Raw genomic sequence first — 576,716 nt, 5'->3', positions numbered from 1 at the left:
TAGTTTCCCTCTCATAAGAAGACGAAAGTAGGTAAACTTAGACCTATTTAGCAATTAATGTTCCAGTATTTTATCTTATTTGAAATGACCTAGTCAATTAGTTCATTTAACTTAATTTAGTTTCAAGCTACCAAAATCTGGAAAGAGTATTTTTAAAGTAGAAATTCATAAAACATAACTGTTCCTAACAAGCTCACCTTAAAACAAAACAAAACAAAACTCTTATCTCACATCTAATTTACTTAAAAGTTTCATTGTATAAGGTTATTTTCCTTGCTGACAAATTTGCAACAGGTATAATACAATCTTACTTGACTTCTAGAAAACCTAGGTACAATAAAAGTATTATACTTAATGTTGATGACTCTAAAGACATGTCTATATTAATTAAACCAACAAGTTTAAGCTAGCCTCAAAACCAGATATCAGTTTAATATTAAATATTTTCCAGATCACATGAACCCAGAATTCATTCTAGTCAGTTTCTTTTTATGTTTCTGAGAATTTATATAAGCACTTAATTTGCTTTAGGACAACTAAATAGAGCTCATTCACAAATTAATTTTGGGGCTTCTCTGGTGGTCTAGTGGTTAAGACTCCATGCTTCCACTGCAGGGGGCACAGGTTTGATCCCTAGTAGGGGAACTAGGATCCCACATGCCGTGCGGTGAGGCCAAAAAATAAAAAACAAAAAAAACAAATTAATTTTGATAATACCATCCAGAGGTAAAGACATTTCATATCTGTAATGAACAAAGACATACTTACATCCACACAGACACAGAGATCTCATAGTTTTCCTGCTTGAGTTTAAAAAGTCCTCTTTTTTTTTTTTTCTTCTTCTTTCAGTCTCAGGAATTAAGAATGGTCTAGATAAAAGTTCCTGAGAGTCTGGGTAGAACATGTACATCTCAAAGGCACAGGGAAAGAAATGCAGGTTACTTTTAGAAAGCCAGTTGTTATTAACTGCATAGCAAAACCAGTTTTAGAATGTCAGAGGAGCCCCATCTTGGCCATTTCCAGGGTGAAATTTCCTAGTATCTTTCTTTCCTGACGCCCCTTTGATGATGTATTCCCTCTTGGAGAGGGGAACACCTTCGGGTTGTCAACACCGAAAGTGTGGCTCTGGTATAGAACAAAAATTCAATTGGTTCTTCCCTTACTTCTAAGGTAATCCAGGGCTCCTCAGGGGAGATTGGGATGGTGTTTTGAAGATCCAGTTGGGGAGCCCCCAGGCCCCATCAGTCCTTTTCTTTGGCTACTGGGAGCTGAAAGGAAGGGTGGTGAGCTCAGGCCTTCCCTCTCTGGGGAGAGTCAGAGCATTCCCTCCTCCAATGTCCCCTTTCTTGCAGTAAGTGCATTGACTAGGTCCCAGTTTTGCTGGAGGCCTGCATGTCTCACGTTGGGGGCAGGGGCCATTCATCCATACTGGGGTGGTTCACTTTTTGTCTTCATTTTCTTCTTTCACCATGTTCCAGTTACTGAAAACTCTAAAGGCCACTTCAACTAGTTGGGAGGTGGGGGTGTTAGGTCCCACTGCAATATTTTGAACTTTGCAGCAAATATCTGGAACACTCTAAGATATGAACTAGGTGTTTATTACTACTGCACTTCTTGGATCCTCAGAGTCCAGGGTGGGGTGTTGCCTAAGTCATTCTCTAATCTTCTCCAAAAAGGTGGAGGGGTTTTTATCCTTTCCTTTTATAAAACAGTTCAAGTTGAAAGATGGTGTTATAATTTAATGAGCCATTCTCTGGCCATTTCTCCTAGTTGCCTAGTTGGTATTGTGGCCAGACAGTATTACAAAAGAAAATAAGTTGTTTTTTGTCATTGGGGTATAGCTACAGAGTTTCTGATGACTCAGAATGCACACTAATTGGCTGTCTGAGGGAACAAATATCTGTTTCCCCATATCCTCAGATCTTGGTTGAGGATTTGTCTTCAACTACCAAGAGGTCTATAATAAGGGCTGATGGAGACACAGATTCAGCCACCCTTAGCCCACTGAAAATTTTCTTCTCTATAGAGTTAGTAATAATTTCTTCTAATCAATAGTTTAAAAGTATATATGCAGGTTGTTCAGGTATACCAAACTGGCACCCCTCTAGAAATAATTCAAGTTACCAGGACCCCCTAGCAAGGGCCAGTACCAAGAGAGACACAGATTGTCTCACTGAAGGCTTTCACAATCAGGCGTCCTTCTCCCCCCTTGAGATGGGGACAGAGCCCTGAAGCCAATTTGTGGGATAAATGTCACTCACCTCTCCCCAAGGGACTCCTTAAATCAAGATGTCCAGAGTGGCCATTGAGCCTGTTCAGTGAGTTGAGGTGCAGAGACTTGACAAGTCAGGCGCCAAGAGGGATTCTCCTATGCTCTTCCCCACAGGTCCTCCAGCAACATAGATAAATTCACCTGGGTGAGCTGCCACAGCCCACTGCATAGCCTATTGGGAGCTGGAGGAATCCAAGGGGGTTAGGCGAGATATCCCATCTGGGCCAAAATTTGTTACTGGAAAACTGGGTTCACCTCTTGGTTGGTGTCAAGCCAAAAGACACAACCAAGCCAAAGAGCAGGAGAAGGAAGGATTTATTACTTGCAGCAAGTAAGGAAAACACCAGGGATCTCTCCCAAAGGAATGTCTCCCCAAACAGCAAAACTGGGGAAGTTTTAAGCTAAGGGTACATGCATATACATTCATATTCATGGCTTAAGCAGAGGGGAATTCAGAATAGAATTGGAGCTTAAGTCAACAGAGTCCAAGCTTTAGTTAATTGAAGGCACAAGGGTCAAAAAAGGTCAATATGCCCCAGATTATGGAATGTTTTTCTCTCACTCATCTTCATCATGTAAACCAAAACAGCCTATCTGCCAAGGCCTCTTTTTCTCTCTGGATCTCTCTTCCCATTGGTTTCTCCAATTGTTTTCATCATGAAAGTCTAGGAACTGGGCATGAAAGAGACAGGTACTCCTCGAAGGTCAGGTGTCTTAGTCTACTTGAGCCACTATTGAAAAACAAAACAAAAAAAGGCTGGGTGGCTTATCAACCACAGAAATTTATTTTTCACAGTTCTGGAGGCTGTAAGTCCAAGTTCAGAGTGCCAGCATGATCAGGTTCTGATGAAGGCCCTCTTCTGGGTTGCAGACTGACTTCTTGTGTCCTCACATGGTGAAAGAGGCCAGCGAGCTCTCTCATGCCTCTTTTATGAGGGCATTAAACTCATTCATGAGGGTGGTGGTTGACCTAATCACCTCTCAGCATCCCCCCCCCCAATACCGTCACATTGAGCATTAGTATTTCAACATATGCATTTTGGGATGAGGGCATAGACAATTAGGGAATGTGGGCAAAACACTAAGGACTAAGACTAAGATAGCATTCCTCTTTTCAGGAAAGGGGAAAGGATGGGAGCATTTACATTTTAATAATTGCTTTACTTTGTCATATTCGTAAAGAGACATATTGAAAGCCTGTCACAGAACAAGACTTGCAATCAGAGGTTCAGGCAACCTTCCTGGGCATCTGGAGTCACAGTCTGGAGCAGAGCTGCTACTTTCTGATTGGATGATGGCAGCCGAAGGACTAGGTTCCAGGTGCTTCCTAGTATGGTCAGCATCCAGTCCAGGAACTCTGTGTCCCTCAACAAGCAGGGCAGGTGTTCTCCCAAGAGATTCCTCTGCAGCTGGCATCTGCTCCTTCACAAATCCTTTCTTCTAGGCAGAGGCTATGCAAATAATTTTCTGCAGTTCTGCAGAAAGAAGAACTCGTATATTTTTGAGCTAAACAAAAATGTCACATCCTACTAATGTGAAAAACTTTCCATTTTCTTCCACTCCAAAACGCTAATCTCTAAGTCGATTCTAGTACCTTTTTTCTGCAAACATACTCAGGACTTCTCCTCAGAAAGATTCAAATGGACACCTCACCAAAAAAAAAAAAGAAAAAAATGTAGCAGTGTTTATGTAAATAATCTTAAGCTGTTTCATGGTTTTTATTTTTATCTTTTGAGAATTGCTTTCACTTCTGGGGGAGAGTCACCAACAATGAGGTTGATTTAAATTTGTGATCATATTGTTTAAACAAGCCACTTTCAGTTAATACTCCTGCATAATATATTCCTTCAATATTTCTATGGAAGACACCACTGTAGGTCAAGGTATTTTATTCTGATTTGATCTAATTTTTATCTCACTCATTTTTTTTCCCCTTGGGTAAATGCCATTCACACTGATGTTTCTAAACCTAGGTGGCCATTCACAAATTTTCCCCATACTGACCACATCCCCTCTTTGACCAAGCTGTTGTACTGTATGAAAGGCTGTGTGTCGTCATGCCCATCATCTCTTTCAAAATCCATCCCCAGACTTCCTTCTCTCCTGCATCCCATTACCTAATTAGCCTCACCACAATTTGCTAGCTCCTTACTGTCTTCTGCATGTTCCTAAGTCATTGCTAGGATGTGACCTGACATCTGCTGGTTCATTGTTTTCTTAATCCTTCCTATGTTATTTCATATCATTATGTTTTACCTATTTTTATTAGTTATTTCCTTTGTGACCTTTCCCTCTCCCACCAATTCACTGAGCCCAGGGGCTGGACAGAGCAGTTCAGTAAACCTTCAATCCATGTTCATTTTTCTGACTTTTAGAAAAAAAATTTAAAGAAATATACTACTTTGAAACTTAGGGAGAGGCAGTCTGGTACACTGAAGGGATCTGAGTCTTTAATGTTAGACAAAGCTAGGTACAAATCCTAGTTTTGCTTTTGGCAAGTTTCTAAACCTCTTAGCCTCCTTATCTGTGAAATGAGTAAGATAATGTTTATCTCCTGGAGTTCTTGGGGAAATTAACGAAATAACCATGGAAAGCACCCTTCTAGAGCTCACCAACTTGGCAGGTGTTAAAGGAAAGGAAACTAGAATTATGGGTGAAAGAATTCCCCGCTTTCCAAAGCTCTCACTGCATGCAAAGTAAACACTCCTAACAGGCTGGCTTAATGTCCCCTTGAGAGTCTGAAGTTTAGGGTGTGTGGGACGGTGTGGATAGGCTACCTGGAGGGGGCCACATCTACATTCCAGGGGTCATAAGGGAAAGGATCAAGAAATCAGCCATAGGGCTTCCTTGGTGGCACAGTGGTTAAGAATCTACCTGCCAATGCAAGGGACACGGGTTGGAGCCCTGGCCCAGGAAGATCCCACATGCCGCGGACCAACTAAGCCCGCGCACCACAACTACTAAGCCTGAGCTCTAGAGCCCACAAGCCACAACTAATGAGCCCACGTGCCACAACTACTGAAGCCTGCACGCCTAGAGCCCACGCTCTGCAATGAGAAGCCACGACAATGAGAAGCCCATGCACCACAACAAATAGCAGCCCCCGCTCACCGCAACTAGAGAAAGCCCACGCACAGCAACGAAGACCCAACAGAGCAAAAAATTAATTAATTAATTAATTAATTAATTAATTATTTAAAGAAAGAAATCAGCCATTTGGGACTTCCCTGGCCATCTAGTGGTTAGGACTCTGTGCTTCCACTGCAGGGGGCACAGGTTTGATCCCTGGTCGGGGAACTAGGATCCCGCATGCCACGTGACGTGACACTGCCAACAAAAATTAAAATTAAAAAAACAAAACTAAAAACTAAAAACAAACATTATCATTTACGACTTTGAAGATGATTAAAAGTTGTACATAGCTTAGTTCATCCCAAGAACCCTACCCCTCCCCCCCCCAAAAAAATCAGCGATTCATTCACTATCCTTTGGACCTCTTATACAGCAAGCCCTCTGAGTTTAGGTTTTTCCCACAGGACCCTGATTCAAATCTACTTTTTGGTTTATTTGGAAGCTGCTTGGATTAAATAAATAAATAAAAGGATAACACAAGCATCCCTGAGGAGAACTTCCTCCTTTGAGTTTCTCATAGAATCTGAGTTAGACAGTGCTTGTCATATGACAGACAAGGAAAGGTTTTTTTAAAATCTACCCCAGAACCTCGCACAACAGCCTAGGTGTAGCTGACCTTGAAAATGACGAAGGAATAAATGAACGGAGGGATGGAGAAATGATGAGGAAGGAATAAATGACACAGAGCCAGGACTAGAACGCAGACAGAGGTCCTTGTTTGCTGCTATTTTCATTACAATTTCTTTCAAGTTTCGTGTCTCACCTCCTTCTTTACAATTTTTCTTCCTCTGTCCTCCGGCTCTTCTATTTTCTCGCTCCAACTCCACCCCTTCTACAAGTGAGCCGCCCTTCTAGCTCTCCGCCCCTCCCCGTGCTCCGCTCCTCTGCCACGAGGCCCCTCCCCTCCGCCCCGGCGCTGCGGAATGAATGGCAGAGTTACCGCTGCTCCACTCTGGGCGCTGATTGGCCGCCCGGCGCGGTGGCGCGCCGACGGCCGCGGGATCACGCAGACGGGCGGGGCGGACGGGGGCGGAGCCGGGCTCCGCGCCGGGGCGGGGCGCGGGCGACCGTGGGTGGAGGAGCCGGGAGGCTGGAGGCGGGAGGCGCTGGGGCCGTTTAAGCGGCTTCCCTCCCGCCCCCAGCCGCCTGGTCTGGCTCCGGCCCTGTCCCGACCCTCGGCCTGGCCCACTCCGACCCTGCCTGGCTGAGTGGTCCGCCGGGCACGCGGCGGCCTCCGGAGCAGCCCAAGCCCATGCGGGCCGCGCGCCCGGCCGCCGGCGCTGACGAGACCGAGCTCCTGGCCCACGAGGAGGAGCAGAGGATCAATGCGGTTCCAGAATCGATTCCAGCGGTGAGAGGGATGGCGCCCCCGCCCCACCGCCCGTGCCGAGACCGGGTCCCGGATCCCGTCTCTTCCCGCGTGGGTCCCGGCTCCTCACCTGGGTCCATCCCCTGTGGATCCCGCGCCTCGGCCGGGGACCGGCTCCCGGGGAATTCGCCTCCCTACTATCCCTGGGTGATCCCCTTCCTCCAAAGACCAGGATCTCGTGCCTGACCCGGGTCCCCCCTCGCGATCTGCGGACGTCGGATTCCCAGACCTCGGACCACGAGCCTGCCCTCCTCCCGTGGTATCCCATTGCTCACCCGGCTTCACCCCATCCAGGCGGGGCTCTTGCTTGCTCTGAGGACCCGAACCCCAGCCGCAGGCGCCGCCCCCGATTCTTCCGACCCCGGCTTTGCCCTCCATCCCTTACCGGGAGCTTGGAGGGCTCCCGGTGCGCGCGGAACCGGGGCCCATTCTTTGCTGCGCCCTGCAGCGAGAGTTGTGGTAAAGCGGGGGTGCTGGCTGTTTTAGGTGCTTTGTCTTTGAACGGCCGTAGCAACGGGGGAACTGAGGCAGGCTCTGCTGGTTTAGTCTTGCGTGGCCAGGTCCGGGCCCTGAGGGTACTCAGGCTTAGAGTCCCAGGGCGTGCTATTTGGGGCGCCGCGAAGGGGCAAGTTAAAGTCCGGGTGGTGAGACCTGCTGTTGAGGCGCCGGTGTTAGGAAACGAGGAGGAGGAACCGAGGAGGCACCACCGGAAGGCTGGCCGGCTGCCCTTTCGCTGGAGAGCCGATGGTAACGCCAGCCTGGGAAGGTACCGTGGCCTTAATCCCGACCCCGGGTCTCTGCCATTTAGCAATGGATGGAGGCTGGCCATAGTTCCGAGAGGAAGCTCTGGGCTTTTTTTTCTAATCTCCTTCGTTTAAGTGGGTGAAAGTTCACCTCTCCTGTGTTGTGGTAACTCTCCATCCCTTTGTCTGAATCAGGCAGCCATCCCCATTCCCAGACCCTCACCCTGAGCAGGCTAGCTTAGTGTGCAGTGACAGGGGGAATTTGAAAAAAGACAAAGAATGCATGAAGTCTTCCAAGGAGGTTATTGTTGAGTTTTTAGGCACTGCTTTTTATTTCAAGATTTTAAAGTGCACTTTTTTTTTTTCTTTCCAACTTCCTAATCCCTTGACGCCCCCTCTTCCATTCTGATCTTTTTCCTCCTCCAGCCCCACAGGGTAAGGAGGGAAATGTGCAGAGAGAGTTGTGGAGGATTGTGCCATCAGAAGGGTGATCAGCTTGAAGACTTGGATTAACTTCCGAATATTGCTCATCACTCAGGGTGTTGAATGCCTGGCAGTATTCCCCTCGTGGGATATCATATCAGTACTGCCAAAGGCAAAAAGAAACCATGATGTTCTGGCTTGAGAACATGAAGTCAGCCGCGAGGACTGGAGGGGCTTTAAGGGAGGATGTAACACAGGTTCAGTAATGGTTGGCAAAGCCCTGTGCATGTGGTTTGTTTGATTTGGTTTTACTTCTCTGCACATCTCTGCTCTTCCTGTTTTCAGAGAACAGTGGCAATATTCTGTGAAATTACTGGCTTTTGTTAGATTAAGAGTTGTATTTCTTTTCTATCCTTTCAGTTCTTCTCTAGAAAGAAGAAAAAGAAAAGGAACCTGTTTTATTGTTTGTCGCACAAACATTAAAAGTGTTAAGAGAAATGAAAAACAAACCTTATTTAGGACCCTACCGTAATCTCAGCAGGTGGAACTTTTTTTTTTTTAAATAAATTTATTTATTTATTTATTTTTGGCTGCGTAGGGTCTTCGTTGATGCGCACGGGCTTTCTCTAGTTGCAGCGAGCGGGGGCTACTCTTCATTGTGGTACACGGGCTTCTCGTTGTGGTGGCTTCTCTTGTTGCGGAGCATGGGCTCTAGGCACGCGGGCTTCAGTAGTTGTGGCACGTGGGCTCAGTAGTTGTGGCTCACGGGCTCTAGAGCACAGGCTCAGTAGTTGTGGCACATGGGCTTTGTTCCTCTGTGGCATGTGGGATCTTCCTGGACCAGGGCTAGAACCCATGTCCCCTGCATTGGCAAGTGGATTCTTAACCACTGTGCCACCAGGGAAGCCCTGAACTCTTCTTTTTGCTCGACACTAATCTATCCAGTCCTTATTATCACAGTTGTAAGGTGATATTGCGTTCTACTTCATTGATTTAAAAATGAAAAAATACAGGCGTTTTCTTTTAGTGCAGCATAGACATTGTAATTTTCTCAGCGGCTGCACAATATCAATGGATATTTAACAGTTATTTTCTTGATGACATCTAGACCTACCCCAATTTTCTTTGAACAGTGAATGATCCCATAATTTCTTGTTTTTCTGTATTATAGGCTAGAGTGGAAAGATATTTCTAAGAGTCAATTTGAACTTAGAAATAAAGCCTGTAAATAAAAAGTAATATAACAAAAAAAAATCATGGTTTTTGTGGTCCATACATTAACATGTTGAGAGTACTGTTATATGTCTCTTAAAAGCTGTGTTTATTATACATCTTTTGAGCATTCAGGAGCCATACAAGTAGGTAAATGACAGAGGAACTAGAAAGAGGAACACACCATCTTTGAACCCATGTGTTCCTTCTGATAGATTTACCAGGACTCCATTGAAGAGCATTTGACTGCAGTAAAAACATTTCATTAGGCCATAGTTTGTGGCTATGTCTAAATTATAAGAAAACCTGAACACCTTGCTGGTTTGTTCATAATGGAAACTTGGTGGTCACTGTGGCTTTGGATCAACTTCCAGAGTTCTGACATATCTGTGGAGGAGGGCTGTAAGGATGCCTAGCCCAGTGTAATAAGTGGAGGGCTTTATGCAGGCATGGCTTCTCAAAAAGCTTAGGATGTGAAAAATCCCAGTGGGACATCTTTTATCTTTTGTGCTTTATCCCTTCCACACTTGATTCCACCCCCCCCCACCCACCCAACCCCCCTCCACACAGAGTCATTCTCTCCCTTTCACAGCATCTCTGACTGATTAGAATACCTGCTAACATTTATTAAGTGCTTACTGGTGCTCATCGTCAACTGTAACCCTAGAAGGCAAATTTTATACCCATTTAATAGAAGAACAAATAGGGTTAGAGAATAAAAGGGAGCTTGCCATCATCACACAGCAAGGAAGGGGCACACTGAAGGGTTCAATTTCATGTCCCTCTCTACCACCCATGCAACCATTCACCTCTGTTTCCCCGCCCACATCACAACATCTGTATGACAGCGCAGAGGCCTAGGACCCAGAGCTTCTAATGTATCTTATTGGTATCTTATTGGTGCATGCTCGTTTCTCCAGTCTGGCAACCAAAAATCCAAGGAAAAGGATGCTCCTTTCCTTAGCCCCAGCCTCATGACCACTGGTTAGCTTCAAATTGAATATGTGGCAAAGCATATAATTCTAAAGCATTAGAAGTCTTCCAGGACTGCCTATTGCCTTTTTTTTTTTTTCAATTTTTTTTAACATCTTTATTGGAGTATAATTGCTTTACAATGGTGTGTTAGTTTCTGCTTTATAACAAAGTGAATCAGTTATACATATACATATGTTCCCATATCTCTTCCCTCTTGCATCTCCCTCCCTCCCACCCTCCCTATCCCACCCCTCTAGGTGCTCACAAAGCACAGAGCTGATCTCCCTGTGCTATGCGGTTGCTTCCCACTAGCTATCTATTTTACGTTTGGTAGTGTATATATGTCCATGCCACTCTCTCACTTTGTCACAGCTTACTCTTCCCCCTCCCCATATCCTCAAGTCCATTCTCTAGTAGGTCTGTGTCTTTATTCCCATCTTGCCACTAGGTTCTTCATGACTTTTTTTTTTTTCCCTTAGATTCCATATATATGTGTTAGCATACTGTATTTGTTTTTCTCTTTCTGACTTACTTCACTCTGTATGACAGACTCTAACTCCATCCACCTCACTACAAATACCTCCATTTCATTTCTTTTTATGGCTGAGTAATATTCCATTGTATATATGTGCCACATCTTCTTTATCCATTCATCTGTTGATGGACACTTAGGTTGCTTCCATGTCCTGGCTATTGTAAATAGTGCTGCAATGAACATTGTGGTACATGACGCTTTTTGAATTATGGTTTTCTCAGGGTATATGCCCAGTAGTGGGATTGCTGGGTCGTATGGTAGTTCTATTTTTAGTTTTTTAAGGAACCTCCATACTGTTCTCCATAGTGGCTGTATCAATTTACATTCCCACCAACAGTGCAAGAGTGTTCCCTTTTCTCCACACCCTCTCCAGCATTTATTGTTTCTAGATTTTTTGATGATGGCCATTCTGACCCGTGTGAGATGATATCTCATTGTAGTTTTGATTTGCATTTCTCTAATGATTAATGATGTTGAGCATTCTTTCATGTGTTTGTTGGCAATCTGTATATCTTCTTTGGAGAAATATCTATTTAGGTCTTCTGCCCATTTTTGGATTGGGTTGTTTGTTTTTTTGTTATTGAGCTGCATGAGCTGCTTGTAAATTTTGGAGATTAATCCTTTGTCAGTTGCTTCATTTGCAAATATTTTCTCCCATTCTGAGGGTTGTCTTTTCATCTTGTTTATGGTTTCCTTTGCTGTGCAAAAGCTTTTAAGTTTCATTAGGTCCCATTTGTTTATTTTTGTTTTTATTTCCATTTCTCTAGGAGCTGGGCCTTTTTTTGTTTGTTTGTTTTTTGGCGTGTTCTCAGAGCACTGAATCATAGGCATGGGGTAGTTTCCTTATGTATGCCATTTCCCTTATTTAAGTTAAATGTATCCCACCACTATCACTACCTCTGGCAGCAGACACTTTTCCTAAACATCATGCTTATTCATATAAGGAAGCTAATTAGTAAGGTTGTGCACAGGGTCAGCTTATGTTGCCCCATCAAGTGATGTTGAAGGAGCCCTTAGAATGTCCATGGTATTGGTCTTTGAGAATTTTATTTTCATGAGATTGAGGATTCTCTTTGCTCTAAGACTGCCTGTTTTTCTTTGTTGCATACAGAATCCCCAGTGAAACTAATTGACGAGTGGATCTTTCTCGGGTAGGATAAAATACTTCAGCAGCAGGCAGAATGTCTGTCTTTCTATTCATTCATACAGCACTTATTTATTAAACTCCAGCAATAAGCTGGGCCTTGTGTTTGGAACTGGAAATGAAATGGTGGACAAGATGGCCTTCATGGAATTCACATTACAGTGGGAGAAGATGAAATAAAAAATAAACAAGTTCAAAAAGTCCAATTCTTACTAATTGTGTTAAGGGCTCTGGTGGAGTGAGGAGGGCTGAAGTGATACTTTAGGTAGGATGGTCAGGGAAACCTCTCCAAGGAGGTTACATTTGAGCTGAGCTTGACCGGTGAGAGGAGAGCTGGGCATTCTGGAGAAGAATGTTCTAGTTAGAAGTAAACAGCAAACACAGACACCCTGAGGCAGATAAGACCTGGGTGGTTTGAGGAGCAGAAAGGATGCAGTTGGTTGGAGGCGGAGAGTGAGAGGAAGGTAGCACCAGGCTGGAGAAGTGGTGAGGGCTTGTGGCCTGCGGAGGATGCAGTGTTATCCCAAGCACTTTGGGAAGCCAGACAGATTTTAAGCTGTGGTTAGTGTTTGATGTGATCTGGTGCTGATAGACTTGTGGCTGCTGAGTAAAGAAGAGAGTCCATGTGTGGGCAGGCAGGGAGACCAGAGACTTTGTATGTTTACAGACCAGAGGTGTTGATGTCTTGATTTAAGGTAGGATCTTTGGAACTGTAGAGAGGGGAACTGATTTGGAATATATTTTGAAGGTAGCATTGATGGCGCTTGCATGTGGAATATGGGGAACACAGAGGAATCAAGGACAACTTCTGAGATTTGATCTTAGGCCTCTGAGATCTGCTGGTGGGTTGCAGATTTACCTTCGGAAGGCCACTGCTTTGAGCTAAATTTAAAGTGTGCTAAGGAGTGTCCCCAGGTCCCTCTCTTCATAGTTTTGAAATTCTATCATGGGGAGAGCATGAGGACACTGGGCCAGGGGAAGCGGAGAGAGTGTTGAAAGAGAAAGTGAGGGGATGAATGAACAAACCCTCGTCAACTAAAAACTTTAATCACCTTCCCTCAAACCCTCTGCAGCTGGCTGGATGCTCTCTTCTAGCACTGGATAACCATTAGGGTGGCTTTGCTTTAAGTAGAGGTGTCTTCCATAAGTGGGTGCTATTTCCCATAACTCTTGATAACCTTCCTCATTCTTTTTGGGGGGAAGAGAATAGGCTCATTGTGTGGGAGTTTAGTGTGTGGGAGTTTATTTGCATTTTACATCTGCTTTTCCATTTAGGTCTTGGGCGACTAATTTCTTCATAGTGATTTCTGCAGGAGACCTTGTTGGAGGCTTGATTGTACCCTGGCAGATCAGAGAGAAATGGAAAAATGCATTGTAAATTTCCCGACAGAACCATGTGCTGTCCCATGGGGCCCCAGACAGTGATCTGTGCCTGGAATACTTGCTCTTCCCTTTCCGTATTGCCGGAATCTTGGCCCTGCCCTTAAGGAGAAACTACCTTAAGTCACATGGGTGGGATATTTTTCTCTGCAACTTCTGAGTTTATTTTTAACCTGAGTGATTCCAGGTGGGCAGGGACTAAGTTGTCACAAACGTGGCCACTGAGCTTCTCTGCTTTTAGGAGAAAATTTGAAAGTCTATCCCTGTCACTGTGTAATAGCCTGACTATTTTTAGATTGGGCTGCCAGAGATATAAATTGCTATTTTAGTCTGCAGCCTGGTGGTGGGTAGTCAGACCCTACTTACTGTGCCCTGCACAGAGTGCTCGCAGTTTAATCTACCTTCAACCATCCCGGAGCCTTGCTCTTTACCCTTTGCAATTCCTAATAGGATATGCTACTTACAGCCCTGTCGTTATGTCTCAGGCTAATGACTTGGTAGATCCTTGAATGCTAGGGACACTTTTAAAGCATCCTTCCCAAGAGTGTAATTATTTTCCTTTTTACTAATAACTGCCATATAGCAACACTCTCGTTCCTTAGGAAATTTAGTAAAATTATTTAAAGGATTGTCAGGGGAGAAAAGATTTATTTATCTATGTGTGAGAATAGCTTGGAATAATTCTGAAGCTGTTAACTGCACATTTCTCTTAAACAGTTTCCAAGCCATCTGGTGAATTCCATTCCATATGTGTATATTTTGCACGCTAGTTAGATAGCTACCCATTGGTGGTCCAAGTAAGGTATCTTCAAGGTCCCAAATCCATTTCCTAGTGTATCTGCCACTTGAACTCTCTATGTTGGGTTAGCAGGGACTGCCACTTTATATATTTGCTCTAGGGATAACAGGCCCTTCTTAATTCAGGGAGAAAGTATTGGCTAGTCTTTTGTTCTTAAAATGGGCACTGTTTGGAATCGCTTGACCATGTGTTTTAGTCAGTTTTTGGCAACCTGGCTGTGCCGTTTGGTTTAGCCTGGTACCATTTTTTCATCATGTTAATTAATAAGGTGTGACTAGTGACAAATAGCAAAATCTCCTCCCCCTACCCCCTTAAACTAGCTCAAGCAAAAAGCTACTTTATTGTGCAAAGGCTGTTGACATCTTGCATGCCCCAAGCACAGGAATGCTGAGACCTGAATGCCATCATGGCTCTCTTACCTCCGTTATTTCTCTGCATCTGCTTCTTTCAGGCAGCTGCCTTTTTATCTTCCTGAGTTTACATCTCCCTCCTTCTAAAGAACACACAGACTAAACCAGAATCCCTCATGAAACATGGCATGGGTATGAATTGGGGCTGGGGGGATCCTCACCCACACACTGAAATAAAAGAAGGCTGTTTATCTCTTCATGTCTGATGGTATTTGTGCTTTTCACTGCTTTGCCGGTTGCCACAAAATTAGCCCAAAGGGGATATGGAATATGGGCATATGTCTATATGTGTAACAGATTTTGATATTTAGATACATACACATGTGTGTATGTATGAATTTTATAGACAGTGTATCAGGTGCTAATCACATATTTAGATTTTGAAGGAAACTCTTTTAATTCAGGAAGAATGCAGGTGAAAACGTACCTCTTGTTTCCTGGTGCCAGGAGGCAGCCAGGTATCATTTATTTAAGCTGTCTGGTGCCAGAACAAGTAATGCAATATAGGGAAACTAGTTCAACAGGCCTGCTAATCATGGGATGGAGGCTTTAAAGATCTACATGTATAAGCTTTATACATTTTGAGAGAAAAAATAGAAACCTTTCAAATACACTGAATTTGCATTAAATGGTGGTTTCTGGTATTTGTTAAGTTTAGAAAAATGACCTTGATTTTTTTTTTTTCTGTTAAGATATAAGATTTGGTTGTACCATTTTTTTATTTTTAATTTTTTTACTGTGGGGATACCAGTTGAAGGGGGTGGATATGGTTTTTGTTTGTTTTTGGTTGGTAGAAAGTTTTTCTTTTAAATGAACTGAAAGAATACTTAATCCAATAAACTAGGGCATTCGCTTTAGGATTATGGCTGTTGGCTCAGTTTACAACTGTTTAGTGGCTTTGGTTTTGTTCCCGTAACTAGGTATTTCCAGCAGTCACCTCTTCAGTTAGAATAGACTAGACAACCACTGACAAGCTTCACCATTGTTCTGTACACGCTCTGAGCTTTTCTCACGTGATGTCTTTGTCTCTACAGGTTCATGAACCACCGGGCCCCAGCCAATGGCCGCTACAAACCAACTTGTTATGAACATGCTGCTAACTGTTACACACATGCAGTGAGTATGAGTTTTCTGCCTTTTCCATCCTTCCCAAAGGGCTTTGGTGGGAGGAAGGGGCAATCATCTCTGTTAACCTCAGCCCCGTTAGTCGGGTTTACCCATCTCTGTGACCTTACCTTCCAAAGTGTCAGTGCTAGGTCATGTCACCAGAAACTGTGAGCATGTCAGACACTTTGAGTGCTCTGACTACAGTCAGCTCTGTCTATCCTGGACTTGCTTTCTCAGACAAGATCGTCTTTGAAAGAATAATAATAGTAAGTACCTTAGTTATAAAAAAAAGCCAAAGAAAACTATGAAGACTGTCACCCCTGGAATGAAATGAATCACCTTTTCAAGACAGTCAGCTGTGTTTATTGGCAAGAAGAATTCACCATTTGTTGAAAAAGGTGGGTTTTTTTCCCTGAGTGATCCCCTAAAACAGGTAGCCACAACCTCTCCATCACCACTGTGGTCATTGCTTCTCAGAGCAGATGTTAGTCCATATTGTAGAAGAAAAGTTTGATTTAATCCCTAAATTCTTAATTTTTTTGATAGTAGAAGAAAAGGCTGATTTAATCCCTAAATTCCTAATTTTTTTCTTCCTTATAAAAACAAAACATATTCATTATAAGAAACAGAAAATACTGAAGAATATATGAGAAAAACAGAACTACCTAGAAATAAATTGTTAACACTTGGGTGCATTTCTTCTTTTTGTCTGTGGTGTTTGTAAATATGTGTGTATTTTCATAGTTTTCCTATTAATTTCATTTTATTCGCATTTTCTTGTGTCATTATAAATTTCCTTTTATCTATGATTTCATTATTCCCTTTGAAAGCTGTATTTAGTGAGACTTTTGAGGGAAAAGTGGTGGCTGGTGTATAGTCTGAAGACAAGAACTAGAGAAGGAGGCCAATTTATTCCTTTAGTGAAGTGTTAGAACAGGCTAATTTACTTATTTTAGACAGTGTTAGTACAATGTGTAGGTTATATACATATGTTATTAGAATAAAACTTGCTTGAATTCAAGTTGTGCCTTTTCATTTCTTGAACCCTTCTTCAAAGAATAGTCAGTATTTCTATAAAGGAGTTATGATGCCAAATAAACCTGAAATAAGCTAGTTTTTGGTGGATTTCTTTGTAATCTAATAGAACAATGCTGTTTAGTCATTACTTAGCAGAAATCAAACTTTATACAGTATCAGTTTTATGTATTGTAATAGTGGAATTCAAATATTACTTGGTAATATTGAAACGTTATTCTCATCACTGTCCTTTTTCTTTAGATGCTCAAAAGATTTTTATTTAAATAATTAATATGCTGAAATCTTACTAAATTTTTTTTCTTTAGAAAAAAGTTTGTACCTGACATGCCTGCCCTGGATTCCATAAAAGTGCTTCAATAATGAAATTTGGAGTAACCTCACTAGTGGACAGTCTCCCTGGACCCATGGTTTGGACCCTCGGGGCAGGAAGGATTTAGTGGAATTCTCTAGACTTGAGCTGACCCCTGTCTTTGCATTAGTGAATGCTTTGTGAAGTGAGCTTCACAACACCAGAGGGTCAAAATGTTTAGAGTCCAAACTTGGTTTTAAAGAATGCACAGCCTAATTTGATTGTCAGCTATACCTGCCTGAATATCCATCTTTTATTCTTTTTTTTTTAATTGAAGTATAAATATAATATTTACAATATTACGTCAGTTTCAGGTGTACAGCAAAGTGATTCAGTTATATATATATATACACACACACACACACACACACACACATTTTTCAAATTGTTTTCCATTATAGGTTATTACAAGATATTGAATATAGTTCCCTGTGCTATACAGTAGTCCTTGCTGCTTATCTATTTTATATATAGTAGTGTGTATTTGTTAATCCCATACTGCTAATTTATCCCCCACTCCCTTTCCCCTTTGGGAACCTTAAGTTTCTATATCTGTGTCTGTTTCTGTTTTGTATATAGATTCATTTATATTATTTTTTAAATTTCACGTAGAAGTGATACCATATATTTGTCTTTCTCTGACTTACTTCACTTAGTATGATAATCTCTAGGTCTATCCACGTTGCTGCAAATTGTCAATATTTCATGCTTTTTTAGGCTGAGTAATAGTCCAGTGTGTGTGTGTGTGTGTGTGTGTGTGTGTGTGTGTAATATATATATCCATTCATCTGTTGATGGGCATTTGGTTTCTTTCCATCTTTTATTCTTAACTAAATGTCTGATGAATTTAACAGAGACTAAAGCTACTTCTGAAGTTAATTTTCCACAGGCCCCTAAGAAAATGTAGGGGTGTGTGTATTTAAATCTAGGTCAGCATTAGGATATAAAGAATATAGAAGTTTGAATAACAGTTTATATGGCCTGTTCCTTCACTTATTGTTCCAATGTACATCCACCATTTTATGGATATGCCTTTACCAACTGCAAAACACTGATAAAAGTTACAAAAATAGTGCTCTGATAGTTTTCATAATACTGACCAATAAAAGCAACCAATGAGGGACTTCCCTGGTGGTCCAGTGGTTAAGACTCCACACTTCCAACGCAGGGGACCCAGGTTCAATCCCTGGTCGGGGAACTAAGATCCCATATACCACAACTAAAGCCTTCACGCTGCAGTGAAGACCCAGCGCAGCCAAAATAAATAAATAAATAATAAATTTTTTTAAAAAAAACAACCAATGAAATGCTTATTACTTAGCATAATGTTGAGCATTTAAATATAATGGTTTGGCTGTTGAGATGCACAGCTCACCTTTACGAATAATATTTGCTTGAGATAGACCTGAATAATCCCTTAGTTTATCTCTTCTGGATTGTCACAAGGAACACTTGTAGAAACCAAAGTTAAGGAAAAACTGACAAAACATCCACATTAATTTTTTAGAACAGAAAATGTCATCTTATTAAACTTACTAAACTGTATCCCTGATTTTTGGATTTCAGAGAGCAGTAAAATTTCTAAAACTGACAAAACAAGAAACTTCCATCTAATGTCATCATTTCATTAAAGAGAAGATACTTTAACATGAAAAAAGTAGAAAGGACATAATCTCAAAATTAATTAAATTGTTTTTTGAAGATCTTTGTTGTCCTTAATTTTCTCTTTGTTCTGGGCCATTGAATACTTCAGCATTTGAAATTCAGTGCTGATCTCATCTGGGGGATTTAATATTCTGTTTCAAGAGGGAAATAGAAGGTGTTGGAGACAAAAAAGATAAGATTGCTAAAGTTTTCATTCTTTGCCAGGTATGTTTATTCCGCTATCTAATAAAGTAGTTTATTTCTTCTGATGATTTCTGTTATTATAAAATGTTTACTAGTCACACTGATATGACTAGACATTGAAATTTGTGTCCATATGTAGTGTAAAATGTGGTGCAGAAAGCAAAGTTCTCTCTAAGATTCTAGTCTCTTAAAATTATTTGAATAAGTAGGAGTTGATTACTCTTGCCTACATGAAAGGTGCTATTAAAAATGAAATAACCCTTTCACTCTGCAGTAGCTCGCAAATTGGTGGAATGTAGATATCCAAACTAGAAATCAGGACATATGATTTGAACAAATGATTTATTTGAGTGTGGTATGTACAAAATAGTTACTGACTTGATTCATTTAGTTACCCTTTGCTGGAATATTGGGATTTCAGTAGCACATGGGGGAAACAGGAAAGAATATTTAAAGATCAAGACCTCCCTGGGAAATCTGGGTACATGCTTGCCATTTGAATATTTTAAGTGCCTACCCTAAATCACATTAGAGAATACGATGAAATGTGTTCTTAATTAACGAAATTAGGATAGAGGACATTTGTTTTGCAACAATTGAGTAATGTTTCATTCTTACTGCTTGACTGTGTACCCATTGGTGGACACAGGTCCTGGGCCCCAAACAGCAGTACTTGTTTTCAGTGCCGTAAATGGACAACTTCATCTGGCTCTCGTTATGATTATCCAGGAAAGGCAAATGTTTGTTTTAAAATGATCTTCCTAAAATTGCCCCTGGTAAACCTATGTATTTTTAATAAAGTTCTCAATTCAGTGTTTTGCTGAATATTTACTTTTCTTTCCCTTTCTCTCAGTTCCTCATTGTTCCAGCCATTGTGGGCAGTGCCCTCCTCCACCGGCTGTCTGATGACTGCTGGGAAAAGATAACAGCATGGATTTATGGAATGGGCCTCTGTGCCCTCTTCATTGTTTCCACAGTATTTCACATCGTATCATGGAAAAAGAGCCACTTAAGGTACAGTGGATGGTACACTGTTTCAACAGGTCACTCACAATAGTTGGCTCGGGTTAGCCTCTCACGCTGGCATGCTTTGGTCAGGTGAGGCAAAGAGTGGACATTTTCCTGCCTGGTAGAGTCTAATGCTGTCCCGACACTCAGGAAATTTCCTATGGATTGGACAGAATTTGAGCACCCCTATCTGTGTCTTAAGAAAGCAGGTCTTTGCTCGGAAACCGAACAAAACCACATTGCTTCCTCAGGACTTACAATGTAAAATCCTGACACCTGTTTTCCAGTGTGTCAGCACACTAAGGAAGAGCATGGCAGCTGCAGGGTGATGACCAGTGCTCTGGACTTGCAATCACCAGATGGGCTTTGAGTCCAAGCCCTGCCACTTAGCCTTGTGTAGCCTCAGTTTCTTCATCACTAAAATGAGAATGGTAATGCCCGACTGGCGGGCTGTTGTGATAGGTGAATGAGATGATGCATGTGAGAATGATTTGAAAATTACAAATCACTACAGCTGTACTACAGGTATATTACAGCTAGGGTTTACTGTTTTGCAAAGTTCAGCTTTCAGAATTAGGTCCCGTGCATCTACTCAAACAAAATTCACATATGTTGCTACAGTTAGCTGTCAAGCACTTTCCAAACAATATTGTGATCCTTAGCCTCCCAATGAGAAGGACATAAAAGCATTCATCCTTTGAATGAAGGGTTAATTTGGGCGATACAAAGGTAGCAGCACACCATCTAGTTGCTTATGTAATGGATTCTGCACAACCCAAAAGGGCAAAGTTTCTTTTCAAAAAGGACGACTCAGAACAGACTTAGAGTGATTTAATGTAATATTAGAAGATAACTTTTGGGGGCTTCCCTAGTGGCACAGTGGTTAAGAATCCTGCCTGCCAATGCAGGGGACACAGGTTCGAGCCCTGGTCCGGGAAGATCCCACATGTCGCAGAGCAACTAAGCCCGTGCACCACAACAACTGAGCCTGCGCTCTAGAGCCCGCGAGCCACAACTGTTGAGTCCGCATGCCACAACTACTGAAGCCTGCGTGCCTAGAGCCCGTGCTTCACAACAAGAGAAGCCACCTCAATGAGAAGCCTGCGCACCACAACGAAGAGTAGCCCCCGCTCGCCGCAACTAGAGAAAAGCCTGCGTGCAGCAACGAAGACCCAACACAGTCAAAAAATAAATAAATAAAATTAAAAACAAGGTAACTTTTGGTTTTATAGATAGAATGTTCAAAAAAATCTCGTTATTCAAACAATCTAATATTAAAAAGATATGCTTTATTTAAGAGCAGGATTTGGGATTCATATGATGATTCCTAGTTTCCTCACATGTAAAATCAGACTTTTAGAGCTGGAAGGATCCTTAGGGAACATCTGATCCAAACCCCATAATTTTCTCCTGGGGAAACTGAGACTCAGTGATTCCAGCAGAATCTGATCATCCCAGGATCTCTGACTCCCAGTCCTGAGGTTTATTTCCACTGCACCCTTTACAATGTTGCTTATAGTTTGCAGTCTGCTACCTTTGCCTGTAAGCTGACAGTTCCCAGGGCTTAACATAAAACTACAGCATTGAATCACGAGGGAGCTCTGGTACACACTCAAAAGCAAGCCTCAAAAGTACTTGTCCTGGCTCTTCAGGATGCACTGTTGCAGAGCCCAGAGGCAGGAGCACTTCATTATCTTCTTGGCCCGATCCAGTGCTTGTGGTTGCCTTTGCTGACTTGGCTTTGCTGTCTAGATATCTGAATCAAAGAGTTGTAGGTGCCTGCTTCGTTATTCAGGGCCTCCCTGCCAGGGCCTGAGAAGAAAGTGTAATAGAGACTAGTCTCTCTTGAACCTTGAAATAGCACTGCTAGAATCATAAGCCACATGTGGATTTTTGCTCTGCATTAATTCTGTAAAATATCCCAAGTATAGCCTTAATTTAAGTAAAAGAGGGAAGGGAACAAGCATTTATTGAGTACCTACTACGTGCTAGGTGCTGTGCTAAATGCATGGCTACATCGTCTCATTTAATGTTCACACGCACTCTGTGATAGAGATGATATTACTTCTGCTTCACCCTTGAGGAGAGTGAGGGTCAGAGATGGGTGGTGGGTCTTGAATAAAACTGCACTTTTGACTATACCTGCTGCAACAGTGCATAACAGCCTAGAAAGCAGAATTAGAAAGACCCCAGACCTGGCTTGGAATCACAGTCATCCAAGGAGTTATTCTCTTCCCTGCATCTTCTACCTCATCTTCTAGCCCTTTTAAATCAGGATCTTCTGGACTGGAGTTTGTGACTGTATTTTATAAGCTCCCCAGGCGATTCTGAAAGGCAGTTAAGTTTGAGAAACATTAATCTAGTGTTTGCTTTTTTAGATCTAAATTATTTTCACTTCTTCACTAACAGGTGACTAAAACATCCTCAGCCTGCTTTGGTCGACACAGAGTGTGTGATGAGGCAAAATCTAGTACTTGTGCACCACCAAACCACAGCTAACTACCCCTTGGACTGGAAATGGATTCAAGACAATGCAATGCATTTGTACTTTTAAATTACCTCAGGAACTTCCCTAGCAGTCCAGTGGTTAACACTCTGCGCTTCCGCTGCAGGAAGTGCAGGTTTGATCCCTGGTCAAGGAGCTAAGATCCCGCGCACTGTACGGTGTGGCCAAAAATTTATAAATAAATAAATAACCTCAGTAAAGGGCGGATTCTGTCTAATCCGTTTTGTGAATAGACCTCAGTGAGCCAAATCTTTGTACACTTCCTGACTCTTCAGTTTTAGAAGGAAAAACTTGCTTAGAAGCCCAGATCACGGGGCTTCCCTGGTGGCACAGTGGTTAAGAATCCGCCTGCCAATGCAGGGGGACATGGGTTTGAGCCCCGGTCCGGGAAGATCCCACATGCCACGGAGCAACTGAGCCCATGCGCCACAACTACTGAGCCTGGGCTCTAGAGCCCGTGAGCCACAACTACTAAGGCCTGTGCGCCTAGAGCCCGTGCTCCTCAATGAGAAGCCACTGCAGTGAAAAGCCTGTGCACCGCAACGAAGAGTAGCCCCCGCTCGCTGCAGCTAGAGAAAGTCCACACGCAGCAACAAAGACCCAATGCAGCCAAAAATAAATAAAATAAATAAGTTTGTTAAAACAAAAAAAGAAGCAGCAGCCCAGGTGGCTACCCTCTTGACAGCAAATGCGCCTTTTTTTTTTTTTTCTGGTTTGTGTTATTGCCGTTCCTAAATTAGTTTCTAAATTTGCTTTATTGCAGCTTACTGTCTACACTAAGATTTGGAGTAAAAGCTGCTTCTAAGACATTCTAAAAAGAATGTGGCTTTGGGGACTATTTACTGAGCCTTCATGATTTTGTGCCCTGCACTATGATAGGGGTTGAGAGGTGGTCTGCCCTCAAGGAATTTCATTTTCCTATTAGATAGGATCTAAAAAAAATGGAAAATATCAGAAAAGACAGATTTTGAATTCCTGATTATTGTGGGGTTCTTACATGGAGAGGATCTATGGTATATGCAATCTTAAAAATAATATAAAGCTTTTACTTGTGGCTCCATATTATTAAAAATAGCTGTGCGACTTTGAAGGCCAAGTTATAAATGCCATGAGAACCAAGAACAAGAGTGGCAGTTGTGACATAGTGGAGTGATAACCCCTACTTCCAGTCGTAAAATTTTCTGAAAACTCTAACTTGTTCCCCCCCCCCCACAGGACAGTGGAGCATTGCTTTCACATGTGTGATAGAATGGTTATCTATTTCTTCATTGCTGCATCTTACGCCCCATGGTAAGATACAGTCTTTATATTTTTGAAGATAGTGTTTTTATGAGAGAATTCTCGGTCCTTCTTCCCTCCCTTCTTCCTATCCCTGCTCCCCGGTTCCCCTACCCCAACACACGTACATGCTTTTTTTTTCTTTCCCATTTTGATTTACTTGGGTCAGATTGCAGATTTTAAGGGGAGAATGTTAACTGCCATTCAGAATACATATCTGGCACTGGATTGTTTGAGAGAAGTGCTACTAAGTTGTGTGTAGGCAGCACGCTGACTTTTGAAATGTTACCTTTGCCTTCCATATTCTTTGTATATGCTTCTGCTGCTGCTCAGAAAACCTGGACACCTAATTGTTTAAGTGGAAATACTGTAAATACGTACAAAGAAAACAAGCTCACTTTTGAAATTTATACTGTTGGTCTTCACAGCACAGTAGCTACTATGTATGGAGTGCATTTCTCATTTCTTTAGCTATATGAATAAGAGAACTAGCCTAATTAGTTAGCTATTTAAAATACCTAGTATTCAGTTCAATGTCCTTGTTCTTCCTGCCTCTTTGGTATAGATCAGATAGAGTCTTTCGCTGCTCTGAAGCCCATAATTAAAGAAACACTGATTTTCTTCTGTCAAGATATGGTCCAGTTTTAACCACTCAGAAATTCATATTATGCCATCAACTATATATCATTAGAAACAGCAGGCCTCTAGATTCTGACTAATGCAGCATCCATCATTCAAAAGAAACCTAATTATCTGTTGGAGTAAAGAGTAAGTGCTGTCTCTCCCCAGTAACTGTTACTAAATTATAGGTCTGAATCATATTGGAGCGAGAATACTTAAAGGCTTTTGTGAAGTATACCTCAATTTAAAATAAGTAAATAAAAATTTTAAATGTAGACTGAGGAATCAAATATTACAGTAGGCAGTTTGTTCGCATGTACTCTTCGATATGCAGGTGGTACCTTTTCCATTTGGAAATATTAATTTTGTAGTAATAGCCATTCAGAACATTTTATTTTCTTATCTATTCTTAATCTGAATTTAGTACAGGTGAATTTGCAGCATTTTAAGTTCAGGCCTCACAAGAGTCCATGGTTAAATTCTAACCTACAAAGTATCTTCCATAACATGTATTGGGCTAGATCTTCTCATGTTCTCTCTTGGTGGAGAAATTGATAATGGAGACATTTGGTCTGTGTATTAGGTATCCACTGTGTGTATGTGATCTGGTTCAGGGTTTTGTTGCATTCTCAGTAAGCTTTGTAAACAATCTGCTCCCAAATACATAGTCAGGAACAACAAGGCAAGTAGCCTTTACAGCAGTCTGCCTAATAAGGAAAGTCAGGCATCACAGATGTGCTGGGACTTACTTCTACAAGTCTCCTTTTAGCTGGTTCTATTTTTAAACCACATTGGAACTAATTCTAAGTCTTAAAGCTTGAACGACAATTTTATCCTTGAGTTATTAATTTTATCCCAATTGCCCAAATACTTCCAACCACATGTTGACTGCTTTTTCTTTCTGGTCTTGTCCTGGTACCTTCTCTCCCAGTTTTCAAGACTAGAGGAAAACACAGGTTGTATGAATTCCCTTCATTTATCACTTCTGTTCTTTGTTGTCATGTTTACATTTTTAGGTTAAATCTCCGTGAACTTGGACCCCTGGCATCTCATATGCGTTGGTTTATCTGGCTCATGGCAGCTGGAGGAACCATTTATGTATTTCTCTACCATGAAAAGTAAGAGAAAATAATTTATATTTGATAGCTTTAAAATTAACTTCCTAAATTTTATCTACATTACAGTACAATTTACTTTATATTTGCAGTTCAAAATAGTAGAAATACATAAATAGAATATATATTGTTTTAACAAATCTTTAGAACCTTTTGATATTCATCATTGGTCTACAGACTGCTGCAGACAGAAATGAATGGTGCCTGTGTGATATATGATATAGTTGAAGGACAGGGTGCACTTGTCCCTCATCTAAAACGACAGTTTTGGAGTCAGTCAGACCTCATTTCGCATCCTCAGCCAGGTTAGTCTTATCAGCAAACTAGCCTTATCCTCTGTGACTTAAGTTACCACATGAGAAAAATAACTGCTTTTCTAAGTTTCTTTGAAGTTTGAAGATAATAGCTATTAAGCCCCCACAGAACACCTAGATAGGAACCCAGAGGATGTTCCAACCTAGGACTCCCTGAGAAAGGGTACATTTGGAAGGGCATCTAAACCCTTAGTATCCTCACCATGGGACACACCTTTTTTAACCCGTTATTCATATCTCCTAGTCTTAAGTGTGAAGCAATATAAAAAGAAAACTTACTGAAATTTAGCAGCTTAGTTCTAGAGGAGACCTTCAAGGTCATCTATTTGTGCTACATGTTTAAAAAATGAGAACATTTAGTACATGCATCAAATTAGTGACTCATCTGGAATTAGGACCCATGTGTCCTAGTTCCTATTCCATGGCTCTTTTCATTATTTCACATGCCTGAACTTGAGAAACTCACAACTGTGAAATAATTGTCATTGGATACAGTTTATTAAATTCTTTATCTATTGTTTTTGGCAGAATGGCCCTCAGAATTAAACATAACTTGTGTTTGTCACAAAGTAATAAATTGTTTTCTCTTTTCAGAAGAAAGTGGTAGTTTTAGCTAACTTCTCTCTAACTTTGAAATTCACTTAAATGCATTTTTGACCATAATTAGCAATTCTGAGTGGTATTATGCGTTATATATATATCCAAGGGAACAGTTTGCTTCTCAGGCTCAAACCCCTAATTTATATCCTTGGATAAATTAGGAAGTAAAGTAAGACAACTCTCTTTTCTCCTATTCCAGGCCTTCTAATATAAACCAAACCCACATTCTTCCCCAGTTCCCTGATATGATTACTTCATGGTGGACTTTGAGTATAAAACACTAAGAATGAGATGCGAGTCACCCTTGGCCATTGGGTTTGGCAGGTATTACAGAGAACCTAAATGGTGCCACGTACTGTTCTAGGCCCTGCAGACCCAAACATAGACAGAACTTGGTCCCTGCCTTCGAGGAACTTAGAGTCTAGTTTGATTAGGCATAAATATAAGTTGAATTTCAGTACAGTGTGTTTTTTAGCATTTTCAGACTTCTGCACCTAAGGTGATGAGCCTTACAAACTGGAGTTTGTACAGATACAAAATTAAGAGACAATCAAAAACACATGCCCTCAAAAAATAAAAAAATTTTTTTAAAAAGTAAAAAAAAAAAACCAATAACAACAAAAAACACATGCCCTTAGTTCCTTAGGGCTCCCATCCCTTTGCCACTGATAAACTGCTCCAAGCTATTCCCTGTGCAGCTTCATAATTTCAGTGTCTCATAACGATGGATTGGAATGGCGATGAAGGCAAACACTCTGGGATTAGAAACGGAAAATGCATGGTGAACTGGATTCAATGATAGCTTTTGGCAGAGAACGTTTTGCATGTAGTATGTGGAATTTGATGCCTTATCCATCTTGAAAGAAATGCTAGTTCATTGTTACTCAACTACAGTATTTCAGTTAGAGCCCTAATGGTCTCCTACAGGGAAAATACATTTCATTTGAATAGTCAAGAGTTTACATTTGTTTTTCAGAAGAAAAAGGGAAAAACTGGTAAAGAAATAGTCTGAGTGTTGTAGGAATAGATATATTAAATTAATTTAAATTAAATTAACACATTTCTGTTCTGCAGGTATAAGGTGGTTGAGCTCTTTTTCTATCTCACAATGGGGTTTTCTCCAGCCTTGGTGGTGACATCAATGGTAAGAAGTTGCTTTATAATTTAAGTTATTTCACCTTATTTTCTTTTAAATCGCTGTGACTCTTAATATGTCTATAGATACGATCCGAAGCTTTTCTTTCTGAAGTTATGACATGTCCAATAACTAGAGATTCAAAAGAAAAAATATATAAATTACAAAGTGCCACAACTTGTACTACCTACTGTCTGTAGTTTGGAAAAGCTATACATCTAAGTGTGACTCCTTCCATATGGTAATCTGCTGCATTTTTTCTTTGGGATAACCCTTCTGTTCACCCCACCTCCACTCCCACCCTTTTCCCAAAGAGCTGTGAGATTATGTGAAGGTGGGAATTTCTACTTGGGTTACTTAGTGTCTTAACCCTAAATCCATGGCGAGGGTAAATTTGGAGGTTTCTTACAATGAAGAAAATATAAATTAGTGACTTCTTTTTTTTTAGAGCAGAAATTTTTTTTCTTAATTAATTTATTTATTTCTGGCTGCGTTGGGTCTTTGTTGCTGCGAGCGGGAGCTACTCTTCATTGCAGTGTGCAGGCTTCTCATTGTGGTGGCTTCTCTTGTTGCAGAGCACCGGCTCTAGGCGCACGGGCTTCAGTAGTTGTGGCACGCAGGCTCAGTAGTTGTGGCGCACGGGCTTAGTTGCTCCGCAGCATGTGGGATCTTCCCAGACCAGGGCTCGAACCCGTGTCCCCTGCATTGGCAGGCGTACTCTTAACCACTGTGCCATCAGGGAAGTCCCGTGACTTCTTAGAAATTAAGAATTGGAAGGACCTCAAAAGGTCATTTGGCTCAACATTTTATTGGATATTTCTCAAATCCCTTCACTCTTACTTTTCCTTTCACTTGCTTTTAAGTCATCTTATTTCTCTTTCTCAGGAAAGTGCTTTTTTTTTTAACTTTGCTTGAAATTTTCTTTTGGGGACTTTGATGGGTGAAAGTGTGGCATTCATTACCTTTAGTAGGCATTTGCACATATGTGTTTTGTACTCCCATTCAGACTGATTACTGTTGAGAAATCAATGTTTATCTCTCAATTTAAAACAATAACATAACAACCTCACGATCCCATCTACTGGTCACTTGTGCCTTTAGCTTATGTTTTCCCAGTCCTACACTCTGCATTTTGGGGCACCAGCCAGTGTGTGTTTAGTTTGAACTCTCTTCTCAGCCTACAAGGGTCAGAATTGTACCTATAATTTCCTCCTGAGCTCATAGGCAAGTTATAAGAATGTAATTTTGCTGTGCATAGTTCTTGCCCTGGTCACAAAAACACCTGTAAAAGGTTTAGGATTTATAGGTTTGCTTATGATTTTTCAGAGGGTATGTCATATGAGAATGTATCAAGATATGTTCTTTGAGATATGAGATTTATAATGGCTTTAATAATTACCTCGTAGCAAAAATACATACAGTTTAGCTGGTAAAAGCAACAGGGAATAGTGAGGAGAGGGAGGTGAAAGTCAGAAATGAGAAGATCTGCCTTGAAGGCCATATAGATAGAGGGCGATTGAAGACACCCAGAGCAAGGTCTGTGTTGATGGGTCACTAATCATTAGAGTGGAACTTCAAGTAAATTCCCTCTGGGTATCATAAGAACAAGTTTATCCAGTATTTTTACTAGCTTAAATCTTTCATTGACATTTTCAAGTAGTACAATAGCAGGTGACTAATGTTTATGTTAATCAAACAGGAAAATCCCCACACTTGCCCAGATAGAACTTAGAATCAAGCAGAAAAATACAATTCATATAAAATAAGAAATTACCATAAAGTTTTACAATGTCTTTGATTGGGGAAAGTACAGCCTACTATGGGAGCACGTGATAGATGTACCAGAGGAAATGCTATTTAAGCTGATTCAGAAAGACAAATAGGAGCCAAGAGATGGAAGGAGTGATGCAGGTGGTACAGGAAAAGGATACAGCATGAAGGAAGCCCCAGAGATGCGGAGAGCACAAGCATCTGAATATGCATATATGCATGAGGGGGTGTAATTATGCAGGTAGCACAAGTCTCGTGATAAAACTCGTGAGCTAGACAGAGACCAGATCAGAAAGAACCACACAGGCCATCTGAAGGAACAAAGAAACAGTACAAGTGATGAAGACTCAAACCTTTGGTGTTCTGGTCAGAATAATGGGTATCGGAATTACCCTTCTACCATAAAGAACTTATAAAAGTAGGAAAAGTATGTGAAACAACTATTTTTTGGCATTGGACACAGACATATAGGACTATGATGCTTGCGGGGAGAGAAACCAAAAGATGAGCTTCACACGCACTGCAGTTTTCTCCCCAGAATGCTTTCCAAACTGCGAAAGAAAATGGAGTCCAAGAGCAGCAGTCTGGGTGGAGGAAACAAATCAGCATTTCAGCTCCCGAGCCAGCTGCAGTTTTGGGGCAGGGTACTGGAGAGGAGGGAACTTCACAGAGAGTCTCCAGAAATCTACAAGGGGTTTCCTTGAGTCCTTGCCCGAATACTAAGCTGCATTTGTGCAGGGCAACACTCTGCGTGCACTGGCTGAGGATAGCTATTGGAAGGCTGTGAGATAAATGGAGATTCCAGAAGGAGCCTAGTACTGGGAGATACCAGAGTTCCAGCCAGCCAGAGCAGGAGACCATGCTGAACAACTTAGGTATTCCATTGACCCTAGCAAGACCACACCTTAGGATAAGAGCTACTCTGGCCCTAGAGTGAGAGCGGCTCTGGCACTGCCATAACAAAGCCCAGAAACCTCGAAAGGATAAAATTGATCCTTCGGTAAATAAACTGCCTACTGGAACAAACTCAACATTCCTTCGAGGAAGACAACAAAATCCATACTCTAACAACTCGGCATCCATTATCCAAACAAATACTACTAGACAAGCAAGAAGGGCCAAATGGAAATTCTAGATCTGAAAACTATATGTTAAGAAAAAAATTTATTTGGAGGGGTTTAACAACAGATGGGATACGGCAGAAGAAAAGATCAGTGAACTTGAAAATGAATAGTCAGGCCTCAGACTGGGAGAAAATATTTGCTTTCTCTATATGTATCTGACAAAGGATGTGTATCAAATATTGTAGCACTCTAAGTCAATAATAAAAAGCCAATCCTATAAAAATGGGTAAAACACTTGAACAGACACTTTATAAAGAGAAAGAGATACAAGTATCCAGTAAGCCCTTGAAAAACTGCTCAATGTAACTAATCATCAGAGAAATCAGGGAAATGAAAATTAAAACCTCAACATGCCACCACTACACACCCTATAGAATAGTTAAAATTAAATTAAAAAGACTGATGCCACCAAAACCCAGCAAGGACGTGAAATAACTAGAACCCTAATTCATTGTTGGGGAGAGTATAAAATGGTATAACCACTTTGGAAATTTGTTTAGCAGTTTATTATAAAATTAAGCATAAATTTATGACAACAAAAATGAAAACATATATCTACAAAAGGACTTGTAAAACAATATAAATGTTAATTTTATTCATGATAGCCCCAAAATGGAAAGGATAAACAAATTATGTTAAATAAATCAGTGGAATGCTAAGTAATAGAAAGGAATGAATAACTGATATACAGTTGCACATGCATGAATCTCAAAAACATTATTTTGAGCAAAAAGGAAGCCAGACACAAAAATGTACATACAGTATAATTCCATTTATGTGAGGTTCTAGAACAGAGAGGCTTAGTCTGTGGTAATTGCAATAAGAACAGTAGTTGCCTTAGTGGAAGGGCAAACCTTACTGTTCACTTAATATCTATGCATTACACTATGTAAATTAATCATCAATTTTTAAAACACCCCCTCCTCCCAAAAAAGGAATATAAGTTCAGGAAATAAAACACTTTAGTTCTTGGTTCAAATCCTGATTCTGACACTTAAAAGTTACATGACCTTGGTAGATTATTTAACCTTTATGTATTCTAGTTTTCTCGTCTGTAAAGTTTGGATAAATTAGTACCTAAGTTAGGGTTGTGAAGATTAAATGAGTGCTTCAAACAAGTCCTGGTACATAGAAACATAGTAATGACATTGATAATGAAGAAAACATACCTGGTTTTGTTTGTTTTAGGATTAACTATGTCTGGTTCTTTGAAAGTTGATAAGCAGATGTGGTATCTTGAGGAACTACCTATTAACAGAATGTATGTCAAAACCAAACTGTGTGCTTGGTTTGGTCTCTTGTTTATTCTTTTAGTGGAAGAAGAAGGAGTGGTGTCTTTCAGGGCAGCAACCAGCTGTGTGACTTTGTTCAGGCTACTTATTTCTCTGGCCTTAGCCTCTTCATCTCTAAATTAAGGAGGTTGTGTTGGATGAGTGAGTCTTCACTGGGGAGTCAGATGCCCCTGTGAGAATCCCATGAAAACCTCAATCCTCTCTAGGAAAATGCTTCTAATAACACATACACAGAGAATTTTGTATAATTAATGGATACTAATTGTTTTATAACCTCTAGGAACTAATAAATGTAGCTGGTGTTTTGTTTTGCTATGTTTTACTTTTTAAATAAAATGAAATCTGACTGATGTGCCATCTTACCAAGGTTAAGGAGAAGTCCAGTATCAGTCAGTTTGGATTGGCTCCTTCCTCATCTTTTGATCTTACGAAAACCGTGGTGCTTATGTGAACTTTGAAAATAGGGCTAATCCTCACCCCTGGCCCTGGATCCTCACGCTTGGTTCTTAGCTCGTGTCTGTGGCAGCCATTGCTCTGGCCGAGGCCCATGGGGCCATTCAAGTAGGTGGCTGCACTGGAGCTTCCCCATGTTCCTTGTTGGACTTGGCCACCAGGACCTGCCCCAAGGCTAACAGCGTTACAGCCATCAGTGCCCAGGCCTCTGGGACACCCACACACCTGTCCCCTTCCAAGGCCTTGCCACGATTTGGCTTAGGTTTCCACTCACCCTGCAGAACCTGAGACCTTTCTATTCCTGGTCCCCAGAAATCCTGACTTGTTTCTCTGTCAACTTCTTAAGCCCTGCCTCTGTTCTCTTCCCCTCTCATTCATACAGCCCAGTCTAATCTTGTAGATGGGTCGAGGTCTTTGAAAACCAAGAGTAGCCTATAAATATTCCTTTTTGTGCTAAAGCACACCTGACTGTTAATTTCCTCCTAAGCTAAGAAACTCCCAGGCACAAAGACAAAAAGGCCTGGCAACATCTAGAAGGTTAGGAAATATATTGTGCTACATGGTCTCAGATCTCAGAGGTCACTCCTAGCTATGATTTTCCTGTGTCAGCCATAAAGAAGCCATAAGCTCACAGAAGCAAGTGAAGAGTCTGGGAAAAGCGATTAGTGTAGAACAGTGTTTGAGGAGGACAAAGGGAGTGAAAACCAGGCTGAGATGTGGATTATAAATGGAGTGGCATGGGTGTAGGGAAGAAAGCTCCTAAGGAGGAAGATGAAAGCCAAGGACTGTACTTTATTAAAATGAACTGTTGTTCCTTGTAGATGCGATTGCAGTCTGCTTAAACATGGTATAAATGAGCAGAAGGTGCTTCTTTTTCCCACGGGACCTGTAACCTGACTGCTTGGCCGATTCAGAGGGTAACCCAGGTCCACTTAAGTGTAATTCATGTTTACAGATGAGGATTCTATCTGTTCAGAGCTACTTCATTGTCTAGAAAATCAGGAGACTTAGGGGAAATTGCAGTGATCTCTTTAGCTTGTCATATCAGAATAACATCAAAACCTTTTAAATTTTTTCCTCTGTTGACAGAGTAACACCGATGGACTTCAGGAACTTGCCTATGGGGGCTTAATTTATTGCCTGGGCGTTGTGTTCTTCAAGAGCGATGGCATCATTCCATTTGCCCATGCCATCTGGCACCTGTTCGTGGCCACGGCAGCTGCAGTGCATTACTATGCCATTTGGAAATATCTTTACCGAAGTCCTACAGACTTTATGCGACATTTATGACCAATCTTTACTAGGTCTCCAAACCAGTATTATTTCAATTATGGCACTTAGGAGCGGGGTAAGAGCTGAAAACTGCACAGAGGGAAAAAAAAAAGAAGACAGCTGTACTGACTTTATATCTTTTGAATATAATTACTGTGAAAGTATAATAGCTGTGTTCTGGAATTTTCCCCCTCACAGCAGATAAATAAGGTAGTGAATTAATTATTCATTCCATTCCACTATCTGAAGTACTCTGGATAGACTTGGCCAACTGATGTTTACAAACCAGAATTTTGTATTTTAATTTTACAGATTTTACTACATAATTTTTCTAAATTACTAGGTCAGGCTGTAAAAGTCAGTGCAATAACAAAACTTCCTTTTTAAGAGAAAATGGTTTCTATCACTTTCCCATTAGCTGTGTGAAGAATCATGGACAGAATTTACACTACTTTTTACCATGTTTCATCTTGGCATAACATGGTTATTTTTTAAATAGAAACTTCAGTTTTTTGTAAATTTTTAAAAAATACTTCATTGAAACGCATTTCTGCAGTTCCTCATTCATGTGAATTTTTGCAGCAAGCTGTCAACATTCCACAAATGAACAAACATTATACCTCTTCTGATAGTTTTATTAAGCATGGAGAAATTGCCAATTTTTAAAAACTACAAGTTTTCCAAAACTCTTCTGCCAGCCTCTGACTCTGAATTCCATGTTGCTTTGGGCTGTATACTTGACCTAGTTTGGTTTCCCAGCGATGGAAAAGTATTTTGATATCATTAAATTTTTCAAAAGATTCAACTTTTTCTCTATGCCTTTGCCATGTCTTCTTCAGGGTCCTTTTCAACAGCGGATGAGTATCTAGTCTGTACTAAGAGAATATTGTTGGGTTGGCCATCCACTGAAAACTCCTGAAGAGTGTTATGGATTACAGCGAATAGTGGTCATGCCTGTTTGGTGCCCAATGGTTGTCATTGTCACTTAGCTTTATATTATCAGTTTGATAGTCATTTTAAATTATGGAACTAGATGCATAAATTCACATTTCTACCTTTCCTTTGCATCTTCTGATACACTTTCCTCTTTTTCATGGAAAAGTATTTAAAACACTGTTTGACAGATAAACTCATGTGTCTGTCGTCCATGGGTTATATCCTGGCTCAGTGGAGTGGTATTTAATATATTGTTTTTGGTTTTCCTTCAGTGTCTTATATTAAGATTAACATATTAGTTGCTTTGTTGGTTAATCTCCTGTTGGTGTTTTAATAAATGAGACAACCTTGCCTTTAGATCAGGTGCTGATATTGCCTGTTTTCTAGTGATGGGTTTGATCATTGGAATTGTTGGTTTGTCAATACATTGAAGTCAATTCATTGAAATTTTGTACTGATGTAGCTTTAAATGAGGGTTTATTTTGTGTGTGTATGTTTAGAACTCTCCGACTTTGGTAAATTATGTGGGAATGAAGAACAGAAGAATGGCCTCTTGCTGGTGAATTCTTAAATAGGCAAGGTATCCAGTGATAGCACCAGCCAGACCACCCCTTCTGCATGATTCTGAACATCTGGATGCCCCTTGTTTTATTGTGTATATTTTATTTTAAATGTATTAACTTTTGTGGATTCATTTAAAGTCTGCTCAAAAGTACCACTGTCAAAACCACTAAAATGTATGTAAAAAATAGTGCTGTAGACTAAAATAAAATTGTTACTTGGATTTGTTCCACTGTCTCTAAATTAGATGACTGTGAAAATGATAATGCATTTTTGAAAGCCTGAGCTCATCTAGCATATGTAATTCGTATAGTAGCCTTTTTTTTTTTTTCTGAAAAGCCAGGATGGGAAGAAAAACAAATGTACCCTGACATCTAGAATTTTCTAGTCCACTTTTTAATAATTGAATTGCCAGAAACAGTGCAAACATTAAAATCAAACCACGTTTTCAGTTTAAAATATACTAGTCTGGGCCTAAAGATTATAAATTTTATAGATGATGTATCTTCATCCCAGAGAAGACCTTTGGTTTAGTTTATATAATATACCGTAGGACTGAGGTTACACGTTTTTTTGTTGCCAAGCAGACACACATATTGCAAATGTAAGAACTCTGTGAGTGTTTGTTAGATTTCATTCTCCCTCTTCTACAGTGTGGGAAACAGAGTCAGAGCTGCTCTGACTGCTTCATGCTTAGGGAACTGAGACAGGAACCCAGGTCTCTCCAGCTCTGAAGCCTCCTATTCACTTTACACCACAGCAAAAACAAGTGAATCGAAAAAATTGAACTGAAAATTCGTCAGAGTCAGCAAAAACAAATGAATCCAAAAAATTGAACTGAAAATTCATCAGGCATGCACATGGAAAAGAAAACAAATAGTCACGCAGTTTAGAGCCTAAAAAAACCCTCGGGGAAACCTCCATCGAGTCTAATTTTGAAGATTGAGTGTCTTGAAGCGTTATTCTTCCCAAGAATTCTGTCGTCTAGTCCAGCAGGGTAACCTCATCTCTCTCTAGAGCAGCATCTGCCCCCACTTCTGTGCTATCATCTTCCTTATCAGCATCTCCAGCCTAAAACTTTTCTGAAGGCCAGACCTCTCTAATCAACTGCCCAGATGCCCCCCTTCCCCACCTCCGGAACATTTTACTCACCCTGTCCCAAACTGAGTGCATTATCTTTCTTTATTCCCCCACCAAACCCATTTATCTGAAGCGTCCTATCCTGGTTAATGGCATGGCCATAGCCATCTACATCCTTGATTTCTCTCACGCCCCAGATCCAACCAGTCAGCCAGAACTGTCACCTCCCCTTTAGGCCCAACTCCCTGATCTGGTTTCTCACCCCCTTCCCACTGCAGGGCCCTAAGAAGCCCTAGTTCGCTGTCCTCAGACTATTGCAGCCACCTCCTCATTGTACCCCTGCCCTGGTCACACCCATCAGGCTCATCCTCCACACTTACCAGCGTTATCTTCCTGAAAGAATCTGAGCATGTCTCTCCCCTGCTTCAAAACTGCCGTTGACTATGAGTCTGTATGACTCAAGCCAATCTCTTTCTCGTGGCCTCGTCACATGCTAACTCGTCCTGATCCTCTCCCCTGCTGAACCCCACAGACCAGTCCCACGACAACACCTTGCCCTCATGGTGCTTTTGTAACTCTGCTTTTGTACCTGCTGTTCCTCAGCCTGGAATGCCTTTACCCCAGCCCTTTCCCTGCCCTGAAACATTTGCTGGGTCCAAACCTCCACCAATGCCAGCCAGGCCCAGGCCTCTTTGACGCTGCAGCACTGACGCTCCTTCGTGGCCCCTGTCATGTTGCACTGGGATGCATTTGCTTATCTGCTCCCTCTGTGGCTGGGGATTGCCCTCTCTCATGGCAGGAGCTGAGTCTCGACAACCTCTGTCCCCAGCACAGCTCTGGGCTCACAGTAGGAGTGGAAATAGGGCTTGGGAATGAAAGAAGAGGTGGGTTGGAGGATGGCGTCACGGAAGAGAGAGACTGAAAATAAAGTATTTTTAGGGTGGACTTGATTTTCACCCTGTTGATCTGGTCCATGAAAGTCAAGGTGGCTCTCACTGACTGGCTGAAGCCTGACTTTCAGTTCCTTGGCCTCACTGGCTTCCCTGACCAAGGGCCAGCTAGAACATTTGTAGCAACCACAGCAGAGTTGATGAAAAATTGGCGTGGAAACATTAGACAGTGTGTCCTAAATAAGGAAAAATCCAAGCTTGTTTACTGAAGGGTCCAGAGGACCAACTATCCATCATTTAAAAGTCTGAAAAACGATTTTGCCTACCCTGCATCCCTCTGGTCCTCTTCTCTGAACATAATAATAAACTGAAATAGCACTCAGTTCTGCAACCCTTGAACCTCGGTGCAGACTGCACTCAGAAAGCAACAACTTTAACATAATTCTACATATTATTTTGTATATTTTTACTCTCAGAAAACTAAAAATTACATAGAGTTCACTCCTCCTAATGCATGTTCATGTATTTCCTGCCATTCTTCTTGCCCCTCTATTTATGGGATTTGGTTTTTGTTTTATACATTTGTAAGTATGCCGCATTTGCAATTATTACACTGCGTTTTCCCACTTACTACATTATAAACACTTTAAAAAATTATTATATAGTTTTAAAATTTTTTTAATTTTTGGCTGCATTGGGTCTTCGTTGCTACACACAGGCTTTCTCTAGTTGCAGCGAGCGGGGGCTACTCTTCGTTGCGGTGTGCAGGCTTCTCATTGTGGTAGCTTCTCTTGTTGCGGAGCACAGGCTCTAGGCTCATGGGCTTCAGTAGTTGTGGCATGCAGGCTCAGCGTTGTGGCACACGGGCTTAGTTGCTCCACAGCCTGTGGGATCTTCCTGGATCAGGGATCAAACCCGTGTCCCTGCATTGGCAGGTGGATTCTTAACCACTGCACCACCAGGGAAGTCCCTATTATATAGTTTTCATAGCCAGAATTTTTAATGGCTCCATCATCTTTCCGGACCAGACATGCAGCCAGTTTTGCTTAGTCATTCACCTAATTTGGGGTTTTTAGATTCAGATTTTTCATTATTGTAAACAATGCTGCATGAACAACTTTGCATAAAGCTTTGTCCATGTTTGTGACTGGGTCTTTAAGGTAATAATAAGAAACAAGTTTTAAGTTAATAATAAGAAACAACTGAGTGCTTCCTATGTTTGGAGGACTGGTCCTGTGCTAGTTACATGGATTATCTCACTCTTTACAGAAAACCTCAAGGGTAGATAATTTTATTATCTCCATTTTACAGATTAGGAGACAAGCACAGATGAATGAATTTCCTTGTCCAAGGTAAGTGTTAGTGCCTGACTAAACCCAGGAAGCCTGGAGTCTTAGTGTTTTCATTCTCAGGAGTGTAATCCCTGGGTCAAAGTTTTATTAATGGGTTTACCCAAAGGAAGACCTTTTAAAAATAAAACTCATTCCAAACCTCCAGATTTTTACTTGGCATCTTCAGGTTATGTCTGCTCTTCTCATGTGCCAATTAAATGGAGAGTGGAAGAAGAAAATCTCCAAATGAAACTGACCTCGAGGAAGCAGATTCACCTCCCTCCTTGGGAAGCAAAATAAAGTGTCCCAAGAGGACACAAGGAATGTCTTTAGTCTAACAAGGTTAGAATTACTGCATTCATGTCTTTCTGCTGCTTTTGCTGGTTGGAACAGACAGTGCCAACCTGTTCTTACATTCTGTGCATCTTCCTACATCCCAGTGATGGGTGATTTTTCCAAGAAACAGTGCCACTGTGCAGTGTAGCCATTTGCAAAGGGAGTTTATTCCCTTCAGGGGCCTGTTCAACACAGCAGCACATTCTCATTCTCCTACACAGTTCACTGTCCCTCAGACTAAGTCAAAACATTGGCTAGGCTTCAGGGGGACTTGGGAAACATGCTTTCAGCCTTACCTTATCTCCTGGGAGAGGTCACAGGTCCCCTTGCTGTTCTGTGCCAGGCCAAACTTAGTACACCCAAACAAATGTGGCAGCCACTGAAAGGATCAGGAAAATTTATCCATCAAAAAGATTTGGTTCTCTTAAAATCATGAGTGTTTTCTGATCTCATCTGCGAGCTGTGTGTTGAGTCAGTGTGGAATCAGCCAGCCTGAGACAGATTGGCCGGTGAACTTAGGCAAGTCCCTCGTGACCTTGGAGCCTCCGTTCCTACATGCAGAAGGGGTCCAGCACGTCCCTCGTGGTGCAGCCCTAGGATGAAATGATACCCCCAAAGTGTCTAGTTCATGCATTCTGGCATGTGACTGGCACTAGACAAATGTTAGCTTCCTTCCCATATGGCTGAGCTTTTAAAATGATTGTAGCCCACCTGCAGAGATTTACATGCAGAAACAACCTGAAGGAACAGTTAGTAGCACTCTTAAAAAGTCTTATGCAGTTTTTAGCTCTTAAAAATGTACGGAAGTGTGGCCAAAGCTACACGGAGGCATGTGGTCACCCCTGGCTTTCTAATGATTTTGTGCCCTCTGTAACAAATGTTCTTTCAATATTCAATATTTCTTGAAACAGACGCTGAACACTATGTGGACAAAGGGTGGACAAGGAAGGCTGGGCAGTTCTACTTCTGTGCACAGAGAGGATGCTTCCTCCACTTAGTCAACCCAAAGGCCCCTAGTTAACTGGGCCCACACTCTTGGACAGCAATGTGGTCACTGTCTGTTGTTACCTGAGCGTGCCACTTGGGAGGCTCACCTACCAGGTGCACCTTCGTTGGCTTGTTAAAGAATTACTTCTAACTACAGTGATACAATGTCTCCTCCATCTTGTTTCTTTCCCAGTGAAGTTGCACATTCATTCGTCAAATATTTAATGGGTGTCAAGTCTGTGCTAGGGACTGATCCACCACTGGGGATGCTATAAAAAGACAAAACCCCTGCCTGTCACTCAGGCCAGATGATCCCCTGGCTCCACTCCCTTATCTGGTTCTGAGGCCTTGGTGGGGTTTTGCTGACCTGTTTTTGGCACTTTCCAGATGAATGTAGCCAGTGAACACGACAGTGTGAACAGGCAAGTAGAAAGTGATGCTGGTTTAACTAGCTTTTCAACAGGGGTGCCTTGCTTGGTTCAATAGGTTTGCATCTGCTGGGCCGGGTTCGAATTCCCTGTCTGAAAATCAGTTCTTGCTTTGGAAGAGCACTGAAAGCAGCTTATGCTTTAGAGGAACCCTGTGTGAACTCTACCCTCAGATGTGTGACCCCTGAGAGGGAGCGAGCCACCTTGCACCCCAGAAGCTCATAAGTTCAAGTGTGTCAGGGTGCCTTTGAAGCAGGCTTTCCCCAGCCTCCCAGGCAAAGGGTGAGGAGTGAGAAACACCTGACCAGCGAGATGTTTCTCTGGGTGTTGACAGTGCCTGGGCTGCCTGTAGCCCCCCATTGTTCACCCCAGTCCTGGGGTGTATCAGACATGTGTCAGTGGCTGGGGAGACAGTACCAAATAAGGTAAGTCTGTGCCCTCCAGGCTCCCACATTCTCCTAGGGAGGTCAAGGGAACAAACTAGCAATTATAATGCAACCTAATCAGTGTTTATATTGGCTGCTATTACTGGAGGAGTGATTAACTCTACCCAGGGGAGCCCAAAGTCCTCCCTGTAGAGGCAATTTCAGCTGAGACTTGAAGGGTGTGTGAAGAATTACTAGGGAGACGAGAAGTGAAGGGGCAGTGGGTAGAGACAGGGTGGGGGAAGACAACATTCCAAGCATAGGAACAGCAAGTGCAGGGGCGCCTGGCAGCTGAAAGCAGGGCAAGTTTCAGGAACAGCATGGGGTACACTTGGGAAACGGCCGCATAGGGTGTCTGGAGGGAAGACGATGATAACATAGTAGTAACAGCTTATATGGATTGAGTGCCAACTAAGGGCCTGTTATACATGATCTCTCTGGAGAGGGTAGAGAGAGAGAGAGAGAGAGGGAGACTGACTCATCTGTTCTTTTGGAGAGCGAGGAAGATGATCCCATACTCACATGGATTTTTCTGCCACAAACTCTGAATCCTAGACGGGTTTCTTTTTTCCAGTATTTCTGGGCTTCCTTTTCCTTTTTTTAACCTCTCCTAAGCACATAACACCATAGAATTCTTATGGGAGGCAAATATTCCACGGTTCATCTGAGCTAACTCCTGGGTTACTGTATAAAATTTGAAATAACGCATGGTAAAATACATTATGAGTTGGTTGGATGGGTCTTCCAACACTGGGGACTGTTATCCTTTGCTGTTGACATCGATAATCAAGATTTGAGGCTATTATGGAGACCATCATCCAGGCATCCAATTCATTCAACAAAGAATGAGCCCCTCCTACGTGCCAGATGCTGTTCCAGGTGCTGGGGATACAACAGTGAACAAAACAGACACAAATTCCTGCCTCATGGGACTGACATTCTCCTGGGGGGGAAACAGACTATAAATAAAATGTATAAGTAAAACACTCAGCGTGTTAGATGGTGATAAGTGCTATGGAGCAAAATCAATAGGAAAGAGGCAGGGGGAGTGCGAGGGCAGGGGTGGACTTACGCTCACAGACGGGCCCGGGAAGGCTTCTCTGAGAAGGGGAGATTGAGTAAAGACCTTCGGGGGCCATGATTCCTGCTGGGAAAGGCATTCCTGGGAAGGCCTGAGGGTGGAGTGTGCCAGGCACAGAAGGAGGCCTGTAAGGAGCATTTTGAGCAAGGGAAGAGCAGTTCTGGAGATGAGGTCAGAGAAGCTGATAAAAACTATCATCTCCTTTGACCAAACTTGTCAGCCTCCTGAGTCCTCTTTCTGAATAGTCCCTGACCTTGGGCTCTGTCCTTGGCTCATTTAGTCCAGTTTTAGCAAGAATCCTGCTGGGTCAGTTCAGTAGAAAATCTCCCACCCTTGATAGCTAATGAAATTCCTCATCCCCCAACCATTGATATCTTAGTAATTTTCCATCCTCTGACCACCCCCCCTCCCCAACCCCCCCCTGGTCTTTGGGCTATAACTCCTCACTTGTCGTATTGAGTTGAGTCTCCTTACTCCAAAACCCCACTGCAGTAGCCCCTGAATGAAGTCTGACTTCCCATCTTTAACAAGTGTCATGGATAATTTTTTCTTTAATAGGGGAACGGAATGACGGATACATAAGGCCTTGGAAGCCACTGTAAGGTCCCCGGGTGCATGTGAGGGGTTGTTATTAGTGATGGAATTCCTCGTGGGATCATCCACACCTCAGGGTTAGAGAGATCCCAAAGCTGGGTTCTGCATAATGAATTGAGTTCTGGCTCCTACATAGCAGAAAGGACATGGGCAAATCCCTGAGTTTTGGTTTGTTTATCTTTAAAATGCAGATTTTAGTAATAAGACCAACCTCAGAGGATAGTGAAACACGGTAAAAGTATTCATTTAAAAACAAGCACCAATCTTAGAGATAAAAAGTGGTCCTGTGTATTTCCTCCCAAGCAGCCTTGAACTGTCTAATTGTTTAGGAGGGAGATTTGCAGCTAAGTCATGGAGGGAGCTGAACTTCCTCCCCTACAAGTACCCCCACCTCCACCCCTCCCAGGCTTATCTTTGCTCCTGAAAAAGAAAGCTGCTTTGTGCAGGGTCTCCACCTCTCTTCTGCCCATTGATTTAACTTGTCCATGTGGAGGCCTCAGTGGTGGAAATCTACTCTGTATCTGGCCCAAGCCTATCTTTATTCTTTATCAGCTTTAGGAACTTGAGCCAGTGAGAGATGAAAGGCTGGCTCTTCAGAGATCTGTTTTGGGGGCTGTGACCTGGCCAGTGGAGAGGAAAGATGAATAAGTGACTTGACTCAGCCTTGATGTCCTCAGTTTGAAAGGGAAGATTTTGCTGTCACTTCACCGGGCTATGGTGAGATTATTTGCATGAAATGTCCAACACAGGACCTGACAATCACTAGGTGCCGAATTCCATTTCCAACTGCTCTTCCTCATCAGAGGTGCTCTGGAGAATGTGAAATAGCTCTTGGCTAGGATCTTGTCTAGGAACTAGGGTAAGGCAGATGGCTCTCCTCCCCAGCTCCTCTCATCCCACGTTAGTGAAGGGTGGCCCTCCTCCTAGCTAAGGCTCTTCCTCAAGCCCATCAGCTATGGGGCCCATGCTCTACCAACCACGCCCCTCATTTTTCGCCTTCATCAGAATTGCCCTCCCTAGGAACCTGACAGCACTGTCCACTCTCCCTTCTGAAATCTGCCCTGTCCTCCCTGGCATGCTGTCTCGTGGTTCCCCCCTGCATTTTTGGACTCTCTTTCTCAATCTTCTTTCCTGGATCGTCCTGCTCTATTTGACCTAAAATGTTGGTTTCCTGGGGTCCTCTTCAGCCCTCCTGCTTCCTCTCTTCCCTTACTCAGCCTCAGTGATCTCACTGACGCCCATGGTGAGGGTCTCTAGTCTCAAACACTCTTGTCTTCCAAATCCTCAAACCTATTTGCATACTGGCTATTTCCACATAGATGTCCCATACTCACCTCAATCTTTTCAAAGCTAAATAAATCATCTTTCTCCCAAACCTGATTCTCCTCCTGTGTGTCCTGTGTGCCAGCAGTCTGATCATCTACAGTCACCTAAGCCAGGGACGCTGAAAGATCAGCTTCTCTGTACACCAGTGCTGAATCAAATCTCGGAGACAGAGTTGTGGGTGAAGTAGAAAAGGATAGCTTTATTACTTCGCCAGGCAAAGGGGGACACAGCAGGCTCCTGCCTCAAAAAACTATGTATCCCAACTTGGAGAGGATAGTGAGAAGTTTTAAAGTAATGGTTCAAAGAGGGTGCTATCAGCTCGTGGACATTCTTCTGATGGGCTGGTGGTGAGGTAAGTAGCAGTCAGCATCATCAACCTTCAGGTTCCAGCTGGCCTGGGGTCTACATGTTTGTCGGCAGCATACCATCGTTAATCGTTAACTTCTCCCACCTGTAAAGGCTTTCAGTATCTGCAAAATAGCTCAAAGATATTGTTGTGTGTATCTGTTGATGGGGAACCAGTACCTTGCCCCAAGGCTGCACTATTTTTTCTCTTGACTGTTTGTTTCTCCCTGGTCTCACATCCCATCCCTTCCCTAATGAACAACTGCTTGAATCTGCGCATTGGAACACAGGGAAGGTCATGGAGGCTGAATGAAGGTAATCAAAGAAATGGGGACACAGGAAGGCTTTGTGCCCAGGAGCCCCACAGGGCCCTGCTCGGTGTCACCAGGAATCTGGGAGCCACTCTAGACTTTCCCTCCCTCACATCTGTCCCCCACATTCCATCAGTTCCCGAGTCTCATACCCTCCGCTCAGATCTCTCTCTCCAACCCTCCCCTCCTCCACCAGCACTAGCTGAGTGGAGGCCCTTATCCATTCTCAGCTGGTTCATGGTGAAAGCTCCCAACAGGTCTCTCTGCCACCCACCCCACTCCTTCAATCTCACACGTCTCTATTCTAATCTCCACATTTCTGCCAGAGCATTCTTTCTAAAATGAGAATCTGACTCAATTCCCCAAAGTAGTTCCCCATGTCCTTCAGGATAAGCCTAGTGCTGGATCTGGCACCTACTTACCTACTTACTCATCTCTCCTGCCACTCCACAGGTACCCTCCAGCCACTCAGAATGCTTGCTGTTCCTCAACTATGCCACTGCTATATCATGCCTTCATGGCTTTGCACATGCTGTGCCCTCTTCTTAGAATGCCCTCCCTCCCTGCACCTTCACCTTCATCCATCCACATGATAAATTCCTACTTAGGCTTCAAGTCCAAGTGTTACCTCCTCCTGAAAGTCTTTTCTGACTCCACTGGGCTTAGAAAGTGCTCCTCCTTCACAGTCACCAGAGGCATTCCCCTATGATAGTTATTAATCACACCATATGGTTCTCATCTGTTTCCCACAACAGACCTCAAGGTAAAGGAAGGTTTCTAATCTTGGTACACCTGATCCTTAAGAAGTTCTCAACACATAGGAGCTACTTGGAACATACATTGAATAAGCAAATGAATGAACGATTAAATGAAGACTTGATGGTCAGTGGCACTGAAGGGAACATTTATTGAAAGAACATCAGTAACACTGAGAAGACAAGAAGCTGGGAGACCAGGCTGTCAGATGAGCCATCAGCACGTGTACTGAAGTCTTTGAAAGTGAAAGCAAAGAGAGACAAGTCTTGAGCCACGCTTAATCCCAGATGACCTTCCTCCCCCCACTCAGTATCTATCTGGGCCACATCTCTCTTCTGTTTTGCAAAGCTAAGCCTGAGCAAACAAATTTAAGGAGGTAAAAAAAAAATAGTAGTATTGCAATGTTGAATTAAAATGATCCCATTCCTCGAGAAGATCTGCCCTTTGAGACTATGATCTGCACTTTGAGATTTTGATCTGCCCCTTAGCATGGATAATCAAGGACAGACCACATCTCTTTCTCAGGACACTCTGCTTCCTGAAGCATCAGCGCAAATTCATAACACCTTATGGGGTGAAAGCTGTGTCCAACCAACCAAATCAACCAGGAGGCATCCAGCTTCCAAAGCTCTGAGGTCCCATTCCAGACAGGTCAATCAATAAGGTCCTTTCAGATTTAATTCCAGGGCAGCAGAGGCTACCAGAGCCCTGGACTCTAGTAACCCACAAACCCAGGTGAGTTCAAGGAATGCTCTAATAATAATGTCTCCCAGCTTAAGACATTCTACTTTGGAAATTTTCCAAGAGCCTTCATGGCTATCACCCCGCTTTCTTTTTCAGTTTTCTTGGGAGGCCATTTGGTGGCAAATAACATAATTCCTATGCTACAGTTGAAGAAAGTGAACCTCTTAGGAGGGAAATAATAACCCAAGATCACACAGTGAAACGGACATCAAACCAGGACCTGCACCTGGGCAGAAATACCTTCTGAAAGTCTGCTTCACCAAGTCTTCTATGAAGCATCAGCTGCTCTTTATTTAAGTCTGGGGGAAAATTAAATTTGGGAATAGAAGCATAATTAAAGGATCTGGCAAGGGAATATAAAACCCGGAGGGAACAACTCATTCCTCTGTGCCTTTTTTTTAGCTGCTTGAGCACACGTATGATTTTTTCTTATTTCTTATTCCCAAATGTTCTTTTTTTTTTTTTTTTTAAATAAGTGAAATCTTAAATCACTGAAGCCCAAACCCTTCAGCACCTGACTTTCTTGGGGCCTGACCTTCCCTTGATTCTCTCTGCTGAGGGCTGTCCAAGCCACTCAGCCCTATCCTTTCAATTTTTAAAATTTTTCATTATGGAAAATTACATATGTATACAAAAGTACACAGCAACTCAACTCTAAACAGAAAGACAAATAGTGCAAAATAAAAAACCTAGGCCTAAGTGTGTATTTTCATCTCAGGAAATCATTAGCCCATTTTTCTTCAACTACACTGAGGCAGCATGAACTCAAGATTTGAAGGGAAATGTCTGCACCCAGCTTTTCCTCTTCTGAACTGCATGGCTTTTGGAAAGTCGCTCTGAGGCTTTGTTTCTTCACTTGCAAAATAGGAGTAATCAAGCCAACCCCACAGAATGGCTATGACAATGAAATGAGATAATGTCTGGGAATATGTTTGGTAAGTTACGAAATGCTCTTAAACTGCGAAGAGCTATTATTAATCTTTTACAGGGCCCTTGGAGCATCGCCAAGGTGTATGCAAAAGTGTAGTTAATGTGCTCAGGAACGTAGACAGAGGTTTGTGGGACAGCAGCTCTGTCTGCCATGCCCCCCTCTGTTTGGACTTGGTCCTGAACCGGTCATCTCATGCCATTTTGCTTTTCACCCATTTGACTACCAACCTTGCTGCCCACTACTTCTTTTCCTTCTCACTTCAAGGATAATTTGTCCATCAGTCTTGTCTTCCCAACTTTACCTAGGTTTCTCTTGTCCGCAGTTCTGTTTTTCCACCCAGACTAGACCAACTCAGATTGCCTTTGTTTAGAAAGACCTCTTCTGGGACTTCCCTGGTGGTCCAGTAGTTAAGACTCCGTGCTGCCACTACAGGGGGCATGGGTTTGATCCCTGGTCAGGGAACTAAGATCCCACATGCTGCGCAGCATGGCCAAAAAAAAAAAAAAAAGTTAGAAAGATCTCTTCCAAGTGGCACCTGTGATCCTCATATTCCAGTGATATTCTGATTGGCAGTACCTCCCCCCAGTCAGTAGTCATGACCCAGGCAGCAAGCATCGTGAGCTTAGAAAGGATGGCAGGGAAGGAAAACCCCTTTTGCACACTCAGCCTCTCTCCTGTGTGTTGAGGAGGGACCCCAATCTGCTTAGAAGGTGGTTTAGGGACCAGTGGTGAACAAGATGAAATCTATGACCTCATGAAGCTTATATTCCAGAAAGGGAGCTGACTATAAATGAGTAAACATACAAATAAATAATAAGCAAAATGAAAAATAAATAATAGTTCAAATTGTGAAAGAGATAATGCAGAGAGACTGGAGCAAGAGACTGGAGGTAGGGGCGGCTAATTAATATAGGATGGCCAAGGTCATGAGTTGTGGCTTTAGTTTTGTAAGTGCCCTCCCCACCCTGCCTCATCATGAACAAGGAAGCTAAGAGCTCCACTAGCTGCTGGCAGCCATCCCCTACCCTAAAAGGAGCTAGTTATAGGATAACGCCAACACTATAGATAACAGAAAAAGGAAAAATTGTATCCTTGGTGCTGTGGTTAAGCCACTGCATCATTGAACCCTGAAACCCACCTAACTCTGGACATCCTAGTTAGGTGAGCCAACAGCTTGTCCAGGACATTTTGATTTGGGTTTTCAATGCCCAACAACCAAAGTCATCATGACTAATGAATGCCTCTTGTGTGTTATAATCCCCATACAAGCAGCTTATCCATCCAGCCATGTGCAGCTCTTCAAAGCCATGAAGATTCTGACAAACCTGAGTTTCTCCACTTCTTACTTTTCCAGGGCTGCCATTACCCAGGTAAGGCACTTCTTCACATGCCTGATATATTAATGATACTTGACAAATGTCTGTGGGGATGAATTGAGTGAATAAGCCAGAGCACTGCTTAAAAAAGGATGAGACACAGGAAGCCCTAGTCTCCCAAAACCAAAGACGTTCCAAAATAAAACGTCACAGCCCTTTCTAGGTCACAGAAAGCTTTCACATACCTTCTACCATTTAACCTTGTACTACCCCTGGGGCCATCATTATCGTCAGTTTATGGATAAAGAAGTAAGGAATGAGAAAGGTCAAGTCAAGGAGCATGGCGATCAGGTGATACTCAAAGGTACTCTGACTCCCAGTCTCCCACTCTTTTCTGGATTCTGAAAATAAGCTGGTTCATGAAGTATATATTCAGGCTCCAGGAACAACCAAAGAGATGTTCATAGCCTTATTGACCTCGGAGAGCAAAGATTCTGGAGATGATGGTGTGGAAAATGTGTTTATCCAGAATCAGCCAGGCACGGAGGGACCACATGCTTGTGACAGGAACACAAGAGCTCTTTTCTGTGTTACTTCAACCAAAGCTGACTGAATCCCTCTTGACTCATGGGAAAGTAGGATAAAGGTTTATACAGCAGCTGCCTCCCACCCCCACCCTAATGATGCCAGCAATAAGTTTACAACAGTTTTTTTCATTGTGCAATTCATCTTTTATTTTTTGGCTGTACCGTACAACATGTGGATCGAACCCATGCCCCCTGCAGTGGAAGCACGGGGTCTTAACCACTGGACTGCCAGAGAAGTCCCAATTAATCTTTTTAAAAAATTCATTTCTACAAATGACCCAATTTCGTTCCTTTTTTTTTTTTTTTTCTGTAGAGACGTGGATGGAGCTAGAGACTGTCATACAGAGTGAAGTAAGTCAGAAAGAGAAAAACAAATATCGTATATTAACACATATAGGTGGAACCTAGAAAATGGTACAGATGAACTGGTTTGCAGGGCAGAAATAGAGACACAGATGTAGAGAACAAACGTATGGACACCAAGGGGGGAAAGTGGCGGGGGTGGTGTTGGTGCGATGAATTGGGAGATTGGGATTAATGTCATTTATTTTTAACAACAAAAAAAAATTCATTTCCCATAAGCTTTTAATTTTAGAATCATTTGAGATTTACAGAAAAGTTGCGACAATAGTATCGAGTTCCCTTGTACCTCCACACCCAGTTTCTCCTATTATTAACATCTTACACTAAGATGGTATATTAGTCACAATTAATGAATCAAAATTGATAAATTATTATGAACTAAAGTCTATACTTATTCAGATTTCCCCAGTTTTTATCTAATGCCCTTTATCTGCTCCAGGATCCCATCCAAGATACATTTAGTCATCATGTCTCTTCAGGCTCCTCTTGGCTGTGACAGTTTCTCAGACTTCCCTTGTTTGTCATGACCTTGAGAGTTCCGAGGAGGACTAGTCAGGTATCTGTAGAATGTTCCTCACCTGGGATTTGTCTCATGTCTCTCTCATGATTAGACAGGGTTATGGGTTTTGAGAGGGAGATCAACGGAGGTGAAGTGCCGTTCTCATCACGTCATACCAGGGGTGCCTACTATCCACATGACCTACCACTGCTGACGCTGGCCTGGGTCACCTGGCTGAGACAGTGCCTGTCGGCTTTCTCCACTGTCAAGTTACCCTTTTTCCTCTCTTTCCACACTGTGCTCTTAGGAAGGAAGTCACCATGCACAGCCACACTAAGGAGCGGGGAGTTTGCTCCCCGTCCTTGAGGACAGAATATCTACATCAATTATCTGGAATTCTTCTGCAGGGAAAGTTAGCTATTCTCTCCCATTTACTTATTCAATCCTTTGTTTCTATCACTATAGACTCATGGATATAATCCAATACTACTTTATTTTAATTGCTCAGATTGTTCGGGTTTTGGCCATTTGGAACTCTTTCCATTGGCTGAATATACATTCTGGTGTCTTTTTACCTAAGAGCAATGAAGCAAAGAACCAGAAGAACAGAGGTCCCCCCCCCCCACCCCCCCCACCCCCCACTCCACCTCTACCACAGGTTTCTGTGTTGTTTTGGTCAAATCTCAACATGTCTCTCTTTTTTCTTCACCTGTACAGTGAAGTTAACACAATCCTCTCCCCTTTACCTCTACTATGGCTGTGAAGCAAAAGTGAGACAGTAGGTAGGAAAGGACTCTAGAAAATTAAAAACAAACCATGCAAATACATTTTAAATCTCCTTTCCCCTCCTAACTCACTCTGTAAAGCTTCACAATTTAAGCACTCGATAAATATTTTCTGAGTGAATGAATGAGTGAGCAAATGAAAGAATGCACACACACTTCCTGAGCTGTGACAGTAGGTGAGCAAATGGAAAAGACACGACACAGCCCAGGTGTGCCAGGCAAACATACCTCCACCTCATCTCATTTCAGAGCAAACTTCTCAGTTGGACCTCTGATGTGCAGACCCTGGGCTTGGGGAGAGCAGGGGTGCACGAGACACAAAACATGCCATGAAGGAGTTTACAATCTAGCAGGGATCCAGGCACACAAACAACTGTCCACAGAGGATGTGATATATCTCATGGATGCCAGAAACACATCTCTACTTTGCTATCTTCTGTAACTTGACTTCATCTCTATAAAAGTCTCCATCCCCCGCCTCACCCACTTCTGACTGAATTCTTAGTCAAGCCAACTCCAGGCTGTCCCAGTCAATCCCGTGTTTTCTACTTTTCCTTCCTAGCACTTCCTAGGACTGCGTCTGAGTTCTAAGCATCATATGCTGAGTGGGCATTAGAGGTTGGGTAGGCATCAGATGCCTGGGTGGCACCTGTCACTATTGTGCTGGCCTCCACCTGATCCTCAGGTGTGGTTTCCTGACCATCTGCTTCATTGTGACGCAGACACCATCAGGGTCTACCAGGTGGCTGTCTCTCATAATCCTTCTTGGACACACAAGGAAATTTAGAATTCTCCCACGCTCCTGTGGAGCCTAGGAAACTATGAGTGGCTGCTTTGGACTCTCTCTACTCTCAGCCTCTGGCATAATAATCTCTACCTACTGGTCTCAGGCCACAGAGGTGTAAGGAACACCTGCACGCTGGGTCCCAGGCCCAGGGCAGGGCTCCCCTACTCCTGGATATTCACACTCACCTGGGGACATTCATCTCACCCCCCTTGAAGCTGACTCTGGGGAGGGGGGGTGGTGGTCCCTTCTCGGGTACACTCACCATCTGCTTTCTTGTTTTCCTTCCAACCCTCTAACGTTCTTCCCCTTGGAAGATGGAGATGGGCAGAGGGAACCCAGCTCAGCAAGTATCCTGAGCTAAATCACTACAGCTTACACCTGGATTATGATGGTGATCTTAACACCCAGTAATTTGACAATGTTGTTCTTGCTTTTTAGTCCCACCTTGAACTCCAGAGACCTTTTATGTAGCGGCCTGTGTACAGAAAGATCTCAAGACGGTAAAAGAAGGTTTGGAGGGGGAAAAGCCAGACGTAGTAGTTGGGTAACACCCAACACCAATGAGAGTGCAAAGTGGCATCTTCTCCCTCTAGGAACATAATGTGATGAAGAAACAGGACGAGGCAGCCCATGTCTTCATCCACACTTCATACACACACTTCACTCCTCACCTGCTTCCCCAGGCTGTGTAGACTCCTGCATAAAGGAGGTGTTTCCTCTCTTCTCGTCTGTGTTGGTGACCTTCTGAGGTTAAATGATAATAGAACCTTAGGTGTGCTTTACTCAGCGTAGTCTACCAAGCATTTTACATCCTTTAGTGCATTAGGTTATCACATCCCCATTTTACAGAAAAGGACACCAAGGTTCAGAGAGGTTAAGGGATTTGGTCTGGGCAAACCAGAGAAAGATAACAATCATCAGAGCTTACAGTCTTCTGTTTCTAAATCCTTTGTGAAGGGTACACTCAAAGGTGTGCCTCATCACCTTGGAGTAAGAACAAATGGCAAAGTGAAAAGCCCAGTGCTTGCTTTGGCAGCACATATGCTAAAATTGGAACAATACAGAGAAGATTAGCATGGCTCCTGTGCAAGGATGACACGCAAATTCGTGAAGCGTTCCATACTTTTAAGACCTAAATGTAAGGCCAGACACTATAAAACTCTTAGAGGAAAACATAGGCAGAACACTCTATGACATAAATCACAGCAAGATCCTTTTTGACCCACCTCCTAGAGAAATGGAAATAAAAACAAAAATAAACAAATGGGACCTAATGAAACTTAAAAGCTTTTGCACAGCAAAGGAAACCATAAACAAGACAAAAAGACAACCCTCAGAATGGGAGAAAATATTTGCAAATGAGGAAACTGACAAAGGATTAATCTCCAAAATATACAAGCAGCTCATGCAGCTCAATATCAAAAAACAAACAACCCAAATCAAAAATGTGCAGAAGACCTAAATAGACATTTCTCCAAAGAAGATATACAGATTGCCAACAAACACATGAAAGGCTGCTCAACCTCACTAATCATTAGAGAAATGCAAATCAAAACTACAATGAGGTATCACCTCACACTGGTCAGAATGGCCATCATCAAAAAATCTAGAAACAATAAATGCTGGAGAGGGTGTGGAGAAAAGGGAACACTCTTGCACTGTTGGTGGGAATGTAAATTGATACAGCCACTATGGAGAACAGTATTGGAGGTTCCTTAAAAAATTAAAAATAGAACTACCATACGACCCAGCAATCCCACTACTGGGCATATACCCTGAGAAAACCATAATTCAAAAAGAGTCATGTACCACAATGTTTATTGCAGCTCTATTCACAATAGCCAGGACATGGAAGCAACCTAGATGTCCATCGACAGATGAATGGATAAAGAAGATGTGGCACATATGTACAATGGAATATTACTCAGCCATAAAAAGAAACGAAATTGAGTTATTTGTAGTGAGGTGGATGGACCTAGAGTCTGTCACACGGAGTGAAGTAAGTCAGAAAGAGAAAAACAAATACCGTATGCTAACACATATATATGGAATCTAAAAAAAAGGTTCTGTAGAACCTAGGGGTGGGACAGGATAAGGGCCAGGTGTAGAGAATGGACTTGAGGACACGGGCTGGGGGAAGGGTAAACTGGGACGAAGTGAGAGAGTGGCATTGACATATATACACTAACAAATGTAAAATAGACAGCTAGTGGGAAGCAGCTGTATAGAACAGGGGGATCAGCTCGGTGCTTTGTGTCCACCTAGAGGGGTGGGATAGGGAGAGTGAGAGGGAGGGAGATGCAAGCGGGAAGAGCTATGGGGATATATGTATATGTATAGCTGATCCACTTTGTTATACAGCAGAAACTAACACAACATTGTAAAGCAATTATACTCCAGTAAAGATGTTAAAAAAAAAAAAAAAAAAGGGAAAAGCCTATCTCTTTCCTTCAGCTTTGGGGAAATTGCCATGATGTGACAATTACAAGATCACTACTTCTTCAGTGACAGTGAACTGCTGCCCTTCAGGTCCATGGAGGGGAGTATGTGATAACAAAAGGGCGCAAATTTGGGTTTTAATCGTGTTCATTCAACAACATTTATTAATGTCTATTAGTGATGGTGTTCTAGGTGCTAGGGATAAAAAAGATGAATAACAAGATTTTAGGAGTTCACTCCCTAGTAACAAGGGACACATACACATGTATATATATAACTGAATCACTTTGCTGTGCACCTGAAACTAACACAACATTGTTACTCTACTCCAATATAAAATAAAAAATTTTTTTAAATCTTAAAAAAAAAGAGACACGTGAACAAATAAATAAAATACAATCTTCATGTGAGTCTTAGAGGTTGATATACAGTTCAGGTCAGCTCAGAGAAGGATTGGTCAATCCTGGGGAGGAGAGGTGGGAGGCTTAATAGAGGAGGTGCCTCTTGGGCTGACTCTAAAACATGAGTGGGTTTGGCCATGTGAAGAAGGAGATGAGGGACAGGACAGTGGAGGGAGAGGAGGTTTCATGGGGGAAGGTCCTGAGGCAGGAAATGACATGAAATATCTCAGGAAATGTGCTTCCCTGTAATGAATCACTCTGTGCAGCAGGGATGCGACAGGGATGAGACTGGAGACCGGGGGAAGAAGCCAGGTCCTGGAGGGAGGGCTGAGGGTTAGGATTTTGTCCTTTAAGCCATGCTGACCGACACGGTAGCACAACCACACGTGACTATAGAGCGTTTGAAATGTGGTAGCGTGACTGAGAAGTTAATTTTTAATTTTAATTCATTTAAATTTTAAAGGTGTTAATTCAATTGTTGAAAAACGCTTAAGTATGTTTGGAGCAACTTGGATAAGTACAACTACTCTTTCAACTCACTTGTAAATTTTATGAAATCTAAATATAAATTGAGTATTTTCAATGAAAATTTAACATCTGAATTGAGATACACCTGTAAGTGTAAAAATATATACCAGATTTCAATGATTTGGCGTGAAAAAAAGGATGTAAGATATCTCATTAATGACTCTCATATTGTTTAGATGTTGAAATAATATTTTTGATATATTTGATTTAATAATATATTATTTAAATTAATTTCTTTTGGAGACTTCCCTGGCGGTCCAGTGCAGTGGTTAAGACTCCCTGCTTCCACTGCAGGGAACACGGGTTCGATTCCTTATCGGGGAACTAAGATCCCTCATGCCGCATGGCCAAAAAAATAAAAGAAAAAAGGAAAAAAATTAATTTCTTTTTTTTTTAATTAAAAATTTTTCTAGTAGCCACATAAAACGATTACATATGAGCCTGCATTATATTTCCTTGGGGACGGTGCCACTTAGGCACTGGGGGAACACTGAAGAATTTTATGTAGGGTAGAGACATGATCAGATTTGCATTTGGAGGGAACATTCTGGCAGGAAAGGAGAGGAAGCGTGGAGGGATCTAAGGCTGGAGAAAGGTACACGGTTAGGAAATGATTGCAATAGTTCAGCTGTGAGAAGAGGAGGGCCTGACTTAGGAGCTTTAGGAATGGAGAAATTAGAGAGATAATAAGGAAGGTCAATTTAGAGCGTCATCAGAATCACCTGGAGGGCTGGTTACACCACAGATTGCTGGGTCCCAGCCCCAAAGATGCTGGTTCTGAATGAGGATGGAGTCCAAGCATCTTTATTTCTAACTAGTTTCCAGATGCTCTTGCTGCTGGTGATCTGGAGACCTTACTCCGAGAATCGACCCTCTACAGGACTTGGCCACCAATAGGATAACAGGAAGAGAGAGAGAGGGAGTGCGAGAATTCTGTGAACTGCAGGTTTCTGCCACAGCTGTCTGGGTACATGGAAACTAGAAGAGGTGATGCTTGTTTGGGACAAAATGGTATGGGTTCAGTTTGGGCTCTATTAAGTTTGAGGTCCCTTAGGGACACCCAGGAGGAGACACCTCATGAGTAACTGGATATAAGTGGGCTGGAACTCAGGAAAGAGACTGAACTGTAATTAAAGATTTAGAAGTCCTCAGAATAGAGTTGGCAGTTAAAGCCCTAAGCATGAGTGAGGTTGCACAGAGAGACAGTGGCAAAGGAGAAGGGAAAACCCAAGGGCAGATTCCCGTAGTTGGAGCTATGTTTTGATCAAAGTCAGCAGTGTTCAAGAAAGATAAGATAGGTATGAATTTCCACTTGCCACTTTCAACTGTGTGCCTCTTGTGTTTGATCATAGTGACCCAAGCTTAGGAAATAGTTTCAAAGAACTTTAAAATTCTTCAGAAGATTCTAATCAAAGGTTAGTTATGCTTCACCAATGACATGACAGGCATCAAATAAAACCTTTTATTTATGAATTTCATCATTAATAAAATAGTCTTGGCCAAGACTCTCCTAAGCTTCAGTTTCTTCATCCATTAAGCTGGGCTGCTGATTACCTTTCTCACAGAGTTTCTGGAAAAATGGGCATAATGTATGTCAAGCACAGCACCTAACTGACACGCAGGAGCATCTCACTACGGGTGGTAATTACCATTATTTCTGCAAGAACACCTTCTAGACCAGGCTGCATCACTAAGCCTATTTGGTAGGGGCCAAGGAAAGACTCACTTCAAATGGAATTCCAGCCAATGCCAAGAGAGTGATTTAGGATCAACAATAGCAATAATAGTTTCAGTATTACAATTATTGCAATTTTAGAATTCAGAGGGAAAAACAATTCTTTAGAGCAATGTGTGTTCTCCATTGTTTCACTGTGTTTTTATAACAATTGAAGTGGAAGGAAAGTAGCCTTCCTATGTGCTAGGCAAGCTGGATATATTATTCCATTTAATTTATCAATGTAATATCTTTAAATAAGGCCCCAGTGAACGGCTCTAAGTGTTTCTTAGCAAGAGGAAGAGGAACTGGGTCTCTGTGGTCCCAACAAATGCCATTGCTGATCAACAGCTGGGCCATTGAAGAGGGCTTGTTGTCCTGTATTCAGAGCAGCGGATGGCTGGACATAGTTCTGACTCGGCTGTTGGGCAGACCAGACCTGTGTAGACAAGCATTGCCTTTCTCTGGGGCATTTAGTTCAGATGGGTGGTCTGTCTCCACGTCTTCTCTTCCCATTCAGACTCCCCTTCACTGTTGTGCCCATTCTGGTCTGCTTTCTCCCCTCACCACTCCAGAATGGCTCCTCTCTGAGTCCACAGTGATTCCTCTGTCCTCATCCTACTCTGGCTGCTCCCGAGGGGGCAGCATGACCCCCAGAGTTGGCTGTGATCAACGGGGAGTTCTTCTGTGTTTCTCTTTCCCTGGTTTTCTCTATTAGGCTTCTGGCTGCTCTACCACTTTGCTTGTATCATGCAGATATCAGCCTCCTTCACTGCTCTCCACAAAGATCAAGGGTATTTTCAACAACACTCTTAGGCATGGAGTTCTCCACTCTTTATTCCAAATAAACTCAGAGCTGTGGAAGTTTTCCTCCTTATGGCCTGCCTTTCCCACTAGGCAGCACCCCTCTACCACTGCACTGGAGCTGGGCCAGAGACCCTTTTCCCAGAGTGATGTCCTTGCTTTACAAGTGGGTTCTGGGGGAGGGGGATGTGGAAACCGCTTGTCATCTCAGCACAGAATCTCTGCCCTGCAAGTGATCTGGGGTGTGGGCAACCAGGGCCCTAGTACCCTGACTTGCCAAGCCTGGAGCAGAGCTTCCACCCCACAAGTGGGGGGCCAGATGAAAAGAGGGAGGCCTGGTCCTCTTGGAGTGCCTATCTGCAATACGACTTATGCAAAATGGGGCTGGGGGCCAAGAAGCACCAGCATCCTGCCTCTTCTAGGGTCAAACGACAACCCCAGACTGGGATCTCAGGAGAGATGGAGGCCTTGGCTGTACCTGCCCTGGGCAGAACTTCCATAACACGGAGCTAGTGGGGAGGGCAATGGAGCAGAGTGGGGCTCAAACACCACAGACTTTCACGGTTTTTATTGAGATATTATAGATTTTCTTGAACGAATGTTTCTCTTTTGCTGTATGCCCTTAGGACACTTTCCAGAGACTTTCAATGATGACTATTTTAAATAATATTCTCAGTTCGATTGTTATTTTGCTGGGGATAAGGTCTGCCAAGCTTTCTACTCCTTTATTCCAGAAATGCTGCCTCTTAATTCATCTTTATATGCCCACCAAAATGTCTCTTGGCATGTTAGCACAGCCATCAGCAGCACAAGCCCCAGTCTAACCAGCTTGGGTTCAAGTTTTTATTCTGCTGCTTGTTAGCTATGTTGCTAAGAACGAGTTATTAAACCAAGGGCAGCTACCTCAGAGGAGTGTGGTGAGGATGAATGAGCTAAGCCTAGTGTGATATTCGGCTCAGAGTTCGCCACCCACTAAAGGATGGCTGTCACCCTCTCTTGAACTCTGCATGGTGGCAGATTGCCACAAGGGGGCACCAAGAGCCAGGTTAATGATGAACCACCCCAGGGATTCAGTTAGGTCATCCCAATAGTTCCATCTGTAAGCCAACCAGAAGTAGGTATTTTTCCAGACAACAGAAGATGGAAGTGGAAGGCACTTTCTAAACATCACCACACCATTTTCCACAGAAAATAGAAATTCGGGACCTTCCTAAACATCACCAGGTCGCTTCCCCATGGAAATTGAGCTGTGTACAAGGAATTATGCTGTGAAGAGGAAGGTCCTGCATGCAAGGTCGTGTTCTAGGAGTTGGGAGGATGGAAAACTTCCCTTAAAGAACAAATATAATAAGTTAGTATTTACTTATTGAGTGCCTGTCATGCACTAAGTGTTCTAAACAGTGTCAGGCATCACCCCATTCCTTTCATTCTTTTTTTTTTAATTAATTAATTTGTTTGTTTGTTTATTTTTGGCTGTGTTGGGTCTTCACTGCTGCACGCGGGCTTTCTCTAGTTGGGGCGACCGGGGGATACTCTTCGTTGCAGTGCGAGGGCTTCTCATTACAGTGGTTTCTCTTGTTGTGGAGCACGGGCTTCAGTAGTTGTGGCACGGGGGCTTAGTAGTTGTGGCGCACAGACTTAGTTGCTCTGCGGCATGTGGGATCTTCCTGGACCAGGGACTGGACCCGTGTCCCCTGCATTGGCAGGAGGATTCTAATCCACTGTGCCACCAGGGAAGCCCCCATTCCTTTCATTCCGATTGAAGAGGGCCCAGGGGCTCAGCTGGGGATTTGATTTGTTCAGAGGATGATAAAAAGTCAACAAATATTCTGGATCGGGGGGAGGTACCTTAATGAAGAAGCACTTAGAATGATTTATTTAGAGTGGGTGCAGGAAAAAAAAGTGGCAAAATCAGGGATGCCCTGGCAATGTTGCAGTAGACCAATGTGATGCCAAACATTGTTACAGCAAAAACTCTTAATAAAGCTGAATTTTAAGAGAAACCCCAGTAGTTAAGAGAAATAAAAATGAAGCTGTTGTTCTGACTGAAACAGGAGTATGGAACCTGGGTCTTCACCTGCTAGGCCTCTTTCTTAGCTTCTTACAGCTCGCAAATGGTGAATTGGCTATAGTTTGTTTTTTTTTTTTTAAAGGAATTCCTTTATTTTTATTTATTTACTTATTAATTTATTTTTGGCTGTGTTGGGTCTTTGTTTCTGTGCGAGGGCTTTCTCTAGTTGCAGGGAGCAGGGGCCACTCTTCATCGCGGTGCGCAGGCCTCTCACTGTCGCGGCCTCTCTCGTTGCGGAGCACAGGCTCCAGACGCGCAGGTTCAGTAGCCGTGGCTCACGGGCCTAGTTGCTCCACGGCATGTGGGATCTTCCCAGACCAGGGCTCGAACCCCTGTCCCCTGCATTGGCAGGCAGATTCTCAACCACTGCGCCACCAGGGAAGCCCTTGGCTATAGTTTTTAAAAATCAAATCAAAGGTTGGGAGAACCTTGGGTGCACCTCTAGGTAGCACAATTTGAAAACACCTGCAATTGTCCAAAGAGTACAGTGAGTGGATGGAGACACAGGATAAAGGATGCCTATGAGGATGAAGAGGATGGAGCGGAAAGGTGAGCAGCACTTATAGCTGCTGCCGGCAGCCTTGCTCGGGCCACGCTGCAGCCTGTGCACATCACTCCCTGCCTCCTTGCCCCACTTCTCCGGCTCCCCTGTATTCTGCCCATTGTCTTACACCAGCACAGGCTCAGGGTCTGAGCCCCCGTTGGCATTAATCTTGGTCTGATCCTTGGTTATAATTCACATTTGCCTCCCCTCCCCAGAGGCAACCCGGCCTGCCCCAGCCCTATAACATTAGAGCCCTAGCATGCACCTAGGAGACCACTACTTTTGCCAGGATTTTCTAGCTCCGGTGAAAATTAGGAAAGAAAAATGAAGGAGACCTAGCAAGTGATCATATATGGAGGCAGAACTACTATATACTGTGTAGGTACTATGTGTATACATATATACTGTGTATAATACTATATACGATGTATATGCATCTACATATATATGCATCTACATATATGTAGATGCATCTGCATATATGTTTATGCATTTGGAGGCAGAACTACTACAGGAAGGGAAAAAAGAAATGTTACTGATAAGCTAATATTTATTAAGTGGTGGTTATGTACCAGGTACATTGCTAAGTTCATATATGTATTTATATATATATATATATTTATATTTATATAAATATAAGGGAGGCAGATAGGAATAGGACAAGTTTACATGCACAAAGGACACTGTTTTTGATGAGATTCAGGCATGTTTTCGTAATAAATACTCCTCAGATTGTTGCAAGACTTTGGTTAATTTCCAGAGTTCTGAAAATGCTGATTCCGACCATTTTGACCAAATGGTCAGTGTTCTCATTGCTTTGTGGAAGAGCAGAGTTTCAAAGTCTCTATGCTGCCGCTGTGCAGACTGGAAGCCTGGTTGCAGGACTTTCTAAGCAGCAGCATCACATTCTCACTCATACTTGGCTTGTATCATCAAAAGCTGCAGTCTTTTGTCAGGAGCTGCTGGCTGCTCCTTCCTGTATTTGTTTTTAAGGAGGCTTAAGACTTTTCATCTTCACTAATTAAATTTCGTTTTTCTTTATTGTTGTTTTTCCAAGATGTCAAATAATTGTGAATCCTGCATCAGTCAGTGTGCTGTTTAGTTTCATTTAAGTCACGGACAACATCCCTGGCTGAGTCAGAGCACAGACCAGTGTTCTGGTGCTTCACCAGGTACCCCTCCAGGGGGACTTTTAATCCACTAAAATCTTTTGGAATCCTTACCTGTTTCCAAACTGTGCCTCTAGCATTCCAAAATCTACTAGTAAGACAACGTTTTCTCAAAAGGAAAGTTGGTTAATTTTACATGATTTATTCATAGCAAAATTTTCTAACTCTCATGTTTCACTGTTTCTTTACTGTTCACACATCATTTCTTTCTGAAGAACGTTATACTTAGTGAAATATCAAGGAGCCATCACTGTCCCTTTCTGAAAGTTGAGGCAACGTTGGTCTGCCCTCAAGTTCCTAGCCCCTTTTTCATCTCTTCACATATTTCCCAAAGGACAGTAGCAACTGGGTGAGAATTCATCTGCATCCTCAGCAGTCTTATTCCTGACGAAGAGAGGGCCGGGAGGAGCATGGTCGGGGAAAAGCTGGCTTAGCCACAGAGGCTGGTTCCAGTGTAGGCAGCCTGGGCAGCTAATCCACAGTTCCAGGTGTGGTGTCCCCGGAAGTCAACAAGATCAGAGTTCCAAACTGCACTCAGAGAGCTGTGGTGGGGCTCAGAGCTGGCTTTTTTTTTTTTTTTTTTTTTCTTTCTGTAATCATGAGAGCACCTAGTCAATGATTAGTGGACAGAGGGAGGAGAATCCTGCATTCCCCACTCCCTACGAGGGGGGCTGCTGAGAGTAGCATGGCATAATAAGGCCCAGCTAAGCTGACTGCAGTTTGGGGTGGAGCTTCTGACGTAGCCCGCAGGGCAGGAGTCCTGTGCTATGAGTCGGGCAACTGTGGGCACAGCCCTATTGATCCCACTGCTGACGTGGCTCCTGCTCGTCCCACGAATGGCTCAAGGTGGAGGGCGGAGCACCTGTGATTCCAGCTGAGCGGGACTGGAGAAGGCAGGGGCCCCTAAGGAGCACTGCTGTTGAGAGTTTACCTGGTCCAGTGGGAATGGAGGTTGAGAGAGGCTACTCACACTATGGTCAAATATCTTGGCAAGTTACTGAATATCTTTGAGTTTTAAATTTCTCATTTGTAAAATAAAAATAATCATCTCTCCCTTGCAGGAATGGTATGAAAGAAAAATACGTGCATTAAGCACTCAGAACACAAGGGGCCCAATAAGTTGTACTTTGGGGAATTCCATTTTGTATGGGGGTTTCTTTCTGGGAGCAATTTCCCTCCTCTACTGCAAGATGGCGCCTGTGAGCAGCGCTGCCCTTTCCAAAGGCTTTCATTTCCACCCCTTGGGTGCGAGGTAGTTGTCTTCCTCTGTCAGTGCTCAGGCTGGTATTTAAAATCCAGCATTGCACACAGACTTTGTGTTTTTGATCCATCTGCTCTATGAAGAACTGTGAAACTCAGAAATACCTACTTCCAGCCAGACACCCATTTCTCCACTAGGATTTGTCAGTTGTTAAGCCTTTGTGATATAACCAGGCAGTTGGGCATTCCAAAGAAGTCAAACACTTAATTAGGACTCTGGCTTTTTATATGTTTACCTCTGTTATAAGTTAAAGAACCTGGAAAGAGTGCAGAGTTTCAAAGTTCAGGCATGTGGATTTGAATCTGAGTGCTGAGCAACCTCAGACAAACATTTGATCTCTCTGAGCCTCAATTTCTTCATCTCAAAGATGTTTGTAATCATTGTGGCTATTTCATAGGATTGTTGTAAGGATAAATGAGATAATATACTTAGGATAATAAGCATAAAACCTGGTACATAGTAAGCACGCCTGTGAGTATAAGCAATTATGACTGTCAAGGGCTTGAGCTTTGAAGTCTGTCAGATGTCGATTTGATGCCTTGCTCTTTGACTTAAGATCTTACATGATCTTGAATAAGTTATGTAAACTCTCTGAGCTCTACTTGCCTTGTAAGTCGAAAGATTGTCATGAAAATTACAGAAATGTGTATACAGTACCTTTCACTTTTTATTTGTATCATGAACCATTTTAGATAGGATTTGAATTTACCCACTCAAAAACAGAAATTAGCCCAATGACCTTTTTTTAGAATAGGTCTTAAAATCAAGGATAGAAAAAACAAGAGACAAGGTTAGGATCTTAGCTCCCATCGTAAGCGTCTGTGTAATTGCTAGTGACGGGGCACAAATTTGGCTTTGAGCTTCTTAGCACCCAAGGCAGTAAGAAAGGAAATATGGTTAGTTATGATTCAGAGTGCTGAGATAAATGCAGAGGAGTTCTGAAGAAGCCCAGCTATTCCTAGATCTGAGACTTAGGAGACTGTATGTAGCACATGGTGGATACACAATAGACACATAAATGTTAGCCGTCCTCATCTTCAGCACAGAGGGAAGAGTGGGTCTAAGAATAAAAGCAACATGGAAGGGATAACATTTGAGCTGAACAAGACTGAACAGAATTTGCCAGAGGCCTGGACGGCCGGAGAAGGGAGGGAGCCTGCCCACAGGCGGAGAGAACAACCACCTTGGGATCATCCCCACCCATCAGGGGCAGGGGCCGGGGATGCAACTGCCATCAGGCTGAAAGGCACAGGGACTTGTAGTCTGAAGAGGCTGGAAGCAGCCTTGTCCACACAGCTGCTTTGGTTTAGAGTCTCCCTCCTGGACATCTGGTGTTTAATGACAATCCTCAGAGGGAAGCTGATTGTCTTTTTTTGAGTGTTTTGTTTTGTTCTGTTTTCCTGAGAACCCAGCCTTATGGCTCTTGAAGGAAGAAAATGGTCAGGATGGTTACAGAGAATGTTCTCTTTTTTTCTCCAGGTCTTCTCAGCCATTACAACCAGTGCTGGGGGATTCTGTGACGTAACATTGAGAAGGCGTTTTTAGGCTGTGAAGACCCAGAGAACTGTTAGGGAATCGTATACTAATTCCTCCTCTTCTTTCATTTCTTCCAACACATTCCCTCTCTCTCTCTCTCTCTCTCTCTCTCTCTACGTGGGAGGGGGTGAGATAAACCTGCTTCAGCCACAAAGACAGGACAGGCCCAGGTCCCTGCATTGCCCTGCGACTTTGTCCTAAATAAATCTCTATGTAAAGATGGAGCTTTGCTGCTTCGAGGTGTTTGTGCCAGGAGGTTGAAAATGAGCTCATTAGTGGTTACAATTAGGTTTGGATTCCTGAACACACACTTGGTATTGTTGCCTCACTCTCAGAGACAATTGAGTAGTCATTCATTTTCAGGACTTGAATAACCTATGGGCTCTTCCCAGCCTGCCCAGGATAGGCGTAGGTGATCATGCAGCCCCAGGCAGTAGCTTACTATCTCTGCAATCAGCTGTGTTCTAAGAACTCTCCCGGGGGGGCCAGTTCTTGGAATGGTTCTGATTGTTATCTTTGTACCCTCCAGAAGAGGGGAGATGTGGAAGAGTCCACATGCTCTGTCCAGGCACAGGAGGGGAGAGTCAAGACATCTGGACTTCCGGGTATGACTGTCATAGACAAGTTTGGTGGCTTTGGATAAGACACTTCTGTTTTCTGCTCCTCCATTTTTCCCATCTGTTAAAAAAATTGCATATTAGAAGAATTTTTATATGTGGAATTTTGAGGAAAGTGTCCATGGATATCATCGTTTTCTCAAAAGGATCTGTGACCAACAATGGCTTAGAATCCCAGGACTTATTGATTTACAAATTCTTATCATCCAACTTGGAGCAATTCTTTGGCTCTGTGCTTTTAGGAATGTCATACATCTAACTGTTCAGCAGTCTTTGCTAACTGCCTACCAATTCCTTTGATATGGTCCAAGGATGCAAAAGTCAATAAGACACTTTCAGAGAGACTACTCTCCCATGGAGGAGATGGACTCACGAACAAAGAGGCCATGGGCTCCCACTGACCGTCCCCCCAGCACCCTCCACACGGGTCTCTCTCCTTGTGCTGCCAGCAGGCTTGCTGCTCTTACGTGGGAATGGGCTGTAACCCCTACTGTGTATTCCTCAGATCTGCACCTTCTGGATGAGAAACCCCATACTTTGCAGGAGCCCTGGGATCCCACCAGCCCCTCTTTTCCTGCCCTTCCTGGGGCCTCCTGGACCCTTTCAGGCCCAGCACTGCGGGGGAGTGAACTGTGGAGACACTGATGAATGCGTATCACACCAGCACGCTAATTTTGCTCAGGTGTGGACCTTAGCAGTCCCCAGGGACCTCCTGGCTCTGCAAGAAACACTGTTAAATGGGAAATCTACTTAAAAGAAAAGAAAAGCAGGAATATTTCTCTCCACACACCGTGGGCCGGAAGGGCAGGTGCTGCAGCAGGCCAGGCTCTGTTCCCAGTTCCCTTACTGCCTGGACCCAAGCTTTTCCTTTGAGTCGCTGTCCCATAGTCCTGCTACCATCACCTCTGCCCTCAACTATTCTACTTAACTTCCACATACGTCTCATTATAATTCATCCTCCATATGGCAGCCAGAGGGATCTTTTAAAAATGTAAATCAGAACACGCTACTCCCCTACTAGAACTTTCCAAATATTTTCACTGCACTTAGAATAAAATGCAAACTCCTCACCAAGTCCTGTAACACCTCCCATGATCTGGCATCTGCCTACCTGTTTAGCTCTATCCTGGACCCCCTCCTCCTCACTCTCCAAGCTCACTGACCTTCTGTTTCCACATTGCGGTAATGTCCTTTCTGCCTCAGGGCCTCTGCACTTGCTGTTTTTGTTGACTGAACTGCTCTTCACCAGTTGCATGGCTTCTCCCTCTTATGATTCAGATCCCAGCTTAACAGGTACTTTTTTGTTAGAGTTCTTCCTTGAGGATCTCGTATAAATTTCCCCACCCTACTCCATCACAGCCTTTTCACTCTGCTTTCTTTTACTCTCATATTTGTTGTAATCTGGAATTATCTACTTTATTTGTTTATTGTCTGCCTCCCCTGACCCGCTAATGAGCCTGGTCTGTCCCTTTCACTGTCGTATCCCCAGCATCTAGAATAGGGTATGGACCATAATAGATAATCAAATATTTGTTGAATGATTGAATGAGTAATGATGGGAAAGGCATTTAATATATTGGAGCCCCCATTCCTTAGCTACATATCTGATCTTTTATTATCCTCAGAAAACTCCCTGAGGTGGATATTACCATCATAGCCACTTTACAGTTGAGGAAATGGAAAATCAGATGAGTTTAACAACTTGCCTAAAATCATAATTGTGGCCTGGAAGTTTATCCCCTTTGAGATACCAATAGACCTTTTGGGGAGAGAAATTCTCTCTATTCTTCCAAATTTTAAATCCCACCATCACGTTATCCATCCATTGGAGAATGGAATAATGCATTGCCTGTCTGGTCTACTCAAAAGCAAGGTCTGTGACCAGGACTCAGCCCCAAGGAGTGATGGACTCTATTCCCACACACACTTCTTCTGCATCTGATTCATTCTGAGCACATCTACTACATTCAATCATTTATTGATTGATACATCGATTCATCACATATGTACTCTTAGCAGGTACTATGATAGGCACCTGGCAGCTCCAGGGAGGAAAGGAACCCTTGATTCATACTAAGGGTTTGTCCCTGGTCTCCCCTAGAAATGGATGGTCCCTAATAGGTTGTGTTGGTCAAATTCTAATTCTTTTGACTAAATAAGACAATGCATATAAAATGCTTATTAGCTGGGATTCTGGCATGGAGTAGGCACTCAAGGAATATCGATGATGATGATGATGATGATGATGATGATGATGATATTAGAACCTGGACTTCTTTTCTCAGACAGGATGATTACAAGGGGAGAAAAGATTAAAAATGCCCTTGGCATTTTTTCCCTTCCAGAGGCATCCCATTAAAAACTCCAGCTCACATGACTTCCATTGCCTTTTCCTAAACCCACAGCAAGCAACTGCAAGTAATAAGCATAATTTAAATGCTGTGTCTTTCCTAATTAAGATCCATCCAGAAGGGGGATGCCAGAGTTATTTTAGTCCATAAGGCAGAGGAAGTTCCATTATATTAATCCAGGCTTTTCAACAGAGCCGAAGGGGAGATGTGTTCGGGTGTGTGTGTGTGTGTGTGTGTGTGTGCACGCGCACTCATAGTGTGAGTTTGGAGTGCTATCAAGAATGCATAGTTGGCCCTGAACAGGTTGTAGGATATGAATTTTCAAAGGGAGCTGTTGATGGAGCCACTGGGGATTGTTTCCTGAGCGCCTCAGGCTGGTGAGTAACTCTGGGGGCTGCCTTGGCCCTTTTAGGTGGCTCTGAAGGAACCCACTGGAATGGCTTTTCCATGAGGAGATGCTGTCCCAGCTCCCTCCGCGGAGGCTCCAAATGCTTGGCGGCTCTCCTTGGAAACGACGGTTGCCAGAGCAGCTGTGTCAGCCCAGCTTCCCCAGAAAAGAAGGGAAAGCAAGCAGAGCCCCCTCTGCTAACCCAGGGGGCTCTTTCCAGGGGACAACTCCCAAGAGCAGACCATACAGGAAACCAAATCCAGATAGAGAGGAGATGACAATGGAAAAACAAGGAGGAAAAGAAAAGAAAGGAAAACTCAGAAGGGCAAGGAGGTCTAAAAGGTTTAAGAGACATTCTCTCTGATGATGGGTTTTGCTTTGCAAGGGCAGGAGTTGGTCTCTGTGTAGAACAGTAAGCTGAAGGGTGAAGACAGTTTGGGGCATGCTTTTCATGTTCAGAGAGTTCTTCTTTCCCACCACTGGGCCCTGAGCCCTCACTGTAATATTTTTGAAATACATCTAAATGTATTTTCTCTTATTGACAAATCCGTTTCTTTCCCAGGATCCCTTCAGCCATATGGCCACTGGGAGGGAGAGGAAAGCTATGGAGTAGCAAAGAAGGAAGACAGGATATTAAGGGAATTCCACACCCAGCAGTAAAGGGGAGGAAATGCATTTGCAGGTCTGAGAAGGGAGCTTAGAAGAGAGAGAAGTCAGGGCAAGAAGTATGAGGCGTGGGTGTTTCTGCTCCTCCACTCCAGGTCAAACTCAGGTTGTTGGGGGTAGGAGGGGAGGAAAGATATTTATCAGGGGTTAGAAACACCCAGATAGGGAAATAGGATGACTTACCCACCCCCGACGCCAGGAAATGCAAATGTCTTAGCCCAGGGCAGCAGGCACCAGGGCTGAGGAAGGTTTCCAGGAGATCCAACTTGCAGAGACTTGCAGACTCCAGCTTGGTGCGGGGTACACATCTGAGAGTTCCTGAACCCACAGGGGGATGCAGAGGCTGAAATAAATGAAGCACCAGAATAGATCTGGGTGGTAGATAAGATGGCTGCAGGGAGTGGCAACTCATCTCTGGAGGCCAAGTCGGGGACCCCACACAAAGCTCCGAAGGACCAGGCAGGATCTCTTTCCCAGGTATATACCCAGGAACCAGACCAGAATGGCCCACGGGTCAGCACATACCCAATAGCAGCACATGGAACTGTGATTACCCCCTGCTACTGTAGGACTTTTAAGTTCCATCTCCACCCAGACACCTCCACCTCCACCCTGGAGAAAGAGAGGAAGGTGGAGAGATATCTTGAGAGAAACTGCCCTGGACATTTGTACTTTGAATTGATTGAATTCTTAACCCAAAGAATTCAAGTTGAATGAAAGAGTCTGTTTTAAATTGGAAAAGAGGAAATTACTTTTAATTGGCCAATTAAATTTTCTGGGGACTCAAATAAATTGATGAAATCAATTATAGATACTTTTTAGAGCTACAAGTTTCTTTTTTTTTGCACAACTGAATTGCAGTGTAAAAATTTTTACCTCTCTATAATGATGTGCTTACACATTCACAAACAGATTTAGAGCCTATGAATCATCTTCACATACATTATTATCATTTTTGAACTTGACATCAAATCAAAGTAGATGTTTTATTCCAACTTTATAGATGCAGAAAACAGAGGCTCAGTGATGGTCAGAGCCTTGTTCAAGTTCAACAATCTAGGAGAGGGCCTCTTCCATGTCCATTTCAATACCAACTGCTGAATCTCCGCCTAATGTAGTGGTTCTCGACTGGGGCCGTTTCTGGAGACAATTTTGGTTGTCACACTGAGGGGAGGGATGCTATTGGCACCCAATGGGTAGTGGCCGGGGATGCTGGTGAACAACCTGTGGTGCAAAGAACAGCCCCAGCAAAGAATGATCTGGCCCCAAATGTCTAGTGCCAAGGTGAAGAAACCCTCTGATACATACATTATAGGGGATTGATTCCAAGGGGGAAATTGTCTCTCTCCTTTCACACTTGTGAAAATGAGCTAGGACCCAGAGCCAAGGTGATTACTATTTAATAAGGAAGACACAACTGATAAAACTTACCTTACCAGAGACATAGCCTCATTGGAGCTTCGTTTCTGAAATGCTGTGGGGGATGGATAAGTCAAAGGCTTTATTGGATCAGGGGGAAATTTTCTGTGTCCTTTCACACTTGTGAAAATGAGCTAGGACCCAGAGCCAAGGTGATTACTATTTAATAAGGAAGACACAACTGATAAAACTTAACTTACCAGAGACATAGCCTCATTGGAGCTTCATTTCTGAAATGCTGTGGGGGATGGATAAGTCAAAGGCTTTATTGGATCAAGAGGAAATTGTGTGCACCCTGGGCAAGCTGGCACCCAGGGTGTATTTGGAACAGATCATTTTTAACTTCCTTTCCTCTGTACAACACGATTATATTCAGTAACAATCAAATTAAAACAAATAATAACAGCCAGAAGACAATTTTTTTAATTGAACATCATATACATAATTGTCAGTAATAAAAAGATAAATATAGTAAAAAAGGAAAAGAGTACTATATTAATATTTTTAAATTATATGAATGTATTTTATTTTATTTTTTTATAAATTTATTTATTTATTTATTTATTTTTAGCTGCTTTGAGTCTTCGTTGCTGCACACGGGCTTTCTCTAGTTGCAGCGAGCGGGGTTACTCTTTGTTGCTGTGCATGGGCTTCTCATTGTGGTGGCTTCTCTTGTTGTGGAGCATGGGCTCTAGGAGCGTGAGCTTCAGTAGTTGTGGCATGTGGACTCAGTAGTTGTGGCGCACGGGCTTAGTGGCTTCGCAGCATGTGGGATCTTCCTGGACCAGGGCTCGAACCCGTGTCCCCTGCATTGGCAGGCGGATTCTTAACCACTGCACCAACAGGGAAGCCCTGAATGTATTTTCTTTCAAAGGAAAAAAAGTATACCTATATATTGGTCTTCTGCAATAATGAATAATATTATAGCTTCTATGTTCATGCCTTGACTTCTATAAATTTGTCAATGATTTCATTAAAATTAGTCTTCTCTGTCAAAATTAGCCTTCTTTGCATATTCATGTTCAGTAGACAATGCAGCCAGCTTTGTCAAGCTATCTTCACTCATTGTAGATCAACGAATTTTTTTATTAGTCAGTCTTAATTTTGAAATTTTCTTTCACACAAAGCAACAGTTTTACAAATAAGAATTTTAATACCTACCTAAGGGTGAGTTTGGCTGAGATATATAAAATATCCCATTTCTCAATAAATTCCAGAAATTGCAATACTCCTCGTGTCTTTGTTTCTCTTCAGGATGTATTCTAGCAGCTTTCCAAAGTCTCCACAGTTGAGAATTTCTACTAAAATACCTTCCACAGAAAATCCATCTAATTTCATTGCATTTGATAAAAACTTTGAAAAATTTTTCTTCTGCAGAAACAGAAAATGACTGAATAACAGAGAACATTGACATTATCATTAAAAAAAATCACGTCAAACAATGAACCCTTTACTGCCTACACCCAGGGCTGACCTATCCTACCCCCCAGCCCGCCCAGCCCTCGGTAGACACTTCCTGGAGGAAGTAAGTTCCATTTTTACTTTGTTAGGGGAGGATCTGTGTGGTCAGGCAGCCTTCATGGAACCAGTGTTCCACCATGAGGTCCTTCTTTTTTCACTTTGTTTTCACTCTTGGCATACAAGATATGCAAATACAGAAACACATTAAAGAATAAAAAGGAAACATTGTGTTAGTTAGGGTTATGTTCGGTTTTCCATTCATAATATACAATCTCTGCCCACAAAGATGTTGATGTCTTTGTGGAGGGGCTACTTTATAGACAAATGTGTCATTGTAGGATGTTAGCCGTCACAAGAGAGGGACAGGTGGAGAGCTTGGGTTGGAAATGGGGTGAGGTTCAGAGGAGGGAGTAACTGCATCCAACCAGGAGACTAGAGGAGATTTCACAGGAAAAGTGACATTTCAGTTTATCCTGAAGAATGAGTAGGATTTGGATACTTAAAGACTATGCTAAGGCCTAGAAGCCAGGGCCTCTATTTCTCCATCATCTCTGCCCCTTGGGTCTACATGGAGAATAACACAAGAGGAGACAGGTGCTCTATTGAACAGAGCCCGGCCTGGGAGGTAGGGGATCACTGTCATTGCACTTAGCTGTGTGTGATACTCAGCAAGTCATTTTCCTTCTCTAGGCTACAAAACGATAGGGTTTACCCACTGAAATATCTCAAAGGCATCCTCTGACTCAAACATTATTGCATGATCCTAAATGGGCCTTGGGGTGGATTTCTGAGAATGGGCACTGGGCTTCCTGTTCACATAGTCACTTTAGCGAATGGGTATTGCTTCAGGGAGTCAGCTGTGGTGTTTACAAGGTCATAGAGAGGGGGCCAGGAAGTCTGGGCTTTTCCTATTCCATCCACCTGCCCAGGGGCCTTGAATCTCTGTCCCCACTTCCCTGTAGTCATCCCCACCTCTCATTCACATCCACCCACTCACATCTCCCCTCCACCTCCACATAAAGGGAGGGAAGTAAGAGGGGAGAGAGAGAGGGAGTGGGGGAAGGGAGAGAAGGAATGAGGGAGGGGGAGGGGAGAGACTGCAGGAGACAGAGGGAGGGGAGAATAACCATCTCAGTGCACAAATAGCTCAAATCCAAGCTTCCCACCGAGAACTGTGAGACCAAGGGAAGTCTCATCTCCTTTCCGCTCACCCACCTCCGTCTCCTTTTTAAATTTTTTCCTCTACTTTTGAGATTCATCTTCATTCAAAAGAAAGAAAGGCCCTTTGGTCTTTTAAGGGTACCTTTTCACGAGGCTTTTGTGGGTGTCCACATCCCTCTGTAGTTCTGGGGAGGCAGCAGAGGGAGGGGGCACCTGAAAGAAGGGGTTCTGCAAGATTCCAGGGCAGGAGGGGGATCCCTGGGCTGTCACAGAAGCCTTGTCAAAGGGCTCATGTTCTGGCCTTCAAAGCTATGCACAAAAAAGTTAGGAAGAGGAGAATAAGGGTATAGGTGGGGAAGATTCATTTTTAGGAAAGGCAGTCCTATCGCAGATGAAATCACCCGAGCCCCGGCTTCTCGCTCTCAAAGCCTAATCTGATCTCAGAGGTTGTGGGTGACGAAGCACCAGGTGCAAGCTGGGGAGCCAGCACCCTGTCAGAGGCATTTATTTTTTTTAATATATTCAAAATTCATTAATTATAGCTGAGGAAGTCGGGGTATGTTTTCAGATTATTGAGGAGGCATATGATGGGCTGGGGTCAGTACAGTCCCTTAGGAAATGTAGGGATGTCAAAGCCACTCTGCAGCTCAGGTTGCCCCCTCCTCTTTGAACTTGGGCCAGCCCTCAGTTTCCTTGTTTATTCTACCTGGAGCACCTCACAGGGTTGCTGAAAGGGCCCGAATGAGAAACAGATGAGGGACCATTCTGAGGTGCAATGGTGTTCAGGCATGTCGGGAGCCTCGGCACAGGGAAGAGAATCATTTCCTTCTCTGAGTGAGTCTTCCTCATGTGAGAGCTTCAGGAAGAGACCTGCCCTTCTCTCTCCTTCCTTTCAGCCCCTTCTCAAGTCACAGGAGGCTGCCAGGGGAAAGGACAGAATTGGAGAAGAAACCTGGCTTGTAACTGGACCTTGTGTCATGCTGGAAGCCACCTACTCCCCAGGAAAATTGCACAATTTTCCTGTGGGTCCACACTGAAGGGCATACATCTCTGAATCTTTACATCCTGGGACTCATTTTCAAGGGTGGCTTCAGAATTTCTAGGTAGAAGTGGCTTAGGGGCTGCAATCTGTTTGAGGAGTGGGGTGCAGCCATGTTAGTAAAGCAAGCATTATGGTTTTACATGCTAATTTGGGGAAGATTTCAGAAATTAGTGCTGATCATGGGGTAGAATATTCCATGACGCTCTGCTACCAGTTTATCTTGGAGTGAAAAATTAAAGATGTGATGATGGTTCTGATGCCGAAAACTTGGCCTCTGTGCACGGGAGCTGAATGGGATCTCTGAGACAGAGGTTTAGGTGAAGTAGAAAAGAATACCTTTATTGCTTTGCCAGGCAAAGGGGGACACAGCAGACATGTGCACCTCAAAAACTGTGTATCGAAACCCGGCGGGATTTGGTGAGGAGTTTTATAGCAGTGGTTCAAGGGCAGGGTTGCTGATAAGGATTAGGGTGTGTGCAGGGCCTGCACTCCTTTAATCTGGTCTCAGGTGGTCTCTTAATCTTGATGAGTTTCTCTGGTTCCTTTAATTTGGAATGAAGAATGATAACATCTTCTATTTGTTGGGGGTTTTAGTTCTGTAAAGAGCTCAAAGATATTGTTATGTGTATGCCTTGAGGCAGAACCAGGACCCTACCCCCAAGCCCCACTATTGTTTCTTGACTGCTCCCTCCCTTTCCTGATTAGCAACTGCTGGAATCTGCCCTTTGGAACTCAGGGAAGGTCTTGGAGGCTGGAGTCTCCTTATTTGTAAAGGGTGTCTTTACAAATAAGAAATGGGGGACATAGAAAGACTTCCATGGCCAGGAGCCCCACAGGGTCCTTCTTGGTTTCATTTCTTAGGAGGCAAGGTTGATATTTCAGCATGAGCATTAGACCAGGAGTTTGCAAACCTATGATGGAATCCAGTCTCCACTAGTAAATGTTTGATTTCTAATCTTAAAATAAGGGTAGTAGATGAGAGATTCTCCAAGACTCCTTTTTTAATCCATTCACTCTCCTATAATATGTTAGAATAGGAATCTTACAAGTAAATCTAGCCTAAGGGACAAAAGTGCTAAAAGGTCTCATTGTGTTTTGTCAGGTCCTGTGTTACTCATTTGAATTTCAAAGGCCAGAATGAGGACTCCAACTCTGGGCCCCTCCTACCTGGAGCTTCTTATTTACTTCCTGCAAGGTCAAGGAGAGGAGAAGTTGGGTAGTGTGAGAGAAGGAACTAATACTTGTTGAATGTCTAATATTTCAAGTTGCCAGGTGCTTTATATATGTTGCTTAATGCAAACAATATTAAGATGGCATTAAATGACTCTGAGACTCAGAAAAATTAAGTACAGTGTTACTAGCTAAAAAGAGCTTCTCCATAGTGAATGCTCAATGAATATTTGTTTATTAAATAAATGGATGTCAGAAGCAGGGTTTAAACCCAAGTGTAAACTCCAAAGCATTAGAGTATTAATTCACAAGCTGCAATTGGAATCACCTGGGGAATTTTTTAAACTACTGATGCCTGGGTTCCACCTACCCCAGCAGATTCTGATAACAACCAGTTTGAATGTGACCTGGGAATCAGGATATTTTTTAAAGTTCCCCAAGTGATTCAAATGAGGAGCAAGGTTTAAGAGCCACTGTCTTAGATCAAACTCTCAGCTGATTAGAGGGAGTGGCTTCTCTGGAGTTAGGTGTCCCTCCTAGTTCAGGCAGCCATGGATGGAGCTGGGGCTCACAAGGTATAAACACACCAGCCCCACTTGGGACCGTATAGGGCAGGTGGGCAAGGATAAGCACATCTGGAGCAGTAGAGGGCTTGGGAGTCCAAAAAGCTTGGTGCAAATCCTGGCATTACTTTTCCTATTTGTAAGCTCTGCTCCAGAAATTCTGATTTCAGAACTCTTTGAGCCTTGGTTTCTTTAAGTCAAAGGTGAAGGGTCTCAAATTAGGATGTTTGATTTGCCACCAAATGAATACACATTCACAGAGATAGAATGGAAACTTTTTTGGTAACTTTCTTTGGACACTTCTTCATCTTTTGAAATATACCTTAACATCCATAAAATAGAAATAACCTCAAGCCTCCCTTACTTTCTGAGGCTTGCCAGAGAAAAGTTGCCAATCTTGGATCCATATCCCTCTCAGGGTGTTTTGAGAGTCAGTGCAGTGCTCTTCAGCCAAGGGTGTACAAGGGAGACTCAACTAGGAGAGTTTTCTAGGGAAAACAGGCTGGTCTTCCACACCAGAGGCTGCGTGTCTCAGGGTGGTGCAGGCAAGGGTGTCTTTACAAGCTCCCCAGATGATCCTTCTGTGCATCCCTGACTGTGATCCATTGATCAACTGAGGTCATGTAAATGAAACCTTAGAGCTATCCTTGACTCTTCTACCAAATCCTGTGGACTCAACCTCCCAATCTATCCATCCATCTCATCCCTAGAGCCTTATTCAGAGACTAATGTAAGATCCTCCCTCACCCTCCAACTCTTCCTAATTCCCTGCAATCCATCTTCCACATAGCTGCCAGTATAATCTTTCTAATAAGGAATCTGCTAATGTCATTCCCCTGATCAGGATAAATTCCAAAGGCCTTGGAATGATGTGCAAGGACATTCATGGTCTGGTAACACCTCGTTTTCCACCATGCTGCCCCTAAGACCCTATGATCCAACAATGCTGTCAGCCCAGTGAGGGTTCTGGTTTCTCTCACCTCTGTGCTGCTACCTGGAATATCCCTGCCCATCTTTTCCTCACAAACTCTTGCTTTTCCTCACTCAGCTCAACCATCACCCTCCCTTGTAGAGCCCTCCAAGACCCATCCTGCTCCCCATCAGAGAGTGAGGGAGGCTTGGGGCCACTCCTATTTTATGGCTTTTAAGGTATATTCCAAAAGATGAAGAAGTGCCCAGAGAAAGTTACAAAAAAAATTGCCATTCTATCTCTGTGAATGTATATTCATTTGATGACAACTCAAACATCCTAATTAAACATCCTAAACCCTTCAAAAATGTAAGACTTGGCCAAATGACCTCCCTGCTCCCTACCCCCCCATCCATCCCACTCCAACACACTGCTTTGATCTAGCACAATCTTCAAATTGGAGGAGCCATGCAAGTAGTGGGATATGTGTGCATAGGCGAATTTTAAGGGAATTTCTAGATCCTCAACTTCTATATGTACTTTTTCTTAAACTGATCTGCCCAAGAAAGTGCTGTTGATGAGGCCTCATGCTGCTTCTCCTTTCCTTTCCTCCCCTTTCAAAATCATACTCCTCTCTATCTACCAAAAATAAGTATGCTTCCTGCCCAGTCTATGTCTTACTTGGGGGGCTCTGGTTCCAGGTGTAAAAATGCCTGGGGCACCAAGGGATGAAGAGGAAGTTGGCTGTCTTCAAAGTCTTTTGTTGTCAAGGCACCACAATCACCCACATCCATCTTCCCAAGATTTGCAATTCCACTGAAGTTTTGCTTTTTAAGGTCAGTAGTAAATTTATCAAAAAATTTAACATATGTATGGATGGATCTAGAGATTATCATACTAAGTGAAGTAAGTCAGAAAGAGAAAGACAAATACCATATGATATCACTTATATGTGGAATCTAAAATATGACACAAATGAATTTATAAGACTCACAGACATAGAGAACAGACTTGTGGTTGCCACGGGGGAGAGGGGTGGGGGAGGGATGGATTGGTAATTTGGGATTAGCAGATGCAAGCTATTATATATAGAATGGATAACCAACTAGGTCCTACTATATAACACAGGAAACTATATTCAATATCCTATGATAAACCATAGTGAAAAAGAATATGAAAAAGAATGTATATATATGTATAACTGAATCACTTTGCTGTACAGCAGAAATTAACACATTGTAAATCAAGTATACTTCAAAAAATAAATTAAAAAAAATTTAACATATATATGTGGTTTTGATCAATTGCATAGTAGTAGTCAAGGTAACTAAATCACACCTAAAGAAACATTTTTAAAACTTTTTGAGCCTTATGTTCAGAGAGAATAAAAATAATAATCTCAGTCTATAGATATGGTTTCACGGCTGAGAAATATGGAGGGTCAATACAAGACTTTTAAGCCCCAAAATATATTACATTAGAAACAAATTCAATGAGGGACAATACCATGAAAATAACGATTTTGAGGGAAAAAGAAGTGATGTACAAATTCCAACTGCATTTCTTTTTTACTCTTTTTTTAAAAATTTTTTAATTTAATTTTATTTTTGGCTGCATTGGGTCTTTGCTGCTGTGAGTGGGTTTTCTATAGTTGCAGCGAGCAGGGGCTACTCTTCGTTGTAGTGCGCGGGTCTCTCATTGCGGTGGCTTCTCTTGTTGCAGGGCAGGGGCTCTAGGCGCACAGGCTTCAGTAGTTGTGGCTCGCGGACTCAATAGTTGTGGCTCGTGGGCTCTAGAGTGCAGGCTCAGTAGTTGTGGCACACGGGCTTAGTTGCTCACGGCATGTGGGATCTTCTGTGACCAGGGCTTGAACCCATGTCCCCTGCATTGGCAGGCAGATTCTTAACCACTGTGCCACCAGGGAAGCCCTGCATTTTTCAAATGGATGTTGGCAGGTATCCGATCACTTGGGGTTTTTTACCTCACTGGCTACATTAAGAAGAGCAATGTCGTGCTTTATTAAAATGCTGATATTTAGAGCAGCTATTGCTCTGTTTGTACCTATTTATACTTGTGGTGAAAATTTTTAGATGTTAGCTTTATAATGTGCAATGTGGGTTCATGGTTAGCAAAGAATTTTAGGGAGTTATGTGAGTTAAAATATGGGAAGAAGCCACCGCAATGAGAAGCCCGCTCACCACAACTAGAGAAAGCCCGCGCACAGCAACGAAGATCCAACGCAGCCAAAAATAAATAAATAAAATTTATTTTTTTAAAAATGGGAAAATCAGTGCTCTAAGAAACATTAGGCCTCATTTCTAGGTAAGTATCTGAATATCTGGGGTGAGGGATGGAGGAGGGACCAAGTGGCCAGGGAGAGAGTCTAGGCTAGGGGAGGGATGGATGTAGAGGCTGGTCCCCTGAGGACATCTGGACAGCTCTGGACGCTGTTCAAATGCAGGAAAAACTGAGGCAAGAGGCAGACAGTGATATTCTGAAGGTCCAGCCCAACAGGCTGGGCCAAACCAGGGTGGGAGGTCTGTCCTGGAGGTAGGTAAACCACAAAGTCCTGTATGTGAGAGGTGACGAGTCTGGGTTTTAACCAGGAAACATCCTCCACTCCCCAGCCTGGGGAGGAGGCTGGCAAAGATGTGAGGACTTCAAATAAGGACACTGGACTGCAGAAGAAGGTTCTCAAATCAGGGTAGGCTGACCACTGCAACAGTCAACCTCAGGATCTCAAAGGCTAAGTACAGGAAGGTTTTTTTCTCCCTCATGTAACAGTTCAGTGACTCAAGAGGCCTCGGTCCCTTCCTCCTTAAGTCTCCTTCTTCTCAGGGCATCTGCTGGAGCCAGAAGAAGGAGAAGAGGAAGAAGGGTAGATGGAGATGTTTGTGGGCGAGTCATGAAGTGACACCCAGGATCACTCCTGCTCATGTTCCATTGGCCAGAATTCAGTTGTCTGGCCACACGAAATGCAAGGAAGGCTGGAAAATGTGGTCTAGGTGAATGTCTAGAAGGGAAAGCAATGGGTTTAGTAAGCTGCTGACATAGTTCTCAGCCTTGTCATAGACCACGGGGGTCTGGGCCTGGCTCTACATGTGATTAGCAGGAGCTAAAAAAAGATGACAGATGATAGAGAGATAGATGATAGATGATAGATAAATAGATAGATAGATAGATAGATAGATAGATAGATGATAGATAGATGATAGATACATAGATAGATGATAGATAGATAGAGGTATAGATAAAGGCAGAAGCTAACAAAAGACCCTTGGGAACCACCCACGACTTCTCATCTCTGTGTGAGCAGGAGCCTTCCGTCACACTGCAAGGGTCAGACTTTCAGTACCATTCAGTACATTCGTTAAAGTAAAGGTCTCCAAGATCCCAACAATATCAGAGGCAACAGAGTTGGCTTAAAATTGGTGATGCTTCATGAATTTTATGTTTATAAAATCAATCTCAGAAACACAACTTCGCTCATAAATTGACCACACTCTCTCTGCTGTTTACTCATCCGTAAAACAGGGATGTCACCAAAACGTAGAAGAGGCTCTTGAATCTAGTATTTGCAGAATAAAAATGCACCCCCTAAAATACACAATATATAGTCTGACTCTATTGTAACACATCACCAGTGAAATCAAATCAAGCTACATTTATTAATAATTACTATTATTATTATTACAAAAAGCAAATATTTGTTGAATTCCTGTTATACTCTGCACATTGATCCAAGTGTTTTAAATGCATGTTCTCACTTAATCCTAGTAACAACCCTATAAGGAGGGTTGTAGTTTGTCCATTTTGCAGGTAAAACTCAGGGCAATTTGGTGAATTTTCTATGGTCACACAGTAAATAATAGAGATGGGATTTAAGTCCAGGTTTGCCTGCTCCGGGCTCACCCTCCTAATTACAGTGATTGCCTTTTGCCTTTGCTGAGCCCGTAGTTTAAGCCATGGAGTACAGTAGCATAGAACACAAACTCTGGAATCAGGCTTCCTGCCTGGGCTTAAATTCTGCTTACTTCATTTCTATGAGCCTGTTTCTTTATCTGTAAAACAGGAAAAATATTAGTAGCAATTTCATAGCATGAGAATGAAGTGAGATGTGGCAGGTACAGGGTTTAGGACTTGGTAACTGTCAGCTTTTCCTATCGTGCCAGGCTTTGCAGGATGAAGAGAAGTCAGAGAGGGGCCTTTGGACGCAAGTCTTCACTGACTCAAAACCCAGAGAGGCAGAGGACACTCACCACCTTCTTTACTTGGGCCTTTCTCCTCCAATAGGGTCCCTTACATTTGTTACCAAGAAGCCATCTCCCGACCACAAAGGCAAGACTTCCACAATTCCCACCCAGATCCTCGCTAAAGATGCCCAAGGAGACTTCTAAGCCAGTGATTTTCAAAGAGGGAATGGAATTCCTGTGCTTTGAAGAGAAGGGCTTGGCAGTTGAAGGTTTGTTATGTTTAAATGGGAATGGAAAAGCCATCCCAAGGGCAGCATGTGACGGGCCCTGGGGACTGAGGGCTTGTGAGTGACTGGGCATCTACACAGCTGGCCTTCACACCAGTTCCTGCCATCCTAAAGTCAAAAGTCTCTCCAGGCGTGGAGAAGCAGTCACTTCCTCTAAGGGATTTGAAGACGCAAAAATAAAAAATCAGTTACTCAAAGAGAATCTTGCTAAGGTCATTGTACCTATTCCTCTGAGAAAGCAGAAAGTTGTTTAATGGTGAAATAGAGCTGACCCCTGACTTGTAGCTGCTTAAATTGGAAGGTGCCACCTGGATGGACGTCCCCCAACCTGTGGTCAAAGCTCTGATCTACTAGGGATGTCAGAGTATGAACCACACCCATGCTGGGGCCTCACCCGTTCCCTCGCCACCAGCCACCTACCCCTTCTTCTGCACAGAATTGTCTTCTGACTTCTTTGGAGGAACAAATGGTCTGAAATATTGAACTGGAAAAAGTGCAACAGGCACACATTCTACTCCCCAGGCCCCTGTGGCAGTTATTTATTGAGGGCCGATGATGTACCAGAGACTATGCATTTATGTCATTAGTTCTCCCCACAACCCTCAGGGGTGGGGAGCCGACCTTCTCACAGATGGGAGATTTAGGTTTAAAAGTGCTTAGTAGCAGTTCAAGGTCACACACTCGTTAAGTGACAGATTTGAACCACTGAGCTCCTCACCAGAGCTCCCTTCTCTCCTGCCACAGATGCTGAGCTCCTTGGCCTGGACCGTGGAACATGAGCGCCAGTGTTTTGAGCTCCCCAGGTGATTCTAATGGGCTGCCTGGGCTGGGAACCACCACTCTACATCAGCCTTCCTGTTAATCAGGGGTTTTTATTCCATCTTGCATCACAGATTCCTTTGGGGGGTAGGGAAGCTATGGATCTCCTCTACAGAAAAATAAATGCTTATACACAAAAAGTTGCATACAGTTTCAGGTAATTATGGAAGTTCTGAAGCTTCTACATGGATCCTCCAAGGTCATGAACTCAAATTAAGGTCAAGTCTGTAAATCCTTGGCTCCAATTACTTGGCTACACATTGGAGTTAGCTGTGAGCCTTTAAGAAATTCAGATTTCCAGGCCCCATCCCAGATGTACTGATTCAGAATCACTGGATCTGCAGTCTTGTAATATGGTCCCAGGTGATTCTTATACATCCAACCAGAAAACAGTCTTTGAACTGGTTTTTGGGAACCACCACTCTAAATGATGCCCATTTGATGGATCAGAACACTTTTCTGTCACTCCTACCAGCTACTTAAGCTCCCGAACCTTCTCTGTTTCTTCTGTAAATGGAGATAACAATTGTCCCTACCTCATAGGGTTGACATGGGATTAAATAAAATATTCCATGCAAGTGTTTAGCACAGTGTCTGGCATGTAAGCACTCAATAAATGTTGATTTTTCACTAATTATATAGTATTATTACTTTATCATCTATGTAATTAATCTGTCAATGGCTTCTTGATGATAGAATTGGGAACAGAATCTAATTTCCAGCAGACTGTCAACAAAAATAAAGGAAAGACAGGAAACAATCCAAAGTTTATTAAACATTAAGAATAACAAGACAGATAAAGGTTTGGACTTAACAGGAATAAACACCACCAATACCATGGTGTACAATTACACTGACCTCAAGTGAACTTGTACCTGTTTAACAGATGCAATCTTTGTGGTGTTGCCAAAAGGATAACGGTGATTATTGTTATGTTCGGTAAGGTGCTCCAAAATGAAAGATTTTATGCCTTAACTATTCGCACACACACACACACACACACACACACACACACACACACACAGATTCCTCTACATACACTTGGCCCTCTGCAAAATGTACTGACTTTAGTTGCCAAATCCAATGCATCAAAATTGAAGACATGGCTTTGCTCATTTAAAAATGACATTGTTAATTGTAGAGAAAGCCTAGAGGAGATCTTGGCCTTCCCAGTGGGGTCCTAGAAGCCCTCAGCAGGAAGCTGGCAGACTGAGAGCAGGTGTCTACCACCTTCTGGGATTGGTCTGATTAACGCTGATAAAGTTTGAGTTTTCCTAAAAGGAACATTAGGGGAAAAGTAGATAAACTCCTTGCGTTTTACAGAATGACCTTTGTTTTACTTTGGGGTGGGGGTGGGAGGTGGGAAGGCCTCTACTTAAAATTCTTCTTGACTCTTCTGAAAACAGACTCAAGACCTTTCAAGTGTACATTTAGAATTATTGTGAGTTCCCTCACAAAACTGGTGAGTTGGAAGGAACCTCCGGGCTTTCTCATACAGCTTCCTCCCCACCCAATGCCAGAATTCCGTCTGCAGGCTCCTCAAACAAATGGTCCTTCTGCTTCAAAGGATGGTTTCACAGCGGTCTGTTGTATTTGAAGATGAAAGGCCTGTCACTATCCTGCTCGCTGTGGGTTTTGAATGGTCAAAAGTGGCCACTTTCTCAAGGGGAGGAAGTGATCACTTACCTCCCTCCCACTCCCTACCTATGTTCTCAAGGTGGCACAAGCAGAAGGATAGGCTGACCAATTTTTGCCTTTCTTTGCAAGTCTAGTCAAAAGAAATGATGATGTGACCTTGTCAGGAAGTCCTAGGCCGCTCATTCCAAATCATGTCTAAATGATGTTGGCATAATATGATTTGGATTCATTTTTAATGGCCAAGTAATTAATCTCTGAAAGATGCTTATGATGAAAAGGTGAAAAATGACAACAGGACTCTTTTAATAGCTTCAGTCTGCAGAACTCATTTGACCCTGGATGATTCAAGTCATTCCAAATTGGGCCGGGCTTCCCATACCATTTAGCAGAACTGCTTTATTTACTAGTTGACTGCCCTGGACAGAACGCAGTGAGTCCAGGGGTTGAGTGCTCATGTGTGTGGTGACAATGACCTACATATAAGGCACCTGTACAGACTCCAAAGCTTTTAAATTTTTAAGACGAGGTAGGTTTCTGAAACCTCCCCTGGCACGCCAAAGAATGTTTTATTATGATCTTCTTATTTCTTCTGCAGAAAACATTTATGATGCTCATTTGATACAAACAACCTAATTTCAGAAAGACCAGTACTCAAATACAGTTTTTTCAGCTACCATTTTAAACGTCAATGAATTTAGATGGTCTTCAGTACAATCCTTCAACACTTCTCCACTTAAAGATGTCATTTGTTTCTGTTTTAGTGACGATTTAACAATTCTGCTGCAATTAGTCTCTTTACCTATAAAAAGGCCAACTCCATGTCCACTTGTTTCTCTGAATAACACTTATTCAGTTCTGCTTAAGTTTGCCAAAGGTCTCGTTTATTTTATTGGTTATTTACCTGAACAATGTATTTCAATTCCAATACTCTCCCATCTCCCACCATAATCTGTAGCTTGGGACAAAATGGATACCTAGCAGGAATATTTTACTATTCAGATTTCCCAAGACTATGACACTATGAGAGAAGCATTGCTGATGGATTGACAAGGAGACCACCAGGTCACTAAAGAATTACATACTCTGGACACAGGAAACTAGAAAATCCCACTGATGAAAGGGTATTTTAATCTTGCGGAAATTTTTTTTTGCAACAACACCAGAATCTCTTGACACAAGTTAGTGAAACAAAAGAACAATCGTCTTTAAAGTCAAAACATCTATCAAATTATAAACCATACACATAGCACCAATATTAACCTTATACTGCATAAGATGCACGTGCCCACAGAGGAGAACAGAATTGTTTGGGATGCTTGCAGTGATGTTCCATTCCAGGAACTCATAATTTTGAAGTGAACATTTTTGTGGCAGATGCTTTTCCTAAAAAACACTGTATCATCCAATAAATATTTGACTAACATCCATTTTGTGCTTTTGGGTGATGTTAACTGACTTCTTTCTGAGACCTAATAGGAAATAAGAAAGCTCCTTAGATGTTTTAGAGCAGAATTTGTCACAGCAAGCTTCGATACTGTTGTAAAATTTTAATTTAAAGCAGAAAACATGCTGATGTGTCAGTGATAGGCTTAAAATATTAAAGACTTCAGGAACACCCAAGCACTTCTTCTCTGTACAACATTGATGAATATATATCTTTGCTATATAATTTTAAAACATGGAATAGTTTTCCTTTTCTCTTTGCTATATATAATATATGTCTTCCAAAATACATCATCAGTATTTATATCTGAAAAATACTGTACAAAAAGAACTTCCTATAATTACTCTGTATAAACATTAAACAATTTAATAATCTCTCCTTTTGGTCTACAGTAAACATTTAAATTGATTGGATTAACCACAGTTTGTGACAACACCATCCCCTTCTGAGATACACCAGTGTCTTTTACATTCATTTTTCAGAAGTCCACTTTATAAGAGCACATACGTTCAAAAGCAAACAGAGAATAAGAAACATAAGCTCCAAAATCATTAATTTATGAAGCATTCAAAAATGACACCACTAGGAAAAAGGGTTTTACAAAACATCAACTTATTAACTTAACTGACTGATTTTTAAAAACGACAAGGTATAATTCACAAAAACATATATATTACAAAAAATGGGGAAAACTGAATCTTAATTGAATTGTATTGAATATCAAGAGGGATGTGGAAAAAGTTAACTAGAAAATTGGGGGCTAAGGGTATGGGAAAGGGGAGAAAACAAAAGCAAACACATCAATGTCAAAAACTGTTCCAAGATGCATTTTTTGGCTGTATACTGATAAGTTAACCCCTCGTTCTTAGACCTGGCATTTCCCTCTGCTTCTCTGTCCTGGGGATGTTCTGGGCATGCTCAAATGCATTACTGTAATTTTTGTTTTTTAAAAGACAGTGAAATTCTTAGGTAGGGAAAATATCCTACGTCCACTAGTAATACTCAGGCAGCATGCTCTAGCGTACAATAGGATTATTGCTTTAGGTACAGACAGTGCAAAAACACACTCTGTGTTCTATGATAGTACTCTTACTTGCCGGGGTTGGTAGAGTTAAAAGGAAACTTAGTAGACAGCAGTAAGTAAATATGGGATCTAATAAATCTAAACAGCACTTTAAATTTGAAGACGATTATCACCAAAACTGAAGATAGGAGGGAAGCAACCTGTAACTGAATGGAGCTGCAGTGTAGTGCTAAATTATTCTGTGCACCTTATTAGCATGGTAACTTACAGATTAAACAGAAACAAGAGTCTGTGGTCTCGAAAACCGAGATCTACTATTTCACCAGGGCCCTTCTTAGTGAACCCAACCAGAGGGTCCTGGAAGAGTAGGTAAGTGCCAACATGAAGCCACGTGGAAAGGGCAGGAGTGGAGAAGGAAGGGGGTCAGGAAACCCACGAGAGGTCTCCGCAGTCCAGTAAAAACATGGCACCTTTCATTTTGGAACTAAAAGACGATGGAGGGCTACCAAAATGGCAAGTGCAAAGGGACGCGCGCGCGCACACACACACACACACACACACACACACCTGCTGACCACACATGAGCACAAGCACATACACACACCCACGCCAAAATGTGAGTCCGTCCTGTTGATGCATCTGGTAAAGTGCTGATGTCGGAAAGGTCGGTAGGTGCGGTGCGATCAACCAGGAGACCCCTGTCCGGGGCCTGAGGCCGCCCGCGGACGCCGGCCTACAGGGGCCCATGCCGGGCCTCGTACTTGGCCAGGATGTTCTTGCACTTGCCCAGCTCCTTGCGCAGGTCGGCCACCTCCTGGCGCAGCGCCGAGTTCTCCTTCTCCAGGAAGGACGCGCGGATGGCGATCTGGTTCTCCTTGAGGCGCCGCGCATCACGCGAGCGCTTGGCCGCCATGTTGTTCTTCCGGCGCCGCGCCCAGTACTTGTCGTCCTGCTCGGGGCGGGGGAAACACACACCGACGCGGTTAGACCTCGGCCCGCGTCCCGCATCCCCACCGGGCTTCCCGCCTCCGGCTCCGGCTCCGGCTCTGCGAGCCGAGGGCACCCGCCCTTCGCCGGGCCGCCTCTCCCGCCCAGCAGAGCGCACGTCCCCAAGCAAAGCCGGGCCTCCTGCACTCCCTGAAGGACAAGCCTAACTCCTTCCCTCTCTTTGCTGGAAATGTTAAACCCTTTTCTTCCCTGGGAGCGTGCTTTCCTGAATAAATTGATACAGTATTGTTGGAAGGCGACCTGGCAGTATCTGCACCGTGCCTCTGGGCTCGCACCCTAGCGCAGTCCTCACGCACGTGCGCACACACGGGCACAAAATTTTTACTGCAGCATTGTTTGTAATAGAAAAAAATGGGCAAAACCCCCTAATTATCAGGAGCTTTAATAACTACATCATGATAGATTCACACAACTGTTAAAAATAAAGATCCAGCTGAACCAGAAAGATGCTAGCGACATATCACTATGTGGGTAGAAACAGTGGCAATTTGCAGGTCAATAGGTTCCTCATCCCACTTTGGTTAAAAAATTATAATAGTATATATTCATAGAAAGAGGCCCAGAAGATTTATACACAGCTATTCAAAGTGGTGGCTTTGGAAGGGGGATTGAAGGAGGGAGCCAAGGAGAGAGGTAGGATCTTTCACCTTTTATTTTATATCCTTCTGAACTACTAGAATATTCTATAATGGGCATGTATACTTTGGCAATTAAAAACAAATAAAAAAATAAAGTTCCACCTGCCACTGTTCAATATACTCATATTGGTGGCTAACATTTAAATAATTTACTCTAATTTCCTGTTTAACTGTTTTCTAGGCTGTCTTAGCCTGAGTGATGTTTAACTGTGGGCAACATGAAAGCAATCCCTCCTTCCCCCCCACCCCCATCACTGCTCCCTCTGCCAAAAAAGGGAAAACCTTCCTAGGAGGACTAAGAAATGTAAGTCTTCTTCCACTTATGGTGCCACCTGGTGGGTTTTGCAACCCCCTTTTTTCAACAACTTGCAACAGTAACTTCCTCAATCCTAGCAAAGCTAATACCTGCAGTTATGTGCCACCCAGAATAAGTGAGTGAGCCAGTTCTTCCCGTCCCCCAGGATTCCAAGAGGCATTTGGCACTGGAGGTCACATGGTTTGAGGCCAAGGCTGCGAGCAAAGTCCAAGGTCAGTGGTCTGTGCCATCCCTGCCATTTACCCTGAGCCAACACTTGCCCAGCACAAAGACAGGAAGTGTGAGACAGAAAGCATGTGCAGACACCTTCTATCTGCCCTTCACAAGCTAGTACTGTTCTCTTATTTATAAACCGCTCCCAGCTTGCTACACATTTCATAATAATGTGTAACAAAGTGAAAAAGGTGATCTTCATAATAGCTAGTACCAGAATTCTTCTTAGAAAGGAGGTTGTCCTTTGGAAAATACCTGGATAATTAAGCTTGGGGCAGGATTTGTTGCTTTCCTTCAGAAAGGGTGCAGAGGAGCTGGAGGAAGGGGAGAGAGACTAGGGCACTGGCCCAGAGAAGCTGGGAGGAGCTAAGAGAGCACAAGACTCCACAGGGGTGAGAGAGCCTAAGGCACATTAACACCAGTGAAACCTCCAGCTCTGATGGAAGTTGTCTGCGTTACATTGTAAGTCCCAATTCCACCCCCTTGGTCAATCAGTGAATCTACCATACTCATCAGTGTTCCCAGGAGTGTAGTTTCCAAGATGATTGGAAAGAGGGGCTGGCTTAGGATGTATCAGAACCTGCACACAGGGGCCGGGGAGTGAAGGGGTACATGAGAACAAGGAGAAGCTGTGTGCGGCGGGCAGAAGGATGGGGAAGAGGTACCACCATAGGCCATGGACTTGGTGGTTTGTGACCAGGTCTTAAGGACCAGGGGAGTCACCAGCTGACCTCAGGGCAACCAATTTCTGAGCTCTTCTCACTTCTAAGGTGCTTTCATTTCCCAGCCTCACCTGTCCACATGTGCAGATGAGCCAGGAAAGGTGTGGAATGGGGACCATCTCAGGTGGGAGGGGAGCTGGGAATAGGAGTGGGGCAGAGGCTGCAGAAGGCAGGCATGATAGGAGGACCGTCCCAGACAAGGAAAACCAGCTTTCCCACCTTTGTCAGCACAGAAATGGGGGGCGGGGAGAGCAGGATATTGAGTGGGGCTGATACATCGCCTGTACCCTTTCCCTCTATCTCCCAGGGGCAGATGCCATCTGGCTATGGAGGTACCTCTACCTGGCAAAGAACTCCTCAGTCCAGTCCCATCTTCTTGAGGGTCTGGTGTTTGATGCCACCTCTGCCCAGCAGGCGCCCCCTGACATGTCAACACTCCCTTTTTCTCACTTGGGGGCAGGAACAATGTCAGTAGCGGCTCACCTTGGAATCCCCAGGCCCTGACATAGGCCTTGGCAGACACTAGCATTTGAAAAATATTTGTCAAGTGAATGAATGGATGTGTGAAAGACACCAAGGCGATTAAAGTGATTCTCAGCTAGGAATCAGTATGCCACCCCTTCATCCTCCTGGGGCTGCCCGCTAACCCAAATGAATGGCTCCAGAGAGAGAGTGCAGGCAGCGGCAGGGAGGGCCGCCTCACTCACTCGGTCTGCTCATCCAGGGCTGGAGGTCACTTGCCCCAGCTCAGTCCTCCTGCCACACGAGAAACATCCTACAGCTCTGCTTCTTGCTTCACCAGTGCTCATGCTCTGTGGCCTGAGACTTTACTCACAACTGAAGGAATCCAGGGACACCTGGCAGGACAGTGTTCCTGCCTGCTCCCGTCACTGGCACGTGAGAAGGCCAGGCCCAGCCATGGTGGCAGTGACATGCATAATTCCAGCACAGACGTTTTTCATGTGGCCTCTTTGTTGCTGAGGTTACCAGGGTAATTAAGTAAGCTTGCTCTTTGCTTTAAATTTGTAAATTTGGAGACCATGTGCAGGTCTGGCTGGAAGTTGTATCTACTACTCAGCAACATCCCTTCAAACTTGCCTCCATTCAAGAGGAAATCCCTACTGAATGGGCTCCCCGGTTTAGTTTAAGAGGCAAGTTCCAAAATGCACACAGAATTGTATGGCTAAGAACACAAGATGAGGAAAAGCATGAGCTGAAAGAAGATGCCTAATCGCCCAGGACCTAATCCCACGGGGCCCCTTTCTTACCCCATCTTAGTCTAACCATCGATTCCCTGACTAGCTTCAATTTTCTGGCGTGTTTACTGTGCACTTTCCTCTTTTGATTCTCAGGGTGACAGCTATTGGTTTGTCACCCAAAGGCTCCCGATGTAGCTCCTGTCAGGGCCAACGTGCTTCAGTGACCTTTCTGGAAGCTAGCCGACTTGGGGACGAGGCTGGGCCTTACACTAACTAGCAGTGTTCACCTCTACCTTTCTGTGTCTCCATTTCCTCAGTGGTAAAATGATCACTTTGGTCTAATGAATCTCTGAGGTCCCTTTTAAAACCCGACATTTTATTTTGTAATAGATTTATTTATTTATTTATTTTTGGCTACATTGTGTCTTTGTTGCTGTGCACCGGCTTTCTCTAGTTGCAGCGAGCGGGGGCTACTACTGTTCGTTGTGGTGAGATGGCTTCTCCTTGCGGTTGCTTCTCTTGTTGTGGAGCATGGGCTCTAGACATGTGGGCTTCAGTAGCTGTGGCACACAGGCTCAGTAGTTGTGGCTCGCGCGCTCCAGAGTGCAGGCTCAGTAGTTGTGGTGCATAGGCATAGCTGCTCCGCGGCATGTAGGATCTTCCCGGACCAGGGCTCGAACCCGTGTCCTCTGCATTGGCTGGTGGATTCTTAACCACTGCGCCACCAGGGAAGTCCCAAAACCCGGACATTTTATGATTCTGCATCACTGAAGGTAATCTGAGGTATTGGATGACAGCAGTGACTTAAATCTGCCGGGTACTTTTTCCTCCAGTGCTCTTTGTATATATGAAAAGCAGAAGTAAATGGTCTAAATCAGTTCCAGGACAATGTCCCAAACTCCCATTTTCCCAACAGGAGTGTCTCTTCGTGTGAACCATATTTAGGTTTCAGAAATGGTGGTCAGCAGTTAGAAAATTATGTCTGCTTCCAATGCCTTGAATGTATACAATCATATTTCTATTGTCCATATGATTGGAAAGTAGCATAAACACAAAAAATTCTAAGCAATGGGTAATCAAAAATGGTTCTATTTTGGTATTAGTAGGCATGGCATAAGTTTAGAAAGAATTCTCTTCCTAAGGTATCATTAAATGTGTCAGATTAATTTTAAGTTGTATCTGATTTCCTAAGGTAAGGCTATTTTCCTTTATAAATAATGTGTGCCTTCAACACAGTAGAGAAAAACCAACCCCAAATTAACCTTTTGTTGAGATACTCAAGTGATCTTTACTTGAGACACAGAGTGAATATTACTTATAAATAGTGTCAGGAAACCCACCAGCTTCCTTAAAAGTCCCACCCTAGCATCCAAGGCTGGCAATGTGGAGAGAGGTCCTGTCTCTGGCTGTTACTCCCTGAGGCCTACAGAGAAATGGCAGCAGTTAATTAGTGTTAAATTCCCAAAGGGAAGGTAACCCTTGGAGACTATGAGGTCCAGATGCCCTTCCCAAATAATTTTTTTTCTCTTTTCAACCTTGAAAGATCCTGGTTTGATTTTATTAGGCTTTCATAGGTTTCCTTGCAGATAGTAATGGGTTTGCTTCCTTCATGGGCTGCAAAGCACTCCATTTTATTGCTTTTGCTTATATCTATGCATTATCAAGATATGAAAGGCGTAGTTCAGAAGACACCCAGAGAGGAAGCAACTTGCCTCGTCACATGCCAAGAAATGGGATCAGAAATCACAAGTCTTTGTTCACTAGCTTGTGTGATTTTCCTGGGGTCACCCTTTTAATCTGCCTCTTGATCCCACTCTCCACTTGCCCACAGCCTAATTACCAGTTCCAATTTACCTTCAGATCATCTGGGATGAAGACTTTGCGAGCTTTCTTAATCATGGGCTGTGGCTTCAGTTCTTCCTCAGAGAACTTGCGTTTGCGAGGGTCAAACATTTCCTGCCCGGGGATGCTGGAGAGGGCAAGGTCGGCCGGGTCTGGCTCATAGCCCACCGGGACCTGGATGGTGTCAGGGTCAATGGGGCTCGGAGTATTGCGGTTGGCTGGCAACAGCTGGCCTGGAACAACACAGGAGTTTTAATTCATGCACGCTCTATGGAGGCCCAGGAGACAGCTACTTGATGATGCTCAGGACGAGGGCAAGAGTCTTAAACTTACTTAAATGTGACTCTAACATCGTTCCTGAGGCACAGCGGGCTGCATGGCTTTACTCATGTCAGATCAGCGAGAACAAGGACCCACATACACATATTCACAAACTAAATTTAAAAATACATGCATTCATTCCGTCCTACAACATATTCATGAAGCGCCAACTATGTGTCAGGTACTCTTTTTTTTACCTTTAAGGTGTTTTCCAGGTGAGTCAGGGAATCAGACCAAAACTAGCCAGTGAGATATAGTGAAGGGATGAAAGGAAACCACACGTGCTTCCAGAGTGTGGGGGGAAAGGATGTAACCCGAAGCAGGTTAGGGAACACTCCGAGAGAAGATGCTTGGTATAGCAGCATCTTGAGACACACAGTAATTAGCAAAAAAGGTAATCCAGGGACAAATACAAGACAGAGGGTTGCATTTTTGAGGAACCACAAGTAGTCTTGGGTAGCTGTATCAGAACACAAGATGGAAAGGAGAGAGGCATAAATGCAAGAGATGTGGTCAAGGAAGGTGGGCAGTAGGGATGTTATAAAAGGCCTTGAATGTCACTGAGGGGTTCTGAGCACTGAAGTGATAAGCAGAGCTGAAGTGTGGAAAGAAGTGTGAGGAGTGAACCGAAGGGGGCAGGACTGGAGACAGGAGATGAGCTACCAGGCTGTGGTGCTAACCATGTGTGCATTCAAGGAATATTGAGCAAAATGGAAAAGACGCAATGGAGATGATCTAACTTCCACTTGACAGTTCTGCAAACCAAACCACTGAAACGCACAAAGGTCCTCGAAAAAGGGTTGACTGCATTTCGGAATAACAGACTGCAGCATTTATGTGGGGAGCTCTGAACCTCAACTTCTAGTTTCATTTGAATTTTACAATCACCCCTTTCACGCCCAGAGAATAAATGAGAGGATACAGCTCAGCTCGGTTTAGCCCATGTCCTCTTCTCCCTCACTGCTGAAGGCTGGACGCCATGTGGAGTATCCTGTAGGTGCCATTAGACACTACCCCGGGTTGAAGGGCAAAGCCATCGACTTGCTTTCTGGCTAACCTGTGAAACCAGGCTTGTCTGTTTTCCGGAAAGGCCTGGTGGGGAGCTTGCAGAATGAACGTTCTGGGGACCTTTTGGTCCCCACTCTGCTTTGAGCTCTCTTTGTATTCTGCTTGCCAAAGAGGAAGAGATGGGTCCCAAGGCATTGGCAGAGGATGGAGATTTCTCATTAGCCACGCTCAGTTCAGCTCCAGCTTCTAGAGGCTGCTGAGCTCTGCACTGGATGGTGTCAAGCTAGATTTGATCTTGTGCCTCTCGACATTGCCTCAGAAAATGGACCATATCTGAGTCAAACGGGTATTTTACTTTCCCTTTAGAAACTCTCTTTGAACTTAATAATAAAACTACCCAATGCCCTCTCAGTTCAACCACCACGCCCCATGCGTCACCCCCGCATCACATACACAGACCCACAGGTAGATACACCCTCTGCTCCCCTCTGGAAGCATCTCTTAATTAATATTTCCCAAATCTAATTGCTCAAAGTTACTTCAAGTTCTTCCCTAGTACTTCAGTATCCTGTTAATTATGTTGTATTTAAATCCCCTTTATTGATTTATACATGTTAAGGTTTACACACACACCCCACCTCCTCTACCAGACCACATGGTCTTTCATGTTTTCTCTATTTTATCCCCACCCCACTCCTCACGGTGGTGCCTACTTCAGAGTTCTGCTTCTACAAAGAATACTCCTCATTTAATGGGGGCCCTCTGAGATGCTGGGCGCTGACATTCATTCATGAACATTCTAACAATAACACTCCACATTTAGGCAGAAGCTTTATCTGCATTCTTTCTCTCGAGCCCTTTCTTCCAATGGAAGTAGGTCAGCCCTACCTGCAGCACAGAGAAAACCTAACTGGACCACAGATGAGTCAATTGCTTTCAATAGCTTCCCCAGCATCACAGAGCAACCAGCAAAGGACATGAGAAACACAGCTGGGTCTCTTTTCTCCCAAGATATCCTTGCATCATCTTGTTTGTCTATATTTTCTACTGTATTAACTCTGCTGGACTCATTTTTCCCCCTTTATTCCTAAATGTCCACAGTATCACTGAGTAACAGGGAGGAGGATCTTTATTATTTTGTCCTACCTTTTGTGGATTTGCAAATTTTTAATATAAGAATTTTCAAGTTAAGAATGCATCATTACATTAATTTTTTAAACTACCAAAGATGTTCATTGCAAAATCTCAACAAATGCAGAAATGTGTCTCCCTTGCCCCCAATCTACCTTGCTGCTCTTCCCAGAGGAGACCACCCTTAACTGCTTGGTGTGAACCTCTCAATCCTTGGTTTTTACATATAAATGGTTTAACCCAAATAGGATTATACTACCCACAGATATTAAATTACTTTTTCAATATACCAGTATACCATATGCAATTTCCCATGTTAGTACAAACAGAACTACGCTGTTCTTTTTAAAGGGTGAGTAGTATTCCGTAGCTTGGATATGTAACAATTTACTTAATCATTCCCCAACGGAAGGATTTTTAGGTATGTGAGTATTTTTATAGAAGGGATGTCTAGAAGTGAGACTGCTCATGCAAAAGACATGTATATTTTATATTTCTAAAAGCATTGCTAAATCTTATCTATTTATAGTTGCACCAACATTCCTAAGAGTGCATTTTTGTACAATTAAATATTAATTTTTAAAATGTTGCCAATCTGATATATACAAATATCACTATTGTTGAATTTACATTTCCTTGTTACTAGTGAGACTGAGCATCTCACATATCTATTGGATCTGTTTCTTCTCCTGTATACCACCCTCTTCATATCTTTTGCTTCTTTTTAAAGGATTTTGTTGCTTATTCATTTGTAAGAATTCTTTATAGAAAGAACTCTTTATAGATGATGGATATAATCCTTTCATCTGTTTTATTTGTAGAAAATATTTTCTCCCAGACTGTTTGTTTTCTAACTTTGCTTATAGAGTTTTGCACTATTGATGAGATCTTACACTGTAATATGGTAATAATGTCTTAAAATTTTTTCCTTTATGGCTTCTAATTTCATACCTTCTCTATCCCCAAATTACATTATATGCATGCACGTATACAAGTATGTATGTATACATATACACGTGTGTACATACATGTGTGTACATATATTACTCTATACTTTTCTCTAATACAACTATAATTAACTTATATTTTTAGGATTTTGAATCACCTAAGATTTATTTTTGTATAAAGTACATGCAAGGGGCTTTACACAGTATTCTCCAAGTGTCTTAATATAATGGTAAGTAAGGTTTGATATTTGATAGGGTAAGTTCTTCCCTCTTTATTGTTCTTTTTGTAAAATTTTATTCAGTATTCTTACACTCTTCTCTATGAATTTCAGGATATATTAAGTTATATTTAAAATTATTAATGGAATTTTTGAATGAAGATTGCATGAAAGCCATAGGTTAATTTAGGGACAACTGATACCTTTTAAATATTCAATATAACCTTAGTATACGCTCCAGTTTTATTTTTTGTTCTTTTTCTTACATCTTTAAGTTTCACAGTTTTCTCCACTTTAAACTTTCACATTTTTTGCTAAGTTTATCCCTTCAATGTTTTCTCATAGTTGTTGCTAGTGTAAATTTCCCTTGTTAGACTTACTAATTGGTTACTGCTGACATATAAGAAGCTGCTGGTTTTAAAATGCTGGGTTTATATCCAGCCACTTTACTCCCTTATCAGTTCTAATAGTTCTAACTTCTCTGAGTTTTCTAGGTAAATAATCTTTTCTGCCTCTAGAGACAGTTGTTGCCTCAGTGTTTATAATTCCTACCTAAAAAAACACCTCACTGCGCTGGCTGGGATCTGCAAGGCAATAGGTAAAAGGGATGAGACTGGAGGTCCCCTCTTGTCCCAGACTTTAATGAAAAAACTTTTAATGCTTCATATGCTTAAGGTCTATTATAGAATCCTAGCAGATAACATTTTGACAAGCTAAGGCATTTCCAGCCCTTCCAGCCCTACTGCACTGAGAGTTGTTTTTTTTAAATCAGAAATCACATATTAAATTTCCTCAAATGACTTTTTTAGTATCTGTTGAGATGATCATGTGGTTTTTTCCTGTATTTGTTAAGTCTAAGCTTGGTATTTCTCCAAGGCTTTCTTTGAAATATCAGGGGTGGACAGGATCAACCCCATGGTGTAGACTCTGCAGTTTGCTGGAACACTGTTTTCTTCTTTTTAAAAGCATCTTAATGAAAGTCACTTCCAGGAGAGCCAAGGAGGATTTCTGGTGGAAAGGGTGGAACAAAGGGCTTAAATCTAGAAGATTAGAAGTTACCTTCAAACCCAAAATTGGCCTCCACTTTTGTCACAGAGTAGGCATGTCTAAACCTCCAAATAGCATAACTGAAGATAGGCTGTTTCTTATTCTTACATACTTAAAAAGAATTTAGCATCTCACGTTCAGTTAGCTGATAAGCTAGAAGTCATCAATGAATGGGTACAGCCACAATCTGTGTTCCGTGTCCCAATCTCAAGTTGATGGTTTATATCTTTAGTTTATGGCTGCATCAAAGTAATAAACTGTAGCTACATTTACGACTTAACCCTCAAGACTAATTACAGCATCTCCAACCTTTCTGACGTGCTCCCCATTCAGGAAGTTAAACACAGCCGTACTGTCAGGACAGACACCATATCCTAGTGTTACCACTGACGAGCATCAGCCAGCTGATGAACATTATTCTCTATAAAGAATGCTGAGAAGAGAGAAAATGATTTGGTTTTGGCCAATGGTTTCTCTATTAGAACTGATGGGTGAAATTCCTTGTGATTCAGTTTGGTTCATGATCTTCCTCTCCTTCCCATAACCAGTCTGTGGTCTGTTTGCTTCTCACGACCTCTTTGACCCTAGAGAGTCATAATTTGAGTTTGAAATAGCACTTCTGACCCTCTTTGTACCAACTGCTTTCAGAAGAAAACCATCATCAGGGCTCCCTTCACAGCAGAACACCCTGCTTCCGAGAATCCTTACGTTACAGGGTGCCAATTAACTTAGAAGACTGCAGTAACACTTGAGGGTATGTAAAGAGTTACCATACTAGGTACAGAGATTAAATAAAGGCCTCAAAAGTACACCCTAAGGATGCAGGCTTTCTGAACTCTGAGGCTGATTTAGCTAGTCTCTATTCCGATGGCAGGAACCTGGTAACTTGTCCAACAAGCACTCTGCAAAGGCAACAGTGTCCTAATAGCCAGAGGTCTCATCCCTCCCTCTACCCGTGTCCTGTTCCACGTGACTTTGCAGTTCCAGGCTGAGTCTATTTCCCCACCCCTTGAATCTGGGCTGGCCTTGTGACATGCATTGGCTGACAGAATGTGGCAGAAGTGACAGAGTGTCAGTTCTGAGGCTGGGCCTAAAGAGTTTTTGCATGTCCTGCTGCTTCTCTGCAGCACTTTCGTCACCACCACATACATGCTTGGTCTAGCCTCCTGGGGGCGGCGGTGAAGGGCACGTGGGGCAGGCCAGTCTAGGTCAGCCCAGTTCACTTGTTCCTGAGATGTGCGAGTCCAGCCAAGATCAGCAGAGCTACCTGACCAACCCACAGCAATTTCAGACGAGTGAACAATAAACCCTCATTTGTGTATGCTACCAAGTATTTGTGAGTGTTTGGTAAACACTGTCATGGCAAGAGAGGACTGATCTACAAGCTGAGCTAGTATATTTGGGGACATGCTTATACAATAACATTAATATCACAGTAAGGTTTTAAAATGTACCGGGTAGTGGTTAAGCTGTGAAGTGAGTCAGACTTAGGTTTGATTTCTCATTCCGCCACCTATACGGTATAAACTTGGGTGTTTGTGAATAAAGGACCAGAAAGAAATATTCCGCATTTCCTAGTAAGGTCTGTTGTGAGGACAGGAACTACTGGTGAATTTTTTTCCTTTGTTTAAACCTACCTCTTGGGCTTCCCTGGCGGCGCAGTGGTTGAGGATCTACCTGCCAATGCAGGGGACACGGGTTCGAGCCCTGGTCTGGGAAGATCCCACATGCCGCAGAGCAACTGGGCCCGTGAGCCACAACTACTGAGCCTGCGGGTCTGGAGCCTGTGCTCCGCAACAAGAGAGGCCGGGATAGTGAGAGGGCCGCGCACCGCGATGAAGAGTGTCCCCTGCTTGCCGCAATTAGAGAAAGCCCTCGCACAGAGGCGAAGACCCAACACAACCAAAAAATAAATAAATAAATAAAAATTAAAAAAAATAAATAAACAAAACAAAACACCAATTAAAAAACTAGAATTTAAAAAAAAAAACCTACCTCTCTTAGTTCCAGTTTTTTCATCTGCAAATGGAGATTACAATGCCTGCCTCATAGGGCTGTGTGAGAAATGAATGAGACAAGATATATATAGAGTGCTTAACATAATGCACAGTGCCTGGAAAGCAATCAGTAGTCTCCATATAAACACAAATATAAAGTATAGATACTGTGGGGAATTCCCTGGTGGTCCAGTGGTTAGGACTCAGCGCTTTCACTGACATGGCCCGGGTTCGATCCCTGGTTGGGGAACTAAGATTCTGCAAGCCGCAAGCCAAAATATATATAGAGATAGACAGATACTATGATCCCAGATACTTTTAAAAATATCAAGTAAAAAGAGTGCCTCCTCATCCAAGCCGGCACGGTCTCTCCCTTGAGTATCTCTTCACATCCTCCTAACTGCTCCCCCTTCTTCCACTGGAGTCCCCACAATGCACTCTCCACACAGCCACCGGGAAACATTCTAAAAACAGAAACCTATGCAGGTCACCCCCTACCTCAAACCCTCCAAAGGCTTTGCACTGCCACACACAATAACACTCAAGGCTCCTCCTTACCCCACATGCCCAGCCATGCCAGCCTTCCTTCTGCTCCTCACCTGCCCTAAGCAGGGACCCCCCTCCCCCAAGGCCTGTGTCCTTAGTATTCCCTCCACCTAAACACTTTCCCCGTGCTCTCTGCCTGCCTGGTCCTTCTGCATGCTTTAGACACCAGTTCAAATGCCACATCTTCAAACCCTCTGACTTTCCTCTGCCCCAACTCACCACCTATCAAACCACCCTGTTTCATTTCCTTTGCAAAATTTATCTCCCCCCCAAATTATCTTTTGTATTTGTTTGACCTTTGTCAGTGACCTCCTTCCATTCGCATGTAAGCTCCAGGGAACGGGGACCTTGTCTTCTTTGCTGCTGCATCCCTGGCTTCTAGAAGGAGTCTGCATGGAGAACATGCTTAGTACTAACTACTGAGTAACTGGAGATAAACACCCCCGGTTCCTAACAAGGACTGTTGTGGGGAACAGGGACTATTTTTTCTTTTTATTTGTTGTATTTTTCAAATTGTCTATAATGAGCAACGTTTACTTTCAAAGACAGAAATAAAAATTATCCTCTAAAAATGGACTTTGCTTCACTTTGCACATATATAACCTTCAAGAGGCTGTGTTAAATACTGTCAAGAAAAGACCATTCAAACCCCCAGAAAGGAAGAAGAGGAGGAGAAAGAAAAGGCTTAACCAAAGATTATATTAGAAAGTGTCCTTCTCAACTCCAGCGACTGGGAATCTGTCATAACCCTGAGACTTTTCAAGTGTCCTGAGCCTTACTCAGCTGATACACTGACTTCAAGGCAAAAACAAATCCCCCCCCCACCGCCTCTCTCTCTCTCTCTCCCTCCCTCTCTCTCTCTTTCTCCTCTCCTCTTCTCTCTCTCTCTCTCTCTCACACACACACACACACACACACACACACACACACACACACACACACTTCATTTGTGCCATATCCAGACAAGGTGCCCAGTAAGTGCCGTCTGTGATTGTGGAACAAATACACTGAAAGGTCCTCTGTAAAGATTGCTTTGATCAAAGCAGCTCTTTTCCAACAACTCTCTCCACACAGTAACAGGCTGTCAACAGAAATATGGGTAAAGCACAGCACTGAGGAGCCAGCCCAATCCATTACGTGTGAACATTAGGAAGGGTCTGTCTGTTACCATTTACTGAGAGGGCGAATGAAGTGCAGCCCCGTGGGCTGGCAGACAAGCCTCCCCTGCCCGCTGAGTAACCACTGTTAGTCACAGTGACGAGTGGCCGGGAGGAGCACCCCCTCGCCAAGGCCCTGCCAGTGTATCACCTCACTTAATCCTCAAGATAGCTGTGTGAAGGTGGAATCATTAGTAACCCCATTTTCCAGACAGTTTAAGACATGCTCAGAAAGCTAAATGATTTGCCCAAGGTTGCCCAACTAGTAGATGAAACAGAATCTCACCTCCTGACTCTTCTGATTCTAAAGCCCAAGTTCTTAATCATGTAAATGCTTCAAAGGAAAGCAAGGGACTGTGTGCTTCTCAACTGAGAGTTCTGCATCAGGACCTGGGTCTCCTGGCCTCAAGTACAACGTTCCACTGACCCATCAGCCCGCCCCACATTTTATGGATGAGGAAGTGGAGGGTCAGAGGTGAAATCTGCCCCCGACACCCATACACAAAGTCATGCAGCCAGAAAGCTGGCGGGAGGTTGGTGGAGTTCAGTCTCCCATGGCCCACCGGGTTCCTGGGCAGCAGATGGTCCCCCAAGGAGGCAGGAATGCCTCCGGCTATGGACAAGAGCCCCAGGAACTTACGGGCAGCCAGCCACCCCATTTCCTTTCCGTCCCTTCCCTCCTCCACTACCTCCGTCCTCCTGAATGGCGAGCTCCTGCCAAGGGCACTCCTTCAATGACAAAACAACTAATGACCCTCAGGGCTAGGGCTCCTGTCAACACTACATCTCACTCAGGCATCTTTAAAGAGCTTCTGGATAGCCAGAGACCACGCCTCATTTATTCTGTTATGGGCTATGGCTGCAGAGGCCACGTCATGGGGGAGGCATGTTTCACGTCTATACCCTTGAATTATCAGTATGCCAATTAATACTGGGTCTGGGTTTGGGCAGAGACAGCTGGAACACTGTTCCAGGCTCCTGCTCCGGCCTTCGTCCCTCACTTTGACCCGTCCTGGGAGATGGCCCGGTTCATCAGAAAGCACAGACAGACTTGGACTCACGGTGCCTTTGCCCCCAAACAGCTCTGTGGCCTGGGGCCAGCCACTCCACCATGCAGAGCCCTGCTCCCTCCTCTGTCCGCTGGGGCTGGCTGGGATGGGCAGGATGTGGGGAGGCCACTCGGGGGCGGGGGTGTGGAGTCCGCACGTCCCTCCCTGAGCCCCCCAGCACACACCTCTCTCCAGCTGCAGCCCAAGAAAAGCCTGCTGGACGTCACCAAGTGTGACCCATGTCCAGGACCAGCACGCTGCTCTGGGATCGTGCACCAGTACCCAAAATGGCCCTGACTTGACTTGGCAGAGGCTGCCTGATCTGGCAGAGGCTGGGACTGGATTAGCAAGGCCTCTCATTCCAAGGGTGTGGATCGGCGCGTGTCTTGCCAGTGGAGTCAGCAAGAAACCTGCCTCCTTGAGGTGAACTTGAGAGGCGAGAGCAGAGCGGCTCAGAGCCACGCCCGCTGGCAGTCAGGGACATGGGGCAGATCAGTTCCATCCAGGGGTCAGGGCACTGTGGGCCCCCTGGCCACCACGCCACTGTCCCCAAGACAGAGCAGCAGAGTCCCCTCCACCTGCTCTCCCAGGGACTGAGAGCCTCTCCCCACTGCTGTCACAGCACCTCCGTGTGCAGACAAGTAATAGGGTGGCCAGAAATGTACTCACAGTGCCAGAGACCAAAGCCTGCGTGAACTGGATTTCAGATCTTGCGACACTGACCCCCACCCCTGCCTCGCCACAGGTGCGTAGGGAGTGTCATAAACTGGAAACAAGGTGCACTGTCCCTCCCCCACACACACTCATGTCCCTGCGCCACTCCACCCCAAGTCATGGAACATGCATGGCTGGAGAAAAGCAGGCCTCCTGGTTTCCTCTGCACTTGTAGGAAACGCAGGTGGGTGAAGACCTGGGAAACGCAAGGTTGAGTCCCACCAACTGCCTGCTTGCCAGTCTTCAAATGCTCTGTGCAGCAGCCATCCCTTCTTTTTTATTTTATTTTTATTTATTTATTTATTTTTGGCTGTGTTGGGTCTTTGTTGCTATGTACAGGCTTCGTCTAGTTGTGGCGAGCGGGGGCTACTCTTCGTTGCGGTGCGTGGGCTTCTCATTGCGGTGGCTTCTCTTGTTGCGGAGCACGGACTCTAGGTGCGTGGGCTTCAGTAGTTGTGGCATATGGGCTCAGTAGTTGTGGCTCACAGGCTCTAGAGCTTAGACTCAGTAGTTGTGGTGCACGGGCTTAGTTGCTCCACGGCATGTGGGATCTTCCCGGACCAGGGCTCGAACCCGTGTCCCCTGCATTGGCAGGAGGATTCTTAACCACTGAGCCACCAGGGAAGTCCCCGCAGCCGTCTCTTCTGAGAGAGCAGAGGCCCAATCCTCCCAAGGCTGTAACAGTGACAGTGGCTATAATCCAGAATGGCCACTTCAAGCCCTTCTGCAACTCCACATGCTAGAGGATAAGGAACAAGAGACATCTGGAGAGGATAAAGTGGGGACTAGAGTCCTAACCTCAGGCCCTCCTCAGAGCCCCCATGTGTGCACGGTGGTGATGTCAGCTTTCCAGGCAGGAGCAGAGGAGAAGCTCCTGCCTGCATTTACATGCTGCATCTGGACTTGGTTCAAGTGCACGCTGAGTATCTACAGCCTCATCCCACCCTCCCGACAACCCTGCGAAGCACGTAGGGCCCATGGGCACATTTTACCAACGGAGAAATTGAGCCACTAAGCAATTTACTGAGGTCCCCCTAGGCTGGGGCTACCTTCTTATCAAGCAGAGAAACAAGCTCTCCATACCTGGAGGCTCTTTCCATATTTAATGACAACATGCGCCGCTGGAATCAGCACCACCTAGGTCCCTGGAGTCTCTTTAATTGTCTGAGTTGGTGAAAATGTGCAGGCCTAGTCATTTGAAACCCGCAGTTTTCAAAGTGCTGTCATGGTGAGTTATTAAACTGACTATTCTCCTTTGGGCCATGTGAGTTTTTTGTTTGGATTTAGAGGAGTGAAGCAGAGCATGAGGTAAGTGCAGGGCTTGCTGACGTCCACTGTGAACCCAGGAACTGACTGCAAACAAGTGGCCCACACTCTCCTGAGCAACACCCTTCCTCCTCTCTCAACCCCCCAGCCAGTCCAAACAAACATAGGAAGAAAAACAGAATTGTTTTAAAGCCTGAGTTTCCGGATGAACATGAATAGGATTCAGGTGTGTCTGTGGTTCTGCGGCTGCTCAAGGAGATCCACAAAAATTCCTTCCTGTGCGAGTCTCCAAGTTGAGTACCCAAAAGTAAACAAGCTTTTCTAAAGCCTCCTGCCTTGGCGCCTGGCCAGTGCTCTCTGAAATTCTCTCACCCCAAAGTTCACAGAGAATCCTGCACTAGTCTGGGCGCTGCTGGTCATGGCCTCCTGCTCAGTGTCGTCCCAAAGCCAAACTCATCCTCCAAGCTCCCAGGGACCATCAGCCTGAGAACTGTCGTCTCCTTTCCGTCAGGCTCTGAACTTTAACCACACCCCTCTCATGCAGAAGGATCGGAATCCAGAGACCATGCCAGTTACGGGAACTGTGGGGGAGACTCCCTGGGCTTCGGTTTGACCACCCGTTATATAATGGGACAAGAGTTTGGGATGACAGCAAAGGCTCATTCTAGCTCTTGCAATAAATTATCCTTAAGTTCAGTGAAGGTTTTCTGCTGTAGTTCAGATCCCTGTCACAGGCCAGGGCAGGCCATTCCTCTGAGGACCTGGACAAATTCAGTGCCTTCCTCACTGGCCTCTATGCCACCTGCAATCCTGTCCTGCACCACGACCACCAGGTTCCTCTTCCTGGAACATCTCTACCATGATCAAAGGCAGCAGTGGCCTCCCACTGCCTCCCAGTCCAAGCTCTCCATCTGGAGGTCAAGGACGTCCTCACTCCCACCTCTGTTCTCTGCTCCAGGCACACTGGTCAGCCTTGTGTCCTGGACATTCTCGCTTCTCATCCTCTCCGCCTCTACCTGTCGCACCATCCCTCAAGGCCTAAGTCAAGTCCTCCTCCCGCTGACTGTCCCAGTGTTGGTGACAACTTCCAACTTCCCTCACATTTAATATCTATATCCTCTTGCACTTAAGCATATGCTGGCCTGGAAGTTTTATCAGGTTAAGTGACTCTACAGCTTTTAAGCAATTATCTATTCTCAAACTAGACTGGAAATCTTTTCAGGCAAAGCCCTTGCCAATGCCTCACATAGAAGATGATTAACAAAGGCTTGTTGATTAAAACACTGATTTGTTTAACAAACATATATTGAGACATACTATGGACTAAGCTCTGGAAATATATAAATAAAACCCACGCCTGGGAGCACACAGTCTGGAAGTGGAAATAGGTAAGCTAACAGGTGTTCATAGTACAGGTGCTAAGTGCTATGGGAGGGCTTTGCCCAGGGAACCAAAGGGTGGAGTCCAAAGGTGCATCACTAATCCAGATCCTTGGAGGCAGTGCAGGGGCATCAGGAAATGCTTCTCAGAGGGAGTTGGCATCTTGGTGGATTCTTGAAATTGGCCAGGAAGTAAAGAGATAAGGGGTAATCAAGGCAGAGGAACAGAATCTGTGAAGGCATGAAGATGTGACAGAACTCATGGGCCAGGCAGGGAACTGAAAGCAGTTGGTAGTTGGAGCTCAGAGGGCAAGGAGAGGGGTAGGAAGAGTTGAGACCAGACAGAGAGGGGCCCTTGATGGTCAGATCTTATCCTCAAGGGAATGGTGAGCAATCGAGGAAATAACGCTGTGGCAACCAAGAGGAGAAGGCATCAGAGGGGAGACAGGAAATGGTGAGAGGTTCGCCCACATCAATGGCAGAGGACCAGGTAGATTTAAGGGTTATTAATGAGGTGGGATCAATATACGTCTCAGTCAAGTCCATATAGGGGAGAGAGAAGGAGAGAGCAAGATTCACTTTCAGGTTTCTAGCTTGGACAGCCAGAAAGGAGGTGGTAAAATTCACTGAGATACGGAATACAGTGTCCTGAGCACATTCAGAGGAAAAGGCAGCATCTGATTGTGGATCCATCAAGTCCAAGGCACCTCTGGGCTACAGATATAAAGATGCTAAAGGACGTGGATCTCAGCTTTAAACATGAGTCCAGGCTGCAGGAGAGCAATCCTAACTAGAGATACAGATTTCATAGCCTTGAGATTCCCCCAGGAGAGAATACATGTAGAGCAAGAAGAAAACCAAAGACAAGGCCTTGGGGGACCCGGGACATCTTAGAGACGGGTAGATGAAGAGGACTCCGTGGACAGCACTTTAGAGGAGCCAGAAAGGCAGGAGGTAAACTAATCCTTGGATAGGCTGGTGCAGTGGGACTGACCGAGGAAGGGTTCTCCTAGCTATGTTATCAACCCCTCACAGGCAGTCCCTGCGCCGCCAAACCAGGGAGCTGTATCAACTCCACTGAACAGAGGAGAAGCAATCAACCAGCTTGGGTAACTTGCCCAAGGTCAAACAGCTAGTGAGTTGGAAGAGCCTACGTTCAAACCAGGGCCAGCTCCAAAGCCCTAACCATCCTTTCTACACTTCCACTGCCACCCGCACGTGCCCACCCACAAAAGTAATGCCACAGGCTGGTAGCCAACAATTCCCTTCAAGCAGCCCACACCTAGACCCCACCTGTGGCAGGAATCCTGGGGCTCTGACATGGTCCTCAGGACGTTCCTGTCTGCTCTGCCTTCTCTGGGGGAGATCTCTGTGAGGGGTGTTGAGCGACCCAGCCTATTATGTTGTTGGCCTGTGACATCTTTTTCTACTCTTGGTCTAGAGAGTGTATGTTGTGGGGTGGAGGGCAGGGGCTATGGAGAGAGAGGGAGGGTGATAGATTAAAATGCCTGTAGACACCCCCTCCAGCCTACAACAGAGAGGTCTGTAACGCAGGCTGTGTATATAACACGGAATAGGGATGTTCTCTTCCTCTTCCTTTATTAGTTAACGATAATTCTGAAAGGTTACTAAATAACTATTGCTAGGCAACAGAAGCTGCGGTGGGGGTGAGGGGTGGCGTTACGCTAAGTCAGGGATCTGGATTCTTGGGGGGAAAATCAACTTAATTCCACAGAGTCAGCTGGTAACTAAACACAGTGGATTCTGTGCCCCCCAGTGTCTCATCCGGGGTGAGGTGAGCACTGCCAGCCTCTGCAGCAGCTGCCAGGCACTCTGCTTCCTGTAGGTACTCATCGGTCTTGTTATCGCCTGACCGGCATATACATTTGTGATGAGGTATCACGGGAGGAATTCTATTTTAAAGAAGTGACAGCTCGGTCTCAGTCATCTGGGCAGAGGAAAAGGGAAGACTAAAGAGCAACATATACAGTTTCCAGTGATCTATAATCTGAATCAACATTCAACGAGCATGCGTCATGCGTCTGATTTTACATCCAGATGCAAGCCAAGACTTGGGAAAAGGCGTACACGCAGGTTTTCTCAAATAACTTCAAGTCCCACACAAGGGGAAAATGGCCCAACAGCCACTGATTTTGACAAGGAATATAAATGGAGGGGCTTACTGAGTGCAGTTCTTACGACCACCATGTTGGTGCGGGATAAAGGGAGCCGCAGGTAAATTTTCATACATATTTATAAGCCCACAGTAAGTCAGCCCATAGTCATGCGGTTCCCTTACATATGCTAGAATAATATTCTAAACCAGACAATTTCTTAGAAATGTGTTGTTTTGGAAAAATTGGAATTTTCCAGCTTGTACTAAGATTAGCCAAGCTAAACCCATCTGGCTCCTGCCTCATGTAGAGAAATCTGTATGGGGCAGAAATCTGCCTTTCTATTCCACAGGCACAGGTGAGGTCTGTGTGCCTCTTAGGTAAATAGAAACGAGACACTAAGTCATTATCAAACACTTGTGCGGGTTCCTTAGTGTTGCGGCACACCTTCTTCTTTAGCTTCAGGCCGGGGCCCGTCAGGACCATGCATGATACATGAGACGGGAAGGCCCAGCATAGCCTGCAAGCTTTCTGTGGATCCAGAGTGTCCCAGCACCTCTAAGATCCTTTGTCATTCCAGTGCGCACCAGCCCCCTGTCCCCTTCCTCCCCCTTCCCACCCCACCCCCCCCCATCCCAATCGGCTCAGATTTCCTAATACAAATTTAACGGAAGGCAGTTCTTACCTAAACATGGAAGTGAGATAAAGAGACCAACTGAAAAGAAATGTGGGCAAACGACAAACGGGAAGGCGCAGGGGTGTTTCCTCAAAACGGCAAAGACAGACTTGCTGTTAGATTGAAGGCAATGGTCTTCGGGTTGGTGGGAGGAGTGAAGGCGTGACACGGCTTCCTAATGCCACAGAGCAAGGGACACGGTCCTTGGTAGCAGCTCAGTGGACAGAGACACAGAAGAGGATGGCAAGGCACGGCCTCAAGGGGAGGAATGAAACAGGCTGTGAAGGAGGAATCATTCCCCAAGATGGAGAATGCTTACAACAGGTTCTCTGGAAAAGAGATGTCATTTTTCTCTCTCTCCAGCTACTGAGGCTAACTAAGCAAGAGAAAGGAGACGCTGTTACTTCCCAAAGCTGGCCAGCTGCGTACCAGCCCAGGGGCTCTTCACACTGAAATCAGAGAACAAGGTACTGACTTTAATATCCACAAACTCTACCTCTTCTAACAGCATCTGAAGCCACACGGAAAGGAATTAAACTATTATTTCTTAAAAGTCTTTAAAGGAGAAATGACTTATGAACAAATAATTACAGAATAGTGAGAAAAGTATCAAACTGTACCTAGGTGTTACTTCTCTGGCTCTTGTAGCTTTAATCCTACTCTTATAAATAACAGATTCATTTAATTTTATGTCTGTCTAAATAAAGATCTCTAGTTTAACAAGAACTTCAGAGGAAATGGGTAGCTCTATTCCCCAGCTGGCCACAGTAAGGGAAATCTTGCTGTTTGGGTCTGAAAGGGCATAACCAAGGCATCATCATTTAGGAGAACGGCTCCTAACTTTACCCCCTCTATCTAAGGCCATAGCTCCCAACCCTGGTTATGGACCAGATTCACCTGTGGATCTAAAAAAATAAAGATGCTCAGCACCCCTCCCACCTCAATCAGAAGCTCTGAAAATGGGGCCTGGGGCTCTGTATTTTTGTTTTGTTTTACTTATTTATATTTTTAATGAAAGGAGAAATAGCCTTCTCACACACTTTTGGTGGGAGTATGAACTAGTACAATCCTTTTAGAGCCTACATACTTTGATCCAACAGTTCCACATCTAGGGATTTAAACTTTAGATATGCTGAATGTACGGAGAATGGCAACCAAGGATGAAAACAAGCTAAAGGTACTTGTTAAATAAATTATGGCATATCCAGGCAATGGGATTCCATGCAGCTGATAGATCTATATGTACTAGTATGAAAAGATATCCAAAAGATATTAAGTAAAAAAGGCAAGTTGCACATTATGTATAGTATATATGCACTATGTATAGTATATAGTCTATGTATAGTGTGTGCATATACATATATTTCCATACTTCTGTGCACACACAATCAATCTCTATATAAATATATGTACAAATATATTTATACACACACTCACATATGCTTATATACACAAAGGAAACGTCTGGATGAGTATCCAAGGAACTGTGGACTGTTAAATCTAGGAATGGGATATAGGAACTCAAGCTGTACACCTGCACAGTTCTGACTTTATTTTACAACGGTCATATATTACTTTGTAATTAAATATTTTTAAATAACTTTTTCCAAAATCTCCACTGGTGATTCTCGAGTGAGGCCAAGGTTGAGAACCAATGGTCTGGAGGAAATAGCCCCTGTGGAGGTAAGTAGCTGGTACACTGAAGCTTGTAAAACCCACCACCTATACAGTCCGAGGATTCACACCATGTCATATCTCTGATTTGCCAGAAGGTGGTGCCACAGAGGCAATCACCCAGCTCTTCAGCCAAAACTTCAAAACCAATTTTTCATTAACTCAAGTCCTTTTGCTACTCTAGGGACGCTTTTACTTATGCCTACAGCATTCGTTGCTGCTGCTGCTTCCATAAAGGGAGATTTATACACATTTATGCCATATGCATTTTTTCATAGAAATCCATGGGTCATTCAATATATTCAAATACAATGCTTGGGAGGTATTTTCCTGAAAGGAGTTGGCACTGCTTGCTCAGAACTCCCCCTCCTCCTCCACACTGTTCCCCTGTTGTCTTTGTTCTGGTTTACTCATCTCCTATCTTATTCCAGAGTCAATTCCACAAAGGCAGGTGGCAGTCAGCCATGTGGGGCATTTGTCCTTCTCAATCTGTCCACACCTTTGGCCCAGAACAGGCAGTGTGGGGCATAGGGCAGCCCAGGGCAAGTACCATGAGTTCTCCTGCCCTCCCACTAACTGATTTTCTGGAAGTGGGTGTGTTGCCACAGCAACTGTCAAATCACATCTGTTATGCCGCCTATAACCTCCCAACTTCTTTAAACTTGCCATGTTTGAGACACGTGGCTCGGCTGCCCTGGCAGTGCAGAGCCCGGGTCCCTCACCATGCAGCAAGGTTTCCCTTCTCTGGGTAGGAGGGAGTTAGCCCCTCTGTGGGTTAACCACCCTATACATTCTTTTTATTCTCCTTTTTCCCCCTCATTTTTTTTTATTCCAGTCCCATGTCCCTTAACACTATGATCTGAATTAATTCTTGAGCATATTTAAGGGAAATTAACTTAATATCAGACAAGAAAAATTCAATGAGTCACTTAAATGTATCCTTCTTATTGAACAATTTGTGCTTATTCTTCAATACACAATTCAAAGATCATCTCTGATCTTCCCCCTGCACCCCATTCACAGCTGACCTCTCTTGCCTTCACCTTGTACATACCCTTAACACTTTATTCGCAATTATTTATCTATCTCTTTGCAATTCATAAACTGCTCAAGTTCAAGGGACGGACTCTTCCTTATCTCTGAATTCCCAACACCTAGTTCAGTGCCTGGTAAATAGCTGGCCCTCAGTAAATGTCAGGTAAGGAAAAGGATAAACGCACTCAAAACAAATGTCCATTTGCTGTGGTTCAACATTAATTTTTATCATGTTATTAAATAACAGGGATAATGATGTGATGAACAGGTTATCAGACTTGAAAGTAAGATCCAAATAACACGCAAATCCTTTTTAAGAAGGAGAATACAGAAAGATCATTCCTGAGACTTTTATACCATCCTCTTTTTCATTCTTGTTTTTCAGATGCAAGAAGTGCATGGAGAGGGAGGCCTCTCCATAGAGTGAAGAAGCAACGAAGCCCCTAAGAAGGAAGCTGCCACGTTCCTGGAGTCTTCACCAGGCAGCCTGACATCTGGTCCACACTCAAGGAAAAGAGGCCACGTCCTCACATGGAGATCTATTTCTGCATCCGAACTGCTGATGCTTCACTTGTACAACTTGCCTTACACACAGGAAGGGGAAGGGAACTAATATTTACCAAGTGCCGGCTGCATGCTCTGTGCTGCTTCACATACACAGCTCTCAGGAGCACACGTCCCCCATGTTTTGAATCTGCAAGGAGCTCTCAGCAAGCACATCTCTGAGAAGCACGTGAAGGCGAACACTCCTTCCATCCAGCTGACGGCAAAGTGCAGAGCTGCCGCCCAGCACATCCACACAGCCATGCATGCTTCTGTATGTGGGCTTCTCAGGGCGGCTGAAGGGGGGGATCTCTGCGTGGAAGACTGAGATTCTCCGGACTGATGGGTCTCACTATTGTACCAGGGCAGATCCGCAAAGGATGGGCACCACGAGGATGATTCCTGCTCTCTGCCTTACATGGACTGTGCCGTGGGCTTGGCACCAAGGCATGACATGTTCCCAATACCCCTCTAGACTGTCCCTGACTCTTTCTGGATGGCTGTGTTTGTCATTTCACAGAGTTTCACTTTTAAGAAATTGGAAGGCACTGTGGATTTGAGAGTCACACCAAAGCACAGAATCCATTTTTAAATTAAACCCTTCATGATTTAAAAGTAAAGCCTGTGCTCTGAAAGCTGGCCTCTCCAGGCCCTGGCTGCGGAGACCTCAGGGCCGCCACAGACAATGCATTTGACTGGCCTGGTTTTGTTGCTTCTTTCGTCTGCATCCCCTCCACACCCAGGTTCCCAGTACACCTAAGACACTGTGTTGTGCCATCCACACGGGGGTTCTGAGGTCCCAGGAGTTCTCCACCTTCCATGGAGCAAAGTGCCTCCTACGGAGAAGCAGGAGAGGTAGAGGCTCAGCACATGGATGCTAGTGCCAGACCGTGGGGCTGCATGTACCAGCCCTGCTGTCTACTAACTGGGCTCCCGTCAGCATTTACTCGGTTCTCTGGGTCTTGGTTTTCTCATCTGTGAAAGGACCATAATAATAGTACCTACCTAGTACTAAAAATAGCAGTGCCCAGGGTTTGTTTTGAGATTTAATGATATAATACATGTACTTAGCCTAGTGCCCAGACTACAGTAAACACTAGAGAAGGGTTAGCTATTATCACGCTGTTTCTTTTCACCCATCTGTTTGATGGAAGCTCTGTGTTCAGAGAAAAACTAGTGCACACTGTAGATTGCCTGATTCGCAGGATTTCACCAACCAGGAGAGAAGGCACAATGGTGACCACTCCGGCTGCCACCCGTAACGGGCATCCCTTTGACACCGCAGTCCTTGGAGTGAGCCAGTGTCACAGCTCACTACCTGTCTTCAGGCTGCACCATGCCCTTCTTTGAATGTTGGTTGTGTGGATTTGTCTGTTTTTCTTCAGCACAGAGGGAAGAAGATGGCTCTGGTGCGGTCTCTCCTGGGGTTAAGGGATACTCCTTTTATATTCCAAAGGGAAACACCCAGAAACTCTGTGCCAAAGAGGCGCCTGCCTATCCTCTGACAAAGTCTAACCAAAAGGAATGCAGCATTCTGATGCACCAGCCTGGCCTTCTTTTCTAACTAGACTAAAACCAGGCTTATTTATTAATACAACAGACCCAAAGAGCCAGGAGGGATTCACATCTGAGAAAGCAGATTTGGAGTTATTTCTGTTCTGCCTTATGAGTTCACACATAGCTTTTTTTAAAAAGTTCCCCGAGACCCCAACTTGATCTATAATGTTTAAATTCATAGATGACTATATAAATTTATATATGAACATATATGGTAGATATGCCAAGTTGTTAATTCTGGATAATGGAGGAAGGGTGCTTGCTATGTATTTTTTAAAATATTTTAAATCTTTCTCAAAATAATTTTTCAAATGCCTCAGTTATTTGAATAATTTTCTGCACTGTTCCTTCCAGAGACCTTTGCAACCTCACCCTGGTAGGAGGGAGGTTATTTTCCCCAACGTTCTACTAAATTGAGACACAGCAAACTGAACATGCACACGTGGGAAGGGTCGAGCATCTCCAGGTGTTGCTAGAAGCTTCACACTGTATTCCCTGGTGTGGGCACAGAGCATGTTGGGGGCTTAGAATGAATTCTGCTCAGGGACTGCTGAGGCCGTCACAAGTCCAGCCATCCACCTATTCTAACTCTTGACCTGCTGCTGTGGGGGCAGTGAGCCAGAAGGGCAGCCTCCTGCCACCCCTCAGTGGGGGTCTGCAGCTGCTCCTGGTGTGGACCTCGGAAGCCCCTCTCCTCTCCAGCAGGGCTGTGTCTGTTTTAGTGACCCCAACCACTGGCAGGTAAGGGCAGAAGCACCACTCCATAAACCAGTCAAATCCTATGCTCAAGGAAGTTACATCCTCACACGCCACCCAGAGAGGCCTCCTCCGCATCTATTAACCAAAGAAATATAAGTTGGTGTTTTTTAAAAAAAAGTGACATCCCTCTCCACTCCTCCCTTCCCCCAGCCCAACATGGGACTTCTTATTTGCTCAGTTAAAATTCCAATTAAGAGGGGACTTCCCGGGGGCTTCCCTGGTGGCGCAGTGGTTGAGAATCTGCCTGCCAATGCAGGGGACACGGGTTCGAGCCCTGGTCTGGGAGGATCCCACATGCCACGGAGCAACTGGGCCCGTGAGCCACAATTACTGAGCCTGCGCGTCTGGAGCCTGTGCTCCGCAACAAGAGAGGCCGCGATGGTGAGAGGCCCGCGCACCGCGATGAGGAGTGGTCCCCACTTGCCACAGCTAGAGAAAGCCCTCGCAGAGAAATGAGGACCCAACACAGTCATAAATAAATAAATAAATAAATAAATAAATAAATAAATAAATAAATAAATTTAAAAAAAAAAAAAAAGAGGGGACTTCCCTGGCACTCCAGTGGTTAAGACTCCACACTTACACTTCCACTGCAGGGGGTCTGGGTTCGATCCGTGGTCGGGGAACTAAGATCCCGCATGCCACGTGGAGTGGCCAAAAAATAATAATAAAATAAAATATTATGAATTCCATGTTTAAAAAAATTCCAATTAAGAACCTGTTAGATGGGCTTCCCTGGTGGCGCAGTGGTTAAGAATCCGCCTGCCAATGTAGGGGACACGGGTTTGAGCCCTGGTCCGGGAAGATCCCACATGCCGCGGAGCAACTAAGCCCGTGAGCCACAACTACTGAGCCCGTGTGCCACAACTACTGAAGCCTGTGCACCTAGAGCCCATGCTCTGCAACAAGAGAAGCCACCACGATGAGAAGCCCGTGCACCACAACCAAGAGCAGCCCCCGTTCTCCGCAACTAGAGAAAGCCCGCATGCAGCAACGAAGACCCAATGAAGCCAAAAATAAATAAATAAAATAAATAAATTTACAAAAAGAAAAAACTGTTCGATGAGTTTCAAGAACTCTTACAGGTGATCTGGGAATACTGTAGAGTCTGGAGCTGCTGACTTCCAGTTGTGTCTGTCATTGAAGATGGAAAGTCAGGGGTGAGTATCCACCTTTATTTGTGATCTCTCAACTGAAAACACTTCATCCTTGGCTATTTAACAACCAATCAGAAAGTAGCAAAATGTTCACATGGAAGAGCAGCTCACCAAAGCCTTGTGGTGAGCCCTGGCCGTGTCACTGCCCACAGGGTTCTGTCTGCATGTCCCTTCCTCCAAGACCACCCTGACTCAGTTCTGCCCCAAAGGAGCTCATCACACTCTCGTGACCTTTTGCAAAGACTCGCCATGTTGAACTGAATTCTGCCAGCATCACTGAAGATATTAAAGTGAGCACAAGTGCTCTTGTAAAACCATTTATAATGAAAGTAATGTCTTTGTTATTTCAATCATTGAACAAATGTTTACTGAGTAAACACTTACACCAACTACAGTGTAAAGCATGGGCTTAGGTGCCCGAGAGAAAACCCTTTCCTGTGCCTCTGAGACACTCGCAAGCCGAGTGCAGAGTCCACAGAAGTGCTTTGGGAAAAAACTGGGTTCAACACACCTCTACCCATTTTATGCAAAACTCTCACAGGATTCAAGTACCCACACTGGCACGAGAATAGGCCAAACTCAGGCCCAACCACTTAACCTACTGATTGTCAAAGCAGTCCCGATACAGTCAATTCTGAGTGATAAGTGTCCTGCCATTATAACACACTAAGAAAAGCACTGCACATTGCTTCAGTTAATTATGACATGAAATTACATTCCCTGAACACCTCCCCAAGCGAGGGCAGAGGGTTAAAGCCTCGAGGTGCTATCCTGCTGGGTGGCAGATGGCAACTAGCCAGAGCTTACACATTCACCACGGCCCATGCAGAAAGCAGATGACCCACGCAACAGACCTGCCGCTGACTGCAGATCAGACCATCCCAGTCATCCGCCAGGTCTTCTGTCCATCAGAAAGGAAAATGTGACTAAAAAATACCTGTCTCTCTTATAAGGGGAAGGGAAACAAAGCTTCAAATAAACTTCTGAACTTCAACCATTTCTCGATGCTTTCAGGAGAACTCTTTGAAACTGCAGGGTGACTTTCATCTCTCCAATAAACCTTATCTGACCTCTCCTGAAATGACTAATGTGATTGCAACGGTTTTACTCTGTGAAGTAGCACTCTTTCCACCCTGCACTGAGCTGAGGCATCTACCCACCATATGAGAACTTGGCATTATTTTTAAAGCTAATTACTTGCAGGTGGAATGTGTTTCTGCCCCCCTCCCTTCTGCAGAGTAAGCAAAAGCTTCACCAGGTGACTGGCAGGAGACTGCATCCTGGTCCCCAAGGTTCTGGGCACCCTTCTCAGTGAGAGGGGGCTTCCCACGGGTGGCCTGTCCTATGAAGCAGCAGGTGGCATATGCATCTTGTGGGAAAAAGTTTCTTTAAATCTTGATTAGCTGTTGCTTGCCTGGATGGGACCGACGGCAAAAGCAACATCCCAAAGTGGTCAACACCAGAATCAGAATAAGCTTTGGCACTTGGGAAATCCCCATGGAATTTATGGGTTGGCGTGATGGGGAAGGAAGAGTTTATTTTCAACTTTTTTGTTGCAGGAGGGATCTATTTCATTGAGAAAAGTCAGTATTATTCCAGTAAATCTTTGTTTTCTAACCATTCCAATCTTTCCTAAAAAGGGTTTAAAATTCCAGGACCAAATTTCTTTTCAAACCCAAGTCAGGCTTCAGGCATCCACGTGTAAGAACTGAGTATGAGGGGACACCAAAAGAAGTGAATTATACCACCTCTTTCCCCCAACTCCTCTTTTTTTTTTTTTTTTTTTTAAAACAACTACCAGGGTACCATTGGGCATCTTTATTTTTTTAAAAATTTTATTTATTTATTTATTTATTCATTTATGGCTGTGTTGGGTCTTCGTTTCTGTGCAAGGGCTTTCTCTAGTTGCAGCGAGCAAGGGACACTCTTCATCGCGGTGCGCGGGCCTCTCACTATCGTGGCCTCTCTTGTTGCGGAGCACAGGCTCCAGACGCGCAGGCTCAGTAATTGTGGCTCACGGGCCCAGCCGCTCCGCGGCATGTGGGATCCTCCCAGACCAGGGCTCGAACCTGCGTCCACTGCGTTGGCAGGCAGATTCTCAACCACTGCGCCACCAGGGAAGCCCCCCAACTCCTCTTTTTGAAATTAGATATTTGTGCTACTGAAGGCAAAATGATCAGCTTGCTCCCTGAGAAAAGTGAGATAGAGATGGGAGTAGAAGTGAAGAAGGGAGAGTATTACAAAATGTTAAGTACCGGGGTTGGGGGGTGGTGGTAAAATAAGAAATAAAAATAGGCCAGTAAGGGAAAACTGAATGGAAGAGGTTCATTTGTTTACTTTAACAGTGTTTTCCATTCCAGGAGGCTTGCTGAAGTTCTTTCTTTCAATGGTTGGCCTTGGACCAGCATTTGAAAAGTCTTAGATCTTTGGAAAGGAAGATTTGGACAACAAAGTTGTTTTATCTGGGAGGGTAACTAGTTTACTCAAGAGTTCCAGGACTTTGGTTTTGATGTTATTACCTTGGCCTGAGTTTCTCTGTCCCAGGCAGTCCTGGCTATGTTTACTGATTTAGGAAACAGGGGAACCTGGGAGGGAGGGGGCTTCTCTCACGCGCTGCTGCCACACTTCGCTGGATCACCTAACTACCTGGGCACCTTGAAGACAACAAGGATGGGGAAAAGTCAAACATTTTTTAAAGGTCCTTCTCTCGACACGCAGAAGAGGGAAATAACACTTCTCTGACTTACCCCCCAAATAGACACCGCCGTGGATGTCCTGCCAACGAGTGATGTGAAAGTGTGTTCCAAAGTGAAATGTAAGCTTGGCCCGGTGCCCAGCTCTCGGCTGTATTCTGCACAGAGAGCGGAGGGCTGGCGAAGCGAAGGAGCACATTTCTCTCCATGTGACTGTGAGAGCCAGGCAGCCCAAGCAGATTTCTTTGTGTTAATAAAATGTGATCTCTAGACTGTACACACAAGCAGCCCTGGGAAAACATGAGCCAAAGAGAAGGACCCAAGGAAACCCACGGCCCAGGCTGAGAAGGGAACGCAGCTGTTGGCAAACTGGGTTGTACTGAGGCACGGCATCCAGGCCTGGCAGGTGCAGGATGATCACGGAGTCAGAGGTGAAAGGACATGCCAGGTGCTCGGGTGAACACTGCTTAAGACATAAAGATAATCCACAGAAGCCCACCAAACACCATCCTGTGCAAAGGCTTGTTCTTCCTTGACAGGCCATAGACCAAAGTCCTTCATGGACACTTTCTCAAGATTTGGAGTTTACCTGGGATTCAAGGTTCCTCCCCACAAAACTGAGATCACTCCAAGTACGGCAGGAGTTTGTCTCCTGGGTTAAACTGTGTATACTCTGGGCTGGTGTAAGGTGTGGCAAACACCTTGCTTTTGTGGGCAACTCTCACCTCGTTGCCACTGTGGCCTTGGCCTCCTATGACCACAGGAGGGATCCACTGCTCAGGGTCTCAAGCCTGTCAACTACATCTTTGGGGTGGCGATGGAGGGGTGGTTCACGGGCTGAGGAAGAAAAGGGGGATGAGTGCCCCTGCTCACTGCGCCCCTTTCAACATATTAGATCACTTCATCTCTGGGAATTTCAAATGCACTGTGCCCTCCAGTCAACTTGATCTTCCCAACTTGGAAGGTACCGGGGACAGGGGCAGAGCACCAGGACCCCCAGGAGCCTCTGAACCTCCCAGGGACTGTACTAGAGACTGCAGGATTTTATGAGCCAGTGGTCTCCTCTGGTTGAAGGGAGTGGAAGGTCCTAGAAGACACTGTTCCTCGTCTCCCCTCCCCTGCAGCAGCCCAGCCCTCAGGCTCCTGGACCACGGGGTATGCAATCAGCCATAACCAGCTAATTATGGAGCAGTTGAGATGATGAGCACCTCCCAGGCCCAGGTGAGCCTTCACCTTGGTTAATCTGCAAACCGGTTAATCGGCTCAGGATAATTGAAAGTTAATCATATGCAGAGCTCAAGTGCAGTCACTGGAAACAGCAGGAAACCGAAGTAGCAGAGGAAGTCAGGTCCACTCTCAGTGAACTCTTTTGTAGCTTCTCCATAGACAATGTTTAAACTTGAGCCCACTTCACCCCACTGCCCCATACACTCCTGCACCAATCCCTTGTCACACAGTGACCCTGGTGCCTGGAAGCACATACTAAGTGCTCAATAAATCGCAACTATTATTAATCCACTAGTGTAGTTGATGGATTTAAAGTTAGGAGATTAGGGGGTCTCCAAGACATTTGGCTGGCTAGGGGAAGCACACTGGGGGAGCTGTGAAGAGTACTACATTCCCCCAAAGCATGCTTTACTAAAAGAAAAATCTGAAGTGTTCAAACATCCCTAGGAAAGCAGATCAACAGCACAAAAACATAAAGCACATTCCAAAGCTGAAGAGAAAAAAAAACTTCAGAATTACTAACATGGATAACTGAAGGTCATCTCCAATCCTAAGTAGACTGGTAAATTCTCCAATGCTTTTTAAGGAAGGTAACAGTACTTCTGTATTCGATGTCAAGAATCACAGTGTGTGGAGTCCCGAGGGCCCAGCCTGCTGGTCCTTCCAAGGGCCAGGTTTCCAGGGACTCTGCGGCCGTGACCGCTGGCCACAGCCTGCCAGGCTCTGTGGTTTGCGGCTGCCTCTGCCGAGCAGTAAGCACCCCAGTCTGTGCTCCGCTGGAGTATCCACGGGCATCTGACGGGGACTGTTGGAATTATAGCTTCCTTCCACCTGGCCACTCCTGTCCTGTGACCATGGTACAGAATCAACAGACTTCCCTTCTTCCATTCAGTGAAGCTAACCAGAGTTAAGACTTCCGCTGACAGAAAACAATACTTGCCAGGGTCTTGGATAAACACTTTTCCAGGACACCGGAAACAGCACTGGCCCGAGTCCTTGATCTTCTGCCCACTGGAGGGATAAGTACTAAAGGATCTTCCCAACCTGCTCTGTCAGGAGAGCAAATACCTGGCACAAATATGGTCCTACCTAAGCCCAGGGCAGACATCCCTAATCAATCACAGAACTCTTTCCATTGAGCCCAGACCAAGTTTCAGTCTTTTGAGATGACATTCCAGGTACCTACTAATCCATCCAAACCGGCTGAGGTGAAACCTGCTGCATGGGAAGCTCCTTCAAACCGGAATCCCGCCACCCAGAGGAGCAGGCCAAAGTGCAGCTGGCAACTGCCCTTCTAGAAAAGTTGCCATCAAAGCTAGCTGTGGGTCTTGGGGTTTTCCTTTTTTAAAAATTATTTTCTCTGGCTAATAAAACCCTGCTTAAAAAAATCTAACCCTTGGAGCAATGACTCTAGCCAGATAACTTGCTTTCACGCTTCCTCTGGAATGCTGAACACCAGAGAGAAGCCAGTGGTTCCCATTCAGAATGAAGACCATTTTTTAGGACATAACGAGCTTCAATGCCGTTGCTTTTTTTCCCCAAAGGTGTCAAATGCCTTTTGCTTTTCAGTTTTAGTTTTTGAACTCTGTCATCCTTTATGAGTGGCAGAACGTCAGACTCTTAATCCATCGACCAGCTTGGGAGCAGCACCATCACCCCAAGAAGCTTTACATTTTTTGCACCAAAATTTGAATATTTGTCTTCCACTTCATAGTAGTCTTAGAATACAGGGTCACAGAGATAAAAATAGCACCCGCGTTTGATAGATAAGAAAACTGAGGCCTTGAGAGATTCAGTGCCCTGTCCAGAGACACACCACCAATCCTTGCAAACCAGGTCCGGAACCTAGATTGGCTGATTCCAAATTCTGTGTTCTTTGTAAATGGTCTACTTTGAAATTATTGCTATGTGTTTTCCCCTCTTACCACTTAAAACCCAAAGTAAATAAAAACACTAACATGATTTATACTTTGATTTGAATTTAGATTGGTCAATTTTCTAATTGACTATCTTATTTTATATTTATTTGTAAGTTAGAAAAACATAGATTATTCCCATCTTACAAATGAAGAAGTGAAGCCCAGAGAGGTTGACAACTTGCTTAAGGTAATTAACAGCATAGCTGAGACAATAAATTAGATCTGTTAGTGTACCTAAAGGAGCATCATGGGGCTTGAAAAGACTCAGCCCAGCAACTCGGAAATCTAGAAGTGAGACTCCAAAGATATGAACTACAAGTACATTCTTGTAGAAAGTGATGTTTAAATACCAGATTATCACTCTGAGTTAAAACTTACTGAGTGAAAACTCTCCCAGGTCTGCTCACTGATTAGCCCATTTAATGGCATTTAACCCTCACGGCATTCCTACAAAATAGGCCGCTATGATCCAGACGAGGAAACAGGGCTCAGAATTTAAGTGACTTGCCCAGGGTATCATGGCTTCTCAGGCGACCTCTGACTCCAAATCTGATTTATAATAGTTTAGTGTCTAAAGGCTCCAACAAGAGTGTGCTGACACTATTAAGACTGTGTTTCTCTGAATGTCTTTATCAAAGTTTGTTATTTCTGCCTTAAAATGATTTCATCCTGATCACCATGGTTTTTGGCCCCTGAGATGGGCCCACATTTATTTTTAAGCAGCTTGTAATCAGGATGGAAGGGCTGACGAAGAAAAGAGAAAACATGCTTTGGCAGTGGATCCTAAACAGCCAATCCTCTAGCAAGCAGACAAATTCCAGGAACCAATTTCATTTCTTTTTTAAAAAAATAATTAATTAATTAATTAATTTTGGCTGTGTTGGGTCTTCGTTGCTGCATGTGGGCTTTCTCTTGTTGCAGCGAGCGGGGGCTACTCTTCGTTGCTGTGTGTGGGCCTCTCACTGCGGTGGCTTCTCTAGTTGTGGAGCATGGGTTCTAGGTGCACAGGCTTCAATAGTTGTGGCGTGAGGGCTCAGTAGTTGTGGCTCACGGGCTCTAGATCGCAGGCTTAGCATTTGTGGTGCATGCGCTTAGTTGCTCCATGGCATGTGGGATCTTCCCGGACCAGGGCTCGAACCCATGTCCCCTGCAGTGGCAGGCGGGTTCTTAACTGTTGTGCCACCAGGGAAGTCCCCCAATTTCATTTCTAATATGATTGACTTGATTTCCTACAACCTCTTACACTGAGTGCTTAGCAGCGTCCCAGCTTTAACACACAATGGGTATGGCTATGATTTCATATGCACTTAGCTCATTTAAACTTAGGAGCATTGTGCCTACTCTTTTATAAAAGCTCAGAGATATGTGATTGGATGTAAAAATATGCTGAGGGAGCTTTAGCTGAACTCAAACGCCCCTCACAAGAGGGAACGGTCTTGACTAGTTTGATGCTGATGTACTTTGTTATCCTTAAGGCAGGACTGTTGTACCTTTAAAAGGTTTATCCTGCCACACCCATATGTACACACTGTACTATATTAAGACCTGTGCCAAGAACTCCACATCTCTGATCTGGTTGCAAAGCCAAGTTATATCAGGTTAATCCCAATTCTTAAATTAACTGACTTCTAGCTTTCCCTTTTGTGTAAAAAACTATTTTCACACTTTTCTTCCGAATAATTTACTTCTGTTTTCTCAGTTTCCTCATGTTTCCATTGTACCTTGACAGAAGGGTCTATTTTTCCTCTCTGGAGACACCCCCTGCCAGGTTTTCGTCTTGTAGGGAGGGTTAAGAAAATGTTTGAGAGATTTGCACCAGGGGGAGCAGAAGGCTAGGGGGTCCGTTTCCGTGGAAACCCACGGTCCCGCCTCCCCCACTCAGCAGCCCATCACCCACAGCTAGGGGCATTGCCAGTCCTCCACTCCACCACCCAAAGGTGTCACCAAAAAAGGAAAAAGAAGAAACCCCAGTCACAAATCCTATAGCACGCTGGAAAAGCTTGAGAGCACTAACAGAAACGAATTAAGTCCCATTTCCCCCTTCACCCCCTTAAGGTCTTCCAGGAACAGAGTCAGAGGACGGTAAGGGGTGTGAAGATGAAAGACACAGCCCTTGCCCACGGAGCTATTCAAGGAAGCAGGCACTTACACTGTTACGGGATCACAAACGGGTTTTTTTTGGGGGGTGGGGTATATCTTCTCACAGATGTCAGTACCTAGAATGCTCCAGCTCTGCCTCTCCATCACCCTTTCTTCCCTACAATGACTCAAGGGGCAGAGAGCATTGCTACAGCAATCATCGCTGGCCATCACTACTACAGCACAAGATTCGTTCCCACTTAAGTGTCCATAAGATGACGATGGAGGTAGGAAAAGAGAAAAATAGTAATCGTAGAATAAAAATGGGGCTTCCCTGGTGCGCAGTGGTTAAGAATCCGCCTGCCCATGCAGGGGACACGGCTTCGAGCCCTGGTCCAGGAAGATCCCACATGCCGCAGAGCAACTAAGCCCATGCGCCACAACTACTGAGCCCACGCTCTAGAGCCCGCGAGCCACAACTACTGAGCCCACGTGCCACAACTGCTGAGGCCTGTGCACCTAGAGCCCATGCTCCACAACAGGAGAAGCCACCGCAATAGGAAGCCCATGCACCGCAAGGAAGAGTAGCCCCTGCTCGCCACAACTAGAGAAAGCCCGTGGGCAGCAACGAGGACCCAACGCAGACAAAGATAAATAAATAAATAAATGGAGAAATATTTAAAAAAAAAAAAAAAAGAATACAAATGAAAGTGGTGAAAGCTTTCATTCAGATCGGCCGCTGTTCTAAGTGCTTCCCATAGAGCATCTCGTTTACTTGTCCAGGAATCAGCTGGAGCAGATACTGCCACCTCCACTTACAGAGGAGAAAACAAAGGCAGAAGAGTTAGAGGGCGGGTCAGTCTGGCTCTGAGAGCCAAGATCTAAGCCAAGGCTGGAATTTTAGCCACATTATGCTGCCCGTCGGTGAGGGGAAGGGAAGAATGAGAGGAGGCTGCCCTAGGAGATGATTATTTCATTAGTTAAATTCGAGAGAAAACCACCATCCTTGCGGATTGGTCTATGACATCCCCTCTGACAGTACATAAATGAACAAAAACGCTCTTTCGTTTCCATATATTTCCTTATATGAAAATCTAAGTTTAAAAATATGAAAATTTAGTGGGTGGAGACAAGTGGGGGAGAAGGGCAGACAGAGAAAAACCACAACAATTTGGTGGGAACACTAATCCGAATTACTGAAACATCTAACTGACAGAAATTCTTTTGCTCCTCGCTAATATACGCTGTGATTAAGAACATCAATGTATATACATGCAGCTAATGTCTTTAAAGCCTACTTTGTACTCAAATAAGTGCCTCCTAAAATTATATTTGCATAATTAATGTGTTTGGCAATATCTCTATAAAGAAGACAAAGATACCAATTTCAGTTTAATCAGTGTAAGACCAAATGATCACAAAATATGAGTCAATGCAATGTTATTGCCAGGTAAGCTTGAGGGTAAAAAGAGAAATAAGTAGGCTATAAGTAAACTCAAATTGCTTCTTTATACCTAATTTTTGTAATACTGAGACTTCCTGTCTTTTGCCTTTAAACATCTAAGGAATCCAATAACTAAATATCACTCAATGCCCTGTTATATTTGGGGCAATTTCATTTACAATGCTAAAAAATATTTTTGACATGAATGAATATAAATATTATTTTAAAAATCATCCATGTGTTACTGGCCATTTGAAATAAACATACTTTAGATTCTATGAGAAAAAAAGGCATCCAACTCCCCTGGGAAAGTGTATTAATAAAAGGAAATCAACTGTAATGAAATGAATTCTGTGAAATTCCTATTGTCAGTTCTACAAATTTTCCTTTTCTAGCCTCAGAAACTCCATCAAGGCTTTATTTCTACCTTTACATTTTATATTATTTACTCTTTCCTCTATAAATCTTTCAGTGGCATTTGGTCTCTAAAAGCAGTATTATTCCAACTGGATATGACATCTCTATCCTATTTTTAAAGTTTTCTCTAGTAAAAGCCTCCATAATCTCCTTCAGTGATACTAAGCCCACAACACAATGAATCCATTCTAAGGTGAACTAAGTCTTCTGATCAATCCTTTGGGCAGATGGAGTTTGACTCTTTGCCACTCTCCCTAGAAGAACTCTTCCTACCTTGGGGTACTGAGATCTCTATTGTGGGCAATCTGATTACTGCCTATCTAGATGATCTTGTTCATCTGGTTTACAGCCTTGATTCCCATTGGTCAGGGCCTGGTGGCATCCTTCCCCAAACAAACCTTCATTTTACCCATTCAATTCAATTCAAGAGGCATTTATTGTGCATGAATGGACAGCCTCACTTAACTCTTTCCATTAAGTGCAAAAACACTTACAGAGCAGCAGTGAGGCTTTCCTTCTCTGCTCCACTATCCATGCTTGGGTCCCACAGCAAGGACATCAAAGCAGACTGTTACCCAGAGCTAATTACAAAAGAAAGCACTGCTCTTTCCCACTCAAGGAGTTTCTGCCAAAGCACTTGCTTCTGCTGAACCATTTATGCAATCTCACTTTCTAAGAGAACATTTTGTCACAGATGATTTAATGTTGTAGCTCCCTGGAGCACCCTTCTGCAGCATGCACTCACTGTTTTTAGGAATCTAGGGTCTCCCAGGCAAGATTTGAGAGGGAAAGGGGTTTAATTAGCCACAAGCCATCTCTCGTTACAAGACCCTAAATTCCAAAGCATTCTTCCAAAAATCATTCATGAAAAAAAAAAAATCCTAGATTAAACTTCTAAAAACAAAACTTTTAGGAGATCTGTGTGACAGTGGAACTGTATAATTTTTCAGGACAGAAAATGAGACTGGATTCCCATTATGAGCTGGATGGTTAGGGACTTGAGACAGTAACAATACTTGCTAAAGTCAGAAAAGAAGGAAAACAAACATTTTAGGAATTTTCACATTAAGTCACGGAGTGTATATCCACCAGAAGCCAATTTGACAGAAACGAGTACTGAATAGGTTTTCCCCAACAGATGCCTGATTTTGCCAACACTCCTGTAATTGTCTATTGTACATAGCTGGAGGTGCAATTGCACACATTGACTGTTTTGTTTTTTTTTTCTTTTACTTAAGGGAACTGGTTTGGGTTAGGGCAACTCCTCCTTATTTCTGTCATGTTGGCTTGATCTCAGAGAACACTTCAGGGGTACCTGAGTGAGTTACTTCGTGCAGGTGCCATTCAGCAGCTCCCATCGCTCCCCCAGAGCCTGTCTGCTTCCACAAAGTCTCTTTCCTCCAGCAGCACCCCCGAATCCCAGCCACCAGATCTCTGCATGATGTGCAGCTAATTCCGGCTTCAGGGAAGAAGAGAGCCACAAATACAAGGTCAGGACTCAAAAATACAAAACTGTAATAAGGACTCCTTTGTCTCTCAGGAGTAAAATTACTAAGCTGGCCAAACACTTGCCTAAGTGTTTTCAGCCTGATATTACCGCTGCAGGTAATCCTTATAATCAAGTACTATTTGTATCACCGAAGCCTTCCTTCTTTCTCTCTCTCACATACACGTATACACACACGCAAAGAAAAACAAAAACCTACACTCATAGAAATAGGTTTAACATACTTGTTTGCAAACCCAGTAAGCTTTATAACAGAGGCATTGTAAAGTCATGAATATTAATGGATTGGGCTTATTAAAATCTATTTTTCTACTCCTATGAGATCAGGCCTGCTTTTGGACTTTTAAATTCTGAATCATTCAAATCCCTCAAACTATTTTCTTGCCAAAGAGTGTTTCCCCCAATTGCCAAAATTATGGGCTTCATAAGTGAAACTTAAACCCTGTGTTTTTGAATCACTTTCTCTAGATCATTAGAACATTGTGTTTTGAAAAGCTGTTTTATGTTCAAGGGAGAGTACTTATTTTCAAAATAACAAAAATAAGGAAGTCCCGGTTTGCCAGAGGAAACTATTGTGAAGTATCTAAAAATGTTTCAAATCCAACCTTGAACCCAAGAGGAAATGTCCACATGCCACTTCCTTGCTCAAAAACCTTCAATGGCTCCCCACTGCCTCCTGGATCAAGTTCAAGCTCAGTAGCCTGGCACGCATGAAGCTGCCATCCTGGCTGGCACCTGCCTCTCCAGACTCACACTCCTGCCTCCTTCATATGAATTTTCTGCACCAGCCAAACTGGATCCACAGCTTGTTCCCTAAACACCCGTGGGCATCCCTGCCTCCACGTTCTGCCACTCACCATCCTGGCTCCTCCACCACTCACTCGGAGGCCCAACACAAGGTCCAACTCCTGCAAGAAGCTTCGCCCCAGGCCCTCTTGCCCCAGGCACTGACTGCTTCCTGTGAAGCCTGGCAGCCCTCACCGTCTGCACTGCTCCCTTATTAATTTTCAAATGTTTTACTCACTTTCTTGCTTACTCTTTCACCCTCCTCTTTTCAATAGATATTGGAGGCTTCTATGTACACATCACTTGGCACTGAGAACATGCAAGCTTGTCCTGTCACTCATCTTTTTACCTACAAGTTCTATCTTCCCTACTAAACTGCCATCTCCTTGAGACCAGCAGCCAAGTCACACCCTTGTCTGTCTTCCCCAGGGGGCAGCACAAAGCCAAAGCTGATGCTATTGCTGGGGACCGTCTTCATGGCTCCCCACCCCGCCAGCTTCCTCTGCAGCTTTCTCATCTTCATACCACTGACTGCAGGAAAGTAACAGTATGGATCTGGGGTAAGGGTTGGCCAACTAGGGGAGGTACCGTGCTGGCCCTTCATGCACATGAGAAAGCTCACATCAACCCAACCAAGATGCTACTTTGAAGATGAGAAAATAAATGTGTGGAAAGAGAAAGATTTATCCATTAAAGGACCATTGGGGGGAAGGAGGAATTATTATTCTGGAATGCTAATGTAAAGTCTTACTTGTAAGCAGGAGGATGAACTAGACTCCTCTCCTCTCCCAGCACCCTAACACGCCTTTATGGTTCCTTTACCCCTGAGGTCACTGTATTTCCTTCAAGCATAATTACTGCCTACTAGTAAAAATTCACAATAGTAACAACAATTGATTGACTGATTTACTAGCCATATATGTCATGGAGAAATCCTCTACTCAAGAACTTCTTTGAACTGCATTGTGCTTGTTTGATTTTTTTAAATCTCATGAACAAGGAGGACTGAATAAAGGTTACAGTTAGCTACTCAAGGCTACTTAAAACTCAGAGGCGAAGAGAGGGGAGAGCAAGACTCGGCAGAGAAGCAGAGGAGGAATTCCAACTCCAGAGGTCTTAACTGGCTAGGAAGGGAAAAGTATGGAGACTGCCTAGGAGACCAGTGTGAGGTCCTCCTATGAGAAATGAGATCAGATGGGAATGAGAAAGCCACTCGGAGCAGCTGTTATTGGGCGTTGCTGTGTGCCCGTTACTGTGCCAAGTATTCTCCATATGAACTTCAACAATCCTAGGAGGCAGGTCCAGGGATTACTCCGAAGTTCCAGGTGGGAAATCTGAAGCTCAGATCATTTGAAGGACCTGCCTGAGATCGTGAGCAGGCATGGCAGGGATGGGATTTACACAAGGTGTGTTTGTTTATCGGATCGTATGCCCTAAAACACTGCTATACTGCCTGGATGGATCTGTGTCTTTTCAAACACAGGTCATTCTGATGGACATTTGAATGGTGAGCCAGCAGGCATCTAGGTCTGCAGCACATTTCAGTTTATTCCAAAACAATGGTTTAGTGGTTTCAGGTTAAGACATTTGCTGCAGGGACACCAAATATTATAATAAAGGAAGACATTAGATGGGACCAATACTCTCAATCATTCCCTTACAGAATCAAATACAGGCCCTGTACCTCCCCGTCCCTCTCTCATATATTCTTTTCCAATGTTTTTTTCAATCTCATTACTTCCCCTACTACCTTCCCTCTTTCCTCCATTTCCACTGCTGAGACATAAAAAATGATTCCTGGGTAAAAGTGATTAGTGCCGGTTGGAAAGGAGGTTTCTGAGAAACCTAATAAGTCACCGCTGTCTCTCACCCTCTGGCTCTCTACACCAGGAAGTTATCACAGCTCCTTTCTTCGCACCCACACCCCAACCCCCTTCCTTCTCCTCTATCGAGCTCTGTCTCGATGTTGCTATTTTTCTAGTCTGGTAGACACAGCGCTGAACTGCAAAGACTCTGGCAAGCCCCCTGGCAGGCGCTGGCCTGCAGGAATCCCGCCTCCTGTAGCAGCGCAGAGAACACAGCGCCTCTGGGCAGACAGGCAGGAGAGAGGGCCGCATTTGGGGTCTGGCTAGAATGTGGGGCAGAGCAGGTTTCCCTGGCATGGGAACGGCCCTCCAGAGCTCAGCCCTCTCATGCCAGGGTCAGCATTACAATTCCTCGCTGGCACTCGCTGTAGTTCGCCTGGGAAGGGAAGCGAGAGTGGGGGCGGGAGGGTGGCAGGCAGCCAGCGTGCCACCCGGAGCTGGGTGAGCTCCACAGGGCACAGCCACGTGCCTGGAGCACACGGTCATGCAGGCAGGCAGCCAGGGTGCCCGGGGCTCGCACGAGACCTGGGGGCTGGGCACCCAGTGAGCGGCTGCTTCCACACTGGAGGAACAGGAGTTGCTAACCCAGAAGCGCAGCTGCCGGGGTAACATCAGGGAAGTGGCTCGTCCAACCCAGAACAAAGCAGAAAAGTCAGGCAGGCTATATGGAATAGGGCCTGGGCATGCTGGGGGAAAAAAAAAAAAAACAACACATGTCCTATTTTTGCAGAGGGAAGGGCACTGGATGAAACAAATCCCTAAATGGAGAACGGGTTTGGGAATAAGCCATTCCTTTCCCTGCTTGCAAGCCACGACATCATTCTAGCTCCAGGCTCTGAGTACGCATGTGCCACACACCCTGCTAAAACCCCACAAAAGGGGGACTATTTACAGTGTCCATTCTACTGATGAGAAAACCAAGGCTTAAAGAGGTCAAGGAATCGACCTCTGGTTACAAATCCAGGATGTGAACCCAAGTCCCTGGGCCCAGAGCTGATACTCTTAAGCACCCAGTCACCCTTGCTGTCCATACCTGTCTGGGAATACCTTTTGCCAGAAGGCTAGGATCCACTGTCCTGGGAATGTTTCACACGACAAAGCCAAGAGAACACAGCAGGCCTGTCCTCTATAAGGTGTGGTGGAGAAGACAAACCCTTACAAGAAACAGAAAAAAGTCTGCCTGCTTCCAGAACAAAACTGTATCTCTCCCCTCGTGATCTCCTTGATCCTGATGAATGAAAAGCACTTCCAAGATATACTTGGGGCGCAGTGCACCTCAACTCAATCAGGGCGCTCCCAATCTGCAGATTTATCAACATGCTGGAAGGGACAATATATGAACTGCATGCCCTGAAGGGGAGGGAGAAACTGAAGCTTCATCTCATGATGCTGGAAAAACCAAAAGAAGCCTGTTGCCTAAGCAGGACTCTCATAATCCCAGAACCACCAGCACAGAACTCCCCTCCATCATTGTTCAGATCCCAGAACCAGCATCTTCCTTCCATGTGAAAAGCTCATTACAAGGCAAGGTCAGCAATTCCAGGACACGGATTCCATCCTGCAAAGGTACCATGGGGTCTCCCCTACCTCCTCACTCTCCTTGGGCCACCCATTCATGCCCTCCTCTTCCCACTCACCACCACATGTAAGGGTTTTCACTTCACTCCATAACCAGCCTTCATCACAACCTAGGCTCTGTGCTCAGAACTGGAAAGAGAGGCTTCGTAATTCTCAGCTGAATATGGGTCTAAAGTGGTAGGACACCCCCAAGCTATTCAAAGAAAAACCACCAGAGGAAACAATTTCAAATCTGGCTTTACAAGCATGTGATTTAAAAATAACTCTGCCTTTGTCTGCTATAGATGACTTCCCTAAAGGGACTGCTGTCCTTAAAGCAATCGCGCAATTCTCAGGGCAAACTGATTCTTATTTTTCCAGTATGTAGCACATAGCTCCAGGAAAGCACTCCCGGGTACCACCTCTGATAGCATCTGACATGCAAACATCAAAGTGGTCAGGATGATTTCCTGCCATCTCTGCTGGCCTGGGAAAGTCCAGGAAGCTGCATCTCAGGTGACTGAGAAGCCCGTGCAGGTGGCTATAGCATCCAGGAACCACCACTCTTCCTTCATTAAGATGTCACCCCAGAAAGCTTAGCAATAACCCCATAGCCACAGGAGGTTTCAATGGATCCCTGGGTCATTTCTTCAAGGAAAATTGTATTCAGATATTTAATTCATTCTTTGATCAGATAGCTAGACAGAGGAATAAGGATGAGTACATAAAACAGGAAAGGGGTTGGAGGGCAGTCAGGGTAAACAGTAAGAGAATTCACAAGAACGCTCACCTTGTCATTCCAAGACACGCTTGGGGTAAACCTAGAAATGCATAATTTGTCACCTCACGGCTTCATTTCCTTTCAACCACACAGGCAGCACTAATGGCACAATGTTACTGAGTGTAACTCAAAAGATGCATGCTGAGCAGAGAGCAGAAAACAAATGTTTAATAAAATTGCTTTGCAATTATCTCCTGATTAGTCTGATGTCTCAGTTTTACCAACTAAAAGTGTATAAGTATACTCTTATTAACATTATATTTCTTCTTGGCAACTTAAGGTCTCCTGACCTTCTCAAAAGTTTTGCCATAAAGCATTACAGGAGGTAAAAAGCATCCATGTGTGTGACAGGACCCCGAATTAAGCCCAGATTTTGTCATTCAAATCGAAAGTCAAGATCAGTAGTTCTCAACGGGGGTGATTTTGCCCTCAGGGGACATTTGGCAGTAACTGGAGACATTTTTACTTGTCACAGGTTGTGGGAGGGGGTGGTTTTACTGCCTTCTGGAGGATAGAGGCCAGGGATGCCCTTAAACATCCTACAATGCACAGAACAGTCCTAACAACAGAGACTTACCTGAAACGTCAACAGTGCCAAAGCGGAGAAATCTTGCTCTAGACTGAAATTCTACAGTTCCCAGAATGTTCACAGCTACATCTGTGCTCTTCCCTTCTGAGGACTTATTTTCCTCAAGATTAACTTGGTATTTCTATTCTGGTCACCACTGTGATTACAGAGAATAATCAATAACTTCCTCCTTTTTTCAGGTTTGCTTGTGATATACCACCCAACAATTCCACATTCCCTGGAATTTTACTTTGCATTATCACCTTTATAATGATCACCACTGTAAGAAAAGCAGTGTTATTTTACCTGCATTTGGTATTTTAAGAAGAGCTCTAACATCTTTTCCTTTTTTGTCAGGACTATCACTGAGTTTAAATGAATTCAAGAGTATTATTTTGAAGTGTGTTTCCATTATGAAAAAAGACGTTTAAATGAAGAGCTTATATCTAGATGCCAGTGCCCCCTTGGATCCTAGTGCCTTTTAATTCCATAACCTAACAAAATGATAGCCACTGAAACTCAGCAGTCCTTTGTTATGGATTGAAAACCTGATTCGGGCATCAGAAGTTTCTGAAAGTCATTAATTAATACTGACTCTGTGAGCCCTGACAAATGACTTTTAAGGAAGCTTCAAACTCCAAAACCCCAATTCTTGATTTTTCAGTAGAAACCTAAGGGTGGGGTCCCAATATCTGCATTTCTCTTGGGAAAAAATACAGAGTTTCTAACATGGCACATATCCTGTACGTGACAGAAAACTGAGAAATACTTGTCAACTGATTATAAGTGTTAGGCTTAGAATACCCCAAGCCAAAAACTACTGCTCAAAATCTCCTGACATTTCTCTCCAGAATAAAGGGTTATATACTGTACCTAATTACTTTATGAAGGTATTTCAGAAGACAGAAATTGGAATAAATGATGAAAGTTGACACAGAATAATGATCGTAACTGCTCTCATTAAAAAATAACTAGTGCTAGTCATTTGACCCTTTATACATACTGTCTCTAATTTTCACAATAGTCCAATCAAATAGAAATTATACCCTCCTACACAAAGGGAAACTGAGGCCCAGAAAGACTGCATCACTTTGTAAGGTCACACGGCTACGAAGTGGTCAGTCTCATTCTGCAGAGAAGATGACTGAGGCATAACTGCGCCTTCTCACTGGGGCTCTGTCCCCTTCCTCCTGGTTGTTTTCTCACTCTGAATGGTTATTTATTTTGTTGTCTGTTCCTGGGAAAACAGCCTATATGTCCTAAGTAACAGGGGCTCAGGGTCACATAAAGGAGTGTTTCCCTAAGCTCCTGTGGCCTTCTGAGGTGGTCAGAGGCTAAGACTTAAAGCCATTCCAGCCAGTAGCCTTGAAGTTATAATTCAAAGTGGGTTTTGGAGAAGGGGCAGCACAGAGAGATTTGATGGGAGAGCTTCAACTCCAACACTAACATTTCAAGGCAGGGGCGTTCTCTTCCTCCTCCACACCGTTTCCTTTCATTTTAATCTCGCTCTGTGTGTCACAGAAATTCTACACGAGTTGAGGACATAGACTTCAGGAATGATCTCTAGCACAAGTCTCCCATTGTCCTGCTTTCTGTCCTCCCCGCAGCTAAGGCCCTCGGCTCAGCGACCTTCCTGACAATTTATCTGGCTGCATCTTTGTTCCTGGTTACCTGCGCTCGTGAAATGGCCTTTCTTCCTGTTCATTTTGTACGACAGGGTGCTAAAGGCACGAAGACAGAGCTTCCTCAACTTGTGTTTATATCTGAGCATTTGGCGGTGGGTTTTGAAGTACTGGTCATTTCAGGTAACGTTTTTGTGTAATATTTCAACACCATTTAAAGCCAGCCTTGTGGCCTTGTGGGTTTTGATAAAAGTGGATTACGTGTGGTGAACAGATGAAAATGAAAAAAAAAAATAAGAACAATTTGGTTTATAGGAATAGGGAAAAGAGAGAGACGGGATCTGATGCTGAAGAAGGCTAAGCCACGCTTAATATGAGAGCTGCTTTTAGATTTAGTTTCTCAATCGACGACAACACAAGATGAAATGGATGGAAAAGCTATCTGTCCCCCACCCCTGACTCACATTTTTTTCCTTTGGGCCAGAGAACAATGCATATAGGTAAACCACAGCCTTATAGACAGTCTACCCAAATCATTCAGCAAGGTCCTATTTTCTGTGTATTTGGGGAATGAGGAAAAGAGACAGAAGATGAGATGGATGCCTAAATTATCCAAATCATTAACTGTAGGTTGATATTTCTTAAACTGCAGTCTTTGGATCAGCTGCATTAGAATCCCCCAGGGAGCCGGTTAAAAATGCATATTCCTGGGCCTCATCCAGACCTGAAAAATCAGAATTTCTGGGGGTAGGTTCCATAGAATCTGCCTTCAGCTGACTCTCCAGATGATATGCTCATTGAAGTGGGACAACCACTACAATGAAATACAAGACTCCACTTTTCAAGTGTGCTAAAGCACCCCTGATCATGAAGACGTTTATATCACCCCCACCCTCTCCCTCCTTCCCCCTCCTCCCCACCTGAAGGGAGAACCTTCTGAGAGTTTACCTGGTCTGATGGGGCTCTGCATACAGTTTGGGGATGGGATGCCAGGGTGAATGGGTGCAGAGGTCCGACTGCTGAGGTCCATGACGGAGGGGGCAGCTGAGGAAGCCGGCTGCAGCCCGGGAGGGTGAGGGCTGTGGTCATGCTGAGATGGGCTGGGGGGAATGCCATTTTCCGACAAAAACTCCTCCAGGTCCATGTATTCCAACTGGAAAGTATCTCCGTCATAGGGAAGGGTTTTGTCCCATAAGGTGGGTCCCAAGAATGCTGACTGGGGGACCGTCGGGCTATTACTCTCATCATCCAGCTTCTTTTCCTTGTCTTTATCTTTACTAAATGCTGCAAAAAGGGGGGGGAGGAAATTGGAGTTTAAAAAAGAAACTGAATAAGTCTTGCTTTTTTAATCACTCCTCCTGGCTTCTGCTACAAAACTACTTCCCACAAATGCCGGGGTTCTCCTCTAGCTGCTGGTTCTTGTGGATCTAGAGTTAAAAGTTCAGGCAGGACATGGATCTCTGCCTGTTTTTCAACATCTTCCTATTTACTTTGGAGAGAAAGCACTAGTCCTCGGGACAGGGCTAGAGACTGATCTGGGATATAAACAAGACAGCACAGGATTCAGTGCATTATTTGAGGAGACAATAATTTAAATCTACAGTGGTAAAATAACACCTGCAATTACATACAACTGCTGTGATTTTTAAGAAAACAGCCAATAACCAGGCATGATTTATCCTCCAGAAAATTCATTACAGTAACAATATGAGGTCATTCAGATTTAGAAAGCCAGTGCATTCATAATTCTAATTTTGGTAAAGCAGGGACTCTCCACCCTTCTTTGATACCATGTACTGAGCACCTACTAACATCCCTGGTTCTTTCCATATATTTTTCCCCCAAAAAATCTCATAATAAACTTGCAAGTAGCGACGATCCCCATTCACAGTGAAGTAATGGAGGCTCTGAGACTTAACAGGAGCTTGACCAATGCCTCACATTGCAGAGAGGAAAGCTGAGAACTGCCTAGCCCACATGTGTTTGCTTCTAAAGCCACTGAGGTACGTTGTATTTTACAAAAGGAGTTTTTTGTTTTGGTTTGGTTTTAAATACAAAGTGTTTTCTTCCTCCTCTTCCCCAAACACTGAAGTATGATCCAACTCAAAACTTATACACGTATGCAACCTGTCAAAAGCACAAATATCAGAAAAGGTGGTTCCCCTGTATACCTGTGATGGAGGTGTGCAGCTGCTTTCTACCTGGAAGTATCACTCACCCCATTAGGTCTTTAACCAGCGCTCTGGATTTGGACAAGTCTAGTGCAGGTGGCATCTGGGACAAGTCCCAGGTGCAGGTGGCATCTGGGATTAAGCAATTTGGCTTCTGAGCTTCTTCCTCACAGAAACACAGTCTCCACCGCCATTCATTCTAATCCTCTATGGTCTCATCTCCCAAGAATCTGACTTTAAAACACCCACAGATGCAAAAGGCTGCAGGCAGCACCTTCCTCCCAAGTGCTCCTCCTTAAAGGGGAGTTAAGAGGGAAGCTATGTTCTGCAGACGGTGAACCAAACCCCTCAACTCTTGTAATGCAACAGGTTGCCCTAGGAAAGAAGATGCGAGTAATCCCGGGCTACTTGTAGCCAAATGATCTTTCAAGACTTTACACTCTGAGCCGCACGGTTCACCGCACGGTTCATATCTGCTACTGTGATATCGAAGGCATGAAACCCAAACGACAAATCCCTGGCGGCACCAGCTGGATTCGGCGCCTCCTCGCACGACCCCTCCTGGCCCGCTCCAACCAAGGTTGCCTGGGGAAGGTTTGGGACTTACCAAGAAAAGGCTCAAGCCAGAGAAGGCTCCTGCGCGGTTACACGTGAGCCTGCTCCGCTCTCCCCTCCCACCAGGAAAAGTGCACTCGGAAGGTGGCAGCGCTGGGGGCGTGCGCGGCATCCCGCCCAGAGACCACTCCCCTAGCCAACCCCAGCACCCCCCCACCCCCCTTTCTGAAGCACCCAGCCCGGGAGAACAGGCGCCTCCGCTCTCACCTCGGGAGTTCCAAACACTGAACAACTAACAGCAGCGATAAGCAGGATCCCAATACACAGGCTCCGCAGTGGGACCCCCGACTCGAGCCCCCACCCGCGTGGAAGCCGGCCCTGTGGTTTCTCTCCCCAGCCCGCGCTGCTCTGCCTGCCTGCAGGCGGTTTCACTCTGTGTGCGGGTGAACCTCAATCTAGGGAACACTGACCTGTCAAGTTCTATCTCCCACCTGCGCCGCCCGAGCGGGACCCGGGAAGGCCCGGCCGGGTCCCCAACGCTATTTTAAACGTTGCTCAGCGAGGGGGTCCCCTCTCCTTTTTGAGGAGGAGGGGTGGGGCGATAGGTGAGCTCCTCGATTTCATCAAAGCAAGGCTGGGGTACCGGGGGCAGGGATGGAGGGGTATGGATGCTCCAGCGGGGGTGCCCGGCCCAGGAGGGGGCCCCGGAAGCGTTGTTCCTTCCCGCTACGGCAGCGCTCACCGTCTTCGTGATGAAGGGGGAGCTTCAGCGGGTTCTCCAGCAAGGACCTGAGCACGCCGTAGGGAGGCGGGATAAAGGTGGGATTCAGTGGGAGCGGTCGGGACATTTTCTCCATCGCGATGCACTCAAATTTTTTTTTTCTTAAAAAAACAAAAACAACCCCAACCTCCTCCCAAAATGTTGCTGAGCTTTTTCCTCCGTCCTTTGCCAAAAGTTCTCGCTTTCAAGGCGGTGGAGACAGGGAAGAAAAAAAAATTACTTAAGTCTTTATAAATACATCTGCGTAAAAATATAAAAACAAAAAACTTTCGGGTTCCCAGTGCAGTCCCCAGAGAGTGCGCCAAGTGCCCACGGGCTCCTCCACGACGTGCAGGATGCTCTCACTTGCCTCGAACCCCTCGTCTTGTTAAATGTTCAAAATTGCGAAAAAGAAAGAAAAAATATGCAGACGGCTGCAGAGGGCGGAAGGCACCGCACCGCCCGGCCGCGTCGCGCGAGCTCAGAGGCCGCGGGCCGTCCGACCCCACCCCCCTCCCCGAGCCGGCGGCCGCTGCTCCCCCGCGCTCCGCTGCCCCGCAGCGCCGGGCTCAGCGCATCCGGCCGCCCATGTGCCGCGGCCTGACAAGAGTGACGTCAGGGCCCGCACCGCGCGCCGATAGGCGTGCGGGGGCGGGGCCCCACGCGGGCCCGCCCGCCCGCCGTTGCGTGTTTAGCGTCGTCGCGCGCGCCAATTTTCTGGGACCGTGCGGCTCTGGCGGGCTGCAAAGAGACAGGCGTTAGGGCGTCAGGTCCCCTGGGCCACCGACCCGGGCTGATAATCTAACTTTTTCAGAGTAAGAAGAGGAATGAGAAATTTATCTCAGTAGTTTTCAACCTGGGAATAATCTAGGGAGTTAAAAAAAAAAAAAAAAATTCAGATGCCCAGGCCGCATCCTAGATCAATTAAATCAGACCTCTGGGCTGACATCCAGGCAACATTAGTTTTTAAAACTCCCGGAGTGGTTTTAAGGATCAGCCAAGTTCGACAATGATTGGTTTAGATCGACTTGAAAATACCCTTCTAAATATTTCTCCCGGCGCCAGCCAAGCTTAGCACCCTCTCTTGCCCCGCACTTGCTAGAAGTTCTAATGAGTTACAAAAAACAGAGAGGGGGACGACAGAGACTCTTTGTGAACTGTTTCCCACGCTTTGAAGGGTGTATTCATAGGGATAAACTTTGGCCTGAAGTTGAGTGAGGACAGGAGAGAGACACAGGGAATGGTATTTCAGGAGTATTTGCTCTAGGAGAGAACATATGACTGTGCCTGGGTTACGAGATCTGCACGGTAATTAAAATAATTTTGTAAAGTTTCCCTTAAAGTGGTATAGGCGTTCAGGACCATCGCAGCGGCTGCAGCTTTGCCAGTTTGTTCGCAGGGCGCTGGTGGTCGCTGAGCACTGCGTGCAACCGGGTGTAGGTTGGGTGGGAGCGCTGGCATCCAGGCTTGGAGAGCTCGCAGCAGGCATCGGGGTCTTCCACCCCGCCTACGTCTCCTCGCTAAGATTAGGGTACCATCATCTGGGGAAGGGACCGAAAGAAGGAATGGGCACAAATTAAAGAAAATATTCTTTCAATGAGGCAGAAAGGCCTCTGTAAAGATTGCCTCTGAGGTGGGATACGCTGGAGTCTCATTGGCTCTTCCCTGGAGCCCCCGATGGCATCTGGAAGCCAGGAGACCAGGTGCAGGGTGCCCCTGGCAGGGTGACTTCTGGCAAGTGCCTTTCCCTCTTTGAGCTGCAGTTTCCTCGTAAAAGGCATATGATCAAGTGACCTCTACATTTCTCCTCACTAGAAAATTATGACGAAAGATAAGGTACCGTTCTAAGTGAGACGGTGCTGTAATATTTCAGATTTCAACCAAATTCCAAAAACATCAGACTTTTAGCTAATGCCACATACATTTATTGAGCACCAACTGTATGCCAGGGACTATGCTGGAACTGGGGAGAAAAAGATGAATAAGACATATCTAACCCTCAAGGAAGTTTAGTTTCGGGCCTGGCATATATGCGCCTTATAAGATTGTCTTAAATGAGCAAAAATGGATAGATGGAAGTGACATCTCCAAACAAATCACTCAAAAACCTACTGGCTTAAAAGAACAACCATTTTATTTTCTCTCATCATCTTGCAATCTGGCCTAGGCTCAGCTGGGACTCTGAGATGGCCAGCCTTCTCTTCCTGTCCATGGAGTGTCAAGGTTTCTCTACTTTCATGTGGCCTCCTTACATGGTCTCTTTGTGCGGTCTCTCCAGCAGTGTAGTCTGACATCTTACGTGGCAGCTCAGGGCTGCCAAGAGCCAGCCATCTAAGATAAGCCCCAATGTGCAGAGCTCATCAGGACTTTTCTTGCTAATGTTCTATTGGTCAAAGCAAGACACGTGGCCAAGCCTTGAGTTAGTGTGTGAAGGGACTATACAAGGGCATGGAAGTTGGGTGGCATACTTCATTGGGAGGCCCCCAAAGTAAGAGTCTACCACAGTCATTGAGTTATTTTATCTTAAATAAAGGCAAATAAGATCAGAGTATTTATCCAACATCATTGGACAGAGCCAGCATTTGGACCAAGATCTTTTGACCGTAAGTCCAGCGTGTCATTGGATGAATATGTGTCCACTCAGTCATTCATTCGGTACTAGTTCAAAACAACTTGTGTAAAGCTCTGAGTGCTGTGCAAAGATAAATCAGACCAGAGGGATCAGGTCGGATAGGAGCTTAGAGGCTGGCTGGTGATATGCCATATGTAACCAATGTGAAAAGTGATGTTCTATGAGAAACACAGGAAGAGTACAGGAGAAGTCTGGAGGATAAAGAGAAGGGAAGGGAACCAGCAAGCTTCCTCAAAACAGGACATTAAGACTGCATAGTATTTGTACATGCAGAAATCAGGGATGGGATAGGAAAAAGGGAATTCCAGAAGGGAATGACATGGGTAAAGATATGGAGAAAGGAAATTGACAGTTTGTGAATGTGTTTTCATTTCTCTTGGATAAACAAATAGGAGTGGAATTGGTTTCATTGGGTAGATACATGTTTTACTTTCTGAGAAACTGCCAAACACCTTCCTGAAGTAGGTGACTTATTCTACATTTCCAGCAGCAGTTGAGAATTCTTGTTGCTCTGGATTCTCACCAACATTTGGTGGTGTCAGTTTTAAAGTATTTTAGCCATTGAAGTGTGTGGATGTCTCATTGTGCTTTTAATTTGAATTTTCATGATGACAAGTGATGTTAAGCACTTTTTCATGTGCTTATTAGTCATTTGTACATCTTTCTGTGCAAAGTGTCTGTTCAAGTTCCTTGCCCATTTTAAAATCGGTTTGTTTGTCTTTTTTATTATTGAATTTTAGGAGTTCTTTATATACTTTGGGTGCAGGTCCTTTGACAAATATATGTGTTGTGTTTCCTTCCAATCTGTTGTTTGCCTATTAATTTTCTTAACATTGCCTTTCCATGAGCAAAAACTCATGTACTCATGGAACTTTAATTTGATGAAATGTATTAAAATTTTTTCATGGTTATTACTTTCTGTGAACTAAGAATCCTGAGTTTTGGAGATATTTTCCTCTAAAGCTTTTACAGTTTAAGCTTTTCCTTTTAGGTCAATGACCCACCTCAAATTAATTTTTGTGGATAGCACTGAGGTAGGGGTTGAGGTTCTATTTTTTTCTTATGGGAATATCTGATTGTTCTAGCAGCAACTGTTGGAAAGACTTTTATTTCCCCCTTGAATGGCTTTGGTGCATTTATTGAAAATTATTTGACTGTGTATTTGTGGGTGACCAAAACCTTTGACCCCAAGGGAAACTGGGTGCTTTATTTCCAAGGACAGAATAACGCTATTTCTAAGTTTCCTGGGCTCTGATTCATATCAAGCAACAGAACAAAGTTCATCCAAGTTCATAGCTAAAATGAATGGCTCACTTTCGATGGCTCGTTTGGTTTGTTACAAGACCTTCTACAAAGTTGTCCACATTAAGGTAAATAAGAGCCTAGAGGCAGAGGCAATGGCCAATTTGCTTTTTATGTATATGTGCAAATAATCAAGTCTATTGAATGCTTTTGGTTACAACTATGAATATTTTTAGCACTCCTGTCCTAACCTGCATGTGCTGGGGGGGGGGGGGGAGTCAAAACTAAACCTCTGTTGCATAAATCCAAACAAATAAATACTATAAGGAGAACATTTGACAAGTCAGTGGAAAACTCTTCAGTTGCCTCTTCAAGGAAGGAAGGATAACAGAGGCTCCCGGGGTATGGAACTGTCCTAAAAATAGAAATGACCATAGAAGAAAGGTTTCTCAGAATCCACTTCTTAAAAGATGCCAGCACAGCCCGAAGCTCTGGAAATCAGCCTTCTGCCCAACCAATGGTTTCTACCTGTCTTATTTCAGGAGTTTGAATAGTGAGGTTGGGTAAGGATGTCTTTCTCGCAGCCCAGTGGGGGCAGATGTGAGGCAACCACCTTGGCATTGGCCCTGCAGGTCTGCAGAAATGTCTTTGCAGGGTAAATAGTGTCTGTGTTTCAGATTCCCAATGGGTGTGAAACCTTGTTGAGCACACAATGCCTGCCACTGTACCCTACCAGGGGCTGGGAGCCTGGGGTGGAGAGAGATAAGCACTGGGGTTATAAAAGTCTTTATATGCCAGGGAGCCAAACTTCTAGATGAAGATGTTCATCTTGTTGCCAGAAAGGGCACTTTATCCAGGAAATTAAATCAGAAGTAAAAGGCAGCACATGGGAGTTGAGCTGGATACACCTAACCCAGCTTTCTCTCTCTCCTTCCTGAAACCTCTATCCCAGCTAAAACACCAAAAATGGAAAATTATATTGAATTAGCTTAACTACTGGAGACCCTCAAATCCGTTTTCTTGGTGCAGGAACATGCAAACCAAAAACAATCAAACATGTGTTTGGAAGGCTAAGCTCTCCTCCAAAGGATGACTCGTGCAAAGGACCATGGCTGGGCTTCCTATCCCAGCTCTGGGTCCTGGGGTGCTTAGTAAATGCGAGTGAGAAAGACTGGGACAAACAGATAGGTAGTAAGCCAAGTATGTGTGTGTTTATTGAAAGCCAGAGGCTTTATGGATGTGTGATAGGAAGGAAGGTGAAGAAAAACTGTGTTGAAGAGAAGGAAAGAAAAAGATATATGTGAAAAAGGGAGAGAAAAAAAATCAATGCAGTGTGTTACAGTAGAATAAACACAGAGTTTGGGGCGAGACATACTTCGGTATCTACTACTGCTCCTACTAAAATAATAATTACAACAACATGAAGGTGGAAAAGGCACATTTACTGTGTGCTTAACTGTGTTCTAGCGCAGCATTAAACACTTTCAATACACTATCTCATTTTTTACTTTCAACAACAGCATAGGGTATGGAGCATTGTTATCCCTATTTTACAGCTGAGGACAGTGAGACTCAGAGAAGTCAGTGACTTGCCATGGTCCTATGGCTAGCTGACACATGGAGAAGCTGTAGTTGAAAACGGTTCTGCTTGACTGCAAATCTTGCGCTCTTAACCTCCATACAGTAAATGAATGGTAATCATCCATCCAATAAACTTGCTGGGCTTCCAACTGGTTCAAATTCTATCTCTGTCGTGTGACCTTGAAAAACCTCTCAGATCTCCACTTTCTTTGTGTAAAATATAAACTAAAGCTCACAGAGACGCTTGGAGGACTAAATGAGATAGTGCACATGGAGGTGCTTGGTAAATTGTGAAGGACTAAACAAATGTGAGAACTTGTTTAGTGGGGCATTTTTGCATTTTCTGTTTTTCTGCTTCTTTGCAGGGGCGCTCCCACTTGTGCGTTTGCATTTCTGTTTATTTGGTCCATGATATTAGATGCTCCTTTTCATCCAAACACACATGTCCTTTTCTCTTCTCACCCTTTTCTCCCTTTCCCCAGGGCAGCCACCTTCTATTGCTCCCAGACTCCAAAAGACATGAGTTTGAAGTTCAATGAAAGAATTAAGTAAAGCAGATTCCAAATAGCTCTTTAGCCAGAGTAGAGGAGGGATGCCCATTTCCTGTGTCTTACTAAAAGCTGAGGAATAGAAATTTGTGGCTTCATTACCACGTGACAATATTTCAACTCTAGTAAATATAACTGAAGTTAGAGACAGCTGAGCTACAGAGGCAAGGACTTGCCATGACCTAGAATCTAGTCTTCAGTTTTCTCAGGATCCAGGGTCAATCAGGCTCAGCAAAATCGATTAGCGTTAGTCACTCTCTAAAATATAATTTCCAAGCTGCGCATTAGGCTCTTTTAGGTGCATGGAAAATGTAAGGCCAGATGCCCTGAGGTGATGAGAATTTAATGTTAGGCTAAACATGCAGAGAGGAAGACCACAAAATTGTGCTAAGGACACATGCTGTCATGGATCAAGTACTTCCCTGACCACCGCATCCTGCAGACCTGGAGAGAACAGGAACAGTTTGCTCTCCGCATGCAGGGATGCAGGACAAACTTCCCTCTGTTCATTGTGTCTTCACGCCAAGACAAAGGTTGATCCGTAGGCATCGTCACCATTCTATATCGAGTTTTTGCACTGGGCGGAGTTTCAAGTGAGCCATCTCATAAGTGATTGGCCAACCTGATGCCTATAAGTGGGTGTCTTTGTTGGGACATTGGTAATCGATTCAATTACTAGAGGCCAAGGCAGCTGGTTTAAGTCAAACACGTGGCACAAACCATGTGCCACCATATTAACTTGGCACAGCTTTCCTTTGGAAAGGAGCTCTGGGCATGCCAGGTATGTTGAACTTCAAGCAACACTTAAAAATTCGTGTCAGCTGGACAGTGTGTTCCCTGCCCCATATGGACACTCTCCCTGGGAGCATCCTTGCTGGGCATGGAGTCAGAGTGAGGCAAGTGAGTTGCATGGCCTTAATGCCACCAGGCAGTGCCAGCCGGGTGCACACAGTCTTGCTGGGACTTCTCTCCCATTGAGTAACGGTGAGGATGTGGACATTTACATCACAGAGGCTGAGAGCCAGAGTGGGAGAAGCAGGAGAAAGGGCCTTTCTTGGCTAGAGGTGGTGCTAGGTCTTCTCACACACTGACAGACATGTTCTAAGCTCACCGTTCCTACTGGTCATATCTCGCAGGCTTCACATCTACTACCGGTCTTTGCACAGAGCTGGAAGCAGGCTTCCTGGCTCTTTGGGCGCCACTTTTACTAGACTCCAAGCACATGATTCCCCATCTGTTAGTGCTTTTCTTTTTTTAATGTCAGGCAGGGAACATGAAGATTGAGGAGCTTTCAGCGGGCCTGTCTTCCTGACTCTGCAGGTCCTCTTCTCCTCAATGTACAAAACACTGATGGAGGACCCTTTGGGGCCAAGTGCCATGCTGGATGCTGAGGATTAAAGCAAAGAAGAGAAGTATGGGGTTCCCTGCAGTCAGGTGGGGAGACAGCCAGTTAACTAGATACCTACGTCAGTATGATCTGAACAGTTGAGAGAGAAAAAGGGACTGTGAAGAGGGAAGTGACTGACTCTGTCTGAATGGCTTAGGAAGTCTTCAGAGAGGGGCCTCGGGAAGGTTTTGTAGATAGCATAGCAGTAGATTAGGAAGGTGGGGAACAGGAGAGGTATGCCCGGTACAAGGTACACAGGTGTGGAATAGCACAGTTGGAACTACGGGCTGTTCAGTTTCTGGAATGCCAAGTTCACAAGAATAAGAATGATACTGATGATCTTAACCATGACAATGACTATTTGCAGAACACAGACCAGGGCAGGCTCTGTACTAAATACTTTGTATCATCACAGACCATCTTCAAGACAACCTTATGAGACGGGCACTAATATTTTTTTATTGATGAAAATTCTTGGGGTGTCATAAGCGAAAGTCACACTGGCTGAGGAAAGTGTGGGGAGCTTGGGAAGGCTCCTCTTTGCCTTCTCATTGTCTCTTGCTTCTCTCTTTCTGCAAACTGGCCTCTTCTGTGCACTACGTGACTTCCAGTTGTTTAGGAGTTTCATTAAACTCTTTGGCTTTCTTCCACCAGAGAGGGACTAACTCTCTTGGTTTTTTATTTTTATTTTTATTTGTTTTATTTAACATCTTTATTGGAGTATAATTGCTTTACAATGTTGTGTTAGTTTCTGCTGTATAATAAAGTGAATCAGCTATATGTATACATATATCCCCATATACCCTCCGTCTTGCATCTCCCTCCCAGCCTCCCTATCCCACCCCTCTAGGTAGTCACAAAGCACCGAGCTGATCTTCCTGTGCTATGCAGCTGCTTCCCACTAGCTAGCTATTTTACATTTGGTAGTGTATATATGTCAATGCCACTCTCTCACTTCGTCCCAGCTTACCCTTCCCCCTCCCCGTGTCCTCAAGTCCATTCTCCATGTCTGTGTCTTTATTCCTGTCCTGTCCATATTAACAAATTGAAAGATAAAAACCATATGATAATCTCAATAGATGCAGAAAAAGCTTTCAACAATATTCAACACCCACTTATGATAAAAACTCTCCAGAAAGTAGGCATAGAGGGAACTTACCGCAACATAATGAAGGCCATGTATCACCAACCCACGGCCACCATCATTCATTCTCATAGGTGAAAAACTGAAACCATTTCCTCTGAAATCAGGAACAAGACAAGGTTGCCCACTCTGACCACTATTATTCAACATAGTTTTGGAAGTTTTAGCCACAGCAATCAGGGAAGAAAAAGAAATAAAAGGAATCCAAATTGGAAAAGAAGTAAAACTGTCACTGTCTGCAGATGACATGATACTATACATAGAGAATCCTAAAGATGCCACCAGAAAACTACTAGAGCTAATCAATGAATTTGGTAAAGTAGCAGGATACAAAATTAATGCACAGAAATCTCTTGCATTCCTATACACTAATGATGAAAAATCTGAAAGAGAAGTTAAGGAAACACTCCCATTTACTATTGCAACAAAAAGAATAAAATACCTAGGAATAAACCTACCTAAGGAGACAAAAGACCTGTATGCAAAAAACTACAAGACACTGGTGAAAGAAATTAAAGATGATACAAACAGATGGAGAAATATACCATGTTCTTGGATTGGAAGAAGCAATGTTGAGAAAATGACTATACTACCCAAAGCTATCTACAGATTCAATGCAATCCCTATCAAACTACCAATGGCATTTTTCACAGAACTAGAACAAAAACTTTCACAATTTGTATGGAAACACAAAAGACCCTGAATGGCCAAAGCAATCTGGAGAAAGAAAAAAAAACAGAGCTGGAGGAATCAGGCTCCCTGACTTCAGATCTTTCTTGGTTTTAGTAAAAAAAAAAAAAAAAAAAAAAAAAATCCCAGAGAAGGGCTCAGATGGGCCCAGCTTAAGTTGGCTGCCCATTCTGGGATTAATCAGCAATGGCTGTAGATGGTAAGAATGTGATCACCCCAACTGGGACGAAATGGTAGGAGTGGAAGGAAGACCAGTTAGAGGAGAGGGTCCTTGGCAGACAAAATCACTTATGCCCCTTGCGTTCTTTATTTTAGGAATGAGGATATTGAAGCTGGAGAGGCTGACTAGCATGTTGAAGTCACACAGCTAATAAGTAGCAGAAAGTGGAATCCAATCTAAGTCTCTCTCTGTGGTTCTCAAAGGGGGAGGATTTTGTGCCCTCCCCTTGGCACAGCTGGCAACATCTGGAGATATCTCTGCTCCTCACAACTCTGGTTTGGGGGTGGGGCTGCTTCTGGCATCTAGAGGGTAGAGACCAGGGATGCTACTAAAATTGTTCACTGCACAGGACAGCCCCACAGGGAACGATCTGGCTCAAGAATGACAGTAGTGCTAAGGCTGAGAAGCCCTGGTCTATCTGAGTACTGATTACCACTCCCCTACACGGCCCCACACTCTCGAAGGGCCTTGCTTGGCCTTTGGTGGCTCCCAGGTCTCCTCCCCATTCATTCACAGACAATATGTTGGGTTATCTCAACCTCCTTTTTTTCGGTTTTGAGTCTTACCAGTTTCCCTGTCAGAGAGTTGCCTCCTTCTTTTCAAGTGCTGGGTTCAACTCGTGCACATAAATGCTAACTAGATGCCAAATAATGGACAAAATTAAACTCAAACCCTTTGGAGCTAAATTATTTTATCAAAATTAAAGTTGATAGTCTAAAAAAATGCTTTCAATATATGAGGATTACATACTATCTCTGCCTAGAACTGTTTTTCCATGAGGAGAGATGGATTTGCAATGAGGTAACTATATTCTTCTATCTATCCCCTCGAGGATAATAGCGCAGTCTGTGGCATCAGAGTTGGTGAATTTGCCTGTTTTTTATTCTTTCAGGTGATGATCAGTCAGGTGCAGCCACAAGAGGAGACAAGGAAAGGCTCAGGAAAACAAGTTTATTATACCCACAGGTCCTAGAAATGGGAGGCACGGCACCCCGTGCGGGGCCACATGGGAAAACACCAGTGCTGGTCAAGAGGCAGAAGGGGCAGGAGTGAGGGGAGAACCTGGGCCACAGCCTTTACTGGAGTTTCTGTGGGAAAGACAAGGCAGGGAAGGGTACACAGTCTACAGTTGGCTAGTTTAATAATTTCAGCGGGCTCCAGGCTATAGAGGTGGTCCTTAGCTGCCTAGCACCCAGCCCTGGGATAATTAAGGCAAAGGAATTTTGTCCTCAGGGGTGTGCAGGCCAGTTAGAGGAGGTATGGCTCTGGGTTGGTTGGTTTGTAAATCAAAGGCATGCTCCCAGCTGAGTCCTCTGCTATCTCTAACAATTGTCTAGCACCAAGAGGGGCAGTCTCCCCCCAGCCAGAAAGGTTTTTAAGATGTCAAACCATCATAATATGAAGAAAATAGAAAATGGAAACAACACGGCCTGGCTAGCACAATTTTCTAATTCAACCAAGTAAGCTTAGCTGAGAATCTAATGCTCTTTGCAATATAACTCTAAATTATACTCCACTTTCCTCCTGCTCTCAAATAAACTAACTCCTCCCCTTTTTGTATTTCCTTCCCCCACCCCCCGCGCCACTGGCACCAATTTACCAAGTCACCAAGTTAGAACCTACAGAACTGACCCTTCTTTCTTCCTCATCCCCCCTAATTTGACTTTTTGAGAACTAAATGCAATATTTAAAATCAAAGGCAGATTCTATCTGTTTCTCAGAAATACCCCCTCCCCTCTGTCCTCAGTGCTGTTGGCTTGGTTAAGACTTGCTTCAGCTCTCCTTAGAGGGACACCTCCTTACCTACTGCCGTCCCTGTACTTTCTCTCTTCACTCCCACCCCAAAATAGTCTTCCACCAAAGTTATCTTCCAAAAGCCTGATTGGGTTTTATTTTGTTTTATTTTACTTACGAGCCTTCAGTGTCTCCACACTACCTGCAGAGTGAAACCCAGCCTTCTTACCATGCAGCAGACACCCTGTCCCAGTTGAGCACCAGCCTCCAGATTCCTTCTAGCTCCTGCCCTGTCTGCTGTTCTCCACCTGTACTCCAGTCCCACCAGCAGGGGGCAGCATGGAGTGTTTAGGTGGAAGCCTCTGGAACAAAACCTTAGGGCTCAAATCCTGGCTCCACCATCTGTCAGTTGGATGATTTGGGGCAAGTCACTTAGCTTCTTGGTGCTTCAGTTTCCCCAGTCATAGGATGAGAATAGCACTTGTACCAACCTCACAGGCGAGGATTACATGCATTAATACAGGTAAGAACTTAGACTAGAGCCTGGCCCAAAGTATGAGCTCAATAAATATGAGCAGTCATGCTCTCACAGCTCATGCTCCCTTCCTTTCCCCATTTGATGAATGCCTGTCTTGACCTTCGGGCTCAGCTCAGCTGCCACTCCTTGCTGAAGCCTTCCTGGCACCCTGAGAAACACTTCCTCCTCCTTTGTACTCCTGAAACTCCTTCTTACATGTCCATCTTTCCCACATCTCCTCGAGGGTGTGGTTCTTTCCTCTTGGTATTCATCACCATACCTAACTCTGTACCACCACATAGAAGACAATACCTGTTTGAAGGCATAAATATATAGATAGCATGGGGGCAACACCAAAATTTAGAGTCATTTGCCCGGGTCATCCAAAGGTACTGATCAGTTTACCTAACCATTGTTTTCTCTAACGCTCACATTTCAGCTGTTCCTACTTGCCTACGTTCAAAGGCGTGGAAAATATCGTTTACAGAGTTCAGTAGCTTGGTCCTTCCGCCTTCACCTGTCAGCTTTTATCCACATCAAGTGTTAGTCGTGTTCGTTATCAGTGCTTCCCAGATTCTCCATTACCTCTCCAGCTTGGTTTCTGTTTACCTGCCAGTACCCACCCATGACCGTTCAGCTCACCTCCCTCATTAGTTTCTGCACACACAATTGAGAGGTTTCCCACAATCAGACCGACCACCAGGTCTCCAGGCTTGTGGCTCCAGTTGCTGCACAGTCAGGGCTTAAGTAATTATGTCTCCAATAACTAGTAATCTGGGTATCTCATACTTCTGCCTAATAATTTTAGGTTCTGTGCTAAGAAAATGGCAGGCAGCCTATGGGATTTCCTTTTTCATTAAAAGAAAAAAACTTGAAATATTGGGCCACTTCAGTCCTGAAAGACAGAAGCCACACTCCATTGTTCTTTATCAGCAGCCATCAAGCTTTATATACCAACTTTTAGAAGGGTTCGTAAGAATGCAGATTCCTGGGCCTGCTGCTAATGGTTCTCGTTCAGTAGTCTGGGGTAGGGTCTAAGTATTTGCCTTTTCATCAAGGCGTATAGTTTCCTAGGGCTGCCCTAACAAATTACCAAAAACTTGGTGTCTGAAAACAAAAGGAATTTTTCTCTCACAGTTCTGGAGGCCAAAACTGAAGGTGTCAGTAGATGAGGGTTCCCTCAAAGGCACATAAGGAAGAATCCTTCCTTGCCTCTTCCAGCTTCTGTGGGCTCCAGGCATTCCTTGGCTTGTGGCTGCATCACTTCAGTCTCTGCCTTCACCTTCACATGGCCTTTGCCTCTGAGGTGTGTCTCAAATATCCCTCTTCCTTCTCTTATACGGATACCAGTAATTGGATTTAGAACTCGTCCTAAATATAGGAGGCTTTCATCTGGAGATCCTTAATTTAATTTCATCTGCTAAGATGCTATTTCCAAATAAGATCACATTCACTGATACTGGGGGTTAGGACTTGGACATATCTTCTTGATGGGACTAAGTTCGACCCACTACAGAAAGTTATTCTGATTTATGGAGTTCTGGGATTATACTGTAAAAATGCTGCCCTAGGTCCTGGATCAGTTTTAGAGCTTATCTTTGTACTAGTTTATATGATATATAGACAGTTCTACACTAGAATACTAGTAAGTTGAAAAAAATAAGAAATAAAAGAGAATGCTCTCCCCCTGGGCAGAGCACATCTTCCTTCCCACGTTGCTATTGTGGAAGAGAGGGAGGGGAGGAAGTGCAGAAGGGCTGGCTTCCTTCCTCTGCTCCATACTTCTCGCTCCCCTCCCCTCCCCTCCTTTTCCCTCTTCTCTCCTCTTCTCCCTCTCTCTCCCCTCTCGAATTCCTGGTCTTTTCCTTCCCAGCCAATATAAGACTTTGGCTCTAAAAGCAAAATTTGAGGCTCAGATGCTGCCTCCTCACCAAATGCATAGAGCCTACTGCTGGAAACATAGATATTAAATGCATGAATGAATGAACAAACACACAAAAGAATGGAAGTATTTCCTCTTCTTTCAACTCATGCAGGGCTTTGTATATTGAACCTTGAAAAATAATCAGCCCTTCCTCCCTGTAATCCTTATCCTGGTTTTCTCTTCCCTATGTCTTATCAGTATGGTTTTACCGTTGAGATAAGATTCCTCCTTTTTCTCTTTTTGTGTGTTAGTCACCTTCCCCATCCTGTTTCAAACTAAAGAAGTCTTTGAAACCAAGAATTCACAATAATACCTGCTTTTTCAGCAAAAGTATGGGCGTCTTAATTTCATGGCTGCAAACTGCCTTGCCTACAAGAGCCCCATCTCTTTTACCATATGTTTATTTCCTGTACACCTAGTCCTCCAACTATAGGTTACAAATCCTATAGCTGCCCCTTCTTTAAACAAGACATATTTTACCTTTCATACAGTCCTCAATCCCTTCTCTTCCCCAAAAACTCCAGGTCTTAGAATGTTTCCAGAAGCTGTGACCCTCCTTGACATTGGGATCAGGGCCAACAACCACACTGTGTTCCATCGCAAAGCTCTGCCTCACCTTTCTAACTCCCTTCTCAGATATTATCCTGAAAGCAAAATCTGGCCAAAAGTACCTCTTTACTGGTGTCCACCTCTCCCATCCTTGTACCCCTGCTATTCATTCTCCCCTCAGTGAATCCACTCCACCTAACAACATGGATGAGTCTCACAAATACAGTATGGATGGAGCCAAAGAGATAAAGGTTCAAAAGAGTATGCACCATGTATAAAGTTTCTATGGGTCTAGAAGCCAGTATAGTTGCCATTACTCTTGGAGGGATGGGTGGGGGACAGATGAATGTTTAACAGTTGGCTCTCAGAAAAAGAAAGCCAAGATTTCTAGTATTGGCTGTTTTCCTTGTGTAAATACTCCTATCTCGGCCAATTTCAAGCTACTAATGCAATGTCATTTAATGCAGAGTTAGTTAGGAAAAGCTATATTGTAGCACAGCATTATGTGTAATTTCCACTGGACAGATGTAAATAACCTCAAGAGCATAAATACTAATAAAATGTATTAGAATGATTAGGAAGTGGAGGATTTTGAATATTTATTACCTTTTTCTGGGTACTAAATGATCTGTGCAGCACCTCACTCACATGCAAATTTGAAAGCCCCAGCAGCTAATGTCTTGTAAGACATAGGACTGAAATGCTGTCAAATGTCCAAATACCCTCTTGATTTCCACCATTCTTTTTTTTTCTTTATATAGATTTATTTATTTTATTTATTTACTTTTGGCTGTGTTGGGTCTTCGTTGCTGCATGCCGTCTTTCCCTAGTTGTGGCGAGTGGGGGCTACTCTTCGTTGCGGTGCGCGGGCTTCTCATTGCAGTGGCTTCTCTTGTTGCGGATCCCAGGCTCTAGGCGTGCAGGCTTCGGTAGTTGCGGCACGTGGGCTCAGTAGTTGTGGCTCGCGGGCTCTAGAGTGCAGGCTCAGTAGCTATGGCACACGGGCTTAGTTGCTCCGTGGCATGTCGGATCTTCACGGGCCAAGGCTCGAACCCATGTCCCCTGCATTGGCAGGCGGATTCTTAACCACTGCGCCACCAGGGAAGCCCGATTTCTACCATTCTTGAACCCTCCTAGTCTATCTATATTTATTCAGCTTATGAACAAATATTTAGCAAGCTATGTTCCAATCAGTTTTTCTTTTTGACAGTTCTGTTGAAGTATAATTGACATAAGTAAACTACACATGATTAAGTATACAATCTAAGTTTTGATATCTGTATATACACCCACAAAACCGTCACCACAATCAAGATAATGAACATATCCACCAACTCCAAAATTTCCTGATGCCCCTGTGCGACCCCTTCCTCCTTCCCTCCCTGCCCTCCCCCGTCTCCAGGATACACTGATCTGCTTTCTGTCACTATACATCAATTTGCATTTCCTAGAATTTCTTACCTTTCCTTTTAATATAATTTATTTAATTAGAAGTTTATATAAATTTTTTTGATAGTTGCTGTGTTTAACAACCAGTTCATAAATTCCTGAAAATTTAATCCTCACCACTCACAAGCCACTAGGAGCCAGCTTCAGCATGAGACGGGGGTGGATAAGTGAATGGAATGGGACGTGAGGGGAGATTCTGGGCTTCGGGTGATGTTCTGTTTCTTGATCTGGGTGCTGCTTAGAGATCTTCACATTGTTAAAATTTATTGAGCCGAACACTTACAATAAGTGGACTTTACTGAACTTATGAACTTCAATAAATTTACCCCCTGAAAAGCATGAGGATTAAAAAAGACGGAGGCGTTGGATCACTTTTCTTCCCTGTTTAAAATCTTTCTCTGGCTTTCTCCTGCATTTCAGCTTAAATCTAAGCTCCTTACTACAGCTCTCAAGCCCTGCCTTGCAGATTCTGGCCCCTGATTCTATTTCTAGCTTTACTTCTTCAAGCCTCCAGTCCTCAAACCTGGTATGTTCTTTCCAGCCTTTGGGCCTTTACACACGCTGTTCCCTCTGCCTGGAGCTCTTCCTGCCACTTTCTCTAGAACTCTGAGTCTTTCCAGCCTGGATTGGTCAGTCAAAACCTAACCTTCCCAGGTTTACCCCCCGCCCCCCCAGCTGCTGCCCCCACCCCCCAGCTGCTGTCTCTAAAGTCGAGTTACTCTTTTTCTCTTTTTTTCAAAGTCTTATTTTTTTCTTTCTAAATACTTTTAAAACTGGGTAATTGTTTGTTTCTGGCTTGTTCCCCCTACTAAAGTATAAGCTTTATGTAGCCAGGAATCATGCATGTCTTCTTGATCAGTGTGACCAGGGCACAAGGTCAGGCTCCTAGAAGGTGCTCAATACATATTTTGTGAATGAAGCCCTTGATCCTTGGCTGTCTCGGGGCCTGTGAGGAAGCTCTGGCCCAGGGCGTGTGTGTGGCTGCAAGGAAGAGAGCAGAGACACTGGCCCAATGTGCGGATTGGGAAGCACTTTGTGTCATTCCTAACCAGCTGCAGGTTCCACAGCCTTCTTCCTACAAGAGCCTGAGATAGTCTAGCTCAACCCCAGCGCCCACGGTCTTCAGATGAGGACACTGATCCCTGAGTGCCCGGTCCTGAGAACCCCTTTTCCTGGCCCCACCCAGAACTCACATCCCTTCATCACATTGTCAGAAGCCTGTGAGTGGGGGCAGGGTGGGCAGATAGAAGGAGCATGAGTTTTTAAAAAACACAAGAAAATATGACTTCAAAATTTCCTTGTTCAGCATTTGTGGACAAATAGCCAAGTCTCCTAAGCCTCAGTTTTCTCATCCATAAAACGGAGATCGTAATGACAATTTTATCCGGCTCTTGTGAGTAATGAAGGAAACAATGTGTGTAAAGCACCTGTCTCATTCTTGGTATTTAGTAGAAACCCTGTTGGCTGCCTTTTCCTCTCTGTAGTGGCAGCAGCTGGTGGAGGCCGAGCAAGATGAGGTCTCTCTTCACTATTCCACGGATTTTCTAGTCAGGGCTCTCATTGTTGCCCAATTTAATTAATGCCCTGGCAGTGGGCTGACATTCACAGGCCTCAACAGTGTAAGAAAAGAGCTGGTACCATCACACGGGGCTAACACATCAAGCTTCTGCCACTGAATGTCTAATGAATTCATTCCTGCAGGCGTTCTGAGAAGTGTGAGAAAACTAAGGCTTAGATTGGATGAAGAGCTATCTATGACAGTTATAAGGCATGAAATCAACAATGCCTCACTTTCCCAAAGAATTGGAAACTTTTTAATGTCAAAAATATAGCAAGACATCTCCTGGCAAACATACGTAGTGATGCTATACTCTTAAGAACAACCTTTTGTTATTATCGGTATTTAGTTTCCCATTAAAACATAGTCACATTGACCTTGGGGTTTCCAGGCATTAAAATGACGTGCTGAGTGAAGTGGGGGGAGGGGCAGGGCACTCATATTTTTAGTACATACTTTGTTCCAAACGCTGTGCTAGGTGTTGACCTCCCTATGCATACTGGTCTTCTCATTAAGGACTTCAGATTTAAGTGTGAAAGGAAATATATCAGTTAGGTAGGATCTAAGATGATGTAACAAAGAGACCCCAACAGTATAGAGGTTCCAACAGGTTAGAAGTTGATTTCTCTCTCACATAACTGTCCATAAGTAGGAAGCCTAGGATCAGGAGGTGGCCAGGCAATCCTTAAGACAATGCTTCTACTTCTGAACCCAAGATGGCTGCTCCCTCTGCTGTTGTTGCATTTGCATCCCAGACAGCAAAGTCAGGGAAAGGCAAGGTGATCTTTTCTTTTAAGGGCATGATCCAGAAGTACCACACATCATTTCTGCTCACAGCCTTAAATAGCAATGATTTAAGCAACACAGAAGTTTATTTCTCTCTTTGAAGGTAAGAGAAGGTATCAGTCTGAAGGTAAGCAGTCCAAGGACCTCCATGGTGTCAAGAACCACCTTTCTTCTTGTTATTCTATTCATCCCCCATAATTTGCCATCTTCTACATGGTAGAAGGTAGCTCACCACCATATGTTCCCCATGGGGACCGGAGGAAAGGAGAAGGAAAGGACAACTCTTTTCATTTTAAGGGCACAATCTAGAAATTGTTCGCATCGATTCTGTTCGCATCCTATTGGCCAGAATTTGGTCACATAACCAAAACTGGCTGCAAGGGAAGTTGGGAAATGTGCCTAGCTAAAATTAGGTAATTCTATTAGCAGAGGAAAAAAACATAAATGCTTTCTGGTTGAAAATAACCCTCTCAGGCTTCCCTGGTGGCGCAGTGGTTAAGAATCCACCTGCCAATGCAGGGGACACAGGTTTGAGCCCTGGTCTGGGAAGATCCCACATGCCACGGAGCACCTAAGCCGGTGCACCACAACTACTGAGCCTGTGCTCTGAAGCCTGTGAGCCACAACTACTGAAGCCCGTGCACCACAACTACTGAAGCCTGAGTGCCTAGAGCCTGTGCTCTTCAACAAGAGAAGCCACCACAAAGAGACGCCTGTGCACCGCAACGAAGAGTAGCCCCCGCTCGCCACAACTAGAGAAAGCCCTAGTGCAGCAATGAAGACCCAACACAGCCATAAAATTAATTAATTTTTAAAAAAAGAAAGAAAATAACCCTTTCTGTCATAGAAAGTCATTGTAGGGATTTGTGCAAGGCAGTGACACAGTGTGACTGATTCTTCAGAAGTTGTTATGGATGCTAGAGGAAAGTAGATTCAGGAGGGAAGAGTGAAAACAGAGAGACCAGTGGAGAAATATAGATAGCTTGGTCTAGGGTAGTAGCAGCTGAGGTGGTGAGAAGTGACCTGATTTGAGATATATTTTGAAATCTACTTTCAAAAACCCTCAGCTGGGCTTTCTGAAGGGCTGGATGTGAAGTGAGAAAGAGGAATTGAGGGTCTTTGGATGAATGGCTTCTTCAGGTCATTCAGGGTTCAGCTCAAACACTGAAGTTATCCTTGATCCACTGCTTCCTGGCAGTCACACTGTTAACATCATCCTGGTTTTTATTCCTAAAACATATCTCCATCTGAAAGGATCTTGTTTAGTTTTCTGTTTAATTATTTACTACCTCCTCCCAATAAAAGGTATGTTCCATGGGGTGGAAACTTGGTCCATCCCATTCATTCCTCTACTGTTGTCATCTAGAACAATGCCTGGCACATAGAAATACTGAGTGGTAACCAACATTTAATATTTGTTGAATGGATGAATGAGTTAAGACAGATAGTTGGTATATCTGAAGATAACAGAATAAAAAGAAAAGTTAAACAATATAACAAGAAAATGGAATGATGAAAGCCAATGAGCTACACAATGAAGGGTCTATGGTGTTTTTTAAAATGATTAAATATTGACCAATGCTATCACATAATCTTTGTGAAGTTGTTATTCTAAAGTTTACAATCCATAAGTGCCCCAGCAGAAGTCAGGTTACTCTAAAAGAAGAAATAATCAGGCTGATCTTAAACCTCCCTTCAGCCCAATAGACAAATAACAGATAAAAAATAACAAATAAAAAAAAAGCAATCCCCAGAGACCTAAGCGGGAAAGGGAGTGACTCAAGAATTCTAAAACAATCAAATTGTCATTCTCCACCCAAAAACTGTTAGAACTAATAAATGAATTCAGCAAGGTTACAGGATACAAGGTTAATATACGGAAATCTGTTGCATTTTTCTACCCACTAATAATGAAATATCAGAAAAAGAAAGTAAAAAAACCAATCCCGTTTAAAATTGCATCAAAAAAATTTTAAATACCTAGGAACAAATTTAACCAAGGAGACCTATATGCTGAGAACTTCAGAACATTGATGAAGGAAATTAAAGGTGATTCAAAGAAATGGAAAGATATCCCCGGTTCTTGGATTGGAATAATCAAAATTATTAAAATGGCTATACTATCCAAAGCAATCTACAGATTTAATGCAATTCCTATCAAAATGCCCAGGACATTTTTCACAGAACTAGAACAAATAATCCTAAAATTTATATGGAACCACAAAAGACCCAGAATTGCCAAAGCAATCCTGAGAAAAAAGAACAAAGCTGGAGGTATAACCCTCCCAGAATTCAGACTGTACCACAAAGCTACAGTAATCAAAACAGTGTTGTACTGGTACAAAACAGACACAAAGATCAATGGAACAGAATAGAGAGCCTAGAAATAAACCCACCCACCAATGGTCAATCAATCTACAATGAAGGAGGCAAAAATATACAATACAAAAAAACAGTCTCTTCAACAAGTGGTGCTTGGAAAGCTAGACAGCCACATGTAAAAGCATGAAATTAGAACATTCCCTCACACCATATACAAAAATAAACTCAAAATGGCTTAAAGACTTAAATGTAAAACATGAAACCATAAAACTCCTGGAAGAGAACATAGGTGAAACAATTTTGGACATAAATCATGGCAATATTTTCTTGGATCGGTCTCCCAAGGCAAAGGAAACAAAAACAAAACAAATGGGACTTACTTAAACTTAAAAGCTTTTGCACAGCAAAGGAAACCATCAACAAAACAGAAAGACAACCTGCAGAATGGGAGAAAATATTTGGAAATGATGACAAGGGGTTAATTTCCAAAATATACAAATAGCTCACACAACTCAATAGCAAAAAAACAAACAATCCAATCAAAAAATAAGCAGAAGACTTGAACGGATATTTGCCCAAAGAAGACATGCAGATGGCTAACAGGAACATAAAAATGTGCTCAACATCACTAATTATAAGAGAAATGCAAATCAAAACTACAAAGAGGTATCACCTCACCAGTCAGAATGGCCATCATCAAAAAGTCTACAAATAATATGTTGGAGAGGATATGGAGTAAAGGGAACCCTCGTACACTCCTGGTGGGAATGTAAATTGGTGCAACCACTATGGAAAACAGTATGGAGGCTAAAACACTAAAGATAGAACTACCATATGAACCAGCAATTCCACTCCTGGGTATATACCCGAAAAAAACAAAAACACTAATTCAAAAAGATACAGGCACCCCAGTGTTCACAGCAGCACTATTTACAATAGCCAAGACATGGAAGAAACCCATGCCCATCAACAAACAATTGGATTAAGAAGATGTGGAATGTGTATTTATATATATGAATATTACTCAGCCATAAAGGAGAATGAAATACTGCCATTTGCAGCAACATGGATGGACCTAGAGAATATTATGCTTAGCAAAATAAGTCAGACAGAGAAAGACAAATACTATATGATATCACTTATCATGGAATCTAAAAAATAAAACGAATGTACATAAACAGACTCATAGACATAGAATACAATCTTGTGATTACTAAAGGAGAAAGGGAATGGGGAGGGATAAATTAGGAGCCTGGGATTAACAAACACAAACTACTATACATAAAATAGATGAGCAACAAGGATTTACTGCATAGCACAGGGAACTATACCCATTATCTTGTAATAACCTATAATGGAGTATAATCTGCAAAAATACTGAACTGTACACTGTGCTGTACACCTGAAACTAATACAATATTGTAAATCAACTATATTTCAATTTTTAATAATTGTCATTCAAATATGAAGAACTCTGGGAATATATCACTCATATATCCCTTTTGGAATGAATGGAATGAAAAGATACCACCAGGGCCACTGGGCATGATTAAGGATAAGGTATTTATGAAAGGGGTGATGTTGAGACACATAAGGATTATTGGTGAACAGTGAAATATACTAAGCATAAAGTGAATTTTTAAAATATTTATTTATTTATTTATTTTGGCTGCACAGGGTCTTAGTTGTGGCATGCAGGATCTTTTTAGCTGCAGCAGGTGGAATGTTTAGTTGCGGCATGCGAACTCTTAGTTGTGGTATGCATGTGGGAATCTAGTTCCCTGACCAGGGATGGAACCTGGGCCCCCTGCATTGGGAGCACAGAGTCTTAGCCACTGGACCACCAGGGAAGTCACTAAGGTGAATTTTTAAATAAATATGGTTATAAAACATATTGTAAAAGTTACAATTCTCAAAAGAAAAGCTACACAATATGAGATAATAACAGAATATTGATTTAACAGATACCAACTTAATAGTGGTTTAAATAATATAGAAGTTTATTTCTCCCTCTTACAGAAGTCTGAGTGTAAACAGTCCAAGGCTGATCTAGGGCTCCATGGCATTAGGAACCCAGGTTTTCTCTCTCTTGTTGCTCCTTATTCTCTACAGGGGGGCCCTCTTTGGCCTGGTTGAATACAGCTTCCCACCATGTCCACTGGTCCGTATTCTAGCAGCAGGAAAGGTTAAAAGAGGGAGGAGGGGCAGAGGATGCACTGACATCTTCTACTCACATCCAATTAGTTGGCTACCTACCGGCAAGGGGCAAGGGAGGCTGGGAAATCTTGTCTCTAGCTGTGTGGCGCATGTCTACCTAAAACTTCTATTACTATGGAAGAAGTAGAGAAAAGATATGTATGGGAAAGGGAGATGCCATCAATCTTCGCCATACTACTTCAGGGGTTCTTGTGAGGATGAAATGAAATGTCAGGACACATGCTTAATACCTATATCAACACAGTAAGTATCCAGAAATTATTTGGTATTATTTTTAAATGAAAATAATCTTACTTTTTCTTATAAAAATGTTGGTTATAAAGTATTCGAACAATACGAAAGAACACAGAAAAAGTAAACGTCACTCCTTCTCCACCTTTAGAGTTAACCACTGCTAATACTATGTCCATATCTGATAATTTGTCAAGTGTTTGAGCCCAGTATGTATTTTTATAAATGTTTCAACACTTAAAAAAAAAAGAATATGTATAGGGAGGGTGGGAGGGAGACGCAAGAGGGAGGAGATATGGGGATATATGTATATGTATAGCTGATTCACTTTGTTATAAAGCAGAAACTAACACACCATAGTAAAGCAATTATACTCCAATAAAGATGTTAAAAAAAAAGATAAACACAACAACAACAAAAGAATATGTATTCTCTATTTACAGGGTAAATCATTGATGTTTGTCTATGTTATTTCAACCATATTAGTTATGTTTTACATTCTTGTGTTATGTTATTTGGTGCAAAAAGATTTATAATAGTTATACTTTGGGGTAGTTATACTTCCCCTTGGTTTTGAATGTCTGATGTTAACATCACAACCCTTCCTTATTTTCTACTTCCACTTCCCTGGACACTCAGGTTGATATAAGAATTTGACCCAAGCAAATTCAGAACTTTAACAGGTTAATTTTTTAAAAGGGCTCAATTTTCTTCTTCCCTTTCCTCTTAACAACTAAGGTACAGTTTACAGCCACCTGCTTTGTACTTAGTAATCTTGGGTTCTATAAGAATCTGAGATCATGTAAATACTACATATCCTATTTGAATCCACTTCCCCCATATTGAAAAAGATTGTGCCTAAACTCCAGGGAGTTTGAGTTTTCATTAGATTTCAAGTGGAGCTATCAATTCACAGCTAATGTGCAGTGCAAAGGAAGTTTAAGGGCTTCTTTTCACTCCCTTGAGAATGTCACATATACCTTAGTATTTGTACACATTTTGTGCTTCATCTATAGAGAAGCAGCCACTTCAGAGTTGGCATCCCTGGTTACCAAGAGGCAAGTCAGGGCTTTCCAAATTTATTCTCATTCCTTTTGAATTCCTCTCATTAAGGGGGAACTATGAAGAAAAAGTAAATCCTTGCTTATTTGCACCTATTTTTTTCTTTCTAAGAAAATAATAATGATGATGCCAGGAACCAGTTGAGGGTACCTATTATGTTCCAAGCACTTTACATACATCATCTTTACTCTGATGCTCACAGCCACCCTGCCACATGAGTGTGATCTGCCCTTGTGCAGATTCAAGAGCACTGAAGCTCAGAAGGTGAAGAAACAAATAGTTACACATGTAAACTAGTTGTAGCAAGAAGGAGCTCGAGTTGGAACCAGCTTTGTTTGACTCCAAAATGTCTGCTTATTCCACTGCTCCAAGAGCTGGACTTCTGGGGGAAGCAGAAAATTCTTTGTTTTTCAATATGTTGAGTAATGTTTCCTCTTTTTCTCTACTTGGATGGTCTTTACTGGAGTCCAATGAGAGCAAATTCCATATGCAGCCACAGAGATATAAGTCTGAAGGAGTGGAAAGCTAGAACCTGTTTAATTTACAGTTCAGCAAGCAAATATAATTTCCTTACATAAACCCTCCAGGAGAGTTGACGGGATCAAGCCTCTTGTTATTTTAGTGCTGTAATTCCAGAATGTACCTCAGTGATTTAACAAAAACATTGATACCAAATATTGCTCTGCAATTATTGCAAATGCCATTCAAAGTTTTGTTGTTGTTTAGAGTACATCAGCTCTGTAACAAAACATTATTCCTAGTTTCAGAAATGCTAACTGCATTTACAATGGCACAATAGGTAGAATTTTATGAGTTACTTAGATTTTTTTTCTCACAACCAACTAAAATTCCTAATATGTAACTTTGGGAAAAAAGAATTGTCCCTCTTGATTGCAGATATATTTTCATTAACATGAGCTGTACTTGTAATACAAGGTGTTTTAGCATCATTGGCCAAAAGGAACTGGGAATGGTTTATGGAAAGAAGGAAAGGGTTTAGATCAAACCCGCAGTTCAGAACTGGTTATGTGTGGCATTATACCTGTAGATCTTTCCACAAATTCAGGCCCTTCTCCAGAATCACTGATTCAAAATATTGAGAAATGGAGTCACAGGCATGTGTACTGAAAAACTGTCACAGGTGATTGTGATGTTCATCCCTGGTTAAGAATCTCTGGGCTGGAGCATGCCTTTCCTGGGATGGTACACTGAGAAGCAATTAACAAAATATTTTCCTTAGAATGCTGGCTTCCACTATGAACAATTCTTCTTCCCTCCCCTTTCCTCACTCTAGGAAAAAAAAGTTAAAGAATTGTACAATGAGATAAACATGGGCAGATGTTCAAAGATGGGACATCTGGATCATCTCATTCTTAAGAAATGTGCCTTCGTTATCTGTTGTGAGTACCTGATGCAGATGGTGTCAATAGCCACTTGCTGGACTTCCCCAGTGGCGCAGTGGATGAGACTCCGTGCCCCCATTGCAGGGGACCTGGGTTCAATCCCTGATCAGGGAACTAGATCCCACATGCATGCCGCAGCTAAGAGTTCACATGCTGCAACTAAGGAGCCTGCCTGCCGCAACTAAGACCAAGTGCAACCAACAGATATTTTTTAAAAATAGCCACTTGAATGCTGGGAAAGAGTTTTTGAGAACACTAAGTGCAGTTTTTACTAATAAAGCCCAACAAAGAAACCAAAATACATTCTTTTCATCCAATCCTGTGATAAATAGACAGAAACAACAACGGCAATCGTGGAGTCCAACTGCTTCACTTACATTCAGAGAAACTGAGCCCAAAGGTGGGGAAGTGACTTCTATGTCCCACAGCTTTTCCCTATAGTACAAAGTATGCAATTCAATGACCACCCTAGGAATACAAACTGAGCTCTCCATTCTTGTTTGGAACGTTGCCTTACTGAAATTAGAACACAGAAACAGCTTTTCAAGCAGGTCCAGAAATGAGATTCTACTCTTCAATAAAGCACCGGCAGTTTAGCCAAGAAGTGTTAAGGGAGGAAAAAAAAAAATCTGCCTGAAGCATATTCTTTAGCAAAGTTGCCCATCTTCACAAAGAATAAAACAATCAAAGCTTCCTTTACATTTGCTTTCCTGTCCTCAATGTGAATTGTTCTTTGAGGACAGACATTTAAGAGTAGATTTAGCCTGAGCTTCATTGCATGCAGTTTTTCTGGATCTATACCCTCAGGCATGCTCTTCCAACATCAGTCTCTCTCCCTTCCTGAGCCCCTACACACACACACACACACACACACACACACACACACACAAGCAGTCCTGAACAAAAGCCTTGGAGAAGAGAACTAGAATAAGAACTAAGATCTGATATTAAATAACCCATATTATATCATTAATGTCTTGTTGGATGTTATGAGCTGAATTGTGCCCCTCACCACTAAATTCATAAATACTAAGTCCTAGTCCCCAGTATCTCAGAATGTGTCTGTATTTGGAAATAGGATCTTTAAAGAGGTAATTTAGTTAAAACAGAGTCATTAGGGTGGGTCCTAATCCAATATGAATGGTATCCTTATAAGAAGAAGAAATTGGGAGACCGACACACACTAAGGGAAGAACATACGAAAACACAGAGAGGGGATGGTCATCTACAAGCCAAGGTGAGAGATCTCAGAAGAAGTCAACCCTGCCAACACCTTGATCTCAGACTCCTAACCTCCAGAACTGTGAGAAAACAAATTTCTGTTGTTTAAGCCACAAGTCTTACCATCCAGTGGTATTTTGTTATGGCAGCCCTAGAAAATGAATACTTTGGGTCATTGTGTTCATCTGCCATGGAGGTAAGATTTAATCCCATTCTTTAACAAGTTCATGCTCAGAATGGAATGCCAGTGTCATCATTTTAACCCTTTAGTTAAAATAAGGACCTACGTATGGTTTCAGATAAGATGCTTCTGCTGGCAAATAACAGATAACCCAACTCCAGTGACTGAAGTAACAAATGGGATGTGTTTGGCTCATACAACTGAACTGTCAAGAGATGGTTGGTGCAGGCTACAACTGAAGTTTGATCAGGGTGTCGCCTCCTCTGCCCCCCTGGTTTATCAGGTGTGTGGTTGGGTTGGCTCCCCTCAAGGTGGACGGATGGCATCAGGGGTTACACATGCTTCTTTCTCCCCATCCTAGAAGAAAGAATGTCATCATGTAACCACTGAAACAAGTTCAGGCTTTCTCTAATTGAATAGTCATTGTTACACTAATAATAACAACAGTATTAACAACAAATGTTCATTGTGCACTTAACATGTGGCAGTCACCATTCTAAGTGCTTTTGCTGAATTAACTCTTCTAATACTCATAAAAAGAGCAATGGGACTACACTGATTTGTTAATTCAATCAAGGCCAGCCCCTGAAGCTGAGGGGAGGTAAGCCCTGCCCCCCAAAGTATAAGGTCATTACGCAATGTGCAGAATGGATATTAGGGAAACAACCACAGTATGAACTACAGTCATGTCTCTGCAAAATCATAACTGCACCATACTTCTGTTTTCCTTAACCATCTAGCTTAATACAGGCAAAAAGTAAGAAATGTTCTGCTTTCATAGTCCGTATTACCTAAATTACTTTTCTCCTAAATGTCCTTTTGAGTGTCCCAGTATTGTTTTCTCCTTGCAGGTGCAGATGCCAACAGAGACCAAGTGGAAGCATGTTGGTTTCTGGAACTTCGTTCCCAAACACATGACCAGCCTTCCTCCTTTAAGTTATAGTGGCCTTTTGGGTCAAACTCAGGGCCTCTCTGATTCTGCTGCTGTTCTGACACTTGCAGAGAGGCGTGGAAACATCTTGTCTTGTTCTGGCTTGTGTGGAGCTACTTGCTCTTCCTCTTGATTCACAGCAAGAAAGGAGTAATCAGAGTAATCAGGTATTTGTGCTGCTTTAGTTACTATCACTCCTATCCTCCCCTCCTCTCCCCCTCATACATGCTACCTGGTTTTCTGTAAGGATGAAATGCATTGATCTGATATTTTCCATTTTTCAAACTTGAACGCATTCAGAATTTTATCACGAAAACTAGAAATGCATGTATTATGATTTATGGCATTCTAGTAAATCAAGTGTTAATCTCATCAGGCTACGTTGACTTGAAATAATTAACAGGCAACTTATTGCCTGAATGCTAAATACTTACATGCCACCTTGGTACAAATTTACTACAACTTTTTTGGAAAATAATTTGACAATGCTTTACAAAAGATACAAAATATTTGTGTCTTCTATGCAGCCATCCTGTTCCTGGGGTTTAGCTAAAAGTGGAGGGGGGAAAGTATCGTGCATAATGATGTTCATTAAAGACTGGTTTAGAATAACATAAATGGAAACTATATACGTTCCAACTACATGCATGGCTAAAACAATTATAGTAAAGAACTCCGTGAGGGAAACATTATGTAACTATTAGTAGCTCCCTTTGTTTGGAACACTTTCCCACCCCCTCTGCCTTACTTTTCTGCCAGCTAACTCCCACTTAGCCTTCAAGGCTCAGGGTACCCACCCCTGCGCTCGGGTGCCCCTCCTCCTCTGGGCTTATGTAACACCTGGGCACACCTCTATCGAAGGATTTACAGCCCACCGCGGTGTAGACCATTGACTTTGTCGTCTCTTCCACTGGATTGCAACCCACTTGGGCAGAGCCTGTCCTTTGTGCAACAAGTTTAAAATCAGAAAGGATGCAGGCACGAAATAAAATGATTCCTAATACATAAAATTCAGGCTTCAGTTGATTCAGGGCTGCCTTCACACACACCCAGCCCCATCGGCACCACCATCACCTCTGAAGTCTCTTGCAGAAGGTGAGAAATGTGCCTAAAATCCTTGTAGGGGGGTATATTTGGGGGGCGGTGGGCAGAAGATTAGAAATGGGGCCTGTACAACACTCCTGCAAACGTTCAGGAACCATTCACATTCTTTTCTATTTCCTTTGACAAAGTTTGTTTCCTTTAATGTCTGAGTCCCCTTATAACATGGGGACCGCAAAGGATCGGTAGGATTCGTTTGACACCGAAACGCGACGCGCCTCCCTTCCTTCCAGGCTGCAATGCTTCAAAAAGCCGCGTGCGCGTGTCAGGGACGCGAGGCCTCTTTCCTTTGCCGTGTGTTTCCACCCCGTTCTGGGAGGCTCAGTGCGGCGCTCCACTTGCCCGCCCGACTTCGGAGCGGAGAGCCCCGGAGGGAGGAGAACCGGCGAATCCTCGCGGGCGCCGGGCGCTCGCGGACCCCGCCCGCCCCGCCGCGCCGCGCCCGGCCGTCACGTTGGGTGCGGAGCGCCTGCCGGCTGTACCCGGGCGGGAGGCGCCGGGGTAGCTGAGGAGAGCGAGTCACGTGACAGGAGGAGTCTGACCTACTTTTCCTGCGGCCGGCGCAGGCGCACTCCTTCTCTGCGTGCCGCTAGGAGCCTCACGTGGAATCGCACGTGCCGCTCCTCCGCCGGGGGCTGCGGGCAGGTCGCGTGCGGGGTGGGGCGGCGGGCGAGTGGGCCGGGCGGGGCGTGGCTCCGCCCTGCGCGGCCGGAGCCAGAGCTCGCTCTGCGGGTCTCGTAGTCCTCACCCCAATATCTAACCGGTAGCTTTAGAGAACTGCTCAGGCGCCCCACGGGGCTGCCCGCGAATTCATCGAATTTAACATTCATGAATTCAAAAATGAAAAAGTTACTGTACATAAGCCCTTTGAATCAGCAATTCCACGATTCGGAATTTATCCTACAGATGGGTTCCCACTTCTGTGAAATGTCTCCCTAGAAGGATAATCATGACATCACTGTTTTACATCCCATTATCGTTTCCGCAAACGATGGGAAACGCTCTAAATGTCCAACGGTAAACATGGTCAAATTCATGGAAGGAGAAATTACGTTTGGGCTATGTTTGGAATTCTCTTAAAAAGAAATGGACAGCCCTACAGACACTGATATGGAGAGGCCTCCAAAATACATTATGTGATCTAAAAAAAATAAAATGGAGCACAGCAGTGTATATGGGATGCCACTGGTGCGTACAGAATAGCTCTAGAAATATGCACAAGAAATGCAAAGGAAGGTTTATTGGCTGCTGAGGGACTAGGGGAAGAGAGAGACTAACTACACTGAAACACTCCGGTAACTTCATGTACCCTGTATGATTAGTTTATCTTTAAAAATACAAATAAAATTTTAAAACAAAGAGTTATTTAGCACTTTGTGCTGGGCACCAGGTTTTATGTAAATCATTTCCTTCTAGAAATTTCGTCATGTGCAGTACTTTTTATTCTGTTCAGCTTGTATTTTAATGTTTCAAGCTTTCTGATAAATTCTGTTGAGAAAAAATTTTAACTCCCAAGATAGCCACCCAACAAGACTTCTACATCTTTAAGATCCTCTCCATGTTCTATCTCCTAAGGGAAGACATCTTAACAGAGGGACCCTCAGCAACAAACATTTGCATGATAAAGCCTACACAGCAGTTTTGCATTAACTTTTACTCTCCCGACTACTCTGTGAGTTTGTAATGCAGCTATTATTGTCGTTATATGTATACCAGTTATAATATATTTGGTTGCAAGGAGCAGAAAATCCAACTCTAAGTGGATTGAGTTGACGAACAGGTACCTCATTTAACTGAAGTCCAGGATAGGATGGACTTCAGGGATAGTCTGATTCAGCAGCCAAACAATGTCACCAGGAGCTGGTTTCTTTCCGTCTGCCATGCCTTCTATGATGTCAGCTTCCTCTAAAGGTTTGGGAAGGTCTTACTTAATGAAAATTCTTCTCTTCCAGAGTCAGCGAGCAAATGTCTTCCCCATACTCTTTGGCCTGAGTTGGGGAAAGTACCCACAACTGAATCAACAATGGTAGCAGGAGATCGGATTATTGTCATTCATTTGGGTTAATCCATTATCCCACTTGCTTTGAGGGGAGCTACAGAGAACAAGCAAACGTACTGGATGTAGATCTTGAGGAGGCAAACACAGTGCCCCTCACATCACTTTTATTACTACTATTGCTATTATTGTCCCCTTTTCCAGGTGTGGATTGGGTGACAGATCTTGGTTTGCCCCAAATTATGCAGCCAGTGTATTTGCAGTTTTTCCTGCAATGTACATCTTCCCAGTGAGGGTGTGAGTAAGAACGTCAGTACATCAGGGAAAATCTGTCTCCACTACTACAAAAACAAGTTACGGTGAGAGATTAAGTGGTGTCATTTTGGCAGAATCATATAAAGGAAGTGTACAAACACCACATTTATGTGCTATTTCTTCATCCACACATCAAATAGGTAATAGACTCCTACTATATGTGGAAGCACAAGGGCTCTTGGAGAAAAATGGAAGACTTTTATGACCCCTAAGCTCAAAGGAAATATAGTCAACTTAGGCAAACAAGATAGACACTTGGAAAACTTTAAAATAATGATATGAGACAGCATGCAATTAAGTGCCTAAGTGGACGATAATGCAGTGTGGCAGGTATTCACAGCAGAGAGAGACCACATAGGTAGATATTAGTTTAAAGAGATAACAAATAGAAGAAGGCCTTGAAGGATGGCTCAGATGGGGTCAGATAAACAGGGGAGAAAGGAATGGCTATATAGATGGTTGTACACCATATGAGCAAAGGAGTGGAGGTACAAATGAATCTAGTATTCTCAAGATTAGTGACCAGACTTATTGGCATGGGGAAGGGTTGTGTTGGAGAGGAGTGAGAGATGACGGAGTGTAAGAAACCAGGTTCCCCAGGTTTACATCCCTTGCGGATAAAGATGCACAGTAATTATTTAAATTGCACTGGTTCCTGCTCCTACCTGCTCATCCTTTCCAAATCTCATCCAGTTATATCAGAGAGTACTCAAGGGTCTTTCACATGTGCTCAGAGGTCAGTCAGCCAATTATAGTCACCCCACAGCAACTGCCATGCACTTCCTGTCCTGCTCTGTTCCCCTTCAAATCATCCTTTCCTAGGAAGCAGGATGAAAGATGTCTCACCACCACTTGACTGTGTATATGGGAAGGAGAGGAAGGAGTCAGGAATGATTCCAAATGTATCCACTGTGTTTGTGGCATGCTATGTCGTCACATAGAGAACATTACATTACACGGAGAACATGCCCATAATTGGCATGTTCACGCCATAAGGGGAAGCTTCTCCTCCAGCCAACCGAATGTTCAAATATTCAACAACTATCAATTCAAGATCAAGGCACACTCTCAAGGGCAGGGCCAGGACTAAACTGAGGCAAATGAAGCTGCTAGGGAGGACCTCACTTGGGATCTTGCAACTTTACGGGAATGGTGTGCCCCTGTCTTTGTCTTGTAATCGGGACAGGCCCAAACTAGAAACCTCAAAGTGTCCATCTGAGACTTTAAGACTCACAGCATATCAAGGGAGTCAATAATTGGCTGTGGTAGATGTTGATTTTGACTCACATCCATGTATTTATTTGTCTGTTTTTTTCCTCTTTCTATTTCTTTCTTTTGAAAATCTTTCTCACCCATCCTTTTTTCCTACAGCCCAAATCATACGCTACACTTTGGATTATTAACTTGGTGTGTGAATTTATGTGGATATATAAGCTGTCTGTCCACCTGATAATTAAACATACATGCATTAATGGTCTGCAAGGGTAGACCAGGGATGCATTAGTTGTTAGGACTATGATGAAAATAAACAAAAATCAATGAAATGCTTGCTTTCTAGGAAATCCCATCTTATAAGGAGGGGACAAGTGTGTAAACAAATAAGGGCAATAAGCAAGTGTAAAATTTTGCCAGGGTCATAGGGATACAAGAGAATGAACAGCTCCCTCTACCACAGTTGGCAGTGGGTGGGAGGTAGAGGAGGTCAAGAAGGGCTTTCCATAGGCTGTGACACCTGAGCTGTGTCTTCTCTGAAGACACCACCCCCAACCCCCGCATAAGCCAGGCATTGCATTAAGCAATTTGGGTAGGGGAAGGAAGTGTATTTAAATCTCAGCTATTGAAAGCCTCACAGTCATCTTGGGGACAGACCTGAAAACAGAAAATTGCAGAGGTCCTGAGAAGTGGTCAACAGAGGTTTCTGCCCAGTGCTATGAAGAGCCAGGAGAAAGAACCAGATGCCTGATATGTGGGAACTGGGAGACACATTTGGTGTGTGACAAAGCTACCCATTCTCCCAGTATAGAGAACTAAAAGATTACCCGACAGGGTTGAGCATATTTGCATAAGGAGCCAAGTATTGAAAGGGCTGGAAACTCCCTTTTACTTTCCCTTTTGGTGTTCAACACTGTTTGAAAAATTCTGATGATGTAGATGGTACTGACTGAAGCCAGAGTAGAAAAGGGTACCAAAATGTCATGGTGATGGAGGGGTGACTTGGTTGGAGACAGGGCATTTGTCAAACAAAGGATGAAGCATGTGTTCGAGGCTGGGCCAAAGTATCACCAAGTGAATGTTAGCAAGGAATGACCATAACATTGGGAGCTGATAGTTGAGCAAAATACTGGAAGGGGGAGCCTTATTTTCCCTTCCCCCATATTTTCCCAGAAACCACCCTGCACCCCCCACCCCAGGGAAATGCTGTGGCAGAAACAGCCACTGGTAAAGAACTTTTTTGAATTATCGATAAGCCATGGCCCCCTTCTCTGCTGATATACTTGCAATGCAATAACTTCTGTTGGGATAATCGAGTTACTGGTGTGTCAGTCAGGATAGGCTAGGGTGGTCACAGTAACAAGCAAACCCAAATCCCAGTGGCTAAAAGAGTGAAGAATTATTTCTCGCTCATACTGTACATCCATTGCAGGCTGGCAGGAATTCTGCTCCATCTCGTCATTGTTCTCAGCTGAGGACACAGATAGACGGAGCAGCCCTCCTCTGAAACGTTGCTGGTCTTCTGGCAGGTTCTGCATCAGCAATTAAAAGCTCCAGCCCAGAGGTGACATGCGTTGCTTCCACTCACAACCAGCGGCCAGAACTAGTCATGTGACCCCCCACCCAACCACAAGCCATTGAGTGAGTCCAGTTCAACCTGGTGCCAGGAAGACCAGGGAGCTGGAATAGTTAGGAGCAGTTTCAACAACCACTGTGCCCGTGACATCCTTTTCCTCTAGCTGGCTCACCAAATTCAGACTCCGATGGGCAGACTGAAATACTGGGAATGTTACTGATGGTGGGAATAATAACAAAGAATATTTATTGAGTGCTTGCTATTCTATTAGAATTGAGCTGGACACTAATGTAAACACTTTCCCTATAATAACTTATTTAATTCTCCCAACAACCTGGAATCACAGAAAAAGTAATCATAGGGTAGGAAGGAATAGTCTCTCAGCAGCAAGTGTAACCTTAGAGTCATATAGATTTTATTATTAACAGAAAAATGAACTTATTGTATAAACCCGGTTTATGAAGTGGGATGTATAGATTTCACATGTATATCCATTTTTGCTTTGTAAAAGATCGATTCAGTGTGTAACAGAACAAGGGAAGTATACACTCAAAGCCCTGAATAAATCGTTTCTTGTACTCCGTTGTCCGCAGTAATACTAGTTACTTTATCAATTCATGCACAACATTTTATTACAGGCTTTCCTCATCCCAAGGAACCACAGGCTTCTCAAGGGAAACAGCGATGAGAATGTCTTCCTCCACATTGGCTCAGGAATCATCCCTGGAGGGGCAGAGCCAAGAGTGCTTGCTATGACATATTGTTTGCAGAATTCTATCCAAGGGACACCTGGAAAAGGGGAGTGTGTGTGTGTGAGAGAGAGAGACAGAGACAGAGACAGAGACAGAGAATCAGGCATGCCTGTGTATCCCTGGGTGTGTTTTTCTTTTTATGTCTGCACACCTTCCCTGCTACAGTCTGAATGTTTGTTTCCCTCCAAAATTCATATGTTGAAATTCTATCCCCAAAGATGATTGTATTAGGAGGTGGGCCTTTGGGAGGTGCATAGGTTATGAGGGTGGAGCTCTCATGAATGGGATTAGCTGTCCATAAGAGAGCCTCCAGAGAGCACCCTAGCCCCAGCCATCGTGTGAGGACACAGCAAGCAGGCATGGGCTATGAACAGGAAGGGGACTCTCAGCAAAGGCAACCATGCTGTCACCTTGATCTTGGACTTCCAGCCTCCAGAACTCTCGAACTGACTAAGACCCTGCCCAACTATTTATAAGTAGTTTATTGAGAGTCTTTCCTTCATAGCTATTTTCAGAGCCCCCAAAGGGCACTAGCTATCAAATATTTCTGAGAAATTGCTGCTCATTTGGGAACATGTTTTATGAATTGCACACAAAAATAATGACGTAATGGCTAACACTTGAGAGCTTATTATGTGCCCAGCACCGTGCTGACTACTCTACATGCATTACGTTGTTCATCCTCAAAAGAACCCTAGGAGGTGAGTAATATTATCCACTCAAGTTGGCAAAGGATGAGTTGAGGCACAGAGAAGTTACACTGCTGGCCACTAGAACTCCAGGGCCCACACTTAGGACCTCAGCACACTTAGGACCTCAGCACTATTCTGCCCTTGGGAGCCTTCCTTTTGCCCACCTGAGGTTTGGCACTGTGTTCTAAACCTGACCCACAGTTGAAACTGATCATCCTCTACCCACTTAAACTTCCTGCTGCTGGCTCTTTGGCTGCTTTCTGAACACCTCCAGGTTGATTCACCTGACTTTTCACCCTTGGCTCATTCTGTCTTCTGTGCCTGGTTGGGGTGCAGAGGTGAATAGCGTACTGTCCATGCCCTCTAGTATCGTACAGCATAGTGACAAGACTGATGCATGACCGACTAGCTTAGATGCAAAGCAGGGTAGAATCTAATGCTTTGCCAGAGGAGGTGTGGAAAGCAACTCATATTTATTGAGTCCTTGAATGTGATAGAGAAGTGGCAGCTTTGATCCAGCCACATGCTAAGTGGTGAGAATGCAGAGGTTGATAAAATACAGCCACACACCCTGCGAGGCCTGGGACATTGGTACGTGGCCCGTGTGCACACAGTGACCACTTTCCTGGGTAGATCTCAGTAACGAGCTTTGCTCCCCTCAGCTCCCCTCCGTGTCAGGCTGTTGCTGCTGTCCACTCTATGAACCAGAAACGCAGATTAAGAGGGGTCTTCAGTGACCATTTATGCAATGGATTCAGACTGTCCTATGGGGCCATCAGAGGTTCCCAGGGACTCTCGCAGGGGCAGCTGGAGGTGAGGAAACCGGGGAAAGAGAAATCAAGCAAAAGAGATTAAACCACATCCCTTTCTATTTCAATCAGGACAGTTCTGTCTTTACTGCAGGTCAAGGTGGCATTAGGTGAGTGTGTGGAAAGTGGGCGTGTGCTGGGAAAGAACCCAGAGGTCTCTCCCTGATTCTGAGAAAGAGAACTCAGTTGGGGGTTCCTGGGAGCCAGACAGTTGGAAGGTGGCAGTGTGTTTGGAAACAGGCATCGTTTACAATGTGTCCCAGAAGAAACAGAAGTAAGCAACTTTACCCAGGGCACCAGGAACTCAGGCAGCTTTTAGGATAATGACCCATTCTTCATTGATTTGCTGAGTGTATATGGGGGAAATAAAGGTGAATCAGTCATTTTCTGTGCCATACAGAAGCCTACAGTCCAGTGGGGGAGTCAAGGTATCTACAATGATAAGTATAACACGAGGGTGAAAGAGAGAGGGCCACGCGCGCTAAGGCAATGTGTGCCAAGAGAACTAGACACTGGTGAAGGGGACATGGTTGATGCTTCTTGGGGCAGGGTTGCTTTGAGCTGGCACTTGAAGCAAGGTAAGCCCTCGGGAGCTGGGAAGGGGGCTCCATCCAGAGGCCACAGCGGGAGGCCTGCACCGAGGCAGTCCTCACTGGCTCTGAATGGGGAGTGGGAGTGCTTTAGTCTTGGGGGCACACTCTGGAAGGTTGTTTTCTTCCCAGAACCTGAGGGGGTGCCTCAGGGGGCCCTGTGCCTGGGAAGACTAAGTGGGCCACGGCCGACACGGGTAGCTTTGGGGGACTTGGTTTTGCTCCTCATGAGAGGAAGCTGGGATCAGATAGAAACAGTAGAAGTGTCCCAAGTGACATCCCCGCTCACTATTCTTTGCCTCCTTCCTGGAGGGAGAAGCGGAGATGATCTGCAGGGCCCAACAGTGAGTCTGGAAGGGCGGTGTGTGGATGGCATTCACTAAGAACTCTGTCCTCCCTCCTACTTCAGCAAACAGCTTGGAAACCAGCCTGAAATCACCAGGAATTACCAGCTCCTGAGCCAGTTTGAAAACAACGTTTATTATTCTTTGGCAGCTCCCCAAGCGAGCCACCTGACATAACTTGCAGAGGAGAGAGGGAAGGGAGGGCACCTTCCTCTCCCCTGGAGAGAAGGTGGAAAAGGGCCAAAAATGGGGGCGGGGAGACATTAGATCAGCCCTTGAATCCAGCAGCCGTGGCTGGATTCTGATGTATTTCATTTCTTAGAAAATTAAGTCATTATCAAAGAAAACTTGGAGAAAATGAAATGCCTTCCAAGATATCTGGTTGCCCTTGACAAAGCATACAAACAAAATAATTGCATGTCCCACTATGGATGTGTGACCAGGTGGACAAGGGTCACCATTCAGAGAGCCTCAAGCTAGAGACCCAGCTAAGTGGACATCCTTTTGAAGCAATTTTGATCATTTATGTTTTCCTTCAAAAAAATCATTGAAATTAGCATGGAATGATGTGTGATATTTTTTTAAAGTTTAGAAATAAAAAACCCCTCTCTATACTTTTTAAAAAGTTCTAATATGCATTCTTCAATGAACCTGCCATAGAAAAATATTTATTTTCATGGTCAAAACATCTTAATATATTATAAAGTACAAAAAGGTAGCAATAAAGTATGGATGAATTTTTTTTTTGGATGAATTTTTATAAACATATACATGTATAGAATGAAAGAAAAAATGAAGATATATATACGTATCTATATGTATATATACGTATCTATCTATCTATCTATCCATCTATCTATCTATCTATCTACTTTTGTGCTTATCTGTCTTTTCCACAGGTATGTGTCTTCATGGGTGCCAAGACTGGTCAATGCTTGGAATGTTCTGTCCTTAAGCTATCTATTCTCAGAGAAGGTGCTGGTGTGGGTCCCAGAGACCAGACTCAAAGGGGCTGGAGAGGTCAAAGCAGGGGAAATGGGATCATAGCAGCAGAGGGGAGCCTATGGTCAGAGCCAAAGGGCAAGTGTTCAGCCAGAGCCAGGGAATGGAGTAAGAGGTCAGGAGCTGAGGTAACAGACTGGGTCAAGAAATGAATTATCTGTGACCTTGGGCAATAGGGCTCTAGACTTGGGCTCTGTAAGGTGTCAGGGACTGAGTTTTCCAGGATATTGGCTGTGCAGCTTGGGAGTGGCTTGGATGATTTAAAAGAACTCAGCTGGGTCAGATGTGTGATTGATTTGTTGAACCCAAGTGCATGACTTGATCTTTATCTCTGTTAAATTCAGTCTTGCTATATTACATTCATTGTTACAGCTCAATAAGAGATTTATGGGACCTGATTCTGTCACCTGTGTGTTAGTTCTTATTCCTAGGTATGTCTGTGATCCACAGATTTGATCAGAATGCATTCCAGGTACTTGTACAAAATCCAATAAAATCCATCACCAAAGACCCCCTCCTGCATCCTTCAGGGATGGTCATTCAACATTCAACCATACGCCAATTCACCTGTCTTTTCCCTTCTTGTCTGTGAGAATAACCTGAGAGATCCCACAAAATCCTTTATTGTAGAACATTCCCCCAGATCCATCAGCTTAATGACCCTCACCAAAAAAGACATGAGATGAATTTGACAAGACTTATTTTAGTGAGCAGATTGTATCTCATCTCAGCATTTTCTCTTCTAGGCTAAGTAATCCCAAGGGCTCTAATCTTTTCCTGACACCAGAACAGGGAATAATGAATTGTAATATAATTGAGTGACAATAAGCTAGATTCACCTCCCCAGAAGTAATGTACAAATTTCCATTCCCAAATGTTTTGTGGTTGTGTAGAGTCACTTTACTTAAAGATCCCAGCTGTCTGGATACCCAAACAAGTATCCACAAAGTAACCTGATCTTGGTACCAGATCTTGTCAAGGCCCCAGTAATTAGCTTTTCTGGTCTAGAAACTCATCAGTTCCCCATAAATGAAGAGATTCAGGGAAACCAACCTATGACAAACATCCATTCGTTCAACAAATTCATTTATTTATTTGAAAAAAAATGTGCTTCTTTGTATCTACTTTGTGAGTGGCGCTGTTCTGAGTGGTGGGATATAGCAGCAACAGGATAGTCTCCATCCTCATAAGCTTACATCAGGGGGAAGAGGCAGATAATAAATAAGTAAGCAAATAAATAAAAGATGAAATTTCAGATAGCTGTAAATGCCATGAGAAAATAATGCAGGATGGAGGATACAGAGTGACTGGAGTAGGACTGGTAGATAATTGATTTATATATGCATTGGTAATATGGATTTCCTTTTCTGTGGTCAATGCTTGTGTCCTCATTCCCGGGCTTTAGTTTTCAGTTATAGAGGGCAGGAAAGCTAATCGGAATACATGTTAGTTTGGAAATCAAGGAATTTGTACAAAGGAAGAAGGATGGTAGGATGCGGTAGGTTATAGCCTGTTATGTTGCACTGATACCTCTAGTAGACCCAGTGGAGCAATAAGAAATGAAATATGGAAGTAAGAATATTATATAACTGTGGTTCAGCAAAAATATAAACCTAAACTCAAATGACATCTTAGAGAAATGATCTGAGACCCCCTCTCTCCTCTTCACCTACTAACCCAAGCTAAAGTGTATGAAGGCTATTAGTCTACAGTTCTGGGCTCTTCTGACTTGACAACCCCCTTGATCTGTGTGGGTTGTTGAGCCCACCCCATCTATCACTTGGAAAGCAAGGGAGGTATTGGAGACCTGCTCAGTCATGCTGGCATATATTCATCATCTCATTTATACCTTGTGTAGTGCTTTTTGGCTACTACGGCAAAGAAAAAACGAAGAAACTTCAGCTGATTCTGACATCAACTTTGTCATCTTCAAACTTGCACCAGCCTCAGAGGCGTCTGGTTTAGCTCAGAATAAAAATAATAGCTATACATTTTAAGCACTTTCTATATACCAGGTACCATCCTACAGGTTTTACATGGACTCATCTTTTTTTATGCAACAAAACAATTAGTAGTATATTAGTTAAGATGGCTAACTGCTGTAGCAAATAAGTCCCCAAAGGAATAATAGTTTACCCCATAGAATTTAATTTTTTCTCCTACAAATAGTCTAACGTGGTTCCAGATTGGTAAAGGGGCTCTGCTCCACACAGTCATTCAGGTCCCCAAAGTGTTGGAGGCTCTGCCACATCCAGCCAGTGGGAAAGTAAAGAGGATAGAAGATTGAATATAGGAAGTTTTTAATGGGTTGGGCCTGGAGGAGTTGCATGCCACTTTGGCTCCTATTCCACTGGGTAGAAATCGGTCACATGACCACTCCTAAAACTTCAGGAGAGATTGGGAAATGTAGTCTCACTGTGTGCCCAGGAAGAAGGGGCAACAAGGAACTGTTAATATTATCTTGGTTTTACATATGAAGAAACCAAGGCTCAAAGAACTTAAGTATCTTGTTCAAGACAGCAATTAAGTAAGTAAGTAAGTAAGTAAGTAAGCTATGGTCCTAGTGTTTGAATGAGGTTAGTCTGACTCCAGAGACATCCTAAACCATGCACTCTGTGGCCTCTTGAAATATATGCAGGTTGTGGCAAATCTTCCAGACTTACCATCTCTCTCCCCTGGGTACTGTGCACAGAAGGCCGAATTTTGCCTCTCTGACCCCCATTTTTCTACGCTTTTCTGGCTAACCAACTCTCTCCTCTTGCCATAGTCTTCCTTTAGACAGGTTAATATCAATTAGGCTGGGATCAACTTGCCTTTTCCCTTTGTCCAGGAAAATTGTCCATATCAAATTTCTGCATTGATTTTGTTGACAAAATGTCAGAATTCTCAGGTGCATTTCATTGTTTCTTCTACTTAGATGATTCTGCCTTTAGTCAATAGTCACTGTAGAGAATCAGGATACTTTCTAGGCATCTAGGTGTAACCTGTGCATTCAAGGCTGTCAAGCCGGCTCTCTCTGCTGTGGTCATTGCCAGGATGTCTTATTTGCAGCTGTTACTCCTCTGAGATCCCTGGAAAGCATGGTTCTGTCTGTCTATCTTCAGTCAATTTTACTGACCTCATGAGCACACTCTCAGCGTGGGAGAAAGCAAGTGAATGACAGCTCAGAGGATAACACTTTCACAAAGGTTTATAGTTGTTCACACCCTGCCCTGTCCACATTGCAATATCTTTCTCAGTTCCTTCCCAGTTCTTCACACATGCTCCGCCAACCATAAAACCTACAGCCCATAATACGAAAAAGGACTATTTTCAAGATAAAGAGGAGGAATGAGCCTGACTTTTGACCCCAGTTCAGAGGTGTTTGTCATCAGGTCCTCAACTGGTGGCAGGGTGGTCTGTGATATGGACTGGTTGACCATTGACTGAAAACCAGCTCCTTCCTCAACTTCCTCCCCTTCTGACCTCCTTGAGACCAAACATTTCAGCCTCTGCATCCCAGAGAATGATGCTCAGAACCACAGATGTCTTTTCCAGCATGAATAGAGTCTGCAACTATGGACAAAGTAAAATTATAGCTCTGACTATAGAACTATTTTTTGACCAGAAAACCCTTTAAGAAGAAAGGGAATGCTGGTTGTCCCTGAAATGCAGGATTTTAGGGAAGGATAAAAACACAACCCTGAAGAGAAAAAGGTAAAGAAATTAATTGGATATCTTTTCTCTTTAAGCTGGAGAGTCACTATAGTTCATCCCAATTCCATCTAAATATTCTCACTTTCAAAGCTCCCTAGATAGTAAATAAATTGTATACGATGGGAAGTACAAACCTAATCTTGTTACTCTTTTCTAAAATTGTTAATGGGTTCCTTACCATTCAGTTATGAGGAAAAATGTGCAAAGTATAAAAAATGCATCCTCTATTTATTATTTCAACCAAGAACTTCACCTGTCCATTGCCTATAAAGTTTTTTATAATATGAATATTCAACTCTTAAGGTTGGATACTCCTTCATATCTTCTCACATGTAATCAATATAGCTCTGGCCCACTAGGGCTGAAGAAATTCCACTTTCATGATGGTCCTCTACACCTGTTGGGAAAAATGGCAAGAAATGGATGGGAGAGTTGGTTTCTGTGACATGGTGATTAAAATATTTGAGAAAGGGACTTCCCTGGTGGTCCAGTGGTTAAGACTTTGAGCTCCCATTGCAGGGGACCTGGGTTTGATCCCTGGTCAGGGAACTAGATCCCACATGCATGCCGCAACTGAAGGATCCCACATGCGTCAATGAAGATCCTGCATGCCGCAACTAAGACCCAGTGCAGCCAAATAAATAAAATTTTTTTTTAACTTTTGAGAAAGGTAAGTAGAAAAAGGCATTTGGGAGAAGTACCTGCGTGAGCAGAAAGTTTGTTCCAATGTGGAGAAGTGAGAAGGTTCTGAGATGCTGGGCAACCAATGCTTTTTTTTTTTTAATTTTTAAATTTTTGGCTGCGTTGGGTCTTCGTTGCGGTGCACGGGCTTCTCATTGCGGTGGCTTCTCTTGTTGTGGAGCACGGGCTCTAGGCACGTGGGCTTCAGTAGTTGCAGCACGTGGGCTCAGTAGTTGTGGCTCACGGGCTCTAGAACGCAGGCTCAGTAGTTGTGGCTCACAGGCTTAGTTGCTCTGTGGCATGTGGGATCTTCCTGGACCAGGGCTTGAACCCATGTCCCCTGCATTGGCAGGCGGATTCTTAACCACTGCACCACCAGAGAAGTCCTGGAACAAATGCTTTTGAATGCCAGCCTGAAAAGTGCCACCCAGATGTTCCTTGGCACTTGAGGAGGTTTTCTGAAGTTTACTAGAAAAGGAAGAAAAGTGCAATGTTAGATTCTGTGCTCCACAAAGTGAGTGACCATCATTGTCTTGTTCTTCACTGTGCCGCCAGTCCCAACCCCAGTGCCTGGCATGTGGCAGCTGCTGATTAAATATTTGTTGAATACATGTTGAATGAATAAATGAAAATAGTGAGAGCCAAGCCACCCTTTGGGGTTGCTTGTAAAAAAGTTACGTTATTGCTGAAGAGAGAACCTTCTCCCATTTCACTGGCAGTGGGAAGGTCAAGCTAGGCAGTGATAGCCCAATGTTAAAAATGCAGCAGAGGTGTCAAAGAAGAAGATCTGATGGTCAAGGCCACTACAGGGGATATTGAGCTCACCTGACAACACGACAGAATGGCAAGCTAACAGCAAGAAGCAAATGAATGAATCCTTCCTCTCCCAGCACCTGCCATGGGAAAGCAGGAGACCAGAGAATTCAAGGGCCCATGATTTTACTGGAAATGTGATTTCAAGCCACTGTGGATTATTGCTTGTACCCTTAGCAGTGACTCAGCCTCTTTCCTCTTATCTTCTCCTCGGTTTCCACTCCACTCCCTCCACACTAGCATGACTTGGGAGAAATGAGGGTAAGTTTATATTTTAAAGTCTTCCTCCTTGAAACTGAAGTATAATTCTGCCTTGTGGACCAAGAACCCCAAATAAATCTAATTTTTTTCCCACCTGTTAGCCCTTCTAACAGAGAATATGTGATAGGAAAGAATTCCATTTTCCTTGTATCTTGGAAAGATCCAGAGATTATTTCTCCCTACTTATATTGTGGTTGTTGGAGAATTTGGTTCAAGTTATACCTTCCAGTCTCACCATACCTTCTCGAGGCTCAGAAGAGAATTTAATTAAGACATTGCAAATTGATTACTAAATAGAGGTGAGACGTCACACTCCCCAGTTCACTTTTCTGACAGTTCCAAAGTCATTTCAGGTTGGAGGCATATTAATCTGGTTTTGTTTGTTACAAAGTTAAAATGTGTTCACTGTCCAATGTATAGGACCTAGGTGGATAGACTTTCTTTGTCATTCATTTCGCGTTGTCAAGTTCATAAAATTAAAACTGCAAGTAAACAAATAATTTTCTGAATGCTTAAAGCTGATCCTGATCTCAATAATAATCCCCTCTGGGTATGATTGCCTTTATTTCTATCCTTTGTTTCCAGGGATACTTCTGATGTAGGAGAGCACAGGTCTGCTAGAACCTCTCCCGGCTGACCTCCATAGATTCAGCTTGCTTTTTTTTTTTTTTTTTTTAATTTTATTTATTTATGGCTGTGTTGGGTCTTCGTTTCTGTGCGAGGGCTTTCTCTAGTTGCAGCAAGCGGGGGCCACTCTTCATCGCGGTGCGCGGGCCTCTCACTATCGCGGCCCCTCCCGTTGTGGAGCACAGGTTCCAGACACGCAGGCTCAGTAGTTGTGGCTCATGGGCCTAGTTGCTCCACGGCATGTGGGATCTTCCCAGACCAGGGCTCGAACCCGTGTCCCCTGCATTGGCAGGCAGATTCTCAACCACTGTGCCACCAGGGAAGCCCTCAGCTTGCTTTGAAGTGCACTTTTTGGTAATTAATGGGCATGTATATGCCTGCTGCCGAGTTTCTTTCCCCACCCTTAGGACCAGGAAACTGTAGAACTATATGTTTCCTCCTTGTTGGCTAGGGGCAGAGAAGAAGTGGGTGTATGTGTGGTGACTTTTGTTAGATAACTGGAGATTTGAAACACATGTATTACAGATTAAAATGTAGAAATGTTAAGTAACGTTTGGCTCCTTCCTTCACACCATGACCCTCTCTCCGTTGACTTAGCGGCATTAACTGCTCAGAGAGCACTCACTGAAAGGGGCCACAAAGAACTTAGAATAGGGGCAAATTCTTTCTTTCCTTCCTTTTTAAAATTCCAAACAGATTCTTGAAACTCAGAGCAGAGGCATTAGTCTTGAAATCTAAGGCCTTTTATTTTTGAGGCAAGAGATGAGGTTGTTGGTGGGTTTTTTGTCTGTTTTTTTGTTTCTAGGCTGAAACGCTGAAGGAAGGCAGGTATAGAGTTAATTCCTTCTATAGCTTTCTATAGAAAAAGGTGACAGCCTGGGTGAGGAGGAGTTTCTGAGAAGGATGAGGAAGCTTAGCTGCCAGTCAGTACCCGAGATGAGCCTGGCCCTTTATCCCTGCCCTGAATAAGCCTGGAAAAGCTGGATGACAGCAGGATGCAGCCCAGAGAGGGGGGGCAATATCCAAAGTCGAGAAGATCTGTATCCTGCTTCCCAGATAAGTGTGAGGGGGTGACAGTGCTTTAGCGAAGTCTTTTACATCTGCTTTTGAAAGTGGCTGTACCACGTAAATGGGGATAGGGAAGGTCTAGGCAAAGAGAGCTTGAGATAGCACCACCCCCCAACTCAGTGGCTCTTATGACACTGGAGAAGCATGAAATAATGGCCAAAAGTTCCACGTGCACCTTAGAGCTACACAGAGTGGCTGACAGAGGATGGCTCACCCAGAGGACCCTGGTCATCAGAATGAGGAGAATGATCTCTGTGACCCTGTCAGCTGGAGGCAAGTCAGGATGGAGCATATGCTGGAAGACACAGAAGGGACCCAAGTAATGACAGAGTTTACACAGGGTGCTTTGTATCCCAGCAAACTCTACCAGATACAGGAGGAAATCTGCAGAGCAGACACCCATTCCACTGAAGCTCCTCTCAAATTTCGATGCTACTTTAGATTCTACTTTAGTAGAGTTAAGTCTTAGCTTAAGGTGCCTGGAGAAAATCACTTAATTAATTGACAGTTTATCTGGATTGAATAGATTATGTTTTTTACATCAGATAGAATGAAGGCCCTCGATGAGTTATATTGGATGAGTTAGAGAAAAATTTTACAAAATTATGTTCTTTGTGTCCATGAGTTTGATGGCCTGAAAATTAATATCCACTATTTACATTAGGGCTTTTGGTGGCAAAGGGCCTGCTCAGAAACTGTTTGATTTTATTTAATTAAATCTCCCTTACAAGTTTCTTAAATAGAGGGAATTTGCATATGACACAGATGGTTTAGTTGTCCTTGGTCTGTAGACAGAGCAATGGACTAGACTGCCCGGACTGTTCGTCCCTAGGGTTTACTGGTTTGATCTTTGAGCACTTAAAAACATATCTGCTGCTATATAAACTCCCTAAGATAAATAACTGAATGTCACTTTCCTAATTTGCTTGACACTCTTCATTATTTTTTATGCTTATTATTAAAATAATATTAAAATTTGAACAAATGTAACTGTCATGTTGAACATCAGAATTTGAAGGATACAACAGAAAATGACTTGCTTCTGTTCTTACCACTGCTCCAGCATACTGATTTTGGAGGGCTAATTCTTTCCTAATCTCTTGGATAAAATCCAGGGCAGAAACAGTGATGTTCTGGCCTCTCTGAGATAATTAATAAGGCTTCGGTCACTATAATCCTTAAAACATTCTCATTCCAATTCAAAGTCCAAACTCCCATTGAAGTTAAAGCTTTTCCCATTTCCCAGCTCTGGGTGTGTGTTTCCGTTCCTCCACCACTCTACTTGCTGATACCAGTTCTCACCCTTCTAAAGTCAAAATGGGTGGGGGGCAGGGGTGGGAAAAAAGGAGGAGAGGAAAAAGGGCAGAAAATGTCTTACTTGGTTCATATTGTGCATTGTCACTCTCTGGGCTCAGATACTTCAAGGGGACTTTCTTTGGAGCACTTTGTGGCTTCTTTGGAAAGCCCCTACCTCTGAGGATCTCATGTCTACTAACATGTCCTGACATGGAGGATGTGCACTCACACAGTCATCCCAACTCTTCCCTTGGCTGCCCACTTCCAGCATCTTGCTGATCAAGTCTTCTTTTCTTTTTTTAAAACATCGACACCATGATTCTTTTTTTTTTTAAATTTATTTATTTTTGGCTGCGTTGGGTCTTCATTGCTGCACGCAGGCTTTCTCTAGTTGGGGTGAGCAGGGGCTACTCTTCGTTGCAGTGTGCAGGCCTTGCATTGTGGTGGCTTCTCTTTTTGCGGAGCATGGGCTTTAGGCGCGTGGGCTTCAGTAGTTGCAGCACGTGGGCTCAGTAGTTGTGGCTTGCAGTCTCTAAAGCTCAGGCTCAGTAGTTGTGGCACATGGGCTTAGTTGCTCTGCGGCATGTGGGATCTTCCCAGATCAGGGATCAAACCCGTGTCCCCTGCATTGGCAGGCGGATTCTTAACCACTGCGCCACCATGGAAGTCCCTGATCAAGTCTTCTTGTGCCACCAGATAGCTCCACTGATTCTATCTGGGCTCCAGGAGAAACAGGTTTCTTAGATCTGCTGTTGGTGGATGCAGTTTTATTCTACCATAGCTCTCTACTTTCTGCCTGAAGCTGCTTCAGACTCTCATCCTTTAGATTCCTCAGGCCTGACTCGGACGCCACACCATCATGCCGCCAGCTCCAGGGCACTCTCGACCAGTTCTCTAAGTGGTCCCAATGCATCCACTTTCACTTGACTTGTATAGAGACGAAAGCATCCTACACCTTTTACCCATGGGAGCATGTGTGTTGTGCGTAAGAGGGAGGGGAGTGGAATGGGATGCATCTTTCAGACTATTCTCTCCTTAAAAGTCTCCATTTCCAAACTCTCCTCACCTCTCCAATTTAACCCTTGTGATGTTTGAGAGGGTAAAAAGACAAGGACCGTAAAACCGATTTTCATTGTCTCCTCTGCTAGTCCTTGAAGGTGAAGGTGATCTCACTTTGGAATACAGATGCAGTTGGCACCTATCGTTTTGAGGTTTCAGCCATTTTAACAAATAACAATTAAAAGCTGTAGTGAAAATGTCTTTTTTCTTTTTTTAACAGTACACCAAATACCTAGGGATAAGCATAAGTAAAAATGTATGGTATCAATCTTAAAAATTTACTGAGAAATACAAAAAGTATTTGAACAAGAAACACTCCAAATTCCTAGATAAAGGACTAAAGATCATAAATATAATATGACAATAATAACCAAGTATTGAACATAGAGTGTGTATCAGCCACTATGCTAGGAACTTTAAAATTTGCTATTCTGGGTCTTCGTTGCTGCGCACGGGCTTTTCTCTAGTTGCGGTGAGCAGGGGCTTCTCTTGTTGCGGAGCACGAGCTCTAGGCGCGTGGCTTCAGTAGTTGTGACACGCGGGCTTAGTTGCTCCGCAGCATGTGGGATCTTCCCGGACCAGGGATGTGTCCCCTTCATTGACAGGTGGATTCTTAACCACTGCGTCACCAGGAAAGTCCCTGGATTATATTTAAATATAATATAATATAAATATTATATTATTTTTAAAATTTAAAAACAAGAAGAAATTATTGGCAGGTATAAACTAATTAGGGATAGATGAGGACTTACAAGCATAAAAGCAACAGGAGAGATCTTTTAAAAAAGATGGTTATATCTGGCTACCTAAAAATGTAAGTAGTTTGTCACCAGCACAAAAAACAAAATTAAAAGGTAAATGACAAATTGGAAAATCCATTTGCAAACAAACAAAAAGAAGGGTTAATAGCCTTAAATTAAAAATTTTAAAAATTTGAATTATACAAACACTAACACTGGTATAAAAATGTGCAAAGTGGGCTTCCCTGGTGGCACAGTGGTTGAGAATCTGCCTGTCAATGCAGGGGACACGGGTTCGAGCCCTGGTCTGGGAGGATCCCGCATGCCGCGGAGCAGCTAGGCCCGTGAGCCACAACTACTGAGCCTGTGCGTCTGGAGCCTGTGCTCTGCAACAAGAGAGGCCGCGATAGTGAGAGGCCTGCGCACCGCGATGAAGAGTGGCCCCCGCTTGCCACAACTGGAGAAAGCCCACGCACAGAAACGAAGACCCAACACGGTCAAAAATAAATAAATAAATAAATAAAAAGTAAAAAAATTTAAAAAAATTGTGCAGAGTACAGACACGAATTGGCATAACTGGATGATGCTCAAGGCTGGTGAGGGTCAGGGGGAGTGCTTGGCCCGTATCCCCTCTCATGGCAGTCACACAGTAACAAATTTCATGGGGAGACATTTTGTAAGAAATATTCCAAAAGCTTTAAAATGAGCACTTCCTTGAATATAAAAATTCCATTTCTAAGAATCTAAAGCAATATCAGATTCCAAATTTATATTTAAACATGGTTACTTCTCATACATTACTGACAATGATGATCAACTGGAAATGGTCCCTACAGACAATGACAGAGGCCTCTTCAATTAATAATAATTTATGCCTTATCTACAGTTAAAAATTATTTTCAAATAACATTCAGTCAGAAGTAATGATAATAATATAGGATTAAGTGGAAAAGAGCAGGGTACAATTTATGTATGATGTGTGATATCAATTTTACCACATACATGAATGTCCATGGATTTGCATGTGTGTCTCTTCATAGAAAAATGCTAGAAGAAAACACACATAATGCACACAAGGTCTATGTATATTTTAACTGGGGAAAAAACCACCTATCAAGAATTAATCTTTTTCTTCTTTATCTTTCTAATTTTGTGATTTTGTAGTCTGATGAAAACATTATAAATTGGCACATCAAGCAAAACCATAATATTAGTTTTGGCATTTGTTATTTCTCCTTTGAACCCTATCAAAGGAAGTAATACAGGCCTTTCAGATGGCAACTTGCCAACATCACAGATCAGGATTTTAATGAATTCCCTCCTTCTGAGGTCTAATTTAAGCCCAATTTAAAGAAAAAAACCCAAACATATTACTCCACAAAGGGGAGTGAGTGCTTCTTTGTTGTGTAGGCTTTGAGTTTGAATCTCTTTATAAAATGAAAAATAGACCAAAAAATGAGCTTAATAAGCTAGACTTCTCCCCTACTCAGTCTTTTCTCATTAAGTTTTAATAATGTAAAATGCCATTAGAAAATTTAGATTTACATAAGATGTCAGTGATTCAGCTTTCTTCTCCCTGATGTTTAGAACAAGTGGATATTCTAGATGCAGGGGTTCAGGATGTTTGGGATGTGTGGTTCATCAGTGACCTCAATCCTTTTCATCTCACTTTTTTCTTCTCACTAAACACACATGCACACACAGTTAAACATGTCTGCATGCACACACATACACACACACACACAAACACACATGCTTACCCTGACTTGTTTTGTGGACCTACCCACCACCAGGGGTGTTAGACCTTATATAGTCAGCCTGCCTCTTGAGAAAGCGCTGAATCCCACAGAATGAAAATTCAATGACCCTACTGACCCTACGATGGGCATCCTCTCAGAAAATGGGCATAAATTGTGTGATGGAGAACCATATTCTCAGCAAGCTGAAGCTGTCATTTCAGTGCATGACATGTCCTACAAGACAACACTAATGTGATGCGCTTTGTCTGTCTTAGTCCATTTGGGCTGCTATAACAAAAATACCATAAACTAGGTGGCTTAAAAACAACAGACATTTATTTCTCACAGTTCTGGAGACTGGGAAGTCCAAGATCATGGCAAGGGCAGATTCAGTGTCTGGTGGGGACCTGCTTCCTCATAGACAGATGGCTGTCTTTTCGCCATTACCTCACATGGTCAAAGGGGCAAGAGAGATCTGTGGAGCCTCTACTATAAGGGCACAATCCCATTCATGAGGGCTCTACCTTTATGATGACCTAGTCACTTCCCAAAGACCCCACCTCCTAATACCATCACATTGGGGGTTAGTACTTCAGCATATGAATTTGGGGTTGGGGACACAAATATTCAGTCTATAACATTGTTCAAAGCATCAGCAGCAGATGTGAGAGAGCACAGAGTAGTGGGACACAGGTCCCAGACTTCTCACTCTTTATAAGAACAAATGTTTTCATCAAAACAATTGACCCTGGTAAGGAAGATGCACAGCTGCCATAATTGTTTCTTTGAATTTTCACCTCACACTGTGAGATGTTTTATCCCAAGTGAGCAGATGAGGAAAGTGAGGCTCAGGGAAGCTTAAACCAACCCAAGTATTGGGCTGGCCAAAAATTTTGTTCGGGTCTTTCCGTAACATCTTATGGAAAAACCCGAACGAACTTTTTGGCCAATACAATAGTTTGTTCATGTCTTTTATTCCCCAGCTCGAGTACTTCCTCCTCTGAGCTGAGCAGTCAGGACTGGATGAGCCTCAGCTGGGTCTGGACATGAAATGGCGTCTCTGTCACCTCCCAGCAGCTTCCAGCTCAACACTTGACCCAAACCTCTACAGCTCTCTTCTTTACTCAAACTGTTGGAAAGAACTTCATTTCCAGGGCATTTGTTCTTTGATGTATCGTTGTGTCTGTCAAGAGATGAAAATAAACAGAATTATTTTCCTTCAAAAATTTCAGCTTTCTCTTCCTTCCTGATAGCTCTCCATCATTCCCCTTTTATGACTTGAAATCACTAATTATAATAACTAAAACTCCTTTATACAGATATACTACTTCTCCGAGGTCTATTTTATTTTCAAGCTTCATGTCATTAATTGTGAAAAAGCTTTATGCACTCTACAAAAATTTGCAGGACAATAAAATACCATGGATACATTTCCTCCCTTCTCTCCTATTCCCTCCCTGCCCTCCTTTTCCTCCCCCCTTCCCTCTTTCCTTCCTTCCTTCTACCAACAGGGTGACTATACAGCCTTGTTTTCCCGGAACGGTCCTGATTTTCATGTGCTGCACCTGTGTAGCTGTGAGTAGCATTCATTTTCACTATCAGAAGTGTCCTGGTTTGGATGATAAATTATGCGACCTCTCAATCCATTCAGCTAGCATTTACTGAGCACCTAATATACATCTATTACAGCTAGGACACTGTGCTGGGTGCTACAGATGAAAAGAGGCAGTTCACGGCCTGCAGTCAATCAACCACTACTGAGTGGCCTACTGCCTGTCACCCTGCTAAGTGCTAGATTAGAATATACCAGGAGAACTGTTGAGGATTTCTGGAGGTAGACTACATTGGTTTCTAAGCCCAGCAAAACTTAAGAGGTTGGCCAAGTTGGCCTCAAAGAATCTTCATCTATCAAAAAGCCATAATCATTGTGCTGTGAAGAGGATTAAAACAGATAATGTTAACAAAGCATCTAGCACTGAGCCTGGTACTTTGAGACTTAAAAATGATAGCTATTATCAATATTTTATTATTATTACTATCATTACTATTTTATTGTTTTCTTAATTACAAAGGAATTGCATGCTTATTGTAAGCAAATTCAACGATTGAGAAATATAGAGTGAAAAACGAAAGTCACCACTCTCACTGCCCCCCATTCCACTGCAGAGGCCACCAATGTTCACAGTTTGTGGGTATCCTACTTCTTGATCTCCATTAACAAAGCAGATATATGTATATCTGTGTGCATGAGATTTTGTGTGTGGGGGGGTATAAATGTGACAGGGTGCTAAATGGGGTATTTCCTATTGTTTTGGATTTGCAGCTAATGCACCAAAGCTGAAGACAATACGTGATAAGTGACCCATATTCTAAAGAGAGGCATGATAGACACTTACACAGGATTTACTAAAACAAAGCAAAATAAGACTAGTGACATCATCACTAACAGCCTATGTAAAGGCACCTAGAAATTAATTTGGAATACAATTATTTGAAAGGAATTTGTAGGTCTTTGGCTCTTCTCCTCTATCGCAGACCCAGTAAGGGAGTTCCCTATGTAAATGGCTCATGCCCATGAGAAAGGAAACAGAGGTCCTATTCGCTGGTTGAAGGCTTACCAAGCTGCACACTTGGTAAGGGCAGTGACGTGGAGTGAGGCTGGCTATGTATCCCTCCAGGAGAGAGCTAGACTGTATGCCTGCCAGGGCAGAGGTCACTGACAGGACACAAGGATTATCACAGCAGTGGTCAAGTAAGACATCTGGTTCTTTTCATTTAAAACCTCCTTTTCCATCACTTGACCCTGTTGAAACCATCAGCAAGGGTGGGAGGAAAGGAAGAAAGAGTAAGAGGAGAGACATTCCCCCCCCCCCCCATCTCTCTGCTGGTCTCCAAACTACAGTTAAGCCTTTGCTAGAAAGAGGGAGAGGTTTTAAAGTGGATACAAAATTGACGTTTTGGGCTTCCCTGGTGGCGCAGTGGTTGAGAATCTGCCTGCTAATGCAGGGGACACGGGTTCGAGCCCTGGTCTGGGAAGATCCCACATGCCACGGAGCAACTGGGCCCGTGAGCCACAATTACTGAGCCTGCGCGTCTGGAGCCTGTGTCTCGCAACAAGAGAGGCCGCGATAGTGAGAGGCCCGCGCACCGCGATGAAGAGTGGCCCCCACTTGCCGCAACTAGAGAAAGCCCTTGCACAGAAACGGAGACCAAACACAGCCATAAATAAATAAATAAGACTTTCTCTCTATTTAAAAAAAAAAAAAAAAAATTGACGTTTTGATTTAGACTGGCTATATTTTTTAGTACCTTCAAGTGATCAGAAAAGAGGCTATGGGGGTCTGCCTGTTACAGTATCATACAAACTGGCATACATGAAAACAAATGCACGGCCATTTTCTGTTGATTACTGAATTCAACTCATTTAGTAAGCTACGTACACACACACACACAGATACACATAAAATATATATAATATTCACAGAAGTAGAATTTTTAAAACAAATCATACTAAAAAATTTTTATAACTTGCTTTTCTCACTAGCCAATATATAGTATGATAGTAAGTATAGAACAACTTGTACTTTTAAAAAAATTTTTATTATTATTATTTTTTTGGCTGCATTTGGTCTTCTTTGCTGTGCACTGGCTTTTCTCTGGTTGCTGCGAGTTGGGGTTACTCTTCATTGTGGTGAGCGGGCTCCTCATTGTGGTGGCTTCTTTTGTTGTGGAGCATGGGCTCTAGGTGCGTGGGCTTCAGTAGTTGTGGCATGTGGGCTCAGTAGTTGTGGCTTGCGGGCTCTAGAGCACAGGTTCAGTAGTTGTGGCACACGGGCTTAGTTGTTCTGCGGCATGTGGGATCTTCCTGGACCAGGGATTGAACCCGTGTTCCCTGCATTGGCAGGCAGATTCTTTTTTTTTTTTTTTTTTTTAATTTATTTATTTATTTATTTATGGCTGTGTTGGGTCTTTGTTTCTGTGCAAGGGCTTTCTCTAGTTGTGGCAAGCGGGGGCCACTCTTCATTGTGGTGCGCGGGCCTCTCACTGTCACAGCCTCTCTTGTTGCAGAGCACAGGCTCAGTAGTTGTGGCTCACGGGCCTAGTTGCTCCGTGGCCTGTGGGATCTTCCCAGACCAAGGCTCGAACTCGTGTCCCCTGCATTGGCAGGCAGATTCTCAACCACTGCGCCACCAGGGAAGCCCAGCAGGCAGATTCTTAACCACCGTGCCACCAGGGAAGTCCAACAGCTTGTAGTTTTTAATAGATTTATAGTATGCTATTTAACAGATGCACAAAATTTAATTAACCATTCCTTTACGTAGTGGACATTTAGATGGTTTCTAATTTTACACTGTTAGAAATGGTGCTTCAGTATATTTCCTTTTACCCAAGTGCCAATATTTCTGTAGGAGAGAGCCCTAGAAGTGAAATGATTAGCATATTTTAAAGTTTGATAAATATTGCCATTGTCCTCCATAAAAATTGCATCAATTTATCTTCCCACCAAAAGTATATATGAGCTCCTATCTCCTCACACCCTTGCCAAGAATGTATATAAATATTTGTTCATTTGAAAGCTAAAAAAGACTTTATCTTGTTATTTTGTTTTTCATAATTTTTTTTTTTTAGTGTGGTGAAGCTGGGCATCTTCAAATAGGTTTTTGAAAAAATTTGTAATGTAGATTGTCTCTTCACCTTGCACACTTTTGTATTGAATTGTTTTAATCTTTTTATTGATTTGTGTTAGAACTGTTTCTCTGTCTCCCTCTCTCTGTTTCTGTCTATCTCTCTCTATGTCTCTATCTATAAATATCTGCCATTTATACCTTTCCCAGCTTGTTGCTTCCCTGTTTATTGTTACCTGTTTAATTTTAATAGTATTTATGATATCTTTTGTTTAAATTTTATTTAATGTAGGCAATCTGTTATTTGTTTTTTACTTTGTGTGTTAAACTAGGAAGGATTTCTCTACTTCAGTTTTATGATTGTTTGAAACTTAGATCTTTAATTCATCTGGCATTGATTTTCTGTGAGGTAAAATTCCTCCTTTATATGTAATATATAATATATATATATAGTATAACCAACATTTCTAGATAGTTTTCTGTTATTTGGATCTGTTACTATTCTTCTCTCATCATCATACAGTTTTATTACTAAAACTTTATAGTATAAAGACTAATTCCCCTTAATTCAGAAAAATTTCCATGGCTATTCTCTTGCATTTACTCTTCCAGATAAAGTTTAAGGTTTATCCAGTCAAACTTTAACCTCACATAAAATCCTATAGTAGGATTTTGATTCTGGCAGTGGTAGATAACAAGTCCTCCTGTTAAGAACTACTAGAAAGGCTGGACAATGTGTGTGTGTGTATAGATATATATAGATACATAGATTTTTTTTTTTTTTTTCCTGGCTGCACTACACGGCATGTGGGATCTCAGTTCCCCGACTAGGGATCGAACCTGAGACCCCTGCACTAGAAGCATGGAGTCTTAAACACTGGACCACCAGGGAAGTCCCAGGACAATGTATATTTTTTAAAAAACATTTGAAAGTATTGGGAAAATTATCAAGATGACAAGAAATATAAACATAGATGTAGAAGTAGATATAAAAACTTTGGAAGGTTTTATGTATATAAGTATGTGTGCATGTGTATAATCTTTTAGAAGGTATTGGAGAGCTACCAAAGCAGCAAGTGCTGGAGGGAGCAGGAACTCAGAGAAGATGAAGTCCATAGAATTGAGCCCAGTTGGTGTCCATTGGTGGCTGAGAGACTGAGAAGCTATGAGAATTTTCTTTTGATTCATATGAAGGGGGCAATGCCAAAAATTGAGTACAGAGTCCACCAAGGAGGACAGAACTTGGTAAACAAATATCCAAGACTTCCAGCTGGAATCCTTGAAGGGCTATACTTTGGGATTAGATGAAGCCAGAAATAGACTAACCCTAGCTCTCACAAAGACTGTAGCTCAGCTATAAGAGATTAAGGTGATTAAAGTGATCTACTTCTATTATAACAGTTGTCACAAGCAAATCAAACCTTTTCTGAGGAAGATAGCATCTGTTATGGTCTTGAATTATCTCTGTAATTTTTCACACACAATATTTAGAATTTGACAAAAAATAACCAGCAGAGAAAGAGGTAAGAATTAACAAAAATTTAGGTTAAAAAAAAAAACCCAGAAAGTAGAAATAAATCCACAGATGATCTAGATGCTGGAGTTATCAAGTGTGGACTGACTTTAAGTATGATTAACATGTTCAAGAAAATGGGTAACAAAATGGAGAATTTCAGCAGAGGTCAAGAGACTATGAAAAAGAATATAAAAACTGTGGAAATGAAAAATACAGTTACTGAAATTAAGAACTAAATGGTTTAACATCACATTAGCCACATCTAAAGAGAGAATTAGTGAACTGGAATATAGGTCAGAAGAGAATATCTGGAATAATACAAGGAAAGAATAGCATTAAAAAGAGGAGGATAGAGAGACATGGTGAAAAGGTCTATCATACGCATATATAGCTGTAACCCTAGAAATAAAGGAAAGAGAAAATGGGTCAGAAGCATATTTGAAGAGATATTTACTGAGATTTTCCAAAAATGACCAAAAAATAAATTACATTTTCAAGAAGTGCTATAAACTCCAATCATAATAAGTAACAAGTAAAACTACAATATGCAGAACATAGTAAAACTGATAAAAACCATAGACATACAGAAAATATTAAAACCATGTGTTTGATAAAAAACTCTTTTCTTATATTGTGGTAAAATATATCTGTCTATAATTTTCACTGGTTCTAGTTTTACCCATGAGAATTTAAGAAAATTTGGAATTTCTGAAATTTAAAATTTCCCTTTATTTCCTTGTGGAGGATAATTCTCAACAGCTTTTACAGTTTGGGAAACAGTTTTCAAGCTCACCTAATATCCACTACCATCCATACTTTTTGCAAACACTGAGCATCTATTATTACCTGTTACTTTCCCAAATGATGTGAATGCAATGATAACCATGACATGCTCACTCTGTATGACAATCTCATCATGTAGAGAATGGGAAAGACAGTAGATAGTAATTGCAATGCTGTGTGATAATTTCAATTATAGGTGTAAGTACAAGATGCTTAGAGAGTATAGAGCAGGGGCATCTAACTCAACATGGGGAAGGAGGACAGAACTCCTGAAGGAACTGATACCTAAAATGAGATAGGAGTTAGCTATATTTTTTCTTTTTGAATGGAAAAGCAAAAGAGGTGTTCTAGATGTAGAGAATCATACATGCAAATGCATAGAGAAGGGAAAGAGCATGCCATCTGTTCTTTCTGACTTATTCTCAACTACAACAGAGGAGCTCCTTCCTGTAGCTAGAAAATATAAGTTCCAGCAGCTCCAGAACTGCATTGTTCCAGCTTAGCAAACTCATTGGAAAGAAGCTTTTACCTATAGTCCATTTATCATTTTCCAGAAATGGAAGTTAAGTGACCTTGCTTGGCTCTTGTGTCCACTCCCTGAACCATTTGGTTTAATAGAGGAGTGTAGTACCAGGATTGGACAGTCTTGAAGCATGTACCCAGCCTTTGGAAGATAAGAGGGTAAGATTAGAGAAGGATCAATAATTTCCATCTCCAATGGAATCACATGGAGGAAGAGAGGTTAGAATCCCAAGGCATAAGATGTTGGTCAGAAATAAGCAATGGCTATTACACTTTCTCAGCCTAAACAGCAAGGGCTATCTGCAATCCCATTCTTGAGAGTTCTTCTGTGTTGCCATGGAAAGAGCATTAAATGTGGAGTCTGAACTCCTGGACTGTTTCATCACTTACTACCTTTGTCACCCTGAACATGTTTTTCTTTAAACTTCAACTTCTGTGTTTATAAAAATATGTGCAATATCAAACTGGCTAAACTCTTGAAAAATTCATATCAGATCATGCATATATAAGCACCTGACACAAGTTCTGATACTCAGAACCTACTTAGATTTCCTTTGTTTTTCCCTTGGACTCTCAGGCATCTAAGAGATCAGGCCTGGAGGTGAGAATTGTATATATACAGATCAGGTATTCCCAAGATTGAAGGACGTCAAAAACAGACTGTGGAAAGGGCTGAGTTGGTGGGAGAGGACCAGAGAGTTGAGTCATGGTGAAGAGGATTTGGGTCTGAAGCATCGGGTGTCTTAACTTATGAGTAAACTCTGTCACCATTTGTGTGTGTGTGTGTGTGTGCGTGTCTGTGTGTGTATGTGTGTGTCTATATCTATGTGTCTTGATTACATTGATCAAGTCAAATGTAAATTATTGATATAAATACAAATGATGCTGAAGAATAAAGAACAAGAGAAAAAAAGAAACATCTTGATTTAACAATGTAAATGTAATTCCACCCTTCATGTGAATTGTTTACCATTTATGCTAACTACTCTGTAGCATAATAACTCTGAACAGTATGAAATATGCTTCAGATTAAATTCGTTGCAAGTTGCATTTGGTGACAACAGTCAACAGTGTTTATGCATGCTCAGCCTTGCAGCTGGCTCTCTGCTCAAAATTTTGAAAGAGAAAGAAAACTGCTGAGGAAGCAAATACAGATAGAGCAGATATCCTAGTGCTACTTATCTTGGTCTTCCCTGTCTTTGCTGTGAACACTTCCTTCACTATGACCTTAGCAGTTGCATCTTGATTAGACTCTTTCTTCCCCAGAATATGTTTAGATTTCCTAGGCATGCTGAGAAGGGAATTGGAAGTTGATGGCAATGAGAAATGCTATAATTACAAAGCATCTTAATATTGAAAAAGAAATTGGATCTTTAAATTTATTTTCATTAATAGCACAAGACACTGGCATTCTGGAACATAGCCCCCTCCCCTCTCCTCTCCTACCCCCTCCTATCCTCTCATTTTCCCCTTTCCCCTTCCCTCCCCTTCCCTCTTTTACCTTCCTTACTCTTTCTTAATTTTGATCTTTATTGTTTGAAAAAGACATAATAATAATAAAAATAATTTCTAGATGAACATTTATTATTTAAATAAAAACAGTACAATCATTATGTGAAAAAAAATAAAGCTTAGCTGACTTTTAAAACTGCTCTTGTAATTACTGCTTTAAACGTCAGTGTGACCGTGGAGGGGAAGCTTATTTCTGCAGTCACAGCTTACACGCTGCCATGGAAGCATCTGGGTTAACAGTGAAGCTTGTCATAAAAATCAACTTTGGTGTGGGTAAATAATAATGAATGGAACAATTTTGACTATGGGGGTACTTTACTTAAACAAAGCATGTGTACAACTGTCTCCAGAGAAAAAATATGGATGAGTCTTCTCCTGCGACTATCCTTAATATGGATAGCAGTGGATTCCCCACTGGGTTAGAGAGAGAGTGTGGCCTCTGTTTACTTGGTCTCTTCCACTGTCCATTTTTTATGGTTTGGTTTTGTTTTTAACATATGCACTGTGTTTGTTAATTGTTTAAAATGTATGCTGAAACTGCTTCTAGGAAATGAATTTTCTCCAGCAACTTAATTTAGCTGTACATTCAATTAGATTTGAAATCAAACTGTATTTCTCCTTCAGGGTAGATTCTTCCGAAAGTCATCTCCAGACTTTGGCAGGAGTAACTTGACTGCAAGACAGAGAGACTAATGAGGCAGGGAAGAAAGACCAGTAAATTAAGTACCTACTGACCTGGGTTTGAGTCCTACTTCTGTCTTTTATTAATTTGTAATCCTGGGCAACTAAGGAGGTACAGAAACTCTGTACTTAGTGTTTCATTTTTTTCTATAACGTAGGGAAGATAATGGCAAAAATACAAGGAAGCTTTGTGAGTTATAAACTGCTCTACAAATGGCAGTTATTATTATGGGTTTTAAGTTGCTTTGAAAATTTTCACTTCCTTGTTACAGAGAAAGATCCTTATTTAGGAAGACCTTCTTAGTTTCATTAGCTGTGACAGAGAAAAGAAAGATATCTGTTCCATTGTAAAACATGGTTTGATCACATTGTTAATTAAAATGTTAACATTCATGTATTCATGCATTCATTCATTTCTTATAATAGATATCCGAAATTTTTTGAGATGCTAGTAAGTAAAAGCACTGTGCTAGGCAGTGGACATACTATTATATGATGAACAAGAATAACTTAAGCTCTGTCTTTCTAGAGATTTCCTTCCACTAAGAGACAAAGGCCAAAGAAAAGTACACACAAAAAATGAATTACAAACTGTGATGAGTGGTACAAGAAACAGAAAAGGAAATTAGAAGGGCTTTACAACAAGAGGAAGGTGGAGCCAGATAGATATGATCAAGAAGGACTATCAGAGGAAGTAAAGCTCTAAAAGACAGAGAGGTAGGAAAAGTATTCATGAGAAGCAGCATGTGCAAAGACCCTTGGGTAGAGAAGATGATGGCTTAATAGGAGACAGAACTGAAATTAGGCCAGTGTGTCTGGGGCATATGGGCCAAGGGGAGAGAGGCACAGTTTGAGAGTGGAGACACAGCTAAAGGCTAAATCATGCTGGGCCTTGGTAATTTTATTCTATGTGAAGTGGAAAACCATTGAAAATGCTTTAAGCAGTGGAGGAACACAAATAGCTTCTTGGGCTATTCTACTGTTGAGCCTTTTTGAGTTAGAATTCTAGATATTTTGCTGAGTACCTTGGCATACTTGAACATATAAGTATAAAGTGAATTCTGGTTACCACCATTAAGGGAAATCTGAAAATTAGGTTGAGTTCATTTTCCTGTCACCTTAGAAGTTTAAACTGAAAACAAGAGATGGTTTTATTAGTGGAACCATCTTCCATTTGTAGTGGACGGCAAACTTAGGATGTTGATGGTCTTTTGGAACTGAGGAACGGGAAAGAACAGAACGAGGCTTTTCATCAGGAAGACATGCATATAATGAACTAAAATTCTTTGAACTTAACTGTTTTCAGGGAAGAAACATTGTTAGAAAACTTTGTTAGCTTCCTATAGGTTTTTGTTTTGTTTTGTTTTTTCCCTAAGAAGACATTCAAGAATTCACAGAGTACTGTTTTCAGCAAGAATACCAATCAAACTTTCTGTTCTATTGTGCTTTCTGTTTTAAAATTTTTGTTCTGGGCAGAATCCTGTCACTAAGCAAGAAATGCTAATTGGACATTTGATTCATCTGGACAGCTGTGAATGGAATTTTTGCTAACCAGCAGCAGATGTAGACCTGAAACAGCATGGCAAAAGGCCATTGGTATAGACGTGATGTTAGCTGCATGTGTCCGTGCTCCAATCCACAAGTATCTCAAAGTCCTTTTTTTCCTTGAAAGATTTTTATTACATATTTCTATAAACGAATCTTCGTAATTCTAAGAGGCCAACCCAGTTCATTGGCATGGAAAGAGAGAATCTGTCATAGCATGTATAGTACTCCAAAGAGTGAATCAGCAGAGTTAGATGGGAAATACTTGCTTTCCAGTTGAAAATGCAGAACAGATGCTGACATTATTAACAGAACATTGCCTACTTGCAGTTCATGTCCTGGATGGAGTTGTATGCCACTTGGTTTCCAAGTAATGCTCTTTATTTTATTTAGAAATAAATATGCCTTTGGAAAAAGCAGGAATTCAGTACATTCAGAAGATGATATTGATCTTCCTTTTTGCTTTTCAGTTTGATGCGCTGGTGAATTGATTTTATGCCAGATGCTGTTTCATTTAAAGTGCTTATATTTAACCAGGAGGGAACCTTGGAAATCACCCATGGAACTGACAATAAACAAATGAAAAAAAAAGATGGATTCTAACTCCAGAGATTTTTATTTCAAAATTCTTCTTTGATGATTCTGATGTACACCCCTAGCTGAGAATCTCTCATCAAAATAGAACTTGAAAACTAGTTTCAAGAGCTTAGTCATTAGCTCAGTGCAGTGTCCATGATCAATCACACCACACACACGTGGTATAGTTCCCATACTGAAGAAAGAGGTGGGAGGAAATCAAAGTGTTTGGGAAAGCTTATCACAGAAGAATGCCTGATCAATTCTCTAAGGTAAATAAGGGAATACAATCATCCCTTCTTATTGGCGAGTTCCCCATCTGAGGATTCAATCAACAGCAGATACAAATTTAAAACACATACACAAATTTGCAGAAGCCCGACTATGGGACTTGAACATCCTCAGATCTTGGTATTCGTGGAGGGTCCTGGAACCAATCCCCTGCAGATACCGAGGGACAACTATATATTTATGCAGGAAAAAAATCCATGTATAAGTGAACCTGTGCAGTTCAAACCCCTGTCCTTCAAGGGTCAACCATACATAAAAGTAAAATAGGACAACTTGAACCAGGTGAATGGAAGCTCAAGAAGTTGCTATGGTATAGGGTTGTACAGAAAATTTAGGCAAAGGGAAGACATTTTGCAAAGCCATGAAAATTCTAAATAGCAGTGTATGTATGTGAGCTGAATATAATTTAATGGAGCTGGCTGGAGTATGAGGTATGTGGTAGGGAATGGTACATGGTAGGCAGGGATTGATCATGGAGGGCCTTGTCTGCCATCCTTAGGAGTATGCATTTTAATCTATAGGCAATGGAGCACCATTGAAGAGAAGAAAAAAGCAGACAAGTCATGTACTATCTTACAAAATGCAAGTCACTATGACTGACCATTCATCCAAAAACAACCAATTAAATTATCCATGAGCCAACCCTTACTGAGGGGCTTCAAGCAAGAGATGAGCTACTTAAAAAATACAAACCATTCATTCATCCATTTATCCACTGAACAAATATTTATTGAACACCTACTATCTGCCAAGCACTAGGGATACAGCAAGATTTCTCAACCTTGGCACTGTTGACATTTTGGCCCTACAGGACATTTGTGTGTGTATGTTGGGGGTGGTGGTGGCTGTCCTGTGCACTGTAGGATGTTTAACAGCATCTTTGGCCTCTGCTAGGTGCCTATAGCACCCCCCCCCCAACTTGTGACAATCAAAAACTGCCACTGGTTGAGAATCATTGGGATACAGGGATGAATAAGGCATCCAATCCAGCAAAAAAGAGATGTGCATTTAAAAAGCGTAGTTCAGGGTAAAAGTATAAAGGAGATACAAACTGTTATGAGGGCTTATATAGAAGGGAAACAATTTAGAGTAAGCAGGGAAGTCTTCGTAGGGGTGAAGAGGCTTTTGTACTGGGCCTTGTAGAGGTTCTGGATGCATGAACTGTAAAGACATGTTCAGAATACCCCTCAGCTCCACCGTCCCATCTAAGGTGCTCCTTCTGTGTAGGTTGCCATGTGAGTACTGGCCAATTTGGACTTTGCTTATTGGATCAGGGGTGAGCACCCAATCGCCACTGTACAGACTGACTGTTGACCCAGAAGGTGGTCTGACAAAAATGCTCTTCTCTTGTGCTTTCCACTAGATTTTAACTTTTCTCACCCATTTTCCCCTCCTGGTTGGTTTAAAGGTATGACTACTTAATGTCCAGGTCCCATTTTGATTGGTTGATACTTGAGTTGTCCAAGTCATTACATATTGCAGATATACCCCTGACCCTTCCACCCAAGGACATCTCTCAAGTGCCCCTAGAATTGTGCAGCTCACTCTGCTTCTACCCGCCTCTACCAGCTATGTGTAAGGTGGAGTAGAAGAGGGAAAGCCTGACATTTCTCCACTGGACAGGTTTCATGAACAGCTAAACCTCTTGTCTCTGGTTCTCTTGACCTTTGACCCATCTGAACCTATGATGGGTGATTGTACCTTCTGTCTGTATCTGCATCAGTAGACTGATTTAGTTCAAAGAGGAAGCTGGAAGACTCCACAGCTTTTTCCAATGTAGCCATTAGCAGAGGCCCATCAATAAAGCTGTTATTTCAATCTGTGCTTTTCCTTGTGTACATTCTTAGAAGAGCAGGAGGGGCAAGTAATGAGCTGCTTTGCACTGCAATTGTGTTCTGATTGGGTTTCCACGGACAACCCAATGTCCATGAAAACAGTGGGGGACAAGAGACAGGCTCCAGATTCCTCACTCTCACTGTGTTCCTTCGACCTGGAATAGTTCATCTCTTTTCCTTCTATTATCTATCTATCTATCTATCTATCTATCTATCTATCTATCTATCTATCTATCTATCTATCTATCTATCATCTATCTATATCTATCTATCTATCTATCTATCTATCTATCTATCTATCTATCTATCTATCTATCATCTATCTGTCCATCTCCTGGGTAAGATTTAACTAGGAATAAAAAAATAAGAATTTCTACTATTTTAAAAAAGTTTTAGAAGTGCTGATATAATGGTTTGTTCATATTGCCCCAACTTCTCATTTTGTCACTGGGACTAATCCTCTAAGAGCCACCTTGCTGGTTGAGATCCAGCAAGGCCACTTCTTGATGCTGTGACTTGGGGCAAGTGGTGTAACCTCTCTATGCTTCACTCCTCATCTCTAGAATGAGGATTATAGTGTCCGCTTTGCAGGGTTGTTGTTAGGGTTGAATGAGGGCATGTATGTCAGTGTTCAGAAGGTTGCCTGGAGTGCCAGGAGTGCCATACAGAAGGAAGCCCCAACATGGCACCAGTTCCCAAGTGCAGAGGGTCCTCCTTTCCCCTCAAATTCCTCCTCTGTTGGCTGCTTCTGCCTGGATTTCTCTAATTGGAATAATTAAAAAATACTTCCTTTCAAATGTCAATGTTTTTTCTTTTTTTCCCTGAGAGTACTGATGCCTTAATCCTTGCCTGTCATACATACCTCAGTGGGGGATTAATGAGGCCCTTTCCTGAGATCAGGTCTTGGTTAAGGTGATGACCGTGGGCCAGGAACAAAAGACACTGGGTTCCAAAGCCAAATTTTTATTTCTCCAATTTCTCCAAATGAAATTTTCAAGTCTCTTAGTTTAGAAACAGGTATTAATTTTAACTTTTTTTCCTCCTCTTCCTCCCTAAGTCATTCCTATCACCAAATTGCAGATGGCTCTCAGAGTCACCACTTCTTTCCAGTTGTGTTTTATTACCTTGTTCAGGCCCTCATCACCTTCCTTTTGTTTGTTTTGTTTTGTTTTTATCTTTTGGCTGCCCAGCATATGGGATCTTAGTTCCCTGACCAGGGATGGAACCCACGTCCCCTGCAGTGTAAGCGTGGAGTCTTAACCACTGGACCGCCAGGGAAGTCCCATCACTTTCCTTTTGGATTGAGGTCTCCACCCAGTTCTCAGTAGGTTTCTTAAATTCTGTCTCATCCTTCTCCATGATGAGAATCACTGACAGGTTCTGTGGCAGGCTGTACTCTCAAACTGTGCTCAAGAATCTTACAATCCAAACTTTTTTGCCTGGTTTAAAATCCTGTAACTGGGATTTCATCTATTTCACCTACTCAGCTTTGGTTCTGATCCCCCCACATGTGGTCCTTTCATCTAATCATTGCTCCCTCCTCTACTCACCCCACCTCCTAGGTCTCTGTGTCTTCATCTTCCTCATGGACTCAATGTTTTATAAGCTCACTTCTAGCCAACAATCTAGGATTCGTTCTCGTCTCTTGGATTGAAATGACTTCCTCAAAATATATCCCACCTACCTTTAAATATCCAGCTCCTAACACCAGCCCTCCATGTAACTTTCGTGAGTGCTCCAGGCTAAATTCATGTTTCTCTTTTGTGAGTGCCTCTGGTACTCAAACTTTTCTGAAATATTTTCTGTATTTGTGTAGTGGTTAAGTACATGGTGTTTGCAGTCAGATAGATCTGAGTGCAGGTTTGAAACCTGGCTCTACCAATTATTATATCACTGAGTTAACTTCTCTTGGTGTCAGTTTCCTCATTGGAGAGGCTCTTCAGGGACAGTGACATAAGACACAAAATCAAGGGTCACACTGTTCGGGTTTGAATCCTGGCTTTACCACACACTAGCTGAGTCTCCTGGAAAGTTTGTTAACAGTCTCTAAGCCTGAGTATCTTCATCTGTAAAATGGGCATGCTATTAGTAGATACTTCAGAGAGTGATTGTGAGGATGAAATGAGGTAATCCATATGCAGTGTTTAGCAGATTCCTGGAAAAATAGGTAGGATTGTTAAAATGTGAGCTAATCACTCTTGGGAAGAGTGATTCTTCCCATCTCCAGATATTTCCTTCTATGCAGAAGGAGCTTAATTGGTGTAAGAGCCCTAGTGTCTTTCCTCCTCTTTACTTATTGCAACTTAAAGGGGGTGAGTAGAGTGGGGTGACTGACTTGATTGGTAAATTCAGGAAGAACAAATGGATCAGGCTTGGCTCAGTTCCTCCCTTTCTTCCTCTTGAGAGTGAGTTGCCCACATGAAGAATGTTTACTTCTCTGTTGCTTCATGCCATACATTTTATAGAAGATTGCCTCTCCATTAGGAGGTCTGTTCTGATGCAGGATACCTGTGCAAGTTTATTTACTTCTAGGATACAGTATTGGGAAATCCATTCATCTGAAAATATATACTCTATCAGTAATAAAGATGATATGTTTGAGATCTTTGTCTTTTTCTTCAATTCATTCAGAACTCAGAGAGCAAGAATATTCCTTATTGGACTCAACAGCACCTATGTCTTTTGGTTTTGATTTAATTAAACGTGCATTAAAGTACATAGCATAGAACCTAGCCAAATACAGGTGTTTATGAATTAGAATTCTTTGATTTAAACAACACTCTGGCCAACTTACATAGAATAGGAATCTATTGGAAGGCTGTAGGATTGCTCATGTAATAAAAGGAAAAGCTGAAGAATGAGACTCAGAGAGGACAGGAGACAAAGTGGCTGTGGCAAGAACTGATGGAGAATTCTTGGGGCACTGCCATCCAGGGTGTCAGCTCCGGCTACTTTCAGTCTTCTTGTCACTCTGCTCAAAATTCAAATTCTAAGGAGAGAGCCTTTGATTCACTTGGCTTAGGTCACATGGTCACCCCTTACCAGGTGAAGCCAGCTTATCCTTACTGGGAGCCCATCATACAGTGACCAAGGAGGGAAATGTGGCTCCTATCCACTTCGTCACAAAATGCTGGATCACAAAACAGGACAAGTATACTAATAACTAACCTCTGCCATCAATAAAAATGAGCATAATTGTTCTCATCATCAATTCCCCAACTATATTTAAAGCATCCTAGGGGGAAATAACTATGTCTTACACTTTTTTCCATACTTTACAGCATTGAACATATTTTCTTTCTATTCTTACTTCCAAGAACACACTTTAACTTATTCTGAACATCCCCTTATCTTATTCCTGATGCTATGTTTTTTTTGTCTGTTTTGGGTTTTTTTTGGTCTTAAACCATCTTGTGTCTCGTTTCTAGGCAGGTCATCTTGAAGCAGAGTGCCTCCTGAGTACCTTGGAGCAGTCAGTGAGTAGGTATTGATTGATTAATTATGAAAATGAGTTGTCATTGCCTATTATATTGAAAGGCAGCATGGTGAGTTGGCCTTTGCTCAGCAGAAGGGACACAATGGAGATGTGAGCCATTACTTGTCACTGTAATTCAAGAACGTAGATTGATGGTCAAGCATCAGAGAAGGGGTAATATAGTCAGAGTCAGAGACTGAGATAGACCCAGCAAGAGACTAGAAGAGACCAAAACAAGGATGAGAAGTGAGATAAATGAACTATAACAGAAGTCTTCCATGACCCACAGACGTCAAAGGAGACTACTTATTGCTTAGGTAAAATTGTTGAGGGACTGCTACTTGGTATTTTGAAAAAATAAGAAGGATCATCCACTGTCATAACCATTTGAAATAATTTCTTCTGGGAAACACAATTATGATAATCTTTTCTTGTGAAGAGTGCCCTTTCTCCAGCAACATCAGCATCATGGAGCCAGCTGGAAATGCAGAATCTCAGGCATCACCCCACACTTATGACTCCAACTCTGCATTTTTGACTCCCAGGTGGCTCATGTGCACATTAGAGTTTGAGAACTGCCTGAGGGTATCCAAAAATCATTAGAGGGAAAGTCAGAAGACTTGGGCACTAATATTCCCTTCACCCCTCTCTAGCATGTGACTCTAGAAATGGCTTATTCCCTGAGTCTCAGCTTTCCCATCTGTATAGTGGGAATGACATATCCCCACTCCTTGTTTTCAGGACTTGTGGGGCAGAACCAATAAAATTTGAATGTAAAGGTATTTTGAAAACTGAAAAGTGCCCTGGAAATGGAAGCTCTTCAGTCACTTAGTACATGAGGCTGAGGAGGAAACACTGAGCTTTCCCCTGGCTATCACTTGTGGGTTGTACTTGACTGCTGTATTCTTTTCTTTCTAGCCCTGAGTAAACTTCACCCTGTGTGAAGGAGACGTGAACAAGTCAGCAGATGATGCATTTATTTTTGAACACATTAATTCCTTTATCAGCTCTATTTATTTTCTGAGGGCATCATTGTATTACATTAATGCCTCAAGTTGTTAACAGTACCAGCTGGCACTGCAGGCATCACTTATCCTCACTGTGTAAAAGCTCAGAGGATAGAACGGAAATTGCCATCCAAAGCCCAATGCTGGCTCTCCTGCTTGGTGTGCTTTTAATCTCCCCTTGGGAGCAGATCCACCATTCCCTCCTTTGTTTCCAAAGCCTTTTATTCGTGATATCATCTGGCATCTCTGCCATTTATTTTGTTTTTCTTTGATGGATTTTGAGGAGGGGAGCAGAGACTGTTCATAGTTTCTTTTTTATTTCTGTCTCCTCAGGGCTTAGCACATAGTAGGAATGCAAGAAATATCTGTGTAATTTGAGTGGTGGAGGAAAATACAAAATCTACCAATTTGTCCTATTCATCCTTTTTTTCTCAGCATAAATGGGACTTTCAGATAAACTACATTTAACAATTTAGACTAGACCCTGTGCTCCCATAGCACTGTTTCAAAACGCTCATCACACATGTACCTCTTGAATGAATGTCTTTCCTGATAGCTTGTGAGCTCTCTGACAGCAGGGATTGTCTGTCTTATTCTTGCCCATATTCTCAAGGCTCAGAATAATGTCTGTCACATAGTAGGTATTCAATAAATATCTGTAGAATTAAAGTGAGTGATTTGATATAGATTCCAATTTTTGAGGATTCCTATTTTTGCTGTTCCTTTCCACAACCAGTTTATTTCAACAGTAAGCGTTCCCCAGTTGGAAATCTGGGCAATTTCTTCCCAGTTTAGGAAGTTTCCCTCTCAGTTCTTTTTCCCTAGTGGCTGACTACCTGGAGAGAAGGAAAGTAACATTTACTGAATGCCCACTTTCAACAATATGTAGTAACAAGTGTTATTATCTCTACTTTTCTACTGACAAAAATGATGCTCAGGAGGCATGACCAAGGTCATAGAGTTACTAAGAGACAGGATTTCAACCCAGATCTTACTGAATTTACAGTCACTCTTTTGCTGAATCACACTTCTTGTGCAGAGTTGCTTCAAGGTAGCAACTTTGTCTGAATAGGGGCCACAGATCTGGTCAATGTTTGAGAACAGAGATATTCTGAATTTAATTCCTTGTATAGATTTATCTTCAACAAGAATCGCTTCATAACTCAACCTTCACTCTTCCACATTAAGTCGTCTCCTTCCAGCTGGCGCCTGAAACTTGACCGTGGCCTTGTTCCATCTTTCTCAGATCTAGGGCAGTGATGGTCAGCCTGTTTCTCATAGACGCTTGTTGGTGATTCTTTCATCCAGTGGTAGGAACTGGGTTAAGGTTCAAAGTAAGCTCTGATGCAAATGTATTTGGATTTTTAAGAAGTACATCTTCCTCTCTCCCAGATAAACGATCTGTCCTTGGTTTCTACTTACACAGGGCCTATTCAAGTCACATAGTTCATAAAGCCTAAAGAGCAAAAATGATCATCAGTATAATTACTGTTGGGCTGTAGACCCACTGATAAGCGTCATCATGTTCTTAACAATATTCATATCATATTCTCATATCACATATTCTTATAATTTATATTTTGTTTAATCTATTACTTAATGTTTTAATTGATTTTTTTGAAGCATCCTTTCAACATTCATTCACCAAATACAGTTGGCCCTTGAACAACATGGGTTTGAACTGCACAGGTCCATATATATGTGGATTTTTTTCAAGTAAATACTACAGTACTACATGCCCGCAGTTGGATGATTCCTTGGCTGTGCACCGGTAGATACAGAGAACTGATTATAAGTTATATGCAGATTTTTGACTGCATGGAGGGCTGGCATCCCAACCTCCCACATTGTTCAAGGGTCAACTGTACAGTAGTCCCTTGACATCAGCAAGGAATTGGTTCCAGGACACCCATGTGGGTACCTAAATCCACTCAAGTCCCTTATATAAAATGGCGTACTATTTGCATATAAACTACGCACATACTTCCGTATACCTTAAACCATCTTGAGATTACTTATAATACCTAATACAATGTAAATGCTATGTAAATAGTTGTAAATACAAGGTAAATGCTTTGTAAATAGTTACTGATGTGCAGCAAATTAAAGATTTGCTTTTTGGAACTTTCTAGAACTTTTCATTCCAAATATTTTTGATCAATGGTTAGTTGAATCATGGATGTGGACCCAGCAGATATGGAGGGAGGGCTGACTGCACCTACCTGACTGTGTGGATGCCTACCTTACATCAGGTGCTTTGCTAAGTGATAATGCCAACCGGAGACATCATGGGCCCTGGCCTCAAGTATAATTTATTCCTATGAAAAATGCCCATGTCTACCTGACAGACTCAAGAAAGGCTGTCTAGAGGAGGAGGCCTTGATGGAGACTGGATAGAGAAGAATGAACGTGTCTGGGAGCAGTCAAGTGGTAGCTTAGAAAAGGATGTGGTGTAGTAAGGTCAGGGTACATAAGGACAAACATAAAAACAACCCACTTTTTAGTCCAATAAGTTCTGTCCATGCAATATTGTTTAATGCCTTAAAGACAAAAAAAGAATTTTAAAGGAGAGAAAAGGAGCTGTTGAAAACATTCAAGATTATAGTTTTGCTCTGAGTACATTCTAAAAGGTTTTTCCTGCCCTTATGTTGTCGTTTTGGTGGAAAAGAACCCTGCATTTCAATTGCCAGAAAGAGCCATCCGGCTGAGCAAAGGGAGAAGCCCTTCATGGGGTCATTTAAAATCTTGACTGAGACAAATGGGACAATCTGGTCACTGAGAATGAAGTGGCAACTGTGATAAAGGGCCCTTTTGTTAATGGCAGTGTCCTCTCCAACCAAGCCACAGGGTGCTCTAGAAAGATGTGTGTTTTCCCAGCCTAGAAGCATTTTTTCTCTTGGAAAAGAGACACAATTTCACACAGCTGAAGGGACTTGGGTCAAAGTTACATTGAGAGCTCTGGTTTGGACTAGATGGATAGTTTTGTTCAAATGCTGGGCTCACCATATGACTCATTAATCATATCATATAACCCAGAGAGCATCTAGTCTAAACTTCTTTTTAGATGAGGAAAATGCAACTCAGAGAAGACAAGCAATTTCCACAAAGACACAAAGCTGATTAGTGCCAGGTCTGTATTAATCCAGTGCTGACCTTATAATAACATTTGTTATTTAGTTAATTAGTTATTTTATTAATAATTATTTACTGAGTACTTACGGTGTTACCGAACTCAGGTTCAGCTTGAAAGCAAATACTTGAGAGACGTTATGTTTGTTGGAAAAGAAAGTTTGCTTTTTTCAGCAGGCTGGCAACTTGGGGAGAAGATGGCCTCATGTCCAACAATCAACTCCAAAGATTCTACTCAACCACGAAAGTTTTTTAAGGGGGAATCATTTGGGAAGGGACACAGAGTGTTTGTTTTCTTCCACTGTGTGAAGACTTTCTTCTGATTGGTTGCTGGTGAGGTAACAGGGCGGAGTTCCTGGAATCTTGTGCTCAGCCTGAAGTTACCATCCTCCACCTGGGTGCCAGCCTTAGTTTTTGCAGAAGAACTCAAAGATATTGTCATGTATATTCCCTGAGGAGGAACCAGGACCTTGCCCCAAGGCTGCACTATTTTTCTTGACTGCTGCTCCTTTGCTTCTGCATTCCTTCCCTTCTCTGATTAGCAGCTGTTTGAATCTGCCTTTTGGAACTTAGGGAAGGTCAAGGAGGCTGAATGAAGCCCATTTCCTATAAATAAGAAATGGGGAACAGGGAAAGGATTTGTACCCAGGAGGGCCCCAGAGGGTCCTGCTCCATTTCAATGGTGTGATAAATGCTTTGTTAGGATTATTTTTGTCATGGATTATTTTCAGTGGAGAGGCAACATCCAGTTATGAGTTCAGTGCTCACTGCTGTTGGGTCTGGGGCTAGTTGCCCAGCCTCGCTAAGCCTCAGTTTTCTATCTATAAAATGGAGGAGGTAAGAGTCCCCGTTGCAAGCACATCATGAAGATTAAATGAGATAATGCACGTAGAGCTCAGAACAGCATCTGGCACACTTAATACCCAGCTTGCTAGGATTTAATCTTTCTGGGCTTTCTATCAGAGCACAACTCTTTACTCTGTAAGTCTTATGTCTGCCTGCCCTAAAGATGACTATGAAAGGTTTATTTCCTTTGAGTGCTTTCATTCTCTCTAGGTCCCTCTAAATCCCTGACTGACAAGTCTGCAGGGCTGGAGCTTGTCTCTCTCACAGTCATCCCCTCTCTCTAGATCCTCCTTCGCCTCCTCCAGGTTCTTGGCAGCTTCCCCTGGAGGGAATTCAGATGTGTTCCATTAGAGCCTCAACCTTGGGAGGGAGCTTCATCAGTGGTGTGCCTGCATCTCCTGATCCATTCAGAGAGGAACAGGGGCCAGCTCCTGGATGGCGTGTCATCCACCTCTGAGCCCAGCCAGGTTTAGGTTGGCTCACAAGATCTGGGACTTGTCATAATGTTTGGCATTCTAAGAATGGGTTCCATAGAGCCCTGGAGTTGAAACAAAGCAAAAACCCCCCAACATAATAAGCTGGACAGTACATCAGCCCTTTTGGCAAGGAGCAAGGGAGGAGCAGTTAAGCACATATTTGGCTATGTGTGTTCCTAACAACATAATAGAGTTTTCTTGGTTCCTTCTGAAGTTTGATCACTTCTAATGTAATAAGTCATCTTCTGGGCAAGGTTTTTGCAGATGCACGAACACCTTACTCCTCTGCTCTCCTTTTGCAAAGCATCCTCCCTATGAGTGAGTACGCAATCTACTTTTGTGCACAACTAGTTGGGAGGAAAGCTGGCCATTCAACATGCATTTATGAAGGCAAAACATTCTGGAGGGAGGCAGAAGCTTCAGGAGAGGTCTGGAAAAGATTTTTCAAATACTCTATTTGCATAAGACAGCTCTAGCCATCAGTGCATTCCTTAGACCCTCAGTCTCTGAGGCTCATTTGAATTGTAACCTTTTGTGGTTTCTTTGTTCCTTTTGATTTGAGGAATGAGCTCTTTTTATTTTGGATATCTTAAGGGAATTTTGGAGAATCTTGTCTTGTTTTTTTTTTTTTTGTCACCTGTGAAAATGAAGATGTAGCTTTGAAGTGGGGCAAGTGGAATGAATGGAGACTTTTTTATGGGGGGAGGACTTACATGACAGTACACCCATTTGTCATTTAACCTTCATGGCAACTGGTCCTCAGAGAGGTTAATTGATTGGCAGAAGATTACAAGGACCTTGTTTATTTCTCCCCAGGTTTGTCTGCCTCCAAAGACCATGCATACAACAGAGATAAAATGATTTTGTCATTTTACTACCTCTTCTCCAGTTCATTTTTTTTTTTTTATCCTGAAATTTGCCTCCTTCTTACACTTCTGTGTTTTTTTGATCTAAACCTCACGCATCCTTTAGGATCTGGGGCACTGCATGTTTTTCCCATTTGGATTCCAATACTTATTTCCTTACATACTTATTTTTTTACAACACTACATGCTTTGGTTTACTAAACAAAACCACCCAAGTTTCTTCTAATTTTATCATTGTTAGAAGTACTAATATGTAGCAGAGCTATTAATTCTTAAAACTTCTTTTCTTATTTATGTTAACAGCTAGAGCTTTTCTTTCCACATATCATTTTTAATCCTGAAAACTCCTATTCATGACATTCAGTGTTTCAAGGCATTTATTCCAAACTAACTGCTTAATTCATATTTTTGTTCATTGATTTTAGTGTTAGCAACAATTTGAGAGATACTTGTAGACAAGTAATTGTATAATGGAAGTAGGATCTCTGTTTAATAAGAAATGTGTGGAATGAGGTTGGCCTACATCATTTTGCAGTTTGGGAAGCTGCAAATGGTTGACCATGGCTGGGACCCAGGTTTCATGTGTGGAGCCAGCAGACCACAAAGCAGCCTGGACTTATCCTGAAGGTGATGGTGCATCATAGGATGTTTCACCCCTAAGTATGATTTTTGCTGTGATTTTTTTTTTATAGATACCCTTTATAATATCAAGAAGGTTCCTTTCTATTTTGAGATTGCTATTGATTTTGGGTCGCCTCGGTCTGCAGTGGCTTGAAGCAAGATTTTGGTTCCCAGCCAGAGACTGAGGTCAGGCTGAGGCAGGAGATAGATGAGCTCCAGATTAGGCATTTACAACTGGCCTCCTGTTTACAGTTCTTGGGGTGAGAAAAAGATGGGCTTTAGGCTGGGCACTTACAACTAGCCTCCTGTTTGCATTTCCTGAGACAGGAGATAGGTGGGCTCCAGGTTAGATATTTACAGTCAGCCTCCTGTTTGCACTTTGAAATAGAAATAACAACAGAAACAGGGTAAATAGCCAGGATTTGTCTCCTGTGGGTACCTTAAGATAACAGTCATGGCAGGAACAGAGAGAGGCTAAACGTTGTTTGAGTATAGGGTCAAGAGGTCACATATTTCCCATCCTTGGGGCAAGGGAGACATTGCACATGCGCAGAAAGGCTCCTTGGAGGCCAAAAAGAAGGGGGCACCACCCCACAATATGTGATGCCATAGGCCTCTGGGCTGGAATCCATCTTGGAAAAAAGTTGCGCACGCCTGTTGGGGAGGGTCCTAAGGCAGGTCAGGTGTGGAAAAAGAAACCAGATGATTGGCCAAAGCTAAACAAAGACCCAGAAGACCTGCCCTATATAAACGACCTAACCGCCTCTTTACTGCACTCCTCCTCATTAGGGAGGACGCCCACACCCTTTCTCTCCAGGTGTGTTTCTCTGCCTGCCTTGGTTCTGTCTTAACAAACTCTGTGTGCTCTCCCACTTGTTATACTGTGTCTCTCCCACTTATACTGTGTCTCTATAATAAACTTTGTACCTGTTTTTACAGTTTTTGCCTCCTTGAGAAATGCATTTTTCAATGGGGTCAAGAGCCCAAGGAACTCTGCTTCTAGCCTGTAGCCCCTGCTGGACTAGTGGCTAGGATTCCTGGTTTTCATCCAGGCTTCCCAGGTCCAATTCCTGGGCAGGGAACTAAGATCTAACTTCACGCCACCACTCACTGCTGCCTCTCAGAGATCAGGGCCATGGCAGTGAGAGTGTTAAATATTAGCCACTAGACCACCAGGGACCAGTGGCCAGTGACAAGGCCCTGGCTCATCAGCTGTATAGAAATGAATTTCCGGGGCTTCCCTGATGGCACAGTGGTTGAGAATCTGCCTACCAATGCAGGGGACATGGGTTCGAGCCCTGGTCTGGGAAGATCCCACATGCCACGGAGCAACTGGGCCCATGAGCCACAATTACTGAGCCTGCGCGTCTGGAGCCTGTGCTCCACAACAAGAGAGGCCGCGATAGTGAGAGGCCCGTGCACCTCGATGAAGAGTGGCCCCCGCTTGCCACAACTAGAGAAAGCCCTCGCACAGAAACGAAGACCCAACACAGCCATAAATAAAATAAATAAATAAAATTTAAAAAAAAAGAAAAAAGAAAATGCTCCTTATTAAAAAAAAAAAAAAAGAAATGAATTTCCACATAGAGACAGAAAGTAGTGAAGCAAGTAAAGTGTTTATTAGGAGGAAAAAGAGTACAATATGTGTGGATAGACACACGGGTGGGCTCAGAAAGAGAGTCGCACCCTTGTGGTAATTTGAATCACTTTTATGGGACATTTCTTCCAGGTTTCCTTCGACCAATCATCTTGCTTTGCCTGGTTCTGAGTCCGTATTTAGTATTTCTCAGGGTCCTCCCCTGTGTGCGTGCGCATCTCTTAGCCAAGACAGATTCCAACGAAGAGGCCTATGGGTGGTTGACATCACTTACTATGGGGTGGCGCCCCACCCTTTTGACCTCCAAGGAGCCTTTCTGCATATGTATAGTCGGGAAGTCTCCTTGACATCCAGAATGAGGAATATGTGGTCTTTTATCTCTTATCTGGGCAGGCCCCAGACATCCTCTCTTGATTGTCCTGCTATTGATATTTTAGAGTTTCTGTCCACAGGGAATGAATTCCAGCTGTTTACCCTGGGGGGGACACATCTGTCTCCTGCCTCACTATGAGATTCTTTTTTTTTTTTTAATGCTTTTTTTTTTTAAAAGCTTATTTATTTATTCATTGATTGATTGATTGATTGATTGCTGTGTTGGGTCTTCGTTTCTGTGCGAGGGCTCCCTCCAGCTGCGGCGAGCAGGGGCCACTCTTCATCGCGGTGCGTGGGCCTCTCACCATCGCGGCCTCTCTTGCTGCGGAGCACAGGCTCCAGACGCGCAGGCTCAGCAATTGTGGCTCACGGGCCTAGTTGCTCCACGACACGTGGGATCTTCCCAGACCAGGGCTCGAACCCACGTCCCTTGCATTGGCAGGCAGACCCTCAACCACTGTGCCACCAGGGAAGCCCTGAGATTCTTATATCATAAAATGGAGACGACTTCTGTTAAAAGCTTTTTCTGCACTGAGAAGGCAATATGATAATTAGCCTTTATTTTGTTAATGTGGTGAGTTAATTGTTCCATTTTTTTTGACAGTTAAACCAATCTTGCTTCCTTGGAATAAATGTTTCTCGGTCATAATGTATTAACCATTTTAAACATTGCTGGTTTTTGTTTGTTTATATTTTTTGCATCTTCATGACTGAAATCATCCTGTAATTTTCACTTCTTGTAATGTCCTTGTCAGATTTTGGCATAAAGATTTTGCTGGCCTCATAAGTAAGTTTTGAGAGTGTTCCATTTCATGCTGTTCTCTGAAATGGTTTGTGTATAAACGGCTATGCCTTCCTTAAATGTTTGGTAGAATACACTGGTGAAACTATTTGGTACTGGGTTTTCTTTTTTGAGAGTTTAAGATTATGGACTCAATTTCTTTGATGCTATAGGATGATTCAGATATTCGATTTTTTCTTGTGTCAGTTTTACAAATTGTATTTTTAATGTAAGTTTTTCTATTTTTATCAAACTTTAAACTTTAATGACCTAAAATTGTTTTATAGTATTCTCTTGTTATCTTTTTAATATCTATAAGATCTTTAATGTTTTTTCTTACCTAACATTGGTTATTTTTCTTTTTCTCTTTTTTCTTGATTAATCTTGCTAGATAGTTATTAATATTACTACTCTGTCCAAATAACCAACTTTGGTCTCTGTTGATTCCTCTCTATTGTAAATTTGTTCTCTCTTTCCTTAATTTCTGCTTCTACTATTTTTCTTCTTTATTCCATTTTTCTTTGGTTATAAATTGCTCTTCTATTGCTAGTTTCTTCAGATGATTACTTAGTTCATAACTTTTTAGTCTTTCTTCTTTTATAATGCATACATTTAAAGGTAGAAATGTTCTGTAAGATGCATCCTATAAGTGTTTTTATGAACTGTTTCCTTGATCTTTGAGATGTTTTATTTAAAATATTTTCTAATTTTTATTTTTTATTTCCTTTGAATAATGTGTTATTTAGAAGGATATTCTTTAGTTTTCAAACACATTGGAATTTATAGTTTTGGGGTCATTGATTCTTAGCTTAATTTCACTGTGTTTAAAAATATATTCTGTATGATTTTAGTCCTTTGACATTGGTTAAGATTTGTTTTATGATCAAGGATATTGTTAAGCTTTATAACTACTTCATGTATATTTGGAAAAAAATGTGTATGCTACAGTTATTGAGTAGAATATTCATATATGGTAATTAGGCTATATTTACCAATGTGTTGTTCAGATTATCTTTATCTTCATTAATTGTTTTGAATACATATATTATTACTGAAAGAAGTATAATAAAACGTCCACTAAGATATTAGATTTGTCTATTTCTCCTTTCAGTTCTATCAGTTTTTGTCTTGTATATTTCAGCCTATGTTATTTGGTGCATATAAATGTATAATTGCCATATCTACCTAGTAAATAAAATATTTTTAAATTATAAAGTTTATGTTTTATTCATTTGTAATACTTTGACCTTAAAGTACATTTTTCTGATATTAATTTAGCAACACTAGCTTTTTTTTTTCAGTTATTCTTTACATGGTATATCTTTTTCATTCTTTTACTTTTTATATACTTTTATAATAGCTCCATATTTTAGATTACTCTTGTGAATAGTTGATAGTTGAGCTTTTTTTTATTATAAAGCCTGGCATTCTCTGCCTTTAATTGGAAAATTTGGTCTATTTACATTTAATTTATTACTGATATATTTGGTTTGAATCTCTCATTTTACTGTTAGCTTTCTATTTATGCCAAACAACATATATTCCTGTACTTCTTGTTTCTTGTCAGAATACAAGAATATAAAAGAATTTAGATTGTTTGAATTTTTTCATTTTCCCTCTTTTGTTTGCTTAATACTTATATACTTTTACTGGAGTTTTGATGGTGTCTTACTCAGTTTGGGCTGTATAACAAAACTAGGTGGCTTATCAAAAACAGAAATTTATTTCTCACATTTCTGGAGGCTCTATGTCTGAGATCATTGTGCCAGCATAGTTGGGTTCTGATAAGAGCCCTCTTCTGAGTTGCAGATAGCAAATTTCTCCTTGTATACTTACATGGTGGAAAGAGAGAAAGGAAACAAGCTTTCTCATGACACTTAGAAAGGCACTAATCTCACTTATGATGGCTCCACCCTCATGACCTCATCAGATCCTAATTCCCTCCCAAAGGCCTAACTCCTGATATAATCACATTGAGGTGTAGAGTTTCAGCATATGAATTTTGGAGGGACACAATCATCCAGTCTACAAGTGCTTAGTCTAGAGATTACTACATGCATCCACAACCTATCAAAGGCTAGTGTTATTTGGTACTTTTTACCCTCTTTATATTCAGTACAAGGATCTTAGAATATTTGATCTCTATCTTTTAACTTATATACTATTGTTGCTGCATATAAATAAGTTTACAGATATTTAAAATCCTATCACAGATAATAATTATTGCTTTTCACAATCAATATTCACCGAGCATTAATCACAAATTTGCTCTTTTTGTTGATGTGTATTCCTTCCTTCATCTCTAAGCTTCCATTTGGGCTAATTCTTTTTTCCTAAAAAACTTCATTTATAATGGGTCTGCTGAATTCTATTTTTGTCTGAAAATATTTCATCTTTATTCTTGAAGGCTATTATTGCTGGATATAGAATTCTAAGTTGACAAGACATTTTTTCCCAAGATACTTTGTTGAAATAATTCTGTTGTCTTATTTCACTATTCCTGTTGAGATGGTAATGTGTCTTTTTCCTTTCTGTTTTTAGTGTTTTGTTTTTGTCTTTGGTTATCAGCAGTTTGACCATGATGTGTCTAGATGTGGATTTCTTTGTATTTATCTTGCTTGGGATTTGTAAGAATTCTTGAATTTATGACTTAAAACCTTTCATCAGTTTTGGAAAAAATTCAGCTAATTGTTTCAAATATTTCTTCTTCCCAATTCTTTCTGTATTTTCTCTCTGAGATTTATTATACATGTTAGGCTTTTTAGTGTATTTCATCTGCACTTAAGTCTCTGCTGTATTTTGTTCCCTCTTGCATAATTCTGGATATTTTCTTCTTTCTTCTTGTTTTAAGTTGTACCTAACTGCTGCTAAACACATCCATGGAGTTCTTACTTTTGCTTATTGTATTTTTTAGTTCTAATATTTCCATTTCATTATATTTTTGTAATTTCCAATTATCTGCCAAAATTCTGAATCTTGTCTTTTATCTCCTCAGAAGCATTATTATTCTAAAATCTATGACTAATAATTTTATTATCTAGAACTACTTGGATCTTTTTCTGTTTTCTTTGTTCTTGTGTATCTTGTCTTCTTTTTTTTTTTCACACACACACACTGTATTTTATTTTTACAAGAGAAAAATAGACTGACACCAAGCATTGTACATGGATGACCACAACAAAAGCAACAATGATTGCAATTACCAAACATGAAACACACTCATACTATGTCATAATATTGACATTCAGTCCAGTAATCCTCCACTGTAACAGCTCCCTTACTTTGCAGTGAAAATTGATTTGTATATTCTATGCCTCTGAGTCCTTGTGGGATTTTTTTTTTTTAATTCAGACAGAAAGTCACAAAAATTATACTCATCCTCATCAGTTCACTCAGTACCATGTAATTAATTTTTTTTATCTTGATCTTTTGTTAACACTTTTATGAGTTCATCAGTTTTTCATTAGAGTTCTGAAAATGCTTATTCATTCAGTTCAGCAGTACAGTCAGTTACCAGAAACCTGTACTTGTCAGAGTCTTTTCCATGAATTTCTTGAAGATGAAACCCTTTTACAGGAACATATTTGCAAAAGCATCAGAGTACACCCAGAACTGTCTGTAAATGACAAAAGACTTAAAATGACCACAGTTAAAGATTTGATGAAAGTTCATAATAATGCAGTTGACAAGAAAATTAGTTATTTCTGAGATATACATTTTAAAGTAATAACTAGGATTATTACTTATAACATTATACCAGAACATATAAGATTTTTAGAAATTTCATGTAATGTCTGAAACATTTATATTAACATATTTCCATACAAATAACCCAATGAAAGTTTAGTATTAGTTGTTTTGTTTGTTTGTTTTTTTATACTGCAGGTTCTTATTAGGCATCAATTTTATACACATCAGTGTATACATGTCAATCCCAAACGCCCAATTCAGCACACCACCATCCCCACCCCACTGCAGTTTTCCCCCCTTGGTGTCCATATGTCCGTTCTCTACATCTGTGTCTCAACTTCTGCCCTGCAAACCAGCTCATCTGTACCATTTTTCTAGGTTCCACATACATGCGTTAATATACGATATTTGTTTTTCTCTTGCTGACTTACTTCACTCTGTATGACAGTCTCTAGATCCATCCACGTCTCAACAAATGACTCAATTTCGTTCCTTTTTATGGCTGAGTAATATTCCATTGTATATATGTACCACAGCTTCTTTATCCATTCATCTGTTGATGGGCATGACCTGGCTATTGTAAATAGTGCTGCAATGAACATTCGGGTGCATGTGTCTTTTTGAATTACGGTTTTCTCTGGGTATATGCCCAGTAGTGGGATTGCTGGGTCATATGGTAATTCTATTTTTAGTTTTTTAAGGAACCTCCATATTGTTCTCCATAGTGGCTGTATCAATTTACATTCCCACCAACAGTGTAAGAGGGTTCCCTTTTCTCCACACCCTCTCCAACATTTGTTGTTTGTAGATTTTCTGATGATGCCCATTCTAACTGGTGTGAGGTGATACCTCATTGTAGTTTTGATTTGCATTTCTCTAATAATTAGTGATGTTGAGCATCTTTTCATGTGCTTTGTGGCCGTCTGTATGTCTTCTTTGGAGAAATGTCTATTTAGGTCTTCTGCCCATTTTTGGATTGGGGTGTTTGTTTCTTTAATATTGAGCTGAATGAGTTGTTTATATATTTTGGAGATTAATCCTTTGTCCGTTGATTCATTTGCAAATATTTTCTCCCATTCTGAGGGTTGTCTTTTCGTCTTGTTTATGGTTTCTTTTGCTGTGCAAAAGCTTTGAAGTTTCATTAGGTCCCATTTGTTTATTTTTGTTTTTATTTCCATTACTCTAGGAGGTGAGTCAAAAAAGATCTTGCTGTGATTTATGTCAAAGAGTGTTCTTCCTATGTTTTCCTCTAAGAGTTTTATAGTGTCCAGTCTTACATTTAGGTCTCTAATCCATTTTGAGTTTATTTTTGTGTATGGTGTTAGGGAGTATTCTAATTTAATTCTTTTACATGTAGCTGTCCAGTTTTCACAGCACCACTTATTGAAGAGACTGTCTTTTCTCCATTGTATATCTTTGCCTCCTTTGTCATAGATTAGTTGACCATAGGTGCATGGGTTTATCTCTGGGCTTTCTATCCTGTTCCAATGATCTATGTTTCTGTTTCTGTGCCAGTACCATATTGTCTTGATTACTGTGGCTTTATAGTATAGTCTGAAGTCAGGGAGTCTGATTCTGCAAGCTCCGTTTTTTTCCCTCAAGACTGCTTTGGCTATTCGGGGTCTTTTGTGTCTCCATACAAATTTTAAGATGATTTGTTCTAGCTCCGTAAAAAATGCCATTGGTAATTTGATAGGGATTGCATTGAATCTGTAGATTGCTTTGGGTAGTATAGTCATTTTCACAATGTTGATTCTTCTAATCCAAGAATATGGTATATCTCTCCATCTGTTGGTATCATCTTTAATTTCTTTCATCAGTGTCTTATAGTTTTCTGCATACAGGTCTTTTGTCTCCCTAGGTAGGTTTATTCCTAGTTATTTTATTCTTTTTGTTGCAATGGTAAATAGGAGTGTTTCCATAATTTCTCTTTCAGATTTTTCAAGATTGTTGTGCCTTGTTTCATTTGATTATGTGCTGGACATTGTTAGATAAAAATTAGAGGAAAAAAGCTTATCATGATGTTCTCTTTCTCCAAAAATGATTTATGTTTGCTTATGGAGGACAACTAGGTGCACTTGCAACCTAGGGTCATGTTAATCCAATTTCAGGGACTGAAATGGTTTGAATTTTGGCTTCAGTTTCTTTAAGGGTTATTCTTCTTCTATTTTACCCTTACTCATAGGATCTTGAGCCTGTAGAGTTCCACAAGTTTATCAGTGTCCCTTCAGTGACTCTGGACTCCAATTTCTCTCTAACTCCAACTAATCTGTTAAAATTTCTGTTCAGTAACTCTGACTCTCATTAACCTCTCCTGGAATCAGCATATACACTAAGGGTAAAGAGGTCCAGTTGTTGAACTTAACTCTGTTGGTTTCCATCTTCTTTCAGATCTCAGTCTTATGATTTCTCATTGCTTTTTAGCTCTCCATTGACTGCAGGCAGATTAAAATAAAATGTTGTCCAGATTGTTTAATTGTCCTCAGTGAGTGTGTTGGACAGACTACTTAGCTCACCATTTCAGAAGCTATTTAATTAGCTTAAAATGAAATTGCTCCCTCCCTGTGCTGCTTAAAGGAACCAAGGAGAGAAATTAGGTCCAAGCTTGTGCAGTGGGTTTTTAAGGTAAATGTAACATTTTCCAGGGTCTGGGCAAGATAGTGGCAAGAAGAATTATGAGAGCACTCCAGAGGGAAAGTGAAATTTACATAGGAAAAATTCAGGACCACTGCTGTAATTTCTCATTTTATCATAGATGCCTCTGTTTTTCCTATAATAGAATACAATTTAATTTCAGGTTTTGTTTAAGTTTTTTTCTGTCTAACCACACTTTATCTAAGAAATGTGGTTATTAATAGCAGGAAGACTTTTTCAAATTGTTAAATACTTTGATAGATTGGGATATTCAAGAGGGGAGAAAAACTGAATAACTACAAAATAGGATAAGAATTTGGAGTTTTATGTGGCAATCATAGATGGAGGAGGTGAGGGGAAACAAAGGGAAAGGTTGATAAAGATAGATGCCAGTGTGATAGAGGTTATGAGTGTAGTTGTATGACACCTGTACCTCTACTTCCCCTTCCACCTTCCCACCATCTTCAGTAAGATTGAATAAACTCAGCCTTTATAGTAGAAAGCAAAACATGGCTTATTTTGTGTCAATCGACATGGTATAGGATGATTCTTGGAATAGAAACCCAGAAGGGGGTTTGGACTTCCATAGGCATGTGAGGCAGCCTAGGTATCCATCATGACTTCTGGGCTACAAGCAAAACTGTCTCTCCTCCCTCTGGAGTCTCTTCATGGGACACTCCCCTCAATGTAAACCTTGACCAACCCTGTGTTTCCCTGTGATGATGGAGGATCTCTTTCCACACCACATTACCATTCCCACATCAGTCATAGTGAGATGCTATAGCTTAAAATGACAGCACAGTGACTTAGGAGTCCAAGAACCTGTGTTCTAATTCTGATTCTGTCTCAAATGGTTGTAGGGGTGGTTACCTTACCTTTGGAGTCTTTGTTTCCTCATCTCTAAAATGGATTTGCATTAGATCAGTGGTTTGCAATTATTCTCTGAGGAATCTTTTGTTAAAATGAAATCTTAAATGGAAGCAGGCATACACAAAACAAGTAAAATGAACTCTAGTTGAAGTGGAAGGTTGGGTAGGGTGGAAATCTTACCCAAATGTGCTCCCTTATCCCACAAGCCTTAAGAAGGCTCAGTAGAATATGGTTTGATAACCAGTGGAGTTGATGTTCTTTTCAGTTCCAGCTATCTCCTTATACAGAGAAGAATGAATGTCATCTTTCAGTCATCTAAAAACAACAGTAATTTAAGAAAAGTTTACTTTTTCCCTTATTGAGCTGGGAGATGGAGAGTGGAAAGGAAGCTCACATTTATGGAGTCCTTATTAAGCGCCAGACACAATAAGTACTTTCCTTAACCTTCCTAAGGGCTCTGTGGAGTTTATGCCCAATGGAGGGAGTCTCTGAAACTCAGAGATGAGTATTTGGCTCAAGGTAACATGGCTAGAATGTGGCAGGGCTGCATTTCAAGCTCAGCTCTTTCTAACTCCACCATCAGAAATGAAGGTGGTGGGACTTCCCTGGTGGCACAGTGGTTAAGAATTCGCCTGCCAGTGCAGGGGACATGGGTTCGAGCCCTGGTCCGGGAAGATCCCACATGCCGTGGAGCAACTAAGCCCGTGCACCACAGCTACTGAGGCATCACTCCAGAGCCCGCAAGCCACAACTACTGAGCCTGCATGCCACAACTACTGAAGCCCGCGCACCTAGAGCCCATGCTCTGCAACAAGAAGCCACCGCCATGAGAAGCCCACGCACCACAATGAAGAGCAACCCCCACTCCCCGCAACTAGAGAAAGCCTGCGCACAGCAACAAAGACCCAACACAGCCAAAAATAAATAAATAAATACATTTATTAAAAAAAAAAAAAAAATGAAGGTGGTGAGTAGAAAATGGGCACCTCAGCAAATGAAATATAGGTTTGGGTGCAGAAAAATGCCATGGGACACTTTGTGCAATGGGTATGTATATATACATATATATACATAATACATACATACACACATATATATGTCTTTTTGACTTCAGATTTAAACTAATTTTTTCCTTATTACCTAGGGTGATATGGGAGCATCTAATGAGATGCCTCAGCCCAAGGAAGTGCCTACTTTTAATTCATGGTCTAAGCTTTTCCTTGCTTGGTTATCTATACTCACAGCCCTAGCCTAGAGGGTTAGAAAGCTGTTACTTAGGCCTTTTTTTTTTCTTAGTGCTCTAGGGCTCAATATGTGGCATTCTCCTATTTCTAAATTACTAACATGCCTTCCCACCTTTTCCCGAGTTTTAGGGAAAACAGTCCCAGTGCTTGGAACCCTTGCCATGAATTAAATATGCAAGATGTTGAAAAATTCCCCAAGGGAAGAAAAATTTTATGTGGATTTTGATTTCATTATCATTATACTGGTGACTCTTTTTGGTTTTGAGGCAAAATGAAACAGTGGCTAGACAGACATAGAATGCCAAGCATACAAAGCACCATTTAGTAAGTGTGATGGTTAATTTTATGTGTCAACTTGACTGGACCACAGAGTAGTCAGATACTTGGTTAAACATTATTTCTGGGCAGGTCTGTGGTGATATTTCTGGATAAGATTAACATTTGAATTGGTAGACTGAGTAAAACAGATTGACCTTCACAATGTGGGTGGGCCTCATCCAATCCATTGAAGACCTGAATAGCATAAAAGGTTGAATAAGAAAGAATTCTCTCTCTTTACCTGCTTTCCTGGACCCTGGACGTTGGCTTTCTCTTGCACTCAGACTGGAACTTGGCTCTCCTGGTTCTCAGGTCTTTGGACTCAGACTGGATCAACACCTCTGGCTCTCCTGAATCTCTAGTTTGCAAATGGTGGAACTTCTCAGCCTACATAATTGCATGAGCCAGTTCCTTATAATAAATCATATTAGTCAGTAATCATTACTGACTAATGCACTAAGTGATTACTGTGTAGCAGGCCCTGCACTAAAGTGCTGCACATAACATCTCATTTAATATGATCTTCTACACTCTTATGAATTCAGTATCTTGTTATTTCCATTCTGCAGATGAGACTTAGAGCAGGTAAAAGTAACTCTGCCAAGGCCATAGAGCTTAAGTGGGGGGACATTCACACATCACACAAAAGTCATGTGGCTTTGAGTAGGTCAATGAGTTTGTCTGAATTTATGTGTTAAGTGGGGGTGATAATGCCTACCTTGAAGGACTGTCAGGGGCATTACCTGAGGTGATAGGTGTGAATTACTTGGATAGGGTAGAATGCATGGCAGGGACTCAGAAATAGTAGCTTTTGCTATTTTATTTCTTATTGTGTTACAAAATTCAGAGGATTTATAGCTTGTGGAATAGATGTAATTTCTCCAATGTAATATATCAGTAACATCTGAGTTTAATCTTTTGTTCATCTCCATTAAGCTCCGATGATATTTCATGTTATCCTGGGGAAAAAGGTGATCACTGTGACATTTAAAATTCTGCACAACCCAGGGAGAGGGAGGAGACACACTCCTGGAAACACGAGGAAATCCTGGTTAGACTGCCATGACACTCCAGGTTGCTGTGCTTTAGGAAGCTGAACAGCTGCAAAGGTCATCAGGAGGTGCTTGGTTTCCCAAAAGGTGTTTGGTATTTACTTTCACTCAAGCATGTTCCTTCTGCTCTGATAACCATTGTCATCTTCCATTACAGTAAAATATGTCAGAGGGATTTTTACAGTCATATGGCATTAATTTAGCTTTCCCTCTGTGGTCATAAGAGAGTTTGCAAAAATGAAAATAAAACAAAACAAAGCCTCACTCAGCCATTCATCGATTCATATTTATTGAACAGCGATCATGTGCCACACAACAGGGAGGACGGGATCTCCATCTCAAAATCCATGGCATGCACACACTCTTTTCAGTGTGCTGGCTCTGGGGCTGCTTCATTCTCAATTTCCTCTCTGGTCTTTGGGAAATGGATCAGAGGACCATGCAGATTTCCTTGGGAAATATAACAGTATCAGCCACATTTTCTTTTCATCACAACACTGGTGGGAATTCTGACTGCACTTTATAGTTGCCAGAGCCCGTTCATGTCCCTCTGATTCTTGCCCCAATCTAGTGAGGTCAGTTGGGCAAGGCTGATTATTTTTGTCATATGGGTGAGGGAACTGAAGCTCAGGGCTGTTGAGGCACTTGGCCAGGGTCTCAGCCAGAGAAGGGGCCAGGCTGTGAAAACCCCTTCCACACTTGTTCCTTGCCCATCTGTCCTTCACACCTTGGAGAGCCTTAAAAAACATCCGATTATGCCATTACCCTGCTTATAATCTTTCCATTCCTCACACTTATTCTTATTCTTGGTTATCTATACTCACAGCCCTAGCCTAGAGGGTTAGAAAGCTGTTACTTAGGCCTTTTTTTTTCTTAGTGCTCTAGGGCTCAACATGTGGCATTCTCCTATTTCTAAATTACTAACATGTCTTCCCACCTTTGATATTCTTATTCTAATAAGAATGATATTCTTATTCTTAGCATGTTCACAAGGTTTTTTTTGAGATCTGGCCCGTCTCACCTCTCTAGACTTCTTCCAGGCCATTCTCATTGCCCCCATCCCATTGTCCACTCCCAAAGCTATGCTCTGGCTATACTGAATCCCACTGTATCATCCTCGATCTCACCACCCGGCCATTACTCAGGAGGCCCTCTCTACTTACACATTATTTAAATCTCCCTTTAGGTATAACTTCCTCCAAGAACCTCTCTCTGATCTCTTATACCTGGGTTAGCTGGCTCTACTCTGTGCATCTGTCACACCCTCTGCTGGGTCTGTTTGACTGCCACTCCCACTGAGCTGTAAGCTTGGTGAGAGTGAGGACGGTGTGCATCTCATTGATGGGCAGCACCTATGCACCTAGAAGGGGGGCGGGAATTATCCATCAAGGAATGAATGGTTCATTTACTCATTCTGATGACATTTCTCAGATAGCAGATCCTCTGTTGCACACAGATCAGGAATCCCTGGATTACTCCTGAGGCTGATTATCTTCCATCTGCCTTCTCAGCCCCAGGAAGAAGAGGAGCCCTCAGCTCTCCTGCTGGTTGTTTTGGGCTGACTTCATTCCAGCAGCGAGAAGTACGCACAGGAGAAGGGAGGGTGGGAGGAGAGAAAGGTCAGGACAGATCCCCTCCCTTTCTGCCCCTTCTTGCTTTGACACCATGTTCTGAGAGTAGCTGCGTCCCTCCAGCAGGGAACCTTCTCCTCTACCGTCCGGTGCTCAGACTCGAGCAACATTATGTTTTCCTTTATCCCTCAGCCCTAAAAGTAGAAATAGCTTCTAACTCTTGTTAGTTTCTGTGTGCTTCACCATCACTTGCTTCTTCCTTGAACCCTCATCATATCTCCATAAGTAGCATCTGCATTTGGACCATCTGTGGTGACTTCTGTTTCCTGCCAGGTTTCTGACAAAGTATTCTATTTGGTACAGGTAAGATTAGGATTTTCAAATTCTCTGGGATGGTTTCTAGAAACTTTAGATTCTTGGAGGTAATTCTCAAGACAGCTCCAGGTTGCTCCCTTATTGTACAGATGTAGACAAGAATTTCCAGAAGGCTGGCAATATAAGTTTCTCCCTCTGCTTAATTTTCAGTGTTTCGTCTATGGGCATCACCAGGTATCCTTAGATCTGAGAAGTCATATTGTTCTAAGCAGATTTGGTGTCTATATATCTATTTAATTCACTGGTAAGGAAAATCTTTCCCCTCTGCTTAGGAATGGTTCTGCAAAGTTCAAAAAAAATTCCTTCCAGTTCACTTTGACTTCCTGTCATTTGACTCCCCTAATGGTTCTTTGTGAAGGCCACATCCACAGTCACACAACGTATGTTAGAAGGGACATTGGTGTGAAAGAAGTTGTAGATGCCATGAAGTTAGGCATCAGGGTTTTCCTTTAAGATCATGTAATCTTAATAACAATTTTTTTAATAGAGCAAAAATCGTATTCTCTTAATGGAATATAGGGATAGATTAATTGCCCTTATAAGTGTGGGCTCATTTCTGGGCTCTTGACTCTGTTCCATTGATCTATGTGTCTGTTTTTGTGCCAGTACCATACTCTTTTGATTACTGTAGCTTTGAAGGAGAGTTGGAAATCAGGGAGCATGATACCTCCAGCTTCATTCTCTTTTTCAAGATTGTTTTGGCTATTCTGGATCTTTTGTGTTTCCATATAAGTTTTAGAATTATTTGTTCTAGTTCTGCGAAAAATGCAATTGGCATTTTGATAGGGATTGCATTGAATCTGTGGATTGCCTTGGGTAGTATGGTCATTTTAACAATATTAATCCCTCCAATCCATGAACATAGTATATGTTTCCATCTCCTTGTGTCATTTTCAATTTCTTTCATCAGTGTTTTAATAGTTCTCTGAGTACAGGTCTTTGCCTCCTTAGTTAGATTTATTCCTAGGTAGTTTATTCTTTTTGATGCAATTGTAAATGGGATTGTTTCTGTAATTTCTCTTTCTGATATTTCATTGTTAGTGTATAGAGATGCAACATGTTTCTGTATATTAATTTTGCACCCTGAAACTTTTCCAAATTAATTGATGTGCTCTAGCAGTTTTTTGGTTGTGTTTTTAAGATTTTCTATGTATAGTATCTTGTCATCTGCAAACAGTGACAGTTTTACTTTCTCCTTTCCAACACGTATTCCTTTTATTTCTTTTTCTTATCTCATTGCTGTGGCTAGGACTTCCAATAATATGTTGAATAAAATTGGAGAGAATGGGCATCCTTGTCTTGTTTCTAATCATAGAGGAAATGGTTTCAGCTTTTCACCATTGAGTCTGATGTTACCTGTGGGCTTGTCATTATTATGTTGAGGTATGTTCTGTCTATATCCACTTTGTTGAGAATTCTTATCATAAATGGATGTTGAATTTTATTAAAAGGTTTTTCTGCATCTATTGAGATGATTGTGTGATTTTTTTAGGTTTAAAATTATCACATTATTTATTGATAGGAGAATGATTTATTTGATATTTATTTTAATTTTTATATTTAAAAATATTTTATTTTATATTTATTATTTTATTTTATATTTATTTTACATCATATTTTATATTATTTATTTTATAAATAAAAATATATTTTATATTTATTTATTATTTATTTTATAATATTTTATTTTATATTTATTTTATTTTATATTTATTTATTTTATATTATATTATATTTTTATTTTATATTTATTTATTTTATTTTATGTTTTATTTATTTTATAAATTTTATTGGATTATAGTTGATTTACAATGTTTTGTTAGTTTCAGGGGTACAGCAAAGTGATTCAGTTATACATACACATATATTCATTTTTTTCAGATTATTTTCTCATATAGGTTATCACAGAATACTGAGTAGAGTTCCCTGTGCTATACAGTAGGTCCATGTTGGTTATCTAGTTTATATATAGTAGTGTATGTATGTTAATCCCAAGCTCCTTATTTAACCTTCCCTTTCACATTTCCCCTTTGGTAACCATAAGTTTGTTTTCAATATCTGTAAGTCTGTTTTCGTTTTGTAAATAAGTTCATTGGTATCACTTTTAAAAAATTAGATTCCACATATGAGTGATATCATATGATATTTGTCTTTTTCTGACTTACTTTACTTAGTGTGATAATCTCTAGGTCCATCCATGTTGCTGCAAATGGCATTATTTCATTCTTTTTTATGGCTGAGTAATATTCCATTGTATATATGTACCACATCTTCTTTATCCATTCTTCTGCTGATGGACATTTAGGTTGCTTCCATGTCTTCTTTATTGTAAATAGTGCTGCAGTGAACATTGGGGTGCATGTATACTTTGGAACCATGGTTTTCTCTGGATATATGACCAGGGGTGGGATTGCTGGATCATATGGTAGCTCTATTTTTAGTATTTTAAAGAACCTCCATACTGTTCTTCATAGTGGTTGCACCAATTTACATTCCTACCAACAGCATAGAAGGGTTCCCTTTTCTGCACGCCCTCTCCAGCATGTATTGTTTGTAGACTTTTTGATGATATCCATTCTGACTGGTGTGAGGTGATACTTCATTGTAGTTTTGATTTGCGTTTCTCTGATAATTAGTGATTTGAGCACCTTTTCACCTGCTTTTGGCCATCTGTATGTCTTCTTTGGAGAAATGTCTATTTATATCTTCTGCCCATTTTTTGATTGGGTTGTTTGGTTTTGTTTTGTTTTGTTTTTGACATAGAGCTGTGTGAGCTGTTTGTATATTTTGGAGATTAATCCCTTGTTGGTCACTTCATTTGCAAATATTTTCTCCCATTCTGTGGGTTGTCTTTTGGTTTTATTTATGGTTTCCTTTGCTGTGCAAAAGCTTTTAAGTTTAATTAGGTCCCATTTGTTTATTTTTGTTTTTATTTTCATTACTCTAGGAGGTGGCTCACTCATATTGGGTTGGCCAAAAAGTTCATTCGGGTTTTTCTGTAAGACATTACAGAAAAACCTAAATGAAATTTTTGGCCAACCCAATACATAAATTGTTGCTTTTCTTCTGCTGTTTTTAATGTTCTCTTTACCTTTAATTTTTGCTATTTTAATTACAACATGTCTTGGTGTAGTCCTTATTTTATTTTATTTAATTTTTGGCTGCATTGGATCCTTGTTGCTGTGCATGGGCTTTCTCTAGTTGTGGCGAGCAGAGGCTACTCTTCATTGTGGTGTGTGGGCTTCTGATTGTGGTGGCTTCTCTTGTTGCAGAGCATGGGCTCTAGGCGCACAGGCTTCAGTAGTTGTGGCATGTGGGCTCAGTAGTTGTGGTTCACAGGCTCTAGAGCTCAGGCTCAGTAGTTGTGGCACATGGGCTTAGTTGCTCCGCGGCATGTGGGATCTTTCCAGACCAGGGCTTGAACCCGTGTCCCCTGCACTGGCAGGCAGATTCTTAACCACTGCACCACCAGGGAAGCCCTGGTGTGGTCCTTTTTGAATTGATCCTATTTGGAACTCTCTGTGCTTCTTGGACCTGGATGTGTGTTTCCGTTCCCAGGTAAGGGAAGCTTTCAGCTATTATGTCTTCAGATATATTCTCTGCTCCCTGTACTCTCTCTTTTCCTTCTGGGACCCCTATACTGTGACTGTTAGTATGTTTGATGTTGGTCTCTTAAACTGTCCTCATTTCTTTTTATTCTTTTTCTTTTTTTCTGTTCAGCTTCAGTGATTTCCAATCCTCTGTCTTCCAGCTCATTCATCTGTTCCTCTGTATCATCTAATCTACTGTTAATTGCTTTTAGTGTATTTTTCACTTTAATGATTATATTCCTTATCTCTGCTTGGTTCTTCTATATATTTTCTAATTCTTTGTTAAAAAATTCTAACTTCTCACTCTGTTCATCCAATCTTCTCTGGAGTTTCTTTGAACATGTTTATGATCATTACCTTGAATACTTTATCAGGTAGATTGCCTAATGCCATTTCACTTAGTTCTTGTTCTGGGGTTTTGATCTTGTTCCTTCATTTACATATTCCTCTGTTGCCTCTTTTTGCTTAATTTTCTGTTTTTATATATATGTATTCTGTAGGTTGGTTACACTTCCCAACTTTGGAGAAGTGGCCTTTTGTAGGAGACATCCTATGCAGTGCACTCCACTCTGATCACCAGAGATATATGCTTTAGGGGTGCCTTATTTTGGGGCTGTATGGGTCCTTCTGTTGTGGTAGGCTGTGGTCTAGTAGGTGTGGCTGGTCCCCAGTCTGGTTGCTTGCCAGGACCTGCCTTGTGGAAACTTCTGGCCACTGGTGGGTGGGACTGGGTCACAAGCTGCTGGCTGCAGGCCCCAGGGAGTCCTGGGGCTAGTGATGGACCTCTGGTGGACAGAGTCCTATTCTGAAGGGTGCAGTTGTGGGCTGGTGGTCCTGGATCTAGTGTTGGCCTGATGGTGAGTGGGTCCAGTTCCTGACATGGCTGGCTGTGGGGTCTGGCATGTCCTAAATCTAGTGTCCACTTGCTCGTAAGTGGGGCTGGATCCTGGGGTGGCTGACTGAGGATTCCAAGGTGTCTCAGATCTGATATCCACCCACTGGTGGGTGGGGGCCGGGGTCAAGGGGGTCCTGGGGCTGGTGCTGGCACGATGTTGGATGGGCTGGGTCCTGATACAGCAGGATGTGGGGATGTGGTGGCCCTGGGGCTGACGTCCACCCACTGGTGTGTGAGGCCAGATCCTGGGGCTAGTGCCTGCCCACTGGTTGATGGAACCAGGTCCTGGGGTCTCTGGCTGCAGGGCTCAGGGGGTCCCAGAACTGGTATTGACCCACTGATGGGCAGGGCCAAGTCCCAGAGGGTCCTGGGGCTAGTGCCAACTGACTGGTGGGCAGAGTCAGGTCCCAAAGTATCTGGCTACAGGGCCCTGGGGGTCCTGGGGTTGGTGTTTTCAGCCTGCTGGTGGGCAGGGCTGGGGCTCAGGGGGTCCGAGGGCTGATGCCTACACATTGGTGTGTGAGACTGGTCCCAGAGCTCTTGCCGGCTCACTGGTGGGTGGAGCCAGTCTCAGGGTCTCCTGCTGCAGGGGTCTTGGGGTTCAGGGCATAGTGCTGGTGCACTGGTGTGTGTGGCTAGGTCCTGGGCCCTGTGGTGGACAGGGCCAGGTCCGGGCAGCCGCGAGCTCAGGGAGTCTTAGGACTGCTGGTTGGTGGGCCAAGCTATTTGCTTGGCCTGAGGTGTCCCAGTATTGGTGCCAACAGTCTAGTGGGTGGGTCTGGGTCTCAGAGCTAATAAGCTAGAGGCAGGATTCCAAAATGGGGCTTGCCAGCACCAGTGTCCACATGGTAGGACAAGTTCCCCAAAATGACTGCCACCTGTGTCTATGTCCCAGGGTGAGCTTCAGTTGTTTCCTGCCTCTTGGGAGGCTCTCTAAAATCAGCAGGTGGGTCTGAACCAGGTTCCTTTCAAATTACTGCTTCTGCCCTGGGTCCTGGAGTGTGTGAGATTTTGTGTGGGCCCTTGAAGTGTAGATTCTCTAATTCTCATAGCCCTCTGGGTTGCCCACAGGCGTTCAAAGCTAAATGTTCTGGGGGCTCATCTTCTTAGTGCAAGACCCCTGGGCTGGGGAGCGCAATGTGGGACTTGGGCCACTTGCTCCTTAGGGACAACTTCTGCGATTATAATTATCCTCTCATTTGTGTGTCACCCAACAGGGGTATGGTCTTGACTATACCCCACCTCCACCCTTGCTACCCATCTTATTGTGTTTCCTTCTTTATATCTTTAGTTGTAGAAGATTCTTCCTGCTCGTCCTCTGGTTTTTCTCATCAATAGCTGCTATGTAAATAGTTGTAATTTTGGCGTGTCTCTGGGAGGAGGTGAGCTCAGGGTCTCCCTACTCTGCCATCTTGTCCATTCCCCAGGGTATGGACTTCGAAATGGTGACATTATCTTGGATTATCTGGGTGGGCCCAATCTAATCAAATCAACTGAGTCCTTAAAAGCAGAGACTCTTTCTTGTCTGGGTCAGAGAGAGATGTGATGTGAATGGCTTTGAAAGGGCAGCAAGGGAGCCATGAGCCAAGGAAGTAAATAGTGTTCTTAGTTCTACAACTGCAAGGAACTGAATTCTGCCAGTAACTGAATGAGCAAGAAAGTGAGTTCTTTCCTACAGCTTCCAGAAAGGAATGCAGCCCTACTAACAGCTTGGATTTAGCCCGCTAAGACCCATTTTAGGCTTCTGACTTATGGAACTGTGAGATAATAATAAATTTGTATTGCTTAATCTACTAAGTTTGTGATAATTTGTTATGGCAGCAATAAAAAGTGAACAGAACACATGCTCAAGCAATCTTGCCTCTGGATATTTCCCTTAGAGAAGTGAACTCTTATGTTTATATAAAAACCAGTACACAAATTTTATATTATGTGGGATTTTTTTTAACCACAATTGAAAAACAAACACCAAACATGAATGTTTATAACAGCTCTATTCATTATCAGCAAAACCTGGAAACAACCCAAATGTCTTTCAGTAGGTGAATGCATGAATAAACTGTGGTCCACCCATACAATGGAATACTACTCAGTAATGAAAATGAACAAACTTGATACATGCAATGACCTGGATGAATCTCAGAGGCATTATGCTGAGTAAAAGAAGCCAGTCTCAGGAGTTTACACACTCTATGATTATTTATATATTCTCAAAAAGACAAAAATTATGGAATTATTCTCCAAAAGTTATGGAGAATAGAGCAGTGATTGCCAGAATTTGGGGATGGGGCAAGTATGTCTACAAAAGGATGGAAGGAAGGAGCTTGTGGGTCAATAAAACTGTTCTATTTCTTCATTATGGTGGTGGTCAAATGTGTCTATACATGTTACATTAAAAAATTCATAGAATTGTTACACCCCCAAGAAAGTCATTTCTCTGTATGATTATTTAAAAAAATATTAAATAAACCAAAACTATAAGCCCAACAATAACAAAACAAAACAGAAGCAAACTTGACACAGCTTTCTGCTCTGTAGCCTGGGAATTTTGAATCCTAGGGAATGTACCATAAATATGGTTGGGGGAGGAGACCCCATCACTTTTCTTTCTTTGTGCCCTGGTAGCCCCTCTACAGCCATCTCAGAGTGGAAGGAGATCCAGCAGGGGCTCTGGAGACTCATACAAGTCTTTCCTTCTCCCTGCAAAAGGAGGGATTGGCTTACACATGCTCTACAGTCCTTCAGAGCAGGTAACTGGGACTCAGCCTCTTGCTGTAGGTGCAGGGTGACCAGCCACCCTGGTTTGCCAAAGACTGAGGGGCTCCCGCGATGTGGGGCCTCCAGTTTCTAAAACCAGGGAAGTCCCAGGGAAATTGGAACAAGTTGGTAACTGTAACATGGCTTGAGAAAGTCACATAACTTATCTGAGCCTCAGTTTTCTCATATGCAAAATAGAAAGAATGCTTACCCTGACTACTTCACCAGGTTATCGTGAGATGCAAACTTTAAATTGTAAATTCTCTATAAATGTGAGTTCGTGGCATTATTATGACATTTAAAAAATGGAATTTAGCGGCAGTTTTCAAATGTGCAAAGTGGGGAAGTTTTATCAGAGGAAATCATGCAATTGGAGGGTACGTGTGTGTATCTGATTGTAAGCATTGTTGAGATTGCACTTTCAATTTTGTGACTCTAAGAATATATGCACCAAGAATGTAACTTTCATTTTCGGCAGGCTGCTCCCTGGGAAGTTTCAGTTACCTGGATTCAAAGATAGTCTAGGGCAATGATTCTCAACCTTGGCTACACACTGTAATCCCTTGGGGATCTTCAAGACATAGGTGCCTGGGTCCTACTCCCAGGGATTCAGTTTAATGGATCTGGGGTCTGGCTAGGCTTTGTGATTTTTAAATTCTCTCCAGGTGATTCTAATGTGCAACCATGGGCCTCTTAAATATTGGCCTGAACATCACCCAAATGGGCCCCTTGGAGGTTTGTTCTTACTGTTACCCACAATGGATCAGATGGTGGTCTGTCTTGTGAGCTCACACAGCAAGGGAAGAGGCTGAGGTGTGCCTCCAGGAGAGCTGACTTTTGATCTCAGTAGGACAAGAATGCACCTCCACAAAGAATGACCAACAATGATATTAGTCACTCAGGTAGCTAATACTGTGATTATTACTGTTTTCCTAATTTAGAAGGGGCAGTTCTGGATTTGGAGGGTGTATTAGTTTGCTAGGACTGCTGGAACAAAGTACTACAAACTGAGTGACTTAAACAACAGAAATGCATTGTCTCACATTCTGGAGTCTGAAGCCAAGAGATGGAGGTGTTGGCAGGGCCATGCTCCTTCTGGAGGCTCTAGGGAAGGCTCTGCTCCAGGCCTCTCTCCTAGCTACGGGTAGTTCCTTGGCTTGTGGTAACATCAGTCAGTCTTCACACGGTGTTCTCCCTGTGTATGTCTGTATGTTTCAAATTTTCCCCTTTTTATAAGGACACTAGTGATATTGGTTAAGGCTCACCCTAATGACCTCATTTTAACTTCATTATCTTTGTAAAGAGCTTATCTCCAAATAAGGTCACACCCCAAGGTTGGTGGCATAGTGGTTAGCCTAGTTGCCTTCGGGAATTTGGGGAGGGGGTGTGATCCAACCCCTAACATGAGAGGAGTCACAGTTTCCGTGTAGATGGCGCCATGTATCTTATTCACATGTACTATAAACACCATGGTGGGATGGGGGTGAAAGGGACTGGCATCCAGCCTAGTCTCCGGTGGGGAGCCATCCCCACCAGCAAAGGAAATCCATGTGAGGAGGCTAAGTCACAGGTTAGTTCTTGTTGATGGATCAATGTCTTTGATGAATGTTATGAGATAACTTTTTAAAAAAATCATCTTTAGGGAAATAAGAATTTTTTTAAGGAGTTAGCAAGTTCCTCCTCAATAGGAGTATCCCAGCAACGCTCTGAATAGCTATCGGTCAGGAGTGCTTTAAAAGGCTCCTTTCATTTGAAAGATGGTTGGACAAGAGGGATTTACAAGTCCATATCGACTCTAAGATTTTGTGCTTCTTGCGAAGACATTATTCAGAGGCTCGGTTTTCAGGGCAGAGTCCTGTACCAGGCACTGTGTCCAAAGGCAGAATACTTCAGACCTGGCTCTAGGTGCAAATAATTAATCTGGAAAACCTAATGACACATCAACTCTGCTGGAATCCATTGCTGTTTTTACTGCATAAATATTTTCAGTGGAGAGAAATTAGGTCCAGGATCTTTGAAAATGGCAAGATACAGATGGCAAACTCGGGGTGTCCTGCAGGATGGTTACTCAATGCTACTGCTCAGGAATATTTTAATTGACATCCACAATAGCAGTGAAGGTCTCAGTCTTTATGCTACCATCAAACTTGGCCCACCCTAGAGAATGAAAAAGGAAGTATCACATCTGTGACAATCCTATTTCTCTAGCAAGAGAAAAATCCTGAATAAGCATTAAGGCAGTGAATCTGGCCACACAAGTGTTGTAGAGAGAAATTTTAAATGCAATTTTTTTTTTTGTTGCCACAATAATCAATTTAATTATTGAGGATACAGGTCAGGTCTCATTCATACCCACAGCCCAATCAGTCCTTTTTCCAGCCCTTATGTTATAGCATTAAAAACTTTTACCAGATTGTGTACAGAGTTCTAAAGCAAAACTCTCCTAGGAAATGAAGGGGAAATAAAAAATATCATCAGCTCACGTATAATTTTTTCCATACATACCTAAAATTACTAACATTTATTTTTTCTTATAAAATACTCACTGTAGAGAATTTTTAAAATATAGAAAAGTATAATGAATAAAATAAATATCACTAATAATGTCATCTAATATTTTCTTCAAGTTCTATGGTACTTATATATAAAATACTGTTGTATCATACTGTAAACAGACTTCTGTTTTCTTTTATTTCCACTTAATGTTATATTGTGACATTTTCCCTGGGTCATTAAATATTATTAAATATTTTCCATCATGTTAGATATATTTTACTTATCAATAGATATTCTCCTGGTTTGAGGTCTACAGGTACTTATTTCTACTTTAAATAGTGCTTCAGAAAACCTTTTCAATACAATTTTTTTCTGGTCTAAAATTGTGGTCATTTGTGAGGATAAATTCATAGTAGTAGAACTATAGGGTCAAAAAGTTTGAATATTTTTAAGGTTCTTGATAGGTATTCCAAGACTGATTTCCAGAAAGTTTATAGTGATTTATAAATGCCCTAAAAATACTTGAGAATATTGATGTCATGTACCCTCCCCAACATAGAGTATTACTGTGTTTTAAACATTTTTTTTATCATATCTTAGGTAATTAATCAATAATTCTAGGGAAGCCTCATATCACAGATGGGGGAGGTTTGTTTCTAATTTCTTTGAAATTGGCAGGAAAGACGGCACTGGTGTAGATTACTGAGGGAGTTTGAATAGACTTAAAGATTGACTTCACAGAGTAAATAATACAGTTTCTGTCCTGGATAGTTTAGACATCCAACTCCTGTCAATGTAGGGGTACAAATCACTTGATCTCTTTCAAGTATTTTCTGTTAGGATTTTTAGGAATAGCTTTTAAAGTAATTTTGATTGAATTAAATAATTTTTTAGAAAGGCCATTCTGTTTTCATTTGTTAAGACATTTCATCTTTAACTCAATTTTAAGGATGCTATGAGATGAGCCAGGACGAAGGAAATTTGATCCTTCGTACCACATTTCATCAGTTCTAAGACATATATTTTTCACATTTAAATGTCTTTGAAACTGGAATGTGTAACAGTCATGGTTAGTGCTCTCGGATCCCTCTACAACTTTCATGAACATTAGCTCTGTGTGATTTTACTCCCAAAATCCAGCACCTACATCTCTTTGTTGTAGGGCTGCATGAACCCACTTTGCCTACACAGAGCTAGAAGGACCTAGAAATTCATATCTCCCTCCTGGACCTCCCATGCTTAACCAATGACTGTTGGTGCAGTGGTATAAATACTCCAGCTCCCTGGCCTCTACTTGGACAACTGAAGGAGGACTTACACTGTCCCCAGAGCTCCCTTGTGGGACTGAGCTAAAGTGCCATCACCCCCTCCACACCTTCTGATAGATGGGCTTTGCTTGACATCACACTCTTGTGTGGGCTTTTCTCCCTTCCCTTTGTGTCAGTCCTATTTCTCTATTTTCCTACCATGTTTTTTTCTTTCCCCCCTAGTTCAAACAAATTCTCACCTCAGGGGAACCGAACATACGACAAGGTGTGTCTTACAACCCATGATGTCTTCCACTTCCTGTTGGCCAGGAAGGCAGTTAGGTTCACCCTTATACAACCAAAACTGCAAAAGGCAACCATAATGAAACCGTTGTCTTTGCCTGTGCATGCATGAACTTGGTTGTTTTTCTTGTGGTATGAATGGACTGTTACTTTACTTTTCAGTAAATAAAGCATTTAAGGACTATTTGAGGAAGGAATATGAATCCTGATTATTGTCTAAAAATCTTCTACTAAATCTTTTTGAAAAGATCAAAAAAAGTACCAGCATCAAAACTCAGAATAGATGTCAAGACTTGGGGAGAAATTCCTAGGGATAGTAGTGGAACAGTCCTTTAAGAAATGTTTCATTTTGATGGCAGAGAGGATGTTATCGTGAAAAATGTGGATGAAAACTCTGATTTAAAAGAGAGGTTCAGGGCTTCCCTGGTGGCGCAGTGGTTGCGAATCTGCCTGCCAATGCAAGGGACACGGGTTCGAGCCCTGGTCTGGGAGGATCCCACATGCCGCGGAGCAACTGGGTCCGTGAGCCACAATTACTGAGCCTGCGTGTCTGGAGCCTGTGCTCCGCAACAAGAGAGGCCGCGATAGTGAGAGGCCCGCGCACCGCGATGAAGAGTGGTCCCCGCTTGCCACAACTAGAGAAAGCCCTCGCACAGAAACGAAGACCCAACACAGCCATAAATAAATAAAAATAAATAAATTTAAAAGAGAGTTTCAGAAGAGTTCCACTCTGAATATACAGAAGTTTTAGGAATATCACAATTTATTTGTATTTCATTTTCCTTTACATATACACATGATAAAAACTATGTTCAATTAGCTCTTAAGTTTACTTAAAAAGACATAAGACAAAAATCCAAAGTACTATGTCATATTTTAGATGCTTTTTAAAAATTTTTGGTGATAGAAAAAATAATGGTAAGTCTTATAATTGACAGAGTCTTAAACTTGGTGAAATACTAATCAGGAATATGCTACTCAGAGACAGAAGGAATATAATCAATGAACAATCTTAGCAACAGTGGGAAAACTGAGATAACTTCATAGACTTTTCACCTTGTATGAGTCATAGTAGGGGCTACATTTGTGAGTGAGGGGCCACCGTTTCATCACATTCTTGAAATTCTGTAGACGTTAGTCTATTAAATATTTCTTATTCCTCTAAAGGGTGTATGTGTGTACATATACACATATAAATGTATGTGTTTGTGCACACACACATTACTCAGAGAAGTAATCCATGCATTTAATTTGGTGCCAGCTTTTTATTTTTTAGTGGTGATCACAGAACTATATATAACCCATGTGATCACTGCACAAAAATAAAAAGCTGGCATTAGATTAAATGCATGGATTACTTCCCTGAATGATAAAACTACTCAGCATATAGAAATAGGATCTCCCCACAAACATCTTTTCATATTCCATTTCAGAGAAATGCCTGACCTGAACTGTCTATATGCCAAGGTAACTTTATTATCCACCCAATTTCTTTTGTCTTCCTGTTTTCTCACCCCATATTTTGCTAATGAAAGATGTATTTCTCTATTGCGAAACAGCACACACAAGCAATTCCAATGGACTTATAGACGGGATAATTTCTGCACCTTCAGAGTACTGTGGCGATACATAACTGCCTTGTACCAAATCAACTCTTTAGCAACATGATTAATTCACCTGTAAGAATAGAAGTTTAACACTGTTGCCTTGAAACGCACATGTATTTTGGTTTCAGGCTTTACCTACCCTTCCATACCAAAATCATTCTGTTGTATTTTTCAAAATCTTGGGCAAATCAACAATATTTGTGTATGTGCTTTACAACCCTTCCACTGCAATCACACTGTGAGTTTTATGGTCAAACTTATGCAGCATACACTTCCTTCTTCTAGAAAAATCCATTACATCATTCCAACTTTAGTAGAACTAGCTGGTGTAGATGTGCTTAAACTCCCATCTCATTTTCTTTTTCATTCACTTTGTTTTTTTCTGCCAGAAGCAGGAAACAGCCAAAAGAGTTTTTGAAAGCAATGAATCACTTTTAAAATGTATTCTGTAAGCATTTATTGAACATTACTGTGCCATGTTCTGTGAGAGGGATAAAGAATAAGGTATGGACTCTGACTTAAAGGGCTCAAAGTCTAGTAAGAGAGACACATGCCTCCCTTTCCCACCCAAATTAATTGCAAGTATAGTGTGACAGAGGCTTTATTAAAAGGTTTGCAGTGATAGGGAGATGGGGTAGGATTTTAGAGCATGTCTCCTCCCAGTTAACCTTCTCACCCTCCAGAATGTAGATAAAAATACCCCAATGCAACGATATATAAATAAGAAACAACAGACTATCTGAGCCAATCTTCTATCTTCCCATTTCCCTCCCAACTCCCCCTGATTTACTCACCTAGCTGTGATGTTGAGTGGGACAGCCACAGTGAGAGGGTCTAGTTGGCTTTAACCAGAGCTCTGATGCTTGTTACCACATGGAGACAGGAAGCACACAAGAGAGGGTAGGGCCAGATCTCAAGCCCTGACGACCCAGTAACCCAGTTCACTAGATAGAAATAAATTAGTAAATAAATGTAGTACCCCAGTGGGTGTCTGGACAAATAGGTCAGCAACTCCTCTTGGGATGGAAGTTCATACTCTACCACCCCCGAGTGGGAAGAGGGGCTGGACAGAGGTATGAACAAGAGATAGCACCTAGAGTGCTGGTGCTGGCTGGGGGGAAGCAGCATGTGTCAGGATCTTCACAGAAGAGGTGTATCGAGGGGTGTCTTGGAAGGATGAGAAGGAATCTGCTGAGGGAATGAGGCAGGAGACATTCCCTAGACAGAACAGTCTATCTGAGTGACTGTTCGGGTGAGAAATGCTGCTGGAGGAAGAGAGGAAAGGGTCAGAAAATGGCAGGTGCTAGGAACTGAAGAGCAGCAAGGGGGCAATAGAATCAGATGTGTGTTTCAGAAAGACAATTCTGACAGAAGTGTGGTGGGTAGGTTGATGGGGACAGGTGTGGTAGAGAGGGAGAAAGGTATATTGCCTCCATTGCCATTATGCAGGTAATAAATGAGAAAGACCTGAAAAACAAATAGGCAGTGTTTGCATGGATCAGAGAAAGAGGAATATATTAAGAAATGTTCTAGAAACAGTACATGTCTTTTTCTTTCTCCCAAGCTCACCACGCATGTCAGTCACTACCTGTGAATGCAGAGGCAGATAGGCCAGAAGTGTTACTCTTGAAAGGAGCTCCCTTCATGAGGAAGGAAACATCAGGGGTAGGGAATAAGTGATCTCGACCAATACTAATCTCAGTCAACTTGCAGTCTCCCTCCATTCTGGGGAGTCATTGCTAAACTCTGGGAGGCTTACTTAGTGCCAGGGCACTCTGGGTTTAGATGGTCTGTTGTCACTATCCAAGTTGGGTTTCACTGAGAGGCCATGTGGACCGAATGGAAAAAATCCTCATTTAGGTCCAGTGGGTCTTCCTGCTACTCCTGGGATCCTTTTGGGTTCATGGAAATCAATATGATCTTCCAGTTTGGACCACACTGGGCTAGAGGAAGCTCACTGAAGGTGTCCAAGGCTCTATCTGCCTATACACACCATGCAATCATTTCCATCCTAGGGTACAGTGAGGAATGGGTCTCCTCTGCTCTCAACACTAACTCATATAATTGGGTTTTGCTGATCCCAAGAAGGTGGTCCAGGAAGTGGGGCCCATCCCCTTTCTCTGAGTCCCACCAACATTTTTGTTCTTTTTCCTCTCCCACAGCCAGGGGAATTATTTCCTAGACAGGGAGTAGGAAAGCCTTGCTCTTCCACATCATATGTGCTCTCAGATCTTTGATCTAAATCATGAATCCTTTCCAATTCCCTAAGGAGCCAGACTTTTGAAACTTAAAAGAGCACGTGTTCCTCTGCTTTCTGATGCCACACACCTTTCTTGAGACAGTGAACATTAAATGGATGAAGTTCAGCTATGGAATAAAAAAGGGGAATAAAGAAAACAAGTGTAAAAAGCTTTGGTTAATTTCAGTTGAATGTCCTTTGCATAAAATATAAATCACATAGGGGTTAGGATCACATATGTTTTACACTGTATCTCTAGGACTTTGCAGTGTTTGGCATCTGGTAGCACTCAGTTAAGTGTTTAAAGTGAATAAATGAATACAAGGGCATGAGAGTTAAAGTGGGAACTAAGTCTTAGCTATGGACAGTGCATTATACATTCAATCTGGCAAGTATGCACTGAACACCTACTATGTGACAGGCACTGTGTTAGATCCTCCTCCATGGTGCTAGATCCTTCCTACAATGATGAATGAGACAGATAAATCCCTGCCATCAAGGAACGTACTCTCATTCTTACTCCTGTTATTAAGGAAGACAAAAAACAAATAGATCATTACAAATTGATAAATAATGTATAAGGAATAAACAGGGTAAAGTGACAGATAATATTTTAGTGATAGGGGAACAGGAATGAAGAAGGGTCATAGCTATTAATCTGACTGCACTTTCCCTCAGACCACCCCTGTACCCTGAGAGTGAAATTCAAACTTAAAAAAAAAAGAACAAAAGTAGTATTAGTTAAATGTTAAAAAGTCATATGAAGAAAGCAAATACAGAACTGCATTTAATATTTACATAACCATCATGCAGGCACAATGATATTACACGTGGATAGCTATAGTTAAAACATCTTGGGATTTTATTTCTAAAGTTAAGTTTCATGGGCGTATTCTATTTAAAGTTCTTTTCATCCTCAAAATTTATATGCAATAAAGTATGTAAGTTGTTTTAATGTTAGCTTAGTTCTTTTTGTTCTGTATATTGTAAAATTCAAGTTTGTTGACTTTTGAAATAGTTGCATTTTACTTAGCAGAGAAAATAAAAATGTCCATTTCCCCCTAGAAAAAGGATAATACTTTCTAATTTTGCAAATACTTTATGAAAGTATCATTTGACTCTGTATTTTTACAGCTGCTTAGAATTTATTATTGGAGAGGCCCTTCATACAGTATGTTCCTTTTCTTTCATTTCTAGTCAAAGGGTGTTGTTAATATTATTTTGGAATTATTCAAATTTAAGAGAGTGATAAAGGGCCTCTCTTCAGGGGTTCTTATTAACCAAACCCCTAACTTCTCACTCCTTTAAGGAAAAATACAAGGTTTTTGAGAAAAAAGGAAAGAAAGGAAAAAAGGGTTTTAGACTATGAGCTTCTTGATTTGGGAATCAGAACTACTTCAAGACCCTGTATCTTGTCTGGCATCCTGCAGGTGCTCAGGAAATGGTTGCTGAGCTGAACTGGTTTGGGAAGAGTCAGGGGAATACTATCCCCTCACAGAGATGGGGAAACCAAGGCTCAAAGTGCATTTGTGTTGTGCTTTGCACTTTACCAAGGCCTCTCACCCAAGTTAGCTAATTTAAAAGTCAGTCCTCCACGGGGAGGGGGAAGGGTGAGCTGGGACGAAGTGAGAGAGTGGCATGGACATATGTACATTACCAAATGTAAAATAGATAGCTAGTGGGAAGCAGCCGCCTAGCACAGGGAGATCAGCTCGGTGCTTTGTGACCACCTAGAGGCGTGGGATAGGGAGGATGGGAGGGAGATGCAAGAGGGAGGGGATAGGGGGACATATGTATACATATAGCTGATTCACTTTGTTATACAGCAGAAACTAACACACCATTGTAAAGCAATTTACACCAAAATTAAAATGAACATAACTTTGATGTAGTAATTTACTTTTATGAATGCATCCTCACTATAGACATACTGGCATAAGAGTGCATAGATATATGAGGAAAAGGATTTAATGAATATGAGAATGTTCACTGTGGCATTGTTAGTAACAGAAGACAACTTAAATTAGTCTAAGTGTTCATCAATAGATTGTTGGCTACAGAAATTAGGTGTTATCTGGGTAGTGATATTTTATAGAGACATTTGAGGTATAACATTAATCTATGTATCATCACCATGAAAAAAATGACCATAATATATTAAGTCAAAAGAAAGATACAACAGTATGATTTCCTTTGAGTAAAAATTCTCATGAAAGTATTAGTGATAGCTACCTTGGGAAAGTGAGATAGGCTATCTTTTAACTTTATTCAATTCCATACTACTTGATTTTTTTTTAATGGAAATAGGTTATTTTTAAAATTAAAAAATTAAAGAGAAGCTATTCAATTCTGACTACCTGAGAAGCTTTTAACTTCTTAGCCAACAGTAAGTAGACCCCAGGAAATGGTCGGCTTTTGCCCTACTTCACCATAGTGCCTAGTACCGTGCTTGGCTCATTGTTGGTGCTCGGTCAATATTCTGAGATTAAATACGTAAGGAAGGCTAAGCCAGGTCACTCTTTAGTAAAGTGAGATGGAAGCATTTAAGAACATTGAGATTTTTAAATCCTACAATCTGAGTCAGTGGGTCAAGAGAGAAGAGTTTACAATGACCACAACAATAGAGTTGACTTAAAGAAAGATGGGCTATATAAATGTCAACTCACTCTGAAATAATTGGGGGATTCTCCTTGCATTGAATAAGGATTCTTAATGACTCCCCACCATATGTTTCTTTGAGCATCTCTTGGGGCATTTATCTGTGGGTTCAGAGGTCACAGAAGCATAAAGAGGAAGAAATCTCAGACAGTGCTCAAATGGTCCAGCCAGTTCAGACCCTGAACCTCCTCAGCAACAGTCTTCCAGTAAGGAGTTCAGACTGACAGCACACTTCCTGGGACATGGTTTCCACTTACTCCTCGGGAATTCTTTCCTGATGTGTTCTGACTACCAGAAAGTTCCTTAGCACACCGAACTTGAATCTGCCTCTTTGTAAAACTGACCCACGGACCCCAGCTCTGCCGCCAGTGTCACACACAGTGGCTCTAACTGGCTCTGCAGTGGTTTAAGAGAATGGGCCCTGCAAGACTTGCCTTGAGCCCCAGTTTCCACACGTAGGTGCTGAATCACCCTGAGGCAAAGATCAGCAACTCTCTCTAATCCTAAACTTGTTTACAAAATGAGGATGATCATAGTTTCTACCTCATGGGGTTGTTTTAAGAAGATAATGAAATAATATATGCAAATTATCCGTCATGAATGTATGGCACAAAATGCCCAATAAATAATTTCATTATGATTTTTGTAGGCCTTTTCCATTAGGTGTTCGATTAGGAAGCAGGAAGGAAAGTGGCACCAAATGGTAAAGTTAACCTATGAGGCGTCCGCCAGTGAACTGCTTCCTGAGGATCTTGATGCCAAGTGTCTTGAGCATCTTCTGTGTTTTCCTCACTAGAAACAAATTAGTAAAACACTCCCAGGAAGGGGAGGGACACTTCATACCATTAATTTGGCAACGACAAATAGTCTGTACTTTCACAATTATAGATACTAATTTATAAAAGTAACTTGGGGTGTTTGAGAATCTCACTCATCTCTGGGGGACACAAGGAAAGAGCTCCTTCAGGGCCTTCTCTCAAAACTTGTCTCCCTGCAGCTTCCTAATATTCAAAGAGCTGTCAGAGGAAACACAAGTTTCTCCAGCCATTCTGAAACTTTTCTCAGGGCTAATGACTACCTATCAGCCTGGATTTGACTTATGTTATCATTCAAGACGTAAATTATAAATCCTACATATATTCAGGAATGTGTGCATGAGCATAATGTACACATATATTTACAACATAGATCTATATAACATACCATATGAAATGCAGTAGACTAGGAGACTCAGGATCTAGGTCTAAGTTTGACCTCACTGTGTGAACTCTTAGGATCTCAGTTTACTCATCCATATAAATGGTTACAATTGATGATTCTGACACTGTATTCTAAGGAGTTTTAGGTTTGCATAGCAGTGCTGGGGGCTGTTTTAATTGGGCTTCAGGTCTTCATCTTGTTTCAAGCAGGACAGCAATATTTAAAAAAGAATCTGTTACAAATATTGAGATTCTGTTTAAGAATTCATTTGAAAAATGAGTCTTTTTCACCAAAAGATGTTTGAAAATCACTGAGTCAAGTGATCCTCAAGGCTCTGAGTTCCTTTTTCTTACTTGTATTTCAGAGGTGGGGAGGGAGGGAGAGAGAGAAAGAGAGAAGGGAGTGAGGAGGAGAGGAAGAGGAGGAGGAAGAGGGAAAGGAGGAGGAGTGGTGGTGGTGGTGGGTAGAAGAGGAGGCCAGAGAGACACAGTAACTTCTCTGTGTTATCACGGATGGTTTGGGAACAGTATTCTGATTAATTAATGATTCTTGCTCACTTTCTTCCTCAGTACAGTACATCACCTAACTATATAATAACACTGCGTAAGGATAAGTCCCTTTTTATTATTCAGTTGGTACTTAGTGCCCAGAGCACTGAAAATGACTTCCTCCTCTCTGCCCACCCCCTGCCCCAACTTCCCAGCCCCAGGTTTAAATCATTAAACGGAGAGAAAATCTTTAGCACTCCAAGTCAATGGTTCATTCCTTCCAAAAACTGTCTAGTAGCATCCTTACAATAAGATGAAATAAGATCAGAAGCATAATCGGTCTGGAGGCTGATATCAGCAATAATGAGGTCAGTCTGGAACACACAGCAGAGGAGTTCAAGGATGTCTCTTTTGATACATAGATTCCGGATGCCCCTCTATTCATCAGCTCCCCTCAACACTCCCTCTGGCAAGGACAACCCAGCAGGGCAAATCCCACAAGGGAGTCAGTCCCTTTACTTTAGAAAAATGTGAGCTGCTGAAAGAAGCCCATTGAATCAACATCACAAAGCCATGCCCCTGCTTGGTAAGTGTTTGGGGGAAGGGTTTATAGGAGAACTATGAGGTTGGGTGGGGGCCATGTTTGAATGAAGAAGTGCCCCCTGAGTCTCTGTGGCCCCAGGGGTACACAGCTGTGGAGCTCAGCTGCATCAACAGAGACATGGGACCCTGTGTGTCGGGCTGCGACCTGCCTCTGCAGGGACAGCAGGGTGTGGGGCAAAGGGGCCTGGACATGGAATCGGAAGGTGAGGGTGTGAGCCTCAGCTCCAGGACAAGGTGCTTCATTTCTCTGAACTGCTCTTTTCCTAACTGAAAAATACCCAGTGGAGTTGCCTCACAGGCGTGTTGTATGGTTTACATAAAACAGGGTCTGAAAAGCATTTTGTAAATTAGAAAGCATCATAAAGATGTAAGCTATATCCAGTGGCCTGTGGAAAAGCTTGCTTAAATCACTTTCCTAAGGTACGCATATAAAAGGTTAGTGAATTACCAAATAAATGAAGTGTTTCATTATGCTCACATAATTTTTCAATGTCTTAATTATAAAAACCACTGTGTCTGATATTCTATAAAGAACTAAATATAAAATTACATAATTACATATGAAAAATTATATATATTATAAAATCCAATTACATATGATTTCAAAAACAGGACTAGATTATTCCTAAAGAACTACTATAGTGGCAATTAATTTTGTAAATGTATACAGTTATATCAAAAAGTTTTACAAAAATAGCTTAAATCCAGTCTCCATTTCACAACTTCACTAAGTAGTGTGTGTTTTACTCCTATTTTAGATGTCGCGTCTCAGAGTCCTCCACGTCGACGGAGATGCCAGAAGACCATGGACCGCAGCTTCCCACAGAAAACCATCAATTCTTCTGGTCAGGAAGTTCTCTGGAGCAATCCTCTTCGTTCTCCTCTGAGCAGGACAGGGTCAGTGCGCTCATGACGGGATGCATCCAGGACGTAGTCTGTGTTACGTGACTTGCGAAGAAAAAGGGATACAATTACAATCTGAAAGACTGTCCTTCTACCCACCATGCAAGCAGTGATCCCAGTGACACTGTTTCCACCCTACTGCAGTCACCCAACTGCAGTTGGAACTGGATCCAATAGTTTTAAAAAGTCTTAGATATGTTTTTACGTTCAACAAAACCCATTTTTTTCTTTATTCTTTGGTAAAAAACAAAAACAAAAACAAAAGAATGCAGGAGAATGTGTCATCTTTGACTCCTCGCTCTTCTTTATCCATCAGCAAGTCCTGTGATCGTCTTTCTGTAACATCTCTGGAATCTTTTCCTTTCTCCTGTTCCAATGCTATGGCCTGGGTCACTGAAACAGCTTGTCTCTCTGCCTCTGTTCTAGTTTTTTAATTCATCCTCCACTCCAGCCAAGAGATCTTCCTGAACGACAGATCATACACTGCTGCTCACCTGCTAAAAATTCAGTGCCAACTAATGCCTTCTGGATCAAATACATATTCCATAGTATGAAATACCTTGTTTTTTACCTGCCTCGACAATACTTTCTTCTTTGCTACAATCTTCCCCCTTCCCGTCTTGTTTATTCAGCTAACTCAAACTAATTCTAAAGAACCAAATCTCCCTCTAGATTGCTCCAATCTGTGCCCATGGCTTTATCTCTTATAGCATATCACAAATGCCTGTTTATTTTTAGGTCTTTGTACTGCATACAAAGCTCCTTTAGGGCAGGAGCTATGTTTCTTATCTCTGAGTCTATGGTACCTAACATATTCTCAGAACAAATAACTAGGCGTTCCGGGGAAGAACACAAGCAGAGGTAAGGAAGGACATACAAACATATGGGGCATGTTCAGGAAGTGGTGAAACATCACTACGTGTGCCCCTACCTGATGCACGGTGTTTTTTAGACCTAGTATCCAACTCCCAGCCTTCAGCTGGATGACTCACTTAAATCCACCACTATCTGCCCAGCTCCTGAGTCCTGGACAGACAGCTTCTGGATACCCCACTGCCCTATCCATCCTAGATCAGTTTCCCCTGCCCCCATCCTACCCAAACTCAACCTCAGAGAAGCATCATGTCTTAGATCAAGTCCATCTGAGGGCTGGCACTTATGAGGATCAAATAAGATTGTGGATCTCAAAGTATCTCCTACTTCCTAAAATATTACAGAATAACATTTCCGAAGTGTGTTATAAGGGTATTTAATACATATTATGTGAAGAAGAGAATTCTATGGTTAAATAACTTTGAGACAAACTAGTTTAAACATAGTTAAGTAGGTTTTTTTACTGTAGGATTTCCCAGAGCCCTAAATATACTAATGTGTTTTACGACTCTCCAAGAGTTTATAATATTACTCAAACTAACATGCCCTATCAGCACACATGGGACGAGTGTGCCTTTGAGCACAATTTGGGATCTATCACAAAGAGGCACTTACTTTAGTGCCTGTTGATGACAATAACTGAAATGTTGGACTTAGTACCAATGGTCAGTTTCACTGTTATTACTGGATTTGGTTTGTTTTCAGTCCTATATTCTAAATTCTATCCATATCCCCCAAAACAAATTGCTCAACTCCTCTGTTTAAATATTGAAAATGCAGCTTTCCATGGAAGAAGATCACTTATAGTTTCACGGTAGGGTAAATGCACTTAAGTTGTTTAAGAGTCGAGGTGGAGGTGGCAAGGCCCAGATATCTTCATAGTTTCAAAACCTCAGAGTGTGGTTAAGTGATACAAAGAATCGTTATTCTCTTGACAGTAATCCATATTACTATTACCTCTTTAAAATGGTTTAGTGCGATTTCTTATTATGGAGGCTAAACTTACAAAGCATTTGATTCTGCACAGGTTAACTTCATTTCAAGGCTTTTGTAAAGCTGGAAAGCTGCCTAAATTGAAAGAGGTTTTAAAGAATTACCAGTGAGTGTAACACAGAGGGCTAGAATACCACTGCAAGGGGAAATGAGGACACATTGTCCCGTACAACGTACCTGTTTAAAACTGAAAGGAAAAAGCTTGATGGGATATCTTAGTATATTTACTTTACTGTTTATCAGCACATTTATAATATGTTAGTCCAAAGAAGAGACTTTAATTTAAATTATTATAAATCCTTCCTCCCCTACAATGCTCCTTAACTGGGGAAGCTGGAAAGGAAGAAAAACAGGCACAATTAATTACCTGAGGGGTAAGGTCGGGTATATGCTTTCTTATGTGACTTAAAAAAAAATTCTCATGTTTGAAATATTATAACTGCCCATATATGGACATTCCACTGAATGATAATATAAAATAAGCAAAATAAAATGTTTCAGAAGAAAATGTAGTTACAGACTCTGAACAATGAATATTAGAAAGTTCTGCCAGAAAGTCATCCTTGACAGTAACCTTCATTAGGCACTTTTTAATCAACAAATCAACATCTGATCTTTCTCCAAATACAAAATAATACCATAAAATATTAATTGATTAATCTTATGTTCATAATACACTTCTCTGTACACAACTGAAAAACACACACCTTAGTGCCAAACATCCAAATACAATAGCCAATCACTAGAAAAAATAAAACTGAAGCAACAGAGGGTTAGTTTCTATGCTTCAAGTACACATTTCACACCTGGCTCTTTTGTAAAAACATCCAGAATCAATGCTTCTAAAACACAGGTAATGCATGTAAAGTGCCTGGTGAAGAGTAGATATTCAATAATGATCATGGCTGTTTTTTTTGTTTTTTGTTAACAATTAGGGCTTTCTGAATATTGTAAGAAAAACTTGGAATTCTTCCTGTGATGCTGGAACTGGGCCATTTGTGTGTATACCATTCAATTTTATGTCCTGGTGAGCATGGTGACTAGAGAGCTTTGATATAATCGGTATGATGAGATAATCCCAGATTTACTGGCTTGGAGAACATTCTACTATTAGAAATATTTCCTCTCTGATTTGTGTGCTTGGTAATTCAACTGAGAAGAGAGAGAATAAATCAACCCTGTTGACTCTGTTTAATTAATAAAGACCCCATGGTTCACAAAGTGAGATGCTGCTACTTAGTGTGAAAAATTTAGAGGTCTGGAAAATAAATGAGGCTGACTGTGAAACATGAAAATCTTCCATTTGAACATACAGTCTCTCTGGGAAATGTTCCTGCAGAGAGTGTATTTGACCTGATTTGGGGAGCAATCAACAGCAGTTCAGATATATTTGAAAATCTAAAAAGCCTAATACTACTTGCCTCTGAATGACTGCCAAATCTGTTGTTGGAAAACAGTAATATTTGAGCTGGGAAGATGACAGTGTTATGTGGTTTCTTTTATAATATTAGTAATTTGAAAGACATATTTTAGAGCTTATAAAAAAAGAAAAACCCTAAGAGAACATGCTTTATTTTATTGCCAAAGAAATGTAAGTGAATTATTTAAATTCCATTATAATTACCTTCCTTATGTTTCTTACCTCCTAGCATGCAAAATGCTTTCTTTCTAAATAAAAATTTAGGACAGCCAGTTAAGAGAAAAGTGGTTTAAAGACAAAAAGAACACTAGTTTTGTAGAAATTCATTCTTATAATAGTCTGTGATGAAGAAAGAGGTTCTTTTGTTAATCTTCCATTGTAAATGATACTATTTATATGTTATTGTGAATTTGGCAAGATTGCATGTATTATCTATTTAAGATAAAGCTGCAGAATAATAAGCCAAAGTAATTAACTTACAATGTCCTTTTTTTACGGGGGGGGGGGGTAATCTTATGTATATAATATTCGTATGAACCAGAAAATAAAGACAAATAAATATGTTAATCCAAAATGTTTCTGGCATCAGTACTTGGAATCACTGAAAAATTTTACAACTGGCCATAAACTTCAAGTAGTAATGAAAATAAAAGATTTAATAAAAAATATTCCCAATTGGAAACAAATCAGAAGGCAAGAACAGAAAGTGAACCATGTCAATAAAATTATAAAAAAGTCACCAAACCTTGGTGAGGCAGCATGTAATCTTGTCAGACACTGGTTATGAGAATGATTACAGATTAGTAATAGAAAGTATCCATTCCAAAACATGTTTAAGAGAAAATTGCAAGCAGTTTATTTCCACTGATATATAAAGAGTTCCCTCTTACATAACTTCGGAAATATACTCCTAAAATCAAAATGAGTATTTCTCATTAATGAACTCTGTAAATATCACAGAATACTTTGAGAATTTTGTAATTAGGCATTTGGAAATCCAGTGAGGCTCTGATCAAACATTAGCAGGATCCCATTCAAATCTTTACAGTCTTGAAGACAAATTTTATTTCTATTCTATATTTATGGCATTCTCTATAAAAAATATATCAGATATATTTTGCAATTAAATAATCCAATTAATTAAAAAATCTTTAGGCCTAGATATTACATTATGTTACAAGAATCTAAAGCTACAGTAATATATTACTTATGCATAATATTGGAAAAAAATTACGTCACTAGACTTGTAAAAAATGAACACTGAAAAGTCCTGAAAAAATATGAATTATAGTTTTTGAAGTAATATACACAGGCTTAGATTGCTGTCAATTATTGTGCAGAGGTAAAAACGTACCAAGTCCAAAGGTGATACATTTTTCAAAAAAAGAAAATGTTTCTATGGTCTCAGACTATAGCTTTGGGTAACTTTAAAAAATTGATGATATTTTGGATTGTGATAGAATAAAAAATTTCAGAAGACCTCTAAGAACATGACCTACTGACACTGGTACCTAGACACTGGACTATTAGATACTAATAAACAATTTTATAAAATTCTGTAGTTGGTGTATTTGTACATTCTCATATACCCCCTTTGGCAGTGTCCACCAACATTTATGTTCTCCATTCCACACTGTAGAGTTGTTACCAGGAGGCCGATCCCAGGCAGAGACTACATTTCTCAGCTCCCCCTACATCCTTATGTGAGCATGTAACTAATTCCCACCAGTGGAAGGGGAGAGAGTTTATGTTTATGTCTTGTGGACCAGGGGTTTTCAAGAACAGCGCTGGAATGCCTTCTCTGTTCTCACTCCTCATCCATAACTGAAAGCAGAGAACTCAGAGGCCCTAGGGGATGGCAGAGCCATGAACTGGAAGGAGTTGGGGTCTCAAAATCACTACCCAAAGAAAAGAAAAGCCACCCACTGACCAGGGATTCCCACACTGACTGGTGTGTGAGTGCTAAGCCACTGAAAAGCAGGGTTTGTAACAGCAGCTAGTGTTACTCTAAATGACTTCAAGAGAGTATTTCAAGATGAAGTCATGACTATTACTTTCTCATTAAATGTATGTACGACTTCTTACAAACCAAAGAGTTTGTCTTTCTAAAATACAAAAAGCAGGCAATAAATACATATTTTCAGGCTACTTGAAATATGTTAGTTATCAAAAGACTCTGTCAGAATATAGATTAATGGAAACTAAATTTAATTAGAAGCAAGTTTGCAAGACCATTGCCAAAGTTTCCATATTAAATTCCCACTTATGAGTAGAAGTGCATGAAATATAGAAGATATTTTAAATTTTAATGTTCTTATTAAAATGGTAAGAATTGTAATACAAGTTATAAGGCTTTCATTCAATTTATCCAATAAAATATGTTTAACAAACATCTAACTACATGTATTTTTTTAATTGCCAAATTTGAAATCTTAAAAAAAATCTAGAATTATTTGAAACATACAACTTCAACTTATTTTATACTTATCCTAATATTATTTTTCTATCAAAGTTAAGCTGATTACACTAAAAATATAAAGCTATAAATATACATATGATATTAGCAAACTGAGCATCACAAAACTGGGGACTTGGAGGGGTTCCACATGAGACCATCTTTAAACTCTTGAGGTGTTTTGTCAGTATTATTGACTCCATAATGCTAAGTGCAAAAGCCACTTGAGAGTGAGTGCTATAACACAGAAACCTTCAATTACAGTAAAAAATTATGGGATAAAAACCATATATGCCATCAACCTTTACAGTTCTCTCATGAACTTTACATACTGATTGTTTCTAATGGTGCCACCTTGGACTTGTGAATAAATGGGCTTAACTGTTTTTTAGAACCTTATTTAATACTTATATTTTGTAAATATTATATATCCTAATTTACATATTTATATTATGTTTATATTTTATGTATTTATATTATATATATTTATATTTTAAAGGAGAGACAGTTATATTTACTATCCTCATTTTATATATGAGGAAGCTAATACTGAGAGAGGTGAAATAACTTACTCCAGGTCATAAAACTAGTAAATGTTAGAGCCAGGATCTGGATCCAAATCTGACTTCTGAGAACTTTACCATTATGTTATATTCCTCTCTGAGGCTCTATTATATGGGTTGGTTTCAACAATAATATATATGGAGGCTTTGGGATAGATTAAATGAGACCACCTGAAAAGAGGTCTTTAGCTTTACAAGATGAAATATTAAAGATGTATTGACTGATTAATTCAATGATCATAAATTCTATCTCTAAAGCATTTTTAAATAATTTATCATAAAATTCATAAAAACTTTATTCAGTTTGAATAAAAATTATTTGTGTGACACCTGCTTCTCCAGCAGTCTTAAACTTTTTGCATCATGTGGCAATTGAAGAAATTGAGGCTAAGAGAGTCCCAGTGCCCTGTCCAAGGTCACACAATAGCAGAGCTCAGGCTTAGATGCAGACCATGGTCACTATCTTTTTGTATCAGCTTCACGGACCTGGTCTGAAATTCCGTATTGCCCAGGCACTAACTGGGTTACTTGTATGTCTCTGGGAAAGTTACTTAAACTCTGAGTCTGTTTCCCAATCTAGAAAACATGTAAGACCTTCCACGATAGTGTTAAGAGAGAAAACATATAAATCCCCTAGTTTTATGCCTGACACGTTCTAGGTCCATCATAAGCATCATCCTCTCTCCTCCACTTCTAACTTCCTGTATTAGTTTTCTCTTGGTGCAGTAACAAATGACCACGAATGTAGTGGCTTAAAACAATGCTAATTTACTGGCTAACTCTTCTGTAGCTCAGAAGTCCAAAACAGTTCTCACTGGGCTCAAATCAAGATGTTGGCAAGGCTAAATTTCGTTCTGGAGGCTCTAGGGGAGAATCCATTTCCTTGCTTTTCCAGCTTTTAAAGGCCACCCACATTCCATGGCTTGTGGCCTCCATCTTCCAAGTCAGCAACACAACATATCTCTGACCCTGCTTCCATTGTCATATCTCTTTCTCTGACTCTCTCCTTCTGGCTCCCTCTTCTACTGCTGAGGACTCATGTGATTAGACTGGACCCACATGGATAATCCAGGATAATCTCCCTATTTTAAGGTCAGCTGATTAGCAACCTTAATTCCACCTGCAACCTTAATGCCCCTTTACCACGGAACCTAACATATTCAAAGATTTTGGGGATTAGCTCATGGATATCATCAGGGAGCCATTATTCTACTTACCACACTCCCTTGCCCCTCAGCTACTTCTCGCACTAAAGCCTAGAGCTTGAGGGAAGGGGCACTGGTTTGTATTAATTCTTGCAATTTGCCTGAAACTTGGCAAATGTACAGGAAGAAAGATTATATGCTAAATACATTGTACTGGACATAACTGACTGAAGAAAAAGGTGCTAGAGATCTATGGAAAGTAATTTAAGGAAGAAGCAACTGTTATGGAATGAATTGTGTCCCCACCCCCCAATTCTATGTTGCAGTCCTAAACTCTAATGTGGCTGTGTTTGGAGGATGGGGCCTTTGTGGAGGTAATGAGGGTTAGATGAGATCATGGGGGTGAGGACCTGGTCCAATGGGACTTGTGTCCTTGTAAGAAGAAGAAGACACATCAGACCTTTCTCTCCATGCACACAGAGAAGAGGCCATGTGAGGAGGTAGTTGTCTACATCCCAGGAAGAGGGGCCTCACAAGAAACCTATCCTGATGGCATCTTGATCTTGGCCTTCTGTCCTCCAGAATTGTGAGAAAAATAAATTTCTCACCCAGTTTAAGCCACCCAGTCTGTGGTATTTTGTTATGGAAGCCCTAGCAGACTAATACAGCAACCAAATTTGGATGGGAAAGTGAAAAAAAAGTTAGTATTTGTTGAGAAATTTAAATAAAGGGTCTTGGAGGGAGAGAAGATCCCATATCTGGCTAAATAAAAGTATAACCCTAGAAAGGTGATGAATTTCCAAAGTACTTTACACAATCCCAAAGGATTTTCTTATATTATCCAAAAAAAATGCTAAAAAAACATGCTTCCTGCCTCAGTTATACCTGTTATTGCTTAAATGGGGGAAAAAGAGTTTGATGTTGGCTGTCTAGATCTGGATATTTTATTCATTTCAGTGGGCTTTGCCATTCTGAGTAACCTTGGTCAGCTGGTTGGCCTTCTGTTTAGATGACAGTTGCTCATACAGAGTTTCATATGCCTACACCCCTTTGTAGATATTTATAGAAAATCCAGAGCAGGCTGTCTCAGGCTCCTGAGCACTGCAGCCTCTTTGCTCCTGTGACAGGACTTTTGACTGGCTGGGGAGAGGCATAAGTGTAGGTTATGGTTGCTGGTATCTATTTGCAGCTGTGCAAATGCTGTCATGTAAAGCTCCTCCACTGGCAAATAGCAGTAGAATAATATAAGGGAAGGGAAGGGGAATGAACATCTATTAGGCACTCACCTTGTGCCAGGTGAGTTATTTTATTCAGTTCTCAAAACAAGCCTGGGAGATATAAACTACTATCCTTGTTTTTCGATGAGAAAAGGGGTTACAGACGATAGAAATATTACTAATTATACCAAGGTCACACTCAAAAGTGGTGGTGTAAACAGTAGAAACCAGGTCTGTCTGATACTAAAGCCCATATTTTTTCCCTACCAACTGCTTCCTCAATGACAGTATTCACTCATTTGATAAATATTTATTCAGTCCCTACACATACCAGGCACTGTACTAGTTACTGGATATTCTAAACCAGTTATCACATAGATGGGTACATCCAAACTAGTGGTTTTAATACCTTACAATTTAATCATAGCTAGAAGTGTTTGGGAACAAAATATTTTAATAAGCTCCATACTTCTTCCTTTAAGTCCTCTGTTGATTTCTTCATTATAGTCTCATTAAGAATGAAATGCTCAGGATTGCCATACATGCAAAGACAGTGAGGAGCTTACCCCCATTTTCCTTATCTACGCTGAAGTTAGGTACGTAGAAATTGCCCTGACATCTCATCAAGTGAGCCTTAGACTTCAGTAGTCTGTCCATGGGTATTTCTTAACTCATCCAAAATTAATCAAAGCAGCCAAATTAACGAGGTCTTAAGAGGGAGGGCTCCTGACAGTATCTACTAAAGTGGAGCTAAAATCATCTGCTAAGGATTTAGGAAAAGTTAAAAGTAGTAGCTTTTTATTTCCCATCCAGAAACCATCCCTCCCTCTCCACCCTCCCTTCCCCAGTCTCCTTAATTTCTAATCACATTAGAATTACCTAACATAGACTCTACGTGCAAAATAAGGTTGGAGGTAAGAAAAACAATCTCAAATTTTTCTCTTTTGTGTTTTCCATTTTTTAATTTATTGTATAAATGAGATGATACAATGTAACTTAAGCCTTTAATACAGTAGGCTGACAATGACAAATTTCATTCATATATAGGTTATGACTTACATTCTTTCCTACCTGGAAACAACCTAATAGGTTGTTCTACCCCAAGTTCAGACAATCATTTAGGGTTGTTAATGAACTCTGACTGGAAAGATATGAGAAAAAACATGCCTATTGGAAACCAGTTTTCCTTTGAAGTCATAAAGGCAAAGCTCTTAAATACTGACTATCTCGTAAGAACTATTGTGGGAGGTGTCACTGTTTGTTTTGTCATTCCAACCTACGATTTGCATTATTACTGTTCATCCTGGCAGAGTTCCTGTGTTGGCGATATGCTCTAGAAGACCAAAGACTGAAAAGATCTGGTATGTGTCCCACACGTCTCTTCCCCCGGCGCCCACAGCAGACATCTCTGATGCATCAAGACAAATATCAGGGACTTCCCTGGTGGTGCAGTGGTTAAGAGTCTGCCTGCCAATGCAGGGGACACGGGTTTGATCCCTGGTCCGGGAAGATCCCACATGCCTCAGAGCAACTAAGCCCGTGCACCACAACTACTGGGCCCACGCGCCGCAACTACTGAAGCCTGCGAACCTAGAGCCTGTGCTCCACAACAAGAAGCCACCGCAATGAGAAGCCCACACACCACAACGAAGAATAGCCCCCGCTCACGGCAACTAGAGAAAAGCCCGTACGCATCAACGAAGACCCAACGCAGCCAAAAAAAAAAAAAAAAAAAGACATATCAGTGAGGTTGAATATAGCCTCAGAATTCTTCACAAACGACACTTGAGAAAGTGAGTTGAAATCCATTTGCTCTCTCCGCTCTAGACAGAAACTTCTGTTTTATTCAGAAATCACAGGCTCCCTAGGTTTTACTGGTATGCATTTGTAATGTTGTAAGTATAATACTTCCTATGTAATGGAGAACAGGTTTTATAATACAAGGTATGCTATCTCAGATTTCAGGATGTGATATAAAGGTGTATCAACACAAAGGAATTATAAGCCAAGTGTGAGTAACTTTTAAAAACCAATGAGTAGACGGCTTCAAGATGGTGGAAGAGTAAGACGTGGAGATCACCTTCTTCCCCACAAATACATAAGAAATACATCTACATGTGGAACAACTACTACAGAACACCTACTGAATGCTGGCAGAAGACCTCAGACTTCCAAAAAGGCAAGAAACTCCCCACGTACCTGGGTAGGGCAAAAGAAAAAAGAAAAAACAGAGACAAAAGAATAGGGACGGGACCTGCACCAGTGGGAGGGAGCTGTAAAGGAGGAAAGGTTTCCACACACTAGGACGCCCCTTCGTGGGCAGAGACTGCGAGTGGCAGAGGGGGGAAGCTTCGGAGCAACAGAGGAGAGCTCAGCAAGAGGGGTGCACAGGGCAAAGCGGAGAGATTCCCGCACAGAGGATCGGTGCCGACCAGCACTCACCAGCCCAAGAGGCTTGTCTGCTCACCCGCCGGGGCGGGTGGGGGCTGGGAGCTGAGGCTCAGGCTTCGGAGGTCAGATCCCAGGGAGAGGACTGGGGTTGGCTGCGTGAACACAGCCTGAAGGGACTAGTGCACCACGGCTAGCTGGGAGGGAGTCCGGGAAAAAGTCTGGAGCTGCCAAAGAGGCAAGAGACTTTTTCTTGCCTCTTTGTTTCCTGGTGCTCGAGAAGAGGGGATTAAGAGCGCCGCTTAAAGGAGCTCCGAGACGGGCGCGAGCCGCGGCTATCAGCGTGGACCCCAGAGACGGGCATGAGACGCTAAGGCTGCTGCTGCCGCCACCAAGAAGCCTGTCTGCAAGCACAGGTCACTATCCACACCTCCCCTCCCAGGAGCCTGTGCAGCCCACCACTGCCAGGGTCCCGTGACCCAGAGACAACTTCCCCGGGAGAACACATGGTGTGCCTCAGGCTGGTGAAATGTCACGCCGGCCTCTGCCACCGCAGGCTCGCCCGCATCCGTACCTCTCCCTCCCCCCGGCCTGAGTGAGCCAGAGCCCCCGAATCAGCTGCTCCTTTAACCCTGTCCGGTCTGAGGGAAGAACAGACGCCCTCATGCAACCTACACGCAGAGGCGGGTCCAAATCCAAAGCTGAACCCCAGGAGCTGTGCAAACAAAGAAGAGAAAGGGACATCTCTCCCAGCAGCATCAGGAGCAGAGGATTAAATCTCAACAATCAACCTGATGTACCTGCATCTATGGAATACCTGAATAGACAACGAATCATCCCAAATTGAGGAGGTGGACTTTGGGAGCAACGATATATATATATTTTTCCCTTTTTCTCTTTTTGTGAGTGTGTATGTGTATACTTCTGTGTGTGATTTTGTCTGTATAGCTTTGCTTTTACCATTTGTCCTAGGGTTCTGCCTGTCCATTTTTTTTGTTTGTTTCTTTTTTTTTTAGTATACTTTTTAGCACTTGTTATCATTTGTGGATTTGTTTTTTGGTTTGGTTGCTCTCTTCTTTCTTTTTTTTTATTACTTAAAAAATTTTTTTTAATATTTAATTTTAATAACTTTGTTTTATTTTATTTTACTTTATTTTATCTTCTTCTTTCTTTCTTTCTTTTCTCCCTTTTATTCTGAGCCGTGTGGATGACAGGCTCTTGCTGCTCCAGCCAGGCATCGGGGCTGTGACTCTGAGGTGGGAGAGCCAAGTTCAGGACATTGGTCCACAGGAGACCTCCCAGCTCCACGTAATATCAAATGGTGAAAATCTCCCAGAGATCTCCATCTCAATGCCAAGACCCAGCTCCACTCAACGACCAGCAAGCTACAGTGCTGGACACCCTATGCCAAACAACTAGCAAGACAGGAACACAACCCCATCCATTAGCAGAGAGGCTGCCTAAAATCATAATAAGGCCACAGACCCCCCAAAACACACCACCAGATGTGGACCTGACCACCAGAAAGACAAGATCCAGCCTCATCAACCAGAACACAGGCACTAGTCCCCTCCACCAGGAAGCCTACACAACCCACTGAACCAACCTTAGCCACTGGGGGCAGACACCAAAAACAATGGGAACTACGAACCTGCAGCCTGCGAAAAGGAGACCCCAAACACAGTAAGTTAAGCAACATGAGAAGACAGAGAAACACACAGAAGATGAAGGAGCAAGGCAAAAACCCACCAGACCTAACAAATGAAGACGAAATAGGTTGTCTACCTGAAAAAGATTTCAGAATAATGACAGTAAAGATGATCCAAAATCTTGGAAATAGAATAGAGAAAATACAAGAAACGTTTAACAAGGACCTAGAAGAACTAAAGAGCAAACAAAAAGTGATGAACAACACAATAAATGAAATTAAAAATTCTCTAGAAGGGATCAATAGCAGAATAACTGAGGCAAAAGAATGGATAAGTGACCTAGAAGATAAAATAGTCGAAATAACTACTGCAGAGCAGAGTAAAGAAAAAAGAATGAAAAGAATTGAGGACAGTCTCAGAGACCTCTGGGACAACATTAAACGCACCAACATTTGAATTATAGGGGTCCCAGAAGAAGAAAAGAAAAAGAAAGGGACTGAGAAAATATTTGAAGAGATTATAATTGAAAACTTCCCTAATATGGGAAAGGAAATAGTTAATCAAGTCCAGGAAGCATGGAGAGTCCCATACAGGATAAATCCAAAGAGAAACACGCCAAGACACATATTAATCAAACTATCAAAAATTAAATACAAAGAAAAAATATTAAAGGCAGCAAGGGAAAAACAACAAATAACACACAAGGGAATCCCCATAAGGTTAACAGCTCATCTTTCAGCAGAAACTCTGCAAGCCAGAAGGGAATGGCAGGACATATTTAAAGTGATGAAGGGGAAAAACCTACAACCAAGATTGCTCTACCCAGCAAGGATCTCATTCAGATTTGACAGAGAAATTAAAACCTTTACAGACAAGGAAAAGCTAAGAGAATTCAGCACCACCAAACCAGCTTTACAACAAATGCTAAAGGACCTTCTCTAGCCAGGAAACACAAGAGAAGGAAAAGACCTACAATAACAAACCCAAAACAATTAAGAAAATGGGAATAGGAACATATCGATAATTACCCTAAATGTAAATGGATTAAATGCTCCAACCAAAAGACACAGACTGGCTGAATGGATACAAAAACAAGACCTATATATATGCTGTCTACAAGAGACCCACTTCAGACCTAGGGAGACATACAGACTGAAAGTGAGGGGATGGAAAAAGATATTCCATGCAAATGGAAATCAAAAGAAAGCTGGAGTAGCAATTCTCATATCAGATAAAATAGACTTTAAAACAAAGACTATTAAAAGAGACAAAGAAGGACACTACATAATGATCAAGGGATCAATCCAAGAAGAAGATATAACAATTGTAAATATTTATGCACCCAACCTAGGAGCACCTCAATACATAAGGCAAATACTAACAGCCATAAAAGGGGAAATTGACAGTAACACAATCATAGTAGGGGACTTTAACACCCCACTTCCACCAATGGACAGATCATCCAAAATGAAAATCAATAAGGAAACAGAAGCTTTAAATGATACATTAATCAAGATGGACTTAATTGATAGTTATAGGACATTCCATCCAAAAACAACAGAATACACTTTCTTCTCAAGTCCTCATGGATCATTCTCCAGGATAGATCAAATCTTGGGTCACAAATCAAGCATTGGTAAATTTAAGAAAATTGAAATCGTATCAAGTATCTTTTCCGACCACAACGCTATGAGACTAGATATCAATTACAGGAAAAAATAATAACCAAGAGATAACTGAAGAAATCAAAGAGGAAATCAAAAAATACCTAGAAACAAATGACAAATGAAAACACAACAACCCAAAACCTATGGGATACAGCAAAAGCAGTTCAAAGAGGGAAGTTTATAGCAATACAATCCTACCTTAAGAAACAAGAAACACCTCAAATAAACAACCTAAACTTACACCTAAAGCAATTAGAGAAAGAAGAATAAAAAACCGCAAAGTTAGCAGAAGGAAAGAAATCATAAAGATCAGATCAGAAATAAATGAAAAAGAAATGAAGGAAACTAGAGCAAAGATTATTAAAACTAAAAGCTGGTTCTTTGAGAAGATAAACAAAATTGATAAACCATTAGCCAGAGTCATCAAGAGAAGAAGGGAGAAGACACAAATCAATAGAATTAGAAATGCAAAAGGAGAAGTAACAACTGACACTGCAGAAATACAAAGGATCATGAGAGATTACTACAAGGAACTCTACGCCAATAAAATGGACAACCTGGAAGAAAAGGACAAATTCTTAGAAATGCACAACCTTCCGAGACTGAACCAGGAAGAAATACAAAATATGAACAGACCAATCACAAGCACTGAAATTGAAACTGTGATTAAAAATCTTCCAACAAACAAAAGCCCAGGACCAGACGGCTTCACAGGCAAATTGTATCAAACATTTAGAGAAGAGCTAACACCTATCCTTCTCAAACTCTTCCAAAATATAGCAGGGGGAGGAACACTCCCAAACTCATTCTACGAAGCCACCATCACCCTGATACCAAAACCAGACAAAGATGTCACAAAGAGAGAAAACTAGAGGCCAATATCACTGATGAACATAGAAGCAAAAATCCTCAACAAGATACTAGCAAACAGAATCCAACAGCATATTAAAAGGATCATACACCATGATCAAGTGGGGTTTATTCCAAGAATGCAAGGATTCTTCAATATACGCAAATCAATCAATGTGATACACCATATTAACAAATTGAAGGAGAAAAACCATCTGATCATCTCAATAGATGCAGAGAAAGCTTTCGACAAAATTCAACACCGATTTATGATAAAAACCCTCCAGAAAGTAGGCATAGAGGGAACTTTCCTTAACCTAACCGAATAAAGGCCATATATGACAAACCCACAGCCAACATCGTCCTCAATGGTGAAAAACTGAAACCATTTCCACTAAGATCAGGAACAAGACAAGGTTGCTCACTCTCACCACTATTATTCAACATAGTTTTGGAAGTTTTAGCCACAGCAATCAGAGAAGAAAAAGAAATAAAAGGAATCAAAACTGGAAAAGAAGTAAAGCTGTCACTGTTTGCAGATGTCATGATACTATACATAGAGAATCCTAAAGATGTTATCAGAAAACTACTAGAGCTAATCAATGAATTTGGTAAAGTAGCAGGATACAAAATTAATGCACAGAAATCTTTTGCAGTCCTATACACTAATGTTGAAAAATCTGAAAGTGAAATTAAGAAAACACTCCCGTTTACCATTGCAACAAAAAGAATAAAATATCTAGGAATAAACCTACCTAAGGAGACAGAAGACCTGTATGCAGAAAATTATAAGACATTGATGAAAGAAATTAAAGATGATACAAATCGATGGAGAGATATACCATGTTCTTGGATTGGAAGAATCAACATTGTGAAAATGACTATACTACCCAAAGCAATCTACAGATTCAATGCAATCCCCATCAAACTACCACTGGCATTCTTCACAGAACTAGAACAAAAAATTTCACAATATGTATGGAAACACAAAAGACCCTGAATAGCCAAAGCAATCTTGAGAAAGAAGAACGGAGCTGGAGGAATCAGGCTCCGGGACTTCAGACTATACTACAAAGCGACAGTAATCAAGACAGTATGCTACTGGCACAAAAACAGAAATATAGATCAATGGAACAGGATAGAAAGCCCAGAGATAAACCCATGCACCTATGGTCACCTTATCTTTGATAAAGGAGGCAAGAATATACAGTGGAGAAAAGATAGCCTCTTCAATAAGTGGTGCTGGGAAAACTGGACAGGTACATGTAAAAGTATGAAATTAGAACACTCCCTAACACCATACACAAAAATAAACTCAAAATGGATTAAAGACCTAAATGTAAGGCCAGACACTATCAAACTCTTAGAAGAAAACATAGGCAGAACACTCTATGACATAAATCACAGCAAGATCCTTTTTGACCCACCTCCTAGAGAAATGGAAATAAAAACAAAAATAAACAAATGGGACCTAATGAAACTTAAAAGCTTTTGCACAGCAAAGGAAACCATAAACAAGACCAAAAGACAACCCTCAGAATGGGAGAAAATATTTGCAAATGAAGCAACTGATAAAGGATTAGTCTCCAGAATTTACAAGCAGCTCATGCAGCTCAATAACAAAAAAACAAACAACCCAATCCAAAACTGGGCAGAAGACCTAAATAGACATTTCTCCAAAGAAGATATACAGATTGCCAACAAACACATGAAAGAATGCTCAACGTCTTTAATCATTAGAGAAATGCAAATCAAAACTACAATGAGATATCATCTCACACCGGTCAGAATGGCCATCATCAAAAAATCTACAAACAATAAATGCTGGAGAGGGTGTGGAGAAAAGGGAACCCTCTCTCACTGTTGGTGGGAATGTAAATTGATACAGCCCCTATGGAGAACAGTATGGAGGTTCCTTTAAAAACTAAAAATAGAACTACCATATGACCCAGCAATCCCACTACTGGGCATGTACCCTGAGAAAACCATAATTCAAAAGGAGTCACGTAGCAAAATGTTCATTGCAGCTCTATTTACAATAGCCAGGACATGGAAGCAACCTAAGTGTCCATCAACAGATGAATGGATAAAGAAGATGTGGCACATATATATACAATGGAATATTACTCAGCCATAAAAAGAAATGAAATTGAGTTATTTGTAGTGAGGTGGATGGACCTAGAGTCTGTCACACAGAGTGAAGTAAGTCAGAAAGAGAAAAACAAATACCATATGCTAACACATATATATGGAATCTAAAAAAAAAAAAAAAAGGTCATGAAGAACCTAGGGGCAAGACAGGAATAGACACAGACCTACTAGAGAATGGAGTTGAGGATACAGGGAGGGGGAAGGGTAAGCTGGGACAAAGTGAGAGAGTGTCATGGACATATATACACTACCAAATGTAAAATAGATAGCTAGTGGGAAGCAACCGCATAGCATAGGGAGATCAGCTCGGTGCTTTGTGACCACCTAGAGGGGTGGGATAGGGAGGGTGGGAGGGAGGGAGACGCAAGAGGGAAGAGATATGGGGACATATGTATGTATATGTATAACTGATTCACTTTTTTATAAAGCAGAAACTAACACACCATTGTAAAGCAATTATACTCCAATAAAGATGTTAAAAAAAACCAAACAAAATAAAAAACCAATGATTATTCCTACTTGAAAAATCACCAACAGTACCATATAATGTTTGAAGCAAGTATATGATATTGAGATTTTTGTGTCGTTTATAGAGGTGTATAGATTATATATATAATAATTTAATTATAGATTAATATATAAATTATATTGTGAAACAGCCTTGTAGTAGGCATCCTCTAAGATAGCTCCCAGTGGTCCTTACCTTCTGGCATGCACACTCTTGTATAGTTGACTCCTACACTGTACCAGGGTGGTCTGTGTGACCAGTAGCATATGGCAGAAGGTATGTCACTCACTTCTGAGATTGGTTATAAAAGACACTGCAGCTTTTTTTTTTTTTTAAACATCTTTAGACACTGCAGCTTTTATCTTGGTGTTTCTCTTGCTCTCACTTTTTCTCTTGTCCTTTGCTGTGGGGGAAGCCAGCTGCCATGTTTGTGCAGCCCTATGGCCCTATGGATGTAGAAAGGTCCACTTATGGTGAGGAACTGAAGCCTCACATGTAAGCCTGGAACAAATATTCCAGTCCCATTAAACTACTCTTCAATTCCCAGACCTGGCTAAGAGCTTGATTGCAACTTTATGAGAAACCCACATCGAGAGAGAGTCAGAATGATCCAGCAAAACCACATCCGGGTTCTTGACCCTCTGCAACTTGGGTAAGAAAATAAATGTTTATTGTTTAAGGCTGCAAAATTTTGGGGAAATTTATTAAGTAGCAATAGAGAATTAATACATGAAATCATGGCCACTGATCACAGTGAATCTGAAACCTTCAATAGAAGAAAAGTTCAAAGAAAGCAATGTAGCAGTTATGTCTAGTTTGTAATATTAAGTTCATTTTTACTATCAAACATAACTCATAATAATTCTGTTAAATTATATAACATACATATAAAGTATATGAACTTTTAAAGTGGAATCATATCAAAAGACTGTTATAAATCTGTAATAGTATATAACTGCAAAGGGAAGATAGGAAGTTGGGTGGTAAAATGGTCAGGTTTATCAGATAATTTCATTACAGCGCTATCAAGATAACTGGCATTTTGTCATTGAATTTAAGAATGCTGCAACTCTCTCTCTAAGGAGAAAATAAGAAAGTTTTCCCTTGAATGCACTGGTATTTATATAGCAAGTGAGTAAGCCCTGCCTATTTGCATATGTGCATACACAAATTGGTGTATACATATACACATATATAGACATATACGTTTGTTAGTTCTATGAAACACTGGCTCTAGCAATGCCAATATTTTGATTATATTTGTTTACACCAGATAAAATGTTTTCTTCTCTTGTGTCAGAAGGTAAGTAGATGACTACAAAGTATTAATGGGTGTGCAATGGACATGTGGGTGGATAGGAATATTCAATGAAGACCGTCTTTGTCCAGGCATTCTTGGGACAGCACTGACAGTTATTCCTTTGCCCGAGGCTTGGCTTCCATCAGATGTAACAATTCAGTTTCCGGGAAGACAGTGACAGCTGTCAATCTCAGGGCAGAGATTATACGTACACAGACCGGCATCTCCTCCAATGTTCTGGAAGGGTGATCTCAGTCACTGTTCTTTTTAAGCAAAGGTGACAGAGGCAATGAACTGAGTTCATTACTTGTTATTTCTTGCCTCCAAAGTACCATTAACATGGCAAATGAACTACTCCTACCCAAAAGCTAACACAGGCTATCCAGGCTCAAAATTTTGGTTGTGGTAGTGAGAGGATGAAAAAACAAAAATCTAAATAGTTCCAAGAAAGACATATAGTGGATGCTTGCTTATGCACACATTAATTATTTGGCATCCTATCTGAACTCAGTTAAGAGCTGAGAAGAAACCCTCATCAAAATGTTAGGAGGAAGTGAAGAGGCCTAACCTTGGCTGAAAGTGTCTACTTTGGGTCAGGTGTTATGATAGGCTCTTTACATACATAAGCTCATTCATTCTGGGCAGGAACTCTATGAAGGGCTAATATTCTTTCCATTCTATATGTAGAAATTAAAGCCCAGAGAGGTTTAGTAAACATGCCAAGTTCATTCAGCTATTCTGTGGAGACACCAGCATTGGAACCTAAGTTTCTCCAAATCCAAAGCCCATGCTCTTCTTTTCCTTATACCAGATGGCCTTCCTGGAATCAAATCCACCTGCACCAGAACTTATGCACTTGACTCACATACAAACACTTGTAGATGCACACTCCAGGACTATTTACAAGCAATTCAAATTAGTCTGATTATTTGGCATCCTGTCTTCCTCAAATAAACTCCTGGGGAAGATGGTGAAGTGTGTAGAGGATTGAAAAGGAGAATGGAGATGAGGAGATGGCCAGGCATGTTGAGAGTGGGGAGAGATGACAGCTGTGTCTCTACTCTAGCTTATACAGCTTAACATCACCCTGCAGAACTCACTGTATTATGTATAAGATTGATGTTTACAATGATTTTGTTCAGGGGCCTCAGTAGAAGAAGGCAGGGAAGCACACAATACTTGTAAAATAAGACTTCCATTAAGAATAGTTAAACTAAGATAAATGTTGGTGCTTGAATGGGGTTAATGACTAGCAAAAAAGCCAACTCATGGCAAGCAGTCCATTCCTCCATGAGACAAGATAAAGAAAACACTGGTGTATTGTTAGATTTTCTTATCTTTACTGTTTGACCTTTCTAGTCTCCAGGAGATAACTACTTATGCTTAGAACTAAGTGTCTATTCTGCTATTTAAAAATGAATAAAGTATAGAATTCTAACAAAATCAAAATCAGTTTAAAATATCTTTCTCGTCATATGTAACCATGCTACGTTAAAATAAGGAGATGGAGATGGTGCAGCATGGGTGTGTGTTTTAGGGGGATGGCTTTGGACTCAGACAACCCTGGAACTGTATCTTGACTCTGAAATTTTACTACTGTGTGACCTGGACGAGTTTAGCCTCTTTTCCACAGAGTTTCTCCAACTGTAATGGTGAGACAAGGATACCCACCACTGTCCTTTAACAAATCTATCTTACCTCTTTTCTGCTTTCCTTAGGAGTCAAGATTAAGGTCAAGGAAGATAACTCCCTAAAGAGTGTACATTATTTTCTATGACTGGAGTGGATTATACAAATGTGGTGCTGCTTTCTATTCCTTCTACAGGGACTGAGTTAGATCTCAGGGCAGTCAAAGGGCTTGCTACTGCTTCTCTTCTCTCTTCTCCTTGGGTGCTGTTCTCCCTTATAGTAGGAGCCCAGCCCAAGGCTACTGTTCCAGTCAGCAAAGGACAGTGGCTTAAACCACTGGGTACCAGGCAATGGGACATGCTCACTCTCTGACTCACACTCACAACTCTTTCTCCCTCCTTTTCCTTGGTAGTTGGTGATGGTGCCCTTATCCCTTCCTTTCCTCACAGGGCACTGGTTAGGCTCTGACACAGCTTTGGGTTAGGATACCGACAGACGGCTAAGGCTAAGCCTTGGTGAAGGAGTTCCCCACAGGGTCCAGACTCATTTACTGACATTTTTCAAAGGCCTCTGACTTCAGAACCCCGGTTTACAATGAATGCTAGTTTGCCTTCCTTTGATGGGGCATTTCTTTTGGGGACGTTCTAGGAGACAGGCATGGCTGAGGGCAGGATGCAGCTCACCACCATCATAATGTCGTCCTATTAAGAGCTGAGCGATGCCCACTTTCTACAGTGTTAAGAAGATTAGACAATACAATGCATAGAAAAATACACCTAACATATGCCTGACTGTTGAGCATAACCCCCCCCCCCCATCCCCACATCTCTCCCCTTATCCATTATAAAGTGAACATAAGAAAGAAACCCAGTGCAAATTTGGATGTGGTTTTTCATTTTCTTGCCACCCCTACAGTACAGTGATTCAAATCTCTCAGGAACTAAACATAGTTAATACAGCATATTGAAGTGAAACTTTCCTTCCAGAAGAGTTATGATTTGGGAAGTGAATAGTATGGCGCTAAATGTAATCTGTTTATGGAATTCCTGGGTCCTTTGCTCCAAAAGTCCCTTTCTCCTTCATGTATTATAAACTACACCTTTGCTTTATTAATTACTTTTTGCTAGAGACCACAAGAAAAAAAAAATCAAGAAAATACTTTGCCAGGTTTACCCCTAGCTTCTCCTTAAATCTTTTCAAAACATGAAGCTTCTGAATTTTCAATGTCTTTAATGGTCATACGATTTTTCTTGTTCTTTTTTCCACCATGATGTTTTCTCCATGTTGTAAATTAATGATGACTATTTTATTAGGTATCTACTGTGTTCAAAATTTTATGCTAGGTGCTTAACATTTAACAACTCTATAAAGTAGGTACAATTCCCCTAATTTTTTGATGAGAAAACTGAGATGAAGAGAGATGTAGGAACCTGTGTAAAGTCACAGGGCTTGAGAATCCAAAATGTGGATATTGCTTTGAAAAATACTTGCACATTTGAAAGAACAGCAAGGACACGTCTCTCTTTTCCTCCCCAAATGCATACCAAGTATCATTTGCTTAAAAAGGGTCATATAAGGAAGTCTCCTGGGATTTTAAGAGGTTGTTGGGAATCCCCTTTGTGTTCTCATAACTCCAACTCTGACATGAAAAGAACTACCCAGAACATAGTGGAAGTATACCAGATTGCTGTGTCCAGAGTAAAATTAACCAGTCCAGCAGCTAGAAAATGTATTTCTGTTGAGGCTTTCAAAGAGAGGTCTCTATCAGTCTAGTACACTAGAGAGAATCCTGGTGTCAGAAGACTTGGATTCCCTTCTGGCTTGGTGATTTAGTTAGCTGTGGATTTTTTGGCAACTACTCTAGGCTCTTATTTTTTTCATCTATAAACGAAGGATGTTCTGAGACTCCATTGAGATGAGGTTTGTTCATATACTGTCTCATTTATCTCCTCAGTTATATATTGTATGTTTTTCCTCACTATTAAGTAAATTCCCTGATATCAGAGAATATATAGAATATATATAGTCTGTATATCTCACTACTGTATCTCCAAGGTATGGAATACTGCCTGGCACACAGCAAATGCTCAAAAAGTATCTGCAGAATGAATGAACTGGGTACACTGCAAAGCATGAAAAAATGTTGATATTATTACTATTATTGTTAATAAGTTTTAAGACAATGCAGATTTTTTCATTAGATATTAACTTTGCATAAATATTAATACTTTTAGCCAGAAGAGAATTCAGGCAGCCAACATTTAGGTTCAAATGACAATCCTGTTCCAATTTTTGATGTTTCCCTTGAAATAATTATTATGGTTTTTTTTTTTTTCCTAAATACATCTGATATTAGCATTTAAATCACATGAAATGAAAATGGTGAAGTTTCACTTCCTGTTACTAATTTTTGTAACCTCCAAGAGGGTTTCTTGGTATTACTGATTATTCTGCAACTTCCAGGTTCTCTCCAGATGTGAAGAAAATTGCTTACTCGGTTGAGATGCTTGTACTTACTTGATGAAGTACTTGATTCCATCTGCTGTGTAAGCTTCCTCCCACCCATAAGGTAGACCTTGAGTGAAAGGAAACCAAAAATACATTTAATAAGATGATAAAGATAACTTTATTTCCTGGACACAAATTTCCCACAGCTTTACAATTATTTGAGTACGTTTCCTGTACAAAATAATTGTCTAGAAAGGAGGAATTAAAACAATTCAGATGAGCTTTCATACTCAGCATCTTAGAACACAATAAATAAGTCTTGAACAGTTAACAATCTGCTTTAGTTGCATTAAATGGATCATGACTTGTCATTTACATGTAGTGAGCATTTTTGTCAGCAGGATTCAAGCAAAAATTTTTGGTGCAGGGGATGGTTTTTGCCTGGAGGCAGAAGGATGGACAAGATGGCCTCTGCTTGTCTATTCGGGCTCAAAGTTTCTTTAATTGGCTCCCTTTACATTCTTTCACTCAGCTCCACAGGGAATCGAAGTATGATTACCAGATCAGCAAGCGGTTTGAAAGTAGCTCTTGGACAAGACAAAATTCCTTATGAAGTCTGAAAGTTTAGCAAAGTGATTTATAATGGATTGTAGTATTTTATTTTGTTAATTAAGAATTTTGTGCACTAAATGTTAATGGCCAAACAATTTGCTAAACTCAGCTTCCATTTCAGTAATGGGATTGAGAATAATTAGTTAGCTATAAAGAGATGCAGATTGAAGTAAGCAAGCAATCATTTGGCCATATTTCTATAAATGAGTACATTTTTGTCCTCTTCATACCAACAGAACAGGCCCAGGTTGAGGCAGCCCATTCTCTTATATTCCAATTATGGGTGGTACTCCTTTAGAACACAAGGGTTTCCATCCCTTGGCTCCACCCCTGGACTGGACATCCCTGGTGGCGCAGTGGTTAAGAATCCACCTGCCAATGCAGGGGGCACGGGTTCGAGCCCTGGTCCGGGAAGATTCCACATGCCGCGGAGCAATGCCTACTGAGCCTGTGCTCTAGAGCCAGTGCTCCACAACAAAAGAAGCCACCGCAATGAGAAGCCCTCGCACCGCAACAAAGAGTAGCCCCTGCTCGCCCCAAGTAGAGAAAAGCCCGAGCGCGGCAACAAAAACCCAATGCAGCCAAAAATAATAAGTAAATAAATTTAAAAAAAAAAGGTTGGGGACTGCTGCTGTTAAGGATTGTAATTGACCTTTTGGATCAGTCTTTGGTATTGACTTATCAAGCCTCCTTTGACGAGTATAAGATACATTAACACATCAAAGAACAGACTCCTGGTGCAGGTAGCCTACTTCTTTAGAAAGTAACTGAGCTGTAACAACAAACCATTGACTTCGTTTCCCCAAGTCTCAGCAAGGGGCAGAGCAAAAATGCAGGAACAGCAACAATGAACAAAATAAAACCTTTCTCTATCATCATTCGCTTCATATTCTTTGAGAATAGCTCTAATGATGTTATTTTTATAAGTAAGAAAAACAAAACAAGCTTTACTTTATATTTACCTCCAGTCTTTTAACACAGTTGTATAAAATAAGAGCCTGGCCCAAAATTCTGTAACTATTTCCTTTGTAGATTAACACAGGCCACCTAGGAGTTTCTTTTCTCCCTTAATGAATAAATGTTCCTATTTTAAGCACAAAATAAGCACATCTGGGAACTCAGCATAAGCAAATGACTGGCTTCTTAAAAGCCCCTGAAGTGACACTATATATATCTCCGATAGTATCCATGGCCAGCACACGCTCAGCCAGACAGGCCATGATCAACTGCTGCTGCAGTTCACGTAGATTTATCGCCTTTACACTTTCTACACCTTTGTTACAGATCACTTCATTTTTCACTGACAAGCCCCTCACCTGAAGGGAAGAATCTGATGACTGTACACAAAACCCCTGCTTTTATGACAAAAAGGTTCAGAAATGCCAGGAATGATGATCAATAGGGCAAAGACATGCTAAAAGCAGAAAGTCATTCTCATGTGACTAAGATTTTTGTTTAAATGACTTGTCTCTCCAGTGCAGTTACAGCCATATTTCTAATTTCTTAATTCACAGGTCTTTTTTTATTAATGAGGAGAAAAAAATATGTATACTTTAAAGACAGTATCTTTTAGTCTATAGGATCATTTGAGAATTGACATTGACGTTGGGATACCACATCCCCATGCCATCAAGATAGAGTTCCTGCCCTGATTATTTTCTTACAATCATTAAACAAGGACTATAACTTCACAACGGACTTATTAAAGGTACCAATTCATATCCATGTAAGTCAAAATGGTTATTCAGTGACTGTAGCCATCAAGATATTCCTGTTTATTGAATAATATTTTAGGATAAATTCTCTGTTCTGAAAAAATAGCATTTCTTTTTAGAAGACTGCATAGTTTCTTCTTCCCCATGCAGTTAATATAGTCTGTAGGGACTTCCCTGGTGGTGCAGTGGTTAAGAATCCGCTTGCCAATGCAAGGGACACGGGTTCAAGCCCTGGTCCAGGAAGATCCCACATGCCGCGGAGCAACTAAGCCCGTGCGCCACAACTACTGAGCCTGTGCTCTAGAGCCTGCAAGCCACAACTAATGAGCCCACGTGCCATAACTACTGAAGCCCGCACGCCTAGAGCTTGTGCCCCACAACGAGAAGCCACTGCAATGAGAAGCAAGCGCACTGCAACGAAGAGTAGCCCCCACTCGCCGCAACTAGAGAAAGCCCGCGCACAGCAACGAAGACCCAACACAGCCAAAAATAAATAAATAAATAAATTTATTTAAAAAAAATATATATATATATATATAGTCTGTAAAAAACAGACTTGGGGACTCAATTGATAGCGACTATATTTCAGTGATAGTTCAGTAATAGAAAACACAATCACTGTCCAATTAATTATAAATTAAAAACCACAATATATTGATAAACCAAATAACCTACTTTATAGAAAAAGGGCGCTTTTGATTTCTACAAGCTTATATAACTATGATGGACACAATTGTCCTTCAGTAAAGATTTTCATCCCTTCACAATAAGTGATTTGGGTATAATTACAGCATACTATCTAAATACTTTTCAATAATCGTTATAGTCCCAAGGCATTAAAATTTTTCTACGTTCCTCACATCTTTATACTTGCAAATATATAATGCTTCTATTTTTCCTTTTCTTTTCATATTTGTTTTAAAACTGTTATGACAACTATTGTTTCTGATTGGAAGTATTTGTTTATGAACCCTCACATAACATTCTTCACATCAGAGATCATTAGTTTCAAAGTACTCTTCATGAGTATTTTGCCAAAGTAGGAGTCTCGTGCATATTCAGCTTAGAATACTGGCTGTCACCTAACACTCCACGTATCCAAAACCAAACTCATCACATGTCCATACAAAATAGTTTCCTTTCTATTTTCCCAGTCTATTTACGTAGGAAAGTTGTCTTTGTCATATTTGGCCCATTCATTAAATATTTATTGATCATTTTTTTAGTGATTATTCTTCTGTGTTTAGCATTTTACTTGGTGTTCAATACATAATGATTAACAAATTAACATGTACCTTGGTCTTATGAAACATTAAAAAGTAATCATAAATAAAGACACCATTAAAAATAGGAATAAGTACTAGGAAAGAAAAGTATTGAATACTATGAAAGAGTAACTCATAGCACAGACAAAGGTTAAACTCCTTAATACATAAATAACTCCTACAAATCAGTAAGAGAAAGGAAATGACAAATAGGAGTCTGTGAAACATGTGGAACATTCAGGACATAAATGTACTTAAACATATGAAAATAGGCTTAATTTCACTCTTAACAAGAGAAATACAAATTAAACTATTATGAGAGGCTGTGTTCATCATGTTAGCAAAGAGTAAAAAATAGTTTAATAAGACACTGTGTTGAGGGTATGATGAGGCAGTCATTCTCATACTGATGGGAGTATACATATGATAACATATGTATGGGGAGAAACTTTTCAAGATCTACCTAAAATTTTAAATGCTAATAACAACAGTTCACATTAATGGAGTGGCCATGTGCTAGACATTGCATTACACATGCACCAACTCTCTTAGGCCTCACAACAATTTTAAGAGGTACTGTTATTATCCCCATTTTACAAATGAGGAAACAGGCATGGAGAGGTTCCATCACTTACCCAAGGTTACACAGCTGGCAGGCAGTAGAGCCCAGACTCTTAACCACTACGCTGAACTGGCTCCATGGACCATTTAATCCAGCAATTCTTCCAGGAATTTATCTTATAGATAACCTTTATGTACAAGATTATTCATTGTAAAAGTAAAAGATTGAAAATAATCTAAATAACCACCAATGGGGACTGATTAAAGACTATATATCAGATAACGGGATATTGTCCAGCTGTGAGAAAGAATGAGGAAGTACTTTATGTACAGTTTGGATAAAGGGATGTAGGATGAAGGAAAGATCTCTGAAATTGCTGGAGTTATCCAGGTACAGACGTGGGCAAGAACACTAGGTTGAGTGAACAGCAAGTGCAAAGGCTCTGGGATGGGGAAGAGCTTGGCACATTTGAGGAACTGAGAAATCATTGTTACCGGAGAGTAGTGAGTGAGTTAGGAGGGGACTGATACAAGATTGAGCCGGAGAGACAGGCAAATATGACTATGCAGGGTTTTGCAGGCCATGTTAAAATTGTTTGAAAGTTTCTTAACAGGGAAGCCGGAGATATGCTAGTGTTTAAGATGAAGAAAGCTGCAAGAGAATGTTGCTCCCACCATATGTGCGGAAAGCTGCACAACCTAAAAAAAATTTAAAAAAATTTTGTTTAGTTCCTCAGAGACTGAGTTCCTCACCTGAGCTGACCCTCAGGTGAACTGAATTCCAAAGGGTGACAAGCCCCTCTGAGGGAAGATGGGGCACGTGAACTCTTTCTCTCTTGGCAGAGCACAGGAAGAAGTCTTGCCATAAAAGTAAGAAGAAAATATCTAAAACTGTAATAAATTTGTAAAGCCTGATTACGGGCTAGCATGATAGTTTGGTGTCCCCGGGAGCCCTAGACACAGGGAGAGCCTGCTCTCCCTGAACAGTTCTTTGCTCATGAGAAAGACCAGGGGTAGGCAGGAGACCTGAGAGAGCCCCTGGGTGGTGTGGGCACATGCAGGACCTGCAAAGGTTCTAGGGCGGAGGAGAAGTGTCACCCGTGACCTGGACCCTCCTCTGGTATGAAGTAATAGTCGGTTGCAGCTGGGGGAGGAACGAGGGACACTCCCACATGTGGGCAGGAATCTGAGTGACAGAAGGCAAGTCATCTGTTCCTGGGGGAGGGGCAAGAAACTGTCACACCCCCAGTCCCTCCCAGACTCCACGAAAACCTCATTTGCCGGGTGGGGTGAGGTGGGTAGAAAACCTGATGTCTTCATCCTGCACTGACACTAAGTCATGGAGGGGTGAGGGCAGGAAACCTTTCAAATCCAGAATCCTGCACTGATGCGACGCAGAGTCTGACTTCCACAAGGAGCGGGGCAGGAAACCCACTTGAGCACTTAGTAGGAGGTAGGGTTGTTTGCCACTAAGGAGGGACAGGAAGGCTGGCAAAGTCCTACCCCTGAGACTTGGGCATGGGGCCTGCCTGAAACCCAGAGACCAGAGTAGGAAAGCCGAGAGCCTCTCCACACCCCCCCACTCCCCACATGCACCACTCACCTGCCTACTCTGGGAGAGGGCAAGAGAGCAGACAGTAAATGTCCACTGTGATGCAGGTGTGTGGAGCCTGCTGCCTGCTGAGGATGGGGCAGGCATACTGAGAACCCCTACCCCCAGCACCCCAGACCTCACATGAGCACAAGAGAATAGCAGACAAGCACTGGAGGAATTTGAAGTCTGTGGTAAACTCAATATAACCCTAGAAACAAAATGCAAATCCAGCTTGCCTACAAATGAGAGTGAATAACCACCACCCCCCCACCCCCCAAACACACACTAAAGGCTTGACAGAGAAGAGACAGACCCATTTCTGGGTTTAAATAACATTACCCCAGTCTCTATAGTTTTGTACCTCCAAAGACTGACAATCACAATTATGAGACACAGAAAAGCAAGAGGAAAAAGATCCATCTCCAAAAGATAAAACCACCAACAGAACCAGATCCAGAGAAAATATTGAGCTTTAAAATAATTATAATTACACATTAAGAGATCTAGTGGAATCTAGTGAATTATGGTTGTGTGACTGCAGTGATGCTCGTTACTTGGGTATATTATGCAGAAGGTAATGACTGAGCTTGTTGAGGCCCAGAGTCTTGTTGAACTGCGGGATGGAAGGAGAGGGTGCCAAGTGAGCTGAGGGAATGTGTAAGAGTGATTGGAATAATGGACCCCAGACTTTAAGCTGAATAAGAAGACAAGTAAAAATAACAGTGGGGGCTGAAGGATAGAGAAAATAGAAGATCTTATTGAGGACAATAAACCATGTAGTGAGCTCGAAAGGTGGGAGGTTTGAGAGAGAGAGTCAGGAGTCTGAACCACTGTCTGCGGTGCCAAGGTCTGTGGTGGAAGTAGAAGACCATGGTAAAGTGGGAAAAAATGGGCATTGGACAAAAAGAACTGAACAGTAAAGGCGGCGGACTCACATGGATGATGGCAGGAGCTGGGATGGGGAGAAACAATGGAGAATGAGAATTCCAAGAATACAATAGAGAAAGACAACACCATCAGTCTCAGAGGGCTCAAATAACCAAATTTATCTAAAAAACATTTTCTAGTGTAGTTGTTATGAAAACTCAAACACATTTAACTTTTAGCATCTGATATCTTGAGAAAAAGAGAAAAGAGAGGGAAAGAGGTTGGGGGGAAGGGTGGCTATGCGAAAGAAAGAAAGAATCTCTAACTCACAATTAATAAAGCTTCACTAAAGAGTATGATATATATCACAGTGAAATTTTTTGCAGTCACAAAATCTGAATCTATATGTAATGTTCCTCAATTATAATTGAAAAACTATGGGAAAGTAATAATCTTGTGGAGTCTATATGATAGTGATAATAGCAGTCAGCTTGCCTAGCTTACAGGGTTATCGTGAGACTCTTATTAGAGAATATATAACTATATGATATATATACAAAAGGAGACAATTATCATTCAGAGTAAGGAAAATAACAGCTCCTTCCTTCTCCATCGTTTATGGTTCTAGAGATATAGAGAAATTTGGATGCTTAATATAGGAAAGGTGTTTAAAAAATTATCTACAGGGGAAATCTCCATTAATATACTGGGATATTTTTTAGAATCCTCTCCCAGTACAGGAAATTATATAGTCTCTATTTCACTCATGATAACACCCAATAAAAGAATAACAGAAACCAGTGGGACACTCTGACCCTCAATGAGTGGTGTGATGATAAATGTGTAACAACCAGCTCTTGGGGGCAGGAGGAGCCCTAATTTGTAGCATTTGCTGATTTCCGTGGTGTAAATACTCCTACCATAATTGATTTCAAGCTACTTATGTGATGTCAATGACTACAGAGTTGGGAAGAAATGTGCAGTAGTAAGCCATGATATAGTATTCCCAGACATGAGACATAAATAATCTCAATGACAAAGATAAGGAAAATAATTAGGAAGTGGTAAGTTTTGAGTATTTATTCCTCTTTTAAATGTTTAAACTGAAAATTTAATATAATTTTTAATTTTTAATAATGACTATGTTTCACAATTAGCTCACAGAATTCTTGTAAGCCGGTACTAGCCAGGTCCAGTATAACCACCATGGAACCTATCTCTTACCTCCCTGGTCCTAATAGAAAGTTCAAAAATCAAAGGATAGAAATATCGTTTTATCCAAAACATGATTACATGAAACCGATATCAGTCTAAAATGATGTGAGAATCACTGTCCTAACAGTAAAGTATGTGTCTAACAAATGTTTACATAGAGCTTTCTATATGCCTGGCATTTTTCTAGGTATTTAAAAAATACTAACTCATTTTATCCTAACAATCATTTGAGATAGGTGTTATTATTAACCTCATCTTACAGAGAAGAAACTGAGGGATAAAGAGGTTTAAGTAACTTGCCCATTGTCACACTAAAAAGTGGTGCAGTCACAATTTGAACCCAAGCAACCTGGTGCTACAGCCTATGCTTTTAACTATTGTCATACTGCTTCCATTTCCCTAACTCCTGTTAGCATTGCCAACAATCAATATTTTTAAATGGTCCAAAAATATTTTGCTTAACTTTCTGAAGAACAAAAAAAAAAAAAGAAAAAACTCTCAACATCTCAGATTCTGTCTGCATTATTACCTAGAGAAATGCTCTTTTGAAAGAAACTGAAATAATTTTTACGCTTGAACACAAAGCAGTCTATTTTAGAGACATTTTAATGTTAGAGTTACGATTGTACAAGTTAATTTGTAGGTATGAACTGCAGTGCCAATTTTAAAAAGAACTACTAGCTAATTTTCCTATGAAAAATGAACCTATTATACTGAGAGATGGTTGTAACCTGTAAATAACCAAATAATGCAGTATTTTAAGTATAAAAACTTTCTAAGGACATAATTTATTAAAAAACTCTATATATTTTGTGAATTGTGCTTTAAACATTCCTTAAAATTAGACTTGCATAAACTCTATATTAACAGACAATTTAGGATCTGTGACCTGATTTTTTACACATGGTTACATACATCATCATTTGAACAAACAAACAAAAAAGCAAATGACTATATAATGTAGGAAGATTTTATGTTTTTATATTAGTATGTCTCAAATTTAGGAGTTCAAATGTTAACATAATTAGATATAAGTTCTTTCTAATTAGAGGTCATTCACTGAGCAGGTTAAAAGCTGTAATATATTAAAGAACAACATGGTAAAAATATCCCTAGAGGTTATTTGGTGGTTCATAGTCCTCTTTATCTTGTCACTCTTTTTGGGCAAATACTACACTAATACCCACTTAGGAGGAGGGAAAAAGCTAACATTCATTTTCTACATTTCTTTTCCCAACAGATGCAAAAGTCAGTATTTTTACAGTTGAAATTTTACAGTATTTTACAGTTAAAATCATGGGGTGATTTCCTTGAACTCTGATATGCAGACATTCGAGAAGCCAGCTGAAATGTTCCTTAGGTGGCTAGCTTTCATCCCGTGACCCAGACTGAAGGTGAGAATGCAAAATTTCACTGGGTGTTGTCTCTGGGCATTCAGACGATGCTGGGGGAATGATCTGGTTAGGTTTGTTTGGCTTAAAATCAATAACATACAACAAACTTCATTCTGTGCACTAATAAAACAGCATAAAACCTGCTGAAGCTTTCTTCACTAGAGTATGAGATATCCCTCTGCATAATCAGCCTGAAGAGGTGACGTGTGTATGTGTGTGTGTGTGTGTGTGTGTGTGTTCCTAATTCCCTTTAGTGTACAAAGATAAACAGGATTTCTTTAAAGCACCACTATTGTTACAATAATAAAGATATTAAGAGGTCAGTGGCTGCTGAACATGAATTAATCCATGTATTAGAAGGGAAAAAATGAACTGCATCTTCTTTCTTCTCCATTCAGCAAGACTGATTTTAGTAATTAGAAGTGGCAAAGTTGCTGTCAAGCAAGCTTCATTTCCTCTGGTTAAGAGTGCCAGCAATGTGTTGGGTAGTCCAAAATGGATACTACTATTTGCCTGCAACTAACAGTTGCCTGAGAGTTATAGGTAGACAGACTTGAATTAGGAAAATAGGAACAGAAGAAGGGAGAGAGAGAGGATACATAAAAGGGATTATGGCAGCTTAAATTTAGGCACAGTAAACTTGGGCAGAAAAAGTGAGCTTGGAGATGGTGGACTCAAATCTCTAGATCCCATCTCTCAATCTGATTTGGAATCTCATCCAAGCTATCCCTGGTCCAGCTGGTCAAAATCTCCCGCATGCTTGTCCAGCATGGTAACCTCTTGAACATTCTCAGCAGTGTTTCTGGTTCCTTATACCTAGCTAGGCTCTGGATCTGTCAGAAACTTTACTCGACACTTTTTCTCCTCACATTTGTTGAGTGACTACTATCCGAGGCCCGGTAGAGTGGTGACCAGATTCAGAACAGTGCCTCACACATACATCCTGGGCACCCAAGAAATATTTGTTGACCCACTGAAGAAATCTGCCTTCCATGAAGGCCGATGGTTCAGTGAATCCTGAGCATATTTGAAATTTTACTGTTGTTATAAGGTCTTTGTACTCACCAGGGGAACTTTCTTACAAATATTTGCACAACTGTTACTTGTGGATTTTGACAACAGGATAGTGGAGGACCAACAGACATGCAGTTTTAGAAACACTATCACAGAGCAGATGAAATTAGGTCAAGATCATTTATGTTCCCACCCTAAGGACAAATAATGCAACTTTAAGCATCACTAGTCCCTAGTCATATAGCATTTTGCTGTTAACATCCTTGTCTTTAAATTTTTAAAAAATGTGATTATCTGAAAATCTATTAAGGATCTCACATTACTTTCAGATAAAATTTGAAAAAATCATAAAAACAAGAACTCTTTTGGATATTTGCCTTTAAAAAGATTTGTTTAAATTTTTATTAAATGTATTTTTAAAAATATGCGAAGAAAAGCAATAAAAACACATTAGTAGAGCGGGTAAAATTTTGAAACAACAGCCTTCATGCAGTCAGATAAACTCAATACTGATTAAAGAGTTATAAACTCTAATAAAAGATAAAAGAACTTTGTTTTTTTTCCTCTTCAAAGAATATTAGTGCTCACAGAAGAGTTGATTACCACTTAAAAAAATCAAAAATTCATAGTGTGGCATTTAAAGTCCTTTCAAAACACATTTCTTGCAGAAAGACACGTACTGGAATGTGCACAGAAGCTTTATTCATAACAGCCCCAGCTGAAAGCAATTCATATGCCCATCAGTTGGTGACTGGATAAATAAATTGTGGAATATCAATCAATGAAATACTGCTGAACATTGATATAACTGATGCACACAACGCCATGGATGAATCTCAGAAGCAGTATACTAAGTGTACGGTGTTACATACTTAGAGTCTATTTATATGAAATTTTAGAAAAGGCAAAACTATAGTTACAGAAAGCAGATCAGTGGCTGCCTGGGAGCAGGGGTGATAGAGGGGACTGATTACACAGGGGCACATGAGAAAGTTTTGGAGTAATGGAAATGTTCTATAATACAATTATGGTGGTATTACACAACTGTATATATTTGGCAAAACTCAGTGAATTGTACACTTACATTTTATTATATGTAAATTATTCCTTTTAATTTAAAAATTTAAAAAGCAGAGGGAAATCTCTCTAGGCAGCAGTATAAAAAACCTCATTAAAAAAAAGACTTTAAAATACAGCTTCAATCTTTTTTTTCATTTTCATGTTCTATTAATCCCACCTAGTGTCTAGCCTCCTAGAATTATTGACTTCTTTCCTTCTGTGGCTTTTTAGATACTGTTTTTTCTACCTGGAATGCTCATCACTATGGAATATATTCACTCAATAACCACTTTTGAATGAAATTCAAAGACAATAGTCATGTACCACAGTCTCTTTGTCAGGCTATAGGCAGTTCTCTGATTTAGGGACTTCTTCAGTTGTTTCCAACTATCTAGAATTTTTTTCTTTGATGTACAATTTACGTACAATAAAATGCACAAATCTTAAGTGTACATTCACTGAATTTTGAAAAATGTATAATCCAAAGCTCCATCAAGATATAGGACATTGCCATCACCCCAGAAAGATACCTTTTCAGTTGATTCCTACCACCATTCCCCAGGCTACCATTGTTCTAATTTTAAAAAATACTATGTTTTTTACTTTTAGAAATTCCATTTAGTTTAAAAAAGGATTTCTGTTTCTCTGCTTAGATATCCTATCTTTGCATTCATTGTGACTATATTTTCCTCACTTCAGTGCACATAGTTATAATAAGTAATTTCAAGCCCTTGTTCCAACATCTGGATCTTTGGGGAGTTGGTCTCAGCTCATTGTCTTTTCGCTTAAGAATGGTTACATTTTCCTGTTTCTTTTTACACTGGTAATATTGTTTTATATTCTGGAAATTATGAATGTTACACTGCAGAAACTGAATTTTGTTATTACTCTGAGGAGTGTTGATATTTTTGATTTTGCAGGAAGTTTACTTGGTCGGACTCAAGCTATAGGATATATCTATCTCTTGGGCACAGGCTCAAATCTCAGTTCAGTTTTTTTTTACCCCCTTGGCTGGGCTGTTACAGTCTTCCCTGAGCTTGGGGTCAGGCAGAGAGTTGGGTGGAGTTTATATACAGAATCTGGGGGCCCTGTATCTGGCTGTCTGCTCTCTAGGCTTTCCTCCCTCACTTTCCGGCAGTAATGGTTGCCTCAAACTTCATCTTCTAGTTCTACACGTCATAGAGATTTCAGGTTATCAGAGTTTTACTGTCCCATGGGTCCTGTTAGGTCTTGGAGTAGGGTGAGGCAAGCAAGGTGTCCATGGTGCAAAATTTATGAAGGCACTCATCCTCAGGCTCATGCAAGTGCAGAGTCAGCACCCAAGAGTGAGTGCCTCCTTAAGAGGGCCTTGCTTGCCTCACGCTAGTCCCAGCCCTGGGTGCTGCCCTCAATCTGAAAGTGGAACAAACAAGAAACTTATCCCATGTTTGTTCCTTCTTCCAAGTTTTGACTATTGTCCAGAACATGCCTGATTTTATTTACTCTCCAGAGCCTTCAGGTGGTTGTTTTCTATTTTGCCCAGGGTTTATAACTGAGTTCTTTTTTTTTTTGACAGTTGTTTTATTTGGTGGGAACTTTTAGGATGCTTCAAGCAGTATCTCAAGTAACCCTGAGGGAACTGCTCCGAGAGGCAATGGGGGAAAACTATATAGAAGTTTTGCAACAAAGAGCGGGTAGTCAGGAACATCAAAAGATTATTGTTAATTAAAGAAAACCAGATATCCCAAGTTAAGGAATTTAGCACTTTTCTGTGTATAGGGAGATGCAAGAGTCTGGGCTCACTGGAATCATTACTTTGATATGCACCTCAGCTATCTGGGGCCAGTATCCTGTGTTTTCACATCCTGAGTTTCCTCAGGGCTCACCATGGGGAGTGGCTGCAGTCTGATGGCTGCTAGATGGCAGGCATTCTCTTCCTTCCTGAGTTCCCTCAGGGCTCACCAGCTCACCATAGGCTGTGGCTGCAATCTCTGATGACTGTGACATCCTTTATTTACTGATATGGCAGCCAGTATATAATTGAGCTCTGAGGGATGGTTAGTCTGTCAGGAGATTATTCAGTCATACTGGAAGTGGAACTCTCAGAATCCAAGAATTTTTGAGTGGAAGGAGATCTTAGAAACTCTCTATTGGATTGTCTTACGTTAGAAATTGGAGACTGACACCGAAAAAGGTTAAAAACCTTTGTTATAGAGTCAATTATAGGGAAGGAAAGTAATGTAACTTCTAATCTAGTGATCATCCTCTATGCCACTCTGTAATAATGCTGAAAGAGCAACTTCTGCGCAGAGCGTAAACTGTTGCACTCAGACCTCTTTCAAATGTAAATAGTGTATTAATTCTCAAATATTAATTACTGCCTACTTAACAGTTTGCTATTGTTATGGACTGAATGTTTGTGTTCCCACAAAATTCATATGCTGAAACCTGAACCCTCAGTGTGGCTGTAGTTTGATTTGATAGAATTACTGTCTTATAAGAAGAGATTCTCACCCCTCTCTCCATCGTCGTGTGTGCACAAAGAGGAGATCATGTGAGCTAACAGAGAGATGGTGGCGGCCTACAAGCCAAAAGAAGAGGCCTCAGAATAAAACTTACCTGGCTGGTACCTTGATATTGGACTTTCCAGCCTCCAGAACTGTGAGAAATAAGTTTCTGTTATTTAAGTCACTCAGTCTGTGGTATTTTGTCACGGCAGCCCAAGCTGGCTAATACGGCTACATAAATGGATCCAAATTTTGCACACTGGTAAATCAGCTTACTTGACAGAATTACTTTATATTGACCACACAGAGGTAAACTCATACTCTACTTTAAAAGAGCTTGAACTCATTTAAAAGTAAAATCTGCCAATCAGTACAATAAAAATAAATTTCTTTTGAGTGCTAAACCCATCACTTTAGGTAAATCTGCTTTGAGGTGGGAGGGCAAAAAAGTGTTTCCAAAACGATTTACCCTATTGTTTTTCCTATCTTATTTTTAAATGCATACATTTTAAATATATATATATATATGGCTATTAATATATATCAGAGTCTATTCTGCAAATGCCTTATAGACTCATACCTTCCAAAACAGCATGTAAACAGGCACCGTGTACAAGTAAGGCCCAAACACATACCCCTTATTTGCATCTTTCCATCTAGCAGCACTTAGTAAAGATCATCGGTACCATAAGAAGTTAAGAACTAGGAGAGTTATCTCTCATTTGACCAGTGATGATGATAATTTCTGATAATTCAGAATACAAACACTTACATGCAATTATAAACAATTTTTATTTCTATATATTGATTTGGTTTGACTGCTGTAGACAATGATTCCAAGTAAATCAGATGTCAATTCTGCCAACTCTCCCCTTAACTTTATACCACCATATCCAGCTTTAGTAAGGCCCCCAAGTATTTCTTTCTCCTTCATTTAATTGTCTTAAGTTACTGAACAAAAAGAAAAGCTGCTATATTTGGGGATCCTGATAACAAAAGTACTTAGGTAGGAGATAATCCAACTACTATGTTGGAGTTTGGGGTCCTCTGGACATTGCAAGTTTTAGGACTGGAGTTTGAGCAAACCTCTCTAAAATTGTATGTCTGCTTTAATTAATAATAGAAGAGGGATAATAAATAAACACAAGGAATATAAACTCAAATTTGAATTAAAAAAGGAGGAATCACTGAAATCTCTGAAAGAGATTTTCTAATTAAGAAAATTTAGTTTCCTACCTTCAAGTACACTTTGATTTGAGATAATGATCTTTAATGATATATTTTAATGATTGTATAAAATACTTTTAACTAAAAATGCTAAGTATTTATAGCTAAATAAGTGCTTCAAAAGTGCTTAAATGTTTCTTTAACTTTTGGCAATCTCCTTCTAATTTTAATGGTTTAATTTGCTTAGAAAGTCATACATCAACACATACATCTAATTATGTGAGTTTACAATCTAAGGAGAAACTACTGATTAGCTCATGTTAATATTTTCATAAATTCAAATGAGATAAAATTAAAATTAACTACCTTCTATTAATTATACAAGTAGCTTCACGGGGTAAAATCTATCTTTTTTTTTTTTTTAATGATTTATTTATTTATTTATTTTTGGCTGTGTTGGGTCTTCGTTTCTGTGCGAGGGCTCTCTCTAGTTGTGGCAAGCGGGGGCCACTCTTCATCGCGGTGCGCGGGCCTCTCACTATCGCGGCCTCTCTTGTTGCGGAGCACAGGTTCCAGACGCGCAGGGTCAGTAATTGTGGCTCACAGGCCCAGTTGCTCCGCGGCATGTGGGATCCTCCCAGACCAGGGCTCGAACCCGTGTCCCCTGCATTGGCAGGCAGACTCTCAACCACTGCGCCACCAGGGAAGCCCTATCTTATTTTTAAATAGAGTCATTCCTGAAAAAAAGCAAACTTAAAACATGCCAACCACTCGCAACTTTTTGCTTTTCCCCAATACAGGCCACGCTGCTTCAACTCATCACTGCATTTGCACAGGCTATTAACTCTGCCTAAAGTTGCTAACACTTTCCTTTCTTCTCTGCCTTGTAAACTTCTGCTCACCAATCTGGAACCAGCTTAAATTGTATTTCCTCTGTGCATCCTCCCCTAATTTCCTTGGCAGAGTTCATCTTCCCCTCCTCTATGGTACTTCTGTGGTTTGTACCAGTCTCTATCACAGCACTTATCACTTTTTCATGTTAAACATGAGTTCCTTGAGGGCATTGGCCATGTTTCATCTTTGTACCACTTTCTGGTACACAGTACAGTCTTCGGTGCACAGTAAATGTTCAACAACGGTTTGTTGAGTATTCACATCCCAAGAAGTAAGACTTATCTTCAGATTTTTAAAAGTAAGATTGCCTGGAGAGATTTAGGAAAAGTGTTGCATATTAGTTACGAATGTTTTCAGATTAAAGTGACTGACTACCCAATTACAGGCGCAAACAAACAGGAGTTTATTTTTAAGGAGCCTGGAGTTTACCCAACAATAATATCAAGTTCTCAGGTTTTTTCTGTCTTTCTACTCCAGCATCCTTTGTGCAACCTTGTAGTTGCAAGAAGGCCTCCAAAGCTACAGACATCATATCTATATTGAAGGCAGGAAGAAAGGAAAAGGAGGTAGTCCCAGTTCCATCTGTCCTTATCTATTAATTAAAAGTTTTACAGAAGTTCCTAAGCAGATTTTCCTTCATATCTCATTGGCCAGGAATGGGTGGTGTGGCTACTTCCAGATTCAGGAGGCTGAGAAAGCAAGTGTCTGGCTTTAGAGTTTCTACTGTGACAGACTTGGTAGGGCAAACATTAAGTCTGCCATAGATGACAAAAACAAAAATAAAAAGACAACAGGAGAGTGGATGAAGGTTAGTTAAGATATTAAGGTACCTGGTTTGTCAGAATGAGTGTGCCTGAGAAATTGGGGACCCTAGAGTATCAGTGCAAATGTGCATACAGTTAATAATTCATGTTGTGATATTTTCTCAAGACTGTGTTGCTTATAATGGCATAAATAATGAGATAGCTGTTTCAGTCTTGTATCTCGTAATTCTTCCAGTGCTTTTAAATTATGACAGTTCTTCTTTATCTTCCATTTGCTCCAGTTTCCTTTTTTTTTTTTTTTTTTTAAACATCTTTATTGAAGTATAATTGCCTTACAATAGTGTGTTAGCTTCTGCTTTATAACAAAGTGAATCAGTTATACATATACAATATGTTCCCATTTCTCTTCCCTCTTGCATCTCCCTCCCTCCCACCCTCCCCATCCCACCCCTCTAGGTGGTCACAAAGCACAGAGCTGATCTCCCTGTGCTATGCGGCTGCTTCCCACTAGCTATCTATTTTACATTTGGTAGTGTATATATGTCCATGACACTCTCTTACCCTGTCACATCTCACCGCACCCCCTCCCCATATCCTCAAGTCCATTCTCTAGTAGGTCTGTGTCTTTATTCCCGTCTTGCCACTAGGTTCTTCATGGCCTTTTTTTTTTTTTTTTTTTTTTTCCTTAGATTCCGTATATATGTGTTATCCAGTTTCCTTTTGATTCCATCACTGCCATTCAAAATTTCTCAGAGCCAAATCTTAAATGTTTCATTCTCTATAAGTGCTTTCCTGATTTTAAAACAATTTCCCTCATTGTTCTTTTGAGCTATTAACACTTTTTTACCATTCATAAAATACTTCATATCTTCAATTTAGCATTATGATAATTTGTACAGTTATTTTATTCCCCTCCTTTCATAGACTGCTAGCTCCTTGAGGGTACTGAGTCTTACTCAGACATACTTGGTTCCAAAAAATTTATTTTCTGAGTTGAATATTTAATTCATTTCCTTTCATCTGCTTAGTCAGACTCTTAGTGTTGGAGGGAAGGAAATGGAAGCTAGACTAACATGTACAAGAACAAGGCCACTGCCTGTTCTTTTAATGGTGACATTAAAAACTAGAGAAAAAAAGGTTTCATTCTGGGTTGAAAATGTGCAAGTGCTAGAAATAGAACCTCCTCTGAGCTGATGCAACTCAGGTATGGAGCTTGGAAGGCTGGTGGTCCTGTGAAGATTATAAAATAACACTCCTTCCTCTAGGAGATGCGGTGTTGTACCACAGCATCCACATGGGCGAACACAGCAAGGATGGTATTTCAGCCCCGACGTACTCCCTTGACTTGCACGAAATACTCAATGCTCTGTGGCAGCCATACAGAGGAATTTAAGAAGTTTCATTTTCATACAATATATCTACAAGTCTTTCATGATTTCTCTAGGCTCTGTAGTGATGGGAAACATAGGACTTCACATTTTTGGATAGGTCTAATTGTCCAAGGTTCCTTCTCATAATTGAGCCAAAATTTGTCTTCCTGTTGCTCCTATCTGATGGCCCAAAGACTTAACTTCTGATGCTGTATAAAATAACCATGTCCCAAAGCACTATACATGTCTCTGGCAGGAAGCTACCTCCTCGGCAACACAAAAGTAACAGAATGTTGTGTAGCTATTTATAGGTAGGGACCACGGACATTGTATTTGGTTATTAGACATTTGTGCATGTGTACAAAACCTGGTATTTAAAATCCAACAAATCAAATCTACTTTAAGAATCTAATTTATAAATTCTGGGAATTTTAAACTTCATTTCTATTTTTCCCCCATTGGATCACTGTCTTCTATTATACTTTATTTTATTACCTACTCACTTTAATCACTTGCTGTCCATATTGTTCACTGAAAATTTGACTATTAAGTATGGAATTTTAATTTAAAAATATTATTATTGATAATTAAATACTTGCAGCTAAATTTATAGAGCAGAAAGAACTGATATTGAACATGTAGCAATACTAAATATTATTATTTCTCATGTCTTCTAAGTATCTTGAGTAAGTTCTGAAGTTAATTGTAAAGAGAATTTCAGAAAATAAGGGTTAAATCCTTTCAATTTATAATATTCTGTACTTGAGAAGTATACTTCAGTAACCTTAACTGTGGTTATGTTTAAGAATAAAAGTGAGACTATAATGTTGGTTGAAATTAATAGGTAATCAATTACATTCTTAAAAGTTATCAGTATGATTAAGGCAAAGAAATAAAGGCCAGGTGCAGAAACAAAGACTAGGTACAATATACATATGCTTAGAAAATTCAAAACACTCAAAGGCTCATTTTCCTTGTTTGAGGTATTTAAATATCGAAACCATGAAAGAAAAGGAATAAACTTTTATTGTAAGATTCCATTTATTCAATGATAGTTTGTTAATGCATTTTGGTAATGGACATAGGCTGAGTTAAAGTTTATCTTTGTATTGGTTACAGAAGAAGATTAACCATCAGTTAAGGTATCATATATATATGGATATATTTTTATTTTATACTTATATATTTTATTTTAAATCAAAACATATAAATATATATTCATCTGCCAATCTTTATTAGGCTAGAGTCTTTTCTTTGTTGATCAGTCCTCTGATTAGGGTTCTGTGTTGTTTTTCTTGCAGAAACCACACCCAAAATGCAACAGCTATCATTTCCAGTTTCAGGTTCTTCAAAGTGGATTGAGAGTTAACAACAGTTATGAAACAACCCAAGAGCAGAAGAATCCTTCTAGACTTTTATAATTTCCCTCCAATCTTTTACAGGTGACTCTTTTACATCTAATCAATAGCATTATTAACTCACCTTTATTAAATCTCTCTAAAGTATTCAACCTAGTTTTTGTAAAATCAACTTTTTCTTTCCACTTTCACATTTCATCAAATTACAAAAATTACAGTTAATTTACAGTGGCAAGTACAACTAGCATTAATCGTTTTGGAAACAAACACAACCAACTCTGAAATACATTTTAACTGGCAGCAGTTTAAGTTCATGGTAGTACTACAGAAGGACCTATTAAGATTGGTTAAGATAGTTTCTACATTGGAGAAAGCAGTTCTGAAATATATATATACACATATATATAATATAAAAATAATATATAATATATAAAAATATATATTGGTTCTATATTTAGAACTATATTATAGTTCTATAAAGTGGTTCTAAAATATATATAAAAGAAATATAGAATATATTATATATCAGGTACTATGTAATATAAAATAAATATATAAATATTTTAAAAAATATTTAAATATATAATATAAAAAATTATATAAATTTTTATATAAAAATTTTTATAAAAATATATAAATATTTAAATATTTATATAATATAAAAATATATTATATATATTAGTGACTATGGAGTCTTTTATAATTTGCTGAGAATAATTTTTTAAAATTTATCTACCAGGACAATTATTTAAAAGCATTCAGTTTTTCTTGGTTTCCACAATACCACACACACCTAATTTTCCACCTAAATTTAGAAAATGAAAAAAGCCATCTAAATTTTTAAAAGATCACTCCTTTTTTGTCCAGTTTCTTCTTTCTCTACAGACCTCTAAATGTTCCTAGGGTTGAGTCTTGCATCCCCTTCTCTTCCCTACTTAGGAGAGAATGCTCTCTCCTTAGCTTGTTAGATAGTTGGCTCCTAGCCATTTTTCAAGTCTCAACTTAAATCTTACCACAGACCATTCTTGTCCTCTTCCAAATTTCCTCTATGAGGGCAGGGATCATATTGTTTCATTCATTCCTATCTACTATTAATGTAGCAAAATGACTGACATATAGTTGGTCCTCAAAAATGTTTGCTGAATAAATAACACTTTATTCTTGTTCCTTAGAACACTTACCATAATTTGTACGTATAAAATTAAACTTTAAAAACTATCCAGTTACTCCCTACCAAGTATATGCCCCAGGAAGGCCGTGCCTGTTTTACTCCCCCACTCAATATACAGTGTCTGACACATAGTGGGTACTCAGTCTGAATTTGTTGAAGAAAGGGAGGGAGGGGAGGAAGGAATAGAAGTGATGATATGATTGAGTGAGAGAACAGAGCCTAAAGGAGAATTCTTTACAGTAATACTCTGAGACTTTGGTAAAAATTCAAACACAAGCTCAAAACATTCAATTAATCATTCAGTTGTTTTGCTCACATAAATGTAAATGTCTGTACCTTTGGAAACAGCTAGATGAGTTGGTATTTCATTTGTAACACAGATGTTTGATGTTATTTAGATGCAGCTGCAACTATCATTTTATTTTCTATTAGTGCAGCCAATTTGGATACGCCTGTATTTCTTTAAGATGCATAATACTTAAAAGACTGCTGTGCTATTTAGTCAAGGCCAGAGTGTTGGGAAGCCTTGACCATGTGATGCACGTTCAGTGAAATAACCTGGAATTTGTCCAGTTTCCTAGAAGTAATGTTAAAGCATAATGGTTGCTATTTCACAACTAGTCTTTTTTATACTAATGGCTGAGCCAAGATGAAAGGCTATACTATGGCTGAAATCTGCCAATATCACTTCACATATGACAGAACTGGATAGGTGTTTGTTTTCCAGAGTGTAAATATCCATTAAAAAATAATGAAATTATAATAGTAGATTGTAATAAGAAAAATTCTTTGAAGAGAATAGATCAAAAAATATTTGTTTAGTACAATATTAAAGAGTCACAGTTTCTGCCTACCAAGAATTCCAAGATTACATCAGACTTAGAAATAAGAAATTTCTTTGTGCATAAAATAAAGCATATTATTAAAAAAATTTAAGAGTGAATCTTTAAATATTTACCTCTTGAGAAATTACTCTTTAGAAAGATTCTTAATTATACCTAGCTTATTAGCTCATCTCCATTACAATAGCACTTTGTACTTGTTTTCATTAATAAAAGGTTTTGATTAAAAAACCTTACACAGATAGTGCCTCTGCGTAGCTGACTCATATTTTATTATTAGTGGTAGGTGCACAGAGAGGGAATACGCTGGTTTTATACAGGAAATACTACAGAGATTTGAAATCTAGGTCACATAACAGAGCACTGCCAAAACAGAAGAGCACAAAGGCCCAACATTTTTTTGTCTTCCACTCAAACAAAAAAAAACAAACACCTTTAAACAAAAGTTAACAACTGCTTTGTAATTACATTTGGTTAACTTACATGATAATTAGATACAACCATAATTATCCTTTTTGACCTCTTCACAGTCTTAACATGTTACCTTCTTATTTAAGGAAGTTTATATTCAGTGTGTACTAAGAAGAACCACTAGACAGAAAGCCAGATAATAAAATTTGTGCTTCTGTGAAATTTTTTATCTATAAATCTCAAAACTGTTTTAAATACCAATTAAGTTTCTGTAGCATCGTTAGGCATTAGAGTTAAGATGGGGGAACTTGACTTTTCACCTGGCAAGTCAACAACTAAACAAAAAAGAGAGCACACTTGCTGCCCTGCGCATTCCAACAGACTGCTTGCCTTCATGGCTTTCTGAATGTGATATTATGGTAAACACATATCTCTGTGCTGTAATTTAGGCACTAATGGCCTTTGGAAAGAATAGAAATACCACAAAATACTTTGGCTATAAAATATTTAAGCTATACTCTCAAATGCAAATATACTCCACAGCAATGTTTTGAGTGCATTTGGGAAACAGCAATATCTCCTTTGAGCATTAAAAAAAATATGTTTATAAATGTGTATGTTTCATTGAACTCTCTAGCTCTTGAGACATGAGAAAGTAGCTCAGATGTTTTAATTTAGATATAAACAATCGGGCTTCCCTGGTGGCGCAGTGGTTGAGAGTCCGCCTGCCAATGCAGGGGACACAGGTTCGAGCCCTGGTCCAAGAAGATCCCACATGCTGCGGAGCAATTAAGCCCGTGCGCCACAACTACTGAGCCTGTGCTCTAGAACCCGCGAGCCACAACTACTGAAGCCTGTGCACCTAGAGTCTGTGCTCTGCAACAAGAGAAGCCACCACAATGAGAAGCTTGGGCACTGCAATGAAGAGTAGCCCCGGTCACTGCAACTAGAGAAAGCCCGTGTGCAGCAACGAAGACCCAACGCAGCCAAAAATAAAATAAATAAATAAAAAAAATAAATATAAACAATCAAACAAGGCATTATTTCCTGGAGTTTGTCTTTATTCCTATATTGGACTACCAAGACTAAGGTAGGAAGTCTGAACTAAACTAAACCCTTCGTTAACAATTCATAAAAGGATTGAAGAAGTCTTAACTCTGGTCATTTCCCACCATGGTTAAGCCCAGCACATGAATCACTTCTGACTAATCAAGTTTAGTTCAGATTTGACTCCTGAATTGTAAATTTAAAAAGTAATACAGGTGCTGGAAGATGATACCTTGCCATCCTAACACATGTTCTCATTATTTAGGTCTGCTTCCCTTTGCAATTGCTTTAGAACTCTGAACTTCAGATTCACTGATGGCAGAACTCTGCTGATGAATTACTACTGTAAACTACTGTGATTGGGCTAGAGATCCAAATATTCTAGTAAAAGCTTATTTTTAAATAATCATGTCATTGCATTTCATTAAAGAGAAAACAAATAAACAATGGTTTCTACTCCAAAGAATAAAAAATAGGGTACAGTTAAAAATTCAGAAAATATGTAAATAAAATTTGCTTTTCTATTTGGGAAGAAGTACATAATTAGTCACTCTTTAAAAGAAAATTTCAAGACCATGAACAGAGGCAACACAAGTGGTCACACAAATGTGACCTTCCTCTTAGTCAACTCCTAACAAATGAAAACACACAAAGAACTAGGAAACTGACAGCTCTGCTGGATTAAGAACATCCAAGCTTTTTGTTATCCAAATCTCTAGGAAGTCATATTACAAATTGATATATTTTTCTTATCTCTGGATTAGAAAAAAAGAGCTAGATGATTTAAGAACTATGTTTAATATATTGCATTTATATTTTTAAAAAGAGCCAATGTGTTTCCTAAGGAAGTCTTTGAAGGCTGATTTACTGCAAGATACTTAGAAAAACCTGCAGCAGTCTGTTTCCTTAAGTTAATGTCAATTCACCATCTTCTCAAGCAACAAAACAATAGCACTTTGCTGTTTATAAAAACTCTCCAACCCAAAGCACAGTGATGCACTTCACAGAACCTTGTCAGTACCTTATCAATAAAGACAGATCCACCTTTGGATGATAACCTACATTACAGTACTAGAAGAGAGAAAAAAGGTTTTCAGAAAACAGTAAGGTTGATAAAAAACTTGCTCACAAAAAAAAGAATATTATAGATACTTCACCTATTTTTTTCTGAGCCGCTAAACAGGAGAGTAATTGAAAGGGTGCCAAAACACTCAAAAGCAAGGTTGGCTTTGGGAAATATAACTATAATTGTCATACGCCAATGACCCATTGAGTCTGATTGGGAGAACTCAGGGCTTACTTTTGTTTTCGATCATGAAGCCATGAGAGAGGTGTTACAGCTTTTATGGTCATGTTCTTCTGCCTTGATTCTATTTGACCAATTATTTTAACCAAGAGGCTAACAAGGCCATTTTTCTTAATCTCCCCTTTCTTTAAAGATACTTGAAATCAATTCGAATCCTTTCCTTAAGTAAACAAAAGAAGAAACTGTTTTCACTTGGGTTCTCTATTACTTAAATAGTTCACATTTAGCCTAGTCTTAGAAACGTTTCTGTCACAATAGTCTGCACACAATGCACACAGTTGTGATGTGGTGCCCTAAGGGACATATTACTGGTAATGGCCCATCCAGTCATTTGATTATCATTGTATGGTTAATGGCTTCAGGATAATAACTCTGATACAGACAATCAAATGCTTTAATTAGTTTATTATCCTATTTAATTTCAGAACAGAGTCAGGCCATGTTTGGCTTTAATGTGGGGGCACAGTGCAGTGCAACTTTAAGGCCACTATAGACAAGTACAATCCTCAACAGGGTTCCTCAGTTTCTCATATTAGCTCAGCATCCAGGAGTACTCCCAACCTAGATTATATTTGGAAACAATATTTGCATCTTAAAACCAATGAGAAAAGTAGAGAACATTAGGAAAATGATAACTAAAATAACGAAAGTGATGAAAAGTCTTGCAATTGAGTGCCAGTGGAGGGGGAAAATAGAACTAGTAAGTTTGGAAAGGTGGAAAGAGTATGGGATCAACTCTGTTTTATATGCCAGATATTAGGACAAATAAGCTTATAGAAGAATTATTTGTTCCTGCATTTTACAGACGAGGAGACTGAGGTGCAGAGTGGTTATGAAACTCATCAAGAGATGGGATTTGAACCCAGGCAATCTGATTCTCAAGCTCATGCTGTTGGCTACTACATTCCCCCTCCCATTATAGAAAAAAATAACACAAAAGTGTCAGAAGTTTTAAAAATCTGAAATAAAGGACTGAAAGTAATTAGGTCAAAATGCAAACAATGATTGCCTCTTGGCGGTGGAGTGTGAGCAATTTTCCCTGCTTATTCATTCTTTTCAGATCTTTTCAAAATAACAAAAATAAAGTTCAACACATTTTTATGTCAGCAGATAATAAAATAAAAATATTGCCGGCTTAACTAACATTTTCCCTTTTATCTTAGCACTTCTCAATTTAAAAAACTATGCACACGCTAAATGACACTTTGTTGACAGCTATCAGAGCACATTGCATTCCTCACTAGAAAGTCACAGAAACCTGGGCACAGGCAGGAATTTGTTTAAATTAAGTAACTTCTACCATATGCTGTAGGATCTGTATAGATCCAGTTCAATTTCCTATACCTTTTTTCCTTAATCCAACACCTTTTAAACTACTGAGTTACATAACTGATATTTATAAAATGACCAAGAGGTCCTTAGAGATGTTGAAATGCCTTATGAATCACAGAGGAAAGATTAAACTGACATTCAAGTCAGTGTTGGTGTAAAATGTATTCCTGCCCTCGCCAATCTACTGAAGCTTCTCTCTTAAAGGTCACAAATGCTTACAATCACAGCCAATCCATTTTTCACATGTTGTCCTCTTGTTATCAGCACTTAGAACTGCTTAACACTCCCTTTGTGAAATTCTCTTCTCCCTGAGCTCTTTTTTGTTAAGCTCCCCATAATCTCTTCATTCCTACTCCTGTCATCCTGACTGCTCCCCATCTGGCCCCTCTCCTTCTGAGCTGTCCCCAAAGGACTTTTCCTTCTTCTCCTGTTACACCCTTTCTCTGCCATCTTAGGGCTTCAACTATCAGAACTACATGAATTGCTCCCTAAACAACATCTCCAGTCGTGAGCTCTCTCCCACCTCCCTCTCGATGTCTACCAGCATTTCTAACGTCTAATACAGAACTGGTCCTTCTGTCTTTCCTTCTGAGTTCCTTGTGACGTTTAACGGTTCTACCACCCTCCAATAATCCAGGCTTGAAAATTCATGTTATTTTTACCTCACTTCCTTGTTTCTCTCTTCAGCTGATGTTTAGTCCTACACAGGCTACCTCTATGATCTTAGTTTTTTACTTAACACATATTGAATAACTGCTGTAGTAATTTCTGGGGCTACAGTGGTGAACAACACAGTGAGGACCCTGCCTTCCTGAAGTTTATGTTCCGGGGGGGCAGACACAATTTCAGATGGCAATCTGTGCTATTAGAAAAACATGAGTAGAGGGATCATGAGTGATTGGTAGTGATGACTGGGCTAGTATTTTAGATAGAGTGGCCAGGAAAAACCTCTTTCAAAAGAAGACATTATAGCATGGACCTGAATGAAATGAAGGAGTAAGTCTTGTGAAGATCTGAAGGAAAACGATTCTAGGAAGTTGGAAAAGCAAGTGCAAAGGCACTGGGGTGGAAATGAGTTTGGCATGTTTGAAGAATTATAAAAAGATCAATGTGACTGGTATAGCATAAGCAGGGGAAGAGTAGTAGAGAGCTAGTCAAGGCCAGAAATGAAGGACCTTTCAAGCCATGGTAAGGAGCTTGGATCTTACTCTAAGTGTGATGGGAAGTGATCAGACAGTTTTGACTTGGAGAGTGATGTAGCATGATTTATGTGTTAAAGACCCCTAGACAACAGACTGTAGGGAGAAATAATATAGTGCTTGTTAAATTTTTAAAAATTAACCATGTTCTTAGGCATTACACATGACCCCTGAGCACTTATCAATTCATTTTTAAAAAAAGGTTTCAATTCTACAGGTATGTAGTTTCCTAATTCATAAATAATGACATTATGAGTTGAAATAGTTTCATTTCCTTAGTTTAGATTAAAAAATTACCATGTTTCTGAAATGGACAGTAAAAGCAATGGAGTATACATTTTTGCCCATTTTATACTTATATGTTACATAAATGAAACTATAACGGGGCATTTGTCATCAGTAATGTCCAACAAAGCAATTAGGAATTAATTAATGAAAGTATTTATAAAGAATCCACAAACTGTTAGTAATGAGATACAATGTATCATGCATTCAATGTACCAAACAGGAATGAATATTGTTAAAATTATGTTTCCACTGGAGGTCTACAAAGAAGGAAGCTGACAATAAAATGAATGAAAGATAAAGGCATTCCAATTATTGTCATGTTATAAAAGGTTTGTACTTTTATGGTGATGTGAAGATAGAAAATGGAGACATAACAAATGAGTTCATTATGTCAGTATCATTTGGAATCAGACAATTAAGCTTTTGGCATTTACCAACACTGAACAAGACTCATAAAACTAAATATGTCAATTATATCTCGATTAAAAAAAACTAAACACAACTCTGTAGACTGAGAAGGAAAAAAGAGAATTATAAAATTATCAGTATTCATGTTAGGTTTTATAGATCCCTTTTATTAACAGAAAGCAATTCGCTCATCTCTGCACTCTCAGAGTTCATTCATTTACTTCCTTGTACACATGTAAGTGTCATGATTGCCTTTTCATTCCCAAAAGTCTAAGAAGGAAAAGGACCATAGTAGGGAGGGATGACTTTCCTTCTTTCTCATTGGATTCATAGGTGAGGTAACTTAACAAGGAATTCATTCATCAGACAGTCACTGAGCATCAACTTATGTGTCACACACTGTGATAGGTAGTGGGAATGTGACATGTGAATGAGACATCACGTGGGGAGGAGGAAGAGCTGTTTCTCTCAGCTCATGACACCACTTCTAACATAACAGCAGCTGTCTGCTTCTGGAGGTCCTCGTCTTAACTATGCTTGTAAAGGAGTATCCTTCAATTTCCCCCAACCTTCCTTTGACTGGATAGAAAAGAGTTAAAGAGGTGGCAGAGACAGAAAAGAGTCATCTCATGGTGAGTCTGAAGGTTGACTCAAAGCTCTAAAAATGTAATTTGTATCTTTTACTCTAATAGAAGTAAATTTTTTTATTCCAGGGAAAATTCTAGCCTTGCTGCTTTGAAGGTCATTTTCTCAACTAGGAAGGTAGAAGCAAATGGCAGTAGTTATGATATTCATTTTCTATTGCTGTGTAACAAACTACCGCACACTTGGCAGCTTAAAATAATACATATATATTTTTAATCTCACAGTTTCTGTGGGTCGAGAGTCTGGGCAAGGCTTAGCTGAGTCCTCTGCTTAGGGTCTGGTAAGACTGTGGTTTCATCTGAGGCTTGACTGGGGAAGGTTTTGGTATTGTTAACAGAATTCAATTCCTTGTGGTTATAGGATCCAAGGTTTCAGTTTTCTGGCTGTCAGCCTGAGGCTACCCTCAGCTCCTTGCCATGTGGGTCTCCCAACATAGCAGTTCACTTCTTTGAAGCCAGGAAAGAGTGAGAGACTCCAGCAAAATGAGCACTAAAATCTTATGCAATGTTATTGTGTACATCCTGTCATCTTTGCTGAGTTCTACTGGTTACAAGTAAACCACAGGTCCTGCACATACTCCAGGGGGGGGGAATCACACAAGGGTACGAACACTGGGAAGCAGGGACCATGGAGACCACCAAAGAATCTGCCTACCACACTACTTAGACTTTTCCCCTCTCTATATTAACTTAACATACCAAATCTTCTTTCTCTTTGTTACTGCTTCAAATATAGCTTGTCTCATCTTTAATTTTTTAAAAAAACTTAAGTTAATACTGGCTTTAACATTCCTGCCACTGTTCTGAAGAGTTCATGTTAGTTCTAGGTTGTTTCTTTGTCCAATATTTGTATTTTTTTTTAATTTTTTTTTTTAAATTTATTTACTTATTTATTTATGGCTGTGTTGGGTCTTCGTTTCTGTGCGAGGGCTTTCTCTAGTTGAGGCAAGCGGGGGCCACTCTTCATCGCGGTGCGCGGGCCTCTCACTATCGCGGCCTCTCTTGTTGCGGAGCACAGGCTCCAGACGCGCACGCTCAGTAGTTGTGGCTCACGGGCCTAGCCGCTCCGCGGCATGTGGGATCTTCCCAGACCGGGGCACGAACCCGTGTCCCCTGCATTGGCAGGCGGATTCCTAACCACTGCGCCACCAGGGAAGCCCCTATTTGTATATTTTTTAAACATCTAAGCTCATCAAAGAGTTCTGTGAAGTTTCCCTTGATTTATTTGTATATCACTACCTTTTCTTTCCTACTGAGACTGTAAGTAACTGTGTACAGTACAGTTCTTCTTTTAGGATTTCTTACCCCACAAGCCACATTCCCATTGATGGTTTCTAAACATGAGAACAAATCCATTTTACCTAAATTTAAAACAAAACAAAGCAAGACAAAACTGCTTTCATGGAATCTGTGGTATATGTCCAAATATGTACAAACATAAACAATCACATCCTTTCCATATTCTTTTGGAAGAACTACAATTCCAGCAGATGTTACACAAAACAGTTGAAGTGCTTCAGTATTACAGCAGCTTGGCATGCACTAGTTAATGATCTACTTTGAGAAAGTATCATTCATACTCTTTTTCTGCCTGGGCTGTTGAGGTTCCACTCTTAAAGATTTACTTTGGTTTCTTTCTTTTTCATCTCTAATGCTCTTTGTGGTGCATCACTCACAGTTCATGGCTTTCAATAGTCTTACTACCCTTCTATCAGATTTGTTGCTTTGAAAAAAAAGGTTGCAGCTGATGATGTGTGGTACCCCACCTAGGGTCTACATGTACAAGAGAGAAGAGGTGATTCCGCTGTTCCTCAAGTCTCACCTGTGTCATACCTGAGCTTCAGGGACATTCTCAACATTAGCAGAGCCAGCCTCTCTTCTCAGTGCCTGATACACAAGTATGCAACGAATATTTGTGGAAAGAACTGACTATTTGATATCTGTTTGCACATACAAGTGGATATTTCTGTATATTAGATTCATGCATATGAGTGGGCATTTATTTCCATAATAGATTCCTAGAAGTGAAACTGAAGGGTCAAAGAAAATGTACATTTTAGATTCCTAGAGACACAGACAGACCGTTCTCCAAAAGAGCTGAACTGAGTAGCATCTATCAACATTGTGTGAGTGTGCTGGTTTCCTCATGTGCTCACTAACACTACAGACTGAGGGTCATTGTTAATAGATGGCCCTCTGGTGAATAAAAATGGGACCTCATTAGTTTAAGTTCACACCTAAGTAAATGATATTAAAACATATACGTTAAACATATACATGAAATATAGTTATTAAATAGATATTAATCACAATGTTGAAATATTAATGTTTCATGAACCTACTATGTGCCACGTACTGTTTTAGGCATTACCTAAATTGTGCTGAACAAGACAGTCAAGATCCCTGTTCTCAGGGAGCTCATATTTTAATAGAAGAGACAGAAAATTAACAAGAAAATAAACAAAAAATAGTGTACAGTCGTAAGGAGAGAATAAAATAGGGGAGTGAAATAGAGTATTTGGAGGGAGAGAGAAGGCCCAAATTAAATAGGTAGTTAGGAAAGGCCTTGCTGAGAAGCAGACAATGAGCTGAGGACTGAATGATACAATGAGCCGGACCTCTGTGTCCAGACTGCTCTCTTTGTTTTTCTCAAACATACAAGGCACCTTCCTGCCTCAGGCCTTTGCACCTGCTGTCTGGAACATTCTTGCACCAGATAACTATATGGCTTACTCCTCCCTCATATGGGTGAAATGCCTGTCAAAGTTGTGCAGAGAACTGATGCCTAGTTATACCCATCCATAGGCACTTTCAGTATTTCTATCATCTATAAAAGGTCGGCATGGCCTCCCTCTCCACAGACAAGACAGTAAGAAATATGAGAGTCCTCGAAGCTGCCAGTTAGACACAAATTTTATTATTTCAAACTTTATATCCATGAAAAAAAAATTGAGTTGAAGCTGGGTTTCCTATTCAAATTTTTACTACTATATTAAAGAGTAAAATGATACTTTGGAATTGTTTTCAGGGATTTTAGCACATCATTTTTACGTGTTCTCAGTGATTTAATAATGATAAATTATATAAATCTACACTAATAGAAATCTTTCATCACCTTCCAAGGTTTCCAGCTTTCCAAAAAAAAGAGGGAGGAAGAGAATAGTTGATCATATCAGACTAGGTTGCAAGGACAAAACCCTTTTACATAATGACAATGAATGATGAAGATTATAATGACTATGATGAGATAAAATAATGATGTATTATAATGATGATATGAGCCGCTTTATAAACATTAACTTTAATCAGCTAGTTGCTTCAGTTACATTATCTTTAATCCTCATAACACCCCTATGAGTTGGTGATATCTCCATTTTTATAGGTGAGGAAAATGAGACTCAAGATAGCTTACAGAACCTCTTTTGGGGCTTTTGCACAAATCTATTAGGTGTTAGAGCTGGAATTTGAATCCAGCATATGGTCTTTTCACTATGCTATTCTGCCTCTATAATAGTAAAAGTGAATCTATCTTTTTGACAAAGATATTCATTTAGGGTGCAAACAACTACTTTTTATGTAAAAACTAAAGATAATTTCACAAATGTTATTTCATTTCATCCCGTAACGTAATAAGCTGTGATGCTTGTTCTTTTCATTTTGTAAATGGAGCAAAAGTCAAGTTGAGGAAGTTACCTAAGGTTTAAAAAATCTTATCCAGGGATTAGGTTTTCTCACTCCCAATGCTGTATCTACTTTGACTTTAACTTTCATTAGCATTTGGGGGTTATTATAAAAGAAATGAGAAACATCAATAGTATTTATAGTCCCAAGATCTAATCATTTTAATCTAATTGGTAACCTTGGTTGGATGAGTTCAGAAGGTCACAAATATGTGAAAAATATTATTAAAGATTTTAGTTTTTGTCTAGGTACATTTATTATTCCCTCTTTATACAATGTTTTGTAAATGATTTGAAAGAGCTTTTATTTATTTATTTTAATTAATTAATTTAATTTATTTTATTTTTGGCTGCACTGGGTCTTTGTTGATGCACTTGGGCTTTTCTCTAGTTGAGGCGAGCGGGGGCTACTCTTTGCTGCGGTGCATGGGGCTCTCACTGCGGTGGCCTCCCCTGTTGGGGAGCACCGGATCTAGGTGCGCGGGCTCTAGAGTGCAGGCTCAGCAGTTGTGGCACACGGACCTAGTTGTTCCGCGCATGTGGGATCTTCCCAGACCAGGGCTCGAACCTGCGTCCCCTGCACTGGCAGGTGGATTCTTAACCACTGCGCCAACAGGGAAGCCCAGAGAGCTTTTATTTTTTACTGTGAGGTTTCCATGGTGTTTAAAAATTTATTTTACTTAAGGATGCTTTAAATTTTAGAAGTAACAAATGCTCACTCTAAAAAAAAAAAGAAAAAAAAAATCAAACAATACAGAGGTTTCTAATAAAAAAAAAAAATGATACTCTCCCAATCTGACCTCCTGAGAAAACAACTATATCACTGAGTCAGGTATCCATCTATACCTGATTGAAAATTATTAAAGCTTCCTGAACCAATGTAATCTGTTGCTTTATTCTGAATATTTGTAAGTCATGAAAATTAGTCAATGATTCTAATTAAAATAAAAAATGAACTCTAAAACATAATCTTATCTTTACATAGCACTTTATATTTTACAAAGTGCTTTCATACTAGTTCATTTAATCCTTGAAACAATCTTATGAAGATTGTATCCCCAGTTTAGAGACAGGAAACCAAGACTCTGAGAGGTTATCATATTTTATCATATCTAAGATAACACTGAATATAAGGCATCCTGCCATTTTAGATGTTCCCAAGGAAAAAAAAATTCGGCCAATTAATTGTGATATAATGACTTAACTATACCCCTGTGAGACTTATAGGACCTACTATTAGAAGGCCTAGGTTAGTGTCCTGGCATTGTCCTTTCCAAGCATGTGACTTAAGTAAATTAAGTTCTCTGAGCCTTAATCTTTTCAAATCTTTTAAATTAGACATAATAATGCCTATCTCACAGGGTTGTGTGAGAACATATTGATGTAAAATGGTACTTTTAAACTGTAAAACTCATAAAATTTAAAAAATCTATATCTTTGGTATTATTATTTTAAAATATATTATCTGTAATAGTAATATTAATATTCTGTTGTTGAAGGCAGGAACTTCTGGATCTAAATTGAACTATTTTATCATATTAAATAATCATTAAAGCAGTAGCTGTACACAACTGCTACTGCTGCTGTCTTTCCTGAGATGAGTTAATACTTTGTCCTCATATGAACTCTGGAGAACACCTATTCCATTAACCTAAAAGAATGCATTCAGTTTGAATGAGGACATTTTCAGGCCGTGACGGAAAATATTTCTTTCTGCCACCATTTACATTTTGCTTGTCCAGTTATAGGATAGAAACATGAACTATACTTTAGACATCCTATTATTATAGAGGTTTCTAACTGTGCAAGGAATTAGTTTCATTTTTTGGAAGAGCTAATTCACTACATTTTACCATCTATGCCTTCTGTAATTTCTGAAGCATTCCTTGTATTTTTTCTGCTTTTGTGTTGGAAATCATTTTATGCTATAGTCTGTTCACCATGTTAGTACTAAGGTATACAGCCTTTTACTTAATTAAATCCTAGATATTGTGCATTCTGCAATCCCCTTGACAACTATATTCCTGCTTTGTGTGAGAAATTAGGTCTTGCTTGTCTAGCCATGCCTTCATACCTTATGGCTGCTGGTAGTATATGTGATTAAAGTATATATCTGAAATACTGTCCTGTAAATGATCTTCTATGAAAACGCATACGATGTGATAGCTCTGGGATTGACTCACCCTGGATATCTGTTTGTGTATACTAAATACTGGAAACATGGTGGCTTCCTGATTTTTATGACTGACAAACTGTATTATGTTTGCTTCCTATGTACCAATAGAGAATAGCAGATGGTTACTACAGATTTGGTATTATTAAATCATTTCAACACTTCAATTATCAGTAACTTGTTTAATGAAAAAGGCAAATACCCAACACTTAATTAATGTGCAGAAGGAGCAGTAGGGAAACATGAGGTAGTCTAAGATCCAAGATGATGACAGGCAATTGCTTTGTGCTGTGGACTTTTGGTTACTCACTGACCCGATATGCAATGATTATCAAATTTAAACATTAATACTGAATTTCAAGTGTTCCAAAAAATTATACATTCTGACCAACTTCTCTTTTTTTTTTAAATTTTTTTAATTTTTTATTTTTTTAATGCTATTCTTGTCTGCTTACATTCTTTTCATGTATGTATGTATGTATGTATGTATGTATGTATGTATATATGGCTGTGTTGGGTCTTTGTTTCTGTGCGAGGGCTTTCTCTAGTTGTGGCAAGCAGGGGCCACTCTTCGTCACGGTGCGCGGTCCTTTCACTGTCGCAGCCTCTCTTGTTGCGGAGCACAGGCTCCAGACGCGCAAGCTCAGTAATTGTGGCTCACGGGCCGAGTTGCTCCGCGGCATGTGGGATCTTTCCAGACCAGGGCTCGAACCCGCGTCCCCTGCATTGGCAGGCAGATTCTCAACCACTGCGCCACCAGGGAAGCCCCAACTTCTCTTTTTAAAAATGAACATTTGTTCCTTGCTACTCCAAACCTAGCCCATGCTACTACCATCTCCTATGTAAATCATGTAATAGCCAACTAGTCTTCCTGCTTTCTTCACTCTTGGCTACTCTTACAGTCCAGTTTCAAAAAACTGCCTGAATGATCTTTTAAAATGTAGACCAGATCGATCATGTTATTCCTTCTGCTTAAAACCATTAATGGCTTCTATAATACTCAAAATACAATCCTAACTCCTTCCTATGGTGTTCAAAGCCCTATATGACCTGGCTCCTTTCTAAATCTCCACCCTTACCTCCTGCTACTCTCCTGCTTGCTCATATGTATCAGATACCCAGGCTTTTTTTCTGTCCCTCAAATATGTCAAGATTGCCCCTATCTCAAGGCTTTTATAGTTGGCCTAAAAAACTCTTTCCACATAGGTTTCCTCCTGGCTGGATCTTGGTTCAAATGACACCTCTTCAAAAAAGGAGGAGTAGCATCCCCACTGACTCACATTCCCTTACACATCATCTGGCTTATTATATGCCTAACAGTCATCACTGTCTGGAATTGTCATGTACTTATTTGCTAACTTGTTTGTCCATCTCTGCCCTTACAATTTACTTAAGCAGCTTGATAGCAAGGATTTTGTTTATGCTGTTATCAAAGGGTCTATGTCAGGGTCTGGCGCATTGTAGATACTCAATAAATAATTCATGAAAGAACGAAGTAATGAATCTAAGTGAATCTAAATGATTACCTTTTCTTAAGTGATATATTTTTCCCTCACTTTTGTTTTTGGAAATAAAATTGTACCAGGAAAGAAATTACTTATTTTGCTTGAGGCTAGTAATAATTTGCCCACTTAAAACAAAATTGAATAACTCAAGTATAGTTTATTTTCCAGAAACCACCCAAGATTAAATTTGATATATTTTCTTAATGGAACATTATATCAGTAACCTACTTTCAATTTGCAACAATATAAGAGAATATGTGAGTTTGCCATTTTCCTTGAATGGTAAGACACCAGAAATATTTACAGTGGTTATTATCTGGCTCTGAATAACCAAGTCGCTAGAGAATAGGTCTGTCTTAAAAAACAGGTGAAACTGTCTCTCAAATGGCATCAGATCACATAACCTATTCCCTATGCGTGAAACATTTTCCCCAATTCTAGGAGAAGAAAGATATATAAATAATATGATCACTTTATGGGAAATAAATACCATAATGCCCATTCTAAATAGTATAGCTGACTTTCAAAGATATATATATATATACACACATGGCTATACACACGTATACACATGGTATATATATATATACAAGGCTTTTCCTTTGATAAATTCATGTTGGTTAATAAAAATATGCTTTGAAGGAAATAAGGAAAGCAAAGATGAGAGTCTGAGACCTCGAATAAGTACAATGAGAAGATGCTATATCAAGTGTGAGCTTTGGATCCAAAAGAAAAATTGTGAAGGCCTTTAAATATTGCAGTACTGCATTTCCCCTTTTTCTCAAAGAGCCTTTTCCCATCTGCCTAAATAACTTCTAATTACCATCAGAATGTAAAGACAAAAAGCAGCTATTACTGACATTCTAATTTTAAAAGTTAAAATATTGCTAATTGCAGACAGGAATATCTAAATTGAGACAGGAGTCTTACATAGACAAATATGTGTAATCGGATGGTTGTTGCTTGGTAGGGGAAAAGTTCATCCTTATTTTCAATGGGTTGAGTAAAAGCTATATAATTATTCAACCAATATGTAACAGTTGAACATCCATACTTCTGCTTTTATAAGAAATGCCACATGGGGCTTCCCTGGTGGCGCAGTGGTTGAGAATCTGCCTGCCAATGCAGGGGACACGGGTTCGAGCCCTGGTCTGGGAAGATCCCACATGCCGCGGGGTAACTGGGCCCCTGAGCCACAATTACTGAGCCTGCGCGTCTGGAGCCTGTGCTCCGCAACAAGAGAGGCTGCGACAGTGAAAGGACCGCGCACCGCGATGAAGAGTGGCCCCCGCTTGCCACAACTAGAGAAAGCCTTTGCACAGAAACGAAAGACCCAACACAGCCATAAATAGATAAATAAAAAAATTAAAAAAAAAAAAAGAAATGCCACAATGAAAATACTTGTATATACATTTTTAAGCACATCACTGATTATTCTCTTTGCAAAAATACTAACAGGTGGGATTATCAGGTTAAAATATATGACCATTAAAATTTTCTTTTAACTTTCAAAAAAACTTTTCAAATAGACTTTTTAAAAGCTCTTGATATATACTGCAAAACTGATTCCCAAGAATGTTGTGTCAAGTTATATTCCCACCTGTAGCGGATGAGAATCCTTACTTTCAAATTTAATTGGCGGCAGGCCCAGATGGCTCCTAAACTGAAGGGATTTTTTTTTTTTAATGCCTTATATATGAGTAAGTTGAGAAAAGAAAGTGTATTTTATGCTGGAAGGTTCCTGCTCCTTGCGTCCTTTGCTCTGGCATCATTTGGGCCCTCATGGGTGTTTGAACCTTTGCTCCAGCTGCTCATGTCAATCCTGTGTATCTCAGAAGCTGAAGACCCCGGTTATTATTATACTTTTACCCTCTGTTTCTGGTGCAGGGAGGCGTTCCTTTCTCGGTTTTTATCTTTTGAACACACACACACAACTTTAAACGTCATTTCTAGGTATAGGAACAGAATGGCATGAGATCACCCTACCATCTTGATCCTGAAGTCTATTCTGAATCTTGACAGCTACCTCCTATTTTCTTGAAAGTGGACTTTTTCATAATCATATATTTCTATGTATACATATATATATATATATTTGTTTATAAGAGCTTGAATGAACTGTGTGTGTGTGTTGTATGTTTCTCTTTATACAAGCCTTGAATGTAGAGAGCTCTCTACTCAGTATTGGTTTTTGACCTTTGCAAGAATATGTGGATCCCTGGCTGCCCTGACACTCAACCAAGTTGTTGTTGAAGGTATGCTCTAAAGCTCAGGCTGGAGGCTGGCCCATGTGCACTTGCATTGCAAGTATAAGGACAGTGCAGCAGTCTGAGGGGAGTGAGTCATGAGCCAGGACCAGAGGCGGCTGTGCAGAGCAATGTGGCCTGTGGTGCAGAAGCTGCTGTGCCAGGTTCCCTTTACATTTATTTCTTTACATACATTTCTTGTATGTCCCAGTGTGTGTCAGGTCTAAAGTGTGTCTAGGCTGCCTGAAGGACCAAGCCCCAGATGGCCTTCTGCTTGACACAGAAACTGCGTGGACCCTGAGGATTTCAACAAATGACACTGATTCTCCAAAATAATAGAGTAAAAAGAGTCCATCTACCCCCTAGCCAGTCTTTGACTTTATTCATTACCCCTTCAAATTAGAATGCAGGAAGGGGTTCCCTCCTGCCGGGGTTCCCTCCAGTTATTCCCATAATTGCTATTGCTGTTTAGCAGAGGACCTTCATGCTTCTCTTCTATGTGGTCCTACCTGCCCTATGTAGAAAAGTTTTGGGGATTTGCCTGTAACTGCTAGTGCTTTTGAAGACTTCCCCCCTATTTTTATATTCCATTGATCATTTCCATGGGAAGGAAGGTAGAAGCCTGTGTTTACTCTGCTGATTTACCAGGGAGTCAATAAGTTCTCTTTTTATAAAAAACCTCCTATTGGATATCCAGCCAGATATTGTTTATTATTTTTTTTCAGATATTGTCTTAATATGCATTTTTTAAAAATAGAACTGCCTCTTCCTGCTTTCATTACAGAATTTTGTTAATCTAGATGTCAATCAAATGAAGATTACACTTTAAAACATGTACTTATTTCAAATAAAGATGACACTAAAGCATTACAATACTGACCATGTAAATATTGATGGAGATCAATATAAGGGCCTCCAGAGGTCCCAGTACTGATTGAAAATGCCTATTATGTCTACATACTGTTTCACTGAAAGTAATGTAACAGAGCAGATCTAAGTTTCCTTACAGTTAGCAATAAACAACTGAAAGATAAGCTGCTGGTTCATACATTTAACCGCAGTTTCCTGTGATGATTACGTTCTAACTCAAAATCAATAATAGCATTAAATATTATATATTAAGAAAAGCTCTCAGCTATGACATTTTCAAATGTATCGAAGTTAAACAAACTTTAGAAAATAATTATATAATACTTACCATAGAGAAAAAGTATTCTTTATATTAATTACTATAAATAGTAATGTGGTACCAGCAGCAGTAACAGCCATTTATAGAACATCTTATACTTTCAGGTACTTTACATGTATCTCATTTAATCCTCCAATCCTGCCACTTCAGATATTATAATCTCTACCTTTTATATGAGGAAACAGGCCCAGAGGTTAAGTAATTTGCCTAATGAAGTTGGATGACCAATTGAGGTGCTCCCTGGGGTACCTCTAGGGAACATCAGAGATTCTGAGGCACATTGTTTACGTGGATTCAAAGTGCTGCTTGACTCTTGGCTGCCTACGTGATTCATATACTTCTCCACTGCTAGAGGTATTCTTGTGAGAGATGGATGGCCATGTTTGCAATGCTGTAGAAAGCATTCGTGTCCCCTGTAATTTTACATCAGGGGTTCTTAAGTCGGGGTTCATAAACACTCTGAAAATGCATGAAAAAAATGTGCTTAATTGCATATTTCTGGGAAGAGGACTTTCACCGGATTTCAATGGAGTCCATGATCCAAAAATGGTTCCGAATTGTCCTCTAGATATTCCTTAGTGACTGGTTTTAATCTATAAGACCTAAGAAATCTTAATTTCATTTCTGAGGAAATTCCGTAGTATAACATCCTGGAGTATACTTAAATTAACAAGAAAGTGGAGGCAATTACCCAAATGAAAATTTCAAATTGAAACTTGAAATAATCAGAGAGCCATGGCAAAGGAAATGAGGTGGAGGCTGTGGCTGAATTATCTACCACATGATAGCAATTTTCTCCTTTTCATTACAGATAGAAAAAGCTACTGCTTAAAGAGAAAGAAAAATGAGCTGAGTTTATCTGAATTATCACACTGAAAAAGATATGTCACATATAATTACAAAAGTGCTGGGAAATATGCAAACATTAGCAATTGTATTTCTAAATAGGAAGACAACATAGAAACAATTTGCTAGTTTTAAGCAGCGGAGTGGGTATAATCTTATAACAGATAAAAAGTGAAGATGTAATTTTCCACTTTTCTTCCAAAGAAGTTCTGCTGAACTTCAAAAATTTTCTTTGAATAATCATGTTTGACAAATATAAAGGTTAATGCTAGCAAGGTAATTAAAATTAATGATTACAATGTCCACTGGGCTATGTCTGTGCAGGTGTTTTCCTCCACTGTACCCACCCTAGCTTAAAAATGTCTGATATATAAAATTCTGATCTTACACATAATACATTAGTAGTGGCTATTTTCATCCCTCCTAAAAAATACAGAATTTCTTTATAAAAAGAGTTTTTATAGGGTTTCTAAAATATAATTTGATTTTAAAAAATGTAATAGGTCATACAAAATTACAAAAAAATACTCATTGCAGAAATTGAGCAGATACTATTAGAGGCATGGATTCCAATCCTCTATAGTATTGTTTTAAAGTCAAAGGTTACCTTGAAGGAAGGGTCTTGAACATTGCCCCTATTACCTAGTCAAGTCATCTACTACCCAGGACTTTACTCAAAATTTACTAGTTTGATACTTGATTAACATAGATTTTTTTTTCTTTTATAAATTTTTTGTGAATTTTTAGTATATTAACACGGACTTTTATTTCTCTCTCTCTCTCTCTCTCTATATATACATATAAAATCTGGTCCCCAGCATGGAGATTAAGAGTGCAGATTAGAGGAATAATGGACCGTTAGATGCTAGCACAAAGACAACCAGCAGACACACTGACTCCAAGAGAAGAGACAGAACACAAACAAAAAGGAAGTCCAAATACATGTTGGGAAAAAAGTACCTGGAGATAGGAAGAGGGAAGGATGGAAATATCTAATCATTTAAGCTTTCCCCAAGGATCTCCCTGTCAGTTGGGATGTTGGAGGTTACTGAGAGCACCCCTGACTCTGGGGGTGTCCAGTGACAGATCATGCAGTCCCTTGACAGAGGTATTCTCTCAGCTCTGAAGAGTAGGGAACTGGTTCAGCTGTTCTACAGCCCTTTAATTAGTTACCCTGCTGACTGCCCCAGGGTTTGTTCCTAGTTTTCCCTGCTTGTGATCTTGAGGGTTTTTCATGGTTCTACTTAACTCACTGTCTTTCACCTTTATTGTGTTCTGGGGTCCTTTGCACAGCTGGGCTGTATCTTCAATCTTATTCCATCTGTTGTATATTATTAAAAATTTCCTCAATATTGATTCCAACCTTCTAGGTTTCCAGTGCTGTTGTGGATTTATTTTTATATTTATTCTTCCATTTCAAAGAGACTTTAGATGGACGTAGAGGTTAAAAAAAAAGTCTCAATCAGCTATCTTCTGTTGGAAGCCATTTTGAGCACTTTAAATAAAGCAAGTATTCTCCCCCTACAATTGGTTGCATTAAGATTTTTATCGATAAGCTATCAATTTTACTGTAGGCAAACCAATGCATTTAACAAGATTAAACTATCAAACTTGAAATTTTCTTCTTTTGTTTTGCTAAATAAGTTATTTTTAAAAGCGTGAAAAAAATGCAGAAAACTTACAATCCATATCAAGTATGGCACGGACAGATTTAACAAGTTCCTTAGATTCAAGTGCCAGCGTTGCTGGGATGTTACGTCCACTCCTTCCCAGTGGTGTGAGGGACGTCTGGGAAGCTAACATAGCTCTTCTTTCACTATGGGGACAATAAAATAAAGCTAAACTTATTACACAATGAATAATATCTATCTTTGCTAAATCTGAATTCTTCTTATTAGTTATGAAATTGTACAAAAATTTTTGATTTCTGGGAACATTGTATTCTTATAGCCATAATCGAAATAATTCCCACAAAATAATATTTCTGTTTTCAATTCTTTATTATATAATAAATAGGCATATTTTAAAAATTAGGTTTACCTTATACATAAGGAGGAAGGGATAGAAGGACAGCTCCCTCCTAAATCATTTGTTTGGTTTATTTTGTGAGTGCTTGTGTTATGCTAACATGATGTGGCCTTTTATTTAGTTTGTAAACACTTAAATTAAGCACTTAAACATAAATTTGTTAAAGAGACATTTACTACTACTTCTAGTAATATTAAATATGAGTTCAATATGTATATTTGCTCCTGAAATTCTCTCTTAAACTCTTCCATTTGTTATCCCTAAAGCTAAAAAAGCCTAGAGCATTTATACCACTTTTAAAAAATGCAAATGTCACCTGAAATGAATGCATTCTGATACAATTAAAATGCAAGGTTTTACTTTTACCATTATGCTGAAACTTTTACTTGAAAAGAGACAATTTTAAACTGATGACAAAGCCATCATTACTTATAATCCATCTTCCTAAGCATGATAGTATTAATTCACAAGGAGAAACTAAAGCATCAATTCTCAAATTCAAATACAGAGCCTTTATTCCGTGTAGAATACCAAGGCCAATATCCACTACAGATGATATAGTGTATTAAAAAGACTGAGACGAATTTTACTAGTGTTTAACTTTCCAAGATGTAGGAAAAAGTTGCTTAATGTTGCTTTTTCTTAAAAAAAATTGATGTATAGTTGATTTACAATGTTGTGTTACTTTCAGGTGTACAGCAAAGTGATTCAGTTACATATATTAATGTTGCTTTTTAAAGTTACCTTTGTCCTGTGAACCTGCAAGGGCAGGCTCTGGCTTTTAAATAGTCATTTTTAATACCAAAGCTTTTGAATTATTATTCAAGGTCACAATGAAACCTTGGGTGGTGGGAGTTTGGGACATGTCTAACCCATACAAGCGGAATCTGACTGCTGAGTATTTTAACATCGTACTGAAAATAATCATCATGGTATTCACATAATTATTTTACATCATAAGCAGCATAGATAACAATAAAAACATCAGATTTCACCTGAAGAAATAAAGTATTACATTAAAATGAGTTTAAAGCTGTACTACCATATGTACTACCATGTACTACCATATTTTTCTAAATTCAAAAATGCTATGTGGAAACTTAAAATATAATGAATCACCTTCATTTATTGAACTGCTGTTTTCACAGAAAAGGGTGGAGTTTTCCTATGTTTCTGCAAGCATACGTTGCTAGAAGTAGAACAACATTGCTAGTGGCAGTCTTTATAAAAGGAAAAAATTGCTTTGACTATCTTAAGACTTTAAGAGATTTTAGTAGTTTAGCACAAGTACCAGATGAAGAATGTAATCAGTGGACATACTCTGCAGAAAGCACTTAAATTTTCTTACCTTAAATTTGACAAAGGAAGAGAATTATCACAAAACACTTCTTGAATAGCCTAGAGACAAACAAGAGAGTGAAGGTGATAATGTAACTTTGATAGCTTTTTAAAATGTTTTTTCTTGCTTAAATAATATTTATAACCCCCTCCACCCATACGATTAAAAAGGTATTTCTTTTATATAGGGAAAAAAATCAATTACATTAACATACAATTCTACTCAGCATTATAATACACAGAGAAACATTTCTTTATAGGGTAGTTATCAACTAATGTTTACATAGTATCAAAAGTTAAGAAAGTGTTCATTAAAACATAGTATATATTTGGGATCATATTACCCTGTCTCAATTATTTCTCTTAATCTGTAATGTTAGCTGGTCTTTTCATTATCTAAGCAATTTAAAATCTGACTGTAAGTCACCATTGCTGTTTTGAGGCCAGAGAATGTTTCACTAGCCATCAAACACCTTGACATTTACCTGTATGTCAGTTGTCTATACATTTCTTAAAAATGGACATAAAGTGATGTAACAGGAGAATTTACCTCTACAAAATGAAGAAGCTTTTCAGTGGATGCCTCAAAAGTTTTTCGAGCCATTTCTGATTTTCGCAATTGGCAGTCAAGTACTGTGATTCGCTTTCTTAACTCCTGAACACTTTCCTGGACAGAGATAGCAAAAGGAACATATTATACATTTCTTCAATTTTATACTAGTGGCTGTTATTTTCATTTTTTATTAACTAATATCCAACATTACTATATCATTTATTTTCTCTCTTATTGTACATATCTTCTGGTTTTGGGGGGTACTTAACTAATTGCATATTTTTAAAAGTTAAACTGCACGGAATGCTGCAAACTTTTTAAGATAAGCTACAAATAACTTTATATTAAAATATAAAATACATTTTAATTAGTTTATATTATATTCTTATATTAAAATACATTTTAATTAGTTTATGGTGTTTCTTGACAACATGGTTACCAGATGCTGATGGAAACCCCTATTAGTGTGGCACAATCCAACATGCTGAAGATATATATACATATTTAATATAATATGACCCAATGTAAAGCTGAGCTGATGGGGAAGTAAAATAATTCCGGGAAAAGTGAAGGAATTTCATGAAGATAAGCAATAGCAATGCTGAGTGAACCCACTGAAGTTAGAGTACACTGTAGCACAATTTGATCTCAGGGTATTTGCTGATCCTTGGAGGCCTATAGTTTGGGGTTTCATCAGGCACAAATGGCAAACAGGAGAACTTTAATGGGTGAATTAGGGAGAAACAAACCTTTTGATTTTTGCCTCTGGTGAATGGTTAAAAAAGTGTCCCCTGAATAATTGCCAACCACAGTCCCCCAACTCATGCAGGTTCCAGGTCAGAATTTATACTACCTGTGTGGCCTGTACATTCATAAGCTGAAAACTTAGTTTAAATTGGTCCCTGGCTGGTAAAAGCAAACAAGAAATTTCTCTAGTGGGTTATTTGATAAACTCAGACATCAAAGAATGCCTACATTTAATGTATCAAAAGAACGTGATCTCAGCAAATAAGCTACTATGGATGAAAAGTCAGCTGAAGGAAACAAATTATAGGATCAAACCTATAGAGATAGCAGCTACTGAAGTGATCAGATACAGAATATAAAGTTATGTTTAATATGTTTTAAAAATTAAGAATTTAAAGCATAATAAAGAAACAAGAAACTATCAAAATAGATCCAGATGACACAAAAAAATCGATACAAAAAGTAAAAATACAGGGAGGGTGGGAGGGAGATGCAGGAGGGAGGGGATATGGGGATATACGTATACGTATAGCTGATTCACTTTGTTATACAGCAGCAACTAACACAACAATGTAAAGCAATTATACTCCAATAAAGATGTTTAAAAAAATAAAAATAAAAAATAAAAATGCAGTAATAATTAGAAACTCAATTTATGCATTTACTATCCAATTAGATACAGATGAAAAGAGAATGGGTGAACTGGAAGACAGAGGTAAAGAAACTTGTCATAATAGAGCATAAAAATAAAAATGGAAAATATGAAGAGACAAAATAACCAGAAGAAGATCTAGCATACATCCAATCTGAATTACATGAGACAGACTAGAAATAATGAAAGAGGAATAGGTCAGGATAAAAGCTTAGGGTTTTTCAGAAATGGCGAAAGACACTTTTCCTCAGATCAGGAACCTCATTCCATGAATTTCAAGCAATATAAATAAAAATAAGTGAACACATGACTGATCATAGTCAAACTGCTGAACACTAAAGATAAAGAGAAAATCATCTATAAAGAAACAACAGATAGCAAACAAATGACAGACTGACATCTGATATCACAACCATGGAATAAAAACACTGAAAGAAATTCAGTGCCAACTTAACAATCTAAATGTAGCAAAAATATATTTCAAGAACAAGAGTCAAAAATGATGTTTCCAGACAAACAAAAATAGAGTTTATTACCAATAGATCCTCACTATTTCTAAAAGATGTACTTCAGGAAAAAAGAGAGTAATTCTAGCAAGGATGTCTGAAATGCAAGGAAGAATGTTGAACAAAGAAAATGATAAACATGGAGGTCTATCTAAATGAAGGTTGACTGCACAAAATAAACTGTAATAGTATCTAATTTATGATGTTAAAAGTCAAGAAAGAACTAAAATACTTAGTTAATAGAAATTAAGCAGAAACAGATGATTGGATTTATGTTTTAAAGTCCTTACAATATTTAGAAGAAGTGGAAAGCCAGTGATTAGTTTTATAATTTAAGTTAAAATAGAATGTTAACATTTCTAATATAATCTTTAAAAATTAGAAACCGAGTGTCTAACTTCTAAACTAGCAGAGTAAAATAAATGAAATGGGAGTAGGGGAACACAGGAGAAGTCTGACCCAATCCAAAAAAGAAAAAAAAAAGGGAGGCAAGAAATGACAAACAACTAGAAAACATGGGACAAATAAAATGCACAAAATAAAAGGGTAGAAATGAAGCCAAGTGCATTTGCGAATAAGAATGTAAATGGAAAGACCTTTCCAATTAAAGGTCAAAAATCAGTAAAATGGGGAAAAAAATCCAACTACCAGTTGTTTATCATAGACACAATGAAAATAAAAGGACACTGAAAAGTTGAAAGTAAAAGGATGGAAAAAATACATAGGTAAATACCAAAAGAAAGTTGGTATAACTATTTTAATATCAATCAAAAATAAGCATTAAGGGGGAAAGAAGATTGAAGAGTCACAACATTTTCGTAAAAGGATGATAACATAATTCTAAGCTTGTATGCAATTAAAAACATTACTTCAAATATATACAGAAAATTTTAAAAAGTAATCACAAGGGAAATTTTAACCTACTCCCTGACAAAGAAATTAATATGACTAGAGAAGAACTGAACCCCACAATTAATGATCCTGATCTGGAGGACTATATAAAACAACACATCAAATGATTGCAGAATTCTTTTCAAGCTCTCTTTGAATATTTGTATATATTGGTCATACAGTAAGCCATGAAGCAACGATCAATGAATTTTGGAGTTATCTATAGACTAGATTCTCTGGCCACATGCAATTAACCTTTCTGTTCCTCAGTGATGTTTATGAATCAAGATGCAATCATAAATATGTAAATTTCCCCCAAATTATATATTTAATGCATTTTCAGTAAAAATGGCAATCATATTAATTTCTTTTGATGGAATTTATAATCTGAGTCTAAAATACATATAAAAGATCAAAGGGTTTTGTAGCCAACACACTTTTAAAGAAAAAGAACTAGACAGGTTGATCGGATCAAGATTTAGAGTAAAAGAGACTTTTGAATGAGCGGTGCTGGGATAGTTGGTCATTCACTTAGAATAAAAAAGAAAGAATGAAATGAATCCCCACCTTATACAATGACATAAAACCATTACAGAAGGACCAAAGTTTTAAAACTTTTAGAGACAAATATAAAATATCTTTGGGAATGGAAGGACTTCTGGAAAGACACATGAGAGAAAAGACTGAAAAGTTTGATTACTTGAAAATAACACCTGTTCATTTCACCAGAGGCTGAAAAGGTAAGCTATAAATTCCAGAGAGGATTTTTACAACATAAAATATAAGATAGGTTAGTAACCAGAACATACAAACAATCACTACATATGTATATAAAAAAGACAAATAACCCAATGGAAAAATGGTTAAAAGATATGAAGAAGCATTTCACATAGAAACACAAATCCCTAATAAATGCATAAATAGTAGCTCAACTGACTATCTGGGACAAGGGGCAAAGCCCTGGTTTATTGCATTTGGGGGTGTAAATAACCCCACCATGGCTGATTTCAAGCTAACAACCTGATGTCCTTGAACATGCAGTTAAGAAGAAATGTGCACAGTCAGCTCTCATAAACCAGTACCAGCTGGTCCCAGCATATCAGTAGCTCAAAATCATTAGAGAAATTCAAATTAAACCACAATGAGATACACTTATCACACCTAACAGTTTCATAAAAATTAAAAGTAAAAGAAAGCAAGCATCAGCAAGGATTTGGGGTAAACGGTAATTCTCATTCATTACTGTTGGGAGTAAAATTGGTTCAAACACTTTCAAACACAATTAGGCATTGCCTAATTGTAATTAGTAAAGTTGATCATACAATCATCATTCAACCTAGCAATTCCACTCCAAGATATGAACCCAAGAGAACTGTTACACATGTGGAGCAGGATATATGTACAAAACTGTTTTCAGCAACATCGTTCATAATAGAAGAAAACTGAAACAATTGGACTGTCCATCAAATACAGAATGGACAAATATATTGTAGTATATCCACTCAATGGAGTACAAAAAAGCAATGAAAAGATATGAACTAGCTATAAACCTCAAATAGATGAATCACAAAAACAAAATTTTGAGTGAAAAACCAAGTTGGAACAATAAAAGTAGTATATTTCTATTTACATAAAGTTGACAAACAGGCAAAATTAAACAACATATTGTTAAGGGATATATACATAGGTAGTAAAATTATCTAGAAAATGTTTAACACTAAATCCAGGAAAGTGGTTTGTTTACCTATGAGGGCAAGGGAGGGGGATGCAATTGGAAAGGGATATTGTGGGTCTTTGAAGGTACTGGTAAAGTTTTATTTCTTAAGCTGAAGGTGAAAAAAAAAGGGAAATAAGTATATATAGACATAATATAAGGGAAAACGTGTAAGAAAAATAATATTGTTACAAAAATAATCTGCCTTAAAAATGAATATTTGTATCTGAATCCTGTCATATCTTGGTCAGTGTCTCTTCAAGCAATCTCAAACAATTAAAAAAAAAATTTCCTTCTACTTCTCCACTGGTATTGGGTTTGGAAAATGTTAAGATGCTCATGTATAACATCTCCTCTTTGGAAAAAAAGAAGATTATTTTCAGAGACAGGTTAATGGTTTAGTTTAGGATTTTGTTAAGAGGAATGGCATGAGGCACCATTATGCTAAAAAAGAGAAGAACTGAATTAATTATATTACTACACGACTTAGGACAAAAATGTTTCTCAGCTAGGAGCTGGAAGAAAGAATAGCAAATAACTTATGCTTTAAAAAGAAAGAATAAATTCATGTGAACTCCTTGAGTGTTATATTATTTAAAAAGAAAGTATTTTTAAAGACTTGATTATCCCTCCAAAAGTAAATCAAGTTATTATTAAAAAAAAAGTACTTTTAGTATTTTGAAAATTCCCAAAATATTTTCAGAATCATGTTAAAGTTACTCACATAAAATAAGCACATATCTCTGATTTCAGAATGTAAACACTGGGTCAAGAATAATAAATACATGTAATATTCCTAAGTATTTCTGCTGTCTCAAGTAATGTTTTCCCCTTGGCCTTGTGGTATTATCAAAGGGTGACAGGAATGTCAACCTTCTTTTGGAATTGGTTTAAATGGACAGATGTGAGAAATATATTAGTGATTCTTAAGAGCTAACCAAAGAAAATTTCAGATTTTCTTCTGTATTTTGCTTTTCTAAAACTGGTTTCATTTCTACTTGGTATATTTAAAGTATTTAACTCTTTTATGTTTAAATAAATACACATAAATTTTTCAAATTTGTTTCATGTTCTCTTGAAAGATGACTGTATTAGAGAGATATAAACACTTACTATGGTTATAAATGAACTTTATGAAGTTATAAAATATCTATTTCAATTTATTTAATTTTCTACCTTACTTCAGTGAAATAAAAATGTCTGTTACAGTTTTTGAAGACCATTCAATGAATACAGTATGTTTAAAAAAATCACATAATGAAAAAATTCACATTAAAAAAAGTTCCCATTGCCTTCTGAAAAGCATTCAGTATTTCGCTATTGAAATTGGAGTCTGCTAAATTCAAACTCAAGTTTCTTTCTATTAATTATCTTGGGCCTTGGGCAAAAAATTCTTTAACTTTCACACTTCCTTGAGTGCTCTAATCAAAGAGCAAACCCCATCCCTAGACTCTCCTCCTCCCATCCCCACAGGACAAATTAGCAAGTTTAGGAAAAAGGAGGAAACCAATGTAATCAATTAAATGTTAAATAGTTCCAGGACGTAGTGCCTGAGCTGTACAATGTTGACCGATGACCCGAATAAATTTGGGCACATACTTTTCCATCCCAAAGCTATCTGGATAAACGGAGGCTCATAACCTTCACATTACCCCCATCATAACACATCATCCTATCACTGAATTATAGAAGACAAACACTGACCTAGTTTAGAAGTGCAGATGAAAAGAAAATGAAAACAGGATACATGACAACGGCAAGGAAACCATGGTAACTAGAAGAGAGAACTGTTTTGCTTACTTTATTTTGGTCAGAATAATCAGCAAGCTGAGCCTTCAGCTCTGTAATCTCGGCCTCTAACAGACGGATCACTTCTTCATAATCCATTTCCATTCCGTGTGCCTGTCTCTGTGCAGCTTCGGCAAGATGAAGCCGACTTCGCAGGGCTCTTGTTTCTTCGACCACAGCTTTGGCTTCCTAAAGATTTCAAAAAATAATGTCATTGAAAAAAAAACATGTAAAAACAATTCAGTGGTTTAAACAAAATATTTTCCTCCTTCTGGAAGTTCTAATTCTAAAAGTGAATCAATACACATATGTTTCTCACATCTCAATTTGAAAATTAATATTCACATTATTTTATTATACAGAGTAGCTGCCTGACCTTATTTTTCCCTTCTTGATTTCTTAGAAAACTTTCAGTATGGAATCTCCAACTTCACACATCTAGCATAGAATTTTGAAAATAAGACAAGCAAAAGAGAATTGAAAGTGGAAAATAGAAGACTAAGAATTAGCTCAAAAGATAAAAAGAGTAGGCTTCTACAAAAGTCAAGCAGGTGGTAGGCTCATGTTCTAGGAAGGCTCTTGCAGCTTCATCAGATACTGCTGAGAGATTTATAGTGTTGAGGGCTTCTCCATGGTCCAAGCCCCAGGAGCCAAAGCTTATTCCTAGACATCAGTCTAACTGCTACTTCTCCATTTTGATTTAAGCCAAAAGGTAGAATTCAGTAGCAAAATATACAGCTATTTCTATGGGATGCAATGTTCACGATACATTTATTAACCACATGTTACATCTCAGGTAATTCATGCGTCTTCTCCCATTTAACATTTAGAACAACACTGAGGGAAAGGCATTATTAAAAACCATTTTATACATAATCAAACAGAGGCTCAGAGAGGTTACATATCCTATCCAAGGACACATACTAGTGCCAGAATTTAAACCCAGGTTTACCTGACTCCAACATTAATGCTCTTTTCACCATTTTATTCCACCGCTAGATGACAAACAAAAACAAAAACAAAACAAAACTATATAATAGCTACATTCTCTACCTTAGGAAGAGGACGGTGTGGGCAGAACCACTTGCTCTCTCAAAAATGTGTGGTGCTGGGTCAATAACAGTCCCCCAGGACACCAATATAATTTAATATGGCACTTGTTATAATGTAAACCGCTTCTTTTTCTTTACTTGATGCAGAAATCTCTTTTCTCTGCAATGGAACTTTCTGCTACAATTGCCATGGCTAATATTCAACTGTGGCTATTTTAATTTTCTGGGAGCTATTATAGGACACTTGCTTTTGTTTGAGCCTAAGGGAGGGTTAGAAGTATTTTTATTATAGGACATATTTTTAAGGGTCAATTTTTCATTCATACATTCAATAACTATTAAGTATTTATTATGTGTCAGTTTCTGTTTCAGGTACTGAGGACAGAGCACCTAACAAAATAGACAAAAAGTCCTCCTTTTGCCCCCCAGAATTTACAATCTATTGAAAGTTTGGGAAGATAGACAGCAAATTAGGGATAATCAATGAAGATCTCATTGAGAAGACATTTAATTAGAGAACGGCAGGAAGGATGGAGCCATGAAAGTTTCCCAAGGAGGAACTTTCAGGGCAGAGAGAACAATTTGTGCAAAGGTCCTGAGACAGGATTGTGCCTTGCATCTTCAGAGAACAGCAAGGAAGCCAGTGTGGCAGAAGCAGACAGTAGTAGGGGACAGGAAGAAGGGAATATGAGGGCAAAGTGGTCACAGGAGTTTGGGCAGGGACGGTGTTGGCGTGGAGTTGCAGATCTCAAGAGGCTTTGGAGGCCACTGAGAGGACTTTAGTTTTACTCAGGGTGAGAGGGGAAGTGACTGGAGAGTTCTGAGCAGAGAAGTGGTATGATTTGACTTAAATTTTATGTGGGTTACTTTCACTGCTGTGTTGAGAGCAGACAACTCTTCACAGGAGTAGGCAAGGGTGGAATAGGGAGAAGAGGAATGGGATAGGCAAGCTACAGTTACTTTAGCTTGGACAGGGTGACAGTGGTGGAGATGGTGTGAAGTGGTGAGATTCTAAATGTAGTCGGAGGGCTTCCCTGGTGGCACAGTGGTTAAGAATCCTCCTGCCAATGCAGGGGACATGGGTTTGAGCCCTGGTCCGGGAAGATCCCACATGCTGCGGAGTAGCTAAGCCCATGCGCCACAACTACAAGCCTGCGCACTAGAGCCCGCAAGCCACAACTACTGAGCCCATGTGCCACAACTACTGAAGCCTGCGTGCCTAGAGCCCGTGCTCTGCAACAAGAGAATCCACCGCAACGAGAAGCCCACGCACCACAACGAAGAGTAGCCCCCGCTCACCTCAACTAAAGAAAACCCGCACGCAGCAATGAAGACCCAATGCAGCCAAAAACACATAAATAAATAAATAAATTTATAAAAATAAAAAAAATAAATGTAGCTTGAAAATAGAGCTAACAGGAGAGTTCTTCATCATTAACAACTTTTACTTAGCACTTACTGCATCCAGACAATCATGTTATGTGATAAAAAATACAAAGGGGGTAAAAGACACGTTCCCTTTTTTGGCTCAGCTTAGAACAGAAGGTATGACTTAGATAAGTGGAGGAAGAGAGTAGGACATGTTAGACACACGAACATTGTGAACAAAGGAAGAGGGACAAGAAGGAATCTGAATGCGGTGCGTTTGAGAAATGACTAACTTTGAAATAGATCAACTTTGACTGGAGTAGATGCTTCCTCTAGGGGCACAATGGATAAAAAAGATTGGGGAGAGGGAGGGAAAGGGCTGGGCTCTGGTAGAAATGGTGTGATAGGCAAAGGTGCTTGGATCTGGGGAAGGCTTGAAACCTTCTGAGCAGAAATTGATATGAGAACACAGTGGTTTAGAAAGCTAGATCTGGCAGCAGCTGCAGGATGGAGACATGGCCAGCCAACTGCCTATTGTACCCTTGACTCAAATAACTTTGCTTCCTTATTTTTAAAAGTAATTGTCTTGTAATAAAAGGTACTTTTAGAAAGAAATATCTAAGGAAATAAAAGGACATTTACCTAACTACCACATCAGTCAGTTCAGCCCAGGTGATCAAGGATCACCAGTGTCAGAGCAGGATCAACTTCACATTAGACTGTGCATACAGGAGGTAACGTAGTATGTGTTGACAGAGCTCTAGATGTTTTACATGGATCAACTCAGATAATCCACCTAATGCTGTGAGAGGTATGTCTATTATTATCCTCATTTAATAGATAGGAAACTGAAACGTTAAGGAACTTGCTCAGAATCGCAAACTTAATAAGTGGCTGAGCTGGGATTTGAACCCAGGCAGTATAGTTACAAAGTTCGTGTTCTTGGCTACCAACTACAGAAAATGTTAAAAAACAAAATCACTTGTAGATGACAATATCATCAGTGCCCAGCCCTCCATGAGCTTTTAGGATGTGGCCATTACAATAAACTCAAACACATTCGAGGCTGCTACACTGTTTCCCATTTTCCATTCACTCAGGCTAGGAAAAAAAATATTGCTACTGAAGAGAAAGCGAGGGACAGAGAATTCTCCATAGCTGCAATAAAGAATAACTAATTTGGTGATTTGTCTCCTTCACACTCGCTTCATGCAGTTTTTATTCCTCTATAAAAACAGCACTTTTATTTTTGTTCAAAGAATACTAGTTAATTAAAAGAAGAATCTGGATGGAATTTATACAGCCATTACAGTGCACTGATGGCAATACGGTGTGAAAGGCAGTTGGGTGGTAAAAGATGCAGAGGTTTTGATGCTGAATAAATTCATGTTATTTCTTTTGTAAATGTATAACTGTCAGGTTGGTAAATGTGACCCCTTAGCAAAGTTCTAGCCCAATTCCCACCGAACGGCTGTTTAAAAGATTAGTGCATTGAAATGACGGCTCTTAAAGGAAGCAGTAAAGAGAAGATAGCAGCAGTGTGCCGTATTTAGCAATACAGGATCACATAAATCCATTTTTTCTTTTCCTCCTGGGCTGTCTTCTAATAACTGTAAAGCCTCCTATGTCAGTAACAACTGAGCCAGAATTTTCCCAGTACCTTACCATGAGCCTGAAATCCCATCAGGGTAAATGCGGCAGCCAGTTCACTGATTTACTTTGTATTAGGTACAGATTAATTCATTTTAGAAAGTTAGAAAATAAGAGAAACTAAGATGTAATAGTAAGTAGAAAAATCAATATAAGCATTATGCTTTTTAATACTAAGCAGTACAAACAAATGCACTAGAAGGGAATCCTGAATTATGAAGGCAAATCTCTGACTTAACTTTCTTTCAGTGACACTGAGGAAATGCCTTCAACTCACACTGTCTTATTGTAAACTCAGGATTTTCCACCTCACAATTTCACAATGAACCTTCAGGGAAGATCAGACCACATTCTTCTTTGAAAATATAGTTCAAACAAATGAAAATCTTTGTAGGCTACAAGTACTTTGAAGTTAGCTATGTGATTGTGTTGAAACAAAGGGCAGTATAAACTCAAAGGGGAGCATAAGCTCAGACAAAAGACAATATATTATCTGTTTTTCCACATATAGCACTTTTTCCCCCTTAAGGCACTAACATGATATTGAATAAAAAATATGGGCGTTTGATGAGATATACCTCAGAATCTTAGATATGTGATTTTTTTCGTTTTCTGGTTCTGTAATTCTCCAAGACTCTGTTCATTTGTACAATGGTAAATAACAGCACCTACTTTATAAGATCAAAACAACACTCACAATAGGGTTAAAGAAACCACTACAGTTCTTGGTACAGTTTTTTTCCTGTTCATCTTTACTGCTTTTGAAATATATTCATAATCACCAATGTGATTAAAGGGCTAGACTACATCAAATGATTGAAGGCTTTCTTGAGGCACTGAAATAGTTGTTCGGAAATATAACGTGTACATGTCTTTTTTAATGTTAGCAACAATTATGTAAAGCCTTTCCTTCTCTAGTTGTGAGTTTTTAACGGCTCCCTAAAGTAGAAGGAAAAAGCACTAACTGCAGTTGCTCATTTGTAATTAGGTAGCACATCCACATCACTAAACTTAGAAGTTCTGTAATTTTTAAGCTAATCAGTAAATCTTTCAAAATGTCAATGGTTGACAGGAGAAAAAGGAGACTGCAAAGAGATATATGTTTTAGTGTAATGTAACTTACACTACCAAGCCCAAAAGAATACTTCTCTTATCAGCTTCCTACATCCACTCATTGGAAAACCCTTCTCGGTCTTGGTCCCATTACAGCTTGTGAAAAAGATTAAGGGTTACTGCAGGAAGAGGGCTGTTGAAGAAAAGCGTTTAAAAGCAAGTTATATCTAGTTTCCTTAACTTATGTGTCAAATTTATTAAAATATGTTTAATATTCCTCTCAATGGATGATCACAAAGTAATTTGCTAGATGTTCACAAAATGAACCTACAACTCATCCCTTAACCACGATGCACTTGGGGGAGAAAATGAATTCACAGAACTTTATATATGTCTCTGATATGTGCTCTCTCCTTTCCCTTTCTTTATGCCTTCTCCGTGCATACAGCCATCCCACTACTCCACCTCCATACCTAACCAGTTATTAAGCACCTGTGAAGTCTTCATTGATGATGTATTTGTACCATTCCTTAATATCCATTCTTACCATCATGCTATTGTTCATGTCTTTAACACCTCAAACTTAGGTACTATGAAAATCACATAAATAATCACTCTGCCTACTGTGTTCTTCACTATAATGTATTCTGCATACTTATGAAGGATCAATTTTCCTGAAATATTGCTTAGGTAACAACCCTAAGGTAACTAGATAAAATGTTGCTTAGGTAAGTACAGGGTACATGATAAATATATCCTCAACCTCCATACTTCAAGGTTCTCCACTATTTGTTCCAAATCAACCTTTCCAGTTTTAGCACATTTGACTCTCTTACAGGATTACCATATCCAAGTACATTCACTTACCAAATTTCCCAGACTAAACTCTCCCACCTCCAAGATGCTTTTGAGCACATTATTCCTTCCACTAGGTGAATGCACTTTTCCTCTTTTTTCTTCATCCAGTTCTCATCTATCCTTCAAAATCTACTTCAGATTTTACCTCCTCTAATCTTTCCAAATCACTTAAGCTTACAATGATTTCCCCTCCTTTTATTCTTAATAATATCTGTTGTCTTTAATTAATCACATACTACTTAATATCTCCTAGGGCTATGTTGAACTGTCATTAAAATAGTATTTTACTCCCAAACTTTCTAATGTCAAAAGGTCTTGACTGCCCAAATTAGAACACAAGCTGTCTGAGAGTAAAACCCTATCTGATATTAACAGGTGCTCCATTCAACAGAAATATGAGATATAACTGAGCGGACAAACAGTGAAAATGACTATTTTGTTTTTCATATATAATAATTGCCTTAGAGAACTTTATTAGGTAAGAAGTTTTCACAGGAAGGTTTCAATTTTATGGGAATATTTGAGAACTGTATTTCATTTAAATAACTACAGTAAGAACCATAAGCCATGCTATGAAAAATACCACGTAATGAAAAGCAAATCATTTCATTACACTCTCTTTATATATAAACAAAATCCTTTTATAGTATTTAGCAAGTAAATGAGATTACATCTAAACCATGTGGAATGAAGACTACGAAAAAGGACAGATAGCTACCTTTATTTGTGTTTGACAATTTTATTTCTTGCTTTTTCGTTAAATAGATTTAAAAATTTAAAGATTTAAAAATTATGCATGCTAGTTTATATTTCTCTAAAATTTACAATTTTCCACCATAAGTTAATATAATAAATACATGCTCCCAAGGACTATATAATCTTGAAAGTCCTTTCCAATCCCACCTATATCCCTGATTCTGTGATTTGTGTGGTGACACTCCTTTGTAAAGTAAAAATGATAGATATTTGTCAATCCAAGAAACAAAGATTTTCTTTACTTTGTATGAAAAAGCAAAATCCTAACTTTGCAAAGGAAGACTTGGTTAAGCTTTCTGGAGGAAAAGCAGGTCAATCAAATTATAATTAGCTCTAATTAACCCTCCCAAGAGCTGTCAACTTCTTTACCTGCAGCTGCCTCATCCTCCAAAAGGTGCAAAATTGAATTCTGCCTCTGAACATCAAAGAAAATCAAAGAAACAATGTTTAATCTCTGTTTATCAACAGAAATCCCTAATCAAAGACAGACACACCAGTACATCTATCTAATAAATTTTACCATGTGAACTTTGTTCAAAATATAAATTAGTTAAAACTCTGTTTTGACAATACATTTAACCCTGAACACATAGTTTCCGGTGAAGGCTGACGTAAAAGAAAAAATTATTTTCCTACTTCTCCAGTTCTGGTTACAAATGTACCAAAAGAGAACATTTACAGTATTAGAAATTCCTTTCATAATCAGAATTTATATCCTGTTCATTGAAACCTAGTACCACTCAAAGGCTACTTTTTTAGCTATCAAATATTTAGAATTCATCTGAAGTTTGGAGTTTAAAAACAGAAATTTAGTCCTTCCAAATTAACTTTTAGAGAATTCAGTTAGAATCAAAATTTTATCAAATTTTGTTTGTTTTGATGGAACTTGACCAAGAGTTCCAAATTTGAATCTAGATATAATAAGATCTAAATAATAAATAAGATTCTTAAATTGATTTGGAAGAAAAAAAATCAGTGAGAACTGGTAAGCAAATTCTGAAAAACAACAACAATAAGAAGGAAAAAAAGAAAGAAAGAAAACAAATAATGTGAGACATGGCCCAAGAATTTAAGGCATATATAAACTACAAAAGTTGGTGCTAGCCAAAGAAGAGTTAGATAAAACATTCATTCACCCGATATTTATTGACAAAGCAACTGGAAAGATTAGACAGCCCCAAACAGACCCCTAGATTATATGAGAATTTAATTTATGGTAATGGAATACCACATAACAATGAGTGGTTGTGACAACAAACTATTTGGAAAAAAAGTGTAAAGTGTAGACCCTCATCTCATACCACATACCAAACAGAGTAATTTCTTAGGTGGGCTAAACAAAAACAGAGATGGGAGGAAAACCAGGTAAATATGTATCTGAAATTGCTAGGAATGAAATTTTTTAAAGTTAAAAAAAAGGTGGGGGGAGAAATCACAAAGAAAAAGATTTGACAACACAAAAACACCTGTGTTTAAAAACTTAAAAAATCAGAAAGACAATTTGTATATAAGGGAAAATATTTGCAATAGATTTGGTAGAAATAGGGTTAATAACTACAATGTAAAGAGATCTTATAAAATGATGTGGGGAAAGTGGGAAAACAGTTATTGATTAAGAATAGAAGTGAAGAAGAAAAAGCAAGAGTGGGAAGGGGATACAAATGACATAAGGGGCATAATGGTCAGGAGTGGCAGAATGTCATGAGCAATCATATCAGGAAACCAGCTGCCTTGAATATGAAGAATTGTGATGGAAGTCACAATTTTATTTGAAACCCATGGTCATAGACAATCTTTGGTATCTAATGCGGATGACAATGAATCAAAAGTGCATACAATATTTTCAAATAGGGTGATTTATTTATGTAAGGTTAGGTAGGACTAGAGAAGTCTTGTTTTTAGTTCTAAAGTAGTTTGTGAATAAATCATTTAACGCAATGTCATGAGTCACACAGCAAAGTAAGAGTACTGAAAGTGTTTCTCACAGGTTAAACTGCCAAGACAGGAGTTTTATAGTATCAACTGCCTTATCACTACTTCCTCCTTGGGTAAAATTTACTAGTTTGTCAGCCAAGTTAATATATATTGCTCTTACATTAAGAAACATAAAATGTTTGGCATCTGCATAGATGTTTAAAATATACCCTGGGAAGGTGCTCTCTTAGCAACTGACTTATGGAATTTTACAGATTTATATTTGCTTGTTTTTGGTTAAATAAGGAAAATTATAGGGAGTAATGCCTACTTTGGTATGCAATCATGTCTCTGACAACTCACCACCTATAGGGCACCTATTCTGAAGTGCTTTCTAGGAAGTGATGGTTTTCCTCTATTTTTCATTTTTCTTCCTAGATAGAGAGCTCCTTGTAAAGAGTATATCTAGCTTTCACAGTGCATTCACACAAAACGAGCATTAAATAAAAGAAGCTGAAACGTCTCCCTTGCCAAGTTGCCCTTATAAGTTACTGCAGGCATGTGTGAAACAACTGATGAAAGAATGCTGAATGTGGTCCCTGAACAGCCAGAAAATAAGTGGCTCACAATATGGAAACCAGAACCCTAACATCAGTTCTAACTAAGACGACTGATACAGAATATGCTGTAATCAAATTGAACTGAAAGGTTTCTATGAAGAATAAGATCACTTTCCTCCCAAACTTCTCTAACATTGAAAATTCTGTGTGTCTAGTTAATCTAACACAATTAAAACAGTTCTATAGTATCAATAGGGTAATAAAATTTCTCTCAGAATTCTTAAAATGGTAAGAACTTTTCTACATTAAAAAGAAACAACTATTTGGAAATGGGTATCTGAAATAGACATCTTTGTTTGCGGAAGCTAGGTTAGAATGCTACATTCACCTCCAGTGAATCACTAGATAATGGCTGCTGTCTGCAAATAGGAATGCCAGCTGGGCTGTCTTCGTGTTCCTTTTCCAAGCAAGCTGTCTTTAACTTAGGCAGTTACTTGGACAAAGTTTAACATTGGATAATACACGGGTCATTTTTTTGATTCTCGTAAAGGGAATTAAAGTTGAAAAATAAATCCAACCAAGTTTGTTTAACAAGTTTCTCCACTCAGATTGCTATCATTGTAGGAGCTTTATAATCTTTTTTTCTCAAAGAGGGTGCTTTTTTGTTTGTTTTATTTGCTTTTTAAAAATCATTTTAAGATCATTGTAGACTACACATGGTTGTAAGAAATAATACAGAGAGGTTTCCTGTACTCTTCACTCAGTCTCCTCCAATGGTTATATCTTTCATTAGTATAGTAGAATATCACAACCAGGAAATTTCATTGATACGATCCACCAACCTTAATCAGATTTCACCAGTTTTATAAGCACTCAGCAATAAAAAGGAACAACATAAATAGACAAAACAACCTGGATGGGTTCCAGGGGAATGATGTTGAATGAAAAAAGCCAATCCCCAAAAGTGACATATTGTATGATAACATTTATATAACATGCTTGGAAAGACAAAATTATAGATACAGAGAACAGATTAGTGGTTGCCGGATGTTAAGAGATGGGGCATGGAAGGAGGTGGCTGAGACTATAACAGAGTAGTAGGAGGGATCCTTGCAAAGAGGGTTTTTAATAGAAAATACAGGTTGACATTCTGAGGTTACAAGTGACCATCTGAAATGGGAACACAGGAACATTTTACTACAGTTCCCTTTCAGAACAGAAAAAAAAACCTGACAAATACATGTATTTTTCTTTTTTTCCTCTAAAGATGAGATTAGCATCTTGGAATATCTACTAGTTCCATACAGAACTATTGTAAAAAGTTCAGATCACTCAAGAAGAATAAAAGGGGTGTAAGAACTCATATCAATTCTAAAAATTAGAGGCTTTACTGTTTCTTTAATAAATGCACAAAATTAACAAACCTCTTCAAGTGTGAAAATGTGAATATTCTTTAGTAATCACATATTATTGTTCCTTTTAGAGATATATTTAATCTGTTCTTAAAGTTTCCATTGTTGCTTAATCCATAAACCAAGATAGTGCACATGCCAGCTGTTCCAGCTGTATCTAAGTTCATGCTCAACTGTCCACAGAGAATCCTGTGCTGATCTGACCTCACGTTTCAGCCTCGGGACTTCACGCCCTCCTCAGGCGTTCAACGCAAACTTTACACAGGTGAGGCCAACTACAACTGGGCTTATCTGAACTTGGAGAAATTTCCTGTGTTTCTCTAGGGCAGAGACTGGTTTAGACAAGCTAAATATTTTGGCTTTGGACTGTTCACCAATTCATTGCTGCCTTAGGTCATAACACTATGCTGAAAGAAACTTTAAAAACAACTTGTATGAGAGTAGGCTTTAGAAAGCTGTTGATCAAAGGAAGTTGCTAGAAAAATGGCCCATGCTTGTTAAAAGTTGTTAGAACTTGAAGAAAAAATAACAAGCAGTATATATAATTTCATGGGAAACTGTGCTCATGATTTTAAACAGTTAGGTTGGATTATTTTGTAAGGCATGAAAACTCATCAAAAATACTTAGATTTTAGAGAATAGTACCACCAATTCTTTACAAAACAGTGAGTAAAGTATTATGGTAGCCATCCCTGGTTGAAAAAAATACAAATGTACCTGATCCTCCTAATGGAAAAGGATCCCTTCACAGCTTGTTCTTTCATTCTTTTAATTTCTTTCTTCCCTTGCTCTCCCTTCCTTTTCCCCATTCTCCCTGTCTCCCTCTCTTTAGTTCTTCTTTGCTTTCTTTTTGGGTCATTACACTAAATAAAGGTAAATTAATTTCCATAATTTAAAATAGCTATTGTACCTTCAAAAGGAGAGATTATTCTGCTTTTAGGATCAGGTCTCACAATAATTAAATTAAAAGTTTTAAGTGAACAAAGGATATCAAATTGTGCTCTCTTCTCCTTTGGAAGCAACTGGAAACAGCACTGTAAAATAAATTGAAAGTCAATCTAATGGTGTTTTAATAATTAGGTTACCTATGTATTTAAAGGATTTATATGGCATAATTATTAGTATTGTACTGATTTCACATCAAGATCTTCAAAAGGTTCCTAAAAAAGGGGAAAGAAATTTTGCCAAATTTCATATGACTCAAATTACTGTTTTTTTTCTTTTTCTTTTTTTTTAATTACTGGTTTTTAAAAGTTTTTAAGAGAAGAGTTAATCACAATTACTTTGTCATTTTTATTTTTTTTTACATCTTTATTGGAGTATAATGGCTTTACAACGTTATGTTAGTTACTTCTGTACAACAAAGTGAATCTGTATGTATACGTATATCCCCATATCCCCTCTCTCTTGAGCCTCCCTCCTACCCTCCCTATCCCACCTCTCTAGGTCGTCACAAAGCATCGAGCTGATCTCCCTGTGCTATGCAGCAGCTTCCTACTAGCCATACATTTTACATTTGGTAGTGTATATATGTCAATGCTACTCTCTCATTTCGTCCCAGCTTCCCCCCTACCCCCGTGTCCTCAAGTCCGTTCTCTATGGCTGTGTCTTTATTCCTGCCCTGCCACTAGGTTCACCAGTACCGTTTTTTTAGATTCCATATATATGCGCTAGCGTACGGCATTTGTTTTTCTCTTTCTGGCTTCACTCTGTATGACAGACTCTAGGTCCATCCACCTCATTACATGTATTTGTAATTTTTAGACTTGCTAATTATGAAAAAAGAAATTAATCCTTGGAAAAATGGAGAAGTAGTATTTTCACTAAAGCATAGAAACTCTTTCATGAACAATAAGTCTGAAATCCCCTTAAACCGAATAATAACATTCTACACGAATAAGAGAAGATGAATGGTATGCAAGGTCAATATACTAAAAAAAAAAAACGGACAGTTTTGGGTTGATTTTGGGTGGTATATTTTTATTGCAAGTGTGTGTTTCTGAAATGAGTAGTTGTGCCAGTATGTATGCACGTGTTTGTATACACATATATATTTCAAAAATTATTTTTGCTAAAACTGGAAAATATGCATTAATCTATACTATGAATTAAAACGTCTTTACTCTCAATCTCATTTCTCTTGCTTTGTTAATTGCATTATTATAGACTCTCAATCACCAAATTACAAAGCCTCGACCGCTTTTTCTGATTATTACTGCACATGCTATCCCTGTTAAGTCTGGTTGACTTTACCCTCATGGTATCTTTCACACTGACCGCCCTGGTATACTTGGTATAATTCCATTGCCACTACCCAGTTAAATCCTCCATTGCCTGTTATCTGGACTTTTCAAATTTTAAGGTGCATTCATATCACCCAAGGACTTGTTAAATGCAGATTCTATTTCAGTAGGTCTTGGGGTAAGACCTGAGACCCTGCATTTCTAAGTTCCAGGTGTTGCTGACACTGCTGGTCCTTTGAGTAGCAAGGATGCAGAGTTCTAGACCTGCCCTGTCTAATATGGTAGCCACTAGCTACATGTGGCTATTGAGCACTTGAAATATAGCTAAGTAGGCTGAAGAACTGAACTTTTAATTTAATTTTCTTCAGTTTGCATTTAAATTTAAAAACTTAAAATATTTTTCCATTGCACAGAAGTTTTTTGTTTTGGTAGAATTGTATTTCACTTTTATCACTGTATCATTTAAGATATTAGTGTTGAACTGTAGTGTTTGTGCCAGGCATGTGAGTCATTTGAGTTGTATACATAAACACATAACTGATCTGGTCACTGTTAATGAATTAATTAATTTCAAAAAAATTTTTACACAACTGTATGCTTATCTGAATATTTTATACAGACAGCATGAGTTACAGTAATACTTGTGTAAATCATGATTGGTAATTAAATTGAAATACTTATTTTTATTAGAATATAGTTAAATTATTTTTGTATTTAAAAAAGTAGGTATGGAGAAAATTTTTAATTTAAAATGAAGACATATTATTGATGCAGAATAAAGTAAAGATGAATTAGCTAGTAATATAACCAGGATAGAAGACAGACTAGAAGAAAATCTGTTGCAAGTTTTATGATGAATGCAACTGCAATTTACAAAGCTGTTTGTTGTGTAAAATTTTTTTAAACATATGAAAAGTGAGAAATTGAGAGATTTTTGCAAATGTGTAATGAGTTTGTTAAGAAGTTTTCTCTTAACAGTCAAATAAGAACTAATGAAATTAGTCACTTGATATCAGAAGTAAATGTTCAACATTTGCTAACTTTGGCCAGCTATAAAATGGCTTGGATTTTTTTGTATGAAAGAGTAAACCATTTTTAGATCAATATGGTAATTTCAGTTTTGATAGATGATTAGAAGATATATTTAATAAAAAATGAAAGAATTTCAATTAAGTCACAAAACAAATATCCATAGAATGCAAGACATTTCCAACAATATCAATGACCAATTGATTCAAAATTTGAAAAACTACAAGTACCTTTCTTCAGCTTTAGATGAGCAATGGGATATAGGAGATACTATCAAATTCATACTTCAGGCATGTATTGTCTTAAAGGACTTCCAAATTTATGACAAAAAGTTGTCAATCCACAGCCTAAAAAAATCAGACTTATGGTGTAGATATTTTAACTTTTACATGTGTCAAACAAGCATTTCAGCTGGATAATGAAGAAAATTTTTTTTTATCATAATAGGTGCTCCAGCTAATTCTGATTTGCTGACATTTTCGAACAAGAGACTGTTTTCTTTATTGTTTCATGCCATTGTAGGATATATTTTGAAAATTTCTGTGCTCAGTTTCCTGAAGCTGACTGTATGAAAAACATCATGGATACAGTTGTTAACCTTGTTTAATATATATGTGCAAGTTCTATGAATCTTCACTAGTTTAGAAGACAATGAATTTAAAGATCCTGTGTTCTTTGCCAGGGCTCCTTGGCTGAGCTGTGGAAGAGCTTAATAAAGATTTACTGTATTTTTAACTCCAGTTGAAGATTTTCTTGAAACAAAAGGAATGGCTGCCTAATATTCAATAATCAAAGACAAAAAATGGCAGTGTGATTTACATTTTATTATCAATATCACACTGTACACGAATGAGCTAAATTTGACGCTCTAAGGAAAGAGAAAGCTTATTTGTGAAGCTAGACAAGTATAAGAATTTATACTGATATTGAACATTTTCATAATATAAATCAATAATGATTTACATATTTTCTACCATAAATCAATATGTAGATTTTAATTATTGATAATGTTATGTAAATTAGCTCCAAAAACCTTAAAATTTTTGAAGTATGCTTAGTTGATATTGATACATTTACAGTTGCTTTCAATATATGCAGTACTCCTTTGAATTTATGATATACTTAACTTGAAAAGACATGGCTTTGAAATGATGTGGCTTTAAAGACTAAGTCTTCTAAAAACATGAAAAAGTTTTGCCAATATGGACATAAATATTATAAGAAAAATATTTTTGGTATTCATTTTAGTTACTGGGAACGTTTTAACTTTATTTGGAACATTTGGGTATATGAATATAAAAGTATAAATCTTGTTAAATCTAATCACAGCAGTGTTTCCAATGAAAATTTAGTGTACAAATTAAGATGCACTGTAAGTGTAAAATAACACTGGACTTCAAAAATACAGTATGAAAAAAGAATGTAAGAATATCTCATTAATTAATTTTTAATATTATTTCATGTTAAAATGATCATATTTTAGATATATTAGATGAAAAATATATATTTAAAAGAATTTTACCTGTTTCTTTTTACTCTTTTCAAAATGTGGCTACTAGAAAACCAAAAGGCATAGTTGGCTTCCAATGTACTTCTATTGGACAGTGCAGGTCTAGACTATTATAAAAGCCTCTTAGCTGATATTCAGTTACTTCCAAACCTGCTGCTAGATTAACTTTCTTAAAGTCTAGATAGTCTTCATTCATCCCTTCATCTATTCACTAAATATTTATTGAGTACCGACTCTATGTCAGTGATTGTTCTAAGATAAATCAGAGAAGAAATGAAAGATAGCTGCCCTCCTCATGAAGCTTACCCTCTAGTTGGTGGATATAGATGAAGGACAAAAACATAACAAGTATAAAATATATAAGAAAGCAATCAGGAATACCAAAAAACTTATCCACAGATAGTGAGAGCTGGAGCATTAGTGGGGTGATGGTGCAGGGACGTCAGAGGGGCTGGAGAACTAGTAGGGGAGTGGGAGGAAGAGTGGCAAGAAATGAGGTCATTGAGGTTAGAGGGGTGTAGGGATGGGGGATAGGACTGGCTTTTATTCTGAGTGAGATGGAAAGTTCTGGAGAGTTCTAACAAGTATTAAAAGGCTATTTCTGGCTGCTGTGTTCAGATCAGACTGTATGGGAGTGGGGCAAGGGTAAAAGCTGGGTGATCTGGTAGGAAGCTATAATTACAACACAGGCAGAAGATGATGATGGCTTAGACCAGTGATGGAAGTGATAAAAAGTGGCAGAATTCTCCAATTTTTAAAAAGTAGGGCCAACAAGTTAGATGTAGAGTGTGAAGGAAAGACAGGGGTCAGATTATAGGTGGAACAAGTTGATCTTTCTTCTCCTTTTGTCAAGTATCTTCACTGGCAATCCATTGTCTAAAATCTTCGATTGGTATTCAAGTGCCTATATGCTTTGGCCCCAACACAACACCTCCCCACAGCCCCCAAATGTTATTTCCTAATGCTTTCATCTGTCCATGTTTCCCTTATGTTCCTAGGCCTTTAATAATGATAAAAGAATACAAATCAAAACTATTATTTTTTAGGAACTTACTATATTACTGATAGTTTTAGGCTCTTAAACACTAAAGAACTAGGAACAAATTATAAGACAGACATTATCATCACATTTTTAGATACAAACATATTAACAAGTAATAGTAAAATTAGCATACAAAAGAGGGCCAATTTTGACTCTCAAGATAAGACTTTCCCTTTCATACCACGATTTTCATGCTGCACCCTCTAACTGGAATGCTATCCCCTTTCCATGTCTGGTCCACCTTCTCTTTAATAAAAGTCTCCTTATTCCGTCAGCCAGAATTAGGTTTTCTTCCTCTAAATCAAATTGTTAAAACAAATCATTTCCACCTCTTTCTCCACACCTAATATTTCTTCTTCTATTATTAATAATAATGACCATAATAGTTAACATTTGTTGAGTGCTTACTTCGTGCTATATACATTTATACTATCATATTACCTTACTTTACTAAGTATGCTTGATATTCTAAAGCTTTTAAGTTCCAAGCATTTAGCAGAAAAGAAAATTTTAAGTAAATGTAGAAAAAACCCTACCCCTTAATTTATTCTACATGTAAAAATTAACAAAGAAGATTTATAAATGTCCACTTTGAGCATTCAAAGAAACACTAAAATGTAAATTGGCCTGGCCATATAAACTGATGCAAGTATTGAAGATACAGAACTAAAAAGGCATATCAATCAAAGTACAAAAAAACTTAATAAAATGGGGGTCTAAAAACTGGACAAAAAATAGAGGACTTTTAAACACTTTTAATTTGGAAATAATTTCAAATTTATATAAGAGATACAAGAATAGGAATAGTAGAAAGAACATCTTTATATCCTTGGCCCAAATTTACCTAACTCACAGATTCATCCTTTTGCCAACATGTCCATGAGTGAGAAATAAAGTATTCTTGCAAACCACTGATATTTCAAGGTTGTTGTTACCGAGATTTTGCATGTTCTCAATCTCTCACTTATATACATATGTACACACATATGTATACATATACATATTTATATACACATATGTATATAAATATATATACACATACACACACACAATTTTTTTCTAACCATTTGAGGGTGAGTTACATTACACTCATCATGGTTATTTACCCCTACAAACGTCAGTATTTCCTAAGTATAAGGCTATCTCTTATACAACCATAGTACAGCTATCAAATTTAAGAAATTTAACATTGAACCAATACTTTTATCTAATCTACCATCTGTATTCCAATTTTGTTAATTGACCCAATAATATCCTTTATAGCATTTTCCCCATTCCAGTGTAGGATCAGCTTTTTATTTAGTTTTCACGTCTCTTTACCCCCTTTTAATCTGGGACCTTCCCTCCCTTTCTTCTTCCTCCCTCCCTCATCCTTTCTCTCTTTCTTCCTTCCTGTCTCTCTTTCTCTCTCCCCTGTCCCTCCCCTCCTCCCTTCCTTCCTTCCTCCCTCCCTCCCTCCTTCCCTTCCTTTTCATTCTCTTGTTTCTTTATGTCATTGACAGTTCTGAAGAATATAACCCCCACCCCCACCCCCAACACACACACACCTTTAAAAAAAATAAAGCTGTCCCTCATTTGGGGTTTGTCTGATGCTTCCTCATGGCCAGATTCAGGTTTATACATTCTTAGCCATAATACTACATAACTGATGTTGTGTCCTTTTCAAGGTATCACATTTGAAGTCACACATGCCCATCTGTTCTTCACTGGTGACATCCATTTTTAGCACCAGTCTAGGAGTTGTCTGATTTCACTACTGTATAATTACTATTTTCCCCTTGCAATTAATAAGCAGTTTATAAAAAGCCACTTTAAAACCATGTAAATATGTAAATGTTCTGCTCTTCATAAAAAAAATTCCCCCTAGATTTAGCATTTTATGATTAGAGTCTGATCCAGCCATTACTGAAACAGATGCAAAATGCTGACTTCCCAAATCTGGCAGCTTCTCTGATAACTGTAGTTATCAGTCGGCACTCAACAGTCTATAATGAGCAAGAGCCCTCAGTTCTCCCCATTAATGAATTCATCTCTTTACTATGGTATGGACTCATGAATCACAATTTTTTCAATGGTTCATTACTGTATTTAATTATTTTGGTGCTCAAGTACTTCCAGATTGGCCAGTGGAAGTCCCTTCAAGCTGGTTCCTTGTGACATGATACCATCATTTTGGGCATTTCCTTATTTTCTAGCATAAGATGTTTCAGGCTCATTTTGTACTTACTCACCCCCGGCCCTGAAATCAGTCATTTCTCCAAGAAGCCTGGATTCCTATTAGTGGGAAATGGGCACTTAGATATGCTATATGCTCATTGCTATTGGGGTGTCTGCTTCTTGGCTCTTTCAGCTGTCAGAGCTAGGATTTTATATATATATATATATATACACACACATACACACACACACAAACACAAACATACATACACACACACGTGTGTGTATAAATACATATATATGGGCACATATTATTCATATTCACATACATACATGTATATTTTATAAATGATGCATTCACAATGATACCTCCAATTCTAGTCCATCCACAGGATTCTTTCTTGACTTCCTTCATTCTGCTTTGAATGTCTTTGCTTTTTCATTGAGATTCTGGCTCTCAAAAACAATCAACACATTTGCTGAGACCTATATTACATCTTAAAATTGTTTCAGAATGGCTTTGGCCACACCTCTAAAATAACAACAAGACAACAAAACATACTATAAAAGTTTTGGGATTTGTTTGCAATTCTTTTCTAACTCAACCCAACCTGTCAAACACTGAACATAAATACTGTGTTCATAAGTTACTGAAATTGATTCTTTCTTTTGTTTTCCTTTGGTATATTTATGGTATTCATTTGACATGCAAATGAATTAATTTATTTCACTTTGCTTGCAGTTTTAAGCTCATTTTCCTTTTCCTATCTTTTCTGATTTCTTTATATATTTTTAAAATGTGTAGAATATTAACATGCCTCCCAAAGTAAAAATTACATAAAAAGGTATTCTCAGAGAGGTGTCACTCCCTCCTGCATCTTGTCCAGTCTGTGCCCACCCGTGCTGTAGATAACCAGTTTCATTGCTGCGTAGTTTATCCTTCCTTTGGTTTCTTTTGTAAAGATAGATACACACGATAATTTCTCTTGTTTATAAATGATAATACTATATACACTCTTTCATCCTTTGCTCTTTTTTACTTGAAAGTATCTCTTGGAAATCACTTTGTACTACTGAGGAGAGATCTTCCTTCTCTCTTCTGCAGTGGCATAGAGCGCCATTGCCCGTACGGACCATAGTCCATTCAATCGCCTATGCTTAGGAGATTAAGGTAGTTTCCAATATTTCCTAATTACAAATAATATCATAATAAATACTGTGCATATGTATTTTAATATTATTAAAGGTATATCTTCAGGGCAAAGTCCTAGAAGTGAGGTTGCCAGGTTGAAGGGTAAATGCATACATAGATTTGTTAGAAATGCCAAATTCTCCTTCATAGCTGCACGCCATTTTGCATTACCACCAGCAATGTATGAGGATGCCTGTTTTGAAACAGCCTCACCAACAGTGCACTGTCAAGCTTCTGAAATTTTGCTAATCTGATGGATGAAAAGTTGTACTGGCATATCTAAAAAAAAAAAAATAGCTTTGCTGAGGTAGAATTTATATATATAATAGTAAAATTTACTAATTTTAGGTATATGGTTTGATAACTTTGCTTAACCCAATGTCACAAAAGTTTCTTCTGGAATTTAAGTTTTAGTTCTTACATTTAGATCTGTAATCCATTCAGAGTTAGTTTTTGAATATGAAATGAGGTAGTGGTTGAGATTCAATTTTTCTCACTCTAATACTCCCTTGTTCTAGCACCATGTATTGTAATGAGCAGCTTTTCCTCATTGAATTGTCTGTGAACATTTTCAAATACCAAGTGACCCCAAGTGAGGGTCAATTTCTGGTATCAGATTGCTGTTAGCTCCAGGCTTAAAACACTCGGAACAAGAAATTTAGTTCACATAGTTCCCCTCTTCCCAGAGGAGCAGCTTCTCTGTGCTCACGTTCCAGTTCCTTTGGTTGTTGCTTAGTGTGTAATGTCCAGGTTTTAGAGTTGTTTTCTCTTGGAGAATGTCCTCTGCAAGTGTCTTGCTCAGTACTAGAAGCTGGAAGTCCTGTCTCAATGTAGATTTAATTGGTATTTCTCTTATTATGAGAAAGACTGAATATCTTTTCATGTTTCATATGACCTTTTTATAACTTTTTTCGTGAGTGGTCTGCTCATGTCTTTTACCTATTTTTCTATGTAATTTTTGGTTTCATCTAAACTGTTAAAACTTCTGCTTATAATTTGTGTATATGGATGCAAGTGAATTTTGCATATTAATTTTAATTTTTTAAAAAATTAATTAATTATTTATTTATTTGGCTGCATTGGGTCTTCGTGGCTGCGTGCGGGCTTTCTCTAGTTGCGGCGAGCGGGGGCTACTCTTCATTGCGGTGCACGGGCGTCTCATTGCAGTGGCTTCTCTTGTTGTGGAGTGTGGGCTCTAGGCACAGGCTTCAGTAGTTGTGGCACACGGGCTCAGTAGTTGTGGCTCGTGGGCTCTAGAGCACAGGCTCAGTAGTTGCGGCACACGGGCTTATTTGCTCTGCAACATGTGGGATCTTCCCGGACCGGGGCTTGAACCTGTGTCCCCTGCATTGGCGGGCGATTCTTAACCATTGTGCCACCAGGGAAGTCTCTTGCATATTAATTTTATATCTTGCTGGCTTGTGGATTTTTCCAACGAGTTAGTTTTATCATTGATTCTCTAGAGTTTTCTGGATTACTATTATGTTATTTGCAAACAGAGATAGCTTTATTTTTTCTTTTCCAATTCGTATGTCCCTAGTTGTCTTTCTAGTCTAACTGCATTTTCTTTTTTTGTGCTACTTTTATCAGGTTTAGGCATCAAATGTTATACTTGCTGCCAGAAAAGAATTTGGAAATTTTCTTTCTTTTCTTTTTTTTTTAATACTCTGAAGCCATTTATGGGGGATTGATTGCCAGAGGTTTGGTTAGATTCCCCTGTGAAACTATTTGGCCTGGTCCTTTTCTATAGGGTGGCTTCTTGGTAACTTTATTTCTTCTATGAAAATTGGTATATTAAACTTTCTATCTCTATTGAGGTCAGTTTTGGTAAATGATATTTTCCTAAAACATTTTAATAGGTGAGTTAATCCCAGTTATGTTAATTAAGATGACTATTATGTTCAGTCTCAATTTTGTCATACTGCCTTTTGTTGAAATTATTGTGTGTATTTACCGCATTTCTTCATTCATGCATCCCTTTTACTTTTTAAAAGAGATTTCTTTTGGTAATTAGGAAGATGTGTATTTTCATTCTACAGGTTACATTTGTATTATTGCTTTTTATAGTGCCTGAGATTCCCTCAATCTTTACCTCATCTTTTTGATATTTGGTGTCAGTTTTAAATAATATTCAGTGACTATTATACTTTACTCATACAACAAAATGATATTATGCTATTTTCTCTTTTTTTCTCCCTTCTCCTCTAATTAAAAAAAAAAATTGCATCTTTGATTTTTGTCAGACATGTAATATTTACACATTATTCTTTTACCCATGAACTCACTCTCATTTTAGTCTCAGCTATATAATAACAGATAGGAAATGCTCACTGTTTGGAAATTCTTGTCAAAGTTATCCCAGGCATTTTTTGGCTGGGTGAAACTCACCTCTCCCAGATTCCTCAGGAATACTACATGTGTACATTATTCCCTGAATACTAGCACATTTTAAACTGTTTTTCTATGGCCTTGATATCTGGGAGTCAACTTGGTGGTACACAATATTCTTGGTTTACACATTCTTTCCTTTAGTTTCATGAAAATATTGCTCCACTAATGCCTTACTTTGTATGTTGTGTCAAGAAGGCTGATGCTGGTCTAGTTCTATTGCCTTTGTAAGTTATTTGACCTTTTCATTTGGAGGCACTATGCATATTTTTTCTCTACATTTAAAGTCTACTAGTTTTACTAGGATATGTCCTACAGTTGATCTTTCCAGGCCAAATTTCCCCACTGCCCAATAACAGTGTCAGGTCATCTTTTATTTCTGAAAAGTTTTCTTGGATTATAGGTCTAAATATTAGTGCTGTTCAGTTGTTTTGATTTACTTCTCTAAGAAAATCTTTTACTTCTTTATTTCATTCTTATTTTTCTGGTTTTCTTCAATGCCTTTTCATTTGATTATATTCTTCCTTGGGAAACCTGTAATTTAGTTTTCATTTCTGGTATCATTTTGTCTTTTTCTTCTCTTTCTTTCCTAAGTTTTATCAACTCTCATTTCATTTATTCCTGTTTTTTGTCATTTTCTAAGTCAGTTTTAAATTTCTGATTTGAGGTGGTTTTTTTCTTAATGCCAAATGCTTGTTTGAGGATATTAAATTGAGTTTGCAGTGATGTGTTACAGTTTTTGTCAGCTTTGTGGTTGAATTGTTTTGGAGGTTTCATTAGGAGAAAAGCTTTAATTCATATTGTCTGATTTTTACAGTTGTCTTGTAATGACAGGGACAGATTTTTTTTTTTTTTCCAATTCCTTTTTCTTTCATAGAAAGAGTTCTTAGTTCAACAGCACCCTCTTCTGTGCAATTTCTTTTATGGATCATGTTGTCATAGTGGAGGGTAGATAGAGGAGGTTTGGTATGTCTTGTTTCTCTTTCATTTCTGCAAGATCCTTAATTTTCCCCTCTTATTTCCTTGTTTCTCTTTATTTCCTAATCTCCAAGGGATACCACCCCTTCTCTATTTGATTCTTCCCCAGAAGCAATGATTCTCGAAGGCTGCCACTTCTGGTTGCACACACTTTCTCAAGTCCTGAGAACCACAAAATCCTGGCCTCTGTTCAGTATTTTGGCATTAATAGTTGCATTTTTCTCTTTCTGGGGGTGATTTTATTTGTAGTACTTCATCTAATTGCTCTGTTTCTCCTTATTCTTTTTCAGAGTTTTTAAGCCTTACCTCCTATGCTCTTTGTACCCCAGGTTTCAGTGCAGGCAAGCTGCAAGAACTTGTTGGAATTTTTAAACTCTATTTGTATGTAGTTTGAAGGTTCTTGTGTTCTCTGTCCAATAGCCATATTTAAGGTATGGGTCCTGGGAATTCCCTGGCAGTCCAGTGGTTAGGACTTGGTGCTTTCACTACCATGGGCCTGGGTTCAATCCCTGGTTGGAGAACTAAGATCCCGCAAGCCAAGTGGCGCAGCCAGAAAAAAACCCATACAAGCAAACAAAAGAAACTGGTATGGGTCCTGTATGTTTTTTTTTTTTTAATTAATTAATTAATTAATTTATTTATTTATTTTTGGCTGTGTTGGGTCTTCGTTTCTGTGCGAGGGCTTTCTCTAGTTGCGGAGAGCAGGGGCCACTCTTCATCGCGGTGCGCAGGCCTCTCACTATCGCGGCCTCTCTTGTTGCGGAGCACAGGCTCCAGATGTGCAGGCTCAGCAGTTGTGGCTCATGGGCCCAGCTGCTCCGCAGCATGTGGGATCTTCCCAGACCAGGGCTCGAACCCGTGTCCCCTGCATTGGCAGGCAGATTCTCAACCACTGCACCACCAGGGAAGCCCTTGGTTTTATTTTGCTCTGTAAACTTTATGTTTTCTGGGAGGATAATGTTGGGGGAGATTCAAAATCAGGTGATTGCCATTGATCTTTAACAGTGGTCTCTTAATTTCCTATTCTTATTAATATTTTATTTGTTTGTTACTTGTATCTCTATTTCATGATGATGTTGTTGTATTTGTTTGCTGTAAGTTACTTAAAATTCTCTGAAGAATGATGCAGAGTGAAAATTAAATTTTTTAAAATTTATTTATTTATTTATTTTTGGCTGCGTTGGGTCTTCATTGCTGCGCGCAGGCTTTCTCTAGTTGCAGCGAGCAGGGGCTACTCTTCATTGCGGTGCATGGGTTTCTCATTGCGGTGGTTTCTCTTGTGGAGCATGGGCTCTAGGCACATGGATTTCAGTAGCTGTGGCACACGGGCTCAGTAGTTGTGGCTTGCAGGCTCTAGAGCGCAGGCTCAGTAGGTGTGGTGCACGGGCTTAGTTGCTCCACAGCATGTGGGATCTTCCCAGACCAGGGATCAAACCCATGTACCCTGCATTGGCAGGTGGATTCTTAACCACTGCGCCACCAGGGAAATCCCAAATTTTTACTTTTCATTATTAAAAAATAAAATTAAAAAATGTTCTGCTTTGGAGGTTTTTGTTTTTTGCTTGCTTTGTTTTTATCTTTAATAGATGAGTATGAGTAACAGAAGAAAAGAAAAAGGGAAAATAAAAGAGAAAGAAAAAAAGAAGAAAAAGCAATGAGATGGGTCATTTCAGTCCATAGATATCTGGCTTTGAAAGCAATTTCCAAGAGGAGTTTTAACATTTCCTTTGGTAGCAGGAATTCAGCATGGGTATAGCCCCTGTGAGTGATTGCTTTTAAGATCTATACTATTTTATACTATACTGTTTACATCTGTAAGCTCTGGGATATTATACAGCATCAATGCTTTGTAATTATACCTCATATGTTTATGCACACATATACAAAACACATATATACAGTACATGCACTTACTTGTTTCACATTCTGGAGTTCTTCTGTCAATTGTTTCCTTTGCCTTTCCGATTCAAATAATTTTTCCTATATTTAAAAATCACTGAATTAATAACTTGTTATGAAGGTATCAATGGGTATGATATTTAGGGCTTTGCTTCAAAGCTTATAAATTCCCCAAACATCCAATTTCTACAATTTGAAAATGTAGTTCCCAGTCATTTTTCTGACTTTATACATACCACCTAAAAGTAATTAGTTATTTACAGTATAATTGTGATGTAAACATATTTTCTGTTACTATAATTAGTCACTTTTTTTGGAGGGGGGTCCAGCACCATGCAGCTTGCAGGATCTTAGCTCCCTGACCAGGGACTGAACCCAGGCCACAGCAGTGAAAGCCCAGAATCCTAACCACTAGCTACCAGTGGACTCCCTGTTAGCCACTTTTTAAAACCTCAAAATCCAAGGTCCAAAATAAGTCAATAAGGATCAAAATGTATAAATATTAACTAAATGTTAGGTAATAGCTATCATTGCCAAAGAGCATGCAAATTGAAGAGCATTATTACTGCAATTTAGAGTGTCTCTTACTAAACTAAAGAGGACTATGAAACTGGGTTAACTATTATTTTCCTAATTTACTTTATTTTTGGAAGATTATCCATAAAATTGAAGATATGACTGGTGTAACCAAAATATGAAATAATAGTTACTAAGGAAGAATAACTTTAGGCATGTCAATCAAATATTAAAATCTTTGAACTTAAAATTCAGTCGAGCAAATATCCTAAAATGTTCAATTTTGTTAAATATGTCATAAATAAATCTACATTTTTAAAATCAAATCAGAGATACTAAGAGTAATTTAAGAACCATTTTACTATGAACCCAAGCAGAGGAATTGCTGGAAGATTATATTGAGTGGTAAATATTCATGGCAGCATTGCAAGGTTTACAGGAAGCAATTTGCTTTCCGTTATACTTCAGTTCATTCTTGTCTAACAGATGAAATGAAAGTACATGACAATGAATATAATATAGCAATCTAATGAATCTGCCACAGACCAGAAGCCAAGAAACTGCTGGCTCCTGGGTTTTATGCAAGTCACCTTCACTTTTTGTGTCCTAGTTTTTTGCATCTGTAAATGGAAAATATATCTATTTTCATTCAGCTTTGCAAAGCAGTAGCAATGTGAACTCTGCAGAAAGGCTTTAAGTTAAATAAGGCCCATGGCACTTTTAAAAATCATTCTTGCAAAATAAAAATTAGCCATTGGTATCAAATTTTCTTGGCTTCATTTTTCTTTGTACCTCAAATCAGACATGAAGAATAGAGATGTCACAGGATAATGAGAAGTGATGAGAGACCATCTACACACTCCATGAACTTCATTTAACAACCTCTGCTATTTGTGTGAGTGTGTGTAATATCAATACAAGCAGAAAAACTCAAAGTGCAAACATTATCTCAAATAAAATATTTATTGCTTTGTACAATCTTTTCTATAGTTAAACAAGTGGTTCTCAGGTAAAGGAAATTATACAATATAGAATATATTTTACCCGTGATTTTAGGTTTTGTCACAGTAGGATATGCTCAGTTACATCTCAAAAATTTTAAATGTGAATCATGATTTACTGAATAGCTCCTCAGGAAAACTTTGTTTAAATGTTAAATTAAATTAAAATTCTAATAATTACTACTGATATTCCAATAAAAAACAGGAATATATCACTAAGTTTAACAATGATAAACATTAGGGAAATAAAAAAGATCTGAGAGCCTCAGAAAATTCTGATGAACCATAAGACTCAACGACTTATGCAGAGTAAATTATATAAAAATGCTGTCTTACCAATGTAACCAACCCTGGAGATGTTTTCTAAGAGAATATGAGGAAACTACTGTCAATATATTTTTAAAACGAATTTATATTTTTCATCTTAACTCTTAATTGTTACACAAAAAATGTGGATAGTGGTTTCAAAGATGTAAAAAGAAATATAAAATATTCCTTTAGTAGTAAAATGCTTACATTTGGCGGTAACATGAATTGGTAATATCTTTTGAAAGGGAACTTGGCAACATGTAAAATTTTATGCATCCATATCCTTTGATAAAAGCAATTCGGCTTTCAGAAATGTATTCAATTTGTACTTTTACAACTGCACAATGGCCCAAAGATACATCTACAAAGCTACTTATGATGGAATTATTTTTGATAATGGAAAACTGGAAATAGCCTAAATATCCATCAATAAGGAACTGGTTAAATAACCTAGAATAGAACCTTTTGATGATAGGAGAGGCATTAAAAAGAATTAGGTAGATCTGCATATGTTAACCTGAAAAGTAACCAAAGATATAATGCTAACAAAGAGGAAAAAAGAAGGCAAGCTGTAAAAAAGTGTGTAATGTATGCAATTTTGTAAAAGTTAAAAAATATATACACATGTATTTTTAAACATATGATTGACTACATAGAGAAAGTCTCTGAAAGAATAAACAAGATATGTTAAACAATGGCTTCCTCTAGAGGTCAGAATTTAAAAACTAAGGTAGCAGGGAAATTTCTTTCTTTTTTTTTTTGGTGTAAAGATTTTGCTTTAATAAAAATTAAACAAATAATAGAATTTCACTTATTTAAGAAAATAATTAAAAGTAATTTAAAAATATATTCCTACGGTGAATTAATGGTAAATCAAGTAGTTATGTTGCTTTTCTTGAAGATTTGAAAAATATAATGGCTTTCTGTAAAACTTAGGATATAATGTAAATTTAATATTCTACTAAACGTGAAATGAAAATATATAAAGAGAACCAAAATCTTAAAGTATATTTGGGATATACTGTGTGTTTTTATTTCCCTTAAATCACATTGCCTTAATTCTAAATTATGTTAGCGAAACAAGATGTCCCTGAAGCATTCCCATGAACATGGGAGAAAATGTATTTGCCAATGAACATCTGAGGATCCAAAACTGTCATGGCTTGTTTTGTGGGCTTCTCATCTAATCTTTGTTGGCTCCTTATTCTTGCCACCAGCGTGAGAAAAAAAAGGGGTGAAAAGTAGCCAGATCAGAAGGGATGACTAAAAACCACTGTTCACACTGAATCTTAGATGGAGACTGTGAAATATAAATAAGTGTGTGAACTAAAAAATTAATTCTCTAAAGGTCAGCTGAAGAAATAAATATCAAATTACTTGGTATTAATATTCAATGCTAAGCTATTTGATATTAATATTCTTTAAAAAAAAACTAAGCCTCAATACTCCAGAATTCAACAGAAGGTAATTTTCTTTCTTTTCATTTTTCTAAAGAAAATATAAGGAAGCTAAATTGGAGATTACCTTAAGTGTATTCACTTCTTCCAAGGCATCATTTCTTTCATGCTTAAGCCTTTCCATTTCATCTGCTTCTAAGGAATCACAGGGAAGAAGCTGTCAACATTAAAATATAAGAGAAAAGTTATACATTAGATACTAATTATGAGAACATAAAAATCCTTTTTGATGAGTCTTAGGCTTTTGCATTCCAATAACAAGATTCAGTTTCTTACTTTGGAGTCATTTCATTAGATAAAACAGAATATTAAAATAATCTGGGGTAACAATTCATTTAAGCTTAACCTTTATTTTTGTTACTAATACAGAATTTAGATGATTATGAGGTATACACACTCTGTTCTCATCTTTATTATTCTTATTTTAACAACATAATTTTTCCTTAAAGTCCAAATTTTAAGACTGTGTTTATAATGTATGTGTTTATATATATATGTGTGTGTGTGTGTATACACACACAATGGAATATTACTCAGCCATAAAAATGAATGAAATAATGCCATTTGCAGCAATGTGGATGGACATAGAGAATATTATGCTTAGTGAAATAAGTCAGAAGAAAGGCAAATACTATATGATATCACTTACATGTGGAATCTAAAAAATAATACAAATGAATGTATATATAAAACAGAAACAGACTCACAGACATAGAAAACAAACTTGTGGTTACTGAAAGGGAGAGGGAAGGGGGGAGGGACAAATTAGCGGTATTAACAGGGATTAGGGATTAACAGATACAAAGCACTATATATAAAATAGATAAGCAGCAAGGATATACTGTATAGCACAGGGAATTATACCCAGATTCTTGTAATAACCTATAACGGAATATAATCTGGAAAATACTGAATCACTGTATTGTATACCTGAAACTAACACAATGCTGTAAATCAACTATACTTCAATTAAAAAAAAAAGACTTTATGAGTTATCAACATAAACTACTCCCTAAAGATGTCCACACCAAGTACATGGTATATAAGGCTAACAAAATGCTGGACATTATCAACCAAGATAGTTTACAGGAACCCAGTAAAGTATGGTAATTGATTATGTCTATTATTGTTTTAACTAAATGAAATGTAATGTAACAGCCAAAGTGGCTTAAAAAGATTCCTGCACAGAAACTGTCTTGAAGATAATATTAATAATTCATGCACAGGTGAATAACAACAACAAAAAATAGCAGAAATGACAATTTCTCCTACTTCTAGCTTGATCTCTGACAGTTAATTATAAGGTAAAAAAAAATGGCAATCTTATCAGAGATAAAAATCCAAGTCTAATTATAGCCATCTTCTATGCAGAAGTTATAATAGAACCAAAAATAAAGTATAGAAAATTTGATTTATAGGACTGAATAGAGAAAGTGATTGCTATATAATTATGAGCTTTAAAGCAGGGCCCTTCAGATAGGAGAGGTGAATGCAGAGTAGGAAAAGATAATACAAATAGTTAATAATATCAACCATTTATTAGGAACTTTGTGCAGATACATTGCTAAGGACTGTATATATTCAATATTAAATCCTTACCATAACTTTGTGTCTATTTTACATAAGGGAATGGGCTCAAAAGGTTAGTAAAATGCCTAAGGTTTCACAGCTAGTAAGTGGCCATTCCAAGATTCCCACAGAGATCTGACATTAGTCTGTGACTTTTACCAACTGCTCAACAAAAAACCATGGTGGTATGGATATGATAAACTCAGATTTGCTTTCCAAGTTCTAGAATAACAGAAGTAGGGCTCATTCCTCAAGTTTTTGCAGAAATATTTTTCCTAAAATTATTGGTTCCTTTTGTTCTGACACATTTGCTTTTGTGTACCTATGGCCATTGTCCATAATAACATGATCTCATAGTCTTCATCTGTCTCTGTCATTCTATTTCATAAGCACTCACAGAATTCATTCTTACACTGTTTTAGATTACTTCCAAATACAATTTCAAATGTAGCAATATTTCCCAAAATGTGCTCCAAAGGATATTAATTAGATTTGTATAAAAGCATAACCGGGTGATGGTGATGGTGGTAGTGGTCCTTGTAGGTCAGATAAGTTAGAGAAATGCAGGATTTAGAAAAAATTAACTTTCTGTCCTGCAGGGCTTCCAGTAGCTTTGATATGCTAATAAGCATTTTGAATATCCCAAAAGGTAATATAATGACTTGTTTTCTTCAAGTTTTCCAACCACATTACACACACACTCCCTCCTTTATTTATTTTGTAGTATCTCGTGGGACTAATGTCTACCAAGCACATTCTGGGAAACACTGCTACTATACATTCAAATGGTCTTATTCTATCTTGTTATCTTAAGAAGTAAAAATAAACAATTCAAGAGTTTAAATGAGAATCTAGATAACAGAGCTATAATAATTTACTAAGATAAATTATGGATTGGGATTTTTAGGGATGTAATCATAAATTTTTGCATTTAAAATGAAGGTAAATCATGCATAAAAGAGTCCATGGTACCATTTTGGGAGGCAAAACACTAGGCAACAGTCATAGAACAAACCATGACTTTAAAAAAAAAGTTTTATAACTCTATTGCTATTTTAGGGCTAAACAGAAAAAACTGGCCATAGATATTTCTTGTGAATTCTTTGAAAAGCCCCTTTGTACCCAGTGACTTTCCAAATATGCTTCAACTAAGCAAGCAGCAAATGAAATAAATAAATTGTTGCTATTTAACATCAATGATTCCAGACAGATACCTATTTTCTAATATACCTCCAGTTCTTGGACTTTATCCTCCTTTCCTTCTTACATCCCTTTCCTGCCTGGCTCTCATGATATAATTTTCGACCCTCAGGCCCCTTGACCTCTGCAATACCTGGTACATAACATTATAAATCATTTCTACTCTGCTTTCTCACGTCTCTGATGGAGATATCAAGAGATACTTCAGAAAGTCACTGCACTGTGCTGAGCAAGTCTGACCTCAACTCTCCCTTCACTGTGCTCCATCATCATAATTTTTAAATTATTTGACTTGTGCCAATTCTGGATAGCCACTACCGCACTGGCCACATTCCTAGCCTCAATTCATTTTCAACAGAACAGAACAACAACCTCTGTTTCAGTCTAATTTTATTGATAAACCCTTCCATTACGAACCCATCCAATTACCTCCTTTCCTTAAAATTTCTGTGTATTCCCCCTTTTCCCCTTCCATTTCCCTTGCTTACTCCTTTTACTTCTTATAATCTGGTTTACGTATCTTTCCTCCCATCCCCACATTTCAAAAATAATTACTTGTAGTGTCACCAAACAACCTGCTATTTGACAAAATAAATGCCCCTCATCAACTTTCTTAACCACTTTGCTACATATAACATTGCTCAAACCATTTGTTCTTGAAACTTTCTCTTCCCTAGGTTTTTCATACTACACTATCTCATCTACCCTCAGAATATTTAGGCTGTTTGACTTAATTTCACTTCTACTCCTTAAATGGGGGAAAAGGGAGGTTCCCCAAAGTTTGTCCCTTTCCGCTGCCTTCTCTACAAGCTCTCCCTGAGTGATAACATTCACTGCCATGCTATCATAACTATCACCCTCCAGATCATTCTCAAATCCCTCTCCTGGTGTCCAGTTCCTTATTTCCAACTGCCTTTTGGTTATTTATACCTGTCAGCATCTTGAACTTACTCTTTCCAAAACACAACCCATCATCTTCTCTACCTTTCTCTTCTTATTCCCTCTTTCCAGTAAAAGTAACAACATGTCATTAATCATCCTAATAAAAACTTCAGAGTTATCTTTAACCCATTCTCCCTTGGTTCTGACATCCAAATGCAAGCCTCATTGACGACATACTTGTTTCGGTAAATATCTTAGATCTGTCTCACCATTCCTTTCCATTCTCCTCATCTTCACCATAGTTTAGCTCTTTATTATTCCATATTTGGTAGTCTAGACTACCAACCACCACTTTAATCCCTTCCAAGATAACCAACACTATTTAAGATTACTATTTCTAAAATACCACTTTGATCATGTCACTATTCTCCTTAATGGCTCCTCACTTAACACAGGTACAAATTTCTAAGTTTAATATTTACTCTTCCTTCACTGACCTGCATGTACCCAATTATCTTATTTAAAACATAGATTACTTTCTGCTTACCAACACATTATACACATTTTTTTTCATGTTAATAAAAATGCTTATCATTCTCTGTTCACCTCTTGAGCAGATAAAATCCTATTTATCATTCAAAACTCACTCAAATGCCAACTCTGTTATGAATCTTCTCTTAATGTTCTAAGCTCTATTATTACTACGGCCTCATCACACAATGCATTTTTAAACTTTATTTGTAAATTTCTTTACATTATACCCTAAATTCCTTGAGGGGCAGGCTCCAGTTTTATTTATCTTAATAACATGTGCTGGAGCACCTAACACAATGCCACACACACTGTAGTTGTTCAATATACATTTAATGTTTTACAGATGAGTATATAGTGAAGTGGCTATAAAGTATTTACTGCTACACATAGTGAGAAATACCATTTATATCAGTGAAATATTATCATTCTTATTATATACAGTTCACTTTGATATTTTCCATTCTATTCTATTTCACTTGTTAAAATGCAATCCACTTAATTGATTTAGCACGAACCCCAATTGTGAAAAGTCTACATTCAGATACTTATGGTGTTCTGTGATTTTAATATAATCCATTTATGATACTTGATTAGTGTGGTAAAGCCATCGCAATATCATGGACTACAGTCTGCTGTTGCTAATTTTAGAATACTGCTAAATGTAGGCTCCAACCTTGCCTTTTCCGGGTGTAATCTTGTGCCAGCCAAAGGTATAGCACTGTGTGAATTTTTTAATATAGCAATGATGACTAGAATCACAGAAAGATAATTATATTTTTGCTTCTGAACGCCATATTATTCCAAAACCAGAAGTTTTTTGTCAACTAGACAAAAGGACTGACTATACTGGCTCAGCAATTCTTTCTTCTTAAAAGATAGTATCTCAAGAAATCTTAATGAGTCAGACAGAATGATCAGCAAATGAAGCTAGTTACAAAAGAGTACTTACTGTATGATTCTTTTTTTTATTATTAATTTTTATTGGAGTATAGTTGCTTTACAATGTTGTGTGAGTTCCTGCTGTACAGCAAAGTGAATCAGCCATGCGTATACATATATCCCCTCTTTTTTGGATCTCCTTCCCATTTAGGTCACCATAGAGCACTGAGTGGAGTTCCCTGTGCTATACAGTAGGTTCTCATTAGTCATCTATTTCATACATCGTAGTGTATATATGTCAATCCCAATCTCCCAATTCATCCCACCCCTCCCTTACCCCCTTGGTGTCCATACATTTGTTCTCTACATCTGTGCCTCTATTTCTGCTTTTGCAAATAAGTTCATCTGTATGATTCTATTTATTACTGTGTCCACTATGCTTCCGTAAAAATATTTTTAAAAAGTAAGTTAAGAAAAATACAAGCCAAAAAAAAGGAAACATATGGGTAAAAAACAAGCATCCCTAACAGATGGATTATAAAATCTGACTCTGTTGTTTAAGATGAGATGATTGAGGGGGTGACCAGAGGGGAACTTCCTCACCTTCACAGAATGTCATGTCAGCATCCTGACCTCAGATTAATTGATATACTATTTCACATGAGGCACCATACTGTTTTTCAACTAAAAAAACAAATTGGGAAAAATACTAAAAAATACATATTTTTCAATTTGTTTCTGGTGAGCTGTTTGACAAGTAATGATTTTTACAGTATTTTCAAACTGTGGTGCATAACTCATTAGTAAATTATAAGACCAAATATTTAATGAAATAAAATTGAATATTAAATAAGAACACAAAGATGTAGAAAAGGTAAGTAATGCTTTGAGACTTCAGTTTCAGTTACATATGTGAGTGTGGTGAAGTAAAATGCATTCTTATTGTGGATTTGTGGATTCAGGTCATTTTATGGGGATTCTTCTGTGTGTTGACAAGCAGAATACAACAAGAGAATTCTTGTAAACTGATATAATGACTCTTGTACAATATTTGATCTGAAGCCACAAACAGGAAATTATTGGCATGTGGGCCTTGCACCATTACCATCAGCACTTTGCTTTTGCTATCAAAATGCCACAGATTGAACACATTCTTATCTGCCCTAAAATCATATTGGTAAAAAGGAAGTAAATTACTAATTTGGAGCATGAGTATTTCTTTGCAGTTGCTAAGAAAGTTTTCCATGCTCATACAAAGTACTCTGAATTCCCTACTTGACTTATATTGTAAGCCACCCAACCACCTTTGCCTTTCCTCATCATAAATGGATATGGTAGCTTTTAATACTTTTTGGCAATTAGAAAACAATGTTCCGCTATCAACATTAGGTAGATAAAAACAAAACACCTGGATGAGTGGAAGGAAAACCGTGCTCTTACAGCTTCAGTCTTCCTACTCTAAATGCTACATTTAGAGTAAATCAGAACTGCTAAATCAGCGCCTCAATTCTGGGAGAACTAGGTAATCTCCTGAGAGTTTCCAAACAACCAGGTCTTTGGAAACTCTCATTCTCAGCAATGGGAACTCTCATTCATTGCTGGTGGGAATGAAAAATGGTACAACCACTTTGTAAGACAGTTTGGCAGTTTCTTACAAGACTACACATCCTCTTACCATATGATCCAGCAATTGAGTTCCTTGGTATTTACCCAAAGGAGTTGAAAATTTATGTACACACAAAGACCTGCACATGACGTTTATAGCAGTTTTATTCATAATTATCCAAATTTGAAGCAACCAAGATGTTCTTCAGTAGGTAAATGGGTAAATAAACATCCAGATAAGAGAGATGAAAAGAAATAGAGAAACCTTAAATGCATATTACTAAGTGAAAGAAGCCAATCTGAAAGGGCTATATACTGTATGATTCCAAGTATATGACATTCTGGAAAGGGCAAAACTATGGAGACAATAAAAGGATCAGTGGTTGCTATGGGTAGGGGGCAAGGAGGTTGTAGAGAGACAACAGACAGTGAACAGAGAATATTTTGTGTAATAAAGATACTCTGTATGATATGATAATGACTGATACATGTCATTATACATTTGTCCAAACCCACATAGAATGTATACACCAAGAGTGAACTGTAATGTAAACTATGGACTTTGGGTGATTATGATGTGTCAATGTAGGTTCACCAGTTATAATAGTCTATAAATTCAACGTAGCAAGATTTTGGCAAAAATTTATATGGATTAAATAAGCCAAAGTAATATTTGAAAAGAAGAACAAGGTGGGAAAATGTGTCTTAGCAGATATCAAGACTTATGAAGCCAAATAAACCAGCAGAATAAAGAGCTCAGAAATGCCCATGCAAATATGGAAATCATAAATGACAGAGCTGGACTGAAAATAATCCTTCCATCCCACTGAAATATGAATTTACATTTAAAAAATTACCTTTATAAAAATAATTTAACAAAATTTATATCATATTTATATTTTTTGATTGTGCATCAATAATATAATTACTACTCAAATCAGAAGAAAATTTTAATATGTAAAATCTAATGAATATAGTAAATTGAAACAAATACATTACAATTTACCTAAATTTTTTGGCAACAGAATGATAGGGTGATCAATGAAAGATTTTTAAGCTTGAAATTATAACATATCAGGGTAACATTCTAGGGCAATATAGAAGAGAAGTAAGAGTTAACAGAGAAAAAGGAAAAATGATAAATTTCTGAGAGTAAGAACTGATGCCTGAATTTTCTTTTAAAAGATAATTATGGGTATCAAAACTATAGTATTAGATTTCATTAGATATATTTAAAAGAGTTATATAATAGGTTTCCTTATAAAAAGAAAAATATTTAAGAGGGGTCCAAGATGGTGGCATAGGAAGACCCTGAGTTCACCTCTTCCCACGAACACACCCAATCTACACCTACATATAGAGAAATTTATTTTGAAGACCTGAAGGCTGAATGGACAGCTACTGCACATAGAAGGACCACGTAGAAATGGGTAGTAAAGATGGAAACATGGTATCCATGAGAACCCCACCCTGACCTGCAGTAGGGAGAGATGTTCTGAGGGGCGTGAGCACAGACTTGCCCACCCTGGGACACGACCAACAAACAGGAGTTTAAAGGGCACCTGGACTAACCCTAGAGCTTCTGCTAACCCTAGAGCTTCTGCAAATGAGCAAGGAACTGCTGGAGATCTCTCTGGGATCAGAGGGGCCAGCAACTGCCATCATTTGAGTTCCCCCATGACTCCCCCGGCCCATGTCCACTCCAGCCCGAGCTGTTTATTTCTATTGCCTTGGGAGACTGATCTAAGAAAACACTAGTACAATTTACCTCAGAGAACGTTTTGCCTATGTTCTCTTCTAGGAGTTTTATGGTGTCTTGTCTTATATTTAAGTCTTTAAGCCATTTTGAGTTTATTTTTCTGTATACTGTGAGGGTGTGTCCTAACTTCATTTATTTCATGCAGCTGTACAACTTTCCCACTTGCTGAGAGACTGTCTTTTTCCCATTTTATATTCTTGCCTCCTTTGTCAAAGATTAATTGACTGTAGGTATGTGGGTTTATTTCTGGGCTGTCTATTCGGTTCCATTGATGTAAGTATATGTTTTTGTGCCAATACCATGCTGTTTTCATTACTGTAGTTTTTTACTATGGTATGAAGTCTGGGAGGATTATGCCTCCTGCTTTCTTCTTTTTCCTCAGAACTGCTTTGGCTTCCTTCTTTTTCCTCAGAATTGCTTTGGGAATTCTGAATCTTTTATGGTTCCATATAAATTTTAGGATTATTTGTTCTAGTTCTGTGAAAAATGTCATGGGTAATTTGATGGGGATTGGCTTAAATCTGTATATTGCTTTGGGTAGTATGGCCATTTTAACAATATTAATTCTTCCAATCCAAGAGCATGGGATATCTTTCCATTTCTTTGAACCATCTTCAATTACCTTTACTAATGTTCTATAGTTCTCAACATACAAGATTTTCACCTCATTGGTTAGGTTTATTCCCATTTTATTTATTCTGGTGTGATTTTAAAAGGTGTTGTATTTTTATATTCCCTTTCTGATATTTCATTGTTAGTGTAAAGAAATGCAACCGATTTCTGTATGTTAATCTTGTACCCTGCTACCTTGCTGAATTCATTTATCAGTTCTAACAGTTTTTGTGTGGAGTCCTTAGGGTTTTCTATATATAGTATCATGTCATCTGCATATAATGACAATTTTTCCTCTTCCTTTCCAATTTGGATAACTTTTATTTCTTTTTCTTGTCTGATTGCTGTGGCTAGGACTTCCAATACTACATTGAAGAGAAGTGATGAGAGTGGGCAGCCTTGTCTTGTTCCAGATTTTAGTGGGAAGGCTTTCAGCTTGTTACCATTGAGTATTATATTGGTTGTGGGTTTGCCATAAATAGCTTTTATTATGTTGAGGTATGTTCCTTCTATACCACTTTGGTAAGGATTTTTATCACAAATGGATGTCGAATTTTGTCAAATGCTTTTTCTGCATCTACTGAGAGAATAATGTAGTTTTTGTCTTTTCTTTTGTTGGTGTGGTGTATCACATTGATTGATTTGCATATGTTGAACCATCCTTGTGAACTGGGGATGAATCCCACTTGGTCATGGTGTATGATCTTTTTCATGTATTGTTGGATTCAGTTTGCTAATATTTTGTTGAGAATTTCTGCATCTATATTCATCAGAGAAATTGGCCTGTAATTTTCTTTTTTCGTGGTATCTTTGTCTGGTTTTGTTACCAGGGTGATGGTGGCTTCACAGAATGTCTTTGGGAGTGTTCCCTCCTCTCCAGTCTTTTGGAAGAGTTTGAGAAGGATCAGTAAAAGGTCTTCTTTTATGTTTGGTAGAATTCAAACAAGCCATCTGGTCCTGGACTTTTCTTTATAGGGAGTTTTTTAAAATTACATATTCTATTTCATTTCCAGTGATCAGTTTGTTTTCATTTCTAATGATCAGTTTATTCAAAGCTATCTTGAGAAAAAGAAGAGCAAAGCTGGAGGTATCATGCTCCCAGACATGAACATACACTTCAAAGCTACAGTAATCAAAACAGTATGGTCACAAAACACAAACATAGATCAATGGAACAGAATCAAGAGCCCTGAAATAAACACACACTTACATAGTCAATTAATCTATGACATAAGAGGCAAGAATATACAATGGGGAAAAGACAGTCCCTTCAAAAAATGGTGCTGGGGGGCTTCCCTGGTGGTGCAGTGGTTGAGAATCTGCCTGCCAATGCAGGGGACACAGGTTTGGGCCCTGGTCTGGGAAGATCCCACATACCGCAGAGCAACTAGGCCCGTGAGCCACAGTTACTGAGCCTGCATGTCTGGAGCCTGTGCTCCACAACAAGAGAGGCCGCGATAATGAGAGGCCCGTGCACCGTGATGAAGAGTGGTCCTCACTTGCCACAACTAGAGAAAGCCCTCTCACAGAAACGAAGACCCAACACAGCCATAAATTAAATAAATAAATAAATAATAATTAAAAAAAAAAAAAGAATTCAGTCAGGAACTTGAAACTTCTCTAAAATAAATAAATAAATAAACGGTGCTGGGAAAACTAGACAGCTACATGCAAAAGAATGAACTGGACTACTTTCTTACACCATACACACACAAAAAAAACAAAAAAAACAAAAAAAAACCCACAAAGTGAATTTAAGACTTAAGTGTAAGACCTGAAACTGTAAATCTCCTAGAAGAAATCATAGGCAGCACACACTTTGACATCAGTCTTAACAATATTTTTTGGGATATGTCTCCTCAAGCAAGGGCAACAAAAGCAAAAATAACAAATGGGACTACACCAAACTAAAAAGCTTTTGCACAGAGAACAAAACCACCAACAAAACAAAAAGGCAACCTACCGAATGCGAGACGTTATTTGGAAATGATATATCCAATAAGGTGTTGATATCCAAAATATATAAAGAACTCATACAACTCATTATCAAAGAACAGACACCCCAATTAAAAATGGGCAGAGGGGGCTTCCCTGGTGGCACAGTGGTTAAGAATCCGCCTGCCAATGCAGGGGACATGCGTCCAAGCTCTGGTCTGGGAAGATCCCACATGCCGCGGAGCAATTAAGCCCGTGCGCCACAACTACTGAGCCTGTGCTCTAGAGCCAGCGAGCCACAACTACTGAGTCCGCAAGCCACAACTACTGAGACCGTGACCACAACTACTGAAGCCTGCATGCCTAGAGCCAGTGCTTCACAACAAGAGAATCCACTGCAATGAGAAGCCTGTGCACGGCAATGAAGAGTAGCCCCTGCTTGCTGCAAGTAGAGAAAGGCTGCATGCAACAATGAAGACCCAACCCAGCCAAAAATAAATAAATAAAATAAAATAAATTTATCAAAAAAGGGGGCAGAGGATCTGAAGACACATTTTCCAAAGAAGATATACAGATGGCCAACAGGAACATGAAAAGGTGCTCAACATCATTAATCATCAGGGAAATGTAAATCAAAACCACAGTGAGATACCACCTCACACCTGTCAACAATGGTTATTATCAAAAAGACAGCAAACAACAAGTGTTGGTGAGGATGTGGAGAAAAGGAACCCTCATGCACTGTTGGTGGGATTGTAAATTGTTGCAGCCACTTTGGAAAACAGTATGGAGGTTCCTCAAAAAACTAAAAAGAGAACTACCATATGATACAGCAATTCCACTTCTGGGTATTTATCTGAAGAAAAATAAAACACTAATTCAAAAAGATATATGTATTTTGTTGCAGCACTATTTACAAAAACCAAGATATGGAAGCAACCTAAGTGTCCAGAGATGTATGAATAAATAAAGATGCGGTATGTATATATAAACATATATATATATATATATAATGTTATATATATTATACATAATATATACATACTATTACTCAGCCATAAAAAAGAATCTTGCCATCTGTGGCAACATGGATGGACTTGAAGGATATCATGGTAAGTGAAATAACTCAGACAGAAAAAAACAAATACTGTATGATCTCATTTACATGTGGAACCTAAAAAACAAAACAAACAAACAAATAAAATGAACAAAATATAACAGAAACAGACTCATAAATAGAGAACAGGTGGTTGCTAGAGGGGAGACAGAGCAAGGTGGATGCAGAATAGGTGAAGGGGATTGAGAGGTACAAACTTCCAGATATAAAATAAATAAGTCACAGGGCTGTAATGTATACATAGGGAATACAGTCAAAAATATTGTAACAACTTTGTATGGTGATGGGTGGTAACTGGTTTTATTGTCGTAATCATTGCAAAATGTATAAAAATATCATTCTCTATGTTGTACACCTGAAACTAATATTGCATCTTAATTATAACTTTAAAAAACTATATTTATGGGACTTCCCTGGTAGTGCAGTGGTTAAGAATCCACCTGCCAGTGCAGGGGACACGGATTTGATCCCTGGTCTGGGAAGATCCCACATGCCACAGAACAACTAAGCCCGTGTGCCACAACTAGTGAGCCTTAGCTCTAGAGCCTGCAAGCCACAACTACTGAGCCCACAGACCACAACTACTGAAGCCTGTGCATGCTAGAGCCTGTACACAGCAACTACTGAGTCCACGTGCCGCAACTACTGAGCCCGTGTGCTGCAACTGCTGAAGCCTGTGCACCTAGAGCCCGTGCTCCGCAACAAGAGAAGCCACTGCAATGAGAAGCCCTGCGCACCACAATGAAGAGTAGCCCCCACGCCGTGCAACTAGAGAAAGCCTGTGTACAGCAACGAAGACCCAACGCAGCTAAAAAACAACAACAACAAAACTATATTTATAATAATTGGAAACCAAACCAAACCACCAACCATTACACAATTAGACTAAGTTGATCTTAAGGCAAGAAACATTCTGGAAATGAAGAGATTCAATATCTTGTCAGAATACAACAATTCTAAATAGTATACACCTAATAATACAGCCTTATGATATGTAAAGCGAAAATTAGCAGAACTAAATAGAAATTATAAAACACCTCTCTCTCAGTAACAGACAATACAATAAAAGGTGACCAAAGAAAGATTAATGAAATAGAAAATTCTAAAAGTAAACGGAAAATTTGAACCACATGATTAACAACTGTGACCTGACATATAGGAAGCACTGCACCCAACAACTGTAGAATATACATGCTTTCCACAAGATGGGAAACATTCCATAAAATTGACTATATGTTGGGTATATGGTCAAAGGATCAATACCACACAGAATATGCTCTCTAACCTCTGGAATTAAACTAGAAATCAGTAATCAGAAGGGAACTATATAACTAGAAAATATTTAAAACACTTTACAATAAGGAAACATTATATACTGTTGAGTCATTATTAAAATATGACCTATAAAAACTTATGGGTGTGATTACTTGTAAAAATTGTGTTGGGAGTTTCCTGGTGGTCTAGTGGTTAGGGTTCAGTGCTTTCACTGTGGAGGCCTGGGTTCAATACCTGTTTGGGGAACTGAGATCCCAGAAGCCATGTGGTGTGGCCAAAAAAAAAAAAAAGAAAAAAAAAAAGTGCAGTACATCTATGAAATACAAAGCAATATCATCAAAAATAAGGATTAAAAATCTAAAAAATTCCACGTTAATGCTTGATAAATTTTAATATCTTGATGAAAGGAAAATTTTTCTAGGAAGATGTACATTAACAAAATTATTCAAGAAGAGAACAAAACCTTGAATAGAACAACCTTAGAAGACGTTAAAATAAGTAGGAAATGTCTCTTCTCCTGAAAGATCTAGGCCCCAATCACTTGGCATATGAAACATTTTCAAACCTTCAAGGAACAGATAAAGTTTCTATTACTTAAACTGTTTCACAAGAATTGGAATGGTATACAGCTGACGCTTGAACAATGTCGGGGGTTAGGGACACTGATCCTCCACAGGGTGGAAAATCCAAGTATGACTTTACAGTAGGCCCTCCACATCTGTGGTTTTGCACTTAAGGATTTAACCAACTTCAGATTGTATAGTACTGCAGTATACACTACTGAAAAAAAAAAAATCCGTGTATAAGTGTACACGTGCAGTTCAAACCTCAGTAGTTCAATGGTCAACTGTAAAACTTATTCATTAAGTAAGATAATGCTAGCTTCTTTTAAAAAATTAAAAATGTAAAATGACTCAAATATCATGGAAATTAATTTCTTGCTCACTTTTGTAGCTCCTATTCAACAGTATTCAGAAAAAGTAAAAATTTGTGAAGGAGACAAAGTAATTAATTTCAAATGTCTACCTAGAAAACCTAAGATAAATAACTGAAAAATAACTGGAATAAGGGAGTTCAATAAAGTGGCATCACACAGAATAACCATTCAAAAATTAATCTTTATTAATCATCAATTAGAAAATATAATGGTAAAAAAATTCCCATTTCCAATAGCATCAAACTATAGCACGCTTATTCAGACCTAACAAGAAATACTTAAGACCTATATGAAGCAAGATACAATTTTCTCTTTCCAAAACATCAACAAAGATCTAAATGAATGGAGAAACAAACCACGTTTGTTTCTCCCAAACCATCCTCTATATTCAATGCAATTCCAATCAAAAAAAGAAAGTCCCAATTGAAATTTTATTACCATGGCAAAATGATTCTAAAGATCATGCAGATGATCAAGATCAAGAAGTTAAAAAAAATTAGACTTAACCTAACAATAACAATGAACCTAGAACTAAACAATGAACCTAGAACTAAAAAGCTAGAGTAATTAAAATAATAATGTACTGGCAGAGAGAAATGGATCAACGGAACAGAGTGGTTTGTTTAGAAACAGAGCTATGTTCATGTAAAGGAATGAAATTAGAACACTCCCTAACACCATACACAAAAATAAACTCAAAATGGATTAAAGACCTACATGTAAGGCCAGACACTATAAAACTCTTAGAGGGAAACATAGGCAGAACACTCTATGACATAAATCACAGCAAGATCCTTTTTGACCCACCTCCTAGAGAAATGGAAATAAAAACACAAATAAACAAATGGGACCTAATGAAACTTAAAAGCTATTGCACAGCAAAGGAAACCATAAACAAGACGAAAAGACAACCCTCAGAATGGGAGAAAATATTTGCAAATGAAGCAACTGACAAAGGATTAATCTCCAAAATATACAAGCGGCTCATGCAGCTCAATATTAAAAAGACAAACAACCCAATCCAAAAATGGGCAGAAGACCTAAATAGACATTTCTCCAAAGAAGATATACAGATTGCCAACAAACACATGAAAGGATGCTCAACATCACTAATCATTAGAGAAATGCAAATCAAAACTACAATGAGGTATCACCTCACACTGGTCAGAATGGCCATCATCAAAATGTCTACAAACAATAAATGCTGGAGAAGGTGTGGAGAAAAGGGAACCCTCTTGCACTGTTGGTGGGAATGTAAATTGATACAGCCACTATGGAGAACAGTATGGAGGTTCCTTACAAAATTAAAAATAGAACTACCATATGATCCAGCAATCCCACTACTGGGCATATACCCTGAAAAAACCATAATTGAAAAAGAGTCATGTACCACAATGTTCATTGCAGCACTGTTTACAATAGCCAGGACATGGAAGCAACCTTAAGTGTCCAGTGACAGACGAATGGATAAAGAAGATGTGGCACATATATACAATGGAATATTGCTCTGCCATAAAAAGGAACAAAACTGAGTTATTTGTAGTGAGGTGGATGGACCTAGAGTCTGTCATACAGAGTGAAATAAGTCAGAAAGAGAAAAACAAATACTGTATGCTAACACATATATATGGAATCTAAAAAAAAAAAAAAGGTTCTGAAGAACCTAGGGGCAGGACAGGAATAAAGATGTAGATGTAGAGAATGGACTTGAGGACATGGGGAGGGGGAAGGGTAAGCTGGGATGAAGTGAGAGAGTGGCATGGACATATATACACTACCAAATGTAAAATAGATAGCTAGTGGGAAGCAGCTGCATAGCACAGGGAGATCAGCTCGGGGCTTTGTGACCACCTAGAGGGGTGGGATAGGGAGGGTGGGAGGGAGACGGAAGAGGGAGGGGATATGGGGATATATGTATACATATAGCTGATTCACTGTTATACAGAAGCAACGAACACAACAATGTAAAGCAATTATACTCCAATAAAGATGTTTAAAAAAAAAAAAGGAAAGAAACAGAGCTGTGTATCCAGATGCAATTTAGTATGTATTAAAGTTGTATTTCAAATTAGTGGCAAAAGTGGAAAAGGATGGTTATTGAATAAATGATGGTGGAATAAGGGCACGTGGTTATCCATTTGGGGCCCAACCACATGAATAAACAAAAATAAGTTATTTATATATAATACGTTAATACATAATAAAAATTGGGAAGACCTTCCTTAATAATGTAACAGTATCAAAAATTCGTAACGGAAAGGACTGAAAGATTTGGCAATATAAGTAATCAAAGGTTTGTAGAACAAATGACTTACGAAGTTAACAGACTTCACAATTCCATTTTATGTAAAGCACAAAAAGCAAAACCAATCTATGTTGTTAGAAGCAAAAGAGTAGCTGTTACCTTGACTGGGGGCGGGGAGGGCAAGTGCTAGTAATTAGAAAGGAACTCGGTGAGTAGGAGACAGACATCAGGGTCCTGGTAGTTTCTTTAACGTTATGTTTCTTGATGTGGATGCTGATTACACAAGAATGGTTCAGACTGTAAAATTTCAGAGGGTTTACACTTATGATATGAGTACTTTTCTGTGGTAAATTTAAAGATGGGAATAGCATGAGGGAATAGTGAGAGAGGAGGATATAAGAGGTCAAGGTAAAATTTTACTTTTGATTTTAAATTATCTGTATTTTATATATTTATCCAAAAAGCATGTATTGTCTGCATAATTTATTTTTTAAAAAAATTAAAAAATGAAGTAAGCCTACATATATGACAGATAACATTTAAGACTTATGATTTAAGTGCAATCAAGACAATTCTATAGGGCATACTCTACCTGTGAGTCTAATATGTTGGAAATTTCATGTGCACCAACATTTGCTTCACCCAAATGCAAGCAAAACAAGTTTCTGGCAACCTGGACAAAATCTAAAATAGAACACATTTCCGTAAGAATATAGCATTTAACCTCATCTAAGCAAACCTTACCTTTTTCTACATGAAGCTGAAGCTATGTGTTATAACTAATGCTTAAAATTTAAATTACTTAAATTACCTTAAAATAGTGTTAACTGAAGTGACAGATAAATTTAAGTTCATATTAGAAGTAAGAGATAAACTGGTTTTCACTCATTTCATTTAACTTTGCTGAAGTTAATAAATCAGACACGATAATGAAGCAAATAAATGTCACAGGCATAACTATCTCTCCAACTCTTTTATTATGAATAGTACTTTTTCTAAAACATATGATAATATTATGATTTACAGCTTTTCTAGCGGAAAGAACCTGAGGTTTAATAATAATAATAATAGTAATAATAATAATAATAATAGCAGGAAATGTTTCTATAACAGCCTCTATATGCTACGCATGGCCCTTTGCGATTTCATCTTGAGAATTTTCTGCGGTAGTTCTTCTCATCCTCTCCATTTTACAGTTTGGGCTAAGATAAGTTAACTGTCTTAAACCTCCCAAGGCTACTTGGCAAATAAGTAGCAGAGCAAGATTCCACTGAAGTGTGACTCGAAGGCATATTCTCTTGTTTGTTATATAACACTGCCTGATGCCAACCTAGCAAACTATACGCTTCTTCAGACATGGAGTGTGAGCTGTTCATCCATCTAACTTCAATTTTTTAAAAATTTGGTTCTTATATTTTTAGTTTCCAATAATCCTTTTAATTGTTCCTATTTTACAGTATCCTACTCTTACTGCATGGATGCCTTAGTTTCGCTTATCTTTTAAAAAGATGTTAATTATGGTTTACGTGAAGTTCTTTTCTGCTCTCGTAATATTTCCCTTTTTTCTGAGTTCCTCTTTTTCTATTTGTCTGATACTTTGGGGCTTTATATTTTATGTTGGAGGATTTCTCCAAATGTCTGGTGTTCATATTTAAGACGAATCAGGCACTAAATCGTTGATTGGAAATTCTGTGTGCATAACTCGCTTTGTCAACTAGCAGGTTTCACTACAGAGCAATAAGGTGGCCAGCTATTATGATACTTTGTTCAGGTTCTTCAGAGAGAATCTTACAACCTCTTGCCTACAGAGCATACACATGGTTGCAAATATCACTGAGCAATCTGGGTGTGTGTTGTAAGTGATAATTCACCATACACACCCCCAAATTCCTTAGCTGCTGGCAGCTATAGGTCCAGAATCAATCTGGTTTAATTTCTCAAGAGAATATACTTATTTTCCTCTGCAAGGGTAAGGGATGGTAGTTGTGGATTACTTGAGAGGGGGCAGGGAACAGCATATATAATTGCTCCTTAACACAGCCTTAAGTATGCAATGTTTTCAATTCCTAAGCCTTTCCAGGAATCAGCTTGTTTCCCGTTGTGATTCTCCTATTTCTTCAGACACTTGGACTTTACAGGCCTCTGCTCACTAATTCATTTATTTTCCTCATCTACTTTGTCCTTATACATTGTGGTTTTACATGTATTTCTGTTTCTTGTTCTCATTATATTGTATGATTTCAAGAGCAGAGGAGAACAAATACATCTTTTTTCACCACTTCAAACCCCCAAATTTCTTTCTTTAGCAATGCAGATGTTTTTTAAATGATACAATGTTGCATCTACTCTATAAGAAAAAATTAAATACTTAATGCTGTAAAGGATACAAAAAACTGTTACATTCAAACATTACTAGTGGCAGAACAAATATGTGTGTAAAATGTCTCTGGAAAACAATTTATCAATACATATCAAAAGTCTAAGCCACTTATGGGGATTTATCCTAAGAGAAAGAAGAAAAAAAAGCTATATTAAATATAGAATTATTTATATTGTCAGTTAATGAAAAACCATCAAAATTCCCAATAGTGGAAAAGCTTAATATTATAGTATATCAATGGAATATGTTAACAATTTGCTATCTTTAATAATAATTATAAAATAAAAATAAGAATTATTATACAGCATCATGAAATATTTATTATATCATACTGGCTGAAAAAAAATTATAATTTCATGGTAGCAGAACTAGGGCTTCTATATTTTGTACTGTTTCTTTTGTTATTACTAAAGCAATGTTTATGGAATAAATTAAAAATAAAAAAAGAATATGATTGAATGATATTTTAAAGCTGAAAGATTCTAAGAAAGTTCTCCTTTCTGCTCACCCAGTAAAACGAATAATTCTATCTGAGTCTTTAGAATACTGATTAAGGAACTTAAAATAGATGTGGTTTTATTTTTCTTTCTCTCCGTCCAAAGAAGAGGCACTCAATGAATATGGGCCACAATAAGTTTCTGTGATGACACACATGATGAACCTAAATATTACCTCCAAAAGACACTGTCCCCTTTGGGTCTACTTGCACTTGCTGTCTCAGGGCTTGGTGTTGTTCCTTTGTGGGCTGAATACCAAGATAATTTAGAGCCTGGAAGGAAAAGGATTCATGTGAAGCAATTTTTCAAATCTCCAAAGAATAAAACTTTTCATTACAACTTTATTTTACAATCCAGTGAAAAGAATCAATATCAGGAACAGTGACCATGATCAAAGAAAGTCTGATGACTATTTATGGATTAATTTTCCATAAAATATTAGCTTCTTGATCTACCACCACCTCATTTTTTCCCCCAAGGCTAGCACTTTGGCCGATGCCAAATAGCATATCCCTAGAACCAAAATTCAAACTATTTCTTAGTTTAAAATATGTGACATGGCAGAAGAAAAACAGCAAGGAAATCCTAATAAATCCGATTTAACATTGATTTTTCTAAGTAGCACTCTAAAACACTGATATTTTGTTGCTATCTTGTATTTGAGACCAAAACTAAGGATGACAGGAATTGGGTGGAATACAAAAAATTCTAATTTTTGGCTTGTTTATGGGCAGGCTTACATAAATAATAAACTAAAAAGCTTTCTCTGGAACCCTCTTCTCTCTACCTTCTCTTTTTAGTACCCATAGCTAATTAAAATTTCAGAGCCTGCTAGTTGAATTTCAGTGTCCATTCTCTCCTTGTTCTTTAGTAACAGAACAAAAATCTTTAGCTAGAATCATTGTCATTCAGCTAAAAGATATTTCCCAGCCCACTCTGCAGCTTGATAAGGCCATATGACTATGAACTACCCCAGGAGACATAACGCGAGCTTGCAGGGAACTTCTGGTAAGTCTTTCAAAAGTGGGGTAGGTACTTCTTGTCCCTTTTCCTTCTCTCTTTGGTCTTAATTAAAAGAAAAAAAAAGATGAAAGAAGGAAGGAAAAGAAAGGAGGGAAGAAAGAAAAGATGGCTGGAATTTAAGTAGTCATCTTGGTTCATGAGCCACCTCAACAAAGATGGTGGAGCAGAAAGATACTTAAAAGCATGTATAACCTCCATGCCAGCCCTGGATTACTTTCTTTCAGGTTTCTTTTTGGTGTAAGAAGAATAAATTTCTAAGGGAAACCACTGTTATTTTAGGTTCTCAGGTTATATATAGCAAAATCTAATCTTAACTAATGAATAAGGACTGACTAGATGCCCTATTATCAGATTCTGGTAAGAACATCAAAACTAAAATGTAGGTAAAGGTTAATACTAGTAATTGTCCTTATATATTCCTTCCTCCTTTGAAATCTGTTCAGTCATCCATCACTTCATTTACCAAGTGTTTATTTAGTGCTTACTATTTGTTAGGCACTAAACTATACAAAGGGACACAAACAAGATATAGCCACTACCTCAAAGAGCTATGGTCTCTAGGGAGAGGATAACATGTAAATAAATGTAATTAGTGCAATATGTAATTTAATAGAAGTGTGTACAGGATGTACTGTGGCAAAACCAAACTGGTCAATGTATAGGTGGCTGGGCACAGTGAGAAAAGGAGACAGAAGGAAGGGAAAACATCAGGAAAGATTCCTTCAAAAGTGATTCTAGAGCATTTTAACCAAGCATCATCTGCCTGCCCTATCTACACAGTCATTGCCTTGCATAACATGGAATAATGATTCTTAACTTTTGATATTATATTCCTTCAGTCATAAAAAATGTTCCAAATACACCAAAAAAAAAGGAAAGAGAATAATACAAAGAACACCCATTTACTTCTTATCATCAAGTATATACTCATTAGTATTTGCTTGAAATTTATATGTATATATTTTTAAGAAATAAACATTATAGACTTTGTTGAAAGCTTTCTCCATTGTTTCTCAGCAGGAACCACTACCCTAAGGTTGGCATATCCTTCCTGTGCATGATTTGATGCCACTACTACATTTATCCCCTAATAACATGTACTCTTGTGCATTTATGATGTTACATGCATAGTATAATACAAAAGGATAACCTTACAAATTATTTTCATTTTTTACCTCAATGTTACAATTTCACAATTGCTCAATATTGTTAACTGCAAAACTAGTTCACTTATTTTAAATTTAAATGGTGTCTAACTGGATGAATGTATTATAATTTATTATCCATTCTCTCACTGATGGGCTTTTTATAATCACTCCACTCTGTTTTTTATAAAAAGACATTTTACACATCTCCTCATATAGATGTGTAAAAATTTCTCTACAGTACATCCCTAGAAGAGGAAATGCTGAGTCATAGGGTATATATACTGTCAAATTTCTTAGATATTATAAAATTGCTCTCCAAACTGGTTGTATCAATTTATGCACAGCACTAGTATATAAGCAGTTCTATTTTTCTACATTCTTAACAGCATTTGCTGTTTTCACACTTTAATTTTTGTCAATATGTTGAATATGAAATAGTATGTTGTTTGTTAATTTGAATTCTCCTAACTACAAGTGAGATTTAGCTTCTTTTATATGTCTATTAGCAATGTTTTTGACATAAATTATTTAGCAATATGTTTTAAATTTTCATACGTAAAGTTTGAGGAAGTATTTTTTGTTAGTGATTCTTAATTTGGTGGCATTCTCCCAATTGTAAAAACCCAAAATGTCCCCAGACATTGCCAAATGTCCCCTGAGGCAAAAAAACCACATCCCTGCTTTTGAGAACCACTCCTCCAGAGACAAACACTATTAATCGACTGGTGTATAATTTTCCTGATTTCTTCTATGTATATAGCACCTGTATATGTAAAAAAATAAATTATATATCTTTTGCAAGAATTAAATTATACTATATACAGTGTTCTATGTCTTTTAAAAAATTATCAATATATAACAGCCTTCTATTTTGTACATTTTAGATATTTTGCACGCTTTTAAAACTTGTTATAATAGTACATTGAAGCTTAGTATTTAAGTATATTTACTTCAGATTTTGAATGTAACAAAACATTGCAAAAGCCCCTTCTGTACTTCTCGCCAAGCATTTTATTATATATTTGGAATATACTAAAAACATACATGTAACAAATATATACGTTTTCAAACATCCATGAATCCATTTAAGAATCACACAATTGGGCTTCCCTGGTGGCGCAGTGGTTGACAGTCTGCCTGCCAATGCAGGGGACACGGGTTCAAGCCCTGGTCTGGAAAGATCCCACATGCCGCGGGGCAACTGGGCCCGTGAGCCACAACTACTGAGCCTGTGCGTCTGGAGCCTGTGCTCTGCAACAAGAGAGGCCACGATAGTGAGAGGCCTGCGCACCGCGATGAAGAGTGGCCCCTGCTTGCCACAAATGGAGAAAGCCCTCGCACAGAAACGAAGACCCAACACAGCCAAAAATTAATTAATTAATTAATTAATTTTTTAAAAAAAGAAAAAAGTTTAAAAAAAAGAATCACACAATTGCTAACACTATTGATTTATGTAACATACTCCTCTCCTACTATACTAGAGGTAACCACTACTAAGGAACGATGTCATTGTCATTCCCATACTATTTATTTTAAAATGGTTTGTCACATACTATGTATCCTTAACATGTTATTTTGTTTTGCTGTTTTTTAGCTTCATTAAAATGTGACTGATAGTTTTCTAAAACTTAGTCTTTTTACCCTACAGGTGAAGGGTAAAAATCATCATTCATCCACGTGGTTATATGGTATTGTAACATTAATACATTCACGTTGACTGATCTAATATTTGATTAGATTAATATGCCACAATTTATTAATCCATCCTCCTCTAGATGAACATTGGGGTTTTCTGCTTACCAGCAATGAACATTCTTGTACACATCTACTACAGCACATGGGTAAAAATTTCTTTAGGGTAGGAAGAAATTCTAGGAATTTCTTCCTACCCTAGGAATAGTATTGATAGGTCTTTTTCTGATTTATTTCTAGGAGTTCTTCATATATTCTGGATACCAAAATTGTATATGTTATGTGCATTACAAATATTTTCTCCCACTTTTTGGCACAACTTCACTTTCTTACAATCTCTCTTTATGCAGTTTCTCATGGATAGTTCCCAAGTGTGCTTTTATATCATTACTTCATATTTTTATAAATATATGTGATGAATAGTTTTAAAAAATATTTTTAAGTTTTAATTTTTATATAAATGGTACCATACTGTATATATCAATGTGACTTTTTATTAATAACAGATATACTGAGATATAATTCACAAAAAGTTCACTGTTTTAGTGTACAGTTAAGTGGCTTTTAGTACATTCACATAGTTGTACATCAATCACCTAATTCTAGAAAATTTTCATTACCCCCAAAAGAAACCCCATACCTATTAGCAGTCACTTGCTATTTTTCCCTATCCCGCCAGCCCCAGGCAACCACTAATCTATTTTCTGTCTATATGGATTTGACTATTCTGGGCATTTCATATAAATAGAATCATGTAACTTTTTGTGCCTAGCTCTTTTCACTTAGCTTAATGTTTCAAGGTTTGTCTATGTTATAGCATATATCAGAACTTCATTCCTTTTACGGCCCAATAATAGTCCATTGTATGTATGTATTACATTTTGTTTATCTTTCTTAAGTAAAAAAAGGTGAATCAAGAATAAAATTAGGAACAAGATATTATTATAAAAATACTAGGTAGAAAATAAATTAGAAACTCAGTGGTTATGTGACTGAAATAGCAGGTGACTGCAAAGAAAGACAGTGAATTAGAAAAACAATGCATCACTAAAGCTAAAATACTGGGCAAAAAGAAGCATGTAAGTTCGGAAGAGGCTAATCAGAGTTAAAGTATTATAAGCACCTTGTATATTTGAAAGAAGGGTAAAGATTCTGATTAACTTTAGACTAAGTTAAAGATGAATGTTAAAATTTTAAGGTAATCACTAAAAGATTAGCAAGAGAAGGTACAATTTCTAAATAAGACGGGGGAGAAAAAAAAAAAAATGCAAAAACCACCAACCAAAAAATCAAATATAATCAAACCAAAAAAATATAGTAAACATGGGGTAAAAAAGGGATTAAAAACAAGAACAAAGAAAAAAAATTTTAAATAAGATGGTAGAAAGAACTCAAAATGCATTATAATTAGACTAAATGTAAAGAATGTGGAGCAGTGGGAACTCTTGCATAAGACTAGTAGGAATGAAAATTGGTAGAATTACTTTAGAAAACAATACACCAATCGAACAATTATTTTCTGAGCATATACTATGAGCCAAACATTTTTCCAGGAGATGAAGAAACAGAAGGAAAATTTTAACAATACCTTAAGTTAGGTTGAAGGTAAATAAACTCTTTGACCTTATTAATATTTTAGTAATCAACTTTTAAAAAGCATATAAATGATACTCAACATTTGGAATAGAGTTACCTCTTGGGGAAAGAGGTATATACAGTCAAGAAGAAAGACACAGGCAATGTCAAAGATTCTCATTCTTAGCTGGGAGGTGGAGTATATGTGTATTTGTTTTATTAATCTTTAAACTCTACACATAAAATATAATCATTCTTGCATATGATTAATACTCTCATATAAAGAAATAAAATAGAAATATTTTATAAAGAAATAAAAACAGGGACTTCCCGGGTGGCACAGTGGTTAAGAATCCGCCTGCCAATGCAGGGGACACGGGTTCGAGCCCTGGTCCAGGAAGATCCCACATGCCGTGGAGCAACTAAGCCTGTGCACCACAATTACTGAGCCTGCACTCTAGAGCCCATGGGCCACAACTACTGAGCCCACGTGCCACAACTACTGAAGTCCGTGTGCCTAGAGTCCATGCTCTGCAACAAGAGAAACCACCACAATGAGAAGCCCGTGCACCACAACGAAGAGTAGCCCCCACTCGCCACAACTCGAGAAAGCTTGCATGCAGCAGCAAAGACCCAACACAGCCAAAAATAAAAAAATAAAAATAAAGTTTCCTTTAAAAAAAAAAGAAATAAAAACAATTTTACAAAAATAATGCAAACAAAAGACCTATCACAGAAGGTACTCAATATACAGTGATTCTTATTGTATTAAGTAATAATAAAATTGCAAAATGCAATTAACTACCGTGTAGATTTTTCCTGAGCTAAACTTAGTAACAGATGGAAGTTTTGTTGAAAGAAAAATTTACAAGAATACAGCATGTCAGTGACGTAAGCTCATAAATTTAAATTGAAAGTAATTTGGTGGGAGATGAAAATGGCAGAGAAAGAGGACATGGAGCTCACCTTTCCCCACAAACACATAAAAAATACATCGAAATATGGAAAAATTCTCATGCAAAACTAACTGGAAACTGGTAGAAGGACTCCTGTACAACCAAGGCTGAAAGAAAGATATGCCGTACCTGTATAGAATGGGAAGAAAAGTGATTGGGTTGGGACCTGTGTGCATGGGAGGGAACTCAGAGGAAAGGGGGGATCACATGTGTGGATATTCATCCTGGGGTGTGAGTGGGTTGGGCCACAGACTGGGCGTCCCAGTCCTGGGGTGCTATGTAAAGGAGACAAGCTCCCTTGGCCACTTGGAGAACTGCTGGAACAGATAGAAAGGCTGGAGAAGCCTAGACTCACTCATGAGGAGTGGGTGGGTGCTAGCCTGCCCCCAGGCAGGGTGGAGAGAGGTCTGCCCTAGCAGCTGCCACCTTGCCATTCTTCCCAGTCCAAGCAAAGAGAACACCTCACTCACTCTCCACCACAGCATGGCACTGGATCTAGGGCAACCAGGACCTGGGAGAAGACTTGACTTAGGGATGCAGAGGCAACCTGGGGGCGTGGGGTGTAGCCCAGATAGGGCAGCTGTAGCCATTGTTGGTGCTTACTCAAGAGATGCCCTAGAAGCAGCCCAGATTTCTTATAGCAGCGTGGTGGCCAGATTTCCTGTGACTGCCTCACTAAGTGTGCCAGCCCAAGCTGAGCAAACACTCTAGCCCCACTAACTCCATGCCACCGTACAACACTAGATCTCAGGTGACCACAGCCAGGGAAAAGATGCGACCACGGATTGCATCTGAGTGAAGCTGTAGATGCCTACACAGGCAGAGTATCAGACCTCTGTGAGCACACAGGCCCCACTTGCTTCAGGATTCCCCTCCTTTGGGGCAAAGGCCCCAGTGCAGGGAGAAGGAAAAACACATACTTAAAGGGAACAGAGCCAGCTCTAGCCCGACCCTCAGGGATTCTACTCCAGCAACTTGGGAGCAAATCCTGCCCCTGACAGGGTGGTGACAGCCAGTGAGCAGAGAAGTCCCACCTCACACCCTGCACAGACTTTAGCTCCTCCATCACCAGCCACAGGCCCTACCAAGGTGACAGCTGCCAGCACACCCTGAGGAAAGATGTGACTGGCATCCACATCAAATCCAGCCCTTCCATTAAAGGCACTGGGCACACGCAGTCAGCACAGCGATGCTCTCAAATAAGAACATGCCCTCAAGACCACAATGGATAACTGTTACACCAAAATTCCTAGAGACAGAGAAAGTTAACTAAAATGAAAAGGCAGAGGAACTACTCTTAATTGAAAGAGTAAGAGAAAACCCCTGAAAAAATAAATAATGAAACAGAAATAAATAATTTACCAGATAAAGAGTTCAAAACATTGCTAACTGAATTAGGGAAAAGAATCGATCTAAACACAGATCATCTTAACAGGAACTAGAAAACATAAAAAAGACCCAATTGAGGGAATTCCCTGGTGGTCCAGGGGTTACAACTCCGTGCTTTCACTGTCAAGGGTGCAGGTCCAATCCCTGGTGTGGGAACTAAGATCCCACAAGCTGCATGGCTTGGCCAAAAAAGAAAAAGAGACCCAATCGAAAATAGATAATTAAATATCTGAAATAAAAAACACCCTGAATACCCTAGAAGGAACAAATGGCAAACTAAATGACACAGAAGAACGCATGCATGATCTGAAAAAATAATGGAAATCATCCAATCAGAACAGCAGTCAGAAAGGCAAATAAAAAAAAAAAAAGTAAAAGTAACATATGGCATCTCTGGGATAGCATGAAATGTACCAATATACACATTATAGGAGTTCCAGAAGGAGAAGATAAAGAGGAAGGGTATCAAAAAATGTATTTGAAAAAAAAAAAAAAATGTATTTGAAGAAATTATGGCTGTAAAATTTCCCAAACTGAAAGAAGGAAACAGATATCTAGGCACAAGAGGCACAGAGATTCAAAAACAAGATGAACCCAAACACACCCACACTAAAATATATCATAATTAAAACAACAAAAGTTGAAGAGAGAATTCTAAAAGCAGCAAGAGAAAAAGAAAGTCATAAAGAAGGGAATTCCCATAAGGCTATCAGTTGGATCTCCCTGTAGAAACTTTGCAGGCCAGAAAGGAGTGGCATGATATATTCAAAGTGCTGAAAGGGAAAACTCTGCAACCTAGGAGACTCTACCGAGCAATATTATCATTTAGAACAGGAGAGAGAACTTTTCAGACAAGCAAAAACTAAAAGAATTCAGCAATACCAGATCTACCTTAAAATAAATCCTGAAGGATCTTTTCTAAATGGAAGCGTAATAAGAATCTATAGGAAAGGGTAAATCCCACTAGAAAAGACAGATATATATTAAGGATTGAAGATTACTTAAATAAGTAGATTAAAAGACAAAAAATTGTAAAAGAAACTCTGACTACAATAAACAGTTAAGGGATAAGCATTAAGATGTAAAATATGACATCAAAAACACAAAACATGGGGGAGGGGAGTAAAAAATGTATATCTTTTAGAATGTGTTTGAATTGAAATGACTATCAGTTTAAATGAAGTACATATAATTATGGATCAACATATATGAACCCCATTATAACCAGAAATCAAAAATTTACAAAAGATATACAAAAAATAAAAAGAAAGGAAACCAAGCATACTACTAAAGAAAATCATCAAACCACAATGGGAGAAACAAAAAGAAGAAATGAACAGAGAAGAACTACAAAAACAACTGGAAAACAAGTAATAAGATGGCAATAAGTACTTACTTATCAATAATTACTGTAAATGTCAGGGGAATAAACACTCCAATCAAAAGACATAGGGTGGGGACTTCCCTGGTGGCTCAGTGGTTAAGAATCCATCTGCCAATGCAGGGGACACAGGTTCGAGCCCTGGTCCAGGAAGATCCCACATGCCGTGGAGCAACTAATCCCGTGCACCACAACTACTGAGCCTGTGCTCTAGAAACCGTGAGCCACAACTACTGAGCCCGTGCATCACAACTACTGGAGCCCATGCTCCACAACAAGAGAAGCCACCGCAATGGGAAGCCCGTGCATCGCAACAAAGAGTAGCCACTCGCCGCAACTAGAGAGCGCCCACATGCAGCAATGAAGAGCCAACGCAGCCAAAAATAAATAAATAAATAAGTAAATTTATTTTTAAAAAAAGGACATAGGCTGGCTGATTGGATTAAAAAAAACAAAACCCTTCAATATGTTGCCTACCAAAAGACACACTTCAGGGCTAAAGAGACATACAGACTGAAAGTGAGGGGATGAAAGAAAGCTATTTCATGTAAATGAAAATGACAAGAAAGTGGGGTAACAATATGTGTATCAGACAAAATAGACTTTAAAACAAAGGCTATAACAAAAGACAAACAAGGACATTATATAATAATAAAGGGATCAGTATAAGAAGAGGACATTACAATCATTAACATAAGCACCCTATAACAGGAGGACCTAAATATATAAAGCAAATACTAACAGACATAAAGGGAGAAATTGACAATAATACAATAACAGTAGGAGACTTTAACACCCCACTGACATCAATGGACAAATCATGCAGACAGAAAATCAATAAGGCAATAAGGTCCTAAATGATACAATAGAGTTGGATTTAATCAATATCTACTGCATACTCCACAAAAAGCAGAATACACATTCTTTTCAAGCACACAAGCAATGTTCTCTATGATAGACCACATACTGGAACACAAAAGAAGTCCCAACAAATTTAGAGGTAAAAATTATATCAAGCACCTTTTCTGATCACAACGGTCTGAAACTAGGAATCAACCACAGAAAGAAAAAAAGTGAAAAGAACAAACACGTGGAGAGTAAACAACATGTTATTAAAAAAACCAATGGGTCAATGATGTAATCAAAGAAGAAATCAGAAAATACCCTGAGACAAATAAAAATGAAAACACAACTTTACAAAATCTTTGGGATGTAGAAAAAGCAGTTCTAAGAAGAAAGTTCATAGTGATACAGGCCTTCCTCAAGAAACAAGAAAAATCTCAAACAAACAACCTAACCTACCATCTGCAAGAATTAGAAAAAGAATAAACAAAGCCAAAGTCAGAAGAAGGAAGGAAATAATAAAGATCACAGAGGAAATAAAATAGAGATCAAAAAGACAATAGAAAAGGTCAATAAAACCAAGAGCTGGTTTTTTTAAAAGGATAAACAAAATTGACAAACCTCTACTTAGGCACCAAGAAGAAAAGAGAGGACCCAAATAAACAAATAAAGAAATCAAAGAGGGGTAATAACAACTGATATCACAGAAATACAAAAAATCATAAGAGAATACTATGTACAGTTATATGCCAACAAATTGGACAATCTAGAAGAAATGGACAAATTTCTAGAAACATACATCATGCCAAGACTGAGTCAAGAAGAAACAGACAATTTGAATGAACAATCACTAGAAGTGAAATAGAATCTGTAATAAAATAACTCCCTGCAAACAAGTCCAGGACCAAGCAGCTTCACTAGGGAATTCTACCAAAACATATAAAGAACTTATACCTATCCTTCTCAAACTATTCCAAAAAAATTGAAGGGGAGGGAGCACTGCCATATTCATTCTAGGAGGCCACTATTACCCTGATACCAAAACCAGACAAAGACACCACAAGAAAAAGAAAATTACATGTCAATATCTTTGATGACTATAGATGCAAAAGTCCTCAAAAATATATTAGCAAACCGAATCCAGCAATACATAAAAAGGATTATACACCATGATTAAGTTGGATTCATTCCAGGGGCACAAGGATGGTTCAACATATGCAAATCAATCAATGTGATACACCACATTAACAAAAGGAAAGACAAAAACCACATGATCATCTCAAAAGATGCAGAAAAAGCATTTGACAAAATACAACATGCATTCATGATAAAAACTCTTGCCAAAGTGGGACTAGAGGGAACATATCTGAACATAATACAGGCCATTTACAAGAAACCCACAGCCAACATAATACTCACTGGTGAAAAGCTGTAGGCCTTCCCACTAAATTCAGGAACATGACAAGAATGCCCACTCTCACCACTTCTACTTAACATAGTATTAAAAGTCCTAGCCACAGCTAACAGACCAGAAAGAGAAATAAAAATTATCCAAATTGAAAGTGAAAAGGTAAAACTGTCACTATTTGCAGATGACATGATACTCCATAGTGAGAGCCCTAAAGTCTCCACAGAAAACTATTAGAACTAATAAATGATTTCAACAAGGTAGCAGGATAAAAGATTAATATACATAATTCTGCTGTGGTCTATAAACTAATAATGAAATATCAGAAACAGAAAGTAAAAAAAAAACCCTCTTTAAAATCACATTAAAAAGAATAAAATACCTAGGAATAAACCTAACCACGGAGGTGAAAGACATATACTCTGAAAACGATAAAACAATGATGAAGAAATTGAAGCTGATATAAAGAAGTGGAAACATATCTTGTGCTCTTGGACTGGAAGAATTAATATTGTTAAAATGGCCATTCTATCCAAAGCAATCTACAAATTTAATTCAATCTCTATCAAAATACCAGAACATTTTTTACAGAGCTAGAACAAACAATCATAAAATTCATATGGAACCATGAAAGACCCCAAACTGCCAAAACGACCTTGCAAAAAAAGAACAAAGCTGAAGGTATAACTCTTCCAGACATCAGACTATACTAAAAAGCTACAGTAATCAAAACAGTGTGGTACTGACACAAAAGCAGACACATATATCAATGATATAGAACAGACAGCCCAGAAATAAACCCACGCACTTATGGTCAATTAATCTACAAAAAAGGAGACAACAATACACAATGGAGAAAAGACCATCTCTTCAATAAATGGTGCTGGGAAAACTGGACAGTCACATGTAAAACAATGAGATTAGAACATTCCATCACACCATATACAAAAATAAACTCAAAATGGTTTAAAGACCTAAATGTAAGACCAGAAACTGTAAAACTCCTAGAAGAGAACATACGCAGAACACTCTTTGACATAAATTGTAATAGCAATATTCTTTTAGATCAGTATCCTAAGGCAAAAGAAATAAAAGCAAAAATAAACAAATGCAACTTAATTAAACTTAAAAGCTTTTGTAAAGCAAAGGAAACAATCAACAAAATGAAAAAACAACCTATGGGATGGGAGAAAATATTTGCAAATAATGCAACTGAAAAGGGGTTAATATCTGAAATATACAAAGCGCTCACAAACTCAATATCGAAAAACAAACAACCCAATCAAAAAATGGGCAGAACACCGGAATAGCCACTTCTCCAAAGAAGACATACAGATGGACAACAGGCACATGAAAAGATACTCAGCAATACTAATTATAAGAAAAATGCAAATCAAAACAACAAGATATGACCTCACTCCTGTCAGAATGGCTATCATCAAAAAAGCCTACAGATAACAAATGTTGGCAAGGATATGGAGAAGAGGGAACCCTTTTACACTGTTGAAAGGAATGTAAATTGGTGCAGCCACTGTGGAAAACAGTAAAAAGGTTCCTCAAAAAACTAAAAATAGAACTACCATATGATCCAGAAATTCCACTCCTGGGTATCTATCTGGAAAAAATGAAAACACTAATTTGAAAAGATACATGCACCCCAATATTCATAGCAGCACTATTTATAATAGCCAGGACATGCAAGAAACCCAAGTGCCATCAAGAGATGACTGGATTGACTGTTTGCAGATGACATGATACTATACATAGAGAATCCTGAAGATGCTACCAGAAAACTACTAGAGCTAATCAATGAATTTGGTAAAGTAGCAAGATTCAAAATTAATGCACAGAAATCTCTTGCATTCCTATACTTTAATGATGAAAAATCTGAGAGAGAAATTAAGGAAACACACTCCCATTTACTACTGCAACAAAAAGAATAAAATACCTAGGAATAAACCTACCCAAGGAGACAAAAGACCTGTATGCAGAAAACTATAAGACACTGATGAAAGAAATTAAAGATGATACAAATAGATGGAGAGATATACCATGTTCTTGGATTGGAAGAATCAACATTGTGAAAATGACTCTACTACCCAAAGTAATCTACAGATTCAATGCAATCCCCATCAAACTACCAATGACATTCTTCACAGAACTAGAACAAAAAATTTCACAATTTGTATGGAGACACAAAAGACCATGAATAGTCAAAGCAATCTTGAGAAAGAAAAACGGAGCTGGAGGCATCAGGCTCCTGGACTTCAGACTATACTACAAAGCTACAGTAATCAAGACAGTATGGTACTGGCACAAAAACAGAAATATAGATCAACAGAACAGGATAGAAAGCTCAGAGATAAACCCACGCACATACGGTCACCTTATCTTTGATAAAGGAGGCAAGAATATACAGTGGAGAAAAGACAGCCTCTTCAATAAGTGGTGCTGGGAAAACTGGACAGCTACATGCAAAAGAATGAAACTAGAACACTCCCTAACACCATACACAAAAATAAACTCAAAATGGATTAAAGACCTAAATGTAAGGCCAGACACTATCAAACTCTTAGAGGGAAACATAGGCAGAACACTCTATGACATAAATCACAGCAAGATCCTTTTTGACCCAGCTCCTAGAGAAATGGAAATAAAAACACAAATAAACAAATGGGACCTAATGAAACTTAAAAGCTTTTGCACAGCAAAGCAAACCATAAACAAGATGAAAAGACAACCCTCAGAATGGGAGAAAATATTTGCAAATGAAACAACTGACAAAGGATTAATCTCCGAAATATACAAGCAGCCCATGAAGTTCAATATCAAAAAAACAAACAACCCAATCCAAAAACGGGCAGAAGACCTCAACAGACATTTCTCCAAAGAAGATATACAGATTGCCAACAAACACATGAAAGGATGCTCAGCAGCACTAATCATTAGAGAAATGCAAATCAAAACTACAATGAGATATCACCTCACACCTGTAAGAATGGCCATCATCAAAAAATCTAGAAACAATAAATGCTGGAGAGGGTGTGGAGAAAAGGGAACCCTCTTGCACTGTTGGTGGCAATGTAAATTGATACAGCCACTATGGAGAACAGTATGGAGGTTCCTTAAAAAACTAAAAATAGAACTACCATACGACCCAGCAATCCCACTACTGGGCATATACCCTGAGAAAACCATAATTCAAAAAGAGTCATGTACCACAATGTTCATTGCAGCACTATTTACAATAACCAGGACATGGAAGCAATCTAAATGTCCATCGACAGATGAATGGACAAAGAAGATGTGGCACATATATATACAATGGAATATTAGTCAGCCTAAAAAAAAAGAAATTGAGTTATTTGTAGTGAGGTGGATGGACCTAGAGACTGTCATACAGAGTGAAGTAAGTCAGAAAGAGAAAAACAAATACCGTATGCTAACACATATATATAGAATCTAAAAAAAAATAAGGTCATGAAGAACCTAGAGGCAGGACAGGAATAAAGACGCAGACATAGAGAATGGACTTAGGGACACGGGGAGGGGGAATGGTAAGTTGGGACGAAGTGAGAGAGTGGCATCAACATATATACACTACCAAATGTAAAATAGATAGTTAGTGGGAAGCAGCTGCATAGCACAGGGAGATCAGCTCAGTGCTTTGTGACCACCTAGAGGGGTGGGATAGGGAGGGTGGGAGGGAGGGAGATGCAAGAGGGAGGGGATATGGGGATATAAGTATACATATAGCTGATTCACTTTGTTATACAGCAGAAACTAACACAACAATGTAAAGCAATTATACTCCAATAAAGATGTTAAAAATAAAAAAAGAAGAGATGACTGGATTAAGAAGATGTGTGTTTGTATGATTGCGTGTGTGAATGTATATATAATGGAATACCACTCAGCCATAAAAAAGAATGAAATTCTGCCATTTGCAGCAACATGGATTGACCTAGAGAATATGTTTAGTGAAATAAGTCAAAGACAAATATTATGTGATATCACTTACATGTGCAATCTAAAACACAGTACAAATGAATGTATTTGCAAAACAGAAACAGAGTCACAGGTGTAGAAAACAAACTTATGGTTACCAAAGAAGAGCAGGAAGGGAGGGTAGGGACAAATTTCAGTTATGGGATTAATAGATATAAACTACTATATATAAAATAGATAAGCAACAAAGATTTACTGTACAGCACAAGGAATTATAGCCATTATCTTGTAATAACCTATAATGGAGTATAACCTGCAAAAATACTGAATCACTATGCTGTACACCTGAAACTAATATAATACTGTAAATTGACTATACTTCAATAAAAAAAATAAAGTGGAGGTAATTTATTTTCGATTAAAAAGAGGTTCCAATAATTTCTTGTATAACTAATGTCATCTTTTCACCATAAACAAAAATGCAAATTTGTTAATTGGACAAATAAATGTGCTTAACTTTTTCTGATATCTAAATGATGAATCTAAAAAATGTCACTTCCTTATAATATTAGTCACCTACTTCCCAACCTAATACAAAGAACACCTCATTAACTACATTCAGACATTGGGTATACCATTGCTCACTACAGCTTTCTTCAAATGTAACATAAATGGCAAGAGGTAAAGTAAATATCAGCGAAATGGCATCTGTATCCCAAAGCATCTTTCTCAGATACAAAAACATAGATAGCGAGAAGGTGCAGTAATTCTCCGTCTTCAAGCCAACTAAAAAAAATATCCCTATTTGCTATGTTTACCATACCTACTTATAAGTTTAACAGTGGGATCAAAGGAGACACACAGTATTAGTTCAGTGCTAGAAATTACTTTCCAGTATATCCTGATACAAAAGTGTCTACCTCGACTACTAAAACATGAAAGATTTCATGAAGTCAATGCCCCACAAACATACATCTTGACAGGTAATTTCCTTCATCAAATTCTAACCTCTCTGCCTTTCTTAAAAATTGTACTGTGTTGGCTAATGACTTAATAACCACATAATCAGTCAACACCTTTTCCTTGTGTGAAACCTTTTATATCACCAATTTCCTAGATACTATATGCAATATACTTATAGGCGATAAAGTAAAAAAATATAATTTTATTACATTTTAAATATTTGAACATATTGGCCTTATCTATTACTAAATAGGAAATGTGTTAAAAATGTAATGGACAATAAAGTTGAATTTGTCTACAAAGTAGCAACTAAAATAGAAGGATCTATTTCAAATTAAAGTGATACAGATATTATTACATTAATATGTAACTATTCAAAAAAGTAAGAGTAGCTTAGGCAATGTATGGGTGGATAGAAGCTAATATGGATTTTAGAAAAAAATTTTTATTAAGTGAAATTTAGTTTCAAACTCTGAAAACAGAGAATGCTCTACTAAATATAGTCACTAAAAATATTTAGAATAAAAGCAGGGAAGCTGAATTTACACAGAATGTAGGTATCCTTTGCTGTAAAACTGCCATTTTATGTTTCTACAAAAATCAATTTGCTAAGGCTCAAAGGAGGACCAAAAGTGGAATACTCAATATGCAAGCAGCTCATATTTCTCAGAATCAATATAAATTTAGATGATTTTCATATCTCTAAGAAAATTAATCACATTTTAAAAATATCATGTGCTAGGAAAATTTAAACTGAGTCAAAGAATAAAGACTGCCAGGTAAAGTCATTAGCTGAATAGTTTTCTCCTTATCCAGAGGAATGGTTAGTATTAAATCTTGGATGTTCAAAAATGTATACTACAGCAATATCATTAAAAAACAGTAATTATTCATTTTTAGATATTAATAGATATGTTTTTAAACCTCAAACATTCTATTTTTGGAAAATGTTATTATTAACTGATTGTAAAACTTGCTATTATCCAGAACTTACATTTCAGCCACAAATAAAAAGAAAGTAAAACATAGGGAAAGATACTCAGGATTTCGAAGATAAGAAGGAGACATCTCAAGTACCTAATTAATAAGACAATTTTATAAAGCACAAACCAGGTGTTTAAATGGTGGTAGGTACACAGAGATTGTAAGCTTTGACTTACTGATAAAACAAAACACAGAAGATTACAGGATACTGCAAAATAATGTTCAGTGCTACAGATGTGCAAAATATGGCAATATTGGCCTGAACTATAAAAGTTAGCAAGGAGCTGTACAAAGGAGTTGGAATTGAGTCAGAATTTGAACAAAGAGTAAGATTCAAACTGGCACTGAAAAGGGTATTACTATAGGACCATGCAAAGGTCTGAATATGTGAATGAATGGTAATGCATATTTATTCCAGCTATGCATTCTCATACTGTTCCTAAAAGTGTAAAAAATCATTATCCACAAAAACTGACAGGAAAGTAGAGGCTGTGAACCTGAGAGGAAAAGTTTTAAAATCCTTTTCTGCTAATAATTTTTCTTTTTTAATCATCTTATGTTTCTTTTATATACAGAAACTCTCAATATAATACTATTTGGTACATTGCTACCATCTTCTTTATATCTAGCAGGCTTCTATTTTGTTCTTTAGGATTTAGTTTCCATTCACTTTTTAAACAATTGAGTAATAGAATATTACTTCCTTGCACTTATTGCCATTACGTATTTGAAGTCTACTACACTTTGTCATAATTTATCCCATGTTTCCTTTGATTCTATATTGTAAAACATCACATTTGTCTCATTCCTACACAGGAGGAAACTGATTAATTTGAAGGTCAATTTAGTTATAAAAGGTTTTATTTCTATTTTGTACTACGGAACCACCATGAACTGCCCAAATTAAACATGAATTAAACAGTTTAAACCCAAACTGCCATTCATTTAACTGTAAATCGATAACTCTTCAAGAAACTAATGGCTCCAATCCCTTATCCTCGCAAAGAATGAGAATACTTCCTTGCTGTTGTTTTATGGAAGAAAAATGAAAATTTCAAGTATTTACCATTTCCAGTTTCTCTACTTTAAGGCGAACAGAGGGATTTAGGGAAATCTTCTTTCCTTGTGGCCCATAATTATCAGTCAACACAGGGGCAATATCTACGAGACAACATGGTACACGTTAATTGGGAATTTAATTGGAATAGAACTTCTCATTTGACAGGATGTGTTCTGGGCTCCTAAGGTTCAAAAAGAATTCTGGCTAATCAGTTGACAGTTTTCACTTTTGTTTTCATGATTTTTTGTTCTTTAAATCTAAAATGTATTATATAAACCAGCTTCACTTAAGCCTTAAAAGACATGATATAAAAAGAGTGGCCAATTATGCATTAAGTCCCACAGAAATATTAATACAACAAACATACATCCCACCACTTACCTTGTCATCACAACGGCTTACTAATTGCAAAATAAAAAGTCTTTTTTTTTCTTCCAAAATAAGCAAAATCATATTAGAAATTTTAAAAGGTCATGATTTTTCTCTGGCAAAAGTGGTTTTGCTCCATGAGTTCTGGAGGTACTATGGAAAAACTCACAAATGCAAACTGTTTCAAGCTTGCACATAAAGTACGATATAGGCTCAGAACTTCTTGAACTAAAAATCCTATTTCTTATTTTACAGAAGTTATATTCCAAGTAGCATAAATGGATTCTCAAGAGTTGAGTGTCATACACCTCTCACCCATTCTCTAACGCCTTCTCAGTCTACCCTGATTATTTAGACGAGTTTTGTCCTTGTTGCATGAGTAAAAAACGAGTGTCACAAGTGACTAGAACTTGAAAAATTATTTGCCTTAATATGCCAAAGTTTCTCAAACAAATTCCTGCAATTCATGTCAATCCTTATATCTAAATTGTCACCATTCTAAATACAATTTTAAATGGTATTTTACTAGTTCTACATAGAAACAAGAGGAAGAGAAAAAACTTTTTAAAATGTCACATTTTTATGCAGTGTTTTAATTTTTTTTTATTTCTCAGAGCATCTGTCTCTAAGTACAAAATGATTTGCATTCTCTTTCTTAAGAACATAAGAAGTGCATAGGAAAATAAATAGTCTTCCTCTAAACCTTTAACGCTTCCTTAACATTCTATGTAAAATCTTGAATATAGCTTATAGGTGTCAAGATCATGAAAAAAATAATGGTTACTGACTTTTAGCTTCAAATGGAATTCAAACCTAGAGAAAGACTGATTTTAGTATAATAAAATTTTTACAATTTTGACAAAAGCAACAAAGACGCCTTAGTTGCTGTGATACCTAATTGTTGGCCAAGGGCTAAAAATATATTATACATATAAAAATTTTTTCCTCTTAAGAGAAATTTTGTGCCAAACCTAAAGTGTAGCATAAAATATCAGCATGGAGTGAAGTGGTATGGAAGCCCAAATAGCGGGTAAGTCAAACCTTATCTTTCATTTTTAGGGTTTGGACGTGTGAGGCTTGACAATGACTTTCAGTCTGGTGCCTGACCTATCATTAAGGCACAGTAACACAAGGTGGACCCAAGCTAACCTAATTATGATCTCAGACCAAGACTAACCCTGGGTGTGAATTACTCAATTCAAGTGTGTGTGGAAGGCATAGAGAGAAGACAAAAGAGAGGGAGGGATAGGGACTCACACCAAGGCGTGGGTCCTCACTTATGTGTTCCTACATCTAAGCATAAAAATTTGCTATGTGCAACAGTGGAAATAACAGAAGATTAACTCTTATTTATGCTTACTTTTAGCCAGGCATTGCACTAAGTACTTTATACATATAGGCTCATTTAATCTCTACAGTAACCACAGTGACACAGGTGTTATTATTTCCAACCCAAGAATGATGAGACTAAGGCCCAAAAGGGTAAAGAAACTAGCCCAAGATCAGACAACTAGTAGGTGACCATGTTAGGATTCTAATCTCTTATGACTCCTGAAGACAATTTCTTAAATGTGTCAATATCTTTCATCATCAGTTTTCTCATCTGTAAAGTAGGAAGAATAAAACAGATCACCTTACAGGAATTGTAAAGCTAAATTAAAAATCATAGAAAACTACTATGAAAACTATAAAGTAGTGTTAATAGTAACACAGACACACAGAGATTAAATAGGAGATTTAATGTAAACTTATACTAACTCCCCATTTAACAATATGCAATCATGGCTTAACAAAATCTCACTTTCTTCTAACCAAACTTCCCCTAAATCTTTACCTTTGAGCCAAAACCTTAGGAGGATGTGGACATAAATCCAGAATGCTTTGTTAATTCAAGGTAGCTTGACCTGAAAAGCTCCCCCACAGACAGTTTTCCTCATTTGCCGGTGTCCTCTCTCACTTTCAGCCTTGGGGTCTTTATTTGCTCCTCTCTGGGGGAGGGGGGTGAGAATTTTCAAAGTATGGCTTATTATTCCCTTGGATCTTCCCTTTCTATTCCTCTTTTTAGGAGCAGAAGAAAGGAAATGTTTTATAAGGGTAGGATCAATACCATTTAGTTAATACCATGAACCCTCACCATGGATATTTTTCCTCATCACTAGTTTTCAGTTTTAAAAGCCTTACTGCAGGAGAATTAAGGCTTGTGTGGTGATAAAGTTAATGATCGTATTTTTTCATGTAGTAATTCTTTACTGATTTCCTTAGGAATGTCTTTAGCATGTTTTTAGCTCACTCACAAACTCACGCATTATTCAGCGTATGGCAGTAGTAAACAACTCTGGATTTTGAAATAAGAAATTTATATAACAGAATAGTTTCGAAAAACATACTCAAGTATAATGTGGATTTTAAACATTCTAACCAGTTTTACACTTTGGAATGCTTTTGAGATGAGAACAGGGGTAGACTTGCCTCATTAAGTTTATTTTTGTTGAGGTTAACATTAAAACTCGTTTATATTTTTTAATAAATACCAGCTGGCTGAAGGAGTCTAGATGTGTTGGTTAAGGATCTAATTTGGGAACAATCTATAATTAACTACTTATAACAGACAAATCACAAGGTATGTAAGTTACCCAGAGTTAATTTAGAGTTGACTTTGCTTTTTTATTCTCCCCAGAAACATCTGGCCTACTACATTTATATGGAAGAAAATGGTACTGAGTCAATTCCATTTCTACTCTAGAAAAATGTTCCATTTTAATTGCATTTTAATATTTACATACAGTTAACTCACTCAAATATGTTTTTCACTAAATTATTTTTCTATTACAAAATCTAGCATCATTTCTTATAGTCACTGATGTAAATTTACCTCAGTTTGTTCATTACTACAGGATCTCCTTGCTCTAATCACATTTGCCTCCTAGGGTCACCTGACATGTAGCTTGTCATTACTTCTTTGCATTTGATGATGATGCCTCCTTCACTTAGGATGATCTGTTACCTTCATCCATCTGTTGATGTTTATCACTTCTTTCAAGATCCGGATGATGTCTGACTTTTGCCAAGAAATTTTTCTCTATTGATTTCTGCATATTTTGTGACAAATTCTTTACTATGTACTAGCTTCTGGGGTAGAGGGGGAGGATGCAAAATTGAATTGAAGGACAGAAACTTTCACTTCTGCTCTAAAAAACATGTCCTGGAATATTATCTGAGCTATACTCTAAACTTCAGGTTCCATAATATTAATAATAATGACAGCAAAATGTACTGAGCATATTCTATGCACCAATTACAAAGTGCTTGACATACATAATCTTGTTTAATACTCATAACAACCCCATGAGGAAACTATTTCAATATAATAAGCTAATTCAGCCAATAAGTTGGGAGCAAAGATCTGAATCTCTAAGTTTGCATTCAGAGCCTGGTGATTAACCACTGTGTTTTCCCTATATCACACTCAGGTCACTTACTACTTCTTCCCTTAATCTACTTTGCTCATGTCTTTACACATCTTGTACAAATGTGTTATTTGTCCATAAGACATACACTTCTTAGAGTACCAAAACCACCCACCCCCTGCTCTAGTCAACACAGAACACTGCAAATAAAGTATTTATTCAATGAAATAATCACACACGCACACACATAAATAAACACACACATATATGTGCTTTCTAATCTGAATAATGAAGGTTTTTAATCCCATATTTTATTTCACAGTATACTATTAAGTATCTCATGGAAAAAAAATCCCAGTTCCTTCATATTTCCTACCGAACTATGACACACATGACATACTCAGTAAATACTTACTGAGTAAATAAATTGGCTAAAAGAGGCATTAAGTAGTTTAATTGCTTTCAAAATTAAAAACAAGTTACATAAATGCCTCCTCACCATTGTTTGCTTCTTTCATCTATCTTCTTTTTCTCACATGGGTTCCCAGTTTAAAATAAAAACAATATATCAAGAGAATGAAAATTAATTATGTAAAGTAAATAATACTAATAAAGTTTCTAAGGGTCAACAAATCCCACTAAGTGAAAAGGCATACAATTGATGGCTAAAGATTGTTCCTAACCCACTGGTAAATATTGCTCCAAATCAGAGAAACTACTATGGAATTCACTATAAATTACTGTTAAGTATAGGAGCTATGTGCTATGGTCTGAATGTTTGTGTCCACCCGAAATTCATATGTTGAAATCTTAACCCTCAACATCATGGTATTAGGAGTTGGGGCCTTTGGGAGGTGCTTAGAGCATGAAGGTGGAGACCTCACGAATGGGATTAGTGTTATTACAAAAGAGGCCCCACAACGCTCCCTAGACCTTTCCACCATGTGAGGACACAATAAGAAGTCTGCAACCACAAGGAAGCTCTCACCCAGACCATGCTGGCACCATGATCCTGGACTTCCAGCCTCCAGAACTGTGAGAAATGTTTGTTATTTATAAGCCACCCATTCTGTGGTATTTTGTTATAGTAACCCACACAGACTAAGACAATAGTGTCTTAATAATTTCTTAATAATTTCTACTAACTCTTCCTTATTTTGCAGTTTTGATTTACACAATGCTATTAAAAATTAAAGTATATGAGTAACAATTTGCTTTATAATTTAGACATGTAATTAACTCTTCCTTTCAATAAGTATACTTTTGTTTGTTTGTTTGTTTGTTTTTATTGTTGTTCCCTTTAAATTTTGTAGATAATTTAAGGGAAGGAATTTTTTCTTGATATTTGAGCCTACAAACACTTTACAGATTGATAAAAATCCTTTTTTTATGGGTAGCTTACACAATTAATCCTTTACTGTTTTGAAAAGTCAATAAATCATTTCATGCTAATTAAGAACCAGTAATATTGAATTCACAATACTGATGTTCTTTCTAATTTATATCTATATAATCTCTTCCAAGAAAAACAAAACATACTTCTTTTCTTAAGCTATGCTCCCTTCTATAATTTCTCTGAAAGGTGCATTTAATATACCTCGCGAGGATTTCACTAAAAGGGTAAGGCAGCCTAATCTTGAGTTATAGAAGAGTTTTCATTATTTGGTTTCAACAGTTCATTGATTATTACAGCTTCATAGACACTGCGATGATAATGCATCTTTTAAAATTTCAACCCTTTGTTCAGGAAAATTTCCAATAAAAGTCATAATCTAACAGGGACCACTGCACAATGGATTCATTTTGCTCTTTTATTCAATGAAGGAAAAAGGCATAATGCACCCTTCTTTAAAGTCTTTTAAGTCACATTATGTACTCCTCATTGAGAGAGTAATTGAAAAAAATAACAGGAAAGAGGAATTAAATGTGCATTTACCTGTATTAGGCATATCTATAGGGCTGTTGTCTGAAGAAGTAATTGGAATCTGTTCTGTTTTCTTGTATCCAGTTTTTATCTATGAAAGAAAATGAGGAACCTGAAATGTCATTTTCTAAAGTAGGTCAAAAACCAGACGAGAAGCTCACATTAACATAAAAAGAATGATTAAAGAGATTAAAGCAATAGTCCCCCAAATATAAAACCTTTAAAATTTTGGTATATTCATCTTCAAACAAAGCAATTCAGAACGAAAGTAACAACTGCTTTCAGCTCTACCATATCCAAGGACAACAAAATATAAGGCTATGCACTGTGTCTCTGAAAAGGTATTATAACCCCAAATGAGAAAGTATAAAGGGCTAAGAGAAAATCTTAAACTCTGTATCTGATTAGCATGGACCTGAAACTGAAGTTACCTTTGATGAGTTTTATTGCACTGACTAAAAGCCTACCTGATTTTCAAGTTTGTTTTATAGAGTATATACTCTATTTTATAACTCATTATTTATGGCACTGTAGCAATTAGTAATTACAGTCATCCCTTAGAGACTATCTGAAAATAAATATAACATTCCATATCATAGTTTTGAGTGATATCTAAGAATATCTTTGTGATGCCATTCCTGATCATGATTTTCTGGACAAAGAATATATTGACTTGAAAAATTGTATTTATTGACAGCATAGCATAAAAATCTTAAACAAAGAAAAGATCTTTCAAGGAAATACCAATTTGTTAACAAACTATATTACCAAAATTATAGTTCTATATGTATATGACAAACATAATGACACATAGGGGATTTGTGGACTACATAAATAGAGAAATTTAAGATTACCTGATTTATCGTAAAAGAAGGTAAAATGGCATCTGTAGATTTGGGAGTGGATGAGGTCTTTGGAATTAGTATTTCAGAGGGAGAAGAAAGAAGACTAAATTTTGAGGCTTGAGGTCCATATTCTCCTGTAGCTTGTAAAAGGGATGAACACGATGGATTTTCTAAATGACTGCTGTGAGATTTCTGTCTTATGAATGCTATCTCCCAAGCAGATTCTGACCTAGCATTAAAAAGAAATCACTTTATGGATATAGTACAATTGAATTCTAAGATAATGTTTCGTATATTATCAAAAAATACTTCTTCTGGGTCTAAAGTACTAGGACAACTTAAATTTCTATTTTTAGGGAGACATGCTAAATGACTCATTCTATCTTACAGATAGAATAGTTACCTCAACTTGGCTCTGGTAATTATGCTTTTTGCTTCTTCAAATGATACACCAATCATAGACTCCTTGTTTATTGAGACAAGTTGATCTCCTGGCTTCAAACGTCCATCCTAACAAAAATAGTAACATTTGTAAAGAAACTGATTAAGGTGTTTCTTAAAAAATTAATTGATGCAATTAAAGCAAAGCACAGTTTTAGTAAAGAATGACCTAAAGAAAAGAGTAAAAAGAAAATTTTAGACAAAGAACCTCAACAGCAAAATGTTTTGATTAAAGTCTGGTTTGGTAATATACATGAATGAAATGGAAATGTTCACGTACTCCTTGAATAAACTCTCAGGCTAAGGAATCCTGAATATATGAAGACATAGTCTGGTACACTAGGAAAGAGGCCTGTTTTAAAAGGTCAGTTGTATGAGACAAACACAGCTCTGAATGTGATAAAGTAGGCTAAATAATTCTGGTATATATTTCAGAATATAAGCCTCATTCACTTCAGTTTCTGAGCATCCCTTTATCTTTCATCCCACCAAACACTGAGTTATTCCACGGTTAGAATTTTTAAAAATTCAGTCAAGGATCTTAATTATACTGATTCTACCCACATTTCTGTTCATGGTGAAACATCTTCTTCACTGGATCTGCTGTCCCTCCTGTGACTCAGGCCCAGTTGGTTGGACAGGTAGCTTTATTCACATCCTACTAATAACGACCAATTCTAATTGGCTGCCTGGCATTGTCTTTGTCAAGTCCTGGCTCTGCCTATAACTAGCCTAACTGAATAAGACAAAGCATAAAAGTTACAAAATTTAATGTACATGTTAGGCAAGTTTTCTCAGTCTTCATTTGCCTTTTCTTTTAATTCAAACTGGAAAAGAAGAATGAGCTCTCTTCATTTTCAGCTCTTAAGATGCTTCTCCATTTATCATTAGTACAAACACAGAAAGCATTATTTCTATAACTAGGGGAGAAGCTTATATGGTTAAAAAGCATTTTCACCCTTGATGGTATTTAAGTAAATTCCACAAATTCAAGGAAAGATCTTTTAAAAAGTCTTATCTACTATGTATAAAATAAGTTTTAATTAATAGGATTAACCAGGGAAGAGAGATGGTGAAGATAAGGCGATGGAAGGAGGTAAAGAAGAAACGTATTACCATCAAGGAGGTAGCAGGATAAAGACACAGAGATGAGAAGCAACATATAGTGTGCAGGGGACTATAGCCATCCACACAGGGCTCAATTAAAAAGTGTGAGCCAGAAATCATGAGAAATGAGGATGGGGAAGTAGGAAGAGTTCAGGTATCTGCAGGTCTTTGACCCCAAGCTATCCCTGGGATAGCTTCTGCACTTAATGTTTTTGTTTTCATACTGTAAACATTACCTAAGTATTATTTCCCACACTTCCTTGATGAAAAGAATCAACTGGAGTTATAAAAAAGGTCCATGTTATGAGACCCCTCTGTTTGAAAGTCTGATACAATATTGATATATCCCTGAATAACTGATCTTTGGTCTGAACTGCATTATATGTAAAAAACGTATATAATATATAATAATGGTGATTTACGGTTACTTTACTTTTAAATAACAATACTTTTTTAAAAAAAGACCTTTACTATTATCTCTCACACTGAATACTGAGTATACAGGAAAGCAAAATAAATATAAAATATTTATCAAGAATTTTTATGGGAACATGTTATTTCAAATACTGTGTAATGAAAGATATTATAATCTAAATGCATAATGATCCTATGACCCTTCTGAAATATAAACATAAAAAAATCCAAAAAGGCAATTTGATTTTTAAATATATAAAATTTGAAAACTAATTTGGATTTTATAGGTATGTGATTAAACATAATTAGCAAAGTCAGAGAACACACAATTGCTATGTTCACAGGTGATTTTTTTTTTCTCCTTCCATTTGATAGATGTATGGGGAATAAAACACAATAGTAATGCTGGAAAAGGCTAAGCAATATGGAGAAAGTATCTACCATATGGATCCTACATGTCCAGTAAAATGAAAGAGCTGATTTTGTAAGATTTTATAAACACAGTTCTGTATTACCTGGGCCCAAGTCTTATGACAGACTTTGGTTACATATGCATTTAAATCAATTATACTCAGACTATACTTAGAAACTTAGGTACAAGAGCTTGCAATTTAATATGCTAAATATTAGTTTGAGGATAAGTCATTCCCTCAGGTTAAAGTGAAATGGTAACAAACAAAAACAACCTTTTTGCCACATGCAAAACGATAAGGCTAATAAAAGTTAAGGAAGAACAAAATTCTGGAGAGTGCTTATTTCTGGGAGGGAGGGTGGGGAATGCAATGGGGTGGGGGGAAAACATATAGGAAGCCTTAATAGTAAAATTTTCTACTTCATAAGTCAAATGGTGAACTCTAAGTGGATTCATAGGCGTTTGTTTCATTATTATTCTTCATAAGTTAGATATATGTTCCGATATCCTTTTGTATGCATAAAATATTATATTATTAAAAAGAAAAGAAATTTTCCAGCCCATCAAAATAAAAAGAAAGCTCATGACATTTGCCTCAACAATGTTCCTAACCAGATGAATTTTATTTTGGTTCTATATTCCAAAACTGGCATTGGAAGTAAGGGCCAGATAGAGGTTCTTAAAATCTAATTTTAAAATAAATAAATAAATAAAATTAAATAAATGTCATTGTTAAATCCAGCTCTAGACCATTTGGGATCTGCAAAAAAATTCCTCATTAGAATCAGCTTAATAAGGTAGATTATAACTGAAATTTAATGACTATTCTACTATTGATTTATGTCCCAAAGCCTGGAAATAATTTGAGGAAAGAAAGGGAAAAATGAAGAAAGCCCTGCTTCATTGGAGCAAAGCATTTAAAGGACACTGACAAGGGAAAAAAGGTTCTTTTAGAATTGGGGTGGTGGACAGTAAATATTAGGTTATTTTGTTTTAATCTAAATATTCTTGGTATTAAACTGCCTTTTATTGAACTTCCTTGAAAAGGGAAAATTCTATAGTGAGGACTATAAGCCAGATGGCACCTCTTCTAGTTGGGCAGCAGTCTTCAGAGGCAGTGGACTGATGAGGAAAAAAGAGCACGAGGTGTGGCAACCAGATAGATTTGAATTCAAATTTGAGCTCCACAACCTGCTAGCTAGATGTTCATAAACAATGAGAGAAAGCGAAGGAAGGGGATAGGGAAGGTGCACAATCTCATCTACAGGGAACACGGAACTAAATTCTAAATTGTCGGAGACAGCTCCTCTATCCATGTATCTTATAGAAACCACAGTTGGTTGACAGCATTACGGAGAAAAAGCCTTCAGAAAACAGAAGCCTCCCACATTCGCCTCTTGGGCCGCACAGTATTAGCCATACAGAGGAAAAAGTTCTCAGTAAGGCAATTTAACACATATTAAAGTACACCCATGTACTGAAGTAGCATTTTCCAGGAAGACAAGAGTCAGAGAAGAGAAGAAGAAGAAAGTCTCTGACTGTGGTTTCTGGTGTTTATATATATTTTCGTTTCTAAAACGTACTCACAGCAGTTTTTTTTTTTTCTTCTTTGCCTCCTAGAATAAGATCTTAGCTGATCATGTGAATTTCTGAACCTGTTTAAAAGTCAGAACCTGCAAACTAAAACAAAGCTATTTCTGTAAAAGTCTGGCATTCAAAGCCAGTGAATTCTGCCCCAGCTGGATTAATGTGTCTGTGAAGACAGTAACTTCAGAGAGGCCTCTTCCACACTGTCTAGATTCTGATTCAGCACTTACTGAGCAACTACACAACACGACAGGCAAGGTGCCAAGCACTTTCACACACCTAACTTCAGTCTGAATTCTTTCACATTGACATTTATAAAGATGTTGAAATAATAATGTATTCTTGAACACTTGAATACTTCCATTAAAAGCTGCCAACACTGTCCATTTCAGATTATAATGACCATTACAGTTTTCTAAATAATGTGTTACCATAACCATGTATACAGCTTGATTCTAACTCATTATTCCTAAATATTAAGGAATGCTCCTACAAGCCTTTGGATTCCTTTCCCATACTTTCATAAAGGATGAAAGTCAATGGAGGTATCACTTTTTTAATACCAGTTATTAACGTAAATTTAGGCAATTTGTTTAATCTCCATGAGACTCATTTTTTTAGCTGTGAGGTGGGGATAAGTACCTATTGCACAAGGTTGCGGTGATAAATAATGTATATAAAATCATAGCACATTGTAGGTGTTAAATTGAAGTGAGTTGAATCAGAATCCCATATCTGTTGCAGGCAATTTTTACAGTAATAGCAAATTTAATCCTCCCACTCCTCAAATTAAGAACCCTTTATGACTGCCCACTGGTGGGAAAAGTTGAAACTCCTGAACTTCCCAAACCTAGCACAACAAACCAGCTGCAACCTACTTTTTCTAGCCTCATCATCTACCTTCCCTCCTCAGCATATAAATTCTTCATTCTATTCTCAGAAAATGTTCTTCAAACCAGCCACAGTCTTTCAAACTTTAATGCACTTACACATATTAATTCCTATCTAGAATGCCACAACACACCTTGCCACTTCTCTGATGAACTCTCATTTAAACTTCACAACCAAATTCAAACATTATTTCTGCTGTAGGTTTTCTCCATCTCCCTAGATTTACTTAATTGTCCCCTTCTCTTTGCTCCAAAAGCACTTTTACTTATCTATATTATTGCACTTACTCTGTACTGTCCTTATTTGTTTACATATCTTTTTTTTTTTTCCATTGGAGTATATTAATTCAGTAACTCCCAAATTAGCAGCATTGATTCTTTCAGTTGACCAGAACTATGGCCTTTTCATGGTTATATCTCTGAGCATAGTGCCAGGTATACAATAGGTCCACAATAAATGAATAAGGCCCAGGAAACACTTTGAGGAAATTAAGGTGGCTCTAACACAAATAATAATGGCAAAGGAGAAAAGTGAGTGACATCTTAAAGTGAACCCTCTTGGCTGCTACTGCTTTAGCTCCCACCAATGGATTGGTTTCTTTACCCCCTGCCATCCAGAGGCCTTTGTCCTAACTAGCCAAAAATCCTTGGTCCCAGTTCCAGTGAAAAAATGCTGCCAATTATACATGCAATCCTTGCACTTAGGAAATAATCTGAGACTTGTGGTTCAGGCAGAGTTGGTAAAACAATCACAGATACTGATGTATGATCACAAACTGAGAAGGAAAGAAACAGGCACAGACAGGTGATATGAAGGAAAGGTGCACAGACAGGAAAACAACCTGGCCTAGACTTGGGATGGGGGAAGCACAAGGAATACCTCTCTCTGTAAGTGGTCTTTGAATTGATATTTGAAAGTAATGGGGGGAGCTGTTCTCAGTCAGAGGGAGCAGCATATAAGATGAGAAAGAACCAGGTCCCTTCCAGGGACTGAAAGAATGCTACTCTGAAAGCATAGGTGGGGATGGAGAGTCAGAGAAGTAGAGGGCAGAAGTCACGTAATACAGAGCCTTGTAGGCAAGTAAGTATTAGTAGGATAGCTGGGAGGGAAATAGGAATGGTGCATAAGAGCAGACAAAGCTATTGTGAGGTCTGATAAAAACTGATGATAGTTTAAGCAATGGTGATGGCAGTGGAGATCAAGAAGACTGATGGGTTCAAGAGCTATTAAGAGAGTAGAACAGTCAACAGTATGTACTAAGGAATTGGATATGGGTGTTAAGGGAGAGGAAGTAGTTAGGATGCTGTTAGGTTTTCTGACTTCGTGCTATTGGAAGGTGTCATTCACAGAGATTGGGAACACTGGAAAGAGGTCTGTTTGGGAAGAAATGGGTAGATGAAGGTGTGATGTGACTATCATGAGTCCTGCCTCAGACATGTTGCATTTGAGATGCCTTTAAGAGATCCAAGTGGAAATGTTGATCAGGCAATTGGATATGTGGGTATGAAGGTCAAAGGAGTGTCCCATCCAAAAAAAGATCTAAGATTTAACACTGAGACTCCAAACTGATATCAGATTGGCTGGTGGGGTGAAAAGGGCCTTGGAGTTCCCATATTTCATATTTCCCTTAACTCAGTACCTAGTATATTTGTTCCCAACCTATAGGCTACCTCTAGCTCTTAGAGCTGGGAGAATCTTCTTTCCTACTTGAACTAGCAAAACGTGTCAAGATGTTCCAAGTTTGAACTCAGAATACGTTTTTCAAAGAGACAGGACCATTTTGGTTACTGAACCAGTATTGTATTTCATATCTTCCAGGAGGAAAAATACTTTTGTGTGTGTATTGGGATAAAGGGGAGGAGCTAACCATGGTTAATTAAAGATAACTCCTGTGTTCCAATAATTCCCTATCTATAAAGTTTGGGAATATACATGAAATATAATCCATCTATAAACTTGAGATTGCCTAGGTTATTAGTTCTGAAACAATATAATGTTAAAATAAAATTACAGCAAGTGAAAGCACTCATATGCATTTAAAAAATATTAACAGTTGTTCAGTTCAGCAACTTAATAAGGATACCCTATGAGCCTGTGTTACCTAGTCCATGAAAACACCTGCATAAATTTTGTACAGATTAGAAGTTTATTAACAAACCTAACACAGTATTTAAAATACATTAAATTCTATTATTAGTATTCACAAAATTTTTTTAAAGTAAAATTGCATTAATTTGTATTTGCAGAGTAAATATGTACATAACTCTCTAACTTGAGGAAGAACACATAAGTAAATGTAAGCACTACAAACCTACTTATTCTTCTCTGCCTACACCTTTCTATATTTTGGCTGTTTTCTTCTCTTGGACATGACCAAATACTGTCAAAAAACATTAATAACTCTGTGCTGCTCTCTAGTGGTAAATATAAAATATACTTTATTACATGGTTTTGCTTTCTAATATACTTTCAAACAATGAAATTCTCAGAAAATCAACAAGAGAAAATATACATTATAGGTATAATTTCTTAGTCTGTAATCACTGACAGGAGATGAGTCACTCAGCACCACTGCTATCAATTTATTACTTTAACTACAAATATTTTTCATGGGGTAAGAAAAGCACAAATTGATGTTTGTCTTAAAAGTAAACTCTTTTCACTTTTAGGTACCATGATCTATTGCATTACTTCAAGTATAGTCTAAGAAATACCTTAGCTATACTGAATACACACACACACACAGAGAGACATATCTCAGCTTTAAAACTAAAGTAGTACATCTCAATTCTTACAAGAAAAATTTTGTTTTTTGTTTGTTTGAATTTGTTTAAGTTAAGCATTTAAGTATGCTCTTATTTAGTTAATAAATTAAATTCAATAGCCAAAAATTATATCATTATAATACACTATACTTATTGTATAATACTTACCACTTGGTAAGTGTATTTGGAAGAAACCTTATTATCTCAGCAAGATTGAAACAATTTAAATCTATTGTTTGGAAGTTATTGGTTAAACTGATTTTTTTTTCTAACAAGGAAAAAAATCCAATTGAATAAACAAACTGCTTGCTAAACAGTGTTTGGTGTAGGAATCGGGGTTGGGGGTAAGGGTAGGACTATTTATTCAACCAAAACAACTAGAATAAAGACAACGACAATATAAACAGACTTTATAAGAGGATCCCTTCTCATGTTATATAGCTTGATATTAATAGAATGTTTTATTAAATTCTTTATATCCTACATCTCTCCAAAAAGGGAGGCAATTTTCAACAAAAGACATGTAGAATCACATTAGTAAAACAGAAATAGCAAATAAAATTCAAGAGAAATGAGCATGAAAATATAGTAACCAATTTGTTAACTAAGTGCTTCAAATATGGATCTGAGCTTCCTAGCAACCAGAGCAAAAAGGAAATCATGTTTTACATATTTCTTACAGTGAAGAGGAGAGTAAGGTTTTCTAACTCCTAAAAAAGATATTTTCTAGTCTTAATTCTAAATCTAATTTCTCATATGGGCAACTAGTGACTGACATAATTAACAAATTCAACAAGAATTACTGCAAATTCAGAAATGAGTGGATTTTATTTGCTCTGTTTGTTTTGTTTTGTTTTGCATTTAGGAGAGGCTAAATGAAGTACTTTAACTGATCTAACTTAACCCTAACTCGGAGCAGTGGATAGATAACATGTCTTCAAATATAACCTCTCTCAGCCAGATTTAAAATAAAATTTGAACAGCATATAATTAAAAATATATAACATTTACTTACAGCTTGAAATCTGCTTTCATATTTATTTCATATTTATTTCCTATTCATTTGTTAGGTTAAAGCTCCACGAGTGTAAAGGTCTATCTTCTAATTCCTTTGTATCTTCCACTAAGAAATGGTCACAGTGAATATTCAGTTAATATTAAAAATTTACTGAGATTGCTTCAAGATGGTGGAGTAGGAGGACGTGTGTTCACTCTCTCTTGTGAGAGCACTGGAATCACAACTAACTACTGAACAATCATTGACAGGAAGACACTGGAACTCACCAAAAAAGATACCCCACATGCAAAGACAAAGGAGAAGCCACAGTGAGATGATAGGAGGGGTGCAATCACAATAAAATCAAATCCCATAACTGCTGGGTGGGTGACTCACAAACTGGAGAACACTTATACCACAGAAGTCCATGCACTGGAGTGAAGGCTCTGAGCCCCACATCAGGCTTCCCACCCTGGGGGTCTGGCAACGGGAGGAGGAATTCCCAGAGAATCAGACTTTGAAGACCAGTAGGATTTGATTGCAGAACTTAGGACTGGGGGAAACAGGGACTCTACTCTTGGAGTGCACACACAAAGTCTTGTGTGCACCAGGACCCAGGGGGAAGGAGCAGTGACACCACAGGAGACTGAACCAGACCTACCTGCTAGTGTTGGAGGGTCTCCTGCAGAGGCAGGGGGGGGCGGCGGTGGCTCACCACGGGGACAAAGACACTGGCAGCAGAAGTTTTGGGAAGTACTCATTGGCGTGAGCCCTCCCGGAGTCTGCCATTAGCCCCAAAATAGAGCCTGTAGGCTCCAGTGCTCGGTTGCCTTAGGCCAAACAACCAACAGGGAGGGGACACAGCCCCACCCATCAGCTGACAAGTAGATTAAAGTTTTACTGAGCTCTGCCCACCAGAGCAACAGCCAGCTCTACCCACCACCAGTCCCTCCCATCAGGAAGCTTGCATAAGCCTCTTAGATAGCCTCATCCACCAGAGGGCAGACAGCAGAAGCAAGAAGAACTACAATCCTGCAGCCTGTGGAACAAAAACCACAATCACAGAAAGATAAACAAAATTAAAAGGCAGAGGATTATGTCCCAGATGAAGGAACAAGATAAAACCCCAGAAAAACAACTAAATGAAGTGGAGATAGGCAACCTTCCAGAAAAAGAATTCAGAATAATGGTAGTGAAGATGATCCAGGACTTCAGAAAAAGAATGGAGGCAAGGATCGAGAAGATGCAAGAAATGTTTAACAAAGACCAAGAAGAATTAAAGAACAAACAAACAGAGATGAACAATACAATAACTGAAATGAAAAATACACTAGAAGGAATCAATAGCAGAATAACTGAGGCAGAAAAATGGATAAGTGACCTGGAAGACAGAATGGTGGAAATCATTACTATGGAACAGAATATGGAAAAAAAAAAGAAAAGAAATGAAGACAGCCTAAGATACTTCTGGGACAACATTAAACGCACGAACATTGGATTATGGGGGTCCCAGAAGGAAAAGAGAGAGAGAAAGGACCCGAGAAAATATTTGAAGAGATTATAGTTGAAAACTTCCCAAACGTGGGAAAGGAAATAGCCACCCAAGTCCAGGAAGCACAGAGAGTCCCAGGCAGGATAAACCCAAGGAGAAACAGGCCGAAAAACATAGTAATCAAATTGAAAAAAATTAAAGATGAAAACTTATTAAAAGCAGCAAGGGAAAAACGACAAATAACATATAAGGGAAATCCCATAAGGTTAACAGCTGATTTCTCAGCAGAAACTCTGAAAGCCAGAAGGGAGTGGCATGATATATTTAGTGATGAAAGGGAAGAACCTACAACCAAGAACACTCTACCCAGCAAGGCTCTCATTCAGATTTGATGGAGAAATCAAAAGCTTTACAGACAAGCAAAAGCTAAGAGAATTCAGCACCACCAGACCAGCTTTGCAACAAATGCTAAAGGAATTCCTCTAGGCAGGAAAAAGACTAGCAACGTTAAGCAACCTTGTACACATATAGAGTACTATATCAAAACCTCATGGGAACAGCAAACCCAGAAACTACAATAGATACACACAAAAAAAGAAAAAGCAACCCAAACAACACTAAAGATGATCATCAGAAGAGAACAAAAGAGGAAGGAAAGAAAAAAGACCTACAAAAGCAAACCCAGAACAATTAAGAAAATGGCAATAGGAACACACATATCAACAATTACCTTAAATGTAAATGGATTAAATGAGTCAAAAGACATAGACTGGCTGAATGGATATGAAAACAAGACCCGTATATATGCTGTCTACAAGAGACCCACTTCAGACCTAGGGACACATAGAGATTGAAAGTGAGGGGATGGAAGAAGGTATTCCATGCAAATGGAAATCAAAAGAAAGCTGGAATAGCACTACTCATATCCAAAAAAATAGACTTAAAAATAAACACTGTTATAAGAGACAAAGAAGGACACTGCATAACAATCAAGGGATCAATCCAAGAAGAAGTTACAGCAATTGTAAACATATATGCACCCAACATAGGAGCACTTCAATATATAAGGCAAATACTAACAGCCATAAAGGGAGTAATCGACAGTAACACAATAATAGTGGGGGACATTAACACCCCACTTTCATCAATGGACAGATCATCCAGACAGAAAATCAATAAAGAAACACAGGCCTTAAATGACACGTTAGACCAGATGGACTTAATTGATATTTATAGAGCACTCTACCCAAAAGCAGAAGAATACACATTCTTCTCAAGTGCACACGGAACATTCTCCAAGATTGACCACATCCTCGGCCACAAAGCAAGCCTCTGTAAATTTAAGAAAATTGAAATCATATCAAGAATCTTTTCTGCCCACAGTGCTATGAGATTAGAAATAAGCTACAAGAACAAAAAACTATAAAAAACACAAACATGTGAAGGGTAAACAATACGCTACTAAACAACCAATGGATCACTGAAGAAATCAAAGAGGAAATCAAAAAATACCTAGAGACAAATGGAAATGAAAGCACAACAATCCAAAACCTATGGGATACAGCAAAAGCAGTTCTAAAAGGAAAGTTTACAGCAATACAGTCTTACCTCAGGAAACAAGAAAAATCTCAAATAAACAACCTAACCTTATACCTAAAGCAACTAGAGAAAGAAAAACAAACAAAACCGAAAGTTAGTAGAAGGAAAGAAATCATAAAGATCAGAGCAGGAATCATAAAGATCAGATCGGCAATAAAGAAATAAACAAGGAAGACAATAGCAAAGATCAATGAAACTAAAAGCTGGTTGTTTGAAAAGATAAACAAAATAAAGAAAAAAAGGGAGAGGACTCAAATTAACAAAATTAGAAATGAAAATGGAGAAGTTATAACTGACACCACAGAAATACAAAGGATCACAAGAGACTACCATATGTAACAGTATGCCAATAAAATGGACAACCTGGAAGGAATGGACAAATTCTTAGAAAGGTACAGTCTCCCAAGACTGATCCAGGAAGAATTAGAAAATATGAAGAGACCAATCACAAGCACTGAAATTGAAACTGTAATTAAAAAACTCCCAACAAACAAAAGTCCAGGATCTGATGGCTTCACAAGCAAAGTCTATCAAACATTTAGAGAAGAGCTAACATCTATCCTTCTGAAACTCTTCCAAAAAATGGCAGAGGAAGGAAAACTCCTGAATTCATTCTATGAGGTCACCATCACCCTGATACCAAAACAAGACAAAGATACCATTAAAAGAGAAAATTACAGGCCAATATCACTGATGAACATAGATGCAAAAATCCTCAACAAAATAGTAGCAATTTGAATCCAACAATACATTAAAAGGATCATACACAATGATCAAGTGGGATTTATCCCAGGAATGCAAGGATTTTTCAATATCCGCAAATCAATCAGTGTCATACACCACACCAACAAAGTAAAGAATAAAAACCATACGATCACCTCAATAGATGGAAAAAACTTTTGACAAAATTCAACACCGATTTATGATAAAAACTTTCCAGAAAGTGGGCATAGAGGGAACCTACCTCAACATAACAAAGGCCATATATGACAAACCCACATCAAGCATCATACTCAATGGTGAAAAGTTGAAAACATCTCCTCTAAGATCAGGAACAAGACAAGGATGCCCACCCTCAGCACTTTTATTCAACATAGTTTTGGAAGTCCTAGCTACAGCAATCAGAGAAGAAAAAGAAATAAAAGGAATCCAAATTGGAAAATAAGAAGTGAAAATGTCACTGTTTGCAGATGACATGATACTATACATAGAAAATTCTAAAGACATTACCAGAAAACTACTACAGCTCACCAAGGAACTTGGTAAATTTGCAGGCTACAAAATTAATACACAGAAATCTGTTGCATTTCTATACACTAATAATGAAAGATCAGAAAGAGAAATTCAAGAAACAATCCCATTTACCACTGCATCAAAAAGAATAAAATACCTAGGAATAAACCTGCCTAAGGAGACAAAAGACCAGCACTCCAAAAACTATAAGACGCTGATGAAAGAAATCACAGATGACACGAACAGATGGAAAGATATACCATGTTCTTGGATTGGAAGAATCAATATTGTCAAAATGACTATACTTCCCAAGGCAATCTACAGATTCAATGCAATTCTTATCAAATTACCAATGTCATTTTTCACAGAACTAGAACAAAAAATGTTAAAATTTGTATGGAGACACAAAAGACCCCGAAAAGCCAAAGCAGTCTTGAGAAAGAAAAATGGAGCTGGAGGAATCAGACTCCCTGACTTCAGACTATACTAAAAAGCTATAGTCATCAAAACTGTATGGTACTGGCACAAAAATAGAACTATAGATCAATGGAACAGGATAGAAATCCCAGAAATAAACCCATGCACCTATGGTCAATTAATCTATGACAAAGGAGGCAAGACTATACAGTGGTGGAAAGACAGTCTCTTCAACAAATGGTGTTGGGAAAACTGGACAGCCACAGGTAAAAAAATGAAATTAGATCATTTTTTAACACTATACACAAAAATAAGCTCAAAATGGATTAAAGACCTAAATGTGAGACTGGACACTATAAAACTCCTAGAGGAAAACATAGGCAGAACACTCTGACATAAATCGCAGCAATATTTTTTCCAATCTGTCTCCCTGAGAAATGGAAATAAGAACAAAAATAAACAAATGGCAACTATTAAACTCAAAAGCTTTTGCACAGCAAAGGAAACCATAAACAAAACGAAAAGACAACCCACAGACTGGGAGAAAATACTTGCAAATGATGTGACTGACAAGGGATTAGCCTCCAAAATCTATAAACAGCTCATGTGGCTTAATATCATCAAAACAAACAACCCAAAGAAAAAATGGGCAGAAGACCTAAACAGACATTTTTCCAAGGAAGACATACAAATGGCCAAGAGGCACATGAAAAAATGTTCAACATCACTAATGATTAGAGAAATGCAAATCAAAACTACAGTGAGATATCACTTCACACCAGTCAAAATGGCTATCATAAAAAATCCACATACAATAAATGCTGGAGAGGGTGTGGAGAGAAGGGAACCCTCCTACACTGCTGGTGGGAATATAAACTGGTACAGCCACTATAGAGAACATTATGGAGGTTCCTTAAAAAACTAAAAATAGAGCTAACATATGACCCTGCAATCCCACTCCTGGGCATATATCTGGAGAAAAAAATGGTCAGAAAGTATACATGCACCCCAATGTTCATTGCAGTACTGTTTACAATAGCCAAGACATGGAAGCAACCTAAATGTCCATCGACAGAGGAATGGATAAAGAAGATGTGGTACATATATACAATGGAATATTACTCATCCATAAAAAAGAATGAAATAATGTCATTTGCAGCAACATGGATGGACATAGAGATTGTCATACTGAGTGAAGTAAGTCAGAAAGAGAAAGATAAATATCTTATGATATTGCTTATTTGCAGAATCTAAAAAGAAATGATACAAATGAACGTATTTACAAAACAGAAACAGACTCATAGACTTAGAGAATGAACTTATGGTTACAGGGGAGAAGGGTGGAGGGAAGTTATAGTTAAGGGGTTTGGGATTGACATGTACACACTGCTATATTTAAAGCACAGAGAACTCTGCTCAATGTTATGTGGCAGCCTGGATGGGAGGGGAGTCTGGGGGAGAATGGATACATGTACTTGTAGGGCTAAGTTGCTTTGCTGTGAACCTGAAACTATCACAACATTGTTAATCGGTTATACTCCAATATAAAATAAAAAGTTAAAAAAAAAAAAAGTAAAATTTGAGATTATTCTTCCTTAGCTTAATGCATGCTTAAATGTTTCTCTGCCTTATTAGTCAAAATGTTAATTCTTTCTACTTCCTAGATGTATACACCATCACAAAAATAAAAATAAAAATTTACTGATGATATAGGAAAACACACCTCATCACTAGTGGTTTTGTCTTTTAGGTGAAGGGTTATTTTTATTTTCATTTTTACCTTATAACAGTCTCCTCCAGGAATGATTTCCTGAATATATACCAAGGGACCTTCATTCCGGTTAATTCCTCCTAGGATCTTCAGACCAAGGCCTGTCTCCTTGGTAACTGTAATCATCTGAAAGGCAGGATCCCTAAGATAAAGTAAAGTAGCATGCACAGGTTAGCCTAGAGATGGGTACCTACTTTTTCTTTAAACTGTTTGTTAAATCAAATTCTTAGAACTAGACAACTCAGAATACAAAGTACACACTATCAATGACATTTTAAAAAGTATGATCATACAAAAGCAATCAAATGAATTTTCTTAGCTCTAATTTTAATTTTTCTATAAAACAGCCAAACAGTAGAAGAAATTACTGCAATAATGCTTATTTCTTTGGAGTAGAAGAAAAATACTTTAAAAATATTATTTAAACAACTTTAAAGATTTATTAAAGGTGAATGAAGAGACTTAGTTTTTTTTTTTTTTTTTATTCATTTATTTTATTTATGGCTGTGTTGGGTCTTCGTTTCTGTGCGAGGGCTTTCTCTAGTTGTGGCAAGCGGGGGGCCACTCTTCATCGTGGTGCACAGGCCTCTCACTATCGCGGCCTCTCTTGTTGCAGAGCACAGGCTCCAGACGCGCAGGCTCAGTAGTTGTGGCTCACGGGCCCAGTTGCTCCGCGGCATGTGGGATCTTCCCAGACCAGGGCTCGAACCCGTGTCCCCTGCATTGGCAGGCAGATTCTCAACCACCGCGCCACCAGGGAAGCCCTGAAGAGACTTAGTTTTAACTGATTTTTTTGACTACACTGAAGGATTCCAAAACAAAATACTTCAATGAATTAGGTAAGTGACTTTAAAAGACATGTTTTTGGCCATTTAAAGCAAAATAAATATGACCTTCATTTGAATCTCAAAAAAAAAAAAAAACAAATGCAGTTTATCTTTTTAATTTAGAAAGAGTATTTTCCTGGTACAGATTACTTGCTCCAGCTGCAATTTCTGCCAGACATAAAAGTGATGCCATTAGAAAAGAAGGAACTGTTAAAAGAATTCTGCAAAAGGTACTCTCCCCCCTTCACCTCAGTTATGTTTCTAAACAGTGGTCAGAGCAGATACTTTTACTGGTCCAAGAGAACTTGAATAAAGCATGAAACGAAGCTTAGGGCTGTCTGCTTACTTATGGTACAGTGGGTGTTGTGCTAAGCAATATACATACATTAGTCCGTTCAACTAATATTTATAAAATCCCTAAGATTATTACCCTCATTTTTCTAAAAGAACTCAAATCTGGGCAGGTTAACTTGGTGGCCCAAGGTTACGAAGCTGGAGAACAGCAATGTGAGGGCAGTCTGTCTTACTCCAGAGGCAAAGTATGGTCTAAGGTCTACTTCACTGGTGCACTAAAGCCATTTTTGAATATAGGACTTCCAGCTGTCTTCAAACGTGCCAAAACAGAGAAACTGCTGTTTAAAAAGAGTTACTCCATACCTTACATATGATTATAGCTTTAAAAAAATTTTCTTAACTTCTGCCATAGAAGTTCTGACTATATCTTTAAGAAGACTTGTATTCAAAAGTTAAATCATAAAAAAGTAGAATGAAAGAAATTAAAATTTTAAAAAAATTACAAAACTCCGTTTTTGAATATTTTGCCCTTTATATAGCACATCCTTTAGGGTTGCATTATATTGAATTCAGCTCTAGGGTTGGAGGGCCTATCTAGGGTTACTAGGGTAATAGTCAATTAGCTAGGAAAAAAAGGTAGAAAATGTTCTATTGTCAGATTCCAGAACCTCAGTCCATTCTTGACAGGAGATTTAGACTGCAAGGACGTAAAGGGGTGAAGCCTAGAAAAGGGCAAGATGAAGAAGAAAGGGGACAAAGGTCCTCATTAAGCACCTCCAATAACCTCTTAAACCCTCTAAATGTCAATTTCCTTCAATGGGGACACACACGATCTCCAGCATATGTTATTATTTCAGTAAAGGATCCCTCCTTTTCTAATCCCAACACAGAGTATCTATTATTAACAAAGCAGTGTATTTACTTGCTAGGACCTTACTTTAAAATTCCCTCATTGTTAAGAATTTATATTACTTCTTTTTTTTTTTTGGCTATTAAAAATAGTTCTGCTGCTCAACTTTAATCATAGTAAGAGAATTACAAGTTAAAACCAGGCAGAGACACTGCTTTTCACCTATCAGATCAACGTAAATTCAGAACTTTGACAATATAAGACAAGGCTTTAGGAAAGAGGTACTCTTTTACATTGTTGGTGGTAATGCAAAATGGCATAACCCCTAAAGAGGGGATTTGATAGTCTCTAACTTTACCTTCTGATCCAACAATCCCCTTTCTAGGAACCTTTCCCAAAGATACTCTGGCAAGAAATACAAATGACTTGTATACTAGGTTCGTCATTTGGCATAATTTGTGATCACCAAAAATAGCAAACAATTCAAATGTCCATCAATAAGGTACTGGATGAATAAACTATGGTATATTAAGAACAGAATACTATACAGTTACAACAAGGTACAAGGAAGATCTTTATAAATTGATATGAAGTGATCACCAGGATATAATTTTAAGTTTAAAAAAAGTCTGGTCAAAACACTATATATAATATGCTACCTTTTTGTTAAGAATGCACTGGCAAGTGGAGCCTGGGAGCTGGATCCTGGGTGTTTTGGGACATTTTGCCTTGGTCATATGCTACTTCCTCATGAACCTGATTTTGCCCTAAGTAGTTGGATAAAACTCTGTGCTGTCACACAGAGTAAAACTGTTCAACATCAATGCATGGAGCTCTGTAGACAGAGCTCTTCACCTACCACACAGCTGCGCCTGGCTTATATCCCTATGAGACTGGAGCTTTCCAGTGCTCCCAGGAGGAGGCATCAGAGAAAGATACCCTGAGTTTAACTAACCTGACACCCTTCTGCAGGGAAGATCTTCAAACCCGAGTCAAAGTGCTGGTGTACACTTGTTTACTATGTAAGCAAGAGTAGAAGAATGTCTATACAGTGGAACTATATACAGAATAAATAATAGCTTTGAGAAAAAATATAATTATATACACACATATATATATAACATGCATATTTATTTACATGGATATGTATTTGCTTATGCAAAAAGAAACACTGAAAAAGAACTAAGAATAAAGATGGCTATTTATAGGAGGAATGAGGGCACAGAGTGAAAGACAAGACTGAAAGCAGGACTTCTCCAAATATACCTTGTTATATGTGTGTTACATGTTTGCAAAATGGCCACCAATTCTTCCCATCTCTGTCTGCATGCCCCCAGGAATGTGACTTTACCGCTCCTTCCATTAAAAAGTAAAGTCTGTAACTCTAGACCTTGAATTTGGACTTAGTTATCTAAATTGCTTTAGCCAATGGTGCATAAGCAAATGTGAGGAAAACAGACATTTGAAAAACACTTGTGCTTGTTGCTGGGAACCATTCTGCCACCACGTGAAAAAGCCTGAGCTAGCTGCCTGGAAGATGAGAGGCCAGGTTGAAAAAGACTTCAGCTATCCAGCCTTCCTAGATGAGGCCCCAGACATGGCAATGAGGCCACCCTACGTGATCTGGTGCAGCCCAGAAGAACTGCTCACGGAATCATGAGGAAGAATAAATGCTTGTTTGTTTTAAGGTACTTTGAGCTGGTTTGTTAGTCAGCAAATGTTAATGTTAACATTATGTTATTTTTTATACTGGAATTATAAAATATTTTAGGTATTCAAAAAATCAGATCAAATTTTTAAAAAGCAGTCTATATAAATAATTCTAAAAGAGAATGCATAATTTGTCCTTTACCCTGATTTACATAGAAAGCTCTGATCAACCTTTTCATTACCACTATCTTAGACCACAGGTAGGCAGCTGTATAAAACTTTCCACCAAATGTTCATTAATATTCTACATATTTTAAACTATGATAGTTCAAACATATTAAATTTAATTTAGCAATTACTTTTCAAGTAGCCCGGATGATACTACGGCAGATGTATTTTTATTCATGGTTTCACTACCACTGTAGCCTTGGATTTAACAGCTGTATAAATGAAGATCTTGACGAAGAGTCTATAAATTCTTCTTTTCCTAAGATTAGAGAAGTAGAAAATAAACTGTCATATCTTAGAACAGTCAAATTTGATTTTAACTGTGCATAAAAACATTACATATACTTGGCATGTAAACAATATGTGCCTGTGTATAGATGATAGATGTATTTTATATATGTTGGGCTATGGCATTTTAGTCATTGCTGATAATATCTGAGAAATGTAAAGGCAGTTCTGTAGATAGAAAGCTAGATAGAGCTATAGGACTATATCTATATCATTATCAATATCTATAGCTATATAAAAATCTGTATTTTCTAGCAGAAGTGAAGAATACAGTTAAGCTTTAGGTAACTATTATAGCTTCCACCGTTACTAAGCTTAAAAACCACATAATAATAAAAGACTGAGAAAAATGTCTCTTGTGAGCACAAGGCTAGGAATTTTACAGTCAGAATGTCTGCAAAATAATTATACAATACACTTTGAAGAAAACACAAATTCCTACTGTCTCACCAACTATCTTGAGGGACTTCCTGCAGATCCTATATTACTCTGACTCATATTACTCCATGAGCTTCTTAAATACTTTCCTATAAAAAGAAAAAAATATTATTTTAATGTCTCATATAGCTCCACTGTGAAAATTATAGAGAATAGTGCAGTTTCATTTAATTTAAAAACTGTATTTGAACAGATTTACCACTTCTGTATAAGAAACATAAATAAAGTATAGAAACCTGAAGTTGAAAAACACCTTAGGATCATTTAGCACAGCCCTCTTATTAAAGAAATGAGTAGCTAGATTCAGAGAGATTGTGTACTTTCCCTACACAAATAAGAAATAGTCATTGGTTGTTTTCCCAACTAGAACTCAGGCTTCAGAGCCCACAGCATGGAACTTGACATCAGACAGACCTGGATTCCAATTTGAACTTCTAGGCTTCTCCAAGCATCAGTTTCTTCAAAGGTACAGTAGGTAGTAGTGATGGTTTTACAAATGGATACACATGTCAAAACTTACCAAACTGTCTCACTATAAATATGTGCTGTTTGTTATAAATCAATTATACTCTAGTAAAGTTAAACTTTTTTAAAAATCCAATTTTCAGTTAAAAATGGCAGCTTGACCTTGGCATGTATCTTCTTTTCCTCCAAGAGCCTACTCATATAAAAGTAAAGGGTTACAAACAGTATAAACTCATAATGTTAGAGAAAAAATGAAAGAAGAGCCATGAGATGAAAAGTTTCAATAAATTTCTGGAAGACAAAAAATAGATGGTAGGGTGATAATTGATAAAGGAGGCCTGAAGAAGCTGAAAGCTAGGGAAAGGCTTTGTAAACACTTTTAAGTTTGAGCACACATATAGAAAATGTTAATACTTGTACGGTGTACTGGGGTAAACAGAGGTGGCATGTTATACCTCTAAGAAGTTGAGGGGCAATCACTAACTCAGCACACCATAACTGATTCATGGCAAAATTCTGGCCTATAAAACAGCTAGAGATGTTGAGGAACATATCTTGTAGAATCCCAGAGAGGTTGGGGACTCAGGAACCCAAAGTACTAGGGACAGTGAAACTGAGGTGGAGAACTAAAATCAAGGGGATTATCCCATCTCTTCTCCAACTACTTATGTGAGAGAAATCCTAGATTCTTCTGTCAATGAATTAAATGGACTCTGAAGAAAGAGCCAACAACCTTCTGGGATACTAACACAGAACTGTATCACTGGTCTGGGTGTTAAAAACCTGCTTCAATGTCTGGGCAAGATGGCGGAAGAGTAAGACGCGGAGATCACCTTCCTTCCCACAGATACATTAGAAATACATCTACACGTGGAACTGCTCCTACAGAACACCCACGGAATGCTGGCAGAAGACGTCAGACCTCCCAAAAGGCAAGAAACTAACCACGTACTTGGGTAGGGCAAAAGAAAAAAGAAATAACAGAGACAGAAGAATAGGGACGGGACCTGCACCAGTGGGAGGGAGCTGTGAAGGAGGAAAGGTTTCCACACACTAGGAAGCCCCTTCTCAGGCGGAGACTCCGGGTGGCAGAGGGGGTAAGCTTCGGAGCCACGGAGGAGAGCGCAGCCACAGGGGTGCGGAGGGCAAAGCAGAGAGATTCCCGCATAGAGGATCGGTGCTGACCGGCACTCACCAGCCCGAGAGGCTTGTCTGCTCAGCCGCTGGGGTGGGCGGGGCTGGGAGCTGAGGCTTGGGCTTCGCAGATCGGATCCCAGGGAGAGGACTGGGGTTGGCTGCGTGAACACAGCCTGAAGGGGGCTAGTGCGCCACAGCTAGCCGGGAGGGAGTCCGGAAAAAGGTCTGGAGCTGCCGAACAGGCAAGAGACTTTTTCTTGCCACTTTGTTTCGTGGCACGCAAGGAGAGGGGATTCAGAGTGCCGCCTAAATGAGCTCCAGAGACAGGCGCGAGCCGTGGCTATAGTGCGGACCCCAGAGACGGGCATGAGACGCTAAGGCTGCTGCTGCCGCCACCAAGAAGCCTGTGTGCGAGCACAGGGCACTATCCACACCACCCCTCCCGGGAGCCGGTGCAGCCCGTCACTGCCAGGGTCCCGTGATCCAGGGACAACTTCCCCGGGAGAACACACAGCGCGCCTCAGGCTGCTGCAACGTCACGCTGGCCTCTGCCGCCGCAGGCTCGCCCCGCATCCGTACCCCTCCCTCCCCGCCGCCTGAGTGAGCCAGAGCCCCCGTAGCAGGTGCTCCTTTAACCCCGTCCTGTGTGAGCAAAGAACAGATGCCCTCAGGTGACCTACACACAGAGGCGTGTCCAAATCCAAAGCTGAACCCCGGGAGCTGTATGAACAAAGAAGAGAAAGGGAAATTTCTCCCAGCAGCCTCAGAAGCAGCGGATTAAAGCTCCACAAACAACTTGATGTACCTGCATCTGTTGAATACCTGAATAGACAACGGATCATCCCAAATTGAGGAGGTGGACTTTGGGAGCAGGATATATTATTTTTTCCCCTTTTCCTCTTTTTGCGAGTGTGTATGTGTATGCTTCTGGGTGAGATTTTGTCTGTATACCTTTGCTTCTACCATTTGTCCTAGGGTTCGGTCTGTCTGTTTTATTTTGTTTTTTTCCTTACTTAAAAATTTTTTTTTCTTAATAATTTTTTTCTTATTTTTTATTTTAAAAAATTAAAAAAAATTTTTCTTAATAAATTTTTTCTTAATAATTCTTTTATTTTTTATTTTAATAGCTTTATTTTATTTCATCTTACTATTTTATTATATTATATTTTATTTTATTTTATCCTCTTTCTTTCTTTCTTTCTATTTTTTTCTCCCTTTTATTCTGAGCCGTGTGGATGAAAGGCTCTTGGTGCTCCAGCCAGGCATCAGGGCTGTGCCTCTGAGGTGGGAGGCCCAACCTCAGGACACTGGTCCACAAGAGACCGCCCAGTGCCACGTAATACCAAATGGCGAAAATCTCTGAGAGATCTCAATCTCAACATCAAGACCCAGCTTCACTCAACGACCAGCAAGCTACAGTGCTGGACACCCTATACCAAACAACTAGCAAGACAGGAACACAGCCCCATCCATTAGCAGAGAGGCTGCCTAAATTCATAATAAGGCCACAGACACCCCAAAATACACCACCAGACGTGGACGTGCCCACCAGAAAGACAAGATCCAGCCTCATCCACCAGAACACAGGCACTAGTCCCCTCCACCAAGAAGCCTACATAACCCACTGAACCAACCTTAGCCACTGGGGACAGATACCAAAAACAACAGGAAAAACGAACCTGCAGCCTGTGAAAAGGAGACCCCAAACACAGTAAGATAAGAAAAATGAGAAGACAGAAAAACACACAGCAGATGAAGGAGCAAGGTAAAAACACACCAGACCTAACAAATGAAGAGGATATAGGCAGGCTACCTGAAAAAGAATTCAGAATAATGATAGTAAAGATGGTCCAAAATCTTGGAAATAGAATAGACAAAATGCAAGAAACATTTAACAAGGACCTAGAAGAACTAAAGAGGAACCAAGCAATGATGAAAAACACAATAAATGAAATTAAAAATACTCTAGAAGGGATCAATAGCAGAATAACTGAGGCAGAAGAACGGATAAGTGACCTGGAAGATAAAATAGTGGAAATAACTACTGCAGAGCAGGATAAAGAAAAAAGAATGAAAAGAACTGAGGACAGTCTAAGAGACCTCTGGGACAACATTAAACGCACCAACATTCTAATTATAGGGGTCTCAGAGGAAGAAGAGAAAAAGAAGGGGACTGAGAAAATATTTGAAGAGATTATAGTTGAAAAATTCCTCAATATGGGAAAGGAAATAGTTAACCAAGTCCTGGAAGCACAGAGAGTCCCATACAGGATAAATACAAGGAGAAACACGCCAAGACACATATTAATCAAACTATCAAAAATTAAATATAAAGAAAACATATTAAAAGCAGCAAGGGAAAGGCAACAAATAACACACGAGGGAGTCCCCATAAGGTTAACAGCTGATCTTTCAGCAGAAACCCTGCAAGCCAGAAGGGAGTGGCAGAACATACTTAAAGTGATGAAAGAGAAAAATCTACAACCAAGATTACTCTACTCAGCAAGGATATCATTCAGATTTAATGGAGAAATTAAAACCTTTACAGACAAGCAAAAGCTAAGAGAATTCAGCACCACCAAACCAGCTTTACAACAAATGTTAAAGGACCTTCTCTAGGCAAGAAACACAAGAGAAGGAAAACACCTACAATAACAAACCCAAAACATTTAAGAAAATGGGAATAGGAACATACATATTGATAATTACCGTAAATGTAAATGGATTAAATGCTCCCACCAAAAGACACAGACTGGCTGAATGGATACAAAAACAAGACCCATATATATGCTGTCTACAAGAGACCCACTTCAGACCTAGGGACACATACAGACTGAAAGTGAGGGGATAGAAAAAGATATTCCATGCAAATGGAAAGCAAAAGAAAGCTGGAGTAGCAATTCTCATATCAGACAAAATAGACTTTAAAATAAAGACTATTACAAGAGACAAAGAAGGACACTATATAATGATCAAGGGATCGATCCAAGAGGAAGGTATAACAATTGTAAATATTTATGCACCCAACATAGGAGCACCTCAATACATAAGGCAAATACTAACAGCCATAAAAGGGGAAATCGACAGTAACACAATCATAGTAGGGGACTTTAACACCCCACTTTCACCAATGGACAGATCATCTAAAATGAAAATAAATAAGGAAACACAAGCTTTAAATGATACATTAAACAAGATGGACTTAATTGATATTTATAGGACATTCCACCCAAAAACAACAGAATACACATTTTTCTCAAGTGCTCATGGAACATTCTCCAGGATAGATCATATCTTGGGTCACAAATCAAGCCTTGGTAAATTTAAGAACATTGAAATCGTATCAAGTATCTTTTCCGACCACAACGCTATGAGACTAGATATCAATTACAGGAAAAGATCTGTAAAAAATACAAACACATGGAGGCTACACAATACACTACTTAATAACGAAGTGATCACTGAAGAAATCAAAGGGGAAATCAAAAAATACCTAGAAACAAATGACAATGGAGACACGACGCCCCAAAACCTATGGGATGCAGCAAAAGCAGTGTTAAGAAGGAAGTTTATAGCAATACAAGCCTACATCAAGAAACAGGAAACATCTCGAATAAACAACCTAACGTTGCACCTAAAGCAATTAGAGAAAGAAGAACAAAAAACCCCCAAAGCTAGCAGAAGGAAAGAAATCATAAAGATCAGATCAGAAATAAATGAAAAAGAAATGAAGGAAACAATAGCAAAGATCAATAAAACTAAAAGCTGGTTCTTTGAGAAGATAAACAAAATTGATAAACCACTAGCCAGACTCATCAAGAAAAAAAGGGAGAAGACTCAAATCAATTGAATTAGAAATGAAAAAGGAGAAGTAACCACTGACACTGCAGAGATACAAAGGATCATGAGAGATTACTACAAGCAACTCTATGCCAATAAAATGGACAACCTGGAAGAAATGGACAGATTCTTAGAAATGCACAACCTGCCGAGACTGAACCAGGAAGAAATAGAAAATATGAACAGACCATTCACAAGCACTGAAATTGAAACTGTGATTAAAAATCTCCCAACAAACAAAAGCCCAGGACCAGATGGCTTCACAGGTGAATTCTATCAAACATTTAGAGAAGAGCTTACATCTATCCTTCTCAAACTCTTCCAAAATATTGCAGAGGGAGGATCACTCCCCAACTCATTCTATGAGGCCACCATCACCCTGATACCAAAACCAGACAAAGATGTCACAATGAAAGAAAACTACAGGCCAATATCACTGATGAATATAGATGTAAAAATCCTCAACAAAATACTAGCAAACAGAATCCAACAGCACATTAAAAGGATCATACACCATGATCAAGTGGGGTTTATCCTAGGAATGCAAGGATTCTTCAATATATGCAAATCAATCAACGTGATATATCATATTAACAAATTGAAGGAGAAAAACCATATGATCATCTCAATAGATGCAGAGAAAGCTTTCGACAAAATTCAACACCCATTTATGATAAAAGCCCTGCAGAAAGTAGGCATAGAGGGAACTTTCCTCAACATAATAAAGGCCATATATGACAAACCCACAGCCAATATTGTCCTCAATGGTGCAAAACTGAAACCATTTCCACTAAGATCAGGAACAAGACAAGGTTGCCCACTCTCACCACTATTATTCAACGTAGTTTTGGAAGTGTTAGCCACAGCAATCAGAGAAGAAAAAGAAACAAAAGGAATCCAAACCGGAAAACAAGAAGTAAAGCTGTCACTGTTTGCAGATGACATGATACTATACATAGAGAATCCTGAAGATGCTACCAGAAAACTCCTAGAGCTAATCAATGAATTTGGTAAAGTAGCAGGATACAAAATTACTGCACAGAAATCTCTTGCATTCCTATATACTAATGATGAAAAATCTGAAAGTGAAATTTAGAAAACACTCCCGTTTACCATTGCAACAAAAAGAATAAAATATCTAGGAATAAACCTACCTAAGGAGACAAAAGACCTGTATGCAGAAAATTATAGGACACTGATGAAAGAAATTAAAGATGATAAAAATAGATGGAGAGATATACAATGTTCTTGGATTGGAAGAATCAACATTGTGAAAATGACTCTACTACCCAAAGCAATCTACAGATTCAATGCAATCCCTATCAAACTACCACTGGCATTTTTCACAGAACTAGAACAAAAAAGTTCACAATCTGTATGGAAACACAGAAGACCCCGAATAGCCAAAGCAATCTTCAGAACAAAAAAAAGGGAGCTGGAGGAATCAGGCTCCCTGACTTCAGACTATATTACAAAGCTACAGTAATCAAGACAGTTTGGTACTGGCACAAAAACAGAAATATAGATCAATAAAACAGGATAGAAAGCCCAGAGATAAACCCACGCACCTATACTCACCTTATATTTGATAAAGGAGGCAAGCATATACAGTGGAGAAAAGACAGCCTCTTCAATAAGTGGTGCTGGGAAAATTGGACAGGTACATGTAAAAGTATGAAATTAGAACACTCCCTGACACCATACTCAAAAATAAACTCAAAATGGATTAAAGACCTAAGTGTAAGGCCAGACACTATCAAACTCTTAGAGGAAAACATAGGCAGAACACTCTGTGACATAAATCACAGCAAGATCCTTTTTGACCCAGATCCTAGAGAAATGGAAATTAAAACACAAATAAACAAATGGGACCTAATGAAACTTAAAAGCTTTTGCACAGCAAAGGAAACCATAAACAAGACCAAAAGACAACCCTCAGAATGGGAGAAAATATTTGCAAATGAAGCAACTGACAAAGGATTAATCTCCAAGATTTACAAGCAGCTCATGCGGCTCAATAATAAAAAAACAAACAACTCAATCCAAAAATGGGCAGAAGACCTAAAGAGACATTTCTCCAAAGAAGATATACAGATTGCCAACAGACACATGAAAGAATGCTCAACATCATTAATCATTAGAGAAATGCAAATCAAAACTACAATGAGATATCATCTCACACCGGTCAGAATGGCCATCATCAAAAAATATAGAAACAATAAATGCTGGAGAGGGTGTGGAGAAAAGGGAACCCTCTTGCACTGTTGGTGGAAATGTAAACTGATACAGCCACTATGGAGAACAGTATGGAGGTTCCTTAAATAACTAAAAATAGAACTACCATACGACCCAGCAATCCCACTACTGGGCATATACCCTGAGAAAACCATAATTCAAAAAGAGTCATGTACCAAAATGTTCATTGTAGCTCTATTTACAATAGTCAGGACATGGAAGCAACCTAAGTGTCCATCATCAAATGAATGGATAAAGAAGATGTGGCACATATATACAATGGAATATTACTCAGCCATAAAAAGAAATGAAATGGAGGGATTTGTAGTGAGGTGGATGGAGTTAGAGCCTGTCATACAGAGTGAAGTAAGTCAGAAAGAGAAAAACAAATACAGTATGCTAACACATATATATGGACTCTAAGAAAAAAGAAGGTCATGAAGAACCTAGTGGCAAGACGGGAATAAAGACACAGACCTACTAGAGAATGGACTTGAGGATATGGCTAGGGGAAGGGGTGAGATGTGACAGGGTGCGAGAGTGGCATGGACATATATACACTACCAAATGTAAAATAGATAGCTAGTGGGAAGCAGCCGCATAGCACAGGGAGATCAGCTCTGTGCTTTGTGACCACCTAGAGGTGTGGGATAGGGAGGGTGGGAGGGAGGGAGACGCAAGAGGGAGGAGATACGGGGATATATGTATATGTATAACTGATTCACTTTGTTATAAAGCAGAAACTAACACACCACTGTAAAGCTATTATACTCCAATGAAGATACTTAAAAAAAAAAAAAAAAACCTGCTTCAACTTTCACAGCCCCTGTGGTAGCAAGCAACAGAAAGAGTGGGAGCACACAGATCAACAGTAGCAGGGAAATGAAGCCACCAAGCGCTGTCAGCAGCAAAATTCCGATGGCCAGGAAGCAAGAAGGTTACTCAGTACCCCATGGGGGAAGGAGGGGAAACTTGAGGGAAGAGCTTACAATCCTAGGGCTTGACAGAGTAATAACTCAGAGTCAAGAGCTGCTGCAGTGGTCCACAAGACTAATGCAGCCGTGGAAGAGAGTTCAATTCTAAAAGTAAGTTTTTATAAGTTCATTATAGACTGCTTTAATAATATAGCAGAATGGAGCAGATTCCCAAACCTTCAGTGAGGAAGTTTTGATATAACAATAATAATAGCAACTACCATCTATTGGCACCATGTGTCACACACTGTGCTAAGTATTTCAAATGTATTTATCTTATTTAATATCATGGAAAATGCATTAGAATTAAGTTAAAAAAAGCTGAGTTCAAATGGCAATACCGCTATATGCTAGCCATACAGCCTTAGAATAGTTACCTAACCTCCTGGCGTCTCTTCATATTAAGGTAGGAATAATAACACCTAGCTAAAAGGGTTGCCCTGAGGATTAAGGGAGATGTAAAAAATTGGGCTGTCTTCACAGTGTTACCAAAGTGAGTAAGATCCCCATGCAGTAGTGATTTGTCTTAACTGGGCGCTGGGTCCCCAGGTCATGGAACATATCCAAGTATAATGGATGTGTCATTGTTAAATTCTATAATAGATTCCATACAGTGTCATTTAATTTTTTTTCTACTTTAAACTATTAAAATGAAATTTCAGTTTTTAAACTATTTCATTCACCTAACATACCTGTCATTGTCCTAAATGCTGGAGGTGAGATAAAAAGAAAAGAGTCTATCCCCAGAGACAGTCAAATAAACAGACATCAGGAGGGTGCTAAGTGCTCCGACAGTGGTATTCACAGGGTGCTGGGGGCATGGAGGAAGGCCACCTAACCCAGAATGGAGGAGTCGTCATGAAACAGCAACACAGCCAGGCATCATACTAGAGGATTTTATCCTCAGAGGAGCCCCAAAAGGCAGGTAATATTAACCCATTTTACATATGAGAAAATCAGTTAATGGAGAAGCTATGTGACTTGCCACAGTGCTAAACAGTTATAAAGTGGAATTTGAATCCAGTTCTGCCTGGTTTCAAACACAAGCTTTTTCTGCTACAGGATGCTGGAAAATTAATTTATGTGGAAAAATGTCATCCTCCAACAAAGTAGGATAAGAGAGTGTTAATTAATGTAGTAATATGCTGTCTCTCTTCTATGAAGATGATACTATTTTTTTTTTTTTTTTGGCTGTGTCACACAGCATGCAGGATCTTAGTGCCCCAACCAGGGATTGAACCTGTGCCCCCTGCAGTGGTAGCATGGAGACTTAACCACTGGACCACCAGGGAAGTCTCTATGAAGATGATACTACTGATTAAAGTTCTTTACAATAATGAAATGGGTTTAATCTTATCCATCCAAACATCAGGCTTTTTTTTTCTCTCCACATGAACAAGGTATCCATTGTCTTATCCTTAAAAATCATAAAATGCCTTTTCCTTCCCTCTCCTTTACTTGTTTCCTACTCCTTCCTTTATACAAGCGAGCAAGGCCCTCAATCGATAGGGGTTCTAGTAATGTTACACATCCACCCCAACCCCCCAACTTCACAGTATTAATGAATGACACAAAGAAAATATTCTATTCTTTTACTAAAAATACGATCATTCAAGGAAAATATTTTGTTTTTCTAGGTTGCTGACTCATAAGGGGAAAAGGTTAGGTCAGCAAAAACAGAGACAGTGGAACACTGGGGGAAAATATCTTGTTTTATAAGCTGACTTTATTCTGGAAAACTTAAATTAGAGCTTTACTTTGATACACAACTCTCTTAAGATTGCATTAGAAGTTTTCATTCCATACAATTAAAAATCTCATCAGATAAAAATCTGCCTATCATGCACATGATATCTGAATAACAGACTTAATAATTTATATTCTCAGAGACACGACATTCAGTATTTTCTAAAACTAGTTCTTTTTACCAGACCAAAAATAGAGAATATAAAAGGGAAAGGGATAAAAACATCTGACAGAAATGATGGTAAGTGTTAACTTGATTAAACTATAATAATGCCATATGAAACATAATATTTTTTAAATTTAAATAATAGTTAATACATTCCAATGTGGTTATATATTATGGATGTATATCTCTGTCCTATCCAGCTCCACACCATTTTCACACTTAGGTACCCACTCTTTTAGTTTCTTGTGAATCCTTTTAGTTCTTTTACGTACAAATAAACAAATATAAATAAATATTCTGATTCCTTGACATTTTTTTGATGCAGAAAGTAGCTGCAATCAGGCACAAAGCACCCAGCTGTTCAGGTTGTACACTGTACAATCCAGAGGGTATGGGTCATACAGACTCTGATGTGAACAGGTACTCTGGAGTGTGTGGTAGTCCTGCATACTATATACACTACTGTGCAAGCTGTTTCTTTTTTTCTTTAACTTAATATATAACTTGGAATTCTTTTCATATTTTTACATAGCATACTAATTTATTTTCACAGCTGTATAGTATTCCATTTTATGGATGGACCATATTTATTTATTCCCTTATTGATAGATATTTAAATTGTTTCAATTTTTTTGCTATTGCTATAATGAAATCTTTATATATAGGTCACATTACACATGTACAAATCTATCTGTAAGATAAATTTACAAAAATCAGAGTTTATACACACTTGCTATTTTGACAGAAAATGCCAAACTGCTCTCCATCCGGGTTGTACTATTTACCATTCCATCAATAATAGTGCCTCCATCAATAATAGTGCCTGGTATTCCAAATCCTCACCAACATGGTATACTATATTACTTGGATTTTGACAGTCATATTGATGAAAATGGTATCTTAATGTAGTCTGAGTGAGGCTGAGCATTTTTTTTATGCTTTCAGAACCTTTTATGTGAACTGTGTTTTCCTATCTTTTGCCAATTTTCCTATTCATTGTTAGCTTTTTACTGTCTAGTTTCTAGTTCTTAAATCCTAGGGAGATTATTCCTCTGTCTGCACTAAGAATTGCAAGTATATCTTCCTCCTTTTGTTCTTAGATTTTTTTTTTTTTGGTTATGCAAAAGTTTGTGGCTAAATTTATCTTTTCTTTTATGATTTTTGGTTTAAGTCAAATGAAAGTCCTTGCCCACTCCACAAAGTTACAAAGAACTCTCATATTTTCTTACAGTTTCATTCTAAAATCTTTGATCCATTTGGAATCAACCTACAGTATAAGGTACAGATCCAACTCTTATTTTCTCCCCCAAGAAGATCACTCAGTTGTCTCAATCACATTTATTAAATGTGATTAGAGATGCAACCTTCATCATACACCAGATCTCATAAGTACTTGGGTCTACTACTGTACTTTTTTATTCTGGCCCATTTGTTATTCTACGTATTCATGTACCAACACTATTTTATTTTAATGATAGAAGCTTTATAATATGTTTTCATATCTGGTAAGGACAATGCTCACTGCTCTTTTTCAGCCAAGTTTCAGCCAAGTTTTCCTGGCTATTTTTGGTGATTTTTACACATTAACATCTAAATCTTCTTGTTTTAAAAAAAAAAAAAAAAAAAAGCTAATTGTTGGGAATCACATTAAATTTACAAATTGATTGAGGAAGCACTGGTATCTATCTTTTTGATTTTTCCTGTCACAGTACTTGGTATATCTTTCCTTTTGTTCAAGTCTTCTTTTGTGACCTTCTGCAGTGTTTTAAAGTGTCTTCATATGGGTCTTGCACATTTCTTATTTATTTAATTCCTAGGCATTTTGATATTTTTTCTATTAACTTAATGCCTTTTAAAACACCTATTATTTTGTAAAGGATAAAAACTGTTTTTGGAAAGCTTAGTAAAATCTTCTCGAAAACAACCTCTTTCACCCCAAATTCTGTCACATGATTTAATGTCTTTATTTTTTAGTGTTTCTAGTAAACCAGTTTAAGGAAAAACAGGCCCAATTCATATATTAGATTTTAGTTGAAAATTGTGTAACTGCAATATGTTCGTTTATATCTAAGTGCATCTTATTTAACACTTCAATACATATACACATACAGCTTACAATTAATTAATTAGAAGCCTTACTGAGTTATCATTACAAAGATGAAAATAATAACTCTAGAATAGACTCATAAGAGCTTTATAAGCAAGAACCTAATTCTCATCCTCCCTTGACAAAGTACTTTTATATCTACTTCAAAGTTCTTAACAAGCTATGTTGCCAAGGAACTCTAATGTCTTTTAATTGTTTCTCTAAAGTGAAAAGGTAAACAGAAGAGACAAAGGACAGGTGTTGTAACAGTGGAGGAGAGATTTATTGGCTCAATACTAAACCCAAACAGTCTCTCCCCTCTCCCTCCTCTTCCACCTCCTCCATCATCATCATCATCATCATCATCATCATCTTAAAAAGCATATGAGAAAGGTGCTTTGTCAGAAGCTATCGAGTCATATACATCTAAATGTCTTTGAAGACTCACCAGGTTATTTCAATCAAGTGACTGGGGATCTTTAGTTCATTACTGAGTGTGACAGCTTATGCTTATGTCATTAGAAAGGGAAAAAAAAAAGAAAAAAAAAAGGAGATCAAGCAGGCTTTTTCTTAGGAAACAGTGAAATTTTACATTAAGGTCATTTTAAGGGAGAAGGAGGCCTACCCAATAAGTTATCTGTCTGGATTCTGTGACTGACAAATTAGAAATGCCTCCTATTTATAAATTCACTGGAACTAATATTAAAAATGTCAATATCGCTTATTGTAAAGTTAGACCTATAGATTCAGTATTATACTTGAAGAAACACACATATAAGAAAATAACAATGTTTAGGAACTGTGACAACTTGTACACCTTATGACAGCAGAAATTCTTCAAGACAGCATTAGCTATTTATATAATCCTAGGGTTGTTTAAGAACATCGGCAAAAATCAGGAATGACTCCCTTCTCTGGGCTAGACTTTAACTGATCTTTTAAAATGGCATGAAAGTTTCAGGAAATCAAGATATAAAAAATCGGTCAAAGGGTTATTTTACTATCTCCTTGATTCTGTACCCAAAGGCAATATTCCCCCTGGTGGTACATTTTTTTCTTAGATTTTCAAGAATCTAAGCAGGTCAGGAATGCTACTCATTTGCCTTCGAGGTGGATGAATAGCATCTGCTTGTAACCCACAGCCCAACCCAGTGGGAAACAACAGAAAACTGCTTCAAAGAAGCAGTCCTGGGCTTCTTGAAAGGAGATCTTCATCAGACCAACAGCTCACTGCTCTCACAAGTTTCCTTAGACTACCTGACTGCCCTCTGCTTGCCAATCACTGGCTCAGTACAATCATGTGCATGCCCTGTGCTAAATGCTTATGATATTATGCCAAAAAACCCAAGGCCTATGCTTTTAAGGCATCTACATGCTAGCGCTGGGAGAAAAATAACAAAAATGGAAACAACATGAACTAGATTTCAGATACTGAAAGGTGATATGATCATATGCGACTGGACAAAGGAGAGCTAATTTAGATTGGGTACTAGAGTTCCATCTAAGATCCAAATAATAGGTCAGCCAGGAGAAAAACTGAGGGACCAAGTATTCCAGGCAGAGAACGTCTCAAGGCAGCAAAAAATTTGAGATGTTTACCCAACAAAAAAAAGTGTGACTGGAGCATGATGAATGGGGAGAGAGAGGAGATGAAGTTAGAGAAGTAGGCAGGGTCTAGAGTACTTAGAGTCTTAGGCGTCATGTAAGAAATAGGAATTTTTGCTTGATCTTATTTCGTACAACCTGACTGTTCTCAGGAGATCTGAATTTGCCTTTTGCCTTATCTCTTACCTTTAACTTCTGCTTATTCTAGGTAGGCTGACTATACTCTAGCCTGAATTATGTCAGAATGTCAGTCAGTTCATTTGGGATATAATCAATTGGGGGAAGGGGGCAGTACAAAATGAAAATGCGAAGCCCCTTGTTAAAAAAAAATTATTAACAATTTCAAGAAAGTGACAGCAGAGCATTAAACCAAGTACAGGGTCCAACTAAGTGAGCAAGGCCTGTATGACTGACTGCATAGGTCACATACCGATGAAGCTGGCCCTGAACTTGATAAATGTTACTTGAAAAAAATAAATGCCTTCTACTGATGAATAATTTGTTTTCATTTCACCTTATCTGTCAATCACATAAACTTATTCAAGATCTTTTAAATGGAGTAGCCTCTCAAACATGTGGTTTAAAAGAAGCTGCCAGGCTATATGGGAAAAGAATCAAAAAAAGAGTGGATATATGTATATGTGTATGTATAACACATTCACTTTGCTGTACACCTGAAACTAACACAACATTGTAAATCAACTATTCTCCAATAAAAATTAAATCTGCAAATATTTCCACATTTTTAAAGTGGATTCTACATGATGATAATTTAATATAAACAATTACTTTTTTGTTTTTATTTCAAAAAAAAATAAAGGAAGCTGCCAGGAAATAAAAAAACTAGGATATCAAGACTTACTGCGGCAACTTCATGCCATTATTGTGTACTAATTGGAAAACAGTGATTATCCGGTCTATTCTCAGGCAAACTACAATTCATTTGTTCTTACCATTTACTCAAATGTATTACTCTTCCTCTTTTAGGTAGAAGGAAAGTACTGCAATAAATACCTACTAAATAAACAGTTGTTAGTACTGTTGGAATAATTGTTAGGTACTTCAAATTGCCAAATGGATCTAAATGGCTTTATTAGGCAGCCAGCTAGGAAATACAGCTCAGTGGCTAACATATTAAGATTTACATTGCAATGTCCTTAACTTATGCATTAAAAATACTAAAAAATGTAATTATAAACCAAATTTTTTTTATTTTTGGCCACGCCGTGCGGCTTGCAAGATCTTAGTTCCAAGATCGGGGATAGAACCCATGCCACCTGCAGTGGAAGCACTGAGTCCTAACCACCGGACCACCAGGGAACTCCCACAAACCAAATTTTAAAAACAATACGTCTTTATAATCTTTAAGTCAGAAAGCCTGAAAACCAATAATCAGATGAGAAAACATTGTGACTATCAGGTTTTTTTTCCCATTTTTCCTTCTTTTCCCACCTTCTCCCATTTCACTCACCTCCATCCTCCAAAATAGTTTGTATGAAAAATAACAATGTATTTTACCTACTATGTAAAATTGAACATGATCATAGCTAACTAGAAAGGGTTCACAAGGTTCAATTATTTACTGCTAAAAATGATATTACAAATAAAAGATGCTGAGTCTGAAACGTCAGTCCAGCCCCAGGTGTTTTAAGTTTGTAATCAACACCTCTACTTGCAGGACAGGGTTGTACTAGCCTTGCCTGAGGTGCTCCCATTCCATTCATGGTAGAACCCATTACTTAGCATTAGTTACCATAATGATTTATGCAACATCACAAGCACACTCAGACTCACAAGAACTGCAGCCAACACTGCTCTATTGCTATCAAGATTACTGTACCTTGGAAAAGAGTAATTTCATTTGCAATTACACAACAAAATAAAAGTACAAAACAAAGACACTATTATTGACATATTTATGCTGCTACCTCTTGCTACATGGAAGCGTTGCCTGGAAAAAAAGAATGGTCAAAGGGAATGTTTTGTTGGTTTCAGTGACATTAATGTTTGCACGGGGTTTGAGTTTATGCTGTAAGGAATTTAAAATATGACAGGTCTTGTCCTGAAAGAAATGACAATCTGGTATAAGAACTAAGGTAGATACAGATGAAAAAAATTTTCAAACATTCTCATAACACAGGAATAAGTCTGTAGACTCACAGAATCTTGAAATTTTCATGTCAAAGTAGAAAAGTCATGAGGACATGGGGAGGGGGAAGGGTAAGCTGGGACAAAGTGAGAGAGTGGTAGTGTATACATTGACATATATACACTACCAAATGTAAAATAGCTAGCTAGTGGGAAGCAGTCGCACAGCACAGGGAGATCAGCTCAGTGCTTTGTGACCAGCTAGAAGGGTGGAATAGGGAGGGTGAGAGGGAGGGAGACGCAAGAGGGAAGAGATATGGGGATATATGTATATGTATAACTGATTCACTTTGTTATAAAGCAGAAACTACACACCAAAAAAAAAAAAAAAAAGTAGAAAAGTCAGAAGATACTTTTTTTTTCCTTTTTCTTTTTGGTTTCTAATTTTCTGGCCCTGTGACCACAGTTAATCAGTTACTCTCTCAAGGTGACCATCATCACTCACCTGCACTACAGCAACTGCCTCCTAACTGTTCTATTTTCTTTTTTGCTCCCTTCCCTTTTCCACACCATAACCAATATCTTTTTAAAAATGTGACTCAGATATCACTTGTATGCTTCGTATTATTTTTAGAATAAAATACAAACCCTTGGACATGGCTTATAAGGCTCTGTATTATCTGGCCCCAGTATACCTGCTCTGACCCATTTCCTACCACTTTTCTCCCTGCTCACAAGGCTAGGAAGAGATGGCCTCCTTTTTGTTCTTCAGTGGTGAGTGCTCTTTCTTGCCTAGGGGTCTTGGCATGACTTGGAATTGTCATTGTGTAGTTTGTTCCTTATCATCACTCAGGACTAGGCTCAAATGTCACATCCTCAGAAAGACCTTACTTTACTTCCCTTCCTCTTGACTTTCAATCACACTGTACTGTTATCTGAAATTCCCTTATTTATGTGTCTGTTACTTGCTTTTCTCCTGAGTCCCTCAGTAGAAAGGACACGCTCCATAACTGAACTGATCTTCTCTGACTTTCTCTGTGCCGTAGGCCCAGTAGGTTGAACAATGTCTGGCCCACAAGAGAGCACAGTAAATAAAATGTTGAATGACAAAGTCATTTAACTTGGCAGGACTTCAGCTTCCTCATCCATGAAGTGGGGATAATTATACCTGCTCTGGACATTAGCAATAAAGACTAATGTTTACTAAATGTTTACACTGTGAAAATTACTTACATGCATATTCTCATTTACTGTTATGATTCCTATTTTACACGTAAGGCCGTTAAGTTTTAAAAAGACCAAATAACTGACCTAAGGACACACGGCCATAGTGAGGACCCGGGTATGAATGTAGAGCTGCTGTAACCTCAGAATCTGAGCTCTTAACCTCTACTTTATAGTTCCTTGAAAGATGCTTTCTTCCATTACAGCAAAATTGCCTATGCCGTCCGCCCCACGCAGGTCCTAGTTTGTCCTGTAGCACAACTGAAGAAAGCTATTACATTCCCCCATGCGTTTCTTTTCCAAGATGAACATCCCCATTTCCTTCAATCCTTCCTTAAATGATCCTCATATCCTGGTCACTATCCTCTCAAAAAACCAGTCGGACAACGTCTCTCCCGCCCCAGAACTGGTTAATTTTCACTGGGCAAATGGTTAAAGGACATCAGAGCAGTAGAAGCCGATTCCCAGGGGCTGGGAAAATGCAGATGTTCAAGTGTTCGAGTGGGCTGTGGTTAAAACAGGAAGACTTCCTGGGAGAGGTGATCGTCGAGCCGGAGCTCAGGGCAGTAATAGCGGATCGGCGGCCACAGTACCCCAGTCAAAGGACCGCGCGGGACAGCGGCCGCTGGGGTCCGCCGGGTCTAGACAAAGGCTGCTGGAGGTTAGGAAGATCGGGGACACAAACCCACGTGATGATGGCTAGCACGCGGAAGAACGCAAGTCGTTTTCCTAAAAGTAACTTAAATAGGTACTGGAGGGAAGCAAAGTGGGAGGAACAGTCAAGAAGCAAAACGCGAACTTACCCGGCAACCCGGCCTCCGTAGCCCCACTACAAACGCCGCCACCTGAGGAGCCCCGTAGCCAAGGCAGCGGCTGGCTCAACCCAGAGATCGCGAGACAGAGCAGGCCTCGCGAGATCTGGCCTCTGGCCTCTGACAGGCGGGCGTTCTTTCCGTGCCATGGGAGGGCTCTGGCGTACGGGATGGAGGCGTGTGGCTTTCTGCGGGTGGCCCTGGAACCACCCTGGGAACCCGACCAGGGCTGCGGAGAGGTTAGAGTCTTGTCTCAGGTCTGGGAGGAGCGGGACAGGGTATGCTGAGAGGGAGCTGAGACGGCTCGGGACATGGAGGCGCCCGAGCTTGGCGGTGCAGCCGCCGCGGCGGCCGAAGAGCACGAACCCCTTCACGCGCGCACAGGAGGAGGATTGGCGGCGGCGGAACAAGACCGTCCTCACGTATGTGGCCGCGGCGGCCGTGGGCATGCTGGGGGCGTCCTACGCCGCCGTGCCCCTTTACCGGCTCTACTGCCAGGTAGGGCCGGCGCTGCCCGTTGGGCGGCCCGTCTGGAGGGGCGGGGGTGCGGGCAGTTCCCTAGACAGCGATGCTCCACGGTGCCGTATTGGAGGGATGTCCGAGATTATCTACCAAAGAAAATCACTTTCTAAGGAAACAGGCCTTAGAAAGTGACTTACTTGCCCAAGGTCACCAAGAAAGTGACAAGGCTGCCGGTAGAACCCGAGTTCTTAAAGTGATTGTGCCTATACTCCACTGCCTAGTGAAATTCCCCGATCTCAGCTACACCATCGGAAAGGTCTGCAACCTGTACTACGGTATCCAGCGATCTGCCTTACCCTCCTGCTGTTCACACACGGGCCCACTTTTAAAATGTAATTTATGTTCATAACATTAATTCTGTGAACCACAGAAACCATGGTTTCTGTGCAAAGGTTAACCCTGGAAATGGGAGTGTGCTTGCTACTTGTAGTTAAACTGGGAGTAGCTTTTTATGCATACAAACTAGCATGAATTAGGACTTGGAGGCTTTCCCCCCTTGTTAATATGTAACTGTAATGTCCTTACCCAGGGCTCCCTTTTAGATCAGAAACTCTAGTGCAGTGGTTCTCAAAGTGCAGACCCCAGGACTAGCAGCAGCGTCATTACCTGGGAGGGGAACTTGAGCGCAGATTGTTGGGTCCGACTCCAGAACTGTTGAATCAGAAACTCTGGGGGCAGGGCCCAGCAGTCTGTATTCAGTAAGTTCCCTAGCAGATTTTGATGCAGGCTAATGTCTGAGAACCACGGGCAAAGGCAGAGTTCACCTATTTCATATGTATTCTCCTAAGTTCTTAAGCAGTAGTTTGCTGCTTTGTCTGGGCATTAGGATCACCCATGGGGCTTCCTAAACAAACATGTCAGGGCTCCTGTACCCCAGAGATCCTGATTAGGAGACGTGGGTAGGGGTCAGGAATTTATGTTTTAAAAACATTCCATAAATGAGAGCTATACATTGGGTTCATTCAGTGAGTGAGTGATAGTGGTTCCCAAACTTTGTTGTACATTGGAATCACCTGGAGAGCGTTTCAAAATCCTGACACCCAGGTCACATCCCTAACCAATTAAATCAGAAGGTCTGGGAGTGGGAGTCAGGAAGGACTAATTTTTTAAAGATTCCAATGCTCAGAAGAGTTTGGGAATCACTGGTTAACTGCTCTTTCCTGCCTCTATTGTTAATGCCTGGCTTACTTCTCCTGTCCTTATGAAGATTAACTTTTGCCTTTATTTTCGATAATGACTGAAACAGCAGAAATCTGAAGGACTTTTCAGTCTCTTAGTATCAGCATCTATGTAGGAAAGTGCTGTAGCTTGATTTCTGGAGGATGAGTGTAGAATGTGAATTAATTTTCATCAGAGGCCAGCCTGGACCAAGCATGAATCCCAGAGCTACCAGTTGATTAAGTCGTAAGCAGACCTGAATCTAAAACAGCAAGTGTAGATCACCCCAAACCACCGGTGAGTAGGCAGGGGAAGGTGGGTGGTTGATTTTATTCTTCAGGCAATATTTAACAATGTCTGAAGACATTTTAGGTTGTCACAACCTGGGAAGTGAAGGGGGGAGGGTGCTACTGGTATCTAGTGGGTAGAGGCTAAGGGATGCTGCTAAACATCCAACACTGCAGAGGGCAGATCCATTCCCCCACCACCACCAAAAAAACGAAAAACAAAGAATTATCCTCTCCTAAATGTCATTAGTTCCAAGATTGAGAAACCCTGCTCCAAACTGAAGTGAATGACAATATTTTATGCACCTGGGTGAAAGTGCAGGGCAGGAAAGTAAAAACAATTGTAATTTGTAATCCTAAACTTAAATCATAGTTGGATGTTTAGTAGTGACGTTTCCAAAGAGCATCTCTTTTATTTTTGGAATCACGGAACTTTAGAGCCAAAAAATTAGGGATCATATAAACCACTTCATACACTGAGCTCATTTTATGAGTATGGAAAGTGTAGCCCAAAGAAAGTAAGATTTAGTTAGTTTTTAGAGCTAGTGACAGAACTAAACTGGAGCGCAGGACATTTTTTTTTCAGTGCCTTTTTCTATTGTTTAATTTCTCAAAGCATCACATTTACTAATTTGAAGAATCTGTATTCAAAGACTGCCTGTCAGAAAGAAAACATTCAGGAATCTTTATTTAAGTGACTCAGGTTCTTCAGGAAAACATCTTAAAACTTAGCCCTCTTGAGCAGAAGTATATACTTGTCTATTAAGCAAGAGTAAATAAAGGCTTGCCCTCTGATGTATCTTGTAGGGTTATAATGTAACTTCATATTGCATGGCAGCTGAGTGAAGCTGGTTGACTTGTGTAACAAGCTAAGATGGTAATACTATATTTTGCTGGGAGTCTTCACTAGCCTCAAATTTGGTATTTTTTTCCTAGTATAGTAACAGATTAATTATCTGGAGACCAGAATTCTGGCAACCTCAAGCATCAGAAGAATGATTTTTTTTAAGCATCTCTGATAAGGAAATAATGGCAATGAAGATAGACAAGAAGTATCACAGATTATCCTGATGCCTCATGATTAGTTGATTCAGTGGCCAAAGAGATCAGGTTCTCTGATGAACTGGTAATATATATATATAAAAGATGTACTATACAAAAAAATACAGAAAAAAATTTACAAAAATATTTACCAACATGGAAAAATACTTATGATGCTTGAGAAAAGCAGACTACAGAAGTGAAGCTACAAACTAATCTGTGCTCTAAAAGTTATGGTATGAAAAAGGACCAGACAGGAATGTGGAAAAATGGAATTATTTAAACAGTTTATTGAAATGACAGTGTTGTGGGTAAATTTTATTTCTAATAATAGTTGATATGAAATATTAACAATAAGGGGATATATGTTTAATGAAAAGTTCAGCTAAAAATTCTGAGCTCTATATCAGTGGAGAGTCCGCTCTCTTTCAAATGATTCATTTTTGACCATGCCATATAACCAAGTGATTACTGAATAATATGACTTTAACCAATATAGGCCCTTGACACCCAAAAAGTGGTCAAACCATTGGCACATTCATAGGAAACGGCCAGTGATAGTATATAAACTTTGCTGCTACTGGATTATTAAAGTTAAATAGTTTTTAAAATTTTGTTTCATCCAATAAATAGGTCATCAGCACCTAAAACTACTGTATTATTGTTTAGCATATTATATTGTACCTTGTTGTCTTTTCCTAGACTACTGGACTTGGAGGATCGGCTGTAGCAGGTCATGCATCAGACCAGATTGAAAACATGGTACCTGTTAAGGATCGCATCATTAAAGTCACCTTTAATGCAGATGTGCATGCAAGTCTCCAGTGGAACTTTAGACCTCAGCAAACAGAAATATATGTAAGTGATTAAAGCAGTTTTTAAAAGATTGCTTTTTTCAATGTAAAAATTCTTTCTTTCATCGCTTACTGTTTCACAATTTAGGAAACATTCATCTAAACTTAATTTCAAAAACTGACAGATTCCATTACTGTAATCCTTTTATTCCTTCAGACTACTTTTTGACAGTGCCCTATATTCTGACCTAATGTAACAGGATATACTTTTAACTTTTAAGTTACATGGCATTATAATAAAAGTCAGTTTGGAACTATGGAAAATATCATGTTGTTATTAGAATCATATTAAGAATTCACTAAGAAGTTCTCTGGTCACTAATCTTGAGAGTAGGAGCAGCTGTCATGCTTTATAGTTGACTTTAACTCAGGTATAGATGATACAAGCAAAATGCTGAAAATCATTGGTTACAATGGAAAGTAGTTTACTGATTTACATCAGAAGTATCCCTGTCCCTTAAAGAAAAATTTAAGGATCTTTGAAGTAATCATGCTAAATAGTCATGTTCTATATCAGAAAGATTATACACCTTAAAAGTTTCCTATAATTGTGATTAGAGGATTTAACTGAAATTATCTCATGAACTGAATAGCCAGAAAAGCTTAATTGTAACTCTTATTGGAAAACCCTATTAATATTAGTGCTTCCCCAGGTTAGTAAGCTTCATTGAATCTCTTCGGTGATTTGAGGGTGTTATAGATTATGGTTCTTTCTGTTTTTGTTTTTGTTTTTTAATTAATTTATTTATTTTTGGCTGCATTGGGTCTTCGTTGCTGCACGCAGGCTTTCTCTAGTTGTGGCGAGTGGCGGCTACTCTTCATGGTGGTGCGTGGGCTTCTTATTGTGGTGGCTTCTCTCGTTGCGGAGCATGGACTCTAGATGCGCAGGCTTCAGTAGTTGTGGCACGCTGGCTTAGTTGCTCTGCAGCATGTGGGATCTTCCTGAACCAGGGCTTGAACCCATGTCCCCTGCATGGGCAGGCGGATTCTTAACCACTGCGCCACCAGGGAAGCCCTAGATTATGGTTCTGAATATTAGTTGCAATCACACAGTAGTATTCAGTGGTATTAGTTGCTAAATTGGTACATGCAACAGAGCATCCTTTGGACGTTGACTTCTTTTTTTTTTTTTATGTCTCATTTTACGTTGACTTCTTTAAAGCCTTGCAATTTATTTTATTCATTATTTTCTCTCAAAAAAAAAGTATTAGTGCTTTTTGGTTAAATAAAAGTTCTATTCTGTTAGTTTTACTCTGGTTTACGTTTACTCTCGTTGTAAACTAAGTTTAAGGTTGGTAACTTTTTTTAAAAAGAATCTTTAGTCAATTATATAATATTCAGGGATAAGTGTTAAGAAGTTAGGCTTGGCTTTTCTTACATCTTTATTGAAGTATAATTGCTTTACAATGTTGGGTTAGTTTCTGCTGTACAACAAAGTGAATCAGCTATATGTATATATATATATATATCCCTTCCCTTTTGAGCCTCCCTCCAACCCTCCCTATCCCACCCCTCTAGGTCATCACAAAGCGTGGAGCTGATCTCCCTGTGCTATGTGGCTGCTTCCCACTAGCTATCTATTTTACATTTGGTAGTGTATATATGTCAGTGCTGCTCTCTCACTTCGTCCCAGCTTACCCTTCCCCCTCCCCGTGTCCCTAAGTCCATTCTCTATGTCTGCGTCTTTATTCCTGTCCTGCCCCTAGGTTCTTCAGAACCTTTTTTTTTTTTAGATTCTATATATATGTGTTAGCATACGGTATTTGTTTTTCTCTTTCTGACTTACTTCACTCTGTATGACAGACTCTAGGTCCATCCACACCACAAATAACTCAATTTTGTTTCTTTTTATGGCAGAGCAATATTCCATTGTATATATGTGCCACATCTTCTTTATCGATTCATCTGTTGATGGACACTTAGGTTGCTTCCATGTCCTGGCTATTGTAAATAGTGTTGCAGTGAACATTGTGGTACATGACTCTTATTGAATTATGGTTTTCTCAGGGTATATGCCCAGTAGTGGGATTGCTGGGTCAATATGGTAGTTCTATTTTTAGTTTTTTAAGGAACCTCCATACTGTTCTCTATAGTGGCTATATCAATTTACATTCCCACCAACAGTGCAGGAGGGTTTCCTTTTCTCCACACCCTCTCCAGCATTTATTGTTTCTAGATTTTTTGATGATGGCCATTCTGACCAGTGTGATGTGATACCTCATTGTGGTTTTGATTTGCATTTCTCTAATGATTAGTGATGTTGAGCATTCTTTCATGTGTTTGTTGGCAATCTGTATGTCTTCTTTGGAGAAATGTCTATTTAGATCTTCCACCCATTTTTGGATTGAGTTGTTCGTTTTTTTGATATTGAGCTGCATGAGCTGCTTGTATATTTTGGAGCTTAATCCTTTGTCAGTTGCTTCGTTTGCAAATATTTTCTCCCATTCTGAGGGTTGTCTTTTCATCTTACGTTTTCCTTTGCTGTGCAAAAGCTTTTAAGTTTCATTACGTCCCATTTATTTTTGTTTTTATTTCCATTTCTCTAGGAGGTGGATCAAAAAGGATCTTGCTGTGATTTATGTCATAGAATGTTCTGCCTATGTTTTCCTCTAAGAGTTTTAGTGTCTGGCCTTACATTTAGGTCTTTAATCCATTTTGAGTTTATTTTTGTGTATGGTGTTAGATAGTGTTCTAATTTCATTCTTTTACATGTAGCTGTCCAGTTTTCCCAGCACCACTTATTGAAGAGGCTGTCTTTTCTCCATTGTATTTTCTTGCCTCCTTTGTTGGACACATTTTAAATAACTTCATCTGCAGATTATTGCTTGAAGACTTCAGACATACAAGAGGGCAATCCATAACTAAGTATGCATAAGAGAACATTGGTTCTCCACTGACATATGCAAGTAACATTTGAAAATCAAATGTTCTTGCGTAGTATTCACAATTTATTTTGCTGACCCTTAACGTTAGTTTAAATGAGGTATTATAGTCTGAAATGAAAATAATGACTAATTTAGGAGGGAAAGAAAGAGCCATGTGAGATTTAAGGATAATGTATATTTTCCTTAAAACAGGTAGTGCCAGGGGAGACTGCACTGGCATTTTATAAAGCTAAGAATCCTACTGACAAACCAGTAATTGGAATTTCTACATACAATGTTGTACCATTTGAAGCTGGACAGTACTTCAATAAAATACAGGTATAACTGAATGCAAACATTACAGAATGTGATAAAGGTACATGAAATTGTTTGATACTAAATCTATTTCAGTGTTTTTTTAGTAGGTACTAATTTTTTAAAGTTCATTTCTTCTAAACTTCAAACTGTTTGTTTCATTGCTTATAATAGCTATGCAGAGGTTGAGAGTCAAACCATATAGGTACCTGCTTTTTTAAGATTAGAAGAATTTGCTGATTCTTTTTTTTTTTTTTTTTTAAAGAAATCTCCATTTTAATTTTTATTTATTAATTTATTTATTTTTGGCTGTGTTGGGTCTTCGTTTCTGTGCGAGGGCTTTCTCTAGTTGCGGCAAGTGGGGGGGGTCACTCTTCATCGCGGTGCGCGGGCCTCTCACTATCGCGGCCCCTCTTGTTGCGGAGCACAGGCTCCAGATGCGCAGCCTCAGTAGTTGTGGCTTACAGGCCCAGCCGCTCCGTGGCATGTGGGATCTTCCCAGACCAGGGCTTGAACCCGTGTCCCCTGCATTGGCAGGCGGATTCTCAACCACTGCGCCACCAGGGAAGCCCAATTTGCTGATTCTTAATCCTTAAAGCAAAACTCAATCTGAGATAAAAGATGCTGTTATTCTATCACAGAATTTAAAGATTATAATTAACAGTATGCTTATTAAAGCCAATAAATGCATTAGTTTCTATTATAGGTAATAGAATAGAAATATTAATTAATGAATACCTTTCTATAACTTCTAGTGCTTCTGTTTTGAAGAACAAAGGCTTAATCCACAAGAGGAAGTAGATATGCCGGTATTTTTCTACATTGATCCTGAATTTGCTGAAGATCCAAGGATGGTGAATGTTGATCTCATCACTCTTTCTTATACTTTTTTTGAAGCAAAGGAGGGGCATAAGTTGCCGGTCCCAGGCTATAATTGAAGTCAGAACTAAGTCCTGCTTCAAATTTGTGATTTTTGAAAAATCATGTATCTTCTCAGAGGAGAAATATTTACAATAATGTGAAGCCTTCTATTTTAAATTTTACATACTTATGGTTCTTTTTTCCCAACTAATTTACCCAACTTACAATGTGTAACTGTTCAAAACCATACTTAGAGTTTAAGTAGTATTAGAAGAAACTGCTTTGTTTCTTAAATATGTTGGCATGGACTTGACGGTTCAGCTTAATTCACTGGTCGCCTTTCAAATTATGAGCACTTCATACTTGTAGCAATGAAGTTTTATTATTATTTCTAGAATAGTTGTTTACTACTTTCATTACGAACAGTCACTATTTTAAAAGCTCAAAATGGAAGAGGAATCACTAAGCCCTAACAGCTTGCCTAAAGATTACATTCTGATTTCAAATTTGACTGTATTTTTCCTTTAAGATCTAGGGCTATTTTACATTCAGAGTACTAAATAAGTACTTTGAAATTTCAGTACCATGAAATTTAAATAAAATGCATAAGTATATCTAGTTAGGTTTCTAGCATTTCTTGTGATAGTTCCAAGTCTCCAAATTTTAAAATGTTAAGTGGGATTGTGAAGATTTACTGACAGCAGAGTTCTTCTGAAAAAAGATGTATTAAACTGTTTTAATAGTAATTTATTTGTCATTGTAATTTATGACAAACCAAAGTACAATTTATTCTGAATGTTTTCCAGTAGTCTTTTTTCCAAAAAGAAAAAAAAAGGAGCATTTAGTATTATAAAGAATTATATTTAAAGGCAAACAGTGTAGAATCCAGTAACCTCTTGAGGGCACCTGAAATATTAAACTACAATCATCAATGCTTTTACAATTCATAATCCTAAACAAGAGTATTATTTATGAAGAAGTGCAAATTGACTTTTACATTCAACTTTAGTTAAATGAAGGCACTCAGTATTCTTCCTGAATAATAATAGTTTTTCACATTTCATGCTTTCATCTGTTAACAATTATTTTGTAATGAAACAGTCTTCATCTACTCTTATCCCAGCTCTTGTGATGATTTCTAAATGTAGGAAGGTCTGAAACATAAGGTGCTACACTTAATCTGGTTGGCCTCAGTACCATGAATTTTTCTTCTGCTGAAGTTTTAAGTGAATATATGTTACAACCAAGTTCTTTTGAGATAAAGCTTGAGCTGCTGTCAGGAACCATAAATGTTACTCTGGAACTGTTACTCTTCTGTTTAAACTTCATTACTGCAGAGGAGAAATGTTCCACTGTGGCTCTGATGTTCTGGAAGGTCTTAACTTCTGGGTCTCAAAACTGGACAGGGTCTACCTTTAGGAGAATTGGCACCCATAATATTGCTAGTGAGCTGGTCATCCACTTCCACCTGGAATAAAAAGAAGAGTCAACCATCTCCATCTTTTCCTCTTTCCCCATTCCTTGTAACTAGAGAGCCACAGTCTAGTAGAGGAAAGGTGGGAATGTACTACTTCCACGGGGGAGGGTGTGGAGGGAATAAATAAGGTTAATAGGTTACTGGTGGCCGTGTGCATTTATTAGTAAATAAATGGAATGATTAGTAAAGCAATAGAATCCAGACCAATCTAGACTAACAATGAATGGCTTCTACCAGTCCCAGCTAACAGGTATTAACTGCACATAAAAGACACATCTGATTCTAGTGCTAAGAAGTTTTTATCATCTGTTTTTGTTAGCATTAACATTTCTACACCATAAACCTACTTCTGCATTCCCAAGATTTATAATTTTTAGCTAACATGGTCACAAAATGTATTTCATTAGTGAACAATAGTTCATTACAATTTGAGTGACTCAGAGGAACTTGTGTAATAATATCTCACTTATCAGAGTGTCAGACTGTGATGGCCCTTACAAAATGTAAATAATAAATGCAGAAAGTGACAGTTACACTGAAATCATGTGGAATGTAAATTGTGTAAGTTGAAGCCTTTACCTCAACAGTCAGTGTGACTTTGAGCTCCTTTATGGTGGTGAACATCAATGTCTTCATAAATAGCTCTGAAACAAACAAGCCATAATGGCAAAAGGGTTATATATCAATTTCAATGTACTATTTTGGCTCTTAACTGCCAACAACTTAACTAAAAATCTGGTGCTATTTTAGGTGTTCAGGAAATCAGGCTATATCAGTAAATAAAAACAAAGGTCTCTGTCCTGAAGCTTACATTATAACTTTCTTAGATCCTAATGCTGCTATTCCCATACATCTTATAAATATGTATCTTATGTAACCATTTTCCTTGTAATTTAATGAGAAATATGGCTCAAAATTTGGACAGTTTGCTTCCTGCTTTTAAAAAAAAAAGCAAAAATTGTTCAGCTTTCCCTGGCTTTATAAAAAACATTAAAAATTAATATTCTAGCTTATTTAACGTATGTTATTACAGTCCAAATTCCTGAGCTACCTTTAGCATATAACTGTCATCTTTGTGCTTTGTATATAGTCATTTTTCTATGACAGCCTTTGTTCAATTCTTTATATTTGTCTTATATATGTCTGTAGATAGAACATATCTATACCTAGAAATATGACATTAATATATACAGTATAACAACACATGGCTAAGGAAAAAAAATCTCATAAAAATCACAGCACGTTGAAGGCATGATCCCTAACCTCAAGTAGCCCCAGCATGGTCCAGAAATGTTAATGTTTTCCTAATAAGTTTTGTCTCTCGTTTTCCACAAAAGTATTTCAACCTCCTTCACTCTATTCAAATCTCTGATGCCCCTCCTCTCAGTCAGAAACCTCACATTTTAGTAAATTAAATGTCTTGATATGGAAACCTCCTCATGCTTCCAACACCAAATCTTCAAGTCTGTTTTCATCTGCACCATCATCTACTTCTATGATCCTATCTGTCTACCCCTAGCTTCTCAAACACCTCACCCATTTAGGTATCTCCCTTCCTAAATCTTCAGCCTCTCATTCTCCACTAAATCCTACCCCTTAGGATTCACAGATGTTCCAGCATCTCCCATTTTATAAAATAATACAGTCCTTTATCCCATGTCTACTTAATCACCTCAGTAATCCTCTAGCTCCCAGGCCACTTTCCACAATCCCTTCATGTTTAAGTTTCTATGTAAGTTACCTGTGCACTTATTGTCTACTTCATCTCTTACTTTTTAATGCACTGAAATTTGGTTCTGTCCCCATCAGTTTACCAAAATGCTTCTACTAAAATCACCAATGATTTCCTGTTACTTAGTCCATTATCAAGTGTTTGTCTTCAGCAATGTTTACCACAGTCGTGTACTCCCTCCTTTTTGTTTCCAAACTGCAATTTCCACATCTGGTAATAGGTTGTTCCCCGTTGCTCTCTTTGCTCTTGGCTTTTCCATTTTCTTGAATGTGCCCAAACTCTCTCCCCGCAGGGTCTTTGTATAAGTTGTTACCTGGGCCTGCAACACTGATTCCCAAACTTGTCACACTAAAAACTGCAGGTCTTAACCTTAACGTCACTTCTCAGGCTTTCTCTACCCTCATTTAAATCAGTTCTTTCTGTTATACACTGTCAAGTCGATGTCTTTCATGCCATTAACACAAACTGTAAATACATGTTTGCCTGCTGATTTAATTTCTGCATCCATACTAGATTTACCCTCCTTGAGTTTTAACATGATAAATTAGGCAGCAATCAATTTCCCTTGCACATAGACAGTGTTCAGTCGTTTGCCAAATGAATGAATCATGTGTATGTATATGTATATTCATAAGTACTATACTCTATGTTCTGCTGGAGTAGAAATTCTTAACCTGGGGTTCATGGACAACCAGTGATGTGAAAATCCCAGAACTTTTCTGCAAGATTTTGTGCTTTTCCTTAGGGAGAAGTTCCCTGGATTTCATGGAATGTTCAAAGAAACTGAGACACCCTACCCTCCAGAAAGTAAGAACTGTAGTGGTAGGGAATTCCAAAGCTTTGCCTTTCCAGCTTCTTACTATCTCTCTTACCTTTAATATCTATTGCACCACCACATCTACTTACAACAATCTCATAGTTAACTAAAATATAATAATATACTTTTCCGCTTCCTGTTTGCCTGGAGAAACTGATAAAAACATCCGGTTTCCAGACCGGATACCTAGTTTAACCAGTTTCTAATTCCTTAAACCACTAATATATTCAGTGATACTTTATCAAGCAGAATGACCTAGGAAAGTTTTACAATCTTGTTAGGAAAAAATATTTAATGAATTCCTAAGCCTATTAAGATTCATTCATAAATCATTCCAAAATAGATCACTACATTGAGGGTTTAAACCAGGGTCAAAACCTCAAATGCCTACACATGTCAGGCAGGTCAGATGAAGGTATGCAGTGGGCCAGGTGGGGCCTGGTGGTCTGCAGAAGCTGTCTCATCTTAAAGAGGCAGCTACTACGCAGCCCCAGGCTATTGCTAACACATAAAAATGCTGTCGTATCGAAAAGAATCCAGAGGTCCAGATATTTTTGGAAATATCCCACTTTTTAACTGTTGGCAGTTAGTGTTTAAATGCATATTTAAAATTCACACAGGTCAAACAAAACACAGCTGCAGGCAAGATACAGCCTGCAGGCTGCTAGTTTCTAAACAGTGATTTCCATAAACCTGCTTTAATCATTTTAAACAATTTTGGGGGTAACCTTTAGTCAAAGTATATTAAAGCTCTAATGAGCCTACCATTCCATAAATATTTTTATAAACTGACCAATATGAAATCACAAAATAATGCTGCTTTAAGGATTCCAAGTTAAAAAGTAATTTTTACACTAATAATCCATTTTAAGCACACTGTTGTCATAGGTAGTAAAGATTAAAAACAAGTTCTTATATTAAGTCTTTTTTGGCATTAGTCAAAGAACAACTAAAATATCCCATCCATGTGGTACTTATGTCACCAATCAGTGAATAGTGCCCTTCTCAAGCTGGAGAGAACCTGACTTTCCTCCAAGGCATCTACAAGGAATATACTAATGCACATGATGGTTCTGGTTATTTCTTAATGTGCAACCCCAGCATTTTTATTTTTTAGTCACAAGGCTGAGAATAACAAGACCATTAAGAGCAACAACCTCCAAGAAAACCTCATAAGTCATTTTTAAATAAGGTCATTGATTTCTGCCAAGACCTAAACAAAGTTAAATGTGTGACCAAGTCCTGTTAGCTCTGCTACCAAAGGGAACCAAGACAAAAAAGATAATCATTTTGTAAATGACTTACTCTGTGGTGACAGCAGGAGCTAAGGGATCAAACTCCATTACCTCGTGGTAATTGGGTGGCTGGAAATCATTCTTTGTCATCGCTGTAAGCAACAAAAAGAAACACATTATGCTTTTCGAGGAGATACACACAATTAATATTCTCTTTATGACTTAGACTTCCGACAGAAGATCCTAACAAACACTGACAACCAGAAACAAGCACACTGGTGTTACAATGCTACCCCCAAGTACAACAAATCTATATATAACAAAAAGATTTCCAAACTTCGATTACAGGTTCATTTACCTCAGCACTCAAAATACAATATTCAGTGCAACACAAGCATTTTTACAATCTCCTAATGTCAGTCATAATGGTATCTGCCCTGAATTTATCTCATGTAGCTTAAAAATGCAAATGAACTCTAATTTTTCCTCTCTGTATATCTATTTTCAGTTACCAATAAATCTCTAGCAAATTCATACATTCTCACAAGTTTTCTTATTTGATGCAAATAATAAGGTGTCAAGTACCTGGATGATTGCTGGGCAGGGATGGCAGTCTCTGGTTTGATGGTGTTGCTGGAATGGTCTTTAGAGTAACTGGCTGTAGTAATACTGAATTTGAATATTCCGGAAACTGAAGAGAGCAGGGTGCATGTTCAAATAAACATTCTACATTAAGCTTTACTTTATAATTTAGATTCCTAGGCTTCCAAGTGGCAGTATTCCAAGAACCATATATTCTGAACTAGATAAGAATTAGTAATTATTAACTATTATTTTAGTTTTTAAGGTAATAACCCCTTACAAAATTTACTGCTTTTCTGTCTGGTTTCATGCCCATTGCACCTCATTTCCCATTAGAACACTATCTAACACCATAAAATGTAAACTTAAAAAAAATGTTGCTTTTTAAAAAAAGAAGCAGGAATGTATGGCTCAGACCAGAGTCTGTTGTTCCACACTGAATAAAACCTCGGCCTCAAAGGACAAAAAACAATATTAACCACAAAAAAGCATAAGGTGAAGATATCAAATCAGGACTTAAAGACAAAGATTAAAGTTTTAATTAGAAATATCTCTTTCTTCTTGTAATTTTCTTCATTCATTTCACAAATATGTCCTGGGCACCTACTGTATGCCAGGCTCTATAAATAAAGCAGGCCAAATCCCTGCCCTCCAGAAGCAGACAATCAACAAATCTAAACAGGTGTCATATAGCAAATGCTCTCAGGAAAAAGCATGGTAATGGGAGAAGAGAGGCTGGGGTGGGATATTGCTCTGACAGTCATAGTCAAGGGAATGCCTCACCACTGGGGACACTAAGCAGAGCCCTGATTCTGATGTGGGTCCTGTGATTAGCTAAGGTCTTATGCTCATATGGTCATATGCTCTGAAGCAGGGTGGTGGCCAGTGCAGTTGGAGAGGCAAGAGGTGCAGCTAGAGAGGTAGTGGGAGGGGTCAGAGCAGCATTTCAGGCTTTTACTGAGTAAAATGGAGTCAGGAAGAAAATCACAGGTGGTTTTAGAGCAGATGAGTAACATAATACAAACTTTACTTTTACAAAAGATTGCCATGGTGACTTCCCTGGTGGTCCAGTGGTTAAGAATTGGTCTTGCAATCCAGGGGACACTGGTTTGAACCCTGGTCAGGGAACTAAGATCCCACATGCCGCAGGGCAACTAAGCCCGTGCGCCACAGCTGCTGAACCCACGTGCCACAACTAGAGAGCCCACGCACTGCAACTAATGAGCCCACGTGCTCTGGAGCCTGTGTGCCACAACTAGAGAGAAGCCCACACACTGCAACGAAAGATCCCGTGTGCTGCAACTAAGACCCAACACAGCCAAAAAAAAATGAAAAAATAAAAAAGATTGCTCTGGTTTCTGTTTTAAGAATAGATTGTGTGATGGGGGTGGGGGTGCAGAGGAAGGTGAAGGCTGAAGCAGGGCAACACTCAGGGAGGCCTTGCAATATCCGTCTGATGGTAGCTTGAACTGGGATGTGGAAGTGGAGGTGGTGAGAAGTGGCTGGATGATGAAGTGGCTGGATATATTTTGAAGGTAGAGGTAAAATGGTAGAGGTCAAGCATAATTTCTCAAGGTTTTTGACCTCAGCACCTGAAATAGTGGTCATTTACTGAGTGGGGAAGACAGCAGGAAGAGCAAATCGGGAGACAGGGCTGAAAGAAAGCAAGAGGAGATGTGAAGTGGAAGGTGGAAATGTGAGTTCTGAGTGTAGGGAAGGCATAAGGTCTGGAGACAGCAACTTGTAAGTCGTCAGTCTGAATGGAATTTCAAGATATGAGACCAAAAGACCATGGAGGAATGAATGCCAGACTCCTGGGGTCTCCAATACTGAAAGGCCAGTAGAGGAGGAGGGACCAGCAAAGGGGATGGAGAAGAACTGAGGCAAGAGAAGAACCCAAAGTGAGTGGTGTCTGAAAACCACATGTGCAGAAAGGAGGATGTGACTGACTGTCAGTTGCTATTGATCAGGTAAGATGACTGAGAATTGCAGGACTACATTTAGTAAATCTGGAGGTCTCTGGTGACCTTGACAAGAGCTCTGCCAGTAAAGTGGCTGGAATGAGAACTTGTCTGAAGTCTGTCAGAGGATGGGAGGAAAGAAAGTGGAGACAGCAAATATAAACAGCTCTAAGGGAATTCTGATCCTTAACCATCTTTCTAATGGAAGTGAGACTACACTTGTCTATCTTAAATGATTAAAAAGACAACAAGGAAAAGTCCTAACAAGGGCTGCATCAACACATTATAAAGAAACTTAGCAGAACATGAGAATTAAGGACCAGGAGTTCCTTTTTAGCATGATAATTGCTCATCAGGTGCACTGCCAGGGAAGGCCTTCATTACTTACACTCTCATATGTAGGACTTGAGGCGAGGTTTTGGCTGGTCCTTTGGACAAACCTAGGATAGTGTGATAACACAGCATGATTACCCTACAGTGAGATCACTGATGCAAAAAGATGACTTTCCTGGTCTAAAAACCCAAAACGTTACCTTCAGACTACACAAATGTATTAATTTTATATATCAATAAAAATTACCATTGGTTTTAGTGCCCAGCAGATCATGATGCCCAAATATCAAAGACAGTAAAGATAAAACCCTGTCCCCAGGCAGTGGCAGCCTTGAGACCCTGGAGTGTGCACACTATACCAGTGACAGCAGAGCCTTCAGTCTTTGCATGAGCGTAGCTACCACCCCATCGTTTCCTAAAGGATGAGGGGCAATGCAGAGTAGAGGTTAGGAAGGGGGGACAGTTTGGAGTAAAGTTGGAGTAAACACACTTCACCCTGTCTCTCCCACCAAATGCAACTATAAAACCTGGACAGAATGTGTGGGGCAAATATTTGAGAACTGAAAAGTAAACACTAGTTACAGGCTGATTGGGAAAGAAGACTAGAATTTGAGTATCAGTGAAATGTTGGTGAACTTACCATGTTCTGTCCCTCTGGTATTCCCTAACTGGAATGCAGTGCAGCCTAAAACCCAAGTGGGCAGTGAAGACAGAGCTACAGGAGAAGCCTCTCATTCTCACTCAAGGAGCGACATTAGGGAAATCCTAATGCTCAGAGAGAGTGTGGAAATCCCCCATCCCTTTTTTCCTCTTTGTTCTTTCACACCCCAAACCCTAGGCGATCCCAAGGTGGCTGCAGTGACAGCAGAGGCAACAGGGACCTACAGGGGCTTAAAACTCTGAGTGAGGGGAACCTTCCTCTCTAAGAGGTAGAACTGTGATCCCAAGAGGATATGGCAAACCTCTGTTGTTTCTTTTATCCCTTCTGTCCTGCCATTTGGTGCCCAACACAAGCATAGTCAAGGAAATGCATGGCATAGTAAACCTTCAGCTTTTTGACTGGAGAGCCAAAAAAGGGAGTCCCAGGAAAGCAAAGAACCAGAGAAATCACAAAGAGGGAGGAATTCAGGAAAACAACCTCAAAGTTGTTTATGAAATCCTGGGCTCACACCCTGATCTATGCATCCACGGCTGATCCCAATAAATGCCAAAGATGTTGAGAACTGAACACACAGCCTGCTATCCAGACCTTACATGAATACTGGGTGGCACACATGTGGGACAGATCTCAATAGTACTGCCAAGGCTTTAAAAATTTAACTGACATCGGAACCAAAGCACACAGAAGGCAGGCCGAAACTGTGGTGTAAACCTCATGAGGTTGTTTGCCTACTAATCAAAACATCAACATTCTCAACAGGATTTAGATAAGATGAAGTGTCTCATATCATTAAAAATGTCCAAGATACAATCCAAAATTACCATGCATATGAAGAACAGAAAATTTAAACTTGCAAGAGAAAAGACAATCAACAGTGGTTGATATCTAGAGGACACAGATGCTGAAATTATCTTACAATTTTAAAGCAGCTATTTATACAAATGCTTCAGCAAGGAACTGTGAACACTCTTGGAAAAAAACAGAAAAATAGAGTCTCAGCAAAGAAACACAAGATTATAAAGAAGAGCCAAATGGGAATTTTAGAATTGAAAATTGCAGTAACTGAAATTTTTAAAAAATTACAGGATGAGCTAAACAGCAAAGTGGGGATGACAGAGGAAATAGAGTGAGAAAAGCAATGAACAGAACCCTATGGATCTATGAAACAATGACAACAGACCTAACGTGTGTCATCAAAAGTCCCAGAAGGACGGCAGAAAGTGTGTAGTGCTGAAAAAAATATTTGAAGAAATAAAGGCTTAAAACTTCACAAATTTGGTCAAAGACAAACCCACAGATTCAAGAAGTTCAGTGTAATAGGTTGAGTGGTGGCTCCCAAAGAGTTATGTCTTTGTCCTAATTCCTGGAACCTATGAGTGTCACCTTATTTGGAAAAAGGGTCTTTGCAGATAAAATTAAGGACACTGAGATGATGTTCGAGTGGGCACTAAATTCAATGACAAGTGACCTTAAAAGAGAAAAACGGGAGTGGGGGGAAGGAGGGGCTGAGACACACAGGGGAGAAGGTAATGTGAAGGTGGAGAAAGAAAGTGAAGTGATGTGGCCAAAAAAACAAAGGAGTGCCAACACTCACCAGAATCTGGAAGAGGCAAAGAATGGCTTCTCCTCTGAGAGCCCTGGAGGGAGACCGCCTTGCTTTCTCTCAGACTTCTAGCCTCCAGAACTCTATGAAGATAAGTTCCTGTGGTTTTAAACCCAGCAGTTTGTGGTAATGTTTTTATGGTAGCCACAGGAAATGAATACACTCAGTAAAACCAAAAGACAGCCATGCTCAGACACATCATAATCAAACTGTTCAAAATTAGAAAAAAAGAAAAGTTCTTAAAGCACAGACAGAAAAAAAACAACAACACAGAATCAGTAGGGGAAAAAGAAAATTTGAATGAATGTTAGCTTTCTCATTAGAAGCCATTTAGGCCAGAGGAGACCGGAGCAATGTTTAAAAACTGCTGGAAGAAAAGAACCATCTACCCAGAATCCAATGAGAATATCCTTCAGGAACAAAAATGAAAATGACATACTCACATGAAATAATCTAAGAGACTTTCACTGCCAACAGACCTTCTCTAAAATAATGCTAAAAGAAATTCTTCAGAGAGAAGAGAAATTGTACCAGAATAGAAGGAAAGCAACAGAAATGGTAAATATAATAGACTATTTTTCTCTTCCTGAGTCTCTAAAATTTATTTGAGGGTTGCAAGCAAAAACTACATTATGGAAAAATAATGTAATAATGTGGAAAAATAATCGTATAATAATTATACATTGTCTGGTGGTGGTTTTTTTAATACATAATACATACAATAACTATATATTATTAAAGGGGAGCACTGTATGATAATAAGGTTTCTACATTTCACTTCAAGTGGGAAAATACTGGTTTTAAGTACACTAAAAAAACTGTAATTCCTAGAGCAACCATTCCTCCCCTCCCCATATATACACTACACAAAGATACAAAATCATGATAAAATGGAATATTGAAAACATTCAAATGACCTAAAGTATGAAGGAAAGAGGAAACAGAAAAAAAAACCCACACACACCAAAGGGAACAAATAGAAAGCAAATTACACAATGCTAGACCTAAATCCAAACATATTAAATGTAAATGGTCTAAACATACCAATTAAAGACAGAAATTATTAAAATACATAAAAATGCATGACCCAACCATATGTTATCTATAAGAAACTCACTTCAACTAATTAAGTTAAAAGTAAAAAGGCAGGGCTTCCCTGGTGGCGCAGTGGATAAGAATCTGCCTGCCAATGCAGGGGACACAGGTTCGATCCAGGAAGATCCCACATGCCGCAGAGCAACTAAGCCCATGCGCCACAACTAGTAAGCCTGCACTCTAGAGCCCGCGAGCCACAACTACTGAAGCCCACGTGCCTAGAGCCCGTGGTCCACAACGAAGAGTAGCCCCCGCTTGCCGCAACTAGAGAAAAGCCCACGCACAGCAATGAAGACCCAACGCAGCCAAAAAAAAAAAAAGTGAAAAGGCAGAAGAAGATATACCATGTGAACACTAATCAAAAGAAAGCTAGGGGCTTCCCTGGTGGCGCAGTGGTTGAGAGTCTGCCTGCCAGTGCAGGGGACACGGGTTCGAGCCCTGGTCTGGGAGGATCCCACGTTCCCACGTGCCGCGGAGCAACTGGGCCCGTGAGCCACAGCTACTGAGCCTGAGCGTCTGGAGCTTGTGCTCCGCAACGGGAGAGGCCGTGATAGTGAGAGGCCTGCGCACTGCGATGAGGAGTGGCCCCCACTCACCGCAACTGGAGAAAGCCCTCGCACAGAAACGAAGACCCAACACAGCCAAAAAAATCAATCAATCAATAAATAAATTAAAAAAAAAAAAAAGAAAGCTAGAGTGGCTATATTAATATCAAAGTAAACATGAGGGCAAAGACAATTACAAGGTATAAAGAGGGACATTACATAATTATAAAAGGGTCAATTCACCAAGAAGACAACAATCCTGAATGCAAATGCACTTAAAGACAGAGCTTCAAATACATGAAGCAAATAATTTTACATAAACTTTTCTAGAAATATCACATACTGTATGACTCTATTCAGATGCTATTGTCACAAACTATAATGATAGAGAACAGACTGGTGGCTGCTGGGGGTTGGGGATGGGGGTGTGTGACTATAAAGGAATAATAGCATAAGGGAGTTTTTTGGGATAATGAACCATACTACATTCGGACTGTGGGGGTGGTTACATGAATCTATGTATATATGTTAAAATAAATAGAACTGTACACCAAACAAAAAAAGGGTCAATTTTACCATACAGAAATTTTTAAAATAAAATTAAAGTGCAGAAAGAAAAAAAGAGAGCAGGTATTGAAATCAGATCCACTTGAATTTGAATCCTTTCTGCACTAGTTGGCAGCCTTGGTTTCTTCACTTGTACAGTGAATACTGGGGGTACCTATCTCATAGGCCTGTAGGGAGCCCTAGTAAGTAATTAGTAAGCATTTCTTATTCTTCTTAGCCTATTGCCTGATACTAAGTGGGCTATAAATATGACCTGTGACTTTATCCCATCATCATCATTGCTTTTCAGGGATCCTTTCTGTTATGAATAATTCCATCACTCATTTGTTCTGTGATGATAAATTAAACTGCAAACACAGAGAGGTGGAAAAATCTCAAGACCGTAAGATATTTTGATGGCTGATTTTGCCACTCATATGTAATCTTTGGCATATGATTTAACCCAGATTCATGCCTTAGGTAACTTTAGCGCTTCAATTTCCATCACTAAAAAATTGGACTAGGGCTTCCCTGGTGGCGCAATGGTTGAGAATCTGCCTGCCAATGCAGGGGACACGGGTTCGAGCCCTGGTCTGGGAAGATCCCACATGCCGTGGAGCAACTAGGCCCGTGAGCCACAATTACTGAGCCTGCGCGTCTGGAGCCTGTGCTCCGCAACAAGAGAGGCCGCGATCGTGAGAGGCCCACGCACCGCGATGAAGAGTGGCCCCCACTTGCCGCAACAAGAAAAAGCCCTCGCACAGAAACGAAGACCCAACACAGCCATAAATAAAAAAAAAAAAAAAAAAAAAAAAAAATTGGACTAGTGAACTTTAGCGCTTCAATTTCCATCACTAAAAAACTGACTAGTGATACTTTCACTCATGTATCAATATAAGCTTTTTCTGAAAATCAGAAAAAATAGATACAAAAGACATAGTCTAGAAAACAAAATATAGATGTCACACATTATCTTTTATTCCAGTGAATTCTAAGAACTATTATAATTATTTTGATATCTGGAACTTGGGCAGACAATCCTAACAGGGTTTCTAATGATCAGCCGATCACTGCCTTATGGTTCCCCACAGACATCTTTTAAAACTAAAGATTCTTGCTACTGAATCAGAGTTTCTAGGGGCCAGCAATTTTACTGTTTAATAGTCACTCAAGTGATTTTTATGCACCTTAGAGTATGAGATCCACAAAACTAAGCAGCTATTAGCTAGGATTTGATCTTCGTGTGAGTTTTATACAGACATTTTTTGTAATGGGATTTCATCTTTATGGTCAGTCTTTCCCAACAAGATTTGCAGAATAAAGGAAAACAGAATCAGCTACTGCAGACCACTTGCTTATTTAAGCAATAACCAGTTGCTTATTTACTAAGCAACTTCACTGGAGTTCTGCCTACAACATTTCAACATTTACTTGCATCACAGCAGTCAAGACCAGAGGGAGTCAAGCTAAGGTAATGACCCAACCTGGTGTCAAGAGATAGCCATGTCCCAGCACATGAATCTTTCCTTTCTCTCTTCTTTCCTTACACATTTCTTTTTTTTTGTTTTCCCCAGTTTGATTCTCCTTTCTCTTCTCCTCAGTCTGCCCTCTCCTTTTTAATATAGAAAAGTAACTAAAAAATATCTAAGTCCATTGACATAAAAACACAGCCAAGACATGCTGCTGAGTGAAAAACAAAAGCAAGGTTCAAAACAGTATGCACAGTATGCCGCCCTTTATTTAATAAAGGAGAAAAAAGAATTCATATTCCTATTTACCTAAAGACACTTTGGAAGGATAAATAAGAAACTAACAAAGGGGTTCCCCGGGTGGGAGCAGGTATGACCCAAGGGAGCGCAAGAGGCAGGATGGGGGTGGGATGAGATCAAGTATTGTCCTTGTACATCTTTTTATATTGCTTTGATATCTGCATCATGGAAATGTATTGCCTATTACCTAAAATACATATATTTAAAAGGAAAAAAAAGAATATAATAGGCTTTGATGGAAGGCAAATCTAACTTCTGTTTATTTTTTTGCTGTTTATCTGCTCCATCCTGCCTCTTCTTGACCTTAGGTAACCATGCTTTTTTTAGGTTCTTCTGCATCTTTCTTATGTTTCTCTATGCAAAGAGTGGCAAATATTAGCATATATTATTTCTCACTTGCTTACACAAATTTGAGATAGTATACACACACTACTTTGCACTTTTTCTCATTTAATAATAAATACATTGGTGATTGTCCCTCACATAGAGGGCCTACTTTTTTCTCCAGAAGTATAATAATATATTGTGTAGATGTTTATTTAACCATTCCCCAAACTGAAGGGTACTTGAATTGTTTCTAATTATTAGCTATTGCACAAATACTGTCAAGAATAATCTTGTAAAGACCTTATTTTGCATAAATGAGCATAAATTCCTAGACTGCAAGTTCAAAGGTAAATACATTTATAATTTTAATAGATATTGCCACTTGCCCCTCATAAAAACTGCACAATTTTGTGATAGTATCTGTCTCTCCACAGTTAATAAAGCATGTTAACAAACATGTAGACTACTGCCGATCTGTGAGGTTAAAAAAAAGTCTTATTGCAGTTTAATTTATATTTCTGTAACTGTACGTAAGGCTGAGCATCACTGAGCAAAAATATGTTTCTAAGTCATTTGTATTTCTTTTTTGGTGAACTATCAGTTCATCAGACCTGCTACTTAATCGCTACATGAACTTCTATTCCCTAGGCCTCAGCCTTTTTTCCTATAAAATGGGAATAATGATAACAGCACCGATCCAAGAACTTTTGCAAAGATTAAATGCAATAAATAAAAACAGGTCAGCAAAGTGCCTGCCACATAGCAAGTGCTCTGCAATCTGTGCGGCCGTTTCTGTTCCCCCACTTTGTCATTGTATTTTTCCTACCTCCTGTTACCACTAAAAAAATAAGAGAAAACAGAATTTATGGAAGGCTTGCTATGTACTCAGTGCTATACTAGGAGGTACATACAGCATTGCACAGAATCTTTGTAAGAATCCTAGAAAGTATTCTTAGAAGAGAAATGAAGGCTCACACTGGTTAAGTTTCTCATCCAAGGTCACACAGCTAATAGGAAGCAGTACTGAAATTCTGTATCAGTTATGTATGATTCCTAAGTCTCTACCTTTTCTATTATGTCATGTTTTCTTAAATATGAGGAATCAGAATGAGATGGAATTAGTTCTGGAGTATTACTGACATACTTACAGGGGTGTTTCTGTGTTTTCTGAGGCTAGCAAATCCACCTGTGGATGAAGACTGGGTTTCAAGTTGTTTGTTACAACAGGACTTGGAGAGCTGAAATCTAGAACACAAAATGTACTTATTGCTTGGCTTTAAAACATTTTGTCCATCAGTTCTGTTGAATTTTCCACTGTTTAAAAAAAAAAAACCCACCAAATTAAGAAGATTGAGATAGTTCTGTCACCGTAAAATCGTGGGATTTCCTCAAACAGAAATTCAAAAACATCATTTATGGCAATTGGAAAGAGAGAAATTCCCTGCTGTAAAAAGAGGACGTTGTAAAGGTAGCAAACGTTATTGTGTTGGGTTTTCTAAAATCCCAAGCTGACTCAGAATGGAAGGGATTTTATGTCTTATCCTGTCAAGCACAGAAGTAAAAAGCTATGGCATATATAGAGCTCTACCCTCACCTCTCCAAACTCTCAAGTTCCCATAATCATGAGACACCCCAAACAGAATAATTATTTCCCCCCTGCTCTGAAAATGCCTGATAAAAACTCAAGAAAACTCTTCAATATAATGGACTCCAAACATCCCACTGGTCCAAGCAAGCAGCCAACATTTTAAAAATGGGGTAAGTAATAAGAAAACCACAAATTGAGTGATACTGACTATTCTGATTCTAAAAAATCCTGCTACATAAAAGGAAAACAAACTGATTTTAATTTGGCAGAAAATTCTGGATTTCAGCATTTTTCATCATCTTTATTTGTAATTTACCAAAACTCTTTGGGAAGGATAATAGGAGACAACAAATAAGACAGATAAGGTAGGTAACCCTAAGCCTACAGTGCAACATCATTCATTTACCTTCACAGAAAACCATTAAAGCAACAATTGCTCCCACTTTATAAAGTAGGAAAGTCTCTAAGGTGGGTGGCTAAGAGGTGGCAGAACTGGGATTTCAACTTGGACTTCTCTGACTCAAAAGCTTGTGATGTGCCCTCTACATTTCGCCACCATGAGGCCTCATAATTCCTGATTTTCTCTATATGCATCAAATATTCCCTTTCCTGATGCTGTAGTATGGCAGAGAAACCCAAAGATAATAGCGAGTGGGTTCAGAGTAGGTTTAAGTATTGGCCATGGAGCTGAACAAGCTCTATAAGCAGGCCAGGCGAATTCCTTGAGATACTAAGCCAGTGGGATGAGTTTCAAGGACCTCCTCCCTCAGACACATCCCATTCCTGTAATGGGTGTAACCCAACCATTTGTCAAGAAGTAATTAAATCTCCTGATATAGTTCTCTGATATTCAAACTGACTTCAGTTCTTCTCAGGTTCCATTTAATCAAGAAACCAAGGAGAACCGTTTCTCATCAAGCTCTTCCGCTGGTCTGAAAAGGCCCATGTGCTTATTTACTTAAGTCTGAAAGCTGAGCATTCAGGGTGTTTAGTTCTCCCAAACTGGCCCTATGCATCAGAGGGCTGGGACTCAGGTCAAGGAGATCAGAGGACGGGGCAGAAGGTTCAGTGGAAGTCTGAAAACAAAGCAAACAAAAACACAATTTAGAAAAAACTGTGTCAGGCAGTTTGTCACAGCTTTCTCCCCAGACTTTCCTTTGGAGAAAGGAAGATCTTATTTGGAAGTATCCTGAGAGAGAACTCTCCATTCAATAGACAATGCTAGTACTAATCACATCTCACCACTGACATGGGTCCCTGCTTAATTAGAGAATCTTCTTATGACCTAAGCAATAACTAAATGAGTTATTAAGGCAGATACTCTACACTACTAAAACCAGTCCAAATCATTAACGCATGTCTCCTCTTTTTTAAGACTTGTTTTATATAAGCTTTGCTCCTTGCTGTAGAATTCATAAAATTTTCAATTGTTTATTTTATAACAGTTCTATTTACTTACATTGGCATCTTCCCTCTGGTTCTTATTTTGCTCCAAAATCCTTTGTTGGTTTCGAATGAACCTGTTTGAATTAACAAAATGCAAGTAGTTAAAAGAAAACAGATATGAAAATGCTATAATATTTAACAAAATTATTAATGTGCAAATATTTAGGAATAATCAGCCTCATTCCCAATTCCCAATAAAGTACTTTAATAACTTTTTCCCAGTTTATAAAAGTAATAATGCCATTAAAGAAAACTATGAGAAAATGGACAAATATTACAAATATGAATAATTCCATCATCAAGATATGGTTCCTATTAATATTATGAAGTACTTCCTTCTGGTATTTTTTTCTGTAAGTTAATCTATTTTAAACTTAGTTGAAATTATACTTTACATAATTCTGTATTCTAATTCCATTATGTTCAGATCATTTTTCTAGTTATTCAGAAATACAACTTTTAGTGGTTGCATACTTAACCTAATGAATCACATACATAAATATTCTCCTTATTCTCAAATATTTGAGTTGTTTCTAATTCTGCCAAAATTATCAAAAATGATCATTTTCCATAAAATTCACCTACAATTAACATATTTTCACTGTTTAATCTTCATTTTTATAAGACACTTGACACCTAACAATATTACCTTTTACAACTTTGTTTTAATTTTACATTGTTCGTACACTGTGGGTAAGGGAGGAACAGTTAAATAAATAAATAAGAGAATAGGTTTCAAAGAATAGTGAAGCTGAAGGCAGAAATCCAAGGCACAAGTGTCAGTATTATTATTGAGTAGTTATAAGACGATATATATGATCCTCAATTCTCCATCTACTCAAAGAGAATAGCAGTGTTTGAACCATTTCCTCAAAGTTATTCTCAAGGGCAAGATACAGACAGATAATACAGGTGGACGAATGTGGAAATGCTTTGCAAACTAAAAGTTGCTTTAGAAATACATAGTATTACTATTACGACACATCGATTCCATGAACCTAAACACTTTCAAGTCTAAAAGCTTACACTGAATTAAAACATGGCTTAGGTTTAAGGATTTTCCCCTTTCTAACACACGTGCTGCTTCTTCCATCTACTCATGGTATTGGCTTCTTGCATGCTAGCTAGTTATGTGCAAGGTATGAACAACCTTCACAAATCAAGCCTTGAGTAACAATTTCTGTTTCCTTACTTGCACAACTATTCCCTGGATGTAATGAGTGGAGACTTCTGGGGATTTTGGAATAGGGTGAATGTATTTTGCCTGTGGGATGGATGTGAATCTTTAGGGAACAGAGGGCAGACTGTGGTAAGCATGGTAAGCAGTATGATTCCCCTGCCAAGGTATCCACATCCTAATCAATGGAACAGTGAATATGTTAGGTTAGATGGCATATGGAGTGGATTGCTAGTGAGTGGACTTTAATAGGGAGATTATCCTGGACCACACAGATGAGCCCAGTGTAATCACAAAGGTCCTTAAATGTGGACGAGGGAGGCAAAAGAAGGATGCGAGAGGGATACGATGTGAGAAGGACCCAACCAGACAACGTTGGCTTTGAAGATGGAGGAAAGGGGTCAGGAGCCTAGGAAAGTGGCATAAGTTGCACAAGTTAAGGAAAAGATTTTCCTCTAGAGCCTCCAAAAAGGAACGCAGCCCTGGTTCAAAGCTGAATCAGAAAAAGCTGTTCACAGAAATAATCCAATCTCCTGATATTGAGACCAGATAAACACACATTCCCCCTTGGAGGAAGCTTTTAGTAAGTGGTCTTATGGTTTGTAATAGAATTCTCCAAAATGAAAACCATGAGTCAGCACTCTACTGAAAACCATATGGTTTTCCTTAGATATCTTCCCATTTACAAAGATTTATACCAACCCCCCCCCCAAAAAAAAAACCAAACAAACAACAAAAAACAAAAAAAACAAAAAAAACCGAAGGGCAAGGTTTGCTTAGGGCTAAGGGAACATGGTCACAGGGCTCACATCCCTCCCTTGGTGCCCTGTCGCCTCTTCACAGAACGGCCACTCTCCCTGACAGTGAGACAGTGAGGGAAAGAACTTATTTCGCAGCTGTGGGTTTTGCTTCCCTGATTCTCTTGGTTCATTCACGATGAGTGGGGAAAAAAGTCTAGACAATAAATTAAAAGGCTCACTGGGACAAGAAGAGGAGGAGGACAAGAAATTAATATTTAATGTGCTAGCACCCAGCTAGGTGCTTTAATATACATTATGGCATTTAATTCTTAGAAACAAACAAATAAAATAAACAAACCCTCTCCAAATAGGTAGTATTATCCTCTTTAATAAATAGGAAAAAACCCAAATCTTAAAAAAGTTAAGCAATTTGTCCAAAATCATCAGCAAGATTTGAATCCGGACCTGTTCACCTCCTTCCCTTATGTCACACTGGTCCCATTCTTCATCTGTTGGTGGGAAATATGGCCACTAATTCCAGGGAATTCTCAACAGAAATGGTTCCCCTAAGGGTGTCTTGAAATGTCACTGTAACTCGGAGGAAAACCTCTGATATTTAGCAGGTAGGGGTCACATAAGGGAAAACTGCCCTACCCAAAATGCCAATACAACTCCTATTTGAAACAAGCATCTAGAAAAAGTTGGGGGAATCTCAGAGACTCCAGAATTTCTATGCTAGGAAGGCCTAGGTATAGGTTTGGAAAGAGACCAGGAGACTTGCCTAAAGCTATGTTTGTATATAGCACTTTTCATTAAGACTGAGGAGAAAGCCACCTGTCAATCGAAGCATGCTGCCGGTCTTTGGGGCCGGGTTCTAGGTGCCGGCTCTCTCCCCAGGCCTGTTGTACCTTCCCATACCTTCACAACCGTATGTGCTCTAACCTGCTCCTGGTTTAGTCAACTCCTCCTCATCCCATAGTTCCCAGCTTAAATGGTACTTCCTCATAGAAGCCTTCCTGTCCTTTTTCTGACCTGGATTAGGTCTGGCTGTTATTCTCACCAAATAGACCTCCTATTCACTGCATTTATTTCACTTTCCAAGTGTGTATATTTATATATTTGATTGAAGGTGTTTTCCTGACTATAGGCTTGACTATAGATTACAATAGATTATAAGACTATTACTTTGATGTATGAATAAATGACTTGGAAACAACTTAAATGCCTAATAAGTGAACTGTGAGAGAAACATGGACCATTATGCAGCTATTAAAAAAAATGGTTTATGGCTTCCCTGGTGGCACAGCGGTTGAGAATCTGCCTGCTAATGCAGGGGACACGGGTTCGAGCCCTGATCTGGGAAGATCCCACATGCCGTGGAGCAACTAGGCCCGTGAGCTACAACTACTGAGCCTGCGTGTCTGGAGCCTGTGCTCCACAACAAGAGAGGCCGCAATAGTGAAGAGGTCCGCGCACCGCGATGAAGAGTGGCCCCCGCTTGCCGCAACTAGAGAAAGCCCTCACACAGAAACGAAGACCCAACACAGCCAAAAATAAATATAAAAATAAATAACTAAATAGAATTTATTAAAAATAATAATAATAATAATAATGGTTTAGCCAAAGCATTTAAGAACATAGGATACAAAAATACTGGTTTTAGAGCAAAGAAAATCAAGGGAGAAACAAAAGTATATGTTCTTTATATGATCACGACTATAAAAAAGTTTAGAAAAAAACTAAAATGTTAGAAACAAAATTATGAGTACAGTCGACCCCCGTATCCACAGGTTCTGTATCTGTGGGTTCCGCATCTGAGGATTCAACCAACCTCAGATTGAAAATATTCGAAAAAGAAAAATTCCAGAAAGTTCTAAAAAGGAAACTTGAATTTGCCATGAACCAGCATCTGTTTACATAGCATTTACATTTACTAGGTATTATAAGTAATCTAGAGATGATTTAAAGTGTACAGGAGGATGTGCATAGGTTATATGCAAATACTACACTATTTTACATAAAGGGCTTGAGCATCTGTGGATTTTGGTATCCTTGGGGGGGTTCCTGGAAACAATCCCCTACAGAGATCAGGGGATGACTGTATTTAAAATTTTTGCCTTCATACTTTTCTGAACAGAATTTAGAAAAAAAATCTGTGTTCATATACAGATCAGCCTCACTGGCTACTCTGGTTTTGTGTAGACTATTTTCTCCATATAAATATCCTCCTCTCCTCTCTTTACCATTTCCATGTTGTTCTCCACCTCAAATTTAGGGTAAACCTCACTTTCACTACGACGCTTCGTTTTATGGCATTGGTCTATTTGAGAGCTTACGATGTGCTCAGTGCGGACAACATTCCGTGATTAAGATCCAGGCCCTGCTCCCAGGGCAGTTCGTGAGCATTGCTTACACTGCCCATGAATGCCCCTCACACTGCTCAGGGACACGCTCCTTCCTGCAAGCCATATCACACACTCCCAGAAGAGCAGGACCAGGACTCCCTATCTTGGGAGGAAGGCGGCCGTGCCCAGAACTTGTTCCTGATCTTTCTGAGTGCTCACCTGCAGGCACTCTAAGAACCCTGAGTACCTGGAGGTTAAACTAGCACTGGAGGAGGGTCGGAGACGGTGTGCCACTGCTCACCTCTCATATCCAAGGATGGCGTTATTCAAATCCTCGTTCACCTGAATTAGCTCAACAGTGACATCTTCATTCTCCACCACCACGAGCAGGTCCATGATCCTCTCCTGCATCTCCCGACCTGTCTTATGAAGTTTCTGTCAAAGAAGGAGAGAGATTTCTTCTTCCATGCTAAAAAAACAACTGATTTGCCCATCTGTATACTACTGTGACCACCCCCACACTGAGTCACCTGTGGGAGATTACCAAAGTATTTAACTGTGGGCAGCTCATCCTTTCTCTATGAAGGATATCGGAACAATATTTTCCTCTAAAAATCAAAATAGGCATTGTAAGGACAAGAATGTACATTGCATGTAATGCTGGACTAGAAATCATAAGTGGTGTACAGGAATTCTAGGTTTACTACTTATTAGCTGTGCTGTGTTAGGAAAAAAAAAAATCACTTGTTTTCTAAATCTGTTTACTCACTTGACAAGTGAAAACTATACTACTTGACACATCTACCTCAAGGAGTGACAGAAAATCAAATGAGATGTGTACAATGAGGAACTATATAACTATAAAGCACTACAGAAAACATAAAATGCTATTGTTGTTATTTGTGGTAATAGAAGAAAGAAGTAGTTAAAATGCAATTATAGCAGTATAATTTTCTTATTATGTTTTACTTAAACATGTAACGTTTATAGTTACAACATCACATTCCAAGGTAAACTGAAGCAGGATTAAAAAACTAGTCATCAACGCCATTTTTATTTGGACTGCCTGGAATCACTGTATTACACAAGACTCCACTCCCCAAACCAGCTTTTTCTCATAAGCATCAGAGGCACCTACAGCTGACCTACTGATTCAGAATTGCCTAGGCTGAGAGTTTGGGAATTTACATTTTTTAACAAGCATCTCAAAGTGTTTCTTATGTACACTGATATTTGAGAACTGCTATCTTACAGCTTACTTTCTCTTAGGCACACCTCCAGTAAGCCTGAGGAGCATAAAACTGGTATTAATATTCCTTCAAACCCACTCTGGCTAGAATTTGTCCATGTAATAATACATTAACATCAGGCAAGAACACAGGGAAGCTCCCCTTTCAAAATGAAAGCAGCAGAACTTGCTAAATCATAGCACTATTACATTATCTGATCTTTTCCCTCAAGAAAGACAGACCTAAAAAAAAAAAAAAGACACACCTGCTGAAAAACTTACACTTCACAAAACCATTTAGAATCTCAAACAATCTATCACAAGATTTCCAACAGGAAATCTCTAAATAAATAAATCAAACCACTACTAGCTGGCATTTAGACTCAGAGATAAAGGCTACCATACCTCCACAAAATCTTAACAAAAGTATTTAGAAGACAGAAGAAAAGGGAAAGGAAAAAAAAAAAGTGAGACAGACAGATGACAGACTCTAGGTTTTCATACTCGCATTGTGCAACCAGAAAAACTGTCCCGGTTCCTAATGATGTGGTCACTATCTGCAGCAGTTGGCAAACTTTTTCTTAAAGGTCCAGATATTAAATATTTTCTGCTTTGCAGGCCACAAAGCCTGTGTTGCAACTACCCAACTCTGCCATGGTGAAAGTAACCACAGACAATATGTAAACAAATGGGTGTGGCCATATCCTAGTAAAACGAAGTCAGGTAGTTGCTAAATTTGAGTCACTTATGATCCCCTGGTAGAGCACAAAGAGAAAAGACTTTAGACTCAGTGGACCAAAGGTCTCTCCCATCTACATACCTGATACGGCATTTGGCTAAAACTTAGCCTCAGTTTACTTTTTTATCTATAAAACAAGGATAACAACCATCTTATAGGGTTGTTGTTAGAATAGAAAATGATGCAGTTGAAACCCACGTATGGCATACAGGGTAGTCAATGAATGTATTATGGTTGCCTAAGGAGGTGTCACTAGCAGCTTAACTAGCAAACTAATATTATACATTCCTGGGACTTCCCTGGTGGTCCAGTGGGTAAGACTCTGCGCTCCCAATGCAGGGGGCCTGGGTTCGATCCCTGGTCACGGAACTAGATCCGGCATGCATGCCACAACTAAGAAGTCTGCATGTCGCAACTAAGACCCGGTACAGCCTAAATAAATAAATAATTTTTTTTTTTTTTAAAAAAGGAAAAAACTAAGAAGCATTTGGTTATAACCCCATGATGAACGAGAACTTTGCCTCTGTTCTGCGTTAGTGTACAGGCTAGAACAATGTCAAGATCAAGGAAATACAATGGCTGTTAGATGCCTGTGACAAAAATGTAGAAAGTAATTTGAAATGAATTTGCAGCCAACACCAACAGCCCCCGGTCACATGAAGACTGTCCCTTTGCCCTCTCAAGAGACAGATGGAATGGAAACATGAAAGAAGCACCACATTTCTCAGCAGGTTTGCAAAACAGAATTTGAAAAACCTCTTCAAAAGCCAGCCCACTCTGATCTTTGCAATTGATATCTGTCTCAGAGGAGGGCCAAGCCACCTGGAAACAGCACAGATCAAGTACCATGGACCAAAAGGATGGGTCAGAAGTTCACCACAGCAGGCACCTGCAGGGCTGTGGATGTGGGGAGCAAGGGGGCACGAGTTAAAATACGGAGGAACAGCTGCTGGTGCATATGCCCATCACAGAGGCCCTGGAATCGCCTCCCTTTACACCATATCAAAGCCCAGGCAGGCTTCTGAGCTAAAGTGATTCTAACAATCAATTCAAAAGTCTTTGGAGCAAAACAAAAAGGAGCTCATTAAGAGCTTCCTCTTCTGACATCCAGATGGCTCCCACTCTTTCGCAGAGCATTCAGGAATTGAGGAAGAAGATTCTTCCACACTTTCAACTTCAACTGCAATTGTCCCACATTCACCAACACAGGGCAACTCAATCAAAGGAAAAACAAAAGTATCTGAACATATCCCTTGAAAAAGTAATAACAGGAAGAAATGTGTTTGCTTAACAGCCTTCTCTGGAAATAATACGTCTGGCACTACTGCTATTACACATCTCCTCTCTCCCAGGACCTCCTACCAAGATAGCAAGAGACCCCGAGAACGTCCCTATATACTCAAAACCAAAACTGCCCCCACTCACCCTGAAACCAAACATTCCTCAGCATAACTTGCTCATACAGTTTCTTCTTTCTTTTACAGGCCTCTGTTGAATGAATGACAAGTTACCTGTTAACATAATCCTCCAGAAAATCATTAACTTCCAACTCTTTTTCCCAACTAAATATTGTAAACATCTTCAGTAACTCCTTAGCCCTTCTTTTGCCCTCAATCATTAATTCTTCAACAGAGAATCAATCTATTCAATTTAACAGACATTTGATAAGCTCACTCAGTGCACAAAACATATACTCTAAATGTGCATAGTTGTATGGATTTAAAAGTAGAGGTCTTGGTTACTGCCTTCAAGTTGCTTCCACTCTAGCTCAGGAGCTAATATATACCCACATGAACAGACAATAGGTTAGCCACCTATGCTAGAAAGTCAGTCCTGGGTTCAAAATGAGAAACAAGTGCTATACTGGATAGAACGCATTGAAAGTCCCTTCCACTCTTAACACCTTACAAGTCTCCGAATGGGAAAGACAGTAAGAGCGGTCAGGGCAGATGACTTTTTATTTTACTCTCAGGTTTTTTTTCTCAACTGGTTACCAATTATTCTCACAGGACCAAATTTTAGATTCACATGATTTGAAACGTCTCTAATAAGTTAGAGTAAGGCTTTTTCTAGTTGTGCTTTCAAAATTGGAGCTCACTTTATTCTACAGAAGACTAAAACATTCTCTTCTTTCATTGTCCTACTGCGTCTAGGCAAAAACAAGACTAAAATGGGTGGTGAGCCACTCAAGGTAAGAGTAAGGTGATTCAGAGACAAGTACACAACGCCTAGAAAGCAAATGCAAGAACGTGCAGCAACATTTCATTACTGTGACCAGAACAGATACTTTTAACTCATCGCAACACTCATTAGACTAGATGTGGCCTCAGAATCTTCGCACACCACTCTGGCAAGCTAAAAGAAATCCTGTCTCTGCCCCTAATGAAGTTCAAAGTCCAGGAGCAACACAGTGGTTGGGAAAGGTGTCTTTCACCAAAATAGTTTTATTGCCTAAGAATCTAACAAAGAGAAAGGAGCTCTGAGAATAAGGAGGGCTTCGGGATCTAACCGCTCGGCACAGATCGGAGGAACAGACAGGGGATTCCAAATAAGTATACCAGATTTCAGACAGAAGGAAACAGACAACGCATTTCAAATACACAGAACAGCTGCCAGAAGGTATGCGCCAACAGACAAAACAGGAAATGCTTTTAATGTTAACAAACTGCATATAAGACTGTGATCACTGGTAAAGTATATGTACAAGAAGAGCCGAGAAATTTTTGAGCGGAGACTTTTCCTACCGGTTGCACACCTTTCTTTTGCCTTCCAGATCCACCATCCATACTCTCTACCCTGCTGTGTGCCCTGGGGGCTGGCCTGTAGCGGGCATACCACCAGGTCCCCTGCCCTCTAGCTTTTGACTGGGTTCAACCCACAGGATGCACAGGGAGGAAATGGGAGGGCGAAGGAGAGTGAGGTCTGGATATTTATTATCTTCATTCTTTCCACCAAAGGCACCACTACTCTCAAGGCTGCCTTCCTCATATTCTGCCCACTGAGTTCTGGCAAAAGTTTCTTCTTGCCTATTTATGCCTAGGGGTATTAGCTAATAGGCCAGGGTAACAAACTTGCTCCTGTGGTTTCTCTGAACCCTGTGGTATCTCACTAAATAAACAGTACCTTGATTAAATTCTTTTCAAATTACCCAAATGGAGCATGCCATCTGTTTCACTGATAAGCCCTAAAAGGCATGAAAACAGAGCAATTTAAATAGTATGATACCAACACAGGGATAGACAAACAGATCAAACCAAGAGGACAGCCTCTGGAAAGACATCCTTGCATTAGAATATAGAATATGATACAAGAGGTATTTGAAATCAGTGGAGAAGGTATAAATTGTTACTAAATGTTATTTGGACAACCAGCCATATAACTGAAAAAGATAAATGAAGGGAAAATCTCTAACTGATACCAAGGATAAAGATTTTATTTTTTAAATTAATTAATTAATTTTGGCTGCATTGGGTCTTCGTTGCTGCGCACTGGCTTTCTCTAGTTGGCAGCGAGTGGGGGCTACTCTTCGTCGCGGTGCGCAGGCTTCTCATTGAAGTGGCTTCTCTTGTTGCGGAGCACAGGATCTAGGCACACGGGCTTCAGTAGCTGTGGCACGCGGGCTCAGTAGTTGTAGCTTGCAGCCTCTAGAGCACAGGCTCAGTAGTTGTGGCACACGGGCTTAGTTGCTCCACGGCATGTGGGAACTTCCCGGACCAGGGATCGAACCCGTGTCCCCTGCATTGGCAAGCAGATTCTTAACTGCTGTGCCATCAGGGAAGTCCCAAGATTTTAATTTTAAACCACATAAAATCAAGGGAAAAATCCATTAATTTATTAAAGATATTTTTGTTGAATGATTACATTGTGCAGCACTGCTCTGGGAGCGGAACCTGAGCAGTAAACAGGACAAGCCGGTGAAGCATCCATTCTAGAAGGCAATGACAGCTGCACAAACATGCAGGAAAAGCATCAGTGTGCTGGGCAGAGAATGAAAAGGGGGTGAAAAAGAAAGTGCTGACTTTAGACTGGGGAGCCAGTGAAGACCCCTCCGAGGAGGTAACATATTAAGTTGGAATGATGAGAAAAAGCTGGCCATTAGAAGACAGGGGAAGCATGAGAGTCAAGGGTGAAACAGCTCCCCGACAAGAACGAACTCAGTGTGTCCAGGGAATAGGAAGGTGGTCGCTGTGGCTGGACTGAGGACACATGCGCTATGGAAGGAAAGGTGGGCAGGAGCAGACTGGGAGAGGTTTTGTGGCCAGAGTAAGAAAGTTGGGTTTTATTCCAAGTGTAATGGGAAGCCACTGGAGGGTTTCCAGCAAGGAACAACATGATCTGGTCTCCCTTTTAGAAAGCTATAGAGATGCTCAATATCATTAGTCATTAGGGAAACGCAAATCAAAACTATAGTGAGATACCACTTCACACCTACTACGTAGCTAAAAAAACTCCAGAAAACCACAAGTGTTGGCAAGGAAGTGGAGAAATTGAAACCCTGTGTGTTGCTGGTGGGAATGTAAAATGGTGCAGCCACTGTGGAAAAAAGTTTGGCAGTTCCTCAGAAAGTTAAACATAGAGTTTCTATATGACCTAGTGATGCGACTCTGAGGTATATACTCAAAAGACCATAGGTATGCAAACAAAAACTTATACATGAATGTTCACAGCAGCTATTCACAATAGCCAAAAGGTAGAAACAACTCAAATGTCCATCAACTAATAAGTAAATAAATAAATAAAATATAGTATACCCATATAATGGAATACTGGGCCATAAAATGTGCTACAGCATGGTTGAAACTTGAAAACATTATAGTAAGTGAAAGAATCATATTTTATGATTCCATTTATATGAAATATTCAGAATAGGTAAATGAATACACAGAAAGAGAAAGCAGATAGCTGGTTGCCTGAGACTGGGCAAAGACAGGAAGGGGGAGAGACTGCTTAATGGGTATAGGGTTTCCTTTGGGGATGATGAAAATGTTTTGGAACTAAATAGAGGAAATGGCTACACTGTGAACATGAATTCCACTAAATTGTACACTTTAAACTGTAAACTTTAAAATGATTAATTTTATGTTTTAACATAAAATTTAATGTTTATGTTTTAAAATGTTTTAACATTTTTATTAATGTTACGTGAATTTTACCTCAATTAAAGAAAAAAAAGCTATATAGTTCTTGATTTTCAACACAGCACTGTACTCAATATCCTGAAAATATTTTTGACAACAAAATACCTAAAAATATTGGATACAATTTAAAAATATTTTAATGTGCATGCCTAAACTTTCAAGGAAGCATAAGAAGTCCTCAAAGGCTAAATCCAAATAGGATCCAAAGATATGAGAGGCAATAAAGGCACAAGGGCCCGAAAGGCACCCATCTGTCAATCTCTAATAACCCTGAGAGGCAGGAGACAAAGCCTGGGGCCCGAACAAGGTACTGAGATGCAGCTGGGACATCTGAATGGCTACGACCTATATACGAAATAAGAAATATACATATTGATCTTTGCCCCCCAGTGCTGACAGAGTTCCTAAATCCCTTGGAACTTCCCAGGTGATAGGAGCATCTTTTGTTCTGATGAGGCAACTCTTGATGGGCTCCTGGATGGGGGCTGGTCAACAGAAAGACTAAAACATGATTAGAAGCTTGGAACTTTTAGCCCTATCCTCCATCCTCCAAGTATGGAAGGGAGGCTGGAGATGAGAGTTAATTGATCATGCCCACTTGATGAAGCCTCCATAAAAATCCATAAACTTTGGGGTTCAGAGGGCTTCCAGTTGGTGAACATACCCATGTGCTGGGACGGGGGTGCACCTCAACTCCACAGGGACAGAAGCTTCAGTGTTTGGGACCCTTCTAGACCTCACCCTTTGTACCTCTTCACCTGGCTTTTCATCTGCATCCTTTGCAACATCCTTTATAACAAACCAGTAAATATAAGTAATTGTCTCCTTGAGTTCTGTGAGCCATTCACACAAATTATCAAACCTGAGGAGAGGGTTGTGGGAACCCCCGGTTTATAGCCTGTTGGTCAGAAGTATGGGAGACTTAAACTTGCAAAGGGCATCTGAAGTGGGGCAGCCTTGTGGGACCGAGCCCTTAACCTGTGGGATCTGATGCTAACTCTGGGTACTTAATGTCAGAATTGAATTTAATTTTAAGACACCCAGCTGGCATCAGAGAATCAGTCAGTGTGGGCAAAAAAACCCATACATTTGGTGTCAGAAGTGCTGGTTGTGAGTAGTACAAAAAACAAAGTTTTCCTTTTGTTATATAAGTTAAAAAGTTAGAAAAAGCAGCTCAGCCCCACAAAGGAAAATGGCAAGGAGAAGGAGAAGCCTCACCTTTGGAGGGAGAGAAGGAAACTACGTATTCTTCCTGAGAATTCTAACAGCCTTTCTGCATTACCATCTCTAGGGATGAGACCCTCTGCCTTCAAAGTTTAAAAACCCTAGTGAGTGTTTTTCTTTTTTCTTCTGACTGCTGAGGTCCCATGTTCTCTTGGAAACCACAAGTTATTTGAAGTCCTTTTTCTCTGGTCTTATTAGTGACACTGGAAGTTCCCTGCTCCTGGAGGTACAGTGCTGGGACAGCAGAAGACAGACTCATGTCCATGTGAGTGCCTAAGGCCCATCCAATCTTACTCTGATTCTGAGGTTACTATAGGCTTCTTCTGAGGAAAGTCACAGTGTAAGGGTCTCTTTCTCCTGGGGCTGTGTGTACCTCAGTTGGCTGATCCCACCTACATTACTGGACTCTGAATATTCTCACTCTTCTGGTCCCCTGATAGTCTGTCTAGGCTCTCCTGTAATCCTTGGAATTTAGTCTTATTTTCATATTTTGTCTGTCATTTCAAAGGGGTTTGGGGAAGAGGAGGTAAATTATTTTAACAAGCTAAAAGAAAAAAAGTGGTTATTAGCTAGTTTGGGGAAAAAACAGTGTCTGTTTCACAACTATCACAGTGGATTTCAGATACTTTTAGTACTTCTTTACAGATAAACTCTGTATGCCCTGTAATGCTTCGGGGCCCTCAATGCCTCCCACCTTGCCCACTACCCCAACTCTGATAACCCCCCACCAGGCTCATGCTGAAGCCTCCAAAAGCCCCTGCGGTTACATGGGGAAGCTAGGCAGGAAGCCAGCGTTATCTGGGGGCCCTAACTCCACTAATCTGTAGATTTTACACCAGGACCAGGGGTCCCCAACCCCCAGGCCACAGACTGGTACCGGTCTGTGGCCTGTTAGGATCTGGGCCGCACAGCAGGAGGTGAGCAGCGGGCAAATGAGCGAAGCTTCATCTGTATTTACAGCTGCTCCCCATCGCTCACAACCCATCGCTCGTGTTACTGCCTGAGCTCCGCCTCCTGTCAGATCAGTGGCGGCATTAGATTCTCATAGGAGTGCGAACCCTACTGTGAACTGCGCATGCGAGGGATCTAGGTTGCCCACTCTGTATGAGAATCTAATGCCTGATGATCTGAGGTGTAGCTGAGGCAGTGATGCTAGCGCAGGTGAGTGGCTGCAAATACAGATTATCATTAGCAGAGAGGTTTGGCTGCACAGAGACCATAATAAATCAATTGCTTGCAGAATCATATCAAAACCCTATCAGTGAGTGGCAAGTGAAAACAAGCTCAGGGCTCCCACTGATTCTGCATTATGGTGAGTTGTATAATTATTTCATTATATATTACAATGTAATAATAATAGAAATAAAGTGCACAATAAATGTAACGTGCTTGAATCATCCCGAAACCATCCCCCCACCAGCCCCAGTCCCTGGAAAAATTGCCTTCCATGAAACCGGTCCCTGGTGCCAAAAACATTGGAGACCGCTGGTTTACACAGTTGTGAGAAAACCTCTGAAAAAGTACAAACTAAAGAATTACTTTATTTCTCCATAGTCTATCTTTGCTGGTTTCATTTTTAGATTCCATCACATTATTTTAGATTGACCATAGTGGGACAGCATATTGTGATAGAAGAAATATATATTTGGTCCTCATCCCCAGTTCCTAGCACAGAGCTTCTAAAACCCTGGGAATTTCCAGAGCAGTAGGATGAGAGAAGCATCTTTTGTTATTGATAAGAAGCCCCTTTCAACCAAGCCTGAGTTTATGCTAATGAGGTGATTCTTGGAGGATGGGGGCTGGCTGCCAGAGGAACCAACCTTGTGATTAGAAGGTTGAAACTTGCAACCTCCAGGAAGGGGAGAGGGACTGGGGGTTGAGTCAATCACCAATGGCCAATGATTAAATAAATCATGCCTCTGTAATGGAATCTCTATAAAACCCTAAACTACTGGATTCAGAGAGCTTCTAGGTGGTGAACACATTCAGATGCTGGGAAGGTGGTGAACTCCAACTCCACAGGGACAGAAGCTCCTGTGCTTGGGACCCTTCCAGACCTTGCTGCACGTATTCTTTGTCAACAACGAAAAAATGTCACCTGCCATATCAGTAAACAAAGGATGTTGCAGCCATCAAGCCATCACATTACAGCCTCCCTGATGGTGAGCCCTGAAGGAACTCAAGATAGAAACAGGATGCCCACCATCTAGCAGTCAGCCTCTGCAGCCACCCACCAAGAGTGTACCCTGAGGAAAGTGAGGATGAGAAAGCACAGGATGCTGGCCCCAGATAGCTGAGGTGTATATCAAAGGAATGACTTCAGTGAGCCCAGACTCCTGTTATCTGTGCAAACATAGAAAAGCACTAAATTCTTTAACTTGAGATATCTGGTTTTCTTTCATTAACAGTAATCTTTTGATATTCCAACTACCTGGTCTTTGTTAAGAAAAACTCCTATATATCCTGGCTCCTCCCTTGCTTCTTCAGAGTAGTACCTTAGAGCTATCTGAGAGGCTGTGTCCTGGGCTTAAGTCTTCAGTTTTGTCCACCGAATAAAACATAATTCAAAACTTTTAGGGACTTCCGTCGTAGTCCAGTGGTTAAGAATCTACCTTCCAATGCAGGGGATGCGGGTTCGATCCCTGATCAGGGAACTCAGATCCCACATGCTGTGGGGCAACTAAACCCACGCACCACAACTAAAGAGCCCACACACCACAACTACTGAGCCCACGCACTCTGGAGCATGCGTGCCACAACTAGAGAAGCCTGCTATGAAAACCCAGCACAGCAAAAAAAAACAAAAAACAAAAAACTTTTAGGTTGTGCATTTTTTCACTTGACGTCTTCATCTGGCTATCATCTGTATCCTTTATAATGAACTGGTAATAGTAAGTAATGTGTTTCCCTGGATTCTGTGAGCCATCCTAGCGAATTACTAAACCTGAGGAGGGGATCACGGGGACCCCCAATTTGATTTGTAGCCAAAATGGGACAGAAGTGTGGGTAACCTGGGGACCCGCTACTTGTGATTGGCGTCTGAAGTGGGGGCAGTCTTGTGGGACTAAGCCTCTTAACATGTGGGGTCTGTGCTATCTCTGGGTAGCTAGTGCCAGAAAGATTTACTGTGAGGGAAAAAACTTCAGACCTGGTGTCTGTAGTGTTGTGAGTAGAGAAACAGTTTTCTTTTATGAGGTTATTTAGATTACAAGAAAAAGTTCAAATACCTGTCAAAAGAATTTAAAAACAGTGCTCCCCATACCAGCTCTCTATCTGTTACTAACAAAAAGCATTAAGAGAGAAAAATAAAGTTATACATTCAATAGGCTCCATAAACAAATTGACCTGGGGCCAGAACCATTCAACTTGAATTGGCCATGAGTAGTGTTCTAATGTTGATTTACAGCCCAAGTCTCTTTATTATTCAAGGCAACACACAGCCCTAAGCTCTGGCATCAAAACAGCAACCAGCAAATCAGCATTATCCTTGCAAAATTCAACCAAACATCTGCACCCGAAGACTTGGACACAAAGAGGCATTTCAGTGCACTCCAGGATGGCATCAAATAAAACTGGATTCACATATTTGAATGGGATGTTTCAGTGTACATTTTACTGAAGGATTGATTGTTTGCCACAGATGGATAAAAACATGAGAGAAAAATCCTATCACTTCATTTGAGAGCTCTGAAAGGCTGGGAAGACTGTGTGGAACTAGGAATATTGCCATGTCCATTTTTGAAAAATATTATCTGCCACATACCCTTTTACTTTGATATTTACTTTTTAGATTTTAGTTTAACATGCTTGTTAACATCATGAGTCACAAAATTTATATCTGTGAATGCCTTCGATTGTGGATTTTTAAAAAGGGATTACTACATAGGAACTCTATGATTAATTTTCTTTTTAATCTCCTCATAACTTGGATGTATAAATGAAGAGCTAAGCTCTTATCTTAGCTCTTCATTTTATATATATAGAAACTAAGTCCAATGATAGTAAATGACTTGCCCAAGGCCAGGAACCATAAGAATCATTAGCAAAATGATATAACGTTCCTAAGTAAAATATCTTAAAAATAATATACTTAAAACCACTGATCCAAAATACTGATTTATTTCTCAATGCATATTACTCTGATGTTCTATAGGATATTAACAGATACTTAGCAAATAGAGATTCTTTAGTCAAAAAGTCTATAAATTTTGGGTTAAAGACTCTTTGTACAGATGCAAAAATCCTCAACAAAATATTAGCAAACAAAATCCAACAACACATGAAAAGCATCATATACCATGATCAAGTTGGATTCATCCCAGGCTCACAAGGATGGTTCAACATATGCAAATCAGTCAATGTGATACACCACATCAACAAAAGACAAAAACCACATGATCATCTCAACAGATGCAGAAAAAGCATTTGATAAAATTCAACATCCATTCATAATAAAAACTCTTGCCAAAGCGTGTAGAGAGGGAACATATCTCAACATTATAAAAGCCATTTATGACAAACCCACAGCCAACATAATACTAAATGGTGAAAAGCTGAAAGCCTTCCCAATAAATTCTGGAACAAGACTAGGATGCCCACTCTCACCACTTCTATTCAACACAGTATTGGAAGTCACAGCCAGAGCAATCAGACAAAAAAAAGAAATAAAATGTATCCAAATAGCAAGAGAAGAGGTAAAACTGTCATATGTGGACAATAGGATATCTATATAGAAAACCCTAAAGACTCCACACAAAAACTATTAAAACTGATAAATGACTTCAGCAAGGTAGCAGGATACAAGACTAATACACAGAAATCTGTTGCATTTCTTTCACTAACAATGAAATATCAGAAAGGGAAAGTAAAAAAAAATACTGTTTAAAATTGCATCAAAAAAAAAAATACTTAGGAATAAGCCTAACCAAGGAGATGAAAGACTTATATGCTGAGAACTATAAAACACTGATAAAAGAAATCGAAGATGATTCAATGAAATGGAAAGATATCACATGTTCTTGGATTGGAAGAATTAATATAGTTAAAATGGCCATACTACTTAAAGCAATCCACAGATTTAATGTGATCCCTATCAAATTACCCATAACATTTGTCACAAAATTAGAACAAATAACCCTAAAATTTATACAGAGCCACAAGAGACACAGAATTGCCAAAGCAATCCTGAGGAAAAAGAACAAAGCTGGAGGCATAACCCTTGGAGACTTCAGACAATACTACAGAGCGACAGTAACTGAAACAGTGTGGTATCGGCACAAAAACAGACATACAGATAAATGGAACTGAATAGAGAGCCCAGAAATAAACCCACAGTCACACCTACATAGGTCACACCACACCTACAGTCAGGTAATCTTTGACAAAGGAGGCAAGAATATACAATGGAGAAAAGACAGTCTCTTCAGCAAGCAGTGCTGGGAAAGTTGGACAGTCACATGTAAATCAATGAAGTTAGAACACTCCCTCACACCATAAACAAAAATAAGCTCAAAACGGCTTAAAGACTTAAACATAAGACATGACACCATAAAACTCCTAGAAGAGAACATAAGCAAAACAGTCTCTGATGTAAATTGCAGCAATGTTTTCTTAGGTCAGTCTCCCAAGGCAATAGAAATAAACAAATGAGACCTAATCAAACTTACAAGCTTTTGCACCGAAAAGTAAACCATAAACAAAAAGACAACCTACAGACTGGGAGAAAATCTTTGCAAACAATGTGACCAACAAGGGCTTAATTCCCAAAATATACAAACAGCTCATACAACTCAATAACAAAAAAACAAACAACCCAATCAAAAGACATACATTTGGCCAATAGGCACATGAAAAGATGCTCAACATTGCTAATTATTAGAGAAATGCAAATCAAAGCTACAATGAGGTATCATCTCACACTGGTCAGAATTGCCACCACCAAAAAATCTACAAATAATAAATACTGGAGAGGGTATGGAGAAAATAGAACCCTCCTACACTGTTGGTGGGAATGTAAACTCATACAGCCACTATGGAAAAACAGTATGGAGGTTCCTTCCAAAACTAAAAATAGAGTAACCATACGACCCAGCAATCCCACTCCTGGGCATATATCCAGAAAAGACGAAAGCTCTAACTCAAAAAGATACACACCCCAATGTTCATAACGGCACTATTTATAACATCCATGACATGGAAGCAACCTAAGTGTCCATCAACAAATGAATGGATAAAGAAGATGTGGTATATACATATATACACAATGGAATACTACTCAGCCAAAAAAAAGAATGAAACAATGCTATTTGCAGCAACCTAGAGATGATCACACTAAGTGAAGTCAGACAGAGAAAGACAAATATTATATGATATCACTCATATGTGGAATCTAAAAAATAGTCCAAATGAACTTATTTACAAAACAGAAACAGACTCACAGACGTAGAAAACAAACTTATGGTTACCAAAGGGGAAGGGCTTAGGGGAGGGATAAATTAGGATGATATATAAAATATATCTACTATATATAAAATAGATAATAAGGATTTACTGTATAGCACAGGGAACTATATTCAATATCTTGTAATAACCTATAAAGGAAAAGAATCAAAAAAAATATAGATATATACATATATATGTATTGATATAACCAAGTCACTTTGCTCTACACCTGAAACTAACACAACATTGTAAATCAACTATACTTCAATAAAAAAAGACTCTTAGAGCCTTTACTATACTAATGGACTTCTTGACCCTCCAAGAGGAGAAGTACAGTAAACACTTGGTTTTGGAACTTATTTGACCACAGATGTCATATTCCCCACATAGTATACAACATAAGACCAGTAGGAAATGCTGTCTTAAATTATTTCCAAGAGTTGTGTCTTGCTTCCCCCAGAATTTGTCATCTCAATGTTCACCAGAGGAATCTTTCTAAAGTTTTATCTGGTTATGCAGTCCTTCAGCTTATATCCCTTTAATGGCTTCCTTCTGCCACCTGGGTTAAGCCCACTCAGGCATGGCATATCAAGTCCGCAATAACCTGTGCAGACCAGATCTTGCCAACCTTCTCCTGGAACCTGATGCCCCCAAGCTGTGGTTTAAAACCCTCTGTGCACCTGAGGGAAACCACAAACTCAAATCCATTGATAGTGGGTGGGGGGTGGCAAGGAGTTCCTTGAGGGGTGTGTCTGACTCCCTCGTGGTCTCTGGAGGTAGGCTTGCAAAGATATAGCTTGAGAAATGACTTTTCTTTTTTTTTAAATCGTTTAAAAATGTAAAACCCATTCAGAGTTCACAGACAACCGAAGCCTGCATAGCCCACTGGCCACAGCATGCTGACCCCTGGATTAGAGGAAAGCACAATCCAGGACACTCAGGACCACCCACAATGAGTATTGCCACAGAACATGGAAGGAAATGAAGGATGCTCCGTGACTAGAGACCGCGGAAGCCAGAAGAAGATGGTATGAGGGGCAGCTAACAAACAGCTGAAGTACAGTAGTGAGACAACTGGGCAAGACAACCTGTGCTCACGCCTCTCTCCCCATGTGAGACCAGACAGCTGAGGCAGGAGCATCTGTGTCTAAGTGGGAGCAATGCTTGGGACAGAGACATAGGGCACTGTTTCCAGTTGCTGGTAGCAACTAGGAAAAATAGGAAGCATATAACTCAGAAGACCAGCTACCAATATAACCCACCCAGCATCATCCCGTGCCAATGCTACGTACTCTGAAAACAGCAGCAAACACAGAAACACTCAGAAATAGTACTAAGGACAAGCTGCAGTAACAGTGTTTTCCACTTGGCATGGGCAAGCTGGGTCACAGAAATGCAGACCAGCTGTCAGGGATCTCAAACAAAAATAAGCTCACTATCACCAGTCTATCCAAATACTTGAGAAATGAAATGAAAGAGGTGATGAACAAAAGAACTTGTACCCAAGGAAAGAGAATCCACAGAGCAAATGGAAAAGCACCTTTAAAAATAATTACTACCCTTAGAAAGACAAAAGGGGAAAGCATATCCATGAAAGAACTATTATAAAAATTGAAATAAATTTTTAAAATAAAAAATTGTTGAAATAAAACATTCATTAGGAGGGCCGAAGAGACAATCTTCACATGACTTTATGTTCACATTTAAGAGAAATAATACATAAAATGGAGAAGCTTTGCTAGAACTACAGCATAAAAGAAGGAAGAAACAAAACGTATATAAAAGTTGAGATAAGAAAAATATAACTGAAAGTTTCATCATCTAAATAATGTTCCATACAAAGATAGAAAGAATACTAGAAAAGAAATATCTGAAATAAGAGCTGAGAATTTCCCAGAACTAAAATACACTTAAGCTGACAGGGCAAAAGGCCTATCAAGTATTGATACTAAGCAGGTTAAGTAAGGTAAATACACATATGCACATACATGCACACATATCCCTAGACACAGTAGAGTGAAATTTCAGAAACATTAAAGTAAAGAGAAATCACAAATACAACCAGAAAAACCGATTATAAAACAAAGGTGCAAGAATACAAAATATGATACTTCTCAATAGCACCACTGGGTGCAAGAACAATGGAGTAATATCTCTGAAGGACTTAAGGAAAATAATTCTGTACTAGGCCAAACTGCGAGCCCTTAACATGGCAGCCAAAAGACATCTTTGGACATGTGAACACTCAAAGTTTACCACTAGTAACAATTTAAGGAGATAGCAGTTAAATACAGGTGGTGATGTTGAAAAAGGACATTTTTACACCATTTACTGTTTCCCAAACAAGCAATAATCAAGAAAAATGTTATTTACTAACAATCGAAGGACTTAAAGGAAAGATAACAACAACATGAGAAGTGGGGAGTGGGGATCAGAGAAAAGTAAAAATATAAGTTTCTTAACTTTTGGGGGAAGAAAAAGATTTAGAAACTGATTTTTTTCCTCTAACTGCATCTAAAATTATGTGTTAAAGTGTGTGTTAAAATTTAAAATTGATAATTAGAACAAACCATTAGAAGGAAAAAGTGCACTGGATGTAGAGACACAGAAAAGGGTCTGGGAGGGCCCCCACTCCAGTCATAATGAGCTGCTCGTGGTCCTTCACATGCCCACACACGTCCAAATGCACGGTCCACTTGCTCCTCCACAGCCTTAGCACTGCCTCCATCTAAACCTTTCCAAAAACCCTCACCTTTCTCCTTGCCCCCACCCCTGAACCCACAGTATGATAAATAAATTTCTATTATAGCATCAATACTTTATTAAACTTGTTGTTTACAAAACACTCTTGCTCACTAGACCTAAGTTCCTTAAGGACTAGGACAGCCTCTTCATTTCTACATCCTTTACCACATTGTAGTTACTCATTATGTTTGCTGAATAGATACGTAACTTTTACACATTTAAAACAATCAGAGATTAGTAGAGATTGTATATGGCTAGGCTATAAATGATTAAATGATGTTAAATTACTTATTGCAAGAGGGTAAGTACCACGTCTAAGTTACCACTGCATTTCTGATAAAGTCGTCCTTGCAGCTTCTTGTTAAGTTTAAAAATCAAGTAAACATGCTGGAGCATGGACTAGTCAATGTTAAGGTGTCTTCCATCTCCAAGGCTCTAAGTTTAGAGAATAACTTTCAGGGACTGCCTGTGTCTGAAATTATACTACACCTGCAGAAGCTCCATGTCTTCACGGTTTTCAGACCCAGGAATATTCTCCATCAATATGGCAGACATCACTCTCACATTCATTTTCACCATATCCAATTCACTGTGCAGTTTTCCAATCTGTCGAGAGCAACACAGTCACCAGTAAGTGTGACACAAAGAATGGCTACCTTGTTTCTTGCTTGCAGAGAAAGCACTTTTGTAAAATTTAATATTTTCCAATTTATACAAATGTACATATAATTATTTTACAAATGTACAATCTGTCACCTTCTAAAAGGTCTTGAGAGCTCTTGTAATAAATTTAAAAATATGCTCTAGGAAAGTTAATGAAGGGAAAAAGTCAGATTGGAACCAATATGGAGAAGGGAGAAGGTGACCATATCAGGAGCCTGAAGAAAATGGCAAATGTTAGTCTGGGTTTCTTAGAAACCAATGGGAGAGAAAAAAATGAGTATTTTATAGTGCCATGGTATTAGAGAAGGAAGAATCAAGAGAGAAACACTTTTTTTTCTTCCTGGATTAAATTCTAAGAGGAGTTAATGACATGGATTGTTATATAATACCGAATAATAATAATATAAAGTCTTAAATGATAGTTCCCTTATAGCAGGACAGAAATGAGCTTTATTTAATAATTGCTTGTCTAAACATTAAACAGATATAGACAAAAAAGTAAATGTAATTCAGTTGGCACAGTTAATAGTAGTAATAAGATGACCACTTACTGAGCTCTCTGAAATGGCATACAGACAGTCCTATCAGGAGCAACAGGAGTCAACTTACACAAGATCCATCCCACAGCCAAGCCTCCACAAAGCCACAAAAGCCACTAGACTAGCACAACTGTTAAAAGCTCAGGCTTTTAGAATCAGGCAGAATCCATGGGATTAATTCCACTTAGAGTTGAACCATCATGACTTATACAGTATCACTAAGCTTCAGTCCCCTCTGTAAAATGAGGTTAAAATGTACCTCCACCTTATGATAATACTGTTAAGAATAAACAAACTATATATAAAGTACTTAGAACTCAGAAAAAGTCATCAATAAATACAGTCATTGCTGTTGTTACCTGTTCTGGGACCAATATAATAGTGGAGCTCTTGGGAACTACAGAAGAAAGAGCTGGTGCAGTAGGAACAGATGGTGGTGTATTCGGTGAGATCTGAGCAGTCCATCAACATGAAATATAGAAATATTATTATTTAAATTAACTCAGCCACCCCAAGCCCAGTTTTTCCATTCAGATGTGTCAATCACTAGGGAGAGTTAGCCCTCAGGACAAAGCCTTCACAAAGATCAGACTTTTGGTATACACCTGAATTGCTTTTTCTACCAAGGCAGAACTCACCAATATGCAGAAGGGAAGAATTACTGTTTTTACATTATGGAAATTATAGGAAGTTAGGAGCTGAATTATAATCAGTCACTACAAGTGTTCTAAGTTCAAAACCTTGAAAGTTGCTTGCAAACTTGAGAATGAATACATGTGAACATTGAGAAACTCTTCTATGGGCATAGTATTAATAAACAAATCTATTATATGACTACCTATAATAGAGACCCCTGCCTGTCTAGCACCAATCTTTTCCTTTGAAACCTGCCCCTCTTCTGCTCTACTTAAATAATTTCTATATGGAGCAACCCTGTTCTTGTATGACCTTAGTTAATTTGTGCAGAAATGGAAAACTGACCTAGGTTGGTTCAATGAGTCCCTTCTCTGAAATTTTGGACTTGGAATGTGAAAAAGCTAAGGCTATAATATGAAAATTTGGGAGCTATATTGTTTACCATGTGGAAAAAGCTAGTCTGCAATGAGAGAGAAGAAAGAAGCTGATGATCAAAGGGAAGTAGACAAGTAAAAAGGCATTTGAATGCTTGGTTCTCTGTTCAAAGATCCAGCTAACACCACCCTTCTTGTGGCTTGTATTCTATGAGGTTATCACAGTATCCTTCTAACAGATTAATCTTTTAGGTGAAGCTAGGTGGAGCTAGGGTTGTCCCTTTCAATGAGAAAAGACCCATGCACTACACTGTCTTACTCTACACAGGTCAAAGAACGGCCTCCTACCTCTTGTCTGGCTGTTTCAGCCGCTGCATCTATTGGAGGAAACTGAACACCTTTCTTAAGGAGGTCCAGATACACTTCTTTCACTTCACTTACATCCACAGCTCCTGGGAAACCCTGCGACCATGTCTGAATTCAAGAGATGGAAAGTTCCAGAGATAAATAAGCAGCAAAACAAAACACAACTCCTAAGCTGGTGACAGAAAATGAGAGATTGACAATTATGTACCTTACTCAGAAAAAGAAAGCTACTTTTGAATGTACATTTTTAGAAACTAGAATAATTTTATATATATATATATATATATATATATATATATATATATATATTTTAAACATCTTTATTGGAGTATAATTGCTTTACAATGGTGTGTTAGTTTCTGCTGTGTAACAAAGTGAATCAGCTATACACATACATATATCCCCGTATCTCCTCCCTCTTGCGTCTCCCTCCCACCCTCCCTATCCCACCCCTTTAGGTGGTCACAAAGCACCGAGCTGATCTCCCTATGCTATGCGGCTGCTTCCCACTAGCTATCTATTTTACATTTGGTAGTATATATTAGTCCATGCCATTCTCTCATTTTGTCCCAGCTTACCCTTCCCCCTCCCTGTGTCCTCAAGTCCATTCTCTACGTCTGCGTCCTTATTCCTGTCCTGCCCCTAGGTTCTTCATAACCACTTTTTTTAAGATTTAGATTCCATATATATGTGTTAGCATACAGTATTTGTTTTTCTCATTCTGACTTACTTCATTCTGTATGACAGACTCTAGGTCCATCCACCTCACTACAAATAACTCAATTTCGTTTCTTTTTATGGCTGAGTAATATTCCATTGTATATATGTGCCACATCTTCTTTATCCATTCATCTGTCGAAGAACACTTAGGTTGCTTCCATGTCCTGGCTATTGTAAATAGAGCTGCAATGAACATTGTGGTACATGACTCTTTTTGAATTATGGTTTTCTCAGGGTATATGCCCAGTAGTGGTATTGCTGGGTCATATGGCAGTTCTATTTTTAGTTTTTTAAGGAACCTCCATACTGTTCTCCATAGTGGCTGTATGAATTTACATTCCCACCAACAGTGCAAGAGTGTTCCCTTTTCTCCACACCCTCTCCAGCATTTATTGTTTGTAGATTTTTTGATGATGGCCATTAGAATAATATATTTTTAATCACCAAACTGCCATGCCTCAACAATTTAATGAAACTCTGGAACAGATACTACTGTTTGTTTTTTGCTATACTAAATCTAGAATTAACAGATTCTAAAACAGCATCAGTAGCTCTTTTGCCAAATAACTCTGAAAGCAGTGAGTTATCTACCCCAGAACATAGTTTCCACACCTGCAAAATGAATGTACACGTCACTCTTTCTCCTATCTGACGTAGATAGGATAGAAACTGAGACAAGTATGGAAAAGAGTACAAATTCTTCAGAAAAAGGCCACTATCCAATGCCAAGAAATTATTATTACATGGAAAACCGAATAGTAAAAATGCTTTTGGGCTCAATCCCAGGCTTGTAAAGGATCACTGAACCAATTGGGAGTTAGGTAATTAAATCTCTAATCTTAGATGTTCACCATCCCATAAGATATATAATAGACTTACCTTAATGAAATTCAAAACTCTATTCTGAATGCCTATTGGCAAGGTGTATCTGGGACTCAGCAGCTTAACTAGACTATCTTTAACAAATTCCTTCTTCACAATCAGAGACTGGAAACTCGGACCACAGTTCTGCATACACATGTCAATAAGCTAAAGAGAAAAATTAAACGTTTTACCTCTTTGGCAAAACCACCTCCTAAATATAAGGTAAAAATTGCTAAGTAATGATTTCCACCAGCATTCCAATTAATAAACATAATTTAGTATCTACTAAGATACACGGCAAAATGTTAGGTTCTGGGAATGTGAGGAAATATAAGGCATAATGTAACTGCTTAGCGGATGGTGCTGTTGGGGAGCCAGGACACAATTATAAGCGAACTAATAACTATGCAAGGTAGTAAATGCCAAGGGCCAATGGGAAGTGCAAACGAAGAATGTGGGCTCTAGACAAGGTGACATTTCTCCTAGTTTTGCCAGGAAAGTCCTGGTGAACTCCTGTTGTCCTGGTTTTATTAATGATGATACCTCCTTTCACTCTCAAAAATGTCCTTGCCTGGATGAAAAATTCCATGGTTACCCCAGCTACAGACCTTTATAGGCAGAAGTGACAATTTAGGGCCAGGTGGTCTTAAGACTTTTGGAAAAGGGTGGTTCTAAGCTGGGCTTTGAAAAATGGTCAAGAAAAGTACAAATGAGTATAGAGCAATAGTCTAGACAGGTAAATGGTATTAAAAATATAAGTACAGGTGACAAAGCATATGAGCTGTGAGGAGGAAAATAAGTACTCCGGTTTGTGGAGGCTTCTTTACATCAGCAAACTGGGGACATTGGGTTGGTGGGTGGATTAAGTCTGGAGGGGCTTCATCCAGACTGTAGAGAAATTTTGTGTGGCAATGTAAAGAATCTGAACATCATCTTGAAGGCAGTAAGAAGCCACTGAAGGGTTCTTATTAGTTTTGACACCATCACACCTCTATCCTGAACTTGAGAGAAAGGTTAGTGCATGCAAAGTACTCTGACAAGGTTTTCAAGCAGCACCCTACAAAGGGAATTGGAGGGCAAAGACCCTGGAATGATAGAGAGATCCAGCAGTGACCCACTAGCACAGCCTGATGCAGAAAGGCCTAAACTAGGATGATGTGGGTACAAGGAAGGGAAAGACATGAGAATTATGAAGCAAGAACTTTCAGCAACTGGGGTTTGTTGAAAAGGAAAGGCTGAAAGTTAAGTGACTGTTACTCTGCATGAGATTGATGGAAATCTGGAAGTGGATGGGATACTACAACTAGTTGAAGGTCAAAATGATGGGTTGAAATTTAGATATTTTGAGTTTATAAGTGCTGTGAACTGAATGTTTGTGTCCCTCCCAAATTCCCATGTTGAACCTCCTAATAATCCCTAATGTGATGGTATTTGGAGGTGGGACTTTTGGGAGGGAGTTAGGTCATGAGGGTGGAGTCCTCATGAATGAGATTAGTGCTCTTATAAGAAAGGGATAAGAGAGATGATCTCTCTCTTGGCCATGCGAGGATACAGCAAGAAGATGGCCATCTACAAGCCAGAGGGTGGGCCCTCATCATACACTGGATCTGCTGGCACCTTGATCTTGGACGTCACAGCCTCCAGGACTGTGAGAAATAGATGTCTGTTGTTTAAGCCACCCAATCTATAGTATTTTGTTAGAGCAGCTCAAGACGACTAAGACAAAAAGGACAATGAGACATTCAAGTAGAGATTTTTTGCTGAGAGCTGTACATGCACAGCTATAGTTCAGGGGAGAGTTAGGCCAAAAGTGAGTAATCAAGGGTGCCTCAGATAAGCAGAGAGGAAGGGACAAAGGGGTTCACCTGTGAGGCCAGAAGGACGCTCAGGAAAGGCAATCAAAGAGCAACCAACAGAAACGGATGCATAAGATAAATAGAACATAATGTTGGTAAAGTCAAAAGAGGGCAGAGTTTCTAGGAGGATGGAGTGTCAAACGGTTAAGAATATGGACTGAAAAACCCAGCTAGGTTTGTTGATTAGTGGGGTCATCAGTCACCTTGAAAAAAAGATTTTCAGTAAAGCAACATAAGCAGAAGTCAGGCTAAGAAAGAATGAGCTGGTATTGAAGAACTGCATGCAGAAAGTGGATTTCTAAAAGTGATCTAAAAACAAAATTAAATCTCTAGTTCCCATGCTACCACCTTCTCGGAGGTCACAAAAACCATAATGTGACCAGGATAGGTATAATCATCTTTGCAGAAAAGAAGCCCTGAAAACTGACTTTACACCATGCTCTGTATTGTGTCACTTTAATGGCAATACAAAAAGAAGAAGGTATGAAAGCTGCAGTTTTAAGGGCAATGTGGCTAAAAATGCAACCATAAAATACAGAAGCTGAGCACATGCAGCTTTGTGAAATATACAGGGAGAACCTTTAAGGCAAAGGAAAGTAAAATCAGAATCCAAAACATATTAAGATGAATCTATTGTATTTTAAATGCAAGTTGTTTAGAAAAAGACAAGCTGAAAAGTTGAATAACAAATGACTTTTTGCTTGATATACTATTATGATGAGTTTTTATCAGATGAAATGCTGAGAGGAAAAGTGCCTCTAGTTCAATGGGAATTTATAAAAATACTTCATGCAACCAGATATGCAGTCTTAGGCAAGATACTTTGCCTCCAAGTTTCATTTTCCCTAACAGTAAAATGAATGCCAAATATTCCACAAACACTTTTTATGTTTTAGAGCACCAAGATTTTATGATAATGGGTAACATTCCCAAAAGATTACCTGCACAAAATCAAAGAGTCAACATGAAATGCTGAGAATGTTAACATCTGGAGATCACAAATCATGCCCTTTGTGTTTTCCCATTGGAATCAGAATGTCAGGACCAATTCCTTCACACTCTTACAATATGTCACCAGTACCTCTTTCACACCCCAGCCCCTTTAGCTAAGCAATAAAACTTATAGTGGTGAATAAGAAAAATTAAATACCTTGCTTCTACACATTTTGGAATTGGGCTTTGGTGTAATTTATGTGTTCACATAACCTATTTTTGCAAACAGGACAATCAAGAAACCATAATCTGAGGTGGAATAGAGAACCTAGGAGCCAAGGAACTGAGAGACTGGAGAGGATGCTGACTTGAGGCTTCACAGATCTCCTTTTGCACTTGGGTGGGCAAATCACTTATCCTGACTAAGCCTCAGGATTCTCATCTGCAAAATGAGCATGCCTTCCTCCAGAGACCTGCTGTAAGGCTTAAGTGAAATATAATGTATATGAAGAGCCTGACACTTAGCAGGATCTTAATAAATGGTAAGTACTGTGATCATCTGCTTCCATGGATAATTTCCCATCAAGAGAGAATATACTGATGAGCTGATATAAGTATTCTTTTCAGAAATGCTGGAAAATAAAAAAGAGTGCCGTAGTAGTTTTATTTCTAGTAGTAAATTTCTAAACCAAGCACAGTAAACCAGGCTTTGGGGCCATCCAGAACTGAAAACCACGCCAAGGTATGGCCACCTTAGGGGATGAGCTTACTTTCTAAGTTTCTGAAGGAATAAACACATTTTACACTTATTCTGAAGCCCTCAGAGCTCACCACCTAGGGGGTGCTCCAATTAATAAACTGATTCCTAGGAACCTGTTCTATCACTTTCCTCTTGACAATAACAGTATCTTGCTGAGACTTATCATAATTGACTCATTCAAGAAAACACTAGCCTCTGGCTACGAGTTATAAAGCCTGGTAACAAAATGCTTTTAAAAATAAGACAAAACTACTGGCTTCTTGACAAAACTGCACCACCAACTGATGGTAGGAAATCACAGGCTAGTCAGATCCCGTCAAAGACCTAATCAAGGCTAACAAGTCCATGGAGAACCCAAATGACAGATAATATAAAGGATATTTATAATTGACTTTGACAGGCTCTCATCACTTCACAGTAATAAAATGAAAATGTAATATATGAGGATTCATTTTTAAAGAGTTTATTGGTAAACATATAATTGCCTTTGACAGACACTGGATGATTCTTTCTGTGACTAATCTCTCTCATAATTAAGTCTGGCTTAAGTTAATATTAAAGTCTGTTCTGAAGCCTTAAAGATACCACTACAATGCAGTGAGTAGTGTGAGGTGAGGTGACTGGGCCATTGACTATACAACTTGGGGAAATCTGCATGAAGCTATCAAGAGTCAAAGACCAATTAAAAGAAAATCCAAGAAGTAGGTACCTTAATGAACTCTGCCCCTAACAATGACCCCCAACCTGTGACTCTCACCCTTACTTTGGCACAGGTTTTAGATTCGCTTGTTCTCACGTACTGGTGTGGAAATTAGGAGGTGGAGGATGTAGTTACCTGAGGTGGAACAGGGAACAGGCAGCTAGCTGGGAGTAAGGCCTAAGAGATCAGACTACCGGAAGGACAGAAAGAGTGGGAACTCAGAGATGGAGGGCTAAAAGAGACAACACTCTGGAATAAGTCAAATTCCCCAGGGGAGAGTCCTGGTTCATCCCCAGAAGGAAGGAACCATGATGGAGGAGGATGTGGAGCTAAGGATAAGAAGCAACCATGGAAATGTCACGTAGGCTGGCTGCAACAGAGAAAGAGACAAACACATTATATAGAATAAACAACTGTAAGAAGGTGAAATACCACATGCTGAAATACAAAAGTGGCATAAATTCATCTTCTGCCCTTAGGTTACTCAGTCAATTATCCTAACCTTCAGCAGCCCTGAGATATCCTAGATCCACTTCATTTTAGGGCACAGCTACATATCTTTCTACTCCAATTCTACAGTACATTCCTTGAGTCCTTCCTGGATGCTAGGAGAGTGGGATGGGGGCTGAAGGACACTCAATCATTAACTAGTCAACACCCGGTACACTGATGCACTAGGTCTTCCACCATGTAGAAAGGAGTTGAAAACACAAATGAAACACAGCAGTCTTTTCTTTCAAGGGGCTTGATTTGTTCTGCGAAGCAAGGTGGTATGGGGCAAGGGCATGGAATTTAGAATCTGAGAACTGGATTGAAATCTTGCCTAGGCTACTGAAATCTTGGAGGGGAAAAAAAAAAAAATCACTTAACCTCACTAAGTCTCAGTTTCTTCATTTCTGAAGTGGAGTCAATAATACACCTTCTTCAAAGGGTTGTTGAAAGCATCGACCAGGTACCAGGCAAAGGTTTATTTCCACCACCAACCCATTGTTCTGACATTTCTACTCAAGCGCCTTAGTCCTCTCTCTCCAGTTGCCTGCATTCCGTGACCTCCCTGAGGAGGCTGCTATGGTAAAGGACAGGGGAGAGGTCCAAAAAGGTGAAAGAGGAAAATCCCTCTAAAACTATATTCAGACCCCAACTTGAAGGGTTTCTTCAGTGATAGTATCATTACTTCAATTCATTTTTTCTCATTCAGTTACTCTCCAAGTAAGCAAGATGTGATAAATTCTTTTCCCCCTGAAGCTAGAAAAGGGGGGCTGTGCTCACCTCTGTTCCATAGCCCTCTAGATAAACACGTCCTAGTCCCCTAAGAGCAGTGTGATGCTGGCAGAGTAGTGCCATAACCACTTGTGGCTTGGGGCTGGGCTGAGGTCAGCAAAGGCACACAGAAGAAACTAGAAAGCCACACAGCTCACTCTCAGGCAGCAGGCAGGGTTTGCAAAACATACTGAAGTAAAACGGGCAACTCACCAAGCAACTGAAGAGGTCACACGGCCAAGGTTGGGGGAAAATGGGAACATGTCAAATAAATGTCCACACCCAAATCAAGCGATAAGGTGCACAGGAGAATTGTTTAAATCAACAGAGAACATTCTCCAAATTATACCAAACAGCAAAACTTGGTTGAACCCTAAAGAGCCTCCAGCATCTCAGAATGCCACAGAGGTGTTCAAATGAGGTAGAAAGATGACGGGGAGGCATTTCTCAAGCTTCAATTCTCCCCATGTGTAACACATACACAAAGTTCTTGAGCAACTCAGTACCTACAGGTTTTTCATTGCCAGTTCCTATCTCTTAACCAGGAAAATATGCTTTTCCAGGAACACTCACTTTCCACCGAATTAAATGCTATTACAATCAACGAAACTCCCTTGATTCTGCAATTCTCAATAAATGAATAGTTTTAATTCATTTTTGCTAACCTATTAATTATCTCAGAATATTTGTATCTTTTATACTCAAAATTAGAAATGTGACAGTAGCTTGGAAAATCCTAGTCTTAATTTAACGTTAAAGTAAATACTTACTGACAAGGTAAGTTGGATTTCTTTATGATTGTAGTTTTTGGAAATCCTTTTTTTCAAAGCTTTTACTGCATCTTTTGGTCTGTGGCAATAAACACAGTAAAATCATCAACGTAGCCATTGCTGAAAGCAAGTAGTCTCTGAAAAGCAGCATGCAGTGTGGAAAGAGGAACGGCTAAGGAGACAACCAAGGTATTAGTTCTGCTGTGTGACGCTGGGCAGATGACTTAACTTTTTTACACCCGTTTCCTCATACATCTAGGCAGACAATACCACCTACCTCCTTGTCAGAATCAAATAAAATATGCAGATGATGATCATTACCTAGAAAGCACTATATGTGAAATGTACTCACACCCACAGCCCATATCAACACATAGAACCAGGTTACAGGAAATGTAATTTCCAAAAATGTTACCTATTTTTATTAATATTTCCTAAGCATCCTATAGGCAATGGGATGTAGGAGGAGTTAGGACTAACCAGGTCAGGTTCTGATATGCTACAATTTTATGTTACAAAAGGAGGAACTATGTGTAAGTAGACAGTCCAAATTTACTCTGAGATGGTCAGTTATAGATAAGTAATGGGGATGTAACGTACAACATGATGACTATAGTTAATACTGCTGTATGGTATATTTGACAGTTGTTAAGAGAGTAGATCCTAAAAGTTCTCATCACGAGGAAAAAACATTTTTTGTAACTGTATGAGGTGACGGATGTTAACGAAACTTATTGTGGAAATTGTTTTGCAGTATATGTAACTCAAGTCATTATGCTGTACACTTTAAACTTATACAGTGCTATATGCCAATTATACCTCAAAACTTAAAAAAGATACAAACCTTTTTTGCATATTACCTTCCAATTTTGTTTGTTATGCTTGCATGGGTAGAATTTCTATTATATGATAATATAATTACATAATATTACATATACTTAGAATTGTAACTATTATAAAATATAATATTATATATATTTCTAAAAAATCATATATAAAATCTAAGATTAAACCCTTAGAAAAGTTGAAAAGAATAAAGACACTGTTTTAAAAGAAAAAAGTTTTACACTGCATTTCCCTTTTTGCATTATCAATGAAGAAATTAGTATTATCAGTGAAGAAAAGGTTTAGAGGAACCAAATATGGTAAACAAGATTACAGGGAAAACACCATAAATATTTTAGAGTACTAACCGTAAGCACTTTCCATTGATATAGTCAATAATTAAGTGTAATGTTTTCTTCATCAACAAAAACTAAGACAGTCTCCTTTGCTGCTCATTATTAGTTTAAATGCACAGGAAAATTAAGAGAATTGTATCCCTTGTAAAAACTTGTAGTTCAGACTAAATCACAAAATAGATGGCCTTCTTAACGATTTTATTTTTTAAACTTCAATTCTCTAAAGTTTAAGAAGTGTAACAAAAGATACCACGTTGCTTAAAAACTCAGCATAAACATGGGTGAGTTGGCATGCGGAAGAAAAAAAAAATTGCCTTGTGACAGGCAGAGGAAAACAACTGCTAGATTATTTCCTGGTTGATAATGACAACTGCCCAGAGACAGGTCACCACCAGGAGTCCACTAGCTTCTTGATAATATTTTTCAGTTACAGTAACATAAAATATTGACAATCAGAGCAAGAATTCCTAACAAAGGAAACAATATCTCCCTCTCTCCTTAAAGAACAAGGAATTTGAGCCTCACCGACACAAAATTTGAAACTATTAAGGAAAAGGCAAAGAGGAGAAAAATTATAATGGATTCTCAGATATTCCACATGCTGAAACAAGCAGCTGTCCTAATATTTCAACCTGACATGTCTTCAAAAGGCAGTGGGTGCTTAAAGGGTGATGGAAACACTATTTCAACAAGAAAACCAGTTTGCAAGAGAAAATGTGCTGTAGTTCTGACACTTCTTATGAGAGGCAAATACATGAAGCACACACTGAACTCACCCATCGTGGGCAGTGTTAATTATGTCACAGATGTGCATGAACTGGCCCCAATCTTCAGTCTGAACTCCAGCAAATGTAGCCTTTTCTGCAAAGAAAAAGCTGTTGTGTTGAGTCTGAGCTACAACAGAATAAAACATGTCTGGTCCTCCTGAAACAATCTGTCTGGAGTTCACTAGCAAGTACCATTAAGTTTATATCACCAAAGAGCAGAGAGATTTTTTTTCTGAGCAATTCCCAGTAATTCAAGAATCAGTCAAAACCCAGGTGCTTCTGTTGCAACAGTAATGAGTGACCTATTAATAAAGGCTGCAGGGCCAGGACAGCCCAGCTAAATCTCCATCTGCCTGCTTGTCTTTCAGAGAAGGACAGACACCTACAAGATGAAGTGCACAGTGCTAAGTATTTTATCTTACGCAATTTCATTTAACCCACTGTTAGAGGTGATGAAACAGAAGTTCAAGGAGGTTAAGGAAGTTACCTAAGGCTACACAGTCAGTACACGGTAGAACTAGCATTCAAATCTAGGTTGTTTGATGTTTGATGCCAGTTTTTGTTTGCTTTTTAAAAGTCACTTATTCTCCTTTGGGGGGTGGTGTTGAGAAAAAGAGAGATCTACTGAAACTGTCTATGTACTTCCTAGCACCTGTACTAACCAGAGCTGCACCAGGCAGACTTGAAGGCTCCTGTACCTGTAACCCCATCATTAAACACTCAGATAGCTTTTCCCTCTTCTGACATCCTCCTTAAGAATACAAAATGTCACCTGGGAAGGATAATAGAACACTCAACCTGAATGAGCTTAACAGCTCTACTACAAGAAAGGAGAATATCCCTCAGCATGAAAACACGAGGTTCTAGGGGAACAGAGCAAAAATTAAAAGGATAATGAAGAGGATAAAGGTTTGGTTAGGGGAACCCCAAAGCTTAGACTGCTCCTCATCTAGGAGAAACACTATTTGAATTTGGCATTCAAATGGACAAGGCTTACCAATCTTGTGTTCAGTTACAAGGTTCTTTCTGACAGATTTCTTGCTCCCCATTCTGTCCTTCTTCCCACCTTCCCATCTTCCTAGAAAACTCCTATTCACCCTTCAAAAGCCATGGCAGAGTTAAGTTCTCCCTTTTCATAAGTTTTGGGTGCTTTACACTTCTCTTCTATTGCAAAGGTACTGCACTATTGCCAGTACGAAATTGTGTGTGTCTTCCCTATAAGATTATGTGTTCCGTGATGGCTGAGACCACATCTTAACTTTGCCTGGTCCAGGTCCAGGGATATAGCTGGCAGTCCGTAAATGTTCACAGCATTAAAGAATAAATCAGCCTATGAAGATGCAGCCTGAATCCACTTCTGTTCAGGGTTCATTTTAATACCCAACAGAGATACGGCCAGCAACAGTTTAGAAAGCATCTCCTCCTCAATGATAGTTACACTCACCATCTTACAAAGGTATGGGAACTAAGCTTCAGGTTGAGTAGTGTTTTGGTTTTTGTTCTTTAATTTATTCATTCTTTATTTATTTTTGGCCGCGCAGCATGTGGGGTCTTAGTTCCCCGACCAGGGATAGAACCAGCGCCCCCTGCATTGGAAGAGCGAAGTCTTAACCACTGGACCACCAGGAAAGTCCCTGGGTAATGCGCTCTTGTCATACAGCAGTTAACTGAGCTGCAAGCAAAACTGTTCAAATCTGAGCCTCCTTATTATAACTACCAGGTTTTCATGATCTCCTCATCCCACTAAGCTCCCCGACGTGATGACGCTTTACTTGGCATCTATATGCACTGGTGCCACATCCGGTTCCCAAGGGAGGTATCAGAGACCAAGGAGAAGGGAGTCGGTGTTGTTAAACAGGCCAGGCTCTGGCTCCGGCTTCCACGTACGTGTATCAGAGCACGGCCACGAGGAGACGGAAGTAGTCAGGCAGACACCTGTGTAGCCCCTAGTGGCCTGGAGAGGCCTCTTGTGTCCCCAGAGCGCGCCTGGCTCCCCCTTCCTTCCCTCCAGTGCTAGGCATGTTCGTTCTCTTTGTTCACCCCGAAAAAGTAACTCACGTTTTAAGGGCCTGGAGTCAGAACTAGTTTGGAGACCTGCCTGTCACATCGAGGTCACTGCACTTAACCTCCTGGAACCTTTTTCTCTTTGCAAAACGGGCAGGATAACACTTGGCCCTCGGGTGGACTCACTTTCTGAAGAGCTCCCCCTGGCCCAGAAGTTGACACGCCCCCGTAGAGGCCCAGCCACACCTGGATCCCCTCGGTCCACCTGTCCGCTTCCACCCCCACCCCCACCCAGGAAGGCACCGGAAGACGGGAGGTGAGGAGGTGGGGTTCGAGAGAGGTCAGCGGGGACAGGTGCCGCTCGGGACCAGCGGAGCGCGGGGCCTGGGAAAGTTGCGGGGGAGTGGGGAGGAGTTCCTCGAACTCGGCCCCACGCGATCCTCTGCGGCCGGGAACAGTCAACGCGTAGCGTCCCGGCCCCGAGCCGGAGGGGTCCCCTTTTTACCTATGAGCTGGCCCACGGAGGTCGCGTATGGGTCCCGGTGACTCTTCCCGAACGCCATGGTAGCACAGGGAGCCGGCCCGGGCCTCCGCCGCCGCGGCTCACGACTCCACCCGCACGGCCCTGGCTCCGCCCCCCGGGCCGCACTTCCCCCGGCCGCTGCGGGGCGCCGGGCTCCGAGCTGGGTCCTGGGGTGGGGGGGGGGGGAGCGCAGGCGGGAGCGCCGGAGGGGGCGGGCACACGCGCACCTGCCACGAGCCGCGGGACCGTCCGGGCGGCCCTGGGGACACCGCTGGGGACGAGTGACCCGAGGGCGGATCCTGCGGCTCACGGGGCGAGGTGCTGTTCTTCTCTGCGCCTCCTGCTCCCCTTTGTAGAGAAGGAAATATGGAGTTAACACACGTCCCAGGTTACTGTGAGCATTAACCACATAACCCGCTTAGGTCAGCGTTTGGCACCCACAAAATAAATGTTTAACCACTGAGTGAATCGCGTAACTAGAAATATTTACCCCACTCCGACTGATTTACCCGCCCCAGAGATCCGGGAGGGAAGGTGTGTCCCTGGCCCTTTAAGGCTGCAGGTGATGGACAGGAGGAGGGAGCGGCTTCAATCGAGAGGCCTCGCAGGAGCCGGCGTCCTTTGTCTCGCCCCTATTTCCTGAGGGACCACGTGGCGCCGCCCAGCGAGTTCTCGGTTCCTCCGGGGAACTATTTTCCAGCGAAGGTGAGAAGAAGAGAGGCTTTCCTTCTGCTCCGGCAGGGAGTGTTTGGCCTTAGGACTGCTTTGGAATGTAAATCCGAGCTGGAGCATTTCAACCTCTTTCCAGATGCCCTTTCAGAAGCGGAATTTATTTCCTTCTCTTGTGCATTCGATTAACATCTGATTAGCGATGGTAACAATCTTCCACGATGCCGGAGCCTGCTGGGGAGTGGTGTGTCTCCAAGGTGATGGCAGTTATCGTAAGATGGGCTCCCTGTGCCTCCAGATCTTGCTTCCTGTGGTCAAGTGGGGCCCAGTTCTACAAGCCCTTCCTGGGCCCTGGAAATGGTGACAAGAGATCAAAGGGGGATCGGTCTGGCTTATGTCCTTAGTCATATATTTAAAAATAGAAATCAAAACCAATTCCAATGTGCGCCAAGGGGTTAACTTTTTTTTGCTCTAATTCTGTTATTTCTAATTTTTCTTGACCCATGTGAGCTAATACCTGGGATTCTGAAATCTAGAATGAATCATTTTTGTGGTAAATGCCTCCTACCTGTAACTAATATTCTCCACCTGCTTATCCAGGGTGATTAACTACTTCCTATGGTGCTACTTATCAACTACCTTAGTCATTGCTACAGCTTCTGCCCACACTGTTGAAAACCTCTTGTGACATCACCAACCTAATCTCTTTCATATTATAGACTCTACAAAATATTCCACTCTCTGAACCTTACAAGCTTAAAGAGAAAGTTTCAGCTTAGGCTGCTGTTGGTGTCAGTGGCCTTCCATTAGGGAATGAGAACTGGGAAGGAATCAACATACATATTTTTAACATAATTCTGCTACTTCTTATGGGAGAAGTTTTGTTTTTTATTTCCTTGTGCTACGGGATTGAGGCACTGAGAACATGGCACCAGGGAGCGTGTTCAGGACCTTATGGCTGGGTAAACAGAACCAGGTTGATGGGTACTACCTGAAGCTTTTTTCTCCCCATGTGCCTACGGGGGTGTTCTGGTGGTTGCAGCCTTCTTTCTGTGTTCTGCCACTTTCTCCATGATCCCCCAAGTCCCCAGGGGGGAAAATCAACCCAGTCCGTGTTAGTATGGTCTGAGAGTAGGATAGAATTCACAGCTAAGTTAAGGTCAGAGAAGAGGCAGAATCCCAGAAAGAAACAAGGGTAAAATTTCTGGATACCAGGAGCAAAATCTCACTAAAATTTCAATTCTAAAAACACTTACTAAGTGTTTATTTACACATAAGTCATAATGCTAGGTAGAAGCAAAGAAAGTAACCTTTATTTATTTATTTGGCCACGCTGTGTGGCCTGTGGGATCTTAGTTCCCCAACCAGGGATTGAACCCGGGCCACTGCAGTGAAAGTGCCAAGTCCTAACCATTGGACAACCAGGGAATTCCTGCAAATAACCTTTACAGTACTTTAAATACACTTAAGTGCCTGGAAGTGGAACTCCATCTGAATGCAGTCTTCCTAAGCCTGGAGACAGGTAGCATACACTTCATTTTTACAAATATGTAATCTGAGATTTAAAAAAATAAAGCTAATAAATAGATTGACTAGAGTTTGAATCATGGCTGCCTGATTCTAGAGCCTGTATTTTTGCCACGAGATGAATCTGCTCATTGAGCATGTTTCTCCTCATTTTTCTTTTAAAGATCTGTGTGGTTCAAAGTATATCACGACCCCTATTCCTACCTTGAAGAAGATATACATATACTTTGCTGGCACAGAGTCCTGCTGTTCTTTCTGTACCTGTTCAAGAATGCTAATATTTTCTTTACTAGAACTATATGCTAGGTGTGCTGTAAATACATTACATGCATTCTCTCATTTAATCCCATAATAACTCTGAAACCAGTACTCTTATTACTCTGTTTTACAGATTAGAAAAACCAAAGTAAGTCATTTTTCATGCATAGTGAAGGACTGTATGATTCCAGAAGCTGTGACTTTAACCTATGTACTCTCATGGGTAGAGCCTAGACGGTAGGTGGTACCCTTTACTTTTTAAAAAGTGGGTTCTAGGGGATGGTGAATGAGGTGACCGAACGCGGCAAACACACATATCTGGAAACAAAGTTGACCCATCATCAGGCTTTATGCAGTTAAGAGTCTTTTTCACCCTCTCATTTGATTCTGTTCTTTCCACTAAATTTTTTAGATTGTCAGATCTGGACATACCCTTATAAATCTCATGTCTACTGCATCATCTTACAGATGAAAAAATGGACAGCCAGCTAAGGGATGTGGCCGCCCCAAGGCACTTAACAGGCCTTAGGAAAGTTTATTGAATGCATGAATGGCTCTCCAAAATCTTGAGCTCTATCCTTCCTGAGATCCAGTCCTTAATTCCTCCCTGGATGCCTTGTTGGAACTCTGACCTTGACAGAACTAGAATTATACTCATGCCCTTCCTCCACTGTCTCAGTATGCTACCTGACTTCTTTGTTTTGATGAAGGCAGTAATTGATGTGTTGGAATCACCTGAGCTACTGTAAAGAGTACTGATGCCTGGGTCCCACCCTCAGAGATTCCGATTTAACGAACCTGGAATGTATCAAGGGCATCAAGATTTTTAAAAGTCCCCAGATTGGCTAATGGTATCATACTTTCCCAAATAAAAAATCTTGAAATTATCCTCAATTCTTCTCTTTCAATTAGTTTCAGATTCCTTTGTGTTCTTTATCTGTCTCCTTGCCTTTTTTCCTCTATGAATACTGCTCAATCCAGCAGTTCTTAAATGTCATAAGACTTATACTCTTTAAGGATGAAATTGGACTGAAGCTTGGGTTCTCTCAAACATAGCAAGACCCTGTGCATCTAAAGATGTATTAGTATTAATTATCTTTAAAAGTAACCTTTTACACAATAATTCTTGCCCATTGTTTTTGAAAACTATATGTACAAAGATGTATGTTGACTTTATTTCCACAGTTATTTTTTAGTATCTAAATCTTGGCAACTTCTTATTCTGGAAATTAACTTCAAAGCTCAGTCTTTTCTCTCTTCCTGCTCTTGGGCTTTTGGCTGAACTTAGAGACCCAAGATGAGAGAGGCACAAGGAGAGTGATGGGAGCTGACACTGGTTGACTTCCTACTGTGCCAGCCACTCTAAAAAGTGCTTTGGTATCTCCAATAATAATAATAATAATTTTATAAACTAAGAATCGTTATTCCCATTTTACTAAATGACTTGCCTAAAGTCACTCAGAATTGGGAGATGAATTTGGGTTTGTCTTATTCCAAAGCTTAGGAATGAGACAAACTGCACCCAGAGCCAAGTTCCTGTCATTGATCTTGGGGAGCACCTGTGAAACCAAGCAAGACCCTGCAGGGACTTCCCAGACACAAAAACCCTTTCATTTTCCCCATTCTTGTTTTTAGAAAAGGTTTTAGTCTCCTAGGCCTTCCCCATGTTCCAAAGAGCAGGGACAAGAAGTTAACAATTAGAGAAGTGAGGGAATGCAGAATCAAAGGAAAAACAAGTCACTCAAGACAGGTAATGATAGCTTAAACAATAGTTCAGCAATAAAACAGAGTCCTAGTTCCTCCTCAAGGAATATACATAACAATTTGACCTGTATCTTTGAGTTGTTCCACAGAAACACAGACCCCCACCCAGATGGAAGATGGTGATTACATGCTGGCCACAAACATGTAGACCCCAGGCTGGTTGGAACCAGAAGGAGGATGATTACAATTCCTGAAACATCACCCTGTTACCTCACCACCAACCAATCAGAAGAAAGTTCACGAGCTAATCATGCACCCTGCAATGCTCACCTCAAAAGTTGTCTTTAAAATACCTTCCCTGAAAGCCATTGAGGAGTTTGGGTCTTTTGAGCACTAGCTGCCCTTTCTCCTTGTTTGGTGCCCTGCAATAAACACTGTACTTTGCTTTTCTGCAGCCCGGTGTCAGTAGGTGGGTTTTGCTTGTGCATCCAGTGAGCGGACCCAAGTTTGGCTTGGTAACACCTGCAGCATCTAGTTAAGCACTCCTCATCTGGCAGTGCTAAGTAAAAGTTTATTGGTTGATTTTAAACATTCACCCCTCCACCAATATTGAACTTTAAACCACACAAATGCTTTCATTAGCTTCCCTCATCATACTTATAATTAAGGAGTGCCACTGAGGTCTGGGACTAAAGGGCACTTGTTGGCTAAATTTATCATCTCAAAGGATTCCAATGAAGTTTTAAACCAAAATTTTATCTGAAAAATAAACCAAGGGAACCAATATTTTCATAACCCAAGGCAACTTGCTTTTGGTGGGTTTCATGACCTCACCAGTTCACACTTAACTTATTTGAGGTTTGTAATTTAATTCCTATGTGTTCCTTTGGAAATCTTGCTCAGATATGCAAGTCAGATCACCTGGTTTCAAGTCCCAGATCTCAGATGATAAAAATAACTTCATAAGGTTATTTTGAAAAATGAGATGATGTATATATGTATAGCACATAGAATGATGCTCAGACTATAATAAAACTCAGTAAATATTAACTAGTTTATTAACCTACTAGGTGTCCTAAAATGTCCACTATTAGAAAACAGCTTCTGAGGTTTGGCGAGGTCTCCCTAAACGCCACTATTTAAATATGCAAGAGTCACCTATTTGGGAAAAGAATGTCTTACTAGCATTATACCAATCACATGTTTAGTTTCTATTAGCATGTTGTCAATCATGTATGATTTGTTGATCAGTTTACTTGAAAAAATATCTTGTGGGAATGGGGCTCAAAAAACCCAAGAGATTCAGCACTGGAATTTCAGGCTGGAGTGGGGGAAAGGCAGGCCTAGAGGGATGCTCCTAGGATATTTGTTCTCCAGGAGAGCCTTGGAAGAAGAGGTGGACAGCGAAGGAAACAGGAACATTAATTTAGATGTTAAACTTGGCTCAAATGGCTTGGCTCACAGCCATTCACTGACTGTGACCTTTGACAGGCAAATCATTCTTTCAGAACCTGTTTCCTTAGCTATAAAAGTGGAGCCAATTCCACATTTCTCAGTGTGTCTCAAGATTAAATGACACAACATTTGAACACTTTTAACAAATGCCTTGTCATATCACTGGTGCTCAAAATTGTTAAAGCCCAAAGCCTAAAGTAGGCTCCTATTTCCTACTTTCTACCACGTCATTTTGGTTATGCCCTTTATAATGCTGATTATAATCTGAAATTGTTTTGTATGATTATTTTTCACTTGTTGCCCGTTTGCAAAAGTTAATATTGCCCCCCTCAAACTGCAAAACATATCCTCTTGTTACTCTACATTGCGTTGCAGGGAAGGCCCACCATGTAGTTTCCCATAGTCTCTGAAAGCACACCTACCTAAAGAGATGCATTTTTGCTCCCCACATGTTATCACCTCGGGCTTGGCTGCTCTCTGCTGGAAAGGCAATACTCAAGAGACAAGTGCTGATAGGAACAGAAAGATTGCTTTATTCAAGAGGCTGGCAACCTGGGGAGATGGTGGACTCATGTCCAAAAACCCAACTCCTAAGATTCTGCTTGACTATGAAAGTTTTTAAAGGGAAAATTATTTGGGGAGGTCATCAGAGTCTTTATTATCGTCCACTGTGTGCAGATTTTCTTCTTATTGGTTGGTGGTGAGGTAACAGGGTGGTGGTGCTCCAGGAATCTGGTGCTCAGCCTGAAGTTACCCTCCTCCACCTGTGTGGGGGCCTTAATTCCTGTAGAAGAACTCAAAGATATTGTTATGTGTATTCCCTGAGGAGGAACCAGGACCCTGCTCTGAGGCTGCACTATTGTTTCTTGACTGCCCCTCCTTTGTTTCTGCATTCTCTCCCTTCCGTGATAAGCAACTGTTTGAATCTGCCCTTTGGAACTCAGGGAAGATCAAGGAGGCTGAATGAAGCCAAATTCCTACAAACAAGACACACGGGAGGGCCCCACAGGGTCCTGCTCCATTTCACCCACATCCTTGCCTCTCATTTGTCCTTCAACACACTTCAGTCCAGCTGTAAGGTACCTTTAAAATATATGGTCTTGGGACTTCCCTAGTGGTCCAGTTGTTAAGAATCCACCTTACAACGCAGGGGACGCAGGTTAGATCCCTGGTCGGGGAACTAAGATCCCACATGCTATGGGGCAACTAAGCCCGCGCACTCTAGAGCCTGCACCACAACTAGAGAGAAGCCTGTGCACCACAACAAAAGATCCCATGTGCCGCACCAAAGATCCTGTGTGTCACAACTAAGATCCAAGGCAGCCAAATAAATAAATATTAAAAAATAAATAAATAAAAAAAGATTTGGTTTTGCCAATACTAAGGACAGTCCTCTCAACTCATCTTACTTTTCCTCCTAATGCCAGTGTCACAGTTGACCTCTGCCTGCTTATTGAACACATTTCTTCCTTCACCTCTTGTGATGGGATGGTATACTCTCCCTTGCTCCTGCATTTCCCTACAGTGCTAATCTAAACCTCTCTCTGCCCTGGCCTCTCTTTATCCTATTACTTTGTTTTATTGTCTTCATAGCACTTACCACTATTTGAAATGGTCTCATGCCTTTATTGTTTGCATGTTTATAGTTATCTCCCCCTCATGTGGCTCATGAGGGCAGAGAAAGCTCTGTTTGTTCATTGCCACATTACTCAGTGACAGTGACATTGCTAGTACGTTCCATAGTTCATTGAATCTAAGACTCTATTGTAAGATGCACTATTATTTTAGGGACTATTAATTAGATGAAAAGTTTCCAATTAAACCATGTGCTTCCTGATTACTTAGAATTTTTATTTTATATTTGTTTAAATAACCCTTTAGGATACAATAGTCCTAGATTGTTTTGCATATATGACTCCTGTTTATATATGAGCAGAAAAATGAAAGCAAAAAAAAAAAATTAACAAAATTTTTTTCCCCATATATAATCCAACTTTCCTGACTCACTCTTGACTCAGAGATGTCAGTGTGTCAGTGTGTTTTTCCACACCGTGTCATCCTTTGTGCCATCAAGAGCATTGGTGTTTCAACATTCCTTAAACTGCTCCCCGATTTCCTCCCAATATTTTGTCCTAAACTGTTGACACCCATTTTGCAAGTTTTGGTGGTGGTGCTTTCTTAGTCTTACCAGAAAGTATCAATGAAAGGTTTATCAGGCAACAAGCAGGATTGGTTTTCCCTCCCCAAATGGTCCTTAAATAGACTTGGGGAGGGATGACTGAATCATGAAGTAGTTGCTGTTGTTTTATGAGCCAGCAGCAGCAACAAGCAGACTGTACATGCCCAGGCAGTGACAACCCTATCCACGTCTCTACTGCCACCTGATGACAAATTATAACACACCACAGTTTGTCAAATGCATCAGAAATGATAAAATATGGGGGGGGAAAAAAAGTATTTTAGAATTGTTGAAATTCCCTAGTAAGTACTTTATAGATATTTATTCAATGAATATGTGAATGGAACCCATGTTGCTGCTGTGTAAAGCAACTAAAGTCTAAAATAAATCACCTATTAAAGAAATCCCATGTTTTTGAGGATTACTTCATCAGCCTTTAAATTCTGAAACCAGTTATGAATTCTTGATGATGATTATAATTCAATCTAGAGCAGGCTTTTCAATGGAGAATGTACTTTTTCGCTTACAATTGTACTTATTTATCTTATCTTAGAAGCTGACTTGTGTGCTTTAAATTATCTGCTTTTAAGAAGACATAAGCATTACTCACAGTTTCCATAGGGTGCCCTGGATTTCTGTGTTTGGAGAATAGAAAACATTTTATTTTATATAGGTGATTTTTTTTTTTTAACCATGAGAGGGCAGTCTTGTTTAACTTATCAAGTTCTCGCAAAGGCCTCGCTGGGTAGCCATATTCTGGCCGAATGATTCCTGGGAGCAGGAGGAGCGTTCTGGGAAGAGCAGGCAGCTGTGTTTTCCAGGGTGCTTTGCTGCTAAAGGCTCGCTGCTCTGCAGGGAGTTACATGGATGCTGCTTGCTGCTTTTCCTTCCTGGGGTCTCACATAGGCAGTAAAACCTGATATTCTTTAGTTAGCAGACAGGTGGGGGGCTTAGGGGAGGTGGTTGTTTGGGGATTGACATATATCAGGAATTAGGTGGCTGCAGAAAGGGATGGTTTAATAAAAGCCATGTCTGGGATTTGAACCTCTGGATGGCAAATATATACCTACAGTTGTGCAAACTTTGAAATACAGTAGAGGCTACCTGGAGAGGTTACACCATTAAGAAAGATGTGAGGTTGAAGGTAGGTCTAGCAAATGAAGTATGTCATGATCAATTGGCATAGATGGTCAGGGAGAGGAGAGGATAAAGCCTTATATTTTACATCCTTTAGATCATTTATTCATTCGTTATTGAATTTTATCATACGGAGGTACAATATGAACTTCCAAGCTACTGAGAGAGACTGTCTGGTAAAAGATTGTGATTCAGTCTAAGTGGTGAGCACAGAGTGGAACTAACTTTGCATGGAGGGTTGGCTGCTAGAATAGATTAAAGGTCTGGGCAACATAGGGTTAAAGCCAGGTCTGTTAGTATAGGCTTGAGCACAAATACTGCAATGGCCAGGAGGGGAAGAAAGCACTAGTTAAGTCTGGATTTCACAAACTCCGCACCTGATTCCTTTATAGGGAGAACTTTTAAATGTTTTTTCATCTCTGTAGGGGGGATAGCACTTACAAAGTTGTGCCCAGATTCCTTTCCAGTTAAAGGTCTTTCTCTGTCAGCTTTGCTAACTGAGCCATGAGAACATATGGCAACGTTCACTTGTTTATTCTACAAACACATATTAGGGTCCCAAATGTGCCAGTCACTGTGTTAGGAATCAGTGGTATATGAAGGAGATAAAATCCAACCTCTACATGCCAAGTGCTCACAATCAAATAAGGAAGAACTCATAACTTAGTGGGCAGAGTTAATTTTGTTGTACAAATGGACAGAAAATTCAGTTTTCATTAAGTTCTTGAGTCTAGTGATCACGTTTTTTCCTCATTGGCTTCTTAACATAAAAGAATCAGATGAGCTCCAAAATGGTAGAAATTATAGTATTTCATATTAGCCTTAACCCCATGTTATAAGGTGAATGTCCTACCACGTTCCGTACAAAAACATAACAAAACGACATCAAATTGCATTCCAGAGTTAAACAGAAACACTTTTCAGATCATGTACTAGTTTGATATTTCTGTATCAGGGGTTCTCAACATGAATGAAAATCCATTCCAATTCACAGAGAAAAAAACAGTCATTGAAGAGATAGTATGGGATCAATATCACTTTCAAGTGAATTAATTTATATTTTACCCACAGCAAAATCATCTATATAATTTGAATGTATGCATATTTATTCAGTCTGTAACGTGCATACAGATCCAAGTACTTCTCAAGACAACTCTGCAGCTTTCTCCTGAGGCTTTTAGCCTCAGAATACCTGCTCCACTCCTGAGCCTTTCCTAAGAAAACCCACTTATAGCTCCTTTTCAGAGTACTTCCTTGCTTGGCTGTGTTCTAAATCAGGGATCAGCAGACACTTTCCTAGAAGGCCAGATAGTAAATATTTCAGTCTTTGTGGACAACTACTCAACTGCCTGCCCTTGCAGTGAACAGCAGCCACAGACAATACCTAAGTGGATCAAAGTACAAAAACAGCTGGCAGGCCAGATTTGGGCTGTGGGCCATACATTGAGTATCCTTGTTCTAAATCATTTGACTCCCCCATTTTAGCTGACTGGACCAGGAGAGCGACCTGAAGTAAGAATAGCAAATCTATGAGCCAGTCTCCACGTGGCTGGCATCCTTAGAAGTGACCTGGTATGAGACTTTGTATCAATTAGTGTCTCTTGTTAGATAGATGAATAGATCGAGAGATAGGTAGGTAGATAGATAGATAGGGCAATCATTAGTAGCATCAGATACAGCAAGAGCCAAGAGTAGTCAGAAGCTATCAGTGAACTAAGGCCAAAAGACGGAAAAATGATATCCAAATAGAGAGTGGGGTAGTGGGTTAATAATGTCAACAGTAGAGAATCTGAGAGGATTACCATTGATGAGGGTTGTCAGACTTTTGATGCTGATGAGTCTTGCGAATTGTATGTCCTGAAAAAAAACTCACAGTTTTTAAACTATATTCCAGCTTCAGTCCAGCCATTCCTGGGTTCCTGGGAGATTTCTATTGTTCTTAATTCCACATGTAACCTCACAGCTGATTTCCCGTTGCTAGAGGTAACCATAAAGAATCTCTATTTCTGATAGTTCTGTAGAGCCTAAAACTCTCCTGTGCCTGTAGGTTGGGAACCAGAGTTGTACATGAAATATTCATCACCGAATATTGGCTATGTTTGGAGATTTTCTTAATCATTCTTCTTAGACTTTGTGTCTAGTCTTTGAATGGATTGCGTGTGCCTAAGTAAAACTTCCCTTGAAAAGGCACAGACATTTTCTCTGGGGCATTTGACAAGGAGCAAGCATGATTGTGTATCCCCTTCAGACCCTTCGGGGCTGCTCAGTGAGGCATTCAGGCTCCATATGGTGAAAATTGTTCTATGACAAGTCTAGTTTATTCCAGTTGTTGCTTCTATTGAGAATCTTGGGGAAACCTTTTCATATTTCTCACCTGAGTGCAGCGAAGGATTTTGGGCTACTTGGGAACAGGTTTAAAGGAAGGTTACATTATTAATCAATATGCTTTTATATCCAGTTATTCCTGGCCAGAGATGAGTCCTTCACATCACTCTTAACAGTCCCTGGAATTTAATTCAACCTTTGTCATTTCTGACAGTGTTTTATGGTTCCCTTCTCTGACTGCCAATCTTAAAATAACAGATTTTGGAAGAAACTTTTGTCCTTTTCTTCCACAATATGGGAAAGGAGGTGCAAATTTGCAGCTATTCAGGGTAGAAAGATATTTTATTTTTGAAGGGCTGAATTCTTGGATTTGTTAGTATATCTCTTTTCACAGCTGTGCTGAAGGATATTTTATTTCTCTGATTCATTCTTACTATTAAAAAATATTTAGCCAATCGCCAAACATTGCATAAAACATGGCACCCTGCTTTTGGAAACTATTTCTTACAGATCTAGGAGTACACTGAAGTTATTAATATGAATCTTTTAGCATCCCCTCTTGAAAGCAGGTGAAAACAGACATCATTACTATCATCATTCTGTTAGGGACTAAACTGGATTAATAACATACCTAAGATTTGAAAACTGGCCATGTGCTAGACACCAAGGCACAGAGTATTGGTAACTTGCCCAAGGGCTCACAGTAAGTAGCAGATACATTTGATTCCAGTGTATGTAACCACTGTACTGTCCTGCTTCCACAGCCTTATGCCCATGAGTGCAGACTCCAGAAAACTTAAAAGAACTCTCCAAGCACAGGGTGTTGGAGACCTGAAGAAGAAAACTCAGGTGTGAGCAACAAGATATTTGATCCCTCTAAATTTCCATTTTTTTCTGTAAGCAGGAGAAATAGACTTTTCTGGATTACATTTTAAGTAACAAGTCAGACAGTCAATGCAATGTATTGATGCTGCCATGTGGAGTCTTCCATTAGGCACCTTCACAATGAGGTTACAGGTCAGAAAAAGGCAGTTCAGGGACCAGAGATCGACAGAGGCCCGGGGATATGGACAGAGGCCTGCGGTACATCCTTGCTTTATATGAAACTTGTCTTTTCTTTATAGAAAGCTGTGTTCCATGCTGCTCACATAGCTGTTTCCTGTCCTAATTAATTTTTGAGCTCTCTGTTGGATTTTAATTACAGACCTAATAATTCATGGGAAGAGTTGACAGATGTTGTAGGTTGGTCATCGCAATTGAATAGGCAGGTGATGGGTAGAAAGTCCTGAAAACTCTTCAGTAATTGACTCACAGACAAGTTGCTACTTGAAAGTAGGAAGCACAACCAGGAAGATCTTTAGTTACCTGGAGCAGCATTTTTAGAAGGAAAAAAACTGAGGTTGAAAACACAGATCCCAGTTTGGACTTGTGCTTTCCATTGGAGTGGGGAGGGTGAGTTGGGGGTGCTATAAAGAGAAGGAATGGGTTTGATATTGGGCTGGGGCACCCAGAAAGACTTTAGCAGAGTCCCTTGGGAAGATATAAACACAATGGAGGCAAAAGAGAATAAACAGACACCTTATTTTTAGCAGGGTTTGTTCTCCAACCTCAATACAAAACTCTACAGAGTGCTAAACTATAGAAAGCTCCGTTTTTGCCTCTAGTTAAGAGCCTAGAATCAAAGCTTGGAAAATGGCCAAATTGTTTTCCCCTAAGTCCACTTCCAATTTCAGAACTTCGTCCCATTGTCGGGAGAAAAAGCCATGCCAAGGGAGCCAGGGTGCAAAAAAGCCCCCTTGCCCCACTGCAAAAATATCCCTACTCCTGGCTTTGCCCTGGCCCAGCCCTAGTAAAAGGGGACATCAGAAGTGACAAGCTGGTCAGCCTCTTTCCATTTGGAAGCAGCCCTCCTGGTGCCTGAGGGAGATCTACAGAAAGTGGAGAAAGACCACATTAATAAGGTGACTTTTTAACACTTTTAAAAACTCTACCCATAAAAGCACAGCCCTCAGTCTAAGGATGTCATCCTGATCAGCGCTCCTACCCCCTGAAGACGGAAGTGTCTTCCCCCTCACCGGCCTCATCCTTGGAAAGGTGTAAAATGAGGGTGGGGGACAAGCAAGGCGCCTTGAGTTGCCTGTAGAGGTCAATACCTGTCTCTGTAGGGAAGTCAAACCATCCAATTGCCATGTCCTTAAGGCAGGATTTCTGTCAACCAAAGCATCCTCTTAGGAATGAATTGGAATTACATAGAAAGGGATTAAGAGCATTCAAGAAGAACTTTCTAATTAGTAGAGTGGTGAGATTGTGGAATAAACAAAGATAACTAAAAATCTCTTTAACTCCTAAAAGGTAAAGATAAACAAATGCATTAAGTAGTTTTTCTAACATGCCCCCTACCTTTCCAACATAATTCGTACCAATCTTTTAAGACCCCACCCCACCCCACCCCCAATGTATTTCTAGCATATATTTGCATATTCATTATCATACCTATTCATGGGCAGAGAATGTAGTTTATTCTGCTATTAATTATTAGTTGCATTACTTAAATGTGTTGTTTAAAAAACTGTTAACCAAAACGACTGTTTCAATGGTATCAGATTTTTTTTCCTGAAAATTTTCAGTAATGAGGTTTCTATAGGCAAAGTATGTAATTATAAACCCAAATATCACTGAGCAGATCCACATTTAATTGTCTCAAGTGAAATGGCTTCTTTCCCTTTAACCACCAGTATCCTCATTAGCAGAGCATTTCTTATACCCTCTCTTTCTGACTTGTTATATCCATTGTTATTGCAAAATAAAGCTCAGAGTCTCTCATACAAAGTAGCTGCAATAGGCCAGCAAAAGCAGTTTTATTATATCAGGTGAATGACAGACTTTTTTCCTTCCTACTGGCATTGTGAGTTCATGGTCAACCCTATATAACCGATACTTGTCCTTGCAATGCAAATAGTGTTCCCCAAGTTTTCAATCTAATAGCCAAGTCATGTTATGAAAATACAAATTAAAAGACAATTCCTGCATCAGTTGTGCTTTTCACAACTGGCTGCACATTAAAATCACCTGGGCATCTTTTACACCGTGCATCTGCATATCAGATCAACAGAATCAGAATCTTGGGGGAATGGGGTCTCGGAATCTACATTTTCTAAAAGCTTCCCCCAGAATTCAGAGGTGCAGCTGGATTTGGAAACCACTGTATGTGAATACTTAATTCTTATAGCCTCTCAAAGTTTAGAAATCCTTCAAATGAAAAAATATTCATTTTTTTCACCCAGTTAAGATTATTGCAGGTAATAGCTGCCTAATTAATAACTATGGAAGGAACATAATCTACTAATTCATATTCATAAAGTGATCATACAAGGATTAAATATTTCCCAATTAGCACTGAAATAAAGATGGCCAAAGAAGGTTGGTCAAGGATTTGATGACATGACGGACATGAAAGTATCACAACAAAGTTGGCATATAATAGCTTAATAGATGCTCAATAATACATTTCTTCCTTTTAGATTTCCAACCCTTCTATTTTCCATAAATGCAGAGAACAAAAATATAAAGATATTTAAAAAGTCAAACATTACATAATGTTAGTTATAATTCTCTGGAATGTAATTGGAGCTAAATATAATATTTCTACTTTTACTATTTCACTGACCATTTCCTTAGTCTCTAGCAAACTAGCCTCTCTATATTAGAAGTTAGTTCTTTTCTTTTTTTTTTTTTTTTGTGGCTGCAGGTCATGCTGGATGCAGGATCATAGTCCCCCGCCCGACCAGGCTTTGAACCATGCCCCCTGCAGTGGAAGCTCTGAATCTTAATCACTGGACCACCAGGGAAGTTCAAGAAATTAGTTATTTTCTACCCTTCAATAAGACAGTCCCAATCCTCTGTTTTTCTTGATGATTAGCAACAGTTCAGACAAAAATCAATCCCTTTTTTCTCTTTGATCCCAGAGCACTTTGTACCTCTGCTGTAGAGTTATCACACATTGGCTTTTGTTTTAATTACCTAACTATGCATTCATTTTTCTATTTTGATTACTCTTCGTAAATGAATGGGTATCAGATTTTAGGTATAAACAACAATAGCAGCAAAACTGGTTCTTGTCCTCAGATGCTTATTTTTAGAATAGTTGGTGATGAGAAATAGGAGAAAGAAGCGTTGGCTAGGGATTGAAGAGAACTTGGTCGTAATACCTACTCTGTCACCAATCGATGTATGATTTGAGACAAGCCACTGGACTTCCCTGGACCTTGATATTCCCAGCATACAATGAAAGGTTTGGCCTAAACTCTTCTCTAAAATACCTTATGGCTCAATAAGTCAATAATCCTAATTGAGGAGACAGGGTATGCACACATAAACAGACATAAGAATGCTTACAAAGTAATTTAGCAGTAAGTACACACAACTGCAGGCAGTGTATATTAAGCATTTAGGTGGGTCAACTGAGAGAGTGACCCCACTTGGGTAGGCCTACTCAAGAGAGATATTGACATCTTGACTGAAGAGTCCTATGCCACTAAACTGTTTACAATAAAACGTTTAAAAAGAAACGTTCATCACACGAGGCTGGAACTACATGCATTGAAGTCTCCACATCAGATAAACAGATCAAGCGAAACTCTGCTTGGTGTCTGCTAGTGCCAGGCACTTTCATACTCACTATTTCACTTAATTTCAGATTAGTTCAGTAACTTGCTAGAGGTCACCCTGCTAGCAAATGGCAGAATGGAGATCCAAATGTAAATCTTCTGATTCCAAGTCCAGTGTTGTGCTGCTGTATCACTACTGCCTACCTTCCACTTGACCTCATCCATTGCATGCAAAAACCAGGTTTGACTCTAGACCTCAAAGAAGCCAGTCAACTGGCTAATATCTGTCTCCCCTAACCTTTGGCTTAAATAATGCTTTTACATTTTTTAAAATTAAGTAACACTTCTTGTAATTGCCTTGCCATTGTTTTTTCTGTTGATGACATTCCAGGAGCTGGCAGCTGCTGTTTCTACTGATTCCTGTGTATCAAATGGGACAAATAACCTCAATGCATATCTGACTTGCTTGAGCCTGTCTTTCAGTTCCCACCATATCCAGCTGATTCTTCCAACAGCGATTCCTTTACTGTGAAGCATTCTTCTCTATTTTGTGGTGGGGGAGAAAACATTATCATTAAGTTTCTTTGTAATGCTTTTCTCCTGTCCATCTTGTTAGTCTTTACCATACACCCGCTCTGGCTTGGGCCACTGGAGTATTTCCTTGAGTTGCTACTAATAGATTAATGCATGGTGCTTTATTAAGATGTATGGATGTGTCACCCTAAGTGCCATGCTAAGCATCAGCTGCTCTGGAGGGCAGCTGCAGTTCTTCCCTTGAGCTCTCTGCAAAAAAATTAAATAATATCAGGCCATTTCACCAATGCCTGGAGCAGCTTCCTGCATTTCTTCCTCCTGAATCCTCTATGGAAAATATTCCATACAATGAGATGAAAATAAACCGAGAGAGAAGTATATCTATCACGTGCAAGGCCAAATATCCTGTTTCAGAAAGCTCAGAAACAATAATGTGAAGTTACACTCTTTCTCAGTCAGAGGCAATTGCTGGTTTCAGATTGCACACGGCGAGCTGGAATCACCTCGCGGATGGCAGCCTTCATGAGCCTGCATTTGCAGCAGGTATTCACCAAGTTCACCCTTGAAAGCGTGATTCTTCTTTCAATACTGCTCATTAGAGAGTGTGCTATGGACCAGAGGGAACATGTCATGCACTCAGGTTGAAATAATCCTTAAAAGTTATGTAAAGGGTGCTTCTACTAATTACTATATTTTGTTCATTGTGAGAAAGCAGAAATGTAACCAGTGGAATCCCTTTGGTTCAGATATCTATATTTTATAATCCTTAGGAGAAGTATGTAACTTGGGGATTTTTGAAGCTGACAAAACGTTAGCTAAGAATGATTAACTCCTAAGTGTGTAATAGAAAATCCTACATTCAGTTTAATATACATTCTTTTACAGACGAGGAATTTTTGAGGTTCAGTAACTCATGGTTGATTACTTTTTAAAATAGAAAAACATTTATTAGTAAATTCAGGTAGTGATTTTGTTTTTACTGTTGAATAAATGATAGTTTATGATTTCCTACATGTGACAATTCTATTTGGGATCCAGATTGTGTAAAATACTTTTCTACTACTAAACTTTAAAGGCAAATGTAATAAGTATTTCATATATGTTCTTTTATTAAAGTCAGGTTTAGGTATAACTTATATACAATAAAATTTATCCTGTTTTGGTATACAGTTCTATGAATTTTGACAGATACATTATATATATATGGTTATGTAACCACCATCACAATCAAGATATACAATACTTCCATCACCCCCAAAACGTCCTTCTAGCTGCTTTGTAGTCAATATCCCCGCATGAAGCCTTGGTAACTACTCATGTGTTTCTTTCACTATGGTTTTGCCTTTTCCAAAATGCCATATGCATGGAATCCGCAGCTTGTACCTTTTAATCTGGTGTCTTTCACTCAACATAAAGCTTTTGACCTTCCTCCTTGTTGTTGCATGTATCAATAGTTGTTCCCTTTTATTGCTAAATAATGTTCCATTGTATGGATACACCACACATTGTGGTTTTTTTTTATTTATTTATTTATTTATTTATTTATTTATGGCTGTATTGGGTCTTTGTTTCTGTGCGAGGGCTTTCTCTAGTTGCGGCAAGTGGGGGCCACTCTTCATCGCGGTGCGCGGGCCTCTCATTATCGCGGCCTCTCTTGTTGCGGAGCACAGGCTCCAGACGCGCAGGCTCAGTAATTGTGGCTCATGGGCCTAGTTGCTCCACGGCATGTGGGATCTTCCCAGACCAGGGCTCGAACCCGTGTCCCCTGCATTTGCAGGCAGATTCTCAACCACTGCGCCACCAGGGAAGCCCCACCACACATTGTTGACTCATTCACAAAGTAATGGACATTCCCTCAATTCCCCCAGCCCCCAGTTTTTGGCTATTACAAATAAAGCTGCTATGAACGTTCATGAACAAGCCTTTGTGTGAACATATATTTTTATTTCTCTCAGGTAATTACCTAGTAGTGGAATGGGTGGGTTATGTGTTAAGTGTATATTTAGCTTTTTAAGAGATCACCAAACTGTTTTCCATGGTGGTGGACCATTTTACATTCTCATTAACAGTATGTGAGAGTTGCATTTACTCCACATCCTCACCAAGTGCTATGCTCAGATTTTTTAATTTAATCATTCTAACAGGTGTGAAGTAATATCTCAAGTAAATTGTGGTTTTAATTTGAATTTTCCTAACTAATGAAGTTATTAGTTATTAGTAGGTACTCAACAAATCAAGATATTGAGCATCTTTCCATGTACTTATTTGCCATCTGTATATCTTCTTTGATGAAGTGTCTATTCAAATCTTTTCCATTTTTAATTGTGTTGTTTTTTATTATTGAGTTGTAAGGGTTCTTTTTTTAAATAAATACTTATCTTTAAAAATTAATTAATTTATTTATTTTTGGCTGCGTTGGGTCTTTGTTGCTGCATTGTGGGCTTTCTCTAGTTGTGGTGAGCGGGGGCTACTCTTCGTTGCGATGTGCAGGCTTCTCATTGTGGTGGCTTCCCTTGTTGTGGAGCACAGGCTCTGGGCACTTCAGTAGCTGTGGCTCACGGGCTTCAGTAGTTGTGGCTCGCGGGCTCTAGAGTACAGGCTCAGTAGTTGTGGCACACGGGCTTAGTTGTTCCGCGGCATGTGGGATCTTCCCGGACCAGGGCTCGAACCATGTCGCCTGCATTGGCAGGCGGATTCTTAACCACTGCACTACCAGGGAAGTCCCAAGAGTTCTTCATATATTCTGGATATCAGTCTATTATCTGATATGTGTTTTACAAATATTTTCTCCCATTTTGTAGGTTTTTCTTTTCATTTTCTTAGCAGTGTTCTCAAAGAGAAGTTTTTAATTTTGATGAAATCAGATTTTCTAAATCAATTTTTTTTTAAATACTTTATGCTTTTTGTGCCTATCTACGAAATCTTTACCTCACCTTCTTTGATAAGGACAACAATTATCTACAAAACCTGGAGATAAATTCTCCATGGCTTCAAAACTTTCCTAAAATTTATGTCTGTGTAAATGTCTTCAAAATAACTCTTTTACACAGAATAAATCTTTCTAGCTGCATTATTTTAGTTCACAGTGCTCTTTTCCTAATGAGAATTTCTCCATGTTGGTAGAGTCACCTTTAGGTTTTTTTCTTTTTTTTTTTTCATCTTTTTTGGGCACGCTGCTCGGCATGTGTGAGGGATCGACCCACCCCCACCCCCACCCCCCGCAGTGGAAGCGCAACGTCTTAACCACTGGACCACCAAGGAAGTCCCACACCTTTAGGTATTTTTATGCATGTGATTCATCATTAGGTACTAAGGTATCTCATAGTTCTTTTGTTTGCCTAATACCATGAGCATATTATCGGTTGCAAGAAGTTATTTGATATTCTTTGACCTATATTTCTTTTTTATTACTCAACTATAAGTACATTAACTTGTAGTTTAATGACATGATGAAAAATTACAGGCATTTTCTTTTTAAATTTTGAATAAAGGCAGAATCAGGCCACAATGGAGAATGCTGTGTGTATGTATGTCCTCAAGTGCTGATTTAGTTAAGTAAAAGGGTGAAATTTCACTGTTAGTAATAATTGTGTCATTGAATATATTCTTGCTTTTCTGCTTCAGTTTTGCAAGGAGGCTTTTCCTACAGCTTCACTTTTGACAAGGTATATTTCATAAAATATTTCATAATTATATAGAGCTCTGCACAGAAACAAAGCACGAATAACAGAATTAGAAACTTATCTCATTGGGTGTAACACATTATGCTCACCTCAGTCCTTAATCTTATTGTTGATTATGCCAATTAAGAAGATCCATAGTTTTTTGACAAAAAAATATTTATTTTGATTTCTTCTCTACACAGGCAGTTACTTCCTCAGTTGTATCACTGTACGGTGCTTGGACCTCTATGTTATACTTCATTGTGCCTGTGTCTATTTCTTATGCTAGATATAAGTTCCTTGAGGACATGAACTATGCTTTATTCACCATATCTCCAGAACCTAGCAGAGGACCTTCACTACAGGCACATCAATATTAAATTCATGTCTGAATTAGTGTAAACTAGCAAAATTCTAATTTTCTATATTCATTTTTCTGGAAACAGAATGCAGTGGCTCTTGGAGATCAAAAGCTAGGTTTTGGAGTCAAATGGACTTGTGTTCAACTCTGTCACATCCTGACTATGCCACCCTGGAAAGATACTTCACCTCCTGTACATCGATTTTCTCATTTATAAAATGGAGATAATATTCAGCTTCAGGCTGTCTTAAGTGTTAAATGAAATGAGGTCATACAAAGTGCATAGCATAGGTTATTCAATACTTGACAGCTGCTAATAGTGGTAGCATCAAAATGTATTTCTATGTCTGTGTTCACATGATCACAGTATTCTGTCTCATAGAAGTTTAAGATATTGAGTTTTACAGGCTACCATCAAATTGTAAATTTTTTTTGGAGTAAATTTGGCTTTTTGTAGTCTCTGAACCATTCAGAATTTCTCCCTCTTGTCTGAAATTCCACTCTGAGTGTCTCAGACCCTATGGCATCTATTGATGTTTGCTTAGCTTGAATTTTCTTAATGGTGTGTTATAGCTGAGTCTCATGTCAACTAAGGATTGTGACTTCCCAAGTGAAAAACTCACACAGTGGCTATCTATCTTTTCTTTATTCTACTCACAAATTTAAGGCTCTCATCTGGTTTCTGCTTTACTCAGAGAGGGTAGACTCACTACTAAGTACTGAAAAGAGGTCATAATCATCTAAAATGTTTGTAAAAATGTTCTTATAATTTAAAAATATTTTAAAGTTATCTGCCTATACCTGCATGCATCTAGGGTGCTCTAACTGAATGCATATGATACCTTTCATTCATTCACTCACTCATCTATTTTTCTGTTTAAACATTTTTTTTTTTTAATTTATTTTTAGCTGTGTTGGGTCTTCGTTTCTGTGCGAGGGCTTTCTCTAGTTGTGGCGAGCAGGGGCCACTCTTCATTGCAGTGCGCGGGCCTCTCACTATCGCGGCCTCTCTTGTTGCGGAGCACAGGCTCCAGACGCGCAGGCTCAGTAGTTATGGCTCACAGGCCCAGTTGCTCCACGGCATGTGGGATCTTCCCAGACCAGGGCTCGAACCCGTGTCCCCTGCATTGGCAGGCAGATTCTCAACCACTGCGCCACCAGGGAAGCCCCTAAACATTTCTTAAGTACCTACTACATACTAGGTACTGAACCCAGTCTTGGGAATTCTTAGTGGTATACAAAAGTGCTTCTTACAAGTGTCTTATATCATAAAATTCTAGATTAAGTTCACCTAGAAAATCTGTATTTTCTGAAAAATAATAACATCTGATAGCATTTTTACATGTAGATAACTGAAAGGGCGTAGTGTATATTTCAAAAGTTTAAAAAATTAATCCCCGGAGAGAGATGGATTTAAACTGGCTTCACAGGCACACAGTAGTTAAGTTCAGCCAGCCTTCAAGATTACCCCCAACCCTTTCCAATTTCACATCCCCTAAGCCCCCATGGATATTAAGACATTGTGTCTGGGCCATCAATTTTCAGATTTCTTGTGAACTGAAAAATTCAACATGGCAGAGACAGTCTTCCCTAGAACAGTCTGTTTTTATAATTTCTCTAGTGGGTAATCATGCCTATTCTTAGTTTGGCTCAATAAAACTAAATATATATCTTGTTGCATCTGATAATTTAACACGAGAAAACCATGATTCCTGGAATCATTTGTGTTTTGTTTTCCACGAGCCTTTGTTGTTACCATCAGATGTCCTCTACACAGAACAGCCAGGTTATCTTGACCTCAAGTGATACAATTTTGCCCCTATTTCCCCTCCTTTTTACTCTGTGACCCTTTTCTCTGCCTCCCACCTCCTTGAAAACTCCCACACACACTTACGAAACACAAACATCTGGGTCTTCAAATCTCCAATTTTTCTGAAGTCTTAGGCTAATGTTTCCGTTAGTTTGGCTTTGCTTCCTTGAAGCAGGATCATTCATTTGCCTGTATCCAGATCTATACATTATGTATTAGTGGACAAGAAATCATGCACACATGGCAGGACTTGGCAGGAGGCATCAACACAGATTAGCTCTAGCTGATCAAATAATAACCACAAGCCAACTCTGCTCTCTGCTCAATGAGTCTCAAGAGGGAAATCACAGGAATCTTTTCTATTTTTCAGAACAGCTTTCCCTTTCTTGTACTTTTAATAAAAAACATTTATTCCCTGGGCATCCTAGGGTAAAATTTAGTCCTAATCAGTAACAGTCATCATAGCATTAAACATTAAAGAGGAGAAATGCGATGGGGCTGTCAGAGTTCAGGGAATAATGGAGGGAGAACTAAGCTGGTATTAAAGCACCAGTTAAGCACTTCCTGAGCAAAATGTGGAGTTCAGGGAAAGCCAGAAAGAGCTAGATGGCTGGCAGGTTGGTCCTGAGAAGAAAAGTATTGGTGCACCCACTGAATCAACAAACAGAGCCTGAGAAGGAGGAGTTGCGAGTATTTTCTGGCAGAGAGAAAATGTTTTCTCAGTGATGGCCTGGAGGCCAGCAGTGGAAATTTCCACTCAAACCTGAATATCTGAGAAGGGTCCTTGCTCTTTTTCTCTGCCACTTAACACATGGAATCTGCATGGGTGTTCAACAAGGCTGATTTGTGGCCTCTTTTGGAACCAAAGAAAAAGTGATGAAGGTTTTTGAACTCACAATCATTAGAATGTCTCCTTAGAACTGGAATGTTTGCTTAGCCCACAGCTTTACTGCTCTTTCAGGACACTGTGACCTCCTGCTTGGGTGTTAACCCCACCCCAGTAGTGGGGTGGGAAGGATGGAGCTGAGGGCCAGCAAGTGAAAGGAAATCAGAGGAGTCAGAGGCTGATCGGTATGCTAAAGTTTCCAACTAGGGTTGGTGGAGTGGATATATTTTATAGCAACTACCAGGTACACTGAGACTAAGAGAATTTACGGGGTGGAGATTAACATTCTAGATAAGGGAATTTAGAAAGGTCCCTGGACCAATCAAGGGAGACAGGGTATAGGGGTCAACTTAAAGGGAGCATGAAGCAACATGGGAAAGCAAATGAATTGGCAATCCAGAGCAAATTGTCAGATATCATCTTCTAACTTTCTGCCCTTGCACGGAATATTTAAAGTTCAACTGGCAGATGCATTACTTCTACTCTTGACTTTGGCCTCATTGACCCCTCTTATGTCTTTAATTCCCTAGTGTCTGACCTCGTGGGGGTCTGGGCTATGTGGTAGTAAGTACTTAGGCTTAAGCACTGTACATACGGAGTTCAAATCCCACCTCTGACACTTAACAAGCTGTGTTACCTCAGTCAAGTTCATTCACCCCTTGGAGCCTCAACCTTTTTGTCTATGAAGTAGAGAAAATAATTCCTATCTTGTGAAGTGTTGTGAGAATCAAATGGTATGAGGCATGTAAAACCCCTATTATGAGGTCTGACATGGTGAGTAATATGCTATAATTATTAATATGGCTTCTTACCAAGAATCTGACAGCTTCTGACCTAGGTTTGTATCTTGCAAGAGCCCATTAATTTGTTGGCTTCTTTTTAGGAAGGGTCATCCCTGGCTGGTACCAGTTCCCTGGATATTCCTAGCCTAGCATCTTGGCATTCTGCAAGCCGGGAATTATTTGCCATTTCATGGGTTCCACCATGGAGTGCCCTTTAGTTGTCTTAGTCATCCCAACTTTTGGTCTGTCCCTGTGATATTGTGATTTACAATAAGAAATACATATTTGGCTTTCATCCCTGTTTCTGGCACAGAGCTCCTAAAAATCTTGGAATTTCATTAAGTGATGAGAGCCATAAATGTGTCTTCTGTTATGTTAATGATTAGGTGACTTTTGGACTCCACCTAAGCAAGGGAACTGGTTTCCAGGAAACCCAACCAAGTGATTAGAGTGTTGGAATTTTCAGTCTCCCTCACCTCCACACACCTCTGGGGGAGGGGACAGGAGCTGGAGGTCAAATCAATTGCCAATGACCAGTGATTTAATCAATTGTGCCTTGTAATAAAGCCTCCATAAAAACCCAAAAGGACTGAGTTCAGAAAGCTTCCAGGTTGGTGAACACGTGGAGATGCAGGGAAAGTGGCAGGCCTAGAGAGGGTATGGAAGCTCGGCGCCCTTTCCCCATACTTGCCCTATGCATCTCTTCCATCTGGCTGTTCTTGAGTTATATTCTTTTGTAGTAGACCAGTGATCTAGTAAGTAAAATGCTTCTATGAGTCCTGTAAGCCTTTCTAGCAAATTAATCAAATTCAAGGAAAGGGTTTTGGAACCTCTGTCTGTAGCTGGTTGATCAGAAACACAGGTGTAAACCTGAAGTTGGCGGGGGAAGCAGTCTTGTAAGACTGAACCCTTAACTTGTGGGATCTGACGCTTTCTCCAGGTAGATGGTATCAGAATTGAGTTGAATTGTAGGACACCAAGGTGGTGTCAGAGCATTGCTTTGTTGGTGCAGAGAAACCCCCCTACCCCCTCCATAGTGGAACTGGGTACAGAATTCTTAGTCCCTTAGCCTTTTGTTAATCTTAGTAAAAGATCAAAACTTCCTTCAGGATACCACCTAAGCAGATTCCTAATATTTCTTCTCCACTATTCAATGATTCCTCTACAGTTCAGGAACATGTTAGGCCTTACAGTTGGTCTTCTCTATCCCTGGCTTCCATATTCATTAATTCAACCATACATGGATCAAATATATTTGGGAAAAAAGTTCCAGAAAGTTCCAAAAAGTAAAACTTGAATTTTCTGCACACTGGCAAATATTTATATGGCATTTACATTTATTAGATGTTAAAAGTAATCTAGAGATGACTTAAGGTGTACGGGAGGATGTGCGTAGGTTATGTGCAAATACTACGTCATTTTATATAAGGGACTTGAGAATTCACAGAATTTGGTATCCTCGATGGGTCCTGGAACCAATTCCCTATGGATATCAGGGGTTGACTGTGTTCATATGGTGCTGGATGACCAAGAGTTAACTTAAGAGCTAGTGAAAACGTTCTGACATTACCTATTTTTAAACCTCAGCTGTTAAGTCCCAATACATATATATATATATATTTTTTCTAGGCATTAAGCATTTGGCTAAGTGTTTCAACATCAACTAAGATATAGGATAATGCACTTTGAATTCAGTATAAACAGCATATTTAAATAGCCGAACACCATTTAATATTCCCAGGCATAGGTCATAGGAAATGATGTTTCTGCTTTTTTTTTTTCCTTTAGTAGTCTCCCTACATGAGAGAAACCAGGATCCGTAAACACAAATACTAAGGAACTCACTTTAAAACAAATAGTTGATTGCAACAACTCTGATCTGGGAGGAATACCTGACCTTTACTGGCATACAGTTTGCTTTGCCTGAGGAGATTCTATTTTTTAAGCTGATCATCTTCTTGGGTACATCTCCTTTTTTGAAAGCATATTCTTTACCCGCGGGGCTATCAACTCCTTCCTTGTTCCTCCTGCCCTTGTTTTTCTTTCATAGCAAACTGAAAATATCCTACTTTAAGCACATGATTTCTAGTGTCATTCCAGCTCAGTCTGGTGGAGGCCAGATATGCCCTGAGAATGATGACCACGGGACAAGCTTGAGCCTACCCTTTGACAAGGGACGCCACTCACTGGGCTTCTAGATTTTTTGGCCATGGTAGAGATCAGTGGCAACATTGCCACATTGTCCTCACCATTATAACTCTAATTTTTCCATTTTGTAAAATGTGAGAAGCTACACTTGTTCCAATATTATCATCCCTTTGAAATGAGATGTGTAAAAATGAGAGAGAATTAAGATGAGATAAAAAATATCAAAGATTTGGTAATATAATAATGTAAGGACAGCCATATAAGGTATATGCCTTTTAAATTGTTTCTTTCAATAATTCCTTTTTGTTTACAAACCAAGGCAGTATTGCCATGATTATAGGTACAGTAGCACATTGAAGGGATATGAGCTAGAGAGAAAGATCTTTTGGAAAAGCAGTTTTTAGGGCCTGGAACACAGGACTAGATAATGGCCAATGATTCTATTAGATTGGGTCCATGTGTAGACACCCATGGCTATCAGGTGACAGACAGTGGTAATGGTAACAGATGCCTTCTACTCTATCACTCTTTGATTCTATTTTTGTTTAACTTGAGAGGTTAGTTATAGGTGTTTGGGTTTAAACACTTTCCTCTTAAGAAAACAGGCCAGATCCCTTATGAAAAATATTTGGGTAGGAGCAAATATGGAAGTTGTATAGTCATTCTTTATAGAATGGGTGGGATGAAGGAGCAAACTGGTCCTGTGTTGATCACCCATGCCAGGCGCTTTCCATTCAGTATCTCATTTGCTACTCAAGCAAACTTGGAAACATTTAGGCATTTTATCAATAATAAAACAGACTCTCAGAGAGGTTAACTGACTTTGCTTAAGATCCCCTTGTGAGTAATTGGCAGAGATAAGATTTGAACCATGTCTGTCTACAGAGAGCACATACTCTCTCTGTTGAAATCTACTGTATGTGGTAGATGCTGCAACAGAGGAGGAAATAAACAGAAATGGATGGCAAGACCTGGAGATGTGAATGCCAACGTGGGCATCTGGGAAAACTTCCTGGAAGAAAGAGAGTTATAGTAAAGGCTTGAAGGATGAGTGGGACTTTGAGTGAAAGAGATGAGGGCCAGGGAGAAGTGGGAGAGAGGTAGGTTGTCGACTTCAAAATGAGTGAATAAACGATGTGGAGGAAAATGTGTTGTTCAAAAATGACAGAAAATTCAGTGTGACTCAAATATAGGCTGTGGGGGATCAAAAAGAGTGTGCAATGAATGATAAGACTAAAAATGTGGGTGGAGGCTTTAATAACCCAGCCCTGTGTGTGATTACCTTCCAAGTGGCTTACACTGTAAGTGATGTAAGCTCAGAGGAGGAAAAGGCAATGTGAGCATTTGCTCCTTGAGTCATTTTTGTAGTGGAAATTCTATGCTGACAGTATCTCTCCCTTGCTCTGTCTTCCTGAGTGATCTTTGAAAACACAGACCCTGGATCTGTGTGTAGCAGAGAGCTTAGCAAGTCACCTAGTGGATCAAGGAAAATTCTGTCATTCCTCAAACCCAGGGTTATCTGTTCCCTCAGCCAGCATGGCTGCCAGAGACCCTGGAGAAGTCTGAAAGGGCTTACCCATTCATGGGCTTATCAGGCAGAGCAGCTCAGAGGCTGTTTGTGAGAAAGATAAGATAGCAGGTCTCCAAAGAGAAGGAGGAAAATGACAGAGCAAAGAAAAAATCTGTGTATATATGTGAGTGTGTATATGTATACATGTGTACATGTACTTATGTGTATATGTATGTGTATACATATATGTATATATGTATCTGTCTGCCTATTATCTATCTATCTATCTATCTATCTATCTATCTATCTATCTATCTATCAATCATCTATCTATCTATCTCTCTAATCTCGTCTTCTTGGCTGGGCCTTCTCATTTAACTATGTATCTCTTTTAAGGAAAGGGATTCTTCACTAAAAGAAAATTGAGATTGGATTCAGGTGGGGAATTTCCTGACTCAACCAGGGCTGTTTTCAAAAAACAGTATATGTAGTCTCAAATGAATTTTCAGGGTAAAGTCTGAGCACATAAGCAGATGTCTGTTTCAGGGGGTTTCAAGAAAAGTCAAGTAGCAGGCAGCCAGTTTGGTAGACAGGTATGGTAGACAGAAGGAGTAAAGGGGTCACAGCACATGGCACACATAGACAGGTTATTATTTTATTATCTGGTGAGAATTTTGTAGGTTCTAATTCAAGATATCCATGTGCCTGTGTGGCAGTGGGATAGAGTAGAAAGTAGATGGACTTAGTAGTCAGACTTAGGTTAAAATTAATTCATTTATTTAGCACATATTTATTAAGCATTTATTATGTGCTAAGCCCGTGTTAGAAGCTGAGGATAGATTAGAACACAAGAGAAAAAATGTATCTCCTGCATGGAGCTTGTGTTACCAAGTCCAATCTTGCACTGCTCGCTGCACGACAGGCTGATAAATCAAGAGACGAGTTGTTGGGGCAGGAATAGCGATTTTATTTGGAAAGCCAGCAGACTGAGAAGGTGGTGGACTACTGTCCCAAAGAACCACCTTACCCAAGTCAGAATTCAGGCTTCTTTTATACTAAAAAGGGGAGAGGGTGTGGTTGTTTGGTGCAAACTTCTTGGTGTTGGAATCCTTTGTTCTTGCAGCAGCTGTCCACATAGGTCAGGTCACAATGTTCCTATAAACTTCCAACAAGACAAATGCCATTCTCTGTTCTGCAACTTTTTTTCTCTGTATGAATGGAAAAGTATTAGACCCTTAAAGGTCAGAGCCTTGAGAATGGGCTATCCTGTATATTTCAGGCTATAGGCAACATTCTCAACTCAAAGCAAAAGCAGTAGAATACAAAGGTTAAAGTAAAAGAAGCATCCAATATGGAGTCAGATTTGTTCTTCCCTATTATGCTGGCATTCCCTTCTGATCTATAGGTTCCCTGTCATCTACTCAACACCATTCACAGAAAACCTTCTCCCAAGAGTAGTTTATTGTAAGAGTTGGCATAGTATGGCCTGCAGTCCAAATCTGGCCTGACGACCATTTTTGTACTGCTCAGGAGCTAAGAATTTCCTATTTGTAAATGGTTGGGGAAAAATCAAAAGAAGAAAAGTATTTTGTGATGTGAAAATTATATGAGGGCTTCCCTGGTGGTGCAGTGGTTGAGAATCTGCCTGCCAATGCAGGGGACACGGGTTCGAGCCCTGGGCTGGGAAGATCCCACATGCCGCGGAGCAACTAGGCCCGTGAGCCACAGCTGCTGAGCCTGCGCGTCTGGAGCCCGTGCTCCGCAACAAGAGAGGCCGCGACACTGAAAGGCCCGCGCACCGCAATGAAGAGTGGCCCCCCCACTTGCCATAACTAGAGAAAGCCCTCGCACAGAAACGAAGACCCAACACAGCTAAAAAAAAAAATAATAATACATAAATAAATAAAAAATTAAAAAAAAATTATATGAAATTCAATTTTTATTGTCTATGAATAAAGTTTTATGGGAATACAGCCTTGCCCATTTGCTTATATCTGTGGCTACTGTCACCCTCCAATGGCAGAGTTGAGTAGGTGTGTCAGAGACCATAAGGCCCACAAAGTCTGAAATACTGACCATCTGGCCTTTTGCAGACCCCTGGTCTAAAGTCTCTGCACTTCCTCATAACACATCCTCCTCCCAGTTCATTCTCCTCAGGCTCCTGTATCCATCTATCCCATGTGACTGCTCTTGTCAAGGAAAACAATATTTTCCATGTTGCCAGGTCCAGGGATTTCCTGTTACTTATCTCTCAACAGCATTGTACACAGGTGGCAGCTCTCTTCTTGTAATACCTTTTCCTCCTGGCTTCCATGACCTGCATTCTCATTTCTTTTTACCTACTGCCCCCTATGCCAACCCCCCGTTCTCAGTAAAGCTGAAGGTCTAGAAATGGCCGTTGTACTTATATAGCCTGTACTTGCCTCCCATGAGACATTCTAATGTTATAAACCCCCTCATGGAATTATGCCTACATCTGCCCACAACCACCTTCGGGCTTGTTCCCCACAAGCTCTGGCATCACCTTGCTGTCAGTTACATGGAAAGAGAAACTGCGGTGCATTTTAGGATCACTGGGTCCTGTGGTTGGTGACCACACCCAGATCTCCATTCCCTGTTCCTCTCAGGGCTATATGGTCTAGAGGAGAGATGTAGAGCAGAAAGTCCAGTAGTCGTCCTGCTACAACACAATTTTCCATAATGTGAATTATCCAATATGTGATTGGTGAGGGAATGTCATCACAGGAGGAGGACACTATGTTAGGTCACATGTGATTTGTCCTAGGCAAACTGAACAAGGATAGTAGAAGAATTATAACCCTCAGCAGGGAAGAAAAAGACATTCAGTCGTCTGAGGCAAAGACAGAAGCTTTTTCAGCCCTATGTCAAGAAAATGAAACATGAGCACTTGTACAGGGGCATCCCTCCCCAGAGTGGGGCTCGCTCAGCCTTGAGCAGATTGCACTTCCCTCTGTTTAGTTCCACCTGCATTGTCTCAGGCCTACAAGTAACATTTTTACTTTTGGGGTGGAAGATATTTTAGTATCCCCCAGAGCATTCTCCATCCCTGCTGACCTGGGGGTTTGGGTTCTCCAAGTTATCTCCTGAGGTTCCAATTATTGTTATCAATAGCACTCAGGTTACAGTTACATAAGTCTTGAAGAGTTTGCTCTAAAACCACAGGCAAATGCCATACTGATTAATGAATCTACCTCTCGAAATGGTTAGGGAGTTCCAGAATCTCTGAACCTGATGACCTTGGGTTGATGAATAGGAGTGCTTTTACTGCAGAGCTGAGAAGACCCCAGATCCCTGTGTCCCACCACTGCCCTATGAGGTCCAGGGCAAAGAACTGACTTCTAACACCAGGTGCTCCTTGGATTCTTCCAGGTGAGCAGCAACCTCCTCTGCTTGCCTGCAGATTGTTCCTGATTATGTTCTCAAGACAGAGCCCTCAGGATTAGCCAGGGGCTTTGTCCTTTATTCGGTTGCCTTCTCTGGGAACAACCAGGTCATTTTGAGCTTTATTGTTTTCTTGTTTGGTTTGGTTATTTCATTTAGGAGGATTTCCTGGAGTTAATACCTCCTTCATATCCTTCTGTCATTTTTGGGAGTGGGTCTCCTTTCTCCCTGCACTGCACCTGTGGGAGGCAGATGCTGTCACAGCATCACCAAATACAGTTGCACCAGGTCTTAGTTGCGGCACGCAGGATCTTTAGTTTTGGCACGCAAACTCTTAGTGGTGGCATGTGGGATCTAGTACCCTGACCAGGGATTGAACCTGGGCCCCCTGCATTGGGAGCACAGAGTCTTAGCCACTGGACCACCAGGGAAATCCCTTTACTTCCTTTTCTATTATGTAGGGAATTGAAGATTCTCTGTGAAATCATGTTACTCAGAAAACATGTCCAGTGGACTTCGGTCACTCACAGCACACGTGGTAATAAAGTGGTGCAGTGTGGAGAGGACTAATAATTGGGGCTTGAGGGAGAAAGGCAAGAAGACAGTGGCATCATCTCAAAGCCCAGAGACTTATCTCAAGTTATGATTTCAAGTGAGCTGCTTAACTCTGAGGTTTATTCTAGAAGAATCCTTAAAGGATCATGTAAAATTTTTAATGTGTTTAAAAGCATATGTGGAGTTCTACCCAAAGAGCAATTTCATTAATTGCTGGGGTTACTACAAGGTAGAATCATAATCCTTTTCTTATATTACAGAGCATGCTTCAACCGAAGTATGCTCCTTGTATACTCTCATATTAAGGAATATTGTTTTTAAAAACAATAAACCAGAAATATTTTCGAGGATGCTTTTGACATAATTCTTTTCAAATATCATGAGGTTTCCAAATGAGACCAGTTTATGATAATACTATCATTCACAGTTACCCAAAACTCTCACTTATTCTTTTTTGAAATAGTCAGATATTAATTAGTAATTCCTCATATTGGAGGGACACTATTTTTCCAAACATGGTTACCTGGAATGCTTAAATGACAATCGTACTGATATGGTATCAACAAACGAAGATGATAGGGATTTGTCTCAATTAGGAAGAAACACAGACACCATGCTGTGTCATTATCAGCCTTGTTCTCAAGTCGGGAGTATGTGGTTCCTGGATTCTGTCTTTCCCTTCCTCCTGATAACTTCCTCAACACTTTCAAGACCCCCAAAATCCATCTCTGTCTCCCATTACCTCAAGAACAGTTAAAACGTTTTAATATGGCATCATGATACCAGGCCTTCCATGACCTGCCTCCCCTACTTCCTCTTCTCCAGCTCCCACTGCAGCCTCCCATACATTTTATGCACAAGCCATACAGGACTCTTGTGATTCAGTAAACAAGCTGTGCTATTTTTACGTCTGTGCTTTTGGGCATGTCTCTTGCTTTTTCCTGAATGCCCTTTAACTCCTTGCCTGTCTGGAGAATTCCTTCTCAGTGCTTAAACTTCAGTTCACTTGTCACCTTCTCAGTGAAGTCTTTTCCAACCGTCCCTGTCCATTCTCTGCCTCCTGCCATGAAGCTATTATTTCCTTCTTTGCATCTCCCCAAGACCTTGTAAACATGACATAGCAATTAGCGAGTATTTATATGCTTGCCTTTCTTCTTTACTCGACTGTATGTTTCTTGAGAGCAGGGGTTGTATTTTACTAAGTTTGGTTTTCTTAGTGCCTAGAATAATATCCAACATATAGTTGGCACTCCGAAAATAGAAACTATTATTAAGGAATTAGAATAATTTTATCAAACGATACATATTTACTGAAATGCTCTATTTTCTGCACTGTGCTGGTGTTATTGGGGATATAAAAGAGGCAATTATTTCTCTACTCTTGGGGACTTTATGATTTAACCTAAAAGACAAGGCTGGCAGACTTGAAACAATTAGACATTGTTTAACAAAGAGTGTGCTGCAGAACACTAATTGTGGGAGAGCTGCATCAGAAAGGGTTCTGTGGTCAATTAAATTTGAAATGTTGCAGATTATATCGTCCTTCAGAGATTTCAATGTACTTATGTACCCTAAAGGCTCTGAGAAAACTGATAAAGAATTCTGTGTAAATACCAAATCTCATGTGATCAGGAGCCTTTTCTGTGTGGGTAACACCTATTAACATCCTGTGCTTCCTAGGAATACACTGATTTAAAGAATAGAAGTAAGTGTTAAACTGCATTAAACTACAATTATGTGCAAAGTAGTGCAAAGAAAGGGACATCACTGTGGGTTTGAATAGGTAGGGAAAGATCCAGTATGAGTCTAACTTTGGGGAATTGAATTAAGGAATATTTTATAATCTAGGTCCTTTATGTTGCTTTTATTTTTCTGTTCCACATGGTGAAAATAGTTACCCTCACCATTACCTGGGCAAAGTTAGATGGCTTCTCCTGCTGGTAGTTGTGGAGACCCATCACACAGTGTACCAGGTGCTCTGTCTCCATCATTTCATTGCAACTCTGGGAGTTGATCATTTATAATCTATATTTCACAAATCAGAAACCTTTGGGTAGAAAGTGAATGTGACCTTCCTGTAGTCACAAAGCTAGTAAGTAGAAGAGCCAGGACTCAAAATCAGGTTTGATACCAAAACTCATACATTTAACCATTAGTTATGTATCGTGCTGCATCTCCCAAAAGATTGGGACCTTCCCAGGGAAGGAGCAACATGAAAACGTTTAGAGGCCACCGATTTTCCATCTTTTCCCTAAGTGAGTTTGATGGTTAGTTTTATGTGTCAACTTGGTTGGGCTATGGTGCCTAGGTATTTGGTCTTGCTTCTGTGAGGGTGTTTTTAGATGAGATTAACATTTAAATTGGTAAACTTTGAGTAAAGCAAAGTTATTTGTTATTTGGGCAAAGTTATTTGCCCTCTATAATGTGTGTGGATCTCATCTAATCAGTTGAAGGCCTGAATAGAACAGAAAACTGAGCTCTCCAAAGCAATAAGAAATTCTGCCAGCAGATGGCCTTTGGTCTTAAACCACAACATCAGTTCTTCCTGGGGCTCCAGTTTGCCAATCCACTTTGCGGATTTTGGACTTGCTGCTTCCATAACTGCATGAACCAATTCCTTAAAATAAATCACACACACATATACACATTTATGTACACACACACTCACACACACAACTTATTGGTCCTGTTTCTCTACAGAAACATAATACAGTAAGTCCCCTACATAAGAAACTTCAAGTTGTGAACTTTCAAAGATTCGAACATGCATGCCAGCCCCTGTATGCCAGCTGTTGTACTGTACTACTGTACTGTACTGTAAGATTTTTTTTGTATTCATTTTTTATGGGTGTATTATTTGTGTGAAAAGTATTTTAAACCTATTACAGTGCAGTACTATATAGTCGATTGTGTTAATTGGGTACCTAGGCTAACTTTGTTGGACTTATGAACAAATTGGACTTACAAATGTGCTCTCAGAATGGAACTCGTTCGTATGTAGGGGACTTACTATACAGAGAGGAAAGGAAACTATATAAACATCCTTTTGAGTTGCAGGTTCCACCCATGGAAATACTAACCCAAAGGAGAGGACAGGCACTTTTTCTGTAAGTGGATAATTCTGCAGCAAATGTAGCTCCAGAGGCCATGATTCACCGTCCTATGCACTGGGCCATCCCGTGGACAATACAGCATTCAGAGCATACCTATTGCTCTGCACAGAGCTGTCCAGGTCTTGAACTTCAAATGGAAGTCATCTGCCTTCCTCGAAATTCTGCTTTCTTTTATGAAAGGCACATTTCCACAGAATTTCTTGATTCACTTGTGGTGAAATGCCAAGCATGTTAGGAACATCATTCACCATTTGTTCTGAGCCAAGGCTTGATGGTTGGTGTGGGTTCTAATTTTGGCTCTGCCACTTCTAACCACGTGACTCTGGACAAGTTTGGATACCCTTTGTTTTTGTTTCAGGATCTACCCCATGGGGTTCTGTGAAGATTAGTTGAAACAATACATATAAGGTACCCTAAAATTAATACAAGGTAATCATCCAAATGCTAGTGATTATAATAATAGTTATTAGATCTTAACAAGAATTGGTTTTCCAGCCATGCTAGGTAGTCTATTCAAAGCTCTTTGGTTTACTGACCCCACACCCTCATTAATATAATTTTCTATTCAAGCATGACTCTGTAGTAATCCATACATCTGCAACTACACTCAGTACACTTTAGTTGCTGGACATACCCAAGTATGTATATTCTGCTCCTTCTCTCAGGAAGCTTGGAGTCTTTATTAAACCAGTAAGGACCAACTCCTAAGACTCCTTAGTTTCTAAGGAGTTTGGTGTTGCATTTCTAAGGCTACTAAAGCCTCTTACTTTCATAAAGATCTACATTACTGCTCAAGCCCAGAGTTGAGGCATTTACCTTGATTCCTCCCATTTCTTTACCCCTTATATCTAATCCAGTAGCAAAATCTCATCACTCTCATCTCATTGCTTGTATATGTGTTCTGAATCTACTCCTTCACATCACCACTGCTCACACTTGCGGAATTCAAGCTACAATAAAAATTGTATGTTTCCTTTTGCCCAACTTGACTGAAAAGGGAACATCTAAAACAAAGAATCGTTCACTGAAAGAAAATGCTGTGGAAATTTTGTTTATACAGATGCGGTGCTGTTTATGAAAGACTTTACTTTGATCTGATAAGAAACTGAAACTAAACAGAAGTTTTGACTATCCAATTATTCAAGCTGAAGGTGGTTTCCAGTAAGACTAAATTTAACTGTTTTTCTCCCTGTCCCAAATGTTAGATTTCCTATTTTAAGATTTTCTTTCATCTCCTATAAATCAAGTTTTATTGTCAAATTCTTTTTATCTGAGTTTGCCTTTAAGTACTTGCATTGTAACTTTTGTTCTTTTCTTGAAAAAAATGGGTAGAATCATGAAACCCTGAAAAGGTGTTGACTCCTAAAATGTATGTTGCTTTTGTTTATGTTGCAAATGACATCATCGATGTACTTTCCCTCCACTTTTTGCTTCCTTTTTTTTTCTCCCAAACATATATGTTATGTTGAAAATTTTCTGAGTGGGGAGAAAGTAGTTCAACCTCTGTTTTTTCCAGCATCCATCAGTTTTAGAATAAAGAATTGACTCTGATGTTTGTGATTCAAAACCCATGTGGTTTATTTTTCCCGCACACTCTAGTCTATATCCCTGCCATTAGTCACCTGGATTACACTATTGCCACCTAACCAGTGTATTTGCCTCATTTGTGTTCCACCATTACCCAGTTTTCACCCAATTTGATATAAAAATACCAGAGTGGTTTTTTTTTTGGCCGTATGTCTCAGCTTGTGGGATCTTAGTTCCCTGACCAGGGATTGAACCCAGGCCACGGCAGTAAAACCACCGAGTCCTAACCACTGGACCACCAGGGAATTCCCAGAGTGGTATTTTTAAAACTTAGATAATGCCAACTCCAGCTGAAAACTCTTGAGTCTTCCTACCAGGTCCAGTGGGTTCTGGCTCCTCCTATCCCTCTGACTCAGTCATGAGACTCTAGCCACACTGACCTCTCAATTCTTGGACTATCCCAAGCTGGTATGTACCTTGGGATTTTGAACCCTAGTTTGTTTATACCTATTTCCTTCCCATCATTCATGTCTCATCTCATATGTCACCTCTTCAGAGACGCCTTCCCTGACCACCTACCCAAAGTGTGTCCACCCCAGTGCTCCCTATCACCTCACCCTGTTTTGTTTCCATCATGACATTTACCTCAATCTGAAATCAGTGAGTTTATTTATTTGATTTTATGGTATGTTCCTTCTGGTTTCTCAGTATGATTATAAACTTCTGAGGGCAATGATCTTGTTTGTCTGGTTTGCCACTGTATCCTGAACACCTAGAGTAGTCCCTGGAACATAGTAGTTGTTCAATAAATATTTGTTCAGTGAATAACTAGTTACCTAGCCATGTTTTCTAATTATATTTTGGTCATGGACACATGTGTGCCTCTTGATTGGTGGTTTGATATTAATTATAGGTTCATTTGAATGTATCAAAACAAATAATAACAAATATTGTTTGGGTACTCTTATTTTCATGTAATAGGTTGAATTAACCTTAAGTCTGGGCAGTCATAATATATTAGGATGTGTACTGATGAATAAGTCTAGCAGCATCATTTCTTGGACATCAGGGGAAATGCAGGAATGATAGCAGGGACCAGCAGGGATGCCATTGACTAAAGCCTATAAATGTGTAGGCATCTGAAAATCAGGGAAGAGTATTTCCTACCCCTGCAGCCCTCACCCCTTTCACCACTCACATCTAAAGTATTCCTTAAACATTCTTCAGGACAATCTATCCTTCAGGGTATGGATGTTTCCAGCCTAGGAGAACAAAGGAAATAAGTGACAGATTTTGTCTAGTGGCTCTCCCCAATGTAGCTGGAATTTAATTTCAATAAAGCAGATGACTTCTTAGGGAGGGTGAGCTGAGCTATTAATTCATGGGAAGGAAAAGAGGAGGTTAAATGTGGGGCTGTCAATCTGAGCAATGCCCTTGCAAGACAGATGATACCATCTTTCCTTTTCAATAGCCTTCCTGGCATCTAATTTGCATGAGTTGTGAGATAATGCTCAGCTCTGTCTCATTTGCAAATCTGGAAACATAGGGGACAGACACTGAGGCCTCCAACAGTAAATCCAGAAAGTGTAGCAAGGTTAACTCTTCTCATTTAGAGACAGAAATGTTGTGCTGCTTACTTCCTGGATGAAAAAGAAGGACCTGCAAAATTTATGGGGATATCTACTTAAGTAAATACTATTACAGCCCCTGAAACAAAAGAGTCAGATGAAGAAATTTACTGTCTCCAAATTGAGGGTGTCTGCAGAATATCACCCCCTAATGAATGAATAAAATTCTTATCAAGAAAAAGAGCAATCAGCAGGGTGGACAGTCATGGCTTCAAGATATTTTTGGAATAGTCACCAAAAAAGGTTTTTGGATTTTTGTTTTGCATTTCCTGTTCCTCATTTGAACTGCTAGATCTATGGCCTTCATTGCCTCAAGTTATAGAGAATGAAAAAGAAAGCCAAGAAAAACTGGAATTTTTTACAAAAGAACAGTAAAGTTGGAAGTATATAAGATGAGTCAGAGCCAGAAATCAGGCCCCAAGAGCAGATGGGGACTTGGTAGGTTGGGAGCTGGAAACAAGTTTGAGGAGGAGCATGCAACATGGGCTTAGATATTATAGGTCTCTTAAAAAACACCTTGACTTACCCCCTCAAGATAATTTAGGCTGGGGAGAGCACTAAAAAGTAGCAGGTGTGTCTGAAGACTCTGCATGCTGTTTCCAGAATAGAATCTTGGAGAGAGGTGGCAAGATCATCCTTAAGGGAAAAAGCTGGAAGCCTGTTCAGATACTTATACCCACGTATTGCAAGGGTGAAACATATCTTTAAAACGTTTTAGCCAATCCACATATCTTAAGTACTTTAGATTTTCCCAAAGAAAGTTCCATATCTAGCATTTATTATGTTATTTAACATGCTACACATTTCAGCAATAAAAACCCATTTCTGCTACTTCCTGTGCCAATTAGCCAAACTTCAAGTGTTGATTAAAATATGAATATAGAAGTGTTTATGGTTATTTCCTGTGGACTGAGGGTCTTCTGATATAATGCCAGCTGACCACCCTCATTGATATACAGGTTTTTCTGTGCTTTCTTTTTATCATGGCAGGGATGTATTAGCAGAGAGCATAGGGGAAAAATGTGTCTCTTCATGGCTTTTGAGTTTCTTAAGTTTAGGTTCTATGAGTCATATTCAGATTGTTAGGGAAAAAGCATGACAAGTAACATCCTTTTCCTCAGTATAGAAAAAATTCTCCAGGTCTGGGGGAGGAGGACAAAGGGAGAGAGGAGAAGTGATGAGAGGAAACGCTTGTTAGGCCTAAAGTCAAGGGAGCCCCCTGAAGGGATTGCTGGGGAGTCAGCGTCCTCATACTTCACAGATTGTTCTTGAGCAAGTAGTGTTTGCCCCCAGTGACCAGAGCCCATCAGTGGCGTGGATGATCATCCAGTCTCCCTGCTAGTGACCAGGGTGCATTACCTGTGTCTAGGGTCTCTGTTAGATTTACTTCATGTCTAGCGAGATCTCCTTACTTCATTAGCACAAGGTCTACTCACCACCCAGCAGAAAGATGCTTTTTGTGCTTGGAGACTGCTCTGTCCCTATCCAACGTATCTGATGTGAACAGCCTACCACCTTCCTCCATCTTGTAAGGTCCCAAATCATTTGTAAGCCCCAGAGGAAAGCAGGATACGGCCCCAGAGGATGAAGGCAGAGCCCTGTATCCATCATGGCAGTAATGGTGAGAAAGGGAGTGTTACCACCTGAGCTTGTGTGGGATGAATTGGAAACAGCTAGAGATCTTCTCTGAAGCAAGAAAGTGATAAACTATCCCCACCCTGACCTAGATTGGCATGTTTAATTCTCTGAATTGGACAAATAAGAATTTAATTACTTGCTAGAAATGCACCTCAAATAGCTCAGGCTGTGACTTGTGGGAAATATGCTGTGGACCACATAGCTACTTTTGTTTGACTAAGCTTCTCTTTGTAGGGCCATATGATCAGTCTTGAGTTGATCTTGCCTCACTTTTCCTTCACTGTTGGTCCCTACATTTTGGCCTGATCCTTGCTGGCAATTTGTGTGGACTACTTAATTATGACATACACAAAGCTCTAACTTTTCAAGAAGTTTCACCTTTTTTCCGCAGATAAAATTTACTTTAGTCTTTACATTTAGTGAAAATAAATATCCCAGCTTTAACTGCATATAAGGAGAAAGCCTATCTTAGGAAAATATAGTTTTCTTAAGCCTTCATCTCTGGAGAGAAGAAGTAGTTTGGAATAGAATCCAAAGGAAAAGGATGAAGAAAGAGCTAATTGCTCAGGTTTGGGCATTAAAAGACCATGTAGGTAACTCAACAACAGCAAAAAAACAAAGAACTTGATAAAAATATGTGCAAAGAACTTGAATAGATATTTCTCTAAAGAAGATGTACAAGTGGCCAGTAAGCACATGAAAAGATGCTCAACATTGCTAACCATCAGGGAAATGCTAATCAATGAGGTACCACCTCACACCCATTAGGATGGCTACTCTCAAAACACCAGAAAAAAACAAGTGTTGGCGAGGATGTGGAGAAATTGGAACACTTGTACACTGTTGGTAAGAATGTAAAATGATGCAGCCACTGTGGAAACAGTATGGCGGTTCCTTAAAAATTTCAAAATAAAATTACCATATGATCCAGCAACTCCACTTCTGGGGGTTTACCCAAAATAATTGAAAGCAGAGTCTTGAAGACACATTTGTACACCTATGTTCATAGCAGCATTTTTCACAATAGCCAAAGGGTGGAAGAAACCCAAGTGTCCATTGATGGATGAATGGAGAAAAAAAATGTGGTATATACATACAATGAATATTATTCGGGCTTAAAAAGGAAGGACATTCTGACACATGCTGCAGCATGAATGAACTTTGAGGATGCTATGCTAAGTAAAATAAGTCAATCATAAAAAGACAAATGCTATATGATCAACTTATATGAGGTACCTAGCTAGTTGAAATCATAGAGACAGCATGTAGAATGGTGGTTGCCAGGAGGTGGAGGTAGGGACCATGGAGAGTTATTATTTAATGAACATAGCATTTTAGTTTTACAAGATAAAAAGAGTTCTAGAGATGGATGGTGGTGATAGTTGCACAACAATGTGAATGTACTTAACATTACTGAACTGTATACTTAAAAATGGTGAAGATGAGAAATTTTATGTTACATGTATTTTACCACAATTAAAAAAACAAGACCATGTGAAGAGTAGGCCATAGAATTTTGCATGTTTTCTAGTCCAGCTCATTGGGATAATAGAGCAGAAAGGTATTTGAGGCTGCAATCCGAGTCAAGAATAAAAGGTGAGAATTTTTATGAAGGGTTCTTGAATCACATATTTCACAGGAACTAGTAAGGAGAGAAGAGGCTATGTGATAACAAAATTACCTTTGAAATCTCTGTCAATTATTCAGAGAAAAAGTGTATCAATTAATTTATTTACCAAGTAATTTACCAATTAGTTAATTTACCAATTAATTACCAATTACTCATTGAACCTAATAGTTATCAATTACCAATAGGTACCAATTATTTATCAATTTGTACCAATTAATTTTCCAATTACAATTAATTACAAAAATGGCCAATTAATGAATTTACCAATGAATTTACTAATTATGCTAGATATTCAACATGGGAGCATAGAGGGCCTCTACTCCATCCACATAGTCACTCAGGGACCCAGGCTGATGGAGGCTGCATCCTCTTATGATGTTCCTTTCTCATCATGACTTCCAGGGTTGCTGAAGCAGGGGAAGAGAGTGCAAGGAGATAGCATGGAATGGTTTTAAGTGTCATGCTTAGAGTGATATACATTTGTTCTTCTAAATTTCATTGGCCAGAATCCACAGATATAGTACCACCTTAACTGCAGGTTGGGCAAGAAGTGAATTCTTCCTGCATGTCCAGGAAGAGGAAAATGAAATGGAGATTGGTAAATGTATAACATTATTTCTGCCACAGGGAACTTTCCTAAATATCAGAAATTAATAAATGGATCTAACCATGAGTTGCACACTCATAAAACAACAAACCAATAGTGAAGCTATAATTATCATTCCACTTTTATTATTTGTATATTTACTTCCAGTATCTATTAATCCTATACTTCCTCTTTCCAAAACTGACTTGAGAGGGCCTCCAATAAGATAGGAGTAGAGGAATACAGAATCAATAATGGAGAAGGTACAAAAATATTAGTTTTGAACTTCCTGGGTGTCTTGGTAGAAAACCTCAATGACATCATTTTCTAAAAAAGTTTGTTTATTAGGGAATTTAATACTTTCATTGCACTGATTTTGCTTTTGTTATATTTTATATAGAAAGCATTACACAATGTACTATTTTCAATAGCAATTTTGCAAAAGATGCCAAATTTTTGGTCCTTTCAATAAGAAGACATAATATAAAACTGGGTTGTAAAGGCATTTTTATAGGGAACTAATAGAATAATCCTTGCACATAGCTCTTCTGGCTATTTGACTTGATTCAGAGATAAAGCTTAGAGGATTGAGGGAAATGAATATTTAACAAGTCTCTTTTAGCCTCTTTCTGTAGAATATCAGTTGTCTCAGGGAGAGTTTGTAGATTAGATGGATAGAATATATTATGAAGATCAGTGTCTCCTTTCTTAAGTACAAATATTCTGTGTTATTGATTGAAAGAGATCCATATACTTTAGAAGAAAATGCACAAGGGGAAGAGTTAACGTTTTGATAGGAAAACTAAGGAACCTGACTTGAATTTTTACTCTGAGTATAAATTTTAAAGTAGAGGGTTTAGAACTCAGCTTTTTAAAAATTTTAAAACACTGGTTAAGTTCTGAATTGACAGTGCCTGGAGCCCATTCCTGTGTGATCTATTTTTCACAGGGGTGATTTAACAAAGGCTTGGAAGAATCATTTGGAGTCCCTGACCTATTTTGAGATGACTGACCCATACACTGTTTCCATCTGTGTGATCAAAGGCTTCTGCAGCCTACTTCTGATGTGTTAAGCCAGCTGGTTATGTCTTCCTCGCTGCCCAAATGTAAAAGCACACCACAGACCCTTGAATGGTCTTTTTAGTTAGGACTTTGGATCTTCCTTGCTTGTTCTTGATGTAATCTTTGTCTGATCTAATCCCCTTCTGACCTTACACTTTTGACTCCTTCCCTCAAATCTTCCATTTCTGGCATTGTGGATTCCTCCCCTCATTTTTTTAATTGCTTCTTTGGCATCTTACTTTCAGCTATCATCAATATATTTTGACTTGTGTGTATGTTCCTGCTTCTTTTCATACTGCCGTAGATTGGTTGCTACCCTCTAGTTTAAGGGTTTTCGAAACTCCTAGCACTGAGTCTTTGCTTATCATGTGGATCAGCCTTACCTCCTAAGGAGAGTGTTTGAACAAAGTTGTAGATAAATCAATTCTTACCTCTAAAAAGTTTTTAATTCTTATCAACATTCTCCATCAGGTAAACTTCGAGGGTACAAATACTCAGTGGTGTACCAGTTGAATCTATAACCTGACAATCCTTTATGAAGACAATGAGTAGAGAGCTGCTCTGTTAAAAAGTATGGTTTATTGTACATCCATTCCCTAGGGACATATACCTGAGCCATTAATTAGATAAATTGTTTTGCAAGGATTTGAAAATACTTTCTTTAGGAATATTCTTCAATTTAAAGTGGTTGATCAGATACTCAATAATGAGTGGACTTAACATTTCACAATTAGGTAGAGGTTGAATTCTACATACATGCCTTATACAGATTGTAAATTTAGGACATTTAGAGTTAAAAATATTTGTGATTTTTTTTGAACCAGAAAATCACTAAGAGCTCTATGCTTCTGTGTTTATAAGCAGATTCTACAATATCTGGTATTTTGATCTATGTAGATAAGATTATATTAATGCACACCTTAACTTGGATCATAAAATTAACCAGATAACTCCTATGCATCTACATTGTTTTGATGTCTATCTGAGTAGTTTTCACCATCTGCGACTGGCTGGAATAGCTCTGGATGGCTGGAAGGAAAGAACCATCCTATCTACTGGGCTGATCCTTCTGCTTCAATAGCCATGTCTTCTCCTTTTCTATTAGGTATTATGGGCACAGCTCTAGGGTTATTACTTACCTGGAGGGAAAAGTGATCGGGAAGAAATGAAGAATCAGCCCTTGTTCTTCAGAACAGGGCCCCACTCACAGAATGCTCATGTGTGGCCAGTGCCAAATGCTTCAGATTAGTCCTGTGGGACCCTTGAGTGTAAGCCCTGATGGCCACCAGAGCCAGATAATCTAGAGGTGGCCCCTAGTGGCAGCCACAAAAATTAGGGTATCAGAGGAGGGTGCAAGTTCCTTTCTGGAGACATATTGAGTTGGATGAGGCAGAGGGAGAGTGGGAAGATGGTACTGCCAGTCCCCTGCCAGGAAAGTATTTCAGCAAATAAGCCTCCTTTCACAGGAAGTCTGGGCACTTTTCAACCAGGTGCCTCTGCACAGGGCCCTGGGATGGGTGAGTCTGAGTACAGGAGCTTTCGGAGCTGTTTCTCAGTTCACTAGAGTCTTGTGGGTCTCATGGACACCAGCCTTGTTGACTTTCAAAGCTAGATGTTTTGAAGGCTTATCTTTCAGGTGCAAGTCTTAAAAGTTGGGGTGCCCAATGTGAGGTTCAAATCCTTTGCTTCTCAGACAGAGGGTTCCCTCCACTTGTGAGTCATCTGCTGGGGGTAGGGTTTATGACAACATTGTGTCTCGGCCTCTCCTACCTGCTTGATTGTGGGTTTTTCTTCATTTGCCTGATGTGTAGTCATCACTCAGCTAGTTTGGGGTGTTTTTCAGAGGAAATTGTTCCACACATAACTGTAGATTCTGTGTGTCCATAGGGGGAGGTAAGTTCAGGAACTTCCTACATCACCATCTTGAACGGGATGTAGTTCTTTAACTGAGGTGAGAAACGTGTCCAGAATACTCTGTGTGCCCAGATAAGCAATGGAAAGCTGACATTAACACAGTCCCACAAAGTTCACAAAGATTAATATGCTGCTGAATTATTTAAAAGGATCGACAGTTCTTTATCTTATCCATATGTATTGCTTGGTGATCCAGCAAACTTGGTGCAGTTATGATGAGAAGATATTTTAAAGATAAGGTTAATCAGAATGTCCTTCTTAGTTAAAAATCAGCTCAGTGCTAGATAAAAATGTGTACTCTGTGGGACAAGAATTGATCTCATGAATATATTCCACTCCTCTTCAATAATCTCTCAAAATAACTTTGTTTGAACTGCACCCCCTTCAGGAAGTGCTACTGCTTGTCAATGGATTAGTCACCAGGGATGGAAAGGTAGGAGTCAAAAGAACCAGACGTCGTCAGAAATACTCAGGATAAACAAATGAATGGGACTGGATTGGCTCCATGGTCCTGGGTTAAGCTGCAGCTTTACTGTATTGTTTTCTCCTCTAAAAGGGATGTCCATGAAACACTGGGGTTGTGTGTTGCAAGTTAAGCTGTTTGTTCTCAGCATCTCAGAGGTAACCCATATAGGCAAAGTCTAGCTGATTTATTGTTTCAGTATCCAATCTTAGTGCTACCTTTTGTCATGGCCAGGCCCTAGTGTTGATTCTGAAACTTTGGTGGGTAGTAAACACCTGAAATGGTGGGAGAGAAAATCAACATGCTTCCCTTCTGGGGTAATTTAGGTTAGGCTTTGCATCTGGATCACAGGAGATTAGCTATAAGATATTGGTGAGTGGATTTAGTACTTGGCAAAGGCAAATGCTTAAGAATCCTGGCTAGGGAGAGGCTGTGAGGAGTCTTCACTGGGTCTGCTGGCGGGTCCAGCTTTGACTTGCCATATGCTGCTTTTTAGCTGCAAGACCTACTGGGAGCAGAGCTGGGTTGTCTCAAAGAACGCTGTGAGTCTGTAGAGTCTATGAAGAAAGTCATTCCAGAAAGAAGGGAGAACATAATCAGAACCACAAGCATGAAAGCCTTTCTTTTGTGGGGGAGGGGGAGGGGCATCAAAAAGTAAGCAGGATTCAGATTACAATGAACCTGTTTGTCATACTCAAGGAGGAATTTGAACTTTATTCTATGGATGTGTTTTAAAAACAGAAACAACCTGATTAGATTTGAGATAAGGATACATTTGACAGCAGTCCTGAGAGTCCTTGCCACTTCTCCTTGGGGGGAGGGGACTTTTGCCGATAGTAGAGTAGATTTGCCCAAGGCATAGGCACTCGTGATCCAACAAGACCCCCACTAAGATCAGGAGATTTTTTTTTTTTTTTTTGTCATAAGACAATCAACATTTATTATCTCATACAGTTCATGTGGGTGAGGAATTGGAAGTAGCTTAGGTTGGTGGTTCTGACTCCCTGTCTCTCCTGAGGTTGAATATATATGTCAGTCAGGAATGCAGTTATCTGGAACTTTAAATGGGCCTGGAAGGTCTGCTTACTCTCATCTCCAAGTTAGTGAACCTCAGTTCCTTGCCACATGGATCTCTTCATAGGGCTACTTGAGTGTCTTTGTGAGATGGTAGTTAGCTTCCAGATCAGGAGATTTAAAAAAATTTTTTAGATTGTTTTTTGAAATAACTGTAGATTTACAGGAAATTATAAAATAAATACAAAGATGTTAGTTGTTCTCAGTAGTAACATTTTACCAACTATATAGTACAAATATCAAACCTATGAAATTGACATTGGTACAATCTACAGAGCTTATTCAGAGTTTACCAAATCACATGTACATTTGTGTGTGTGTGTGTAGTTCTATGCAATTTTAGCACATGTAGATTCTGTTACCGTTACCCCAACCAAGATACAAAACTGCTCCATCACCTCAAAAATTCCTCATAATACCCCTTTATAGTCACATCCATTGCTATCCTGCCTCTCTGCCACTCCCCACCCTCCATTCCTAACCCTTGGAAAACACTAATCTGTTTTCCATTTCTGTCATTTTGAGAATGTTACAGAAAGGGAATCATACAGTTTCAAAATTGTTTCAAAACAATTTTGAAATTGTTTTTTGTCCCCCACTCAGCATAATGCCCTTAAAATTTATCCAAATTGTCTTCTGTATCAATAATCAGAGGATTTTAAAAGTCCACAAAAATTTATTTTGTTCCTACAGTGTCTTAGTGGGTAATAATTTAAATATTTAAATAGAGGCCTTAAAATAGAGGCCAAAGAAAGTGAAATGGTGGCTAAGTGCTAAAGGAATTTTGCATTCGGTTCTGAAGGATAATTATTACACGTGACATGTCTGAAGGGACTGAGTGACTTTTTCTCAGCCATGATAGTCATAGGTAGAGCTGCCATTGTTTATTTTCCCCTGTGATTTGTGGTTTTCCTGGTCATCTGTCCATATGCAAAATGGAAGCTGAAGTAACATACCTCTATTTTCTTCAGTGCAGTGTTTTGGGAATCATGAAAAATCATAAAAGTCAGACAACCTGGCTTTGTGTCTAGGCTCTGCCTTACACCAAGTCTCAAACTCACTGGGTCTCATATTTTTCCTCTGTAATGTGAGGGATTTAAAATCTGCCTTCTTTACTCACAGTCATTAGTAGGATTAAATGAGATTATGTATTTTAAAGAAATATTTAAACTATCAGAGATTATTTGAATGGAAGGATGGTTTTTAATATTGACATGTCCTAATGAAGGGATTAAAAATTACTTTTCTATTCTAAAGCCACAGGTGTAAAACATGAGAAGCGGGGCTTCCCTGGTGGCGCAGTGGTTGAGAAGCTGCCTGCTAATGCAGGGGACACGGGTTCGAGCCCTGGTCTGGGAAGATCCCACATGCCGCGGGGCAGCTAGGCCCGTGAGCCACAACTACTGAGCCTGCGCGTCTGGAGCTTGTGCTCTGCAACAAGAGAGGCCACGACAGTGAGAGGCCCGTGTACCGCGATAAGGAGTGGCCCCCACTTGCCACAACTAGAGAAAGCCCTCGCACAGAAATGAAGACCCAACACAGCCAAAAATAAATAAATAAATAAATAAATAAATAAATAAATAAATAAATAAATAAAACAAAAAAAACATGAGAGGTAATTTGGTGTAAGAAAGAGCAGGGCAATCAGATTCCAACCATTAAAATTTACCTAACCTTTCTCAGGCTCAGTTTTAGTTTTTAATCTAAAAATGTATTAATACCTATTTTAAAGTGTTGTTGTAGTGACAGAGGATAAATAATGTATAAATAATGTAAAAAGACCTTAGTTCATAGTAAGTATTTAGCAATGGTAGTTCTACAATTTTTACAAGTGCTACTATTTTTATTTTTAAATTTTTTTTAGTACCTGTGAATTGATTCCTTGGAAAATACCTGTTTATTTAACCCTGTCTGGATCAACACAATTATTGAAAATTTTGTTTCTTGCCTACATGTGTTACTTTTGTCACATGAAATGCCACAGCCCTGTGCTCTGGCTGGATAGGACGCTTGCTATAGTGAGAAGAGCCCGGGCTTCAAAGTAGAGAGATCTGAGATCAAACCCCAGCTCTGTTACTCCTGCCTTGGGCAGGTCAAATAATCTACTATATGTTTCCTTATCTGTAAAATAGAATCTAATAACACTTTGCCTGTGGAGATATTTTTTAAGATTGTGAAAAGTACCTAATGAAATGGCTGGTGTATAACAGGTACAGGGTAATGACATGCATCCTCAAATCATACCCAGGAATGATTTTTTCCATCTTTCTTTTTTCCATCTTTCTTTTTTCTGTCCTAGGGTTGAGAGGGCAAGTTATGCCTTATAACTGAGACTCTTGCTCTTATTGGTTAATTGAAGGGTGGTTGAGATCAGGAATTGAAAACTGGTGGCCCAAAGGCTGACTCTTCTCTATGAATGTGCCTTGTTTAATCAACAAATCTCTGTCTCTCTGTACCCACCCTCCCACCCCCACCCCCGCTCCCATCACTTGTTTTCAGTACTTTGAACTTGAATGTCTTTAGGAGAGCAAGAATCTTGTTCCACAGCTCACATCACTCCCTGTTGTCTGATACCAGATTGCTTCACACATTTACTTTACACACCTGGACACTGAAAGCATTTGAACTTGACACAGTTGAAATAGAACACCAATCCCAAAATGTGATCTATGGAATGTTAATAAATACTTAAAATAAAATTCATAGCAAAGTACATTTGGAAAATGGCAACCAAACAAATTAAACAGACGTCTTTTTTTTTTTTTTAAACAGATGTCTTTACTATTGAACTTCACAAGTACCAATGAAGAGAGAAGTATAGAGTTCAGCATTTCCTAAATATATTTGACACAGAATTCATATCTTAGAGCATCTCTCAGGATTAGCAGCCATGCAACAATCTACTTTGGCCTGAACAGAGCCTGCGTTTCTGCAGAGCTGGAACTCCCGGCGCAGGGTGTCTTCCCTCCGCCTTCACGGAACTGCCCCGGAGCCCGAGGGGAGGGCGGACTCAATGAGGCTGCCGGCTCTGGAGGGGCCCCGGTGGCCGAAGCCGCGACAGTCGTGGGGACGGCGGGCCGGTTGTTTCAAGTAACTTAAAGACAAAATGGAAAAACAAGGAGGTTTGTGCCTGAGATCATGTTGATGTGAAACCAGGGATGGCCACCTTGTCCCAGATACATCAGAAATACATCTACACGTGGAACTGCTCCTATAGAACACCCACTGAACGCTGGCAGAAGACCTCAGACCTCCCAAAAGGCAAGAAACTCCCCACGTACCTGGGTAGGGCAAAAGAAAAAAGAAATAACAGAGACAAAAGAATAGGGGACCTGCACCAGTGGGAGGGAGCTGTGAAGGAGGAAAGGTTTCCACACACTAGGAAGTCCCTTCGCGGGCAGAGACTGCGGGTGCCAGAGGGGGGAAGCTTCGGAGCCACAGAGGAGAGCGCAGCCACAGGGGAGTGGAGGGCAAAGCGGAGAGATTCCTGCTCAGAGGATCAGTGCCGACTGGCACTCACCAGCCCGAGAGGCTTGTCTGCTCACCCACCAGGGTGGGGGTGGGCGGGGCTGGGAGCTGAGGCTCGTGCTTTGGAGGTCAGACCCCAGGGAGAGGACTGGGGTTGGGGCATGAACACAGCCTGAAGGGGGCGAGTGCGCCACAGCTAGCCAGGACGGAGTCCGGGAAAAGGTCTGGAGCTGCTGAACAGGCAAGAGACTTTTTCTTGCCTCTTTGTTTCGCGGCACGCAAAGAGAGGGGATTCAGAGCACCGTCTAAATGAGCTCCAGAGACAGGCGCGAGCCGCGGCTATCAGCACGGACCCCAGAGACGGGCATGAGACGCTAAGGCTGCTGCTGCCGCCACCAAGAAGCCTGTGTGCGAGCACAGGGCACTCTCCACACCGCCCCTCCCGGGAGCCTGGGCAGCCCGCCACTGCCAGGCTCCGGTGATCCAGGGACAACTTTCCCGGGAGAACACACGGCGCGCCTCAGGCTCAAGCATTTTCAGAACTCTACTGAAAAACTGATGAACTCATAAAAGTGCTAACAAAAGATCAAGATGAAAAAAAAAATTAATTACATGGGACTGAGTGAACTGATGAGGATGAGTATAATTTTTGTGACTTTCTGTCTGAATTTAAAAAAAAAAAAAAAATTCCACAAGGACTCAGAGGCAAAGAATATACAAATCAATTTTCACTGCAAAGTAAAGGAGCTGTTACAGTGGAGGATTACTGGACTGAATGTCAATACTATGACATAGTATGAGTGTGTTTCATGTTTGGTAATTGCAAAAAAAAAAAAAAAAAAAAAAATTAAAAAAATTTTTCTTAATAAATTTTTTCTTAATAATTTTTTCTTATTTTTTATTTTAATAGGTTTATTTTATCTTACTTTTTTATTTTATTTTATTTTATTTTATTGTATTGTATTTTATCCTCTTTCTTTCTTTCTATTTTTTCTCCCTTTTATTCTGAGCTGTGTGGATGAAAGGCTCTTGGTGCTACAGCCAGGCATCAGGGCTGTGCCTCTGAGGTGGGAGACCCAACTTCAGGACACTGTGGACCTCCCAGTGCCACGTAATACCAAACAGCGAAAATCTCTCAGAGATCTCCATCTCAACACCAAGACCCAGCTTCACTCAACGACCAGCAAGCTACAGTGCTGGACACCCTACGCCAAACAACTAGCAAGACAGGAACACAGCCCCATCCATTAGCAGAGAGGCTGCCTAACATCATAATAAGGCCACAGACACCCCAAAACACACCACCACACGTGGACGTGCCCACCAGAAAGACAAGATCCAGACTCATCCACCAGAACACAGGCACTAGTCCCCTCCACCAGGAAGCCTACACAACCCACTGAACCAACCTTAGCCACTGGGGACAGATACCAAAAACAACAAGAAAAACGAACCTGCAGCCTGTGAAAAGAAGACCCCAAACACAGTAAGATAAGCAAAATGAGAAGACAGAAAAACACACAGCAGATGAAGGAGCAAGGTAAAGACACACCAGACCTAACAAATGAAGAGGAAATAGGCAGGCTACCTGAAAAAGAATTCAGAATAATGATAGTAAAGATGATCCAAAATCTTGGAAATAGAATAGACAAAATGCAAGAAACATTTAACAAGGACCTAGAAGAACTAAAGAGGAAACAAACAAAGATGAACAACACAATAAATGAAATTAAAAATACTCTAGACGGGATCAATAGCAGAATAACTGAGGCAGAAGAACAGATAAGTGACCTGGAAGATAAAATAGTGGAAATAACTAGTGCAGAGCAGAATAAAGAAAAAAGAATGAAAAGAACTGAGGACAGTCTCAGAGACCTCTGGGACAACATTAAACGCACCAACATTCAAATTATAGGGGTCCCAGAAGAAGAAAAGAAAAAGAAAGGGACTGAGAAAATATTTGAAGAGATTCTAGTTGAAAACTTCCCTAATATGGGAAAGGAAATAGTTAATCAAGTCCTGGAAGCACAGAGAGTCCCATACAGGATAAATCCAAGGAGAAACACGCCAAGACACATATTAACCAAACTATCAAAAATTAAATATAAAGAAAACATATTAAAAGCAGCCAGGGAAAAACAACAAATAACACACAAGGGAATTCCCCTAAGGTTAACATCTGATCTTTCAGCAGAAACTCTGCAAGCCAGAAGGGAGTGGCAGGATATACTTAAAGTGATGAAGGAGAAAAACCTACAACCAAGATTACTCTACCCAGCAAGGATCTCATTCAGATTTGATGGAGAAATTAAAACCTTTACAGACAAGCAAAAGCTGAGAGAGTTCAGCACCACCAAACCAGCTTTACAACAAATGCTAAAGGAACTTCTCTAGGCAAGAAACACAAGAGAAGGAAAACACCTACAATAACAAACCCAAAACATTTAAGAAAATGGGAATAGGAACATACATATCGATAATTACCTTAAATGTAAATGGATTAAATGCTCCCACGAAAAGACACAGACTGACTGAATGGATACAAAAACAAGACCCATATATATGCTGTCTACAAGAGACCCACTTCAGACCTAGGGACACATACAGACTGAAAGTGAGGGGATGGAAAAAGATATTCCATGCAAATGGAAATCAAAAGAAAGCTGGAGTAGCAATTCTCATATCAGACAAAATAGACTTTAAAATAAAGACTATTACAAGAGACAAAGAAGGACACTATATAATGATCAAGGGATCAATCCAAGAAGAATGTATAACAATTGTAAATATTTATGCACCCAACATAGGAGCACCTCAGTACATAAGGCAAATACTAACAGCCATCAAAGGGGAAATCAACAGTAACACAATCATAGTAGGGGACTTTAACACCCCACTTTCACCAATGGACAGATCATCTAAAATGAAAATAAATAAGGAAACACAAGCTTTAAATGATACATTAAACAAGATGGACTTAATTGATATTTATAGGACATTCCACCCAAAAACAACAGAATACACATTTTTCTCAAGTGCTCATGGAACATTCTCCAGGATAGATCATATCTTGGGTCACAAATCAAGCCTTGGTAAATTTAAGAACATTGAAATCGTATCAAGTATCTTTTCCGACCACAACGCTATGAGACTAGATATCAATTACAGGAAAAGATCTGTAAAAAATACAAACACATGGAGGCTACACAATACACTACTTAATAACGAAGTGATCACTGAAGAAATCAAAGGGGAAATCAAAAAATACCTGGAAACAAATGACAATGGAGACACGACGACCCAAAACCTATGGGATGCAGGAAAAGCATTTCTAAGAGGGAAGTTTATAGCAATACAAGCCTACATCAAGAAACAGGAAACATCTCGAATAAACAACCTAACCTTGCACCTAAAGCAATTAGAGAAAGAAGAACAAAAAAACCCCAAAGCTAGCAGAAGGAAAGAAATCATAAAGATCAGATCAGAAATAAATGAAAAAGAAATGAAGGAAACAATAGCAAAGATCAATAAAACTAAAAGCTGGTTCTTTGAGAAGATAAACAAAATTGATAAATCATTAGTCAGACTCATGAAGAGAAAAAGGGAGAAGACTCAAATCAATAGAATTAGAAATGAAAAAGGAGAAGTAACCACTGACACTGCAGAAATACAAACGATCATGAGAGATTACTATAAGCAACTCTATGCCATTAAAATGGACAACCTGGAAGAAATGGACAGATTCTTAGAAATGCACAACGTGCCGAGACTGAACCTGGAAGAAATAGAAAATATGAACAGGCCAATCACAAGCACTGAAATTGAAACTGTGATTAAATATCTTCCAACACACAAAAGTCCAGGACCAGATGGATTCACAGGTGAATTCTATCAAACATTTAGAGAAGAGCTAACACCTATCCTTCTCAAACTCTTCCAAAATATTGCAGAGGGAGGAACACTCCCAAACTCATTCTACGAGGCCACCATCACCCTGATACCAAAACCAGACAAAGATGTCACAAAGAAAGAAAACTACAGGCCAATATCACTGATGAACATAGATGCAAAAATCCTCAACAAAATACTAGCAAACAGAATCCAACAGCACGTTAAAAGGATCATACACCATGATCAAGTGGGGTTTATTCCAGGAATGCAAGGATTCTTCAATATATGCAAATCAATCAACGTAATACACCATATTAACTAGTTGAAGGAGAAAAACCATATGATCATCTCAATAGATGCAGAGAAAGCTTTTGACAAAATTCAACACCCATTTATGATAAAAGCCCTGCAGAAAGTAGGCATAGAGGGAACTTTCCTCAACATAATAAAGGCCATATATGACAAACCCACAGCTAACATTGTCCTCAATGGTGAAAAACTGAAACCATTTCCACTAAGATCAGGAACAAGACAAGGTTGCCCACTCTCACCACTATTATTCAACATAGTTTTGGAAGTGTTAGCCACAGCAATCAGAGAAGAAACAGAAATAAAAGGAATCCAAATCGGAAAGAAGAAGTAAAGCTGTCACTGTTTGCAGATGACATGATACTATACATAGAGAATCCTAAAGCTGCCACCAGAAAACTACTAGAGGTAATCAATTAATTTGGTAAAGTAGCAGGATACAAAATTAATGCACAGAAATCTCTTGCATTCCTATATACTAATGATGAAAAATCTGAATGTGAAATTAAGAAAACACTCCCATTTACCATTGCAACAAAAAGAATAAAATATCTAGGAATAAACCTACCTAAGGAGACAAAAGACCTGTATGCAGAAAATTATAGGACACTGATGAAAGAAATTAAAGATGATACAAATAGATGGAGAGATAGAGATATACCATGATCTTGGATTGGAAGAATCAACATTGTGAAAATGACTCTACTACCCAAAGCAATCTACAGATTCAATGCAATCCCTATCAAACTACCACTGGCATTTTTCACAGAACTAGAATAAAAAATTTCACTATTGGTATGGAAATACAAAAGACCCCGAATAGCCAAAGCAATCTTGAGAACAAAAAATGGAGCTGGAGGAATCAGGCTCCCTGACTTCAGACTATACTACAAAGCTACAGTGATGAAGACAGTTTGGTACTGGCACAAAAACAGAAATATAGATCAATGGAACAGGATAGAAAGCCCAGAGATAAATCCACGCACATATGGTCACCTTATCTTTGATAAAGGAGGCAAGCATATACAGTGGAGAAAAGACAGCCTCTTCAATAAGTGGTGCTGGGAAAATTGGACAGGTACATGTAAAAGTATGAAATTAGAACACTCCCTGACACCATACACAAAAATAAACTCAAAATGGATTAAAGACCTAAGTGTAAGGCCAGACACTATCAAACTCTTAGAGGAAAACATAGGCAGAACACTCTATGACATAAATCACAGCAAGATCCTTTTTGACCCAGCTCCTAGAAAAATGGACATAAGAACACAAATAAACAAATGGGACCTAATGAAACTTAAAAGCTTTTGCACAGGAAAGGAAACCATAAACAAGACCAAAAGACCACCCTCAGAATGGGAGAAAATATTTGCAAATGAAGCAACTGACAAAGGATTAATCTCCAAGATTTACAAGCAGCTCATGCAGCTCAATAACAAAAAAGCAAACAACTCAATCCAAAAATGGGCAGACTTACACATTTATGCAGCATCAGTTAAGGAAAAACACCTGAGCCTTTTAAAGACAGCACTCTTTCCAACTAATTGATTTAATTATATTTTGAGAGCCTGAAGTTTAATATGACATTTCTTGAAATATAGCTCATTCTGGGCTAAAAGGAGGTATCAAGATATTCCATTGTTTTGATGTTTTCCCTTTTGAATATTGTTGGGGAAATTTTTTTCTCACTTTATGAATTTAGAATGCTCCTGATAATTTGTGTTCCAATTCAGTACAATTTTAAGTGCATTAGATGAAGTTAAAGAAAATTAGGGAATTCTGTGGTAAATCAGAGTATCCTTTAATAGTGAGAATATCTTATTTAGATTTATTCATTAGTTTATTTTTTCCATTTTAATTTTGATTAGTGCAATATTTATAACAGATTCATCTACTAAAGACCATTTAACTGGTTTTCTTTCAGATAAAACTCAGTGAATACTGGTTGCTGTGATTCAGATATTCTGGAAGTAAAATCTATTATCATCTGGTATGATAAGAATATGTGGCCTTCTGATTGATCACTCATTTCCAGTAAAATTAATTTAACTCCCAGATCATTTAACATGATTCTTTTTTTGTTGTTATTGTTGGTTTCTTCAGCTCTTTAGGTCTACCAGTGCCTCAGGGTCATAACTGTGGACATCAATTATTGTACAGACAACTGTATGTGATTCAAAGGGTAGATCTTTTTGGTCATTAAGACACCAAATGAACCTGTATTGCACTTGTTTACCCAATATTGGCCAGGTGAGTTCACTAGATGATACATACTTGACAACTAAAGGAAGATTTGAGCTTTCATCTTTTGACTCTTTTGCTATCCTTTGTCTCCATCTTCTATCTCTTTTTCTTTCCTTTCTTCTTTCTTTTTCTCTTCCTTTTTCATTCTTCTTTCCATCTTTCTTTTTTCTTTCCTTTCTCATCATTATCATTTCTTAAGAATATATATTTATACATAGTAGCTCCAGTATTACTGAGATATTACTCTTTTACCCCCAGAGAATAGGGAACCTATTTTAGTTAGAGCTTATTAAATAATTTAGTTTTTAAAATCTCAAGATTCAACAGAACCTTAGAAATCATTTGGTATAATCTGGCAGTCATCCTAGCAGGCAGCCCTCCTACGCAATTCCCAAGAAACTCAAGCCTCTGCTTAAATACTTTCATGGACAATCCTGTAACATTTTTTTTTTAATTTATTCTTTTTTTAATAGATTTTATTTATTTATTTATTGGCTGCATTGGGTCTTCTGCCGCCGGCTCTCTCCAGCTATGGTGAGCGGGCACCACTCTTCATGGCGGCGTGAGGGCCCCTCACTGTGGTGGCCTCCCCCGCTGTGGAGCACAGGTGCCAGGCACGCAGGATCCCATAGCTGTGGCACACAGGCTTCAGTAGTTGTGACTCACGGGCTCTAGAGCACAGGCTCAGTAGTTGTGGCGCATGGGCCCAGTTGATCTGCAGCATGTGGGATCCTCCCAGACCAGGGCTCAAACCCGTGTACCCTGCATTGGCAGGCAGACTCCCAACCACTACAACACCAGGGAAGCCCCCATCCTATAACACTTTTCAACATCACAAACTTCTGACTTTTGCCTTGTCATGGTCTGTGATGGTTTTATCCAGAGCATCAGTGAGACAGTGCCTGTTTTTCTGGTCCTGGAGGCCAGAGATTTTTGTGGTAAATCTGCTTAAGATGATCAGGAATAGCAAGAACCAGAGAAATGGATCAAAACCATGGTTCTGAAAGACCCTGAGGGCTGGCTTATGGAAACCCCAGAAATCAATAGTTCCAAAGGACAGAAGAAGAGCTGACAATGGGACATAGGTTAAGGATCTGAATCTGAGAAAAAATGGAGTGTAAGAGAAACGTAACCAGAAATGAAGCAAGAGGGGTTCCTTGATGATTGCTTTAAGTGCTGTTGAAGTACCTGGAGCTTGTCACCTTCCACAGTCAGGAGGTGTGCATGGCTAAAGTGGGCATAAAGAGCAGGGGTGGAAGTGAATCACTGGTTATTTTTCCCTGTTGGTTTTCTTCACACTTCCAGAAAGAGCAGAATGGTCTATTACTTCCACCACATGGGACAGTGGACTTCTACAATGAATTGTTCTCTGAGACTAGACCAGCTTTCCACATATTTATATTATATTTATTTGCCTGTTAAAATTTCCTCACCAAATCCCATAGACTGGGAATCTGTGAACCTGGTGAATGTGGAGATGGGGTGAGTCTAGCTTGAGGGTCACAGATCATGGAGTTAAAATGGACCCAGAGACAACATCTAGGAATGAAGCTCAGAGACCCAACAAAAACTCAGTCTGAAGGGGATTGGTGGAGGCATAAATCAGGTAGATATTAAAGAGGCAAATTCTGAAAAAAATAAATGCACAACAGGCAGTTTTGTCTTGGGATATAAATGATAGATTCCAAAGGGAAGAGACCCTGAGATATAATTCCAAGAATTTTTTAGAGGTCTTTTGGTGGTTGAAGAGGAGCAATTGGTGGGCTTACACAACTTCTTTGCATACAACTTTTTCCTAACTCTGTCTACCCTATGCCCTGCCAAAGATAAGACTTGGCTGGAACTGCCCAGGATAAACCTGGTAGAAGACCCTATGGTCTCAGCAGAAAGGAGAAACATGGGAAATGGATTCCTGAAATCAAACTTCTGGGTATAAAAGTTTTATTACTTAATGTTAAAACTTATTAAAGTTTACATACCTAAGAAACAAAAGCAAAAATGGTAACTCTTAATGGACGTGGGTGCTGGTACCCAATTTGGGCTCAAGGCAGTTTTATTTTATTTCAGTGACAAAAGATACATGACAAGGATTTGAATTAAAAGGTGCTCTGTATTTTGGAAAACCTTGATGTTGACATTACACATGAAGCACAATTTTAATTGGCTGTGATAGAAAATTTAGATATTTCACTGGTCATTAGTGTAATTTGGGTTGGCAAATGCAGATCTAGAGTGTTTCAATAAAAAAAATGCAGGTGGAAACTGATTTATCCGGAGAAAGGATAAATCCTTTTAACTGATTTAACCTGGGAAAGACATTAGATTCTGCTTTTGGGATGCCCCATGATTTGGAGTATGTTGAGCTAAACTTGAATCCTCTGTTCCAAGGTAATAGTTGTTCATTCTGGAAGTCTGGTGTGGAATTACCATCTATGATGCAGTTCCCTAAAGAGCAATCCTGCCAAAATGGGACTAATAAATCATTAGGAAAAATATGTATCTATAGAATGAGAAAACTAATAAGGTTTCTCAATAGACTTTGAGACAAAATTTTAACACCTCTTGGGGACTGGTTAACTGCCTACTTTGTGCTTGGCACTCTTCTATATCAGGGATCAGCAAACTTTTTCTGTAAAGGACAGACAGCAAATGTTTCAGGCTTTGTGGGCCATCTGGTCTCTGTTGCAACTACTCCACTCTGTCCCTGTAGCACAAAAGCAGCCATAGACAATCTGTAGAAATGCAGGTGTCTGTGTTCTAATAAAACTTTATTTACAAAACAGGCAGTTGGCTGGATTTGGCTGCAGGCTGTAGTTTGCCAAACCCTGTTCTAGGTACTGAGTCCTAGATCAAAACTGGGTATTGATCAAAACAAATGAGGTTCTTATATGGAGCTTTCATTCTGGCACTAGGGTAGGGGTAGGGGAGCAGACAATAAAGAGAGAAACCAATAAGCAAGAAAAATATGACATTGTGGTAAGTGCTGTGCAAAGAACTAAAGCAGGATGCTGTGACAGATGACTTCTTTAGTGTGGTTGGGATGAAAGGCCACTCTGAAGAATTGGCACTCAGGTTAAACTAAGTGACACTGCAAAGGGAACCTCTGGTGAAGATTTACTAAGTTGGGATGAGCTTGGTATGTTCCAGGAACCAAAAGAAGGTCAGTGGGAACACAGTGGGTGAGAGAGAGAGAGAATTATTTCTTATGGAAATAACTCCAAAGAAAAATATATGCACAATGGTTTTCAGCTTGGATTTTTTTTTAATAGTGCAAAATTAGAAACACTATCAATTCCTTCATGGGAAGGAATGTATCTTATTTTTTCAATAACACAGAACTGGTACATAGGAGACTATCTGTTAATGTGGTCTAAACAATCTAGATTTCTGGCAAAAGGAAAATGACTGATTTGATTACAGCTGACCCTTGAACAACACACAGGTTAGGCAATCCAACCTTCTGCACAGCTGAAAATCTGCATATAACTTAGAGTTGGCGCCCTCTGGACTGAGGTTCCTCTGTATCCCTGATGCTGAGTCCGAGAATTGAACCAACTGCAGATTGTGTAGTATCATAGCATTTGCTGTTGAAAAAAATCCACATGTAAGTGGACCCGCACAGTTCAAACCCATGTTGTTCAACTTCTGTTGAGCGCTTATCCAGGAGTAGCATTGCAGGGTCATAAGGTATATGTATGCTTAGCTTTGGTAGATACTATTGAACATTTTCCAAAGTTGTCCCAATTTAGGTGCCTACCAGTAAGGTAAGAAAGTTCCATTGTTCCATATCCTTGCCAATATTTTAGCATTGTTGATCTTTCATTTTAGTCAATTCAGTGGGTATGTGGTAGTTTATTTTTGTTTAATTTTGTATTTTTTTTGATAATTCATTAAGGTGAGTATTTTTTCATGTATTAGTTGGCTATTTTGATATCTGATTTTGTGAAATATCTATTCAAGTCTTTTTTGCATTTTAAAATTGAGGATGTCTGTCTTTTTCTTATTGATTTTTCAAGAGTTCTTTTTGTATTCTGTTACACACATACTTCTATCACTTGATTCTCTTTCGTACTATGCATATTTTAAATATCACCTGATGCTCTTTTATACTACAGTGACTTTTATGCATCCAAGTCAATATTCCATATTCAATCTTCTTTGGCTAACAACACTTGCTAATCCTGCTCCATATGTGCCACAGACTGCCTCATGGTGAAATGTTCCCTTATCTCTTTTTGTTTTTTAACTTTTTGTTTTATATTCGAGTATAACCAATTAACAATCTTGTGATAGTTTCAGGTGCACAGCCATACATATGCATGTTTCCCTTCTCCCTCCAGACACCTTATCTTTTATTGTCAAGTACCTCAGCTTCTTCAAAATTCAGATGAAAACTTACCTCTTGGATGTCTTTGTGTATAAGCATCCATAATCTATAGTCACCTTAATACTGATTTTCTACTGTAAAGAAGGCTTATATGTTGCTTGTATTGGTCCTAAGTTTGTGTGTATATGTGTGTGTTTGTGTCTTAGCACATAGTTGATACTCAATAAATGTGAATTTTGTTGTCTAAACTACAAATAGTTGTAAATAAATATTTATATTATCATAAATTAATAATTATATAACTTAGATGTAATACATTCTAATAAATATTTATTTCCTTCTTTGAATAATTTCAGGAATTGCTTCACTTGATTGTCTTCATTTCTTTTTTAATCTCATCTGCAACTTCAGCCTTCTCAGCACCTGCAAATTAAAATGGGAAATTAAGTTGAGGAATAAATAAGTCAGAATTTATTGTTGAATAAAATGAAATAACCTCCCAAGAGTTTTATTTTTTTAATATTTAATTTTGTAAACATTTTATAATTTTTTAAATACAACAAAAATGCATAATAATTATAGGGTGAATTTTTGTAATCATAACCCAACTCAAGAAATAAGCCATTTCCAGCACTCAGAGGCCCTCTGTGAGGCTCTGCTCCATCAGACTTTCTCTCCCTTCAGAGTATCTTCTATCATTAATTTTATGGTACTTAATCCCTTGAATTTTTAAAAAATTGTCTTACCATATATTCAAACATTCCTGAATACTATAGTTTTATTTTGCATGTTTTTGAACTTTATATAGTTTGAGTCCTACTGTAAGAATTCTTTTAACTTGCTTCTTTGGTTCAACATTGTTTGAAAGATGAATTCATGCTGTGTGTCAAATCAATTTATTTTTATTTTTGCACATATGCCATTGTGTGAATGGAATTGTATGAATTACTATGATTTACTTATCTGTCCTCCTGTTGATAGACTTTTGGATTATCTGCAGTTTGGGGTTACGGCAAAGAGCGGTGTTATCAACATTCTTAAATAGGGAGCTTGTGAACATTTATACGCATTTCTAGAGTAAATACTCAAAAGTGGTATTACTGGTCATACGGTATGTACATCTTTAACGTTCTTAGATAATGACAACACAACACCACACATCAGCTGACAAGTGGATTGAAGTTTTACTGAGCATGGCCCTGCCCACCAGAGGGACAAGACCCAGCTCTACCCACCACCAGTTCCTCCCATCAGGAAGCTTGCACAAGCTTCTTAAATAACCTCATCCACCAGAGGGCAGACAGAAGAAGCAAGAAGAACTACAATCCTGCAGCCTGCAGAATGAGAACCACAATGGCAGATAGTGAGATGAAATGAAAAGGCACAGGATTATGTCCCAGATGAAGGAACAAACTAAAACCCCAGAAAAACAACTAAGTGAAGTGGAGATAGTCAGCCCTCCAGAAAAAGAATTCAGAATAATGATAGTGAAGATGATCCAGGACCTCAGAAAAAGAATGGAAGCAAAGATAGAGAAGATTCAAGAAGGTTTAACAAAGACCTAGAAGAATTAAAGAACAAACAAACAGAGATGACCAATACAATAACTGAAATGAAAAATACACTAGAAGGAATCAATAGCAGAATAACTGAGGCAGAAGAATGGATAAGTGACCTGGAAGACAGAATGGTGGAAATCAATGCTGCAGAGCAGAATAAAGAAAAAAGAATGAAAAGAAATGAAGGACGTCTAAGAGACTTCTGGGACAACATTAAATGCACCAACATTCACATTATAGGGGTCCCAGAAGGAGAAGAGACAAAGGACCTGAGAAAATATTTGAAGAGATAATAGCTGAAAAATTCCCTAACATGGGAAAAGAAACAGTCACCCAAGTCCAGGAAGCACAGAGAGTCCCAGGCAGGAGAAACCCAACAAGGAATACACAGAGACACATAGTAATCAAATTGGCAAAAATGAAAGACAATGAAAAAATATTAAAAGCAACAAGGGAAAAATGACAAATAACATACAAGGGAACACCCATAAGGTTATCATCAGTTGATTTTCAGCAGAAATTCTGCAGGCCAGAGGGAGTGGCATGATATATTTAAAGTGGTAAAAGGGAAGAATCTACAACCAAGAATACTCTAGTCAGCAAGGCTCTCATTCAGATTTGATGAAGAAATCAAAAGCTTTACAGACAAGCAAAAGCTAAGAGAATTCAGCACCACCAGACCAGCTTTGCAACGAATGCTAAAGGAATTCCTCTAGACGGACAGGAGATCAGCAACTTAAAACAACCTTGTATATATATAGACTGCTATATCGAAATCTCATGGGAACAACAAACCTAAAAACTACAATAGATACACACAAAAAAAGAAAAAGCAACCCAAACAAAACACTAAAAATGGTCATCAAACCACAGGAGAACAAAAGAGGAAGGGAAGAAAAAAGACCTACAAAAACAAACCCAAAACAATTAAGAAAATGGCAATAGGAACAAACATATGGATAATTACCTTAAATGTAAATGGATTAAGTGCTCCAACCAAAAGACAAAGACTGGCTGAATGGATACAAAAACAATACCTGTATATATGCTGTCTACAAGAGACCCACTTCAGACCTAGGGACACATACAGACAGAAAGTGAGGGGATGGAAGAAGGTATTCCATGCAAATGGAAATCAAAAGAATGATGGAGTAACAATACTCATATCAGACAAAATAGACTTTAAAATAAAGATTGATAGAAGAGAAAAAGAAGGACACTACATAATGATAAATGGATCAATCCAAGAAGATATAACAATTGTAAATATACATGCACCCAACATAGGAGCACCTCAATATATAAGGCAAATACTAACAGCCATAAAGGGAGAAATTGACAGTAACACAATAATAACGGGGGATTTATCACCCCACTTTCATCAATGGAGAGATCATCCAGACAGAAAATCAATAAGGAAACATAGGCTTTAAATGACACGTTAGACCAGATGGACTTAATTGATATTTATAGAGCATTCCATCCAAAAGCAGCAGAATACTCATTCTTCTCAAGTGCACACAGAATCATTCCCCAGGATTCACCACATGCTGGGCCACAATGTGAGCCTTGGTAAATTTAAGAATATTGAAAACATATCAAGCATCTTTTCTGACCACAACACTATGAGATTAGAAATAAACCACAAGAAAAAAAAACACAAACACGTGGACGTTAAACAATATGCTACTAAACAACCAATGGATCACTGAAGAAATCAAGGAGGAAATCAAAAAATACCTAGAGACAAATGAAAATGAAAGCACAATGATCCAAAACCTATGGGACGCAGCAAAATCAGTTCTAAGACGCAAGTTAATAGCAATACAATCTTACCTCAGGAAATAAGAAAAATCTCAAGTAGACAACCTAACATTACACCTAAAGCAACTAGAGAAATAAGAACAAACAAAACCTAAAGTTAGTAGAATGAAAGAAATCATAAAGATCAGAGCAGAATAAATGAAATAGAGACAAAGAAAACAATGACAAGATCAATGAAACTAAAACGTGGTTCTTTGAAAAGATAAACAAAATTGATAAATCTTTAGCTAGACTCATCAAGAAAAAAAGGGAGAGGACTCAAATCAATAAAATTAGAAATGAAAAAGGAGAAGTTACAACTGACACCACAGAAATACAAAGGATCATAAGAGACTACTACACGCAACTGTATGCCAATAAAATGGACAACCTGGAAGAAATGGACAAACCCTTAGAAAGGTACAATCCCCCAAGACTGAACCAGGAAGAAATAGAAAATATGAACAGATCAATCACAAGCACTGAAATTGAAACTGTGATTAAAAAACTCCCAACAAACAAAAGTCCAGGACCTGACGGCTTCACAGGCGAATTCTATCAATATCAAACACTTAGAGAAGAGCTAACACCTATCGTTCTGAAACTGTTCCGAAAAATTGCAGAGGAAGGAAAACTCCCAAACTCATTCTATGAGGCCACGATCACCCTGAAACCAAAACCAAAGATACCACAAAAAAAGAAAATTGCAGGCTAATATCTCTGATGAACATAGACCCAAAAATCGTCAACAAAATACTAGCAATCCGAATCCAACAGTACATTAAAAGGATCATACCCCAGGATCAAGTGGGATTTATCACAGGGATGCAAGGATTTTTCAATATCTGCAAATCAATCAGTGTGATACACCACATCAACAAATTGAAGAATAAAAACCATATGATCATCTCAATAGATGCAGAAAAAGATTTTGACAAAATTCAACACCCATTTATGATAAAAACTCTCCAGAATGTGGGCATAGAGGGAACCTACCTCAACATAAGAAAGGCCATATATGACAAACCTACAGCTAGCATCATACTCAATGGTGAAAAGTTGCAAGCATTTCCTCTAAGATCAGGAACAAGAGAAGGATGTCCACTCTCACCACTATTATTCAACATAGTTTTGGAAGTCTTAGCTATGGCAGTCAGAGAAGAAAAAGAAAGAAAAGGAATCCAAATTGGAAAAGAAGTTAAACTCTCATTGTCTGCAGATGACATGATACTATACATAGAAAATCCTAAAGATGCTACCAGAAAACTACTAAAGCTCATCAATGAATTTGGTAAAGTTGCAGGTTACAAAATTAGTACATAGAAATCTGTTGTATTTCTATACATTAACAATGAAAGAACAGAAAGAGAAATTCAAGGAACAGTCCGATTTACCATCTCATCAAAAAGAATAAAATACCTAGGAATAAACCTGCCTAAGGAGACAAAAACCTGTACTCTGAAAACTATGACACTGATGAAAGAAATCGCAGATGACATGAACAGATGGAAAGATATACCATGTTCTTGGATTGGAAGAATCAATACTGTCAAAATGACTATACTACCCAAGGCAATCTACAGATTCAAAGCAATCCTTATCAAAGTACCAATGGCATTTTTCACAGAACTAGAACAAAAAATCTTAAAATTTGTGTGGAGACACAAAAGACCCCGAATAGCCAAAGAAATCTTGAGAAAGGAAAATGGAGCTGGAGGAATCAGGGTCCTTGACTTCAGAATATACCACAAAGCTATAGTCATCAAAACAGTATGGTACTTTCACAAAAATAGAAATATAGATCAGTGGAACAGGATAGGAAGCCCAGAAATAAACCCATCACCTGTGGTCAGTTAATCTACAACAAAGGAGGCAAGACTATACAATGAAGGAAAGACAGTCTCTTCAATAAATAGTGCTGTGAAAACTGGACAGCTACATGTAAAAAATGAAATTAGAACATTTTTTAACACCATACACTAAAATAAGCTCAAAATGGATTAAAGACTTAAATGTTGAGACAGGGCACTATAAAAAGTCTTAGAGGAAAACATAGGCATTACACTTTCTGACATAAATCACAGCAATATCTTTTTAGATCCATCTCCCAGAGTAATGGAAATAAAAACAAAAATAAACAAATGGGACCTAATTAATCTCAAAAGCTTTTGCACAGCAAAGGAAACCATAAACAAAACGAAAAGATAACCCCCAGATTGGGAGAAAAATATTTGCAAATGACGTGACCGACAAGATATTAGTCTCCAAAATTCACAAACAGCTCATGTGGCTTAACATCACCAAAACAAACAACCCAATCAAAAAATGGGCAGAAGACCTGAATAGACATTTCTCCAAAGAATAAATACAAATGGGGACTTCTGTGGCAGTCCAATGGTTAAGACTTTGCCTTCCAATGCAGGGAGTGTGGGTTTGATCCCTGGTGGGGAGCTAGGATCCCACATGCTTCATGGCGCTCCCCCCCCCAAAAAAAACCCCCAAAACATGAGACAGAAGCAATATTGGAGCAAATTCCATAAAGACTTAAAAAAAAATGGTCCACATTAAAAAAAAAAAACCTTTAAAAACCTTTAAAAAAGAAACAAGAAGACATACAGATGACCAAGAGGCACATGAAAAGATGTTCAACATTGCTAATTATTAGAGAAATGCACATCAAAACTACAATGAGGTATCACCTCACACCAGTCAAAATGGCTTTTATAAAAATATCCACAAACAATAAATGCTGGAGAGGGTGTGGAGAGAAGGAAACCCTCTTACACTGTTGGTGAGAATGTAAACTGGTATAGCCACTATGGAGAACAGTATGGAGGTTCCTTAAGAAACTAAAAACAGAGCTACCATATGATCCTGCAATCCCACTCCTGGGCATATATCCGGAGAAATACAGGGTCTGAAAGGATACATGCACCCCAATGTTCATTGCAGCACTGTTTACAATAGCTAAGACATGGAAGTAACCTAAATGTTCATCAATAGAGGAATGGATAAAGAAGATGTGGTACATATATACAATGGAATATTATTCAGCCATAAAAAAGAATGAAATCATGCCACCTGCAGCAACATGGATGGACCTAGAGATTGTCATAGTGAGCGAAGTAAGTCAGAGAAAGACAAATATATGTTATTGCTTGTATGTGGAATCTAAAAAAATGATACAAATGAACTTATTTACAAAAGAGAAACAGGCTCACAGACTTAGGGAACAAACTTATGGTTACGGGGGGAAGGGTGGGGAGAAGGGATAGTTAGGGAGTTTGGGATTGACATGTATACACTGTTGTATTTAAAATGGATAACCAACAAAGACCTACTGTAGAGCACTGGGAACTCTGCTCAGTATTATGTAACAACCTAAATGGGAAAAGAATTTGAAAAAGAATAGGTACAAGTATATGTATAACTGAATCTCTTTGCTGTACACCTGAAAATATCACAAATTTGTTAATCAACTATACTGCAATATAAAATAAAAGTTTAAGAAAATCCAAAAAACAAAAAACAAAGCTATCCACCCCATCGGCTGGCCAGGAAAGAATAACAAAAAAACAAAAACAAAAACAACAAACAAACAAACAAACAGAAGCCCTGAGAGTTCAAACACTGCCTCCACTACTGAACTGCTGTTGATTTTCAGCCCAGGTTCAATTTCACTACCTGGAAAATACATTAACACCGACACAGAGAGTTGTAACAGAAAATAAATGAAGTATCAAATATAAAGTGTCTAGTGCAGTGCTTTGCACATGATAGGTTCTTTTTTTTTTTAACATCTTTATTGGAGTATAATTGCTTTACAATGGTGTGTTAGTTTCTGCTTTATAACAAAGTGAATCAGTTATACATATACATATGTTCCCATAGCTCTTCCCTCTTGCGTCTCCCTCCCCCCCACCCTCCCTATCCCACCCCACTAGGTGGTGACAAAGCACCGAGCTGACCTCCCTGTGTTATGCGGCTGCTTCCCACTAGCTATCTATTTTACATTTGGTAGTGTATATATGTCCATGCCACTCTCTCACACTGTCACATCTCACCCCTCCCACTCCCCATATCCTCAAGTCCAATCTCTAGTAGGTCTGTGTCTTTATTCCCGTCTTGCCACTAGGTTCTTCATGAACTTTTTTTCCCCTTAGATTCCATATATATGTGTTAGCATACTGTATTTGTTTTTATCTTTCTGACTTACTTCACTCTGTATGACAGACTCTAACTCCATCCACCTCACTACAAATACCTCCATTTCATTTCTTTTTATGGCTGCGTAATATTCCATAGTATATATGTGCCACATCTTCTTTATCCATTCATCCGATGATGGACACTTAGGTTGCTTCCATGTCCTGGCTACTGTAAATAGAGCTACAATGAACATTTTGGTACATGACTCTTTTTGAATTATGGTTTTCTCAGGGTATATGCCCAGTAGTGGGATTGCTGGGTCGTATGGTAGTTCTATTTGTAGTTTTTTAAGGAACCTCCATACTGTTCTCCATAGTGGCTGTATCAATTTACATTCCCACCAACAGTGCAAGAGTGTTCCCCTTTCTCCACACCCTCTCCAGCATTTATCGTTTCTAGATTTTTTGATGATGGCCATTCTGACCGGTGTGAGATGATATCTCATTGTAGTTTTGATTTGCATTTCTCTAATGATTAATGATGTTGAGCATTCTTTCATGTGTCTGTTGGCATTCTGTATATCTTCTTTGGAGAAATGTCTATTTAGGTCTTCTGCCCATTTTTGGATTGGGTTGTTTGCTTTTTTGTTATTGAGCTGCATGAGCTGCTTGTAAATCTTGGAGACTAATCCTTTGTCAGTTGCTTCATTTGCAAATATTTTCTCCCATTCTGAGGGTAGTCTTTTGGTCTTGTTTATGGTTTCCTTTGCTGTGCAAAAGCTTTTAAGTTTCATTAGGTCCCATTTGTTTATTTGTGTTCTTATTTCCATTTCTCTGGGAGCTGGGTCAAAAAAAATCTTGCTGTATGTCATAGAGTGTTCTGCCTACGTTTTCCTCTAAGAGTTTGATAGTGTCTGGCCTTACACTTAGGTCTTTAATCCATTTTGAGTTTATTTTTGTGTATGGTGTCAGGGAGTGTTCTAATTTCATACTTTTACATGTATCTGTCCAGTTTTCCCAGCACCACTTATTGAAGAGGCTGTCTTTTCTCCACTGTATATGCTTGCCTCCTTTATCAAAGATAAGGTGACCATATGTGTGTGGGTTTATCTCTGGGCTTTCTATCTTGTTCCATTGATCTATGTTTCTGTTTCTGTGCCAGTACCAAACTGTCTTGATTACTGTAGCTTCGTAGTATAGTCTGAAGTCCAGGAGCCTGATTCCTCCAGCTCTGTTTTTCTTTCTCAAGATTGCTTTGGCTAGTTGGGGTCTTTTGTGTTTCCATACTAATTGTGAATTTTTTTGTTCTAGTTCTGTGAAAAATGCCAGTGGTAGTTTGATAGGGATTGCATTGAATCTGTAGATTGCTTTGGGTAGTAGAGTCATTTTCACAATGTTGATTCTTCCAATCCAAGAACATGGTATATCTCTCCATGTATTTGTATCATCTTTAATTTCTTTCATCAGTGTCCTATAATTTTCTGCATACAGGTCTTTTGTCTCCTTAGGTAGGTTTATTCCTAGATATTTTATTCTTTTTGTTGCAATGGTAAATGGGAGTGTTTTCTTAATTTCACGTTCAGATTTTTCATCATTAGTGTATAGGAATGTAAGAGATTTCTGTGCATTAATTTTGTATCCTGCTACTTTACCAAATTCATTGATTTGCTCTAGTAGCTTTCTGGTAGCATCTTTAGGATTCTCTATGTATAGTATCATGTCATCTGTAAACAGTGACAGCTTTACTTCTTCTTTTCCGATTTGGATTCCTTTTATTTCTGTTTCTTCTCTGATTGCTGTGGCTAACACTTCCAAAACTATGTTGAATAATAGTGGTGAGAGTGGGCAACCTTGTCTTGTTCCTGATCTTAGTGGAAATGGTTTCAGTTTTTCACCATTGAGGACAATGTTGGCTGTGGGTTTGTCATATATGGCCTTTATTATGTTGAGGAAAGTTCCCTCTATGCCTACTTTCTGCAGGGCTTTTATCATAAATGGGTGTTGAATTTTGTCGAAAGCTTTCTCTGCATCTATTGAGGTGATCATATGGTTTTTCTCCTTCAGTTTGTTAATATGATGTACCACGTTGATTGATTTGCATATATTGAAGAATCCTTGCATTCCTGGAATAAACCCCACTTGATCATGGTGTATGATCCTTTTAACGTGCTGTTGGATTCTGTTTGCTAGTACTTTGTTGAGAATTTTTGCATCTATGTTCATCAGTGATATTGGTCTGTAGTTTTTTTTCTTTGTGACATCTTTGTCTGGTTTTGGTATCAGGGTGATGGTGGCCTCACAGAATGAGTTGGGGAGTGTTCCTTCCTCTGCAATATTTTGGAAGAGTTTGAGAAGGATAGGTGTTAGCTCTTCTCTAAATGTTTGATAGAATTCGCCTGTGAAGCCATCTGGTCCTGGGCTTTTGTTTGTTGGAAGATTTTTAATCACAGTTTCAATTTCAGTGCTTGTGATTGGTCTGTTCATATTTTCTATTTCTTCCTGGTTCAGTCTCGGCACGTTGTGCATTTCTAAGAATTTGTCCATTTCTTCCAGGTTGTCCATTTTAATGGCATAGAGTTGCTTGCAGTAATCTCCCATGATCGTTTGTATTTCTGCAGTGTCAGTGGTTACTTCTCCTTTTTCATTTCTAATTCTATTGATTTGAGTATTCTCCCTTTTTCTCTTCATGAGTCTGACTAATGGTTTATCAATTTTGTTTATCTTCTCAAAGAACCAGCTTTTAGTTTTATTGATTTTTGCTATTGTTTCCTTCATTTCTTTTTCATTTATTTCTGATCTGATCTTTATGATTTCTTTCCTTCTGCTAGCTTTGGGGTTTTTTTGTTCTTCTTTCTCTAATTGCTTTAGGTGCAAGGTTAGGTTGTTTATTCGAGATGTTTCCTGTTTCTTGATGTAGGCTTGTATTGCTATAAACTTCCCTCTTAGAAATGCTTTTCCTGCATCCCATAGGTTTTGGGTCGTCGTGTCTCCATTGTCATTTGTTTCCAGGTATTTTTTGATTTCCCCTTTGATTTCTTCAGTGATCACTTCGTTATTAAGTAGTGTATTGTGTAGCCTCCATGTGTTTGTATTTTTTACAGATCTTTTCCTGTAATTGATATCTAGTCTCATAGCGTTGTGGTCAGAAAAGATACTTGATACGATTTCAATGTTCTTAAATTTACCAAGGCTTGATTTGTGACCCAAGATATGATCTATCCTGGAGAATGTTCCATGAGCACTTGAGAAAAATGTGTATTCTGTTGTTTTTGGGTGGAGTGTCCTATAAATATCAATTAAGTCCATCTTGCTTAATGTATCATTTAAAGCTTGTGTTTCCTTATTTATTTTCATTTTAGATGATCTGTCCATTGGTGAAAGTGGGGTGTTAAAGTCCCCTACTATGATTGTGTTACTGTTGATTTCCCCTTTTATGGCTGTTAGTATTTGCCTTATGTACTGAGGTGCTCCTATGTTGGGTGCATAAATATTTACAATTGTTATATCTTCTTCTTGGATCGATCCCTTGATCATTATATAGTGTCCTTCTTTGTCTCTTGTAATAGTCTTTATTTTAAAGTCTATTTTGTCTGATATGAGAATTGCTACTCCAGCTTTCTTTTGATTTCCATTTGCATGGAATATCTTTTTCCATCCCCTCACTTTCAGTCTGTATGTGTCCCTAGGTCTGAAGTGGGTCTCTTGTAGACAGCATATATATGGGTCTTGCTTTTGTATCCATTCAGCCAGTCTGTGTCTTTTGGTGGGAGCATTTAATCCATTTACATTTAAGGTAATTATCGATATGTATGTTCCTATTCCCATTTTCTTAAATGTTTTGGGTTTGTTATTGTAGGTGTTTTCCTTCTCTTGTGTTTCTTGCCTAGAGAAGTTCCTTTAGCATTTGTTGTAAAGCTGGTTTGGTGGTGCTGAACTCTCTCAGCTTTTGCTTGTCTGTAAAGGTTTTAATTTCTCCATCACATCTGAATGAGATCCTTGCTGGGTAGAGTAATCTTGGTTGTAGGTTTTTCTCCTTCATCACTTTAAATATGTTCTGCCACTCCCTTCTGGCTTGCAGAGTTTCTGCTGAAAGATCAGCTGTTAACCTTATGCGGATTCCCTTGTGTGTTATTTGTTGTTTTTCCCTGGCTGCTTTTAATGTTTTCTTTATATTTAATTTTTTTTCTTTTTTTTCTTTTTTTTTTCTTTTTAACATGAAGATCTTGAATCAGATGCATATGTTTGATATATTTATTTATTTATTTATTTATTTGGCTGTGTTGGGTCTTCGTTTCTGTGCAAGGGCTTTCTCCAATTGTGGCAAGTGGGGGCCACTCTTCATCGCGGTGCACGGGCCTCTCACTATCGTGGCCTCTCTTGTTGCGGAGCACAGGCTCCAAATGTGCAGGCTCAGTAGTTATGGCTCACAGTCCTAGTTGCTCTGCGGCATGTGGGATCTTCCCAGACCAGGGCTTGAACCTGTGTCCCCTGCATTAGCAGGCAGATTCTCAACCACTGCACCACCAGGGAAGCCTTATATATAATTTTTGATTGTTTGATTAATATGTGTCTTGGCATGTTTCTCCTTGGATTTATCTTGTATGGGACTCTCTGTGCTTCCAGAACTTGATTAACTATTTCCTTTCCCATATTTTGGAAGTTTTCAACTATAATCTCTTCAAATATTTTCTCAGTCGCTTTCTTTTTCTCTTCTTCTCTGCGACCCCTATAATTCGAATGTTGGTGCGTGTATTGTTGTCCCAGAGGTCTCTGAGACTGTCCTCAGTTTTTTTCAATCTTTTTTCTTTATTCTGCTCTGCAGTAGTTATTTCCACTATTTTATCTTCCAGGTCACTTATCCGTTCTTCTTCCTCAGTTATTCTGCTATTGATCCTGTCTAGAGTATTTTTAATTTCATTTATTGTGTTTTTCATCGTTGCTTGGTTCCTCTTTAGTTCTTCTAGGTCCTTGTTAAATGTTTCTTGCATTTTGTCTATTCTATTTCCAAGATTTTGGACCACCTTTACTATCATTATTCTGAATTCTTTTTCTGGTAGCCTGCCTATTTCCTCTTCATTTGTTAAGTCTGGTGTGTCTTTACCTTGCTCCTTCATCTGCTGTGTGTTTTTCTGTCTTCTCATTTTTCTTATCTTACTGTGTTTGGGGTCTCCTTTTCATAGGCTGCAGGTTTGTAGTTCCCATTGTTTTTGGTATCTGTCCCCAGTGGCTAAGGTTGGTTCAGTGGGTTGTGTAGGCTTCCTGGTGGAGGGGACTAGTGCCTGTGTTCTGGTGGATGAGGCTGGATCTTGTCTTTCTGGTGGGCATGTCCATGTCTGGTGGTGTGTTTTGGGGTGTCTGTGGCCTTATTATGATTTTAGGCAGCCTCTCTGCTAATGGATGGGGCTGTGTTCCTGTCTTGCTAGTTGTTTGGCATAGGGTGTCCAGCCCTGTAGCTTGCTGGTCATTGAGTGAAGCTGGGTCTTGATGTTGAGATGGAGATCTCTGAGAGATTTTTGCCGTTTGGTATTATGTGGAGCTGGGAGGTCTCTTGTTAACCAGTGTCCTGAAGTTGGCTCTCCCAACTCAGAGGCACAGTCCTGATGCCTGGCTGGAGCACCAAGAGCATTTCATCCACATGGCTCCGAATAAAAGGGAGAAAAAATAGAAAGAAAGAAAGAAAGAAAGAGGATAAAATAAAATAAAACAAAGCTATTATAATAAAAAATAAGAAAACAAATCATGAAGAAAAAATTTATTACGAAAAGATTTAAAAAAAAATTTAAAGATAACTTTATTTTTTATAATAAAAATTAGAAAAAAATTATTAAGAAAAAAATTTATTAAGAAAAAAATTTTTTAAATTTTTTAAAATAAAAAATATGAAAAAACTTATTAAGAAAACATTTTAATATTTTAAAATAGAAAATAAGGAAAAAATTATTAAGAAAACATGTATTAAGAAAATAAATTTTTTATGTAAAAAAAAAAAAAAAAAAGGATGGATCAAAACCTAGGACAAATGGTGAAAGCAAAGCTATGCAGAAAAAATCTCACCCAGAAGTATACACATACACACTCACAAAAAAAGGAAAAGCGGGAAAATTAATATATCCTGCTCCCAGAGTCCACCTCCTGAATTTAGGATGATTCGTTGTCTATTCAGGTATTCCACAGATGCAGGCACATGAGGTCTTTTGTGGAGCTTTAATCCGCTGCTTCTGAGGCTGCTGGGCGAGATTTCCCTTTCCCTTCTTTGTTCGTACAGCTCCCGGGGTTCAGCTTTGGATTTGGACCCACCTGTGCGTGTAGGTCACCTGAGGGCGTCTGTTCCCCGCCCAGACAGAATGGGGTTAAAGGAGCAGCTGCTACGGGGGCTCTGGCTCACTTAGGCTGGGGGGAGGGAGGGGCACGGATGCGGGACGAGCCTGCAGCGGCAGAGGCCAGCGGGAAGTTGCAGCAGCCTGAGGAGCGCTGTGCGTTCTCCCGGGGAAACTGTCTCTGGATCACGGGAGCCTGGCAGTGGCGTGCTGCACCGGCTCCCGGGAGGGGAGGTGTGGATAGTGACCTGTGCTCGCACACAGGCTTCTTGGTGGCGGCAGCAGCAGACTTCGTGTCTCATGCCTCTCTCTGGGGTCTGCGCTGATAGCCGCGGCTCGCGCCGTCTCTGGAGCTCGTTTAGGCGGCACTCTGAATCCCCTCTTCTCACGTACCAGGAAACAAAGAGGCAAGAAAAAGTCTCTTGCCTGTTCTTCAGCTGCAGACTTTTTCCCGGACTCTCTCCCGGCTAGCTGTGTTGCGCTAACCCCTTCAGGCTGTGTTCACGCCGCCAACCCCAGTCCTTTCCCTGCGATCTGACAGAAGCCCGAGCCTCAGCTCCCAGCCCCCGCCTGCCCCGGCGGGTGAGCAGACAAGCCTCTCGGGCTGGTGAGTGCTGGTCAGCACCAATCCTCTGTGAGGGAACCTCAGCTTTGCCCTCCACACCCCTGTGGCTGCGCTCTCCTCCGCGGCTCCGAAGCTCCCCCCTCTGCCACTCGCAGTCTCCGCCCGCAAAGGAGCTTCCTAGTGCGTGGAAACCTTTCCTCCTTCACAGCTCCCTCCCACTGGTGCAGGTCCCGTCCCTATTCTTTTGTCTCTGTTATTTCTTTTTTCTTTTGCCCTACCCAAGTACGTGGGGAGTTTCTTGCCTTTTGGGAGGTCTGACGTCTTCTGCCAGCGTTCAGTGGGTGTTCTGTAGGAGCAGTTCTACGTGTAGATGTATTTCTTTTTTTTTTAAATTTACTTATTTATTTATTTTATTTTATTTTTGGCTGTGTTGTGTCTTGGTTTCTGTGCGAGGGCTTTCTCTAGTTGTGGTGAGCGGGGGCCACTCTTCATCGCAGTGCGCGGGCCTCTCACTGTCGCGGCCTCTCTTGTTGTGGAGCACAGGCTCCAGACGTGCAGGCTCAGTAGTTGTGGCTCACGGGCCTAGTTGCTCCACGGCATGTGGGATCTTCCCAGACCAGGGTTCGAACCCGCGTCCCGTGCATTGGCAGGCAGATTCTCAACCACTGCGCCACCAGGGAAGCCCAGATGTATTTCTAATGTATCTGTGGGAAGGAAGGTGATCTCCACGTCTTACTCTTCCGCCATCTTGCCCAGACCCCCGACACAGAAGTCACATGATAGGTTCTTAAATGTTATTTTGTCTTTCTGTTGAAAAAGGAAAGTATTAACCTGTCTTAATGCTCACCCTCTATTTCCTGAAGTATATGAATAAGACTTTAAGATGTGTCTATTTCTAACCTGCCAAAATTTGTGGCTTTCATTTCTGCTGAGAAAAGTAATTTACAATTTTGTGGAATGAATATTAATTCATAATTCCTACAGGATAACCAGTTTCTAGTGGACTGAAGAAGGACCCTCTCGAGGGAGAAAAAGATTAAACAGTACAGAACAAAGCATGGTGCTTGTGTTAGTCCTTTTGTGTGAACATGTGTGCCAGCATGGACCTACCCTTGCTTCCACAGTCCAAGAAAATTCCAGCTTCACCAGATTATAGTGTGTGCATATGTATGTATGTTTGTAACACAGTTTTCTGTGCTTATCACATTGGAGTATGTGTGCCTGGAAGAAATGACACAAAGAGCTAAAGGATAAACATTGCCAATAACCAGCAAGCTTGGAGGAATTTCCTGAAACAGGTAATTTTTCGTTTCTTGGAAATTTTTGTTTGTAAATTAAAATAATCAGTGATAAGTTATTAGCAGCATGCAAATTTTGCATGGATTTTTTACAAACAGTGTTTTAGGGAAACTCTGTACCTGTAGTGGACTACTTTGGGCTGTTCCCTAACTCCTCTGGGGGAACATATGAACTTTTGCATTAGAGAGATAAGAAAAGGTTGAAAATTAACATAATCTATGGAGTCTTCCTACATGCTCTTAGATCATCTACCATTCTCCTTTTGTGGCTTTATTTCCTAAAACCCTGACAAAACAGTACCTTCTTTTCTTCTTTGGCACAGACAAAGCTGGGGCTGGGGCGAGGGGTGAGGAGGAGGGCTCTGGTAGGGCTTGTTATCTCCCTTTCATGTTTGTGGCAAATTCTACCCTAATTTCTAAGTCAATCTACAAAAGCAGAAGTAATTATAAACCCTCCAACAAAATCCTCACACATTCTTTTTTTTTTTTTTTTTTTTTTCACACACACACACTGTATTTTATTTTTACAAGAGATAAATCGACTGATACCAAGCATTGTACATGGATGACCACAACAAAAGCAACAATGATTGCAATTACCAAACATGAAACACACTCATACTATGTCATAGTATTGACATTCAGTCCAGTAATCCTCCACTGTAACAGCTCCTTTACTTTGCAGTGAAAATTGATTTGTATATTCTTTGCCTCTGAGTCCTTGTGGAATTTTTTTTTTTTTTTAAATTCAGACAGAAAGTCACAAAAATTATACTCATCCTCATCAGTTCACTCAGTCCCATGTAATTAATTTTTTTTTTCATCTTGATCTTTTGTTAGCACTTTTATGAGTTCATCAGTTTTTCATTAGAGTTCTGAAAATGCTTATTCATTCAGTTCAGCAGTACAGTCTGTTACCAGAAACCTGTACTTGTCAGAGTCTTTTCCATGTATTTCTTGAAGATGAAACCCTTTTATAGGAACATATTTGCAAAATCATCAGAGTACACCCAGAACTGTCTGTAAATGACAAAAGACTTAAAAATGACCACGGTTAAAGATTTGATGACAGTTCATAATAATGCAGTTGACAAGAAAATTAGTTATTTCTGAGATATACATTTTAAAGTAATAACTAGGATTATTACTTATAACATTATACCATAACATATAAGATTTTTAGAAATTTCATGTAATGTCTGAAACATTTATATTGACATATTTCCATACATATTTCCATACAAGTACAAATATAAGATTTTTAGAAATTTCATGTAATGTCTGAAACATTTATATTAACATATTTCCATACATATTTCCATACAATACAAATATGATTTTTAGAAATTTCATGTAATGTCTGAAACATTTATATTAACATATTTCCATACATATTTCCATACAAATACAAATATAAGATTTTTAGAAATTTCATGTAATGTCTGAAACATTTATATTAACATGTTTCCATACAAATAACCCAATGAAAGTTTAGTATTAGTTGTTTTGTTTGTTTTTTTATACTGCAGGTTCTTATTAGGCATCAATTTTATACACATCAGTGTATACATGTCAGTCCCAATCGCCCAATTCAGCACAGCACCATCCCCACCCCACCGCAGTTTTCCCCCCTTGGTATCCATATGTCCATTCTCTACATCTGTGTCTCAACTTCTGCCCTGCAAACTGGCTCATCTGTACCATTTTTCTAGGTTCCACATACATGCATTAATATACGATATTTGTTTTTCTCTTTCTGACTTACTTCACTCTGTATGACAGTCTCTAGATCCATCCACGTCTCAACAAATGACTCAATTTCGTTCCTTTTTATGGCTGAGTAATATTCCATTGTATATATGTACCACATCTTCTTTATCCATTCGTCTGTTGATGGGCATTTAGGTTGCTTCCATGACCTGGCTATTGTAAATAGTGCTGCAATGAACATTCGGGTGCATGTGTCTTTTTGAATTATGGTTTTCTCTGGGTATATGCCCAGTAGTGGGATTGCTGGGTCATATGGTAATTCTATTTTTAGTTTTTTAAGGAACCTCCATATTGTTCTCCATAGTGGCTGTATCAATTTACATTCCCACCAACAGTGCAAGAGGGTTCCCTTTTCACCACACCCTCTCCAGCATTTGTTGTTTGTAGATTTTCTGATGATGCCCATTCTAACAGGAGTGAGGTGATACCTCATTGTAGTTTTGATTTGCATTTCTCTAATAATTAGTGATGTTGAGCATCTTTTCATGTGCTTCGTGGCCATCTGTATGTCTTCTTTGGAGAAATGTCTATTTAGGTCTTCTGCCCATTTTTGGATTGGGGTGTTTGTTTCTTTGATATTGAGCTGAATGAGCTGTTTATATATTCTGGAGATTAATCCTTTGTCCGTTGATTCATTTGCAAATATTTTCTCCCATTCTGAGGGTTGTCTTTTCGTCTTGTTTATGGTTTCCTTTGCTGTGCAAAAGCTTTGAAGTTTCATTAGGTCCCACTTGTTTATTTTTGTTTTTATTTCCATTACTCTAGGAGGTGGATCAAAAAAGATCTTGCTGTGATTTATGTCAAAGAGTGTTCTTCCTATGTTTTCCTCTAAGAGTTTTATAGTGTCCAGTCTTATATTTAGGTCTCTAATCCATTTTGAGTTTATTTTTGTGTATGGTGTTAGGGAGTATTCTAATTTCATTCTTTTACATGTAGCTGTCCAGTTTTCCCAGCACCACTTATTGAAGAGACTGTCTTTTCTCCATTGTATATCTTTGCCTCCTTTGTCATAGATTAGTTGACCATAGGTGCGTGGGTTAATGTCTGGGCTTTCTATCTTGTTCCATTGATCTATGTTTCTGTTTTTGTGCCAGTACCATATTGTCTTGATTACTGTAGCTTTGTAGTATAGTCTGAAGTCAGGGAGTCTGATTCCTCCAGCTCCATTTTTTTGCCTCAAGACTGCTTTGCCTATTCGGGGTCTTTTGTGTCTCCATACAAATTTTAAGATGATTTGTTCTAGCTCTGTAAAAAATGCCATTGGTAATTTGATAGGGATTGCATTGAATCTGTAGATTGCTTTGGGTAGTATAGTCATTTTCACAATGTTGATTCTTCCAATCCAAGAACATGGTATATCTCTCCATCTGTTGGTATCATCTTTAATTTCTTTCATCAGTGTCTTATAGTTTTCTGCATACAGGTCTTTTGTCTCCCTAGGTAGGTTTATTCCTAGGTATTTTATTCTTTTTGTTGCAATGGTAAATGGGAGTGTTTCCATAATTTCTCTTTCAGATTTTTCATCATTAGTGTATAGGAATGCAAGAGATTTCTGTGCATTAATTTTGTATCCTGCAACTTTACCATATTCATTAATTAGCTCTAGCAGTTTTCTGGTGGCAGTTTTAGGATTCTCTATGTATAGTATCATGTCATCCGCAAACAGTGACAGTTTTACTTCTTCTTTTCCAATTTGTATTCCTTTTATTTCTTTTTCTTCTCTGATTGCCGTGGCTAGGACTTCCAGAACTATGTTGAATAATAGTGGTGAGAGTGGACATCCTTGTCTCGTTCCTGATCTTAGAGGAAATGCTTTCAGTTTTTCACCATTGAGAATGATGTTTGCTGTGGGTTTGTCATATATGGCCTTTATTATGTTGAGGTAGGTTCCCTCTATGCCCACTTTCTGGAGAGTTTTTATCAGAAATGGGTGTTGAATTTTGTCAAAAGCTTTTTCTGCATCTATTGAGATGATCATATGGTTTTTATTCTTCAATTTGTTAATATGGTGTATCACATTGATTGATTTGCGTATATTGAAGAATCCTTGCATCCCTGGGATAAATCCCACTTGATCGTGGTGTATGATCCTTTTAATGTGTTGTTGGATTCTGTTTGCTAGTATTTTGTTGAGGATTTTTGCATCTATATTCATCAGTGATATTGGTCTGTAATTTTCTTTTTTTGTAGTGTCTTTGTCTGGTTTTGGTATCAGGGTGATGGTGGCCTCATAGAATGAGTTTGGGAGTGTTCCTTCCTCTGCAATTTTTTGGAAGAGTTTGAGAAGGATGGGTGTTAGCTCTTCTCTAAATATTTGATAGAATTCACCTGTGAAGCCATCTGGTCCTGGACTTTTGTTTGTTGGAAGATTTTTAATCACAGTTTCAATTTCATTACTTGTGATTGGTCTGTTCATATTTTCTATTTCTTCCTGGTTCAGTCTTGGAAGGTTATACCTTTCTAAGAATTTGTCCATTTCTTCCAGGTTGTCCATTTTATTGGCATAAAGTTGCTTGTAGTAGTCTCTTAGGATGCTTTGTATTTCTGCGGTGTCTGTTGTAACTTCTCCTTTTTCATTTCTGATTTTATTGATTTGAGTCCTCTCCCTCTTTTTCTTGATGAGTCTGGCTAATGGCTTATCAATTTTGTTTATCTTCTCAAAGAACCAACTTTTAGGTTTATTGATCTTTGCTATTGTTTTCTTTGTTTCTATTTCATTTATTTCTGCTCTGATCTTTATGATTTCTTTCCTTCTGCTAACTTTGGGTTTTGTTTGTTCTTCTTTCTCTAGTTTCTTTAGGTGTAAGGTTAGATTGTTTACTTGAGCTTTTTCTTGTTTCTTTAGGTAGGCTTGTATAGCTATAAACTTCCCTCTTAGAACTGCTTTTGCTGCATCCCATAGGTTTTGGGTCGTCGTGTTTTCATTGTCATTTGTCTCTAGGTATTTTTTGATTTCCTCTTTGATTTCTTCAGTGATCTCTTGGTTATTTAGTAACGTATTGTTTAGCCTCCATGTGTTTGTCCTTTTTACGTTTTTTTCCCTGTAATTCATTTCTAATCTCATAGCGTTGTGGTCAGAAAAGATGGTTGATATGATTTCAATTTTCTTAAATTTACTGAGGCTTGATTTGTGACCCAAGATGTGATCTATCTTGGAGAATGTTCCGTGCGCACTTGAGAAGAACGTGTAATCTGCTGTTTTTGGATGGAATGTCCGATATATATCAATTAAATCTATCTGGTCTATTGTGTCATTTAAAGCTTCTGTTTCCTTATTTATTTTCATTTTGGATGATCTGTCCATTGGTGTAAGTGAGGTGTTAAAGTCCCCCACTATTATTGTGTTACTGTCGATTTCCTCTTTTATAGCTGTTAGCAGTTGCCTTATGTATTGAGGTGCTCCTATGTTGGGTGCATATATATTTATAATTGTTATATCTTCTTCTTGGATTGATCCCTGGATCATTATGTAGTGTCCTTCCTTGTCTCTTGTAACATTCTTTATTTTAAAGTCTATTTTATCTGATATGAGTATAGCTACTCCAGCTTTCTTTTGATTTCCATTTGCATGGAATATCTTTTTCCATCCCCTCACTTTCAGTCTGTATGTGTCCCTAGGTCTAAAGTGGGTCTCTTGTAGACAGCATATAGATGGGTCTTGTTTTTGTATCCATTCAGCCAGTCTATGTCTTTTGGTTGGGGCATTTAATCCATTCACGTTTAAGGTAATAATCGATATGTGTGTTCCTATGACCATTTTCTTAATTGTTTTGGGTTTGTTTTTGTAGGTCCTTTTCTTCTCTTGTGTTTCCCACTTAGAGAAGTTCCTTTAGCATTTGTTGTAGAGCTGGTTTGGTGGTGCTGAATTCTCTTAGCTTTTGCTTGTCTGTAAAGCTTTTGATTTCTCCATCAAATCTAAATGAGATCCTTGCCGGGTAGAGTAATCTTGGTTGTAGGTTCTTCCCTTTCATCACTTTAAGTATATCATGCCACTCCCTTCTGGCTTGCAGAGTTTCTGCTGAGAAATCAGCTGTTAACCTTATGGGAGTTCCCTTGTATGTTATTTGTCGTTTTTCCCTTGCTGCTTTCAATAATTTTTCTTTGTCTTTAATTTTTGCCACTTTGATTACTATGTGTCTCGGCGTGTTTCTCCTTGGGTTTATCCTGTATGGGACTCTCTGCGCTTCCTGGACTTGGGTGGCTATTTCCTTTCCCATGTTAGGGAAGTTTTCGACTATAATCTCTTCAAATATTTTCTCTGGTCCTTTCTCTCTCTCTTCTCCTTCTGGGACCCCTATAATGCGAATGTTGTTGCGTTTAATGTTGTCCCAGAGGTCTCTTAGGCTGTCTTCATTTCTTTTCATTCTTTTTTCTTTAGTCTGTTCCGCAGCAGTGAATTCCATCATTCTGTCTTCCAGGTCACTTATCCGTTCTTCTGCCTCAGTTATTCTGCTATTGATTCCTTCTAGTGTAGTTTTCATTTCAGTTATTGTATTGGTCATCTCTGTTTGTTTGTTCTTTAATTCTTCTAGGTCTTTGTTAATCATTTCTTGCATCTTCTCAATCTTTGCCTCCATTCTTATTCCAAGGTCCTGGATCATCTTCACTATCATTATTCTGAATTCTTTTTCTGGAAGGTTGCCTATCTCCACTTCATTTAGTTGTTTTTCTGGGGTTTTATCTTGTTCCTTCATCTGGTACATAGCCCTCTGCCTTTTCATCTTCTCTATCTTTCTGTAACTGTGGTTTTTGGTCCACAGGCTGCAGGATTATAGTTTTTCTTGCTTCTGTTGTCTGCCCTCTGGTGGTTGAGGCTATCTAAGAGGCTTGATGGGAGGCTCTGGTCCTCACACATTCTTAAAAGCAAAGTCACAGGAAATCAGTGGAGCTAGATTCATATATTTTAATGAATTTTGTTTTCTCTGCCTAATTCATATACAGATATTTTACACTTCATATTCTAGTTTGAAACCATCTATCATCATTGTTCAGAGTTTAAATTCTGTATCCCACATTCTACAAGGTAAGATACTGTATTTCACACTTGTGAAATGAGGGGTTTGGTCTGATTCTGTGATCCCTGTATTTTCTTCCACTTATCAAATTCCAGGATCCCACTCTGATTAAGTGCTTAGTGTGACAAGGGAAAACTGAGTTTAACATAAAGTTGGTTTGCTACAAAGACTCGGGTAATTAAGAAATCTTCATTAACTTGGACAGACCTTTTTAGCTAGCTATGTTTTGCCTTAATTATGGTAATAATAACAAAGTCAATGAACTTACTACCTTTCCATTAAGTGCCTCTAAATGTTTTATTCAGAAGAACAATGATTCTTGGGGGGTTATATATGTCTCTGCATGAAGAACCTTATCATTTGATTAGCTCACATAAGTTTTGAGTTCAAGGTGAAAACTAGGTATGGAAACATTAACATGGTTTTAATTCATTTATGTCATTATGAAAGCCTTTACAAATACACTTGTTAACTTTCTCATAATGATCTAGGTAGTCAGTGTTTTGGCATGTTTCCTTTTAACACTTGTTAGAGGTCAAGTGTCAATTGTATATTTTTCACGTTCTTATGTGTTCAAGCATATGTAAGGTGTTTTTTAAAAAAAATTACATGCAAAATGTACTATTCAGTGTATATAATTCTGTGCCCTTTTGACATGTGAATAAAGTTGTGTATCCAACACCATGGTCATGATACTGAACATTTCCATTACACAAAAATTCTCTTGTACTTCTTTGTAGTCAACTCTTTCCCCCAACTCTACCCTCTGGGAATCATGAATCTGTTTTCTGTGCCTATAGCTTTGCCTGATCAGAGTGTCATATGATAAAATACAATGTGTAGTCTTTTGAGACTTTGTCTTTGGCCCAACAAAATGCATTTGAGATTCATTCATGTCTGTGTGAATCAGTAGGTCACTCTTTTTCATTGCTGAGTAGTGTTCCACTGTGTGACTGCATTGCAGTTTGTTTATCCATTTGCAAGTTGAAAGACACTTCATTTATTACTGGTTTTTGGCAATTATGAATAAAGCTGGTCTAAACATTTGCATACATTTTGTGTGTGTGGACATAAGTTTTCATATTTCTTGGGCAAATACCTAGGAGTGAGATTGCAGAGTAGTATGGTAAGTGTATGTTTAATTATAATAAACCATTAAACTATTTTCCAAATTGGTTGCACCATTTTGCATTTCTACCAGTAATGTATGAGAATTCTTGACACTCCACATCCTCACCAGCATTTTGTTTTGTCGGCTTTTTATATTTTAGCCATTCTAATAGATGTATAATTGTCTTTCATTATATTTTTAATGATGCTGATCATCTTTTTACATGCTTATTTGCCATCCATACATTTTCTTTGGTGAAGTGTCTGTTCAGATCTTATGCACACAACAATGTACATTGTTTTCCTGTTATTGAATTTTGAGAGTTCTTCGTGGATTCTGTTTACAAGTTCTTTGTCAGATACATGACTTGTAAATATTTTCTCCTAATCTGTGGCTGATATTTTTATTTAATAGTGTCCTTCCTAAGGCAAAGTTCTTACATTTTGCTAAGTCCAATTTTTCATGATTTTCCACTTATGGATTACACTTTTGGTGTCATATCTAAGAATTCTTTACACAATCTAAGGCCACAAAGATCTCCTATGTTTTCTTCTAAACTTTTTATAGTTTTACATTTTACATTTAGATCTATTTTCTGTTAATTTTTCAATAAAAAGTAAAATATAGGTTGTGATTCATTTTTATTTCTGCATGTAGATATCCAATTGTTCCAGCATCAGTACTGAAAAAACTCTCCTTTCTCCATTAAATTGCCTTTGAAATTTTGTCAAAAATCAGTTGTTCATACATAAGTAGGCCATTTATGAACTCCCTATTCTGTCCTATTGATCTAAGTGGCTATCCATTCACTATACTCTTAATTAATGTAGCTTTACATTGTCTTGAAATTAGGTAATTTGAGCCTTCTTCATTCTTTTTTTAAATTTATTTGGTTATTTTAGTACCTTTGCTTTCCCATACATTTTAGAATATTCTTGTCAAAAGTGTTGTGGGGTTTACAGTGGTATTGTGTTGGCTCTACAGATCAAATTGGAGAGAACTGACAGCAGTATTGACTCTTCCAATTCATTGATATAGCATATTTCTTCAGATCTTTTTTGCTTTTTCTTTCATCAGTGTTCTGTACTTTTTATCATATTGTCCTGCATGCATTTTGTTAGGTTGATACCTATGTATTTAATTTTTTTGGTGTTATTGTAAATGGTACTATTTCAAGTTTTGAATTCTAATTATTCATTGCTAATGTATAGAAATACTATTGATTTTTGTATATTGAGCTTGAATTCTGACACCTTGTTAAACTCACTTAATATTTCTAGAAGCTCATTTATAGATTCATTTAGATTTTCTATGTAGACAATCATGTCATCTGGGAACAGAGGAAATTTTATTTCTTTTTTCTAATCTGTATGTCTTTTTAAAATTCCTCCCCCAAAGCACTGGTTGGGTGTTTCAGAATACTATTGAATAGGAATGGTGAAAGCATATCTTATTCTCAATTTTAGGATGAAAGCATTTAGTCTTTCACCATTAAGTATGATATTATCTGTAGTGTTCTCTTGTAAATGACTTTTATCAAGTTAAGGAAGTTCCTGTACATTCATAATTGCTGAGAGGTTTTTTATTTTTAAAATTATTTATGGATATGACTTTTCTCTATTGCCTTTATGCATCTATTGAAGTGATCATGTGTTTTTTTCTTCTTTAGTCGGCTAAGATGATTAATTATATTGATTAACTTTTGAATGTTGAAACAACCTTACATTTCTGGGATAAACCCAAATTGGTCATGATCCATTTCATATACTCTTTGATTTGATTTGCTAATATTTTAACTCTATTTTCATGGATTTTTGAATTTATATTTATGCACTATATTTTTTATTTTGGTAATGTCTTTGGGTTTGGTATCAAGGTAATGCTGGTCACAGAAAATGATTTTGGACATCTTCTCTCCTCTTTTATTTTATGGAAGTAATTGTGTAGAATTCATATACTCTCTTCCTTAAATCTCTTGTGGAATTGGCCAGTGAAAATCACCTAGGACTGGAGTATTTTTGTTAGAAGATTTTAAACCAGAAGTTCAATTTATAGGACTATTCCAGTTATCTAATTTTCTCAAATGAGTTTTGGTAGTTTGTATTTTCCAAGGAATTTGGACCATTTCATTTATGTTGTTGGGGTTATGGGCTGACTGCTGTTTGTAGCACATCCTTATTATTATTTTAATATCTGTGCTGTCTGTAGTGATGTACTGCTTTCATTCCTGATACTGGAATATTCATCTTCACCCTTTTTTTTTCTTGGTCAGTTTTTCTTTAATGATTATACGTTTTATTAATCTTCTCAAAGAACCAGCTTTTGGTTTCATTGAATTTTCTCCATTATTTCTTATATTTTAGTTTCATTTATTTGTGCTTTTAGGAAAACTTAAGAGGAGAAAAAGAGTCTATTGTGTTTATCCAGATACATGCCATTGCTGTTGTTTTT

The 576,716-nt window shown here is 39.7% G+C and overlaps 5 protein-coding genes and 2 non-coding genes across 14 annotated transcripts; 3 read left to right on the top strand and 4 right to left on the bottom strand.

Moving 5' to 3' along the window:
* Positions 1-6,437: 6,437 nt before the first annotated feature.
* MMD (monocyte to macrophage differentiation associated) lies at positions 6,438-34,950 on the top strand. Of its 2 annotated transcripts, XM_059907050.1 has the most exons (7): positions 6,438-6,755; positions 15,429-15,510; positions 19,590-19,750; positions 23,466-23,540; positions 25,166-25,267; positions 27,253-27,322; positions 33,042-34,950. In XM_059907050.1, the coding sequence occupies exons 1-7, from the start codon at positions 6,730-6,732 to the stop codon at positions 33,240-33,242; spliced, it is 717 nt and encodes a 238-aa protein (XP_059763033.1). In that variant the 5' UTR covers positions 6,438-6,729; the 3' UTR covers positions 33,243-34,950. The 2 variants fall into 2 exon arrangements, with proteins under 2 accessions (XP_059763033.1, XP_059763034.1); XM_059907051.1 differs by lacking the exon at positions 23,466-23,540.
* Positions 34,951-51,643: 16,693 nt separating this feature from the next.
* LOC132356306 (U6 spliceosomal RNA) lies at positions 51,644-51,750 on the top strand. The gene has a single exon (XR_009499823.1). It is a non-coding gene; the product is annotated as a U6 spliceosomal RNA (small nuclear RNA).
* A 29,135-nt stretch (positions 51,751-80,885) lies between these two features.
* Positions 80,886-134,939, bottom strand: HLF (HLF transcription factor, PAR bZIP family member). Of its 3 annotated transcripts, none has more exons than XM_059907572.1 (4): positions 134,410-134,939; positions 131,890-132,225; positions 90,194-90,414; positions 80,886-85,195 (listed from the first exon to the last, which is right to left on the bottom strand). In XM_059907572.1, the coding sequence occupies exons 1-4, from the start codon at positions 134,522-134,524 to the stop codon at positions 84,977-84,979; spliced, it is 891 nt and encodes a 296-aa protein (XP_059763555.1). In that variant the 5' UTR covers positions 134,525-134,939; the 3' UTR covers positions 80,886-84,976. The 3 variants fall into 3 exon arrangements, with proteins under 3 accessions (XP_059763555.1, XP_059763556.1, XP_059763557.1); XM_059907573.1 differs by having other exon boundaries at positions 80,886-85,192; XM_059907574.1 differs by lacking the exon at positions 80,886-85,195 and adding an exon at positions 89,192-89,762.
* Positions 134,940-235,774: 100,835 nt separating this feature from the next.
* Positions 235,775-428,482, bottom strand: STXBP4 (syntaxin binding protein 4). 3 transcript variants are annotated; one of them, XM_059908301.1, is made up of 18 exons: positions 427,971-428,481; positions 409,614-409,690; positions 409,007-409,134; positions 405,036-405,168; positions 390,304-390,410; positions 389,910-390,129; positions 389,068-389,146; positions 383,362-383,456; positions 365,161-365,257; positions 362,701-362,792; positions 345,627-345,716; positions 342,292-342,357; positions 317,228-317,404; positions 310,915-311,031; positions 310,375-310,424; positions 308,681-308,814; positions 267,446-267,503; positions 235,775-244,166 (listed from the first exon to the last, which is right to left on the bottom strand). In XM_059908301.1, exons 3-18 carry the CDS (start codon positions 409,051-409,053, stop codon positions 244,052-244,054), a joined length of 1,677 nt encoding a protein of 558 aa, XP_059764284.1. In that variant the 5' UTR covers positions 409,054-409,134; positions 409,614-409,690; positions 427,971-428,481; the 3' UTR covers positions 235,775-244,051. The 3 variants fall into 3 exon arrangements, with proteins under 3 accessions (XP_059764284.1, XP_059764286.1, XP_059764285.1); XM_059908303.1 differs by lacking the exon at positions 308,681-308,814 and having other exon boundaries at positions 427,971-428,482; XM_059908302.1 differs by lacking the exons at positions 409,007-409,134; positions 409,614-409,690.
* LOC132355772 (cytochrome c oxidase assembly protein COX11, mitochondrial) lies at positions 428,048-441,676 on the top strand. Its single transcript, XM_059908306.1, has 4 exons — positions 428,048-428,477; positions 431,690-431,845; positions 434,919-435,044; positions 435,776-441,676. The coding sequence occupies exons 1-4, from the start codon at positions 428,127-428,129 to the stop codon at positions 435,956-435,958; spliced, it is 816 nt and encodes a 271-aa protein (XP_059764289.1). The 5' UTR covers positions 428,048-428,126; the 3' UTR covers positions 435,959-441,676.
* Positions 436,614-490,663, bottom strand: TOM1L1 (target of myb1 like 1 membrane trafficking protein). 3 transcript variants are annotated; one of them, XM_059908305.1, is made up of 16 exons: positions 490,519-490,663; positions 487,774-487,858; positions 485,817-485,895; positions 479,553-479,702; positions 477,936-478,061; positions 476,937-477,029; positions 475,865-475,981; positions 458,162-458,295; positions 453,612-453,672; positions 453,111-453,228; positions 451,713-451,809; positions 444,074-444,125; positions 441,728-441,833; positions 441,213-441,294; positions 437,938-438,002; positions 436,614-437,349 (listed from the first exon to the last, which is right to left on the bottom strand). In XM_059908305.1, the coding sequence occupies exons 2-15, from the start codon at positions 487,809-487,811 to the stop codon at positions 437,939-437,941; spliced, it is 1,317 nt and encodes a 438-aa protein (XP_059764288.1). In that variant the 5' UTR covers positions 487,812-487,858; positions 490,519-490,663; the 3' UTR covers positions 436,614-437,349; position 437,938. The 3 variants fall into 3 exon arrangements, 2 of the variants coding, with proteins under 2 accessions (XP_059764288.1, XP_059764287.1); XM_059908304.1 differs by lacking the exon at positions 490,519-490,663 and adding an exon at positions 490,274-490,438; XR_009499688.1 differs by lacking the exons at positions 436,614-437,349; positions 437,938-438,002; positions 444,074-444,125; positions 490,519-490,663 and adding an exon at positions 490,274-490,440.
* Positions 490,664-526,675: 36,012 nt separating this feature from the next.
* TRNAK-UUU (transfer RNA lysine (anticodon UUU)) lies at positions 526,676-526,747 on the bottom strand. Its single transcript has one exon. It is a non-coding gene; the product is annotated as a tRNA-Lys (tRNA).
* Between the last annotated feature and the right edge of the window lie 49,969 nt (positions 526,748-576,716).

The sequence above is a fragment of the Balaenoptera ricei genome, chromosome 20 (genome assembly GCF_028023285.1).
Source record: "Balaenoptera ricei isolate mBalRic1 chromosome 20, mBalRic1.hap2, whole genome shotgun sequence".
Taxonomy (NCBI): domain Eukaryota; kingdom Metazoa; phylum Chordata; class Mammalia; order Artiodactyla; family Balaenopteridae; genus Balaenoptera; species Balaenoptera ricei.
The sequence above is the reverse complement of the archived record's forward strand: the minus strand, read 5'-3'. Positions and strand labels throughout refer to the sequence as shown.

Coding starts and splice junctions, on each gene's coding strand:
- HLF (XM_059907572.1), bottom strand. CDS start 134,524: ATGGAGAAAATGTCCCGACCGCTCCCACTGAATCCCACCTTTATCCCG. Junction 132,226..134,409: donor CCCCCTTCATCACGAAGACG/GTGAGCGCTGCC, acceptor CCCTTTTTGCAG/CATTTAGTAAAGATAAAGAC. Junction 90,415..131,889: donor GCAGAGCCCCATCAGACCAG/GTAAACTCTCAG, acceptor GTGTTGTTCCAG/GCCAGCTGTTGCCAGCCAAC.
- STXBP4 (XM_059908301.1), bottom strand. CDS start 409,053: ATGAATAAAAATACATCTGCCGTAGTATCATCCGGGCTACTTGAAAA. Junction 345,717..362,700: donor CCAACATATTAGACTCACAG/GTAGAGTATGCC, acceptor TAATGTTGACAG/CTTCTTCCCTGTGATTCCTT. Junction 310,425..310,914: donor AGCTTCTTCATTTTGTAGAG/GTAAATTCTCCT, acceptor GTTTGTCTCTAG/GCTATTCAAGAAGTGTTTTG.
- TOM1L1 (XM_059908304.1), bottom strand. CDS start 490,331: ATGGCGTTCGGGAAGAGTCACCGGGACCCATACGCGACCTCCGTGGGC. Junction 453,229..453,611: donor ACCAGAGGGAAGATGCCAAT/GTAAGTAAATAG, acceptor CTTTGTTTTCAG/ACTTCCACTGAACCTTCTGC. Junction 451,810..453,110: donor TGCTCAGCTTTCAGACTTAA/GTAAATAAGCAC, acceptor TTTGTGTTCTAG/ATTTCAGCTCTCCAAGTCCT.
- MMD (XM_059907050.1), top strand. CDS start 6,730: ATGCGGTTCCAGAATCGATTCCAGCG. Junction 15,511..19,589: donor CTAACTGTTACACACATGCA/GTGAGTATGAGT, acceptor CCTTTCTCTCAG/TTCCTCATTGTTCCAGCCAT. Junction 19,751..23,465: donor TGGAAAAAGAGCCACTTAAG/GTACAGTGGATG, acceptor CCCCCCCCACAG/GACAGTGGAGCATTGCTTTC.
- LOC132355772 (XM_059908306.1), top strand. CDS start 428,127: ATGGGAGGGCTCTGGCGTACGGGATGGAGGCGTGTGGCTTTCTGCGGG. Junction 428,478..431,689: donor TTTACCGGCTCTACTGCCAG/GTAGGGCCGGCG, acceptor GTCTTTTCCTAG/ACTACTGGACTTGGAGGATC. Junction 435,045..435,775: donor AGTACTTCAATAAAATACAG/GTATAACTGAAT, acceptor TATAACTTCTAG/TGCTTCTGTTTTGAAGAACA.